This window comes from Triturus cristatus, chromosome 2_1 (genome assembly GCF_964204655.1).
Source record: "Triturus cristatus chromosome 2_1, aTriCri1.1, whole genome shotgun sequence".
Lineage (NCBI taxonomy): Eukaryota > Metazoa > Chordata > Amphibia > Caudata > Salamandridae > Triturus > Triturus cristatus.
In genome coordinates, this window is record NC_140581.1 from 23,441,448 (window position 1) to 24,018,163 (window position 576,716).

The following is a 576,716-nucleotide window of genomic DNA, read 5'->3' on the forward strand; positions in this document are numbered from 1 at the left end:
GCTTGACCCATCATAAAACCCTTTCATTCTACACAAACCTCCGGCTAATCTCTTTCACACCTGCTTGTTCCTGCTTTATGACTTGTTTCCCAAAACAGGAGATGCTCATGTTTATTGGGGGGTCTATCGATATCCAATGTGGGATCTGAACCTTACTGTGTAAATCATTGTGGGCTGGCCGAACTGGAATGTGGGATGGTCATCATGACTCTGCCTTTTCCTTTGAAATGTATACATGTAATAGCCATATCATAAAACCTAGGAATGTATGCTTGAGGCAGGAAAAACTGTATTTAAGATGAAGTCCGTTCCTATGATTTTCAGCAGTCTCCTGAGAACATACACGCTGTTGTACTTCTAGGATACCTGTAATTGGTCTGCAGCCAATAAACGAATCTTTGACTTCACCCAGAAGACTCTGTGTTTCTGTAGGTCTGGAACAGGGTGAACCCAGAAGTCATAGGGTGTGTGCCCCTGCACCGCTGGGTCTAAAATACCCAGTACTTCAGTTTGGCGCCCAACTCGGGACGATTTCAGCGGTACCAGTCCAAGTCAGAGGTTCGTGAGGAGCTTCGTGTGGAAATTCCGGAGGAAGGCCGCCACTTCATCGACCCCTGCATGTCGACGTGGTCCGAAAGTCTTTTCTGCGAGGTTCTCCGCGTCCCGACGGCTACGAAGGACTGCTGCCCTGATTAATCGACCTGTTTTGGACCCTTGACGAGTTTTGAGAGAGCGAAACAATCAAGAGAGTCTTCTGGTGACGCCATCGATCAGCAATATTCAGTTAAGTATAAGTGGAGCGTCTCCCATTTGTTTTGGTATCCTTCGGGATCGTTTGATTTGGTAATTTGGTAATTTGGAGTTTGCAAATGCCAAAGCCAGAGGATTCGTGTATTCACGAGACTATCGTAATCGATAATCCTTTGACGTTGGGATCTAGACTAGTGAGCGAAGATGCCTGGTTCTGGAATATTTGGTAGGTTATTCTGTTTGGGTTGTGGAAAGGATTTCCAGCTAGAGGAATCATGTCCGGTTCCTCCGGTTGGAACTCCAACTTATGAGCTCTATGTGAAGCATGGCGTAGGCCCCATTGCATATAACGAAGTATGGATCCACTACACTAGGAAAGACGGTGTTTTAAAATGGCCCCAAAATGGTAGTTTCGATACCAATATTTTAGATAACTTAGAAATTAAATTGTTCAAAAAGAAAGCCCGGCCGGCGATGTTTGACTCTTTCCGCTTATGGCGAAAGGAAGCCAAACAGAAAGAAATTAAGCTAGCGAAGAAGAATAAGAGAGAGAAAGGTATGACAGTAATGCAAGCAGCTGTACAATTCAAAGATAATGAGGAGGAGCAGATGAATGAGCAATTGCACAGGCAGCGTAAGTTAGGGATCGACAAATGTTACCCAGCTTTACCACACTCTAAGCAGAATGAGTTAGAAGAAAAGGAGAAAGATCCCCTGATGTCGCATTTGCTGAGTTCACCACCCCCGTATGCTCAAAATGCCACGGCACCTCCCCAGCTTGTGAATATGCCACCTCCAGTGAATATACTGCAAGCCTTGCCTCTACCGCCAGCTGCTGCGCAGCCGGCTCTTATCCATATAGCGCAGCCCTCTCAAGGGCTGCCAGTTGTGTTTCCGACTGCCCCCGCGCTTCCTGCGACTTTGCCTAATTCGGCAGCTGCCTCCCCTAACACTCTTCCTTGCACCACTCCAGTACCTGTTTCCGCATCCTCTTTTCTCCCCTCTGTTTTTCCCCCTGTTTTCGCCTCATCTTCTCCTTCAGCGCGACAGCGCTTAGCTAATGTGGTTACTACATTAATGTCGCCTCTCTTTGATTCGTCTGGTGCGACTCCTGGATTACAGCGTAAGCAATTGCGTAGTCGATTGCCCAACCCTGATGAGAAAAAAGTAATAGATAGCATGGCGCGTAGATGGATTGTTTTCCCTTCATTGTATGATGTGGAATCAGTTGTCAACGTTTTCCATCAGTGGGATGCCCCAAAACAGAGATATGTGTTTGAGAAAATGTGCGAAATTCTTTGTGAAGAATTGGAGGATAGTGGCAAAGACCCCAGCCCGCAGGAGTTGTGTAGAGTGAGGTTTGATTTTGGAACTGGTATAATTGTGGATCGCGAGGTAGATAAAGCAGTTGCGGTTGTATTGTCCTTCAGGAATGATGATTGTCAACAGTCATTGTTTGAACCTGATGTCTCTGTGGGAAAAAGGGTAAAAGCACGCCAATATCCGATGCGTGAGGTTCCCCCAGTTTGGAGACCCGCTGATGCGAATGCTAATCCACCTGTCGTAGCACATTTCCAGCGTATTTGGGTACATGTTCCATGGAAAAGATCTGAGGTGTTAGCACTCAAGCAGTCATTGCCTGATCCCCGTAAAAACCCTACTGGTTATTATAAGGAGTTGTCACAGACTGCAGAATCGTGTGTAATGAATCTGGCTGATGTAGATATGCTGTTTGGGAATGTGGTTCCACAGCCTTTGTGGGGATCCATACGTAATACGGATCATGCTGCAGAACTAGGAGACACATGGGCTAATATCATCGCTGCTGATGCTAGACAAACTGGTGGTGCGAAACCTGAGCCTTTAGTAGCTGAACGGCCTGGTAGAATCATCACGTATATGAAGACAATAATGCCCGCGATGCGCGTAAATTGGGACAAGCTATCCGCATGCAAGCAGAAGAAAGATGAGACAGTGTCAGACTTCTTCACCAGGTTTGAAGAAACGTTTGTTGACCACAGTGGGCAAGATATGAGTACTGAGGGTGGCCAACGGTTGTTTGTGGATAAATTTGTGCAGAATTTACTTCCTGACCTGTGTAAAAAGTTAAAAGATTCAGAGAGTTCTTGGGCTGTTTCATCTTCAGCACAAATACTGGCTACTGCACAGTATTATGAAAACAGAGATAAAGACGAGAAATATAGAACAGAAAAGAAAACGAAGGAACTAAAGACAAAGGTCCTTTTACAGCAGGCCTATCCGCCACGTGGAGGTCAGAATAATTATAGGCAACCCCAAGGTGTCTATCGCCAACCCCAACAATTTCAGAACAACCAGCAAATGAATGGGTATTATCAACCACGTGTCCCTGTAGGTCCCAACCAATGTTCATATTGCAAAGAGGAAGGTCATTTTAAATATAGTTGCCCTAAACTAATGCAGCGAAACGGTAATGCGTATGGCGCAAGAGGTAGGGGTGGTCAGCAAGCTCCTAGAGGCAGAGGGCGTGGAAGTGTTCCCCAGAACGCGCGTCCTCTTCCGCCCCAAAGCGCCATTAATAGCTTTGATCAGCAAGCCAATACGACTAGTAATACGGCTCAGTATTATAATAATGATTATTATGCAGAGGACGGTGATGCAGAAGGTAATGATTACTAGGACAGCCGTAGACAGAGAGAGGGAGTTGTTTCAGTGCCAGTGGATCAGAGTGGACCGTATGTTAAGGTAACTACAGCAAATGTAACGGAGCCCTTTCTGCTAGACACTGGTGCTGCAAAGAGTTCAATCATGCATTCAAAACTCCCTGGCGCACCTTTGTCTGGCGATATAAATGTTTCAGTAGGTTTTTCTGGCGCCCCGGTTAGGAACCCGATTTCTAGTCCCATGTCACTTTCTATTGGGCCTTGCGAGCTGAAAGCACCCCTGATTCTGACAACAGGTTGTGGTGAGAATTTGCTGGGATTAGATTTGTTGAAAAGATTGCATGCTACATTGTATTGTTCACCGTCAGGAGTACAACTTACATTAGGCAAGAAAGTGATTTCACCGATGTACTTGTCTAAAAATACAATGCCACCTGAATTGTCATCCCTTCCGGATGCCCTTTGGGCTACTGGTCCCAATGATATGGGCCTCTTGGAGATACCGCCATACGTAGTGACTTTAAAGGCTAATGTCAGACTGCCACGTATTCCCCAGTATAAGATCTCTAATGAAGGCCAGAAAGCATTGTTAGACATTGTCAGCGACTTGATTAATAAGGGTGTAATTGAAGAGACAAGAGGCAACGTTTGCAATAGTCCGATTTTACCTGTCTTAAAACGAACGGACCCTTCACAGCCACCTGTTTACAGATTTGTGATTGATCTTAGAGAGGTTAATAAGATTGTTGTGCCACAGTTTCCGGTTGTCCCTGATATAACTGCCTTGTTAACGATGATTCCAGCCTCTGCTGCATGGTTTTCAGTGATCGATTTAAAGAATGCTTTCTTTAGCATCCCTATTGCAGAAGAGAGCAGAGACATTTTTGGCTTTAGTCTGGGAGGCCGAAGCTTCCGGTTCAAACGCGCTCCCCAGGGCTACTGTGAAAGTCCATCCATATACAGTCAAGCTTTGAAAGCGCAGCTTGATGCACTTGTTTTACCTAGTGGCGCTATCCTGATTCAATACGTGGACGATTTGCTAATCGCTGCGGATACTGAACAGATCTGTAAAGAAGCCACATTGTCATTGTTGCGCCATTTATCTGCTTTCCATCACAAAGTGTCTCTCTCTAAGTTGTAATATTGTCGACAAGAAGTGACCTACTTAGGTCATCTCTTGTCGAAGAAGGGAAGGAAACTGACCCCAGAAAGAATTCAAGCCATTGCACAGTTGAGTGTGCCGAAAACACAGAGAGAAGTACGTGCTTTCTTGGGCATTACCTCATACTGTAGGCATTGGATCCCTAATTTTTCCTTGTTGGCAAAACCTTTGTTAGCCTTAACATGCAAAGACACACCGAATCCTATCCCATGGTCTGAAGAGTGCCAGAAAAGTTTTGTGGAATTGCGTAATGCATTATGTTCAGCTCCTGTGTTGGGTACCCCTGACTACAGTAAGCCTTTTACATTGTATGTTCACGAGAAAGATGGGTGTGCGTTGTCAGTATTAACACAGCCTTTTGGCGACAGACCGCGCCCATGCGCATATTTTTCATCAACCTTGGACCCTGTAGCGAGGGCATTGCCAAGCTGTCTGAGAGCGACGGCTGCTGCAGCTATGTCTATCCGACAATCTGCTGGTTTGGTAATGGACAACACATTGATCGTTATGGTTCCACATGCTGTAGACACATTATTGAGCAGGACCAAGACACAACACTTGACTAGTGCGCGATTATCAGGCTATGAGCTCACACTGTTAGCAAATCACATACACATAAAGAGATGCAATACGCTGAATCCAGCTACGTTATTGCCACATCCAGCAGACCTAGATGAGAGTGAGCAACATGACTGTCTGTTCAGAACAGAAGAAGAGACAAAAGGGAGAGTAGATCTAAAAGATACTCCCCTGACTGAGTGTGATGGTACTCTATGGGTGGATGGTTCGTGTTTTAAGCTCCCTAATGGTGACACGACTGCTGCATATGCTATCACGACTTTGCATACAGTTGTGGAAACTGCACGAGTGCCACATAATTCGGCCCAAGCAGCAGAATTAATCGCCCTCACAAGAGCATGCGTGTTGTCTGAAGGAATGAGAGTAAATATATACACTGATAGCCAGTATGCCTTTGGCGTGGCTCATAGTTTTGGGCGTTTGTGGAAAGAGCGTGGGTTCCTGACGTCACATGGAGCTAAAATTCAGAATGGCAAGCTGGTGAATGATCTCCTTGAGTCACTGACCCTACCGTTGCAAGTTGCGATCATGAAATGCAGTGCGCACAGGAAAATCACAGATGATGTTGGATGTGGGAATGCGTTTGCTGATGAGACCGCGAAAGAAACAGCACAGAATGTAAAGACTAGAATGTATGTTGCAGGCCCTGCAAGATGGGTTGACGATGTTGGAATGTGTGAGAACACAATAGAGAGTGTGAAGTCGCTTCAAGCTGAAGCCACAGAGAAAGAGTTAAGCAAGTGGAGAGAAAGTATGGGTAAGTTGGATGAGAATGGTTGTTGGATTGATCTGACAGAACATAAGCGATGGTTGTTACCTGACGCATATGTGCTTCCAGTGGTCACTATGGCACATGGAATGGCACACATCAGTACGAAAGGTATATGCAAGTTGTTGGCTCCAGTATGGCAAAATGCTAGGATTCCCAAGTGTGCAGAGAATGTGGTCAAGAATTGCATGGTATGCTTAAAGTACAACCCTGGTAGGGGAACCCCAACTCCAGCTGGTCACTTTGCACCCCCATCATGTCCATTCGAAGTTTTGCAGCTGGACTTTATTCACATGGAAAGATGCAATAACCTGAAATATGTACTGGTGGTTGTTTGTGCTTTCTCGAAATGGATAGAGGCTTATCCTCTGAAAGATAACACTGCCCTATCCATTGTGAAAGAATTCTTCCCTAGGTTTGGAATGCCGAGAATGGTGTGGTGTGATAATGGAAGTGAGTTCGTGGGTAAAGTGATGAAGAATGTATGTGAAGGTTTAGGCATCCAGCAAAAGTTCCACGCTGCAAATCACCCCCAATCAGCTGGATTAGTAGAACGCTACAATGGAGCCTTAAAGCTCAAGCTGGCCAAAATCCAGGCGAGCACCGGTCTTAAATGGCCTGACGCTCTGCCTTTAGCACTCCTGTCCACCAGAATGACTGTACATTCACGAGTGGGACTTAGTCCTTACGAGGTTGTTTTTGGCCGCCCGGCCAACGTATGGGGTGTACCGAGGCCTACGAAGTTTAGAGAGATTGAGCATCCAGTACTACTCGATTACCTGTATGATTTGACTGTTAAACTGCGTGTTTTGCACCAACAGGTACATGATACTCTTCCTCAAGCCTCTGAAACTCCTGGACACCCTATCAACCCTGGTACGTGGGTGCTAGTCCGAAATTTCCAGCGCAAGAGCAACGACGAGCCTCGCTGGATCGGCCCTCACCTTGTGCTTTTGTCGACAAGATCAGCGGTGCGAGTAAAAGGGAAGAAGCACTGGATCCATGGCACCCACTGCAAAGTAGTCCCCTTGCCTCTGCCATATGACCGGTGGGTCCAGGAGGGTATCGTCGACTCTGAGGCAGACACTGTACCTCGTTTTGTACCATTCAGTGATGCACGCATAAGAGACACAGTTTCAGACCAAAAGAGTGACAATATTCTGCAGGAAGCTGTGCCACCATCAAATCGACTGGACACCACTGAGCCTGAACTTTTGTTCCAAGACCAAACAGCACCTGCCCGTCTCAGTTATAATTTGAGACCAAGGCCCATGGACTAATAAAGATTTCCTTACTATTTCCTTTTTGACATTTTTAGCTCTCCCATCTGAAAGACTTTCTTGATTTTTGTTTTTCGAACCACCATCCGGGTTCAGCCGCAGGGTCGCGGTGCCAAGACTTTGGGGTACAGGCCGAAGACGTTAGGTCAACGGTTCTGGTTGGTCTAGGGCGTTTCCCTGGACTGACAGGCGTACTCCTTAGCAGAAGAAACTCATCCGCCGCGAGCGGCCCGTTTAGAGGATGGAGTTTTTTAAGATGGAGAGACCCGTTGAGGAAATGAACTTTAAAGCAAGGATGTGTAGAATTGTAAAAAGTAAATGTTTTGTGTTTTTGTGCCTTTTTACACTGTGTAGTATCATAATGTTTATTGTAGGTTTTGTGTTTTTCTCCGCTCAAAAGCCTATTGCACCCACTGTACAGCCTATACCTCTTTCTACTGCCTCCTTTCACTCTTTTCACCCTTTGCCTGAGCACGAACAGACCAGACGATCAGAGTTTGTAAATAACTCGTTTATCCAGCTCTTGCACCAGCACCAACTAGTAATGAATACGACCAATTGCTGGGTGTGTGGGTTAATGCCACACACCATTAACAAGGGTATTCCCTACCTGGTGCTGCCGTATAGTTATAATGGATCGTCATGGGCATTCCAGACCATGTTTCTCTATGCTCTAGATACGTACTCCCCTCGCCAACCGCGTTCCATCAGACCTATCACCAATAATAAGGCTTTGATGAAAGGAGTTGCCGATATGAGCAGAGATATCGATGCATACTCATCCATTCCCAAAGAAGAATTGAGACCTTATGTAGGATGGAACGCGACGGGGTATAGTATTAGTCTGGGTGAAAGACAGCGAAAAATCTCATCCCCAATCTGGGTCGTACCCCACATGGGTCGGTTCTGCTTACAGGGTAATGGTCAGAATCCTAGAGCTCAGCTGGGAAGAAGTGACTGTACTGAAACGTACACTTTCCCGTCGCAGTTTTCCCCTGCGTTTTTGGCTGCCAAGGGCACATATTTCATCTGTAATGACCGAGCATATACATGGCTGCCCCCTGATTTCTCGGGCACATGTTATATTGCGAATCTGCTACCGCCGACATTTACTGCTGCCTCTGATTATCACAAGACCAGAGTTGTGAGAGGTGTGATTAGTAAGGAGGATACTGCCGGTCAGGAAGCGGGAGACTTCTTCTTGGGTTTCCTGCCGTTTTGGGGACCTATGGTGAATAGTAGGAACCTGCGACAACTGACACGTGTGGTTGAATCCACTGTTAATGTAACGGCTGGTGCCCTTGGTAATCTGACAGCTGAGCTCCAAGCGGATCGCGTTATGACTTTACAGAACCGCATGGTTCTAGACGTTATTCTTGCAGACCGTGGTGGGGTATGTAAGGTTATTCAATCCAGTTGTTGCATTTTCATACCAGATAACGCTCCAACAGTGTATCAAGCCATCTCCAAACTCCATAAAATATCTGAATCCATACACGTGGATAAGGGAGACTGGTCACTGGTGGGATGGTTCTGGGAACTGATATCTGCCTGGGGTTGGAAAGTTCTGATGGTCATTGGAATGATCTTAGCCATTCTTTTCCTGTTCTGTCTGTGCATACAGTGTGCTCCTGCGATATGTGGCCTCTGTGCTACCTTATGTGTAAGGAAACCTGTATCGAGGGACGAGCTAAGTAATAGGATGATGCTACAGCAACATCTCCATGACTTTGCGAACACTGACCTAGACTCGGATTGAGATGAGTATAGTGATTGCCTATGTAAGGGCAAAAGGAGGGTCTGTCGTACTTTGATATTCGGGACCGCGTAGGGGACAGGGCCCTACCCCTGTCTATCTTGGTATTAGCAAACCGCAAATGGTAAATGCGGCATGTACGAGTGCTTTATATATCGTTCTAGCTATGAATGCACTGTGTACACGTTATTCTGCTTCACTACGCGGGTTCCATTTTGGAAGCGGTGGCCATCTTGTCATTGCCCTCACATAGGCTATAATGGAGCAAATACGGGCCTCACAGTACATGTGCTTTCCCGTGACTTCTTTGTGACCCGGGCAGCTGGCTCTGCTGCCCCGGGTCAAACCGGTCTCACGAGCTCCCCTTCCTCCGTCCACCTGTGATTAGCATCAGGGCTTGACCCATCATAAAACCCTTTCATTCTACACAAACCTCCGGCTAATCTCTTTCACACCTGCTTGTTCCTGCTTTATGACTTGTTTCCCAAAACAGGAGATGCTCATGTTTATTGGGGGGTCTATCGATATCCAATGTGGGATCTGAACCTTACTGTGTAAATCATTGTGGGCTGGCCGAACTGGAATGTGGGATGGTCATCATGACTCTGCCTTTTCCTTTGAAATGTATACATGTAATAGCCATATCATAAAACCTAGGAATGTATGCTTGAGGCAGGGAAAACTGTATTTAAGATGAAGTCCGTTCCTATGATTTTCAGCAGTCTCCTGAGAACATACACGCTGTTGTACTTCTAGGATACCTGTAATTGGTCTGCAGCCAATAAACGAATCTTTGACTTCACCCAGAAGACTCTGTGTTTCTGTAGGTCTGGAACAGGGTGAACCCAGAAGTCATAGGGTGTGTGCCCCTGCACCGCTGGGTCTAAAATACCCAGTACTTCAGTCCTCTCGTCCACCCTGACCCCAGAACAGCAGAGGGACTGTCGCCAGGTGTTGGGTCAGTTTGCCTCCCTGTTCTCCCTGACCCCAGGTGTCACCAATTGGTGCGTCCATGATGTGGACACTGGAGATAGTCTACCGGTGAAACAGAAGTTTTACAGAGTAGCTGACAAGGTCAGGGCCAGCATCAAGGAAGAAGTTTCAAAGATGTTGGCGTTAGGGGTAATTGAGCCCTCTAGCAGTCCCTGGGCTAGCCCAGTGGTCCTCGTTCCCAAGAAATCTGCTACACCCGGTGGCCCGACAGAACTTCGGTTTTGCGTGGACTACCGTGGGTTCAATGCGGTCACCAAGAGTGACGCGCACCCCATCCCCAGAGCTGATGAGCTCGTGGATCGGTTGGGAGCTGCCAGGTATCTCAGCACCTTTGATTTGACTTCGGGGTACTGGCAGATTGCCTTAACTGAGGGGGCTAAGGAGAGGTCGGCATTTTCAACACCAGAGGGACACTTCCAATTTCGCTTCATGCCCTTTGGATTGAAAAATGCCCCTGCCACCTTCCAGAGACTGGTCAACCGGGTACTGACCGGGCTGGAGCAATTCAGCGCTGCGTACTTGGATGACATTGCTGTGTTCAGCTCCACTTGGGAGGAACACTTGCAACACCTCTGTGAAGTGTTGAGGGCACTGCAGAAGGCAGGCCTCACTATCAAGGCCAGTAAGTGCCAGATAGGGCAGGGATCGGTGGTGTATTTGGGACACCAGGTGGGGAGCGGCCAGGTGGCGCCCCTACAGGCGAAGATTGATACCATTGTGGCTTGGGAACCCCCCAAGACGCAGACAGAGGTGAGAGCCTTTCTAGGACTCACCGGGTATTACAGACGGTTCATCAAGGGATACGGCACCATTGTTGCCCCCTTGACAGAACTAACCTCTAGAAATCAGCCCAGGAAAGTGAATTGGACCGAGGCCTGTCAAACTGCTTTCGATGCCCCGAAAACTGCAATGTGCACAGCACCGGTGCTTAAGGCGCCTGACTTTTCGAGTGAGTTCGTAGTGCAGACAGACGCTTCAGAGCAAGCCGTGGGAGCAGTACTCTCACAGATGGATGACGAGGGCGGGGACCAACCCGTAGCTTTCATTAGTAGAAGGCTACTTCCCAGGGAACAGAGGTGGAGCGCTATTGAAAGGGAAGCATTTGCTGTGGTCTGGGCCCTGAAGAAGCTGAGGCCCTACCTGTTTGGAACTCACTTCCGTGTTCAGACCGACCACAGGCCCCTCAGATGGTTAATGCAGATGAGGGGTGAGAATCCAAAACTGTTGAGGTGGTCTATCTCCCTACAGGGAATGGACTTTACGGTGGAACACCGTCCCGGAACAGAACACGCCAATGCTGATGGTCTGTCCAGGTTTTTCCGCCTTAGTGATGAGAACTCCCAAGAGGGTGGGTAGTTCTCCCCACTTTCAGCTGGAGGGGACACGTGTTAGACCTGACATCCTTGGCGTGGGTTTTTCCCCTATCTTTTGCCTCTGCTACCTGGATTTTTGATGCTATGCTGGATTTCGTTTTTGCTGGTTTAGATGCTTTGGACACTCTGCCACTGCTAATCAGTGCCAGAGTGTAAGTGCTCCCTGTGTAAAATATCATATTGATTGGATATACCTGATTGGCATATCTGTATCACCATTAAGTCCCTAGTAAAGTGCACTGTGTGTGCCAGGGCTGGTGATGACAGATGCTACTAGTGGGTCTGCAGCGCTGATTGCGCCACCCACCTGTGTAGCCCTAAATTGGTGTCTCAGGCATGCCACCGCAGGCCTGCCTGCAGTCCCCGGACTGCCATGTCCTCCTGGCCAGTGTCCACACTGACCGGGCCTAACCCTTCCCTTTTTATACACATCAGTCATCCCTATGGAAGGCCCAAGGTACCCCCCTGGGCAGGGTGCAGTGTATGTAAAAGGTAGAGCATGTACTAGTGCAGGTAACATGTTCTGGTAGTGAACAACGGCCATTTTGTGTGTTCACTGCTGCAAGGTTATCTTGCTCCATAGGCTAACATGGGGATGGCCGGTGCCAATGGCTATCGGCCTATCTTCTCATAGGAACAAGATAAGGCATGAGTATTTGATATCCCTGAGCTCAGCATTTAATAACACATCTTGTAGGAGAGGTTGTTTCTAAATCCTGAGTTGGAGGACAGTACTTTTTAGAGAGTGGCTGTTCAATTGTCTGACCCTTCTGTGTGCATGGGCGCGCTTGTGGATTGACTGTCTGGCTTGCGAGTGACAGGGGCTGGGGATCCCCCGGGAGGTTGGCTGAGTCAGCCCCCTGCTGAATGGCGACATTTGCAAGGAGAGTGGAGGGAGGAGATAGCACCTGGGAGTGAATAGGGCTGTGCCTGCCTGCCACACCGCTGGCTCCACCTCCTGCTGGGCGGCTGACGACTCTGCCCCTCACTCTGAAAAGAAAGCAGAAGCCAGGAAAACAAAGTGCTCCAGCAACACCCAGAACTGGATCAGACCGGGCTCAGGACCCACTTGCACAAAGACTTCAAAGACTTTTAGGGGTATAAGTACAAGACCCCTGACAACAGATTTTTAGATTCTACCATCAAGAGGAACCTCTGCTGAAAGACGGACCGCTGAAGAACTAAAGGAAGATTGCCGTGCTGTGTGCTCTAAGGGCTGACCTGTTCTGCTGGACGACTGAAGCTGAGGAGGAGAAGGGGTCTTGCTGTGTGCTGACCCTACCCACTTGACTAAACAAGACTTTGCTGTGTGCTGTGTCTTAAACTGAATCTCCAAGGGCCTGAGAAGAGCTGGCCTCCTGTTTCGCAACCCAGGGATAGAAAGGTTGCCAAATACTCAAGACTCTGCTGTGTCCCCCCTGCGCTGTTGTGTGCCGCAGGGACCGTGGACTGTTCTACCAAGCTTCTCAACATCTGCCTGTGAAGTGGGCTGGCTGCTCTCTATCTTGCTGGAGAGTGCCGCGCTGACCCAGGCCTGACACCGGTTGCCGCATCAAGAAGACCGACGTGCTCATCGGCACGTGCCTTGCCGCGACCCGGAGGCCTGAAGCAGATCAAGAGTCGTACTTCCCTGCTCTACGAAGCCGCGCTGTGAGTGGCTGACTCCGGTGACGTCGACATCGTCACTGGGGGCTCGTCGAGGGAGTTGTGGAAACCTTGCACCGAACAGCCCGAGGAGCGCTTTTACAACGAGTGCCGCGACACCGCCGGAGCAACGTAGCTACCTAAACAACAAGAGCCTACAAACTGATTCATTCTCAGTGAGTATCGAATCACACAAGAGACTAGAGACTATCGTCTTACGATCCCGACCGACCAAGAAAGCGAATATTGTGTAAACCTGTGATGCTTGATTTCAACTGCGGAAACTAGATAAAGAGATATTAATTTTGATACAACTCACCTGTGTGGTCTAAGTTTGTGGTGTACGGAAGGGGGATCATTGTGGTGTCTACGTGCAAATACCTTACACATTGCCTTGGGGATAAGCCTGTCTGCTCGAGCCAAGCTACCTAGAGGGTGAGCAGGGGTTATCTACCGTGTGTGTCCCTGTACCCTGACTAGAAGCAAGGGTCCCTATTTGGTCTAAGGTGTATACCTCTGCCAACTAGAGACCCCCAGATCTAACAGTTAGGCTTAACCACTGAGCAGTACAGGTTAATGTTCAGGGATACCCAGAAGGCACAGACTCAGGACTGGTCTGAATATGTTGAATGTGCCACTAAGGCTTTGGAGGGTTGGTTGCTGGGAAGTAAGGTTTCAGATTATACAGGATTGTACAATTTGATTATGAGAGAACAGATTTTAAATAACTGTGAAAACCAGCAACTGCATCAACACTTGGTTGACTCGGATCTGACCTCTCCCCAAGAATTGGGAAAGAAGGCAGACAAATGGGTCAGAACCAGGGTTAAGCACAAGAACCAGAACCAGGGCCAAGGGGGTGATCAGAAGAAAACAGACCAAAAGGGTAATGATCAGAAATCCAAAGACCAGAAGTCTTCAACAGGGCCCCAAACTAGTACTAATGAGGGTGGGTCCCAACAATCTAAAGGAAAGAAGAAAGAAGGTCCAAAGAAACCCTGGTGCAAGTCTTGCAAGAATACAACTCACTGGACTAGTGATTGTAAGAAGGGTGGAGCCCCCAACACTGTGGCCCCTAAGGCACCTGCTCCCAGTAGTACTGTTAGCAGTGTTGGTCCCCAGACAAAGGGTGTAGTGGGAATCACTATGGGAACTGAGGGAGATTCTGACCTAGACAGAACCCTTACACAGGCAGTCTTGATCTGTGATGGGGACATGGATTTGTCCCTGACTGTGAGCCCCAGTAATCTGGGCAAGTACAGACAGACTCCCTTGATCAATACAAAAGTGGCTCAAGCCTACAGGGACACTTGTGCCAGTGTCACTATGGTGACACCAGGCTTTGTGGATCCTGGACAGTACATACCAGGTGAGAATTACCTGGTGACCAATGCCAGCAATACCACTACTTCCCATAGTGTGGCTATTGTTAACTTCTCGTGGGGAGGGGTAACTGGCCTCAAAAGGGTTGTGGTTAGTGCAGACCTCCCAATAGAATGTTTGTTGGGCAATGACCTAGAGAGTTCTCTATGGTCAAAAGTGGAGTACAGGACACATGCAGAGATGTTAGGTATATCACCACATGTCCTTACTGAACCTTAGGTCTTGGATCCTGGAACAATGGACCAAGCACCTTCCAAGAAGAAGAACAGGAGGGTTAAGGCTGTGCCTTCCCCCCTGCCTCCAAGTGATGATCAGTCTTCCCAGGAAGATGATCTCGAGAACCTTGAAGGAACTGTCCCTGAAGAGCTTGGACCTGACCAGGTTGAGTTTCTGGGGACAGGGGGACCTTCTAGGGCTGACTTGGGGCAGGCTCAGTTATCCTGTCCATCTCTTGAACCCCTCAGACAGCTGGCTGCTGCTGAGGCTGCTGGGAATGCTCAAGGTACCCATAAAGTATATTGGGATGATGGGCTCCTTTATTCAGAGGCTAGAGACCCAAAACCTGGTGCAACCAGGAGGTTGGTTATACCTCTGCCAAAGTCAAAAGTCAAAAAGTTTTTATTTTTGTTACGGTACTCTTTCGAGGACCACAAAGTAAAATATACATTATACTTTCCATTTAATACATTTTCAATGAAATTTTCAAAAACTTAAAAATTCTATAACAGATGAATTCATTAGGGGGATTTTTACATAATAATAAAAAGTCTTTTGATTTAACGATCCTACAGGACCGATAGACGGGCTTAAGACATGTTGACCTTGCGTTTACAATTTCTGCATTTGGACATATAAAAAGTAAGTGTTCCAAATTCTGGTTGCCCCCTTGACAGAGGGTACAAATGGCAGAGCTATCAGGCCTCCAGGAGGAAGTAAAGGTTTGTACAGGAAGTATTCCCAGGCGCAACATCATAATTGCACGCCTTGCACCGTGTTGAAGTGAATACTCTAAATAAGGCTGGCATTGTTTGTATTCCTGGGAGGCTGCATAGATCTTATATAATGATAGTCTATTACAATGTAAATGGTCAATCTCGTAGCTCAGTTTGTTAGTGAAATTTTTTAGAAAAAGCTTGAGTTGGGCTGGTGACCATGTAGACAAAATTTCCACACTAACTTTTGCAAGCTGTAGGGCCTTTCGCATATTTGTTAAAAAGGTAATGTGGGTAGAGCTAGTCTCAAATGTCTCTATTTTTAGTAAATTTCTTAGAGTACCTTCTTTTGAGTGAAGAAGGTTATAGGCCCACCTTATAATACTAGCAGTGGCTACCACATATGCACTCGTGATGTTACATTCAAGTCTCAAAGCTTGTACCGGGGTAGGTGTAGAAATCCTCAGTAGTTTTTTCAATATTTTACCTTCTACTGAGTCCATATATGTCCATTGTTTAAAAGGAATATATTCCGAGGCGTAAGACAAAACCGGTGTGATTTTGGCTCGATAGACTTGAATTAGTGCAGAGAAATGCCTTTGTCCAGTAGCTAAGTATAAGCGGGACAAAGCCCCGGCATGTAGGTCACTTTTCCTTTTCAGGTGATTAATTTGGTTGATGTTACTCATATTTTGTGAGAAAATTCTGCCCAGATATGTATACTCCGTTACTTGTTCTAACTTCTCACCACCCAACTTCCATTCGTACCTTACCCTTTTCTTCTGGTTTGAAAAAGCAACCACTTTAGTTTTGTTTGTATTTGGGATTAAAAAATTTTTTATAGAGTACTTGAATAGAATATCTAAAAGATTTTGTAGTCCGAATGGTGTTTGATCAAACATGACTATATCGTCTGCGTACAGCAGGGAATGAATATATTCAGTGGCAATCTTAGGAGGGATGCATATCCCTTGCTGCAGTTGGGAAGGTAAGTCACTTAAATACAGTGAGAATAAAATTGGAGCCAAAAGGCACCCTTGTTTCAGGCCATTTGAAGTTCGTATTATCTTCGATAGGCCTTTGTCACTCCCCATTTGGACACGGCACCAGGTGTCACTGTGTAGGTTTACTATCAACTGCAATAGCTGCTCCGGAATGCCCATTCTTCTTAGCTTTGACCACAGGGTCGGTCTGTCCACTCGATCGAAAGCTGTCGAGTAATCAATGAACGCTGCGTAAATAGTTTGTTTTTTCCCTGTTGCGTACTTATCTAAAATAGTTTGGAAGATTGCTACATTATCAGTGACTGAGTGGTTTGAGCGAAATCCGGACTGAAACTTAGGGATTAGACCCGATGAAAAGGCCCAATTTTTCAGCCTATCCAGGATTTCTGCTGCAAAAATCTTACCGGCTGCATCCATGAGGGCAATTTGCCTATAATTTCCCGGTATGTTTCTTTTTCCTTTTTTATAAATCGGGATTATGATGCTTCCTTTCCAGGAGTTTGGCATTTGACCACTATCGAATATATAGTTAAATAGCGGCGAGAGCACCAGTCCCCACTCTTTATGTTCAGTTTGGTAGACCTTGATAGGTATCTGATCGGGGCCAGATGCACCCGTGCTCCTTGCCTTCCTGATATTCATAGAGACTGATATTGCCGATGTATTGTTGATCTTAATATCTTTAGTTTCCGCAATTTGTTCACCCGCCTTTTCATTATTAATAGACGTATTCTCTTTATATAGCTCACGGAGGTAGATATCCCAGTTTTCCTCTGAAACAGGAGTTGCCTCCAGCTTTTTTTTGGATCCCGTCATTATTGCAATCAGTGACCAATATTTGCGCTGGTTGTTTTGTTTAGCTGCTTGTTGGATTTCAGTCCAATTGAAGTCCTGTTTCAGTTTTTTCTGTTTAGTTTTTTCTCGTCGTATTTGATTCTTTAATCTATTGATTTCCTTTTTGTTTGCTGACGAGAAGTTCAGATACTGTGCACGTATCAGCTTATTGAGTTGTTTTACGACTGGTTGGTTCCAGTTTTTATTCTTATTTCTCCATTTACTTTTTACTGATCTGCTATGTTCTAACTTAGTTTGTAAAGCTTGTTTGAGATTATTCGTTAATTGTTCGAAATTCTTTATAGGGTCATCGGAATATATGTTGGTCAATATCTTGGTTTCGGAAATTAACAACCTCAGATAGTCCAGATTTTCTGTCCCCCAATAAATGCGACGCCTTGTTATGTTTACTTCTGTTTTTGTTTTAGGAAATATTGGCTGATTATAAAAAGAGGACTGTGCAATCCAATGGGTTGAAAGGTATAGAAGAGCATGATCACTTTCTCCCTTAAATATTATTGAGAGTTGAGTCATTTGTTCTTTTGCTTCAATCCCGCATATAAAGTAATCCAGGGTGGAAGGAGATCCATTTCCTTGCCGTGTGTATGCTGCTGGTATGTCACCGTTGATGTTACCGTTTAATATAGTCCCATTAATGCTGAAGAGAAAAGATAGTAGTACGCGTCCTCTCTTATCTGATTTAGATCCTTTTGGGAATTCAGGAAGTGATGTTTCCAAAGATTCCTCTTTGAAAAGACGAGCCCATTTCTTTATCTCACAGTTTGAAATTTTAGCGTTCAGATCACCCATTATAAGATATTGAGATTGAGGTTGATCTTCAATGATATGGGTGATAATCTCCATTAGGCGATCAAACAGCAAATCATTATTATTACTGGGGGGTGCGTAGATATTAAATAGTAATATTTTTTCAAGTTTGGCTGACGCTTGAGTTCTAAGGGATACTTTTAAACATTGTAGATTGTCTGAGTTTGTATCGATTATTTCCTGTGACCAAGAGTGATCTTCTTTTAATAATATTGCCAGACCACCCTTAGCATGTCCCCTTCTAGATCTTTTTGCCAATGTTTCATATACATAGTATCCTTTTTGAGTAAAGGTATTAATTAACCATGTTTCCTGGAGGGCAATGATATCCGGGGAGTTTTTGATAGCATGTTTCATTTTTAATTCATTTTTCCCTGCCAGGTTCCAGGACAATAACGTCAGACCTTTGCTAAACTTGATGTTGTTGTGGAGTCGCCGTTTTTTTGCTGTTTAAGGTTTCTGATAACCATGCCCACGATTTTATTGAGTTCTCATTGATACTTAAGCTAGAATTCCGGGACCATACTAACCTCTCACCCTGAATTACTTGTACTTTAAGAGAATCTTTCCTCATGATATTTGATGCTGGGTCTCCCCAATTAAAGCTATTGTTTTCTTTTCTTCTATTGGTTTGTCCTAATGTGCCTTTGTTTAGGTTTTTGATTCTAAGATCTTCCACCGAAATTACATCATAACCATTTTTGTGAAGAATTTCCTTCTCTCTGATTATTATTCCAGGCAAAACTGGGGAATAAAAGGATACCTGTACTAGTTTGTTATTTTCTTTTGTTGGAAAGAGTACTAGGTCAATTTCTTTACTTGTCAGAGAGTTCAGGGATGGTATTTCTTGTAAGAGATTGATTATTCTACCACGATTGAACGGCTCCTTATCTGAGGGGAATAACTCTTCGATAATTATGTGTTTAGATGGACTTACTTCCCATGATTGAGATTTATTATCATGCAGTTCTTTTATATCCGCGATATTTTGCGTTGTTGATCTATTTTCTATCGAAGGACAAAATACGTCTACATTTGGGTTTAAGGTTTTTCCTGATGGTATTTTTTGAATTTCTGGAGTTCACCAAGTTTACGGGAGTGATTTTTTGGAATTTAAGCTTATTCCCTTTTTTCCTCTGTATTCTCCTCAAGGGTTTTCTCTTCTTCTTCCCCCTTACTTTTTCCCTAGTGTTACTTTTTTCTGCATGTCCTCCTTGACTGACATCCTGTTCAGCAGTAACTCCTGATATTTCTGCTTTATTTTCCCCGATTATCTGATCACAATTATTATCGGATACTTTATTCAAAAAGATAGGGTAATGTTTAGTTTTATTTTCGGTGATGTTTTCTGATTCTTCTTTGAACAGTTTTTTGAGTGAATATGTAGAAAGAGGTTTTTCCTTATTTCTTTGTCCCTTAGTTTTGGTGTTAATTATTAGTACGTCGTTCGTTTGCGTGCTTGCTTCCTGTTGTTTTGGGGTTGCACTTCCTTTTTTGTGAAAATCATCTATTTGTTGTGATTTGACTACTCCGGGTTGTTTTGGTGAAACTTTAGTTAGATCTTTTTTCTTTTTTCCTTCGACCAGGAATTTAAGTATTCCTATTTGTACATCTAAAGTATCATCCGAGTTAGCCAAAATTTGACCAAGATGAGTTAGTACTGATTCCAAAATTTCTTGCAATGAAAAAAGTGCTTTTGACAGAGGAGAGGCTGTGTTTTCAAAATTTGGATTTATAAAATTATGGTCTGATAAGCTGGCCAGATTAGAATAAAGGTTAGGCGATTTTTCTGGTGAACTGGTTAATGGGAGTTTTTGACTTAGTGATATTTCAGATTTTTCTTCTTTGGATTTCGTGTTATGATTTACAGATGCATCGAAGAATAAGTCATTGCCCTGATTTTTTATAGGTGTTATAGATGTTATTTGGGACGTATCAGGGAGTGATTTTTGACATTCTTCCGAGAGAAAGAAATTTGCCAGATTACTTTCAGTTGTTATTTGACCTTGTTTCTGATCTGAGAGATGGAACGAATCGTGATCAACCTTATTTATTGAAGAAACCAGCTTATTTTGATCATCAGTAGAATATGGAGATAGATACTTTTTCTTAGAGAGGGTAGAAAAATATTGACTTATAGCTGGGGTACTTGATATTTGACCAGGTTTTATTGATTTGTCAACAGATTTTCTTACAGCTGCATCTGTCCCCATACGTCTCATGTAGATTGTCCGTGAGCGTAGTTTTTTTAGAGCCCTCATACTTAGAGTTGGAAATTTACCTTCTCGCTTATGGTGATGGCAGCAGGATTTGTATATTAGTGATAATTTTACCTTTAATTAGGTTGAGTACTGTCCTCGTGTACGCAACGTTAGTGGGATGGCCCGTCCCGTCCTCGGTCGTCCCCGGACGGCCACAGACGGCCCGCCCTTTGTCCGGGCTTCGTTCCGCGCTTGGTCCCGCGCGCGTCCCGCGTCGCGGGAAGCTGATCGGTATTTGTACGTCTCGTCAGTGGGCGTGTCCGTGGGCGTGTCGCCTGGGGGAAGAGGAACCAGCTGATCCCAGCTTGGGATTCTGGTCCTCGCAGTCCCCCAGGTTAGGCGCGCTGAAATTCTTCGCCCAGCCTCAACCCTTCTGACTCCAGCTGGGAGCGACAGGCAGAGCGTGCGGATTGCAGCTCACGCTCACACCAGCGAGTCAAGGGGGGGCGCGCCACGGAACAACACACAGCAACAGCGGCAGCTCAGGCACAGCAGCTCAGGGAGTAGCAGCAGATCAAAGGAATCCAAATAGCGGTGAGTGGCGTTATACCTCTGCAATTTAGGGGCTTCCTTCTTACCTTGGCCCATGATATTCCTCTAGCAGGACACTTAGGCCAGAACAAGACTTGGGACAGGCTTGTCCCTCACTTTCACTGGCCTCACATGAATGAAGATACCAAGGAGTTTTGTCGCTCCTGTGTAACCTGCCAAGCCAGTGGCAAATCAGGTGGCACAACAAAGATCCCCCTAATACCACTACCTGTGGTGGGGGTTCCCTTTGAAAGAGTGGGGATTGATATTGTGGGTCCCATGGATCCCCCCACTGCATCTGGGCACAGATTTATACTGGTGGTAGTGGATCATGCCACCAGGTATCCAGAGGCAATTCCCCTTAGGACCACAACAGCTCCTGTTGTGGCCAGGGCCTTACTGGGAGTTTTCTCCAGAGTGGGGTTTCCTAAGGAGGTAGTTTCTGACAGAGGTGCCAACTTCATGTCAGGATACTTGACAGCTATGTGGAAGGAATGTGGTGTCAACTACAAGTTCACCACTCCTTATCACCCACAATGCAATGGGCTTGTTGAGAGATTCAACAAGACCCTAAAGGGTATGATCAAAGGATTACCTGAAAAGCTCAGGCGAAGATGGGACATCCTTCTACCCTGCCTTCTGTTTGCTTACAGAGAGGTCCGACAAAAAGGAGTTGGTTACAGCCCCATTGAATTGGTATTTGGGCACCCTGTAAGAGGACCCCTATGTCTGGTGAGGGAAGGATGGGAGTTACCTCTCAAAAAGCCTAAGCAAGACATAGTGGACTATGTACTTGGTCTCCGCTCCCGGATGGCTGAGTACATGGAGAAGGCATCTAAAAACCTTGAGGCAAGCCAGGCCTTACAGAAAGCTTGGCATGACCAAAAGGCTGTCTTGGTTGAGTTTCAGCCAGGACAGAAGGTATGGGTGTTGGAGCCAGTGGCCCCAGCAGCACTCCAAGACAAATGGTCTGGACCCCATACAATCCTGGAAAAGAAGGGAGAGGTTACCTACTTGGTGGACTAGGCACTCCCAGGAGTCCCCACAAGATACTCCATGTTAACAGGTTAAAAGCATATGTTGACAGGGCAGACATGGGCTTGCTCATGGCTACAGACGAGGGACAGGAGGAAGAGAGTGACCCTCTCCCAGACCTGTTGTCTCAGAACCCTGAAGATGGTTCAGTTGAAGGAGTGACCCTTGGAGGCAACCTCACTGAGCATCAGCAAATTGAATGTAGACAAGTTCTACAATAATTTCAGCATATGTTCTCACTGATACCTAGTCAAACTGACTGGTGTACCCATGTGGTGGACACCGGTGACAGTCTTCCTGTGACGAACAAACTTTACAGGCAACCTGACCATGTCCGGGACTGTATAAAGACTGAGGTACAAAAGATGCTGGAATTGGGTGTCATTGAGCCCTCAGAGAGCCCCTGGGCTAGCCCAGTGGTTCTGGTCCCCAAACATCACACCAAAGATGGCAAGAGAGAGATGAGGTTCTGTGTGGATTACAGAGGACTCAATGCTGTCACTAGGATAGACGCACATCCTATTCCAAGGGCAGATGAGCTCATAGATAAACTGTCTTCTGCTAAGTTTTTGAGCACATTTGATTTGACAGCTGGCTATTGGCAAATCAGGTTAGCTGAGGAGTCTAAGGCCAAAACAGCCTTTTCAACCCCAGGAGGGCACTACCAATTTGTAGTGATGCCCTTTGGTCTGAAAAATGCACCTGCCACCTTCCAAAGGTTGGTGAATCAAGTCCTTACTAGGTTGGATGACTTTTGTGCAGCATATCTTGATGACATTGCTGTCTTTAGCTCCACCTGGGAGGATCACCTGATCCACCTTAAGAAGGTACTTGAGGCTCTGCAAAAGGCAGGCCTCACTATCAAGGCTACTAAGTGCCAGATAGGGCAGAGTAAGGTTGTATACTTGGGCCACCTTGTAGGTGGAGGCCAAGTTCAACCACTAGAGAGTAAGATACAATCCATCAAGGACTGGTCTCCTCCCACCACCCAGACTCAAGTCCGAGCTTTCTTGGGCTTGACTGGGTACTACAGGAAGTTTGTTAAGAACTATGGGTCCATTGTGACTCCTCTTAATGACCTGACATCCAAAAAGATGCCCAAAAAGGTTCAGTGGACAGTAAGCTGTCTAAAGGCATTTGATGACCTGAAGAAGGCCATGTGCTCTGCACCTATCCTGAAATGTCCTGACTACTCCAAAGAGTTTACTGTCCAAACAGATGCTTCTGAGTTGGGTGTGGGAGCTGTGCTGTCACAACTTAATGTAGATGGTCAAGACCAACCCATTGCTTTCATTAGCAGAAGGTTGACCCCCAGAGAGAAGAATTGGTCAGCTATTGAGACGGAGGCCTTTGCTGTGGTGTGGGCCCTGAAGAAGCTGAGGCCATACTTATTTGGCACTCACTTCAAGATTCAGACCGACCATAAGCCCCTCTTGTGGCTAAATCAGATGAAGGGTGAAAACCCCAAACTGCTTAGGTGGTCCATTTCACTACAGGGGATGGACTTTACAGTGGAGCACCGGCCAGGTACAGACCATGGGAATGCAGATGGTCTCTCCAGGTACTTCCACTTAGGGCATGAAGACACGACTGGTCAAGGCTAGCTTAATGTCCCTGCGTTTGGGGGGGGGGTTGTGTAGGAGAGTAGGGTCTGCTATCCTATGGTCACCCCAAATTTTTGCTTTTTGCTTCACTGGTTTTCGACATATTGAGGCTGTGGGCCTGCTAATCAGACCCCCAGCCTGCTGTTCTCTCTACTAAATTAAAACTATGCACTTTAGGTGCATGACCCATTGGAACTGGATTACCCTGTGAGCCCCTGTACTAGTGTACCCTAGGTACTCAGGGCATTGGTGTATCTGAGGCCTACCAGGGGCTGAAGCATGTATTGTGCCACCCCTGGCCTGGCCTAGCAATTTGACACAACTGGCTGATCACTCAGCTGGGGTAAGTTGGTGTATCCACCTCTTACTTAGGTGTAGTATACCTATACCTAACCTTAAATGGGACACATGTTAACCTATAAGTCACTCCTATGGCAGGCCTTAACAATCCTGAAGGCAGAGTGCTTGGTTCCATGTGAGATGGTGCTCTGGCATGAGCTGAGCCTGTCTGCAGTAGTCGGAACAACTTCCTTCTACCGTTTCCAGATATCGCCATACCATATACTCTTAAGTGCATTATGAACCTCGCGGTTAAATGCTATATTTGGTTTGGCTTTATCTAAACATGTCGAGTAAGGTGTCATACGAATTGGAATACTAACCCCTCGCCAATTCTGGCGACGGGATTAGCATTCCACCCTCCTAGAGGGACACGACATGTACAGAACCTGAAACCCGGGTAAAATCAGACATAGCCTCAGCTCCACAAAATGGACACTGCCACCACAGACACAAGTCTGCCCTCCTGCTTCTGGGAGTCCTTCCAGCTTGGGGGACGTGGACAAACGGTTTCCTGCCAGGGGAGGTGCGAGCACCACCCCAGACAGGATTTTGTGTATTGGTCAGGTAGGGCTTGAAAGAAACCAGACAAGCCTGAGGCTCACAAGGAGCCTCGGTGCATATGCCAGTTCAATCCGGTCCTGGGGCACACCAGCCCCAGACCTGGGGTGAGCTGGACAAAGGATTGGGGGTGTAACCACCCCCTTCCTGGTCCCACCCTTAAGGAGGGACCTAGCAGGTAGTCCGGCCCCTAGAATCCGCTTAAAGGTAGGAGCTGTGTCCAAAGACTTCAGACATCCTGGAATCAACTTACAACTAAGAAGAAGACGGGAACTTCGACGTTCTGCTGCACAGAAGACTGACGGAAATCTCCCCTATGGTCAGGGAGTGACCATCTTGCTAACGCAAGCACAACCCAGCGAATCGACGTCTGCTTTGCCGCCGCCTCCCGCCGGAGTCCGAGCTCAGAGACTGACAAGAACTGGACCTCCAGACCTCTCACTGCCCGATCCACAGTCCCTGCAAAGAAGGAACCCGTGGAGGCACCAAGACACCTGAAGACACTCGACTAGCTGCAAGCGCGACAACAGAGGCTCCCTCCGAGTTGTGCTTTGGGTCCTGAGAAGCCCAACATCCGAGCAGCATCTGCATCAAAGGTGAGCCCTCCAGCATCTCCACGATCTGCGTGGGGCCCCTCTGCACTTCGTGACTCGAGCCGCCTAACCGGTCCCTGGTTCATTAGCCAGTGGCCATCTTGGCGACCATCTTGAAAAACTACAATGCTGGTCTGGTTGCTCCAGACTGGCCCCTGCTGCCCTCCAAAGGAACAGCCCCTCTGACCTTGCTGGTCCGAGCTAAAAGCTTTCTTCACTTTCTACGACTCCTGCTTTTGCCAAGGCTTGTTTGCTTCTTCTGACTCACCGACACCGCCGACAGCGAGAGCCTGCGTGGGACAGCTCGTGAACCGACTCCTGGATGTCGTCGACCTTCAGGGATCACGTGGCTGCGGAGACAAGCTTCACCTCTCCACCTGTTTGCACCCGACATCGCCTGGTACCTACCTGGTGCCACGCCGGTCACTGGCTAGTGACTGTGAACATTGTCCCCTCTGCTTTCAGGTCTTCTACACTTCCGATCCACCCTTGGATCCACTGCATCTCTTCTGGACCGACCGCCTGCAGCATCTTTGTCGTCAGGCTCCATTGAACAGATAGATGAAACCCGACGCACTTCGAGCCCTATGCACCCGCTTCCTGTGGGTGAGGTAAAGCTGGCACTCCGGTGCACAAGTGTAGAGTAACATCTCTAATGTCTAGGTTTGAAGTCTTGAATTCGTAGTCCAACCAGAAGACCCTTCTAGCAGTAACTTATGAACAATTACGCACCCATTGAAAACCTATGGGCGCACGCGTGTAACTTTACTCCCTGCACACATGAGCTGTGGACCTCCTGGTCACTAACTGAAGTTAGCTCCTTGTAGGCCCAGCGATTCTAAAGGCCCTAGGCCATCTCCCTTTCCTGTTCGTGGTACTATTTTAGTATATGGTTTGAGCGGCCACCAGGGCCTATCCATATAAAGTGCAACTTTCGTATATTGTGATACTTTCTTGTTTAACGATTTGTGCTCCTGTGCTCATAAAGAGTCTAGGGGATACTTTGAGTAATAAATACATATATATTTTGAATATATATCTGTGTGGTGTCCTTTCATTGGTATAAAAGGGGGTTGCATATGGTGAAACAGCTTGCTTAACATGCCTAAACGAGTTTAGCCTGAAAGACTGCTTAGCCTACGCTACCACTAGGGCAGCTGGTCCGAAAAGGTTAACTTACAACCACATTTCAAATTGGAGCTCTAGAGGGAAAATGCCAAGCCGCCCTCCACTCAAAGTCTATTAACAACAATAATAGCTTGGCATCACGAGGACTCACGTATCAATTCAAGGACCCCCACTGATATTAGGAACAACTTTGTTCCAACCGCTGGCAATAAGTCCAACAAATTGGCCTGGCCCTGAACCTCTTGAATTTTAATTAAGATAATCTGCAATACAACCCTTCATAACCTCACAGAAAGTGTTTTACCACAGCTCACAAAAAAGTAATGTGACTCGTGAAAAGTAAAAGTGGAGGATGAGAAGGCACCTCACGTACGCAACACCAGGAAGGCTGCCAGCTGGTTCTCGCTGGTATGCCCATGTTTTATCATCATTGGTTGCCAACTCAAAAAGAAAGTGTCCAGTAAAGAGAGAGGTAGAAAGACAGAGAGAATTTTTGCAGGAAAACTTTGCTGTCCCCAAAACAAAGAGTGAAAATAAAAAAACAGTGAATTGCTAAGAACAAGACGTTCAGAGAAAAAGTAAAATTGAGGTGTAGACTCACTATAAGGTCAAAACTCTTTATTCACAACCAGTGAGTTCACCCAAAGTAAAAACACTATATGTCGCTAACTTTTATAAAGAAGGCCAACATGTTTCATTGCCACTAATCTTTCGGCAATTTCATCAGGGCATAGAGGTTTTTTGCACTCGTTTTAACTGGACATCCACTTTACTGTTTATAGAAGGGCATGTAAAGGCCGAGGACATTCATACCAGCCTTCACAAAGCCAATCGGAATTATATTTAATATTCCTTTTTCCGATTCTTTGAAATGCGCTGCAACTAGCGCGTGTTCCACCGTAACCTCTAACGGAGCAGTCCTTGTCTCGTCACCGCTTTACTGGACACTTTCTTTTTGAGTTGGCAACCAATGATGATAAAACGTGGGCATACCAGCGAGAAAATATTGCTGGGGAGAAAAAGGTTAACTTGGATGAAATTCGTAAAAGGGTGAATATGAGACAAGAGCAGATGAAGACTAACTTTGATAAAAAGAGTGGGTCTTATGAGGATGTTCTAGTTGGAGACTGGGTTCTTATTAAGAAACCAAAGTGTGTGAGGAAGGGTGAATCTATTTATTATGACCCAGTTCAAGTTATGAAAGTTAGTAGAGGGGCTGCGTTTATTGATGGAAAAGGCTGGTGGAATAAAAGACATTTGGTAAAGGTGTCCACACGCCAAGTTGGGATTATGCAGGACAGGCGTGGACGAGATGAGGAGGATCTTCATTGGAGTCACTGGTTGGAACCTCCTGGCAGGGTTGTTAACTACTCTCCATCGTCCGCACCCTGTGCTCCCATTACTGGTATCCAGAATCCCTCTAGGGTTTATCCGCTCTCTTCTCGAGGGCGTACAATTAGAGCACCAGCAAGATTTAATTCATTTGTTAGATACTAAAAAAAAAAAAAAAGAATGTGTATTTTCATGTTTTTCTTCTGTTCATTTTTATAAGGGGGAAGGTGATGTGGTGGTTACTTGAGCTTGCGCTCGGTACCGACATGGTGTGAAGGGTTATGCATTGTGCGGCAAGCGCGCGATGCATCATTCACATGGTGCGGTCCTCGCGCTTCCGACTGTGTTTCCTTTTGTATATGTTCGAATATGAGTTCTGTGAGACTCGAATGATACGGGTCAGTTACTGTTAGGATCTCCACTGAAAAGGGATACTCCGTGTCATGGGTGGAGTACAATAATAAACTTCTGCTCATAATTTACCTTTGTTTGTTTGGATTACTTCCCACTTCAACTACTGATAAATAAAATTAAATAAAACATAAAAAACGTTAGTATCCTATCGATATTAGAATCCATCGACATAGATATCTGCGCATGACCACCAATATGTAACAATCTGAATTGCAAGAGGGCGCTCTCATGTTTCTATCTGGCTCGTGTCTCAATCTCACAAGGAGGAAAATACTTAACGTCCTAAATTACCTGGGTATTGTTATATGTGTCTACCCCCCCGACCATACGAGGAAAGCCCCTGACTTCATATGGAAATCCATATAATTGTGTAGTACCGGGGTGAAAAATGTGACCAGAATTGCGTATGTATGCGTATATGGTTAAATACAGTAATTTTCAGAGCACTACACTATTCCGGGTAGGATGGCGTTAATATCCATACGTCACCCAGACTCATGGTATATATAAGGTGCAATGGGTATATCTATCAAGTTTATGAGGAGGGATACATGAGAAAATCTGGAAAAGTAGGATTAGAGTACACCAAGGGAAGGCTATTACTATCAAGTTTTATTGATGGACCGGCTGCAAGAGATTGGAGTCCAGGGCACCGCCTGGAAATTACTCAAATCCTTTCTATCAAATAGATTACAGACTGTCTCCCTCGGCGAATTTTCTGCTAAAACTTTTTCTTTGCCCTGTGGAGTCCCTCAGGGGTCATCTTTTTAACGTCTATGTGTCACTGTTGGCTCCCCTGATTGAATCTTTTGGTTTTAATCTGACCTCATATGCAGACGACACCCAAATTGTGGTGTCACTGCTGCCAGGAAGGCTTCAGGGAACAACGTCCCATTTCCATGATTGCATGACAGCTGTGGGTAACTGGATGGCCCAAAATTGCCTTAAACTCAACTCCAGCAAAACGGAAGTTGTATTGTTCGGTACTGACCCTAATTTTCAGGCCCCGGCATGGTGGCCGGATACATTGGGTCCTCTCCCCACCCCTATCAAGAAGGTAACAAATCTGGGAGTCTGCATAGACAACAAACTCAGTTTTAGGGATCAAGTGAATGCGGTGGTCTCATCTGCATCGTATATTCTGAGATCCTGCAAGAAAATTATGCTATTCCTGCCCAAAGATAGTCAACAACAGTTATCACTGCTTTAGCCATGTCCAGACTGGACTATTGCAAGAGCCTCTATATCAATATCCAGGAAGGGTTTATGAACAAACTTCAACTTCTGCAGAATGCAGCTGCCAGACTGCTCACCGGCATACCAAAACACGCCTCAATCTCGGCTGAGATTAGAAGGCTTCACTAGTTGCCCGTTAAAAAACGTGTTCAGTTTAAAGCTCTGTGCATGGTTCATAAAGCCCTTCAAGGAACTGGGCCCAACTACCTAAAACTGCAATTCCATTGGTATGTACCGAAAAGATCATCGCGCTCCTCAGAAGCGAAATTGGCTCACGCGGTCCATCAGGTAGCGCTGGGACACCTCGCAGTAGGTAGCCGAGATCATGTTGACTAGGTGGGCAATGCCACTGACTTTGGATGCTTGTTTGTTAAGAAAGCCAACTGGGGTGGCAGAAGTTTTGTGGTCGGTGCAGCCAAGGCATGGAATGGCCCCCGTTGCATCTTAGATGCATGACGAATCTTCCTGCCTTTAGGAAGGCCTTGAAAACCGGCTTTTGACTGGTTAATCTTTAACATTTCTCCTCCTGTGTTAGGCCTCTGTAGGACTTCATTTAGCGCCAGGACACCTCCGGGTAACAGTCGCACTCTAGAATTGTCAATAACATTAACATATGCGCAGCTCAGTTGTATGGGTGACACAGTGTTATGAGCAGTACAGTGTGATTCGCGGTGCAATATTGTGCGTAGTCCTGTGGCATGTGCAGTGTGCTTTGCTATGCGCAGCTCAGTTGGATATGTGACACAGTGTTATGAGCAGTACCGTGTTATATGCTTTGTAATATTATGCGTGGTCCTGTGGTAAGGGCAGTGTGCTGTGCTATGCGCAGCTCAGTTGTATGTGTGACACAGTGTTATGAGCAGTACCGTGTTATATGCATTGTGATATTATGCGTGGTATTGTGGTATGTGCAGTGTGCTGTGCTATGTGCAGCTCAGTTGTATGTGTGACACAGTGCTATGAGCAGTACAGTGTTATACGCGGTGCAATATTGTGCGTATTCCTGTGGCATGTGCAGAGTGCTGTGCTATGGTAGGTTATGTGCAGCACAGTGCTACACATAGTGCTGTAGTGCATGGCACAGTGTTATTCACTGTAGTATATCATGCATAACACAGTGCTATCTGTGGCCAGTGTTATACGCGGTAATGTGTTATGTGCAGTGCTGTAATATGCACAGCACAGTGTTATTTGCGGCACTGTGTGTTATGTGTCGCACAACTCACTCCTGGACCTTGGTGCTACTGCTGTCACTAGCTGCTCGTGTGGAAAGTGTCAACGTGGCTCGGATTAAGTTGCAATAAACCCCTCAGGCCTGAAATGGAACCCCCTCCTCTCCTCATCAGTCCAATCACATTCCCTTCTAAGTCTTCTGTATTGTTCATTAGTAACCCTTTTTTGAAAAATTAAGATAAACTTAAATTAGACAAACCTATCCTTAATGTTTTCTCTTGTGGGAAGTATTTACCGGTTCATGTTAGGGGAGGCTTTCCCCTTGCGCACTTTTAAATACTGGACCCCTCTTCCATGAGAGGCCTGCGGCAAAGGCGCCTAAATGCCATTTCGTGGTTGTTAGGCGCTTTATCAGTCTATGACGATGGTGGCAATGAAACTATCGCCATTTATAAACCTTTGGTGAGTTGCTATTTTTCAAGGATAATTGTCCATAGATGTCTTTTTAAAAGATCTGGGGGGATTTCCGTTCGAGGAGCAGTATGCGCCATTGAATAAAATGCATAAGACATCATTCTGCGTGTTCTGAGGTGTCCCACGTTGGAGAAGTTGTAAACATTGCTAGCTTTCTTGTAAAGCACCTTAGCAAGAACACGCCTACTTAAGAAGAATGTGGTTGAGTCTTTAAAAAAATAAGCCACAAGTGTCAAGCTCTTTTAATTTTTTCTGTTGCAATAAAAGAGGAACAGAGAGATGTTAAATTCCAGAAAAAACCATATTGGAGCGTCATATCTTGAAATAAACCTTTGAGCTGACTGGGTTATTGGAAGCATCTTTTGCTTGTAAATGCTTCACTTTTGTGAGTGGAGAGGACCCCCACCGTGTGTTGCATGTTATTGAAACCACATCTTTTCCAGTACCCCAAAACAGTCAATTTAAGAATCATATCTTCATAGGAATCGATGATCAATATGTGGATACGTACACTTTTTAACAATAACATTTATTTGCACGCTAGCGTAATGACGTGAAGGTACAGTGGAAAGAACACAGATCATTCATCCTGGACCCCTGAAATCTTAGAGTTGAACATGGCAGGACTTGAGAAGAAGAGGTGCGATGAAAGAGAAACACAAACTGAAAACCACGCAACTCACTGTTCTATCAACCGTTACTAGAGGAAGGAGTTATGATTGGAAGCGTAATCTATAAAGCCTAAATAATGTTTTGTCTACAGTGCTTCATACTCCAGGTCCGCCGTTTCCAAGCACTGTAGGTGGCAGCTGTTAGTGTGCCCTAGAGCAGGCTCTCAGTAGGAATGCCCCTAAAACCCGGGGCCAATAAGGCACAAGCTTTATGCAGATGAGTTTGTGTCACAAACACGCTACTGCTGAGAACGTTCAAAACTCTTTCAACAAAGGAAGGAATCAATCAGTTTAATATCAAAGAAGATGAAGAGAGGATTTTTTAGTTTTTGATTAGAGGTGGAAATGCATGAGGGTCCTTGACACACATCTGCGTCGACGAGCAGTCACAACCAGCACGCTTCAAAGCAGACAGACGGTCGAAAACAAGCGCCATCTTGCACTGGCCAGGCCGTGTAAAAGCCAGAGCAATATCTGGCAGCTGTGCTTGGTCTATGCGAAGCCCAGGTCCTTTCTGGAGGCAGCGGTGCAATATTGTGCATGGTCCTGCAAGGCTGCCCCGGGCCCACGAACGGGGGCTCCTAAAAGGGCGGCCCCCCCTTACTGCCACAGGATGGCACACGAGTCAGCCTCCCAGTATTGTGGGACCCATGAGGGTCCCCCATGCCCGTGTCACTTCCGGGCAGGAGGGGGCGGGGGCGAGGTACTTATACCTCTCCCGCCCACCGGTCGACCTCTTTGATGCTGCCTGACGCCGTTTCCCTCCCCACTGTTTACCCGGCGCACAGGCAGGAGGGGGGGTGTTTATCTAACTTATTATTTTGTGTTGCAGGTGGAGTTACAGGGAGATCCAGAGGCTGTGAGGTACAGAAGGGTACCCTCTGCAGGAGCAGAGTAAGGGTGCTAAAGCCAAGTATCCCCAGAGAGGTCCTCGCGTTGCCAGCAACACTCTGCCCCCTTCGCTGGGGGGCATGAGTAAGGGGGTGGACTGGTGGTCCACCGGTGGAAGGGGCTATCCCCTCCCCCAAATTTAACAAACTTCGGTTGGCTAGGGCCACGGTGTAATTTCGCTCATCAGGTGGTCAGGCGGCGAGGGGCTGCCTGCCCTGGGATCGCCCGTAAAATAACCCACCATGTTGACATATTTGTTATGCAAATAAACCTGCAGCAATTTTCTCCACTAAGAAAGTGTCTTGTCTGATTATTTCTCCAGGATATTGCTGTGGAAGGGATGGGGAGTGTCGCCGATATTGGCACCATGTGGTGTGTGCTGTGTGCTGTGGTTTTTGTCACGGGAAGCCTTGGGGGCAGAATCTCCATGGCTTCGCACTGGTGCAAAGTCTTGAAAAGTGACACAAAATTTTGGAAAGGTACTTACATTGCAGCACAAAAGGTATTTTGCTCTGGAAGGTGTCCTTTTCCTGGGGTACATAGCGGTCTGTGCACCTCAGCACCACCGTGTGTGGGGGGGGTTAAATGTGAGACAGGCTTTGTGTCAAACAACACTTCTTTGAAACAGGCTCTAGTAAGGATACATGTATTCACATCTCTAAACCATACACACATTACAAGCGTGCTGCACCCTAGAGCACATCCCCATTGAATGGCATGTTTCAGAATTAGTCGAGACATAGGACTTGGTACTGTAAGGATAGGCTCCCAGTACAAATCCTACCCTACACATCACGTGGACATCTCTGCACGCTGTGGCAAAGGTTGCACGTGGTGCAAGGCAGCCTGTTTGGAAGGATAGGTCCCAGTACAAACCCTACACTGGACATCATGTGGACACACCGCCACGATGTTCCAAAGGTTGTGCCTGGTGCAAGGCAGCATATTTAAAATTACAGGACCCAGTTCAAATCCTACTCTAGATGTCATGTGGACACCTCTGCACGCTGCGGCAAAGGATGTTGTGAAGGTTGTGCGTGGTGCGACTCAGCCTGTGTGTGTCCCAGTGCAGGAGATGAGAGCAGCAGCACCATTTTTAGCTCTGATGTTAGCCAAGATCTTTTGATTTTACTAAAACTATTCACATAATATTTTAATGATCTGGGCTATCAGCGAACCCTGTTCGTCCATCAGTCCATTATTGAGTCATTTACATTTCTCTTCTGCCCACTATACCCTACAACATTTGGCACAGTGTCAGCCCACCTAAGCCATTGGCTAGCTTCACTGTGAGTGATAGCATTTTTCCCATTCACAGACCCACATCAACACACAAATCACTTCTCTTAAGTGCCAGGGGCGTCTATTGCAATGTGGGCTTTTTGAGGCCACAAACTATTTATGTTCTTTGACATTTATTTTAGATCTATGAGGGCCTGGCAGCTTCACAAAGAATGACATTTTGCAAAACCCGTTAAAAATAAAACAAGCTTGGCAAAGCCAGAAGGATAACTGCGAGACCCCTGGGCTTTGCCAATCCTTCTTAATAAACATTGCTCTGTGCTGCTTTCTTCCCTTTGCATAAAAAGTCTACTCTTGGTGTGAAGGACCCATTATTGGATGGCTCATGTCTTCGATACATAAACTGCAGTCACACATCTTCATAACGCAGACAGGAGTCAAGGCCTCTTGATTAAACCATTCACTGGAATGACTGGCAACCAGGTGATATTCCACTCGCAGAAGTAATCACTGTTTGCATTAGTGGGAAACAGATTTCTCGAATAAACAATAGAGAAATGTAGTTCTTAACAATATCCAGTTTTTCCTTTGATCTGCCCAAACAGAAAAACCCTCCCCCAGACAACTGTAAGGAAAACCTTATGTAATATAAATTAACTCAAGAAAGACAAGCAATAGACTAGACTGAAATATCCGCCAAACAGCATGACCTGGCCCTGCTGACAATGGTTGGAGGGTCTACCTGGCCTTGATTCCTATGAAACTGCAGGTTTACCTGGCGCTGCAGTGGCTGGAATGAGTGGCGCCACACCTGCGGGCATGCGTGAGAAGGCGGCACCTAAGTGGCAATTTATCCAATCAAGTCTTGTCTGTAGGGTCGAGACAAACATCTGTTTTTGAACAGTTTCTATCTCTTTGATTGCGTCTTGATCCTTGGAGATCCCTGTTTGCAGCTTCTGGTGCTCCACCTGGAAGGTAGGATTTGAGTGGTCCATGCTGATGAGCCTTCCCAAGGCGCTCACGCGGTCCATCAGGTAGCGCTGGGACACCTCGCAGTAGGTAGCCGAGATCATGTTGACTAGGTGGGCAATGTCACTGACTTTGGATGCTTGTTTATACAACAAGTCCTTCACAGAGGCATCAGAAGGGTAGCTGGGAATGCCCTGCAAGGATGTAACCGTCTCCACCAAGTTGTGGATGGACTGGTTGAGTAGATGGACAGCAGTGGAGTTCCTCATAGAAGGCACGCGACCCATTGACCGCATGTAGACAGTGGTCAGGTTCTTTAAGGAGTGCTTTTGATACGCTGAAGACTTGTTTGAAGACTCTGCTCTCACAGTTACATTCACGGAGGTTTGGTTCAGGTCGCTTCTCATCATCTTGCTCGCCTTCCTTGAGTTCCTGTAAGCTTCCATCACTTCCTGCATAAGACGATTGGCTGATCTAAATCCTGCATCCGCAGACTGAGCCAATGATGTGCATTCTTTGGATACACCGAGCAATCTTTCTAGTTGATTTGGGAGCAGGGTCTTAGCTATCGACGGTCTCTGGAACAAAACCCACACTATGTTTACACTGGCTTTTGGTATGGTGGCCGAAAGAAGCCTGATCTGGTCCATGTTTTTGTTTGCCGTGTTGAAAGCAGACCAGGCAGCGTGGCTGACCTGCATTAAGGAAGCAGCAAAGGACTGTGGGTATTTCATGTATTTGATGCCACCTGTCGGCGGCTGCAGGTTGATCGCAAAGTCTTCTTGGGCTGATGAGAGCTTGGCCAGTTCTGCTAGGACGGCGATGGAGCGCGGGGCAGCCGTTAGGAACTCCTCTAATTTGGCGATAGGTGTCATCATCACCGCAGCATCCCCCGTCACATCCTTGGCTGTGCGGACACCTTTGACCGTCACTCTGAGATTAGCAGCTGCTGCTTTGCAATGCACTTCCTTCCTGTTTCCTAGAGAAGAGTTCAAAGAATATATATTTTAATAATATCAAAAGAGTTAGCCATTAAAAGACAATATGCTGAGGAACAACTGAAGAAGAGGTCAAAACAGTTCAAGCAATGCATAAGGTGCACAAATGGCACGAGCTGATACAAGACAGGTGGAGACGCCACCCTGGGAAATATATGACCCACCAAAGGCAGTACAGTGAGCATCTCTCTTGAGTTATACTTACTAACAGAGGTCAAAGTGACCATCAGGAGATAACAGATATATTGCTAGCCCTATGTGCCCATCACACTACCACCTTCAGCTGTTACATGGCATAGAGCCACCCTACACAGCTCCAGCCTCTCTCTACTGAAGGCTGTCATCCATGAAGCCACCTGAGTTACTACAAGGCACTTAACCACAACCTCCCTGCCCCCTAGTAGAAGTGGCCCTCCCTTCCAGACAACATAGAAAGACTCACTGCATCAGGCTATCTTGTGGCCAGTCTGTGGTTGTTAAGAGTTAACACACATAACCCTTCACTGCCTGGATGAGGATCAAGAGGATGACCAACGAAAGACAACAAAAGCAAGAAGCATTCTTCATCTGTGCTCCATACTCTAGAAAGACCCTCTTTTAACGGCCAATTGTGCACAACTCATCACTGCCTGGCTGGGGGTCAAGAGGGTGACCAAGGAAAGATCCCCAACAAGAAGCATTCTCCCTCTGTGCTCCCATGCTCTATAAAGACCCTAATCTATGGGTAAATGCGCACAGCCTGTCACTGTCTGGCTGAACACCAAGAGGGTAACCAAGGAAAGACCCAAACAAGAATAATTCCTCGTCTATGGGTCAGCACATATGACTCATCACTCCTGAGCTGGGGATCAAGAGGGTAACCACGGAAAGACCCCAACAAGAAACATTTTGCATCTGTGCTTCATGCTCTAGAAAGACCCCAGTCTAAGGGTCAATGCGCATGACTCATCACTGCCCGGCTAGGAATGAAGATGATGTCTGTTAGACCTGACTTTTTCAGCAGGTTTATCCCCAGACTTTTTGCTTTTTGGCCTCCTGTTTCTGACCTGTTTTTGTTGGTTTTATGACTCTGGGCACTTTACCACTGCTCAACAGTGCTAAAGTGCATATGCTTTCCCTGTAAATTGTTGTTATGGATTGGTGTTTCCATAATTGGCTATTTGATTCACTAGCCAGTGCCTAGTACAGTGAACCATGTGTCCCCGGGGCCTGTAATCAAATGCTGCTAGTGGGCTTGCAGGACTGATTGTGCCACCCATATACGCAGCCTGTAAATGAGACTCAGATCTGCCACTGCAGTATCTGTGGGCTGTCTAGTACTGCCACGTCGACTTGGCAAGTGTACCAACTTGCAAGACCCTACCCTTCGATTTTCTTACATGTTAGTCACCCCTAAGGTAAGCCCAAGGTACCCCTGTGGGTAGGGTGCATTGTAGGTGACATGTAGGACATGCCCTGATGTGTGTGGCATGTCCTGATAGTGAATTACTGCCAATTTAGTTTTTCACTATTGCAAGGCTACCTGGTCCCATAGGACAAAATGGGGAGTTGCTTATAACATCTTATAAACATAACTACCCCTGGGAACAAGGTAGGAAAATAAAGTTTAGAATGTCTGAACTCAGAATGTTAAAATACATCTTTTAGTGAGGGGGATTTTAACATTCTGCGTTTGAAAATATCACTTTTAGAAAGTATTTTCTTGCTTAGCCAACCAGTTTGCCTCTGCTAGGTTTGTGTATTGCATGTCTGGCTTTGGATGGCAAGGGCTGGCAAGGAGCAGTGGCTCCAGAGAGCCTGATGAGTCAGGGCTGGGATGAACAGACTTGAGCTGCATTTAGAGTAGGGGAGGAGATTTCCTTTCACCCGAATGGGCCTGGTCTGCCAAGGACAACTCTGTCTCCACCTCCTGCCGGGAAGCTGCAACAGAGAGGACAAAACTGGGTTTGACTGAGTACAGTCCATCTCTGCCAACAGAGAACAGAGAAATTTGTAGTATAAATATTGGGGCCCAGACCCCTGAATTTTAGCTAATTTCTGAGAATCAAGAGGTACCTATGCCAAGGAGAAAAGCCAGCGAAGCTGAGGAAGAATACTGCCCATGTGCTGTCTGGGGTTGGCCTGCAGTTTGCTGTTTGCTGTGTCCCCTGCTTGAAACAAGATCTCCAAGGGCTTGAAACTGAGCTTGCCTCCTGTTCTGAAGTCTCAGATACACAACAACTTCACCGCCAGCTCCCCTGAACTTCCTTGCTGGGAGTTCTGACCTGCAAAGAGGTGCCTGCTGATGTCTGGAGATGTTGTGCATAGCTTTACCTCTGAGTGTCAAATTGAGTAGCTCTCCCACAGTGATTGCCCCTTGCTCCCTTCAATGATTGCCCCTTGCTCCTGTCTCCCCCAGAGTGATTTCCCCTTGCTCCCCTCAATGATTGCCCCTTGCTCCTATCCCCCCACAGTGATTGCCTTGTGCTCCTTCGCTCACCTCAATGATTGCTCCTTGCTCCTATCTCCCCAACAGTGATTGCCCCTTGTTCCTCTCTCCCCTACAGTGACTGCACCTTGCTCCTGTCTCCCTTCAGTGACTGCACCTTGCTCCTGTCTCCCCCTCAATGATTGCCCCTTGCTCCAGTGTCCCTCACAGTTATTGCTCCTTGCTCCTGTCTCCCTCACAGATATTGCCCCTTCCTCCTGTCTCCCCTTCAGTGATTGTCCCTTGCTCCTGTCTCCCCCTCAGTGATTGCCCCTTGCGCCTGTCTCCACACAGTGATTGCCCCTTGCTCCTGTCTTCCCCTCAGTCATTACTCTTCCTCCTGTCTCCCTCACAGTTATACCCCTTGCTCCCGTCTCCCTCACAGTTATACCCCTTGCTCCTGACTCCCCACAGTGATTGTCCCTTCCTCCTATCTCCCCCACAGTGATAGCCCATTGCTCCTGCCTTCCCAGAGTGATTTCTCCTTCCTCCTGTCCCCCCACTGTGATTGCCCCGTGGACCTGTCTCCCCTCAGTGATTGCCCCTTCCTCCTGTTTCCCCACAGTGATTGCCCCTTTGCTCCGGTCTCCCTCACAGTTATACCCCTTGCTTCTGTCTCCCCCACTGTGATTGCCCCTTGCTCCTGTCTCCCTCACAGTTATTGCCACTTGCACCTGTCTCCCCCTCAATGATTGCCCCTTGCTCCTGTCTCCCCAACAGTAATTGCCCCTTGCTCCTCTCTCCCCTACAGTGACTGCACCTTGCTCCTGTCTCCCCTCCATGATTGTCCCTTGCTCCTGTCTCCCCCTCAGTGATCCCCCCTTGCTCCTCTCAACCCCTCAGTAATTGCCCCCAGTTCCTGTCTCCTCACAGGGATTGCCCCTTGCTCCTGTCTCCCCACAGTGATTGCCCCTTGCTCCCCACAATGATTGCCCCTTGCTACTGTCTCCCCACAGTGATTGCACCTTGCTCCTCTCTCCCCCTCAGTTATTGACCCAGCTCCTGTCTCCCCACAGTGATTGCCCCTTGCTCCTGTCTCCCCACAGTGATTCCCTCTTGTTCCTATCTCCCCCACAGTGATTGCCCGTTTCTCCTGTCTCCCCCTCAGTAGTTGCCACCGCTCCTGTCTCCCCTCAGTGATTGCCCCTTGCTCCTGCCTCCCACCCAGTGATTGGCCCTTGTTCCTGTCTGTTGGACAGGCCACACGAAGGGCTTGCTCCCTCCCCGCATGACAGGGCCCAAGCCCCGGCCCGCCAGGCGTGACCCACGAGAATCACCCGCACCCCGTCTCCCGACGGAACTCCTGCCCCCGGACCTCCATGTATCACGGGACCGAGCCACCACCGGCTCCCCCGGCCGGATCAAGCCGCCATCTTGGGCCCTGCGCCACGAGGCCGCGTGGCCTCCACCCGACCCTAACCCTGGGCCTGGCCGGCCCCGACATCCCGGCACCACCATCCACCCAGGAGGTGAGCGGACCACTTGGCAGGTCAATGGGAGAACGAAGCGTCAAGGGCTCTCCCCCGCCAGGTGCCGATCGCCTCCAGCTCCCCCAGGCGCTGGCTCCACCCCCTGCTGGGTGTCTGGACACCTTCATCCCGGACCCTCCGACCTCCAAGTGCGAGGGTCCGGACATCAAAGGGCGCCAGACCTATAACTAGGGCAGCTCCGGAGCAGGACGGCAGTTGTATCCTGGAGTCGAGAGACACCGAGAGAACTCAGCCTTGACGGACTACTGGCGCTGCAGTAGCCCTACCTTGCGAACTATCGTCCTGCCTGCTGGCGCTGCCGCGGCCTTCTGCAACATCCATCCTCGTCGGGACCTGCTGGCGCTGCCGCGGCCCGTTGTAACGACCATCTTCACCGGGACCTGCTGGCGCTGCCGCGGACCGTGTATCGACCATCTTCACGGGACCTGCTGGCGCTGCCGCGGACCGTGTATCGACCATCTTCACCGGGACCTGCTGGCGCTGCCGCGGCCCGTCCCAGCTAGAACACCGAGCTCGAGGATTGTGAGCTATCCACCATACCATCTCAACTACCAGACTGGTAACCAGACTGTCCCGCTACCCCCTTTTTCCCCATCTTGAGAGACTTGAATCGAGGGGACCCCTGAGTCCAGACCTCCTTGTACCATTTCATCGTACCTTAAGAAATTGCCTATAAAGAACGCTAAATCTTCTCCTTGTGTGGTGTCTCTCTGTGGGGGGGGAAGTTATTTATCTGTACGATCGCTGGAGACGGCTCTCCCCGGAGACCTCTCCCCTTGTCCTCGGCCGACCCTCCCGGTCCGTCTAACACTGTCTCCCTAGGTGATTGCCCCTTGCTTCTGTCTCCCTCTCAGTGATTGCCCATTGCTTCTGTCTATCCCTCAGTGATTGCCCCTTGCTCCTGTTTCCCCACAGTGATTGCCCCTTTCTCCTGTCTTCCCCCACTGTGATTGTCCCTTGATGCTGTCTGCCCACAGTGATTGCCCCTTGCTCCTGTCTCTCCGTCAATGATTGCCTCTTGCTCCTGTCTAACCTTAATGATTGCCTCTTGCTCCTGTATCCCTTCAGTGATTGCCCCTTTCTCCTGTCTCCCTTCAGTGACTGCACCTTGCTCCTGTCTCCCCATCAATGATTGCCCCTTGCTCCTGTCTCCCTCACAGTTATTGCACCTTGCTCCTGTCTCCCTCACAGATATTGCCCCTTACTCCTGTCTCCCTTCAGTAATTGATCCTTGCTCCTGTCTCCCCCTCAGTCACTGCCCCTTGCTCCTGACTCCCCACAGTGATTGCCCCTTCCTCCTATCTCCCCCACAGCGATTGCCCATTGCTCCTGCCTTCCCACAGTGATTGCTCCTTCCTCCTGTCCCCCCACTGTGATTGCCCCTTGGACCTGTCTCCCCTCAGTGATTGCCCCTTCCTCCTGTTTCCCCACAGTGATTGCCCCTTTGCTACTGTCTCCCTCATAGTTATACCCCTTGCTTCTGTCTCCCCCACTGTGATTGCCCCTTGATCCTGTCTCCCTCACAGTTATTGCCACTTGCTCTTTTCTCCCTTCAGTGATTGCCCCTTGATCCTGTCTCCCCCTCAATGATTGCCCCTTGCTCCTGTCTCCCCCTCAATGATTACCCCTTGCTCCTGTCTCCCCCTCGATGATTGCCCCTTGCTCCTGTCTCCCCCTCGATGATTGCCCCTTGCTCCTGTCTCTCCCTCGATGATTGACCCTTGCTCCTGTCTCACTTCAGTGATTGCCCCTTGCTCCTGTCTCCCTTCAGTGACTGCCCATTGCACCTGTCTCCCCCTCAATGTTTGCCCCTTGCTCCTGTCCCCCTCACAGGTATTGCCCCTTCCTCCTGTCTCCCTTTAGTGATTGCCCCTTGCTCCTGTCTCCCCCTTAGTGATTGCCCCTTGTGCCTGTCTCCACACAGTGATTGCCCCTTGCTCCTGTCTTCCCCTCAGTGATTGTTGTTCCTCCTGTCTCCCTCACAGTTATACCCCTTGCTCCTGACTCTGCACAGTGATTGCCCCTTCCTCCTGTCCACCCACAGTGATTGCTACTTGCTCCTGTCTACCTCACAGTTATACACCTTGCTCCTGTCTCCCCACAGTGATTGCCCCTTCCTCCTGTCCCCCCCACAGTGATTGCCCCTTGCTCCTGTCTCCCCTCACTGATTGCCACTTGCCCCTGTCTCCCCTCACTGAATGCCACTTGCTCCTGTCTCCCCTCACTGATTGCCCCTTGCTCCTGTCTCCCCTCACTGATTGCCTCTTCCTCCTGTCTTACCCTCAGTGGTTGCCCCTTTCTCCTGTCTCTCCTACAGTGGTTGCCACTTGCTCCTGTCTCCCCCACAGTGATTGGCCCTCGCTCTTGTCTCCCCCACACGATGATTGCCCCTTGTGCCTATCTCTCCGCAATGATTGCCCCTTGCTCTGTCTCCCCTACAGTGATTGCCCCTTGCTCATGTCTCCCCCACAGTGATTACCCCTTGCTCTTTCTCCCCGATAGTGATTGCCCCTTGCACCTGTCCCCCAGAGTGACTGCCTCTTGCTCCTCTCTCCCCCACAGTGACTGTCCCTTGCTCCTGTCTACCTCACAGTTATACCCTTAGCTCCTGTCTCCCCCATAGTGATTGCCCCTTGCTCCTGTCCCCCCAGAGATTCCCCATTGCTCCTGTCTTCCTTCAGTGATTGCCTCTTGCTTCTGCCTTCCTTACTGTGATTGCCCTTTCTTTGCTCCTGTCTCCCCTCGCTGATTGTCCCTTACACCTGTCTCCCCCATAGTGATTGGCCCTTGCTCCTGTCTCTCTCACAGTACTACCCCTTGCTCCTGTCAACCCATCAGTGATTGCCCTTTCCTTGCTCCTGTCTCCACCTTCCTTTGTTAAGGGGTGGGCACCAGTATCATAAGTAGGAACTGTTTGGTGGACCCTGGGATACAATGTGAGTTTTCAACCACCCCAAGAGAGCTAGAAAGAGATTTCTGGGGCCCGGGGGCAGCTTTCCTCTTCCTGACTCATGTCCTGTGGCTTAGATGAAAGTCTTCCCATAAGGGACTTCGTTGGAGCCATGTGGCGTGGATATGGCGCTTGAATCCATGCTGAGGAAATTCTTTGTCCGGGCACACACGAGCCTCCATACTTTTTCTGCACTGGGGTAGGTCTTTTCTAGACAGGAATAGTTCTCCTCTGGACTAGAGTAAATCTGTCCATCCGGGGGTTGAGGGGGAGGTAGTTATTGCCAGGAGGGGGTTAATGGTTTTCTAGATAAGGGGTAATCCTTTTCTGGACTACGGCAAATCTCTCCTTCCTGGGGGAGGGGAGGATGTGACTAAGAGAGGAGGAGCTTGTGTTGAGACGTGCCGCGTTGTGTGTCTCCAAGAGGCGAGCGCCCAAGAGCCCGGGAGCCGCAGAGTGCTGCTGAGATCTGAGAACTGAGAGCCACCCCGCCACGCCGCCATGCCACCATGCCGCGAAAAGTTCCTGGGGCCGTTGCCTTAGCCGTTGCTGGTTGACGGTCTGTGATGGTGCAGACTCCCAGCTGAGGCAGAGGTCCCTGAGGGCGGAGGACGGTGGACGGTGAGCGGACACAGCGCAGCGAGCAGCGGGCTCCTAATTGATCGCGGAGATCTTTGAGAGAGTGTATCAACTGCTATCCCTCTGCTGGGACCCTTTAACTCTTGTAGTGGCAGGAGCCATGAGCCTTTCATCAGCACAGCGTGTGTGCAAGGAAGCGGCAGGAGCCGTTTGTTTGCTTTCCCTCACAGCGTGTGGGATAACAAGCGGCAGGAGCCATATATTTATTATTTATTCACCGTGATAGCGGTGGAAAAGCGGCAGGAGATGTTTCATATCTTTCTTTTACCGCATGTGGGAGGACAAAATATTTATTTTTCATTCAACGCGGTTGTGGTGGAAAAGCGGGCTGAGACGTTTTTCACTTATTTTCTTGTACAGAGTGATACTGAGCCACAGAAAATTCACGGACCCACGGACTCACGGCACTGATAGAGACAAGGACTTTGTTGTGGGGAGTAGATTGACCAGCAGTGAAAATTAACTAAGTCAACAAAGTTAATTGACAGGCAAAACAGAAGCTGAGCGGTGAGGTAGAGGGGTGGTGACGGGCTTGGGCTTGAGCAAATACAGGACTAAGGAAGAACTGAGAAGGTCTTATGGTCCCTCCCTCCCTCCCTCCCTCCTTGCTCCCTTCTTGCTTCCATCCTGCAGTTTGGCTTAGCTTTGCCTTGCCCTGTGTTAAGCCCTCATGCTACTGAACCATTGATTCACTACCAAATCACCAAAACCATCAAAACAGTTAAAACCATTAAGATCTTGCCAAGTTTAGCTCCTGTTTGGAATCCTGTCTGTTCCCCGTTTAAGCCCCGCTTTAATCTCCCACCCCGCTACAATTTTGCAAAGATTCTGGATTTTGTCTGGATTTGCGACCGCTAAAATAAAAGCGTACTTAACGGCACTAATAAGAGATCAGCCGCACTTAATATCGGTCGAGAGTGACTCTACCCAATTAGATTTACTCGAAGCCTTCTCCCATAATATAAGTCTCCAGGCTAAATCCTGTAAATTAACACATGCTCTAGTTAAGAGGAGGTCATTTTTAAACCCATTGCTTACTATAAATAGGGAAATAAATAAATTAGTGAGGGCCCAGTACCTGAATTATTCGTTCGAGCTAAACAATTTAATAAACATTTAAAGAGGAAAAGACAGAGGATAAAACGCTCCCTAAAACAAAAAAAAGAAGATTGTGCATGGATGCAGCTAAAAGAGGCAGCCTCAAAAAATAATTCCAAAAAGTACTGGGAAATAATTGCCGATATCTGTGGCTCTAGAGTGAAATCTCTCCCTATGCCCATAAAAGAAGAGGAATGGAAACTTCACTTGTTAGAACTGTATTCTGCAAATCTTAATTCCACCAGATTAATCATGACGGCACCTGATCCGTTTAAAACCCCTGGATCCAACTATGTATATTCAGTTAATGAAGTGGCAGGAGCTATTAAAAGAATGAGATCTTCAGGAGCAATGGGCCCTGATGAAATTCCTATGACGGTAATTAAAAAGGAGCCACTTTTATAGGCCAGTTATCTAGATCCACTGATTAATCTTTGCTACTCCCAGGGAAAGATACCACCATCTTGGTCTGGAAGTATTTTAATTCCTCCGTACAAAAAGGGCCTTAGAACACACCCAGGTAATTATTGGCAAATCGCCTTATTGGATGCGACGGGGAAAATATTGGCAGGTAGTATCCTCGATCATCTTACGGAATAGGTGATGGAGAAGAAGGCCCCCCCCCATAGAACAAGCAGGTTTTAGAAAAAATCATTCCGCTCTTGATAATATCTCCATGCTGAAACTAATTGAGGAGAAATACACAATTTCTGGTAACTCAAATGTATACATGGCTTTCATAGATTTTCCAACAGCCTTCGATAAGGTAGATTGGCCACTGCTGTGGAGAAAATTGAAAAAAATGGGATTGCCCTCACCCCTGCTATCCTTAAATATGCACTACATTCGCAAACTTGGTGCCAGATACTAATGGGTGGAAATCAAGGTTTATCTGACGTAATCCCTACAGAAAATGGTTTAAAACAAGGTTGCTTGTTAGCACCTCTGCTTTTTTCTTTATATATAGCGGACTCACCCGATTGCTCTGCTCAAGAAGATGGGGATGCACCAAAGATAAGTAGCCGGCCTTTTGCAGGTCTTTAATATGCAGATAACATAGTAGTAATGGACCTAACCCCTATTGTGTTGAATAGAAAGCTGTTATCACTACAGAATTATACAGTGCGCCACTTTTTGAAAATAAATGTCTCTAAAAGTAAAATCTTGATTATGAAAAGTTACAAAAGTAGAAAATCATGTAACTTTAAGTGGCAAATTGGTCCTGAAAAGCTGTAGGTGTTAGACTCATACCTTTATTTAGGGAAACTTTTAACAGGTAGTACGAAAAACAAACCTCATATTGAACATAGCACTTGTAAAGCTACATCCCACGCTAATGGTTTACAGTGCTATGGGCAGAAGACATTTTTTACATCTACTGATGGTTTTTAAGGCAAAAATTCCTACAACCTTGCTCTATGCGATTGAATCAATACCTGTTAAGGACTGGAGGTTTTTTAGATAGGATTGAAGGTCAGCTACTTCGTAAAATATGTAATTTTTAACACGTCAGTCCCAACTACAGCAGAGGTAGTTATCGCCTGGAGGGGGATAATGCTTTTCTAGATATGGGGCAATTCTCTTCTGTACGGGGGGGAATTATTTTCTGGACAGAAGTACTCGTATTCTGGGCAGGGTTAATTCCAGCACATCTGGTAACCGAGGGGTGTATACTGTAGGGGCAAAAGTCCATGAAGGGCCAATAACGGCCCCTCACACTCTTTAAAGGTTTTGCACTATCTCCATGAGTTCCCTCTTCCGAGTGGGCACGGAACTTAAGGTGCTTCCTATTTTCACTGATATTTCATCAGCAGCGCACCTGGGTCTGCAGTCTTCGGAATTGCACACAGATTGTACCACCATTGTGGGGGTCTAGTATTCATTCATGCCGAGGTCTGGGGTGGCTGATGTTGGTCGGCAGGTGTAGGAAAGTGCCTCTTTTGTCATGGTCAGCCCCCACTTTTTGTCTCATGCATGACGTGGTTTCTAATGAAAGTGCACTGGGTCCCTGCTAAACAGGTTCTCAGTGCCAGGTCTCTTTCTTAAAACTGTACCATGATTGGTACAACTTCAACAGACCCTATAAATCTCTAATAAATCATCCACATGGTACCTACGGCATGGGTACTGATTTGGGTCCACTAGGGTTGCAGCTCGAATTGTGTCACCCTTGGGACCCTTCAACAAGGCTGCGTATCTTTGTGCAGAGAAAACTGAAGAATCGACATGGCACACATCCCTGTGTGCCATGCCCCCATACAAGGCAGGGTGCACAATCTCCCATATGTGAACATATCTGCATGAGCAAATATGACTCTACAATATCTAAGTCCATTCTGGAGTATTGTAAGTGCCCAGAAAAGCCATATAGAGTACATGGGCTGGATACCTGTCCCCAGAATATCTACAAATTCCTGATGTTCCTTCTGACTAGTTAGCCATCCTGCCACCACCAGACATGTTTCTGACCTCATGGGGTGATAATACCCTGATCTGCACCAATAACCAGCGATCACAGAGGCCAGGAACAATGCCTGCTCTGGGTGGAGGTGTTTCACACCTCCCCCAGACCTGAATGTCCTTCCAAGACGAGAAGCTTCAACAGTGATGCTGCCTTTGAAATGCAACACCCTTGTCTCCAGTTAGTGGAGGATGCCAATCCCCCTGCCCTACTCTCATTTTGGCAGGGTGACCTGTGGGAAAATGAGGTAGATCAGGAGATGTGCTCACATTCAGCCAGCACCACCCCTAAGGTGGAGCAGGCGATGTGAACACCACTTTTTCAATTCCTCTATCTTGTCTTGGAGAGAATTAGCCAACCAGGGTTAATGCTATGCCCACCTCCAAATGGAGATGGTCATAGGAGGGTCTAGTCATCCCAAAGGTAGGTAGCTTGTTGGCTACTACCTAGTACTACCTTTAAAACACCAAAATAATAGTATTTAGGTGGCATTCCTGGGCCCAAAACTCAGATCCTGACAACCTAAGAAGAAGAAGAACACTGAAGAGCCGCAAAGAGAAAGGAGAAGAGGACGTGTTACTGGCCTGGTGCCAACTCTGCCAGTTTACCTGTTGTCCCAGACTCCTGCACCAAAAGCCAACTTGTCCTGAAGCTGTACCCAGAAACCAGGGATGCGTGCCTGCCTTTGACAAAGAACCAGGAACTCTCTTAGATTGGTGGAATCAGACCCCTGCATGTCGCAGGCAAGTCCGAAACAACAACGAAAGCTCCGCGTTGGGTCCGTCGAGGTGGTGTCCCACAGCAAAGTGGCAAGAGCACTCCAAGAATGGTAACCGGCTCTCACTGACGTTTCGAGCCCTTACCTCTCGCCGAAGAATCTACAGCCAGTGAGGTTTCTTTCAATTGCATTTGCCGCAGCCAAGGTTTGTTGGTAGCCAGACTGGCCACCACCCCTTCAGTCTTCACTTCGACTAGAGGGCACTCCACACCACCTGTGACAGACGTCAGAAACAATCCCTCTCCTGTGTTTTTACATCTACTGTTCGGTGGCGTCAACTGTGTGGCAGAAACTGTCTTGGCACAACCGCTGTTCGTGGACGGTCTGACTGAGGTACATCTTGAACGCACCCTCCCCTGGAGACAGATATTTCCACGTGTCCCTACATCAAGCGTTTCTCAGATAGGTAATCGAGACCTGCCTGTTCCACTTGGATCCTGGGATCCAAAGACCCTGCTCCGAAAGAGTAGAAGCCAAATCTAACCCCAAGTGCCGTTAGCTCAAGACCGCCAAAAGCCTGTGTGCTTTTACCCCCCGACCTCAATAGTGTTTGATTGACGGTGCTACCCGTCGGCCGATTCCCCCATTGCCTGCAGTAATGAATTGTTTGACAGTGACGCAGGTTACCACCGTGTATTCTGATAGACGGTTCTGTCTGTCTCCTGATCTCTCCCATTGCCTGAAATACTAAATTACCGCTGTGTATTCTACATTGACCATCATAGTGAGTACTTGATGGTGTTTAACTATTGTCTACTGCAACTTTTTTCCACTGTATTTTCGAAATACACTTGCCTAATGGTACTGATTTTGGTGCCTTAAAATATATAGAAAGATTCTTGTTTTTCTACAAATTGGTCCCGGATTTATTCTTGAGTGTATCATTTATTGCCTCTGTTAATACAACAAATGCTTAGCACTGCTCTCTGATAAGCCTAACTGCTCACCCACACTACCAGAAATAGTGTTAGTATTGTCTAGTTTTGCCTTTATAGACCAATCCGGGAATCGCTGGACTCTCTGCGCAGTGTGCTTCATTTTAGTGCACTAGACAGAAGACGGCTTACCACAGCAGACGGGGCACCAGCCCTCATTTTTACAGGTTAGACAGTTCTGCATACCTGGCTCCTAATCTCTCCTCCTAGTGCTGTGGCTGTGTGGCATGTTATATGTGTGTTATGGGGTTAGGAGACATTGTAGAGGGTGAATAGTGTCCTATGGGAGCCCATTCCTCAGGATACTATGCCCCCCCTCAGAGCTCCAGCTTCAGAGGTTGCAGCATCACAGAGGGGCGTGGCCAGCTCCAGATTAGTTGCTCATTACAGGATAATCGAAACAATGTGCGAAACTGTTGGATTCAGAGACATTAACCTTGCTGTGAGTCGACAGACCATGAGCCATCAACCTTCTGAGGAAGAAGCAAGCGCAGGAACTACAAGTCCCCTTACAGAACTAAAGTCCAGGATGTCCAGAGTTACCTGCGCCATCTTGGGTTGGGTTCCTATGTAGACGGGACCCCTCCCCCGGGCGCTCTTCAACAGAGGTCTGCAGACAGAGCAGCACCCTACAGGAGTGTCAGACGATGGACCACACCGGGCAATACTCACCCTTGTGTCTTCTGGACACCTTTCCATCCAGGACTTTACTGGTGACATTTCTGTTCTCGAACCCTGCAGAGGACAAAAAAGGTAAAGTTACTGCGCAAGCACTCAACAGAGTTTGGTGCAAAGGGGAAAGGCACAACCTAGTGCCTGATGGCAAGTAAGAGTTAAATGCTGATTCAAGGCGCTACAGGTAAAGCGGCGCTGTGCCTGGCACCACTCTCATTACATGAACCTAGTGCACAAGACTTAAAAAGCCCAAAGCTGACAATTTGCACACTCAGAGGCATGTAAACTTTTCTTGTAACCTTACAACACTCCAGTCTGGACTACAACAATGGCCAGAGTGTAAAACAGTATTTGGATTTGCAGTAAAATGGGTTCTACTCATGAAAGCCCTGATTTAACTCTCACTTTTGGACTTCTGGTTTTGACCTCTGCTTCGGCTTAAACATCTGGTGCCATAACAGTTCCCTTTCAAAAAGTGGGGAGCCCGGATCCTGCATCACTGTGAGGAGGGGTGTCCCAGAACACTGGTCCCATCCAAGGAGCCCCCAGGCTCCCCCCCCCCACCCAATGCCTCTGTGACCAGAGGCCACTACCCTGGAAGTGCTGTCTAACATTTCCTACTGCTTTGCCTTGTCTGGGCAGATGCAGCGGACCAAAGACACAACCTCCCAGCAGGGTCAGACTGGCAATGGGGCAATCTGGATCTGTTTACTTGTCTGGTGGATGTTTTTTTTACTGCTGATTTCTCTAATATTAACACAAACAGTGCCTGCAGCAAGAACAAATGCATGCAGTCTCCCATACCTTGCAAAACATCTATACCGCGTGTCTTTAGAAGTTCAAAACTGCCCAGGTTTGCAAATGTTGGGCATTCTTTGTAACGATCAGATTTGCTAATTGTAGACTGTTAGACGGACCGGGAGGGTCGGCCGAGGACAAGGGGAGAGGTCTCCGGGGAGAGCCGTCTCCAGCGATCGTACAGATGAATAACTTCCCCCCCCACAGATATACACCACACAAGGATAAGATTTAGCGTTCTTTATAGGTGATTTCTTAAGGTACGATGAAATGGTACAAGGAGGTCTGGACTCAGGGGTCCCCTCGATTCGAGTCTCTTGGTTTGGGGAAAGGGGGGTAGCGGGACAGTCTGGTTACCAGCCTGGTAGCTGAGATGGTATGGTGGATAGCTCACAATCCTCGAGCTCGGTGTTCTAGCTTGGACGGGCCGCGGCAGCGCCAGCAGGTCCCGGTGAAGATGGTCGTTACACGGTCCGCGGCAGCGCCAGCAGGTCCCGGTGAAGATGGTCGTTACACGGTCCGCGGCAGCGCCAGCAGGTCCCGATGAAGGTGGTCGTTACAACGGTCCGCGGCAGCGCCAGCAGGTCCCGACGAGGATGGATGTTGCAGAAGGCCGCGGCAGCGCCAGCAGGCAGGACGATAGTTCACAAGGCAGGGCTACGGCAGCGCCAGTAGTCCGTCAAGGCTGAGTTCTCTCGGTGTCTCTCGACTCCAGGATACAACTGCCTTCCTGCTCTGGAGCTGCCCTAGTTATAGGTCTGGCGCCCTTTGATGTCCGGACCCTCGCACTTGGAGGTCGGGGTGTCTGGGATGAGGGAGTCCAGACACCCAGCAGGGGGTGGAGCCAGCGCCTGGGGGAGCTGGAGGGTGATCGGCACCTGGCGGGGGAGAGCCCTCGACGCTTCTTTCTCCCATTGACCTGCCAAGTGGTCTGTTCACCTCCTGGGTGGATGGTGGTGCCGGGATGTCGGGGCCGGCCAGGCCCAGGGTTAGGGTCGGGCTGAGGCCACGCGGCCTCGTGGCGCAGTGTCCAAGATGGCGGCTGATCCGGCCGGGGGAGCCGGTAGTGGTTCGGTCCCATGATACATGGATGTCCGGGGGCAGGAGTTCCGTTGGGAGACGGGGTGCGGGTTGCCCTTGGGGGTAACACCTGGGAGTCCGGGGTTTGGGCCCTGTCGTGCGGGGGGGAAGCAAGCCCTTCGTGTGGCCTGTCCAACATGCGTCCCCCCCAGCTGAAGGCGGGGAGAGTCACCCATCCTCTTGGGGACTCTCCTCGTCGAGGCGGAAAAAGCGTGACAGGCCATCTGCGTTGGCGTGGTCTTGGCCCGGTCGATGTTCCACAGTGAAGTACATTACCTGCAGGGAGATGGACCAGCGCAATAGTTTTGGGTTTTCCCCCCGCATCTGCATTAGCCACTGCAGGGGTCGATGGTCGGTTTGCACCCGGAAGTGGGTACCGAAGAGATAGGGCCGGAGCTTTTTGAGGGCCCACACTACTGTGAAGGCCTCCCTCTCGATTGTGCTCCAGCGCTGTTCTCGGGCCAGGAGGCGTCTGCTGATGAAGGCCACCGGCTGGTCAAGACCCTCGGGGTTCAGCTGGGAAAGAACCGCCCCGATGCCGTGGTCGGAGGCGTCTGTTTGTACAATGAATTCCCGACTGTAATCGGGGGCCTGGAGCACAGGGGCGGTGCACAGGGCGGCCTTCAGCTTCTCGAAGGCCGCTTGACAGTCGGGGGTCCAGTTAATCCTCTTCGGGTGGTTTTTGGACGTGAGACCCGTGAGGGGCCCCACAATGCTGCCATAGTCCCTCACGAACCGCCGGTAGTAGCCGGTGAGTCCCAAGAAGGCTCGGACCTCGGTCTGCGTGACGGGGGGTTGCCAGGACTGGATGGCAGCAATTTTGAGTTGCAGAGGGGCCACCAGACCGCTTCCCACCTGGTGTCCGAGGTAGGTCACGGACCCTTGACCAATTTGGCACTTGCCGGCCTTAATCGTGAGGCCGGCCCGCTGGAGGGCCTGCAGGACCTCTTGGAGGTGGTGGAGGTGGTTGGACCAGTGGCGGCTGTACACAGCGATATCGTCCAGGTAGGCGGCGCTGAACTCTTCGAGCCCCGCCAAGACCTGGTTCACTAGACATTGAAAAGTAGCGGGGGCATTCTTCATGCCGAAGGGCATGACCTTGAAGTGGTAGTGGCCATCGGGATAGAAAAGGCGGACCGTTCCTGGGCCCGGGGTGTGAGACCAATCTGCCAGTAGCCCGCTGTCAGGTCGAAGATGCTGAGGTAGCGGGCGGCCCCCAGGCGGTCGATCAATTCATCCGCTCGGGGGATAGGATGAGCGTCGGTCCGGGTGACAGCGTTCAAGCCCCGATAGTCGACGCAGAATCGGAGTTCAGGAGTGGTGCCGGGGGCAGCGGCTTTGGGGACCAGTACGACCGGGCTGGCCCAGGGGCTGTCCGAGCGCTCGATGACCCCGAGCGTGAGCATCTTGGATACTTCCTCTTGGATGCAGGCCCGCACCCGATCTGGCACGCGGTAGGCCCGGTGTCGGATAGGGGGACTGTCCCCGGTGTCCACGTCGTGCAAGCACCAAGGGGTGATCCCTGGGGTGAGGGAAAACAGTGTAGCAAACCGCAGCAGGAGGTCCCGGCAGCCCTGGCGTTGCTCTGGGGTGAGGGCATCGGAGAGCCGGACCCCGTCCACGGAACCGTCGTTCTCCTGGGTCTTCAGGAGATCAGGGAGGGGCTCGGAGTCTTCTTCCGCCCCACTGTCTGTAGCCATCAGGAGGCTGAGTTCCGAGCGCACAAAGTGGGGTTTGAGTCTGTTGGTGTGGAGGACCCGGAGGGGGTTCCGGGGGGACTCCATGTCGATGAGGTAGGTGACGGGGCTCTTGCGTTCGACCACCTTGAAGGGCCCCGTCCACTTATCTTGCAAGGCACATGGTTCGGTGGGGGACATCACCCACACTTGTTGACCAGGTTCGAATTCGACGGAGGAGGCATTCTGATCGTACCATTTTTTCATGTCCTCCTGACTGGCCTCGAGGTTCGCTTTTGCCATCTCCCTGAAGCGCCGGGTCTGATTGCGTAGTGCCAGGAGGTACTTGAAGACGTCTGGAGGGGTCTTTAGGGGGGCCATTTCCCAACCTTCTTTGACTAGGCTGAGGGGCCCTCGCACAGGGTGCCCGTACAGGAGTTCGAAAGGGCTAAAGCCGAGGGACTTCTGGGGAACTTCTCGATAGGCGAAGAGGAGGCACGGGAGTAGTACATCCCACTGGCGACGGAGGGGCTCTTCCAATCCCCCAATCATTCCCTTGAGTGTGCGGTTGAATCGCTCAACTAGTCCGTTCCCTTGAGGGTGATAGGGGGTCGTGAATCGGTAGGTGACCCCGCACTGTTGCCAGAGGGACTTCATATATTTCGAGATAAAGTTTGTGCCTCGGTCGCTGACGACTTCTCGGTGAAGCCCACCCGGGAGAAGATCCCCATTAGGGCCCGGCCGACCACCGGAGCTGTTACAGTTCGCAGGGGCACAGCCTCGGGGTAGCGGGTGGCGTGGTCCACCAGTACCAGGATGAACCGATGTCCTTGTGCCGTGCGGGGGTCCAGGGGCCCCACAATGTCTATTCCTACCCTCTCGAACGGGGTGGTGACCACTGGGAAGGGTTGCAGAGGGGCTTTGAGCTTACGGCCGCTCTTCCCACTGGCCTGGCACGTGGGGCAGGACCGGCAGTGGTTAAGGACGTCGTTCCGCATCTTCGGCCAGAAAAAGTGGGTCACTAGGCGACTGTAGGTTTTGTCCTGGCCCAGGTGTCCAGCCAGGGGAACATCGTGGGCCAAAGTTAGTAGGAAGTCTCTGAAACGGAGGGGCACCACCAGCACTCGACTGGCCCCTAACTCCGCGATTCTTTGTTCACTGTATAGCAGGTCGTTATCCCAATAGACCCAATGGGTTCCGGTGGAGTCCCCTGCGCTCTGGGCGCTGGCTTGCTGGCGGAGTCCCTCGAGGGAGGGGCAGGTCTTCTGCTCCTGGCGGAACTGTTCCTGGGTGGGCCCCCATTCTTGACGCCACTGAGCCAGGCCGGGAAGGTCCTGGGGCTGGGCGACCCCTTCGGGCGTTGGCTCTGGGGGGTCGGTATAGTCGTTGTCCTCTACTGGAGCGACCGGGGGAGGAGGTGCTGGCCATTCTGGTTCTTCTGGTCGGGGGACGGCACGGGCGGCCATGGACCGGGTGGTTACGCAGGCCCAGTCCGGGAGGCCCAGCATCCCCAGGTGCTCTCTTCTTTCGACGGCGGCCCACGGGGAACTCTCAAGGTCATTCCCCAGGAGGCAGTCCACGGGGGCGTCATCCCGGACCGTCACCTTCAACAGGCCGGAGACCCCTCCCCATTCGAAGGGGACGCAGGCCATCCGACACAGACTTTCGGAATTGTCGGCTGAGCGGACGGGGCAGAGAATGTTCGGCAGGATCTGCTCTGGTTTCACCAGGTGACAGTGGACGGCCGTCACACTGGCCCCTGTGTCACGTAGGGCTTCGGCCCGACGCCCATTAATGTTCACCCACTGGCCATATTTCCGGGTGTTGGCGGGTAGGGGAGCCCGCGGGACCATGTCTTTTCCCCCTAGGCACGCTAGAACCATGGCGGCCGGTTCCCACTCTTGTTGTGCCTGCTCATATTCTTCCTGTTCCTCGGAGATTTGTTCTCCCCCCAGGGCGGCGGCAGCTACCTGGCAGGGCTTTGGCGTTTGGTTCTGCGGGCAGCTCGGGTCATTGGCGTAGTGGCCGACTCGCTGGCATCGGTGACACGTGACGTTGGCTCGGAACCCCGGGCGCATCGGGGGGTTGCCCCGGCCGGCCGGGGGCGGGGTGCTGGCCGCGGGAGTGGCCGGGATGGTGTCTCTCCCTCGCCCCTGGCCTCCTCCTCCTCCTCGGGGACGGTGCTGACCTTGGTTGTTTCGGTTTTGCTCGTGTGGCCCTCTCCGGCCCACTCGGGTGCTTTCCCATCGGTCAGCTTCGGCGGCGAGTTGCCGTGGGTCAGTCAATTTACTGTCGAGGAGGTGCTGCCTGAGCTCGACGAAGCAGTTGTTAGACAGGTGCTCCCACACCATAAGATTAAAGAGTTGCTCGTAGGTCGTTACGTGGCTTCCCTTGATCCAACCCTCGAAGGCTCGGCTGAAATAGTTGACGTATTCCACCCAAGTTGTACCCGGGATCCGGGTGCAGTCTCGGAACCTCTGGCGGTACATTTCGGGTGTGAGCCCATATCGGGTGAGGAGGGCAGCCTTCATGTGGTCATAGGATGACATCTGATGATCTGGGAGCTGCAGTAGGGCATCGCGGCCTTCGTTGACGAACCTCCCCCATAGGCCGGCTCCCCAGTCACTCCGATCGATCCGGTGGGAGGTCATGGCGATCTCGTAGGCTTTGAACCACTGTTGTATGTCGTCCTCTCGGACATACTCTCGGACAACATCCTTGGGGATGTGGACTTTCTTCTCGGTTGCTCCCGAGGTGTGCGGTCGCTCAGGCACCCCCGGTTCTTTATTCTGTTTCCGAAGTTCTATTTCCGCCAGTTTGCGCTCGTGTTCGAATGTTAGTCTTTTTTCTTCGAGCTCTCTCTGCCTCTGTTTTTCTTCCCGTTCTTCTCGGAGCCGCAGATGTTCTAGATTTAGTTTTTGCTCGGCTAACTTTAGTTCACCGTCCATCTTGAGTCGTGCCATTTCCAACTCATGTAATCTGGTTTTTTTCTCTTTCTTGGATCTCTTCCTGCGAGAGGCCCGTTCCTCGCTCCTCGGGAGCTGTGGCGTTCCCCTCTGGTGCTACACCGTTTTGGTCGGGGGATCCGGCGACCCCGGTTTCCGCCCACGACTCAAGGGCGTGCTTCAAATCGTCTTTGGTACTCAGGCCGGTGGTAGCAATGCCTAGTTCCATGCAGAATTGTTTAAGTTCGCGATGGCTATACTCTTCCAATTTATCCATTTGGAATTTCTCGGTGGAACCGCTATCTTTGGTTGACATCGTGGTTTTGTCGTGGGGTGAGCTACTCTCTGTACGATTACGCGTTGATTCGGATCGCGCCGCTGGCCACCAATGTTAGACGGACCGGGAGGGTCGGCCGAGGACAAGGGGAGAGGTCTCCGGGGAGAGCCGTCTCCAGCGATCGTACAGATGAATAACTTCCCCCCCCACAGATATACACCACACAAGGATAAGATTTAGCGTTCTTTATAGGTGATTTCTTAAGGTACGATGAAATGGTACAAGGAGGTCTGGACTCAGGGGTCCCCTCGATTCGAGTCTCTTGGTTTGGGGAAAGGGGGGTAGCGGGACAGTCTGGTTACCAGCCTGGTAGCTGAGATGGTATGGTGGATAGCTCACAATCGCTCGAGCTCGGTGTTCTAGCTTGGACGGGCCGCGGCAGCGCCAGCAGGTCCCGGTGAAGATGGTCGTTACACGGTCCGCGGCAGCGCCAGCAGGTCCCGGTGAAGATGGTCGTTACACGGTCCGCGGCAGTGCCAGCAGGTCCCGATGAAGGTGGTCGTTACAACGGTCCGCGGCAGCGCCAGCAGGTCCCGACGAGGATGGATGTTGCAGAAGGCCGCGGCAGCGCCAGCAGGCAGGACGATAGTTCACAAGGCAGGGCTACGGCAGCGCCAGTAGTCCGTCAAGGCTGAGTTCTCTCGGTGTCTCTCGACTCCAGGATACAACTGCCTTCCTGCTCTGGAGCTGCCCTAGTTATAGGTCTGGCGCCCTTTGATGTCCGGACCCTCGCACTTGGAGGTCGGGGGGTCCGGGATGAGGGAGTCCAGACACCCAGCAGGGGGTGGAGCCAGCGCCTGGGGGAGCTGGAGGGTGATCGGCACCTGGCGGGGGAGAGCCCTCGACGCTTCTTTCTCCCATTGACCTGCCAAGTGGTCCGTTCACCTCCTGGGTGGATGGTGGTGCCGGGATGTCGGGGCCGGCCAGGCCCAGGGTTAGGGTCGGGCTGAGGCCACGCGGCCTCGTGGCGCAGTGTCCAAGATGGCGGCTGATCCGGCCGGGGGAGCCGGTAGTGGTTCGGTCCCATGATACATGGATGTCCGGGGGCAGGAGTTCCGTTGGGAGACGGGGTGCGGGTTGCCCTTGGGGGTAACACCTGGGAGTCCGGGGTTTGGGCCCTGTCGTGCGGGGGGGGAGCAAGCCCTTCGTGTGGCCTGTCCAACATAGACACTTTTATATTTCGTTCCCGGGCCTATTTTTTGTCCTAGTCTAACCCTTCTGCCCAGTGTGTCCAACCCTCCATGTGATCATAAGTCACTTGGTTGGGTGTAGAGGATATATAGGCGCTCATATAGTAATCACACTTCAGTCTAGTGAAATACAGTGTGGTGCATCCAAAAAGGGGAAGAGAACACCCTACTTCCCTAAAACTCAATCAAAGGATTGAACAACTTTTTGCAGCACACACGTCTTATTTACTAAGAATTACAGTTATCATACAACAAAGCAAACAATAATCAGTTGGACTCTTGTTTTTCTTCTTTTAATATCAACAGATCCTCCAATCCCTTATGCCAACGCGTTTCGCTGTGATAGGGGTAACCCTATGGCTTCCTCAGGGCTGGAAGTGATACAAAGTACGAAGTTGTAATGTCAATATTATATGCATTACAGTTATCCCATGAAGCCCAAACATTTTTCAACCAAGTGCAAAGGGTTAATCAATTCCATAAGTGTTGAGCAATATGCCACAAAAACAGAACAAATGTTAAACACCTAGATACTCAGATGTAAGCAAGTTTTCATTAAATAATATGCAAATTCCCTACACAAAATATCTCATATTCTCCAACATTAGATTATAAAAAAGTCATAAAGCATTATCCTTATTCTTCACATGATTTTTACATTCCATTGCATGCATATTAACATCAAGTTCCCTTTAATTTTTTTATATTTACCACTTTGTCGTGATGTTGTGACCAAGGGCCATATGTAGGAAGCCAAATTGTGATCGCAAATGCTGAAATTCACAATAACCCACACGCAAAATAAGGAATCGCAAAATTTGCGATTCCTTATTTTGCAAATGCATTTAAGGAATCCCAAATTGCGATTCCTTAAATGCAATGTAGGAAGCACCCAAGTTGTGCGATTTTGGCTTAAGGAATCGCAAATTACCACCAACTTCAGGTTGGTGGTAATTTGCGATTTCTTAGAAAAATTCACTTTTTTGCATTTTTCACAGGGCCATGGGGCGCACATACATGCCCTTAGCGCATGTATGTGCACACATGTTTATTTCAGGGGTGCAAAAGGGTGTCCTATTGACACCCTTGCAACCTTGAAATTGCATTCTCAATTTGCGATTCTCTAATTGAGAATTGCAAATTGAGAATGTCTTCCCATTCATTCCTATGGGCATTCTAGCCCATAGGAATGAATGGCAAGGTATTCCTTATTTGCGAATCACAATTTGCGATTCGCAAATAAGGAATATGTGGGATTCGCAAAATATTTTGCTATTCCTACCTACATTGCGTTTTGCGATTCTCTAATTGCGATTCCCTAAAAATTGCAATTTGAGAATCGCAAAACACGTTCTACCTACATATGGCCCCAAATGTGTTAACATTCTAGCTACAACCATAGTGCTCTTTTATATGTACGTAACCCATGTGATTTGAAACAGTAGTGTCTTATGACACATAAGGATTGGAGGATCTGGTGATATTGACGTGTGTGCTCCAAAAAATTGTTAATACTCCAAGTGATCATAGCTAGGCTCTTAAGAGGTCCAAGGAAAGCGGGTTAGAGGCAGAACTGTGTGAGCACCAGTAGACCTCTGTGCACCAGTAGCAACAGACGTGTGTCGTTCTTTAGAAGTACAAATCAACACCGAGGCTGCTGTGAGGGTTCTCCCATCACCGCTCCCTCTCCAGCCCCCAATGCTTACCACTGGTTGCCTTTATTGTCACGCTCATTTGCTTGATTGTTATTCGATGGCTTACCTTCCTCTTGTATTAGTCCCGCCCCTGGAGCACAGCCTCCTTACCATCCTTTTGATTGCCGGACTTGTACCCTTGTACCCTTCCACTACTCTCTTATAGGGAACTACTTCTTTTTTTATTCAACACTCTGCTGCTTCACCCCCTCAAATACGCCCTTCTATGCTGTGTTGCTCCCCACCATTCCAAGCGTATCTCTTGCGGCGCTGTATGGGCAGTCACCGCCTGCGAAAGTCAATAATAGAAGTCTATGCTTGTCCTTGGTGCTAGCTAAGAGGGCCATAGCAATGGAGTGCGCTCATCAGAGACTCCTCAACATTGCGAACGGAAGAAGGAGGTTGAAAGGTGGGCGATGGCTGAGGGATCCATTCTGTATAAGGACTAGTGTTGTGGTCATCGTAGGCGGTGTATCACTCCTCAGTGGATGGACACCATATCAGAGTTTCCTGATACGGACACTAAAACTGACTTGACATACGTCATCATTCAATATGCTCCTGAGGAGAACGCCATTGCCTAAACGCATTTTTTTCGTTGTTTGATGTTTATCATTGTCAACGCTTGTACAGTCCCATTCCGAACAAGCTATTGCCAGATAGTTTTGAAAACATCACTGTGTGCCACAACACCACCAGACTAGTGTTTGCAGCCTGTGTTAAACTTAGAGTTGAAAGTTATCATTTGTGAGAAAATGTGTTGGTGACACTAAAGCCAGGTCCATCACTCTGAATGAGGCTCCGGTGGCGCAGGACGCTCAGGCATATCTAATAGGCAGAGCAAGGCCACTCCGCGCGGCTTTCATGGCCTCATAGATGTGGAGTAAGAAAAAGCAGCGCAAGTCCTTGCATTGCCTTACTCTATGTCAAGGAGGCATTCCATGGGCGATGAGGTGGGTTTTCCCTCTCAAAACCCATGGGTGTTGGCACTGCCCCAGATGTACAACGTCACGTGAACCTGGGGCAGCGCTAACAACGTCTGCTTCTCTAGAGCAGGCGTAACGAGGAGAAATGCTTACATTTCTCCGTGATATTTCCTCCTCTCCTGTGTGCTGCGTTCTGCAGCACACTTAGAAAGAGGAAAACACCTCTTGTGATTGCTTTTCCTCAAGAAGGAGCCCCTTCCGGCACGAAAACAATCATGCCAACAGAAAAGATCCCCTTGCACTATGGTACAAGGGTGCCTGCATTGGCACTCTGCTGCAAGTTGTGCAACGACGCTGGCTGATAGGACAGAATGCACCGTATCTTGTGAATACGGTGCGTTCCTGTCCTTTCGAATTGGCGTAGGGTAGCGCAACAAAATGACTTGCGGTGCTGCTCTATGCGAATTATTTGTAAACGAGGGCCATAGTCTATAAGTTTAAAATCTGTTATCTATATATACAATGCTTCACTACATGTACTTTCTTAAATCTGCAAGACACCAATAAGGGTATTTGATAAAAAAGTGTTAGGCTCTGCGGGCGGGTGTTTTGCCAGATGAAGGGTCACAGTTAACACAAACTCAAGTTTTAAGAGGGTTAGTCACCCCCTCTGATGAATCGTTTGAGTAGGTGATGTGTAACCTACCGCCTTAGGAGGGACTTTAAACATTTCTAGTGAGATGTTGTATATATTTGTGGCGGTGTCTGACAATTACCTTATGTGTCCATTGAAGTACTTTCCCTCGTTAAGGTAAAAGCACTGACTAGTTGACATTAATTTGCTGAGTGTTTTGTGTTGCTGAGTTGTGAGTTTCTAGTCCACAGCCCTTCCCTGGACCAGCCTTGTGCTCCTCGGCCTCACTATCCTGAGAGTCATGTGATAAAAAGGGGTGCTTAGTCCCAGTTTAGGGTCAATGTTACGGAGGCCTCAGGACAGCAGTACGGAGACCCCAGTACACCAGTATTGAGGCCCCAGGACGGCAGTATCAAGACCCTAGTACACCAGTACCGAGGCCTCAGGACTACAGTACAGAAGCCCCATGGCACCAGTACGGATGCCCCAGGACTGCAGTACGGAGACCCCAGCACACCAGTACTGAGTCCCCTAGACTACAGTATGGAGGCTCCAAGAAACCAGTACTGAGGCTCCAGAACTGCAGTGCAGAGGCTCCGAGAGACCAGTACCAAGGCTCCAGGACACCAGTACTGAGGCCCCAGGACTCCAGTATGGAGGCTCCAGGACATCGGTACGGACGACCCAGGACCGCAGTACAGAAGCCCTATGGCACCAGTACTGAGGCCCCAGGAATGCAGTATGGGAAGCCCCTTGGCACCAATCAATCAATCTATTTATAAAGCACAATACTTACCCGTGAGGGTCTCAAGGCGCTGAGGGGAGGGGGAGCTGCTACTGCTCGAAGAGCCACGTCTTGAGGAGTCTTCTGAAGGCGAGCAGGTCTTGGGTCTGCCGCAGGTGGGTAGGGAGGGTGTTCCAGGTCTTGGCGGCGAGGAAGGAGAAGGCTCTGCCGCCGGAGGTAGCTCGTTGGATGCAGGGGACAGCGGCGAGGGCGAGGCTGGTGGAGCGGAGCTGGCGGGTAGGGGTGTAGAAGCTGAGTCTGTTGAGGTAGGCTGGTCCGGTGTTGTGGAGAGCTTTGTGAGCGTGGGTGAGGAGCTTGAAGGTGATCCTCTTGTCGACGGGGAGCCAGTGAAGGTCTCTCAGGTGGGGGGTGATGTGGATGCGGCGGGGGATGTTGAGGATCAGTCAGGCGGAGGCGTTTTGGATGCGTTGCAGTCGTTGCAGGTGTTTGGCCGGGATTCCTGCATAGAGTGTGTTGCCGTAGTCCAACATGCTGCTGACGAGGGCCTGGGTCACCGTTCTCCTTGTTTCGGTGGGGATCCATTTGTAGATCCTGCGGAGCATGCGGAGGGTGTTATAGCAGGAGGAGGAGACGGCGTTGACCTGTTTTGACATGGAGAGGGAGGAGTCAAGGATAAAACCTAGGTTGCGTCTGTGGTTAGTGGGTGTCGCTGCCGGTCCAAGTGTGGTCGGCCACCAGGAGTCGTCCCAGGCGGAGGGGGTGGGTCCGAGGATGAGGACCTCCGTCTTGTCTGAGTTCAGTTTTAGGCTGCTGCGCCTCATCCAATCTGCGACGGCCTTCATTCCCTCGTGGAGGTTGGTTTTGGCAGTTAGTGGGTCCTTGGTGAGGGAGAGGATGAGCTGGGTGTTGTCAGCGTAGGAGATGATGTTGAAGTCGTGTTGGCGGGCCACTTGTGCGAGGGGGGGCATGTAGATGTTGAACAGTGTCGGGCTGAGGGATGAGCCCTGGGGTACTCCGCAGATGATGTCGGTGGCTTCGGACCAGAAGGGTGGGAGGTGGACGCTCTGGGTTCTGCCGGAGAGGATGGACGTGGCCCAGTCGAGGGCCTTCTCTTGGATTACGGCTTCATGGAGGCGAGTCTTTAATGTGCGGTGGCAGACCGTATCGAAGGCGGCTGACAGGTCCGGGAGGATAAGGGCTGATGTATCGCCGTTGTCTAGTTGGCACCTGATGTCGTCTATGGCAGCGATGAGGGCTGCCTCGGTGCTGTGGTTTCGTCTGAATCCGGACTGGGATGGGTCTAAGATGTTGTTGTCCTCGAGGTGGCGGGCCAGTTGCGTGTTGACAATTTTCTCGATGACCTTCGCCAGGAAAGAGAATAGGGAGATGGGCCGGAAGTTCTTGAGATCCTTGGGGTCCGCTTTGTGTTTTTTGAGGAGGGCGCTGATGTCGGCGTGCTTCCAACTTTCCGGGAATGTGGCTGTCTCGAAGGAGATGTTGATGACCTTCCGTAGTTGGGGTGCAATGGTTGCGTCTGCTTTGTTGAATACGTGATGTGGGCAGGGGTCTGATGGTGAGCCTGAGTGGATGGAGTTCATGACCTTGCGTGTCTCGTCGTCGTTGATGTTGGTCCAGGAGGTCAGGCGGTTGGTGTGGGTGGTGTTTGCAGGGGGGGTGGGGTCTGGCGTGGTCGGGGTAGACTGGGTATTTAAGCTGTCGTGGATGTCAGCAATCTTGCGGTGGAAGAAGGTGGCCAGCGAGTCGCACAGTTCTTGTGATGGAGGGATGTCGTTGGCGTTGGAGAGTTCCTTCACGATGCTGAAGAGCTCTTTGCTGTCGTGTGCATTGTTATCTAGGCGTGTTTTGAAGGAAGATCTCTTGGCTAGTCTGATGAGGTGGTGATGTCTGCGGGTGGTGTCCTTGTGCACTGTGTGGCTGTCCGAAGTATGGTCGTGGAGCCATTTCTTCTCCAGATTTCGGCATGTACGTTTGGAGGTCTGGAGCTCTTCGGTGAACCAGGTGGCTTTCTTGCTGGTGGGGCTGTTGGAGGGTTTCTTGGGCGGGGGTGTTGGCGCAGTCGTTGATCCACTGTCTGAGGTTGCGGGCGGCAGTTTCGGGGTCGGAGAGGTCGGTGGGTGGGTTCTGGGCTAGGGTGGTCGTCAGCTGGTCTGCGGTGACTTTGTATAAGCAGCGGTGTGGAAGCTGTCGGGTGATGTGGTGCGTGGTGGGTTTCTTGAAGGTGAAGTGGATGCAGCAGTGGTCCATCCAGTGGAGTTCGGTGGTGTGGTTGAAGGCGACGTGGGTGCTCGTGGAGAAGACCAGGTCAAGCGTGTGGCCTGCGGTGTGAGTGGGTGTGGTGACAAGTTGTCTGAGGCCGAGGTTGGAGATAAGGGTGGTGGAGTTTGCGTAGTTGTTGTTCTCGAGGTGGAAGTTCTGGTCCCGAGGAGGATGTAGTCCACGGAGGCGAGTGCATGTGTGCTGGCGAGGTCAGCGATGTGGTCGCTGAACAGTGCCCAGGGACCGAGGGGTCTGTAGACGAGAGTTCCTCTGAGGGTGGTGTTGGGGTCCGTGTGGATCTGGAAGTGCACATGTTCGGCGGTGTTGAGGGTGTCGTCTGCGTGGGTGGAGACCTGGAGGGTGGATTTGTGGATGGCTATGGCGATGTCGGGTGCCGAGGAGTCTTTCCACCAGATCTCGGTCAGGAAGGTGACGTCCGGGGCGGAGGTGTCGAGCAGGTCCCAGAGCTCGACGGCGTGTTTGTGTGCGGAGCGGGTGTTGAGGAGTATGCAGCAAAGGTGGTTGGGTCCGGTCTGTGGGGTTTTGGTGGCTCTGTTGCAGGTGAAGCCGCAGGTGCGGCAGGAGAAAGGTCCGTGGGTGCGTTTCGGGGCGGCCTGGAAGCAGCGGTGATCTCGGTCGATGTTGAGTGCGTGGAGGGTGCTGGCATTGTAGCGGAGTCTGGTGTTGTGGCGTACGTGAGGTCCAGGGGTACTGGAACCGGGCGCGGTCAGTGCGCGGACGGGCACAGACGGGCTTGCCCCTGGCGCGTACGCACAGCGGCCGCCATAAGTAGGGGAGGTGGGAGGGAGGGGCAGCTGGGAGGCGGGTGGCAGACGGTGAATGGGAGCGGAGGCGGGGCCGCAGGGAACGCAGCGGCAGGAATGGTGAGGGATACAGAAGGAAAAAGGGAGCGGGCTGCAGGGGAGGCAGCGGCGGGACGACGGCGAAGAGGGAACAGAAGGCAAAATGAAAAAATAGCACAGGGACAAACAGTGGAGCAGACAAGAAACAGAGATGCAGTAAGCACAAAAATCACACTGAGCACACTAAAAGGAAAACCAGAGCAGGCCGTACCAAGGTGGCGAATGGAAGCACAGCTGTACAGAGGGCTCGAACAAGCTTCAGCGGAGGCAGTAGAGAACGGGCGCAGTCAGGTGGAGCTGCGCGGCGTGGGGAGCGACCTGCCTGCATTACGGAGGACCCATGACTCTGGTATGGAGGCCCCTGAACACCCGTACAGAGGACCCAGGACTCCAGTATGGATGCTCCAGGACATTAGTACGGAGGGCACAGGACTCCAGAATGAAAGCCACAGCCCACCAGTATGGTGTCCTCCGTATTCCAGTATTTGAACTCAGATACACTTAATGACCAGCCGCACTGGGGCACATTCTGGATTTGTGGACTATGGCTATTCCTCCTCCGAATCCGTTGGTGCGATCCCTGTGGGTGATCTTGTAGCCGTCCGGGATGGCTGTGGCGATGTCGGGTGCCGAGGAGTCGTTCCACCAGGTCTCGGTCAGGAAGACGACGTCCGGGGCGGAGGTGTCGAGCAGGTCCCAGAGATTGATGGCATGTTTGCGTGGGGAGCGGGTGTTGAGGAGTATGCAGCGAAGGTGGTTGGGTCCGGTCTTTGGGGTTTTGGTGGCTCTGTTGCAGGTGAAGCTGCAGGTTCGGCAGGAGAAAGGTCCGTGGGTGCGTTTCGGGGCAGCCTGGAAGCAGCGGTGAACTCGGTCGATGTTGAGTGCGTGGAGGGTGCTGGCATTGTAGCGGAGTCTGGTGTTGTGGCATCCACAAGGTCCAGGGGTTCTGGCGCTGGGCGCGGTGGGCGCAGCCGGGCTTGCCCCTGGCGCGTCTGCACAGCGGCCGCCATAAGTAGGGGAGGTGGGAGGGAGGGGCAGCTGGGAGGTGGGTGGCAGACGGTGAATGGGAGTGGGGGGCGGGGCGGGGCCGCAGGGAACGCAGCAGTGGGATCGGCGAGGGATACAGAAGGAAAAAGGGGGCGGGCTGCAGGGGAGGCAGCGGCGGGACGACGGCGAAGAGGGAACAGAAGGCAAAATGGAAAAATAGCACAGGGACAAACAGTGGAGCAGACAAGAAACAGAGATGCAGTAAGCACAAAAATCACACTGTGCACACTAAAAGGAAAACCAGAGCAGGCCGTACCAAGGTGGCGAACGGAGGCACAGCTGTACAGGGGGTTCAAACACGCTTCAGCGGAGGCAGTAGGGAATGGGCGCAGTCAGGTGGAGCTGCGCAGTGTGGGGAGCGACCTGCCTGCATTACGTGGGACCCATGACTCTTGTATGGAGGCCCCTGAACACCCGTAAAGAGGACCCAGGACTCCAGTATGGATGCTCCTGGACACTAGTACGGAGGGCACAGGACTCCAGAATGAAAGCCGCAGCCCACCAGTATGGTGTCCTCCGTATTCCAGTATGTGAACTCAGATACACTTAATGACAAGCCGCACTGGGGCACATTCCGTGTGTGCTGTGTTGCTTTGAGGTTCAGCCCGCTAGTGCTTGGGGGACTGGAGGCTGGTTTCCAACACCAAAGTGACTAACTGCACCTTACTCTCTCCACTTTACTCACTCCACCTTACTGCCTTCAAGGGTTCTTGTACCCTGGTGAGGAGACACTGTGCTAGTCCTCATGTGTAAAAGCCAGCTGGTTCCCAATAACTGGGGTACTCGGGTTCTTACTCTCCTCCCAAACCCCAGTGTGTGCACAGTATGCTGTCGGTGTGTGCACAACTTTTCTTTTTTGTGGTCAAGAGACATGTGCAGCGTAAATAGTGTCTCATGAGCACACATCGTCGAGGCCCCAGGACTGCAGTACGGAGAGCCCAGTACACCAGTATTGAGGCCCCGGGACTGCAGTACAGAGACCCCAGTACACCAGTATTGAGGCCCCAGGACTGCAGTACGGAGACCCCAGTACACCAGTATTGAGGCCCCAGGACCGCAGTACGGAGACCCCAGTACACCAGTATTGAGGCCCCAGGACCACAGTACGGAGACCCCAGCACACCAGTAGGGAGGCCCCAGGACTGCAGTACTGAGGCCCCAGCACTTTAGTACTGAGGCTCCAGGACACAAGTACTGAGGCCCCAGGACTGCAGTACGGAAGGCCCCTGGACACCCGTACAGAGGACTCAAGACTCCAGTATGGGGCTCCAGGACACGGGTACCGAGAACCCAGGACTCCAGTATGGAGGCTCCAGGATACTAGGACGGAGGGCACAGGACTCCAGTATGGAGGTTCCAGGACACTAGGACGGAGGGCACAGGACTCCAGTATGGAGGTTCCAGGACACCAGTACGGTGGGTACAGGACTCCAGCATGGAGGCTCCAGGACACAAGTACGGAGGGCACAGGACTCCAGTTCGAAGGCCGCTGCCCACCAGAATGGTGTCCTCCGAATTCCAGTGTGTTGACTCCGAGACACTTAATGACAAGCCGCACTGGTGCACATTCCGTGTGTGCTTTGTTGGGTTGAGGTTAAGCCTGCTGTTGCTCGGGGGCTCGTTTCCTACACCAAAGTGCCTAACTGCACCTGACTCTCTCCACTTTACTCACTCCACCTTTCTGCCTTCAAGGGTTCCTGTACCCTGGTGATCAGACAGAGTAGTAGTCTTCAAGTGTAAAAGACAACTGGTTCCCAATAACTGGGGTACTGGGGTTCTTACCCTCCCCTTGTACCCCAGTGAGTGTACAATGTGCTGTGGGTGTGTGCACAACTTGTCTTTTGTGTGGACGAGAGAAGGAAAAAGTGTCTCTTGGGGGCACATTGTCGAGGAGACTGCTCCCCACCACTCAGCATGCCGGCTTCAGTGGCAGAACAAAAGCCAATAAAGGCAGGACCATTTGCATATTTAATGCACATAACAGGGCAAAAAACTCAATGTATGGACCCGTTGGGCTCAGTGAATCCTGCTCTCAGATGGGAAACCGACAGAACAGAAGCCATCAGTCCTCTCCGACAGACGCAAGCAGAAAAACTACAAGTCCCAGTACAGAACTACAATCTCAGGTCTGCAGAGTTACATGCCGCCATCTTGGGTTGTGTTTCTGTATAGGTTGTGGCCTCTCACATGGGCGCTTTTCAGCAGAGGTTTGTGGACAGAGCAGCACCTTGGTGAGATCTGCTGTACTTACCACTGTGTCTCCACAACACTGTTCCTCCTTGGGCCTTTGTGGTCCCAGTACCGCCCCCTCTACCTGCAAAGGAGAAAAAAGCAGAGGTTATTGAAGTAGCAGTGACCTGCACTTGCTGCAAATGTTGAAGATGCAATGCAGCACAACAATGTATGTCTTGCTGTTAGTGTCTTTCACTGTCTTCCACTCCCCTGGCACTGACAGGCTGCCTAATTGTACAGAAGGAACCCCCAGCCAACTCAAGGTGTATGGCAATGAACAGACCATATAACTACAAACATGATTTAAGGAACGCAGTGTACACACAAATACATTTATTTATTTATTTATTTATTAATTTATAAAGCGCCTGGTTACACCGACGGTGTGTCCCCGCGCTGAGACACATAAGACGAGTATACTGCTGTACCTACGAGGCTGATGGCTGTTCAATCATCTATTTTTGTAAACAGTCATGTCTTCAGCTGTCTGCGGAAGACATTTTCGCTGGGTTCAGTTCTAATGGTCATCGGCAAGGTGTTCCATAGTTTAGCTGCTAGGTACCTGAAGGCGCAGGCCCCCATTCTGGTCCTAAATATTCTAGGGACAGTCAGTAGGGCCCTATCCATGGATCGTAGGCTTCGACCAGGGATATATCTGGTCAGTAGTGTTTGGAGGTATCTAGGGCTTTTGTGTGCGAGGATGCGATGACAGTAGCACATTGCCTTAAATACAACTCTTTTCTCTACTGGCAACCAGTGTAGGGTAGTCAAGGCCTTCTTTGTGTTAGTTCTCCTTGGGAGGCTGAGGACTATGCACGCAGCTGCGTTTTGAACCCTTTGTAGTTTAGTTAATCCTTTTTTGGAGGCACCCAAATATAGTACACTTCCATAGTCTAGTTGTGAGGTGATTACTGCATGAACTATGGTTCTCCTGGCTTTAGATGGTAACAAATCTATAACTTTCCTCAGGGTTTTCATGGCCCATAGCACTTTCCCGCAACCTTTCGGCTCTGACTGTCGAAAGACAGTTTGGAGTCAACCCAGATTCCAAGATGCTTTACCTCTGTTATAGGGAGGGGAACTTGGCCCAGTGTTTCTGGCCACCACGCAGATGACCATATAGTAGGTGTCTTGCCTAAAATTAACACTTCAGTCTTTTTCTCGTTTAGCTTGAGGCAGTGGCTTGTCATCCAATCTGCAACCTTCTCTAAGCATTTTGTAAAGTGGATCGCTGCCTGATCTTTGTTTTGGGATAACATTACGATTAGTTGTGTGTCGTCCGCATGAGATACGATCGATACCTCATGTTTCTCTACACAATCTGCGAGTGGTCCCACATACATATTGAAGAGGGTGGGACTCAGAATGGATCCCTGTGGGACCCCTTGGGGTAGAGGGTGGCTGTCAGATCCGTGTGATAGTTGGGCAACTGAAAGCTCCGTTCGGCTAGAAACGAAGTCAGCCATTTAAGGGCATTACTCCTGATGACACAAGCCTCTAGTCTATGAAGTAACAGTGGGTGTGAGATGGTATCAAACGCTGCGCTGAGGTCCAACAGGATCAGCGTAGCTGTCTTCCCTTCGTCACCATGTTTTCTCAAGGTCTCTGTCGCCATTAGTAGTTCTGATTCCGTGGAATGTGCCGTTCTAAAACCTGACTGAGAAGGGTGTGATAGGTCATTATTGTTGATGTGTTCCACCAACTGTTTATTAGTAATCTTTTCTGCGATCTTTGCTACAAATGGGAGTAGTGAGATAGGGCGTAGGTTATCCAGTACTGTGTAATCCAGCGTGGGTTTTTTCCTAAGTGGTTTAACGATGGCCTGCTTCCACTTCATTGGGACTGTTCCCGTCCGGAAGGAGCGGAGGATAAGTTCAGTGATGTACGGCATGATCATATCTATCCCTTCCATTACTCTCTCTGGTTGTGCCGGGTCCAGAGGGGAGCCCGATTTTATTCCTTTTGCTGTGGCTATTAGTTCCTCACTCTCCTGGATTTTGAATTCATTCAGTGTTACTCCTGCAAACTTCTCGTGGTTAACAGCGGGCAGATTACTGCCCAGCTGTGCCTCTGTTGGAAAGGACGCATATATTTTAGTTACTTTATTTGCAAAAAAGTCAGCCACTTCATTGCAGATCTCTTTAGAGGTTGTAATATCCTTCTTCTCTTCTTGGTTTATGAGGGACTTCAAAATTGTGAACATTTCTTTGTGAGAATTGTTATCTTTTTCTATTTTGTCCGTATAGAGCTCACATCTAGTTTTTTTAATCAGAGCGTGTTAGGCTTGTAGTTCTTTATGATATTCTTCTTTTGACCTATTACTATAGGTTTTCCTCCATATGCGTTCTGATTTCTTACAACTTTTTTTTGCCTTTAATAATTCATCATTGAACCATGGTGCTGTTACCTTAGCCCTCTTGGGGATTTTAGTGCTCCAAGGTGCAGCCTTATCTAGTGCATTGGAGATGCATGTCTCTATCTGGTCATTAGCTGTGTTGATATCTTTATCCAGCGTTAGCTTCTGTTCCCCAAGAGCTTGTGTAAAGGATGTAGGGTTAAAATTCTTCCACTTTCTGGTGGTGATTACCTCTTTAGGCTGTTGGACCTTCCTCCTGTGCGATGGCACTGTGAAAGGGACTAAATAGTGATCTGACCATGGGACTGGCCAAGGTACCCCTATTTCTACCTCAGCGGAGTTTGTAAAAATAGAATCTAATATGTGACCCCCTTGATGTGTTTGCGTTAAGTTTAGCGTGAGCAGATCCTTACAAATTGTACTTATTTCTTTATTATCTGTGTCATCGAAGTGTATATTTAGGTCCCCCAGTATCAGGAATTTATTATGTCTCAGGGCTGGGTGTACTATCTTATCCTCCAGACTAGTCACAAACTGCGTTATCTGGCCAGTTGGGCGATGGATAATAAATCCAGTCATGGTGTTGCCCTCTGCTATGGACAGAGTGAAGAAGAATGCCTCACAGTTATCTAGGCCTGCTTGTTTGACCTCGTATTTCATGTCTTCTTTGTAAATTGTGGCGATCCCCCCGCCTCTTTGGCCCACCCTGTCCTGTCTTGCTCGGAGATAGTCAGTCGGGATTGCATCGATTACATCTGGGGTCGAGTTCTCATTTAGCCACGTCTCAGTCAGAAATAATGCATCAATTGATTTTTCACTAAGAAGATCGCGGATCTCATGCTTATGTTTGGCCATTGACCAGCGGTTTAATAAAGCCAGCTGTATTTTAGATTCCTTAGTGGTAGGTGTCCTACCTAGGAATGTTGCTTTACAGTGTTTACATGTCGATGCCATGTTGTCGACATTGATACCATGTGTGCATACAGTGCTAGCAGACGTACGCAAACCCAGTAATTCCTCTTTGGAGTATATAATCCTTACTTCAATCCCTTTAGCGCCAGGGTTTCTAGCCCCTGGTCCCGGTTGGGCGCGGACGGGCGCAGACGGGCTTGCCTTAGGCGTGCCAGCGGCGCGCCCGCTGCGCGCGTCCGCTGCGCGGTCGCGAGCACATTGGTCTTTAGTAGGCAGTCCGGCGGACTGCCTCTGCCCGCTAGACCGGAAGTGATGTTGTACTGATACGCTCTGCGCCGCCCTCCACACAAACGGCACACAGCCGGGATGGACCAGGGCGGGCAGATTTAACGCGGTAAGCTTGTGATTGCCTACTACACCATATGTTTGTGCAAATAACGCAAGGGCTAGCACATTTTAAAACACACAGTTAAAATCAGTACAGGATTAAAAAAAATATTAAAAATCACAGATTTGAATGAAAAGTATTTGGGACATGTAGCGCACACTCAGCAATCTCATCTCAAGTGTCTTTCTATTTTCTATTTCTTTAATACAGAATAATTTAAAAACATTTTAGAACATATGTCATCAGTCTACTAATTATATACATGAAAGGATATCCCAACATAACGCACAAAAGTACATAGTGCAGTGGGCAAACATGAACATTGACAAAACAACAAGACAAAATTCATACAGTATATATCAAACAGAATTGGAAACGAGAAATATAGAGACAGGTGACTGAAGTGGCTACTTGATGGATCTTCTACCCACGTTTCGGCGTACACTACGCCTTCATCAGGAGAGCCACAGAAATTCCAGACGCTTAGTTAGAACGGCATCAGCAGAGAAGGTATCATATGAACCCAAATGAAGTAAAAGAGAGGAGAGGTCGCGGGCAAAAGGAACGGATGTCTGGGCCCAGGTGCTAGTCACTAAAGCGATGTAATCCAAAGGAAGAAATTATAACTTGTTTAACTCTGAATGATATGGCGTGAAAAAAGGTTCTTAATATATATGCAAAATTAAGGAAATGTGGCCCGAGTTTTGGAACTTGACTCCAAAGGATATCATGATAGTATATCCTGTTTATACAATAAGAAAGGAGGACAGTGATGGTCCTGACCGATAAACAAAAGCGTCATATCGACAAAAGGCAAACGTCTTCTGACTGACCGGTCCGACCTTGCACGATGCACAGCCTCACACCATGGACATGGAAGAGGGGCCACCATCTTGTGTAGAATGGTTACTGGTGACGTACCCTCAGTACTATGCGTAGACAACTGCAGAAGGTCAGATGCATAGGATATCTGCATTGAACTGCACCACACTCCACCCCATTTGCAAAGCTTCCGTTTCTGGGGCAAACCAATGCATCAACCCTTGTTTGCGCCTGTGTTCAGTGGGTGCTAGCTTATTTATGCAAAGTCTGGTTAGAACACCATCTAAAAGCCTCATGAGGCAAAGTGGTGCTGAGAGGTTATAGCTTTGTGAAACAGCACACATTTCCAAAGCAAAACACTCTGTGTGCAGGACAGTAAATCACTCCTGCTGCTTGGCACCAGCTCTGGCAAAAACTCTCAGTCCGCGTACAGTGCCTTTACGCTGGTCGAGAGCTTTCATTAGAGGTCAACAACATCACATGTGTAGCGCCTAGACTCAACAGGCCTTGAAGCCAAACAAAGATTTGTTAAACTTTCCCTTCCAAGTTATCCAAACAGATAAAATGAGACATGAAAGCATTTTACTTCAGCTCTGTAAGTTTTCAAGAAAGGCATGAAATATATATGTGTAATGACAGAAGTGATGTCCACTTAAGGAGCAGAATAAAAACTCAGTAGATATTTAGGCATTCAATCATTTTAATTAAGTACCCAATTCAGTGTTACCTATTTCATTGACTTTAGACAGTTGGAGCTAGGGTTCCTGTGGCTGCCTGCAAAGATTTCTGACAGCCAGAGCTAGGGGTCCTGGTTCACTGAAAAGATTTCTGACAGTCAGAGCTTGTATGAATGATTGAGTTAAAACTTACTCGGATCCACACTTATGCCTTTGCAGATTGCATGTAAATATTTGCAGCAGGCGCATAACCCAATGAACGGTTTTACAAAGACCGGAAAAACTGACCTGCAGCTTCCACAGGGGTCTCTACTGACAAATGGTAGAAGGTAGGAATCCTGTACATAAGAGTGTGGAACACTTCAAGGCTGTCCTCTGTCTCCATTGATAGCTAGCCTAGTAATAAGGCAGTTGCGAGTAGAAATAAGACGATATATATAAGGTTTTAACTATAGGGGTGTACAAGTGATGGGCTAGATTAAGCCCAACCCCCACCGCCCAGCAGCGTCTGCCCCCCATGAATAAAGTTCATTCTCTTGTTGGTGGGAAATCTGTGCCACTTGTGCTCCAGCTGACGAGGCAAGAGCTCTTTTGGTGAAGATGCGATGATAGCCATCAAGGTTGACCGGTCGCTGTTCTAGTTATGTTATGTTATGTTATAGGGGTATTTGTACCTCTTACGAGTGTCCCGGCGCTGACTTAATCCTATTGACAGAACAGCTGGGGCGGCTTTGGGAACTTTGCCCTCATTGAAACAACCAGGTTTTTAATTTTCTTCTAAAGCTGAGGAGAACTTGTTCCTGTCTCAATAGAGGCGGCAGATTATTCCACAGCTTAGTAGCAGTCACCTGAAACGACCGTCTGCCCAACCGAGATCGTGCAAATTTTGGCACGACTGACAGCTTCTGAGTTGAGGATTTCAGAGTTCTAACAGGGGCATATGGCTGAATTCTGCTCCTAATGTAGGGGGCTACAACATTGTGAAGGGCTTTAAAGACTAATACCAGAGCCTTAAAAATCACCCTTTTCAGCACTGGGAGCCAGTGCAGGGACATCAAAAGGGGCGTCATATGAGTTCTAAGATCAACCAGCAGGACGGCTCTGTACCACCTGCAAACGGCCTACTAAGTAGTCAGGGAGGCCGAGATGCAGAGCATTGACGTAGTCCTGCCTAGATGTTATCAAAGCTTGGACCACAGTTTTACTATGAGAAACTGAGATGAGAGGGAGAAAGTTCCTCATCATTTTCAGTAGTCCGAAACAGGTGGCGGCTACAAATTGCACTTGTGCCTTCATGGACATGTCCGCGTCCATTTTTACCCCAAGATTTTTTACGGTGGTAACTGGACAGGTGGGAGGAGACATGTCCTGAAGCCACCAATTACGCCATTCCACACCAGGACTGTGGCCAAAACAAATAATTTCAGACTTATCAGAATTACATAACAGTTGGTTTAGCCTGAACCAGTAAAACACCTTGGACAGGCAGTTGTTGATAACTCCGGAATGGAATGACTTCATTGACTCCTTCCATATTTGTATGTTTCAGGAAACTTGGAGTTTGTCCCCGCAATATAAAAATGGGTACTCTACATACTTTGTCCCAGCAGTTTCCATAGGAAAAGGCCGCCCCTCAGGTGGTCTGCTCATCTGGGTAAAGGTGAATTTGAATTGTACTATTATTACACACAAGGTCCAATCCAATGATATCTTGCATATTTCCCTGAAAAGCCCACGCGGGGGTATTGTTCATTTGTTTTGTGTTTATGCAAGAGGGGTACAGGGGGGTTCAACCTCGCAAACAATTGAGCTGTTTGATGTAAAATTGTCTGAGCTTCCACCTAGGTCCAAAATCCTGTTGGGGGGTGATTTTAACTGTACATTTGAACCCCTGGATGACGAGGATGTATTGGGTTTGAACTCAGAGGACTGGAGACAGACTATACCCCCTTTAGTACTGGCCCTTAAGAAGTGGTCTGCCATAGCTATACAGTTGAACGCACTGGCTTTGGAACATAATCTACGGGCATTAAATGGCCGGACCACTTCTGATCGTAACGGGGCAATGACCTATAATAGGATAGGCTGCCCATCACGTATCGATTACATCTTTTTAGATGTTCATTCATGGGCTAGTTTAGTAGATATGGAGGTCAGGCAGTCTTCAGATAGCGATCATAACCCATTATGTATGGGAATCAACTGGGCTAATGGGATTAGTAGGAGCGGGGGGATGGAGCTGATCACCAAGGATGTCCTCCCCTCTAATTGTAACCGGAAACTTAGATGGGACGTGGTAAAATGTGAAGAGGGGAAAATTAATAGTATTGGGGACTTAGTTAAAGCAGAAACCTCCAGCCTCGCAGCGGTGGATCTGGGAGAGGTTCACTCTCTGGGGCCCAAATTATTGGGCCAGTACCAAAATTTCACAGATAAAATAGGAAAGTATTTCCTCAAAAACACCCAAGGGAACCCCCCAGCGGATCTCAGACCCCTGAAGGCGAACGCGTGGTATACAGTGGAATGTAGGAAAAAGAGGAAAGCCATTGGTTTGGCGATAAAATTGAAGGACCCAATAGCAGTGAAACTGTCTAGAAAGGAGTACCGTAGTTCCATAGCCTCAGCCTACAAAGGGTTCTGAGAGCCGGACCAATGGGTCCTAGTCCTAGGGCTGCCTACAAAGTGTTCTGATGGTGTTGAGCTAAGGGTTCTGGGACTGTCTTTAAAGGGTTCTGACATTCGGAGCTAGGGGGTCCTAGGGCTACCAACAAAGTATTCTGACAGTGCTGATCGAGGGGTCCTGGGGCTACCTGTAAAGGATTCTGAAAGTCAGAGTTAGGAGTCCTGGGGCTGCCTACAAAGGGTTATGACAGCTGGACCTATGGGTCCTAGGGCTGCTTACAAAGTGTTCTGAGGGTGCTAAGCTAGGGGTTCTGGGGCTGTCTTTAAAAGGTTCTTACAGTCAGAGCTAGGGGATGTATGACGTTACAACGCATGCTTTTACAACGCATGCCGTTACAACGCATTTTTTACAACGCAAAATCTGTTACAACGCATGCCATTACAACGCAAGTCTTTACATCGACTTGCAGTAGATGGCGTGCTAACATTAAAAAAGGGTAATTTACTATTCTAACTCCAGTCCACGTTGCAGTAGGGAAGGTGTTTGGATAGTAAACTACACTATTTTTAATGTTAGCACGCCATCTAGTGCAAGTCGATGTAAAGACTTGCGTTGTAATGGCATGCGTTGTAACAGATTTTGCGTTGTAATAGTTTCGTTGTAATGGTAGTGCGTTGTAAAAGTTGCGTTGTAAAGGTTGTTCCCCGAGCTAGGAGTCCTGGGGCTGCCACAAAGGGTTCTAACAGTCAGAGATAGGGGTCCTGGGGCTGCTAACAACTGATTATGATAGTGCTGAGCTCAGTGTCCTGGGGCTGCCGCACAGGTTTCTGATAGAGGCTTCAGCTGAGGTCCGTCTTCAGAATGTCAGAGTATATCATCTCAAATTGGGGCACGAATCCGATGGATGGGCAGAGGCAGCGGCCTCTGGGTCTTGACTGATGCCCTTTAACCCCCACCCCTAAATGACCCTTAAAAGACTTCCCCTTATGCAGACAGTGTTATTTCTTGTACCAAAACCCAAAGGACAAGCCATATTTTGTTTAATGTGTTGGGGGATTGTTGCAATATTTCTCTGTTTTTCTAAATACTCTCTTTTGTCACAGAGCTGGGTTTATTAATTGGATTCTCTAATTAACTGATCATGGAATAAGATACCAGGGTCTTCTGTTGATAAGGAATATGCATTAATTGATGTCTTAAAACCTGCAGTTCCAATTATTAAACTGGATGCTGACTCTTCTAGCTGGAGGCAATTATATTTCTGTTCTTGAGATCACCTGAATACTCCTAGCAGTGGGGTTTTCACACATCTATATCTGCACTTAATGTTTGCCCAGTGCTTTATTTAGAAAACCTATTACAGTAACGTAATCAAATGCCTCTTTTTGTATAGTCATCCCCAAAGATTTGAACTGATTTGATGCTGCTGATTTTTTGACTCTGTGAGTGCCTTAAGGCTTTTTTACCAGACCTCAGTGCCTGTGCCCTAACCATAAGTACATACATGTGATTGGCGTATACCCAATTGGCACAAGCTAACTTTCTTGTAAGTTCATAGTATATGTTACTTAGGGTTTCCAAGGCCTAAAAGTCAGTGGGTTACCCCACGGACTGCAGCAATGGTTGTGACATTCTAGCTGTGTAAAGGTAAAACATGGCTCCTGGTCCACCACAGCAGATTGGAAGGGCAGTTTTTACAGTAATGGCAAAGCCGAGTCCTTGAGTTTTATTAGGTTTAGCTTACACTTGTGAAATCTATTGTATTAAATGTATCTTAAAAGGGACCTACATCATGCCTTCACTTCTTAATGGTCCTTGTGCATGTCACTTTACTTTTCTTTGTTTCTAGGACCCTCTTTGGTATTTTTACTAGGGTTGGTTTTCCAAATGATGTAGTATCAGACAGAGAAACAAACTTTGGGGCATATTTACAAGCCCCTATCACCAAGGAAACATCACTTTTATTGACATTCCTGTGGCTATAAACCTTTCACCTTAATTAAAAGGCGCCGTTAAGCCACATTAAGGGCCTCATGTAGGTAGCGAAATACCGGTCGGTAACGGCCGATTTTCGGTAAATATGCCGTTACCGACCGGTATTCAGACAAGTGAGATGTAGGAGTCCAAAAACCACTTTTCGGTAAATATGAGGCGGTAAATACCGATTCATATTTACCGAATTCTAAAATACCGATTCATATTTACCGAATACATAATTAACGATTCGGTAAATATGAAGTGGTAAATATGAAGTGGTAAAAATTAAAATGACATGTAGGAGCAGTCGGTAATTAAGAAATCCAGGAAAATCGGTAAATAAGAGTCGGTAATTAACACGGATTGAAAGCAGGTGGTAACCATCAACAATGCACATAAGCAATCCCAAAATGCAACAGCGTGGACAACATGGCCGCTATGTACGTCATTGCAAGGCGCCGACGTCTACAGGCAGCAGGACTGAGGGTGTGGCGACGGGAGGAACAAATCTACAGACAGCGCATCACACTATTCCAGCTGACTGATGCAGAGATACATGAGAGGTACAGGCTACACCCCGAAACCATCATGGACTTAATCAGGGACCTACACCCACTCCTGGACCAGCCAATAAGAAGGGCGCACGCCATACCCCCACATGTGCAGGTGCTCTGCAGCCTACATCTGTTGGCATCCGGCAGTTATCAGGTGGTGATAGCTGCGGTGGGTGGGGTATCCCAGAGTTGCCTGTCACGTTTCTTCAGGAAGTTCCTGGATGCCATGATGCAGAGAATGCACCACTACATAAGCTTCCCAAACACACAGGCTGCACTGCAGAAAACAAAAACAGACTTTTATCACATGGCACAGTTCCCCCATGTCATCGGCTGTATTGATGGTACACACATCCCAATCTGTCCACCAGCTGACACAGAGCACATCTACAGGAACAGGAAGTCCACCCACTCCATCAATGTGCAGGTGATCTGTGATGCAGGGAACATCATCACAGATATTGTTGCAAAGTTTCCTGGGAGCACCCACGACTCTTACATCTTCCAGAATAGTGGGATCTACACACGACTGAGTGCCGGAGAATTCGGAGAGGGATACCTGCTAGGTAAGTAACAGTGACGCCCCTTGAAACCTGCAAATCATAGTGTATAGAGGCATGTAACTGATGGTTCCCTTTTACTCATCCAGGCGACAGTGCATATGCATGCCGTTCATTCATCCTCACTCCCTACCTACACCCAGCAACCCAGAGTGAGAGACGATACAACGTGGCACACAAAACAACACGCAATGTGGTGGAGCGCACGTTTGGACTACTGAAGAGCAGGTTCCGTTGCCTGCACAAGAGCGGAGGCGCACGCCAGTACAAACCCATCACCTCCTGCAAGATTATTGCCACTTGTGCAATGCTGCACAACCTTGCCACGAAAAAAGGTACAGATGTGGAACTAACATATTTTGAGGACAACGAGGATGAGTCAGGCCAGCCAGAGGGCAGCGCAGCTAGAGTGCCAACTGCAATCGATGGGAGAGAGAGACGGGCAGAGATCACATGCAACTATTTCTGAGTAAGTGAGGGGACACAGCGAGTTGTGAGAAGTCATGACGTAGTTTTAATGTGGCACCACGCCATGAACACATGAACAGGCCAATCTGGCAATATACCATCTATACAAGGAGTATGTCCAGGGTTACGTCACCCAATGGGAAGTGGCTAAGCAGGGCGACATCAATGTTTGCGCATACGCGCTGCAGTGGTGGATTGCACGGCCTGTGCATCCTCACTAGAGCCAACCCCAAGCCGCCTGCTGCTCCTGCGTGCTTCTGGGACGGGGGGTGTGATGCTGCTGCTGGTGTCGATGCTCTCCGCAGCATCCCCTGCAGCAGTTGTCGACGCCTGACTAGTCATTAGCACCCCTAGTGCACTTGTCACCTGCACCATCCCCCGAGACAGGTCGCTGCAGCACTGTGTTAGGCCCTCCTGCATCGTCACAGAGCGCCGGCACAGTAGAGAAGTCGCAGTTGCCAGACGGTTGAGTGCCCTGCTGGTAGTGTCCCTTCTCTGGCGTTCCCGGCGCCGTGCTTCGATGTCAGCATCTAATTTGCTGCACAACTGCTGGATTGACTGGGACATGTCCCGAATGCCCGCAGCCATGCCGCTAATGTTAGTGTCCATGTTGACTAATGTTGTCTTCATCACCCGCATGTGCCTCTGGACTGACATAACTGCCTTTGATTGCAGGCGCTGTTGCTTCAACATTTGGCCCTCGAGCCCCAAGAAGACACCATGGCCGTCAGTGGGTGCTGGTGGACTCTGGACACGCGACCTGCGGCGCCCTCTTGCTCCCGTCTGTGCTGCCTGTGAGGTGTGGGGCACAGTGGCATGGCTCCCTTCCTGGGGCCCGGTGCGGTCTTCTGGGCCCATGCTGTCGTCTGACGAGGTGTCTAAGGCTCGTAGCCTGGCTGCTGGACGCCTCCTCATTCTCACACCTGCAAGCGGAGATGTGGCCGGTGATTCGAACATGAGTGGCGATGCTGGCTGTGGTTGTGGTGATGCTGGCTCTCGGTGAGGTGATGCTGGCTCTGTGTGCGGCGAGGCTGGCTGTGTTGGTGGTGCGGCTGCAAGTGGGCCTGCTCCCTGGTCTGAACTCGTGCTGGCTAGAGGTGAAATTTGTGGCCGGTGTGCCGTCTCTCCTGCAGCATGCCCTGTCCTGCATGATGTCACATCTGTGGACAGAAATACAACATTGGCTCAGTGTCCCTGAAGGGCTGCATTGCAAGCGTCACAATAAATCATTTCACATTCCAATATGTCCTCTGTCTCCTTGTGCCTCGAGTGCGTGACATGCCTTGTTGCCCTGTAACATTTACGTCATGGTTAGTGTTGCCCTGACTACATCTCCCGGAATGCATTGCCTGTCTGCACTGACACGTGTGGACTGCAGTGTGATTCTCGTTTCACAATGGGGGATGTGGGATAGGGGTAGGGGGGGCTACATTGCTGTGCTTTCGTCTTACCTTGGTGTGTTGCGGCTCTGGCAGAGCTGTCGGCGTCCCCAAGACCCACGACGCTCTCTTGCTCGATTGTGGCCGCCACCAGCTCCTCCAGTTCGGTGAGGGCAGGTGCCCTGTTGGTTCCACCTCCGGTCTGGCTGGCCTCCTTCTGGATGTCGCCCATCTTCCTCTTGGTTACAATCCTCAGGTCATACCAGCGTTTTTTGAGGACCTCAATGTCCCTGTGGGTCACTCCCACAGCATTGACCTGCGCCTGGATGGCCAGCCATATGTTGCGCTTTTCAGCCTCAGGCACTTGCAGGGATTGCCTCCCAAACAGCTTCTGGTGCTGCTTCACCACCTCCTCCACCAGCACCTGGAGTTCCTTGGGGCTGAATTTCAGCTTCCTCCTCCTTTCCCCTCCGTCTTTCTGTGTTCTCTGGCTGGACATGCTGTTCGTTTACCCACTCGCACATGCAACGGCTCCCTGCCTCTCCTCTGCACTCCAAGCCTCTCCAGGGTCGGCTAATTATGTACACCTGCCTGGGTGTGGCCACTTCGGCTAATTATGTACACCTGCCTGGGTGTCGGCACTTCCTGGTTGGGTGGGCTGTCGTTGCACAGGATTAGCTGTTTCGTCAAGTCATGTGATTTTATTTACCGAATCCGTACATACCGATTCAGTATTTTCCGATTCGGTAAATACCACCTCGGTATTTTCCGAATCGGTAAATACCACCTCGGTTTTTTCCGATTCGGTAAATACCACCTCGGTATTTTCCGATTCGGTGAATTCCGATTCGTGATTACCGAATGTTACCGAATCGGTAACTGTTACCGAATTTTTACCTACATATAACTTACCGATTCTAATTTACCGATTCGGTACGGCTCGGTATTTAAGAACCGGTAAAATTTATTTACCTACATGAGGCCCTAAGTGTCTTAATACCGACTTGTAAATACAGCTCCCTATCACGATATACTTAGCATGGAAGAGTGCTTCAATGGGTGTTGTGGTGGGCGTTCCGCCGCAACACCTATTGATTTTGTTGCTTTGATATTCCGTTTGGTCATCCTGTAAGGGGACAATTGTTTCTTGTGACGGAAGGATAGGAGAGACCTCTCAAAGAACCTAAGCAGGATATTGTCGATTTTGTCCATGGCTTTCGCTCCAGGGTGGCTGAGTACATGAAAAAAGCAAACAAAAACAAGGAGGCCAGCCAAGAGGTCCAGAAACTCTGGTATGACCAAATGGCTGCCATGGTAGAATTCTAACCAAGGCAGAAGCCTGTGGATCCTAGGGCCCTCCAGGACGAATGGCCGGGACCATACTCTATCCTTGAGAGAAAAAGGGAAGTCACATACTTGGTGAACCTTTGCACCTGCAGGAATCCCAAGAGGGTCATCCATACGAACCACCTTAGCAGGGTTAAATTGACGATGCTCATGGTCACAGATTACGATCAGGAAGCAGACAGTGAACCTCTCCCTGACCTCCTCTCAAACAACACTAAAGATGGATCAGTTGCGAGAGTAGTCGTGTCAGACACCCTGACTGCCCAAGAGCAGACTGATTGCACGAAAATCCTAAATCAGTTTGCTGAGCTCTTCTCCTTGACCCCTGGACAGACTAACTGGTGTACACACGGACACTGGTGATAGCCTACCTGTTAAAAATAAAATCTACAGGTAGTCTAATCATGTCAAGGAGAGCATAAAGGCTGAAGTAAGCAAGATCCTGGGATTGGGTGTCATTGAACCCTCAGAGAGAGCCTAGCCAGCCCACTTGTTTTAGTCCCCAAACCTCACTTCCGGGGTGGAAAGAAAGAAATGAGGTTTTCTGTGGACAACAAGGGCTTCAATGCTGTGACGAAAGCTGTTGCACATGCAATTCCTAGGGCTGATTAATTAATTGATAGGTTGGGGGCAGCCACATATCTCGGTTTTTGTATCTCACATTAGGGCACTGGCAGATAGGTCTGATCCCTGGAGCCAAAGACAAATCTGCATTCCCAAACCCAGATGGGCACTATAAGTTTACAGTGATGCTATTTAGACAAAAGGATGCCCCTACCACCTTCCAAAGGCTGGTGAACAAAGTCCTTTCCTGGCTGGAATCATGTAGTGCAGTATATCTTGATGATATTGCTGTCTTTAGCTCCACTTGGCAGGATCACCTGATCCAAGCAAGGGAGATGATGAAGACTCTGCAGAGTGCAGGCCTCACTATCAAGGCAAGCAAGTGCCAGATAGAGCAGGGCAAAGTTGTATATTTGGGCCACCTTGTAGGTGGAGGACAAGTTCAACCACTACAACCCAAGAACCAGACCATTCGGAACTGGGTAGCTCCAACCACCCAGACTTAAGTTGGGGCATTGCATGGCTTGACTGGGTACTACTAGAGGTTTAGGAAGGGATATGGGTCCATTGTTGCCCCCATCACAGAACTGAACTCTAAGAAGATGCCCAAAAAGGTGAACTGGACAGTGAGCTTTCAAAAGGCTTTATATACCCTAAAAGAAGCAATGTGCAAAGCACCCATTCTGAACACTCCAGATTATACCAAACAGCTCATAGCGCAGACAGATGCCTCTGAAAATGGGATAGGAGTGGTCCTATCCCAGACCAATGATGGTGGCCACGACCAACCTGTTGCTTTCATTAGAAGAAAGCTTCTACCCAGACAGCAGCATTCAAGAGCCACTGAAATGGAGTTCTTTGCTGTGGTTTGTTCCCTGAAAAAGCTGAGAATGTACCTGTTTGGTTCTCACTTTCATTGTCCAAACTGACCACAGATCTCTCAGATGGCTTACTCAAACGAAAGTTGAAAATCCCAAACTGCTCAGGTGGTCTACATATCTGTGGGGAAAGGACTTCACAGACCTGGAACTTGCCATGCCAATGCAGACTGCCTTCCCAGGTTCTACCACTAAGAAGAGACACTCTACGGAAAGGTTAGTCTCATCCTCTTTCATTATGGGGGGGTTCATTTAAGAAAATGCCTCTTTTGACATTAACCCCCACTTTTTGCTTGGTGCATGATGTGATTTTGAATGAAAGTGTACTGCTTCCATGCTAACCAAAATTCCAGTGTCAGGTCTCTTTCCTAAAATGGTACCACGAATGGCGCAACTTCAGCAGCCCCTGTGTGTCCCTTGTAAATAGTACCCCTGGTTCCTAAAGCATGGGAAATCCAAAGGGTCCCCTAGGGCTGCAACACAAAAAGTGTCACCCTAGGGACCCCCTCACCAAGCCCATGCAACTGCCATTCCAGGCTGCATGTCTTAGTGCAGAGAAAATGGAAGAGTCGACATGGTACACACAGCCCTGGGTGCCATGCCCACAGTCACTGCATGAGGTATAGGCAACCCACCCCTACTGCAGGCCATACAGCCCTAAGGCAGGGTGCACTATATCCCAAATCTGGACATATATGTATCAGCAAATCTGACCCTATAAAATTTCGAAGTCAATTTTGGGCCATAGAGTGTACATGGGCTGGATACTTGTTATTACGAGATTCCTATCTCCATGATGGCTTCACTGTACCCTAAGATATTTGGCACCAAACATCTTGTCTTGTCTTAATAACTTCTCACTGGTGCCAGTGTTTTATTTATTATTAAATGAACACATGGTACACCTAAGAGGGTCCAGTCAATACCTACCAAGCCCTGTTGTGGTCTCTGACTAGTCTTAAACAGCCTGCCACCACCAGTTTCTGACCTCATGGGGTGCAAGGTCGCGCTCTCAGAGTCCAGGAAAAAAGCCTGCTCTGGGCAGAGGTGCCTCACACCTCTCCCAGGCCGGATTGGCATTCCAAGGCGCTACGTTTCAATGGTGATGCTGCTTTTGAAATGCAACCCTGGCATCTTCAGTTAGTGGAGGATGCCAACCCCCTGTCCTGCTCCCCTTTTGGCAGGAGGACAGGCTGGAAAATAAGTTAGATCAGGAGGTGTGCCCACATGCAGCCAGCCCTACCCCCAAGGTAGGGCAGGCGATATGGACACCACTTTTACAATTCCGCCTTCTTGTGGAAAGACTTAGACAACCAGGGCCAGGGCTATGCCCACCTCCCAATGGTAGGGGTCATAGGAGCATGTAGTCACCCTGAAGGTAGTTAGCCATTGAAGAAAGACACCCAAGAGCCGTAAGGAGTAAGGAGAAGAGGACGTGTGACTGACCTGGCGCCAACCCTGTCGGCCTGCCTTTTGTGCCTGTCTCCTGCACCAAAAGCAGACTCTTCCTACAGCTGATCTACAGAAACCCAGTAGGCCTGCCTGCCTTCTACCAAGAACCAGGAACTCTATTGGATTGGTGGAACCAGTCCTTCTGCATGTAACAGGCCAAGTCCGAAGCAACAACCAAGTGCTCACTGCTGGGTCCATCGAGGTGGGGGCCCACAGCAAAGTGGCAGGAGCACTGCAAGAGTGGTAGCCAGCTCTCACTGATGTTCCGAGCCCCAACGTCTCTCCCAAGGACTTCCAGGCCGGAAAGGTCCCTTTCAACTGCATTTGCTGCAGCCAAGGATTGTTGGTAGCCAGCCCACAACCGACATTTGAAATGGCCCCACTCTTGTGTTTTTGCTTCTCCTGTTCGGTGGCGTCAACTCTGTGGCAGAAATGATCTTGGCTCAAACACGGTTTGTGGACAGACCGGCCTAGGCGCATCTTTGGCGCACCCACCCCGGTGATGGACATTTCCACATGTCTCTACATTCAGTGTCCCAGGGCAAGGTAATCAAGAACTGCCTGCTCCACTCGGGTCCTGGGACCCCAAAGTACCCTGCTCCGAAAGAGTACAAACCAAATCCAAACACAAGTGCTTTGGCCCCAGACCCGCCAAAGCCTTTGTGCTTTTACCCCTGACCGCAACGGTGTTGCGTCCTGCCCACACACGATTCCCTCATTGCCTGCAATACTGAATTTTTGGCGGCGATGCAGGTTACAGCCATATATTCTGAGCAGCGGTCCTGCCCGTCTCCCAATCTCTCCCATTGCCTGCTACACCAAATCACCACCGTGTATTCTACATTGACTTGCACAGTAAATATTTGACGGTATTTAAGTATTGTCTACTGCAACTGTTTTCTATGGCATTTTTGAAACGCACTTGTCTAATCGCCCTGAATGTGGAGCCTAAAAATATATATAAAGATACTTGTTATTTTTACAGATTGGTCTCGGATGTATTCTTGAGTGTGAGTTTCCTTTATTGTCTCTGTCAATACAACAAATGCTCAGCACTGCCCTCTGATAAGCCTAACTGCTCGTCCACACTACCACAAATAGAGCATTAGTTTTATCTAGTTTTGCCTCTGTAAACCAGTCTGGGTCTCACTGGACTGTGTGCGCACTGTGCTTCATTTTAGTGCACTATATAGAGAGCCAGCTTCCTACAGCAGGTGTGCACCAGCCCTCATTTGTACAGGTTAGCCAGTTCCGCATACCTGGGTCCTAATCTGTCCTCCTAGTGCTGTGGCTGTGTGGCATGTTACACGTGTGTTGAGTAGTTAGGAGACATTGTAGAGGGTGAATGGTGTCCTATGGGAGCCCATTTCCAAGGTTACAAGCCGCAACCCTCAGAGCCACAACTTCAGATGGTTCAGCATTACAAAGGGGCGTGGCCAGATCCAGATTTGTTGCACATTACAGGATAAACGAAACAATGTGCAAAACTGTTGGATGTTTCAGAGACATTAAACTTGCTGTGAGTTGACAGACCATGAGTCATGTAATGTCATGTCATGTTATTTTAACTTAATAACGTGCTGAAATCAGCCCCTAAGAGCTATCTCAGCGCGAGACAACGGGCAGAGGACAAGCTGAGGTTGACTAAAATAGGTGAGTTTTAAGTGTCTTCCTAAAAAGAAAATGGTTTTTGCAGAGACGAACCCGCATGGGCAGACTATTCCACAGATGAGGAGCAAGGAACATGAAAGATCTGTCGCCAGCCCTGGCCTTCTTAAACCTGGGGACTTTAAGCAAAGCTTTGTCACTAGATCGAAGGAGTCTCACTGGGGTGTAAGGAAGAACCTTGGCTGCTAGAAAAGAGGGCCCTTGGCCATCAAAAGTATGGTGGGGTAGGCAGCATATTTTGAAAATTATTCTTTTTTTATTTGGAAGCCAGTGTAAAGACCGCAGAAGAGGGGCTGCGGATGAACGCGGAGGGGAGTAGCAGACAAGGCATGCAGCAGTATTTTTAACCACCTGGAGTTTAGACAATATATTCTCGTTGATGGACGCCAGAAGTGAGTTGCCATAATCGAGGTGGCTAATTACCAAAGCTTGGACAAAGGTTTTAATGGAGGAGAGAGGGGGAAAACTTTTCCCAACAGGCGAAGCATGTAAAAACAAGAGGCTGTGGTAGCAACAATGTGTTCCTTCATAGCAAGGTATTGATCTATGCGGACACTAGGATTTTTTACTACCAATTTAGGTGAGGGTCTGGGGCCCAGTTCAGCTGGCCACCATCCCAGGGCCCAGACAAGTTGGGCTTGTCCGAATAGCATGATTTCAGTTGTTGTAGGATTAAGTTGCAGCCGGTTATCCAACATCCAGATGGCCATAGCCTTCATGCGGGAGGAGAACAGGGCTTTAGATTTGGACAAATTAGAGCCAAGAGAGAAAAGTAGCTGCGTATTATCAGATCCAAATCTCAAATCCAAAGCCTCTGGCTATCTTAGCAAGGGGGGCAAGTAAATATTAAAACGCGTGGGACTCAAACAAGACCCCTGAGGGACTCCATAGGTCAATGGCATCGTTCTAGACCTATAGGGGCCGAGGGTGATTGTTTGGGATCGACCTTCTGAGGCAGAAGCAAGCACAGCAACTACAAGTCCCCTTGCAGAACTAAAGTCCCAGAGGTCCAGAATTACCTGCGCCATCTTGGGTTGGGTTTCTACGTAGATGGGACCCCTCCCCAGGGCGCTCTTCAACAGAGGTCTGCAGACAGAGCAGCACCCTGCAGGAGTGTCAGACGATGGACCAAACCCGGGCAATACTCACCCTTGTGTCTTCTGGAGACCTTTCCACCCAGGACGTTACTGGAGACATTTCTGTTCTCTAATCCTGCAGAGGAGAAAAAAGGTAAAGTTACTGTTGAAGCACTCAACAGGGTTTGGTGCAAAGGGGAAAGGCACAACCTAGTGCCTGCATGCAAGTAAGAGTTAAATACTGATTCAAGGCGCTACAGGTAAAGCAGCACTATGCTTGGCGCCACTCTCATTACATGAACCTAGTGCACCAGACTTGAAAAGCCCAAAGCTGACAATTTGCACACTCAAGGCGTGTAAACTTTTCTTGTAACCTTACAACACTCCAGTCTGGACTACAACAATAGCCAGAGTGTAAAACAGTATTTGGATTTGCAGTAAAATGGGTTGTACTCGTGAAAGCCCTGATTTTACTCTCACTTTTGGACTTCTGCTCTGGTATAATCATCCGGTGCTATAACAGTTCCCTTTCAGAAATAGGGGAACCCAGCTCCTGCATCACTGTGAGGAGGGGTGTCTCAGAACACTGGCCCCATCCAGGGAGCCCCCAGGCTCCCCCCCCCCCCAATACCTCTGTGACCAGAGGCCACTACCCTGGAAGTGCTGTCTAACATTTCCTACTGCTTTCCCTTGTCTGGGCAGTTGCAGCGGACCAAAGACACAACCGCCCAGTAGGATCAGACTGGCATATGGGGCAATCTGGATCTGTTTACTTGTCTGGTGGCTGTTTTTTTACTGCTGATTTCTCTGATATTAACACAAACAGTGCCTGCAGCAAGAACAAATGCATGCAGTCTCCCATACCTTGCAAAACATCTATACCGCGTGTCTTTAGAAGTTCAACACTGGCCAGGTTTGCAAATGTTGGGCACTTTTTGTAAATATTAGATTAGCTAATTGTGGACACTTCTATATTTTGTTCCCCGGCCTATTTTCTGTCCTAGTCCAACCCTTCTGCCCAGAGTGTCCAACCCTCCAAGTGATGATGGCTAGGGGCTTACAGGGTCTAAGGAAAGCAGGTCAGAGGTAGAACTGTGTGAGCACCAGTGGACCTCGGGGCACCTGCAGCAACAGAAGTGTGTGGCTCTTTAGAAGTACAAATCCACACCGAGGCTGCTGTGAGGGTTCTGCCATCACCCCTCCCCCTTGCCCCCAATGCTTACCATTTGGTTGTGTTTATTCTCATTCTCATATGCTTGCTTCTTATACAATGGCTACCTTCCTTTTGTATAAGTCCTGCCCCTGGAGCACAGCCTTTTTACTATTCTTTTGATTGCCGGTCTTGTACCCTTCCACTACTCACTTATAGGGAACTACTTCTTTTTTTTTTCTCATTCAACACTCCATGAGAAGGCATGTGTTTTCTGGCTGTTTCAGTTGTGGGCTGCTTCACCCCCTGATATATCCCCCTTAAGGCTGTGTTGCTCCCCACCATTCCAAGCTTGTCTCTTGTGGTGCTGTATGGGCAGTCACCACCTGCGAAAGTCAATAATAGAAGTCTATTCTTGTCCTTGGTACTAGCTAAGAGGGCCATAGCAATGGAGTGCGCACCTCAGAGACTCCTCAACATTGCGAATGGAAGGAGGAGGCTGAAAGGTGGCTGATGGCAGAGGGAGCCATTCGGTATAAGGACTAGTGTTGTGGTCATCGTGGTCGGCTTATCACTCATCAGTGGATGGAAATTATATCAGAGTTTCTTGAGTAGGGCACTAAAACTGACTTGAAATACTTCATTGAACAATATGCTCCTGAAGACAATGCCATTGCCTAAAACTAGTGTTCTTTGCTGTTTTTGCTGGGCTGACATGCGCTCTATAAATCTAATTAACATAACATAACATGGTCAACGCCTGGACTGTCCCATTCCGAACAAGCTGTTGCATGATAACTGTGAAAATATCACTGTGTGCCACAACACCAGACTGGGTTGTGTTTGCAGCTTGCGTTGAACGTATAGTTGAAAGTCATAATTTGTAAGAAAATATGTTGGTGGCCCTAAAGCTAGCAACTGCCTCAATGAGGGGGTTGAGGATAGCATTGTAAGGAGTGTGGATAGAGACCCTCATTTCCTAGAGGCCTCCAGAGCGTTACTTATGAGGCTTCGCTGGTGCAGGCCTCTTAGTCGTCTTTGTGAGGCAACACAAAGCCACCCTGCATGGCTTTGCATGGCCTCATAGACAAAGGAGCGCAAGTCACTGCGTTCCGTTACTCTACATCACGGAGGCATTCCATGGGGGATGAGGTGGGGTTTCCCAGTCAACACCCATGGATTTTGACACTGCCCCAGATGTACAACATCACGTAAACCTTGGGCAGCGCCAAAACCTAATGGCTCCCCAGAGCAGGCACAATGAGCAGATATATTTACTTTTCTCCTCAATAGTTCTTTTGCATTCTGCAGCGCACATAGAACGAGGAAAACGCCTTTCGTGATTCTTTTTGTGCAGGAAGGTGCCCTTTCATGCGAATTCTTTGTAAACGAGGGCCATAGTCTATAAAAGATTACAGTCTGTTATCCATATATTCTATGTTTCACTACATGTACTTTTTTAAATCTGCAAGACACCAATAAGGGTATTTGATAAAAAGCATTAGAGCCAGCGGGCTGGTGTTTTGCCAGATGAAGAATCACAGTTAAGGCATACTCAAGTTTTAAGAGGGTTAGTCACCCCCTCCGATAAATTGTTTGAGTAGGTGATGTGTAACCTACCTCCTTAGGAGGGACTTTAAACATTTCTAGTGAGATGTTGTATATATTTGTGGCGGTGTCTGACAATTACCTTATGTGTCCATTGAAGTACTTTCCCTCGTTAAGGTAAAAGCACTGACTAGTTGACATTAATTTGCTGAGTGTTGTGTGTTGCTGAGTTGTGAGTTTCTAGTCCACAGCGCTTCCCTGGACCAGCCTTGTGCTCCTCTGCCTCACTATCCTGAATAACATGTGATAAAAAGGGGTGCTTAGTCCCAGTTTAGGGTCAATGTTACGGAGGCCTCAGGACAGCAGTACGGAGACTCCAGTAAACCAGTATTGAGGCCCCAACACGGCAGTATCGAAACCCCAGTACACCAGTACCGAGGCTCCAGGCCTGCAGTACAAAAGCCCCATGGCACCAGTATGGAGGCTCCAGGACTGCAGTACGGAGACCCCAGCACACCAGTACTGAGGCCCCTCGACTGCAGTATAGCGGCTCAGAGAGACCAGTACCGAGGCTCCAGGACACCAGTACTGAGGCCCCAGGACTGCAGTACGGAGATCCCAGTACACCAGTATGGTGTCCTCCGTATTCCAGTGTGTTGACTCCGAGACACTTAATGGCAAGCCGCACTGGTGCACATTCCGCGTGTGCTTTGTTGGGTTGAGGTTCAGCCTGCTGGTGCTTGGGGGACTGAAGGCTGGTTTCCAACACCAAAGTGCCTAACTGCACCTTACTCTCTCCACTTTACTCCCTCTACTTTACTGTTTCGAGGGTCTTTGTACCCTGGTGAGGAGATAGCGTGCTAGTCCTCATGTGTAAAAGCCAACTGGTTCCCAATAACTGGAGTACTCGGGTTCTTACCCTCCTCCCATACCCCAGTGTGTGTACAGTGTGCTGTGGGTGTGTACGCTACTTGTCTTTTGTGTGGACAAGAGACGTGTGCAGAGTAAATAGTGTCTCATGGGCACACATTGTCGAGGAGACTGTGCCCCACCACTAAGTACACCGGCTTCAGTGGCACAACAGAAGCCTCAAAAGGCAGGACCATTTACATACTTATTGCAGACAAGAGGATTATAAGCACAATGCGTGGACTTGTTGGACTCATCAGCCCTCTCCGACAGACACATGCAGGAAAACTACAAGTCCCAGTACAGAACTACAATCCCAGGTCTGCAGAGTTACATGCCGCCATCTTGGGTTGTGTTCCTGCAGAGATTGTGGCCTCTCACATGGGCGCTTTTCAGCAGAGGTTTGTGGACAGAGCAGCACCTTGGTGAGATCTGCTGTACTTACCACTGTGTCTCCACAACACTGTTCCTCCTTGGGCCTTTGTGGTCCCAGTACCGCCCCCTCTCCCTGCAAAGGAGAAAAAAGCAGAGGTTATTGAAGTAGCAGTGACCTGCACTTGCTGCAAATGTTGAAGATGCAATGTAGCACAACAATGTATGTTGGCAGAGAAGAACTGGCTCTCGGTGGCAGCGCAGCCCGCGCAGCCCAGGTTTTACTAAGATTTCACTCAAGGCAGTGCAGCATGCAAACTCCAAGGACAAACACAGTGCAGTACAATATCTACAAGATTGGCGGGCTGCTAGTGTCTTCCACTCCCCTGGCACTGACAGGCTGCCTTGCATAATGCACATCCTCACATCATGGAACATGGAAGAGGGGCCACCGACTTGTGTAGAATTTGTTCTGGTGGTCTACCCTCCGTACTATGCGTAGACAACTGCAGAAGGTCAGATGCATCGGATATCTGCATTGAACTGCACCACACTGCATCCCACTTACAATGCATTTCTGGGGCAAGCTAATGCATCACCCCTTGTTTGCGGCTGCGTTCAGTGGGTGCTAGTTTTTAAAGTAAAGTCTGATTAGAACCCCATCTTAGTTTAGAGGCTTTGCGTCAAGAACTCTGGGTGTTTGCGCTGATCCAGTCACGCAGGAAAACTACAAGTCCCAGTACAGAACTACAATCCCAGGTCTGCAGAGTTACATGCCGCCATCTTGGGTTGTGTTTCTGTATAGGTTGTGGCCTCTCACATGGGCGCTTTTCAGCAGAGGTTTGTGGACAGAGCAGCACCTTGGTGAGATCTGCTGTACTCACCGCTGTGTCGCCACAACACTGTTCCTCCTTGGGCCTTTGTGGTCCCAGTACTGCCCCCTCTCCCTGCAAAGGAGAAAAAAGCAGAGGTTATTGAAGTAGCAGTGACCTGCACTTGCTGCAAATGTTGAAGATGCAATGTAGCACAACAATGTATGTTGGCAGAGAAGAACTGGCTCACGGTGGCAGCGCAGCCCGCGCAGCCCAGGTTTTACTAAGATTTCACTCAAGGCGGACATACACAACAGCTTCGACAACCAACCAACGCACACCAAGACCGAACAACCACCCCTCACCACCACCCTCCACGCCTGGACCCCGATCAGCACCGAAGACACCATCCGCACGATGAACTCCATCCACTCCGGATCACCGACCGACCCCTGTCATCGCACCCCACCTGCGAGACATCGTCAACACATCCTTCGACACCGCCACCTTCCCTGAGAGCTGGAAGCACGCCGAACTCAGCGCCCTACTCAAGAAACCCACAGCGGACCCCACCGAACTCAAGAACTACCGCCCCATCTCGCTCCTCCCGTTTCCAGCCAAAGTCATCGAGAAGACCGTCAACAAGCAGATGGCCGCCTTCCTCGAGACGAATGGATCCCTCGACCCCTCACAGTCCGGCTTCCGAGCCAATCACAGCACCGAGACCGCCCTCATCGCCGCCACCGATGACATTCGAGCCCTGATGGACAACGGAGAAACAGCGGCCCTCATCCTCCTAGACCTCTCCGCAGCATTCGACACTGTCTGCCACCGCACCCTGGTACAGCGCCTCAGCAACGTCGGAATCCAGGACAAGGCGCTGGAATGGATCATCTCCTTCCTCGACGGAAGAACACAGAGAGTCCGTCTACCACCGTACAAGTCAGAGGCCACCGAAGTCATCTGCGGCGTCCCTCAAGGATCTTCACTGAGCCCCACCCTCTTCAACGTCTACATGAGCCCCCTCGCGGCCATCGCACGCCAACACAACCTCAACATAATCTCCTACGCCGACGACACCCAGCTGATCCTCTCCCTGACCAACGACCCCGCCGCCGCCAGAGCCAACCTGCACGTAGGGATGAAAGAGGTAGCCGAGTGGATGACGACCAGCCGCCTGAAACTGAACTCGGACAAGACGGAGGTCCTCATCCTGGGATCCTCACCCTCCGCCTGGGACGACTCCTGGTGGCCTCCCGCCCTGGGCACCGCACCCAAACCGACAGACCATGCACGCAACCTGGGCTTCATCCTGGACTCCTCCCTCTCCATGACCAGGCAAGTCAACAACGTCTCCTCGGCGTGCTTCAACATCCTACGCATGCTACGGAAGATCTTCTGGTGGATCCCCACCGAGACCAGGAAGACCGTCACCCAGGCCCTCGTCACCAGCCGACTGGACTACGGCAACGCCCTCTACGCCGGTACCACCGCCAAGCTCCAGAAGAGACTCCAGCGGATCCAGAACGCCTCAGCCAGACTCATCCTCGACATCCCACGAACCAGCCACATCTCCGGACATCTGAGAAACCTGCACTGGCTCCCCGTCAACAAAAGAATCACCTTCCGCCTCCTCACCCACGCACACAAAGCCCTACACGACCAAGGCCCGAGCTACCTCAACAGCCGAATCAACTTCTACGCTCCCAAACGCCACCTCCGATCAGCCAACCACGCCCTCGCCGCCGTCCCCCGCATCCGAAGAGCGACTACAGGAGGAAGGTCCTTCTCCTACCTGGCCGCCAAGACCTGGAACTCCCTCCCGACCGACCTGCGCCTGACCCAAGACCACCTCTCCTTCAGGAAGAAGCTGAAGACCTGGCTGTTCGAGCAGTAGCGGCACCCCCCCACCCCCAGCGTCTTGAGACCCTACGGGTATGTAGTGCACTCTATAAATGTCACTGATTGAAGGCAGTGCAGCATGCAAACTCCAAGGACAAACACAGTGCAGTACAATATCTACAAGATTGGCGGGCTGCTAGTATCTTCCACTCCCCTGGCACTGACAGGCTGCCTTGCATAATGCATATCCTCACATCATGGAACATGGAAGAGGGGCCACCGACTTGTGTAGAATTTGTTCTGGTGGTCTACCCTCCGTACTATGCGTAGACAACTGCAGAAGGTCAGATGCATCGGATATCTGCATTGAACTGCACCACACTGCATCCCACTTACAATGCATTTCTGGGGCAAGCTAATGCGTCACCCCTTGTTTGCGGCTGCGTTCAGTGGGTGCTAGTTTTTAAAGTAAAGTCTGATTAGAACCCCATCTTAGTTTAGAGGCTTTGCGTCAAGAACTCTGGGTGTTTGCGCTGATCCAGTCCCAGTAAAAGCGTCTCAAGGCAAAGTGGTACTAAGGTTATAGCTTTGTGAAAACAGCACCTTTGCAATGTAAAACCCTTTGTGTGCTGGACACTAAATCATTCCTGCTGCTTGGCACCATTTTGTGTCGCAGTAGCGCTGGCACAAAGTCTTGGTAAACCTCAGTCCACGTACAGTGCCTTTACGCTGGTCGAGAGCTTTCGTTAGAAGTGAACAGCATTACATTTGTAGCGCCTAGACTCAACTGACCTTGAAGCCAAACAAAGATTCATGAAAGTTTCACTTCACAAGTTATCCAAGAGACAAAATGAGACATTAAAGCATTTTACTTCAGCTCAGTTATTTTTTTGGCATTTTGCATTCAGTACCCAATTCAGTGTTGCCCATTTCATTGACCTTAGAAGAATGAATGATTGAGGTAAAGCTTACACAGATCCACACTTCTGCCTTTGCAGATTGCATGTAGATGTTTGCAGCAGGCGCATAACCCAATGAACTGTTTTACAAAGACTGGAAAAACTGACATGCAGCTTCCATAGGGGTGTCTGCTGACAAATGGTAGAAGGTAGGATTTCTGTACATAAGAGTGTGGAACACGTCAAGGCTGTCCTCTGTCTCCATTGATAGCTGGCTTACTAATAGGCCAGTTGCTGGTACCCATAAGTCGGTATATATAAGGATTTAACAATAGGGGTGTTACAAATGAAGGGCTTCATTTAGCCCCACCCTACCAGCCCAACAGAGTCTGGACCCCCATAAATAAAGTGCATTCTCATGTTGGTGAGAAATCTATGCCAGCTGACGAGGCAAGAGCACTTTTGGTGAAAATGCGATGACAGCCATCACGGCCGGCCTACTTGACGGGTCGCTGTTCTAGTCTATTTGTTTTACAGAAACGAACACACAAAGTGGCCAGAGCTTCATCCTGGAAAATAATTAGAAATGTTCCTTACTTGTTGGGAGTTTTCTCCCAGTAGCTAGGTGAAATGTTTGCATTTTTCCGTTTCACCAACTCTGTGCCTTGCATGGTGGCCACAAAATAGAAAAACACAACGTTGGATGGCTCTTCCTAAATATGCCAGGCCCTCCGGCACTGCTCAGCTAGGGTCCTGGGGCTGCCTGCAAACGGTTCTGACAGTCAGAGCTAGCAGTCCTGGGGCTGCCTGCAAAGGGTTCTGACAGTCAGAGTTGGGGTCTTGGGGCTGCCTCCAACAGGCTCTGACATTCATAGATAGGGTTCCTGGGGCTGCCTATCAAATGTTCTGACAGTCAGAACTAGGGCTCCTGGGGCTACCTGCAAAGGGGTCTGACACTTTCTCCTCAAGAATCGGGAAAGAAGGCAGACTACTGTGTCAAAACAAGGGTGACCACAACTGCCACTGGTGGGGTTGACCAAACGAAAGAGACCAAAAAGACACCTCCCCAAGGTAGAGATGGAAGTCAAAAAGTTAAAACTAAACGTGATTTTTCTAAAAGCCCCCACAAACCTGTGCAGGTGGGTGGGCACAGAAACTCTTCACAGCCTAAGGGTGGGTACCAAGGAAGAACCGGGACCCCAAAAATGCTTGGTGTCATGATTGTAAGGATCTTGTACACCGACCTGGAGACCCTAGCTGTGAAAACAAAAAGAATGCCTCTAGTACACCTGCAATAAATGCATTGGTTAGTCTCCAGATGGGATCACAGGTGGGCCCTGACTATGTCGAAGAGCCTGCTGAGGCAAATCTAGTCACAGAGGGTGGAGTGGCTATAGCTACCCAGGGTGTACGGCCCAGTAATCTGGAAAAATACAGCCAACAACCACATATAAATAGGGTTACAGTTGGAGCTCTGCAAGATTCTGATGCCAGTGTCACCACTGTGACTGAGCAACTGGTGTCCTCAGATTAGTGCTTGCCTGCAGAGACTTATACAGTCCTTAATGCTAACAATCAGGCTAAGGCACATCCAATGGTGTTGGTGTCCGTAGATGGGGAGGTGTTACTGGCAACAAAAGGATGGTACTTTCTTTTGCAATTACAGTAGAGTGTCTGCTTGGCAATTATTTGGAGTCCTCAGCATGGGCTGAGGTAAAACAAAAAACGCATGGAGCCATGCTGGGTTTACCTGAATGGATGGGTGTGGGAGAACTAAACCCCAGGAGCTTGGGCCTTACACATCAGAGCTCTTGGGCACAGAGGAACCCTCTAGGGAAGATCTGAGCCAGGGGCAGACAACCTGTCCCCTTCTTGAAAAAGTAAAGGCATCAAGCTGCTGATCAGGAAAAGGAAGTGTCAGTGGTTCCCACAGGACCTCTTGGGAGGAGGTACTCTATTATAGTGTGACCAGAAACCCAATATTTGGTGCCTACAGGAGAGTAATAGTGCCTACTCAGTTTAGAGAGTTTTTACTAACATTGGCCCATGACATTCTACTAGCTAGGCCTTGTGGACAGGCCAAAACCTGGAGTAGGATGATGAACCACATCTCCTGGCCAGGGATGTCCCAGAAGGTGAAGGAGCTTTGTAACCCGTGTGCCACCTGTCAAGCCAGTGGCAAGACAGGTGGCCACCTAAAGGCCCCCTTAAAGTCAATTCCGGTACCCTTTGAGAGGGTTGGGATTAACTCTGTTGGTCTCCGTAATCCTCAAACATCATTAGGAAACCGATTTATACTGGTGGTAGTGGATCGTGGCTCCAGATATCCTGAGGCAATTCCTCTGAGGACTACCAATGACCATTTGGTGACTAGGGCCCTCCTTAGTATTTTGTACCAGGGTTGGTTTTCCAAAGGAGGTAGTATCAGACAGAGGTCCAAACGTCATGTCTGCTCACTTAAAATACATGTGGAATAAGTGTGGAGAGACCTATAAGTTTACTATCCCATACCATCCGCAAACAGACAGGCTTGTTGAAAGGTTTAATAAAACCCTGAAAGGTGTAATTGGTGGACTCCCTGAAAAGCTCAGAAGGAAATGGGATGTCTTGCTATCATGCCTACTTTTTGCTTACAGAGATGTGCCACAGAATGGAGTAGGGTTTTCTCCCTTTAATCTTCTGTTTGATCCTGTAAGGGGACCATTTTATCTTGTGAAGGATGGATGGGAGAGGCCTCTAATAGAACTTAAGCAGGATATTGTGGATTATGTGATTGGCCTTTGTTACATGATGCCTGAGTACATAAAAACAAAACAAAACCTGGAGACCAGCCAAGAGCTCCAAAAGCTCTGGAATTACCAAAAAGCTGCCATGGTGGAGTTCCAGCCAGGGCAGAAGATATGGGTTTTTGGAGCCTGTGGCTCTTAGGGCTGTCCGGTACTAACGGACTGGGCCCTAACCTATCCTTAAGAGAAAAGTGAAGGTCACATACTTGGAGGGACCTTGCCACTTACAGGAACCCCATGAGGGTCATCCATGTTAACCGCCTTAAACCTTAAAATGGCAGGGCTGAACTGACCATGCTCATGGTCACAGATGCGGATCAGGAAGCAGACAGTGAACCTCTCCCTGACCTCCTTTCAAACAACCTTAAATATGGGTCAGTTGAAGGAGTGGTCTTATTAGACACTCTCACTGCCCAATAGCAGACTTATTGTAGGCAAGTCCTAAATCAGTTTGCTGAGCTCTTCTCCTTGACCACCAGACTAACTGGTGTACACATGATGTGTACACTGGTGATAGCCTACCTGTCAAAAGTAAATTCTACAGGTAGTCTGATCTGTTGAAATTTGGTGTCATTGAACCCTCAGAGAGTCCCTGGGCCATCCCAGTTGTTTTAGGCCCCAAACCTCACTCCCAGGGTGAAAAGAAAGAAATGAGGTTTTGTGTGGACTACAAGAGCCTCAATGCTGTGACAAAAGCTGATGCACATCCAATTCCTAGGGCTAATGTTAATGTTAATGTTAAGGGGGATTTATAGAGCGCGCTGTCACCATAAGTTTCCTGGCGCTGATAGACCACGGGGATGTACAGAGAGGCTAACGGGCATGTGAGAAAAGCAGAGTTTTCAGTGATTTCCTGAAAGGCAGGAGAGAGGACTCAGCCTTAAGGAGAGGAGGGAGAGAGTTCCACAGCTTGGGTGCCAAATAAGAAAAGCTGCGGCCGCCTAATCTAGAAAGTTTGAAGCGAGGGATGACTAGGAGCTGGAGATGAATGGACCTCAGAGTGCGGGAGGGGCAGTAAGGGATGACCAGAGATTTCAGGAAAGCTGGACAGAGGCCTGACCGAGCTTTAAAAGCCAGGCAATAGACCTTAAAGGCTATTCTTTCACTGATGGGCAGCCAGTGTAGTTGGAGTAACAAGGGTCTGGCTGACTGCCATCTAGGGATTCTAAAGACGAGTCTTGCAGCCTGGTTTTGGATGAGCTGGAGCCTAGATAGCAAGGATTTAGGGAGGCCGAGGTACAGGGAGTTGGAGAAGTCCAGGCGGGACATCACCAGGGCTATTATCACCTGTAGCAAGGCTTCCGGGGTCAGAAGGTAGGAAACTTTCCGTATCCGGTAGAGCTGGAACATACAGGCGGAAGTTACGGCGCTCACCTGAGCCTTGAGAGTAAGCTGAGAGTCAATAATGACTCCGAGGCTCTTTACACAGTCAGCTGGTAAAGGCGGAGGGCCGAGCTCAGAAGGCCAGAACTGAGGGCCCCAGTGGGCGGCGCTCCTCCCGGGAAGGAGGAGCTCAGTTTTACCTGGGTTGAGCTTCAGTTGGTTTTGGTTCATCCAATGCTGGATGTGTAGCATGGCCATTTGAAGATTAGTGGTGGCGTCAGGGGAGGTGAGTGGAAAAATAATTTGTAAGTCGTCCGCATAGTTGAACACAGTGACGTCCCACCTACCCAGGGAGTGAATAAGGGGTTGAAGGTACAAATTAAAGAGGAGGGGGGACAAAGAGGATCCTTGGGGGACGCCACAGAGTAGCGGGGTGCTGGAAGCTGTGAAAGGGCCCAGTTTGACAGCTTGAGATCTTCCCTCAAGGAAAGACCTAACCCAGGTCAGAGCAAGCCCATGGATTCCTGCTGACTCGACACGGTGGAGTAAGATGGCATGGTCCACCGTGTCGAATGCCGCCGACAAGTCCAATAGGACCAGGGCCTGGGAGAGACCTCTGTCGGCGTTAATTCTGAGGTTATCCATCACGGCGAGAATGACAGCCTCGGTGGAATGGGCTGGTCTAAAGCCGGCTTGATTTAATTCTAAAAAATTGGATTCCTCGATAAATTGCGAGAGGCAGGCAGTGACATGTGCTTCTAGAATTTTAGACAGGTAAGGCAGGAGGGAAATGGGCCGATAATTTGCGAGAATAGATGGATCCGCGCCAGGCTTTTTCAACAGAGGAACCAGAATAGCCTCCTTGAATGACCTGGGCACTATTCCGGAGCTGAGAGAGGCATTGAGTAGGGGAAAAACACTGTGAGGAAAAGTGAGGCAGATCTGGCGAAGCACTGAAGGAGGGCAGCAATCTTGAGGGGAGCCAGATTTCACACGTGTAGCCAGTTTTGCTAGGGATTCGGAATCAAGGGAGGGGAAACAGGTCAGGGTAGGAGCGTTAATGGAAGGGGCTACGACAGTGGTCAGGGAGGTAGAGTGGGGAATAGAATTTTTGATTGTCAAGATCTTGTCAATAAAGAAGGAGTTCAGAGCCTCGCAGGACTCAGCGGAAGGCGCCTGGTTGGGGAGTGTCCTGGCGTCTGAAGTTAACTCAGCAAGAACCTTGAATATCTCCTTGGATTTGTTAGAGGCAGTTAGTATTCTCTTGGAGACGAAGGCAGCCTTAGTAGTGATGATGGCTTTTTTATATTCCTTGCGTGCTAGCACGTATGCCTCCCTGTCGGTGCTGAGGTAATTACGCCTCCACCTACGCTCCACTTGACGTAGCTCAAGATGTTGAGTTTTCAAAGCTGAGTTGAACCATTTATGGGACTTGCTATGTCGGGAGCGAGGGAACCGAGAGGTGGGGGCGAATTGGTCGCTGGCTATCGTAAGCCAGTGAATGATATCAGCCTCCAAGGCGTTAACGCCTGAGCTATTACTAAGAGGGGGTCGGGTTTCTGCAAGAAAAGAGAGGAAAGCAGGAAGATCGAGGGCATTCCATTTCCTGGCAACCCCACCCTCCAACGGCGGGAGTCTGACCGGGCCTTGCACCGAGATAGAGGTCTCGATCAAAGAGTGATCTGACCAGATGCATGGAGAGATAATCGGGTCAGAGAGCGATACCCCCATCGACCAAATGTGATCCAAGATGTGACCCCCGATGTGAGTGGGAGTAGTGACATGCTGAGTCAGATTCAAACTGAGGAGTGCCTCAAACAGTTCGGTAGCATGAGGACCGGCATCAGCCTGATTATACCAGTAATTAAAGTCGCCGAACATGGCGATACGAGCAGAGGCAATCATCAGGGCGGCAAGCTGTTCGCTGAGGGCGGCAGAGAACAAAGGCATAGGGGTAGGAGGACGGTACAGAACAATGAGGGTCAGGGCTCCAGCCTCGGAGGCTAGGCTGATAACAAGATTCTCAACCTCTGGAAGGCAGAGCGAAGAGGAAGCAATGAATTTAAGATCTTTACATATGATTGCTGCCACACCTCCACCGCGGCGCGCTGAAGGCCGATTGGCATTCAGCATATAATAGCTAGGTGGCAGAGCAGCCAAAATATCTGGAAGGGAGAGGTCAGATAGCCAAGTCTCGGTGAGCAGCAGGACATCAGGGTTCTCGGCTGTCAGAAGAAGAAATATGTCAGAGTGATGTTGAGGGAGGGAGCGTGTATTGAGATAGAGTATACGAATCCGAGACTCAGGCTGGGTCGGGGCAGACAGAGCCTGATATATGGGTGGGGATGAAGGTGTGTCAGCCGAGATGCCAAGAGACACTAGGCGATCCCAAGCAGCAGAAGGGAGAGCACAAGGACAGTGCTGTAGTGCTCTGAGGGTAGCAGCGGAATAAGTGAGGGCAGGAACAGCGTTCCAGGGCCCTGGGCCCGGCAGGCCGCGGACGGGCGCAGACGGGCTTAACTCAGGCGAGACTCCGGCGCGCCTATGACGCGCCCGCTGCGCTCGTCCGCTGCGCTTCCGGGGAGGGATGGCCATTTTGTAGGGCTGAGGGCGGGAGGGGCCGAGCGCTAGTCCGCTCGCCTCGTCTCCGCTCCAAGCTCCTCACCCAAGATGGCGGCCAAAATCGGGTCCCAGGCGGCGCTACGATCGCCAGCCAGGGGACAGATCAGGGCGATTACAGAGATGAAGGCAAGGTAAACGCAAGCAGTGGACCTGCACAACAATAAGGGGGGTTAGCAAACAGAGTGCGATTAAAATCACGGAATATGCAGTTCAATTATAAATTTCAGCAGTTCAAAATCAAAGTATACAATTCACTTTTAGATTTAATTTAAAATATCTGCGCTAAATCACAGGGCCCAGAGGAGCCTCTGACAGCGTGAGCGTCTATCAATGGACTGCGGCGCAAGAAAGGTTTTTGTAGGGCTGAGGGCGGGAGGGGCCGAGCGCTAGTCCGCTCGCCTCGTCTCCGCTCCAAGCTCCTCACCCAAGATGGCGGCCAAAATCGGGTCCCAGGCGGCGCTACGATCGCCAGCCAGGGGACAGATCAGGGCGATTACAGAGATGAAGGCAAGGTAAACGCAAGCAGTGGACCTGCACAACAATAAGGGGGGTTAGCAAACAGAGTGCGATTAAAATCACGGAATATGCAGTTCAATTATAAATTCCAGCAGTTCAAAATCAAAGTATACAATTCACTTTTAGATTTAATTTAAAATATCTGCGCTAAATCACAGGGCCCAGAGGAGCCTCTGACAGCGTGAGCGTCTATCAATGGACTGATTAATTAATTGGCTGATTAATTAATTGACAGGTTCGGACAGCCAAATATCTCAGAACTTTAGATCTCACACCAGGGTGCTAGCAGATAGGTCTGACCCCTGGTGCCAAAGGAAAATCAGCATTCTCAACACCATATGGGCACTATTTGTTTACTGTGCTGCCCGTTGGCTAAAGAATGGCCCTGCCACCTTCCAAAGGTTGGTGAACAAAGTCCTTGCTGGTCTGGAATCCTGTAGGGCAGCACATCTTGATGATATTGCTGTCTTTAGCTCCACCTGACAGGATCATCTGATCCACTTTGGGGAGGTCATGAAGGCTTTGTAGAGTGCAGTCCTCCCTATCAATGCAAGCAAGTGCCAGATAGGGCAGGACAACGTTGTATATTTGGACCACCTTGTAGGCGGAGGCCAAGTTCAAGCCCTACAACCCAAGATCCAGACCATTCTGGGCTGGGTAGCTCCAACCACCCAGACACAAGTTAGGGCGTTGCTTGGCTTGAATGGGTTCTACAAGAGGGTTGTTAAGGAATATGGGTCCATTGTGGCCCCCCTCACTGAAGTGACATCCAAGAAGATGTCCAAAAAGGTTAAATGGACAGTGAGCTGTCAAAAGGCTTTTGACACCCTGAAAGAAGCAATGTGCTCAGCACCCATTCTGAAAGATTCAGATTATAGCAAGCAGCTCATAGTGCAGACAGATGCCCCTAAACATGGGATAGGAGTGGTCCTATATCAGACCAATGATTATGGCCATGACCAACCTGTTGCTTTTGTGAGCAGGAGGCTTCCCCGCCAGAGACCAGTGTTGGAGCGCCATTGAGAGGGAAGCCTTTGCTGGGGTTTGGTCCCTGAAGAAGCTGCGACCATACATGTTTGGTTCTCACTTCCTTGTCCAAACTGACTGCAGACCTCTCAGATGGCTTACGCAAATGAAAGGTGAAAACCCCAAAACTGTTAAGGTGGTCCATTTCTCTACAGGGAATGGACTTTACAGTGGAACACAGTCCTGGGACCGGCCATGCCAATGCAGATGGACTTTCCAGGTTCTTTCACTTAGAAGATGAAGACTCTCTAGGGAAAGGTGAGTCTCATCCTCTTTCATTTTGGGTGGTGCCTGGTGCATGATGTGATTTCGAATGAAAGTGCACTAGTTCAGTGCTTACCAGGTTCAAAGTGCCAGGTGTCTTTCGTATGACTGTACCATGACAACATCAGCAGCTCCTATAAGTCCCTAATAAATGGTACCCCTGATACCTAGGGTAAGGGAACTCAATTGGGTGTACTAGTGCTGCAGCACGAACTGTGCCACCCTAGTGACCCCACCAAGGAAATATAGCATGCTAAAATGCATGCTTTTACATCGCATTCCATAACAACGCAGTCGCTATAACGACCGCCTTGTTAGAATGCAATATCTTTACAACGCAAGTTATTAGATCGACCTGCACTAGATGGCGCTGCAACATTAGTAATAATATAATTTACTATTCCAACTCCACCCGGCGCAACAGTAGGGAAGGTGTTGGAATAGTAAATCATACTATTCCTTAGGTTGGAGCGCCATCTAGAGCAGGCGATCGAATGACTTGCGAAGTAATGGCATCGCGTTGTAACGACGCGGTCGTAGGGATGACCGCGTTGTAAAGGTTGTTTCCTGACCAAGGCCATGCAAACTGACATTGCAGCAAGGTATTTTGCTTGGGAATGGCGCCCTTTTCCTCATGCAAATAGCGGTTTGTGCAGTTCAGCCCCGCCGTGCACCAAGGGGGTTTTAAATTTGTTTAACTCAGGTAGATGAGCACAAGCATCCTTAGTGTGCATCTCAAGGCCTCATACACTAAGTTAGATAGACGGGGCTTTGCATCATACAACACTTCTTTGAAACGGGCTCTAGTAAGGATACATGTTTTCACTTCTCCAAACATTCCACACAATACATGCGTGCTGCACTCTAGAGCACATCCCCAATGTATGGCATGTTTCAAAATTTGTTGTAACATAGGACTTGGTACTGTAAGGATAGGCTACTAGTATAAATCCTACACTGTACATCATGTGGACACACCTGCACGATGTTGCACAGCTTGTGCATGGTGTGAGGCAGCCTGTTTGGAAGGATAGGTCCCAGTACAAACCCTACACTGGACATCATGTAGACACCCCTGCCCCTGATGTGGCAAAGGTTGCACGTGGTGCGAGACAGCCTGTTTGGAAGGATAGGTCCCAGTACAAACCCTACACTGGACATCATGTGGACATCTCTGCACGATGTTGTGAAGGTTGTGTGTGGTGCGAGGCAGCCTGTGTGTGTCCCAGTGCAGGAGATGAGAGCAGCAGCACCATTTTTAGCTCTGATGTTAGCCAAGATCTTTTGATTTTACTAAAACTATTCACATAATATTTTAATGATCTGGGCTATTAGCGAACCCTGTTCGTCCATCAGTCCATTATTGAGTCATTTACATTTCTCTTCTGCCCACTATACCCTACAACATTTGGCACAGTGTCATCCCACCTAAGCCATTGGCTAGCTTCACTGTGAGTGACAGCATTTTGCCCATTCACAGACCCACATCAACACACAAATCACTTCTCTTAAGTGCCAGGGGCGTCTATTGCAATGTGGGCTTTTTGAGACCATATACTAATTACGTTTTTTTACATTTATTTCAGATTGATGAGTGCCTGGCACCGTCTCCAAGAATAACGTTTTGCAAAACCAGTGAAAAATAAAACAAGTATTGGCAACGCCAGAAGGCTAGCTTTTGAGACCCCCTGGTTTTGACAATGCTTGTTAATAAATGTTGATCTGAGCTGCTTTCTCCCCTTTATACATCACAACAACTTTGGTTGCTGCACAGGTGTTGCACTAAAAAATAAAAGTTCTACTTTTGGTGTGAAGGACCCCTTATTGGGTGGCTCCTGTCTTCGATACATAAACTGCAGTCACCCATCTACATATCATAGACAGGAGTCAAGGCCTCTTCATTAAACCATTCACTGGAATGACTGGCAACCAGGTGATATTCCAGTCGAAGAAGCAATCACAGTTTGTATTAGTGATTCTCGAATAAACCAGAAATGTAGTTCTTAAAAATAACTTGTTTTTCCTGTGATCTGCTCAAACAGAAAAACCCTCACCCAGACAACTGTAAGCAAAATCATATGTAATAAAAGTAACTCAAGAAAGACAAGCAGTAGAAATATCCCCCATTCAACATGGCCTGGTCCTGCTGACAATGGTTGGAGGGTCTACCTGGCCTTGATTCCTGTGAAACTGCAGGTTTACCTGGCGCTGCAGTGGCTGGACTGAGCGGCGCCACACCTGTGGGCGTGCGTGAGAAGGCGGCACCTAAGTGGCAATTTATCCAATCAACGCTTGTGTGTATAGTCAAGACAAACATCTGTTTTTGAACAGTGACTGTATCTTTGATTGCATCTTGATCCTTGGAGATCCCTGTTTGCAGCTTCTGGTGCTCCACCTGGAAGGTAGGATTTGAGTGGTCCATGCTGATGAGCCTTCCCAAGGCGCTCACGCGGTCCATCAGGTAGCGCTGGGACACCTCGCAGTAGGTAGCCGAGATCATGTTGACTAGGTGGGCAATGTCACTGACTTTGGATGCTTGTTTATACAACAAGTCCTTCACAGAGGCATCAGAAGGGTAGCTGGGAATACCCTGCAAGGAATTAACCGTCTCCACCAAGTTGTGGATGGACTGGTTGAGAAGATGGACAGCAGTGGAGTTCCTCATAGAAGGCACGCGACCCATTGACCGCATGTAGACAGTGGTCATGTTCTTTAAGGAGTGCTTTTGATACGCTGAAGACTTGTTTGAAGACTCTGCTCTCACAGTTACATTCACGGAGGTTTGGTTCAGGTCGCTTCTCATCATCTTGCTCGCCTTCCTTGAGTTCCTGTAAGCTTCCATCACTTCCTGCATAAGACGATTGGCTGATCTGAATCCTGCATCCGCAGACTGAGCCAATGATGTGCATTCTTTGGATACACCGAGCAGTCTCTCAAGTTGACTTGGGAGCAGGGTCTTAGCTATCGACGGTCTCTGGAACAAAACCCACACTATGTTTACACTGGCTTTTGGTATGGTGGCCGAAAGAAGCCTGATCTGGTCCATGTTTTTGTTTGCCGTGTTGAAAGCAGACCAGGCAGCGTGGCTGACCTGCATTAAGGAAGCAGCAAAGGACTGTGGGTATTTCATGTATTTGAAGCCACCTGTCGGCGGCTGCAGGTTGATTGCAACGTCTTCTTGGGATGATGAGAGCTTGGCCAGTTCTGCTATGACGGCGATGGAGCGTGGGGCGGCCATTAGGAACTCCTCTAATTTAGTGATGGGTGTCATCATCACCGCGGCATCCCCCATCACATCCTTGGCTGTGCGAACACCTTTGACCATCACACTTAGGTTAGCAGCTGCTGCTTTACAATACACTTCCTTCCTGTTTCCTAGAGAAGAGTTCAAAGAATATATATTTTAATAATTAGAGTTAGCCATTAAAAGACAATATGTTGAGGAACAACTGAAGATGAGGTCAAAACAGTTCAAGCAATGCATAAGGTGCAAGAATGGCACAAGCTGATACAAGACAGGTGGAGACGCCACCCTGGGAAATATATGACCCACCAAAGGCAGTACAGTGAGCATCTCTATTGAGTTAAACTTACTAACAGAGGTCAAAATGACCATCAGGAGATAACAGATATATTGCCAGCCCTATGTGCCCTTCACACCACCACCTTCAGCTGTTACATGGCATAGAGCCTTTGGTCTAATGAAGGGAGCTGTGCACTAGCACCCACCACCCTACACAGCTCCAGCCTCTCTCTACTGGAGGCTATCATCCATGCAGCCACCTGAGTTACTACAAGGCACTTAACCACAACCTCCCTGCCCCCTAGTAGAAGTGGCCCTCCCTTCCAGACTACATAGAAAGACTCACTGCATCAGGCTATCTTGTGGCCAGTCTGTGGCTGTTAAGAGTTAACACACACAACCCTTCACTGCCTGGATGAGGATCAAGAGGATGACCAAGGAAAGATAACAAAAGCAAGAAGCATTCTTCATCTGTGTTCCATACTCTAGAAAGACCCTCCTTTAATGGCCAATTGTGCACAACTCATCACTGCCTGGCTGGGGGTCAAGAGGGTGACCAAGGAAAGATCCCCAACAAGAAGCATTCTCCCTCTGTGCTCCCATGCTCTATAAAGACCCTAATCTATGGGTAAATGCGCACAGCCTGTCACTGTCTGGCTGAACACCAAGAGGGTAACCAAGGAAAGACCCAAACAAGAATCATTCTCCATCTGTCCCCCGTGCTCTACAAAGACCTTTGTCTCTAGAAAGACCCTTGTCTATGGGTCAGCACATATGACTCATCACTCCTGAGCTGGGGATCAAGAGGGTAACCACAGAAAGACCCCAACAAGAAACATTTTCCATCTGTGCTTCATGCTATAGAAAGCCCCCAGTCTAAGGGTCAATGAGTATGACTCATCACTGCCCGGCTAGGAACAAATAGGGTGACTATTAGACCTGGCTTTTTTAGCAGGTTTATCCCCAGAGTTTTTGCTTTTTGGCTTCCTGTTTCTGACCTGTTTTTGTTGGTTTTATGACTCTGGGCACTTTAACACTGTTGAACAATGCTAAAGTGCATATGCTCTCCCTGTAAATTGTTGTTATGGATTGGTGTTTCCATAATTGGCTATTTGATTCACTAGCCAGTCCCTAGTACAGTGCACCATGTGTGCCCAGGGCCTGTAAATCAATTGCTGCTAGTGGGCTTGCTGGACTGATTGTGCCACCCACATAAGCAGCATGTAAAAGATACTCAGATCTGCCACTGCGTATCTGTGGGCAGTCTAGTACTGTCATGTCAACTTGGCAAGTGTACCCACTTGCTAGCCCCTACCCTTCCTATTCTTACATGTCAGTCACCTCTAAGGTAGGCCCAAGGTACCTCTGAGGGCAGGGTGCATTGTAGGTGAAAGGTAGGATATACCCTGATGTGTGTGGCATGCTCTAATTGTGAATTACTGCCAATTTTGTTTTTCAGTATTGCAAGGCTACCTGTTCCCATAGGACAGAATAGGAAGTTTGCTTATAACATCTTATAAACATAACTACCCCTGGGAACAAGGTAGGAAAATAAAGTTTAGAATGCCTGAACTCAGAATGTTAAAATGCATCTTTTAGTGAGGGTGATTTTTACATTCTGTGTTTGAAAATACCACTTTTAGAAAGTAGGTATTTTCTTGCTTAGCCATCCGGTGTGCCTCTGCTAGGTTTGTGTATTGCATGTCTGGCTTTGGATGGCAAGGGCTGTCAAGGAGCAGTGGCTCCAGAGAGCCTGATGAGTCAGGGCTGGGATAAATAGACCTGGGCTGCATTTAGAGTTGGGGAGGAGATTTCTTTCACCTGAATGGGCCTGGTCTGCCAAGGACAACGCTGTCCCCACCTCCTGCGGGAGGCTGCACCAGAGAGGACAGAACTGGTTTGGACTGAGCACAGGGCTTCTCTGCCACCAGAGAACAAATTAATTTGTAATATAAAGATTGGGACCCAGACCCCAGAACTTTAGCTCATTTCTGAGAATCAAGAGGTACCTTTGCCAAGGAGAAGAGCTGGTGAAGCTGAGGAGGAATACTGCCCCTGTGCTGTTTGCTGTCTGGGATTGGCCTGCAGTGGCTACTTGGTGCCAAGGAACGGAGAAAAGGACGTTGCTGTTTACTGTGTCCCCTGCTTGAAAGAAGATCTCCAAGGGCTTGAAACTGAGCTTGCCTCCTGTTCTGAAGTCTAAGAGACACAAAGACTTCACCGCTAGCTCCCCTGAACTTCCTTGTTGGGAGTTCTGACCTGCAAAGAGGTGCCTGCTGTTGTTTTGGAACTCTAGAGACTGTTTTCCACAGGGAGCTGGAAAAGTAATGCAACTTTGAGAACCAAGACACATCCGCACCTGTTTCCGAAGAAATCGTCGTTGCGTCTGCCTGCGGTTCGAAAAATTGCTGCACTCCGCATTGAGTGCACCGATCTCCGAAGTCCGGGATCATCGCACCGATATCGACGCAAGGTCTGCTATGCGGCTGCAAGAGTTCACGCATCATTCCGGATCGTCGCATCGCGGCGCCTAGTTTGTCGTATCGTTGGGGGACGCAGTAAGAAACTGACGTGTCACCTCCCCATGCAGTAAGAAACCAAAGCATCATCTACTCTCCGGTAAGGAACCAAAGCATCACCTCACCGGAGCAAGGAACTAACGCATCACGTTCCCTGAGTGCAAGGAACCAATGCAGCACATTCCCTGTGGCCTATTTTGTTTGTTTGCATCACTCATCCCAGGTACTTTGTGAGAAAAGTGTTGCTTCTGCAATTTGCTTTGAACTGAACTGTTTCTACCGCCTGAAAGTCATATTTTTATTACTGTATTGTGGATTTCTGTTGTTTTGTCTTGTTTGGTTTGGATAAAGAATTTTTCTAAACTGGTGTGGTGTCCATTTGTAGTGTTTTCACTGTATTACTGTATGTGTTCACAAATGCTTTACACAATTAGGGTGAACGGTCAGAGATAAAACCAGGTTTAGGGTAAGGATTATGGACTAGAGTTCAGATTAGGATCAATCACAAGGTGAGGTCAGAGTTACGCTAGGATTACGGGTGGGATTACGGTTTGGGTGAAAATTAGGTATGGAATTCATGGCAGGTTTCTTTCTCACATAAGTAGTAGGATCCGTGTTTAGAGAACGGATAGAGTTCATGTCCAGGTTGGGGTGAGGGTCAGGATAAGGAACAGATTTCAAGGTCGGATTCATATTGGACATTTTGAACTTTTTACTATATTGTCCTTGTGTTAGACCTGGCACCTTGGCGTGAGTTTCCCTTCCACTTTTTGATGGTGTGCCTCGACCGTTTTGCTGGTGTTGTCCGCTCAGGGCACTGCGCCACGGCTAATCCGTGCCGCAGTGCAAGTGCTCCCTAGGTAAAGTGTACCTGTAATTGATGTTCTGCCCAGCAACAGTAAAGAGCAGGGTTGGGGAATCCCCAGAGACAGGTTGGCTGCCAGGTGGTAGGTAGAGAGATTACACCTGGATGGGTGGGCGGAGTACACCTTGACTCTTGAATAGACCTATGCTCTGCCACCACAAAGCCGGCGCCACCCCCTGCGGGGCGGCTGATGTCTCTGCCCTGCTGCTGAAAGGAAAGAGCAGAGTCACCATAACAAAGTGCTCCAGAACTGGACTGAGCCAGGCCTAGGCCCCCTGGCGCTAAAGAACAAAAGAATTGGTGTATAAAAGTAGGAGCCTGGCTCCTAAGAAATCGGAATCCTGTTTACCACAAAGAACCTCTGCCCGACTAGAAGGAGAAGAAGACGCCGGAGGAGCTGGCCTGCTGCTTGCCTTGCTGAGAGAGGAGAGGAAGAGACTTACTGAAAAGACTTTGCTACTTTGTGCTTGAACATTCTCCAAGGGCTTGATCTGAGCTTGCCCCCTGAACTGAACCCCAGGAACAGTGGGTTCTCTGTGCTTCTTGCTCGTCCTCCAATTCGAGCCGTGTGTGCATCCCGCTGGAAAAGAGACTGCGCCCCTCATCGCCCCTCCTAGGGCCGTGACACCCAGAAGCTCGCCTGCCTCAATCCCGTGAGAGCCCCGCTCCGTCCCGAGCCGCTCTCTGTCCCCGGGCCAGGCCGCCTGCATCCCTGTCACCGCCTGCCATTGGAGTGCGCTGAACGCGCTATCACCCCTCCTGCCGGAAGCCGTCCGGCGATTGTGATCTACGCCGGGTCGTCCAGCTGCACTGACTGTGCCCTGTGACCCCGCTTCGCTATCCTCGGACATCTCAGGCCGCGCCGCCCCCGCTGTGGAGACCCTCCTGCACCGCCGTGCTACAGGGTCGCTGGCCGCGCCTGCCTACGTGCCCACACCTGCTGATTGAGGACCCAAGAACACTTCCCAAGCTGAGAGTCGCACCGACCTGTGCCGGCTCTCCACATCACGAAAGAAGTTCCAGCATCGGGCTCGGGGCCCGCAACGCCTTATTTCCCCGTTCGCAGGAGTCGATCTCTGTGAGTACTGGAACTACAAGTAAAGAGACTACAAAGTATCCATTTGAAACTACGAACCCAGAACATTTGCCTGCTGTATAATCTGGTGGCATAGCGAAAACGTTATTGGTCTTGTGATAAGTCTGTTGAGATATATATACCTTATTTTTACATAAAGAATCGTATTTTTATATATATCCAAGTCTGGTGTCCGTTTCTGGGGGGGATTGATGTATTTACTGTGTGTACGATTGTAAGTGCTTAACCAACAACGCCTGAGGAATCGCCTTGGCTGCTCACGCCACGCACCTAGAGGGTGAGCGAGGGTCATTCGCGAGGGGTTATCCTGCGCCCTGACGTGGAGGAGAGGGTTCCTGCTTGACACAAGGGCAACCTTGCGCCAACCAGAGATCCCCGACTCTAACACCTTGTATTTGTAATTGTTATTCGGGTAACTTTTATAGACTCCGTTGAGGGACCAGGGCCTCATTTGAGCTGCACTAGCAGCTCACATTGAAGAGTTACAGAGAAGATGAAAATGTCTCTGGCCACAGCCAGAGGTAAGCTCCTCTCATGGAAGCATGGGTCTTCTCAGCCAAATGTTTTTGTCTTGGTGCAATAAGGTGGTGGCCTGGTGGCTCTGAAGGGGTCACACAAGGCGGTGGTGAGCTTGTTTGCCTGGCCCAGGGTTTTGGAACACTTCTATGAAGTCTGTTACACTTTAACAAATGTCCAACATATGTCTAGAAACTCATATGTCTGGAGATGTTGTGCACAGCTTTACCTCTGAGTGTCAAATTGAGTAACTCCACAGTGATTGCTCCTTGCTTCTTCACTCCCCTCAATGATTGCCCCTCGCTCCTGTCTCCCCCTCAGGTATTGCCCCTCGCTCCTGTGTCCCCTACAGTGATTGCTCCTTGCTCCTGTCTCCCACTCAGTGATTGCTCTTCCTCCTGTCTCCCTCACAATTACACCCCTTGCTCCTGTGTCCCTCACAGTTATACCCCTTGCTCCTGTATCCCCACAGTGAATGCTCCTTCCTCCTGTATCCCCACAGTGATTGCCCCTTCCTCCTTTCTCCCCCACAGTGATTGCCCCTTGCTCCTGTCTCCCCTCAGTGATTGCCATTTCCTCCTGTCTACCCACAGTGATTGCCCCTTCCTCATGTCCCCTACAGTAATTGCCCCTTCCTCCTGTCTCCCCTCACTAATTGTCTCTTGCTCCTATCTCCCCTCAGTGATTGCCCTTTGTGCCTATCTCCCCATAGAGATTGCCCCTTGCTCCTGTCGCCCCACTATGATTACCCCTTGCTCCTGTCTCCCCCATAGTGATTGCCCCTTGCTCCTAGCTCCCCTCACTGATTGTCCCTTACACATGTCTCCCCCACAGTGATTTCCCCTTGCTTCTCTCTCCCCCATAGTGATTGCCGCTTGTTCCTGTCTCCCCTCAATGATTGCCCCTTGCTCCTGTCTCCCCCTCAGTGATTTTCCCTTGCTCCTCTCTCCCCCTCAGTGATTGCCCCCAGCTCCTATTTCCCCACAGTGATTGTCTCTTGCTCCTGCCTCCTCACAGTGATTTCCCCTTCCTCCTGTCTCCCCACATTGATTGCCCCTTCCTCTTGTCTCCCCCACAGTGATTGCCCCTTGCTCCTGTCTCCCCACAGTGACTGCCACTTCCTTCTGTCCCCCCACAGTGATTGCCCCTGCTCCTGTCTCCCCTCAGTGATTGCCCCTTGCTCCTGTCTCCCCTCAATGGTTGCCCCTTCCTCCTGTCTCCTCCACAGCGATTACCCCTTGCTTCTGTCTCCCCACAGTGATTGTCCCTTCCTCCTGTCCCCCCAGAGTGATTGCCCCTGCTCCAGTCCCCCCACAGTGATTGCCCCCGCTCCTGTCCCCTCACAGTGATTGCCCTGCTCCTGTCTCCCCTCAGTGATTGCCCCTTGCTCCTGTCTCCCCTCAATGGTTGCCCCGTCCTTCTGTCTCCCCCACAGCGATTACCCCTTGCTTCTGTCCCCCCACAGTGATTGCCCCTTCCTCCTGTTCCCCCACAGTGATTGCTCCAGCTCCAGTCCCCCCACAGGGATTGCCCCCACTCCTGTCTCCCCTCAGTGATTGCCCCTTGCTCCTGTTTCCCCACAGTGATTGCCTCTTGCTCCTGTCTCCCCACATTGATTGCCCCTTGCTCCTGTCTCCCTACAGTGATTGCCTCTTCCTCCTGTCTCCCCACATTGATTGCCTCTTCCTCCTGTACCCCCCACAGCGATTGCCCCTTGCGTCTGTCTCCCCACAGTGATTGCCCCTTGCTCCTGTCCCCCACAGTGATTTCCCCTTGCTCCTGTCCCTCCACAGTGATTGCCCCTTGCTCCTGTCTCCCCTCAGTGATTGCCCCTTCCTCCTGTCTCCCCCTCCGTGGTTGCCCCCGCTCCTGTCTCCCCTCAGTGATTGCCCCTTGCTCCTGCCTCCCACCCAGTAATTGCCCCTTGCTCCTGTCTCCCCTCAGTGATTGCCCCTTGCTCCTTTCTCCCCACAGTAATTACCTCTTGCTCCTGTCTTCCCCACTGTGATTGCCTCTTGCTCCTGTGTCCCTCACAGTTCTTGCCCCTTGCTCCTTTCTCCCTTCAATGATTGCCCCTTGATCTTGTATCCCCAAAGTAATTGCCCCTTGCTCCTGTCTCACCCTCAATGATTGCCCCTTGCTCCTGTCTCCCCCTCAATGATTGCCCCCTGCTCCTGTCTCCCTCACAGTTATTGCCCCTTGCTCCTGTGTCGCCCTCAATGATTGCCCCTTGCTCCTGTCTCCCTCACAGTTATTGTCCCTTGCTCCTGTCTCCCTTCAGTGATTGCCCCTTGGTCCTGTCTCCCTTCAGTGATTGCCCCTTGCTCCTGTCTCCACCTAATGATTGCCCCTTGCTCCTGTCTCCCTCACAGTTATAGGCCTGTTAGAAATGAGGGGACTCTGGTTGGCGCAGGCAAGTACCAGCGACAAGCAGGGACCCTTTACTTCTAGTCAGGGCGAAGGATGACTCCTCAGAATAACCCCTGCTCACCCTCTAGGTGCGTGGTGTGAGCAGTCAAGGCTAAACTTCAGGGCGTACACGGTTAAGCACTTGCGATTATACACACAGTAAACCCCTTGCATGCACCACAAACGGACACCAATCAGGTTGTATACAAAAATAAGGCTTTTATATAGTTTCCGCAGACTTAGTACAAGGCCCATTAACGGTGAAACTGTGGGGCGAGCTCGCGGTCGAGTTCGTAAGTACAGTACCTTGTCTCTTTTCGTGAAGGCGGGTGCGGGATTTCAGCAGCTCTTCGTCAGAAGGGCGAGGCGGCGTCTGGGGCTTCCACACTTCACGAGGGGGGTCTGGTCCTTCAGGCTCACGGCAGGAGCGGGGTGTTTACAGGTGGCAAGTGAACAAAGCAGGGCAGCCGGGCACGCAGCTAACATCCGGGCCGTCCGAGGCTTGACGATGCTCACAACGCCGATTCCGGCGGGAGGGGTGAAGGTGCGCAGCGAGCCTCCGGCGAGCGAGGTGACGGGGGCAGCCTAGCACGGTGTCGGGGGAGCGGCTCAGATCGAGCGAGGCTCTTCCCAAGGCAGGGGAGGATAAGCAGTCAGGTCACGGCTCAAGGAGGGGCTGGGGGGCACGAGAGTCACGGCTCCGGCGAGGGAAGGAACACCACAGTCCAGCGGCGGGCGAGTGAAGGTCAGGTTGAGCCCAATGGTACTGGGGCTCAGATCAGGGGGCAAGCTCGCTTCCAAGCCCTTGGAGATAGTTTTGAAAAGCACAAGTTTCTTGAAAGTAAAAATAAAGCAAAGTCTTCAGCAAAAGGCTCCTCTTCTCTCCTTTGGCAGCAAGGTCACCACTGCATAGGGACAGTCTTCCTCCTTGCAGCTTTCCTGGCGCCTCCTCCTCAGGCAGAGATTCTTCTTGGGTCAAAGCGGATCTGATTTCTTAGGAGCAGGGCTCCTACATTTATACTACATTACTTTTGTTCTCCCAGGCCAGGGGGCCCTTGTCTTTTCATTCCGGCTCTGGAGCACTTTGTTGACGCAATGCAGGCTTCTTCTTTCAGAGTGGAGGGCAGAGTGATCAGACGCTCCACAGGGGGCGGAGCCGGCATTGTGGTGGCAGAGCACAATCCTATTCAGAGTCCAGGTGTACTCCTCCCACCCATCTACCTGTCAATCTTTCTATTCACCACCAGGCTACCTAGCCGCGCCCATCTGGGTTCCCCCAGCCCTGTCACTCACGCAAGCCAGACAGCAGATACACATCACTCAGAGGCGGGCTGAAATGGTTAGGCACGCAAAGGCCAACTTTCTAAAAGTGCCATTTGCAAACGCAGAATATTAAAATAAACCTTACGAAAAGATGTACCTTATTATTCCGAGTTCAGGCATAATAAACTCGATCTTCTACCATGTTCCCTGAGTCGGTTAGGATCATAGGATGTAACAATCTTAACCGCCCATTCTGGCCTATGAGAACAGGGTAGCCTTACAATAGTGAACAACGAAAATGGCGGTAATTCACTATTAGGACATGCCACGCACATCAGGGCTGGGCCTTCCATAGGGGTGACTAACATGAAGTTAAGGTAAGGTTTAGGGACTGGCAAGTGTGTGCACTTGCCAGTCAGCATGTCAGTGCCAGACTGCACGCAGGTTCTGCAATGCCAGACCCTAGACACATTTTACCAGGCCGCTTCTGTGGGTGGCACAACCAGTGCTGCAAGCCCACCAGCGGTATTTGTATTTACACGCCCTGGCACTCCTGGTGCACTTTACTGGGGTCTGACAGTAAACCAATCATGGAATCCCAAACGACATATACATTTTACATAGGGAGCCCTTGCACTGTGGCACTGGTTGGCAGTGGCACAGTGCGCTGAGCTGCCAACACCATAAAAACACATGAGGCACAGCGACAAAAAGTGGAAGGGAGACTCACGCCAAGGTGCCAGGTCTAACACGTGTCCCCTCCAGCTGAAAAGTGGGGAGTACTACTGTCGTAAATTGGCTGCGATTAAATTAGCGTTAGCAGAATCCATCTGGTATTTAGAGGCTATCTTGTACATTCTGTAGAATCCATTTTGTATTTCTGGCAGCCATTTTGTCTTCCCTTGTGCTCTGTTTAAAGGACTGGCTATACTTAGACTCTGCTACCCTGCACATGCGCAGGAATATCTAACTGTCCATGCATCTGTTTTTAGTCTATAACTATCAGGTTGTTTCTACCAGAGTCAGCAACTGCTAGCTCCTCCTTTACTGTTGACTGTGCATTTCTGTATGACTATCTATGTATGTAACTCTTCTCGTGTATGCTTGTACCGCCCTTTTTCTGAGCCCCTGTGTGGGTATAAAAGACCCATGGTTCTTCTACTCTGTGTGCTACCTTCATTCAGCACCACAGGGTGCTGTGTGAATGTGGTTCCACTTCATGAAGGTTTATTAAACTATGTATTTTCTATTTCAGTTTCTGTGCCAACTTCTTTCTAATAGTCTGAGGACTCTGTGCAGAGAAGGGCGAACCCCTTGCACTGGTAGGCCTAGCTGAGGCCTATTTTCCACAATTGGCGGCCCAACTTGGGGCTCATCGGTGACTCGGATGCCCAAAGGATTGGTCGCGACGAAGGATTGGAATCTCGCTGTGGACGCGATCGCTGCCCAATGAGACCTGAGTCTTGGCAACCACGGCGTTTTTCCTTTCTTTCTGATCTGACCATCCAGGTGGCGCCGGTCCTCGACTGAGATCTCTTCTGTTGATTCGCCGTGCAGTGACCATTTGGTCGATTTTAGAACTTGGCAGGGTGAATCTGGACACCAAGTGATTGGTAAGTGTCCTTCTGCGGCGCTTGCTGTTGGTTTTGATGCCTGTGATTGGTAAGGTAGTTTAGTAACGCTTACTGTGGCTTTGAGTATGGTATATTTGTGTTGGCCAACTTGGTTTGTTTTGACATATGTGACTTGCAATTCACATAGGCAGGTAATGAGGAGAATTTTCTCTAACTGAATTGATTTGAACGGCACATCGTACTAAAGGTACCTTAAGTGCTACTTTGATTATAATATTGCATATTCTGCACTATTGTTGGCATGCCTGTCTCTAGCACACTTCAAAGGATGTGTTGCTTTTGGAATGGTACCTTGAGACTTGATGAAGCACAACCGACCCCCCCCCCCCCGGAGGGGACGCCTAATCGGGATATGGATATTAAGTATGATCTTTCTTCTATAATGTACAGCGCATTATGGAATAAATACACTTGCAAGGATCCTGAGCTGCGTTGGCCTATGTATGGGTCATTTGATTTTCGGAAAATTGAGTATGTGGAACAATGTATGTTTAAGCAAAAGACTAGGCAAGAGATGTTTGATTGTGTACGAATGTGGGAGAAAAAGTACATGAATGAATGAATGTGTTGCTTTCTTGGATGTACCATTTCTTTTGTATATAATTAGCCGGCTCCCCTAGAGGGGATACTTAACTAGGTTTAGGTATATAGAAGTTTTTCTTCTTTGGTGACTAGTACCCCGAGGAACTAAATATGTACATAAAAGGATCCTGGTCTGTGCACTTAGTAACATTCATAAGTAGTGAGATGCAGAGCGGTTTTCTGGTGTTCTGCCAGCCAAATCTACTGAATATGACTTGCAACTGGTATTTACAAATGGTTTGGTTTAAGTACAGTCTGTGGGCTGTCTTTTGTTTCTGTCTTAAGTGTTGATCTGTGGGTTAAATGTGTGTTTAAATGTTGTGGTGTGGTGAATTGTGTTTTGGATGTTGCTAGCACTGGAAAAAGCATGTGATTGAATGACTGTGAATATGTGAAAGAATTCTGAGAAGTGAAATTGTTAAGGAGTAAATTTAATTTGGTCTCATCACAATCAATAAGTCGCAAAAGGAAATTGAGAGGGGTGTAGCTAGAGAAAGAGCAACCCCTGTGATTTGATGACACCCGTAATGTACAAAAGTATTAATGAAGAGTAATTAGGGACCAGTTAAAAGTTTAGCTTGAGAACATTGTGGGTATTTCGAATTTTCAAATTGTCCCCATGCAGCTTTGTGTTCTTGGTGGTTCAGTGAGCCAATGTGCTGGGTCCACAGGGTTGTAGGTTCTAATTTAAGTTGATCCTGCTAATCTGAGAATTGAAAATAAACTTCTGACCCCTGAAAGGAAATTGTATATTAAAATTAATTTTTCCATAGGCCAAATTATTGCAGTTTAGATAAAATTAGGAAGGCTTTTTGTCTTTGACAGCTTCAGGGCTGTGTGAGGCAGATTTTGACCTTGCAACCTGTGAGGTGGGGGCCAGGAGCACTCGCTGCGGCCCGGTTCTGCGCTGAGGGGCTATTTTTAGCTTCTCTGATAAGACCGGGCAGCTGAGGAACGAAACTCAAGGAGCCTTCCATGGCCCTATTTTGTGCAAGACTAGTTAGACTTTCCATAGAAAACTGTTTTTATTTTTTTTTAAACTGTTGTATTAATCCTAGACAAAAAGTAAAATGATGCTCTTGCTTGAAATTTTAAGGGCTATATGCCTATATAAAAACGATTTTCCAATTGAGAATTAATTTTCTCAGTGGAAATTGTGGCGCAAAGCTAACATGGGATATTAGATAAGTAATCTTACCTTTAGAAAGTTAAAATTAAGATGACTTGTGTGTCAGAAGTGACACAGTCAGTTCAGCTGACAGCTGGTCATCATAAAGATAACCTACTGTCAGATGGGGGTGAGTAAGGCAAGAAAATCAGTTATTGATTTTAAGCCTGACAAATTAAGCCGGCCAGAATATTCGACTCTGAGCTGTAGGTTCAGTAATTGCGCATCACTGCTCATTTATATATGTTATTGTAATTTGTCTATGCTTTCTGTGCTTGGTACACTGATGGCTTGGCATATGTATTTTTATTTTATATATGTTTTGTTTTTGTCGTATTGACAATTCTATTTTAATACTAGTACAAGTTCTCCTGTGAGGTAAGGAGATGGTTGTGACGACGCCTATCTTTGCGGAGCAGTTGGCTGGTACCTGTTCAAAATTACTAAATTCCACAGACATGATATTATCATTATCATGCTGTCAAAATAGCAGACAACACGTTATCAGTGTATGTCTAATTGGTATTGGAGATGAATAAAACAAAAAAGGTTATGCAAGACTAAAATATGTAGGCAGGCAGCCATCAGTCATATGTTTCCAGATTGGATATTATGGAACCATTATAGATTTGTAGCTCCTGCAAAAAGGTGACCTGAATTTTTCTAAAATATCGCACTAGCTAAATCCTGTTCTGTTTCTTTGGAAGTGTATAAGTATGCCTTTGATCCCTTAAAGGAAATCAGGTTTCCTTTTTCATATTCTTTATATGGGGATAAAAGGCCTAAAAAAAAAAAAAGAAATTGTGTGTTTTACAATAGATTAAATTCAGATACAAAATGTCACAGCATTCATCCTTTTGTATAGGGTATTCAAAGGCATTCACATTATACAGATCGACAGAGTTGTGTTGACTTGAAAGGCGTGTGAATTCGACGCCTTTACGTGTCAAACAGCTGTCAGCAAGACTATTTCTATTTCGGACTCCGGCCACAGAGAACAGCTGAAGTCAAACACGGTGTAAACTGTGGCATTTCAGACTGCTGTTTTAAAAGTTAGAACTATAGTTTCATTATTTTTGATAAACAGAGGACAGATTGACAGTAGGGATTTCTTTTGTTAATGCCTTTTACATAAGGATAAGAGTGGTTTTTTGATGTTACATAATAAAAGTGGCGCAGACTTAAAATGATTATATTAAAAATGTTATCTAACATAGGTGCATTAAACTTACTATTCATAATGCCTGAATCATGATGCTGTGACCTCCTAGCATCCAAATTGAATTTAAGCCGTGCTATACAGCAATAGGGGGGTCAATTACATGTGAAAATGTCACTTTATCCAGGCTACAAAAACGTATTTTTATGAAGGTATACATTATACATTTCTGATGCCGCATCTCTGGGATATGTAGAGGACATTCTGGGGATGACTATTATGCAAAAACATTGTAGGATATTTATTTTTAAGTGCCCTACACATCAAAGTCAAATTGAGTGAACTTCATTATTTAAATGAGATTTCACCAGTCAGAGCACCTTTTAAACTGCCTTAAGCTCTGGTAAATGCGCATATGTAAGTATACACTTCATAGCTGACATCTATATTGCTCAAGCATTCAGCACACTGATTCTAGATATACCTATGTACAAAAACTGGTAGAAGTTATTAAGCTTACCTCTGAAATTGCTGGTAGACACACGATTAGAGTGGGTTTTGCTGTTTCGCCTTCGGTCTCTAGGGTCACTTTGACTTGGGAGCACCGCATGACAACCTTGCATACAAGATGGAACAGCTGCATAGGTTAAAGGCTGAACTCCTACATTTAGAAGCCTGGCAGGGCTCGGCTTCACATGAGCTTTGACATTTCGACATTTAAAAGACGAAATGGCAGGGGAAGAAAGAGGTTTTTGCTTACCTTTTTTTGGCAAAAGCAAGTTTTTGTGTGCACTCAATGAACATAGTATATGTGACCTCTCTTTAAAAGACAATGGCTCTGCCATATATATAGTCCAACTGCTTTTAGGGCTGAATTCAGGACGCAATGAGGTTTACTTTGAATTCATGCGGCCTCATGTTGCACTAGTACATTTGCTAAAGGGATATGTTCTTTGGCTAGCTGAAATGTGCTATTTAGCTCCTCAGAGTTTGTTTATGCCCAGTTGCTACAAATTGGGGTTGACAGTGTTGACAGAATGAAACCTGGTACAGGTTTCTTACTGTCAAAACTGGGGAGAGGAGGCTGGCTCCTCTACAAATTAAGGGTAGGCAAATGTATGTGTTCTCCCTCTTTTTCTTAATTTCTCATGAGACATTTAATTGGCTATTCAGTAATACTGTTTTAAACATTATTCGCATTAATAAAATAAATAAATATATGTTGCTATGTTACTACCCATCCTCTCTGATGGAATTATGAGAGGATGAGTAGTCTAGATTGCTGCTTCCTTATTTGATCTTTAAGGTGAACTAGCTGTGGGTAGTTTTTGTTTGAAAATTCTCAGGTGACAACACCACTATTGTTTGTTATTCTCATGCTATATACAGTTTTGCACGGGCATTGCTAGTTTTATTAGCTAGTCTGTGTAAATAAACTGACAGTCCTTACTAGAACTAATATTGCATAGTTTGGATTGTGAAATGTAGAATGCAGGGAAGAGGTCTATGTGATCCTTAGCAAACATTTTTGAGGAAAATATTGTTTTATAGGAGACTGTTAGTCACAAGATGTTCCGCTGGAGAACGTGTACCCATTATGTTGAAGTTTTTAGTTCTTTATGTAATAGGAATCCTTGTTAAATTAGCAGTGTTAGATTTTCCTGTTGCTCCTATAACATGAGAGCATGGTCCTGAGTATACAATGTAGGTGCTTTTATTAAGAGAAATCATTTTAGAAGTGTCTGCAGTCCTGTACAAATGATGCAAAGTTTATGAGTGTAACATTTCCTTTTTCTTGAGGGTCTTTAGAAATGAACACAGACTTCCTTGACTGCTTGGGATTGGGTGACGTATTACTCTTGTCAGTTCACTAAAGAGTTCCTTTTATACTTGCCAATAGGTTCAGGCTGTTGTTTTATTTACTCTCACATATATGAAAGTGGTTCCAGGGTGCCTTGTTAATATATGGGGCGTCCCTGGACTAGGAAGCATTCTGAGACTATCCTCTCTGTTGATAGATTATTTCTGTGCCTAGTCTAAAGACCTTTTGTTCTGTCCACCAATAGATATTTGCTGCTTTACAACCATTGCCAGAGGGGCGCGAACATCAGATCTAGCTTGAGGAGTCAACACCAGTCCAGCTTGAAGTCAAAGTGAAGGTAACCAGCACAGGCATTGCTGGCAACCAGGACCTCAGTGAAGGTAGAAGGCCGGAAGCATTGAGATGAGTCTACTCCTGCTACTATCTTGGGCGAAAGGCGGGGTCACAAATCAGAAAGGAGAAATCGTGGATCAAGCTTTTGATGCCCAGCCGAGAGTCACAGACCGACCAGGAAGGCGAGAAAGTTTTTGCTTGAGGTAACCCCCTTTGAAACAAGGGTTGCTTCAGAGATCCTAGCATCAGGCCTCTGAATCCTGGTCCTAAAGTGGCTGTAAAGTTTTCACCTTTGTTGGCCAAGAGATATGGCCCCAACGAAAGAACAGTGTGCCAGCAGAGCAATACAGGAGTTAGGGAAGGACTGGAGTTCAGGGTACAGGTGCTGTGTCTCTGGTGCCTGTTAGATTGAAATGAAGAAAACTGGTGCACTGCCTGAGACACTGGACAGGATCGCTGAGCGCATTTGCCCTGGTGGGTGATTGCCCTATCCTGAAAGAAGAAACTTTTCCCTTGAAACTAGGCCATGATTCCTGAGTTGCGAGTTGTGCAGCTCCACCGTGGGAACAACAAGAGCCTGCCTGTGAGGCTCAAACGGACACAGGGAGAAGACTCCCCTCTGGTTGGTTGTACAGCGGCTTTAATTTCCCAAGGACTTCTTTTTCTTTTTGTTGAAAATGTACCCCATTGATCGTCCCATTTTTGAGGAGGAGCAACCCTTTGCAGCTCTTCGTCCTAATTCTCATTGTCCTGTGTAGTCCTCCTGGTTCTCTGGATCCAGGATCATTTTTGAAATAATATGTCTGACTGCTTTAATGTTTTTATTGGGTATAATGATAGATACTCTAGCCCTCATAAAGGAAACACTGGAAAAGTCTAGCGAAAATGTTTTTGAAGTTGAAATTGATGGTAATTGAAATGCATAGGAGCCTTGAAAATGTTTTTACTGGATGGTTCTAGGATTTGCTTAGGACTAGAAAGCTAATAATTCTGTTTCTGATAATAGTAATTACTCTCTCCTGCTATCTGTATGACCCAATTCTCTGTTCCCTTTTGTATTTCTGTTTATACCTTATACATACCCGCCTAACAATATTTAGAATGAGAAATGCCCACCTAGCAATGAATTAGGATATTTATGAAAAAAAAAAAAAAAATATCATTAAAAATTAATTTGCATATTTTTCATTTTCCTACTGGATTATGGGAGATGTCTTTAGCTAACGCTAAAAGGGTCGTCTGTCGTAAATTGGCTGCAATTAAATTAGCGTTAGCAGAATCCATCTGGTATTTAGAGGCTATCTTGTACATTTTGTGGAATCCATTTTGTATTTCTGGCAGCCATTTTGTCTTCCCTTGTGCTCTGTTTAAAGGACTGGCTATACTTATACTCTGCTACCCTGCACATGCGCAGGAATATCTAACTGTCCATGCGTCTGTTTTTAGTCTATAACTATCAGGTTGTTTCTACCAGAGTCAGCAACTGCTAGCTCCTCCTTTACTGTCGACTGTGCATTTCTGTATGACCATCTATGTATGTAACTCTTCTCATGTATGCTTGTACCGCCGTTTTTCTGAGCCCCTGTGTGGGTATAAAAGACCCATGGTTCTTCTACTCTGTGTGCTACCTTCACTCAGCACCACAGGGTGCTGCGTGAATGTGGTTCCACTTCATGAAGGTTTATTAAACTATGTATTTTCTATTTCAGTTTCTGTGCCAACTTCTTTCTAATAGTCTGAGGACTCTGTGCAGAGAAGGGCGAACCCCTTGCACTGGTAGGCCTAGCTGAGGCCTATTTTCCACACTACCCTACCCCAGGGAGTTCCTCATCACTAAGGCGGAAAAATCTGGACAGACCGTCAGCATTGGCGTGATCTGTACCAGGGCGATGTTCCACCGTGAAATCCATACCCTGTAGGGAAATGGACCACCTCAACAGCTTTGGATTCTCACCCCTCATATGCATCAACCATCTGAGGGGCCTGTGGTCTGTCTGAACCCGGAAGTGAGACCCAAACAGGTAGGGTCTTAGCTTCTCCAGCGCCCAGACCACAGCAAATGCCTCAGGCTCAATAGCACTCCATCTCTGTTCCCGTGGAAATAACCTCCTGCTAAGGAAGGCTACAGGTTGATCTAGGCCCTCTTCATTAATCTGTGAAAGAACAGCCCCCACACCATGCTCTGAAGCGTCTGTCTGAACGATAAACTCTTTGGAGAAGTTGGGAGCCAAGAGCACGGGCGCCGTGCACATAGCAGCTTTCAGGGCCTCAAAAGCTTTCTGACAGGTGTCAGTCCAAATCACTTTCCTGGGCTGCTTCCTAGAAGTCAGCGCTGTCAAGGGGGCAACAATGTTGCCATACCCCTTGACAAACCTCCTGTAGTACCCGGTGAGACCTAGGAAGGCTCTCACCTCTGTCTGGGTTTTGGGCGACTCCCAATTCAGGATGGTTTCTATCTTGGGTTGAAGGGGTGCCACCTGGCCGCTCCCAACCTGGTGCCCCAAGTACACCACGGAACCCTGCCCGATCTGGCACTTACTCACCTTGATCGTGAGGCCTGCCCTCCGCAGCGCCATCAACACTTCCCAGAGGTGGCGCAGGTGTTCTTCCCAAGTGGAGCTGAACACTGCGATGTCATCCAGGTAGGCTGCACTGAACGAATCCAGTCCAGCCAACACCTGGTTGACCAACCTCTGGAAGGTGGCAGGGGCATTCTTCATCCCAAAGGGCATAACCCGGAACTGGTAGTGCCCATCTGGGGTGGAAAATGGTGACCTCTCTTTGGCCCCATCGGTCAAGGCGATCTGCCAGTACCCAGACGTTAAATCAAACTTGCTGAGGTAGTTGGCAGCCCCTAGCCGATCGATGAGCTCATCAGCTCTGGGGATGGGGTTTGCGTCAGTCCTGGTGACTGAATTGAGTCCTCTGTAGTCCACACAGAACCGGAGTTCGGGTGTGGCTCCCAGCGCTGCAGCCTTTGGGACCAAGACCACTGGGCTGGCCCAAGGACTGCTGGAGGACTCAATTACCCCGAGTGCAAACATCTTGGAGACCTCCTCCTTGATGCATGCCCTCACCCAGTCCGTCACCCTGTAGGCCTTGTGCCTCACGGGTGGACTATCCCCAGTGTCCACATCATGGACGCACCAATCAGTGACACCGGGAACCAGGGAAAACAGATGAGAAAATTGCCCCAGCAATTGGCGACAATCATTCTGTTGCTCAGGGGTCAGAGCGGAAGAGAGGATGACACCATCCACTGACCCATCTTGCTCCTGGGCTGACAGGAGGTCTGGAAGAGGCTCGGTCTCCTCTTCCATCCCAGAATCTGTTGCCAGGAGCATGCCCACTTGGGACCTCTCCAAGTGGGGCTTGAGGCGGTTGACATGAAGGACCCTTAAGGGGTTCCTTGGAGACCGCAAGTCCACCAAATAGGTCACTGGACTCTTGCGCTCCACCACCTCAAAGGGACCGGTCCACTTATCCTGGAGCACACAGGGCTCCACTGGGGCCAAGACCCATACCTTTTGTCCAGGCTGAAGCTCTACCAGAGTGGCATTCTGGTCGTACCACCGCTTCATCTCCTCCTGGCTGGCTTCCAGATTTGCCTCAGCAAGTTGCCTGAATCGCCTAGTCTGATTCCTGAAGGCCAGCATGTAACTATATACATTCTGGGGAGGTTTCCTGGGAGATTGCTCCCAGCCTTCCTTGACCAGACTTAGAGGTCCTCGCACTGGGTGGCCATACAGGAGCTCAAAGGGGATGAACCCTAGAGACTTCTGTGGCACCTCACGGTACGCATAGAGAATGCACGGTAAGAGGACATCCCACTTATGCCTCATGGGTCCTTCTAGGCCCATTATCATGCCTTTGAGGGTACAGTTGAATCTCTCAACCAGCCCGTTTCCTTGGGGGTGGTAAGGTGTGGTGAACTTGTAGGTTACACCACACTCTTGCCAAAGGGATTTCATGATTTGGACATGAAATTGGTACCCCGGTCAGACACCACCTCTAGAGGGAATCCCACTCTGGAGAAAATTCCCATCAGTGCACGTCCCACCACGGGGGCCGTCACTGTCCTCAGAGGGATGGCTTCCGGGTACCGGGTGGCATGGTCCACAAGGACCAGGATGAACCTATTGCCCATCGCTGTCCTGGGGTCCAGTGGCCCTACAATGTCAATCCCCACTCGCTGGAATGGGGTACCGACCACCGGGAATGGCTGGAGTGGAGCCTTCTGCTTCCTTCCACTCTTTCCACTTGCCTGGCAAGTCTGGCATGTCCTGCAGTGAGTGTCTGAACTCTGAACTCCTGCGCATTTGAGGCCAATAAAAGTGGGTAACAAGCCTTTCAAAGGTCTTGTCCTGCCCCAAATGCCCTGCCAATGGCACATCATGAGCCAGCCCCAGTAGGAAGGCTCTGAAGTCCTGGGGTACCACCAGCGCACGGGCTGACCCAGGCTCAGCAACCTTAGGCTCTGTATATAGGAGGTCGTTCTCCCAGTAAATGAAATGTGACCCAGACTGATCACCTGCGGCCTGGTCGGCAGCCTGCTGCCACATACCCACGAGAGAAGGGCATTCTCTTTGCGCCTTACAAAAGTCCTCCCTAGTGGGGCCTCCTTCCTGCTGCCAATGGGTCAGGTCCGGCAGGTCCCCCAGTTCAGCTATCTGTTCCCCTGTAGGCTCCAGGACATCCCCCTCAAGATCTGCTTCCTCCTGGACCGTTGGAACTTCGAGGGCCGGTTTCCCGCGCCCCCTGCTCCTTCTCTCTGAGGCCGGTTCCTGGGCCTCCCTCTCAGGCTCCAGGATCTCTTGAGTACCTCTACTTGCTGCCATGGACCGTGTGGTGACACATGCCCAACCCGGCTTACCCAACATCTCCAGCTAAGCACTCCGCTCCACCTTAGCCCAGGGTGAGCTCTCCAAGTCGTTCCCTAACAGACAGTCTACAGGCCTCACAGCTACCTGTAGACTACCAGAGACCCCCTCCCCACTCAAAGGGAACCTGAGCCACCTTGCAGTGACTCTCTGTGTTGTCAGCGGCAACAACTGGATAGAATGCTCCTGGGACAACCTGCTCTTGAGACACCAGGTGACACTTGACAGCTGTCACACTGGCTCCTGTATCTCTCAGAGCTTCCACTCTACGGCCATTTATGGTCACCCACTGCCTGTACTTCTTAGTGTTATCAGGCAGCTGGGTTTGGGGGACCACTTCACAGTCTCCTAATGAGTCAAGGGACATCTCTGTGGGACCCCACCCACCTTGGACACCCATCTCCGCCCCCAAGGCTACACTAGTCACCTGCCTGGGTGGAGCACCAGTGGGTGCTGGTTTACCATACAATGGACACTTTACATCAGAGGCAAAATGCCCCATGTTACCACACCTGTAACATTTTAGGGGCCCCTTCTGAACAGGAGGACCTGTCGTGGCCCCTGTCGGTCTCGGGGGTGGGGGAGGCTGCGAACCTTTCCCTTGGTTCCCTTGGGGATTACTTTGGGGCCTTTTTGGGAACTCCCTCTGGTTACCCCTGTCCCCCCACTCTTCTGCTGGGGACCCTGCCCACCTTTGGCGGAATCTCCCACGTGACCCTTGTGGACCCTGGTACTGACCCAGCGGTCCGCCTCCTCAGCAAGCTTCCTAGGGTTAGTCAGCCTACTATCAATCAGGTGCTGGCGTAGCTCAGGAAAACAATTACTGGACTAGTGCTCCCATGCCATTAAATCAAGAAGCCCTTGATAATCATTAACCTTGCTACCCTTTACCCAACCATCCAGTGCTCTGCCAAAAAAAGTCACATACTCCACATACGTACTATTGGGAATCTTAGTGCAACCCCTGAACCTCTGTCTATACATTTCAGGAGTTAACCCATACCTAGACATTAAAGCATCCTTCATATGGGGGTAAGAGTTATACACCTCTGAGGGCAAATCTAGCAGGGTGTCCCGCCCTTCACTCAAGAACCGTCCCCACAACCCCGCTCCCCAATCCCTCTCAGGGACCCGGTGGGAGGACATGGCTACTTCGTAGGCTTTGAACCACTGCCCTATGTCATCATTCTTAAAAAACTCCTTAACCACATCTTTAGGAATTTATACCCTTGATTCCGCCGGCACTGGCGGTGTGCTGCCACCAGAGGGATTAAGCTCCAAACCTTTCGCTTTCAGCTCCAGCTCCCTCAGCTTCATCTCATGTTCCATTTGGATTTTTATTTCTTCCATGGCTAATCTTTGTTTGTCCATATCCATCTGCCCATTAAGCTTTGCCATCTCTACTTCATGTGCCCTGGTTGCTGCCCTGTCTGCCAACTCTTCTGGCAACAGGCCTCTGGAAAACTCATGGACGCTTTCTGGTGGAACCCCTTCCACCATATTCTCTGGTGCCCTTGACTCATAGCAGGCCCTCAGCACCTTTACATGTTGGGCCTTGTTTTTCAATCCAGTTTGGGCAATTCTGAACTTGGAGCAAAAAACTCTTAAATCCTCATTTGTGTAGCTCTCAAGTGCGTCTTCTCCCCAATCTACATCGTCCATTCCAGAGACTATAGAGGCTGCCCTTCCTGCAGGGAGTGAACCAGGCATGGTTTCTCAAAAAATGGAGATTCTTGGCAAGGCAAAAAGTCAATAGTATTGTGGCTGAGTTACTGGTCTGCACTCTCTATGTGGCGATCAATGATTCACTATATGAAAACTACAAATGCAAATCCGAAAATCCTCACCGCTGCCACCAATGTTAGAAATAAGGAGACTCTGGTTGGCGCAGGCAAGTACCAGCGACAAGCAGGGACCGTTTACTTCTAGTCAGGGTGTTGGACAGGCCACATGAAGGGCTTGCTCCCTCCCCGCATGACAGGGCCCAAGCCCCGGCCCTCCAGGTGTTACCCACAGAAACAACCCGCACCCCGTCTCCAGGCGGAACTCCTGCCCCCCGACATCTCTGTATCATGGGGCCGAACCACTACCGGCTCCCTCGCCCGGACCGGCCGCCATCTTGGACACTGCACCACGAGGCCGCGTGGCCTCAGCTCGACCCTAACCCTGGGCCTGGCCAGGCCCCGACATCCCGGCACCACCATCCACCCAGGAGGTGAACGGACCACTTGGCAAGTCGATGGGAGAAAGAAGTGTCAATGGCTCTCCCCCGCCAGGTGCCGATCGCCCTCCAGCTTCCCCGGGCGCTGGCTCCACCCCCCTGCTGGGTGTCTGGACTCCCTCATCCCGGACCTCCTGACCTCCAAGTGCGAGGGTCCGGACATCAAAGGGCGCCAGACCTATAACTAGGACAGCTCCAGAGCAGGAAGGCAGTTGTATCCTGGAGTCGAGAGACACAGAGAAGAACTCATCCTTGACGGACTACCGGCGCTGCCGTAGCCCTGCCTTGTGAACTATCGTCCTGCCTGCTGGCGCTGCCGCGGCCTTCTACATCCTCCATCCTCGTCGGGACCTGCTGGCGCTGCCGCGGACCGTTGCAACTACCACCTTTGTCGGGACCTGCTGGCGCTGCTGCGGACCGTTGGAACCACCACCTTTGTCGGGACCTGCTGGCGCTGCCGCGGACCGTTGTAACAACCACCTTCATCGGGACCTGCTGGCGCTGCCGCGGACCGTGTAACGACCACCTTCACCGGGACCTGCTGGCGCTGCCGCGGCCCGTCCAACTAGAACACCGAGCTCGAGGATTGTGAGCTATCCATCATCGCATCTACCAGATTGGTAACCAGACTGTCCCGCTACCCCCTTCCCAACCAAGAGACTAGAATCGAGGGGACCCCTGAGTCCAGACCTCCTTGTACCATTCTATCGTACCTAAGAGATCGCTTATAAAGAACGTAAACCTTATCCTTGTGTGGTGTACATCTGTGGGGGGGAAGTTACTCGTCTGTACGATCGCTGGAGACGGCTCTCCCCGGAGACCTCTCCCCTTGTCCTCGGCCGACCCTCCCGGTCTGTCTAACATTGGTGGCCAGCGGCGCGATCCGAATCAACGCGTAATCGTACAGAGAGTAGCTCACCCCACGACAAAACCACAATGTCAACCAAAGAGAGCGGATCCACCGAGAAATTCCAGATGGAAAAATTGGAAGAGTACAGCCATCGTGAATTGAAATAATTCTGCATGGAACTAGGCATTGCTACCACCGGCCTGAGTACCAAAGACGATTTCAAGCACGCCATTGAGTCGTGGGCAGAAACCAGGGCCGCCAGATCCCCGGACCAAAACATTGCAGCATCAGAGAGGAACACCACGGCTCCCGAGGAGCGAGGAACGGGCCTCTCGCAGGAAGAGATCCAAGAGAGAGAAAAAACAGACTACATGAGTTAGAAATGGCACGGCTCAAAATGGACGGTGAACTAAAATTAGCCGAGCAAAAACTGAACCTAGAACATCTGCGGCTCCGAGAAGACCGGGAAGAAAAACAGAGGCAGAGAGAGCTCGAAGAAAAGAGATTAGCATACGAACACGAGCGCAAACTGGCAGAAATAGACCTACGGAAGCAGAACAAAGAACCGAAGGTGCCCGAGCGACCGCGCACCCCGGGAGCAACAGAAAAGAAAGTCCACATCCCCAAGGATGTCGTTCGAGAGTATGTCCGAGAGGACAACATACAACAGTGGTTCAAGGCCTACGAGATCGCCATGACCTCCCACCGGATCGATCGAAGTGACTGGGGAGCCGGTCTATGGGGGAGGTTCGTCAACGAAGGCCGCGATGCCCTGCTACAGCTCCCAGACCATCAGATGTCATCCTATGACCACATGAAGGCTGCCCTCCTCACCCGATATGGGCTCACACCCGAAATGTACCGCCAGAGGTTTCGAGACTGCACCCGGATCCCGGGAACAACTTGGGTGGAATATGTCAACTATTTCAGCCGCACCTTCGAGGGTTGGATCAAGGGAAGCCACGTAACGACCTACGAGCAACTTTTTAATCTCATGGTGTGGGAGCACCTCTCTAACAACTGCTTCGTCGAGCTCAGGCAGCACCTCCTCGACAGTAAATTGACTGACCCACGGCAACTCGCCGCCGAAGCTGACCGGTGGGAAAGCACCCGAGTGGGCCGGAGAGGGCCACACGAACAGAACCGGAACAACCAAGGTCAGCACCGTCCCCGAGGAGGAGGAGGAGGCCAGGGACGAGGAAGAGACACCGTCCCGGCAGCTCCCGCTGCCAGCACCCCGCCCCCGGCCAGTCGGGGCAACCCCCCGATGCGCCCGGGGTTCCGAGCCAACGACACGTGTCACCGATGCCAGCGAGTCGGCCACTACGCCAATGACCCGAACTGTCCACAGAACCAAACTCCGAGACCCCGCCAGGTAGCTGCCGCCGCCCTGGGGGGAGAACAAATCTCCGAAGAACAGGAAGAATACGAGCAGGCACAACAAGAGTGGGAACCGGCCGCCATGGTTCTAGCGTGCCTAGGGGGAAGAGACATGGTCCCGCGGGCTCCCCTACCCGCCAACACCAGAAAATATAGCCAGTGGGTGAACATTAATGGGCGCCGGGCCGAAGCACTACGTGACACGGGGGCCAGTGTGACGGCCGTCCGCTGTCACCTGGTAAAACCAGAGCAGATCCTGCCGAACATTCTCTGCCCCGTCCGTTCAGCCGACAATTCAGAGAGTCTATGTCGGATGGCCTGCGTCCCCTTCGAATGGGGAGGAGTCTCCGGCATGTTGAAGGTGACGGTCCGGGATGATGCCCCCGTGGACTGTCTCCTGGGGAATGATCTTGAGAGTTCCCCGTGGGCCGCCGTAGAAAGAAGAGAACACCTGGGGATGTTGGGCCTCCCGGACCGGGCGTGCGTAACCACCCGGTCCATGGCCGCCCGTGCCATCCCCCGACCAGAAGAACCAGAATGGCCTGCACCTCCTCCCCCGATCGCTCCGGTAGAGGACACCGACTATACCGACCCCCCAGAGCAAACCCCCGAAGGGGTCGCTCAGCCCCAGGACCTTCCCGACCTGGCTCAGTGGCGTCAAGAAGGGGGGCCCACCCAGTAACAGTTCCGTCAGGAACAGAAGACCTGTCTCTCCCTCGAGGGACTCCGCCAGCAAGCCCTCGCCCAAAGCGCAGGGGACACCACCAGAGCCCATTGGATCTATTGGGACAACGACCTATTGTACAGCGAACAGAGAATCGCGGAGTTAGGGGCCAGTCGAGTGCTGGTGGTGCCCCTCCGTTTTAGAGACTTCCTGTTAAAGTTGGCCCACGATGTCCCTCTGGCTGGACACCTGGGCCAGGACAAAACCTACAGTCGCCTGGTGACCCACTTTTTCTGGCCAAAGATGAGAAACGACGTCCTCAACCACTGCCGGTCCTGCCCCACGTGCCAGGCCAGCGGGAAGAGCGGCCGCAAACTCAAAGCACCTCTGCAACCCTTCCCAGTTGTCACCACCCCGTTCGAGAGGGTGGGAATAGACATTGTGGGGCCCCTGGACCCCCGTACAGCACAAGGACATCGGTTCATCCTGGTACTGGTGGACCACGCCACCCGCTACCCCGAGGCTGTGCCCCTGCGAACTGTAACAGCCCCGGTGGTCGGCCGGGCCTTAATGGGGATCTTCTCCCGGGTGGGCTTCCCCCGAGAAGTCGTCAGCGACAGAGGCACAAACTTTATTTCGAAGTATATGAAGTCCCTCTGGCAACAGTGCGGGGTCACCTACCGATTCACGACCCCCTATCACCCTCAAGGAAACGGACTAGTCGAGCGATTCAACCGCACGCTCAAGGGAATGATTGGGGGATTGGAAGAGCCCCTCCGTCGCCAGTGGGATGTACTACTTCCGTGCCTCCTCTTCGCCTATCGAGAAGTTCCCCAGAAGTCCCTCGGCTTTAGCCCTTTCGAACTCTTGTACGGGCACCCTGTGCGAGGGCCCCTCAGCCTAGTCAAAGAAGGTTGGGAGTTGGCCCCCCTAAAGACCCCTCCAGACGTCTTCAAGTACCTCCTGACCCTATGCAATCAGACCAGGCGATTCAGAGAAATGGCAAAAGCGAATCTTGAGGCCAGTCAGGAGGACATGAAAAAATGGTACGATCAAAATGCCTCCTCCATCGAATTCGAACCTGGCCAACAAGTGTGGGTGATGTCCCCCACCGAACCATGTGCCTTGCAGGACAAGTGGATGGGGCCCTTCAAAGTGGTCGAACGCAAGAGCCCCGTCACCTATCTCATCGATATGGAATCTCCCCGGAACCCCCTCCGGGTCCTCCACACCAACAGACTCAAACCCCACTTTGTGCGCTCGGAGCTCAGCCTCCTGATGGCTACAGACAGTGGAGCGGAAGAAGACTCCGAGCCTCTCCCTGATCTCCTGAAGACTCGGGAGAAAGATGGTTCCGTGGACGGGGTCCGGCTCTCCGATGCCCTCACCCCGGAACAGCGCCAAGGCTGCCGGGACCTCCTGCTGCAGTTTGCTACCTTGTTTTCCCTCACCCCAGGGGTCACCCCCTGGTGCTTGCACGACGTGGACACTGGGGACAGTCCCCCTATCAGACACCGGGCCTACCGCGTACCAGATCGGGTGCGGGCCTGCATCCAAGAGGAAGTATCCAAGATGCTCATGCTCGGGGTCATCGAGCCCTCGGACAGCCCCTGGGCCAGCCCGGTCGTGCTGGTCCCCAAAGCTGCTACTCCCGGCACTACTCCTGAGCTCCGATTCTGCGTCGACTATCGGGGCTTGAATGCTGTCACCAGAACCGACGCTCATCCCATCCCCCGAGCGGATGAATTGATCGACCGCATGGGGGCTGCCCGCTACCTCAGCATCTTCGACCTGACAGCGGGCTTCTGGCAGATCGGTCTCACACACCGGGCCCAAGAACGGTCCGCCTTTTCTACCCCCGATGGCCACTACCACTTCAGAGTCATGCCCTTCGGCATGAAGAATGCCCCAGCTACTTTTCAGCGACTAGTGAACCAGGTCTTGGCGGGGCTCGAGGAGTTCAGCGCCGCCTACCTGGACGATATCGCTGTGTACAGCCGCCACTGGTCCGACCACCTCCACCACCTCCGAGAGGTCCTGCAGGCCCTCCAGCGGGCCGGCCTCACAATCAAGGCCGGCAAGTGCCAAATTGGTCAGGGATCCGTGACCTACCTCGGACACCAGGTGGGAAGCGGTCTGGTGGCCCCTCTGCAACTCAAAATCGCGGCCATCCAGTCCTGGCAGCCCCCAGTCACACAGACCGAGGTCCGAGCCTTCTTGGGGCTCACCGGCTACTACCGGCGGTTCGTGAGGGACTATGGCAGCATTGTGGGGCCCCTCACGGGACTCACATCCAAAAACCACCCGAAGAAGATCAACTGGACCCCAGACTGTCAAGCGGCCTTCGAGAAGCTGAAAGCCGCCATGTGCACTGCCCCTGTGCTCCAGGCCCCCGACTACAGTCGGGAATTCATTGTGCAAACAGATGCCTCCGACCATGGCATCGGGGTGGTCCTCTCCCAGCTGAACTCCGAGGGACTTGACCAACCGGTGGCCTTCATCAGCAGACGCCTCCTGGCCCGAGAACAGCGCTGGAGCACCATCGAGAGGGAGGCCTTCGCAGTGGTGTGGGCCCTCAAAAAGCTCCGGCCCTATCTCTTCGGTACCCACTTCCGGGTGCAAACAGATCATCGACCCCTGCAGTGGCTAATGCAGATGCGGGGGGGAAAACCCCAAACTATTGCGTTGGTCCATCTCCCTGCAGGGGATGGACTTCACTGTGGAACATCGACCGGGCCAAGACCACGCCAACGCAGATGGCCTGTCACGCTTTTTCCGCCTCGACGAGGAGAGTCCCCAAGAGGATGGGTGACTCTCCCCGCCTTCAGCTGGGGGGGACGCATGTTGGACAGGCCACATGAAGGGCTTGCTCCCTCCCCGCATGACAGGGCCCAAGCCCCGGCCCTCCAGGTGTTACCCACAGAAACAACCCGCACCCCGTCTCCAGGCGGAACTCCTGCCCCCGGACATCTCTGTATCATGGGGCCGAACCACTACCGGCTCCCTCGCCCGGACCGGCCGCCATCTTGGACACTGCACCACGAGGCCGCGTGGCCTCAGCTCGACCCTAACCCTGGGCCTGGCCAGGCCCCGACATCCCGGCACCACCATCCACCCAGGAGGTGAACGGACCACTTGGCAAGTCGATGGGAGAAAGAAGTGTCAATGGCTCTCCCCCGCCAGGTGCCGATCGCCCTCCAGCTTCCCCGGGCGCTGGCTCCACCCCCCTGCTGGGTGTCTGGACTCCCTCATCCCGGACCTCCCGACCTCCAAGTGCGAGGGTCCGGACATCAAAGGGCGCCAGACCTATAACTAGGACAGCTCCAGAGCAGGAAGGCAGTTGTATCCTGGAGTCGAGAGACACCGAGAAGAACTCATCCTTGACGGACTACCGGCGCTGCCGTAGCCCTGCCTTGTGAACTATCGTCCTGCCTGCTGGCGCTGCCGCGGCCTTCTACATCCTCCATCCTCGTCGGGACCTGCTGGCGCTGCCGCGGACCGTTGCAACTACCACCTTTGTCGGGACCTGCTGGCGCTGCCGCGGACCGTTGGAACCACCACCTTTGTCGGGACCTGCTGGCGCTGCCGCGGACCGTTGTAACAACCACCTTCATCGGGACCTGCTGGCGCTGCCGCGGACCGTGTAACGACCACCTTCATCGGGACCTGCTGGCGCTGCCGCGGCCCGTCCAACTAGAACACCGAGCTCGAGGATTGTGAGCTATCCATCATCGCATCTACCAGATTGGTAACCAGACTGTCCCGCTACCCCCTTCCCAACCAAGAGACTAGAATCGAGGTGACCCCTGAGTCCAGACCTCCTTGTACCATTCTATCGTACCTAAGAGATCGCTTATAAAGAACGTAAACCTTATCCTTGTGTGGTGTACATCTGTGGGGGGGAAGTTACTCGTCTGTACGATCGCTGGAGACGGCTCTCCCCGGAGACCTCTCTCCTTGTCCTCGGCCGACCCTCCCGGTCCGTCTAACACAGGGCGAAGGATGACTCCACAGAATAACCCCGGCTCATCCTCTAGGTGCGTGGTGCGAGCAGTCAAGGCTAAACTTCAGGGCGTACACGGTTAAGCACTTGCGATTATACACACAGTAAACCCCTTGCATGCACCACAAACGGACACTATTCAGGTTGTATACAAAAATAAGGCTTTTATATAGTTTCAGCAGACTTAGTACAAGGCCCAGTAACGGTGAAACGGTGGGGCCACAATTTCTATAAATACGGAAAAGTCCTCTTTATACGGAAAGTTCTTATGCGGGCAACAAGGTGAACTGTGGGCCTCAGCGCACTTCGCGCTGAGGCGGCAACCGGGATGCACGCGGCAGACGACAGGGAAAACAGAACGTTGCGCACCCTGGATCCGATGCGAGCTCGCGTTCGAGTTCGTAAGTACAGTACCTTGTCTCTTTTCGTGAAGGCGGGTATGGGATTTCAGCGGCTCTTCGTCAGAAGGGCGAGGCGGCGTCCGGGGCTTCCACACTTCACGAGGGGGGTCTGGTCCTTCAGGCTCACGGCAAGAGCGGGGTGTTTACAGGTGGCAAGTGAACAAAGCGGGGCAGCCGGGCATGCAGTCTACGTCCGGGCGGTCCGAGGCTTGGAGATGCTCACAACGCCGATTCCGGCGGGAGGGGTGAAGGTGCGCAGCGAGCCTCCGGCGAGCGAGGTGACGGGGGCAGCCCAGCACGGCATCGGGGAGCGGCTCAGATCGAGCGAGGCTCTTCCCAAGGCAGGGGCCGCTAAGCAGTCAGGTCACGGCTCAAGGAGGGGCTGGGGGGCACGAGAGTCACGGCTCCAGCGAGGGAAGGAACACCACAGTCCAGCGGCGGGCGAGTGAAGGTCAGGTTGAGACCAATGGTCCTGGGGCTCAGTTCAGGGTGCAGGGCAGAGTGATCAGACGCTCCACAGGGGGCGGAGCCGGCATTGTGGTGGCAGAGCACAGTCCTATTCAGAGTCCAGGTGTACTCCTCCCACCCATCTACCTGTCAATCTTTCTATTCACCACCAGGCTACCTAGCCGTGCCCATCTGGGTTCCCCCAGCCCTGTCACTCACGCAAGCCAGACAGCAGATACACATCACTCAGAGGCGGGCTGAAATGGTTAGGCAAGCAAAGGCCAACTTTCTAAAAGTGGCATTTGCAAACGCTGAATATTAAAATAAACCTTACGAAAAGATGTACCTTATTATTCCGAGTTCAGGCATACTAAACTCGATCTTCTACCATGTTCCCTGGGTCGGTTAGGATCATAGGATGTAACAATCTAACTGCCCATTCTGGCCTATGAGAACAGGGTAGCCTTACAATAGTGAAAAACGAAAATGGCGGTAATTCACTATTAGGACATGCCACGCACATCAGGGCTTGTCCTACCTTATGCTTACAACGCACCGTGCCCCTGGGCCTTCCATAGGGGTGACTAACATAAAGTTAAGGGAAGGTTTAGGGACTGGCAAGTGTGTGCGCTTGCCAGTCAGCATGTCAGTACCAGACTGCATGCAGGTTCTGCAATGGCAGACCCTAGACACATTTTACCAGGCCGCTTCTGTGGGTGGCACAACCAGTGCTGCAAGCCCACCAGCGGTATTTGTATTTACACGCCCTGGCACTCCTGGTGCACTTTACTGGAGTCTGAGGTATTGGGTAAACCAAATAAGCCAATCATGGAATCCAACGGACATATACATTTTACATAGGGAGCACTTGCACTGTGGCACTGGTTGGCAGTGGCCAACACCATAAAAACACATGAGGCACAGTGACAAAAAGTGGAAGGGAGACTCACGCCAAGGTGCCAGGTCTAACAAGCCCCTTGCTCCTGTCTCCCTCACAGATATTGCCCCTTGCTTTTGTCTCCCTTCAGTGATTGCCCATTGCTCCCGTCTCCCCCTCAGTGATTGCCCCTTGTGCCTGACTCCACACAGTGATTGACCCTTCCTCTTGTCTCCCCACTGTGATTACCGCTTGCTCCTGAATCCCCCATAGTGATTGTCACTTGCTCCTTTCTCCCCACAGTGATTGCCCCTTGCTCCTGTCTCCCCTCAGTGATTGCCCCTTCCTCCTGTCCCCCCACAGTTATTGCCCCTGGCTCCTGTCTCCCCTCAGTGATTGCCCCTTCCTCCTGTCTCCCCCACAGTGATTGCCTCTTGCTCCTGTCTTCCCACAGTGATTGCCCCTTGCTTGTGTCTCCTCCACTGTGATTGCCCCTTGCTCCTGTTTCCCCACAGTGATTGCCCTTTGCTCCTGTCGACTGATCAATGATTGCCCCTTGCTTGTGTCTCCCCCCAGTGATTCCTCATTGCTCCTTTCTCCCCATAGTGATTGCCCCTTGCTCCTGTCTCCCTCACAGTTATACCCCTTGCTCCTGTGGACCCATCAGTGATTGCCTCTTGCTCTTGTCTGCCCATCTGTGATTGCCCCTTGTGCCTGTCTCCCCACAGTGAATGTCCTTTGCCCCTGTCTCCCCCACAGTGATAGCCCCTTGCTCCTGTACCCCCTATAGTGATTGACCACCCATTGTAAATGCCCATTGCTCCTGTCTCCCCACTTTGATTACCCCTTGCTCCTGTCTACCCTCACTGAGTGCCCTGTGCTCCTGTCTCCCCCATAATGATTGCCCCTTGCTCCTGTGCCCCCTCAGGGATTGCCCCTTGCTTCTCTGGACCCATCATTGATTGCCCTTTCTTTGCTCCTGTCTCCACACAGTGATTGCCCCTTGCTCCTGTCCCCCACTTTGAATACCATTGCTACTGTGTCCCCCAGAGTGACTGCCTCTTTCTCCTGTCTCCCCATAGTGACGGCCCCTTGCTCCTGTCTACCTCACAGTTATACCCCTTGCTCCTGTCTCCACACAGCGATTGCCCCTTGCTCTTGTCTGCCAGTCTGTGATTGCCCCTTGCGCCCGTCTCCTCACAGTGAGTGTCCTTTGCTCCTGTCTCCCCCACAGTGATAGCCCCTTGCTCTTGTCTCTCCCATAGTGATTGCCCTTTGCTCCTGTCTCCCCTCGCTGATTGTCCCTTACACCTGTCTCCCCCATAGTGATTGTCCCTTGCTCCTGTCTCCCTCACAGTTATACCCCTTGCTCCTGTGGACCCATCAGTGATTGTCCTTTCCTTGCTCCTGTCTCCACCTCCCTTTGTTAAGAGATGGGCACCAATATCACAAGTAGAAACTGTTTGGTGGACCCTGTGATACAATGTGAGTTTTCAACCAACCCCCAAGAGAGCTGGAAAGAGATCTCTGGGGCCGGGGGCAGCTTTCCTCTTCACTGGCTCATGTCCTGTGGCTCAGATGAAAGTCTTTCTATCAGGGACTTCGGTGGTGCCACGTGGTGTGGAGATGGCGCTTGAATCCATGTTGAGGAAATCCTTTGTCCAGGCTCACACGAGCCTCCATACTTTTTCTGCACTAGGGTAGGTCTTTCCTAGACAGGAATAGTTCTCCTCTGGACTAGGGTAAATCTCTCCTTGCTGGGGTTGAGTGGGAGGAAGCTATCGCCTGGAGGGGGATAATGCTTTTCTAGATATGGGGCAATTCTCTTCTGTACGGGGGGGAATTATTTTCTGGACAGAAGTACTCGTATTCTGGGCAGGGTTAATTCCAGCACATCTGGTAACCGAGGGGTGTATACTGTAGGGGCAAAAGTCCATGAAGGGCTAATAATGGCCTGTTGGAAGGGGCGATCCCAGGGGGGTTACAGAACACGTTCCTGACCACCCCGTGACCCACCTCTCCCAGAACCAGGCCGAGCACCGGCGGGGAGGCCCTTTCAGGAAGGGGTCTCGTACTTTAGGATCGCACGCGCTGAGCTTGCACTACTTGACAAAGGGACACCACACAGTAGGTTTCAGTAGACGGAGATCTTTATCTAAGATTCTTTGGATCTTTATGACCTGCAAGGTAGTCTTTGGTAGATACAACAAGCTTGGTAATTCCTTCACAGGGGGGTTGGGGTAGCGGGACAGTTATAGGTTCAGAGTCAATGCCGAGTATCCTTCGCACAGCTCTCAATCCTCGAGCCGGGGGACACGGTACAGTCTCGGGTCCAGCCGGACCAGTGTATTCTCGAACCGTGACCACGTCTGCAGGGCTCTGGCGGGAAGGAACTGTCGATCGGGTGATCTTCGGGGAGCCGCGATTCACTCGGCAGGCTCAGCCGGTCTTGAGTTGGTGGGAGCCGCGAGTCTCTCAGCAGGGCTCCGATGGTCTTAGGGTCTGGGGGAGCCGCAAGTCTCTCAGCAGGGCACCGGTCTTCTTAGTGTTCTCGGGAGCCGCTACGACGTCAGCAGGGCTCAGATGGTTTCCAAGGATCAGGTAGCATCCTTCTTTCCGGTTTCGTCGAGCCGCGACCAGGTCCGCAGGGCTCTCGTAGTTCCAGGTCTTCTCTACCCCAGTCCCCTCAGCACCCCCTGTTTTACGCCTTCTTCTCTTTGAAGTCCGGCGTCCTCACAGAGAGGGGTCTTGGCGTCTGGGGGCGGTGTGTTGGGATTTCCTGCCGCTCGGCTCTTTGATCCTTTCAGTTGGGCCGGGAGGGACTCCAGACACCCAGCATGCGGGGAGCCAGCTCCCTGGGGGCCCGGAGGGCGATCGAAACCCTCTATTGAGAGGAGGTCAGAGGTGTGACAGAAACTACTCCTCCCTGTCTCCCTCGGCCGGGCATGGCGCGTTTAAGTTCTAGGTTTCGCTGTGGCCCTAGGCCGGCCATCGGAACATCGGGACATGGTGGCCGGGGGTCTTCGGTGGCTACGGGGTGGGGAGGCCGGGCGGCTATGACCAGGGATCAGGGGTGGTGCATGAGTTGGGTTGGGTTGCTAATGGTCATGGAGGCCCACGCCACGAGGCCGGGCCCCACACGTGTCCCCCCCAGCTGAAAGTCTGGGAGAACTACCCATCCTCTTGGGGGTTCTCCTCGCTGAGGCGGAAGAATCGGGACAGGCCATCAGCGTTGGCGTGGTCAGTACCTGGGCGATGCTCTACGGTGAAGTCTATCCCCTGAAGGGAGATCGACCATCGCAGCAGTTTGGGGTTCTCTCCTCTCATTTGCATCAGCCACCGTAAGGGTCGATGATCTGTTTGGACTCGTAAGTGGGTTCCGAACAAGTAAGGCCGTAGTTTCTTTAGTGCCCAGACTACTGCGAAGGCCTCTCTTTCAATGGTGCTCCACCGTCGTTCCCGGGGTAGTAGCCTCTGGCTAATGAAGGCTACGGGCTGGTCTAGGCCCTTCTCGTTGAATTGTGAGCGGACGGCCCCGATGCCGTGCTCCGAAGCATCCGTCTGGACTACAAATTCCTTGGAGTAATCAGGGGCTTGGAGCACGGGGGCAGTACACATGGCGGTTTTTAGGGCGTCAAACGCCTCCTGGCTGGGGGGGTCCATTGTACTCTCTTCGGCTGTTTCTTGGAGATTAGCTCTGTGAGGGGGCCTACTATGCTGCCATAGTTTTTAATGAATCTTCGGTAGTAGCCGGTGAGGCCTAAGAAGGCCCGAACTTCTGTCTGGGTCGAAGGGGGTTCCCAGGCCAAGATGGCGTCGATCTTGGGCTGAAGGGGGGCGACCTGCCCGCTCCCGACCTGGTGTCCCAGGTAAACCACTGAACCTTGTCCAATTTGGCATTTGCTGGCTTTGACGGTTAGGCTCGCTTGGCGCAGGGCCTTTAGCACCTGTCGGAGGTGCTGGAGGTGTTCGGTCCATTGGGAGCTGAACACCGCAATGTCGTCTAGGTACGCGACGCTGAACTCTTCCAGCCCGGCCAGGACCCTGTTGACCAGCCGCTGGAAGGTGGCCGGGGCATTTTTCATTCCAAAGGGCATGACTCGGAAGCGATAGTGCCCATCTGGGTTGGAGAAGGCGGACCGCTCCTTGGCTCCCTCGGTGAGCGCAATTTGCCAGTACCCGCAGGTCAAGTCGAAGGTGCTGAGGTAGTGAGCAGCCCCAAGGCGGTCAATGAGCTCGTTGGCTCGGGGAATAGGGTGAGCGTCGGCTCGGGTGACCGCGTTGAGCCCCAGGTAGTCCACACAGAACCTTAGTTCGGGGGCGACCCCAGGGGCCGCTGCTTTCGGAACCAGTACCACGGGGCTGGCCCATGGACTGTCGGAGGGTTCGACCACCCCTAGGGCTAGCATCTTGGCTACCTCTGCCTGGATGCAGGTCCGGACCCTGTCAGGGACGCAGTAGGCTCTGTGCCGTACTGGCGGGCTGTCTCCGGTATCCACGTCGTGGACACACCAGTCGTTGACCCTGGGGGTGAGGGAGAAGAGGTCTGCAAATTGCCCCAATAGCTGGCGGCAATCGTCGTATTGTTGGGGGGTGAGGGAGGAGGAAAGTCTCACTCCTTCTATAGAGCCATCTTTTTCCTTAGTGCACAGGAGGTCCGGGAGGGGCTCGGTGTCCTCCCCGGCCCCATCGTCGGTGGCCAGGAGCAAACTCAACTCCGTCTTCACGAAGTGAGGTTTGAGGCTGTTCACGTGGAGGACCCGGAGGGGGTTCCGAGGGGACTGGACGTCAACTAAATAAGTGACTTGACTCTTCCGCTCTATGACCTTGAAGGGTCCAGTCCATTTGTCTTGGAGAGCGCAGGGTTTCACCGGGGCCATCACCCAGACCTGTTGGCCCAGCTGGAACTCGACCAGAGTGGCATTCTGGTCATACCAGCGCTTCATCTCCTCCTGGCTAGTCTCGAGATTTGCTTCGACGAGCTCTCGGAATTTCTGAGTCTGGTTGCGGAGCGCCAGGATGTATCGGAATACATCTTGGGGGGGCCATCGGGGCGGTCTCCCAGCCCTCCTTGACCAGGCTCAGGGGTCCCCGGACGGGGTGCCCGTAGAGCAATTCGAATGGGCTGAACCCCAGGGATTTTTGGGGGACTTCCCGGTAGGCGAACAGGAGGCAGGGGAGGAGGACGTCCCACCTGCGACGGAGGGGCTCCTCGAGGCCCATGATCATCCCCTTCAGGGTCCGGTTAAACCGTTCCACTAGACCATTGCCTTGGGGATGGTACGGGGTGGTGAATTTGTACGATACCCCACATTGCTGCCATAAGGACTTCATGTACTTCGAGATAAAGTTAGTGCTGCGATCACTCACGACCTCGCGAGGGAACCCCACGCGGGAGTATATCCCCATCAAGGCTCGTCCCACCACGGGGGCTGTCACGGTTCGGAGGAGGATGGCCTCGGGGTAGCGGGTGGCATGGTCCACCAGTACGAGGATGAACCGGTGGCCCTGGGCGGTCCTTGGATCTAGACGTACCACGATGTCTATCCCCACCCGCTCGAAGGGGGTACTAACGACGGGGAAGGGTTGTAGTGGCGCCTTGCGCTTTCCGCCACTTTTTCCGCTGGCCTGGCACGTGGGACATGACTTACAGTGGGCATCGACATTAGCTCGCATCTTGGGCCAATAGAAGTGGGTGACTAAGCGATGATAGGTTTTGTCTTGGCCCAAGTGTCCCTCCAGGGGCACATCGTGGGCTAGGCCCAGGAGGAAGTCTCGGAAGCGCAGGGGTATCACCAGTACCCGGGCCGATCCTAGCTCGGCAGACTTCTGCTCACTGTACAGGAGGTCGTTTTCCCAATACACCCAATGGGTTCCGGACCTGTCGCCCGCCGCCTGGGCTTCGGCCTGCTGCTGGAGTCCGATGAGGGAAGGGCAGGCGGCTTGTTCTCTGCAGAACTCCTCCCGGGAGGGGCCCCCCTCGAAGCGCCATTGCGCCAACTCGGGCAGGTCACCTAGCTCCGTCATTTGCTCGGGGTTCCGATATTATGGTCCGTTGTCGGGGACGGGTTCCCCTTCTGGGGGGAGGTCACCGGGCTCGGGTAGCCCGTCCCGTCCCTCGGGGATGGCGACTGGGTTCAGGGTTGGGGCCTCACCTCCCTCGAGGGGAGGCGATCGGGCTGACATGGAGCGCGTGGTGGCGCACACCCATTCGGGTAGGCCCATCATTCCTAGGTGGGCCCTTCGTTCCACCTGTCCCCACAGGGAGCTCTCGAGATCGTTGCCCAGGAGGCAGTCCACTGGCTGGGAGGTTCGGATGGCCACTCTCAATTTACCGGTTACTCCCCCCCATTCGAAGGGTACCAGGGCCATCCTGCAGAGGCTCTCGGAATTGTCCGAGGATATAACCGGACAGAAGACGTCGGGTAGTATCTGGTCTTCGGCGACCAGGTGGCAGTGGACCGCTGTGACACTCGCCCCGGTGTCGCGGAGGGCCTCGACTCGGTGACCGTTGACTGTCACCTGCTGTCGGTATTTCTTGGTGTTGGCGGGTAAGGGAGTTCCAGTAACCATTTCTCGGTCTCCTAGGGAGACCAGGGCCATGGCTGCAGGCTCCCACTCCTCGGTGTCCTCCATCTCCTCCCCTAGGGCCACGGTGGCCATCTGTCGGGCTGGGGGAGCGGTCGCGGCGGCCCGTTGGCACATGGGACATTGGGGGTCACTGGCGTAGTGACCAGTCTGTTGGCATCGGTAACAGGTGATCTTAACTCGGGGTCCCTGTCTCCCCGGGGGCCACGTGCTGGCTGGAGGTGGTGCTGGAAAGTGCAGGGGCTGGTTTCTGGGGGACTATGCTGGGAGCCTGCCTGGAATTCCCTCTGTCTTCCCTGGTTCCCCCCACCCCTCTGGCAGAGAGGTCCCAGACTGTGGCGGCCGTAGTCTCCGACGGGGCCCCAGGGGGCCAGGGTGTTCACCCAGGCGTCAGCTTCAACAGCCAATTTCTGAGGATCTGTGAGCTTGCTGTCGAGGAGGTGCTGGCGTAACTCTACAAAGCAATTGGCGGACAAATGTTCCCAAGCGATTAGGTCGAACAGTTCCTCAAAGGTGGAGACCTTGCTGCCCTTGATCCACCCATCCAAGGCTCTACTGTAAAAGTTTACGTACTCCACCCACGTAGTACCGGGCATCTTTTTGCAGTCTCGGAACCGTTGCCGGTACATTTCGGGGGTGAGTCCATGTCTCGCTAATAAGGCCTCTTTCATGTGGCTGTAGGAATTTAGCACGGTTGAAGGCAGGTCCAGCAGGGTGTCTCTCCCCTCACTCAGGAACCGGCCCCACAAGCCAGCCCCCCAATCCTTCTGTGGAACTCGGTGGGAGGTCATGGCGACCTCGTAGGCCTTGAACCATTGCTGGATGTCGTCGTTTTTGTAATATTCTTTCACCACATCCTTGGGGATGTGTACCTTTGGTTCCATTGGGGGAGAGGTCTCTTCATTCCCCGAGGGGCTGGATTCCTTATTCTTGGCTTTGAGTTTGATCGCTTTTAGGCTGCGCTCGTGTTCCAGTTGAAGTTTTCTTTCTTCGTGTTCTCGCTGGCGTTTCTTTTCCTCTAGTTCCCCTTGTAGGCGTAACTGTTCTACAGCTAACTTTTTTTCGGCCAATTTTAGCTCTCCCTCTATCTTAAGCTTGGCCAGTTCTAGTTTGTGGCTGCGGCCCCTTTCCCGGTCCGCTAGTTCCTCCGGGGATAGGCCCCCCTCTGGGGCGTTGCTCCTCACCGGGGTGCTTCGGAGTTCGTTCGGCAGTTCCCCCTCTCGAGCGTCTCCTTCGGTTTAGGAAGGGGAAGTTCCGGACTCTATCCAGGCTTTCAATGCTTTCTGGAAATCTTCTTTTGTGCTTAATCCGGTGTTTCTAAGGTCTTTGCAAAACTGTTTTAATTCTCGGTGCGTATACTCTTCCAACCGGTCCTCTCGGAACGTAGGGCTCGCGTTGGTTCCTGTGGTACTCATGGCGGTTCCTTCTTCCATCTTTGTTCGGTAGAGCGTCAGCCGTTTACTGTACGATCTCTAGGTGTCAGCTCGGATCCCGTCGCCTGCCACCAAATGTTGGAAGGGGCGATCCCAGGGGGGTTACGGAACACGTTCCTGACCACCCCGTGACCCACCTCTCCCAGAACCAGGCCGAGCACCGGCGGGGAGGCCCTTTCAGGAAGGGGTCTCATACTTTAGGATCGCACGCGCTGAGCTTGCACTACTTGACAAAGGGACACCACACAGTAAGTTTCAGTAGACGGAGATCTTTATCCAAGATTCTTTGGATCTTTATGATCCGCAAGGTAGTCTTTGGTCGATACAACAAGCTTGGTAATTCCTTCACAGGGGGGTTGGGGTAGCGGGACACTTCTAGGTTCAGAGTCAATGCCGAGTATTCTTCGCACAGCTCTCAATCCTCGAGCCGGGGGACACGGTACAGTCTCGGGTCCAGTCGGACCAGTGTATTCTCGAGCTGCGACCACGTCTGCAGGGCTCTGGCAGGAAGGAACTGTTGATCGGGTGATCTTCGGGAAGCCGCGATTCACTCGGCAGGCTCAGCCGGTCTTGAGTTGGTGGGAGCCGCGAGTGTCTCAGCAGGGCTCCGATGGTCTTAGGGTCTGGGGGAGCCGCGAGTCTCTCAGCAGGGCTCTGGTGTTCTTAGTGTTCTCGGCAGCTGCGACGACGTCCGCAGGGCTCAGATGGTTTCCAAGGATCAGGTAGCGTCCTTCTTTCCGGTTTCGTCGAGCCGCGACCAGGTCCGCAGGGCTCTCGTAGTTCCAGGTCTTCTCTACCCCAGTCCCCTCAGCACCCCCTGTTATACGCCTTCTTCTCTTTGAAGTCCGGCATCCTCACAGAGAGGGGTCTTGGCGTCTGGGGGCGGTGTGTTGGGATTTCCTGCCGCTCGGCTCTTTGATCCTTTCAGTTGGGCCGGGAGGGACTCCAGACACCCAGCTTGCGGGGAGCCAGCTCCCTGGGGGCCCGGAGGGCGATCGAAACCCTCTATTGAGAGGAGGTCAGAGGTGTGACAGAGACTACTCCTCCCTGTCTTGCTTGGGGGGTTCCCTCTCCCTCGGCCGGGCATGGCGCGTTTAAGGTCTAGGTTTCGCTGGGGCCCCGGGCCGGCCATCGGAACATCGGGACATGGTGGCCGGGGGTCTTCAGTGGCTATGGGGTGGGGAGGCCGGGCGGCAATAACCAGGGATCAGGGGTGGTGCATGAGTTGGGTTGGGGTGCTAATGGCCATGGAGGCCCACGCCACGAGTCCGGGCCCCACATGGCCCCTCACACTCTTTAAAGGTTTTGCACTATCTCCATGAGTTCCCTCTTCCGAGTGGGCACGGAACTTGGGGTGCTCCCTATTTTCACTGATATTTCATCAGCAGCGCACCTGGGTCTGCAGTCTTCGGAATTGCAGACAGATTGTACCACCATTGTGGGGGTCTAGTATTCATTCATGCCGAGGTCTGGGGTGGCTGATGTTGGTCTGCAGTTGTAGGAAAGTGCCTCTTTTGTCATGGTCAGACCCCACTTTTTGCCTCATGCATGATGTGGTTTTAAATGAAAGTGCATTGGGTCCCTGCTAACTAGGTTCTCAGTGCCAGGTCTCTTGCCTAAAACTGTACCATGATTGGTACAACTTCAACAGACCCTATAAATCTCTAATAAATCATCCCCATGGTACCTACGGCATGGGTACTGAATTGGGTCCACTAGGGTTGCAGCTCGAATTGTGCCACCCTTGGGACCCTTCAACAAGGACATGCTTCTGTTGCAGGCTGCGTGTCTTTGTGCAGAGAAAACTGAAGAATCGACATGGCACCCATTGCCATGCCCCCATACAAGGCAGGGTGCACTATCTCCCATGTGTGGACATATCTGCATGAGCAAATATGACTCTACAATATCTAAGCCCATTTTTGGGTATTGTAAGTGCCCAGAGAAGCCATATAGAGTACATGGGCTGGATACCTGTCATGACGAGTTTCCTAGCTTCGTGATGGCTTCACTGTACCCTAAGATGTTTAGTATCAAAAAAATCCTCACTGATGCCAGTGCTGGATTTATTAACAAATGCACACAAGGGATACCTTAGACGGTCCCCAGAATATCTACAAATCCCTGCTGTTCCTTCTGACTTCTTGGAGAGAATTAGCCAACCAGGGTCAATGCTATGCCCACCTCCCAATAGAAATGGTCATAGGAGGGTGTAGTCATACCAAAGGTAGGTAGCTTGTTGGCTACTACCTAGTACTGCGTTTAAGGCACCAAAATAATAGTATTTAGGTGGCATTCCTGGGCCAAAAACTCAGATCCTGACAACCTAAGAAGAAGAAGAACACTGAAGAGCCGCAAAGAGAAAGGAGAAGAGGACGTGTTACTGACCTGGTGCCAACTCTGCCAGTTTACCTGTTGTCCCAGACTCCTGCACCAAAAGCCAACTTGTCCTGAAGCTGTACTCCAGAAACCAGGGATGCGTGCCTGCCTTTGACAAAGAACCAAGAACTCTCTTAGATTGGTGGAATCAGACCCCTGCATGTCGCACGCAAGTCCGAAACAACAACGAGAGCTCCACGATGAGTCCGTCGAGGTGGTGACCCACAACAAAGTGGCAAGAGCACTCCAAGAATGGTAGCCGGCTCTCACCGATGTTTCGAGCCCTTACCTCTCTCCGAACAATCTCCAGCCTGTGAGGTTTCTTTCAACTGCATTTGCCGCAGGCAAGGTATGTTGGTTGCCAGACTGGCCACCACCTGTAGGAAAGTAGGATCTGCTTCTTATGATTACCCCCACTTTTTCTGCTGTAACATTGTTTTTCGACTTTAGTCTGGCTGAGGCCCTGCTATACAGGACCCCAGCCATGCTGCTTCCTCTCTAAATTGATTCCCTGTACCCTAGGTACATCACAGATTGGATTCTGAGGTTTTCTTATAAGTCTCTAGTATATGGTATACTCTGTACCCAGGGCATAGGTACCCCAGAGGCCTACCAGGGGCTGAAGCATGTATTATGCCAACCCTGAAAAGCCCTCCAAAATGACACCACAGGTCTGCTACTGCAGCCTGGGTAAGGTGGTGCATGCACCCCTTACTGAGATATAGGTTCACTATATCTCACCTATCACTGCACATAGAAATCTATCAGTCACCCCTATGGTAGGTCTTATCAGTCCTGAAGTCAGGGTGCTTGGTGTTGTGTGAGAAGGTGCCAAGGCATGAGCTGAGCACCTCTGCAGCTTTCGGAATCATTTCTTCGAGGTTGTCTGTTATGCAGCCTGACCATATACTCTTAAGTGCATTATAACCCAACGATAACTGCTAACTTTGGACTGGCTGTATGGAAACATGCCGTGTTTGGTGTCAAACACCTTGGAATCATACCCCCACACCAGTAACTGGTGTAGGAGTATGATCCCACCCTTCTAGAAGGAGAGACATGACAGCACCGGTATACCAGGTACCATCTGAAAAGAGCCCTGGCATCAAAAAATGGATGCTGCAGCCACAGACACGAGTCTGGCCTCCTGCTGCTGACCGAAACTCCGGCAGGGGAGGCCTGGACAATAGATTTCCTGTCACAGGGAGCTGTCAGCAGGCTTTAGTGTATTGGGGCTGGGTGGGTTCACTCTGAGAGAGGTTTGAAGTCCAGCACTGTGGGCACATTTGGTGTCCCTGTGCATAGTCCAGTTCAAACCGGTCACAGGGGCTACCAGCCCCTGCTCTGGCACAAAACTGGAGAAAGGAAATGGGTGTAGCCACCCCTCTTTCCAAACCCTCCCATAGGTTGGTCCCCTGAGTTAGTCCAACCCCTTCCTTGGGTATAAAGAAGGAACCCCTGACAACAGGACTTTTAGATATTCCTGGACAAAACTCTGCAACTGAATCTTGGACCTTCGACAATCTGTTCAACGCCAGATGACTGAAGAATCTCCCTTGGAGTAAAGGAGTTACTCCCTTGCTTGGCAGGCACCAAAGACGCATCTGTCCGGTCTGCATCTCTCAAGCTCTGAAGACTTTGCAACACCAGAGGTGAATTTCCAGACTTCCCAGACGCTGCACCGAGTCCTCAGCAAAGCTGAGACCTGTAGCCCTCGTGGGTACCGTGGAACCGGAACCCCTGGACACCGCGCACATTTGCAAGTGCATCAGCTTCTAGATGACTCCTGAGGCTGTGCATTGGGTTCTTTGTAGCCCAGACCCCGAGCAGAGAATCCACCGAAGATTGTTGGCCTAGTCATCCCTTCATGATCCCTGGTCCGTCGACTGGTGGGTCCATGTGAAGGTAACTTTGACTTTCTTTGGGCTTCCCTGGTTGCTCCAGACGTGCCCTCACTCCTCCTCCCTGGTGGAGTCCTCGGACCTTGCTGGTCCGCACCAAAGCATCTTTCTCCTTTCTGCGTGATTTGCTGTTGCAAAATCTTATGTCATGTCCAATCCGGGCACCGACACTGCAGCACTCGACATCCTTCATTGGACAGCTCGAATCCAGCTCCTGGTCTTCCTCAATTCCTCCTGGTCCTCGTGGCTGAAGAGTCAAGCATCACCTTTTTCACCTGAAACACCCGACATCGGTTGGCGATCGTCTATCGTGCCCCTGGTCACTGGCAAGTGACCCAGACTTTGTCCCCTCTGCTTTCAGGTTCTTCACATCTCTGATCCAGGCTTGGATCCCTTCGGACACTTCGCATCTTCCCGGCAGCAGCACTTCTTCGCCAGCTCCCATTGAAAACAACGACGCGACCCGACACCATTTGACACCTATGTACCCGGCTTCCCTGGGTGAGGTAACTCGAGTACTCCAGTGCTCCCGTGGGTGTTGATCCTAGAACTGTCTAAGTCCAAAAAGATTTGGTCCTAGTCCATCTCTAAGTGTCCTTTATCTTTAAAAATCTAACCGCGACTTTACCCATAGAAGCTAACGGGAGCTCGTGGCTGTGTTCTCACACTACACACGGCCCCCGTGGGTCCCCTGTGTCACTACCTTGGGTGGGTCCTTGGGGTCCCAGCAATTCTGCACGCTCTAGGCCTTGTGTCTAGTTAAGTTGTGGTTCTTATACCACTATTTTAGTATATGGTTTGGCTCGCCCCTAGGGCCTAACGTGTATTTCGTGCTACTTTACTGTCTATTTGAAGTGTAACTTATGTGCTTTTGCCTCTAGCCTCATAAAGAGACTAGAGGGGTGTGTTTAGTAATTAATACATATATTTTATATATATCTACCTGGTGTGGTCTCCTTTCATTTAGTGACTCAAGAGATTATAGACTGGTAAAACAAGCTGGTTTACATTCCTTCAAGACTTAGCCTGAAGGCTGCTCTCCATAGCTACCACTAGGATAGCTTTCAATAAAGGTTGTCTTTAACCTATCGTCAATAAGGGGTTGTTTGGACTGGTGCAAGGTGCCCACTAGAACTGCTGGACAGCATATACCAGGCCAACTTCTCACACCACCCCTTCAGTCTTCACCTAGACTAGAGGGCACTCCACACCACCTGTGACCAACATCGGAAACGATCCCTCTCCTGTGTATTTGGATCTACTGTTCAGTGGCGTCAACTGTGTGGCAGAAACTGTCTTGGCACAAACGCTGTTCGTGGACGGACTGACTGAGGTGCATCTTGAACGCACCCTCCCCTGGAGACAGATATTTCCACGTGTCCCTACATCAAGCGTTTCTCAGAAAGGTAATTGGGACCTGCCTGTTCCACTTGGATCCTGGGATCCAAAGACCCTGCTCCGAAAGAGTAGATGCCAAATCCAACCCAAAGTGCCGTTAGCTCAAGACTGGCAAAAGCCTGTGTGCTTTTACCCCCAACCACAATAGTGTTTGATTGACGGTGCTACCCGTCGGCAGATTCCCCCATTGCCTGCAGTAATTCATTGTTTATCGCTGACGCAGGTTATCACCGTGTATTCTGATCGACGGTCCTGTCTGTCTCCTGATCTCTCCCATTGCCTGAAATACTAAATTACCGCTGTGTATTCTACATTGACCATCACAGTGAATACTTAATGTTGTTTAACTATTGTCTACTGCAACTTTTTTCCACGGTATTTTCGAAATGCACTTGCCTAATGGTACTGATTTTGGTGCCTTAAAATATATAGAAAGGTTCTTGTTTTTCTACAAATTGGTCCCGGATTTATTCTTGAGTGTATCATTTATTGCCTCTGTTAATACAACAAATGCTTAGCACTGCTCTCTGATAAGCCTAACTGCTCACCCACACTACCAGAAATAGTGTTAGTATTATCTAGTTTTGCCTTTGTAGACCAATCCGGGAATCGCTGGACTCTCTGCGCAGTGTGCTTCATTTTAGTGCACTAGACAGAGAGACGGCTTACCACAGCAGACGGGGCACCAGCCCTCATTTTTACAGGTTAGACAGTTCTGCATACCTGGGTCCTAATCTATCCTCCTAGTGCTGTGGCTGTGTGGCATGTTACATGCGTGTTATGTGGTTAGGAGACATTGTAGAGGGTGAATAGTGTCCTATGGGAGCCCATTCCTCAGGATACTATGCCCCCCCTCAGAGCCCCAGCTTCAGAGGTTTCAGCATCACAGAGGGGCGTGGCCAGCTCCAGATTTGTTGCTCATTACAGGATAATCGAAACAATGTGAGAAACTGTTGGATTCAGAGACATTAACCTTGCTGTGAGTCGACAGACCATGAGCCACCAACCTTCTGAGGAAGAAGCAAGCGCAGGAAATACAAGTCCCCTTACAGCTCTAAAGTCCCGGATGTCCAGAGTTACCTGCGCCATCTTGGGTTGGGTTTCTACGTAGACGGGACCCCTCCTCAGGGCGCTCTTCAACAGAGGTCTGCAGACAGAGCAGCACCCGAAGGGGGCTCGGACGATGGACCACACCCGGGCAATACTCACCCTTGTGTCTTCTGGACTCCTTTCCACCCAGGACTTTACTGGTGACATTTCTGTTCTCTAATCCTGCAGAGGAGAAAAAAGGTAAAGTTACTGCTCAAGCACTCAACAGAGTTTGGTGCAAAGGGGAAATGCACAACCTAGTGCCTGATGGCAAGTAAGAGTTAAATGCTGATTCAAGGCGCTACAGGTAAAGCGGCGCTGTGCTTGGCACCACTCTCATTACATGAACCTAGTGCACCAGACTTGAAAAGCCAAAAGCTGACAATTTGCACACTCATAGGCGTGTAAACTTTTCTTGTAACCTTTCAACACTCCAGTCTGGACTACAACAATGGCCAGAGTGTAAAACAGTATTTGGATTTGCAGTAAAATGGGTTCTTACTGTGAAAGCCCTGGTTTTACTCTCACTTTTGGACTTCTGGTTTTGACCTCTGCTTCGGCTTAAATATCTGGTGCCATAACAGTTCCCTTTCAGAAAGTGGGGAGCCCGGATCCTGCATCACTGTGAGGAGGGGTGTCTCAGAACACTGGCCCCGCCCAGGGAGCCCCCAGGCTCCCCCCCCAATGCCTCTGTGACCAGAGGCCACTCCCCTGGAAGTGCATCTAACATTCCCTACTGCTTTCCCTTCTCTGGGCAGTTAAAGCGAACCAAAGACACAACCGCCCAGCAGGGTCAGACTGGCAATGGGGCAATCTGGATCTGTTTACTTGCCTGGTGGCTGTTTTTTTTACTGATGATTTCTCTGATATTAACACAAACAGCGCCAGCAGCAAGAACAAAGGAATGCAGTTTCCCACACCTTGCAAAACATCTATACTGCATGTCTTTAGAAGTTCAAAACTGGCCAGGTTTGCAAATGTTATGCACTTTTTTTAAGTATTAAATTCGCTGATTGTGGCCACTTTTATTTTTCTTTCCCGAGCCCATTTTCTGTTGCCCAGAGTGCCCAACTCTCCAAGTGATAATGGTTGTGCGCTCACAGGGTCTAAGAAAAGCGGGTTAGAGGCAGAACTGTGTGAGCACCTGTGGACCTCGGGGCACCTGCAGCAACAGAAGTGTGTGGCTTTTTAAAGTACAAATCCACACCAAACCTGCTGTGAGGGTTCTGCCATCACCGCTCCCCCCACCAGCCACCAATGCCTGCCTTTGGATGTCTTTATTGTCACTCTCATTTGCTTGATTCTTATTCGATGGCTACCTTCCTCTTGTATTAGTCCCGCCTCTGGAGCACAGCCTCCTTACCATTCTTTTGATTGCCGGACTTGTATCCTTCCACTACTCAATTATAGGAAACTACTTCTTTTTTGTATTCAACACTCCATGAGAGGGCATGTGTTTTCTGGCTTTCTCACTTGTGTGGTGCTTCACCTCCTCATATACACCCCAGATGCTTTGTTGCTCCCCATCATTCCAAGTTTGTCCCTTGCGGTGCTAATTGGGCAGTGGCCGCCTGCAAAATCAATAATAGAAGCTTATACTCGTCCTTGGTACTAGCTAAGAGGGCCGTAGCAATGGAGTGCGCACCTCAGAGGGTCCTCAACATGAGAACGGAAGAAGGAGGTTGAAAGGTGGGCGATGGCTGAGGGATCCATTCTGTATAAGGACGAGCGTTGTGGTCATCATAGGTGGCGTATCACTCCTCAGAGGATGGACACCATATCAGAGTTTCTTGATGCGGTCACTAAAACTGACTTGACATACGTCATCACTCAATATGCTCCTGAGGAGAACGCCATTGCCTAAATGTATTTCTTTCGTTGTTTAATGTTTATTATTTCCAACGCCTGGACAAGCCCATTCCGAAAAAGCTATTGCCAGATAGTTGTGAAAACATCACTGTGCCACAACACTACCAGACTGGGTAGTGTTGGAAGTGGGGGTTCTAGTCTCTCACCCCTGCCACCAAATGCGGGAGGCGGGGGTCCCTGTCCCACACCTCTGTTGCCAGATGCGAAATCCGGACCCGTCGTTTCAACATTAGGCTAAGTAAGGACACCATTTGAGATAGCCCTGCTCACCCCCTCAGTAGCTTGGCATGAGTAGCCAGGCTTATCTCCAAGGCACGAGTGTACAGTATGTGCAACCACGCTCACAGTTACCCACTGATGTCACCACAAATAGACTCCACACGAGTTTTTATAAAACAAGTATAATCTTTATGTAGGAAGATATACGATATGACCACACGATACAAAACCAACATATAAGGATGGGTAATATTCCTTCCGGTGGGTTAGTAGGTTCTAATACCAACCACTGCTTCTAACCAACAGGTAAGTTTTACTTCTAACCGTTTCCAAAAGGTTAGGCATGTCGTATTGCTAGAATCACAAACGTTGCAAAAGAAAAGAAATACTGCAATGCGTAACGATATACCCCCGTGCTTAGCACTAGAGAAACAATGCCATCCGTAGCGCCACAATCATGTACTTTGCAACAGAAGGAATAATGCAATGCGTATCACTACCAGCATGCCCTGTACCAGGAAGAAACAAAGCAATGCGCCACGCTACAATCATGTACTTGTGCAATGGAAAAACAATGCAAGGCGCCACGTAATAATCCTAGACTGTGAGATGAAGAAATAATGCAAGGCGCCACGTTACCATCACGTACTCTGCAAGGGAAAAATATTGCGGTGCGTAGCGCACCCAGTATGTAGTTCGTCAGGCACAATTAGAGTAAGGTGTCATACGACAGTTCGATAGTTTGTTAGCAACAGTAATGCAAAGTGTATTACGACAGTTTAGGTGTTCCGTTAACAGTGGCCGCCAATCCTGGATCAATGATGACAAAAAAGTACTGCTTCTCCCTCCGGCCCCTGTACTGCCCCACCTTGGGTCAGCACGGGCCTAGATCCGAGCCAAAGCACCCGGCTTGCGCAGCTGACAGAAGCGAGAGGCCGAGAGAGTGTCCCTCTGGGCCCTGACCCCACCCCAGGTGGTGATCCACGTTACCTGGGGGGGAGCAACCCCACTCTCCTCTCCTCCTTCAGCGACTTGGGCCTTGATCCAGAACTCCGTCTAATGGGCACAGCGAGCTCAGGCCCATGGCTCAGCTCCTTTGGGGATGCCGGTTCGGGCCGCAACTGCTTCACTCCGAGGGCCCGATGTCCTGGCCCTCCTTCCGGCGGTCTCAGCCAACACCGAGACTCGCCCTCAGCACTGTGGAGACCTATTTCAATTTCAGTGCACACACCACCCAGGCACTCCTCACCAGCACCTGGGGTTGCACCGCGACACGCACTCTGCGCATACGAGACTCACCTCTTCACTGGTGCACATGATGACCAGGCACTCTTCACCAACGCCTCAGATTGCACTTCGACACGCACCCTGCGCGTCCGAGCCTCACCGCTTCTCCTAGTGCACACAGTGATCAGACGCTCTTCACCAGCGCCTCGACTTGCACCACCACACACACCCTGCGTGTCTGAGTCTCACCTCTTCTTCCGGTGCACCCGATGACTAGGCGCGCCTCCCAAACGCCTCGGCTTGTACCACGACACGCACCAAGCGCGTCCGAGACACACTTCTTTTCCCGGTGCACACAACGACGAGGCGCTTCTCACCAACGCCCTGGCTTGCACCACGACACGCTCCCTGCGCATCCGAGACTCACTTCTTCTCCTGGTGCACAAAACGACCAGGCGCTCCTCACTAACGCCTCAGCTGGCACCACGACACGCACCATGCGCATCCGAGTCTCCTCTTTTCCTCCGGTGCACACAACGACCAGGCGCTCCTCACCAGCGCCTCGGCTTGCACCACGACACGCTCCCTGCGTGTCCGATTTTCACTTCCTCGCTCCTGGTGCACACAATGACCAGGCGCTCCTCACCAACTCCCTGGAAGCACCCCAACACTCTCCTTGCACGTCTGCGACACAGTTTTACTCCTGTGTGCCCACGATCACAAGGCATGACTTCTGAGGGTCCCAAGCTGCAAAAGCACACGCACACCGCGTTGCTTGGGACGTCTCCGGAAACCTTTATGTTCCTGTGTTTCCAAACAGAGAGCCAGCTCACCTCGGGCCCTTGGGGTTCAGGACACAGCCCAAAGCACAATCCTGTTCAAGAAGGGGGGGAACACCACCCACTGCAATGTCCCTTCAGTCTCTTCCTTAGTAAAAGCTACAAACTGCAGGACAGCCCCAGATCACGAAGCAAGGGTCAGTCCTATCCAGCAGTCTCTTCAGCAACTCCTTCCTTGGCAGAGGTTCTTCTTGATCACGAAAGAGGCCAAAGCCTTTGCAGACTCAACCTGTCCATTTCGCCATTCAAAACTACACCAAATGTAGGGGTTTCAGGACTCTTAGTGATACCCCTTCATATCTTTGAAGTTCTTTGTGCTCAGGGGTCCCTGACCCCTCCCTAAATCAGTTCTGGGTGTCTCCCTCCCAGTGTCACCTTTCTCCCTTTGACACTGGGGGCCTGGATTCTTAATCACTCAGCAGGAGATGGGTCAATTGGATTATAGCACCAGCCCAGGCCTTTTCACCTCCTGGGCTTCTCCTCTACCTACTCTCCAGATGCAGGGCAGCTGGTGCCATCTCAACCCCTCCCTGGGTCAAGACCTTTCCGAGCTCCTCTCACCTCCCAGATCCAGACAGTCAGTCCACATTCAGCAGAGACACACAGAAATGCTTAAACCACAAAACTCAGCCACTTTCTAAAAGAGTTCTTTATGAACACACAGTGACAAAACCACTTTCATAGAAAGATGTGTTATGACACTGTGAGTTCATACATACTAAACTTCACCTCTCCATTATAAACTTACAGGGAACTGGGCTACCAAAACACAATACCCTGCCTCCCCCATTGTATCCTATAGGCAGAATGGCCTTTCACCAGTGAAAATTGAAATGGAGTGTTTTTCACTGTCAGGACATTACAAGCACACCTCAGTAAATGTCCTGCCTTTTACCTACACTGCACCCTGCCCAGGTGTTACCTAGGACCTACCACAGGGGTGCCCCAGGACAACATGCTAACTTAGCACCCTGCGCGCAGGCCCTACACTGAAGGCCTGAGTTCCCTTCTCTGCGCGCCTCTGCATTACTAGCCCCTGAGCACACAGTGCACATCACTAAGGACTTTACTAGTAAGGCCAACATACTAATCATGGCCAACCAATTACCACTTCACTTTACATAGGGACCCTTTTACTTTGACACTGATTAGCAGTGGCAAAGTACCTAAGCATCTAAATTTGCAACTCTATGTTAGGAAAACGGTCTAAGGGGAACGCAAAAGGTTTAGGGAACTTTAGCCAAAAAGGCCAAGCCCTACAAATAGTGTTTGCGGCCACTGTAAACTTGGAGTTGAAAGTTATCATTTGTGGGAAAATGTGTTGGTGACACTAAATCCAGGTCCATCACTTTTCATGAGGCTCCGGTGGCGCAGGACGCTCAGGCATATCTAAGAGGCAGAGCAAGGCCACTCCGCGCGGCTTTCATGGCCTCATAGATGTGGAGTAAAACAAAGCAGCGCAAGTCCTTGCATTGCCTCACTGTGTGTCAAGGAGGCGTTCCATGGGCGATGAGGTGGGTTTTCCCTCTCAAAACCCATGGGTGTTGGCACTGCCCCAGATGTACAACATCGCGTGAACCTGGGGCAGCGCTAACAATGTCTGCTTCTCTAGAGCAGGCGTAACGAGGAGAAATGCTTACATTTCTCCGTGATATTTCCTCCTCCTATGTGTGCTGCATTCTGCAGCACACTTAGAAAGAGAGAAAAAAAATGGGATTGCTTTTGCTCACGAAGAAGCCCCTTCCTACACAAAAACAATCACGCCAACAGCACAGACACCCTTGCACCGTGGTGCAAGGGTGCCTGCATTGGTACTCTGCTGCAAATTGTGCAACGACGCTGGCTGATAGGACAGGAATGCACCGTATCTGGTAAATACGGTGCGTACCTGTCCTTTCAAATTGGCGTTGGGTAGCGCAGCAGAATGACTTGCGGTGCTGCCCTATGCGAATTCTTTGCAAACGAAGACCATAGTGTAAAAAAAATTAAACTCTGTTATCTATATATTCTATCCTTCACTACATACACTTTCTTAAATCTGCAAGACACCAATAAGGGTATTTGTTACAAAGCGTTAGAGCCAGCGGGCTGGTGTTTTGCCAGATGAAGAGTCAGAGTTAACACAAACTCAAGTTTTAGGAGCGTTAGTTACCCCCTCTGATGATGAATCGTTTGAGTAGGTGATGTGTAACCTACCTCCTTAGGAGGGACTTTAAACATTTCTAGTGAGATGTTGTATATATTTGTGGCGGTGTCTGACAATTACCTTATGTGTCCATTGAAGTACTTTCCCTCGTTAAGGTAAAAGCACTGACTAGTTGACATTAATTTGCTGAGTGTTGTGTGTTGCTGAGTTGTGATTTTCTAGTCCACAGCCCTTCCCTGGACCAGCCTTGTGCTCCTCTGCCTCACTATCCTGAGAGTCATGTGATGAAAAGGGGTGCTTAGTCCCAGTTTAGGGTCATCATTACGCAGGCCTCAGGACTGCAGTACGGAGACCCCAGTGCATCAGTATTGAGGCCCCAGGATGGCAGTATCGAGACCCTAGTACACCAGTACCGAGGCCTCAGGACTACAGTACAGAAGCCCCATGGCACCAGTACCGAGGCCCCAGGACTGCAGTATGAAGGCTCCAAGACATGAGTACGGAGGACCCAGGACATCCGTACAGAGGACTTAAGATTCCAGTACGGAGTGTCCTGGACACCAGTATGAATGGAACAGGACTCCAGTTCGAAGGCCGCAACCCACCAGTATGGTGTCCTCCGGATTCTAGTGTGTTGACTCCGAGACATTTAATGTCACACTGCACTGGCGCACATTCTGTGTGTGCTGTGTTGGGCTGAGGTTCAGCCTGCTGTTGCTCATGGGCTTGTTTCCTACACCGAGGTGCCTAACTGCACCTTACTCTCTCCACTTTACTCCCTCCACCTTACTGCCTTCAAGTGTTCCTGTACCCTGGTGAGGAGATAGCGTGCTAGTCCTCATGTATAGAAGCCAACTGGTTCCCAATAACTGGGGTTCTCGGGTTCTTAGCCTCCTCCAATACCTAAGTGTGTATACAGTGTGCTGTGGGAGTGTATGCTACTTGTCGTTTGTATCGACGAGAGACGTGTGCAGTGTAAATAGTGTCTAGTGGGCACATTGTTTGGGAGACTGCTCCCCACCGCTCAGCAGGCCGGCTTCATAGGCACAACAGAAGCCAATAAAGGCAGGACCATTTACATATTTAATGCACATAACAGGGCAACAAACTCAATGCATGGACCTGTTGGGCTCAGTGAATCCTGCTCTCAGATGGGAAACCGACAGAACAGAAGCCATTGGTGGGAAATCTGTGCCACTTGTGCTCCAGCTGACGAGGCAAGAGCACTTTTGGTGAAAATGCAATGATAGCCATCACGGCCGGCCTAGGTTGACCGGTCGCTTTTCTAGTCTATTTGTTTTATAGAAATGAACACCCAAAGTGGCCAGAGCTTAATTCTGGAAAACAAATTAGAAATGTTCCTTACTTGTTGGGAGTTTTCTCCCAGTAGCTAGGTGAAATGTTTGCATTTTTCCTTTTCACCACCTCTGTGCCTTGCATGGTGGCCACAAATAGGAAAAACACAACGTTGGAAGGCATAACACTGGCCCCGCCCAGGGAGCCCCCAGGCTCCCCCCCCCCATGCCTCTGTGACCCCCTGAAAGTACTTTCTAACATTCCCTACTGCTTTCCCTTGTCTGGGCAGTTGCAGCGGACCAAAGACACAACCTCCCAGCAGGGTCAGACTGGCAATGGGGCAATCTGGATCTGTTTACTTGTCTGGCGGCTGTTTTTTTTAATGCTGATTTAGGGCTTACAGGGTCTAAAGAAAGCAGGTCAGAGGCAGAAATATTAGATTTGCTAATTGTAGACATTTCTATATTTCCCGAGACCATTTTCTGTCCTAGTCCAACCCTTCTGCCCAGAGTGTCCAAAGCTCCAAGTGATGATGGCTAGGGGCTTACAGGGTCTAAGGAAAGCAGGTCAGAGGCAGAACTGTGTGAGCACCAGTGGACCTCGGGGCACCTGCAGCAACAGAAGTGTGTGGCTCTTTAGAAGTACAAATCCACATCGAGGCTGCTGTGAGGGTTCTGCCATCACCCCTCCCCCTTGCCCCCAATGCTTACCATTTGGTTGTGTTTATTCTCATTCTCATATGTTTGCTTCTTATACAATGGCTACCTTCCTTTTGTATAAGTCCCGCCCCTGGAGCACAGCCTTTTTACTATTCTTTTGATTGCCGGTCTTGTACCCTTCCACTACTCACTTATAGGGAACTACTTCTTTTTTTTTTCTCATTCAACACTCCATGAGAAGGCATGTGTTTTCTGGCTGTTTCAGTTGTGGGCTGCTTCACCCCCTGATATATCCCCCTTAAGGCTGTGTTGCTCCCCACCATTCCAAGCTTGTCTCTTGTGGTGCTGTATGGGCAGTCACCACCTGCGAAGGTCAATAATAGAAGTCTATGCTTGTCCTTGGTACTAGCTAAGATGGCCGTAGCAATGCAATGCACACCTCAGAGACTCCTCAACATTGCGAATGGAAGGAGGAGGCTGAAAGGTGGCTGATGGCAGAGGGAGCCATTCGGTATAAGGACTAGTGTTGTGATCATCTTGGTCGGCTTATCACTCATCAGTGGATGGAAATTATATCAGAGTTTCTTGAGTAGGGCACTAAAACTGACTTGAAATACTTCATTGAACAATATTCTCCTGAAGACAATGCCATTGCCTAAAACTAGTGTTTTTTGCTGTTTTTGCTGGGCAGACATGCGCTATATAAATCTAATTAACATAACATAACATGGTCAACGCCTGGACTGTCCCATTCCGAACAAGCTGTTGCATAATAACTGTGAAAATATCACTGTGTGCCACAACACCAGACTGGGTTGTGTTTGCAGCTTGCGTTGAACGTATAGTTGAAAGTCATAATTTGTAAGAAAATTTGTTGGTGGCCCTAAAGCTAGCTACTGCCTCAATGAGGGGGTTGAGGATAGCGTTCTAAGGAGTGTGGATAGAGACCCTAATTTCCTAGAGGCCTCCAGAGCGTTTCTTTTTATGAGGCTCCGCTCGTGCAGGCCTCCTAGTCGTCTCTGTGAGGCAACACAAAGCCATCCTGCATGGCTTTGCATGGCCTCATAGACAAAGGAGCGCAAGTCACTGCGTTGCCTAACTCGACATCACGGAGGCATTCCATGGGGGATGAGGTGGGGTTTCCCAGTCAACACCCATGGATTTTGACACTGCCCCAGATGTACAACATCACGTAAACCTGGGGCAGCGCCAAAACCTAATGCCTCCCCAGAGCAGGCATAATGAGCAGATATATTTACTTTTCTCCTCAATAGTTCTTTTGCATTCTGCAGCGCACATAGAACGAGGTAAACGCCTTTCGTGATTCTTTTTGTGCAGGAAGGTGCCCTTTCATGCGAATTCTTTGTAAACGAGGGCCATAGTCTATAAAAGATTACAGTCTGTTATCCATATATTCTATGCTTCGCTACATTTACTTTCTTAAATCTGCAAGACACCAATAAGGGTATTTGTTACAAAGCGTTAGAGCCAGCAGGCTGGTGTTTTGCCAGATGAAGAATCACAGTTAAGGCATACTCAAGTTTTAAGTGGGTTAGTTACCCCCTCCGATGAATCGTTTGAGTAGGTGATGTGTAACCTACCTCCTTAGGAGGGACTTTCAACATTTCTAGTGAAATGTTGTATATTTTTGTGGCGGTGTCTGACAATTACCTTATGTGTCCATTAAAGTACTTTCCCTCGTTAAGGTGAAAGCACTGACTAGTTGACATTAATTTGCTGAGTGTTGTTTTGTGTTGCTGAGTTGTGAGTTTCTAGTCCACAGCACTTCCCTGGACCAGCCTTGTGCTCCTCTGCCTCACTATCCTGAGAGTCATGTGATGAAAAGGGGTGCTTAGTCCCAGTTTAGGGTCATCGTTACGCAGGCCTCAGGACAGCAGTACGGAGACCCCAGTACACCAGTATTGAGGCCCCAACACGGCAGTATCGAGACCCCAGTACACCAGTACCGAGGCCCCAGGACGGCAGAACGGAGACCCCAGTACACCAGTATTGAGGCCCCAACACAGCAGTATCGAGACCCCAGTACACCATCACTGAGTCCCCAGGACTGCAGTACGGAGACACCAGCACACCAGTACTGAGGCCCCTCGACTGCAGTACGGAGACCCCAGCACACCAGTAAAGAGGCCCCAGGACAGCAGTACAGAATCTTCAAGAAACCAGTGCTGAGGCCCCAGGACACAAGTATGGAGGGAACAGGACTCCAGAATGAAAGCCGCAGCCCACCAGTATGGTGTCCTCCGTATTCCAGTGTGTTGACTCCGAGATACTTAATGGCAAGCCGCACTGGTGCACATTCCGTGTGTGCTTTGTTGGGTTGAGGTTCAGCCTGCTGGTGCTTGGGGGACTGAAGGCTGGTTTCCAACACCAAAGTGCCTAACTGCACCTTACTCTCTCCACTTTACTCACTCTACTTTACTGTTACGAGGGTCTTTGTACCCTGGTGAGGAGATAGCGTGCTAGTCCTCGTGTAAAAGCCAACTGGTTCCCAATAACTGGAGTACTCGGGTTCTTACCCTCCTCCCATACCCCAGTGTGTGTACAGTGTGCTGTGGGTGTGTACGCTACTTGTCTTTTGTGTGAACAAGAGACGTGTGCAGAGTAAATAGTGTCTCATGGGCACACATTGTCGAGGAGACTGTGCCCCACCACTAAGTACATCGGCTTCAGTGGCACAACAGAAGCCTCAAAAGGCAGGACCATTTACATACACACTTGTGGGACACCCCCGCGCCGCACGGCCACCAGCTGCTGCGTGTGCCCCTTGCCTGCCCTCTGCCTCGCTGCTGCCTCGTCCGCCGGCTGCCGCCGCTGCAGTTGTTGTGCCCCTGCCTTGACGTGACTCTGTGCCTGCTTGGTCTAACTCTCTTTTTTTTTCCCTTGTTTATCGTATTTTTGCCTGTTCTGTGATTATTTCTTTTCCCCGTGCTGCTTTCCGCCCCGTTTTGCCTTCTGTAACCCTCCCCGCTCCCGCCTCCCAGCTGCTCCGCCCACCCTTGTCTTGACGTGAATCTGTGCCTGCTTGGTCTAACTCTCTTTTTTTTCCCTTGTTTATCGTATTTTTGCCTGTTCTGTGGTTATTTCTTTTTCCCCGTGTTTGCCTTCCGCCCCGTTTTGCCTTCTGTAACCCTCCCCGCTCCCGCCACCGCCGCCTGTCCCCGCCCCCTTTGCCTTCTGTAACCCTCCCCGCTCCCGCCTCCCAGCTGCTCCGCCCACCCGCGCACTTGGCCTTAAATGGCGACCGTGCGACGCAGGTGAGTGTGACCCACTTGTGGGACACCCCCGCGCCGCACGGCCACCAGCTGCTGCGTGTGCCCCTTGTCTGCCCTCTGCCTCGCTGCTGCCTCGTCCGCCGGCTGCCGCCGCTGCAGTTGTTGTGCCCCTGCCTTGACGTGACTCTGTGCCTGCTTGGTCTAACTCTCTTTTTTTTTCCCTTGTTTATCGTATTTTTGCCTGTTCTGTGATTATTTCTTTTCCCCGTGCTGCTTTCCGCCCCGTTTTGCCTTCTGTAACACTCCCCGCTCCCGCCTCCCAGCTGCTCCGCCCACCCTTGTCTTGACGTGAATCTGTGCCTGCTTGGTCTAACTCTCTTTTTTTTCCCTTGTTTATCGTATTTTTGCCTGTTCTGTGGTTATTTCTTTTTCCCCGTGTTTGCCTTCCGCCCCGTTTTGCCTTCTGTAACCCTCCCCGCTCCCGCCACCGCCGCCTGTCCCCGCCCCCTTTGCCTTCTGTAACCCTCCCCGCTCCCGCCTCCCAGCTGCTCCGCCCACCCGCGCACTTGGCCTTAAATGGCGACCGTGCGAACGCGCAGCGGCCACGCGCAGCGGGTGCGCTGACTGAGCGCCGAAGGTGCGCCAAAGGTAAGCCCGTCTGCGCCCGTCCGCGACCGGATCGCGTCCAGCGCCAGGACCCCTGGCCCACGAGGACCCCGACCTACCCGCCTGACGTACCCCGCCGCCACCCTCATCGCTCTCAACACCGGCCGACTCCCAGATTGCCACCAAGCCACACCACGATGCACCCACGGACCTTTCAGCTGCCACGCCTGCAAGTTCTCCTGCACCCAGACCAGCCGCACACCAGCACCCGCCAAGTCGAACACCAGCAGCACCCACCTCAAGTGCATCCTGCTCAACACCCGCTCCGTCCACAGACACGCCATCGAACTCTGGAACCTCCTAGACGCCACAGCCCCGGACGTTGCCTTCCTCACGGAGACCTGGATGAACGCCTCTTCAGCTCCCGACATCGCCATCGCTATCCCAGAGGGCTACAAGATCGTCCGAAGGGACCGAAACGCCAACCAGATGGGAGGAGGCATCGCCATCATCCACAGAAACACCATCCGGATCACGACCAGCACCGACAACACCCTGACCAGCGCCGAACACCTGCACTTCCAGATCCACACCAACCCGAACACCACCCTCAGAGGCACCCTGATCTACCGACCCCCTGGACCACGCACGCAATTCAGCGAGGACATCGCCGACTTCGTCAGCCCGCATGCCCTCCCCTCCGCTGACTACATCCTCCTGGGAGACCTCAACTACCATCTGGAGAACAACAACGACCACAACACCAGCACCCTGCTCGACAACCTCGCCAACCTGGGACTCAAGCAACTGGTGTCCACCCCCACCCACCTCGCCGGACACACACTCGACGCCGTCTTCTCATCCAGCACAGACATCCTCTTCAGCCACGCCACAGAGCTTCAATGGACGGACCACAGCTGCGTCCACTTCACCTTCAAGAGAACGACGACCCACCAACACCAGCAACAAGCCGCCCACAGAAGCTGGAACAAGATCACAGCAGACCAGCTCGCCACCTCCCTGAGCCAGCACCCTCCTGCCAGCTCAGCGAACCCCAGCCAGGCCGCCGACAACCTCACGAAGTGGATCAGCAACTGCGCGGACGAGCTCGCCCCGCTGAGGACCCCGCCTAGCAGACCCGGCAGCAAGAAGGCCCCATGGTTCACCGACGAACTCAAGTGCTCCAAGAAGAACCTCCGAGCCCTCGAGAAAGTCTGGAAAAGGGAACCGACACCGGACAACAGGACCTCCTACAAACTTGCCACCCGGAAACACCACCAGCTGATCCGCGCCGCCAAGAAAACAGCATTCAAGGACCGGTTGGACAACAATGCACACAACAGCAAGGAACTCTTCAACATCGTGAAAGAGCTCTCCAACCCCAGCGCAGGAGACAACGACATCACCCCATCGCAAGACCTCTGCAACTCCCTCGCTTCATACTTCCACAACAAGATCACGGACATACACAGGAGCTTCAACAACCAACCAACGCACACCATGACCGACCAACCACCCCCACCCACCACCACCCTCCACGCCTGGACCCCCATCAGCACCGAAGACACCACCCGCACGATGAACTCCATCCACTCCGGATCACCGACCGACCCCTTCCCTCACCACGTCTTCAACAAGGCCGACGCTGTCATCGCACCCCACCTGCGAGACATCATCAACACATCCTTCGACACCACCATCTTCCCCGAGAGCTGGAAACACGCCGAACTCAGCGCTCTACTCAAGAAACCAACAGCGGACCCCACCGACCTCAAGAATTACCGCCCCATCTCGCTTCTCCCGTTTCCAGCCAAAGTCATCGAGAAGACAGTCAACAAGCAGATGGCCGCCTTCCTCGAGACGAACGGATCCCTCGACCCCTCACAGTCCGGCTTCCGAGCCAACCACAGCACCGAGACCGCCCTCATCGCCGCCACCGATGACATCCGAGCCCTGATGGACAATGGAGAAACAGCGGCCCTCATCCTCCTAGACCTCTCCGCGGCATTCGACACAGTCTGCCACCGCACCCTAGTACGGCGCCTCAGCAACATCGGAATCAAGGACAAGGCGCTGGAATGGATCATCTCCTTCCTCGACGGAAGAACACAGAGAGTCCGCCTACCACCGTACAAGTCAGAGGCCTCCGAAGTCATCTGCGGCGTCCCACAAGGATCATCTCTGAGCCCCACCCTCTTCAACGTCTACATGAGCCCCCTCGCGGCCATCGTACGCAAACACAACCTCAGCATAATCTCCTACGCCGACGACACCCAGCTGATCCTCTCCCTGACCAACGACCCCGCCGCCGCCAGAGCCAACCTGCACGAAGGGATGAAAGAGGTAGCCGAGTGGATGACGACCAGCCGCCTGAAACTGAACTCGGACAAGACGGAGGTTCTCATCCTGGGCTCTTCACCCTCCGCCTGGGACGACTCCTGGTGGCCTCCCGCCCTGGGCACCGCACCCAAACCGACAGACCATGCACGCAACCTGGGCTTCATCCTGGACTCCTCCCTCTCCATGACCAGGCAGGTCAACAACGTCTCCTCGGCGTGCTTCAACATCCTACGCATACTTCGGAAGATCTTCTGGTGGATCCCCACCGAGACCAGGAGGACCGTCACCCAGGCCCTCGTCACCAGCTGACTGGACTACGGTAACGCCCTCTACGCCGGTACCACCGCCAAGCTCCAGAAGAGACTCCAGCGGATCCAGAACGCCTCAGCCAGACTCATCCTCGACATCCCACGATCCAGCCACATCTCCGGACATCTGAGAGACCTTCACTGGCTCCCCGTCAACAAGAGAATCACCTTCCGCCTCCTCACCCACGCACACAAAGCCCTACACAACCAAGGCCCGAGCTACCTCAACAGCCGAGTCAACTTCTACGCTCCCACGCGCCACCTCCGATCAGCCAACCACGCCCTCGCCGCCGTCCCCCGCATCCGAAGAGCGACTACAGGAGGAAGGTCCTTCTCCTACCTGGCCGCCAAGAACTGGAACTCCCTCCCGACCGACCTGCGCCTGACCCAAGACCACCTCTCCTTCAGGAAGAAGCTGAAGACCTGGCTATTCGAGCAGTAGCGGCACCCCCAGCGCCTTGAGACCCTACGGGTATGTAGCGCGCTTTATAAGTGTCATTGATTGATTGATTGATACTTATTGCAGACAAGAGGATTATAAGCACAATGCGTGGACTTGTTGGACTCATCAGCCCTCTCCGACAGACACACGCAGGAAAACTACAAGTCCCAGTACAGAACTACAATCCCAGGTCTGCAGAGTTACATGCCGCCATCTTGGGTTGTGTTCCTGCAGAGATTGTGGCCTCTCACATGGGCGCTTTTCAGCAGAGGTTTGTGGACAGAGCAGCACCTTGGTGAGATCTGCTGTACTTACCACTGTGTCTCCACAACACTGTTCCTCCTTGGGCCTTTGTGGTCCCAGTACCGCCCCCTCTCCCTGCAAAGGAGAAAAAAGCAGATGTTATTGAAGTAGCAGTGACCTGCACTTGCTGCAAATGTTGAAGATGCAATGTAGCACAACAATGTATGTTGGCAGAGAAGAACTGGCTCACGGTGGCAGCGCAGCCCGCGCAGCCCAGGTTTTACTAAGATTTCACTCAAGGCAGTGCAGCATGCAAACTCCAAGGACAAACACAGTGCAGTACAATATCTACAAGATTGGCGGGCTGCTAGTGTCTTCCACTCCCCTGGCACTGACAGGCTGCCTTGCATAATGCACATCCTCACATCATGGAACATGGAAGAGGGGCCACCGACTTGTGTAGAATTTGTTCTGGTGGTCTACCCTCCGTACTATGCGTAGACAACTGCAGAAGGTCAGATGCATCGGATATCTGCATTGAACTGCACCACACTGCATCCCACTTACAATGCATTTCTGGGGCAAGCTAATGCATCACCCCTTGTTTGCGGCTGCGTTCAGTGGGTGCTAGTTTTTAAAGTAAAGTCTGATTAGAACCCCATCTTAGTTTAGAGGCTTTTCGTCAAGAACTCTGGGTGTTTGCGCTGATCCAGTCACGCAGGAAAACTACAAGTCCCAGTACAGAACTACAATCCCAGGTCTGCAGAGTTACATGCCGCCATCTTGGGTTGTGTTTCTGTATAGGTTGTGGCCTCTCACATGGGCGCTTTTCAGCAGAGGTTTGTGGACAGAGCAGCACCTTGGTGAGATCTGCTGTACTCACCACTGTGTCTCCACAACACTGTTCCTCCTTGGGCCTTTGTGGTCCCAGTACCGCCCCCTCTCCCTGCAAAGGAGAAAAAAGCAGATGTTATTGAAGTAGCAGTGACCTGCACTTGCTGCAAATGTTGAAGATGCAATGTAGCACAACAATGTATGTTGGCAGAGAAGGGCTAGTTCTAGGTGGCAGCGCAGCCCACGCAGCCCTGATGTACTAAGATTTCACGCAACGCAGTGCAGCATGCAAACTCCAAGGAGAAAATGCAGCACAGTACAATATCTACAAGATTGGCCTGCTGCTAGTGTCTTCCTCCATGGAACATGGGAGAGGGGCCACCGACTTGTGTAGAATTTGTACTGGTGTTATACACTCCATACTATGCGTAGACAAATGCAGAAGGTCAGATGCATCGGATATCTGCATTGAACTGCACCACACTGCACCCCACTTGCAGTGCTTCAGTTTCTATGGCAAAGCAATGCACCCCCTGCGTTCAGTGTATGCTAGTTTATTTAAAGGGTGTTTGCACTGATCCAGTCCCAGTAAAAGCCTCTTGAGGCAAAGTGGTGCTAAGAGGTTATAGCTTTGTGAAACAGCACATTTCCAATGCAAATCACTTTTTGTGCTGGACAGTAAATCACTCCTGCTACATGGCACAATTTTGCATCGCACCAGCGCTGGCACTTAGTTCTAGTAAATCTCAGTCTGCCTACAGTGCCTTTACGCTAATCGAGAGCTTTCGTTAGAAGTCAACAGCATCACATGTGTAGCGCCTAGACTCAACAGGCCTTGAAGCCAAACAAATATTCATTAAAGTTTCACTTCAGATGTTATCCAAAAGATAAAATGAGATATGAAAGCATTTTACTTCAGCTCTGTAAGTATGCACAGGAAGGCATGACATATATATGTGTGTGTAATGACAGAAGTAATGTCCACTTAAGGAGCAGAATAAAAACTCAGTTCTGTGTTTAATCATTTGGATTAAGTACCCAGTTCAGTGTTACCTATTTCATTAACCTTAGATAGTTGGAGCTAGGAGTCCTGGGGTGAATGCAAAGGGTTCTGACAGTGCTGAGCTCAAGTCACAGGGCATTTTGTCACTGTCAGAGCTAGGTGTCCTGGGGCTTTCTACAAAGGGTTCTTACAGGGATGTATGACAGAACAATGCAAGCCATTACAATCCCTGGCTTTACAATGTGGTCTTTACAATGACCCATCTTTTCCACTGCATTCCTTGACAGTGCGAGTCTTTACAACGTGAAACCACTTTGCCTTAGGGGAGAGCACTGGACTTTAGAGAGGTATAAATTACCATTCCAGCTCCAGTCATCACAACAGTAGGGAAAGCGCTGGACTTCGAAGTCCAGCGTCACTTCTCCTCTGGCAAGTAGCTCTAAAAACTTGCATCTTCAAGGAATGCAGTAGTAAAGACGGGTCATTGTACAGAGCACATTGTAAAGGTAGTGTGTGGTATAGACATCATGGAAAATTATGTTTACTCCTGCTAAGGATTCTGATAGAGCTGAGCTAGGGGTCCTGTGGCTGCCGCATGGCTCAAATGCAATCGGACCCCTAGCTCTGACAGAGCTAGGGGTCCCAGGGCTGCCTGCAAAGTGTTCTGACAGTCAGAGCTAGGGGTCCTGCGGCTGCCTGCAAAGGGCTCTGACAGTCAGAGCTAGGGGTCCTGCGGCTGCCTGCAAAGGGCTCTGACAGTCAGAGCTAGGGGTCCTGCGGCTGCCTGCAAAGGGCTCTGACAGTCAGAGCTAGGGGTCCCAGGGCTGCCTACAAAGGGTTCTGACAGTCAGAGCTAGGGGTCCTGCGGCTGCCTGCAAAGGGCTCTGACAGTCAGAGCTAGGGGTCCCAGGGCTGCCTGCAAAGGGCTCTGACAGTCAGAGCTAGAGGTCCCAGGGCTGCCTGCAAAGGGCTCTGACAGTCAGAGCTAGGGGTCCCAGGGCTGCCTGCAAAGGGCTCTGACAGTCAGAGCTAGCGGTCCCAGGGCTGCCTGGAAAGGGCTCTGACAGTCAAAGCTAGGGGTCCCAGGGCTGCCTGAAAAGGGCTCAGACAGTCAGAGCCAAGGGTACCTGAGACTGCCTACAAAGGGCTCCGACAGTCAGAGCAAGGGGTCCTGCGGATGCCTGCAAAGGGCTCTGACAGTCAGAGCCAAGGGTCCCAGGACTGCCTGAAAAGGGCTCAGACAGTCAGAGCCAAGGGTACCTGAGACTGCCTACAAAGGGCTCTGACAGTCAGAGCCAGGGGTCCCGCGGCTGCCTGCAAAGGGTTCTGGCAGTCAGAGCCAAGGGTCCTGAGGCTGCCTACAAAGGGCTCTGACAGTCAGAGCTAGGGGTACTGAGGCTGCTTTCTAAGAATTCTGAGCTGAGCTCAGTGTCCTAGGGCTTCCTACTAAGGGTTGTCACTGTCAGAGCTAGGGGTCCTTCGGCTGCCTGCAAAGGGCTCTGACAGTCAGAGCTAGGGGTCCCATGGCTGCCTACAAAGGGCTCTGACAGTCAGAGCTAGGGGTTCTGCGGCTGCCTGCAAAGGGCTCTGACAGTCAGAGCTAGGGGTCCCAGGGCTGCCTAAAAAAGGGTTCTGACAGTCAGAGCTAGGGGTCCTGCGGCTGCCTAAAAAGGGTTCTGACAGTCAGAGCTAGGGGTCCTGCAGCTGCGTGCAAAGGGCTCTGACAGTCAGAGCTAGGGGTCCTGCGGCTGCCTGCAAAGGGCTCTGACAGCTAGAGCTAGGGGTCCTTCGGCTGCCTGCAAAGGGCTCTGACAGTTAGAGCTAGGGGTCCCAGGGCTGCCTGCAAAGGGCTCTGACAGTCAGAGCTAGAGGTCCCAGGGCTGCCTGCAAAGGGCTCTGACAGTCAAAGCTAGGGGTCCCAGGGCTGCCTGAAAAGAGCTCAGACAGTCAGAACCAAGGGTACCTGAGACTGCCTACAAAGGGCTCCGACAGTCAGAGCAAGGGGTCCTGCGGATGCCTGCAAAGGGCTCTGACAGTCAGAGCCAAGGGTCCCAGGACTGCCTGAAAAGGGCTCAGACAGTCAGAGCCAAGGGTACCTGAGACTGCCTACAAAGGGCTCTGATAGTCAGAGCTAGGGGTCCCAGAGCTGCCTACAAAGGGCTCTGACAGCTAGAGCTAGGGGTCCTTCGGCTGCCTGCAAACGGCTCTGACAGTCAGAGCTAGGGGTCCCAGGGTTGCCTGCAAAGGGCTCTGACAGTTAGAGCTAGGGGTCCTGCAGCTGCGCGCAAAGGGCTCTGACAGTCAGAGCTAGGGGTCCTGCGGCTGCCTGCAAAGGGCTCTGACAGCTAGAGCTAGGGGTCCTTCGGCTGCCTACAAACGGCTCTGACTGTCAGAGCTAGGGGTCCGAGGGCTGCCTGCAAAGGGCTGTGACAGTCAGAGCCAGGGGTCCTGCGGCTGCCTGCAAAGGGGTGTGACAGTCAGAGCAAGGGGTCCTACGGCTGCCTACAAAGGGTTCTGACAGTCAGAGCTAGGGGTCCTGCGGCTGCCTGCAAAGGGCTCTGACAGTCAAAGCTAGGGGTCCTGTGGCTGCCTGCAAAGGGCTCTGACAGTCAGAGCTAGGGGTCCTGCGGCTGCCTGTAAAGGGCTCTGACAGTCAGAGCTAGGGGTCCTGCGGCTGCCTGCAAAGGGCTCTTGACAGCTAGAGCTAGGGGTCCTTCGGCTGCCTGCAAAGGGCTCTGACTGTCAGAGCTAGGGGTCCGAGGGCTGCCTGCAAAGGGCTGTGACAGTCAGAGCCAGGGGTCCGGAGGCTGCCTGCAAAGGGGTGTGACAGTCAGAGCTTGGGGTCCTACGGCTGCCTACAAAGGGTTCTGACAGTCAGAGCTAGGGGTCCTGCGGCTGCCTGCAAGGGGCTCTGACAGTCAGATCTAGGGGTCCCAGGGCTGCCTAAAAAGGGTTCTGACAGTCAGAGCTAGGGTTCCAGCGGCTGCCTGCAAAGGGCTCTGACAGTCAGAGCTAGGGGTCCCAGGGCTGCCTACAAAGGGCTCTGACAGTCAGAGCTAGGGGTCCCAGGCTTGCCTGCAAAGGGCTCTGACAGTCAGAGCCAGGGGTCCTGGGACTGCCTGCAAAGGGTTCGGGCAGTCAGAGCCAAGGGTCCTGAGACTGCCTACAAAGGGCTCTGACAGTCAGAGCTAGGGGTACTGAGGCTGCTTTCTAAGAATTCTGAGCTGAGCTAAGTGTCCTAGGGTTTCCTACTAAGGGTTGTCACTGTCAGAGCAAGGGGTCCTGCGGCTGCCTGCAAAGGGCTTTGACAGTCAGAGCTAAGGGTCCCAGGGCTGCCTACAAAGGGTTCTAGCAGTCAGAGCTAGGGGTCCAGCAGCTGCCTGCAAAGGGCTCTAACAGTCAGAGCTAGGGGTCCCAGGGCTGCCTACAAAGGGCTCTGACAGTCAGAGCTAGGGGTTCTGCGGCTGCCTGCAAAGGGCTCTGACAGTCAGAGCTAGGTGTCCCAGGGCTGCCTAAAAAGGGTTCTGACAGTCAGAGCTAGGGGTCCCAGTGCTGCCTACAAAGGGTTCTGACATTCAGAGCTAGAGGTTCTGCGGCTGCCTGCAAAGGGCTCTGACAGTCAGAGCTAGGGGTCCTGCGGCTGCCTAAAAAGGGTTCTGAAAGTCAGAGCTAGGGGTCCTGCAGCTGCGTGCAAAGGGCTCTGACAGTCAGAGCTAGGGCTCCCAGGGCTGCCTACAAAGGGTTCTCCTAATCAGAGCCAGGGGTCTTGCGGCTGCCTGCAAAGGGCTCTGACAGTCAAAGCTAGGGGTCCTGTGGCTGCCTGCAAAGGGCTCTGACAGTCAGAGCTAGGGGTCCTGCGGCTGCCTGCAAAGGGCTCTGACAGTCAGAGCTAGGGGTCCTGCGGCTGCCTGCAAAGGGCTCTGACAGCTAGAGCTAGGGGTCCTTCGGCTGCCTGCAAAGGGCTCTGACTGTCAGGGCTAGGGGTCCGAGGGCTGCCTGCAAAGGGCTGTGACAGTCAGAGTCAGGGGTCTGGAGGCTGCCTGCAAAGGGGTGTGACAGTCAGAGTTTGGGGTCCTACGGGTGCCTACAAAGAGTTCTGACAGTCAGAGCTAGGGGTCCTGCGGCTGCCTGCAAAGGGCTCTGACAGTCAGATCTAGGGGTCCCAGGGCTGCCTAAAAAGGGTTCTGACAGTCAGAGCTAGGGTTCCAGCGGCTGCCTGCAAAGGGCTCTGACAGTCAGAGCTAGGGGTCCCAGGGCTGCCTACAAAGGGCTCTGACAGTCAGAGCTAGGGGTCCCATACTTGCCTGCAAAGGGCTCTGACAGTCAGAGCCAGGGGTCCCGGGGCTGCCTGCAAAGGGTTCTGGCAGTCAGAGCCAAGGGTCCTGAGGCTGCCTACAAAGGGCTCTGACAGTCAGAGGTAGGGGTCCCAGGGCTGCCTACAAAGGGTTCTAACAGTCAGAGCTCGGGTCCAGCAGCTGCCTGTAAAGGGCTCTAACAGTCAGAGCTAGGGGTCCCAGGGCTGCCTACAAAGGGCTCTGACAGTCAGTGCTAGGGGTTCTGCGGCTGCCTGCAAAGGGCTCTGACAGTCAGAGCTAGGGGTCCCAGGGCTGCCTAAAAAGGGTTATGACAGTCAGAGCTAGGAGTCCCAGTGCTGCCTACAAAGGGTTCTGAAATTCAGAGCTAGGGGTATGCGGCTGCCTGCAAAGGGCTCTGACAGTCAGAGCTACGGGTTCTGCGGCTGCCTAAAATGGGTTCTGACAGTCAGAGCTAGGGGTCCTGCAGCTGCGTGCAAAGGGCTCTGACAGTCAGAGCTAGGGGTCCCAGGGCTGCCTACAAAGGGTTCTGCTAGTCAGAGCCAGGGGTCCTGCGGCTGCCTGCAAAGGGCTCTGACAGTCAAAGCTAGGGGTCCTGTGGCTGCCTGCAAAGAACTCTGACAGTCAGAGCTAGGGGTCCTGAGGCTGCCTGCAAAGGGCTCTGACAGTCAGAGCTAAGGGTCCTGCGGATGCCTGCAAAGGGCTCTGGCAGCTAGAGCTAGGGGTCCTTCGGCTGCCTGCAAAGGGCTCTGACTGTCAGAACTAGGGGTCCGAGGGCTGCCTGCAAAGGGCTGTGACAGTCAGAGCCGGGGTCCGGAGGCTGCCTGCAAAGGGTTCTAATTGTCAGAGCTAGGGGTCCAGCAGCTGCCTGCAAAGGGCTCTAACAGTCAGAGCTAGCGGTCCCAGGGCTGCCTACAAAGGGTTCTGGCAGTCAGAGCCAAGGGTCCTGAGGCTGCCTACAAAGGGCTCTGACAGTCAGAGCTAGGGGTCCAGCAGCTGCCTGCAAAGGGCTCTAACAGTCAGAGCTAGGGGTCCCAGGGCTGCCTACAAAGGGCTCTGACAGTCAGAGCTAAGGGTTCTGCGGCTGCCTGCAAAGGGCTCTGACAGTCAGAGCTAGGGGTCCCAGGATTGCCTAAAAAGGGTTCTGACAGTCAGAGCTAGGGGTCCCAGTGCTGCCTACAAAGGGTTCTGACATTCAGAGCTAGGGGTTCTGCGGCTGCCTGCAAAGGACTCTGACAGTCAGAGCTAGGGGTCCTGCAGCTGCCTAAAAAGGGTTCTGACAGTCAGAGCTAGGAGTCCCAGTGCTGCCTACAAAGGGTTCTGAAATTCAGAGCTAGGGGTATGCGGCTGCCTGCAAAGGGCTCTGACAGTCAGAGCTACGGGTTCTGCGGCTGCCTAAAATGGGTTCTGACAGTCAGAGCTAGGGGTCCTGCAGCTGCGTGCAAAGGGCTCTGACAGTCAGAGCTAGGGGTCCCAGGGCTGCCTATAAAGGGTTCTGCTAGTCAGAGCCAGGGGTCCTGCGGCTGCCTGCAAAGGGCTCTGACAGTCAAAGCTAGGGGTCCTGTGGCTGCCTGCAAAGAACTCTGACAGTCAGAGCTAAGGGTCCTGCGGATGCCTGCAAAGGGCTCTGGCAGCTAGAGCTAGGGGTCCTTCGGCTGCCTGCAAAGGGCTCTGACAGTCAGAGCCGGGGTCCGGAGGCTTCCTGCAAAGGGTTCTAATTGTCAGAGCTAGGGGTCCACCAGCTGCCTGCAAAGGGCTCTAACAGTCAGAGCTAGCGGTCCCAGGGCTGCCTACAAAGGGTTCTGGCAGTCAGAGCCAAGGGTCCTGAGGCTGCCTACAAAGGGCTCTGACAGTCAGAGCTAGGGGTCCAGCAGCTGCCTGCAAAGGGCTCTAACAGTCAGAGCTAGGGGTCCCAGGGCTGCCTACAAAGGGCTCTTACAGTCAGAGCTAAGGGTTCTGCGGCTGCCTGCAAAGGGCTCTGACAGTCAGAGCTAGGGTCCCAGGATTGCCTAAAAAGGGTTCTGACAGTCAGAGCTAGGGGTCCCAGTGCTGCCTACAAAGGGTTCTGACATTCAGAGCTAGGGGTTCTGCGGCTGCCTGCAAAGGACCCTGACAGTCAGAGCTAGGGGTCCTGCAGCTGCCTAAAAAGGGTTCTGACAGTCAGAGCTAGGGGTACTGAGGCTGCCTACAAAGGGTTCTGCTAGTCAGAGCTAGGGGTCCTGCAGCTGCGTACAAAGGGCTCTGACAGTCAGAGCTAGGGGTCCCAGGGCTGCCTACAAAGGGTTCTGCTAGTCAGAGCTAGGGGTCCTGCGGCTGCCTGCAAAGGGCTCTGACATTCAAAGCTAGGGGTCCTGTGGCTGCCTGCAAAGTGCTCTGACAGTCAGAGCTAGGGGTCCTGCGGCTGCCTGCAAAGGGCTCTGACAGTCAGAGCTAGGGGTCCTGCAGCTGCCTGCAAAGGGCTCTGACAGCTAGAGCTAGGGGTCCTTCGGCTGCCTGCAAAGGGCTCTGACTGTCAGAGCTAGTGGTCCAAGGGCTGCCTGCAAAGGCTGTGACAGTCAGAGCCAGGGGTCCGGAGGCTGCCTGCAAAGGGGTGTGACAGTCAGAGCTTGGGGACCTACGGCTGCCTACAAAGGGTTCTGACAGTCAGAGCTAGGGGTCCTGCGGCTGCCTGCAAAGGGCTCTGACAGTCAGATCTAGGGGTCCCAGGGCTGCCTAAAAAGGGTTCTGACAGTCAGAGCTAGGGTTCCAGCGGCTGCCTGCAAAGGGCTCTGACAGTCAGAGCTAGGGGTCCCAGGGCTGCCTACAAAGGGCTCTGACAGTCAGAGCTAGGGGTCCCAGGCTTGCCTGCAAAGGGCTCTGACAGTCAGAGCCAGGGGTCCCGGGGCTGCCTACAAAGGGCTCTGACAGTCAGAGCTAGGGGTACTGAGGCGGCTTTCTAAGAATTCTGAGCTGAGCTCAGTGTCCTAGGGCTTCCTACTAAGGGTTGTTACTGTCAGAGCTAGGGGTCCTGCGGCTGCCTGCAAAGGGCTCTAACAGTCAGAGCTAGGGGACCCAGGGCTGCCTACAAAGGGCTCTGACAGTCAGAGCTAGGGGTTCTGCGGCTGCCTGCAAAGGGCTCTGACAGTCAGAGCTAGGGGTACTGAAGCTGCTTTCTAAGAATTCTGAGCTGAGCTCAGTGTCCTAGGGCTTCCTACTAAGGGTTGTCACTGTCAGAGCTAGGGGTCCTGCGGCTGCCTACAAAGTGCTCTGACAGTCAGAGCTAGGGGTCCCAGGGCTGCCTACAAAGGGTTCTAACAGTCAGAGCTAGGGGTCCAGCAGCTGCCTGCAAAGGGCTCTAACAGTCAGAGCTAGGGGTCCCAGGGTTGCCTACAAAGGGCTCTGACAGTCAGAGCTAGGGGTTCTGCGGCTGCCTGCAAAGGGCTCTGACAGTCAGAGCTAGGGGTCCCAGTGCTGCCTACAAAGGGTTCTGACATTCAGAGCTAGGGGTTCTGCGGCTGCCTGCAAAGGGCTCTGACAGTCAGAGCTAGGGGTCCTGCAGCTGCCTAAAAAGGGTTCTGACAGTCAGAGCTAGGAGTCCCAGTGCTGCCTACAAAGGGTTCTGAAATTCAGAGCTAGGGGTATGCGGCTGCCTGCAAAGGGCTCTGACAGTCAGAGCTACGGGTTCTGCGGTGCCTAAAATGGGTTCTGACAGTCAGAGCTAGGGGTCCTGCAGCTGCGTGCAAAGGGCTCTGACAGTCAGAGCTAGGGGTCCCAGGGCTGCCTAAAAAGGGTTCTGCTAGTCAGAGCCAGGGGTCCTGCGGCTGCCTGCAAAGGGCTCTGACAGTCAAAGCTAGGGGTCCTGTGGCTGCCTGCAAAGAACTCTGACAGTCAGAGCCGGGGTCCGGAGGCTGCCTGCAAAGGGTTCTAATTGTCAGAGCTAGGGGTCCACCAGCTGCCTGCAAAGGGCTCTAACAGTTAGAGCTAGCGGTCCCAGGGCTGCCTACAAAGGGTTCTGGCAGTCAGAGCCAAGGGTCCTGAGGCTGCCTACAAAGGGCTCTGACAGTCAGAGCTAGGGGTCCAGCAGCTGCCTGCAAAGGGCTCTAACAGTCAGAGCTAGGGGTCCCAGGGCTGCCTACAAAGGGCTCTGACAGTCAGAGCTAAGGGTTCTGCGGCTGCCTGCAAAGGGCTCTGACAGTCAGAGCTAGGGTCCCAGGATTGCCTAAAAAGGGTTCTGACAGTCAGAGCTAGGGGTCCCAGTGCTGCCTACAAACGGTTCTGACATTCAGAGCTAGGGGTTCTGCGGCTGCCTGCAAAGGACTCTGACAGTCAGAGCTAGGGGTCCTGCAGCTGCCTAAAAAGGGTTCTGACAGTCAGAGCTAGGGGTACTGAGGCTGCCTACAAAGGGTTCTGCTAGTCAGAGCTAGGGGTCCTGCAGCTGCGTACAAAGGGCTCTGACAGTCAGAGCTAGGGGTCCCAGGGCTGCCTACAAAGGGTTCTGCTAGTCAGAGCTAGGGGTCCTGCGGCTGCCTGCAAAGGGCTCTGACAGTCAAAGCTAGGGGTCCTGTGGCTGCCTGCAAAGTGCTCTGACAGTCAGAGCTAGGGGTCCTGCGGCTGCCTGCAAAGGGCTCTTACAGTCAGAGCTAGGGGTCCTGCGGCTGCCTGCAAAGGGCTCTGACAGCTAGAGCTAGGGGTCCTTCGGCTGCCTGAAAAGGGCTCTGACTGTCAGAGCTAGTGGTCCAAGGGCTGCCTGCAAAGGCTGTGACAGTCAGAGCCAGGGGTCCGGAGGCTGCCTGCAAAGGGGTGTGACAGTCAGAGCTTGGGGTCCTACGGCTGCCTACAAAGGGTTCTGACAGTCAGAGCTAGGGGTCCTGCGGCTGCCTGCAAAGGGCTCTGACAGTCAGATCTAGGGGTCCCAGGGCTGCCTAAAAAGGGTTCTGACAGTCAGAGCTAGGGTTCCAGCGGCTGCCTGCAAAGGGCTCTGACAGTCAGAGCAAGGGTCCCAGGGCTGCCTACAAAGGGCTCTGACAGTCAGAGCTAGGGGTCCCAGGCTTGCCTGCAAAGGGCTCTGACAGTCAGAGCCAGGGGTCCCGGGGCTGCCTACAAAGGGCTCTGACAGTCAGAGCTAGGGGTACTGAGGCTGCTTTCTAAGAATTCTGAGCTGAGCTCAGTGTCCTAGGGCTTCCTACTAAGGGTTGTTACTGTCAGAGCTAGGGGTCCTGCGGCTGCCTGCAAAGGGCTCTAACAGTCAGAGCTAGGGGACCCAGGGCTGCCTACAAAGGGCTCTGACAGTCAGAGCTAGGGGTCCCAGGGCTGCCTAAAAAGGGTTCTGACAGTCAGAGCTAGGGGTCCCAGTGCTGCCTACAAAGGGTTCTGACATTCAGAGCTAGGGGTTCTGTGGCTGCCTGCAAAGGGCTCTGACAGTCAGATCTAGGGGTACTGAGGCTGCTTTCTAAGAATTCTGAGCTGAGCCCAGTGTCCTAGGGCTTCCTACTAAGGGTTGTCACTGTCAGAGCTAGGGGTCCTGCGGCTGCCTACAAAGGGCTCTGACAGTCAGAGCTAGGGGTCCCAGGGCTGCCTACAAAGGGTTCTAACGGTCAGAGCTAGGGGTCCAGCAGCTGCCTGCAAAGGGCTCTAACAGTCAGAGCTAGGGGTTCTGCGGCTGCCTGCAAAGGGCTCTGACAGTCAGAGCTAGGGGTCCCAGGGCTGCCCAAAAAGGGTTCTGATAGTCAGAGCTAGGGGTCCCAGTGCTGCCTACAAAGGGTTCTGACATTCAGAGCTAGGGGTTCTGCGGCTGCCTGCAAAGGGCTCTGACAGTCAGAGCTAGGGGTCCACCAGCTGCCTGCAAAGGGCTCTAACAGTCAGAGCTAGGAGTCCCAGTGCTGCCTACAAAGGGTTCTGGCAGTCAGAGCCAAGGGTCCTGAGGCTGCCTACAAAGGGCTCTGACAGTCAGAGCTAGGGGTCCAGCAGCTGCCTGCAAAGGGCTCTAACAGTCAGAGCTAGGGGTCCCAGGGCTGCCTACAAAGGGCTCTGATAGTCAGAGCTAAGGGTTCTGCGGCTGCCTGCAAAGGGCTCTGACAGTCAGAGCTAGGGTCCCAGGATTGCCTAAAAAGGGTTCTGACAGTCAGAGCTAGGGGTCCCAGTGCTGCCTACAAAGGGTTCTGACATTCAGAGCTAGGGGTTCTGCGGCTGCCTGCAAAGGACTCTGACAGTCAGAGCTAGGGGTCCTGCAGCTGCCTAAAAAGGGTTCTGACAGTCAGAGCTAGGGGTACTGAGGCTGCCTACAAAGGGTTCTGCTAGTCAGAGCTAGGGGTCCTGCAGCTGCGTACAAAGGGCTCTGACAGTCAGAGCTAGGGGTCCCAGGGCTGCCTACAAAGGGTTCTGCTAGTCAGAGCTAGGGGTCCTGCGGCTGCCTGCAAAGGGCTCTGACAGTCAAAGCTAGGGGTCCTGTGGCTGCCTGCAAAGTGCTCTGACAGTCAGAGCTAGGGGTCCTGCGGCTGCCTGCAAAGAGCTCTGACAGTCAGAGCTAGGGGTCCTGCGGCTGCCTGCAAAGGGCTCTGACAGCTAGAGCTAGGGGTCCTTCGGCTGCCTGCAAAGGGCTCTGACTGTCAGAGCTAGTGGTCCAAGGGCTGCCTGCAAAGGCTGTGACAGTCAGAGCCAGGGGTCCGGAGGCTGCCTGCAAAGGGGTGTGACAGTCAGAGCTTGGGGTCCTACGGCTGCCTACAAAGGGTTCTGACAGTCAGAACTAGGGGTCCTGCGGCTGCCTGCAAAGGGCTCTGACAGTCAGATCTAGGGGTCCCAGGGCTGCCTAAAAAGGGTTCTGACAGTCAGAGCTAGGGTTCCAGCGGCTGCCTGCAAAGGGCTCTGACAGTCAGAGCTAGGGGTCCCAGGGCTGCCTACAAAGGGCTCTGACAGTCAGAGCTAGGGGTCCCAGGCTTGCCTGCAAAGGGCTCTGACAGTCAGAGCCAGGGGTCCCGGGGCTGCCTACAAAGGGCTCTGACAGTCAGAGCTAGGGGTACTGAGGCTGCTTTCTAAGAATTCTGAGCTGAGCTCAGTGTCCTAGGGCTTCCTACTAAGGGTTGTTACTGTCAGAGCTAGGGGTCCTGCGGCTGCCTGCAAAGGGCTCTAACAGTCAGAGCTAGGGGACCCAGGGCTGCCTACAAAGGGCTCTGACAGTCAGAGCTAGGGGTCCCAGGGCTGCCAAAAAAGGGTTCTGACAGTCAGAGCTAGGGGTCCCAGTGCTGCCTACAAAGGGTTCTGAAATTCAGAGCTAGGGGTATGCGGCTGCCTGCAAAGGACTCTGACAGTCAGAGCTACGGGTTCTGCGGTGCCTAAAATGGGTTCTGACAGTCAGAGCTAGGGGTCCTGCAGCTGCGTGCAAAGGGCTCTGACAGTCAGAGCTAGGGGTCCCAGGGCTGCCTACAAAGGGTTCTGCTAGTCAGAGCCAGTGGTCCTGCGGCTGCCTGCAAAGGGCTCTGACAGTCAAAGCTAGGGGTCCTGGGGCTGCCTGCAAAGAACTCTGACAGTCAGAGCTAGGGGTCCTGAGGCTGCCTGCAAAGGGCTCTGACAGTCAGAGCTAAGGGTCCTGCGGATGCCTGCAAAGGGCTCTGGCAGCTAGAGCTAGGGGTCCTTCGGCTGCCTGCAAAGGGCTCTGACTGTCAGAACTAGGGGTCCGAGGGCTGCCTGCAAAGGGCTGTGACAGTCAGAGCCGGGGTCCGGAGGCTGCCTGCAAAGGGCTCTAACAGTCAGAGCTAGCGGTCCCAGGGCTGCCTACAAAGGGTTCTGGCAGTCAGAGCCAAGGGTCCTGAGGTTGCCTACAAAGGGCTCTGACAGTCAGAGCTAGGGGTCCAGCAGCTGCCTGCAAAGGGCTCTAACAGTCAGAGCTAGGGGTCCCAGGGCTGCCTACAAAGGGCTCTGACAGTCAGAGCTAAGGGTTCTGCGGCTGCCTGCAAAGGGCTCTGACAGTCAGAGCTAGGGGTCCCAGGATTGCCTAAAAAGGGTTCTGACAGTCAGAGCTAGGGGTCCCAGTGCTGCCTACAAAGGGTTCTGACACTCAGAGCTAGGGGTTCTGCGGCTGCCTGCAAAGGACTCTGACAGTCAGAGCTAGGGGTCCTGCAGCTGCCTAAAAAGGGTTCTGACAGTCAGAACTAGGGGTCCTGCAGCTGCGTACAAAGGGCTCTGACAGTCAGAGCTAGGGGTCCCAGGGCTGCCTACAAAGGGTTCTGCTAGTCAGAGCTAGGGGTCCTGCGGCTGCCTGCAAAGGGCTCTGACAGTCAAAGCTAGGGGTCCTGTGGCTGCCTGCAAAGTGCTCTGACAGTCAGAGCTAGCGGTCCTGCGGCTGCCTGCAAAGGGCTCTGACAGTCAGATCTAGGGGTCCTGCGGCTGCCTGCAAAGGGCTCTGACAGCTAGAGCTAGGGGTCCTTCGGCTGCCTACAAAGGGCTCTGACAGTCAGAGCTAGGGGACCCAGGGCTGCCTACAAAGGGTTCTAACAGTCAGAGCTAGGGGTCCAGCAGCTGCCTGCAAAGGGCTCTAACAGTCAGAGCTAAGGGGTCCCAGGGTTGCCTACAAAGGGCTCTGACAGTCAGAGCTAGGGGTTCTGCGGCTGCCTGCAAAGGGCTCTGACAGTCAGAGCTAGGGGTCCCAGGGCTGCCTAAAAAGGGTTCTGATAGTCAGAGCTAGGGTCCCAGTGCTGCCTACAATGGTTCTGACATTCAGAGCTAGGGGTTCTGCGGCTGCCTGCAAAGGGCTCTGACAGTCAGAGCTAGGGGTCCTGCAGCTGCCTAAAAAGGGTTCTGACAGTCAGAGCTAGGAGTCCCAGTGCTGCCTACAAAGGGTTCTGAAATTCAGAGCTAGGGGTATGCGGCTGCCTGCAAAGGGCTCTGACAGTCAGAGCTACGGGTTCTGCGGCTGCCTAAAATGGGTTCTGACAGTCAGAGCTAGGGGTCCTGCAGCTGCGTGCAAAGGGCTCTGACAGTCAGAGCTAGGGGTCCCAGGGCTGCCTACAAAGGGTTCTGCTAGTCAGAGCCAGGGGTCCTGCGGCTGCCTGCAAAGGGCTCTGACAGTCAAAGCTAGGGGTCCTGTGGCTGCCTGCAAAGAACTCTGACAGTCAGAGCTAGGGGTCCTGAGGCTTCCTGCAAAGGGCTCTGACAGTTAGAGCTAAGGGTCCTGCGGATGCCTGCAAAGGGCTCTGGCAGCTAGAGCTAGGGATCCTTCGGCTGCCTGCAAAGGGCTCTGACTGTCAGAACTATGGGTCCGAGGGCTGCCTGCAAAGGGCTGTGACAGTCAGAGCCGGGGTCCGGAGGCTGCCTGCAAAGGGTTCTAATTGTCAGAGCTAGGGGTCCAGCAGCTGCCTGCAAAGGGCTCTAACAGTCAGAGCTAGCGGTCCCAGGGCTGCCTACAAAGGGTTCTGGCAGTCAGAGCCAAGGGTCCTGAGGCTGCCTACAAAGGGCTCTGACAGTCAGAGCTAGGGGTCCAGCAGCTGCCTGCAAAGGGCTCTAACAGTCAGAGCTAGGGGTCCCAGGGCTGCCTACAAAGGGCTTTGACAGTCAGAGCTAAGGGTTCTGCGGCTGCCTGCAAAGGGATCTGACAGTCAGAGCTAGGGGTCCCAGGATTGCCTAAAAAGGGTTCTTCTGACAGTCAGAGCTAGGGGTCCCAGTGCTGCCTACAAAGGGTTCTGACATTCAGAGCTAGGGGTTCTGCGGCTGCCTGCAAAGGACTCTGACAGTCAGAGCTAGGGGTCCTGCAGCTGCCTAAAAAGGGTTCTGACAGTCAGAGCTAGGGGTACTGAGGCTGCCTAAAATGGGTTCTGACAGTCAGAGCTAGGGGTCCTGCAGCTGCGTGCAAAGGGCTCTGACAGTCAGAGCTAGGGGTCCCAGGGCTGCCTACAAAGGGTTCTGCTAGTCAGAGCCAGGGGTCCTGCGGCTGCCTGCAAAGGGCTCTGACAGTCAAAGCTAGGGGTCCTGTGGCTGCCTGCAAAGAACTCTGACAGTCAGAGCTAGGGGTCCTGAGGCTGCCTGCAAAGGGCTCTGACAGTCAGAGCTAAGGGTCCTGCGGATGCCTGCAAAGGGCTCTGGCAGCTAGAGCTAGGGGTCCTTCGGCTGCCTGCAAAGGGCTCTGACTGTCAGAACTAGGGGTCCGAGGGCTGCCTGCAAAGGGCTGTGACAGTCAGAGCCGGGGTCCGGAGGCTGCCTGCAAAGGGCTCTAACAGTCAGAGCTAGCGGTCCCAGGGCTGCCTACAAAGGGTTCTGGCAGTCAGAGCCAAGGGTCCTGAGGTTGCCTACAAAGGGCTCTGACAGTCAGAGCTAGGGGTCCAGCAGCTGCCTGCAAAGGGCTCTAACAGTCAGAGCTAGGGGTCCCAGGGCTGCCTACAAAGGGCTCTGACAGTCAGAGCTAAGGGTTCTGCGGCTGCCTGCAAACGGCTCTGACAGTCAGAGCTAGGGGTCCCAGGATTGCCTAAAAAGGGTTCTGACAGTCAGAGCTAGGGGTCCCAGTGCTGCCTACAAAGGGTTCTGACACTCAGAGCTAGGGGTTCTGCGGCTGCCTGCAAAGGACTCTGACAGTCAGAGCTAGGGGTCCTGCAGCTGCCTAAAAAGGGTTCTGACAGTCAGAGCTAGGGGTACTGAGGCTGCCTACAAAGGGTTCTGCTAGTCAGAGCTAGGGGTCCTGCAGCTGCGTACAAAGGGCTCTGACAGTCAGAGCTAGGGGTCCCAGGGCTGCCTACAAAGGGTTCTGCTAGTCAGAGCTAGGGGTCCTGCGGCTGCCTGCAAAGGGCTCTGACAGTCAAAGCTAGGGGTCCTGTGGCTGCCTGCAAAGTGCTCTGACAGTCAGAGCTAGCGGTCCTGCGGCTGCCTGCAAAGGGCTCTGACAGTCAGATCTAGGGGTCCTGCGGCTGCCTGCAAAGGGCTCTGACAGCTAGAGCTAGGGGTCCTTCGGCTGCCTACAAAGGGCTCTGACAGTCAGAGCTAGGGGTCCCAGGGCTGCCTACAAAGGGTTCTAACAGTCAGAGCTAGGGGTCCAGCAGCTGCCTGCAAAGGGCTCTAACAGTCAGAGCTAGGGGTCCCAGGGTTGCCTACAAAGGGCTCTGACAGTCAGAGCTAGGGGTTCTGCGGCTGCCTGCAAAGGGCTCTGACAGTCAGAGCTAGGGGTCCCAGGGCTGCCTAAAAAGGGTTCTGATAGTCAGAGCTAGGGGTCCCAGTGCTGCCTACAAAGGGTTCTGACATTCAGAGCTAGGGGTTCTGCGGCTGCCTGCAAAGGGCTCTGACAGTCAGAGCTAGGGGTCCTGCAGCTGCCTAAAAAGGGTTCTGACAGTCAGAGCTAGGAGTCCCAGTGCTGCCTACAAAGGGTTCTGAAATTCAGAGCTAGGGGTATGCGGCTGACTGCAAAGGGCTCTGACAGTCAGAGCTACGGGTTCTGCGGCTGCCTAAAATGGGTTCTGACAGTCAGAGCTAGGGGTCCTGCAGCTGCGTGCAAAGGGCTCTGACAGTCAGAGCTAGGGGTCCCAGGGCTGCCTACAAAGGGTTCTGCTAGTCAGAGCCAGGGGTCCTGCGGCTGCCTGCAAAGGGCTCTGACAGTCAAAGCTAGGGGTCCTGTGGCTGCCTGCAAAGAACTCTGACAGTCAGAGCTAGGGGTCCTGAGGCTTCCTGCAAAGGGCTCTGACAGTCAGAGCTAAGGGTCCTGCGGATGCCTGCAAAGGGCTCTGGCAGCTAGAGCTAGGGGTCCTTCGGCTGCCTGCAAAGGGCTCTGACTGTCAGGACTATGGGTCCGAGGGCTGCCTGCAAAGGGCTGTGACAGTCAGAGCCGGGGTCCGGAGGCTGCCTGCAAAGGGTTCTAATTGTCAGAGCTAGGGGTCCAGCAGCTGCCTGCAAAGGGCTCTAACAGTCAGAGCTAGCGGTCCCAGGGCTGCCTACAAAGGGTTCTGGCAGTCAGAGCCAAGGGTCCTGAGGCTGCCTACAAAGGGCTCTGACAGTCAGAGCTAGGGGTCCAGCAGCTGCCTGCAAAGGGCTCTAACAGTCAGAGCTAGGGGTCCCAGGGCTGCCGACAAAGGGCTTTGACAGTCAGAGCTAAGGGTTCTGCGGCTGCCTGCAAAGGGATCTGACAGTCAGAGCTAGGGGTCCCAGGATTGCCTAAAAAGGGTTCTTCTGACAGTCAGAGCTAGGGGTCCCAGTGCTGCCTACAAAGGGTTCTGACATTCAGAGCTAGGGGTTCTGCGGCTGCCTGCAAAGGACTCTGACAGTCAGAGCTAGGGGTCCTGCAGCTGCCTAAAAAGGGTTCTGACAGTCAGAGCTAGGGGTACTGAGGCTGCCTACAAAGGGTTCTGCTAGTCAGAGCTAGGGGTCCTGCAGCTGCGTACAAAGGGCTCTGACAGTCAGAGCTAGGGGTCCCAGGGCTGCCTACAAATGGTTCTGCTAGTCAGACCTAGGGGTCCTGCGGCTGCCTGCAAAGGGCTCTGACAGTCAAAGCTAGGGGTCCTGTGGCTGCCTGCAAAGTGCTCTGACAGTCAGAGCTAGGGGTCCTGCGGCTGCCTGCAACGGGCTCTGACAGTCAGAGCTAGGGGTCCTGCGGCTGCCTGCAAAGGGCTCTGACAGCTAGAGCTAGGGGTCCTTCGGCTGCCTGCAAAGGGCTCTGACTGTCAGAGCTAGTGGTCCAAGGGCTGCCTGCAAAGGCTGTGACAGTCAGAGCCAGGGGTCTGGAGGCTGCCTGCAAAGGGGTGTGGCAGTCAGAGCTTGGGGTCCTACGGCTGCCTACAAAGGGTTCTGACAGTCAGAGCTAGGGGTCCTGCGACTGCCTGCAAAGGGCTCTGACAGTCAGATCTAGGGGTCCCAGGGCTGCCTAAAAAGGGTTCTGACAATCAGAGCTAGGGTTCCAGCGGCTGCCTGCAAAGGGCTCTGACAGTCAGAGCTAGGGGTCCCAGGGCTGCCTACAAAGGGCTCTGACAGTCAGAGCTAGGGGTCCCAGGCTTGCCTGCAAAGGGCTCTGACAGTCAGAGCCAGGGGACCCGGGGCTGCCTACAAAGGGCTCTGACAGTCAGAGCTAGGGGTACTGAGGCTGCTTTCTAAGAATTCTGAGCTGAGCTCAGTGTCCTAGGGCTTCCTACTAAGGGTTGTCACTGTCAGAGCTAGGGGTCCTGCGGCTGCCTGCAAAGGGCTCTAACAGTCAGAGCTAGGGGACCCAGGGCTGCCTACAAAGGGCTCTGACAGTCAGAGCTAGGGGTCCCAGGGCTGCCTAAAAAGGGTTCTGACAGTCAGAGCTAGGGGTCCCAGTGCTGCCTACAAAGGGTTCTGACATTCAGAGCTAGGGGTTCTGCGGCTGCTTGCAAAGGGCTCTGACAGTCAGAGCTAGGGGTACTGAGGCTGCTTTCTAAGAATTCTGAGCTGAGCTCAGTGTCCTAGGGCTTCCTACTAAGGGTTGTCACTGTCAGAGCTAGGGGTCCTGCGGCTGCCTACAAAGGGCTCTGACAGTCAGAGCTAGGGGTCCCAGGGCTGCCTACAAAGGGTTCTAACAGTCAGAGCTAGGGGTCCAGCAGCTGCCTGCAAAGGGCTCTAACAGTCAGAGCTAGGGGTCCCAGGGTAGCCTACAAAGGGCTCTGACAGTCAGAGCTAGGGGTTCTGCGGCTGCCTGCAAAGGGCTCTGACAGTCAGAGCTAGGGGTCCCAGGGCTGCCTAAAAAGGGTTCTGATAGTCAGAGCTAGGGGTCCCAGTGCTGCCTACAAAGGGTTCTGACATTCAGAGCTAGGGGTTCTGCGGCTGCCTGCAAAGGGCTCTGACAGTCAGAGCTAGGGGCCCTGCGGCTGCCTAAAAAGGGTTCTGACAGTCAGAGCTAGGGGTCCTGCAGCTGCATGCAAAGGGCTCTGACAGTCAGAGCTAGGGGTCCCAGGGCTGCCTACAAAGGGTTCTGCTAGTCAGAGCTAGGGGTCCTGCGGCTGCCTGCAAAGGGCTCTGACAGTCAGAGCTAGGGGTCCTGCGGCTGCCTGCAAAGGGCTCTGACAGCTAGAGCTAGGTGTCCTTCGGCTGCCTGCAAAGGGCTCTGACAGTCAGAGCTAGGGGCCCTGCGGCTGCCTAAAAAGGGTTCTGACAGTCAGAGCTAGGGGTCCTGCAGCTGCATGCAAAGGGCTCTGACAGTCAGAGCTAGGGGTCCGAGGGCTGCCTGCAAAGGGCTGTGACAGTCAGAGCCAGGGGTCCGGAGGCTGCCTGCAAAGGGGTGTGACAGTCAGAGCTTGGGGTCCTACGGCTGCCTAAAAAGGGTTCTGACAGTCAGAGCTAGGGGTCCTGCGGCTGCCTGCAAGGGGCTCTGACAGTCAGATCTAGGGGTCCCAGGGCTGCCTAAAAAGGGTTCTGACAGTCAGAGCTAGGGTTCCAACGGCTGCCTGCAAAGGGCTCTGACAGTCAGAGCTAGGGGTCCCAGGGCTGCCTACAAAGGGCTCTAACAGTCAGAGCTAGGGGTCCCAGGCTTGCCTGCAAAGGGCTCTGACAGTCAGAGCCAGGGGTCCCGGGGCTGCCTGCAAAGGGTTTTGGCAGTCAGAGCCAAGGGTCCTGAGGCTGCCTACAAAGGGTTCTGACAGTCAGAGCTAGGGGTACTGAGGCTGCTTTCTAAGAATTCTGAGCTGAGCTCAGTGTCCTAGGGCTTCCTACTAAGGGTTGTCACTGTCAGAGCTAGGGGTCCTGCGGCTGCCTGTAAAGGGCTCTAACAGTCAGAGCTAGGGGTCCCAGGGCTGCCTTCAAAGGGCTCTGACAGTCAGAGCTAGGGGTTCTGCGGCTGCCTGCAAAGGGCTCTGACAGTCAGAGCTAGGGGTTCTGCGACTGCCTAAAAAGGGTTCTGACAGTCAGAGCTAGGGGTCCTGCAGCGGCGTGCAAAGGGCTCTGACAGTCAGAGCTAGGGGTCCCAGGGCTGCCTACAAAGGGTTCTGCTAGTCAGAGCTAGGGGTCCTGCGGCTGCCTGCAAAGGGCTCTGACAGTCAAAGCTAGGGGTCCTGTGGCTGCCTGCAAAGGGCTCTGACAGTCAGAGCTAGGGGTCCTGCGGCTGCCTGCAAAGGGCTCTGACAGTCAGAGCTAAGGGTCCTGCGGATGCCTGCAAAGGGCTCTGACAGCTAGAGCTAGGGGTCCTTCGGCTGCCTGCAAAGGGCTCTGACTGTCAGAGCTAGGGGTCCCAGGGCTGTCTACAAAGGGTTCTCCTAATCAGAGCTAGGGGTCCTGCGGCTGCCTGAAAAAGGGGTCTGACAGTCAAAGCTAGGGGTCCTGTGGCTGCCTGCAAAGGGCTCTGACAGTCAGAGCTAGGGGTCCTGCGGCTGCCTGCAAAGGGCTCTGACAGTCAGAGCTAGGGGTCGTGCGGCTGCCTGCAAAGGGCTCTGACAGCTAGAGCTAGGGGTCCTTCGGCTGCCTGCAAAGGGCTCTGACTGTCAGAGCTAGGGGTCCGAGGGCTGCCTGCAAAGGGCTGTGACAGTCAGAGCCAGGGGTCTGGAGGCTGCCTGCAAAGGGGTGTGACAGTCAGAGCTTGGGGTCCTACGGCTGCCTACAAAGAGTTCTGACAGTCCGAGCTAGGGGTCCTGCGGCTGCCTGCAAAGGGCTCTGACAGTCAGATCTAGGGGTCCCACGGCTGCCTAAAAAGGGTTCTGACAGTCAGAGCTAGGGTTCCAGCGGCTGCCTGCAAAGGGCTCTGACAGTCAGAGCTAGGGGTCCCAGGGCTGCCTACAAAGGGCTCTGACAGTCAGAGCTAGGGGTCCCATGCTTGCCTGCAAAGGGTTCTGGCAGTCAGAGCCAAGGGTCCTGAGGCTGCCTACAAAGGGCTCTGACAGTCAGAGCTAGGGGTACTGAGGCTGCTTTCTAATAATTCTGAGCTGAGCTCAGTGTCCTAGGGCTTCCTACTAAGGGTTGTCACTGTCAGAGCTAGGGGTCCTGCGGCTGCCTGCAAAGGGCTCTGACAGTCAGAGGTAGGGGTCCCAGGGCTGCCTACAAAGGGTTCTAACAGTCAGAGCTAGGGGTCCAGCAGCTGCCTGTAAAGGGCTCTAACAGTCAGAGCTAGGGGTCCAGCAGCTGCCTGTAAAGGGCTCTAACAGTCAGAGCTAGGGGTCCCAGGGCTGCCTACAAAGGGCTCTGACAGTCAGTGCTAGGGGATCTGCTGCTGCCTGCAAAGGGCTCGGACAGTCAGAGCTAGGGGTCCCAGGGCTGCCTAAAAAGGGTTATGACAGTCAGAGCTAGGAGTCCCAGTGCTGCCTACAAAGGGTTCTGAAATTCAGAGCTAGGGGTCTGCGGCTGCCTGCAAAGGGCTCTGACAGTCAGAGCTACGGGTTCTGCGGCTGCCTAAAATGGGTTCTGACAGTCAGAGCTAGGGGTCCTGCAGCTGCGCGCAAAGGGCTCTGACAGTCAGAGCTAGGGGTCCCAGGGCTGCCTACAAAGGGTTCTGCTAGTCAGAGCCAGGGGTCCTGCGGCTGCCTGCAAAGGGCTCTGACAGTCAAAGCTAGGGGTCCTGTGGCTGCCTGCAAAGGGCTCTGACAGTCAGAGCTAGGGGTCCTGAGGCTGCCTGCAAAGGGCTCTGACAGTCAGAGCTAAGGGTCCTGCGGATGCCTGCAAAGGGCTCTGGCAGCTAGAGCTAGGGGTCCTTCGGCTGCCTGCAAAGGGCTCTGACTGTCAGAACTAGGGGTCTGAGGGCTGCCTGCAAAGGGCTGTGACAGTCAGAGCCAGGGGTCCGGAGGCTGCCTGCAAAGGGTTCTAATTGTCAGAGCTAGGGGTCCAGCAGCTGCCTGCAAAGGGCTCTAACAGTCAGAGCTAGCGGTCCCAGGGCTGTCTACAAAGGGTTCTGGCAGTCAGAGCCAAGGGTCCTGAGGCTGCCTACAAAGGGTTCTGACAGTCAGAGCTAGGGGTCCAGCAGCTGCCTGCAAAGGGCTCTAACAGTCAGAGCTAGGGGTCCCAGGGCTGCCTACAAAGGGCTCTGACAGTCAGAGCTAAGGGTTCTGCGGCTGCCTGCAAAGGGCTCTGACAGTCAGAGCTAGGGGTCCCAGGATTGCCTAAAAAGGGTTGTGACAGTCAGAGCTAGGGGTCCCAGTGCTGCCTACAAAGGGTTCTGACATTCAGAGCTAGGGGTTCTGCGGCTGCCTGCAAAGGACTCTGACAGTCAGAGCTAGGGGTCCTGCAGCTGCCTAAAAATGGTTCTGACAGTCAGAGCTAGGGGTACTGAGGCTGCCTACAAAGGGTTCTGCTAGTCAGAGCTAGGGGTCCTGCAGCTGCGTGCAAAGGGCTCTGACAGTCAGAGCTAGGGGTCCCAGGGCTGCCTACAAAGGGTTCTGCTAGTCAGAGCTAGGGGTCCTGCGGCTGCCTGCAAAGGGCTCTGACAGTCAAAGCTAGGGGTCCTGTGGCTGCCTGCAAAGGGCTCTGACTGTCAGAGCTAGGGGTCCTGCGGCTGCCTGCAAAGGGCTCTGACAGTCAGATCTAGGGGTCCCAGGGCTGCCTAAAAAGGGTTCTGACAGTCAGAGCTAGGGTTCCAGCGGCTGCCTGCAAAGGGCTCTGATAGTCAGAGCTAGGGGTCACAGGGCTGCCTACAAAGGGCTCTGACAGTCAGAGCTAGGGGTCCCAGGCTTGCCTGCAAAGGGCTCTGACAGTCAGAGCAAGGGGTCCCGGGGCTGCCTACAAAGGGCTCTGACAGTCAGAGCTAGGAGTACTGAGGCTGCTTTCTAAGAATTCTGAGCTGAGCTCAGTGTCCTAGGGATTCCTACTAAGGGTTGTCACTGTCAGAGCTAGGGGTCCTGCAGCTGCCTACAAAGGGCTCTGACAGTCAGAGCTAGGGGTCCCAGGGCTGCCTACAAAGGGTTCTAACAGTCAGAGCTAGGGGTCCAGCAGCTGCCTGCAAAGGGCTCTTACAGTCAGAGCTAGGGGTCCCAGGGTTGCCTACAAAGGGCTCTGACAGTCAGAGCTAGGGGTTCTGCGGCTGCCTGCAAAGGGCTCTGACAGTCAGAGCTAGGGGTCCCAGGGCTGCCTAAAAAGGGTTCTGATAGTCAGAGCTAGGGGTCCCAGTGCTGCCTACAAAGGGTTCTGACATTCAGAGCTAGGGGTTCTGCGGCTGCCTGCAAAGGGCTCTGACAGTCAGAGCTAGGGGTCCTGCGGCTGCCTACAAAGGGTTCTGACAGTCAGAGCTAGGGGTCCTGCAGCTGCATGCAAAGGGCTCTGACAGTCAGAGCTAGGGGTCCCAGGGCTGCCTACAAAGGGTTCTGCTAGTCAGAGCTAGGGGTCCTGCGGCTGCCTGCAAAGGGCTCTGACAGTCAGAGCTAGTGGTCCAGCGGCTGCCTGCAAAGGGCTCTGACAGCTAGAGCTAGGGGTCCTTCGGCTGCCTGCAAAGGGCTCTGACTGTCAGAGCTAGGGGTCCGAGGGCTGCCTGCAAAGGGCTGTGACAGTCAGAGCCAGGGGTCCGGAGGCTGCCTGCAAAGGGGTGTGACAGTCAGAGCTTGGGGTCCTACGGCTGCCTAAAAAGGGTTCTGACAGTCAGAGCTAGGGGTCCTGCGGCTGCCTGCAAAGGGCTCTGACAGTCAGATCTAGGGGTCCCAGGGCTGCCTACAAAGGGTTCTGCTAGTCAGAGCTAGGGGTCCTGCGGCTGCCTGCAAAGGGCTCTGACAGTCAAAGCTAGGGGTCCTGTGGCTGCCTGCAAAGGGCTCTGACTGTCAGAGCTAGGGGTCCTGCGGCTGCCTGCAAAGGGCTCTGACAGTCAGAGCTAGGGGTCCTGCGGCTGCCTGCGAAGGGCTCTGACAGTCAGAGCTAGGGGTCCCAGGGCTGCCTAAAAAGGGTTCTGACAGTCAGAGCTAGGGTTCCAGCGGCTGCCGACAAAGGGCTCTGATAGTCAGAGCTAGGGGTCACAGGGCTGCCTACAAAGGGCTCTGACAGTCAGAGCTAGGGGTCCCAGGCTTGCCTGCAAAGGGCTCTGACAGTCAGAGCCAGGGGTCCCGGGGCTGCCTACAAAGGGCTCTGACAGTCAGAGCTAGGAGTACTGAGGCTGCTTTCTAAGAATTCTGAGCTGAGCTCAGTGTCCTAGGGATTCCTACTAAGGGTTGTCACTGTCAGAGCTAGGGGTCCTGCGGCTGCCTACAAAGGGCTCTGACAGTCAGAGCTAGGGGTCCCAGGGCTGCCTACAAAGGGTTCTAACAGTCAGAGCTAGGGGTCCAGCAGCTGCCTGCAAAGGGTTCTTACAGTCAGAGCTAGGGGTCCCAGGGTTGCCTACAAAGGGCTCTGACAGTCAGAGATAGGGGTTCTGCGGCTGCCTGCAAAGGGCTCTGACAGTCAGAGCTAGGGGTCCCAGGGCTGCCTAAAAAGGGTTCTGATAGTCAGAGCTAGGGGTCCCAGTGCTGCCTACAAAGGGTTCTGACATTCAGAGCTAGGGGTTCTGCGGCTGCCTGCAAAGAGCTCTGACAGTCAGAGCTAGGGGTCCTGCGGCTGCCTAAAAAGGGTTCTGACAGTCAGAGCTAGGGGTCCTGCAGCTGCATGCAAAGGGCTCTGACAGTCAGAGCTAGGGGTCCCAGGGCTGCCTACAAAGGGTTCTGCTAGTCAGAGCTAGGGGTCCTGCGGCTGCCTGCAAAGGGCTCTGACAGTCAGAGCTAGTGGTCCAGCGGCTGCCTGCAAAGGGCTCTGACAGCTAGAGCTAGGGGTCCTTCGGCTGCCTGCAAAGGGCTCTGACTGTCAGAGCTAGGGGTCCGAGGGCTGCCTGCAAAGGGCTGTGACAGTCAGAGCCAGGGGTCCGGAGGCTGCCTGCAAAGGGGTGTGACAGTCAGAGCTTGGGGTCCTACGGCTGCCTAAAAAGGGTTCTGACAGTCAGAGCTAGGGGTCCTGCGGCTGCCTGCAAAGGGCTCTGACAGTCAGATCTAGGGGTCCCAGGGCTGCCTAAAAAGGGTTCTGACAGTCAGAGCTAGGGTTCCAACGGCTGCCTGCAAAGGGCTCTGACAGTCAGAGCTAGGGGTCCCAGGGCTGCCTACAAAGGGCTCTGACAGTCAGAGCTAGGGGTCCCAGGCTTGCCTGCAAAGGGCTCTGACAGTCAGAGCCAGGGGTCCCGGGGCTGCCTGCAAAGGGTTCTGGCAGTCAGAGCCAAGGGTCCTGAGGCTGCCTACAAAGGGTTCTGACAGTCAGAGCTAGGGGTACTGAGGCTGCTTTCTAAGAATTCTGAGCTGAGCTCAGTGTCCTAGGGCTTCCTACTAAGGGTTGTCACTGTCAGAGCTAGGGGTCCTGCGGCTGCCTGCAAAGGGCTCTGACAGTCAGAGCTAGGGGTCCCAGGGCAGCCTACAAAGGGTTCTAACATCAGAGCTAGGGGTCCAGCAGCTGCCTGTAAAGGGCTCTAACAGTCAGAGCTAGGGGTCCCAGGGCTGCCTACAAAGGGCTCTGACAGTCAGAGCTAGGGGTTCTGCGGCTGCCTGCAAAGGGCTCTGACAGTCAGAGCTAGGGGTCCCAGGGCTGCGTGCAAAGGGCTCTGACAGTCAGAGCTAGGGGTCCCAGGGCTGCCTACAAAGGGTTCTGAAATTCAGAGCTAGGGGTTCTGCGGCTGCCTGCAAAGGGCTCTGACAGTCAGAGCTAGGGGTTCTGCGACTGCCTAAAAAGGGTTCTGACAGTCAGAGCTAGGGGTCCTGCAGCGGCGTGCAAAGGGCTCTGACAGTCAGAGCTAGGGGTCCCAGGGCTGCCTACAAAGGGTTCTGCTAGTCAGATCTAGGGGTCCTGCGGCTGCCTGCAAAGCGCTCTGACAGTCAAAGCTAGGGGTCCTGCGGCTGCCTGCAAAGGGCTCTGACAGTCAGAGCTAGGGGTCCTGCGGCTGCCTGCAAAGGGCTCTGACAGTCAGAGCTAAGGGTCCTGCGAATGCCTGCAAAGGGCTCTGACAGCTAGAGCTAGGGGTCCTTCGGCTGCATGCAAAGGGCTCTGACTGTCAGAGCTAGGGGTCCCAGGGCTGCCTACAAAGGGTTCTCCTAATCAGAGCTAGGGGTCCTGCGGCTGCCTGCAAAGGGCTCTGACAGTCAAAGCAAGGGGTCCTGTGGCTGCCTGTAAAGGGCTCTGACAGTCAGAGCTAGGGGTCCTGCGGCTGCCTGCAAAGGGCTCTGACAGTCAGAGCTAGGGGTCCTGCGGCTGCCTGCAAAGGGCTCTGACAGCTAGAGCTAGGGGTCCTTCGGCTGCCTGCAAAGGGCTCTGACTGTCAGAGCTAGGGGTCCGAGGGCTGCCTGCAAAGGGCTGTGACAGTCAGAGCCAGGGGTCCGGAGGCTGCCTGCAAAGGGGTGTGACAGTCAGATCTTGGGGTCCTACGGCTGCCTACAAAGAGTTCTGACAGTCAGAGCTAGGGGTCCTGCGGCTGCCTGCAAAGGGCTCTGACAGTCAGATCTAGGGGTCCCAGGGCTGCCTAAAAAGGGTTCTGACAGTCAGAGCTAGGGTTCCAGCGGCTGCCTGCAAAGGGCTCTGACAGTCAGAGCTAGGGGTCCGAGGGCTGCCTACAAAGGGCTCTGACAGTCAGAGCTAGGGGTCCCATGCTTTCCTGCAAAGGGCTCTGACAGTCAGAGCCAGGGGTCCCGGGGCTGCCTGCAAAGGGTTCTGGCAGTCAGAGCCAAGGGTCCTGAGGCTGCCTACAAAGGGCTCTGACAGTCAGAGCTAGGGGTACTGAGGCTGCTTTCTAAGAATTCTGAGCTGAGCTCAGTGTCCTAGGGCTTCCTACTAAGGGTTGTTACTGTCAGAGCTAGGGGTCCTGCGGCTGCCTGCAAAGGGCTCTGACAGTCAGAGGTAGGGGTCCCAGGGCTGCCTACAAAGGGTTCTAACAGTCAGAGCTAGGGGTCCAGCAGCTGCCTGTAAAGGGCTCTAACAGTCAGAGCTAGGGGTCCCAGGGCTGCCTACAAAGGGCTCTGACAGTCAGTGCCAGGGGTTCTGCGGCTGCCTGCAAAGGGCTCTGACAGTCAGAGCTAGGGGTCCCAGGTCTGCCTAAAAAGGGTTATGACAGTCAGAGCTAGGAGTCCCAGTGCTGCCTACAAAGGGTTCTGAAATTCAGAGCTAGGGGTCTGCGGCTGCCTGCAAAGGGCTCTGACAGTCAGAGCTAGGGGTCCCAGGGCTGCCTACAAAGGGTTCTGCTAGTCAGAGCCAGGGGTCCTGCGGCTGCCTGCAAAGGGCTCTGACAGTCAGAGCTAGGGGTCCTGAGGCTGCCTGCAAAGGGCTCTGACAGTCAGAGCTAGGGGTCCGAGGGCTGCCTGCAAAGGGCTGTGACAGTCAGAGCCAGGTGTCCGGAGGCTGCCTGCAAAGGGGTGTGACAGTCAGAGCTAGGGGTCCTACGGCTGCCTACAAAGGGTTCTGACAGTCAGAGCTAGGGGTCCTGCGGCTGCCTGCAAAGGGCTCTGACAGTCAAAGCTAGGGGTCCTGTGGCTGCCTGCAAAGGGCTCTGACAGTCAGAGCTAGGGGTCCTGCGGCTGCCTGCAAAGGGCTCTGACAGTCAGAGCTAGGGGTCCTGCGGCTGCCTGCAAAGGGCTCTTGACAGCTAGAGCTAGGTGTCCTTCGGCTGCCTGCAGAGGGCTCTGACTGTCAGAGCTAGGGGTCCGAGGGCTGCCTGCAAAGGGCTGTGACAGTCAGAGCCAGGGGTCCGGAGGCTGCCTGCAAAGGGGTGTGACAGTCAGAGCTTGGGGTCCTACGGCTGCCTACAAAGGGTTCTGACAGTCAGAGCTAGGGGTCCTGCGGCTGCCTGCAAGGGGCTCTGACAGTCAGATCTAGGGGTCCCAGGGCTGCCTAAAAAGGATTCTGACAGTCAGAGCTAGGGTTCCAGCGGCTGCCTGCAAAGGGCTCTGACAGTCAGAGCTAGGGGTTCCAGGGCTGCCTACAAAGGGCTCTGACAGTCAGAGCTAGGGGTCCCAGGCTTGCCTGCAAAGGGCTCTGACAGTCAGAGCCAGGGGTCCTGGGGCTGCCTGCAAAGGGTTCTGGCAGTCAGAGCCAAGGGTCCTGAGACTGCCTACAAAGGGCTCGGACAGTCAGAGCTAGGGGTACTGAGGCTGATTTCTAAGAATTCTGAGCTGAGCTCAGTGTCCTAGGGCTTCCTAGTAAGGGTTGTCACTGTCAGAGCTAGGGGTCCTGCGGCTGCCTGCAAAGGGCTCTGACAGTCAGAGCTAGGGGTCCAGCAGCTGCCTGCAAAGGGCTCTAACAGTCAGAGCTAGGGGACCCAGGGCTGCCTACAAAGGACTCTGACAGTCAGAGCTAGGGGTTCTGCGGCTGCCTGCAAAGGGCTCTGACAGTCAGAGCTAGGGGTCCCAGGGCTGCCTAAAAAGGGTTCTGACAGTCAGAGCAAGGGGTCCCAGTGCTGCCTACAAAGGGTTCTGACATTCAGAGCTAGGGGTTCTGCGGCTGCCTGCAAAGGGCTCTGACAGTCAGAGCTAGGGGTACTGAGGCTGCTTTCTAAGAATTCTGAGCTGAGCTCAGTGTCCTAGGGCTTCCTACTAAGGGTTGTCACTGTCAGAGCTAGGGGTCCTGTGGCTGCCTGCAAAGGGCTCTGACAGTCAGAGCTAGGGGTCCCAGGGCTGCCTACAAAGGGTTCTAACAGTCAGAGCTAGGGGTCCAGCAGCTGCCTGCAAAGGGCTCTAACAGTCAGAGCTAGGGGTCCCAGGACTGCCTACAAAGGGCTCTGACAGTCAGAGCTAGGGGTTCTGCGGCTGCCTGCAAAGGGCTCTGACAGTCAGAGCTAGGTGTCCCAGGGCTGCCTAAAAAGGGTTCTGACAGTCAGAGCTAGGGGTCCCAGTGCTGCCTACAAAGGGTTCTGACATTCAGAGCTAGGGGTTCTGCGACTGCCTGCAAAGGGCTCTGACAGTCAGAGCTAGGGGTCCTGCGGCTGCCTAAAAAGGGTTCTGACAGTCAGAGCTAGGGGTCCTGCAGCTGCGTACAAAGGGCTCTGACAGTCAGAGCTAGGGCTCCCAGGGCTGCCTACAAAGGGTTCTCCTAATCAGAGCTAGGGGTCCTGCGGCTGCCTGCAAAGGGCTCTGACAGTCAAAGCTAGGGGTCCTGTGGCTGCCTGCAAAGGGCTCTGACAGTCAGAGCTTGGGGTCCTGCGGCTGCCTGCAAAGGGCTCTGACAGTCAGAGCTAGGGGTCCTGCGGCTGCCAGCAAAGGGCTCTGACATCTAGAGCTAGGGGTCCTTCGGCTGCCTGCAAAGGGCTCTGACTGTCAGAGCTAGGGGTCCGAGGGCTGCCTGCAAAGGGCTGTGACAGTCAGAGCCAGGGGTCTGGAGGCTGCCTGCAAAGGGGTGTGACAGTCAGAGCTTGGGGTCCTACGGCTGCCTACAAAGAGTTATGACAGTCAGAGCTAGGGGTCCTGCGGCTGTCTGCAAAGGGCTCTGACAGTCAGATCTAGGGGTCCCAGGGCTGCCTAAAAAGGGTTCTGACAGTCAGAGCTAGGGTTCCAGCGGCTGCCTGCAAAGGGCTCTGACAGTCAGAGCTAGGGGTCCCAGGGCAGCCTACAAAGGGCTCTGACAGTCAGAGCTAGGGGTCCCATGCTTGCCTGCAAAGGGCTCTGACAGTCAGAGCCAGGGATCCCGGGGCTGCCTGCAAAGGGTTCTGGCAGTCAGAGCCAAGGGTCCTGAGGCTGCCTACAAAGGGCTCTGACAGTCAGAGCTAGGGGTACTGAGGCTGCTTTCTAAGAATTCTGAGCTGAGCTCAGTGTCCTAGGGCTTCCTACTAAGGGTTGTCACTGTCAGAGCTAGGGGTCCTGCGGCTGCCTGCAAAGGGCTCTGACAGTCAGAGGTAGGGGTCCCAGGGCTGCCTACATAGGGTTCTAACAGTCAGAACTAGGGGTCCAGCAGCTGCCTGTAAAGGGCTCTAACAGTCAGAGCTAGGGGTCCCAGGGCTGCCTACAAAGGGCTCTGACAGTCAGAGCTAGGGGTTCTGCGGCTGCCTGCAAAGGGCTCTGACAGTCAGAGCTAGGGGTCCCAGGGCTGCGTGCAAAGGGCTCTGACAGTCAGAGCTAGGGGTCCCAGGGCTGCCTACAAAGGGTTCTGAAATTCAGAGCTAGGGGTTCTGCGGCTGCCTGTAAAGGGCTCTGACAGTCAGAGCTACGGGTTCAGCGGCTGCCTAAAATGGGTTCTGACAGTCAGAGCTAGGGGTCCTGCAGCTGCGTGCAAAGGGCTCTGACAGTCAGAGCTAGGGGTCCCAGGGCTGCCTACAAAGGGTTCTGCTAGTCAGAGCCAGGGGTCCTGCGGCTGCCTGCAAAGGGCTCTGACTGTCAGAACTAGGGGTCCGAGGGCTGCCTGCAAAGGGCTGTGACAGTCAGAGCCAGGGGTCCGGAGGCTGCCTGCAAAGGGTTCTAATTGTCAGAGCTAGGGGTCCAGCAGCTGCCTGCAAAGGGCTCTAACAGTCAGAGCTAGCGGTCCCAGGGCTGCCTACAAAGGGTTCTGGCAGTCAGAGCCAAGGGTCCTGAGGCTGCCTACAAAGGGCTCTGACAGTCAGAGCTAGGGGTCCAGCAGCTGCCTTCAAAGGGCTCTAACAGTCAGAGCTAGGGGTCCCAGGGCTGCCTACAAAGGGCTCTGACAGTCAGAGCTAAGGGTTCTGCAGCTGCCTGCAAAGGGTTCTGACAGTCAGAGCTAGGGGTCCCAGGATTGCCTAAAAAGGGTTCTGACAGTCAGAGCTAGGGGTCCCAGTGCTGCCTACAAAGGGTTCTGACATTCAGAGCTAGGGGTTCTGCGGCTGCCTGCAAAGGACTCTGACAGTCAGAGCTAGGGGTCCTGCAGCTGCCTAAAAAGGGTTCTGACAGTCAGAGCTAGGGGTACTGAGGCTGCATACAAAGGGTTCTGCTAATCAGAGCTAGGGGTCCTGCAGCTGCGTGCAAAGGGCTCTGACAGTCAGAGCTAGGGGTCCCAGGGCTGCCTACAAAGGGTTCTGCTAGTCAGAGCTAGGGGTCCTGCGGCTGCCTGCAAAGGGCTCTGACAGTCAAAGCTAGGGGTCCTGTGGCTGCCTGCAAAGGGCTCTGACAGACAGAGCTAGGGGTCCTGCGGCTGCCTGCAAAGGGCTCTGATAGTCAGAGCTAGGGGTCCTGCGGCTGCCTGCAAATGGCTCTGACAGCTAGAGCTAGGGGTCCTTCGGCTGCCTGCAAAGGGCTCTGACTGTCAGAGCTAGTGGTCCAAGGCCTGCCTGCAAAGGCTGTGACAGTCAGAGCCAGGGTCCGGAGGCTGCCTGCAAAGGGGTGTGACAGTCAGAGCTTGGGGTCCTACGGCTGCCTACAAAGGGTTCTGACAGTCAGAGCTAGGGGTCCTGCGGCTGCCTGCAAAGGGCTCTGACAGTCAGATCTAGGGGTCCCAGGGCTGCCTAAAAAGGGTTCTGACAGTCACAGCTAGGGTTCCAGTGGCTGCCTGCAAAGGGCTCTGACAGTCAGAGCTAGGGGTCCCAGGGCTGCCTACAAAGGGCTCTGACAGTCAGAGCTAGGGGTCCCAGGCTTGCCTGCAAAGGGCTCTGACCGTCAGAGCCAGGGGTCCCGGGGCTGCCTACAAAGGGCTCTGACAGTCAGAGCTAGGGGTACTGAGGCTGCTTTCTAAGAATTCTGAGCTGAGCTCAGTGTCCTAGGGCTTCCTACTAAGGGTTGTCACTGTCAGAGCTAGGGGTCCTGCGGCTGCCTGCAAAGGGCTCTAACAGTCAGAGCTAGAGGACCCAGGGCTGCCTACAAAGGGCTCCGACAGTCAGAGCTAGGGGTCCCAGGGCTGCCTAAAAAGGGTTCTGACAGTCAGAGCTAGGGGTCCCAGTGCTGCCTACAAAGGGTTCTGACATTCAGAGCTAGGGGTTCTGCGGCTGCCTGCAAAGGGCTCTGACAGTCAGAGCTAGGGGTACTGAGGCTGCTGCAAAGGGCTCTGACTGTCAGAGCTAGGGGTCCCAGGGCTGCCTACAAAGGGTTCTCCTAATCAGAGCTAGGGGTCCTGCGGCTGCCTGCAAAGGGCTCTGACAGTCAAAGCTAGGGGTCCTGTGGCTGCCTGCAAAGGGCTCTGACAGTCAGAGCTAGGGGTCCTGCGGCTGCCTGCAAAGGGCTCTGACAGTCAGAGCTAGGGGTCCTGCGGCTGCCTGCAAAGGGCTCTGACAGCTAGAGCTAGGGGTCCTTCGGCTGCCTGCAAAGGGCTCTGGCTGTCAGAGCTAGGGGTCCGAGGGCTGCCTGCAAAGGGCTGTGACAGTCAGAGCCAGGGGTCCGGAGGCTGCCTGCAAAGGGGTGTGACAGTCAGATCTTGGGGTCCTACGGCTGCCTACAAAGAGTTCTGACAGTCAGAGCTAGGGATCCTGCGGCTGCCTGCAAAGGGCTCTGACAGTCAGATCCAGGGGTCCCAGGGCTGCCTAAAAAGGGTTCTGACAGTCAGAGCTAGGGTTCCAGCGGCTGTCTGCAAAGGGCTCTGACAGTCAGACCTAGGGGTCCCAGGGCTGCCTACAAAGGGCTCTGACAGTCAGAGCTAGGTGTCCCATGCTTTCCTGCAAAGGGCTCTGACAGTCAGAGCCAGGGGTCCCGGGGCTGCCTGCAAAGGGTTCTGGCAGTCAGAGCCAAGGGTCCTGAGGCTGCCTACAAAGGGCTCTGACAGTCAGAGCTAGGGGGACTGAGGCTGCTTTCTAAGAATTCTGAGCTGAGCTCAGTGTCCTAGGGCTTCCTACTAAGGGTTGTCACTGTCAGAGCTAGGGGTCCTGCGACTGCCTGCAAAGGGCTCTGACAGTCAGAGGTAGGGGTCCCAGGGCTGCCTACAAAGGGTTCTAACAGTCAGAGCTAGGGGTCCAGCAGCTGCCTGTAAAGGGCTCTAACAGTCAGAGCTAGGGGTCCCAGGGCTGTCTACAAAGGGCTCTGACAGTCAGTGCTAGGGGTTCTGCGGCTGCCTGCAAAGGGCTCTGACAGTCAGAGCTAGGGGTCCCAGGGCTGCCTAAAAAGGGTTATGACAGTCAGAGCTAGGAGTCCCAGTGCTGCCTACAAAGGGTTCTGAAATTCAGAGCTAGGGGTCTGCGGCTGCCTACAAAGGGCTCTGACAGTCAGAGCTAGGGGTCCCAGGCTTGCCTGCAAAGGGCTCTGACAGTCAGAGCCAGGGGTCCCGGGGCTGCCTGCAAAGGCTTCTGGCAGTCAGAGCCAAGGGTCCTGAGACTGCCTACAAAGGGCTCTGACAGTCAGAGCTAGGGGTCCTGCGGCTGCCTGCAAAGGGCTCTGACAGTCAGATCTGGGGGTCCCAGGGCTGCCTAAAAAGGGTTCTGACAGTCAGAGCTAGGGTTCCAGTGGCTGCCTGCAAAGGGCTCTGACAGTCAGAGCTAGGGGTCCCAGGGCTGCCTACAAAGGGCTCTGACAGTCAGAGCTAGGGGTCCCAGGCTTGCCTGCAAAGGGCTCTGACAGTCAGAGCCAGGGGTCCCGGGGCTGCCTACAAAGGGCTCTGACAGTCAGAGCTAGGGGTACTGAGGCTGCTTTCTAAGAAATCTGAGCTGAGCTCAGTGTCCTAGGGCTTCCTACTAAGGGTTGTCACTGTCAGAGCTAGGGGTCCTGCGGCTGCCTGCAAAGGGCTCTAACCGTCAGAGCTAGAGGACCCAGGGCTGCCTGCAAAGGGCTCCGACAGTCAGAGCTAGGGGTTCTGCGGCTGCCTGCAAAGGGCTCTGACAGTCAGAGCTAGGGGTCCCAGGGCTGCCTAAAAAGGGTTCTGACAGTCAGAGCTAGGGTCCCAGGGTTGCCTACAAAGGGCTCTGACAGTCAGAGCTAGGGGTTCTGCGGCTGCCTGCAAAGGGCTCTGACAGTCAGAGCTAGGGGTCCCAGGGCTGCCTAAAAAGGGTTCTGACAGTCAGAGCTAGGGGTCCCAGTGCTGCCTACAAAGGGTTCTGACATTCAGAGCTAGGGGTTCTGCGGCTGCCTGCAAAGGGCTCTGACAGTCAGAGCTAGGGGTCCTGCGGCTGCCTAAAAAGGGTTCTGACAGTCAGAGCTAGGGGTCCTGCAGCTGCATGCAAAGGGCTCTGACAGTCAGAGCTAGGGGTCCCAGGGCTGCCTACAAAGGGTTCTGCTAGTCAGAGCTAGGTGTCCTGCGGCTGCCTGCAAAGGGCTCTGACAGTCAAAGCTAGGGGTCCTGTGGCTGCCTGCAAAGGGCTCTGACAGTCAGAGCTAGGGGTCCTGCGGCTGCCTGCAAAGGGCTCTGACAGTCAGAGCTAAGGGTCCTGTGGATGCCTGCAAAGGGCTCTGACAGCTAGAGCTAGGGGTCCTTCGGCTGCCTGCAAAGGGCTCTGACTGTCAGAGCTAGGGGTCCCAGGGCTGCCTACAAAGGGTTCTAATTGTCAGAGCTAGGGGTCCAGCAGCTGCCTGCAAAAGGCTCTCACAGTCAGAGCTAGCGGTCCCAGGGCTGCCTACAAAGGGTTCTGGCAGTCAGAGCCAAGGATCCTGAGGCTGCCTACAAAGGGCTCTGACAGTCAGAGCTAGGGGTACTGAGGCTGCTTTCTAAGAATTCTGAGCTGAGCTCAGTGTCCTAGGGCTTCCTACTAAGGGTTGTCACTGTCAGAGCTAGGGGTCCTGCGGCTGCCTGCAAAGGGCTCTGACAGTCAGAGCTAGGGGTCCAGCAGCTGCCTGCAAAGGGCTCTAACAGTCAGAGCTAGGGGTCCCAGGGCTGCCTACAAAGGGCTCTGACAGTCAGAGCTAAGGGTTCTGCGGCTGCATGCAAAGGGCTCTGACAGTCAGAGCTAGGGGTCCCAGGGCCTGCCTTAAAAGGCTTCTGACAGTCAGAGCTAGGGGTCCCAGTGCTGCCTACAAAGGGTTCTGACATTCAAAGCTAGGGGTTCTGCGGCTGCCTGCAAAGGGCTCTGACAGTCAGAGCTAGGGGTCCTGCGGCTGCCTAAAAAGGGTTCTGACAGTCAGAGCTAGGGGTACTGAGGCTGCTTTCTAAGAATTCTGAGCTGAGCTCAGTGTCCTAGGGCTTCCTACTAAGGGTTGTCACTGTCAGATCTAGGGGTCCTGCGGCTGCCTGCAAAGGGCTCTGACAGTCAGAGCTAGGGGTCCAGCAGCTGCCTGCAAAGGGCTCTAACAGTCAGAGCTAGGGGTCCCAGGGCTGCCTACAAAGGGCTCTGACAGTCAGAGCTAAGGGTTCTGCGGCTGCATGCAAAGGGCTCTGACAATCAGAGCTAGGGGTCCCAGGGCCTGCCTTAAAAGGGTTCTGACAGTCAGAGCTAGAGGTCCCAGTGCTGCCTACAAAGGGTTCTGACATTCAAAGCTAGGGGTTCTGCGGCTGCCTGCAAAGGGCTCTGACAGTCAGAGCTAGGGGTCCTGCGGCTGCCTAAAAAGGGTTCTGACAGTCAGAGCTAGGGGTCCTGCAGCTGCGTGCAAAGGGCTCTGACAGTCAGAGCTAGGGGTCCCAGGGCTGCCTACAAAGGGTTCTGCTAGTCAGAGCTAGGGGTCCTGAGGCTGCCTGCAAAGGGCTCTGACAGTCAAAGCTAGGGGTCCTGTGGCTGCCGGAAAAGGGCTCTGACAGTCAGAGCTAGGGGTCCTGCGGCTGCCTAAAAAGGATTCTGACAGTCAGAGCTAGGGGTACTGAGGCTGCTTTCTAAGAATTCTGAGCTGAGCTCAGTGTCCTAGGGCTTCCTACTAAGGGTTGTCACTGTCAGATCTAGGGGTCCTGCGGCTGCCTGCAAAGGGCTCTGACAGTCAGAGCTAGGGGTCCAGCAGCTGCCTGCAAAGGGCTCTAACAGTCAGAGCTAGGGGTCCCAGGGCTGCCTACAAAGGGCTCTGACAGTCAGAGCTAAGGGTTCTGCGGCTGCATGCAAAGGGCTCTGACAGTCAGAGCTAGGGGTCCCAGGGCCTGCCTTAAAAGGCTTCTGACAGTCAGAGCTAGGGGTCCCAGTGCTGCCTACAAAGGGTTCTGACATTCAAAGCTAGGGGTTCTGCGGCTGCCTGCAAAGGGCTCTGACAGTCAGAGCTAGGGGTCCTGCGGCTGCCTAAAAAGGGTTCTGACAGTCAGAGCTAGGGGTACTGAGGCTGCTTTCTAAGAATTCTGAGCTGAGCTCAGTGTCCTAGGGCTTCCTACTAAGGGTTGTCACTGTCAGATCTAGGGGTCCTGCGGCTGCCTGCAAAGGGCTCTGACAGTCAGAGCTAGGGGTCCAGCAGCTGCCTGCAAAGGGCTCTAACAGTCAGAGCTAGGGGTCCCAGGGCTGCCTACAAAGGGCTCTGACAGTCAGAGCTAAGGGTTCTGCGGCTGCATGCAAAGGGCTCTGACAATCAGAGCTAGGGGTCCCAGGGCCTGCCTTAAAAGGGTTCTGACAGTCAGAGCTAGGGGTCCCAGTGCTGCCTACAAAGGGTTCTGACATTCAAAGCTAGGGGTTCTGCGGCTGCCTGCAAAGGGCTCTGACAGTCAGAGCTAGGGGTCCTGCGGCTGCCTAAAAAGGGTTCTGACAGTCAGAGCTAGGGGTCCTGCAGCTGCGTGCAAAGGGCTCTGACAGTCAGAGCTAGGGGTCCCAGGGCTGCCTACAAAGGGTTCCGCTAGTCAGAGCTAGGGGTCCTGCGGCTGCCTGCAAAGGGCTCTGACAGTCAAAGCTAGGGGTCCTGTGGCTGCCGGAAAAGGGCTCTGACAGTCAGAGCTAGGGGTCCTGCGGCTGCCTAAAAAGGATTCTGACAGTCAGAGCTAGGGGTACTGAGGCTGCTTTCTAAGAATTCTGAGCTGAGCTCAGTGTCCTAGGGCTTCCTACTAAGGGTTGTCACTGTCAGATCTAGGGGTCCTGCGGCTGCCTGCAAAGGGCTCTGACAGTCAGAGCTAGGGGTCCAGCAGCTGCCTGCAAAGGGCTCTAACAGTCAGAGCTAGGGGTCCCAGGGCTGCCTACAAAGGGCTCTGACAGTCAGAGCTAAGGGTTCTGCGGCTGCATGCAAAGGGCTCTGACAATCAGAGCTAGGGGTCCCAGGGCCTGCCTTAAAAGGGTTCTGACAGTCAGAGCTAGGGGTCCCAGTGCTGCCTACAAAGGGTTCTGACATTCAAAGCTAGGGGTTCTGCGGCTGCCTGCAAAGGGCTCTGACAGTCAGAGCTAGGGGTCCTGCGGCTGCCTAAAAAGGGTTCTGACAGTCAGAGCTAGGGGTCCTGCAGCTGCGTGCAAAGGGCTCTGACAGTCAGAGCTAGGGGTCCCAGGGCTGCCTACAAAGGGTTCTGCTAGTCAGAGCTAGGGGTCCTGCGGCTGCCTGCAAAGGGCTCTGACAGTCAAAGCTAGGGGTCCTGTGGCTGCCGGCAAAGGGCTCTGACAGTCAGAGCTAGGGGTCCTGCGGCTGCCTCCAAAGGGCTCTGACAGTCAGAGCTAGGGGTCCTGTGGCTGCCTGCAAAGAGTCTGACAGCTAGAGCTAGGGGTCCTTCGGCTGCCTGCAAAGGGCTCTGACTGTCAGAGCTAGGGGTCCGAGGGCTGCCTGCAAAGGGCTGTGACAGGCAGAGCCAGGGGTCCGGAGGCTGCCTGTAAAGGGGTGTGACAGTCAGAGCTTGGGGTCCTACGGCTGCCTACAAAGGACTCTGACAGTCAGAGCTAGGGGTCCCAATGCTGCCTACAAAGGGTTCTGACATTCAGAGCTAGGGGTTCTGCGGCTGCCTGCAAAGGGCTCTGACAGTCAAAGCTAGGGGTCCTGTGGCTGCCTGCAAAGGGCTCTGACAGTCAGAGCTAGGGGTCCTGCGGCTGCCTGCAAAGGGCTCTGAAAGTCAGAGCTAGGGGTCCTGCGGCTGCCTGCAAAGGGCTCTGACAGCTAGAGCTAGGGGTCCTTCGGCTGCCTGCAAAGGGCTCTGACTGTCAGAGCTAGGGGTCCAAGGGCTGCCTGCAAAGGGCTGTGACAGTCAGAGACAAGTGTCCGGAGGCTGCCTGCAAAGGGGTGTGACAGTCAGAGATTGGGGTCCTACGGCTGCCTAAAAAGGGTTCTGACAGTCAGAGCTAGGGGTCCTGCGGCTGCCTGCAAAGGGCTCTGACAGTCAGATCTAGGGGTCCCAGGGCTGCCTAAAAAGGGTTCTGACAGTCAGAGCTAGGGTTCCAGCGGCTGCCTGCAAAGGGCTCTGACAGTCAGAGCTAGGGGTCCCAGGGCTGCCTACAAAGGGCTCTGACAGTCAGAGCTAGGGGTCCCAGGCTTGCCTGCAAAGGGCTCTGACAGTCAGAGCCAGGGGTCCCGGGGCTGCCCGCAAAGGGTTCTGGCAGTCAGAGCCAAGGGTCCTGAGACTGCCTACAAAGGGCTCTGACAGTCAGAGCTAGGGGTACTGAGGCTGCTTTCTAAGAATTCTGAGCTGAGCTCAGTGTCCTAGGGCTTCCTACTAAGGGTTGTCACTGTCAGAGCTAGGGGTCCTGCGGCTGCCTGCAAAGGGCTCTAACAGTCAGAGCTAGAGGACCCAGGGCTGCCTACAAAGGGCTCTGACAGTCAGAGCTAGGGGTCCCTGTTAGAAATGAGGGGGCTCTGGTTGACGCAGGTGTGAACCCACAACAAGCAGGGACCCTTTACTTCTTGTCAGGGCGAAGGATGACTCCCCAGAATAACCCCTGCTCACCCTCTAGGTGCGTGGCGCAAGCAGTCTAGGCTAAGTCTCAGGCGTACACGGTTAAGCAAATGCAATTACACATACAGTAACCCCCTGCATGCACCACAAACGGACACCAATCCGGGAGTATAAAAAAATAAGCTTTTATGTAGTTTCAGCAGAGTTAAATACAAGGCCCAGTAACGTTGGACTGATGGGGCCACAATTCTTGGAAATACGGTCAAGTTCTCTTGGTTTTACGGAAGGTTCTTTAGGCGGGCACAAGGTAACTGTAGGCCTCAGCGCACTTCGTGCTGAAGCAGCGCCCGGGGAGCACACAGCAGATGACAGGGAAATAAGAACGTTGCGGACCCTGGATCCGATGCGAGCTCGCGGTCGAGTTCGTGAGTACAGTACCTTGTTTCTTGACGCAAAGGCGGGTGCGGGATTTCAGCGGCTCTTCGGCAGAAGAGCGAGGCGGCGTCCGGGGCTCCCACACTTCACGATGGGGGTCTGATCCTCAGGCTCACGACAGGAGCGGGGTGTTGCAGGTGGCGGGTGAACAAAGCGGGGCAGCCGGGCACGCCGATGCGTCCGGGCCGTCCGAGGCTTGGAGATGCTCACAAACGCCGATTCCGGCGGGAGGGTGAAGGGGCACAGCGAGCCTCCACGAGCGAGGTGACGGGGCAGCCCAGCACAGCGTAGGGGGAGCGGCTCCGATCGAGCGAGGCTCTTCCCAAGGCGGGGGCGGCTAAGCAGTCCTGGTCACGGCTCAGGGAGGGACTGGGCACGAGGGTCACAGCTCCGGCGAGGGAAAGGACACCACAGTCCAGCAGCAGGCGAGTGAAGATCAGGTAGAGCCCAATGTTCCTGGGGCTCAGTTCAGGGGGCAAGCTCAGTTCCAAGCCCTTGGAGATCGTTTTGGAAAAGCACAAGTCTTGAAGGTAAAAGTAAAGTAAAAGTATTCAGCATCAGTTTCTCTTCTCTCCTTTGGCAGCGAGGTCACCACTGCAGGCCAATCCCCCAGGATAGGGACAGTCTTCCTCCTACAGCTTTCCCGGTGCCTCCTCCTCAGGCAGAGATTCTTCTTGGTCAAAAGCGGATCTAGTTTCTTAGGAGCAGGGCTCCTCCATTTATACCACAAATCTTTTGTTCTCCCAGGCCAGGGGGGCCCTTGCCTAGTTCAGTCCGGTTTCTGAGCACTTTGTTTACGTGATGCAGGCTTCTTCTTTCAGAGTGCAGGGCAGAGTCATCAGACGCTCCACGGGGGGTGGAGCCGGCATCGAGGTAGCGGAGCACTGTCCTATCCAGAACCTAGAAGCACTCCTCCCACCCATCTACCTGTCGATCGTCCTATTCATACCAGGCTACCTAGCCCTGCCCATCTGGGTTCCCCCAGCCCTGTCACTCACACCAGCCAGACATCAGATACACAACACGCAGAGGCGGCTGAAAGGTTTAGGCAAGCAAAGGCCAACTTTCTAAAAGCGGCATTTGCAAACCCGGAATATTAAAATAAACCTTGCGAAAAGATGTACCTTATTATTCCGAGTTCAGGCATACTAAACTCGATCTCCTACCATGTTCCCTGGGTCGGTTAGGATCATAGGGTGTAATAATCCAGGCCGCCCATACTGGCCTATGAGAACAGGGTAGCCTTGCAGTAGTGAACAACAAGATGGCGGTAATTCACTACTAGGACATGCCACGCATCCAGGCTTGTCCTACCTTAGGCGTACAACGCACCCTGCCCGTGGGCCTACCAGAGGGGTGACTAACATGCAGCTAAGGGAAGGGTTTAGGGACTGGCAAGTGTGGGCACTTGCCGGTCAGCATGTCAGTACCAGACTGCACGCAGGTTCTGCGATGGCAGACCTTAGACGTATTTTACCGGCCGCTTCTGTGGGTGGCACAACCCGTGCTGCAAGCCCACCAGCGGTGTTCGTATTTACATGCCCTGGCGCCCCTGGCGCACTTTACTGGGGTCTGATAGTAAACCAAACAATCTAATCATGGACTCCAACTAACATATACAATTTACATAGGGAGCACTCGCACCGCGACACTGGTTGGCAGTGGCACAGCGCGCTGAGCGGCCAACACCATAAAAACACATGAGGCACAGCGACGAAAAGAGGAAGGGAGACTCACGCCAAGGTGCCAGGTCTAACACGTGTCCCCTCCAGCTGAAAAGTGGGGAGAACTACCCTACCCCAGGGAGTTCCTCATCACTAAGGCGGAAAAATCTGGACAGACCGTCAGCATTGGCGTGATCTGTACCAGGGCGATGTTCCACCGTGAAATCCATACCCTGTAGGGAAATGGACCACCTCAACAGCTTTGGATTCTCACCCCTCATATGCATCAACCATCTGAGGGGCCTGTGGTCCGTCTGAACCCGGAAGTGAGACCCAAACAAGTAGGGTCTTAGCTTCTTCAGCGCCCAGACCACAGCAAATGCCTCACGCTCAATAGCACTCCACCTCTGTTCCCGTGGAAGTAACCTCCTGCTAAGAAAGGCTACGGGTTGATCTAGGCCCTCCTCATTAATCTGTGAAAGAACAGCCCCCACACCATGCTCTGAAGCGTCTGTCTGAACGATAAACTCTTTGGAGAAGTTGGGAGCCAAGAGCACGGGCGCCGTGCACATAGCAGTTTTCAAGGCCTCAAAAGCTTTCTGACAGGTGTCAGTCCAGATCACTTTCCTGGGCTGCTTCTTCGAAGTCAGCGCTGTCAAGGGGGCAACCATGTTGCCATACCCCTTGACAAACCTCCTGTAGTACCCGGTGAGACCTAGGAAGGCTCTCACCTCCGTCTGGGTTTTGGGCGCCTCCCAATTCAGGATGGTTTCTATCTTGGGCTGAAGGGGTGCCACCTGGCCACTCCCAACTTGGTGCCCCAAGTACACCACGGAACCCTGCCCGATCTGGCACTTACTCGCCTTGATCGTGAGGCCTGCCTTGCGCAGCGCCATCAACACTTCCCAGAGGTGACGCAAGTGTTCCTCCCAAGTGGAGCTGAACACGGCGATGTCATCCAGGTAGGCTGCGCTGAATGAATCCAGCCCAGCCAACACCTGGTTGACCAATCTCTGGAAGGTGGCAGGGGCATTCTTCATCCCAAATGGCATAACCCGGAACTGGTAGTGCCCATCTGGGGTGGAAAATGCTGACCTCTCTTTGGCCCCCTCGGTCAAGGCGATCTGCCAATACCCAGACGTTAAATCAAACGTGCTGAGGTAGTTGGCAGCCCCTAGCCGATCGATGAGCTCATCAGCTCTGGGGATGGGGTGGGCGTCGGTCCTAGTGACCGAATTGAGTCCTCTGTAGTCCACACAGAACCGGAGTTCGGGTGTGGCTCCCGGCGCTGCAGCCTTTGGGACCAAGACCACGGGGCTGGCCCAAGGACTGCTAGAAGACTCAATTACCCCGAGTGCGAACATCTTGGAGACCTCCTCCTTGATGCATGCCCTCACCCTGTCAGTCACCCTGTAGGCCTTGTGCCGCACAGGTGGGCTATCCCCAGTGTCCACATCATGGACGCACCAATCCGTGACACCAGGGACCAGGGAAAACAGGTCAGAAAACTGTCCCAGCAACTGGCGACAATCATTCTGTTGCTCGGGGGTCAGGGTGGAAGAGAGGATGACACCATCCACTGACCCATCTTGCTCCTTGGCTGACAGGAGGTCAGGAAGAGGTTCTGTCTCCTCTTCCATTCCAGCATCTGTTGCCAAGAGCATGCCCACTTGGGACCTCTCCAAGTGGGGCTTGAGGCGGTTGACATGTAGGACCCTTAAGGGGTTCCTAGGAGACTTCAGGTCCACCACGTAGGTAACAGGACTCTTGCGCTCCACCACCTCAAAGGGACCGGTCCACTTATCCTGGAGCGCACACGGCTCCACGGGGGCCAAGACCCATACTTTCTGTCCAGGCTGAAGCTCTACCAGAGTGGCATTCTGGTCGTACCACCGCTTCATCTCCTCCTGGCTGGCTTCCAGATTTGCCTCAGCAAGTTGCCTGAATCGCCTAGTCTGATTCCTGAAGGCCAGCATGTAACTATATACATTCATGGGAGGTTTCCTGGGAGATTGCTCCCAGCCTTCTTTGACCAGACTTAGAGGTCCTCTGACTGGGTGACCATACAGAAGCTCAAAGGGACTGAACCCCAGAGACTTCTGTGGCACCTCACGGTAAGCGAAGAGAAGGCATGGTAAGAGGACGTCCCACTTACGCCTCATGGCTCCTTCTAGGCCCATTATCATGCCTTTGAGGGTTCGGTTGAATCTCTCAACCAACCCGTTTCCTTGGGGGTGGTAAGGGGTGGTGAACTTGTAGGTTACACCACACTCTTGCCAAAGAGATTTCATGTACTTGGACATGAAATTGGTACCTCGGTCAGACACCACCTCTAGAGGGAATCCCACTCGGGAGAAAATTCCCATCAGTGCACGTCCCACCACGGGGGCCGTCACTGTCCTCAGAGGAATGGCTTCCGGGTACCGGGTGGCATGGTCCACCAGGACCAGGATGAACCTATTGCCCATCGCTGTCTTGGGGTCCAGTGGCCCTACAATGTCAATCCCCACTCGCTGGAATGGGGTACCGACCACAGGGAATGGCTGGAGTGGAGCCTTCTGCTTCCTTCCACTCTTTCCACTTGCCTGGCAAGTCTGGCATGTCCTGCAGTGAGTATCGGAACTCCTGCGCATTTGAGGCCAATAAAAGTGGGTGACAAGCCTTTCAAAGGTCTTGTCCTGCCCCAAATGCCCTGCCAATGGCACATCGTGAGCCAGCCCCAGTAGGAAGGCTCTGAAGTCCTGGGGTACCACCAGCGCACGGGCTGACCCAGGCTCAGCAACCTTAGGCTCTGTATATAGGAGGTCGTTCTCCCAGTAAACGAAATGTGATCCGGACTGGTCACCTGCGGCCTGGTCTGCAGCCTGCTGCCGCATACCCACGAGAGAAGGGCACTCCTTCTGTGCCTTGCAAAAGTCCTCCCTGGTGGGACCCCCTTCCTGCTGCCAATGGGTCAGCTCCGGCAGGTCTCCCAGTTCAGCTATCTGCTCCCCTGTAGGCTCCAGGGCATCCCCCTCAAGGTCTGCTTCCTCCTGGACCGTGGGAACTTCAGGGGCCGGCTTCCCGCGCCCCTTGCTCCTTCTCTCTGAGGCCGGTTCCTGGGCCTCTTGAGTACCTCTACTGGCTGCCATGGACCGTGTGGTGACACACGCCCAATCCGGCATACCCAACATCTCCAGGTGAGCACTCCGCTCCACCTTAGCCCAAGGTGAGCTCTCCAAATCGTTCCCTAACAAACAGTCTACAGGCATGGCGGGCCTCACAGCTACCTGAAGAGTACCAGAGACCCCCCCCCACTCGAAGGGAACCTGAGCCACCTTGCAGTGTCTCTCTGTGTTGTCAGCGGCAACAACGGGATAGAATGCATTGGGGACCACCTGCTCCTGAGACACCAGGTGACACCTGACAGCTGTCACACTGGCTCCTGTGTCTCTAAGAGCTTCCACCCTATGGCCATTTATGGTCACCCACTGCCTGTACTTCTTAGTGTTCTCAGGCAGCTGGGTTGGAGGGACCACTTCACGGTCTCCTAGCGAGACCAGGGACATCTCTGCGGGACCCCACCCACCTTGGACATCCCTCTCCTCCCCCAAGGCTACACTAGTCACCTGCCGGGGTGGAGCACCAGTGGGTGCTGGTTTACCATACATCGGACACTTCACATCAGAGGCAAAATGCCCCAAATTGTTACACCTGTAACATCTTACGGGCCCCTTCTGAACAGGAGGACCTGTCGGGGCCCCGGTCGGTTTCTGGGGTGGGGGAGGCTGAGAACCCTTCCCTTGGTTCCCTTGGGGATTACTTTGGGGCCCTTTCTGGAACTGCTTCTGTTTACCCCTGTCCCCCCCACTCTTCTGCTGGGGACCCTGCCCACCCTTGGCGGAATCTCCCACGGTACCCTTGTGGACCCTGGTACTGACCCAGCGGTCCGCCTCCTCAGCAAGCTTCCTCGGGTTAGTCAGCTTGCTATCTATCAGGTGCTGGCGTAGCTCAGGAAAACAATTACTGGACAAGTGCTCCCATGCCATCAGATCAAGAAGCCCTTGATAATCATTCACCTTACTACCCTTTACCCAACCATCCAGTGCTCTGCAAAAGAAAGTCACATACTCCACATACGTACTATTGGGAATCTTAGTGCAACCCCTGAACCTCTGTCTATATAACTCAGGGGTCAACCCATACCTAGCCATCAATGCTTCCTTCATATGGGCATAAGAATTACGAACATCAACAGGTAAATCTAACAGTGTGTCCCGCCCTTCACTCAGGAACCTTCCCCACAACCCCGCTCCCCAATCTTTCTCAGGGACCCGGTGGGAAGACATGGCTACCTCGTAGGCTCTGAACCACTGCCCGATGTCGTCATTCCTGAAGAACTCCTTCACTACATCCTTGGGAATATAAACTCTTGGTTCCGCCGGTACTGGCGGTGTGCTGCCACCAGAGGGATTAAGCTCCAAACTTTTTGCTTTCAGCTCCAGCTCCCTCAGCTTCATGTCATGCTCTAATTGTAGTTTCTTTTCTTCCATGGCTAATCTTTGTTTTTCCATATCCATCTGCCCATGAAGTTTTGCCATTTCCACCTCGTGTGCCCGGGTTGCGGCCCTGTCTGCCAACTCTTCTGGCGACAGGCACCTGCCAAACTCATGGACACTTTCTGGTGGAACCACTTCCACCTGATTCTCTGGTGCCTTTGACTCATACCAGGCCCTCAGCGCCTTTACGAGTTGCTCCTTCTTTTTCAATCCAGTTTGGGCAATCCTGAACTTGGAGCAAAGACCTTTCAAGTCTTCATTGGTACGATCATGAAGTGCGCCTTCCTCCCAATCTATGTCTTCAAATCCAGAGATTACGGAAGCCGCCCTTCCGGCTGAAAGTGAACCAGGCATGGCTCTAGCAACGGAGACTCTTGGCAAAACAAAAACAAATGCTAGCCTTGTGGCTGTGTCACTGGTCTGCTCTCACTACGTGGTGATCAGTGATTCACTATACGCAAACCACAAATGCAAATCCGTAAATCCCACCGCTGCCACCAATGTTAGAAATGAGGGGGCTCTGGTTGACGCAGGTGTGAACCCACAACAAGCAGGGACCCTTTACTTCTTGTCAGGGCGAAGGATGACTCCCCAGAATAACCCCTGCTCACCCTCTAGGTGCGTGGCGCGAGCAGTCTAGGCTAAGTCTCAGGCGTACACGGTTAAGCAAATGCAATTACACATACAGTAACCCCCTGCATGCACCACAAACGGACACCAATCCGGGAGTATAAAAAAATAAGCTTTTATGTAGTTTCAGCAGAGTTAAATACAAGGCCCAGTAACGTTGGACTGATGGGGCCACAATTCTTGGAAATACGGTCAAGTTCTCTTGGTTTTACGGAAGGTTCTTTAGGCGGGCACAAGGTAACTGTAGGCCTCAGCGCACTTCGTGCTGAAGCAGCGCCCGGGGAGCACACAGCAGATGACAGGGAAATAAGAACGTTGCGGACCCTGGATCCGATGCGAGCTCGCGGTCGAGTTCGTGAGTACAGTACCTTGTTTCTTGACGCAAAGGCGGGTGCGGGATTTCAGCGGCTCTTCGGCAGAAGAGCGAGGCGGCGTCCGGGGCTCCCACACTTCACGATGGGGGTCTGATCCTCAGGCTCACGACAGGAGCGGGGTGTTGCAGGTGGCGGGTGAACAAAGCGGGGCAGCCGGGCACGCCGATGCGTCCGGGCCGTCCGAGGCTTGGAGATGCTCACAAACGCCGATTCCGGCGGGAGGGTGAAGGGGCACAGCGAGCCTCCACGAGCGAGGTGACGGGGCAGCCCAGCACAGCGTAGGGGGAGCGGCTCCGATCGAGCGAGGCTCTTCCCAAGGCGGGGGCGGCTAAGCAGTCCTGGTCACGGCTCAGGGAGGGACTGGGCACGAGGGTCACAGCTCCGGCGAGGGAAAGGACACCACAGTCCAGCAGCAGGCGAGTGAAGATCAGGTAGAGCCCAATGTTCCTGGGGCTCAGTTCAGGGGGCAAGCTCAGTTCCAAGCCCTTGGAGATCGTTTTGGAAAAGCACAAGTCTTGAAGGTAAAAGTAAAGTAAAAGTATTCAGCATCAGTTTCTCTTCTCTCCTTTGGCAGCGAGGTCACCACTGCAGGCCAATCCCCCAGGATAGGGACAGTCTTCCTCCTACAGCTTTCCCGGTGCCTCCTCCTCAGGCAGAGATTCTTCTTGGTCAAAAGCGGATCTAGTTTCTTAGGAGCAGGGCTCCTCCATTTATACCACAAATCTTTTGTTCTCCCAGGCCAGGGGGGCCCTTGCCTAGTTCAGTCCGGTTTCTGAGCACTTTGTTTACGTGATGCAGGCTTCTTCTTTCAGAGTGCAGGGCAGAGTCATCAGACGCTCCACGGGGGGTGGAGCCGGCATCGAGGTAGCGGAGCACTGTCCTATCCAGAACCTAGAAGCACTCCTCCCACCCATCTACCTGTCGATCGTCCTATTCATACCAGGCTACCTAGCCCTGCCCATCTGGGTTCCCCCAGCCCTGTCACTCACACCAGCCAGACATCAGATACACAACACGCAGAGGCGGCTGAAAGGTTTAGGCAAGCAAAGGCCAACTTTCTAAAAGCGGCATTTGCAAACCCGGAATATTAAAATAAACCTTGCGAAAAGATGTACCTTATTATTCCGAGTTCAGGCATACTAAACTCGATCTCCTACCATGTTCCCTGGGTCGGTTAGGATCATAGGGTGTAATAATCCAGGCCGCCCATACTGGCCTATGAGAACAGGGTAGCCTTGCAGTAGTGAACAACAAGATGGCGGTAATTCACTACTAGGACATGCCACGCATCCAGGCTTGTCCTACCTTAGGCGTACAACGCACCCTGCCCGTGGGCCTACCAGAGGGGTGACTAACATGCAGCTAAGGGAAGGGTTTAGGGACTGGCAAGTGTGGGCACTTGCCGGTCAGCATGTCAGTACCAGACTGCACGCAGGTTCTGCGATGGCAGACCTTAGACGTATTTTACCGGCCGCTTCTGTGGGTGGCACAACTCGTGCTGCAAGCCCACCAGCGGTGTTCGTATTTACATGCCCTGGCGCCCCTGGCGCACTTTACTGGGGTCTGATAGTAAACCAAACAATCTAATCATGGACTCCAACTAACATATACAATTTACATAGGGAGCACTCGCACCGCGACACTGGTTGGCAGTGGCACAGCGCGCTGAGCGGCCAACACCATAAAAACACATGAGGCACAGCGACGAAAAGAGGAAGGGAGACTCACGCCAAGGTGCCAGGTCTAACAGTCCCAGTGCTGCCTACAAAGGGTTCTGACATTCAGAGCTAGGGGTTCTGCGGCTGCCTGCAAAGGGCTCTGACAGTCAGAGCTAAGGGTACTGAGGCTGCTTTCTAAGAATTCTGAGCTGAGCTCAGTGTCCTAGTGCTTCCTACTAAGGGTTGTCACTGTCAGAGCTAGGGGTCCTGCGGCTGCCTACAAAGGGCTCTGACAGTCAGAGCTAGGGGTCCCAGGGCTGCCTACAAAGGGTTCTAACAGTCAGAGCTAGGGGTCCAGCAGCTGCCTGCAAAGGGCTCTAACAGTCAGAGCTAGGGGTCCCAGGGTTGCCTACAAAGGGCTCTGACAGTCAGAGCTAGGGGTTCTGCGGCTGCCTGCAAAGGGCTCTGACAGTCAGAGCTAGGGGTCCCAGGGCTGCCTAAAAAGGGTTCTGACAGTCAGAGCTAGGGGTCCCAGTGCTGCCTACAAAGGGTTCTGACATTCAGAGCTAGGGGTTCTGCGGCTGCCTGCAAAGGGCTCTGACAGTCAGAGCTAGGGGTCCTGCGGCTGCCTAAAAAGGGTTCTGACAGTCAGAGCTAGGGGTCCTGCAGCTGCATGCAAAGGGCTCTGACAGTCAGAGCTAGGGGTCCCAGGGCTGCCTACAAAGGGTTCTGACAGTCAGAGCTAGGGGTCCTGCGGCTGCCTGCAAAGGGCTCTGACAGCTAGAGCTAGGGGTCCTTCGGCTGCCTGCAAAGGGCTCTGACTGTCAGAGCTAGGGGTCCGAGGGCTGCCTGCAAAGGGCTGTGACAGTCAGAGCCAGGGGTCCGGAGGCTGCCTGCAAAGGGGTGTGACATTCAGAGCTTGGGGTCATACGGCTGCCTACAAAGGGTTCTGACAGTCAGAGCTAGGGGTCCTGCGGCTGCCTGCAAAGGGCTCTGACAGTCAGATCTAGGGGTCCCAGGGCTGCCTAAAAAGGGTTCTGACAGTCAGAGCTAGGGTTCCAACGGCTGCCTGCAAAGGGCTCTGACAGTCAGAGCTAGGGGTCCCAGGGCTGCCTACAAAGGGCTCTGACAGTCAGAGCTAGGGGTCCCAGGCTTGCCTGCAAAGGGCTCTGACAGTCAGAGCCAGGGGTCCCGGGGCTGCCTGCAAAGGGTTCTGGCAGTCAGAGCCAAGGGTCCTGAGGCTGCCTACAAAGGGTTCTGACAGTCAGAGCTAGGAGTACTGAGGCTGCTTTCTAAGAATTCTGAGCTGAGCTCAGTGTCCTAGGGCTTCCTACTAAGGGTTGTCACTGTCAGAGCTAGGGGTCCTGCGGCTGCCTGCAAAGGGCTCTGACAGTCAGAGCTAGGGGTCCCAGGGCAGCCTACAAAGGGTTCTAACAGTCAGAGCTAGGGGTCCAGCAGCTGCCTGTAAAGGGCTCTAACAGTCAGAGCTAGGGGTCCCAGGGCTGCCTACAAAGGGCTCTGACAGTCAGAGCTAGGGGTTCTGCGGCTGCCTGCAGAGGGCTCTGACAGTCAGAGCTAGGGGTCCCAGTGCTGCGTGCAAAGGGCTCTGACAGTCAGAGCTAGGGGTCCCAGGGCTGCCTACAAAGGGTTCTGAAATTCAGAGCTAGGGGTTCTGCGGCTGCCTGCAAAGGGCTCTGACAGTCAGAGCTAGGGGTTCTGCGACTGCCTAAAAAGGGTTCTGACAGTCAGAGCTAGGGGTCCTGCAGCGGCGTGCAAAGGGCTCTGACAGTCAGAGCTATGGGTCCCAGGGCTGCCAACAAAGGGTTCTGCTAGTCAGAGCTAGGTGTCCTGCGGCTGCCTGCAAAGGGCTCTGACAGTCAAAGCTAGGGGTCCTGTGGCTGCCTGCAAAGGGCTCTGACAGTCAGAGCTAGGGGTCCTGCGGCTGCCTGCAAAGGGCTCTGACAGTCAGAGCTAAGGGTCCTGTGGATGCCTGCAAAGGGATCTGACAGCTAGAGCTAGGGGTCCTTCGGCTGCCTGCAAAGGGCTCTGACTGTCAGAGCTAGGGGTCCCAGGGCTGCCTACAAAGGGTTCTAATTGTCAGAGCTAGGGGTCCAGCAGCTGCCTGCAAAGGGCTCTCACAGTCAGAGCTAGCGGTCCCAGGGCTGCCTACAAAGGGTTCTGGCAGTCAGAGCCAAGGATCCTGAAGCTGCCTACAAAGGGCTCTGACAGTCAGATCTAGGGGTACTGCGGCTGCTTTCTAAGAATTCTGAGCTGAGCTCAGTGTCCTAGGGCTTCCTACTAAGGGTTGTCACTGTCAGAGCTAGGGGTCCTGCGGCTGCCTGCAAAGGGCTCTGACAGTCAGAGCTAGGGGTCCAGCAGCTGCCTGCAAAGGGCTCTAACAGTCAGAGCTAGGGGTCCCAGGGCTGCCTACAAAGGGCTCTGACAGTCAGAGCTAAGGGTTCTGCGGCTGCATGCAAAGGGCTCTGACAGTCAGAACTAGGGGTCCCAGGGCCTGCCTTAAAAGGGTTCTGACAGTCAGAGCTAGGGGTCCCAGTGCTGCCTACAAAGGGTTCTGACATTCAAAGCTAGGGGTTCTGCGGCTGCCTGCAAAGGGCTCTGACAGTCAGAGCTAGGAGTCCTGCGGCTGCCTAAAAAGGGTTCTGACAGTCAGAGCTAGGGGTACTGAGGCTGCTTTCTAAGAATTCTGAGCTGAGCTCAGTGTCCTAGGGCTTCCTACTAAGGGTTGTCACTGTCAGAGCTAGGGGTCCTGCGGCTGCCTGCAAAGGGCTCTGACAGTCAGAGCTAGGGGTCCCAGGGCTGCCTGCAAAGGGCTCTAACAGTCAGAGCTAGGGGTCCCAGGGCGGGCTGCCTACAAAGGGCTCTGACAGTCAGAGCTAAGGGTTCTGCGGCTGCATGCAAAGGGCTCTGACAGTCAGAGCTAGGGGTCCCAGGGCCTGCCTTAAAAGGGTTCTGACAGTCAGAGCTAGGGGTCCCAGTGCTGCCTACAAAGGGTTCTGACATTCAAAGCTAGGGGTTCAGCGGCTGCCTGCAAAGGGCTCTGACAGTCAGAGCCAGGGGTCCTGCGGCTGCCTAAAAAGGGTTCTGACAGTCAGAGCTAGGGGTCCTGCAGCTGCGTGCAAAGGGCTCTGACAGTCAGAGCTAGGGGTCCCAGGGCTGCCTGCAAAGGGTTCTGCTAGTCAGAGCTAGGGGTCCTGCGGCTGCCTGCAAAGGGCTCTGACAGTCAAAGCTAGGGGTCCTGTGGCTGCCGGCAAAGGGCTCTGACAGTCAGAGCTAGGGGTCCTGCGGCTGCCTGCAAAGGGCTCTGACAGTCAGAGCTAGGGGTCCTGTGGCTGCCTGCAAAGAGTCTGACAGCTAGAGCTAGGGGTCCTTCGGCTGCCTGCAAAGGGCTCTGACTGTCAGAGCTAGGGGTCCGAGGGCTGCCTGCAAAGGGCTGTGACAGTCAGAGCCAGGGGTCCGGAGGCTGCCTGTAAAGGGGTGTGACAGTCAGAGCTTGGGGTCCTACGGCTGCCTACAAAGGACTCTGACAGTCAGAGCTAGGGGTCCCAATGCTGCCTACAAAGGGTTCTGACATTCAGAGCTAGGGGTTCTGCGGCTGCCTGCAAAGGGCTCTGACAGTCAGAGCTAGGGGTCCTGCGGCTGCCTAAAAAGGGTTCTGCCAGTCAGAGCTAGGGGTCCTGCAGCTGCGTGCAAAGGGCTCTGACAGTCAGAGCTAGGGGTCCCAGGGCTGCCTACAAAGGGTTCTGCTAGTCAGAGCTAGGGGTCCTGCGGCTGCCTGCAAAGGGCTCTGACAGTCAAAGCTAGGGGTCCTGTGGCTGCCTGCAAAGGGCTCTGACAGTCAGAGCTAGGGGTCCTGCGGCTGCCTGCAAAGGGCTCTGACAGTCAGAGCTAGGGGTCCTTCGGCTGCCTGCAAAGGGCTCTGACTGTCAGAGCTAGGGGTCCGAGGGCTGCCTGCAAAGGGCTGTGACAGTCAGTGCCAGTGGTCCGGAGGCTGCCTGCAAAGGGGTGTGACAGTCAGAGCTTGGGGTCCTACGGCTGCCTACAAAGGGTTCTGACAGTCAGAGCTAGGGGTCCTGCGGCTGCCTGCAAAGGGCTCTGACAGTCAGATCTAGGGGTCCCAGGGCTGCCTAAAAAGGGTTCTGACAGTCAGAGCTAGGGTTCCAGCGGCTGCCTGCAAAGGGCTCTGACAGTCAGAGCTAGGGGTCCCAGGGCTGCCTACAAAGGGCTCTGACAGTCAGAGCTAGGGGTCCCAGGCTTGCCTGCAAAGGGCTCTGACAGTCAGAGCCAGGGGTCCCGGGGCTGCCTGCAAAGGGTTCTGGCAGTCAGAGCTAGGGGTACTGAGGCTGCTTTCTAAGAATTCTGAGCTGAGCTCAGTGTCCTAGGGCGTCCTACTAAGGGTTGTCACTGTCAGAGCTAGGGGTCCTGCGGCTGCCTGCAAAGGGCTCTGACAGTCAGAGCTAGGGGTCCCAGGAATGCCTACAAAGGGTTCTAACAGTCAGAGCTAGGGGTCCAGCAGCTGCCGGTAAAGGGCTCTAACAGTCAGAGCTAGGGGTCCCAGGGCTGCCTACAAAGGGCTCTGACAGTCAGTGCTAGGGGTTCTGCGGCTGCCTGCAAAGGGCTCTGACAGTCAGAGCTAGGGGTCCCAGGGCTGCCTAAAAAAGGGTTATGACAGTCAGAGCTAGGGGTCCCAGTGCTGCCTACAAAGGGTTCTGAAATACAGAGCTAGGGGTTCTGCGGCTGCCTGCAAAGGGCTCTGACAGTCAGAGCTACGGGTTCTGCGGCTGCCTAAAATGGGTTCTGACAGTCAGAGCTAGGGGTCCTACAGCTGCGTGCAAAGGGCTCTGCCGTTCAGAGCTAGGGGTCCCAGGGCTGCCTACAAAGGGTTCTGCTAGTCAGAGCCAGGGGTCCTGATGCTGCCTGTTGGACAGGCCACACGAAGGGCTTGCTCCCTCCCCGCACGACAGGGCCCAAACTCCGGCCCGCCAGGCGTGACCCACGAAAAGCACCTGCACCCCGTCTCCCGACGGATCTTCTGCCCTCGGACCTCCATACATCACGGGCCCCAGCCCCACCGGCTTCCCCGGCCGGGTCAAGCCGCCATCTTGGGCCCTGCACCACGAGGCCGCGTGGCCTTCCCCCGACCCTAATCCCGGGCCTGGCCGGCCCCGACATCACGGCACCACCATCCACCCAGGAGGTGAGCGGACCACTTGGCAGGTCAATGGGAGAACGAAGCGTCAAGAGCTCTTCCCCCGCCAGGTGCCGATCGCCTCCAGCTTCCCCAGGCGCTGGCTCCACCCCCTGCTGGGTGTCTGGACACCTTCATCCCGGACCCTCCGACCTCCAAGTGCGAGGGCCCGGACATCAAAGGGCGCCTGCCCTATAACTGGGGCAGCTCCGGAGCAGGAAGGCAGTTGTATCCTGGAGTCGAGAGACACCGAGAGAACTCAGCCTTGACGGACTACTGGCGCTGCCGTAGCCCTATCTTGCGAACTATCGTCCTGCCTGCTGGCGCTGCCGCGGCCTTCTGCAACCTCCATCCTCGTCGGGACCTGCTGGCGCTGCCGCGGCCCGTTGTAACGACCATCCTCACCGGGACCTGCTGGCGCTGCCGCGGACCGTACATCGACCACCTTTCCGGGACCTGCTGGTGCTGCCGCGGACCGTGTACCGACCATCTCGACCGGGACCTGCTGGCGCTGCCGCGGCCCGTACCAGCTAAACCACCAAGCTCGAGGATTGTGAGCTAATCATCATCTCATCCGAACTACCTGACTGGTAAACAGACTGTCCCGCTACCCTTCCCTATCCTAAGAGACCTAAATCGACGGGACCCCTGAGTCCAGACCTCCTTGTACTATTTCATCGTACCTTAAGAAGTGCATATAAAGAACGCTAAATCTTATCCTTGTGTGGTATCTGTCTGTGGGGGGAAGTTACTTGTCTGTACGATCGCTGGAGACGGCTCTCCCCGGAGACCTCTCCCCCTGATCTCGGCCGACCCTCCCGGTCCGTCTAACATTGGTGGCCAGCGGCGCGATCCGAATCAACGCGTAACCGTACAGAGAGTAGCTCACCCCACGACAAAACCACGATGTCAGCCAAAGATAGCGGTTCCACTGAAAAATTCCAAATGGATAAGTTAGAAGAATACAGCCACCGCCAACTGAAACAATTCTGCATGGAACTAGGCATTGCTACCACCGGCCTGAGTACCAAAGATGATTTGAAGCGCGCCCTTGAGTCGTGGACAGAAACTGGGATCGCCGGGCCCTCCGACCAAAACAGTGTCACACCAGAGGGGAACGCCACGGCTCCCGAGGAGCGGGGAACGGGCCTCTCGCAGGAGGAGATCCAGGAAAGAGAAAGAACCAGATTACACGAGTTGGAAATGGCACGGCTCAAGATGCACGGTGAACTCAAGTTAGCCGAGCAGAAACTAAATCTAGAGCATATGCGGCTCCGAGAAGAACGAGAAGAAAAGCAGAGACAGAGAGAGCTTGAGGAAAAAAGAATAACACTCAAACACGTGCGCAAACTGGCGGAAATAGAACTTCGGAAACAGAATAAAGAACCGGGGGTGCCTGAGCGACCGCACACCCCGGGGCCAACCGAGAAAAAAGTCCACATCCCCAAGGATGTTGTTCGCGAGTATGTCCGAGAAGACGACATACAACAGTGGTTCAAAGCCTACGAGATCGCCATGACCTCTCACCGGATCGACCGGAGTGATTGGGGAGCCGGACTATGGGGGAGGTTCGTCAACGAAGGTCGCGATGCCCTGCTACAGCTCCCAGATCACCAAATGTCGTCCTACGACCACATGAAGGCTGCCCTCCTCACCCGCTACGGCCTCACACCCGAGATGTACCGCCAGAGGTTCAGAGATTGCACCCGGATCCCGGGCACAACTTGGGTGGAGTACGTCAACTATTTCAGCCGTGCCTTCGAGGGTTGGATCAAGGGGAGCCATGTCACAACCTACGAACAACTCTTTAACCTTATGGTATGGGAGCACCTGTCGAACAACTGTTTCGTCGAGCTCAGGCAGCACCTCCTCGACAGTAAGCTGACTGACCCCCGGCAGCTCGCCGCCGAAGCTGACCGATGGGAAAGCACCCGAGTGGGCCGGAGAGGGCCACACGAGCAGAACCGAAGCAACCAAGGCCAGCACCGTCCTCGGGGAGGAGGAGGAGGCCAGGGGCGAGGGAGAGACGCCTTGCCGGCAACACCCGTGGCCAGCACCCCGCCTCCGGCCGGCCGGGGCAACCCCCCGATGCGTCCTGGGTTCCGAGCCAACGTCACGTGCCACCGATGCCAGCGAGTCGGCCACTACGCCAATGACCCGAGCTGCCCGCTGAACCAAACACCCAAGCCCCGCCAGGTAGCTGCCGCCGCCCTGGGGGAAGAGCGATTATCGGAGGAACAGGAAGAGTATGAGCCGGCCCAGCAAGAGTGGGAACCGGCCGCCATGGTTCTGGCGTGCCTAGGGGGAAAAGACATGGTCCCTCGGGCTCCCCTACCCGCTAACACCAGGAAATACGGTCAGTGGGTGACCATTAATGGACATCGGGCCGAGACCTTGCGTGACACAGGCGCCAGTGTGACGGCCGTCCGCTGTCACCTGGTGAAGCCCGAGCAGATCCTGCCGAACATTCTCTGCCCCGTCCGCTCAGCCGACAATTCTGAGAGTCTGTGTCAAATGGCCTGCGTCCCATTCGAATGGGGAGGGGTCTCCGGCCTGTTGAAAGTGACGGTCCGGGACGATGCCCCCGTGGACTGCCTCCTGGGGAATGACCTCGAGAGTTCCCCGTGGGCCACCGTCGAGAGAAGAGAGCACCTGGGGATGCTGGGCCTCCCGGACTGGGCCTGCATGACCACCCGGTCCATGGCCGCCCGTGCCGTCCCCCGATCAGAAGAACCGGAATGGCCAGCACCTCCGCCCCCGGTCGCCCCAGTAGAAGACAACGACGAGGCCAGCCCCCCAGACCCAACGACCGAAGGGGACGCGCAACCCCAGGACCTTCCCGGCCTGGCTCAGTGGCGTCAAGAAGGGGGGCCCACCCAAGAACAGTTCCGCCAGGAACAAAAGACCTGCCCCTCCCTCGAGGGACTCCGCCAACAAGCCAGCGCCCAGAACGCAGGGGACTCCACCGGATCTCACTGGGTCTACTGGGATAACGACCTGCTATACAGCGAACAAAGAATCGCAGAGCTAGGGGCCGGTCGAGTGCTGGTGGTACCTCTCCGCTTCAGAGACTTCCTACTCAACCTGGCCCACGATGTCCCCCTGGCTGGACACCTGGGCCAGGACAAAACTTACAGTCGCCTAGTGACCCACTTTTTCTGGCCGAAAATGAGGAACGACGTCCTGAACCACTGCCGGTCCTGCCCCACATGCCAAGCCAGCGGGAAGAGTGGTCGGAAGCTGAAAGCCCCCCTACAACCCTTCCCTGTGGTCACCACCCCGTTCGAAAGGGTCGGGATAGACATTGTGGGGCCTCTGGACCCCCGCACGGCACAAGGACACAGGTTCATCCTGGTACTGGTGGACCATGCTACCCGCTACCCCGAGGCGGTGCCCCTACGGACCGTGACAGCTCCGGTGGTTGGCCGGGCCCTAATGGGGATCTTCTCCCGGGTGGGCTTCCCCCGAGAAGTCGTCAGCGACCGAGGCACGAACTTTATCTCTAAATACATGAAGTCCCTCTGGCAACAATGCGGGGTCACCTACAGATTCACGACCCCCTATCACCCCCAAGGGAACGGACTAGTGGAGCGTTTTAACCGCACTCTCAAGGGGATGATTGGGGGATTGGAAGAGCCCCTCCGTCGCCAGTGGGATGTACTACTCCCGTGCCTCCTCTTCGCCTACCGAGAGGTTCCCCAGAAGTCCCTCGGCTTTAGCCCTTTCGAACTCCTGTACGGGCACCCTGTGCGAGGGCCCCTCAGCCTAGTCAAGGAAGGTTGGGAGATGGCCCCCCTAAAGACCCCTCCAGACGTCTTCAAATACCTCCTGGCCCTACGCAATCAGACCCGGCGCTTCAGGGAGATGGCCAAGGCGAACCTCGAGGCCAGCCAGGAGGACATGAAGAGATGGTATGATCACAATGCCTCCTCTGTTGAGTTCGAGCCTGGTCAACAAGTGTGGGTGATGTCCCCCACCGAACCATGTGCCTTGCAAGATAAGTGGACGGGGCCCTTCAAAGTGGTTGAGCGCAAAAGCCCCGTCACCTACCTCATCGACATGGGGACCTCCCGGAACCCCCTTCGGGTCCTCCACACCAACAGACTCAAACCCCACTTTGTGCGCTCAGAACTCAGCCTCCTGATGGCTACGGACAGTGGGGCAGAGGAAGACTCCGAACCCCTCCCGGATCTCCTGAAGACTCAGGAGAATGACGGCTCCGTGGACTGGGTCCGGCTCTCTGACGCCCTCACCTCGGAGCAACGCCAGGGCTGCCGGAACCTCCTGCTGCGGTTCGCTACACTGTTCTCCCTCACCCCCGGGGTCACCCCTTGGTGTTTGCACGACGTGGACACCGGGGACAGTCCCCCTATCCGACACCGGGCCTACCGCGTACCAGATCGGGTACGGGCCTGCATACAGGAGGAAGTGGCCAAAATGCTCACGATCGGGGTCATCGAGCCCTCGGACAGTCCCTGGGCCAGCCCGGTTGTATTGGTTCCCAAAGCCGCTGCCCCCGGCACCACACCTGAACTGAGATTCTGCGTCGACTACCGGGGCTTGAACGCTGTCACCCGGACCGACGCTCATCCGATCCCCCGAGCGGACGAACTGATCGACCGGCTGGGGGCCGCCCGCTACCTCAGTATCTTCGACCTAACAGCGGGCTACTGGCAGATCGGTCTCACACCCCGGGCTCAGGAACGGTCAGCCTTCTCTACCCCCGATGGCCACTACCAATTCAAGGTCATGCCCTTCGGCATGAAGAATGCCCCCGCCACGTTTCAACGCCTTGTGAACCAGGTCTTGGCGGGGCTCGAAGAGTTCAGCGCTGCCTACCTGGACGATATCGCTGTCTACAGCCGCCACTGGTCCGACCACCTCCTCCACCTCCAAGAGGTCCTACAGGCCCTCCAGCGGGCCGGCCTCACAATTAAGGCCGGCAAATGCCAAATTGGCCAAGGGTCCGTGACCTACCTTGGGCACCAAGTGGGAAGCGGGCTGGTGGCCCCGCTGCAACTTAAGATTGCTGCCATCCAGTCCTGGCAGCCCCCCGTCACCCAGACCGAGGTCCGAGCCTTCTTGGGGCTCACCGGCTACTACCGGCGGTTCGTGAAGGACTACGGCAGCATCGTGGGGCCCCTCACGGGTCTCACGTCCAAGAACCAACCAAAGCGGATTAACTGGACCCCCGATTGTCAAGCGGCCTTCGAGAAGCTGAAGGCCGCCCTGTGCACCGCCCCTGTGCTCCAGGCCCCCGATTACAGTCGGGAATTCGTGGTACAGACAGACGCCTCCGACCACGGCATCGGGGCCGTTCTTTCTCAATTAAACCCCGAAGGTCATGACCAGCCGGTGGCCTTCATCAGTCGACGTCTCCTGGCCCGAGAACAGCGCTGGAGCACCATCGAGAGGGAGGCCTTCGCAGTGGTGTGGGCCCTCAAAAAGCTCCGGCCCTACCTCTTCGGTACCCACTTCCGGGTACAAACCGACCATCGACCCCTGCAGTGGCTGATGCAGATGCGGGGGGAGAACCCAAAACTATTGCGCTGGTCCATTTCCCTGCAGGGAATGGACTTCACCGTGGAGCACCGACCGGGCCAAGACCACGCCAACGCGGATGGCCTGTCACGCTTTTTCCGCCTCGACGAGGAGAGTCCCCAAGAAGATGGGTGACTCTCCCCGCCTTCAGCTGGGGGGGACGCATGTTGGACAGGCCACACGAAGGGCTTGCTCCCTCCCTGCACGACAGGGCCCAAGCTCCGGCCCACCAGGCGTGACCCACGAAAAGCACCTGCACCCCGTCTCCCGACGGATCTTCTGCCCTCGGACCTCCATACATCACGGGCCCCAGCCCCACCGGCTTCCCCGGCCGGGTCAAGCCGCCATCTTGGGCCCTGCACCACGAGGCCGCGTGGCCTTCCCCCGACCCTAATCCCGGGCCTGGCCGGCCCCGACATCACGGCACCACCATCCACCCAGGAGGTGAGCGGACCACTTGGCAGGTCAATGGGAGAACGAAGCGTCAAGAGCTCTTCCCCCGCCAGGTGCCGATCGCCTCCAGCTTCCCCAGGCGCTGGCTCCACCCCCTGCTGGGTGTCTGGACACCTTCATCCCGGACCCTCCGACCTCCAAGTGCGAGGGCCCGGACATCAAAGGGCGCCTGCCCTATAACTGGGGCAGCTCCGGAGCAGGAAGGCAGTTGTATCCTGGAGTCGAGAGACACCGAGAGAACTCAGCCTTGACGGACTACTGGCGCTGCCGTAGCCCTATCTTGCGAACTATCGTCCTGCCTGCTGGCGCTGCCGCGGCCTTCTGCAACCTCCATCCTCGTCGGGACCTGCTGGCGCTGCCGCGGCCCGTTGTAACGACCATCCTCACCGGGACCTGCTGGCGCTGCCGCGGACCGTACATCGACCACCTTTCCGGGACCTGCTGGCGCTGCCGCGGACCGTGTACCGACCATCTCGACCGGGACCTGCTGGCGCTGCCGCGGACCGTACCAGCTAAACCACCAAGCTCGAGGATTGTGAGCTAATCATCATCTCATCCGAACTACCTGACTGGTAAACAGACTGTCCCGCTACCCTTCCCTATCCTAAGAGACCTAAATCGAGGGGACCCCTGAGTCCAGACCTCCTTGTACTATTTCATCGTACCTTAAGAAGTGCATATAAAGAACTCTAAATCTTATCCTTGTGTGGTATCTGTCTGTGGGGGGAAGTTACTTGTCTGTACGATCGCTGGAGACGGCTCTCCCCGGAGACCTCTCCCCCTGACCTCGGCCGACCCTCCCGGTCCGTCTAACACTGCCTGTAAAGGGCTCTGACCGTCAAAGCTAGGGGTCCTGTGGCTGCCTGCAAAGGGCTCTGACAGTCAGAGCTAGGGGTCCCAGGGCTGCCTACAAAGGGTTCTGCTAGTCAGAGCTAGGGGTCCTGCGGCTGCCTGCAAAGGGCTCTGACAGTCAGAGCTAGGGGTCCTGCGGATGCCTGCAAAGGGCTCTGGCAGCTAGAGCTAGGGGTCCTTCGGCTGCCTGCAAAGGGCTCTGACTGTCAGAGCTAGGGGTCCGAGGGCTGCCTGCAAATGGCTGTGACAGTCAGAGCCAGGGGTCCGGAGGCTCCCTGCAAAGGGTTCTAATTGTCAGAGCTAGGGGTCCAGCAGCTGCCTGCAAAGGGCTCTAACAGTCAAACCTAGCGGTCCCAGGGCTGCCTACAAAGGGTTCTGGAGTCAGAGCCAAGGGTGCTGAGGCTGCCTACAAAGGGCTCTGACAGTCAGAGCTAGGGGTACTGAGGCTGCTTTCTAAGAATTCTGAGCTGAGCTCAGTGTCCTAGGGCTTCCTACTAAGGGTTGTCACTGTCAGAGCTAGGGGTCCTGCGGCTGCCTGCAAAGGGCTCTGACAGTCAGAGCTAGGGGTCCAGCAGCTGCCTGCAAAGGGCTCTAACAGTCAGAGCTAGGGGTCCGAGGGCTGCCTGCAAATGGCCCTGACAGTCAGAGCTAGGGATCCTGCGGCTGCCTGCAAAGGGCTCTGACAGTCAGAGCTAGGGGTCCTGCGGCTGCCTACAAAGGGCTCTGACAGTCAGAGCTAGGGGTTCTGAGGCTGCTTTCTAAGAATTCTGAGCTGAGCTCAGTGTCCCAGGGCAGCCTACAAAGGGTTCTAACAGTGAGAGCTAGGGGTCCAGCAGCTGCCTGTAAAGGGCTCTAACAGTCAGAGCTAGGGGTCCCAGGGCTGCCTACGAAGGGCTCTGACAGTCAGAGCTAGGGGTTCTGCGGCTGCCTGCAAAGGGCTCTGACAGTCAGAGCTAGGGGTCCCAGGGCTGCCTAAAAAGGGTTCTGACAGTCAGAGCTAGGGGTCCCAGTGCTGCCGACAAAGGGTTCTAAAATTCAGAGCTAGGGGTTCTGCGGCTGCCTGCAAAGGGCTCTGACAGTCAGAGCTACGGGTTCTGCGGCTGCCTAAATTGGGTTCTGACAGTCAGAGCTAGGGGTCCTACAGCTGCGTGCAAAGGGCTCTGACAGTCAGAGCTAGGGGTCCCAGGGCTGCCTACAAAGGATTCTGCTAGTCAGAGCCAGGGGTCCTGCTGCTGCCTGCAAAGGGCTCTGACCGTCAAAGCTAGGGGTCCTGTGGCTGCCTGCAAAGGGCTCTGACAGTCAGAGCTAGGGGTCCTGAGGCTGCCTGCAAAGGGCTCTGACAGTCAGAGCTAAGGGTCCTGCGGATGCCTGCAAAGGGCTCTGGCAGCTAGAGCTAGGGGTCCTTCGGCTGCCTGCAAAGGGCTCTGACTGTCAGAGCTAGGGGTCCGAGGGCTGCCTGCAAATGGCTGTGACAGTCAGAGCCAGGGGTCCGGAGGCTGCCTGCAAAGGGTTCTAATTGTCAGAGCTAGGGGTCCAGCAGCTGTCTGCAAAGGGCTCTAACAGTCAAAGCTAGCGGTCCCAGGGCTGCCTACAAAGGGTTCTGGGAGTCAGAGCCAAGGGTCCTGAGGCTGCCTACAAAGGGCTCTGAAAGTCAGAGCTAGGGGTACTGAGGCTGCTTTCTAAGAATTCTGAGCTGAGCTCAGTGTCCTAGGGCTTCCTACTAAGGGTTGTCACTGTCAGAGCTAGGGGTCCTGCGGCTGCCTGCAAAGGGCTCTGACAGTCAGAGCCAGGGGTCCCGGGGCTGCCTGCAAAGGGTTCTGGCAGTCAGAGCCAAGGGTCCTGAGACTGCCTACAAAGGGCTCTGACAGTCAGAGCTAGGGGTACTGAGGCTGCTTTCTAAGAATTCTGAGCTGAGCTCAGTGTCCTAGGGCTTCCTACTAAGGGTTGTCACTGTCAGGGCTAGGGTCCTGCGGCTGCCTGCAAAGGGCTCTAACAGTCAGAGCTAGGGGACCCAGGGCTGCCTATAAAGGGCTCTGACAGTCAGAGCTAGGGGTCCCAGGGCTGCCTAAAAAGGGTTCTGACAGTCAGAGCTAGGGGTCCCAGTGCTGCCTACAAAGGGTTCTGACATTCAGAGCTAGGGCTTCTGCGGCTGCCTGCAAAGGGCTCTGACAGTCAGAGCTAGGGGTACTGAGGCTGCTTTCTAAGAATTCTGAGCTGAGCTCAGTGTCCTAGGGCTTCCTACTAAGGGTTGTCTCTGTCAGAGCTAGGGGTCCTGCGGCTGCCTGCAAAGGGCTCTGACAGTCAGAGCTAGGGGTCCCAGGGCTGCCTACAAAGGGTTCTAACAGTCAGAGCTAGGGGTCCAGCAGCTGCCTGCAAAGGGCTCTAACAGTCAGAGCTAGGGGTCCCGGGGTTGCCTACAAAGGGCTCTGACAGTCAGAGCTAGGGGTTCTGCGGCTGCCTGCAAAAGGCTCTGACAGTCAGAGCTAGGGGTCCCAGGGCTGCCTAAAAAGGGTTCTGACAGTCAGAGCTAGGGGTCCCAGTGCTGCCTACAAATGGTTCTGACTTTCAGAGCTAGGGGTTCTGCGGCTGCCTACAAAGGGCTCTGAGAGTCAGAGCTAGGGGTCCTGCGGCTGCCTGAAAAGGGTTCTGACAGTCAGAGCTAGGGGTCCTGCAGCTGCGTGCAAAGGGCTCTGACAGTCAGAGCTAGGGGTCCCAGGGCTGCCTACAAAGGGTTCTGCTAGTCAGAGCTAGGGGTCCTGCGGCTGCCTACAAAGGGCTCTGACAGTCAGAGCTAGGGGTCCTGCGGCTGCCTGCAAAGGGCTCTGACAGCTAGAGCTAGGGGTCCTTCGGCAGCCTGGAAAGGGCTCTGACTGTCAGAGCTAGGGGTCCGAGGGCTGCCTGCAAAGGGCTGTGACAGTCAGAGCCAGGGACGCGGAGGCTGCCTGCGAAGGGGTGTGACAGTCAGAGCTTGGGGTCCTACGGCTGCCTACAAAGGGTTCTGACAGTCAGAGCTAGGGGTCCTGCGGCTGCCTGCAAAGGGCTCTGACAGTCAGATCTAGGGGTCCCAGGGCTGCCTAAAAAGGGTTCTGACAGTCAGAGCTAGGGTTCCAGCGGCTGCCTGCAAAGGGCTCTGACAGTCAGAGCCAGGGGTCCCGGGGCTGCCTGCAAAGGGTTCTGGCAGTCAGAGCCAAGGGTCCTGAGGCTGCCTACAAAGGGCTCTGACAGTTAGAGCTAGGGGTACTGAGGCTGCTTTCTAAGAATTCTGAGCTGAGCTCAGTGTCCCAGGGCAGCCTACAAAGGGTTCTAACAGTGAGAGCTAGGGGTCCAGCAGCTGCCTGTAAAGGGCTCTAACAGTCAGAGCTAGGGGTCCCAGGGCTGCCTACAAAGGGCTCTGACAGTCAGAGCTAGGGGTTCTGCGGCTGCCTGCAAAGGGCTCTGACAGTCAGAGCTAGGGGTCCCAGGGCTGCCTAAAAAGGGTTCTGACAGTCAGAGCTAGGGGTCCCAGTGCTGCCTACAAAGGGTTCTGAAATTCAGAGCTAGGGGTTCTGCGGCTGCCTGCAAAGTGCTCTGACAGTCAGAGCTAGGGGTTCTGCGACTGCCTAAAAAGGGTTCTGACAGTCAGAGCTAGGGGTCCTGCAGCTGCGTGCAAAGGGCTCTGACAGTCAGAGCTAGGGGTCCCAGGGCTGCCTAAAAAGGGTTCAGACAGTCAGAGCTAGGGTTCCAGCGGCTGCCTGCAAAGGGCTCTGACAGTCAGAGCTAAGGGTCCCAGGGCTGCCTGCAAAGGGCTCTGACAGTCAGAGCTAGGGGTCCTGCGGCTGCCTACAAAGGGCTCTGACAGTCAGAGCTAGGGGTCCCAGGCTTGCCTGCAATGGGCTCTGACAGTCAGAGCCAGGGGTCCCGGGGCTGCCTGCAAAGGGTTCTGGCAGTCAGAGCCAAGGGTCCTGAGACTGCCTACAAAGGGCTCTGACAGTCAGAGCTAGGGGTACTGAGGCTGCTTTCTAAGAATTCTGAGCTGAGCTCAGTGTCCTAGGGCTTCCTACTAAGGGTTGTCACTGTCAGAGCTAGGGGTCCTGCGGCTGCCTGCAAAGGGCTCTAACAGTCAGAGCTAGGGGACCCAGGGCTGCCTACAAAGGGCTCTGAAAGTCAGAGCTAGGGGTCCCAGGGCTGCCTAAAAAGGGTTCTGACAGTCAGAGCTAGGGGTCCCAGGGCTGCCTACAAAGGGTTCTGACATTCAGAGCTAGGGGTTCTGCGGCTGCCTGCAAAGGGCTCTGACAGTCAGAGCTAGGGGTACTGAGGCTGCTTTCTAAGAATTCTGAGCTGAGCTCAGTGTGCTAGGGCTTCCTACTAAGGGTTGTCAATGTCAGAGCTAGGGGTCCTGCGGCTGCCTGCAAAGGGCTCTGACAGTCAGAGCTAGGGGTCCCAGGGCTGCCTACAAAGGGTTCTAACAGTCAGAGCTAGGGGTCCAGCAGCTGCCTGGAAAGGGCTCTAACAGTCAGAGCTAGGGGTCCCAGGGTTGCCTACAAAGGGCTCTGACAGTCAGAGCTAGGGGTTCTGCGGCTGCCTGCAAAGGGCTCTGACAGTCAGAGCTAGGGGTCCCAGGGCTGCCTAAAAAGGGTTCTGACAGTCAGAGCTAGGGGTCCCAGTGCTGCCTACAAAGGGTTCTGACTTTCAGAGCTAGGGGTTCTGCGGCTGCCTACAAAGGGCTCTGACAGTCAGAGCTAGGGGTCCTGCGGCTGCCTGAAAAGGGTTCTGACAGTCAGAGCTAGGGGTCCTGCAGCTGCGTGCAAAGGGCTCTGACAGTCAGAGCTAGGGGTCCCAGGGCTGCCTACAAAGGGTTCTGCTAGTCAGAGCTAGGGGTCCTGCGGCTGCCTACAAAGGGCTCTGACAGTCAGAGCTAGGGGTCCTGCGGCTTTCTGCAAAGGGCTCTGACAGCTAGAGCTAGGGGTCCTGCGGCTGCCTGCAAAGGGCTCTGACTGTAAGAGCTAGGGGTCCGAGGGCTGCCTGCAAAGGGCTGTGACAGTCAGAGCCAGGGATCCGGAGGCTGCCTGCAAAGGGGTGTGACAGTCAGAGCTTGGGGTCCTACGGCTGCCTACAAAGGGTTCTGACAGTCAGAGCTAGGGGTCCTGCGGCTGCCGGCAAAGGGCTCTGACAGTCAGATCTAGGGGTCCCAGGGCTGCCTAAAAAGGGTTCTGACAGTCAGAGCTAGGGTTCCAGCGGCTGCCTGCAAAGTGCTCTGACAGTCAGAGCTAGGGGTCCCAGGGCTGCCTACAAAGGGCTCTGACAGTCAGAGCTAGGGGTCCCAGGCTTGCCTGCAAAGGGCTCTGACAGTCAGAGCCAGGGGTCCCGGGGCTGCCTGCAAAGGGTTCTGGCAGCAGAGCCAAGGGTCCTGAGGCTGCCTACAAAGGGCTCTGACAGTCAGAGCTAGGGGTACTGAGGCTGCTTTCTAAGAATTCTGAGCTGAGCTCAGTGTCCCAGGGCAGCCTACAAAGGGTTCTAACAGTGAGAGCTAGGGGTCCAGCAGCTGCCTGTAAAGGGCTCTAACAGTCAGAGCTAGGGGTCCCAGGGCTGCCTACAAAGGGCTCTGACAGTCAGAGCTAGGGGTTCTGCGGCTGCCTGCAAAGGGCTCTGACAGTCAGAGCTAGGGGTCCCAGGGCTGCCTAAAAAGGGTTCTGACAGTCAGAGCTAGGGGTCCCAGTGCTGCCTACAAAGGGTTCTGAAATTCAGAGCTAGGGGTTCTGCGGCTGCCTGCAAAGGGCTCTGACAGTCAGAGCTAGGGGTTCTGCGACTGCCTAAAAAGGGTTCTGACAGTCAGAGCTAGGGGTCCTGCAGCTGCGTGCAAAGGGCTCTGACAGTCAGAGCTAGGGGTCCCAGGGCTGCCTACAAAGGGTTCTGCTAGTCAGAGCTAGGGGTCCTGCGGCTGCCTGCAAAGGGCTCTGACAGTCAAAGCTAGGGGTCCTGTGGCTGCCTGCAAAGGGCTCTGACAGTCAGAGCTAGGGGTCCTGCGGCTGCCTGCAAAGGGCTCTGACAGTCAGAGCTAAGGGTCCTGCGGATGCCTGCAAAGGGCTCTGACAGCTAGAGCTAGGTTCCTTCGGCTGCCTGCAAAGGGCTCTGATTTTCAGAGCTAGGGGTCCCAGGGCTGCCTACAAAGGGTTCTAATTGTCAGAGCTAGGGGTCCAGCAGCTGCCTGCAAAGGGCTCTCACAGTCAGAGCTAGCGGTCCCAGGGCTGCCTACAAAGGGTTCTGGCAGTCAGAGCCAAGGGTCCTGAGGCTGCCTGCAAAGGGGTGTGACAGTCAGAGCTAGTGGTCCAAGGGCTGCCTGCAAAGGCTGTGACAGTCAGAGCCAGGGGTCCGGAGGCTGCCTGCAAAGGGGTGTGACAGTCAGAGCTTGGGGTCCTACGGCTGCCTACAAAGGGTTCTGACAGTCAGAGCTAGGGTTCCAGCGGCTGTCTGCAAAGGGCTCTGACAGTCAGAGCTAGGGGTCCCAGGGCTGCCTACAAAGGGCTCTGACAGTCAGAGCTAGGGGTCCCAGGCTTGCCTGCAAAGGGCTCAGACAGTCAGAGCCAGGGGTCCCGGGGCTGCCTACAAAGGGCTCTGACAGTCAGAGCTAGGGGTACTGAGGCTGCTTTCTAAGAATTCTGAGTTGAGCTCAGTGTCCTAGGGCTTTCTACTAAGGGTTGTCACTGTCAGAGCTAGGGGTCCTGCGGCTGCCTGCAAAGGGCTCTGACAGACAGAGCTAGGGGTCCAGCAGCTGCCTGCAAAGGGCTCTAACAGTCAGAGCTCGGGGTCCCAGGGCTGCCAACAGAGGGCTCTGACAGTCAGAGCTAAGGGTTCTGCGGCTGCCTGCAAAGGGCTCTGACAGTCAGAGCTAGGGGTCCCAGGGCCTGCCTTAAAAGGGTTCTGACAGTCAGAGCTAGGGGTCCCAGTGCTGCCTACAAAGGGTTCTGACATTCAAAGCTAGGGGTTCTGCAGCTGCCTGCAAAGGGCTCTGACAGTCAGAGCTAGGGGTCCTATGGCTGCCTAAAAAGGGTTCTGACAGTCAGAGCTAGGGGTCCTGCAGCTGCGTGCAAAGGGCTCTGACAGTCAGAGCTAGGGGTCCCAGGGCTGCCTACAAAGGGTTCTGCTAGTCAGAGCTAGGGGTACTGCGGCTGCCTGCAAAGGGCTCTGACAGTCAAAGCTAGGGGTCCTGTGGCTGACGGCAAAGGGCTCTGACAGTCAGAGCTAGGGGTCCTGTGGCTGCCTGCAAAGGGCTCTGACAGTCAGAGCTAGGGGTCCTGCGGCTGCCTGCAAAGGGGTCTGACAGCTAGAGCTAGGGGTCCTTCGGCTGCCTGCAAAGGGCTCTGACTGTCAGAGCTAGGGGTCCGAGCGCTGCCTGCAAAGGGCTGTGACAGTCAGAGCCAGGGGTCCGGAGGCTGCCTGTAAAGGGGTGTGACAGTCAGAGCTTGGGGTCCTACGGCTGCCTACAAAGGGTTCTGACAGTCAGAGCTAGGGGTCCTGCGGCTGCCTGCAAAGGGCTCTGACAGTCAGATCTAGGGGTCCCAGGGCTGCCTAAAAAGGGTTCTGACAGTCAGAGCTAGGGTTCCAGCGGCTGCCAGCAAAGGGCTCTGACAGTCATAGCTAGGGGTCCCAGGGCTGCCTACAAAGGGCTCTGACAGTCAGAGCTAGGGGTCCCAGGCTTGCCTGCAAAGGGCTCTGACAGTCAGAGCCAGGGGTCCCGGGGCTGCCTGCAAAGGGTTCTGGCAGTCAGAGCCAAGGGTCCTGAGGCTGCCTACAAAGGGCTCTGACAGTCAGAGCTAGGGGTACTGAGGCGGCTTTCTAAGAATTCTGAGCTGAGCTCAGTGTCCCAGGGCAGCCTACAAAGGGTTCTAACAGTGAGAGCTAGGGGTCCAGCAGCTGCCTCTAAAGGGCTCTAACAGTCAGAGCTAGGGGTCCCAGGGCTGCCTACAAAGGGCTCTGACAGTCAGAGCTAGGGGTTCTGCGGCTGCCTGCAAAGGGCTCTGACAGTCAGAGCTAGGGGTCCCAGGGCTGCCTAAAAAGGGTTCTGACAGTCAGAGCTAGGGGTCCCAGTGCTGCCTACAAAGGGTTCTGAAATTCAGAGCTAGGGGTTCTGCGGCTGCCTGCAAAGGGCTCTGACAGTCAGAGCTAGGGGTTCTGCGACTGCCTAAAAAGGGTTCTGACAGTCAGAGCTAGGGGTCCTGCAGCTGCGTGCAAAGGGCTCTGACAGTCAGAGCTAGGGGTCCCAGGGCTGCCTAAAAAGGGTTCAGACAGTCAGAGCTAGGGTTCCAGCGGCTGCCTGCAAAGGGCTCTGACAGACAGAGCTAGGGGTCCAGCAGCTGCCTGCAAAGGGCTCTAACAGTCAGAGCTAGGGGTCCCAGGGCTGCCTACAGAGGGCTCTGACAGTCAGAGCTAAGGGTTCTGCGGCTGCCTGCAAAGGGCTCTGACAGTCAGAGCTAGGGGTCCCAGGGCTGCCTACAAAGGGTTCTAACAGTCAGAGCTAGGGGTCCAGCAGCTGCCTGCAAATGGCTCTAACAGTCAGAGCTAGGGGTCCCAGGGCTGCCTACAAAGGGCTCTGACAGTCAGAGCTAGGGGTTCTGTGGCTGCCTGCAAAGGGCTCTGACAGTCAGAGCTAGGGGTCCCAGGGCTGCCTAAAAAGGGTTTTGACAGTCAGAGCTAGGGGTCCCAGTGCTGCCTACAAAGGGTTCTGAAATTCAGAGCTAGGTGTTCTGCGGCTGCCTGCAAAGGGCTCTGATAGTCAGAGCTAGGGGTCCTGCGGCTGCCTAAAAAGGGTTCTGACAGTCAGAGCTAGGGGTCCTGCAGCTGCGTGCACAGGGCTCTGACAGTCAGAGCTAGGTGTCCCAGGGCTGCCTACAAAGGGTTCTGCTAGTCAGAGCTAGGGGTCCTGCGGCTGCCTGCAAAGGGCTCTGACAGTCAGAGCTAGGGGTCCTGCGGCTGCCTGCAAAGGGCTCTGACAGCTAGAGCTAGGGGTTCTTTGGCTGCCTGCAAAGGGCTCTGACTGTCAGAGCTAGGGGTCCCAGGGCTGCCTACAAAGGGTTCTGACAATCAGAGCTAGGGGTCCCAGTGCTGCCCACAAAGGGTTCTGACATTCAGAGCTAGGGGTTCTGCTGCTGCCTGCAAAGGGCTCTGACAGTCAGAGCTAGGGGTCCTGCGGCTGCCTAAAAAGGGTTCTGACAGTCAGAGCTAGGGGTCCTGCAGCTGCGTGCAAAGGGCTCTGACAGTCAGAGCTAGGGGTCCCAGGGCTGCCTACAAATGGTTCTGCTAGTCAGAGCTAGGGGTCCTGCGGCTGCCTGCAAAGGGCTCTGACAGTCAAAGCTAGGGGTCCTGTGGCTGCCTGCAAAGGGCTCTGACAGTCAGAGCTAGGGGTCCTGTGGCTGCCTGCAAAGGGCTCTGACAGTCAGAGCTAGGGGTCCTGCGGCTGCCTGCAAAGGGGTCTGACAGTCAGACCTAGGGGTCCTTCGGCTGCCTGCAAAGGGCTCTGACTGTCAGAACTAGGGGTCCGAGGGCTGCCTGCAAAGGGCTCTGACAGTCAGAGCCAGGGGTCCTGGGGCTGCCTGCAAAGGGTTCTGACAGTCAGAGCCAAGGGTCCTGAGGCTGCCTACAAAGGGCTCTGACAGTCAGAGCTAGGGGTCCTGCGGCTGCCTACAAAGGGCTCTGACAGTCAGAGCTAGGGGTCCCAGGGCTGCCTACAAAGGGTTCTGACAGTCAGAGCTAGGGGTCCTGCGGCTGCCTGCAAAGGGTTCTGACAGTCAGAGCTAGGGGTCCCAGTGCTGCCTACAAAGGGTTCTGACATTCAGAGCTAGGGGTCCCAGGGCTTCCTGCAAAGGGCTCTCACAGTCAGATCTAGGGGTCCCAGGGCTGCCTACAAAGGGTTCTGACAGTCAGAGCTAGGGGTCCTGCGGCTGCCTACAAAGGGTTCTGACAGTCAGAGCTAAGGGTCCCAGGGCTGCCTGCAAAGGGTTCTGACAGTCAGAGCTAGGGGTCCTGCGGCTGCCTGCAAAGGGCTCTGACAGAGCTAGGGGTCCCAGGCCTGCCTGCAAAGGGTTCTGACAGTCAGTGCCAGGGGTCGCCGGGCTGCCTGCAAAGGGCTCTGACAGTCAGAGCTAGGGGTCCGAGGGCTGCCTACAAAGGGCTCTGACAGTCAGAACTAGTTGTCTCAGGGCTGCCTACAAAGGGCTCTGACAGTCAGAACTAGGGGTACTGAGGCTGCTTTCTAAGAATTCTGAGCTGAGCTCAGTGTCCTAGGGCTTCCTACTAAGGGTTGTCACTGTCAGAGCTAGAGGTCCTGGGGCTTTCTAGAAAGTGTTCTGACAGTGCTGAGCTTGGGTTCCAGGGCTGCCTATAAAGTTTTCCAACAGTCAGAGCTAGGGGTCCTGGAGCTACCTGCAAAGGGACCTGACACTTTCTTCTCAAGAATTGGAGAAGAACACAGACCACTGGATCAAAACAAGGGTAACCAAAGCTGCCACTAGTGGGGATGACCAAAAGAAGGAGGCCAAAAAGACCCCCTCACCCAAAGAAAGGTAGAGACCAAAAAGATAAAAATAAAAAAAATGAGTCTTCTAAAAGCCACATATAATAAGGGTTAGAGTTGAAGCTCTGCGAGATACTGATGCCAGTGTCGCCATGGTGACTGAGCAACTGGTGCCCTCAGATTAGTGCTTGCCTGGAGAGACTTATACAGTCCTTAATGCTGACAATCAGGCTATGGCACATCCAGTGGTGGTGTCCGTAGATCTGGAGGAGGTTCTGGCTACACACTGGTGGTGGTTTCTTCTGCAGTTCAATTAGAGTGTCTGCTTGGCAATTATTTGGAGTCCACAGCATGGGCTGATGTAGAAAGGAAACCCTTGCAGCCAAGCTGTGTATACCTGAATGAGTGTGTGCAAAAACAAGAGCACAGTGTAGAACTCACGGTGAAAAGGAAGTGTTGGACCCTGAGATTATGGACCAACCTCCTAAAAGAAAGGGCAAGAAGTCTGGGAAACCAACTTCTAAACAGATGCCTGGTCAAGTCCCCTCTCCTCAGGGAGAAGACTTGTCAGTCCAGAGGGAAGCAAGCCCCAAGAGCTTGGGCCTTACACTGCAGCTCTTTGGCCCAGTGGGACACTCTAGGGAAGATCTGTGCCAGGGACGGAGAACATGTCCCACTTTTGAAAGTCTCAGGCAGAAAGCTGATGTTCAAGAAAAGGGAAGTTTCAGTGATTCCCTCAGGACCTATTGGGAGGATGGACTCCTTTATACTCAGACCAAAGACCCCAAACATGGTGCCACCAGGAGAGTAGTAGTCAGTGGCGGCTGGTGACATTTGAAAGTGGTATGGCATGAAAGTTTGGAATGACTTTTATGTTGTGAGCAATATGGGCAAGCTTAATGGACAAATGGGGGTCCAGGCTGAAACCTCCTCCCAAGAAACAAATGGAAAAAAGAACTGCACATCTTCAACCACCTCTCTTTCCTCTTCACTCTTCCCCGAATGCACTTCCTTGCATCTCCCTCACTTTACCACCTCCAAACATACACTGTACTCACTCACAATTAAGTAATTTATTTACTTTTGCTTTTGCCCTGTAAATATTTTGCCATCTGTGCACCCTTTACACACTTGTTCACAAAATTGTAATTGCAACTGGAATACATGACCATTGTTCTGCGTGCTCTGCAGAGAGTTCGACCCACTGACAGGCACTTTGCTTTAGTTTAAGGATCAGAGCTCTCAATCAAAGCCTCTCATAACCCCCTGCACAGCTCAAAGTATGCACGGAAAGAAAATATAGAAAGAAACAGAGCATGGTTAAATAGCTAACTCTTGAGGAAGGTAAGATTAAGTAAGACTTGGAATAAGAGAGGTACTACAACGCTGACGTGCATTCCCTTAACGTTCTTAACACTCTGTTCATAAATCAATCTGTGTTTAGGGCATTAATGTTATTAAGGACATGACGATAGGGCTAGTTTTAAATGTCTACTGTAAGCACATATCTCTCACTCTGTGCTTGACTCAGATATTTGGATCAACTTCACATGGGAACAAGAACCCTGGCCTGCTTGTCTTTTGGATCCACTTTGCAGGGAAATAAATGCAGGAGCTCCACTTCTAATGGAGCCAGTGACGTGCTGACAGGGCCTGGGGTGTCACAGTGGGGGAGGTTAGGGTGCTGAGGGGTCCCAGAACAACATACATAACAGACGATTACCATTCTAACACTTTCCATTCCTGAGGACGAGGCACCAAAACACATGTGCATGCATCAACTCCTACGTGTGACGAATGGGAAAGGGTGAGATCTATGCCTGTGAAGGACGGATAGCTGCTATGAAGCAAAGACCGAGACTCCAGCACCCTAAACCATGCGGCTGACAGCGTCACTGCCCTGTAGCGGATATTGCCAAAAAGCTACAATAACACTGTTTCATTATGAAGGGCTTTAGAACAGTAAACCCTGCGTCGTGTGTCACAATTCAAAAAGTTTCATTACAGCCTGACTTCTGTCTCCTGCTTTAGAGCGAGGTGGGGCAGGCAGCCTGGGACAGACTGCCCAGACTTAAATACATTGATTTGTTTAGCGATACGATTGTATCTCTAAATAAATTCATCTATCTACTATTTTTACAGGAAAGTGAAGCAAATAATTTCAGGATCACAGTCCTAGAGCCGTAATGGAGAATCCGCCCCTGGTAGTCGTGCCTCCATAGTTTAGAGAGTTTCTCCTAACATTGGCCCATGACATTATCCTAGCTGGGCCTCTTGGCCAGACCAAAACTTGGAGTAGATTGATGAACCACTTCTACTGGCCAGGGATGTCCCAGAAGGTGAAGGAGTTTTTTGACTCCTGTGCCTCCTGTCAAGCCAGTGGCAAAGCAGGTGGCCCCCTAAAGGCCCACTTAATGCCACTTCCACTCGTTAGGGTACCCTTTAAGAGAGTTAGGATGGACTTTGTTGGTCAGAAGTACAAACTTCATGTCTGCATACTTAAAACACATATGGACTGAGTGTAGAATAACCTTTACGTTCACAACCCCATATCACCTGCAGACATATTGGCTTGTTGAAAGGTTTAGTAAGACCCTGAAAGTTATGATTGGTGAACTCCCTGAAAAGCTCAGAAGGAGATGGAATGTCTTGCCACCATGCCTAGATTTTGCTTACAGATAGGTGCCACAGAAGGGAGTAAGGTTGCCTCCACTGAACTTCTGTTTGGTCATACTGTAAGTGGACCATTATGTGTTGTGAAGGAAGGATGGGAGAGACCTCTCAAAGAACCTAAGCAGGATATTGTGGATTATGTGCATGGCTTTCGTTCCAGGATGGCTGAGTACATGAAAAAATCAAACAAAAACCTGGAGGCCAGCCAAGAGCTCTAGAAGCTCTGGTATGACCAAAAGGCTGCCACGGTGGAGTTCCAACCAGGGCAGAAGGTATGGGTTTTGGAGCCTGTGTCTCAAAGGGCACTTCAGGACAAATAGACTAGATCCTACCCTATCCTTGAGACAAAATGGGAGGACACATACTTGCTGGACCTTTGCACATGTAGGAACCCCAAGAGGGTCATCCTTGTGAACGACCTTAAACCCTGTAATAATAGGGCTGAACTGACCATGCTCATGATCACAGATGAGGATCAGGAAGCAGAGCATGAACCTCTCCCTGACCTCCTCTCAAACAATCCTAAAGATGCGTCAGTTGAAGGGGTGGTCTTATTAGACTCTCTCTCACTGACCATTAGCAGACTGATTGTAGGTAAATTCTAAATTGGTTTGCTGAGCTCTTCTCCTTGACCTCTGGTCAGACTAGCTGATTCACACACAATGTGGACACTGGTGACAGCCTACCTGTCAAAAATAAAAACCTCCAGGCAGAATGATCATGTCAAGGAGGCTACAAAGGCTAAAGTGAGCAAGATGCTGGAATTCGGTGTCATTGAACCCTCGGGGAGTCCCCAAGTCAGCCCAGTTTTTTTTAGTACCCAAACCTCACTCCCAGGCTGGATAAGAAAGAGATGAGGTTTTGTGTGGATTACAAGGACCTCAATGCTGTGACAAAAGCTGATGCACATCCATTTACTAGGGCTGATTAATTAATTGACATGTCGGGCACCAAATATCTAAGTACTTGTGATCTCACATCAGGACACTGTCAGATAGGTCTGACCCATGGAGCCAAAGAAAAATCAGCTTTCTCAACCCCAGATGGGCACTATCAGTTTACTGTGATACCCTACGGCCTAAATGATGCCCCTGCCACCTTCCAAAGGCTGGTGAACAAAGTCCTTTCTGGGCTGGAATCATGTAGTGCAGGATATCCTGAGGTCCGTCTGGCAGGAGCATCTGACCACCTTGGGGAGGTCCTGAAGGCTCTGCAGAGTTCAGGCCTCATTATCAAGGCAGGCAAGTGCCAGGCACAGCAGGGCACAGTTGTATATTTGGGCCACTTTGTAAGTGGAGGCCATATTCAAGCCCCACAACCCAAGATCCAGATAATTCTGGGCTGGGTAGCTTCAACCACCCAGACTCAAGTCAGGCAATTGCTTGGCTTGACTGGGTAATACAGGAAGTTTGTAAAGGGAAATGGGTCCATTGAGCCCCCTCACAAAATTGACCTCCAGGAAGACGCCCAAAAAGGTTACCTGAACAGTGAGCTGTTAACATGCTTTTGACACCCTGAAAGACACAATGAGCTCAGCACCCACTCTGAAAGCTCCACATTATGCCAAGCAGTTCATGGTGCAGACAGAGGGCTCTGAGCTAGGGATAGGAGCGGTCCTATCCCAGACCAATGATGGTGGCCATGGTCAACCTGTTGCTTTCATTAGAAGGAGCCTTCTCCCCAGAAGCCTTTGCTGTGGTTTGGTCCCTGAAGAAGCTGAGACCATACCTGTTTGGTTCTCAGTTTCTTGTCCAAAATGACCACAGACCTCTCGGATGGATTACTCAAATGAAAGGTGAAAACCCCAAAACTGTTAAGGTGGTCCATATCTCTACAGGGAATGGACTTTACTGTGGAACACAGACCTGGGACCGGCCATGCCAAAGCAGATGGCCTTTCCAGGTTCTTCCACTTAGAAGATGATGACTCCCTAGGGAAAGGTTAGTTTCATCCTTTTCCCTTTGGGGGGGTTAGGTCATGAAGGAAAGTGCCTCTTTTGACATGGTTTGCCCCAAGTTTTTGCCTGGCACATGATGTCATTCTGAATGAAACTGCACTGGTTCCCTGCTAACCAGGTTCCCAGTGCCAGTTCTCTTTCCTAAAACTGTACCACCATTGGTACAACTTCAGTAGCCCTTATATGTCCCTAGTAAATGGTACTCCTGGTACCCAGGGCATGGGAACTCAAGTGGATACACTAGGGCTGCAACACAAATTGTGCCACCCTAGGGACCCCTTACCAAGGCCATGGAAACTGCTATTGCAGGCTGCAAGTCTTAGTGCAGAGCAAACTGAAGACTCGACCTTGCACACAGCCCTGAGTGCCATACCCAAAGACACTGCATGAGGTATAGGTAAGTCCCCCCTACTGTAGGCCTTACAGCCCTAAGGCAGGGTGCACTATATCCCAAGTGTGACATATTTGCATGAACAGATATGACTCTAGAATATTTAAAACACACAAGATGATGGACGGAATGTTGCACATTGGCAAAACATTCACCCCCAGTCACAGATCTGGGTTTAATCCATCGTTATTTTGCTCACCACGCCACCCCAGTTCAGACATGGCCGTATGCAAATTAGTCTTGACCCTGTGCCTCATGGGAACAATCCAGCCCGAACTGCCAAGCCATGCCTTCCCTGGACCGGAATCAAACATCCTAGGACCGGTTTCGGTGTTTCACCCCTCTTCAGCCAGGATAGCTCAATTTTTCGGTATTATAAGTACCCAGGAAAGCCATAGAGACTACATGGGCTGGATATGAGTAAATACGAGTTTCGTAGCTCCATTATGGCTTCACTGTACCCTAAGATGTTTGGTATCAAACATCTTGTCTTAATAAATCATCACTGGTACCAGTGTTGGATTTATCAATAAATGAACCCAGGGCACACCTTAGTGGGTCCTCTAAAAAAACTACAAAGCTGTAGTGTGGTGTCTGACTAGTCTTACCCAGCCTGCCACCACCAGACATGTTTCTGACCTCATAGAGTGTCAAACAGCGCTCTCAATGGCCAGGAACAATGCCTGCTCCGGGCTGAGGTGCTTCACACCTCCCCCAGGCCAGAATGGCCTCCACAGCCAGAAATCTTCAAAGAAGGCCTGCCTTTGACAAAGAACCAGGAACTCCCTTGGATTAGTGGAACCAGTCCCTCTGCACGTCAAAGGCCAAGTCCAAAGAAACAACTGAGTGCTCACTGCTGGGTCCGTCGAGGTGGAGGCTCACAGAAAAGTGGCAAGATCACTGCAAGAGTGGTAGCCAGATCTCACAGAAGTTCCAAGCCCCTACCTCCCTCCCAAGGATCTCCAGCCTGCGAGGTCCCTTTCAATTGCATTTGCCGCAGCCAAGGTTTGCTGGTAGTCAGCCAGGACCCTTCAGTCTTCTCTTCGACAAGAGGGCACTCCACAGCATCCATGACTGATGTTGAAAACGACCCTGCTCCAGTGTTTTTGCATCTCCTGTTTGGTGGCTTCAACTGTGTGGCAGCAACTGTCTTGGAACGCTCGCCGTTAGTGGGCAAACTGACCGAGGTTCGTCTTTGGCACACCTGCCCCCGGTGACAGACATTTCCACATGTCCCTACATCTGGCCTCTCTGAGCAAGGTAATCGAGAACTGCTTGTTCCACTCGGGTCCTGGGATCTTAAAAACCCCTGCTCCGAAAGAGTAGAAACCAAATCCAACCGCAAGTGCCATTGCCTCAAAACTGGGAAAAGCCTGTGTGCATTTACCCCCAACTGCAACGGTGTTTGATTGACGGTCTTGCCTGCACCCGCATACCACATTGCCTGAAATACTGAATTGTTTGATGGTGACGCAGGTTAACGCCGTGTATGCTGATCGACGGTCCTGTCCGTCTCCTGATCTCTCCCATTGCCTGCAATACCAAATTATCGCTGTGTTTTCTACATTGACTATCACGGTGAAAACTTAAAGATGTTTAGGTATTGTCTACTACAACTGTTTTCTACGGCATTTTTTTAACGTATTTGTCTAATGGTACTGATTGTGGGGCCAGATGCATCAAGCATTTTTTTCCTTCGCAAATGGCCGATTCGGCAAACTCTATTTTGCGATTCGGTAACCTGTTACCGAAACGCAAAATGGGTTTGTGATTCGCTATTAGGAAGGGGCGTGTTTAGGGCGTCCCTTCCTAATGCCGAATCGCATCTGTATGCATGAATGTTTTGCGACAGAAATATGGTTGCAAAACATTCGCATTTTACCATCTTAGAAAAAGAAAGGAAAAGTTTTAATTTTCTCTTTTGTAAAACATCCTTTAAGGAAAACGGGCTGCTTTACAACAAAAAAAGATTGGTTTATTTAAAAGCAATCACAGACATGGTGGTCTGCTGTCCCCAGCAGGCCACCATCCCCATGATTTTTGCAATTCCTAAGGGGTCGCAAATTGCAACCTACCTCATAAATATTCTTGAGTTAGGTCATTTGCGATCCCCAAGGAAGAGTGTTAAACACACTTTCATGCATTCCATTTTGAGATTTTCTAATTGCCCATCACATGGATTCACAATTAGAAAATCGCAAAATGGTTAGTTGATACATCTGGCCCTTGGTGCCTAAAAATATATATAAAGATACTTGTTATTTTTACAAACTGGTTTCGCATGTATTCTTGAGTGTGTATCTCATGTATTGCCTCTGTCAATACAAAAAAATGCTCAGCACTGCCCTCTGATAAGCCTAACTGCTCGTCCACACTACCACAAAGAGAGCATTAGTTTTATCTACTTTTGCCTCTGTATACCAACCTGGGTCTCCCCGGACTCTCTGCGCAGTGTGCTTCATTTTAGTGCACTATATAGAGAGACAGCTTCCTACAGCAGGTGTGCACCAGCCCTCATTTGTACAGGTTAGCCTGTTCCGCATATCTTGGTCCTAATCTGTCCTCCTAGTGCTGTGGCTGTGTGGCATATTACACGTGTGTTGAGTGGTTAGGAGACATTGTAGAGGGCAAATGGTACCCACTCCTCAGGATCCTACGTCCCACCCCTCAGAGCCCCAGCTTCAGAGGTTTCAGCATCACAGAGGGGCGTGGCCAGCTCCAGATTTGTTGCTCATTACAGGATAATCGAAACATGTGCGAAACTGTTGGATTCAGAGACATTAACGTTGCTGTGAGTCGACAGACCATGAGCCATCAACCTTCTGAAGATGAAGCAAGCACAGGAACTACAAGTCCCCTTACAGCGCTAAAGTCCCGGATGTCCAGAGTTACCTGCGCCATCTTGGGTTGGGTTTCTACATAGACGGGACCCCTCCCCCGGGCGCTCTTCAACAGAGGTCTGCAGACTGAGCAGCACCCTGCAGGAGTGTCAGACGATGGACCACACCCGGGCAATACTCACCCTTGTGTCTTCTGGACTCCTTTCCACCCAGGACTTTACTGGTGAAATTTCTGTTCTCTAATCCTGCAGAGGAGAAAAAAGGTAAAGTTACTGCTCAAGCACTCAACAGAGTTGGTGCAAAGGGGAAAGGCACAACCTAGTGCCTGATGGCAAGTAAGAGTTACATTCTGATTCAAGGCGCTACAGGTGTAGCTGCGATGTGCTTGGCACCACTTTTGTTACATGAACCTAGTGCACCAGACTTGAAAAGCCCAAAGCTGACAATTTGAACATAGGCGTGTAAGCTTTTCTCGAAACCTTACAACACTCAATCAATCACTCAATCAATATATATTCTTAATTTGATTTTAAAAATAAAATCATAATAGACAAATCAATTTAAAAGAGAGCACAAAAATCAACATCAGCATAATATGAATGGTTTAAAACCCCAGAAAGACAACGTAAAAGGAAAAACCCTCTGTAGGTGTATTCAAAAACGATCAATTCAATAGTGCAGGTCTAACTTGGGTAAAATTCATGGGATTTAAAAGCGGGCGTATAAACTTAAATCGCGGGTGATAAACTTTCGCACAAATCATGACATAACCCCGTATTCCACTGCCATGACTGTCTGTTGGAATGCACTTGGCCTGGAAGATTTCCAGAACAGGTTTTATGCAGATGTGCTCAAGCAGATGAGAAAAATCACCTATGCTAAGCATAGCTCTATGAAAAGCCATCACATATGAGTTATAAGTGAATGCCAGTTAAGACCAGAATCTAACTGAACCCCTAAATATCGAAGCTCATCCACCAGGCGGATGTGGGGTCCGTCTACTATAAATGTCATAGTTTATTTTGGGCGGGCCAAACTTCATCACATGAGATTACGGAGCATTAGTGGATGGATTTAGGCCCAGATTTCTGCACTGGAGTGAATGTTTGACATTGTGCAGCATTCTGTCCATCAATGGATCTTTTCGCATTTGTCACCCCGAGTGCGCTGGGTTGCCCAGAAGTGGGTCATGTGCCCTCTATGCCACTGGATTCAAGCTAGCCTGTCTGAGGAGGGGTGAAACCCCGAAACCGGTCCTAGGATGCTTTTTTCCAGTCCAGGGAGGATCTGGCTTGGCAGTTCGGGCTGGACTGTTCCTAAGAGAAGCAGGTTCAAGACTGATTTGAACATGGCTGGGTCTGGACTGGAATGGTATGGCATGGGAAGCAAAAAAAAAGATGGGCCTTACAACACTCAAATTTAGAGTACAAAAATGGCCAGAGTGTAAAACAGTATTTGAATTTGCAGCAAATGAGTTTCTACTACTGAAAGCGCTGGTTTTGCTTTCACTTTTGGACTTCTGGATTTGACTTCTGCTTTGGTATAATCATCCAGTGCCATAACAGTTCCCCTTTCAGAAAGTGGGGAGCCTGGCTGCTGCATCACTGTGAGGAGGGGTGTCCAAGAACACTGGCCACGCCTAGGGAGCCCACAGGCTCCCCCATATTTCTGTGATCAGTGTCCCCTCCCCTGTAAGTGCTGCCTTACATTCCCTACTACTTTCCTTGTCTGGGCAGTTACAGCGAACCAAAGACACAACCTCCCAGCAGGGTCAAACTGGCCTATGGGGCAATCTGGATCTGTTTACTTGTCTGGTGGCTGATTTTTAAATGCTGATTTCTCTGATATTAACACAAACAGTGCCTGCAGCAAGAACAAAGGAATGCAGTCTCCCACACCTTGCAAAACATCTATACCGCGTGTCTTTAGAAGTTCAAAGCTGCCCAGGTATGCAAATATTATGCACTTTTTGTAAATATTAAATTCGCTGATTGTGGCCACTTTTATTTTTCGTTCCCGAGCCCATTTTCTGTTGCCCAGAGTGTCCAACTCTCCAAGTGATCATGGTTAGGCGGTTACAGGGTCTAAGGAAAGCAGGTCAGAGGCAGAACTGTGTGAGCACCTGTGGACCTCGGGCACCTGCAGCAACAGAAGTGTGTGGCTCTTTAGAAGTGCAAATCCACACCGAGGCTGCTGTGAGGGTTCTCCCATCAACCCTCCCTCCACCCCCAGTACTTACCATTGGTTGTCTTTATTGTCACTCTCATTTGCTTGCTTCTTATTTGATGGCTACCTTCCTTTTGTATTAGTCCCACCCCTGGAGCACAGCCTCCTTACCATCCATTTTATTGCCTCACTTGCATCCTTCTACTACTTACTTATAGCCTATAGGTTACTACTTATTTTTTTCCATTCAACACTCCATGAGAGGGCATGTGTTTTCTGGCTCTCTCACTTGTGTGCTGCTTCACCCCCTCAAATACGCCCCCTTTGCTGTGTTGCTCCCCACCATTCCAAGCTTGTCTCTTGCGGTGCTGTATGGGCAGTCGCCACCTGCAAAAGTCAATAATAGAAGTCTATGCTTGTCCTTGGTGCTAGCTAAGAGGGCCATAGCAATGGAGTGCGCACCTCAGAGGGTCCTCAACATTGCGAACGAAAGGAGGTTGAAAGGTGGACGATAGCTGAGGGACTCATTCTGTATAAGGACTAGTGTTGTGGTCCTCATAGGCGACCTATCACTCCTCAGTGGATGGACATCATATCAGAGGTTCTTGATGCGGACACTAAAACTGACTTGAAATACGTCATCACTCAATATGCTCCTGAGAAGAACACCATTGCGTAAACCTAGTGTTTTTGTTCTTTGATGTTTATTGTTGTCAACGCCTGGACTGTCCCATTCCTAACAAGCTGTTGCCAGATAGTTGTGAAAACATCACTGTGCCACAGCAACACCAGACTGGGTAGTGTTTGCAGCTTGTGTTAAACTTATAGTTGAAAGTTATCATTTGTAAGAAAATGTGTTGGTGGCACTAAAGCCGGCTACCGCCTCAATGAGGAGGTCTTGGATAGAGCTCTAAAGAGGGAACATAGAGGCCCTCATTTACAAGAGGCACACGCCTCTGGAGCATCACTTTTTATGAGGCTCCGGTGGCATAGGCCACACAGTCGCATCTATGAGATGGCGTAAAGCCACTCTGCGTAGTTGTGCCTGGTCTCATAGAGATGGAGTTCAACAAAGCAGTCGCTGCATTGCCTTACTCAGTGTCAAGGAGGTGGTCCATTGAGGTGGGTTTTCGCACTCAGCCCCGATGGATTTTGACGCTGCCCCAGATTTACAACACCACGTAAACCTGAGGTAGCGCCTAAATCCAACGCCTCACCAGAGCACGTGTCACAAGAAGAATGTTTACATTTCTCCGTGATATTTCCTCTTTCTATGTGTGCTGCATTCTGCAGCACACATAGATCGAGGAAAACGCCTCTTTTAATTGTTTTTTGCTCACAAAGGAGACCCTTCCGGCACGAAAACAATCATGCCAACAGCAAAGACCCCCTTGCACTATGGTACAAGGGTGCCTGCATTGGCGCTCCGCTGCAAATTGTGCAACGACGCTGGCTGATAGGACAGAATGCACCGTATCTTGTGAATACGGTGCGTTCCTGTCCTTTCGAATTGGCGTTGGGCAGTGCAGCAAAATGACTTGCAGTGCTGCCCTTTGCGAATTCTTTGTAAAGAGGTTCATACTCTATAAACGTTTAAAATCTGTTATCTATATATACAATGCTTCACTACATATACTTTCTTAGATCTGAAAGACACCAATGAGGGTATTTCATAAAAAGTGTAAGGCCCAGCGGCTGGGGTTTTGCCATATGAAGAGTCACAGTTAAGGGGGCGTGGCTAGGTGCTCGCGGAGAATGGCCGCGTCTTGGTGAGGTGCACCGACGGGAAGTTTCGTCGCTTCACTGCTGATACCCGCGAACCAAGACGCGGATAAGAAGTCGGAAGATGCCCGGAATATTTAGAGACCCTCGGCGCCTCTTCATTCATCGGAATAACTTCGCCTTTCAACAAGTGAGTTCTCTCGGCGGCGACGCATTCTCGCGGCCGCCATCTTAGGGCTTGCATCAATGGTGGCATTACTCGGAAGCACGAAGGTGCTGACCTCGGAATACCTGATGTCTTCTTGATTAATTTTCAACGTTGCTTGCCTGTACGTGTTCCACTGCGCATTTCCAGGAATTTCTCTACTACTTTCTAAAGGCAGAGGAGAGTTTAATGTTTAGGCACTTCTTTTTTTTACCTGACTAGAGGAAAATCCTGTCGCCCATTTTGCGCATACCTTCCCTGCTTTGAGACACACTTTATTGTTTCTTGTCACTCATATGGATTGCTGGTGTTTTTATTTCTATATTTTTTATGACTCTTGTGTATATTTCCAGCATACATAGAATGGTTCTAACAAAAAGTGACTCAATATTTCTCGATTTGCTCCAAACATGGCCATAATTGTGACATCATCTACCTGGCATAAGGTTCAATTAGTGCTCAGAAGTTGACTTTTTACGCTATTCCTGGATATTTTGTATAAATATTACATGGTTCTCTCCTTCTGACTGCGCATTACTTCAAGCCACAAATACGGTGCCTTTTTTATGTTTTACTGAAAGGTGTGTTGCTGGCTCCATGGGCAGAACGAAAGGAGCTCTAACTTCAAAGCCGCAGCCGAAAGATATTTTTGTTAAAAACTCAAATATGTTCACTGCTTACTCTAAATTGGAGGACTCTTTATTGGCCATGCCACTTTCCTCAGTAGCAGATGTGGATTCCTCATTGGTGCCCTCTGGGAAGTCTGTCACTAAACGCCTCAAGCACAACTCTCCTTCTCCTCCAAAATCAGTGTCACCAGTATCCATGGAGATGTTGTTGGATGAAATAAGGGCCCTTAGGCCATTTATGGAGGAGACTAATTCTAAATTACAAACCCTAACAGACAATTGGTCTCAACTTGATACAAGAGTCACTACAATTGAACAAAGTGTGTCTTCATTTAGGGATACTAATGCAAACGTATCACAACTTCAATCCCAAGTTTCGACGCTCCAAATGCAGATTGAGGAGCTTGAAAATCACAGTAGGAGGAATAACCTGCGAATTCACGGTCTGGTCGAGGGAATTGAGGGGTCGGATCCCTTCACCTTCTTTAAATCATTTCTTCCCAAAATTTGCACTTAGCAGAAAGTACAGTGCTCAACATACAAAGAGCACACAGATTAGGTTGTCCTTCTTCTAGCACTTCGCCCTCACAAAGACCAAGAGGAGTCATCATATACTTTCCGGGATACACAGATTTGTTAATGGTGTTATTTGCGGTCAAAGCATCTCAGCGGATTACTTGGTCTGGTTCAACTTTATTCTCTGCGCAAGACTATGCTAAAGCCACTGCCAACAGACGTAAAGCTTTCCCCAATTTGTGACCAGCTCTTCGCTCAATGGGTGCTCGCTATGGTCTTTTTCATCCTTGTTTATTCAAGGTTACATACAATAACAGGACAACTACGTATGAAGATCCGGTCAGGGTACAAAGTTTCATTAATTCATGTAATCCTAATGCAAAGGACGTTTTACAATCTTCTGCTTCAAGCAATACTTGACTCTACAGCTGCATTGTTATTACTTAACATATAATTCTTCATGGATGGGTCTCTTGTTCATAAGGATCCTCATCCAAATTGACTAAACTTTGTCAATGTTTCACTTTTAATTTCAATTTTGTTACCTTGTTGGTCCGTTACGTTTTTGTCCTCTTCCGTACTTATGGACGCCCTTCGTTACCTTGGAATACTTATGATTCCTTACCCATTCTGTTCAACCAGTTTGATGGTATCTATACTGTTCTGCCTTTGTTTTTTATTGTACCTAATTACTAATTTTTCCCTGGATACTTCATAAATATATTGTTCTTTGCTTTCCGCAGCTATCCTTATTTTTTGGCGTGGTGTCTCTCTACCCCACTTGGTCCTCCTTGGATGGTCCGTCTGCTCCATGTGGTTCCACCCACCCTCACTTTCCTGTTCCATTTTTGTAGGTATGTTCTGTTTATTTTCTTTTGTTCTGTTTTTGGTCTCACATTTCTTTTTCTTCTCTTCTCATGGTGTCTTTAATACTTCTATCTTTTTTTCATTTCTAAATTGTTTTCTTTCGCATAGTATATTCAAATATTTCTCTTCTGTATTTCTTTCGCTATATATACTTCTTATTTTTCTCTCATGGCTTTGTTTCACCAGAGCTTTATTTCTGGATTCAACCTAATATTACTCTTTCTCCTTTCTAGCAATGGATTATTCTGTATAAGTACTTTTCTCTTCTCGTTTCTAACAGTCTTTTTTTATTATACTATACTATATTGGACAGTCAATATATCTTGTCATTTATGCCTTTCTTTAAATTCACATGCCATTGAAATTAATCTCATGGAATGTTAGGGGATTAAATTCTCCTATAAAGAGACAAGGGGTTTTAACTCATTTGGCAAGGCTGGATACAGACATAGCCTTCTTGCAAGAGACACATCTTACGGAAATTGAATCGATGAAATTGAAAAGAGGTTGGGTAGGGGAAGTGTATTTCTCAAAGGGTGATGGTAAGCAAAATGGAGTAGCGATCTTATGTTGTAAATCACTTCCAATTACATATATTTCACAAGAATCAGATTCGGAGGGTAGATGGCTAAATGTTAAAGTATCAAGAAGGGGTGTTCCAGTTTCTTTCCTCAATGTCTATGCCCCTACTGGAGGTGATGCCTCATTCTGGCCTACACTGGCTAAGCATCTTCCTAATTGCATGGAAGATAATTTCACATTAGCTGGAGATTGCAATCAGGTGTTTGATCCCTTCATTGATCAGAATTCTAGAGTGCCTTTCGGTCCTAACAAACCACATAAATCTTTTATACATACTGTCACTCAATACAAACTTCTAGATGCATAGCGTTTATGCAACCCGACAACTAACGGTTTTACATTTTTCTCCCCTGCACATCAAACTCAATCCAGAATTGATTATGTATTTGTATCTCATAATATTTTGCAATCCCTTACACATGCTGATATTGGACCTATTCTATTATCAGACCACGCACCGGTTTTGATTGGATTTGATTTATTACCCAAAATGAATGCCCCAAGAAGATGGCATTTTAATAACACATTTCTTCTAGACCCAGAATTTAATGCCTCTTTTATCTCTTTCTTTAATGAATACTTTGAGATAAACCAAACAGATTTCTTACCATTCTCGATGATTTGGGTTGCTTTTAAAGCTGCAGCACGAGATTTCATTATTAATTTTGTTGCAAAAAAAGTAATTTTGCATGCAAAAAAACTAAAGATCTCCTCCAAGTCATTAAGAAACTGGAACACTCCTATTATGTCTCTAATTCGAAAGAATGTTTAACGGCTCTCATAAATGCTAAATTGTCATTTAATAAGTCAACAGAAGACGCATCACTTTATTTGTTAAATTTAAGCGCAAAGTCTTAGGGTGGTAAAAACAAGGCAGGTAAAATACTAGCAAATTATTTAAAAATTAAGCACAACAAATCAAATATTGAATCGATCTACGAAGAACACAATGTCTTAAAACTTAAGGATGCTGAAATTTTGAATAAATTCTCCCTTTTTTACAAATCCCTATATGCATCGGAAACCCATCCTACTGATCACACTTTATCACAGTTTTTTTCAAGCATTCAAAAATCCCAACAGGACCAGCAGGATCTTTCCCCCCTAGAAAATAAATCTCAATCAACAAGAGCTTTTTAAAGCTCTTTATGCCTTGAAAAAAGACAAAGCACTCGGTCCTGACGGACTCACTGTTGAATTTTATCTCTACTTTTCTACTCTTTTAATACCTAAATTGCACTCTTTGATACATTTTTTTTATTCTTCAAAAAACTCATCTGGTTCCTTTTTAGAAGCACACATTTGTCTCATCCCTAAGGAGGGTAAAGACTCCAAATATTATAAAAATTATAGGCCTATCTCCCTGGTCAATATTGACTATAAAACTTTTGCCAAAACCCTAGCTATATGCTTAAATTCGTACTTACTGAAATTATTAGGAAAAGAACAATCCGGCTTTGTTAAGGGGAGGGTTATGACAGATAACACAAGGTTATTCGTTAATGTCTTAACCAAATCCACTCACTTAAATTACCCTTTAGCAGCAATTGTGTTGGATGCCGAAAAGCCTTTTGATAGAGTTGAATGGAAGTACTTATTTTATACCCTCAAATGGTTTGGTTTTGGTCCCAATTTTTAAAATCTAATTTCTCTCTTCTATTCCAATCCTCGAGCCGCTGTATGTGCCAACGGGATGATTTCTTCATTTTTTAAGTTAGGTAGAGGGGTACGTCAGGGATGTCCCCTTTCCCCATTTTTATTTAATTTGGCCTTGGAACCATTTTTAAATAAAATACGTCAGAATCCAAATATACATGGATTTCAAACGTCAAATGCACATATAAAACTAGCGGCCTACGCTGATGACATTTTACTTTTCTTATCACAACCAAATGATTCAGTTCCAACTTTTTTAACAGCAGTTAAATCTTATTCTCTCATTTATGTATACAAATTAAACAAAGACAAATGTGAAATTCTACCCCTGACGAAATACACTTTTAGTGCTGACTTCATTACCTCTAAATTCTCTTGGAGCCCAAATCATATTAAATATTGAGGTTTACATTTTACACCTTCAATTTCAACTACGGTACTTTTACGTATGAATAAATGTATCCAAAAACTTTCTGATCTCACCTCTAAACTGCATCCTCTTTATTTATCCTGGTGGGGCCACTTAGATACCAGAAAAATGATGTTGACACCCATAGTTTTATATTCTATTTCTAACATACCGTTTTCAATGCCCGCCAAATTATTTAAGAAAATTAATTCTATACTTTTGTCTTTTTTATGGAACAATAAGAAACCTCGAATGTCCTTATTAAAATTAACAAGACCCAAAGCAGAAGTGGGTGTAAATTTTCCGGATTTCCGAACTTACCAGAAAGCTTTCCTTTTACGCCAAGCATCTCTTTGGTTGCTTGATTCTACGGATGATTGTCCTCTTTGGACTACATTAGAAGGTTGTTTTTTTATCTCCCTTCTCATTCCAAGAGTACCTTTCCTTCTCACCTAAGCCACAATCCGTTTCCACTCCAATAATAAAGCAAACTTCCAAACTTCTCAATTTGCCCCCCACTCACATTTACACCACCGCAGATTCTTTCCTTGACTCAACAATTTGGCACAATAAACACTTGACGATCCGAAATAAACCCATTTATTGGAAATCTTGGAGAAATAAAGGTTTAGTATCGATTCATCAATTATTTTTAGATTCAAACTTTTTTTCTTTTGAAACTCTCAGCCAAACATTTATCTTACCAGCTTCTTTTAAGCATAAATACAACTTGTTAAAAATAGCTGTGTTGAATACATATAATCAACTCCGAGAATCACAGGACACCTCCATCATCCCACAGTCCTCTCCAAATCTTCACACACTATCAAAAACTACACCTAGAGCCTCTACTCTTTATAATCTTTTACAGAATACCTACCCAGTCAGACAAAGGACTAAAATAGAAGAAGCATGGGAGTGTGACCTGGATACCTGCTGGCAACTATCACTCTGGAAGGGCATATGGACTAAGATCGTAAATCTACTAGGGCTGCAAATACTACGCAAACCCTATTTTTTTGTTTACAGCAGACTCCTAATCACACCGGCTACCTTGAATAAAAGATTCCCCACCACATCAGACTCATGCTGGACTTGCTCATCACCCATGGCTGACTTATTCCACATGCTTTTTTCAAGCGCACACGTACACACTTTTTGGAAGCAAGTATGGATTCAAATCAACTTAATTTTTAACACTAAATTTGCTTTCTCTTTTTCTCACATTTTTCTAGGCCGTCTCTCCCCTATTTCGGATAATCTCCGACTCAAGGTTAAAATGATTGATTTATTACTAGCAGATGCCTTTCAGCAAATAACAATTATTGGAAAGATTTCACAAAAAAATCTTATAAAGCCTGGTGGTACACAGTTTGTCATAATCATAGATTGGATACTGCATTTGTTTATACCATTAATTTGTCGACGAAACGCCTGGATTTATGGTCACCTGTTACAACGTTTATTGATGTTTGTGCAAATATTTATTCTATGTTAAAACCCTCTCAGCAGGAAGTTCTTAAACCACCTTGATCCCCTTAACGATTCCATTAATTTCTTCTTAGCTCCCAATGGTATTTATGTTCACATATCCTTAATTCTGTTGTTTAAAGTCCAATATCTGCATTTTATATATAAATGCAATGACTGTATTAATTCATATTTCAGACTGTATGTTAAACTCAGACACCTTACTTTCTTTCAATAACATTTATTTTTGAACTTAAAAGAGTCACAGTTAAGGCAAAAACAAGTTTTAAGAGGGTTAGTACCCCTCTGATGAATCGTTTGAGTAGGTGATGTGTAACCTACCTCCTTAGGAGGGACTTTAAACATTTCTAGTGGGATGTTGTATATATTTGTGGCGGTGTCTGACAATTACCTTATGTGTCCATTGAAGTACTTTCCCTCGTTAAGGTGAAAGCACTGACTAGTTGACATTAATTTGCTGAGTGTTGTTTTGTGTTGCTGAGTTGTGAGTTTCTAGTCCACAGCCCTTCCCTGGACCAGCCTTGTGCTCCTCTGCCTCACTATCCTGAGAGTCATGTGATGAAAAGGGGTGCTTAGTCCCAGTTTAGGGTCATCGTTACGCCGGCTTCAGGACAGCAGTACGGAGACCCCAGTACACCAGTATTGAGGCCCCAACACGGCAGTATCGAGACCCCAGTACACCAGTACCGAGGCCCCAGGACGGCAGAACGGAGACCCCAGTACACCAGTATTGAGGCCCCAACACGGCAGTATCGAGACCCCAGTACACCATCACTGAGTCCCCAGGACTGCAGTACGGAGACACCAGCACACCAGTACTGAGGCCCCTCGACTGCAGTACGGAGACCCCAGCACACCAGTAAAGAGGCCCCAGGACAGCAGTACAGAATCTTCAAGAAACCAGTGCTGAGGCCCCAGGACACAAGTATGGAGGGAACAGGACTCCAGAATGAAAGCCGCTGCCCACCAGTATGGTGTCCTCCGTATTCCAGTGTGTTGACTCCGAGATACTTAATGGCAAGCCGCACTGGTGCACATTCCGTGTGTGCTTTGTTGGGTTGAGGTTCAGCCTGCTGGTGCTTGGGGGACTGAAGGCTGGTTTCCAACACCAAAGTGCCTAACTGCACCTTACTCTCTCCACTTTACTCACTCTACTGTTTCGAGTGTCTTTGTATCCTGGTGAGGAGACAGGGTGCTAGTCCTCATGTGTAAAAGCCAACTGGTTCCCAATAACTGGAGTACTCAGGTTCTTACCCTCCTCCCATACCCCAGTGTGTGTACAGTGTGCTGTGGGTGTGTACGCTACTTGTCTTTTGTGTGAACAAGAGACGTGTGCAGAGTAAATAGTGTCTCATGGGCACACATTGTCGAGGAGACTGCGCCCCACCACTAAGTACACCGGCTTCAGTGGCACAACAGATGCCTCAAAAGGCAGGACCATTTACATACTTATTGCAGACAAGAGGATTAAAATCACAACGCGTGGAAGTGTTGGACTCATCAGCCCTCTTCGACAGACACACGCAAGAAAACTACAAGTCCCAGTACAGAACTACAATCCCAGGTCTGCAGAGTTACATGCCACCATCTTGGGTTGTGTTTCTGTATAGGTTGTGGCCTCTCACATGGGCGCTTTTCAGCAGAGGTTTGTGGACAGAGCAGCACCTTGGTGAGATCTGCTGTACTCACCACTGTGTCTCCACAACACTGTTCCTCCTTGGGCCTTTGTGGTCCCAGTACCGCCCCCTCTCCCTGCAAAGGAGAAAAAATCAAAGGTTATTGAAGTACCAGTGACCTGCACTTGCTGCAAATGTTGAAGATGCAATGCAGCACAACAATGTATGTTGGCAGAGAAGGACTGGCTCTAGATGGCAGCGCAGCCCGCGCAGCTCTGATTTACTAAGATTTCACGCAACGCAGCGCAGCATGCAAACTCCAAGGACAAGCACAGTGCAGTACAATATCTACAAGATTTGCGGGCTGCTAGTGTCTTCCACTCCCCTGGCACTGACAGGCTGCCTTGCATAATGCACATCCTCACACCATGGACATGGAAGAGGGGCCACAATCTTGTGTAGAATGGTTACTGGTGACGTACCCTCAGTACTATGCGTAGACAACTGCAGAAGGTCAGATGCATCGGATATCTGCACTGAACTGCACCACACTGCACCCCACTTGCAATGCATTTCTGGGGCAAACTAATGCATCACCCCTTGTTTGCCGCTGCATTCAGTGTGTGCTCGTTTTTTAAAGCAAATTCTGATTAGAACCCCATCTTAGTTTAGAGGCTTTGCGTCAAGAACTCTGGTTGTTTGCGCTGATCCAGTCCCAGGAAAAGCGTCTCAAGGCAAAGTGGTACTAAGAGCGTATAGCTTTGTGAAACCAGCACCTTTGCACTGTAAAACCCTTTGTGTGCTGGACAGTAAATCACTCCTGCTGCTTGGCACCATTTTGTGTCGCAGTAGCGCTGGCACAAAGTCTTGGTAAACCTCAGTCCACGTACAGTGCCTTTACGCTGGTCGAGAGCTTTCGTTAGAAGTGAACAGCATTACATGTGTAGCGCCTAGACTCAACTGACCTTGAAGCCAAACAAAGATTCATGAAAGTTTCACTTCACAAGTTATCCAAGAGACAAAATGAGACATTAAAGCATTTTACTTCAGCTCAGTTATTTTTTTGGCATTTTGCATTCAGTACCCAATTTAGTGTTGCCCATTTCATTGACCTTAGAAGAATGAATGATTGAGTTAAAATTTACACAGATCCACACTTCTGCCTTTGCAGATTGCATGTAGATGTTTGCAGCAGGCGCATAACCCAATGAACTGTTTTACAAAGACTGGAAAAAATGACCTGCAGCTTCCACAGGGGTCTCTGCTGACAAATGGTAGAAGGAAGGATTTCTGTACATAAGAGTGTGGAACACGTCAAGGCTGTCCTCTGTCTCCATTGATAGCTGGCTTACTAATAGGGCAGTTGCTGGTACCCATAAGTCGGTATATATAAGGATTTAACAATAGGGGTGTTACAAATTAAGGGCTTCATTTAGCCCCAGCCCACCGGCCCAACAGAGTCTGGACCCCCATAAATAAAGTGCATTCTCATGTTGGTGAGAAATCTATGCCAGCTGACGAGGCAAGAGCACTTTTGGTGAAAATGCAATGATAGCCATCACGGCCGGCCTAGGTTGACCGGTCGCTCTTCTAGTCTACTTGTTTTACAGAAACGAACACCCAAAGTGGCCAGAGCTTCATCCTGGAAAATAATTAGAAATGTTCCTTACTTGTTGGGAGTTTTCTCCCAGTAGCTAGGTGAAATTTTAGCATTTTCTCTCTTCACCACTTCTGTGCCTTGTATGGTGGCCCCAAATCGAAAAACACGACGTTGGAAGGCTCTTCCTAAATAAGCCAGGCCCTCCGGCACTGCTCAGCTAGGGTCCTGGGGCTGCCTGCAAAGGGTTCTGACAGTCAGAGCTAGCAGTCCTGGGGCTGCCTGCAAAGGGTTCCGACAGTCAGAGCTTGGGGTCTTGGGGCTGCCTGCAACAGGCTCTGACATTCATAGGTAGGGGTCCTGGGGCTGCCTATCAAGTGTTCTGACAGTCAGAGCTTGGGGTCTTGGGGCTGCCTGCAAAGAGGTCTGACACTTTCTCCTCAAGAATTGGGGAAGAAGGCAGACCACTGTGTCAAAACAAGGGTAACCACAACTGCCACTGGTGGAGTTGACCAAACGAAAGAGACCAAAAAGACACCTCCCCAAGGTAGAGATGGAGGTCAAAAAGTTAAAACTAAACGAGAGTCATCTAAAGGCCCCCACAAACCTGCGCAGGTGGGTGGGCACAGAAACTCTTCACAGGCTAAGGGTGGGAACCAAGGAAGAACTGGGATCCCAAAAAGGCTTGGTGTCATGATTGTAAGGCTCTTGTACACCGACCTGGAGACCCTCACAGTAAAAACAAAAAGAATGCCTCTTGTACACCTGCAGTAAATGCATTGGTGAGTCTCCAGATGGGATCACAGGAGGGCCCTAGACATGTCAGGGAAACTGCTGAGGCAACTCTAGTCCCAGAGGGTGGAGTGAATATAGCTACCCTGGCTGCTTGGCCTAGTATCCAACATAGGGATTCTACCATGTATTATGTGAATATACATGCACCCATGTGTGTGCTGCTATTTTTATTTTTAATTGAAGTGTTTAGTCATACGTGAAAAATGGTGCAAAAGGATCAGAGCTCCTCTCAACTTGTGGGAAGGGCAATGTTTCAAAAAATTGTAAAATACCCCTCACACACTGAAACCTGATTCAGTGTCATGCTTCATCATTGGGGTCTTCCCGCCCCTCTACGGGACGGGGCGTGCTATGACTTACGTAGACGCAGGAGCACTTAATTCAGTGATTGGTGAGTATGTGTAGTGCGTGGGATCGTGAAAAGAAAAAGGGAGATGGTTAAAAATTCTCTAGCTAGTGGAACGAAAATACTTTATTGTCTTCCCTGGCTGAGAATAGTAAAAATGGGGAGGTGCAGATGGTGTACTATAATGAGTCACCTCCTACAAGGTCGACATGTTGAAATTTTAAAGATTCCTGCTGGTAAATGGACCCAAACAGGGTTCATTTTGATCCACTTCCTGTTGGAACGATTAACACTGAATCGGTTGAAAAAGCAAGCATATATCGGTTTGTTTTGAGGCTTATTTTGGAGGAGTTTCAAAAGGCAGCCAAATGGAGGTCGAATTCAAAGGAATTATTAAACAAAAAATAAAAACAAATTGTTGCACTAGAGATGCACGGATGGAGTCATCACAGATGTGCATTCATGTATGTGGGTTTTTTGAAATAACACGGGGGGCCTAATTGATGAAAAATGGAAAACCTAAGGAAAAAAAAGTGTAAATAATAAATCCCAGCAGTAGAACGCTAGAGGCTGGAAAAATATTAACTGGAACATTTTTCTGTCAGAAGATAAGGATTGAAAAGCAAAAACCATGTATATTTAAAAATATATATATATAATTTCTTTATTCGGCTTTGCACATTGGAAAACCATAAAAGCAACAATTAATAGTACATTTTCACACATAAAAATCAACTTATAAAAATAGAGTTTTAAAACACACAATAATTAATATTCTAAAATCATAGAATCAAATTATTTCATTCTAGAATCAATGTAGTTTTTACAAATTTTTCCTGTGCTTCATAATTAATTTAAAAAAATTAAGAACATGATAGCAAACCGATTCAGTTTCCAACAGTTGAAGGCGTAACATTGCAGGGCGACATTGTCTGAGACCCCAACGCCTTAATAGTGGTAGTAGCCATATTTTCCGGTGTGGATGATGGAATTTACAAAACAATATTGTGTGTAAATTGGACTGTATTGATTCCTCATCACAAGGACAAACAGTGAGACTTAAGTCCCACCTATTTCTCTCGGGAAATGCTACTAATCTGTAAAAGAAATCTAATCTGAATCTTGTCAGTAGCATTCTATCATATGTACTGATTTGAAGTGTTAGATAAGGGTGAATGGAGGAGGTGGTCTGGATACTGTTAGCATGGAGGACCGAGGATTTTGTTGAATCAGAGATCAGCCTCAAGGACTCTAGATGACTCAGAGCCATTAGTTTCAACTCTCTCTTTGGTAGATCAATAATATCTTCAGGTTCAAGATAGTATTTCTCCATACCAAGATCTTTAAAAAAGTTTCTAACATACCGGAGCCAGGTTATCTTTTTTGTTTGATCAAAAGCCATTAAATCCGCCACGATTGCCTGTGTCAACGCATTCTTGTCAGAGATCCAAATGCGGCGCCAAAGCAATAGTAGTTGGATCATTATTAGGTCCTTTAAATACGGAATTCCCAGTTCCAAGTGAGATGCGTAAATTGATGTATGTCTTGGTGTTGCTAGAAGGAATCTGAGGAAAGTATTTTCTGCCACCTGAAGGGCGCTAACGTCTACATGTCCCCAGACACCTGCCCCATATAGCGCTATAGCCTGACACTTTGCGGTATAAATTTTTAAAAGCTCCGTCGGTGCCCTCCTCCCCAGTCTCTGAGAGAAGCCCATCAGGGCCACTTTGGCTCTTTTAAAAAGATGACACCTAGCTTCTACAGCTGGCCGCCAATTTAGCCTTTCGTCAATCATGATACCCAAATACGGGTACTAGGCAGTTACCTCCAGTTTTTGGTTTTTAAGATAAATATCCTTTACTCGTTTTTTCCCACTGCCTGCTACCATAACAAACGTTTTTTTTACGTTCACGAGTAGGTCCAGACCACCCATAAAATCCACGTACTTGTTCAGGGAGGTCTGTAATTCGCGTGGGGTACGCGCCAAAATGACCGCGTCATCTGCATAAAGCAGAGCGGGAATCAGGCGCTGTTTTATCCGTGGGAGATCCAAGCCCCCCCTCAACATCGCTTCTTCCAGACCATTAGTGTACAAAGAGAAAAGAAAGGGGGCCAGGACACACCCTTGCCTGACTCCGCGCTCCACTCCAAAAGACGCTGTCAGCTCCCCCTTCACGCCATAGCGCACCCTCGCCGAGGCTTTGGAATAAAGCTCTCTTAGAAAGTCTAAGAGGGGGGGGCTCCACGCCCATTTGTCTCAAGACCATCCAGAGTTTAGCATGTGACACGCAGTCAAAGGCAGCGGACAGGTCTACATACACCATGTAGACCGTGTCCTTCTTTGCTTGGATATATTTACCCATTATTAAACTAAGATTAAGGGCCTGCTCCACTGTTCCAAAACCCTCCCGAAAACCAAATTGGAGATCAGAAATAATGCCTCCCTTTTCAGCCCACTGCCGTAGTCGCTCTAGCACAACCCTGCCAACGACTTTGCCCAGAGAATCCAGTAATGAGATAGGTCGATAGCATTTGGGGTCTTGACGGTCCCCCTTTTTAAAAATTGGGACCATAATAGACTTGGTCCAGGATTTTATCAGACCCACTTTTGCGGCTGCGGTACACACTCTGGTAAGAATGGGGGCCCAGAGATCCTGATTAAATTTAAAAAGATCCACTGGGACCCCATCAGGGCCTGGGGCTTTACCGTTTTTACTTAGTTCCAGTGCCACTAGTACCTCAGAAATGTCAAAATACAATGATATTGGATATTCAACTGTTGGATAAATGATATCTGTTCCAACTGGATTTGCTGTGTTTTTAAAAATTTTGGCAAAATGGGAAACCCACATGTCTTCCTCTATGGCCACTTCTATCTTAGGACTGTTATTGTCTAATAGATAGGGGGATTTAACTGTTCGCCAGAAGGCCTCACTGTTTTTAGAGACAGCACTAGTGTGCAGATCATCCCATAATTTCTGTTTTAATTCTTGTATTCTTTTTTTGCGTGCCTGTCCGTATTGCTGTCTAAGGAGATGAATCTGTTCCGAATCTCTATTTGGTTTTTTTAGGGCCACCTTTAATTTAGTTAGGGCCACTGTACAGCTATGATTGAACCACCCTCTGGTAGTCGAATTCGAATTCGGTAATTTTACTGCTAGAAGTCCCTTAATTTTCACTAATATTTGTGAGAAGTTTTTTAGGACTTCTTCATCCGTTACTGATAGGTCCAGGCATTTAGTTATGTTTAAGTATGCCTCCTTTACCAATTTGTCAGTAATTACAACAGGATTGATCTTCTCCCACTTTAAGGTATATCCATTTTGCTTACCTAGCTCCAGTTTATTCTGGGCAAGAGTTTTAGATATGACGGCTGTTAGGGGTTGAGAGTTAATTAAATGAAGATCCATCCTCAAGGCAGAGTGATTGCTTAATGTGTTAGTCAGGACCTCAAAGGAGCTGGCTCTGCACAACAATCCAGGCGACAAAAGGATAAAGTCGACTGTAGTTTTGCAACCCCTTCCCACATAGGTTGGTTGCAAAAATTGTGAGCCTCCACTTGGCTCATTTGCTATTGAAAGTCCAGAACGGATAGTACATTATTCATAGCAATCCCAACCTTATTGTGGGCGAAATGCATGAGGGGAGCATCATATTCGTCGACTATCCCACAGCAATTTTTTCCATTTTGTGGGCATGGATGCAGATTAAAATCTCCTCCCCATAGAAGATGAACCACCCCTTTTCTTGCCTTAGTTTGAAGACGATGGATTAATTTCGCCTGAATGTCAAGGAGAAGAGTCAAAAATTGATCTTCCTCTAGGTTATTGTAGAGATTAAGCACAAGGATAGACTCTTTCTTTTTAAAAGAGAGAGAAAGTAATTGAAAATTCGAATCATAATCAACCATAGAAGCTTTTAGATGGTTCAAGGTATTTGCAATATACATAGTCAGCCCTCCCTTGGGTCTACCTACACCACTGCCCAGAGCTGGGACGAAATAAGTTTTATAACCCAAAAGGTGGAGCTCCGTGGTAGACCACGTCTCCTGTAAACAGATGATATTACCCTGCTCCAAGAAGTTCGAAGCAGTCCCGTCCTCGATTTTGGGGCGAAGGCCCGCAACATTCCAGGAAAGGATAGATAAGGGCTGTAGTTCTGTATTAATCGCCAGAGATTCGTCGCCCGCAGCAGTGAGTTTTACTTTGGACGCTAAATGGGGTGGCTTAGGGTTAATAGGTTCGGTCGCCGTTGATGGTCAATCGACCATTTCAAGGCCGCTAAACCTGTTCATCGTCGGGATAGTGAACCAAGGATCCCTACGAGGCAGCTCTCTATAGGCCCTCCTCTGTATGTTCTGACCCCATTCATCCCAACCTCCTCCCTGATGACATGTCCCCACTGTATACCAAGAACTGTCATGGTCGTGGTGACGAGGGCCCACTATTTGTCTTAGGTTGCCATTTTCACTATAACCAGAAGCTACTACCTCCCAGGGGGCTATAATAGTTATTCAAAGGATTATTACGATGTTAAGAAGGATAAAAAAAGGAGAGTCGCTTGGTGCCTATACCTCCTTTTAGGCTCGAGTGCTCCCAAGAGCAGATATGATCTACCACTCAAGGGTCATCCAATGTAATCACAATGCAGTCTCCTGATATTCATTTTCTGCCATTTCCTACCCAGGGGATCCTACGTGCCATCAAGATCTTACATGACCGAGTTGGTGGAATAGGACGATTAATGTTTAGCCAGTGTCGTACTTTATTTATCAAAGACCACGTGGGTTCTGTGTTATGTTCCACCAGCTCGGGCACGCCTGTCATTACAACTACAAAAGGGCATGCTTCCGGTGGCATATCAACAGTAAGTCTAGCTTCAGGAGGTCCCCCGGGGCCCCCCCCCGTTGGATACTGGGGCCGGAGTTTTTAGAACAGGTGTTTTTGAAGCCCGAGTTTTGGGCACAGATTTTTTAGGTTCCAGGGTTGTGGGCACCGGTGTTGTTTCTAACGGAGGATTACCCTGGGATAAGGTTAAGGCAACGCTAGTGGAAGATTTTGCTGCCCTGTTGGTATTTAATATTTCACAGGGTATTGATTTAGGTGTTACATCTATTTAAAAATAGAGTGTGTGTACACTCAGGTTTAAAGAATTATAGTTTCTCTAAATATGAAAGAAATAGGAAGAAACCCAGTTTCCAAGGGCATAAACCTCCTATTTGTTCAGTATTAGTTATGGGGGTGATTGTAGTACTGTATACTCCTTATGAGTCTGGCAACTTTTTGGTTGATCGTTAGTTGCCAGGGGATTCATGTGTTAGATTGTGTATACATCAGAGCTGGTTCCAAGGAATTTCATCGTTCAGGCCTTTCTCATGAATCCTCAAACGGAACACCCACCGTTGTTCTTTTTCGAACAAATACCTTTCGTTCTGGATTTGTTTGATTACTGTCCACGAGAGATCTTCCCACTTATGGCCTTTTTCCAAAAAATGGGCTGCCATTTTGGTGGTACTCTTTTTGCATTTAATGTTACTTTTGTGTTCCCCTATCCTTACCTTGACGGGGCGTGTGGTCAATTGTACGTATTCCAAAAGACACAGGCGCGTAATCAGATAAACCACATTTTTTGAATTGCATGTTGTGAATCTTCTTTGGTCCCATTTGGTTCCATCTTGGAACAAGATTTCTTTGCTTTTCTTAGTTAGTTTGCACACATTGCACATTCCACAGGGATGATGCCCAGAGATTGGGGGCATTAAAGTGGTTTGCATTGTCTGTTCTTCACTTCTTTCTTTTGGTCTGATGTGTACCACCAAATCACGGATACTCTTACCTCTTCTATGAGAGAAGATAGGTTTTGGTAGATTGATGCTTTCACTGTTGAGGATTCACCAGTGTTTGTTTACTATTTTTGATACCATTGGAGTTTGTGTTGAAAGTTGTTATACATACTGGGCGGTTCTCTTCCTCCTTATGGATTTTGGGTTCCAAAAGGCTGTCTCTGCAATTGTTGCGTGCCCTTTTCCATGCATTGTCAATCACCTTTTTAGGATATTGGCATTTTTCCAGTTTCTTTTTCAGATCGTATGATTGTTTTTTTAAATCTTCGATTTCCATGCAGTTGCTTCGTAGGCGTAGGAATTGCCCATAAGGGAGGTTGTCGCGGAGATGTCGAGGGTGGAATGTATTTTACAATAGTAGGCAGTTTTGGGAGGTTTCTTTGAAATGAGTAGTAGTTGTTAGTTTTCCCTCTTTTGCATATATGTTTAGATCAAGGAAGACAAGTTTTTAATTTGAGATAGTGCTTGTGAATCTCAAAAATTGGTCTTGGCAGTTCAACCATGTTAGGAAACGTCTGGCGGTGGTTTCATCTCCTTCCCAGATGATCAATATGTCATCTATATATCATTTCCATATATGTATATGGTTACGAAATGGATTGTTGGGATTGAGGATCTTCTGTTTTTCAAGTTGATGCACATAGAGACCAGCTATGCTAGGAGCAAAGGTGCTCCCCATGCTGGTCCCGTGTTTTTGCAAATAGAGAGTGTTTCGGTATTCAAAGAAATGTTCTTTGAGTGCTAATTGGCAGCACTCCATAATCATGTTTCTCGGTGTCTGGTAGTCCCAATCATTTCGAACAGGACATCTTCTATGATGTTGAGGGTCTTGTTGTGGGGAAGGCTCGTATATAAGCTCTCCACATCACAACTTATCAATAATTCTCTTTCTGGGTCAAATGTTTGCCCTGCTAACAATTGCAGGACGTCTTTGGTGTCTTTCAGGTACGTGGAAGTTTGTTGTACAAGTGGTCTTAAGAAAGCGTCTGCAAATTTAGAGACTGGTTCCAAAATGGATCCAATTCCAGACACTATTGGACGTCCCGGTGGGGAGACCAGATTTTTGTGGATTTTTGGTATAGTGTACAGGTAAGGTGTTCTTGGCGAAGTCGTGGTTAGAAAATCCCCTTCCTTTTTAGATATCCACCCATGTGATTGTGCCTCTTCCACCAAACTTGCTATTTTCACTCGTATTTGCTCCGTGGGGTCCTGGTTGAGGACCTCGTAGTTCCTTTCATCGTGAAGGAGGCGTCGGCACTCTTGGTCATACTTCTCGGCTGATTGTATTACAATCGCCCCTCCTTTATCGGCTGGTTTTATTTCCAATTCCGGTTTGTTTGCTAGTTCTCTGATTGCCTCATTTTCCTCTCTGGTGATATTGTGAAAGACCCTGCTAGTTGCTGGATCTATTTCTTCCAGATCTTTCATGACAGCTTTTTCGAAGGCGATCATTTCTACTGGTAGATTGGCTTTGGGTGGACTGAAAGTAGATTTTGGTCTCAAACCAGTGCCTCCATCCTGCTGGTCATTTTGTTTGTCTTTGAAAAAGATTTGTAACTTAAGTCTCCTCATGAATTCTTTCATCTCTTTGCATCCTTTTTCTAGGACTCTGATCTGTGCCGGTGTTATAATGTGGTTTGTAAGGTTGACTACCAGATTCATTTCTTGCTGGTTGAGGCCCCTGTCATGCTCCTTGTTGCCATCCGGATTTGTTCTTCATTTTGTGGAGCCCAGTGAACATTGTTCCCTCTCCGGTTCCTCCCTCTGTTTCTCCCTTGGTGTAGCCCTAAAAAATGGGGCTGTTCATAAAAGCCACAAGAAGGTACTTCCTTTGGTGATCGCGCTTCTTCCAGCATGTAAGTAGGACAATGGCATGTCCCTAAAAAAGCCAAAGAGACCACGCTTGTTTGTTTAAAAACCACCTTTGCGTTAAAACCTTGTTTTTCCTCCTGTTCTTTTAAAATACCCACAGTGTCTATTTGAAGGCGCCCTACGCCGCTCATGTGAGCTCATGGAGCGATAACGATTAAATTCTAAAGTATGTATTATTATGGCACGTCCTTTTGAGAGCATGAATACCATTTTTTTTAAAAAAGACACATCATGAGATCACAGTTTAAAAGGACAAGTGCACAGAGTTTTGCCAAACATCTCCCATTTTTTCCAAGGCTCGTCATGGGAGTATGAATGCGAGTGCTCGTTTGCTGTGAACATTAATCTGTAACCTTGTGAGGCACAATAGAAGTGTACAAATACTTTCTTTATGTATGAACGTATTGTAACATAAGATGTATCTTGCTAGGAGATACATATGTATGATAGAATGTTGAATAAATGTGATACTGGGCACTAGAAATCACAAGGAGTGTTATTTCAGATGATTTAAGAGTAGAGGATATTTACCAAATGGTACCATTACCTACAACAGAGTTGCACAAGAGAAATATATCACAAAAAAGCTTAAAACTTTCCACGTGATGGTGATGTGATTAGATAAAAATAAATGATGAAAGCCATGATTTATCCAAAATATTTTCTTTTCAGGTTCTTAAGATATACAAGTGGTATATTTTTCTACTCCCATAACAGGGAACAAAGGACATTGTTTGTGACTATCAGACATATGTACATTTATTCTATCACCCATTGAGGTGTAACAGGGATCGTTTTTTTGGTCCTGAGGAAGAAAGCCAAGGGGATGGCTTCTGAAACATGTCGACCTTGTAGGAGGTGACTCATTATAGTACACCATCTACACCTCCCCACTTTTACTATTCTCAGCCAGGGAAGACAATAAAGTATTTTCGTTCCACTAGCCAGAGAATTTTTAACCATCTCACTTTTTCTTTTCACGATCCCACACACTAAACATACTCACCAATCACTGAATTAAGTGCTCCTGCGTCTACGTAAGTCGTAGCACGCCCCATCCCGTAGAGGGGTGAGAAGACCCCAATGATGAAGCGTGACACTGAATCAGGTTTCAGTGTGTGAGGGGTATTTTACAATTTTTTAAAACATTGCCCTTCACACAAATTGAGAGAAGGAGCTCTGATCCTTTTGCACCATTTTTCACGTATGACTAAACACTTCAAATAAAAATAAAAATAGCAGCACACACATGGGTGCATGTATATTCACATAATACATGGTAGAATCCCTATGTTGGATAACAGTATCAAGAGGAGGACGATTCTACCTTTTTCCTCTTCACTCCCTCCTTTGATTTTTTGATTATGCTTGGCCTAGTAATCTGAAAAATACAGACAAGAGCCACATATAAATTAGGTTAGAGTTGAATCTGTGAGACACTGGCGCCAGTGTCACCAAGGTGACTAGGCAACTGGTGTCCCTTGATTCGTTCTTGCCTGCAGAGACTTATACAGTCCTCACTGCTGACAATCAGGCACATTGGTGTTGGTGTCCTTGGATGGGGCATGGTTTCTGGCCACACACGGGTGGTGGTTTCTTCTGCAATTCCTGTAGAGTGTCTGCTTGCCAATTATTTTGAGTCCTCAGCATGGGCTGAGGTTGAAAGAAAATCCCATGCAGCCATGCTGGGTATACCTGAATGGATGGGCGCGGGGACACACTGGCTGAGTGTAACCAGGCGCTTGACATAACGTAAACACAAGAGCTCAGTGCAGAACCCAGGGTGAAAAAGATGTGTTGGAGCCTGAGAATATGGACCAACCTTCCAGGAGAAAGGGCAAGAAGTCTGGGAAATGAACCTCTAAATAGATGCCAGATCAAATCCCCTCTCCTCAAGGAGAAGGCTTGTCAGCCCCAGAGAGAACTAAACCCCAGGAGCTTGGGCCTTACACATCAGAGCTCTTGGGCACAGGGGGACCCTCTAGAGAATATCTGTGCCAGGGGAAGAGAACCCGACCCATTCTTGAAAGTAAAGGCATCAAGCTGCTGCTCAGGAAAAGGAAGTGTCAGTGGTTCCCACAGGACCTATTGGCAGGACGGACTCCATTATACTGAGACCAGATACTCCAAACCTGGTGCCAACAGGAGAGTAATAGTGCCTCCGCAGGTTAAAGAGTTTAATTGGCCCATGACATTCTCCTAGTTTGGCCTCTTGAACAGACTAAAACTTGGAGTAGGTTGTTGAACCACTTCTACTGGCCAGGGCTATCCCAGAAGGTGAAGGAGCTTTGTAACTCCTGTGCTACCTGTCAAGCCAATGACAAAACAGTTGGCCACCTAAAGGTCACACTTAATGCCACTTCCAGTGGCTTGGGTACCTTTGAGAGGGTTGGGATTGACTTTGTTGGTCCCCTTGACCCACAGGCAGCATCAGAAAAACAATTTATACTGGTGGTAGTGGATCATGCCGCCAGGTATCCTGAGGCCATTCCCCTGAGGACCAGCAATTCCTGTGCAGTGATTAGAGCCCTCCTTGGTGTTTTTCCTAAAGGTTGGTTTTCCAAAGGAGATAATATCTGACAGAGATACAAACTTCATGTCTGCATACTTAATACATATGTAGACTGAGTGTGGAGTGACCTATAAGTTCACTTCCCCATATCATCCACAGGCAAATAGGCTTGTTGAAAGCTTTAACAAGACCCTGAAAGTTGTGATTGGTAGACTCCCTGCAAAGCTCAGAGTAACATGGGATGTCTTGATACTATGCCTGTTTTTTTATACAGAGAGGTGCTACGGAAGGGGGTAGGGGTTTCCCCCATTAAACTTCTGTTTAGTTATCCTGTAAGGGGACCATTTTATCTTGTGAAGGAAGGATGGACGAGACCTCTCAAAGAACCTAAGCAGGATATTGTGGATTATGTGCTTGGCCTTCGGTCCAGGATGGCTGAACACATAAAAAAACCTGGAGGCCAGCTAACGGGCCTAAAAGCTATGGTATGAACAAAAGTCTGGCATGATGGAGTTCCAACCCGGGCAGAAGGCATGGGTTTTGGAGCATGTGGCTCCTAGGGCCCTCCAGGACAAATTGACTCGGCCCTACAATATCCTTGAGAGAAAAGGGGAGGTCACATACTTGGAGGGACCATTGCACTTGCAGGAACCCCATGAGGGTCATCCATGTGTACCGCCTTCAATCCTATAATGGCAGGAATGAACTGACCATGCTCATGGTCACAGATGAGGATCAGGAAACAGAGCATGAACCTCTCCCTGACCTCCACTCAATCAATCCTAAAGATGGGTCAGTTGCAGGAGTGGTCTTATCAGACACTCTCACTCGCCCAACAGCAGAATAATCACAGACAATTCCTAAATCAGTTTGCTGAGCTCTTCTCCTTGACCCCCGGCCAGACTAACTGGTATACAAAAAACATCATTAAGTCTACTCCTTTTGTCTCTTTTGATTATTTTTAGAGACTTGGAACCCCCCTCACTCACCTACATAGTAGGTGACATGCTTCATCATTGGGTTCCCAAGCTGGTAGCCGAATGCCCTTAGGGTGTGCTGTGACACCTGATTACAGTGGAGCTGGTTGTTTTTTTTCTTCTGCCCATTATAATCTACAGCATTTGGCAACTTGTCAGCCCACCTAAGCCATTGGCTTGCTTCACTGTGAGTGACAACATTTTGCCCATTCACAGAACCACATCAACACACAAATCACTTCCTTTAAGTGCCAGGGGCGTCTGTTGCAATGTGGGCTTTTTGAGACCATATGCTATTTATGTTTTTTGACATTTATTCTAGGTTGATGAGGGCTCGGCAGCTTCTCAAAGAATAGCGTTTTGGAAAAACCTTGAAAAAACAAAACAAGCATTGGAAAAACCAAAAAGCAGGCTGCCAAAGCCAAACCTATTGGCTTTGCAAATGCTTGTTAATAAATGTTGCTCTGCACTGCTTCCTCCCCTTTGCACAGCAAAACAACTTTGGTTGCTGCGCAGTGTTACACTAAAAAATAAAAGATCTACTCTTGGTGTGAAGGACCCCTTATTGGGTGGCTCCTGTCTTCGATACATAAGCCGCAGTCACCCATCTACATATCACAGACAGGAGTCAAGGCCTCTTTATTAAACCATTCACTGGAATGACTGGCAACCAGGTGATATTCTCCTTGCAGAAGTAATTACAGTTTGTATTAGTGGGAAACACAAATTTCTCGAATAAACAAAAGAGAAATGTAGTTCTTAAAAATATCTTGTTTTTCCTGTGATCTGCTAAAACAGAAAAACCCTCACCCAGACAACTGTAAGCAAAACCATATGTAATAAAAGTAACTCAAGAAAGACGAGCAATAGACTAGACTGAAATACCCCCCATACAGCATGACCTGGTCCTGCTGACAATGGTTGGAGGGTCTACCTGGCCTTAATTCCCATAAAACTGCAGGTTTACCTGGCGCTGCAGTGGCTGGAATGAGTGGCGCCATACCTGCGGGTGAGCGTGAGAAGGCGGCACCTAAGTGGCAATTTATCCAATCAAGTCTTGTCTGTAGGGTCGAGACAAACATCTGTTTTTGAACAGTTACTGTCTCTTTGATTGCGTCTTGATCCTTGGAGATCCCTGTTTGCAGCTTCTGGTGCTCCACCTGGAAGGTAGGATTTGAGTGGTCCATGCTGATGAGCCTTCCCAAGGCGCTCACGCGGTCCATCAGGTAGCGCTGGGACACCTCGCAGTAGGTAGCCGTGATCACGTTGACTAGGTGGGCAATGTCACTGACTTTGGATGCTTGTTTATACAACAAGTCCTTCACAGAGGCATCAGAAGGGTAGCTGGGAATGCCCTGCAAGGATTTAACCGTCTCCACCAAGTTGTGGATGGACTGGTTGAGAAGATGGACAGCAGTGGAGTTCCTCATAGAAGGCTCGCGACCCATTGACTGCATGTAGACAGTGGTCAGGTTCTTTAAGGAGTGCTTTTGATACGCTGAAGACTTGTTTGAAGTCTCCGTTCTTACAGTTACATTCATCGAGGTTTGGTTCAGGTCGCTTCTCATCATCTTGCTCGCCTTTCTTGAGTTCCTGTAAGCTTCCATCACTTCCTGCATAAGACGATTGGCTGATCTAAATCCTGCTCCCGCAGACTGAGCCAATGATGTGCATTCTTTGGATACACCGAGCAGTCTCTCAAGTTGACTTGGGAGCAGGGTGTTAATTAGCGAAGGTCTCTGGAACAAAACCCACACTATGTTTACACTGGCTTTTGGTATGGAGGCCGAAAGAAGCCTGATCTGGTCCATGTTTTTGTTTGCCGTGTTGAAAGCAGACCAGGCAGTGTGGCTGACCTGCATTAAGGAAGCAGCAAAGGACTGTGGGTATTTCATGTATTTGAAGCCACCTGTCGGCGGCTGCAGGGTGATCGCAAAGTCTTCTTGGGCTGATGAGAGCTTGGCCAGTTCTGCTAGGACGGCGATGGAACGCGGGGCAGCCGTTAGGAACTCCTCTAATTTGGCGATAGGTGTCATCATCACCGCAGCATCCCCCGTCACATCCTTGGCTGTGCGGACACCTTTGACCGTCACACTGAGATTAGCAGCTGCTGCTTTGCAATGCACTTCCTTCCTGTTTCCTAGAGAAGCGTTCAAAGAATATATATTTTAATAATATCAAAAGAGTTAGTCATTAAAAGACAATATGCTGAGGAACAACTGAAGAAGAGATCAAAACAGTTCAAGCAATGTACAAGGTGCATGCATGGCACGAGCTGATACAAGACGAGTGGAGACGCCACCCTGGGAAATTTGTGACCCACTAAAGTCAGTACTGTGAGCATCTCTCTTGAATTATACTTACTAACCAACAGATATATCACCAGCCCTACGCGCCCTTCACACCATCACCTTCAGCCATTACATGGCATAGAGCCTTTGGTCTACTGTAGTAGTACCCACCACCCTACAAGGCTCCAGCCTCACTCTACTGAAGGCTGTCATCCATTAAGCCACCTGAGTTACCACAAGGCACTTAAACACAACTCCCCCCCCCCTTGTAGAGGAAGTGGCCATCCCTTCCAGACTGCATAGAAAGACTCACTGCATAAGGCTATCTTGCAGCCAGTCTGTGGTTGTTATGAGTTAACACACACAACCCTTCACTGCCTGGATGAGGATCAAGACAGTGACCAAGGAAATACCCCAACAAAAAGCATTCTTTATCTTTGCTCCAAACTCTAGAAAGATCCTTCTTTAAGGGCCAATGTGCACAACTTATCAATCCCCGGCTGGGGATCAAAAAGGGTGACCAAGGAAAGACCCCTACAAGAAGCAGTCTCCATCTGTGCTCCCAGGCTCTTGAAACACCCTCGACTATGGTTCAATGAGCACAGTCTGTCACTGCCAGACTAAGGCTCAAGAGGGTGACCAAGGACAGACCCCAACAAGAAGCATTCTCCATCTTTGCCCCTTGAAGGAAGTAGCCCTTAGGGGCCACCCGGGTTACTTACAACCACCTGCTATGCCTTCCCAAGAATTAAGAGTTCGTCAGACAGTAGAGAATACAGACAAGCTTTAATAAGAATACTCTGCCAAGAACAAACAACCTGCCCTCCCTGGTCGGACCCCGGCAGCAGGCCGAAGCCCAAGCCGCGGGCGACCAATCGGGAACCCACTTATTATATTGGGAGAATGACCTCCTGTACAGAGAACAGTGGTCTGCCGAGCTAGGGTCAGCCCGGGTGCTGGTGGTACCCCTACGCTTTCGAGACTTCCTCCTGGGCTTGGCCCATGATGTACCCCTGGCCGGCCACTTGGGCCAGGACAAGACCTACCACCACCTAGTAACGCACTTTTATTGGCCAAAAATGCGAGCCCACGTAGAGGCCCACTGCAAGTCCTGCCCCACGTGCCAGGCCAGTGGTAAAAGTGGAGGGAAGCGCAAGGCTCCCCTCCAACCATTCCCAGTCGTCAGTACTCCCTTCGAGCGGGTCGGAATTGACATCGTGGGGCCCCTGGATCCCAAGACCGCCCAGGGTCACCACTTTATCCTCGTCCTAGTGGACCATGCCACACGATACCCGGAGGCCATCCCCCTCCGCACCGTCACGGCCCCCGCGGTGGGCCGGGCATTAATGGGGATCTTCTCCCGGGTAGGGTTCCCCCGAGAGGTCGTGAGCGACCGAGGCACCAATTTTATCTCAAAATATATGAGATCCCTGTGGCAACAATGTGGAGTATCTTAGAAATTCACTACCCCTTACCATCCCCAAGGCAATGGCCTAGTGGAACGGTTTAACTGGACTCTGAAGGGGATGATCATGGGTCTCGAGGAGCCCCTGCGGCGTAAGTGGGACGTCCTTCTCCCCGCCTCCTGTTCGCCTACAGGGAAGTCCCCCAGAAGTCCTTGGGGTTCAGCCCGTTTGAATTACTGTATGGGCACCCAGTCAGAGGTCCCCTGAGCCTGGTCAAAGAGGGATGGGAGACGGCACCCCGGGACCCACCGCAGGATGTGTTCCGGTACCTGTTGACTCTCCGGAACCAGACTCGGAAATTCCGAGAGCTCGCCGAGGCCAACCACGAGGCGAGCCAGGAAGAAATGAAGCGCTGGTACGACCAGAACGCCACTCTGGTCGAGTTTCAGCCCGGCCAGCAGGTCTGGGTGATGGCCCCAGTGAAGCCGTGCGCCCTCCAAGACAAATGGACCGGGCCCTTCAAAGTGGTAGAACGAAAAAGTCAGGTTACATACGTGGTGGACTTCCAGTCCCCTCGGAACCCCCTTCGGGTCCTCCACGTGAACCGCCTCAAGCCTCACTTCGTGCAGACGGAGTTGAGCTTGCTCCTGGCCACAGATGACGGGGCAGAAGAGGAAACGGAGCCTCTCCCTGACCTCCTGCGGGCCAAAGAAAAGGACGGCTCCATGAAGGGGGTGATCCTCTCCCCCTCCCTCAAACCCCAACAACACGAGGACTGCCGCCGGCTCTTGGGGCAGTTGTCCGACCTGTTCTCCCTCATCCCCAAGGTCACCGACTGGTGCGTCCACGACGTGGACACCGGAGACAGCCCACCGGTACGGCACCGAGCCTACCGCGTCCCCGACCGAGTCCGGGCCTGCATCCAGGCGGAGGTCTCGAAGATGTTATCTCTAGGGGTGATCGAGCCCACAGACAGTCCTTGGGCCAGCCCGGTGGTACTAGTCCTGAAAGCAGCTGCCCCTGGTGTTGCCCCCGAACTACGGTTCTGCATGGACTACCGGGGGCTCAATGCGGTCACCCGAGCCGACGCTCACCCTATCCCCCGCGCAGATGAGCTCATGGACCGCCTTGGGTCTGCTCATTTTCTCAGCACCTTCGATTTGACCTGCGGATACTGGCAAATTGCGCTCACAGAAGGAGCCAAGGAGCGGTCCGCCTTCTCCACCCCGGATGGGCATTATCGCTTCAGAGTGATGCCCTTCGGGATGAAAAATGCCCCGGCCACCTTTCAGAGACTGGTGAATAGAGTCCTGGCCGGGCTGGAAGAGTTCAGCGCCGCCTATCTGGACGATATTGCGGTATTCAGTTCCGAATGGGGTGAGCACCTCCGGAGGGTCTTGAGGGCCCTGCGCCAAGCCGGCCTCACAGTGAAAGCCAGCAAATGCCAGATTGGGCAAGGATCGGTGGTCTACCTGGGGCACCAGGTCGGCAGCGGGCAGGTCGCCCCCCTCCAACCTAAGATTGACGCCATCCTGGCCTGGTAACCACCAACCACCCAAACCGAAGTCCGCTCATTTCTGGGCCTCACTGGTTACTACCGGAGGTTCATCCCAGGTTACGGCAGCCTCGTAGGACCCCTCATGGAGCTCACGTCCAAAAGACAACCTAAAAAGGTGCAGTGGACCCCTGCCTGCCAGGAGGCGTTCGACGTCCTGAAACTTGCCATGTGTACAGCCCCTGTGCTCCAAGCCCCCGATTACTCCAAAGAGTTTGTGGTGCAAACGGATGCTTCCAAGCATGGCATTGGAGCCGTCCTATCCCAGCTCAATGAGAAGGGCCTGGATCAGCCCGTGGCCTTCATTAGCCGAAGGTTACTGCCCCGGGAGCAACGATGGAGCACCATTGAACACGAGGCGTTCGCCGTAGTCTGGGCTCTAAAGAAACTGCGACCCTACCTCTTCGGAACCCACTTCCGAGTCCAGACGGATCATCGACCTTTACGGTGGCTCATGCAGATGAGGGGAGGTCAATCTCCCTTCAGGGGATGGACTTCACAGTAGAGCATCGCCCTGGCACCGACCACGCCAACGCTGACGGCCTCTCCAGATTCTTCCGCCTCAGCGAAGAGAACCCCCAAGAGGATGGGTAGTTTTCTTCAGCCTTCAGCTGGGGGGGACGCGTGTTGGAACCGGCCTCGTGGCGTGGCCCATCCAGACCCGTAGCGACACCAGACTGACCTCCACACCCCACACGACCCTGATTAACGCAGCCTACCCGACCCACGTCCTTCCCTCCATCTTCCCGACACCGGGCACCCTTCCCCCTCCATCGGCCTCGCGGCCTCCAGTGACCAGGCCCCGCACCCCAGATGGCCACCCTCGACCCAAGCGCAACCCAGGCCTAGTCGCGCCATGCCGGCTGGGGGGAGAGAGAGCTCCTGGTGAGCAGGAGAGGGAGGAGTAGTTTCACTCACACCTGGCCTCCTCTCAAGAGATAGTTTTGATCACCCGTCCGGCCACCCTGAGGGCTGGCTCCACGCCTGCTGCGTGTCTGGGATCCCTCCCGACCCCGCCTTAAAAGGATCAAAGGGCCGCATGGCAGGAACCCCCAACAAACGACCCCCAGGCGCTAAGACCCCTGCCCGTGAGGACTCCGGACATCAAAGAGGAGTCGACCTATAACAAGGGATGCTCTGGGACCCTCGGCAGTTGAATACTGGAACGAAACGAGCCCTGCTGACGTGGTCGCGGCTGAAAGAACATCCTCCCAAGGTCCGACGGACCTCCTGGAACCTCGGTGAGCCCTGCAGACAGCGTCGCGGCTCCACCCGGCAGAGACGGACTTCTGCCTAAAACATTCGAGCCCTGCTGACGTGGTCGCGGCTCCCCCTGCATCCTTGAGAACTCTGAGCCCTGCTGACCGACTCGTGGCTCCTTGAAGATTGTCCGGCCTCCACCACCCTCATCCGAGCCCTGCGGACTTGGTCGCCACTCAAGAGACATTCGGGTCTGGCTGGACCCCAAAGATCGTATCGTATCCCCCGGCTCGAGGATTGAGAGCTGTGCGCCGGATACGCACCCGCATTGACCCAGATCCTAAGACTGTCCCGCTACCCCTACCCCAACCTAGACTTTGTGAGCCCTTGCTCTACTTGTACAGACGCCTCTGCGGATCATAAAGGTCCTGATATTTCTAGATAAAGAATACGTACTTCAGAACCTACGGTGTGGTGTCTCTGTGTTGCATGGTGCTAAATCAGCGTATACGATCTTAGGTACGGGACCCAGCCCTGAAGGGGTCTCCTGCCAGTGCTCGGCTACCTCTGCCGGGAAAGGTGGGTCGCAGGGTGGTCAGGTATATATTCTGTCCTTCCCTGAGGCTGGCCCTTCTAACACCACTTGCTCCTGTCTTCCCACAGTGATTGCCCCTTGCTCCTGTCTCCCCCCAGTGATTGCCCCTTGCTCCTGTCTACACACAGTGATTGCCCCTTGATCCTGTCTGCCCACCTGTTATTGCCCCTTGCTCCAGTCTCCCTGCATTGATTGCCCCTTCCACTTGTCGCCGCCATAGCGATTGCCCCTTCCTTGCTTCTTTCTGCCCATCACTGACTTTTCCTTGCTCCTCTCTCCCCCACAGTGATTGCCCTATGCTCCTACCTCGCCCAAAGTGATTGCCACTTGTTCCTGTTTCCCGCTGTGATTGCCCCTTGTTAACCTCTCCCTGCAGTGATTGCCCCTTGCTCCTGTCTGCCCCCACAGTGATTGCCGCTTGCTCCTGCTTCCTTCACTCACAGTGATTGCCCCTTGCACTTGTCTCCCTCAAAGTGATTGCCCCTTGCTCCTGTCTCCCCCACAGTGATTGCCCCTTGCTCGTGTCTCCCTCACAGTGATTGCCCCTTGCTACAGTCTCCCCCACAGTGATGGCCTCTTGCTCCTGTCTGCCCATCACTGATTTCCCCTTGCTCCTTTCTCCCCCACAGTGATTGCCCCATGCAGCTACCTCCCCTAAAGTGATTGCCCATTATTCCTGTCTCCCCCTCAGCAATTGCCCCTTACTCCCGTCTCCCCAACTGTGATTGCCCTTTGCTCCAGTGTCCCCTCAGTGATCGCCCCTTCCTTCTGTCTCCACCACATTGATTGCCCCTTGCTCCTGTCTCCCTGCAATGATTGCCCCTTACACATGTCTCAAGCACCGTGATTGCCCCATGTTACTCTCTGCCCTTCAGGGATTGCCGCTTGCTCCTGTCTCCCCCACATTGATTGCCCCTTGCTCCTGTCATCCCTCTCTGATTGCCACTTGCTACTGTCTCCCCCACAGTGATGGCCCCTTGCTCCTGTCTGCCCATCACTGATTTCCCCTTGCTCCTCTCCCTCCCACAGTGATTGCCCCATGCTCCTGCCTCCCCTAAAGTGATTGCCCCTTATTCCTGTCTCCCCTCAGTGATTGTCCCTTGTTCCTCTCTGCCCTTCAGTGATTTCCCCTTGCTCCTGTCTCCCCCGCAGTGATTGCCATTGCTCCTGTCACCCCATACTGATTGCCCCTTGCTCCTGTCTCCCCTACAGTGATTGCTGCTTGCTCCTGCTTCCTTCACTCACAGTGATTGCCCCTTGCTTCTGTATCCCCCGCAGTGATGGTCACTTGCTCCTGTCAGTCCATCACTGATTTCCCCTTGCTCCTCTCTCCCCCCAGTGATTGCCCCATGCTCCTACCTCCCCACAGTGATTACCCCTTGCTCCTGTCCCCACACAGTAATTGCCCCATGCTCCTGTCTCCCTTGCAGTGATTGTTCCTTTCTCATGTCTTCCCAACAGTGATTGCCCCTTGTTCCTCTCTGCCCTTCAGTGATTGCCCCTGGCTCCTGTCTACCCATCAGTGATTCCCCCTTGCTCCTGTCCCCCCACAGATATTGCCCATTGTTCCTGTCTCCCCCGCTGTGATTGTCCCTTTCTTCTGTCTTCCCCACAGTGATTGCCCCTTGTTCCTCTCTGCCCTTCAGTGATTTCCCCTTGCTCCTGTCTACCCCACAGTGATTGTCATTGCTCCTGTCACCCCACACTGATTGCCCCTTGCTCCTGTCTCCCCCACAATGATTCCCGGTTGCTCCTGCTGCCTTCACTCACAGTGATTGCCGCTTGTTCCTGCCTCCCTCACTCACAGTGATTGCCCCTTGCTCTTGTCTTCCTTACAGTGATTGCCCCTTGCTCTTGTCTCCATCACAGTGATTGCCCCTTGCTTCTTTCTCCCTCGCAGTAATGGCCCCTTGCTCCTGTCAGCCCATCACTGATTTCCCCTTGCTCCTCTCTCCCCCAAAGTGATTGCCCCATGCTCCTACCTCCCCTTAAGTGATTTCCCCTTGTTCCTGTCTCCCCACAGTGATTGACCCTTACACTTGTCTCCCCCATAGTGATGCCCCTTTCTCTTGTCTCCCTCACAGTGATTGTCCCTTGCTGCTGTCTCTCCAGAGTGATTGCCCCTTGCTCCTGTCTGCCAATGAGTGATTGTCCCTTGCTCCTGTCAACCCATCAGTGATTGCCCCTTTCTCCTGTCTCCCCTGCAGTGATTGCCACTTGCTCCTGTCTCCCCCACAGTGATTACCCCTTGCTCCTGTCCCCCACAGTTATTGCCCCTTGCTCCTGTCTCCCCCACAGTGATTGTCCCTTTCTTCTGTCTTCCCCACAGTGATTGCCCCTTGTTCCTCTCGGCCTTTCAGTGATTTCCGCTTGCTCCTGTCACCCCCCCCCAGTGATAGCCCATTGCTCCTGTCTCCCACAGTGATTGCCCTTGCTCCTGTCTTCCCACCTGTTATTGCCCCTTGCTCCAGTCTCCCTGCTTTGATTACTCCTTACACTTGTCACCACCATAGGGATTGCCCCTCCCTTGCTCCTGTCTGCCCATCACTGAATTTCCCTTGCTCCCCTCTCCCCCACAGTGATTGCCCTATGCTCCTACCTCTCCCAAAGTCATTGCCCCTTGTTCTTGTGTTCCGCAGTGATTGCCCCTTGTTCCAGTCTCCCCCACTGTTATTGTCCCATGGTCCTACCTACCCCAATGTGATTGCTGTTGTTCCTGTCTCCCCTCAGTGATTACCCCTTGTTCCTGTCTCCCTGCAGTGATTGCCCCTTGCTCCTGTCTCCCCGACAGTGATTGCCGCTTGTTCCTGCCTCCCTCACTCACAGTGATTGCCCCTTGCTCTTGTCTTCCTTACAGTGATTGCCCCTTGCTCCTGTCTGCCCATTACTGATTTCCCCTTGTTCCTCTCCCCCCCACAGTGATTGCCCCATGCTCCTACCTCTCCTAAAGTGGTTGCCCCTTATTCCTGTCTCCCCTCAGTGATTGCCCCTTACACTTGTCTCCCCCATAGTGATGCCCCTTGCTACTGTCTCCCCAGAGTGATTGCCCCTTGCTCATTTGCTCCTGTCTGCGTTACAGTGATTGCCTCTTGCTCCTGTCTACCCATCAGTGATTGCCCCTTGCTCCTGTCTCCCCCACAGTAATTGCCCCTTGCTCCTGTCTCCCCTCACTGATTGCCACTTGCTCCTGTCTCCCAACACTGATTTCCCCTTCCTCCTGTCTACCCACAGTGATTGCCCCTTGCTCTTCCCTACCCATCTGTGATTGCCCATTGCTCCCGTCTCCCCACAGTGATTACCCCTTGCTCCTGTCCCCCACACAGTTATTGCCCCTTGCTCCTGTCTCCCTTGCAGTGATTGTCCCTTTCTCATGTCTTCCCCACAGTGATTGCCCCTTGTTCCTCTCTGCCCTTCAGTGATTGCACCTTGCTCCTATCTCCCCCACAATAATTGCCCCTGTTAGAAGGGCCAGCCTCAGGGAAGGACAGATTATGTTCCTGACCACCCTGCGACCCACTTTTCCCGGGAGAGGTAGCCGAGCACTGGCAGGAGACCCCCTCAGGGTCGGGTCCCGTACCTAAGATCGTACACGCTCATTTAACACCATGCAACACAGAGACACCACACCGTAAATTCTGAAGTACGTATTCTTTATCTAGAAATATCAGGACCTTTATGATCCGCAGAGGCGTCTGTACAAGTAGAGCAAGGGCTCACAAAGTCTCGGTTGGGGTAGGGGTAGCGGGACAGTCTTAGGATCTGGGTCGATGCAGGTGCGTATCCGGCGCACGGCTATCAATCCTCGAGCCGGGGATACGATACGATCTTTGGGGTCCAGCCGGACCAGAAGGTCTCTTGAGTGCGACCAAGTCTGCAGGGCTTGAGTTCTCAAGGTTGCAAGGGGAGCCGCGACCACGTCAGCAGGGCTCAGATGTTTTTAGGCAGAAGTCCGTCTCTGCCAGGTGGAGCCGCGACGCTGTCTGCAGGGCTCACAGAGGTTCCAAGAGTTCCGTCGTACCTTGGGAGGATGTTCTTTCAGCCGCGACCACGTCAGAAGGGATCTTTTCGTTCCAGGATTCAACTGCCGAGAGTCCCAGAGCGCCCCTTGTTATAGGTCGACTCCTCTTTGATGTCCGGAGTCCTCACGGGCAGGGGTCTTAGCGCCTGGGGGTCGTTTGTTGGGGGTTCCGGCCTTTCAAGGTGGGGTCGGGAGGGATCCCAGACACGCATCAGGCGTGGAGCCAGCCCTCAGGGTGGCCGGAGGGGCAATCGAAACTATCTCTTGAGAGGAAGCCAGTTGTGAGTGAAACTACTCCTCCCTCTTCTGCTCACCAGGAGCTCTCTCTCCCCCCCAGCCGGCATGGCGCGACTAGGCCTGGGTTGCGCTTGGGCCGAGGGCGGCCATCTGGGGTGCGGGGTCTGGTCACTGGAGGCCGCGGGGCCGATGGAGGGGGGAGGGTGCCCGGTATCGGAAAGATGGAGGGAAGGACGTGGGTAGCCCCGGGTTCTGTGGGGGACCAGGTGTGGACTAGGTCGGGTAGGCTGCATTAATACGGGCCCTGTGGGGTGTAGAGGTCAGTCTGGTGTCGCTACGGGTCTAGAGGGGCCACGCCACGAGGCCGGGTCCAACATGCGTCCCCCCCCAGCTGAAGGCTGAAGAGAACTACCCATCCTCTTGGGGGTTCTCTTCGCTGAGGCGGAAGAATCTGGAGAGGCCGTCAGTGTTGGCGTGGTCGGTGCCAGGGCGATGCTCTACTGTGAAGTCCATCCCCTGAAGGGAGATTGACCATCGTAGCAGTTTGGGGTTTTCTCCCCTCATCTGCATGAGCCACCGTAAAGGTCGATGATCTGTCTGGACTCGGAAGTGGGTTCCGAAGAGGTAGGGTCGCAGCTTCGTTAGAGCCCAGACTACGGCGAACGCCTCGCGTTCAATGGTGCTCCATCGTTGCTCTCGGGGCAGTAACCTTCGGCTAATGAATGCCACGGGCTGATCCAGGCCCTTCGCATTGAGCTGGGATAGAACGGCTCCAATGCCATGCTCTGAAGCATCCGTTTGCACCACAAACTCCTTGGAGTAATCGGGGGCTTGGAGCACAGGGGCTGTGCACATGGCGAGTTTCAGTGCGTCGAACGCCTCCTGGCAGGCAGGGGTCCACTGCACCTTATTAGGTTGTCTTTTGGACGTGAGCTCCGTGAGGGGTCCTACGAGGCTGCCGTAACCTTGGATGAACCTCCAGTAGTAACCAGTGAGGCCCAGAAAGGCGCGGACTTCGGTTTGGGTGGTTGGTGGTTCCCAGGCCAGGATGGCGTCAATCTTAGGTTGGAGGGGGGCGACCTGCCCGCTGCTGACCTGGTGCCCCAGGTAGACCACCGATCCTTGCCCAATCTGGCATTTGCTGGCTTTCACTGTGAGGCCGGCTTGGCGCAGGGCCCTCAAGACCCTCCGGAGGTGCCGGAGGTGCTCACCCCATTCGGAACTGAATACCGCAATATCGTCCAGATAGGCGGCACTGAACTCTTCCAGCCCGCCCAGGTGTGAGACCGGCCTCACGGCGTATGCCCTCCCGATCATTCAGCCAACCTGCAACCACCCCCAAGACACGGCATCTCCGACTCTGGCCGCCCCAGCCACACAGACCCAAGGGCCGGCCAGAGCCCCGACAGACTCGACACCCTATCACGCATGTCCGACCGAGGGAGCGGGAACCCCCGAGCCAGACCCAGAGGCGCCAGCCCAGTCACACCTCGGGTCGCCTTCCCCCGGGAGGACTCGATCGGCCACCAGGCCCCTGGGGAGCAGGCGCCTCGCCTGCCGAGCGTCTGGGGTCCCTCCCAGACCCACCTGAAAAAGACCAAAGAAACGAGCGGCAGGAAATCCCGCCGAACCCCCGCAGTCTCCCTGGCCCCTCTCTGCGATGACTCCGGACTTCAAAGGGCAGGGGGAGTATAATAAGGGGTGCCGGAGGAATGAATGGCAGAGAAGACCTGGAACCATCGAAGCCTGCTGACGCTGTCGCGGCTCCCGAACACCGAACCACCTGGGCCTGCTGAGTGACTCGCGGCCCCCAGCCAACCATCTGAGCCCTGCTGACGAGGTCGCGGCTCCCGAACTCTGAACCACCTGGGCCTGCTGAGTGACTCGCGGCCCCCAGCCATTGAACCATCTGAGCCCTGCTGATAAGATCGCGGCTTCCGAACTCCGACTACCTGTGCCTGCTGAGTGACTCGCGGCTCTCCCCTCGAGGACAAATTGGCAAGAGATCGCCCAGAGAAACAACACCCTCCAGCTCGAGGATTGTGAGCTATCCGCAGGGTACTCCGCAGAGACACTACCACCAAAGACTGTCCCGCTACCCCATTCCCCTACCACCGATTTGTAGACTCTTGTGCCGCTGATGTACCCCTTACGCTTTGGATCATAAAGATCCCTTGAAACCTTCGATAAAAGAACCTATCGTCCTACAAGGAATACGTGTGGTGTCACTCTGTTCGTAGTGTAAGCTCAGGGTGTGCGCGCCTGGTTCGGCCTACTTGGGAGAGGTGGGTCAAAGGGGTGGGCAAGACGTGCATTGAACCCCCCTCCGGCGAACGCCTTTCCAACATTTGGTGGCAGACGACGGGATCCGAGCCGACACCAGAAGAGAGCGTGCAGTGAACGACGGACGCACTACCAAACAGAGATGGAAGGAGAAACCTCCCTGGGTGCCGCAGGTACCGAAATGAGCTTGACGTTCCGAAAGGATCAATTGGACTATTATACGCATAGAGAATTAAAACAATTTTGCAAAGACCTTGGAATCGCTACCACCGGATTAAGCACAAAGGAAGACTTCCAAAAAGCATTGAAGACCTGGGTCGAGACGGGGGCGCCCCCGGCCCAAACGGAAGGAGACTCCGCCCATGAACCACAAAGCATCCCGGTGAGAAACAGCGGTCCAGAGGGGAACCTGTCCCCCGAGGAACTAGCAGACCGAGAGAGAGGCCGCAACCACAAACTTGAACTGGCCAAGCTGAAAATCGAGGGGGAACTAAAACTGGCCGAGAAAAAGCTAGCCGTCGAGCAGTTACGGCTACAAGGGGAACTCGAGGAAAAGAGACGCCAAAGAGAGCACGACGAAAAGAAACTCCAGCTGGAACATGAACGCAGCCTGAAAGAGATCGAGTTGAGGGCTAAAAGCGAAGAGTCACGACCTTCCGGGAATCTACCATCCGCTTCCACCGTGGAAGCCAAAGTCCACATCCCCAAGGATGTAGTAAAGGAGTATTACAAAAACGACGATATCCAGCAGTGGTTTAAGGCCTACGAAGTCGCCATGACCTCTCACCGTGTCCCGCAGAAGGATTGGGGGGCTGGCCTATGGGGCCGGTTCTTAAGCGAAGGAAGAGATACCCTGCTGGATCTGCCCTCCACGGTCATGAACTCCTACAGCCACATGAAAGAAGCCCTCGTGGGCCGGTATGGACTCACTCCCGAGATGTACCGGCAACGGTTCCGAGATTGCAAAAAGATACCGGGCACCACAAGGGTGGAATACGTGAACTTTTACAGCCGGGCCTTGGACGGGTGGATCAAGGGCAGCAAGGTCTCCACCTTCGAAGAGCTGTTTGATCTGATCGCCTGGGAACATTTAGCGGCCAATTGCTTTGTAGAACTGCGCCAACATCTCCTGGACAGTAAACTCACCGACCCTCAGAAGCTGGCCGCCGAGGCTGACCGTTGGGTGAACACCCGGGCCACCCGAGGCCCCGTGGGAGACTACGGTCGCCACAGTCAAGGACCCCCCCGCCAGAGGGGCGGAGGAAACCACGGCCGACCGAGAGACTTCCCAGGGGGGCCCCCGCACTGCCCTCCCAGCAGCCCACCAGCGGCAGGTCCAGCTCCGCCCCCAGCCAGCACCGGAGCCCCGGGGCGGCTAGGGCCACGAACCAGGATCACCTGCTTCCGCTGCCAACAGCCCGGACACTACGCCAATGACCCCCAGTGTCCCCAGTATCAACGAACCGCAACGACCAACCCCCCGGCCCGGCAGATGGCCTCCGTGGCCCTAGGGGAAGAGATCGAGGACTCCGAAGAGTGGGAACCAGCTGCCATGGCCCTGGTCTCCCTTGGTGATCGAGAGATGGTCCCCGGGACACCCTTGCCCGCCAACACGAAGAAGTACCGACAGCAGGTGACCATCAACGGCCACCGAGTCGAGGGCCTCCGCGATACCGGGGCAAGTGTCACCGCGGTTCACCGCAACCTAATCTCGGAAGACCAAATCCTACCCGATGCCCTCTGTCCGGTCATATCCTCCGACAATTCCGAGAGCCTCTGCCAGATGGCTCTGGTGCCCTTCGAGTGGGGAGGAGTCTCCGGAGTATTGAAGGTAGCCGTCCGAACGTCACAGCCCGTAGACTGCCTCCTGGGCAACGACCTTGAGAGTTCCCCGTGGGGGCAAGTGGAACGAAGAGCCCATCTCGAGATGATGGGCCTACCCGAATGGGTCTGCGCCACCACGCGCTCCATGACCGCGCGATTGCCCCTCTCCGAGGGCGGTGAGGCCCTCCCACCGAACACTGACCCCGAGAACCGGGGCACCCTGCCAGAAACGGACAACCCTCCTTCGGAAGGAGAAGAAGACACTAACCCGGGAGAAGGGCCGGAACCTTCCGCCCCTGAGGCGCTGACGGAGCTCGGAGAACTGCCCGAGATGGCCCAGTGGCGCTGTGAGGGAGGTCCCTCCCGTGAAGAGTTCTGCCAGGAACAGGCCACCTGCCCTTCCCTCGTGGGACCCCGACAACAAGCAGAAGCACAGACCGCCGGTGACTGGACCGGAACCCACTGGGTCTATTGGGACAATGGCCTCCTATACAGTGAACAAAAGTCAGCCGAGCTAGGCGCAGCCCGAGTACTGGTAGTACCCCTGCGCTTCCGAAGCCTCCTCCTGGGCCTGGCCCACGATGTACCCTTGGCAGGACACTTAGGCCAAGACAAGACATATCAGCGATTAGTTACCCACTTCTATTGGCCCAAGATGCGAGCAAATGTAGAAGCCCACTGTAAATCCTGCCTCACGTGCCAGGGCAGTGGGAAAAGTGGCGGAAAGCGCAAGGCTCCATTACAACCCTTTCCCGTTGTGAGTACCCCGTTTGAGCGGGTCGGCATCGACATCGTGGGACCCTTGGATCCGAAGACCGCCCAGGGCCACAGATTCATCCTCGTCCTGGTGGACCATGCCACCCGCTACCCCGAGGCCATTCCCCTCCGCACTGTGACGGCTCCCGTGGTGGGCCGGGCTCTCATGGGATCTTCTCCCGTGTCGGATTCCCTCGCGAGGTTGTGAGTGATCGCGGCACTAACTTCATATCCCGCTACATGAAGTCCCTGTGGCAGCAGTGCGGAGTAACATATAAGTTCACGACCCCCTACCACCCCCAGGGCAACGGCCTGGTGGAACGCTTCAACCGAACCCTGAAGGGGATGATCCTGGGCCTCGAGGAGCCCCTACGCCGAAGATGGGACGTCCTCCTCCCTTGCCTCCTGTTCGCGTACCGGGAAGTTCCCCAAAAGTCCCTGGGGTTCAGCCCATTCGAACTACTATACGGACACCCCGTCCGGGGGCCCCTGAGCCTGGTCAAGGAGGGCTGGGAGACAAGCCCCTGGGGGACCCCTCCTGATGTGTTCCGCTACATCCTGGCGCTCCGCAACCAGACCCGGAAGTTCCTTGAACTGGCGGAAGCTAACCTCGAGGCCAGCCAAGAAGAAATGAAGCGCTGGTATGACCAGAACGCAACTCTGGTCGAGTTCCAGCCGGGCCAGCAGGTTTGGGTCATGGCCCCGGTGAAACCCTGCGCCCTACAGGACAAATGGACTGGCCCCTTCAAGGTGATCGAGCGAAAGAGTCAGGTCACGTACCTGATCGATGTACAGTCCCCACGGAACCCCCTCCGGGTTCTCCACGTGAACCGTCTCAAGCCCCACTTTGTGAGAACGGAGTTGAGTTTGCTACTGGCCACCGATGATGGGGCGGAAGAAGACACGGAACCCCTGCCCGACCCCCTGTGCGCTAAAGAACTGGATGGTTCCGTGGAGGGAGTGAAACTGTCGACCACCCTCACTCCCCAACAGTCCGACGACTGTCGCCAGCTGCTCAGACAATTCGCAGACCTCTTCTCCCTCATCCCAAGAGTCACCGACTGGTGTGTCCACGATGTGGACACCGGCGACAGCCCACCTGTGAGACACCGAGCCTACCGGGTGCCTGACCGGGTCCGCACCTGCATCAAGACCGAAGTACAGAAGATGTTAACCCTTGGAGTGATCGAACCCTCCGATAGCCCCTGGGCCAGCCCGGTAGTCCTGGTCCCGAAAGCGGCCGCCCCTGGGGTCGCCCCCGAACTAAGATTCTGTGTGGACTACCGGGGGCTCAATGCGGTCACCCGAGCGGACGCTCATCCTATCCCCCGCGCCGATGAGCTCATCGACCGCCTTGGGGCCGCTCGTTTCCTCAGCACCTTCGACCTGACCTGCGGTTACTGGCAGATTGCGCTCACGGAGGGAGCAAAAGAACGCTCCGCCTTCTCCACACCCGATGGACACTACCGCTTCAGGGTCATGCCGTTCGGAATGAAAAATGCCCCGGCCACTTTCCAGCGGTTGGTAAACAAGGTCCTGGCCGGGCTCGAGGAGTTCAGCGCAGCGTACCTTGACGACATAGCCGTATTCAGCTCTCAATGGCACGAGCATCTCCAGCACCTCCGGCAAGTACTGCTGGCCCTGCGCCAAGCCGGCCTAACAGTGAAGGCCAGCAAATGCCAGCTCGGGCAAGGCTCCGTGGTCTACCTGGGGCATCAGGTGGGCAGCGGGCAGGTCACCCCCCTCCAACCAAAGATCGACGCCATCAAGTCCTGGGAGCCCCCCACCACTCAGACGGAAGTCCGGGCCTTCCTGGGCCTCACAGGATACTACCGGAGGTTCATTAAAAACTATGGTAGCCTCGCAGGGCCTCTCACGGAGTTGACCTCCAAAAAACTCCCGAAGAAGGTGCAGTGGACCCCCCCGTGCCAACAGGCGTTCGACGCCTTGAAAACCGCCATGTGCACCGCACCAGTACTCAAGGCCCCCGACTACTCCCAAGAGTTTGTGGTCCAGACCGACGCATCTGAACACGGCATCGGAGCCGTCCTCTCGCAGTTCAACGACAAAGGCATAGATAAGCCCATAGCCTTCATCAGCCGAAGGCTGCTGCCTCGCGAACAGCGTTGGAGTACCATAGAACGAGAGACCTTCGCCGTAGTCTGGGCCCTCAAGAAACTACGGCACTACTTGTTCGGAACCCACTTCCGAGTGCAGACGGACCACCGGCCCTTGCGGTGGCTGATGCAGATGAGGGGAGAGAACCCCAAGCTATTACGATGGTCCATCTCCCTCCAAGGGATGAACTTCACTGTCGAGCATCGCCCCGGAACGGATCATGCCAACGCCGACGGCCTGTCCCGGTTCTTCCGCTTCGGCGAGGAGAACCCCCCAGTGGATGGGTAGTTCTCCACGCCTTTCAGCTGGGGGGGACCCGTGTGAGACCGGCCTCACGGCGTATGCCCTCCCGATCATTCAGCCAACCTGCAACCACCCCCAAGACACGGCATCTCCGACTCCGGCCGCCCCAGCCACACAGACCCAAGGGCCGGCCAGAGCCCCCGACAGACTCGACACCCTATCACGCATGTCCGACCGAGGGAGCGGGAACCCCCGAGCCAGACCCAGAGGCGCCAGCCCAGTCACACCTCGGGTCGCCTTCCCCCGGGAGGACTCGATCGGCCACCAGGCCCCTGGGGAGCAGGCGCCTCGCCTGCCGAGCGTCTGGGGTCCCTCCCAGACCCACCTGAAAAAGACCAAAGAAACGAGCGGCAGGAAATCCCGCCGAACCCCCGCAGTCTCCCTGGCCCCTCTCTGCGAAGACTCCGGACTTCAAAGGGCAGGGGGAGTATAATAAGGGGTGCCGGAGGAATGAATGGCAGAGAAGACCTGGAACCATCGAAGCCTGCTGACGCTGTCGCGGCTCCCGAACACCGAACCACCTGGGCCTGCTGAGTGACTCGCGGCCCCCAGCCATTGAACCATCTGAGCCCTGCTGATAAGATCGCGGCTTCCGAACTCCGACTACCTGTGCCTGCTGAGTGACTCGCGGCTCTCCCCTCGAGGACAAATTGGCAAGAGATCGCCCAGAGAAACAACACCCTCCAGCTCGAGGATTGTGAGCTATCCGCAGGGTACTCCGCAGAGACACTACCACCAAAGACTGTCCCGCTACCCCCATTCCCCTACCACCGATTTGTAGACTCTTGTGCCGCTGATGTACCCCTTACGCTTTGGATCATAAAGATCCCTTGAAACCTTCGATAAAAGAACCTATCGTCCTACAAGGAATACGTGTGGTGTCACTCTGTTCGTAGTGTAAGCTCAGGGTGTGCGCGCCTGGTTCGGCCTACTTGGGAGAGGTGGGTCAAAGGGGTGGGCAAGACGTGCATCGAACCCCCCTCCGGCGAACGCCTTTCCAACACCAGGACTCTATTCACCAGTCTCTGAAAGGTGGCCGGGGCATTTTTCATCCCGAAAGGCATCTCTGAAGCGATAGTGCCCATCCGGGGTGGAGAAGGCGGACCGCTCCTTGGCTCCTTCTGTGAGCGCAATTTGCCAGTATCCGCAGGTCAAATCGAAGGTGCTGAGAAAATGAGCAGACCCAAGGTGGTCAATGAGCTCATCTGCGCGGGGGATAGGGTGAGCGTCGGCTCGGGTGACCGCATTGAGCCCCCAGTAGTCCACGCAGAACCGTAGTTCGGGGCCACACCAGGGGCAGCTGCTTTCGGGCCTAGTACCACCGGGCTGGCCCATGGACGGTCTGTGGGCTCGATCACCCCTAGAGATAACATCTTCGAGACCTCCGCCTGAACGCAGGCCCGGACTCGGTCGGGGACGCGGTAGGCTCGGTGCCGTACCGGTGGGCTGTCTCCGGTGTCCACGTCGTGGACGCACCAGTCGGTGACCTTGGGGACGAGGGAGAACAGGTCGGAGAACTGCCCCAAGAGCTGGCGGCAGTCCTCGTGTTGTTGGGGTGTGAGGGAGGGGGAGAGGATCACCCCCTCCAGGGAGCCATCCTTTTCTTTGGCCCGCAGGAGGTCAGGGAGAGGCTCCGTTCCCTCTTCTGCCCCGTCGTCTGTGGCCAGGAGTAAGCTCAACTCCGTCCGCACAAAGTGAGGCTTGAGGCGGTTCACGTGGAGGACCCGAAGGGGGTTCCGAGGGGACTGGACGTCCACCACGTATGTAACCTGACTTTTTCGTTCCACCACTTTGAAGGGCCCTGTCCATTTGTCTTGGAGGGCGCACGGCTTTACTGGGGCCATCACCCAGACCTGCTGGCCAGGCTGGAACTCGACCAGAGTGGCATTCTGGTCGTACCAGTGCTTCATTTCTTCCTGGCTCGCCTCGAGGTTGGCCTCGGCCAGCTCTCGGAACTTCCGAGTCTGGTTCCTGAGAGTCAACAGGTACCGGAACACGTCCTGCGGGGGGTTCCGGGGTGCCGTCTCCCATCCCTCTTTGACCAGGCTCAGGGGACCTCTGACTGGGTGCCCATACAGTAATTCAAACGGGCTGAACCCCAAGGACTTCTGGGGGACTTCCCTGTAGGCGAACAGGAGGCAGGGGAGAAGGACGTCCCACTTACGCCGCAGGGGCTCCTCGAGACCCATGATCATTCCCTTCAGAGTCCTGTTAAACCGTTCCACTAGGCCATTGCCTTGGGGATGGTAAGGGGTAGTGAATTTATAAGATACTCCACATTGTTGCCACAGGGATCTCACATATTTTGAGATAAAATTGGTACCTCGGTCGCTCATGACCTCTCGGGGGAACCCTACCCGGGAGAAGATCCCCATTAATGCCCGGCCCACCACGGGGGCCGTGACGGTGCGGAGGGGGATGGCCTCCGGGTATCGTGTGGCATGGTCCACTAGGACGAGGATAAAGTGGTGATCCTGGGCGGTCTTGGGATCCAGGGGCCCCACGATGTTAATTCCGACCCGCTCGAAGGGAGTACTGACGACTGGGAAGGGATGGAGGGGAGCCTTGCGCTTCCCTCCACTTCTACCACTGGCCTGGCACGTGGGGCAGGACTTGCAGTGGGCCTCTACTTGGGCTCGCATTTTTGGCCAATAAAAGTGCGTTACTAGGCGGTGGTAGGTCTTGTCTTGGCCCAAGTGGCCGGCCAGGGGTACATCATGGGCCAAGCCCAGGAGGAAGTCTCGAAAGCGTAGGGGTACCACCAGCACCCGGCTGACCCTAGCTCGGCAGACCGCTGTTCGCTGTACAGGAGGTCATTCTCCCAATATAATAAGTGAGTTCCCGATTGGTCGCCCGCGGCTTGTGCTTCGGCCTGCTGCCGGGGTCCGACCAGGGAAGGACAGGTCGCTTGTTCTTGGCAGAACTCCTCCCGGGAGGGGCCCCCTTCCTGACGCCACTGGGCCAACTCGGGCAGATCACCTAACTCCGTGATCTGCGTGGGGTCGGGATGGATGGGCCCGTCATCAGCGAGGGGCTCTCCTCCTGGGGATAGGTCGTGAGGTTCAACGGGGTCGGCTCCGGTTGTGTCAACGGAGGTGGTGCTGGGGGCTTCGTCCTCGACTCCCCCGCGGGGGGGTAGTCGGGCCACCATGGATCGGGTGGTTGTGCACACCCATTCTGGTAGACCCATCATCCCGAGGTGGGTCTTGCGCTCGACCTGTCTCCAGGGGGAACTTTCCAGGTCGTTTCCCAGGAGGCAGTCTACAGGTTGTGCGGTTCGGACAGCCACCCGCAATATTCTGGTTACTCCCCCCCATTCGAATGGTACCAAGGCCACCTTACACAAACTCTCAGTGTTGTCCGAAGCTATCACAGGGCAAAAGACATTTGGGATGATCTGGTCCGCCTGGACTAAGTGGCTGAGGACACCAGTGATGCTCGCCCCGGTGTCACGAAGGGTGTCCACCGGGTTTCCGTTAACCGTTACGAGCTGGCGGTACTTCTTGGTGTTTGCGGGTAGGGGTGCTCCGGGAATCATATCTCGATCTCCTAGAGAGACTAGGGCCATGGCTGCAGGTTCCCATCCCTCGGGGTCCTCACACTCCTCCCCTAGGGTTACGGTGGCCATGTGTCGGGCTGAGGTAGCTGTCGTGGGGGGTTTCTGGGCCATGGGGCACTGAGGGTCGCTGGCGTAATGCCGTAGCCGTTGACAGTGGAAACATGTGATATTCACCCGGGGTCCTTGTCTCCCTGGTGGGCCGGTACTGCCTGGCGGAGGAGCGGGGAACCCCGGGGGAGGGTTTCTCGGGGGGCTACGCGGGGGCCCGGAGGGGAACTCCCTCTGTTTCCCTTGATCCCCCCCCCCCTCTCTGATGGGGAGGTCCTTGATGGCTGCAGGGGTAGTCTCCTACGGGGATCCGGGGGACCCGGGTGTTAACCCAGTGTTAGACCCGGCCTTGTGGCATGGCCATCCCTGTCCCCGCACCACATATCCTGACCCATGCACCTCATGCAGCCCCCGAGCACACGGCCTAGCCGATCCTTCCCACCAGAACACACACACACCCGACCCGGACTTCCCCGTCCGTGGCCTTCCTCCTTTCGGCCACACCGGGCCCGGGTGCCCACTTCATGCACCAAAATGGCTGCCCGGCCCCAGAGCGACCGTGGCCTAGAGGCGCCACTCCGGCTGGAGGACATCGCGCTCCAATTGGGGTGAGAGAGGGAGGAGCAGTTTCCATCGCACCTCTGAGCTCCCCTGGGAAGGTGGGTTTCGATCGGCCCTCCGGCCTCCCCGAGGGCTGGCTCCACGCCTACTGAGTGTCTGGGACTCCTCCCAACCCGGCCCTGAAAGGATCAAAAGACAATGGCAGGAAACCCCGACAAGCGACCCCCAGGTGACAAGACCCCTGCCTGCACAGACTCCGGACATCAAAGAGGGGTCGACCTACAGCTCCTTGTGTGTGTATTCTCCTAACCGCTGTACACAAAACGTAGCACTCGCGTCGGTTTCAGTGGTGCTCATGGTGGTTTCTTCTGCCGTCTTTGTTCGGTAGTGCGTCAGCCGTTCACTGTACGATCTCTAGATTGTGGGCTCGGATCCCGTCGCTTGCCACCAATGTTAGAAGGGCCAGCCTCAGGGAAGGACAGATTATGTTCCTGACCACCCTGCGACCCACTTTTCCCGGGAGAGGTAGCCAAGCACTGGCAGGAGACCCCCTCAGGGTCGGGTCCCGTACCTAAGATCGTACACGCTGATTTAGCACCATGCAACACAGAGACACCACACCGTAAATTCTGAAGTACGTATTCTTTATCTAGAAATATCAGGACCTTTATTATCCGCAGAGGCATCTGTACAAGTAGAGCAAGGGCTCACAAAGTCTCGGTTGGGGTAGGGGTAGCGGGACAGTCTTAGGATCTGGGTCGATGCAGGTGCGTATCCGGCACACGGCTCTCAATCCTCGAGCCGGAGGATACAATATGATGTTTGGGGTCCAGCCGGACCAGAAGGTCTCTTGAGTGCGACCAAGTCTGCAGGGCTCGAGTTCTCAAGGTTGCAAGGGGAGCCGCGACCACGTCAGCAGGGCTCAGATGTTTTTAGGCAGAAGTCCGTCTCTGCCAGGTGGAGCCGCGACGCTGTCTGCAGGGCTCACCGAGGTTCCAAGAGTTCCGTCGGACCTTGGGAGGATGTTCTTTCAGCCACAACCACGTCAGCAGGGCTCTTTTCGTTCCAGGATTCAACTGCCGAGAGTCCCAGAGCGCCCCTTGTTATAGGTTGACTCCTCTTTGATGTCCGGAGTCCTCCCGGGCAGGGGTCTTAGCGCCTGTGGGTCGTTTGTTGGGGGTTCCGGCCACGTGGCCCTTTGATCCTTTCAAGGCGGGGTCGGGAGGGATCCCAGACACGCAGCAGGCGTGGAGCCAGCCCCCAGGGTGGCCGGAGGGGCGATCGAAACTATCTCTTGAGAGGAGGCCAGGTGTGAGTGAAACTACTCCTCCCTCTTCTGCTCACCAGGAGCTCTCTCTCCCCCCCAGCCGGCATGGCGCAACTAGGCCTGGGTTGGGCTTGGGCCGAGGACGGCCATCTGGGGTGCGGGGTCTGGTCACTGGAGGCCGCGAGGCTTATGGAGGGGAGAGGGTGCCCGGTGTCGGAAAGATGGAGGGAAGGACGTGGGTAGCCCCGGGTTCTGTGGGGGACCAGGTGTGGACTGGGTCGGGTAGGCTGCATTAATCCGGGCCGTATAGGGTGTAGAGGTCAGTCTGGTGTCGCTACGGGTCTGGAGGGGCCACGCCACGAGGCCGGGTCCAACAGCCCCTTGCTCCTGTCACCCCTTGCTGATTGCCATTTGCTCCTGTCTCACCACAGTGATTGCCCCTTGCTCCTGTCTCCCCCCAGTGATTCCCTATTGCTCCTGTCTTCCCACAGTGATTGCCCCTTGCTCCTGTCTGCTCACCTGTAATTGACCTCTTGCTCCTGTCTCCCCCAAAAGGATTGTCCCTTGCTGCTGTCTCCCCTACAGTGATTATCCCTTGCTCTTGTCTCCCCCTCAGCAATTGCCCCTTACTCCTGTCTCCCCAAGTGCCCTTTGCTCCAGTCTCCCCTCAGTGATCGCCCCTTCCTTCTGTCTCCACCACATTGATTGCCCCTTGCTCCTGTCTCCCTGCAATAATTGCCCCATACACTTGTCTCCCCCACCGTGTTTGCCCCATGTTAGTCTCTGCCCTTCAGTGATTGCCGCTTGCTCCTGTCTCCCCCACAGTGATTGTCCCTTGCTCCTGTCATCCCTCACTGATTGCCACTTGCTACTGTCTCCCCACAGTGATGGCCCCTTGCTCCTGTCTGCCCATCACTGATTTCCCCTTGACCCTCTCCCTCCCACAGTGATTGCCCCATGCTCCTACCTCCCCTAAAGTGATTGCCCCTTATTCCTGTCTCCCCTCAGTGATTGCCCCTTGCTCATGTCTCCCCCGCAGTGATTGCCATTGCTCCTGTCACCCCACACTGATTGCCCCTTGCTCCTGTCTCCCCTACAGTGATTGCCGCTTGCTCCTGCTTCCTTCACTCACAGTGATTGCCCCTTGCTTCTGTCTCCCCCGCAGTGATGGTCACTTGCTCCCGTCAGCCCATCACTGATTTCCCCTTGCTCCTCTCTCCCCCACAGTGATTGCCCCATGCTCCTACCTCCCCTAAAGTGATTGCCCCTTGTTCCTGTCTCCTCACAGTGATTGACCCTTACACTTGTCTCCCCCATAGTGATGCCCCTTTCTCTTGTCTCCCTCACAGTGATTGCCCCTTGCTGCTGTCTCCACAGAGTGATTGCCCCTTGCTCCTGTCTGCCCATCAGTGATTGCCCCTTTCTCCTGTCTGCCCATCAGTGATTGCCACTTGCTCCTGTCTCCCCACAGTGATTGCCCCTTGCTCTCATCTCTCCACAGTGATTGCCCCTTGCTCCTCCCTGCCCATCCGTGATTGCACCTTGCTCCTGTCTCCCCCACAGTCATTACCCCTTGCTCCTGTCTCCCTTGCAGTGATTGTCCCTTTCTCATGTCTTCCCCACAGTGATTGCCCTTTGTTCCTCTCTGCCCTTCAGTGATTGCCCCTTGCTCCTATCTCCCCCACAGTGATTACCCCTTGCTCCTGTCCCCCCACAGTTATTGCCCCTTGCTCCTGTCTCCCTTGCAGTGATTGTCCCTTTCTCTTGTCTTGCCCACAGTGATTGCCCCTTGTTCCTCTCTGCCCTTCAGTGATTGCCCCTTGCTCCTGTCTCCCCCACAGTGATTGCCCCTTGCTCCTGTCACCCCTCGCTGATTGCCATTTGCTCATGTCTCCCCACAGTGATTACCCCTTGCTCTTGTCTCCCCCAAAGTGATTGTCCCTTGCTCCTGTCTCCTTACAGTGATTGCCCATGCTCCTGTCTCCCCCTCAGTAATTGCCCCTTGCTCCTGTCTCCCCAACTGTGATTGCCCTTAGCTCCAGTCTCCCCTCAGTGATCGTCCCTTCCTTCTGTCTCCACCACATTGATTGCCCCTTGCTCCTGTCTCCCTGCAATGATTTCCCCTTACACTTGTCTCCCCCACCGTGATCGCTGCTTGTTACTCTCTGCCCTGCAGTGATTGCCGCTTGCTCCTGTCTCCCCCACAGTGATTGCCCATTGCTCCTGTCATCCCTCACTGATTGCCACTTGCTATTGTCTCCCCCACAGTGATGGCCCCTTGCTCCTGTCTGCCCATCACTGATTTCCCCTTGCTCCTCTCCCACCCCACAGTGATTGCCCCATGCTCTAACCTCCCCTAAAGTGATTGCCCCTTATTCCAGTCTCTCCTCAGTGAGAGCCCCTTACACTTGTCTCCCCCATAGTGATGCCTGTTGGACCCGGCCTCGTGGCGTGGTCCCTAACCCCCTGGATTGTGCCCGTTCCCCGCCCCGGCCGTCACGGGCCACCCGTCTGAACTGCACCAAGGCCCTTCACCCAGAGCTGCACGTGGTCGCATACTCCTCGTGGCTCCGCCATCTTGTTGGCATCCACGTCACACCGTGCACCCCCGCTCAACCCGGCCTCGACCCCAGCGAAGCCCCGACATCGAGGCACCACGAACTAGCCAGGGGGTGCCGCAGGAACCATTCATCGCCCCCGGCGGAGGACAGTATCGATGGGACCCCCAACTGTCCTCCCCTCTCGAGGTGTGATCGCCCTGCAACTCCCATGGGCCTGGCGCCTCTCCTGCTGGGCGTCTGGCCGCCTCCACCCGGCCACTCCGCCCCCTCGGGCGCATAGGTCCGGACATCAAAGGGCTCCAGACCTATATCTGGGGCGACCCCACCACAGCTCGGCAGTTGTATCCCGGAGTCGAGAGCCCTGCTGATTGAATCGCGGCTGACCCTACGGAGAAGAACTCTTGTCGGAACCATCACGAGCCCTGCGGACTGCGTCGCGGCTCCTTCTTGTGAACCCTTTCTGAACCACCTGGAACACCGGAGCCCTGCTGACGCTGTCGCGGCCCAACCTCGCTGAAACCTCCCTCGGAGCCCTGCTGACGACGTCGCGGCTCGAGCTGAGCAGAAACCATCTTGAGAGCCCTGCTGATTGAATCGCGGCTCTCCACGAACTATACGCCAGAGCCCTGCTGACGCCGTCGCGGCTCGACCCATCCGAGATCCGGAGGTCCTCCAGCTTGAGGATAAGAACTGGGCCCCAGGTACCCTCGTACCGCATTCCTGCCAAAGACTGTCCCGCTACCCCGACCCTTCCAAAGAGACACTGAGACTTTTGGTGGATCCCTCGATCCCTTCGTGTAAATATTGACCTCGTAACCTTTTTATTGCTGATAAAGAATTGCTTGTCACAAGACAACCTCCTTGAGTCCTGTGTGGTGGTGTTACTGTGCTAGTACGTGATAGGAGAAGGATCTCTCAGGAGACTTCTCGGCAGCGCTCGGCTACTTCGTGCAGTGTGAGGGCCCCCCCTTGGTGGTCGCACCGACTCCTCGGGGTCCGCCTTCCAACATTTGGTGGCCAGCGACGGGATCCGAGCCGAACGCAGTACGTACCAGCCAGTACCCACTAGCTACCCATCCAAACGAACAGCATCATGAGCAGCCAGGAAAACAACGCGACAATGGAGTTCCAGCCCGAACGGCTGGAAGAATATACGCACAAAGAATTAAAACAGTTCTGCAAAGACAAAGGCATTGCAACCACCAGCCTAGGTACCAAAGAGGAGATGCAGAAAGCTCTGAGGGCGTGGTTGGAGGCCGGGGCAGGCCCCTCCCAGGAAGAAGGGCCCTTGCCCCTGACTGAGACCACAGCAACCGCACGGACTCCGGCAACCGGAGGAAGAAAGAGCCTAGAAACCGGCCTCTCCGAAGAAGAAATACGAGAGCGGGAAAAGGTCCGGAGCCACGAGCTAGAGCTCGCCCGACTGCGGCTGGACGGCGAACTCCAGCTGGCAGAAAAGAAACTGGCCCTAGAGCAGCTGCGCCTTCAAGAAGAGATAGAGGAGAAGAGACGACACCGGGAGTTGGAGGAAAAGAAACTAACACTTGAGCACGAGCGCAGTCTCAAGGAGCTCAAGATCAAGGCCAAGAACGGAGGGACCGACACCCCCCAGTACTAGAGACACTCTACCGCCTTCCGAGGCCAAGGTACATATCCCGAAAGAGGTCGTCAAGGAGTATTACAAGAATGACGACATCCAACAATGGTTCAAGGCCTACGAGGTGGCCATGGCCTCTCATCGGGTGCCCCGAAAAGACTGGGGCGCGGGCCTGTGGGGGCGGTTCCTGAGTGAGGGGCGGGACACGCTGCTCCAGCTACCGGAGGAGGTGATGACCTCCTACGATCACATGAAGGAGGCCCTGCTCACCCGCTACGGGCTAACCGCGGAAATGTACCGCCAGCGGTTCAGAGACTGCAAGAAAATCCCGGGTACCACATGGGTGGAATATGTGGACTTTTTCAGTCGGGCCCTAGAAGGGTGGATCAAAGGGAGCAAAGTAACCACCTACGGGCAGCTGGTCGACCTCATCGTGTGGGAACACCTTTCCAACAATTGCTTCGTGGAACTGAGACAGCACCTCCTCGACAGCAAAATGACCGACCCGCGAAAACTTGCCGTCGAGGCCGATCGATGGGTCAACTCCCGGGTCCCCCGGAACTCAATGGGGGAGTACCAGAGGAACCCCAACGGACCCCCCCGCCAGCGCGGTGGGGGGGGAGGACCGAACAGGAACCGAGACCCTCCTGCCGGGGCCCCCAGGAGCCCCCCTCGAGGGCCACCGCAGCCACATCTCTCCCCGAGCCTAGCCCGAAGGGTGGGCCCGGCCCGACCCGGACCACGGCCACCAGTGACCTGCTACGGCTGCCAACAAACCGGACACTTTATACAAAAATTGCCGGGTTGGATGGGTATGAAGGAAATGGCGCTCAAGCGTGTGCACTAAGGGTATCACTTTTCGATAGTAAGTTTAGGTGCTGCCAGGTCAGGGATACCAACCCAAAGGATCCCTGCGATAAAGTGGGAGAACCCACTTAAGGAAATAGAAAACAAAGTCCTGCGCACACAATCAGGGTAACGCTATTGTAAGCATATAAAGCGAACTGAACAATATTCAGAGACTCAGGTTTCTTGAAAGGAAAACATCAACAACAATGGCATTTTTCAGAGTGATGTTCTTTATATATAACAAAGTCTGACCAATACATGGTATAAGAACATTCAGCCGACACGTGTTTCGTCACACTGTGTGTAGCTATGACTCTTCAGGGCTGAGAAGGACAAGGAAATAAAGAAAAATTCTTTAGAAGAAAATCATACATGATTTGGCAAAAAAGAAGAAATAAAACACATGGGTTCACATGGCCGAGTACTTGACCCGTACAAGTTAATCACTTGATCCGACACAAAACGATAAAGAGCAATGTGACTATATGGTACTAAAGGAGAAACACCCTAAGTGTTGGGGTGGAAGTGACTGTCCAGTCAAAGAGGAAAATCATTGGCCATGCGAAGTGCTCGTGGATGAGGATAATAACATAAGGTGTTGAGAAGATTGAAAATGTGAGGAATGAAAAAGTCAAAAATCGCATCGCTGGGTAAACGTGAGTGAAAGCCTTAAAAATATTAAGGTGGGACCCCAAACTATGGGCCCAATATTATTTTAACTGGAAAGCGAAAAGGACCAGGAAAATAAGGTGGGGAGACAGAAAAGGAGTGAGCAGTAACAATCGTGAAGTAAAAAAAAAAAAAACCTCAAATTTGGAAGAGAAACATTCGATATTTAAGAAAAGATGCATTTGTAAAACTGTAAGTATTTGGTTATAGAGCGATTGAACTTTTGACACTGACATAATTCAAGATCACGTGGTATAGACATTATCCGTGAGAATGCTAATGCGTAGCAATGTACATAGTTAAAACAAACTGTAACATGCCTGCCTTGATGCGGCGAGAAGTAGTAAGTGCTGGGTTCGATTTTACGAGAAAAAGAACAAGAATTTACGACATTAGAAATGATTGTAACAATGCTTGTAGATAAACAAACTCCTACAATTATGGAAAACAGAGGTACAAGGAGTCAGCCCCAAGGGGCAAAATAGAGAATCAAGAAACCAGTGTTGTAGAGAAAGAGCAACGTAAGGAAGATTAAGCTCGCACGTATTGTGACAGAGATCGCATGGGGGTAGAAAGAACACAAAAACAATCCCGTACCTGTATTAATGTACGAGAACGTTGTTATAGATGATATTGTGCTATAAAAATAAACCGTATCCGGAGTGATCAGGAGAGCGGCGAGATATTTCGAACAGCTAGGGAAATCAGCTGGGCGCTCTAGGGTAAAAAAGGCAGAGTGAGCCTGTGTGTCGGTATAGGAACAGTTAGTGAAACTGGCGGGAAAAACACTCTTACCAAAATCTATTGCGGATCACGGGTGGTGGATCCTCCGGTACGGGTGAAAGCTCTGGAGTAGGGAAAGGGGCAGAGTGAGCCGAGCGTACTGAGCAAAAAACCACAATAATGGTTGGTGCTGGTGGAGTCTTACCCGATGTCTGAGTGAATCGCGGATAACGAGTTCCCGGTTTCCAAGATGTTGGAACCCCGAGGTCTAAGCACCGGAAGTTTAAGTAGGTCCGGTGCCTCTGGGGGAAAAAAACAACTAGAACGCGCGATGCATGCAGCTGAAATAGTGAGAAGGAAGTGAGGGAGAGGTAGTGTCGCGTCGTCATGGTGACGCGTGTTGGAAGCGGCACACCGACGGATGTGAGGGCCATGCACGTAGACAGGAAAGATTATAAGAGGCAGTGTCAAAGAATTCAAGATAAACAGTATGTGAAACATGACAGAATTGATGAGCTAACTTGCTGAATATACAGTATACATGTAAAGGGCAACATTTAAATTTATGTTTCTGGTGTTGTAGGATGAGAAGAGGGCATAGGGTAGAAAGTCAAACAATCTGAGAATTATATGTCACACAAACTTAATCAGATATGAGTAATCAATGAAAGGGATAGGGATCCCTGCTAAAGAGAGAAAAAGTAAGACCAAAACATATAATGCATTGATAGGAAATGAGTACATGGATAGTCAGTGCTATCTATACAAAAGAAAATCGCATTAATGCACATGGAGAAACCTCAATGAAAATTTTACAAGAAAACAGTTTAGGTTCCTAGAAAGTACTGTAGTTCGTGGTCGATATTGAGACCGTGTTTCACCGACTGAAGACGCATGATCCATGTCGCCTCCTGTCGTCTCAGTCTTAGCTCACGGTTGCCACCTCGGGCATTCTTCCTTGTGATGTCTATACCGAAAAATGAAAGTTTTTTCCGTGCGCTCTGTGTCTTGCACGATGCTATGTGTGACGCCATCGGGTATTTGGCATCCACGTTATGCATGGCACGTACATGTTCACTGATGCGCTCTTTTAATGGTCTGATCGTGCTTCCCACGTATTGGAGATTGCACGTACATTGTAGGATGTAGACTACAAAAGAGGAATTGCAGTTGATGTTACAGGATATTTTGTATTTTCTGCCATTCCAGCTACTGAATTCCTTGGTGCCGTTCGCGGCCCATTTACAATTGCCACAGCAGCCACACTTGAAAAAACCAATGGTGTGGGGTTTAAGCCACATGGTAGCTGCCGGTGTGGAGTGAGGAATCGTTGGACAAAGTCTGCTTTTAAGCGTTCTTCCTCTTCTGAATGTGATTTGTGGGTGATTACTGATGTTCTCTTTGATGCTTGGGTCAGCTAGTAGTACACCCCAATGTTTGTTGAAACTTTTGCGGATGGTGGTACTGATAGCATTATATTCCGTGATCAGTCTTACGGGTTGTTTATCGGTGGAACCACCGGTTTTTATTTGTAGAGTTTTGTTTCTAGTGATGTTTTGGATTCGGGTGGCTGCTTTATTGAGGGTCTGTGGTTTGTAACCTCGTTTCTCAAGTCTGTTCTTCATGTCATTTAAGCAGTTTGAGAATTCTGTGTCTTCACTACAATTCCTCCTGGCCCTGGTGAATTCCCCAAAAGGGATCGTCTCTATTTGGTGGATGGGATGAGCACTGTTAGCATGCAGAATGGCGTTGCATGAGGTCTGTTTGCGATATAATTTACTTTGTAGGGAATCATTTTTGACATAAAGTTCCACATCCAAAAAGGAGATATTAGTCTTGCTTGATTCACATGTAAATTTCATGTCCATGTGGTTTGAGTTGAGATAATCACAAAATAGATTGAGGTTATCCTGCGTGCCTGACCAGAGCAGAAGACAATCGTCGATGTATCTGCCCCAGTATATGATGTAGTCAGTCCATTGGGCTGCTTTCTTGCCCCACACCCATTCTGTTTCCAGGGCACCCATATACAGGTTGGCAAAGGATGGTGAGAATTTGGAACCCATTGCCACGCCCTTGATTTGTCGGTACCAATTTTGTTCATACATGAAGACATTATTATGAAGTATGATTTCCATCATGTTGGTAATCATGTTGGTGTGTTGCCACAGGGAGGCTGATCTATGGTGAAGAGATTTAGACACCACCTCGAGTCCCAGATCAGGTTTGATGGATGTATAAAGGGAGACGACGTCGAGAGTAGCTATAATCATGTTCGGTTGCCATTGTATGTCATTCAGGATCCCTAGTATGTGCTTAGTATCTTGTATATAAGAAGGCAAGTTTCTGACCACTGGGCTGAGGAACAAGTCCACATACTGGGAAAGTCTTTCAGTTGGTCCTCCTATGCCAGAGATTATCGGACGGCCAGGAGGAAAAGGGGCCTGCTTGTGTACCTTGGGAAGTGTATATAGTACAGGATATGTAGGTTTGCTGGTAGTCATGTAGCATGTCTCGGCCTCATCAATCAGTCCCATCTCCTGCCAACTACGGAGTTTGCTGTTTATGAGGCTAGTCAGAGGGCCAATCGGGTTGTTGTCGAGTAATTCATAACAAGTGTTGTCCTGTAATTGGCTCATGATCTCGTTGTGGTAGTCCTCGCGGTTCATCACAATGACGTTCCCTCCTTTGTCGGCTTCCCTGATGATAATGTTCGGCTCCGCGGACAAATTCTTGAGGGCTATTTTTTCGCCCTTGGTAAGATTTTCTTTGGTGTTATGGTTGCTCCTTCGTAAGTTATTTTCATATTTTTCAAGATCTTCCAGTACTAAGTTATGAAATGTGTCAATGTTATTCCCTCCAGACAGAGTAGGCGTCCATCTTGATTTGTTCTTAAGGCCACTAGGGATGGTGCCAAATGGGTCGATGTCGAGGTCTTGTAATAAGAGTTCCAGGCTTGGAGGTGGATCATCTAATTCAGAGATGGACAGGAGTAGGTGAGTGTCGTAGACCTCTTTGATGGTTTGAGGGTTGAGAGGGCCGGTATTGCGAGTAGGTTCAGTATGGTATGTGGGCATAGTTTGAAAATGTTTTTTGAGTTTGAGTCCTCTGATGAATTTAAACAAATCTACTTTGGTTCTGCACACGTCCCCTACTTCGTACGGATTGAAGCTGAGGCCTTTGCTGAGTAGAGAGATCATATTGTTGTTGAGAGGAAAAGAGGAAAGGTTGACTACTTGTATTGCAGAGCTGTCGGTCACTGTTTTTCGTTGCCCGATCTCAGTTTTTTCTTGTATTGTTCGGTTTCCTCCCCTTTTCCCCCTGTGGGTTTTTTGTCCCCTGTGCCCTGTCTCTGTTGTGTTCTCGTCTCGCGTCTGATGGCTTGTACCTCGCGTAAAAAACTGGAACTAGTTGTCTGTGGATTGGCTGGATCTGTGTTTTCCGGATCACTTTCACTGGTGGCCTCAGTGTTGAGGGATGAAGTGCTCGAGGAGGTTGGAGATTTGTGGATATTTGTGGTTCTTGGTGCATTAGGGACTACACGGTCGTATTTGCGAGCAAAGGTGAATACCCGTCCCTCTTTGTAGTCAGCCTCATCTCTTTTTAGTTGTCTGGTTTTTCTTTCTTTTATGTCATTTTGATGTTTGGTCAATACTTCTTTCAGAATTGCATAGTTTTTTTCGGTTGCGTCTTTCAAGTTAAGTTCCGCAATTTCTTTTTCCAGATTTGTGATTTCTAGTTGTAGTTTATTCACTTTGCGCTCTGCATTTTCTATTAAGATGTGAATGAGTGTTTTAGAGTTATTTGTTAAAGATTCTTCCCATTTGCCCAACAAGTCATCATCCAGGTCATCAAAAGTAGGGAATATTTGTGAGCGTAATCCTCTTGGTACTCTGTTTAATCTCAGGTAATGTTTCAGTGTGGCGCTGTCCCACCATCTAGAATTTTCTGTCTTTTTTAGCTTTTCCAATTTGATGAATTTTTCTTTAAGTCCTTCTTTACGTTGTGGATCACTATTATTAGCTGTACCGGTCAGTGGTGTACCTTTTTCTAAATTTTCAAAGAGATCTGCTGCCACCTTGTCTCTATCCATAACAAGGGAGATGGGCACGGTGCTTGGAATATAGAAAAATATGAGTGAGGAGATTGGTGCTATGCGGCTGCCCTTCCTTATTTTGTCCAGAAAAATATACAAAAATTGCCGGGTTGGATGGGTATGAAGGAAATGGCGCTCAAGCGTGTGCACTAAGGGTATCACTTTTCGATAGTAAGTTTAGGTGCTGCCAGGTCAGGGATACCAACCCAAAGGATCCCTGCGATAAAGTGGGAGAACCCACTTAAGGAAATAGAAAACAAAGTCCTGCGCACACAATCAGGGTAACGCTATTGTAAGCATATAAAGCGAACTGAACAATATTCAGAGACTCAGGTTTCTTGAAAGGAAAACATCAACAACAATGGCATTTTTCAGAGTGATGTTCTTTATATATAACAAAGTCTGACCAATACATGGTATAAGAACATTCAGCCGACACGTGTTTCGTCACACTGTGTGTAGCTATGACTCTTCAGGGCTGAGAAGGACAAGGAAATAAAGAAAAATTCTTTAGAAGAAAATCATACATGATTTGGCAAAAAAGAAGAAATAAAACACATGGGTTCACATGGCCGAGTACTTGACCCGTACAAGTTAATCACTTGATCCGACACAAAACGATAAAGAGCAATGTGACTATATGGTACTAAAGGAGAAACACCCTAAGTGTTGGGGTGGAAGTGACTGTCCAGTCAAAGAGGAAAATCATTGGCCATGCGAAGTGCTCGTGGATGAGGATAATAACATAAGGTGTTGAGAAGATTGAAAATGTGAGGAATGAAAAAGTCAAAAATCGCATCGCTGGGTAAACGTGAGTGAAAGCCTTAAAAATATTAAGGTGGGACCCCAAACTATGGGCCCAATATTATTTTAACTGGAAAGCGAAAAGGACCAGGAAAATAAGGTGGGGAGACAGAAAAGGAGTGAGCAGTAACAATCGTGAAGTAAAAAAAATCCGTCGGTGTGCCGCTTCCAACACGCGTCACCATGACGACGCGACACTACCTCTCCCTCACTTCCTTCTCACTATTTCAGCTGCTGCAAGCGACGGGTCAAGTACTCGGCCATGTGAACCCATGTGTTTTATTTCTTCTTTTTTGCCAAATCATGTATGATTTTCTTCTAAAGAATTTTTCTTTATTTCCTTGTCCTTCTCAGCCCTGAAGAGTCATAGCTACACACAGTGTGACGAAACACGTGTCGGCTGAATGTTCTTATACCATGTATTGGTCAGACTTTGTTATATATAAAGAACATCACTCTGAAAAATGCCATTGTTGTTGATGTTTTCCTTTCAAGAAACCTGAGTCTCTGAATATTGTTCAGTTCGCTTTATATGCTTACAATAGCGTTACCCTGATTGTGTGCGCAGGACTTTGTTTTCTAAACCGGACACTTTGCCAGCGATCCGGCCTGCCCTCTGAACCGAAGAAACGGGGCCGGCGGGCCCCCGCCCCGGCAGCTGACAGCCGCCGCCTTGGGGGGAGGAGAAGAGGAAGAGGAGGCCCTCGACCGAGAGAACACTGAGTGGGAGCCGGCAGCCATGTCCCTGGTCTGCCTGGGTAGCCGAGAGATGGTACCCTGCACCCCCATCCCAACCAACACCCAGAAGTACCGGCAGCAGGTCACGGTCAATGGACAACGGGCCGAAGCCCTTCGTGACACAGGCACCAGTATCACCGCTGTCCGCTGCCACCTGGTGACCCCTGAACAGATTCTACCGAATGTGCTGTGCCCCGTACGGACGGCCGACAACAGTGAAAACCTATGCCAGATGGCCCTGGTCCCCTTCGAGTGGGGAGGGGTGACGGGCCTGCTGAAGGTGACAGTGCGCGACGACGCCCCGGTCGACTGCCTCCTGGGGAACGACTTGGAAAGTTCCCCCTGGGCTCAAGTAGAGCGACGAGAGCACCTCCGAATGTTGGGACTGGCTGATTGGGCCTGCGCCATCACCCGGTCCATGACCGCCCAGGCCCCCCGCTCATCCTCGACCTCCGGGACCGCCCAGCCCGAGGGGCTCACACCCCCTCCCACCAGCAGCGAGGAGGAGGCGGATACCGACCCTGGACCCAGCGAATCCTCCCCCGAAGAGATGGCTTCTCCGAGCGCCCTCCCAGAGCTGACACAATGGCGACACGAAGGGGGCCCCACCCGAGAGCAGTTCCAGCAAGAACAACAGTCCTGTCCCTCTCTCGAAGGGGTCCGACAACAGGCAACCGCGCAAGCCAACGGTGACCAGACCGGCACCCACTGGATCTACTGGACCGAGGGCCTGTTGTACAGTGAACAGAAAGTAGCAGAACTCGGGGCCAGCCACGTGTTGGTGGTCCCCCTCCGCTTCCGGGAGTTCCTTCTCAACCTGGCCCATGATGTGCCCCTCGCCGGACACTTGGGGCAAGACAAAACGTACAGTCGTCTGGTGACCCACTTCTACTGGCCCCGGATGCGGAGAGATGTGGACAACCACTGCCGGTCCTGCCAGACCTGCCAAGCCAGCGGAAAGACGGGGGGTCGGGTCAAGGCCCCCCTCCAGCCCTTTCCAGCCGTCAGCACCCCGTTCGAACGGGTCGGAATCGATATTGTGGGACCCCTGGACCCCCAAACCGCCCTGGGCCACCGCTTCATCCTGGTCCTCGTGGACCACGCCACCAGGTACCCGGAGGCGGTCCCGCTAAGAACTATAACGGCCCCTGTGGTAGGCCGGGCCTTGATGGGGATCTTTTCCCGAGTGGGATTCCCCAGCGAAGTGGTGAGCGACCGCGGCACGAACTTTATCTCCAGGTACATGCGGTCTCTGTGGCAACAGTGCTGGGTCACATACAAGTTCACGACCCCCTATCACCCTCAGGGGAACGGACTGGTTGAGCGGTTCAACCGAACATTAAAAGGGATGATCCAGGGCCTGGAAGAACCCCTCAGGCGGAAATGGGATGTCCTGCTGCCCTGCCTCCTGTTTGCCTATCGGGAGGTCCCGCAGAAGTCCCTGGGGTTCAGCCCGTTTGAACTATTGTATGGACACCCGGTCCGCGGACCGCTCAGCCTGGTCAAGGAGGGCTGGGAGATGAAGCTCCGAGGAGCCCCTCCTGACGTCTACCGATACCTCCTGACCCTCCGAAACCAGACCCGCAGGTTCCGAGCCATGGCCGAAGCCAACCTCGAGGCCAGCCAGGAGGACATGAAGCGGTGGTACGATCGCAACACCTCTACTATAGAATTCGAGCCAGGTCAGAAAGTATGGGTCATGGCCCCGGTCGAACCCGGCGCCCTCCAGGACAAGTGGACCGGGCCCTTCAAGGTGGTGGAGAAGAAAAGTCCCGTCACCTACCTGGTCGATCTGGAGTCCCCCCGGAACCCCCTCCGGGTCCTACATGCTAACAGGCTAAAACCCCACTTCGCCCGGACCGAACTGAGCCTGCTGCTGGCGACTGACGAAGGGGGCGAGGACGACTCCGAGCCCTTGCCCGACCTCTTGCAATCCGACATTCACGATGGATCGATCGAAGGGGTCCAACTCGCCTCGTCCCTGACCCCGGAACAGCGCAACGACTGCCAGCAATTACTGCGGGACTACGCAGCCCTCTTCTCTCTCACCCCGGGGGTGACCCACTGGTGCGTCCACGACGTCGACACCGGGGAGAGCCCCCCCATACGACACAGAGCCTACCGGGTGCCTGACCGAGTGCGGGCCTGCATCCAGGCCGAAGTAGCGAAGATGCTGGCCCTGGGGGTCATCGAGCCTTCCGACAGCCCGTGGGCCAGCCCTGTCGTCCTGGTGCCCAAGGCCGCAGCTCCCGGTCACCCCCCGGAGTTGCGATTCTGCGTGGACTACCGAGCCCTGAATGCAGTAACCAAGACAGACGCACACCCGATACCCCGGGCCGACGAACTCATCGACCGCCTAGGGGCCGCTCGCTACTTGAGCACGCTGGACCTCACCGCCGGGTACTGGCAAATCCAGCTCACCCCCGGCGCCCAAGAAAGATCCGCCTTTTCGACCCCGGATGGGCATTACCACTTTCGGGTGATGCCCTTCGGAATGAAGAACGCCCCGGCCACCTTCCAAAGACTGGTGAACAAGGTTTTGGCCGGGCTTGAGGCCTTCAGCGCGGCCTACTTAGATGACATTGCCGTGTACAGCAACCACTGGGCCGAGCACCTCCTCCACCTGAAGGCCGTCCTGGCCGCCCTCCAGCGGGCCGGACTCACGATCAAGGCCAGCAAATGTCAAATCGGCCACGGATCCGTGACCTACCTGGGCCATCAAGTGGGGAGCGGGCAGGTGGCCCCCCTCCAAGCGAAGATAGATGCCATCCAGACCTGGGAACCCCCCACTACCCAGACCGCTGTCCGGGCCTTCCTGGGCCTCACCGGATACTACCGGCGGTTTATCCGGGACTATGGGAGCATTGTTGGCCCCCTCACAGAGTTAACGTCCAAAAAGCAGCCCAAGAAGGTACACTGGACACCCCGCTGCCAAACAGCCTTCGACACCCTAAAGACAGCCATGTGTACTGCTCCGGTGCTGCAGGCCCCGGACTACCAGAAGGAGTTCGTGGTACAGACGGACGCCTCCGAGTATGGGATCGGGGCCGTCCTATCCCAAGCCGACGAAAAGGGGCTCGACCGACCAGTGGCCTTCATCAGCCGACGACTACTGCCCCGAGAGCAACGCTGGAGCACTATTGAGCGTGAGGCCTTCGCTGTGGTGTGGGCCCTCAAGAAGCTCCGGCCCTACCTCTTTGGCACCCACTTCCGGGTCCAGACCGACCACCGGCCCCTGCAATGGTTAATGCAAATGCGGGGCGAGAACCCCAAGCTGCTGTGGTGGTCCATCTCGCTACAAGGGATGGACTTTGACGTCGAACACCGGCCCGGCAATGACCACGCCAACGCCGACGGCCTGTCCCGCTTCTTCCGCCTTGACGAGGAGAATCCCCAAGGAGATGGGTGACTCTCCATGCCTTCGGCTGGGGGGGACGCCTGTTGGACCCGGCCTCGTGGCGTGGTCCCTAACCCCCTGGATTGTGCCCGTTCCCCGCCCCGGCCGTCACGGGCCACCCGTCTGAACTGCACCAAGGCCCTTCACCCAGAGCTGCACGTGGTCGCATACTCCTCGTGGCTCCGCCATCTTGTTGGCATCCACGTCACACCGTGCACCCCCGCTCAACCCGGCCTCGACCCCAGCGAAGCCCCGACATCGAGGCACCACGAACTAGCCAGGGGGTGCCGCAGGAACCATTCATCGCCCCCGGCGGAGGACAGTATCGATGGGACCCCCAACTGTCCTCCCCTCTCGAGGTGTGATCGCCCTGCAACTCCCATGGGCCTGGCGCCTCTCCTGCTGGGCGTCTGGCCGCCTCCACCCGGCCACTCCGCCCCCTCGGGCGCATAGGTCCGGACATCAAAGGGCTCCAGACCTATATCTGGGGCGACCCCACCACAGCTCGGCAGTTGTATCCCGGAGTCGAGAGCCCTGCTGATTGAATCGCGGCTGACCCTACGGAGAAGAACTCTTGTCGGAACCATCACGAGCCCTGCGGACTGCGTCGCGGCTCCTTCTTGTGAACCCTTTCTGAACCACCTGGAACACCGGAGCCCTGCTGACGCTGTCGCGGCCCAACCTCGCTGAAACCTCCCTCGGAGCCCTGCTGACGACGTCGCGGCTCGAGCTGAGCAGAAACCATCTTGAGAGCCCTGCTGATTGAATCGCGGCTCTCCACGAACTATACGCCAGAGCCCTGCTGACGCCGTCGCGGCTCGACCTATCCGAGATCCGGAGGTCCTCCAGCTTGAGGATAAGAACTGGGCCCCAGGTACCCTCGTACCGCATTCCTGCCAAAGACTGTCCCGCTACCCCGACCCTTCCAAAGAGACACTGAGACTTTTGGTGGATCCCTCGATCCCTTCGTGTAAATATTGACCTCGTAACCTTTTTATTGCTGATAAAGAATTGCTTGTCACAAGACAACCTCCTTGAGTCCTGTGTGGTGGTGTTACTGTGCTAGTACGTGATAGGAGAAGGATCTCTCAGGAGACTTCTCGGCAGCGCTCGGCTACTTCGTGCAGTGTGAGGGCCCCCCCTTGGTGGTCGCACCGACTCCTCGGGGTCCGCCTTCCAACAATGCCCCTTTCTCTTGTCTCCCTCACAGTGATTGCCCCTTGCTCCTGTCTCCCCAGAGTGATTGCCCCTTGCTCCTGTGTGCCCAACAGTGATTGTCCCTTGCTCCTGTCTACCCATCAGTGATTGCCCCTTGCTCCTGTCTCCCCCACAGTGATTGCCCTTTGCTCCTGTCTCCCCTCACTGTTTGCCACTTGCTCCTGTCTCCTAACAGTGATTGCCCCTTCCTCCTGTCTCCCCACAGTGATTGCCTCTTGCTCCTCCCTGCCCATCCGTGATTGCACCTTGCTCCTGTCTTCCCCACAGTGATTACCCCTTGCTCCTGTCCCCCCACCGTTATTGCCCCTTGCTCCTGTCTTCCCCACAGTGATTGCCCCTTGTTCCTCTCTGCCTTTCAGTGATTGTTCCTTGCTCCTGTCACCCCTCGCTGATTGCCATTTTCTCCTGTCTGCCCACCTGTGATTGCCCTCTTGCTCCTGTCTCCCCCAAAGTGATTGTCCCTTGCTCCTGTCTCCCCCACAGTGAATACCCCTTGCTCCTGTCTCCCCCAAAATCATTGCCCCTTGCTCCTGCCTCCCCCTCAGTGATTGCCTCTTGCTCCTGTCTCCCCCACAGTGACTGCCCCTCGCTCCTTTCTCCCTCACAGTGATTGTTAGAAATGAGGGGACTCTGGTTGGCGCAGGCAAGTACCAGCGACAAGCAGGGACCCTTTACTTCTAGTCAGGGCGAAGGATGACTCCTTAGAATAACCCCTGCTCACCCTCTAGGTGCGTGGCAGAGCAGTCAATGCTAAACTTCAGGGCGTACACGGTTAAGCACTTGCAATTATACACACAGTAAATTCCTTGCATGCACCACAAACGGACACCAATCAGGTTGTATACAAAAATAAGGCTTTTATATATTTTCAGCAGATTTAGTACAAGACCCAGTAACGGTGAAACGGTGGGGCCACGATCTCTATGAATACGGAAAGTTCTCTTTATACGGAAAGTTCTTATGTGGGCAACAAGGGGAACTGTGGGCCTCAGCGCACTTCGTACTGAGGCGGCAACCGGGAGGCACGCGTCAGACGGCAGGGAAAACAGAACGTTGCGGACCCTGGATCCGATGCGAGCCCGCGGTCGAGTTCGTAAGTACGGTACCTTTGTTTCTTTTCGTGAAGGCGGGTGCGGGACACTCAGCGGCCCTTTCAGAACGGCGAGGCGGCGTCCGGGGCTTCCACGCTTCTCGAGGGGGGTCTGGTCCTTCAGGTTCACAGCTAGAGCGGGGTGTTACAGGTCGGCAAGTGAGCAAAGCGGGGCAGCCGGGCACGCTTTCTACGTCCGGGCCGTCCGAGGCTTGAAGATGCTCACAACGCCGATTCCGGCGGGAGGGGTGAAGGTGCGCAGCAGGCCTCCGGCGAGCGAGGTGACGGGGGCAGCCCAGCACGGCGTAGGGAGAGTGGCTCAGATCGAGTGAGGCTCTTCCCTAGGCAGGGGCAGCTAAGCAGTCCGATAACGGCTCAAGGAGGGGCTGGGGGGCACGAGAGTCACGGCTCCGGCGAGGGAAGGAACACCACAGTCCAGCGGTGGGCGAGTGAAGGTCAGGTTGAGCCCAATGGTCCTGGGGCTCAGTTCAGGGGGCAAGCTCGCTTCCAAGCCCTTGGAGATTGTTTCGAAAAGCACAAGTTTCTTGAAAATAAAAATAAAGCAAAACATCTAGCAAAAGGTTCCTCTTCTCTCCTTTGGCAGCAAGGTCACCACTGCAGGCCAGTCCCCCAGGATAGGGACAGTCTTCCTCCTACAGCTTTCCTGGTGCCTCCTCCTCAGGCAGAGATTCTTCTTGGTTCAAAGTGTATCTGATTTCTTAGGAGCAGGGCTCCTACATTTATACTACATTTCTTTTGTTCTTCCAGGCCAGGGGGGCCCTTGCCTAGTTCAGTCCAGTTCTGGAGCACTTTGTTGATGCGATGCAGGCTGTTTCTTTCAGGGTGCAGGGCAGAGTCATCAGACGCTCCACAGAGGCCGGAGCCAGCATTGTGGTGGCAGAGCACAGCCCTATTCAGAGTCCAGGTGTACTCCTCCCACCCATCTATCTGTCAATCTTCCTATTCACCACCAGGCTACCTAGCCCTGCCCATCTGGGTTTCCCCAGCCCTGTCACTCACACAAGCCAGACAGCAGATACACATCATAGCAGAGGCGGGCTGAAATGGTTAGGCAAGCAAATGCCAACTTTCCAAAAGTGGCATTTGCAAACGCAGAATATTAAAATAAACCTTACGAAAAGATGTACCTTATTATTCTGAGTTCAGGCATACTAAACTCAATTTTCTACCATGTTCCCTGGGTCTGTTAGGATCATAGGATGTAACAATCTTAACAGCCCATTCTGGCCTATGAGAACAGGGTAGCTTTACAATAGTGAAAAACGAAAATGGCTGTAATTCACTATTAGGACATGCCACACACATCAGGGCTTGTCCTACCTTATGCTACAATGCACCCTGCCCTTGGGCCTACCATAGGGGTGACTAACATGAAGTTTAGGGAAGGTTTAGGGACTAGCAAGTGGGTACACTTGCCCAGTCAGCATGACAGTACCAGACTGCACGCAGGTTCTGCAATGCCAGACCTAGACATATTTTACCAGGACGCGTCTGTGGGTGGCACAACCAGTGCTGCAAGCCCACAAGCGGTATTTGTATTTACACGCCCTGGCACTCTTGGTGCACTTTACTGGGGTCTGACAGCAAACCAAATAAGCCAATCATGCAATCCAACCAACATATACATTTTACATAGGGAGAGCATATGCACTTTAGCACAGAACAGCAGTGGTAAAGTGCCCAGAGTCATAAAACAGCCAACAACAGGTCAGAAAAAATGCAGGAGGAAGGCAAAAAGTTTAGGGATCACCCTGCAAAAAGAGCCAAGTCCAACAGTGATTATCCCTCGCTGTTATCTCCTCACAGAGATTGCCCATTGCTGCTGTCTCCCTACAGTGATTTACCCTTACACTTGTCTCCCCCATAGTGATTGCCCCATGCTACTGTCTCTGCCATAGCGATTGCCCCTTGCTCCTGTCGCCCTACAGTGATTTCCCATGCTCCTGTCTCTCCCAGATTTATTGCCCCTTGCTCCTGTCTCCCTACAGTGATTGCCCATGCTCCTGTCTCCCCCTCAGTGATTGCCCCTTGCTCCTGTCTCCCCAACTGTGATTGCCCTTTGCTCCTGTCTACCCTCAGTGATTGCCCCTTACTTCTGTCTCCACCACAGTGATTGCCCCTTGCTACTGTCTCCCCCACAGTGATGGCCCCTTGCTCCTGCCTGCCCATTACTGATTTCCCCTTATTCCTCTCCCCCCACAGTGATTGCCCCTTGCTCCTGCCTGACCATTACTGATTTCCCCTTGTTCCTCTCCCCTCCCCACAGTGATTGCCCCATGCTCCTACCTCCCCTAAAGTGGTTGCCCCTTATTCCTGTCTCCCCAACTGTGATTGCCCTTTGCTCCTGTCTCCCCTCAGTGATTGCCCCTTACTTCTGTCTCCACCACAGTGATTGCCCCTTGCTACTGTCTCCCCCACAGTGATGGTCCCTTGCTCCTGCCTGCCCATTACCGATTTCCCCTTGTTCCTCTCCCCCCACAGTGATTGCCCCTTGCTCCTGCCTGACCATTACTGATTTCCCCTTGTTCCTCTCCCCTCCCCACAGTGATTGCCCCATGCTCCTACCTCCCCTAAAGTGGTTGCCCCTTATTCCTGTCTCCCCTCAGTGATTGCCCCTTATACTTGTCTCCCCCATAGTGATGCCCCTTTCTCTTGTCTCCCTCACAGTGTTTGCCCCTTGCTCCTGTCTCCCTAGAGTGATTGCCCCTTGCTCCTGTCTGCCTTATAGTGATTCCCCCTTACTCCTGTCTACCCATCAGTGATTGTCCCTAGCTCCTGTCTCCCCCACAGTAATTGCCCCTTGTTCCTGTCTCCCCTCACTGATTGCCACTTGTTCCTGTCTCCCCTCACTAATTGCCCCTTGTTCCTGTCTCCCCTCACTGATTGCCACTTGCTCCTGTCTCCCAACACTGATTTCCCCTTCCTCCTGTCTCCCCACAGTTATTGCCCCTTGCTCTTCCCTACCCATCTGTGATTGCCCATTGCTCCTGTCAGTCAGTGATAACTTAATTTCGGTCATAAGACCATAAAAGTACACAAAAGTACATCATCAATTACAATAAGACAATAAATAAGCATAAAGGAGTAAAAAGATTAAAAAAGAATTAAACTACAAGTTATCAGTGAAAGAGAAATAGACAAAGATTAGTTTAAAAAAGTTTGTCTCCTATGCCACATACTGTGTAGATAACGAGATACTGCGAAGACAATAGGGGGATGGGTATCATAAATTAGAGACCTACAAGCCTGCATAAGATAACGAAATAACAAGTTCCTGCAGATGGGAATCAACCAATTGCTCCTGTCTCCCCACAGTGATTACCCCTTGCTCCTGACCCCCACACAGTTATTGCCCCTTGCTCCTGTCTCCCTTGCAGTGATTGTCCCTTTCTCATGTCTTCCCCACAGTGATTGCCCCTTGTTCATCTCTGCCCTTCAGTGACTGCCCCTTGCTCCTTTCTCCTCCCCAGTGATTTCCCCTTGCTCCTGTCACCCCTCGCTGATTGCTATTTGCCCCTGTCTCTCCACAGTGATTGCCCCTTGCTCCTGTCTCCCCCCAGTGATTCCCTATTGCTCCTGTCTTCCAACAGTGATTGCCCCTTGCTCATGTCTGCTCACCTGTGATTGCCCTCTTGCTCCTGTCTCCCCCAAAATGATTGTCCCTTGCTGCTGTATCCCCTACAGTTATTACCCCTTGTGCTTGTCTCCCCCAAAGTGATTGTCCCTTGCTGCTGTCTCCCTACAGTGATTGCCCGTGATCCTGTCTACCCCTCAGCAATTGCCCCTTACTCCTGTCTCCCCAAATGTGATTGCCCTTTGCTCCAGTCTCCCCTCAGTGATCGCCCCTTACTTCTGTCTCCACCACATTGATTGCCCCTTGCTCCTGTCTCTCTGCAAGGATTGCCCCTTACACTTGTCTCCCCCACCGTGATTGCACCATGTTACTCTCTGCCCTTCAGTGATTGCCGCTTGCTCCTGTCTCCCCCACAGTGATTGCCCCTTGCTCCTGTCATCCCTCACTGATTGCCCCTTGCTCCTGTCTCCCCCGCAGTGATTGCCACTTGCTCCTGTCTCCCCCACAGTGATTACCCCTGGCTCCTGTCCCCCACAGTTATTGCCCATTGCTCCTGTCTCCCACAGTGATTGCCCCTTGCTCCTGTGTTCCCACAGCGATTGTCCCTTGCTCCTGTCTGCCCACCTGTTATTGCCCCTTGCTCCAGTCTCCCTGCTTTGATTGCTCCTTACACTTGTCGCCGCCATAGGGATTGCCCCTCCCTTGCTCCTGTCTGCCCATCACTGACTTTCCCTTGCTCCTCTCTCCCCCACAGTGATTGCCCTATGCTCCTACCTCTCCCAAAGCGATTGCCCCTTGTTCCTGTGTCCCGCAGTGATTGCCCCTTGCTCCAGTCTCCCCCACTGTTATTGTCCCATGGTCCTACCTACCCCAATGTGATGGCCCTTGTTCCTGTCTCCCCTCAGTGAGTACCCCTTGTTCCTGTCTCCCCGCAGTGATTGCCCCTTGCTCCTGTCTCCCCCACAGTGATTGCCGCTTGTTCCTGCTTCCCTCACTCACAGTGATTGCCCCTTGCTCTTGTCTTCCTCACAGTGATTGCCCCTTGCTCCTGTCTACCCATCAGTGATTGCCCCTTGCTCCTGTCTCCCCCACAGTGATTGCCCCTTGCTCCTGTCTCCTCTCACTGATTGCCACTTGCTCCTGTCTCCCAACACTGATTTCCCCTTCCTCCCGTCTGCCCACAGTGATTGCCCCTTGCTCTTCCCTACCCATCTGTGATTGCCCATTGCTCCTGTCACCCCACAGTGATTACCCTTGCTCCTGTCCCCCACACAGTTATTGCCCCTTGCTTCTGTCTCCCTTGCAGTGATTGTCCCTTTCTCATGTCTTCCCCACAGTAATTGCCCCTTGTTCCTCTCTGCCCTTCAGTGATTGCCCCTTGCTCCTGTCTCACCCCCAGTGATTGCCCCTTGCTCCTGTCACCCCTCGCTGATTGCCATTTGCTCCTATCTCTCCACAGTGATTGCCCCTTGCTCCTGTCTCCCCCCAGTGATTCCCTATTGCTCCTGTCTTCGCACAGTGATTGCCCCTTGCTCCTGTCTGCTCACCTGTGATTGCCCTCTTGCTCCTGTCTCCCCCAAAATGATTGTCCCTTGCTGCTGTCTCCCCTACAATGATTACCCCTTGTTCTTGTCTCCCCCAAAGTGATTGTCCCTTGCTCCTGTCTCCCTACAGTGATTGCCCGTGATCCTGTCTACCCCTCAGCAATTGCCCCTTACTCCTGTCTCCCCAACTGTGATTGCCCTTTGCTCCAGTCTCCCCTCAGTGATCGCCCCTTCCTTCTGTCTCCACCACATTGATTGCCCCTTGCTCCTGTCTCCCTGCAATGATTGCCCGTTACACTTGTCTCCCCCACCGTGATTGCCCCATGTTACTCTCTGCCCTTCAGTGATTGCCGCTTGCTCCTGTCTCCCCCACAGTGATTGCCCCTTGCTACTGTCTCCCCCAAAGTGATGGCCCCTTGCTCCTGTCTGCCCATCATTCCCCTTGCTCCTCTCCCTCCCGCAGTGAATGCCCCATGCTCCTACCTCCCCTAAAGTGATTGCCCCTTATTGCTGTCTCCCCTCAGTGATTGCCCCTTACACTTGTCTCTCCATAGTGATGTCCCTTTCTCTTGTCTCCCTAACAGTGATTGCCCTTTGCTCCTGTCTCTCGAGAGTGATTGCCCCTTGCTCCTGTCTGCCCAACAGTGATTGCCCCTTGCTCCTGTCTACCCATCAGCGATTGCCCCATGCTCCTGTCTCCCCCACAGTGATTGCACTTTGCTGCTGTCTCCCCTCACTATTTGCCACTGTTAGAAGGCGTTCACCGGGGAGGCTGCGGAATGCGTTCCTGACCACCCGGGGACCCACCTCTCCCAGAGTTAGGCCGAGCAAGAGCGGGGAGGCCCTTCCTGGAAGGGTCTCGTACCTAGGATCGCACACGCTGCGCTTCCACTCTTCTGATAGAGGGACACCACATAGTAGTTCTTCGTAAGACCATATACTTTATCGTTAGTTGTAAGGGATCTTTATGATCCGGAAGGCAGGTGTTGGACCCGGCCTCGTGGCGTGGGCCCGAACCCTCCTACCCGACCCGACGGGGGCAGCCCCCACCCTTCGGGGTCCCTCCGGATTGTACTTTGCTACCCGCGCCAGCCTACGCGACACAGCTCGCCCTGGCCTCAGCCCCAGCGAAGCCCCGACATCGAGGCACCAAGATCCGGCCAGGGGGCACCAAGTGGCCATTCCACCGATCCCGGAGGAGGGGAGTTTCGATGGGACCCCCAACCGTCCCTCAACGCCTGGTTTCGATCGCCCTCCGGCCCTCCTGGGCGCTGGCGCCTCTCCCGCTGGGTGTCTGGCCTCTCCCATCCCGGCCCCTCCGCCCCCAGGCGCAAGGGTCCGGACATCAAAGGGTTCCAGACCTATATCTGGGGCAGCCTCAAGCCAGGACAGCAGTTGTATTCTGGAGTCAAGAGCCCTGCTGATCGGATCGCGGCTGACCCTACGGAGAGAGACTCATTACTTGGAACCTGGAACTCTGAGCCCTGCTGACTGCGTCGCGGCTCCCTCCCTTTGGCTGAGAAGAAGACCCTCACGGAACATCGGAGCCCTGCTGACCTCGTCGCGGCTCGACATCGCAGAAGTATACCATCAAAGCCCTGCTGACCTTGTCGCGGCTCGACCTCATCGCAGCAATCCCCCGAGCCCTGCGGACGACGTCCCGGCTCCCGGAACCCCCCCTGCTCGAGGATTGAGAGCTCGGCGCAGGGTGTTCCCGTACCAGGCTAAGACTGAGACTGTCCCGCTACCCCATCCCAACAAGACTTTGAGACTCTTTTGGATCCCTCGATCCACCTGTAAATATTGCCACAGACATCTGCCTTGATTACCGATAAAAACGTATAAGAATCGATACCCTGGCTGTGTCCCTTTGTGGTGGCGGGGTTGCTTGGCTGATACGATCATAGGAGAAGGACCTCGCCCAGGCGGCTTCTCAGCGGCGCTCGGCTACTCGCCTACGGAACGGTGATCCTCGGGGTGGTCAGTCCGATACCATCGGGCTCCCGGAGGGCGCCCTTCTAACATTGGTGGCCAGCGGTGCGATCCGAGCCCGACGCAGATCGTACAGCGAGTAACTCACCCACTACCTACCTAGACACAGGGTAACCATGAACGACCAACAGACCACCCCAACCGCGGAGTTCCGACAAGAACGGTTGGAGGAATATACACATAAGGAACTAAAACAGTTTTGTAAAGACAAAGGCATCGCGACCACCGGATTAAACACAAAAGAGGACCTGCAAAAAGCCCTAAAAACCTGGGTAGAGTCCGAAGCGGCCTCCCCCCAAACCGAAGAAAACCCGGTGCCAACCGTACACCGGCAACCAACCGCAGCCCCGGCAGAGGGGAGAACAACCAGCACAGAGACCGGCCTCTCCCCGGAGGAGATACGAGAACGGGAGAGGGCCAGAACCCACAAGTTAGAGCTCGCCCGGCTCCGCCTGGACGGCGAACTCCTACTAGCCGAAAATAAATTGGCCCTAGAGCAACTGCGGCTGCAAGAAGAAATAGAGGAGAAAAAGCGGCACCGAGAACTGGAAGAGAGGAGGCTAACCCTCGAGCATGAGCGGGGACTTAAAGAACTGGAAATTAAGTCCAGAAATGGAGAGACCGGCACCCCCGGAAGCCGAGACACCCCCCCGCCGGTCGAGGCGAAAGTACATATCCCCAAGGATGTCGTCAAAGAGTACTACAAGAACGACGACATCCAACAATGGTTTAAGGCCTACGAGGTAGCCATGACCGCCCATCGAGTGCCCCGGAAGGATTGGGGTGCCGGCCTATGGGGACGGTTCCTCAGCGAAGGCAGAGACACCCTGCTACAGCTCCCTGACGCAGTGATGACCTCCTATGATCATATGAAGGAGGCCCTGCTCACCCGCTATGGGCTCACCCCAGAGATGTACCGCCAACCCTTCCGGGACTGCAAGAAGCTCCCCAATACCACCTGGGTGGAATACGTAGACTTTTTTAGCAGAGCCCTGGAAGGTTGGATCAAGGGCAGCAAGGTCACCTCCTACGAACAACTGTTTGATCTCATTGTATGGGAGCACCTCTCCAACAACTGCTTCATCGAGCTGAGACAACACCTCCTCGACAGCAAGCAAGGAACTCGATGGGGGAGTACCAACTGAACCCCACGGGGCCCCCCCGCCAGCGGGGTGGAGGAGGAGGATCGAACAGGAACAGAGACTTTCCAGCGGGGCCACCCCGGAGTCCTCCCCGGGGACCGCCCTCGAACCGCACGTCCCCGTCCCTCGCCCGAAGAGGGGCCCCTCCAGCCCGACCAGGGCCTCGACCTACGGTAACGTGCTACAACTGCCAACAACCAGGGCACTATGCCAGTGACCCTACCTGCCCCGTGAACCGACGAGCGGGGACCACCGGGCCACCCCCCCGCCAGTTGGCGGCTGCTGCCCTGGGGGAAGGGGGAGAAGAGGAAGAGAACTACGATGCCGGGCCAACCGAGTGGGAACCCGCCGCCATGACATTAGTCTGCCTGGGCAGCCGGGAAATGGTACCCCGGGCTCCCATCCCGAGCAACACCCAGAAGTACCAACAGTGGGTCACCATTAATGGACGCCGGGCCGAAGCCCTCCGAGACACCGGAGCCAGCGTGACAGCCGTCCGCTGCCACTTGGTGACCCCCGAACAGATCTTGCCTAATGTACTGCGCCCCGTCCGGTCGGCAGACAACACTGAGAGCTTGTGCCAGATGGCCCAGATCCCCTTCGAGTGGGGGGGAGTGGCGGGCATGCTGAAGGTCACCGTTCGCGACGACGCCCCCGTGGACTGCCTCCTCGGGAACGACCTGGAAAGTTCCCCCTGGGCCCACGTCGAGCGCCGAGAGCATCTGGGGATGCTGGGACTGCCCGAATGGGTCTGCGCAACCACCCGGTCCACGACCGCCCGGGCCATCCAACCGAGCGTCGACGCTCCCCCCGAAGAGCCGGAGGGGCCTGAACCACCACCTGCCTCCGTCGAAGAAGAAGCCGACACCGAGGCCGGGCCGCCCAAACTCGCCCCGGACGAGGTCGCCGCGCTCGGCGACGTCCCCGAACTCGCCCAATGGCGCCAAGAAGGTGGCCCCACAAGAGAACAGTTCCGCCAAGAACAAAAGACCTGCCCCTCCCTCGAAGGGACCCGCCAGCAAGCAGCCGCCCAGGCCGCCGGAGACCAGACGGGGACCCACTGGGTCTATTGGGACAATGACCTCCTCTACAGCGAGCAGAAGACCGCAGAATTGGGGGCCAGCCACGTGCTGGTGGTCCCCCTCAGATTCCGGGACTTCCTCCTCAATCTGGCGCATGATGTGCCCCTCGCCGGGCACCTGGGGCAGGACAAAACATACAGCTGCCTGGTGACCCACTTCTACTGGCCCCGAATGCGGAGGGACGTGGACAATCATTGCCGGACCTGCCCGACCTGCCAAGCCAGCGGGAAGAGCGGGGGAAGGGTCAAAGCCCCTCTCCAGCCCTTTCCAATAGTCAACACCCCGTTCGAGCGAGTGGGGATCGACATCGTGGGGCCCCTGGACCCCCGAACCTCCCAGGGGCATCGCTTCATCCTCGTCCTGGTCGACCATGCCACCCGATACCCCGAGGCCAACCCTCTCCGAACAGTGACGGCCCCCATGGTGGGCCGGGCCTTGATGGGAATCTTCTCCCGAGTAGGTTTCCCCCGGGAGGTTGTGAGCGACCGAGGCACCAACTTTATCTCGAAGTATATGCGGTCCCTGTGGCAACAGTGCGGGGTCACCTACAAATTCACCACCCCGTACCACCCCCAGGGGAACGGTCTAGTCGAACGATTTAACCGGACATTGAAAGGGATGATCAAAGGCCTGGAGGAGCCCCTGAGACGCAAGTGGGACGTCCTGCTGCCCTGCCTCCTGTTTGCCTATCGGGAGGTCCCGGAAAAGTCTCTGGGGTTCAGCCCCTCCGAACTCTTGTACGGACACCCTGTCCGAGGCCCTCTCAGCCTGGTCAAGGAAGGCTGGGAGACCACCATCCAAGACGCTCCCCCCGACGTCTACCGGTACCTCCTGACCCTGCGAAACCAAACACGGAAATTCAGGGAACTGGCCGAAGCCAACCTCGAGGCCAGCCAGGAGGAGATGAAATGCTGGTATGACCAGAACGCCTCCTCCATCGAGTTCGAGCCAGGCCAGCAAGTCTGGGTCATGTCGCCCGTCGACCCCTGTGCCCTCCAAGACAAGTGGACCGGGCCCTTCAAGGTGGTCGAGAAGAAGAGCCCTTTCACCTACCTGGTCGACCTGGAATCCCCCAGGAACCCTCTCCGGGTCCTCCACGCCAACAGGCTCAAACCCCACTTTGCCCGAACCAAACTTAGTCTGTTGATGGCTACGGACGACTCCGAATCCCTACCCGACCTCCTGAAAACCTCCGAAAAGGACGGCTCCGTGGAAGGAGTCATCCTCTCCGCCACCCTGACTCCCGATCAGCGCCGAGATTGTCAAGGACTGCTGCATCGCTTCGCTGCTCTCTTCTCCCTCACCCCCGGAGTCACCCGATGGTGCGTCCACGACGTCGACACCGGGGGCAGCCCCCCTGTGCGACACCGAGCCTACCGGGTCCCCGAGCGAGTGCGGGCCTGCATCCACGCCGAGGTCACCAAGATGTTGGCCCTGGGGGTCATCGAACCCTCCGACAGCCCCTGGGCCAGCCCTGTGGTCCTGGTGCTGAAAGCTGCCGCCCCCGGCACCACCCCGGAGCTCCGGTTTTGTGTGGACTATCGGGGATTGAATGCCGTCACCAAAACCGATGCCCATCCCATTCCTCGGGCAGATGAACTGATCGACCGCCTAGGAGCAGCCCGCTACCTTAGCACCTTCGACCTCACCGCCGGATACTGGCAGATCGGGCTCACCCCCGGCGCCCAAGAGCGTTCCGCTTTCTCCACCCCCGATGGCCATTACCACTTCTGCGTGATGCCCTTCGGCATGAAAAATGCCCCGGCGACCTTCCAAAGGCTGGTAAATAAGGTACTGGCCGGCCTAGAAGCGTTCAGCGCCGCCTACCTGGACGATATTGCGGTGTTCAGCAGCCACTGGGCCGAGCACCTGAGGCACCTCGGGGAGGTCCTGACCGCCCTCCAAAGGGCCGGACTTACCGTAAAAGCCAGCAAGTGTCAGATAGGCCAAGGATCAGTAACATATCTGGGACATCAAGTGGGGAGCGGCCATGTGGCTCCCCTCCAGCCAAAGATCGACGCCATCGTGGCCTGGGAGCCCCCAACCACCCAAACAGCTGTGAGGGCCTTCCTGGGACTCACAGGCTATTACCGGCGGTTCATTCAGAACTATGGAAGCATTGTGGGCCCCCTCACGGAGCTCACATCCAAGAAGCAGCCCAAGAAGGTGCACTGGACGCCCCGCTGTCAGGCGGCCTTCGAGACCCTCAAGACAGCGATGTGTACCGCTCCCGTGCTACAGGCCCCCGACTACAGCAAGGAGTTTGTGGTGCAGACGGATGACTCGGAGTATGGAATCGGGGCCGTCTTGTCCCAAGTGAACTCTGAGGGGGTTGACCAGCCGGTGGCCTTCATCAGCCGACGCCTGCTGCCCAGGGAGCAGAGATGGAGCACCATCGAACGGGAGGCCTTCGCCGTGGTGTGGGCCCTCAAGAAGCTCCGGCCCTACCTCTTTGGCACCCACTTTCGGGTCCAAACCGACCACCGACCCCTGCGGTGCTTGATGCAGATGAGAGGCGAGAACCCGAAGGTTTTGCGATGGTCTATCTCTCTGCAGGGGATGGACTTCACTGTAGATCATCGGCCCGGCAACGACCATGCCAACGCCGACGGCCTGTCCCGCTTCTTCCGCCTCGGCAAGGAGAACCCCCACGACGATGGGTGACTCTCCCTGCCTTCAGCTGGGGGGGACGCCTGTTGGACCCGGCCTCGTGGCGTGGGCCCAAACCCTCCTACCCCCACCCTTCGGGGTCCCTCCGGATTATACTTTGCTACCCGTGCCAGCCTACGCGACACGGCTCGCCCCGGCCTCAGCCCCAGCGAAGCCCCGACATCGAGGCACCAAGATCCGGCCAGGGGGCACCAAGTGGCCACTCCACCGATCCCGGAGGAGGGGAGTTTCGATGGGACCCCCAACCGTCCCTCAACGCCTGGTTTCGATCGCCCTCCGGCCCTCCTGGGCGCTGGCGCCTCTCCCGCTGGGTGTCTGGCCTCTCCCATTCCGGCCCCTCCGCCCCCAGGCGCAAGGGTCCGGACATCAAAGGGTTCCAGACCTATATCTGGGGCAGCCTCAAGCCAGGACAGCAGTTGTATCCTGGAGTCAAGAGCCCTGCTGATCGGATCGCGGCTGACCCTACGGAGAGAGACTCATTACTTGGAACGTGGAACTCTGAGTGTTGGACAGGCCACACAACGGGCTTGCTCCCTCCCCGCATGACAGGGCCCAAGCCCCGGCCCGCCAAGCGTGACCCACAAGAATCACCCGCACCCCGTCTCCCGACGGAACTCCTGCCCCCGGACCTCCATGCATCACGGGACCGAGCCACCACCGGCTCCCCTGGCCGGATCAAGCCGCCATCTTGGGCCCTGCGCCACGAGGCCGCGTGGCCTCGACCCGACCCTAACCCTGGGCCTGGCCGGCCCCGACATCCCGGCACCACCATCCACCCAGGAGGTGAGCGGACCACTTGGCAGGTCAATGGGAGAACGAAGCGTCAAGGGCTCTCCCCCGCCAGGTGCCGATCGCCTCCAGCTCCCCCAGGCACTGGCTCCACCCCCTGCTGGGTGTCTGGACACCTTCATCCCGGACCCTCCGACCTCCAAGTGCGAGGGTCCGGACATCAAAGAGCGCCAGACCTATAACTAGGGCAGCTCCAGAGCAGGACGGCAGTTGTATCCTGGAGTCGAGAGACACCGAGAAGAACTCATCCTTGACGGACTACTGGCGCTGCCGTAGCCCTGCCTTGTGAACTATCGTCCTGCCTGCTGGCGCTGCCGCGGCCTTCTGCAACCTCCATCCTCGCTGGGACCTGCTGGCGCTGCTGCGGCCCATTGGAACTACCATCTTCGCTGGGACCTGCTGGCGCTGCCGCGGCCCATTGGACTTACCATCTTCGCTGGGACCTGCTGGCGCTGCCGCGGCCCGTTGGAACTACCATCTTTGCTGGGACCTGCTGGCGCTGCCGCGGCCCGTTGGAACTACCACCTTCCCCGGGACCTGCTGGCACTGCCGCGGCCCGTCCAAGCCCGAACACCGAGCTCGAGGATTGTGAGCTACCCATCATCGCATCTACCAGATTGGTAACCAGACTGTCCCGCTACCCTTCTCCCCAAGCTAAGAGACTATAAACGAGGGGACCCCCGAGTCCAGACCTCCTTGTACCATTCCATCGTACCTCAAGAAATCGCTTATAAAGAAGTTAAATCTTATCCTTGTGTGGTGTACCTCTGTGGGGGGGAAGTTACTTGTCTGTACGATCGCTGGAGACGGCTCTCCCCGGAGACCTCTCCCCTTGTCCTCGGCCGACCCTCCCGGTCCGTCTAACATTGGTGGCCAGCGGCGCGATCCGAATCAACGCGTAATCGTACAGAGAGTAGCTCACCCCACGACAAACCACGATGTCAACCCAAGAGAGCGGTTCCACCGAGAAATTCCAGATGGATAAATTAGAAGAGTATAGCCATCGTGAACTTAAACAATTCTGCATGGAACTAGGCATTGCTACCACCGGCCTGAGTACCAAAGACGATTTGAAACACGCCCTTGAGTCGTGGGCGGGAACCGGGGCCGCCGGATCCCCCGACCGAAACGGTGTAGCACTAGAGGGGAACGCCACAGCTCCCGAGGAGCGAGGAACGGGCCTCTCGCAGGAAGAGATCCAAGAAAGAGAAAGAACCAGATTACATGAGTTGGAAATGGCGCGACTCAAGATGGACGGTGAACTAAAATTAGCCGAGCAGAAACTAAATCTAGAACATCTACGGCTCCGAGAAGAACGAGAAGAAAAACAGAGACAGAGAGAGCTCGAGGAAAAAAGAATAACACTCGAACACGAGCGCAAACTGGCGGAAATAGAACTTCGGAAACAGAATAAAGAACCGGGGGTGCCTGAGCGACCGCACACCCCGGGAGCAACCGAGAAAAAAGTCCACATCCCCAAGGATGTTGTCCGAGAGTATGTCCGAGAGGACGACATACAACAGTGGTTCAAAGCCTACGAGATCGCCATGACCTCCCACCGGATCGACCGGAGTGATTGGGGAGCCGGACTATGGGGGAGGTTCGTCAACGAAGGCCGCGATGCCCTATTGCAGCTCCCAGATCACCAGATGTCGTCCTACGACCACATGAAGGCTGCCCTCCTCACCCGCTACGGCCTCACACCCGAGATGTACCGCCAGAGGTTCAGAGACTGCACCCGGATCCCGGGTACAACTTGGGTGGAGTACGTCAACTATTTCAGCCGAGCCTTCGAGGGTTGGATCAAGGGGAGCCATGTAACGACCTACGAGCAACTCTTTAACCTTATGGTCTGGGAGCACCTGTCGAACAACTGTTTCGTCGAGCTCAGGCAGCACCTCCTCGACAGTAAATTGACTGACCCCCGGCAACTCGCCGCCGAAGCTGACCGATGGGAAAGCACCCGAGTGGGCCGGAGAGGACCACACGAGCAAAACCGAAACAACCAAGGCCAGCACCGTCCCCGGGGAGGAGGAGGAGGCCAGGGGCGAGGGAGAGACACCATCCCGGCAACACCCGTGGCCAGCACCCCACCCCCGGCCGGCCGGGGCAACCCCCCGATGCGCCCGGGGTTCCGAGCCAACGTCACGTGCCACCGATGCCAGCGAGTCGGCCACTACGCCAATGACCCGAGCTGCCCGCAGAACCAAACACCAAGGCCCCGCCAGGTGGCTGCCGCCGCCCTGGGGGAAGAACGACTATCAAAGGAACAGGAAGAATATGAGCCGGCCCAGCAAGAGTGGGAACCGGCCGCCATGGTTCTAGCGTGCCTAGGGGGAGAGGACATGGTCCCGCGGGCTCCCCTACCCGCCAACACCCGGAAATACAGCCAGTGGGTGACCATTAATGGGCGTCGGGCCGAGGCCCTGCGTGACACAGGCGCCAGTGTGACGGCCGTCCGCTGTCACCTGGTGAAGCCCGAGCAGATCCTGCCGAACATTCTCTGCCCCGTCCGCTCAGCCGACAATTCCGAAAGTCTGTGTCAAATGGCCTGCGTCCCCTTCGAATGGGGAGGGGTCTCCGGCCTGTTGAAAGTGACGGTCCGGGATGATGCCCCCGTGGACTGCCTTCTGGGGAATGACCTTGAGAGTTCCCCGTGGGCCACCGTCGAAAGAAGAGAACACCTGGGGATGCTGGGCCTCCCGGACTGGGCCTGCGTAACCACCCGGTCCATGGCCGCCCGTGCCGTCCCCCGATCAGAAGAACCCGAATGGCCAGCACCTCCGCCCCCGGTCGCCCCCGTAGAGGACAACGACGAGGTCAACCCCCCAGAACCAACGGCCGAAGGGGTCGCGCAACCCCAGGACCTCCCCGGCCTGGCTCAGTGGCGTCAAGAAGGGGGGCCCATCCAAGAACAGTTCCGCCAGGAGCAAAAGACCTGCCCCTCCCTCGAGGGACTCCGCCAGCAAGCCAGCGCCCAGAGCGCGGGGGACTCCACCGGAACTCATTGGGTCTATTGGGATAACGACCTGCTATACAGCGAACAAAGAATCGCGGAGCTAGGGGCCAGTCGAGTGCTGGTGGTACCTCTCCGCTTCAGAGACTTCCTACTAACTCTGGCCCACGATGTCCCCCTAGCTGGACACCTAGGCCAGGACAAAACCTACAGTCGCCTAGTGACTCACTTTTTCTGGCCAAAGATGCGGAACGACGTCCTTAACCACTGCCGGTCCTGCCCCACGTGCCAGGCCAGTGGGAAGAGCGGCCGTAAGCTGAAAGCCCCTCTGCAACCCTTCCCAGTGGTCACCACCCCGTTCGAGAGGGTAGGAATAGACATTGTGGGGCCCCTGGACCCCCGCACGGCACAAGGACATAGGTTCATCCTGGTACTGGTGGACCACGCCACCCGCTACCCCGAGGCGGTGCCCCTACGAACTGTAACAGCTCCGGTGGTTGGCCGGGCCCTAATGGGGATCTTCTCCCGGGTGGGCTTCCCCCGAGAAGTCGTCAGCGACCGAGGCACGAACTTTATCTCAAAATATATGAAGTCCCTCTGGCAACAGTGCGGGGTCACCTACCGATTCACGACCCCCTATCACCCCCAGGGGAACGGACTAGTGGAGCGATTCAACCGCACCCTCAAGGGGATGATTGGGGGATTGGAAGAGCCCCTCCGTCGCCAGTGGGATGTACTACTCCCGTGCCTCCTCTTCGCCTATCGAGAAGTTCCCCAGAAGTCCCTCGGCTTTAGCCCTTTCGAACTCCTGTACGGGCACCCTGTGCGAGGGCCCCTCAGCCTAGTCAAAGAAGGTTGGGAGATGGCCCCCCTAAAGACCCCTCCAGACGTCTTCAAGTACCTCCTGGCCCTACGCAATCAGACCCGGCGCTTCAGGGAGATGGCCAAGGCGAACCTTGAGGCCAGTCAGGAGGACATGAAAAAATGGTACGATCACAATGCCTCCTCCGTCGAGTTCGAACCTGGTCAACAAGTTTGGGTGATGTCCCCCACCGAACCATGTGCCTTGCAAGATAAGTGGACGGGGCCCTTCAAAGTGGTCGAGCGCAAAAGCCCCGTCACTTACCTCATCGACATGGAGACCCCCCGGAACCCCCTTCGGGTCCTCCACACCAACCGACTCAAACCACACTTTGTGCGCTCAGAACTCAGCCTCCTGATGGCTACGGACAGTGGGGCGGAGGAGGACTCCGAACCCCTCCCGGATCTCCTGCAGACTCAGGAGAGCGACGGTTCCGTGGACGGGGTCCGGCTCTTTGATGCCCTCACCCCAGAGCAACGCCAGGGCTGCCGGGACCTCCTGCTGCGGTTCGCTCCCCTGTTCTCCCTCACCCCCAGGATCACCCCTTGGTGCTTGCACGACGTGGATACCGGGGACAGTCCCCCTATCCGACACCGGGTTACCGCGTGCCAGATCGGGTACGGGCCTGCATCCAAGAGGAAGTGGCCAAAATGCTCACGATCGGGGTCATCGAGCCCTCGGACAGTCCCTGGGCCAGCCTGGTTGTACTGGTCCCCAAAGCCGCTGCCCCCGGTGCCACACCTGAACTAAGATTCTGCGTCGACTACCGGGGCTTGAACACTGTCACCCGGACCGACGCTCATCCTATCCCCCGAGCGGATGAATTGATCGACCGGCTGGGGGCCGCCCGCTACCTCAGCATCTTCGACCTAACAGCGGGCTACTGGCAGATCGGTCTCACACCCCGGGATCAGGAACGGTCCGCCTTCTCGACCCCCGATGGCCACTACCACTTCAAGGTCATGCCCTTCGGCATGAAGAATGCCCCCGCTACTTTTCAACGTCTAGTGAACCAGGTCTTGGCGGGGCTCGAAGAGTTCAGCGCCGCCTACCTGGACGATATCGCTGTGTACAGCCGCCACTGGTCCGACCACCTCCTCCACCTCCAAGAGGTCCTGCAGGCCCTCCAGCGGGCCGGCCTCACGATTAAGGCCGGCAAATGCCAAATTGGTCAAGGGTCCGTGACCTACCTCGGGCACCAGGTGGGAAGCGGGCTGGTGGCCCCGCTGCAACTTAAAATTGCTGCCATCCAGTCCTGGCAGCCCCCGTCACCCAGACCGAGGTCCGAGCCTTCTTGGGGCTCACCGGCTACTACCGGCGGTTCGTAAGGGACTACGGCAGCATTGTGGGGCCCCTCACGGGTCTCACGTCCAAAAACCAGCCGAAGCGGATTAACTGGACCCCCGACTGTCAAGCGGCCTTCGAAAAGCTGAAGGCCGCCCTGTGCACCGCCCCTGTGCTCCAGGCCCCCGATTACAGTCGGGAATTCATTGTACAGACAGACGCCTCCGATCACGGCATCGGAGCGGTTCTTTCCCAACTGAACCCTGAGGGTCATGACCAGCCGGTGGCCTTCATCAGCAGACGTCTCCTGGCCCGAGAACAGCGCTGGAGCACAATCGAGAGGGAGGCCTTCGCAGTGGTGTGGGCCCTCAAAAAGCTCCGGCCCTATCTCTTCGGTACCCACTTCCGGGTACAAACCGACCATCGACCCCTGCAGTGGCTGATGCAGATGCGGGGGGAGAACCCAAAACTATTGCGCTGGTCCATCTCCCTGCAGGGGATGGACTTCACCGTGGAACATCGACCGGGCCAAGACCACGCCAACGCAGATGGCCTGTCACGCTTTTTCCGCCTCGACGAGGAGAGTCCCCAGGAAGATGGGTGACTCTCCCCGCCTTCAGCTGGGGGGGACGCATGTTGGACAGGCCACACAACGGGCTTGCTCCCTCCCCGCATGACAGGGCCCAAGCCCCGGCCCGCCAAGCGTGACCCACAAGAATCACCAGCACCCCGTCTCCCGACGGAACTCCTGCCCCCTGACCTCCATGCATCACGGGACCGAGCCACCACCGGCTCCCCCGGCCGGATCAAGCCGCCATCTTGGGCCCTGCGCCACGAGGCCGCGTGGCCTCGACCCGACCCTAACCCTGGGCCTGGCCGGCCCCGACATCCCGGCACCACCATCCACCCAGGAGGTGAGCGGACCACTTGGCAGGTCAATGGGAGAACGAAGCGTCAAGGGCTCTCCCCCGCCAGGTGCCGATCGCCTCCAGCTCCCCCAGGCACTGGCTCCACCCCCTGCTGGGTGTCTGGACACCTTCATCCCGGACCCTCCGACCTCCAAGTGCGAGGGTCCGGACATCAAAGAGCGCCAAACCTATAACTAGGGCAGCTCCAGAGCAGGACGGCAGTTGTATCCTGGAGTCGAGAGACACCGAGAAGAACTCATCCTTGACGGACTACTGGCGCTGCCGTAGCCCTGCCTTGTGAACTATCGTCCTGCCTGCTGGCGCTGCCGCGACCTTCTGCAACCTCCATCCTCGCTGGGACCTGCTGGCGCTGCCGCGGCCCATTGGAACTACCATCTTCGCTGGGACCTGCTGGCGCTGCCGCGGCCCATTGGACTTACCATCTTCGCTGGGACCTGCTGGCGCTGCCGCGGCCCGTTGGAACTACCATCTTTGCTGGGACCTGCTGGCGCTGCCGCGGCCCGTTGGAACTACCACCTTCCCCGGGACCTGCTGGCACTGCCGCGGCCCGTCCAAGCCCGAACACCGAGCTCGAGGATTGTGAGCTACCCATCATCGCATCTACCAGATTGGTAACCAGACTGTCCCGCTACCCTTCTCCCCAAGCTAAGAGACTATAAACGAGGGGACCCCCGAGTCCAGACCTCCTTGTACCATTCCATCGTACCTCAAGAAATCGCTTATAAAGAAGTTAAATCTTATCCTTGTGTGGTGTACCTCTGTGGGGGGGAAGTTACTTGTCTGTACGATCGCTGGAGACGGCTCTCCCCGGAGACCTCTCCCCTTGTCCTCGGCCGACCCTCCCGGTCCGTCTAACACTGAGCCCTGCTGACTGCGTCGCGGCTCCCTCCCTTTGGCTGAGAAGAAGACCCTCACGGAACATCGGAGCCCTGCTGACCTCGTCGCGGCTCGACATCGCAGAAGTAAACCATCAAAGCCCTGCTGACCACGTCGCGGCTCGACCTCATCGCAGCAATCTCCCGAGCCCTGCGGACGACGTCCCGGCTCCCGGAACCCCCCCGGCTCGAGGATTGAGAGCTCGGCACAGGGTGTTCCCGTACCAGGCTAAGACTGAGACTGTCCCGCTACCCCATCCCAACAAGACTTTGAGACTCTTTTGGATCCCTCGATCCACCTGTAAATATTGCCACAGACATCTGCCTTGATTACCGATAAAAACGTATAAGAATCGATACCCTGGCTGTGTCCCTTTGTGGTGGGGGGGTTGCTTGGCTGATACGATCATAGGAGAAGGACCTCGCCCAGGAGGCTTCTCAGCGGCGCTCGGCTACTCGCCTACGGAACGGTGATCCTCGGGGTGGTCAGTCCGATACCATCGGGCTCCCGGAGGGCGCCCTTCTAACAGCAGGTATAGAATTAGTGCCACAAGCGGCGGCGATCTCGTGATGGGGGTGTGGGGGTAGCGGGACAGTCTTTGAATCAGTGTCTCTGCGGAGTATCCTGCGCACAGCTCTCAATCCTCGAGCTGAGGGGATGTTGCTTCTCTCGGCAATCTCTGCTGATTCTCTTGGAGGAGGGTGCCACGAGTCACTCAGCAGGCACAGGTGGTTCGTAGTTCGGGGAGCCGCAACAGCGTCAGCAGGGCTCAGATGGTTCAGAGGTCGGGGAGCCGCAACAGCGTCAGCAGGGCTCAGATGGTTCAGAGTTCGGGGAGCCGCGACAGCGTCAGCAGGGCTCAGATGGTTCAGAGTTCGGGGAGCCGCGACAGCGTCAGCAGGGCTCAGATGGTTCAGAGTTCGGGGAGCCGCGACAGCGTCAGCAGGGCTCGGATGGTTCAGAGTTCGGGGAGCCGCGACAGCGTCAGCAGGGCTCAGATGGTTCAGAGTTCGGGGAGCGTTCTTCGGTTTGGGGAGCGATCGAGCCGCGACGAGGTCAGCAGGCTCTCGTCAGTCCAGGTCTTCTCTGCCTCCCGTCCCTTCCGCACCCCTTGTTGTACTTCCCCTCCTCTTTGAAGTCCGGAGTCCTCGCCGAGAGGGGTCTTGGTGCCTGGGGGCGGTGTGTCGGGGCTTCCTGTCGCTCGGCCCTTTTGATCTGTTCAGGTGGGTCCGGGAGGGACTCCAGACACCCAGCAGGCGAGGCGGCCGCTCACCGGGGGCCTGGTGGCCGATCGAAACCGTCCTTGGGGAAGAGACCAGAGGTGTGACAGGGTCTGGCTTGGGGGGTTCCTCTCTCCCTCGGCCGGGCATGCGTGTTGGGGTCGGGCCGGCCACCGGGATGTTGGGCCGGGGTGGCCGGAAGTCTGTGACATCGTGGATCGGTGCGGTTGCAGGGTGGCTTGCTGGTCGGGAGGGCCCACGCCACGAGGCCGGTCTCACACGTGCCCCCCCCAGCTGAAAGGCGGGGAGAACTACCCATCTACTTGGGGGTTCTCCTCGCTGAAGCGGAAGAATCGGGACAGGCCATCCGCGTTGGCGTGGTCCGTCCCGGGGCGATGCTCCACAGTGAAATCCATCCCCTGGAGGGAGATTGACCAGCGTAGCAGCTTGGGGTTTTCTCCTCGCATCTGCATCAACCACCGCAAGGGTCGGTGATCTGTTTGAACTCGGAAGTGTGTTCCAAACAGGTAGGGCCGTAGCTTTTTGAGGGCCCAGACTACTGCGAAGGTCTCCCTTTCAATGGTGCTCCACCGCAGTTCTCGGGGCAGCAACCTTCGGCTGATGAAGGCTATGGGCTGATCTACGCCTTTGTTGTTGAACTGTGAAAGGACTGCCCCAATGCTGTGTTCCGAGGCGTCCGTCTGGACCACAAACTCCTGGGCGTAGTCGGGGGCTTTAAGTACCGGAGCAGTACATATAGCGGCTTTCAAGGCGTCAAACGCTTTCTGGCATGGGGGAGTCCATTGTACTTTCTTGGGGTGTTTCTTGGAGGTTAGCTCTGTGAGGGGGCCTGCGATGCTGCCATAGTTCTTAATAAACCTCCGGTAGTAACCGGTGAGGCCCAGGAAGGCCCGGACTTCCGTTTGGGTCGTTGGGGGTTCTCAGGACAAGATGGCGTCGATCTTTGGCTGGAGGGGGGCGACCTGCTCGCTTCCCACCTGGTGCCCCAGATAGATTACGGAGCCTTATCCAATTTGACATTTGCTGGCTTTGATGGTGAGGCCGGCCTGGCGCAGAGCAAGCAGGACTTGTCGGAGGTGCTGGAGGTGCTCGGTCCATTGAGAGCTGAATACCGCTATATCGTCGAGGTACGCTGCGCTGAACCCCTCTAGTCCGGACAGGACCCTGTTCACCAGCCGCTGGAAGGTGGCCGGGGCATTCTTCATTCCAAACGGCATCACCCTAAAGCGGTAGTGCCCATCCGGGGTGGAGAAGGCAGAGCGCTCCTTGGCTCCCTCGGTGAGGGCAATCTGCCAGTATCCGCAGGTTAGGTCGAAGGTGCTGAGGTAGCGAGCGGCCCCGAGGCGGTCGATGAGCTCGTCGGCGCGGGGGATAGGGTGAGCGTCCGCTCGGGTGACCGCATTGAATCCTCGGTAGTCCACACAAAACCTCAGCTCGGGGGCGACACCAGGGGCAGCCGCTTTCGGGACCAGGACAACCGGGCTGGCCCAGGGGCTGTCGGAGGGTTCAATCACCCCGAGGGCCAACATCTTCGCTACCTCGGTCTGTATGCAGGTTCGGACCCGATCAGGGACCCGGTAGGCCCGGTGTCTCACTGGCGGGCTGTCGCCGGTGTTCACGTCGTGGACACACCAGTCGGTGACCCCAGGGGTTAGGGAGAAGAGGTCCGTGAACTGCCTTAGTAGCTGGCGGCAGTCGTCGGCCTGTTGGACTGTGAGGGAGGTTGACAGTCTCACCCCCTCCACGGAACCATCGGTCTCTTTAGCCCACAGGGGGTCTGGAAGGGGCTCGGTGTCTTCTTCAGCCCCATCGTCGGTGGCCAGGAGTAAACTCAACTCGGTCCTCACAAAGTGGGGTTTGAGGCGGTTCACGTGGAGGACCCGGAGGGGGTTCCGCGGGGACTGGCTCTTCCGCTCGACCACCTTGAAGGGACCAGTCCATTTGTCTTGGAGGGCGCAGGGCTTCACCGGGGCCATGACCCAGACTTGTTGGCCCGGCTGAAACTCGACCAGCGTGGCATTCTGGTCATACCAGCGCTTCATCTCTTCCTGGCTAGCCTCGAGGTTCGCCTCTGCGAGTTCTCTGAATTTCCGGGTCTGGTTGCGGAGCGCCAAGATGTGTCGGAACACATCCGGAGGGGTCCCCCGGGGAGTTGTTTCCCAACCCTTCTTGACCAGGCTCAGGGGTCCCCGGACGGGGTGTCCGTATAGTAGTTCGAACGGGCTGAACCCCAGAGATTTTTGTGGAACCTCTCGGTAGGCGAACAGGAGGCAAGGGAGGAGGACGTCCCATCTCCGGCGTAGGGGTTCTTCGAGGCCCATGATCATTCCTTTCAGTGTCCTGTTAAATTGCTCGACTAGGCCAATCCCTTGGGGTTGGTATGGGGTGGTGAATTTGTACGATACTCCGCACTGCTGCCATAGGGACTTCATGTATTTGGAGATAAAGTTCGTGCCCCGATCACTCACGACCTCGCGAGGGAACCCCACGCGGGAGAAGATCCCCATCAAGGCCCGGCCTACCACGGGGGCCGTCACGGTGCAGAGGGGAATGGCTTCGGGGTAGCGGGTGGCCCGGTCCACCAGGACGAGGATGAACCGGTGCCCCTGGGCGGTCTTGGGGTCCAGCGGTCCCACGATGTCGATTCCCACCCGCTCAAAAGGGGTACTGACGACGGGGAAGGGTTGTAGCGGAGCCTTGCGCTTCCCCCCACTCTTTCCGCTGGCCTGGCATGTGAGGCAGGACTTGCAGTGGGCCTCCACATTTGCTCGCATCTTGGGCCAATAGAAGTGGGTGACGAGTCGCTGGTAGGTCTTATCTTGGCCTAAGTGTCCGGCCTGTGGTACATCATGGGCCAGGCCCAGGAGGAGATTTCGGAAGCGCAGGGGTACCACCAGTACTCGGGCCGATCCCAACTCGGCCGACTTCTGTTCGCTGTACAGGAGGCCGTTTTCCTAGTATACCCAGTGGGTTCCGGTCCGGTCGCCTGCTGCTTGGGCCTCGGCCTGCTGTCGGGGTCCAATGAGAGAAGGGCAGGTGGATTATTCTTGGCAGAATTCTTCTCGGGAGGGACCTCCCTCGCAGTGCCACTGGGCCATCTCTGGCAGGTCCCCGAGCTCGGTCAGGGGTTCGGGATCTGGAGGCACCGACCCATCGTCGGGAATGGTCGCTTCTTCCGGAAGGGGGTCGTCGGGCTCGGCCAGTGCGTCCCGGACCTCGGGGACGGTGAGTGTGTTCAGCGGAATGACCTCACCTCCCTCGGAGGAAGGCAATCTGAGAGTCAAAGAGCGCGTGGTGGCGCATACCCATTCGGGTAGGCCCATCATCTCTAGATGGGCTCTTCGTTCCACTTGCCCCCACGGGGAATTCTCCAGGTCGTTGCCCAGGAGGCAGTCTACGAGCTGGGAGGTTCGGACTGCCACCCTCAACTGGCCGGTGACTCCCCCTCATTCGAAGGGGACCAGGGCAATCCGGCATAGGCTCTCGGAATTGTCTGACGATATGACTGGACAAAAGGCGTCGGGCAGGATCTGGTCTTCGGAGACCAGGTGACAGTGGACCGCTGTGACACTCGCCCCGGTGTCCCGGAGGCCCTCGACGCGGTGACCGTTGACCGTCACCTGCTGTCGGTACTTCTTCGTGTTGGCGGGCAGGGACGTTCCGGGGACCATCTCTCGGTCCCCTAGGGAGACCAAGGCCATGGCGGCTGGTTCCCATTCTTCGGAGTCTTCCATCTCTTCCCCTAGGGCTACGGAGGCCATTTGTTGAGGGATGTATGTCATTACAACGCACACTTTTACAACGCATGCACTTACAACGCATTTTTTACAACGCAACATCCACTACAACGCATTCCATTGCATAGCATGACACTACAACGCATTTTTAAAAACTACCTTTACAACGCATTCCATTACATCGCATACTACCTTTACAACGCATACCATTACAACGCATAATATTAAATTGCATTTAAGGTAAGTATTGGATAGTATAGGGGTAAAAATTACTATTCTAACTCCAGGGGGTGCAACAGTAGGGTAAGTGTTGGATTGCGTTGTAATGGTATGCGTTGTAAAGGTAGTATGCGATGTAATGGAATGCGTTGTAAAGGTAGTTTTTAAACATGCGTTGTAGTGTCATGCGATGTAATGGAATGCGTTGTAAAAATTTTGTTGTAAGTGTAGTGCGTTGTAATAGTTGCGTTGTAAAGGTTGTTCACCTTTGTCGAGCCGGCGGGGTTGTCGTGGCGGGTCGTTGGTACATGGGACATTGAGGGTCACTGGCATAGTGTCCGGTCTGTTGGCAGCGAAAACAGGTGATCCTCACTCGGGGCCCCGACCTCCCCGGTGGCCCGGTGCTGGCCGGAGGTGGGGCTGGAAAGGGCGGAGGTTGTCCTCTGGGGGGACTGTGCTGGGATCCCCCGGGAGTTCTCTTGGTCGGCCTTGATTCCCTCCGCCCCCTGGCGGGGGGGTCCCTGACTGTGGCGACCGTAGTCTCCCACGGGACCCCGTGAGGCCCGGGTGTTCACCCATCAGTCAGCCTCGACGGCCAGTTTTCGAGGGTCTGTGAGTTTGCTGTCCAGGAGGTGCTGGCGTAACTCCACAAAGCAATTGGCGGACAAGTGTTCCCATGCGATTAGGTCGAACAGCTCCTCAAAGGTGGAGACCTTGCTGCCCTTGATCCACCCGTCCAAGGCCCGGCTGTAAAAGTTCACGTACTCCACTCATGTGGTACCTGGTATCTTCTTGCAGTCTCTAAATCGTTGCCGGTACATTTCGGGGGTGAGCCCATATCTGGCTACTAGGGCTTCCTTCATGTGACTGTAGGAGTTCAGCACCGAGGAGGGTAGATCTAGTAGGGTATCTCTCCCCTCGCTCAGGAACCGGCCCCACAACCCAGCCCCCCAGTCTTTCTGCCGGACCCGGTGGGAGGTCATGGCGACTTCGTAGGCCTTGAACCATTGCTGGATGTCGTTGTTCTTATAGTATTCTTTCACCACATCCTTGGGGATGTGGACCTTGGGTTCCACGACGGAGGAGAGGGGTTGAGTTCCCGAGGGTCTGGCCTCCTCACTTTTAGCCTTGAGCTCGATATCTTTCAGGCTGCGTTCGTGTTCTAGTTGGAGTTTTCTTTCTTCGTGCTCTCTCTGTCATTTCTTTTCCTCGAGTTCTCCTTGTAGGCGTAATTGTTCTACCGCCAGTTTCTTTTCGGCCAGTTTTAGCTCTCCCTCGATTTTTAGTTTTGCTAGCTCTAGTTCGTGGTTGCGGCCCCTTTCTCGGTCCGCTAGCTCTTCTGGGGAGAGGCCCCCCTCGGGGGCGCCGTTCCTCCCCGGGGTGCTTCGTGGTTCGTTTGGCGGCTCTCCTTCTGTTTGTGCCCGGGGAGCTCCTGCCTCGACCCAGGTCTTTAATGCTCCCTGGAAGTTCTCTTTCGTGCTTAATCCGGTGGTAGCGATTCCAAGGTCTTTGCAAAATTGTTTCAGTTCTCGGTGCGTATAAGATTCCAACTGGTCCTCTCGGAATGTCGTGCTTGTGTTGGTACCTGCGGCACCTAGGGAGGTTTCTCCTTCCATTTCTTCTTGGTAGTGCGTCAGCCGTTTACTGCACGATCTCTAGGTGTTGGCTCGGATCCCGTCGTCTGCCACCAAATGTTAGAAGGCGTTCACCGGGGAGGCTGCGGAATGCGTTCCTGACCTCCCGGGGACCCACCTCTCCCAGAGTTAGGCCGAGCAAGAGCGGGGAGGCCCTTCCTGGAAGGGTCTCGTACCTAGGATCGCACACGCTGCGCTTACACTCTTCTGATAGAGGGACACCACACAGTAGTTCTTCGTAAGACCATATACTTTATCGTTAGTTGTAAGGGATCTTTATGATCCGGAAGGCAGGTATAGAATTAGTGCCACAAGCGGCGGCGATCTCGTGATGGGGGTGTGGGGGTAGCGGGACAGTCTTTGAATCAGTGTCTCTGCGGAGTATCCTGCGCACAGCTCTCAATCCTCGAGCTGAGGGGATGTTGCTTCTCTCGGCAATCTCTGCCGATTCTCTTGGAGGAGGGTGCCGCGAGTCACTCAGCAGGCACAGGTGGTTCGTAGTTCGGGGAGCCGCGACAGCGTCAGCAGGGCTCAGATGGTTCAGAGGTCGGGGAGCAGCGACAGCTTCAGCAGGGCTCAGATGGTTCAGAGTTCGGGGAGCCGCGACAGCGTCAGCAGGGCTCAGATGGTTCAGAGTTCGGGGAGCCGCGACAGCGTCAGCAGGGCTCAGATGGTTCAGAGTTCGGGGAGCCGCGACAGCGTCAGCAGGGCTCGGATGGTTCAGAGTCCGGGGAGCCGCGACAGCGTCAGCAGGGCTCAGATGGTTCAGAGTTCGGGGAGCGTTCTTCGGTTCGGGGAGCGATCGAGCCGCGACCAGGTCAGCAGGCTCTCGTCAGTCCAGGTCTTCTCTGCCTCCCGTCCCTTCCGCACCCCTTGTTATACTTCCCCTCTTCTTTGAAGTCCGGAGTCCTCGCCGAGAGGGGTCTTGGTGCCTGGGGGCGGTGTGTCGGGGCTTCCTGTCGCTCGGCCCTTTTGATCTGTTCAGGTGGGTCCGGGCGCGACTCCAGACACCCAGCAGGCGAGGCGGCCGCTCACCGGGGGCCTGGTGGCCGATCGAAACCGTCCTTGGGGAAGAGACCAGAGGTGTGACAGGGTCGGCGCCTCTCGGTCTGGCTTGGGGGGTTCCTCTCTCCCTCGGCCGGGCATGCGTGTTGGGGTCGGGCCGGCCACCGGGATGTTGGGCCGGGGTGGCCGGAAGTCTGTGACATCGTGGATCGGTGCGGTTGCAGGGTGGCTTGCTGGTCGGGAGGGCCCACGCCACGAGGCCGGTCTCACAGCCACTTGCTTCTGTATCCCAACAGTTATTGCCCCTTCCTCCTGTCTCCCACAGTGATTGCCCCTTGCTCCTCCCTGCCCATCCGTGATTGCACCTTGCTCCTGTCTCCCCCACAGTGATTACCCCTTGCTCCTGTCCCCCCAGAGTTATTGCCCCTTGCTCCTGTCTCCCTTGCAGTGATTGTCCCTTTCTCATGTCTTCCCCACAGTGATTGCCCCTTGTTCCTCTCTGTCCTTCAGTGATTGCCCCTTGCTCCTATCTCCCCCACAGTGATTATCCCTTGTTCCTGTCCCCCCACAGTTATTGCCCCTTGCTCCTGTCTCCCTTGCAGTCATTTTCCCTTTCTCTTGTCTTGCCCACAGTGATTGCCCCTTGTTCCTCTCTGCCCTTCAGTGATTGCCCCTTGCTCCTGTCTCCCCCACAGTGATTGCCCCTTGCTCCTGTCACCCCTCGCTGATTGTCATTTGCTCATGTCTCCCCACAGTGGTTGCCCCTTGCTCCTGTCTCCCCCAGTGATTCCCTATCGCTCCTGTCTTCCCACAGTGATTGCCCCTTGCTCCTGTCACTCCTCGCTGATTGCCATTTGCTCATGTCTCCCCACAGTGATTGCCCCTTGCTCTTGTCTCCCCCAAAGTGATTGTCGCTTGCTTCTGTCTCCCTACAGTGATTGCCCATGCTCCTGTCTCCCCCTCAGTAATTGCCCCTTGCTCCTGTCTCCCCAACTGTGATTGCCCTTAGCTCCTGTCATCCCTCACTGATTGCCACTTGCTACTGTATCCCCCACAGTGATGGCCCCTTGCTCCTGTCTGCCCATCACTGATTTTGCCTTGCTCCTCTCCCACCCACAGTGATTGCCCCATGCTCTAACCTCCCCTAAAGTGATTGCCCCTTATGCCAGTCTCCCCTCAGTGAGTACCCCTTACACTTGTCTCCCCCATAGTGATGCCCCTTTCTCTGGTCTCCCTCACAGTTATTGCCCCTTGCTCCTGTCTCCCCAGAGTGATTGCCCCTTGCTCCTGTCTGCCCATCAGTGATTGCCCCTTGCTCCTGTCTCCCCCACAGTGATTGCCCTTTGCTCCTGTCTCCCCTCACTGTTTGCCACTTGCTCCTGTCTCCCAACAGTGATTGCCCCTTCCTCCTGTCTCCCCCATAGTGATGCCCCTTTCTCTGGTCTCCCTCACAGTTATTGCCCCTTGCTCCTGTCTCCCCCACAGTGATTACCCCTTGCTCATGTCCCCCCACAGTGATTGCCCCTTGTTCCTCTCTGCCTTTCAGTGATTGTTCCTTGCTCCTGTCTCCCCCACAGTGATTGCCCCTTGCTCCTGTCACCCCTCACTGATTGCCATTTGCTCCTGTCTGCCCACCTGTGATTGCCCTCTTGCTCCTGTCTTCCCAAAGTGATTGTCCCTTGCTCCTGTCTCCCCCACAGTGATTAGCCCTTGCTCCTGTCTCCCCCAAAATCATTGCCCCTTGCTCCTGTCTCCCCCACAGTGACTGCCCCTCGCTCCTTTCTCCCTCACAGTGATTATCCCTCGCCTTTGTGAACTACCCCAGCCAATTGCTGCTCCCAGCAACTGGCCCCCACCGGTTCTGACCCCCACTTGGGCATGAGAATCAGCCGGAAAACCTGTTAGGAGAGGTGTGCCCACCTTTGCCAACCCCACACCTCAGGTGGGGGAGGTGAGGTGAAGTACAACTCTCAGTCCTCACCATCTTGCAGATGAGGGGACCCAGCCAACCAGAGCGAGGTTTATGCCCCCTTCCCACCGGAGAGTGATATAATAGGGGGCGTACTCACCCCAAGGAAGGGACCCATTGGTCCCGACATGTACCTACCTGTAAATGCCCCTAAATTTAGTATTTAGGGGCAACCCTGAACCTTGCCCACTCAGATCAGAGCTGGAAAGAAGAAGCAAAAAGAAAAAGAACCAAACAGCTGTGCATAGAGAAGAAGAGGAGGACACCAACTGACTTGGCCTCAGCCCTACCAGCCTGTTCCGACCTCAGACTCCTCCAACAGAACCTCAGTGTGTCCTGCAGCCAACAGTCCTCGAAAACTCAGAGAACCTGCACTGACTTCGCAACCAAACAGATTCTGTCTCCCTTGAGCTCTGGACTTGCTCAAAACCAACGGACTCTGACTCTGGCCGATTCTGTGAGTCTCAATCACTCCGCTCCCGGCCCCAAGCAACCTCTATAAGCTTCTAAACCAAACCTGCAGCCAACAACTAGAAGGTCCACTCAACCGCGACCGAAGGCGACACCCTGACCAACTTTGTAACCGAAGCGGTCCAGAAAGATCACCCGCGACCTCCTGACCGACTCCATCTCCGAACACTTGCGGTCACAAGACGATGACTCCCAAAGACCCCATTTGCCGCGTCAGCCGCTGATTGACTCAGAGGGATTCTCATCAGAATCTGAAGCCCCAGCCAAGACCACATCCTACACCCAGCCACCTGGGTGCCGCTGGTGGTGTAGTTCTTGTGTTGGTCATTCGGCCTTACCGTACTGACCTCGACCCCAGGGAATTTTTGTTTCCCCAGCCTGGTGGCCTGCGTTCCCCAGCCCATGACCATGCTTAGCCCATTGGCTAATGTGTGGTCCCTGCACTCTGCACCAGGCCGCCTAGGTGCCGCTGGCGGTGCAATTCAAGTGCCCATCCGACCGAACCCTACCCACGGACTCTTAAACTCAGTTCTGTTTTCCCAGAACTAAATGTGGCTCCTGAGTAATACTGTAAACATGTACTGAGTTTGCAAAATGCATTGTCTCCTTTTCTTTCCCTCAGGAAATGCATCAGCCTAGCATTTAGAGATACCTGGCTATATAAGAAAAGTAATTGAAAGTAATTCTGACTGTCTGCGAATACAAAGTAATTATACTATAACTATTTCACTGCATTCAAACTGTATTTAAAATGCATATGCTTGCAAAGTATTTTTATACTTACCTGTACCAGGCCTGGCTTAGTTCAACAAAATAAATATAACTAAATAATATTTTTATACAAACAAATTGGTCTGAGTTGAGTCTTTGAGTGTATGACATTATTTCTTGCCTGAGTATGTACATTAAACTCTTAGCACTACCCTCTGATAAAGCCTTACTGCTTGCCCACACTACCACAAATAGAGAATAAGGTATTATCTACTTTTACCAGTAGCGGCCGGCATTGCTCGCGGGTGGGGGTACAGGTGCGAGGAGTCGTGGGGTGAGGGATTTGCGGGGGTGTCATGGGGGTAGGGGATCTAGGAGAAATTTAAAAAATCATTACATTAAACTTCCCTTCCTTTCCACCGGGTCCCGCATCTTCTCAGCTCCTGCTCCTGCTCTCTTGCCAGGAACAGGAAGCAGTGGGGAGATGCTCCTCCATCTTAGTGGAGGAGTCGCCCTTGACTTTTACCTCCGCCTGCCTTTGGGAATCCACTGGACTCTGTGCCCACTCTACCTTACTTTGATATAGTAAATACAAAGCCAGCTTCCTACACTGGATACTTGTCATTACAAGTTGTCTAACTCCATGATGGTATCAAACATCTTGTCTTAATAAATCCTCACTGATGCCAGTGTTAAATTTAATAATAAATGCACACAAGGGGTACCATAGAGGGTCCACTGAGAACCAAGCCCTGGTGTGGCCTTTGACTAGTTAGCCAGCCTACAACCACCAGGCATGTTTCTGACCTCATCAGGATCTGAGCCAGTGCTCTCATAGGCCAGGAACAGTGCCTGCTCTGGGCAGATTCTTAACATCTTCCCCAGGCTCGAATGACCTTCCAAGGCAGGAAGCTTCAAAGGCTGCCTTTGAAATGCTACCCAGCATTTCCAATTTGTGGAGGATGCCAGTCCCCATGCCATTCTCCCATTTTGGTGGGAGGACAGGTGGGAAAATTAGTTAGATCAGGAGATGTGCCCACATTCAGCCAGCACTGCCCCTAAGGTTGGGCAGGCAATGTGGACACCACTTTTCCAATTTCTCCATCTTGTCTTGGAGAGAATTGGCCACCCAGGATCAGGGCTATGTCCACCTCCTTACGGAAGTGGTCATGGGAAGGTGTAATCATCCTAAAGGTAGGTAGCCCAGTGGTACTCCCTTTAACGCCCCTATATTTAGTACTTAGGTGGGATCCCTGGGCCCAAACCTCAGATTCTGATGACCTAAGAAGAAGAAGAACAGCCGCAAGGAGAAGAGGATGTGTGACTGACCTGGCACCAACTCTGTTGGCCAGCCTGTTGACTGGACTCTTGCACCAAAAGCTGACTCATCCTGCAGCTGTACTCCAGAAACCCAGTAGGCCTGCCTGCCTTGGAAAAAGAACCAGGAACTCCCTTGGATTCGAGGAACCAGTCCCTCTGCACGTCGCCGGTCAACTCCGAAGCAAAAACCAAGTGCTCACTGCTGGGTCCATCGAGTTGGTGACCCATAGTGAAGTGGCAAGAGCACTCCAAGAGTGGTAGGCAGATTTCACTGATGTTCGAAGACCCTACCTCTCTCCAAAAGACCTCCAGCCAGTGATGTTCCTTTTAAGTGCATTTTACACAGCCAAGGTTTGTTGGTAGCCAGCCCTGACCCCTTCATTCTTCTCTTCGACCATAGGGGACTTTACACCACCCGCATCTGATGTCAGAAACAACCCTGCTCCTGTGTTTTTGCATGTTTGGTGGCGTCGACTGTAAGGCAGAAATTGTCTTGGCACAACTGCTGTTAATGGACAATCCGACCGAGGCACATCTTGGGCACCCCCCTCCACCCCCCAGCAATGGACATTTCCACAATTCTCTACATCCAGCATCCCTGTGCAGGGTAATCAAGAACTGCCTGTTCCACTCGGGTCCTGGGACCCCGAAGACCCCTGCTCAGAAAGAGTAGAAACCAAATCCAACCCCAAGTGCCGTTGGCTCAAGACTGGCAAAAGCCTGTGTGCTTTTACCCCCGACTGCGACGGTGTTTGATTGATGGTGCTGCGAGTCAGCCGATTCCCCATTGCCTGCAATACTAAATGAATGCCATGTATTCTACATTGACTATCACAGTAAATACTTGATGGTGTTTAAGTATTGTCTACAGCAACTGTTTTCTACGACATTTTCAAAACGCACTTGCCTAATCGTACTGATTGTGGTGCCTAAAAATATATATAAAGATACCTGTTATTAGGATTTGCGTGCACAGTGCTTGTGCTGTGCTTGTGAAATCTTTTGTATTTAATATATCTTTAAAGGGGGCTCTTATCAGTTCCCATCGGTGAATTGCTGTGTTCATTCGGTTTGCGTGGAACTGTTGTTATGTTGTTAGATTCCCCTGGCTGCACGCATTTACGATTAATCTACTAAAGCTGTTCACACTGCTTAAGCCCCATACATTGTCAAGATCTCTTCCCATGGAAAAGGCAGAAAGCTTCTAACAGTATGCTGGAATGCTTGCTTTTTATTACTTAGTTGTGTAAAGTAGATGCTTAAGCCTTAGAACTTTTGTGACATTTCCAATATATGCCTCGGTACCTTTCTTTGCACTTTGTAGGCATTATAGGATAGATTTCTTCAACGTAATCTTTTTGACCATCATAATCAAATTTTAAATGTTGTAATGAACAATGCACATTAAAAATAAAGTTAATATACTAGAGCTATGCTATAATGTATCACTAAACAGGCAGCCACAAGTGCAGTTACCTTGCAGACAACTGAGTCATGATTTGAATGGTGCACCAGGTGCATTAGCACCGGGCACAAAAGTTGTCACAACTCCTCTAAACATGTTATATTGCTATATTTGACTACTAACCAGAGAGTCACAATTGCAATTACCTTGTAGTTAAAAGGCGTGAGAAGGTGGCCTGAGATATGCTGTCCACTAGTTCTAGTGGGCACCTTGTATCAGTCCAAACAACCCCTTATGGTGATAGGTCAAAGACAACCTTTATTGAAAGCTATCCTAGTGGTAGCTATGGAGAGCAGCCTTCAGGCTAAGTCTTGTAGGAATGTAAAGCAGCTTGTTTTACCAGTCTATAATCTCTTGAATGATCAAATGAAAGGACAACCACACCAGGTATATATTCAAAATATATGTATTTAAGATAAAACACACCCCTCTAGTCTCTTTATGAGACTGGAACTCGAAGTTCTTAGTTTACAAGATAGCAATCATCAGTAATAGCACAAATACACGTTTGGGCCCTAGGGGCGTACCAAACCATATACCAAAAAAGTGGTATAAGAACCACGACTGGAATAGACACTAGGCCTGTAGCCTGTAGAATCACTGGAACCCCAAGGAACCACCGAGGTAGTGACACGGGGACTGTATGCAGTGAGTAAACACAACCGCGGGTTCCCGTTATCTTCTATGAGCAATGTCGTGGTTGGAAATGTTAAGATTAGGGACACTTCTAATCGAGTCAGGACCAACCCCTTTTGGACTTAAGACGTTCTAGGGCTAGCACCCACGGGAGCACCGGAGTACTCGAGTTACCTCACCCAGGGAAGCCGGGTGCATAGGTGTCTTTTGGTGTTGGTCGCGTCATCGATTTCAATGGGAGCCTGCAAAGAACTGCTGCTGCCGTGAAGAGGAGAAGTGTCCGAAGAGATCCAAGCCTAGATCTAGGATGGAAGGAACCTGGAAGCTGAGGGGACAGAGTCTGGGTCACTTGCCAGTGACCGAGGGAAGGATGCACCAATGCCCACAGATGTCGGGTGCTTCAGGTGAGTTGATGGGTGTCTTGACTCTTCAGCCAGGAGGCGTCGACGAAGTCCACAAGCCGGATTCGAGCTGTGCCACAAAGTCTGTCGAGTGGTGCGGAATCAGCGACCAGAATGGACCCAACAAGCCTTGGCAACGGCAAGTCACTGCAATTAAAGAAAGGACTGCGGTGCAGACCAGCAAGGTCTGAGGGACTCACCCAGCAAGGGTAAGTCTGGGCACATCTGGAGCAAACAGAAAAGCCCAAGCAGAAAAGGAGTTGCCTTCGTTGGGACCTGCTAGCCAACGGGATAGTGATCGCGAAGGAGCCTCTAGTGGTTGCACTGAAACTGGCCCACGGGTCACTCGTGGAGTGGAGGCCAACAATCTTCGGTGCAGGAGGTGCTCAAGGCTGGGGCTACTCGAAGTCCAAAGCACAACTTCGAAGAGGACCAGGAAGATAGTGTTACTGCAAAAGTTCACGGTGTCCATGGGTCACAGTTCCACATCACCCACAATAGCCACGGGCCTCAGCTTTGCTGTGGACTCAGGGTAGCCTCGGAGAAGTCTGGAAATCCACCTCTGATGATGCAAAGACTTCGGCGTTCGGCAGGAGCTTCAGCGATGCAGACCGGTCAGTTGCTTCTTTGGTGCCTGCCAAGCAGGGGAGATACTCCTTGACCCCAAGGGAGATTTCTTCAGTCTTCTAGTCAGGATAGAAAGTCGAAGGTCCAGGATATGTGTTGCAGAGTTTCGTCCAGGGTAATCTAAAGTCCTAGGGACTGAATTCCTATACTTATAGTAAGTTTATGGGATGGATTAACTCTAAGGCCCCACCTATGGGTGGGCTTGGAAAGAGGGGTGGTAACACCCATTTTCTTTGTCCAGTTTCGTGCCAGAGCAAGGGCAGGTAGCCCCTGCAACTGGTTTGAACTGGACTATGCACAGGGACACCAAGTGTGCCCCCAGTGCAGGACTTCAAAGCACCAGAGAGTGCTCCCGCGCAACCCCAATACACATCTGCCTGTCTGGGTAGGTGGTTACACCTCCCTTCGACAGGAAACCTATTGTCAAGGCCATCCCTGCCAGAGTTTCGGTCAGCAGCAGGAGGCCAGACCCGTGTCTGTGGCAGAGGCATCCATTTTGTGATGCCAGGGCTCAGGAAAGTCCTACCGGGTTTAGCCAGTGTTAACATGTCTCACCCTCTAGAAGGGTGTAATGCTACCCCCGATGCCAGAATGGCAGGGGGGGGTAGTATTCCAAAGCATTTGTCACCAAACACGACAGGTTTTGATGCAGCCATTCCAAAGTTAGCATTTACCGCGAGGTTATAATGCATTTAAGAGTATATGGTATGGCTGTATCACAGAACAGCTATAAGGAAGTATTTCTGAAAGCTGCAGAGGGGCTCAGCTCATGCTTGGGCACCCTCTCACACAAAACCAAGCACTCTGCCTTCAGGATTGTCAAGGCCTGCCATAGGAGTGGCTTATAGGTTTATATGTGTCTGTATAATGTAGTGATATAGGTAGCCTATACCACAGTAAGGGGTGCAAGCACACCCTTACCCAGGCTGCACTAGCAGACCTGTGGTGCCATTTTGGAGTGCATCCCAGGGGTGGCATAATACATGCTGCAGCCCCAGGTAGGTCTCTGAGGTACCTATGCCCTAGGTACATAGTATACCATATACCAGGGGCTTATAAGGCATTCCAGACTCCAATTAGATATGTACCTAATGTACATGGAAACCATTTTAGAGAGGAAGCAGCTAGGCTGGGGTCCTGATTAGCAGGGCCACAGCCAGACTAAGATCGAAAAACAGTGAAACACCAGTAAAAAGTGGGGGTACCCATGTGAAGCAGATCCTACTCTCCTACAAAAGGGACTTGATTTGAATGGTGCAGCAGGTGCAGTGGCACTTGGGCCAAAAGCTCTAGTCACCCCCCTAAACCATGAGTATTGCTAACATTTTAAACTAAACAGGCAGTCACAAGTGCAGTTACCGTGAAGGCACTAGGGTGGTGATTTCAATGGTGCAGCAGCTGCGGTGACGCTAGGACCAAAAGCTCTAGGCACCCACTAAACACCTACAATTGCTATATTTCACTGCAGAACAGGCAGCAACAATTGCAGTTACCTTGCAGACAACAGGGTCATTATTTGAATGGTGCACCAGGTGCATTAGCACCGGGCCCAAAAGTTATCAGAACTCCTCTAAACAACTAATATTGCAATATTTTACTCCTATGCAGGCAGTCACAATTGCAATTACCTTTCAAATAAAAGGGACTTGATATAAATGGTGCAGCAGGTGCAGTGGCACCGGGGCCAAAAGTTGTCATAACTCCACTAAGCACCAAATATTACTATATTTTACTACTAAACGGGCAGTCATAAGTGCAGCTATCTTTCAGGCAACAGGGCCATTATTTGCATGGTTCAGCAGGTGCAGTGGCACCGGGCCCAATCATTGTAAGAACTTCTCTAAATACCTAATATTGCTATATTTTACAACTAAACAGGCTGTCACAAGTGCAGTTATCTAGCAAGCACTAGGGTCGTGATTTACACAGTGCAGCAGGTGCAGTGGCACAGGGAACAAAAGCTCCAGGCACCCCACTAAACACCTAATATTGCTATATTGTATTTCAAATTAGGCAGTCACAGCGCAGTTACCTTGCAGACAAAAGGGTCATGAGTTGAATGGTGCAGCAGGTGAAGTGGCACCAGCCCCAAAAGATGTCAGAACTCCTCTAAACACCTAATACTGCTATATTTTACTACTCAATAGGCTGACACAGTTGCAGTTATCTTGCAGTTGAAAGGGGCTTGATTTAAATGGTACAGCAGGTGCAGTGGCACAGGGGCCAAAAGCTTTAGGGACCCCACTAAAAGCAGAATATTGCAAAATGTCACGAGTGCATTTCTCTAGGAGGCACATGGGCCATGGTTTCAATGGCCCTGCAGATGCAGTGGCGCTGGGGCCAAAGGTTGCCAGACCTCCACTAACTCCCAAAATATTGCTGTATTTATCTACTTAATAGGCAGTCACAAGTGCAGTTACCTTACAGGCACTAGGGCATGATTTCAATGGTGCGGCAGGTTTTGCTACTATTTACCCGCACACTACCACTAGTAAACAGCACAATAGATTGCCTTTTTGTACATTAACACTTTAACCCCTTGTGTGCCCATGACGAGCTGGACTCGTCATGGGCCGCGGTTGCGCTGTGCCCATGACGAGTCCAGCTCGTCATGAACCCCGCCCGCTAATGTAACGGCCGGCACAGGGCGGGGAAAGGGCGTGGCACACAAGGGGTTAACAGACTTTCTGTAACTTATATTATACAACTACTCAGCAAGCTATAACTTACAACAAAAACTGCTTATTATTAATCACATAGGTAAGACCTACTGCATTTGCTAAAGCTTGTTTTTACAAATTGGTCTCGGATGTATTCATGAGTGTGTATCTCATTTATTGCCTCTGTCAATACAACAAATGCTTAGCACTGCCCTCTGATAAGCCTAACTGCTCGCCCACACTACCACAAAGAGAGCGTTAGTATTGTCCACTTTTGTCTCTGTAAACCAACCTGGGTCTCCCCGGACTCTCTGCACAGAGTACTTCATTTTAGCGCACTATATAGAGAGCCAGCTTCCTACAGCAGGTGTGCACCAGCTATCATATGTACAGCTAAGTATACGTGGGTGCTAATCTCTGCTCATAGTACTGTGGCTGTGTAGCATGTTACACGTGTGTTGAGTGGTTAGGAGACATTGTAGAGGGTGAATGGTGTCCTATGGGAGCCCATTTTCAAGGATACCAGCCCCACCATTCATAGCCACAACTTCAGATGTTTCAGCAATACAAAGGGGCGTGGCCAGGTCCAGATTTGTTGCTCATTACAGGATAATCGAAACAATGTGCGAAACTGTTGGATTCAGAGACATTAACCTTGCTGTGAGTCAACAGACCATGAGCCATCAACCTTCTGAGGCAGAAGCAAGCGCAGGAACTACAAGTCCCCTTGCAGAACTAAAGTCCCAGATGTCCAGAGTTACCTGCGCCATCTTGGGTTGGGTTTCTACATAGACGGGACCCCTCCCCCGGGCGCTCTTCAACAGAGGTCTGCAGACTGAGCAGCACCCTGCAGGAGTGTCAGACGATGGACCACACCCGGGCAATACTCACCCTTGTGTCTTCTGGACTCCTTTCCACCCAGGACTTTACTGGTGACATTTCGGTTCTCTAATCCTGCAGAGGAGAAAAAAGGTAAAGTTACTGCTGAAGCACTCAACAGAGTTTGGTGCAAAGGGGAAAGGCAAAACCTAGTGCCTTCATGCAAGTAAGAGTTAAATACTGATTCAAGGCGCTACAGGTAAAGCGGCGCTGTACTTGGCGCCACTCTCATTACATGAACCTATTGCACCAGACTTAAAAAGCCGAAAGAAGACAATTTGCACACTCATAAGCGTGTAAACGTTTCTCGTAATTTTACAACACTCCATTCTAGACTATAACAATTGCCAGAGTGTAAAACAGTATTTGGATTTGCAGTAAAATGGGTTCTTCCTGTGAAAGCCCTGGTTTTGCTTTCACTTTTGGACTTCTGGTTTTGACTTCTGCTTTTGCATAATCTTCCGGTGCCATAACAGTTCCCTTTCTGAAAGTGGGGATCCCGGCTGCTGCATCACTGCAACACGCCCCGTTCAGGGAGCCCCCAGGCTCCCCCATATCTCTGTGACCAGAGGCCACTACCCTGGAAGTGCTGTCTGGGCAGTTGCCGCGACCATGGTCACAACTGCTCAGCAGGGTCAAACTGGCCTATGGGGCAATCTGGATCTGTTTACTTGCCTGGTGGCTGATTTTTAAATGCTGATTTCTCTGATATTAACACAAACAGCGCCTACAGCAAGAACAAATGCATGCAGTCTCCCATACCTTGCAAAACATCTATACCGCATGTCTTTAGAAGTTCAAAACTTCCCAGCTTTGCAAATGTTATACACTTTTTGTAAATATTAGATTTGCTAATTGTAGACATTTCTATATTTCGTTCCCGAGACCATTTTCTGTCCTAGTCCAACCCTTCTGCCCAGAGTGTCCAACCCTCCAAGTGATCATGGATAGGCTCATACAGGGTCTAAGGAAAGCGGGTCAGAGGCAGAACTGTGTGAGCACCTGTGGACCTCGGTGCACCAGAAGCAACAGAAGTGTGTGGCTCTTTAGAAGTACAAATCCACTCCAAGGCTGCTGTGAGGGTTCTGACATCACCCCTCCCCCTTGCCCCCAATGCTTACCATTGGTTGTCTTTCTTTTCACCCTCATGTGCTTGATTCTTATTCGATGGCTACCTTCCTCTTGTATTAGTCCCGCCCCTGGAGCACAGCCTCCTTACCACCCATTCGATTGCCTGACTTGTACCCTTCCACTACTCAGATATAGGGAACTACTTCTTTGTTTTATTGAACACTCCATGAGAGGGCATGTGCTTTCTGGCTCTCTCACTTGTGTGCTGCTTCACCCCCTCAAATACGCCCCCCTATGCTGTGTTGCTCCCCACCATTCTAGCTTGTCTCCTGCAGCGCTGTATGGGCAGTCACCGCCTGCGAAAGTCAATAATAGAAGTCTATGCTTGTCCGTGGTGCTAGCTAAGAGGGCCATAGCAATGGAGTGCGCACCTCAGAGGGTCCTCAACATTGCGAACGAAAGGAGGTTGAAAGGGGGTGATGACAGAGGGATTCATTCTGTCTAAGGACGAGTGTTGTCGTCATCGTAGTTGCCGTATCACTCATCAGTGGATGGACACCATATCAGAGTTTCTTGATGTGGACTCTAAAACTGACTTGAAATACTTAATCGGACAATATGCTCCTGAAGAGAACGCCATTGCGAAAACCTACTGTTTCTGTTGTTTGATGTTAATCATTGTCAACGCCTGGACAGTCCCATTCCAAACAAGCTGTTGCCAGATAGTTGTGAAAACATCACTGTGCCACAACACTACCAGACTGGGTAGTGTTTGCAGCTTGTGTTAAACTTATAGTTGAAAGTTATCAGATAATGTGTTGGCGACACTAAAGCTAGCTACCGCCTATATGAGGAGTCGTGACTAGCGCTCTAAGGAGTGAACATAGAGGCCCTCATTTACAAGAGGCATCACTTTTTATGTGGCTCAGGACTCTGTGTAGCTTTGCATGGCCTGCTAGATATGGAGTAAAACAACGCAGCACACGTCTCTGTGTTGCCTTACTCTACGTCAAGGGGGCGTTCCATTGAGGTGGGTTTTCGCACTCAGCACCCAAGGATTTTAACCCTGCCCCAGATTTACAATATCACGTAAACTTAGGGCAGCGCAGAAACGTACGGCTTCCCCGAGCAGACTAAACAAGGACAAAATGTTTACATTTCTCCTCGATATTTCCTCTTTCTATGTGTGCTGCAGAATGGGGGAAACGCCTCTTGGGATTTGTTTTGCACATAAAGGTGCCCCTTCCTGCACATAAACAGTTCTGCCTGCAACGGAGACACCCTTGCACCATGGTGCAAGATTGCCTGCATGGGCCAGCCTGCAAAGAGCTCTGACAGAACTAGGGGTCCTGGGGTGGCCTGCAAAGGGTTGTGACAGTCAGAGCTAGGGGTCCTAAGGTCCACCCATATTAGAGGGAATTTTTATATGGCAAGGTGATTGAGTCTATAAGTAGTGACTGAATAATAAGGGCATGTTTGTTTTTCTGTGTGTATGCATCTTGATAGGAGAGCACAAGCGGTTTGAACGAAAACAAATTCTCTCCTGTTAACCGGACCCCATTAGGTGTTGGAGCTACCGTAATAGACAGGGTCTGAAACCAGGCCTAGCTCCTGGTCTACCAGTTCCGCAAAGCATCATGGGTGCTTAGTGATTTTTGGTGCTATTTTTACTTAACAATTTTGAACTTCATACCTCCAGTTCTCTTATAGGATTTTTGTTGTTTTGGTGTCATTTTGCTTAATAACTTTTTCTCTCTTTTTCTAATTGGGTTTAGGATTTTTATTGTTCAGTCTTCATTCCAACCGAATCAATTGAAAGAACAGACCTGAAACAAAGATTTTTAAAAGCACAAGGAGACCCGGGCCTGGAACACGTGCTTGTGATGACAGGGAGTCACTAGTAACCTTGTAGTGCATTCGCCCTGGCACCCTGGCACATCTCTTGGCCTATATATAGGTCAGCCTCCAACAGGAATATACATACCCTCTGTTCCCCTTACCCTCAGTCATCACCCCTACTCCCCACAGAGCACGCGCATCACCATCACTTACCGCAGGACTCCTCCAGGAAAGAGCAGATGATGAGGACAGACAGGAAGAGAGTTCGTGGAGACATGATGCAGCTCTCAGCTTCCTGTGGGTAGAGTGGAAATCATTAATGTCAAGAGCTACCCTGCAGGGCTGCATCATACCGGAGTGCCCTCATGCCCTCTCCCTTAACCTGCATCAGTGCTTAAGTTCAGCCGGTGGTTTCTGGTGCTTGGCACCAGCACTTAATTATCAGCAACGGCGCGTATGATGTCTGCCACATTGTGGCGATGTCTGTCTTATTTAGAATTTTAGCAGACGACTGGGGAGAATCCCGTAGGACCGTAGAGACTTTCACTCATCCCAACAGGACCCAGAAGAAGTGACATGAGATATATGCCTTGAGAAAGGCCTTAGTGGGGTAGCCAGATTAGCGAAACATGTGTCGGCCGGTCATTCTCGATACTTTTTGATCTTGTGCTTCCGTAATCAATTTAATGAGGAATTATGAACACATTGTCGTTGCAATTTGAAAAATGTATTCTAGAAACTGTTGTATAAACTGCAGGAGCTGTCCTCTCTCTGACAATCGGTCTCCATGTTGGTGAATTTTGGGGTGTAGCCTCCGGATAGGCTTGCCTGCATTACTACAAAGGGTCTTGTCTAGCTGCACACCCTACCTCTCTATTAACTAATCTTATGAAGTGTTGACTTCGGTGGGCATTGCTGGGGCCCCATCGAGGCTCTGTGGACGTGTCAGACTTCCTCCAGTGCACACGAATGAACCAGCTGAGGTTGGCGCATGGGCAGTGTGAGGCGTTCCCCTCATCTGCAACCTTGACCTCTTGGAGTTGAGCTCACTTATTCCAGGAGTGGAAAGGGTATGCTGTTTAGGGGCCTGATTCTGAAAATAGCTTTTATTCGGTGGCGGCTGCCTCCAATCTAAAGTGAAGGTGCAGGGAGCGGGTTGGAGAATAGTAATGCGTTTTAAAACAAGACTTACCTGCTGCTGATTCTGCCGGCCACCTCGGCGATCCTCCCGGCAGGTAACGGGGCCACAGCACAGGTCCCCACCCAATCCCGACACTGCTCTCTTGCTATACGTAGCATGAGAAAAGTGCCTGGATTGGCCTGAGCAGGATGGTCTGAAGCTCGCTCAGGCACAGGGACAGGGCGCCTGAGACAGCCGGCCAAACTGACATGCGCACGTATAAGTGCCCACCACTGCTCCTCCCTGCCATGGCCTGGCGCCGCCCCGCCCGCCCAAGACTTCATGGCTCAGGCTGCTCAGGCAGTGATAGATAAAATGATCATTGTATCGTTTTGTTGTCATTTTATGTTTCATCTGCTGGCTGTGGTCTCCTCCTCAGAGCCGGAGTGGGAGCCTGAGGCAGAAGGGTAAATGTTTAGAGGGATTGTTTGGAGACTCTCTGTCCCTGAAGGAGAGACGTCTGATGCGCCTCGCAGGTTTGCGGAGGCCTCCTCTGCCCTCCCAGCTCAGAGTCCTACACAGCACGCTTTAGTGATGTCTGCATAGCTGCCAGGTGCCCAGGTCCATGTCTGATCTGCTGGTCCAGTTCAGGGGGTTTTCGGTGAAGTGTGGGACTTTTATCCCTGTTTTCTAATGCAATAAACAAGGCTACAAGTCCCAGAATTCACATAAAGACCCAGACTGGAGCAGCAGATCACGCAGGGACCTGGACACTTTGCAGGGGTGTATATGTGTGCCAGTGTGCACCAAGATGCACCACCAGCTACATACTACCGCTCTACACGTGAAAAATACCTCCCTCTGGGGTATTGGTATTTACGCAAAAACAACAGTTGATGGACAGAATGCAGAACACTGTCATACATTCACCCCAGTACAGAGATCAGGGCCTAAATCCATCGTTTTTTTGCTCACCATGCCATTCCAGTTTCAACCCAGCCATATGCAAACCAGTCTTGACCCTGTGCCTCATGGGAACAGTCCAGCCCGAACTGTCAAGCCAGGTCCCCCCTGGACTGGAAACAAGCATCCTAGGACCGGTTTCGGGGTTTCACCCCTCTTCAGCCAGGATAGCTTGATTCCAGTGGCAGTTCGGTCCGGACTGTTCCCATGGGGCACAGGGTCAAGACTGATTTGAAAACATATGGCTGGGTCCAAACTGGGGTGGCGTAGTGGGCAAAAGAACAATGGATTTAACCCAGATCTTTTGACTGGGGGAGAATGTCTGCATTGTCAGCATTCCGTCCGTCATTTGTTTGCTGTCAGTAGTATTGGTAGTTACCACATGTGTGAATATGTCCCCTATTCACACTAACTTGTAATGAGGGCCTTGGTGCTCAGATCACACACGGCCAGGTTATTTGGCCTCGAGGCCACCATGTTCTCTATATGACGTTGTCCCTTGTTTGCCACAATGTGAGGCATCCAGAGCCGCAGGTGAGCACATTGCACCGAACCGTGCGAGGGTTCATCTGTGCTGAATTTTGAGTTCATCCTCTTTTCAAGATGAAAGTTGGCTGAGTTGACAGTAATGAGTCCCTGAGCTGCCAATGTCCCTGGTTAATGAGGCACCATAACACACTCTTTAGGGGGCCCCCAACACGAGTGGCCTTTGAATGCCCTGGGGCTGGGAGCAGCAGTAACCCCCCCCCGCCCCCCTCCCCCCCATGGCTTGAGCAGATCTGCGGAAATTCCATGAATCTCCTCCTGTCTCCTGGAGACTCCGCCTGCTGCACACGGTTGAGATCGACGCGTTAAATTATTGAAGGCAACAGGACCGGACTAGGAACCGAAAGTAGCCCGGGCAATTTTCTCGGACCAGCCCCTGGGGAAGCACTTCCTGGCCCCGACAGGCTGGAAACGCTTGTTTGCTGCTTTTGTTACTAGGGGCCACTACTGCAGAACTGCTGCAAAACCGGCCCACATTGGCCAAACCGGCCCCCACCCTTCCATCCTCCCGGGGACACACCTGATGCCCGCTTCAGCCAGTCCGGCCCTGGAAGGCAATGAGGAATAACCTGGGGGACCAGAGCTGGAATGACTGATCTCTCCTCGGGGTCCGAGGTGGAACGGGTCGGATTTCCCCACCCGTAGAGTTGCTGGTATTCCCGGGATCGGTAGCCCTGGGGCGGGTCCTTTCGTAATGAGAGCCCGGGCTCAAATGCTGCCCTTGCTTCGGATTGTGCTGACAACTGAGATGCGTAACATGTCCCACTTCCAACACACCCCAAGGTGGCGTCAATCAGACTCAGAGCTGTCCTGTCCTTTAATGCGGACAGTAACACGGCAAGCCTGTCGGCAGGGCAGAAACGCTCCAGTGGCTGTCTGGCCATTACCTCAAACTGGCTACTGTAAAGGCTCTAGGTTCAGGCCCTCATGGCCTCTTTGCTGCAGGCGCTCACATTCCCTCTATCAGCCCAGCTAAGAGTCTTGCTGCCCAGTCAACGGCTCTCTGCACGGAGCTGGGACGTTCCTCCAGGCCCCTGTGTCTCACATCCAAGGATAGATGCGCCTCTGTGACGTCAGCAAGAGCCTCACCTCACCCTGCCTTCCAGGGCAAATGAAGAGTTAGATATTAGGGTGCAGGGCGTGCGCAAGACATGAAATGGGGGACAATCCTGCCAGTCTAGATACACCCTCTCGGAGGTGTTCCTGAGGTTTGAGGTGTCCGGAGCCCCCAAAATGTAGCCACCCCCCCCAGGGGAGGAACGGTACTGCGCCTCGTACCTCAGGCTTTCCTACCTGTATCTTTGAAAGGGGGAGGTGTGGGAGGAGGAAGGGGTGTGCCCAACGTGGTGCAAGAGCAATGCAAACCTTAAGATAGATCTATGAAGTCACGCACCCTCACTTTGCGTGGCTCTGGGTGGCAACAAAAATATGGAGCAACACAGAGCAGTGCAAAAGAGAGGCGTAATGTGGAGACATATCTTTATTTCTCCTCATTGGTTCCTCTCTCTAAGAGGGCGGCATTCTGCAGCACACATTGAAAGAGAAAAAGACTCTCAGAACTGTTCATGTGCAGGAACGTGACCCTTCCTGCACAAAAACAGTCCTACTAACAACGCAGGCACCCTTGCACCTTGGTGCGAGGGTGTGTGCATTGGTGTTAGGCAGCCAAAAGGGCGTCAGCGTAGGGGAAAGGCAGAAATGTGCCTTATTGTCCTAAATACAGTGCATTCCTGCCCTCTACCTGTCACTGCTGCGTGGTGGGACTTCCCCATAAATAGCCCCCCCCAATAGTTAGTGAGACTACTCCAAATCGGAATTAAGTGGCTACTTTTAGACCCCGCCTGTTTCATATGGTGATACTAGCTAACAGGATTTTAAGTGGGCCGGGTCTCACCGGGTCTCAGCACCGGCGGTGTTTTTTAAGGGGGTCTCGAAACGGGTCTCTATCGGGCTCTGTTTTGTGCCCTGGCACAGGCGGTCCATTTTTTTTCCCGGACTGCAGTGACAGCAGGCACATGGGTGTGCGCGTGCTCACACTGCTCACTTCTCACGAGTGGAGAAGTTACCCCATTACGTCATGTCAGGTGAACATTGTAAGGGAAGGGAAATCCTTTAAAGAGAGTCATTTTCTCTCTGGATTTCCCTTCTCTTGTTGAATCTCAGGAGCAGCAACATTGCCGTGGTGTCACCAGGGCTTTAAGTGGAAGTGTTTTTTCAATATTATATACGAGCCATAGTTGCTGCTCATTTATATTATGCAACTAGCAACCATTGACAAAGCCAATAGTCCTGACTTCTAGGCATGATGTGACTTGTTGTATCATATATCTGGACTCAATGACAGGAACAGCAAAATACAAGTCGGGTGGCACACTCTGCTATAAACAGATTTCTAGTTTACATGTTTTTAAGCCACACCCTTAATTACATTGACCACGCGCCTTTGAGAGACCCCCCAGTTTTGTCATCCCACTTAAAGCCCTGCTAGCCCAGTTTATTATGTCAATGACCTCTGATTACCTCTGCCACCCCGCGCCACCACCATGGCGATGAGGCTCCGGGCCGGCACTGTCCCTTGGCATTGCTCCACCTACGGGAGAGACATCCACGGCGGAAGTAGTGACCACACCGCTGTGTCCTGTGCCACTCATCGCACTCACACAGTTTATGCAGCTGCTTGTCCCACACCCCTGTCCTGGCAGACAGAGGTGCCAACTTACTGGCTAGCTACAAGACTGCCAACATCAATCCCCCTTCACTCTCCTCTCCTAAAATTTCTACTCAATTCACTATTCAGACCATCTCTTGAGTCAGAACTAACCAGCCTTCTTTCTCTTCCTTGACACCCTCATACAAGAATCTGATCCCTATCCCCCTTAACAGCCCAAACACTCACATCACCAAAACAGTCGCATCAGAGCTACATGTAGCAAGAGGCAGCACAAGTGGATTACGAAGAAGTAACGGAATGAACTTAACATTCTAGAGCCTGCTGGTGACTCCATGAAGCGTATTGACTGAACGCTTAAGGTACAGATACAATTGATCTGACCTCTCAAAATTTAGAGTGGTGAGTACACCATTCTGTGTAGAAGGAAGCAGTTTCCACACACACAATCCGGTCCTGACGAAAGCCCCAAGATTGCACAGAGGGCTGAAACATGTTGACCAACCAGAAGTGCGTACGATAAGTTACTCATTCTAAACGCACGACCCTACTTTTTAACTTCCCAATCACTGCCTCCTAATAAATTATTGAGGTTAGAAGTGACTTAGGGATTTTATCATTCTATTTCTCTCACTTTATCACGAGCACACATTCACTCTTATCTCTGACCACTACTGTCAGTACCAAAAAGGTCTTCCTCCAGGTGGAGGTCAGCATTTTACAAATAAAATGACCCTATGATGATGCTGAAACCGTACACTAATGGCGGAAAATGAAAATATACCGCCCTCGACCTGTGTAGATGTATGAGGGTCTTTTTATGACGGAAACAACCGACAAGACCTTGGTAACACAGGACAAGTGGTCCTTTCTTACTTGATTCATAACTAACGTTTGGAAGCCGGATGGACCTCAGCTTCTTTTTCCCTCTATTTGATTACTATAGATAAATGCATACACATAAGGGTATTAGCAAGGGAATAACATTGTTTTATTCATTTCCATGTATTAATTACGTTTTGTGTTTCTTTACCTTAAGTTGACTATTTCGGCCTGCTAAAAGATGGCCGCCAACCGAATCCACACTAAAGTACATGACTTCATGCGATTGACAGCAGAGGAGGGCGTCTGCACTGACTACGTAGCAACCTCTCCTTGAACCCCTGTACCAGGTCCATGAAGACTACTCTGGGCGAGAAGCCAATGTCCCTGAACACGGATGAAAATGTTGCGAAGTGGGAACCAAAAGCCACCTTTCCACAATAGACTGATACAATCAATCAATCAAAGTATGCTTTATTCGAAGGATATTCATAAAAGCAAAGTGCAACTACAATAACAATTCATTAAATACATTAAAAATACTATTAAATACAATACATTCCGATACTACATACTTTGACAAAATCTAGTTAAATTACACCGTGAGGGAGACATTAATTCATTTGGCGGGGGTACTATTCAAATCACATACGGGTTGACATGTCTGGATCCCTGGATTGGACATTCCGTGATAATAACAGTGGATGCTTACTATTAAAACAAAGGTATTTAAATAATTAAAAGTTTTTAAAACAGAGTACATACAATAAAATCCTAAAAGTTAGCAGGGGGGAGAATAGTAAAAAAACTAGCAATCTCCCCCATTCAAGAGAATAGTCAATTGACTAGCAGTCTCATTCTAATCATCCACGCCCATCCTATATACTTTGCAGTGGCAATTAAAATCCAAGACAATGTACTAGTGCATATAATGCGTAGGGCAACAGTCCCTCTAGTGGTTCCTAAATTTTTACACATGGGAGTAAGCCATTTTCGCCGTGGAGCAGCATAGATTTCACAAGAAAACAAGAAATGACCAATAGTTTCATTTTTTGTGCCACAGGCAGGACAAATTGCACTGTTTCCCGCTTCCCATTTTGCTGTTAATGATCTAAGTGGGAGTGCTCCAGCTCTTAGTTGGAATAGAAGCTTCCTATCTCTTGTCTTGGTTATGATATCCCAGTAAGGCTCAAGATGGGGGTACATCTTGGCCTCTAGGAACTCTCTAGTCATGTTACCAACACTTGAGCTACACCAATTCCGCTGGGCAACCTTCTCCCAATAAATAATCTTAATCATACTTTTAGAAGGGAAGGTTGCTCCTGCAGGATCTTCCCAAAGTGTACTCAGACCAAGCTCGAACAAAGATGCCCTAAGCGCTTTCAGCCAGCCTATTTTATGGTGAAGGTCTGTTCTTATAATGTCTAAAAAAACCCCTGCGTAGTGGGTAAGCGCAGGCGTGGTCCATAGCCTGCGCCAGTATAATATTGGGCGGAGCCGTGCCATGTCTACAATGGCTCTTCTGCCCAAGTCGTACATAAGGGGCAGCAACGGGGTGCTTTTGGGAACGCCTGTAATGGCCCTAAAAAATGTATTTTCTGCAAGTTGAAGTGCCGGCATTTTTTCGAACCCCCACAACTCAGCACCATAAAGTACAGAACCCAGAGCTTTAGCTTCATAAACCTGTAAAACAGGTTTCATAGGTTTGGTGAATGACTTTCTGTGTTCTGAGCTGATTGTACCTGCCAATTGCCTATGTTTAATTGTTGCAATTTCAATATGGTGCCGCCAAGCCTGTGCATTGGATATATGCATTCCCAAATAAGTAAAATTGTTGACCACCTCCAATGGACGACTATTTAAGGTAATTTTTGTCTTACAACTGCGATGGGGTTTAAAAGTCATCAGCTTCGTTTTTGTAATGTTTACTTCGAGGCCATACTCTTTACAAAATTGGTCAAAAATTGACAAAGCACACTGCAATCCACTTGGCGTTTTTGCTAGGATGAGTGTGTCATCCGCGAACATTAAAATAGGAATTTTGACGCCATCTAAAACAGGAGCATCCACTTGAACGGAAGTCATACGTGCTACAACATCATTGATATAAAGTGTGAAGAGGACTGGGGCCATCGAACATCCCTGTCTAACGCCCCTCTCTACAGGAAAATCTGAAGTAACTGAGCCTAAGCCACCCCACTGTATTCTTGCATAATTCGATTCGTGGAGTCTCATTATCATAGATAACAAATCGTTTGGGACGCCCTGCTTCTGTAAAACCGACCATAGCTTTAGTCGAGGGACTAGATCAAAAGCGGCCCTTAGATCGACAAAGGCCGCATACAAGCTTCCTTTGCCGAGCACCACCGTCCTCCATTGAATCAAGGTGAAACGAAAGACCTGATCCACCGTACTTGTAGAACGTCGAATAGACTGATACATTCCTGACCTGGGAACGATTTTCCCATACGCCTAGTTTAATACATCATCCGTATGAGAACTATTAAATTGTTGCTTAAAATCTTGGGACGGGGCTGAATTCAGCCAATGAAAAGCCTAGAAAATATGAAATGTTTCTATTATATGTAAATTTTAGTATAAATATTAGTAGTCCAGAGAGGAAAATTAGGTTACCACCCAACGATCTTGAGACGCACCCTGATCGATGCTATCCACGACGCTGACAGCAGAGGACGGGACGCTAGACTCTTTGATGATTTTCTGAGGACCCGATTCTGAGTTAGAGAACGACAATTAGCCAGAATAGGTAATTATGACACAAGATACTATTGCATTTGTTAGGATTTTAACCTGCAATTTAATTAGATAAAGAAAATTATTGTTTGAAGAACTGTGTCGGGTGGTTACTTCTTGAAAATGTTTATTTTATTAGTATAAGAATTAAAGTGTTTGTCATCAAATCTCTAGTTCAACTAAATGATCCTATTGACCTCCGGATGGAGGAATTGTTAGGGTAAATTAAATAGATGTGGTTTCCTCCATCAAAAGGAAATAGAGCTGTAGTTCGGAAGATAAGTTGAAGATCTCTCCTCTGTAGGCACGGATAGATTGATGAGAATGAATGTTGGTGTTATGGGCCCCACCAGCGTGTAATGTGTGTGTGTACGTGTGACTGTGAAATCATTCCGTCCGTGGAAGGAAAAGGAGATTTTGTGTTCTGAACTGCACCAGTAGCGCTCGTGGCCTCCTCCACGCTGGATCTCACCTCACGGGGAGGTATGTAGTAAAACACCTGTCCGTATGTAGTGGAGCGTGCACACGTCACAGGCACCCAGGGGCCAGGCTCGGCCGAGGGGATAAATAAATGGTAGTGGGGCCGCTTATGGCCCTTTCCACACTGGATCTCAGCTGCGAGCACTGACCCTACATCAGGGAGGTGTGTAGTGAAACACCTAGTGGTACGTAGTTGGGCTTCACACGTCACATGCACCTGGGGCCCGATTCACAGAACTAACTTGAGACAAAATCCTAAACTTACTACCATTTGGTATTCACAGAAGGCACTTACTCATTTCGGTATTCACAGAAGTTAGGAGTCCTAACTTTACTACTCCTAAACTGAGAAAAATCCTAACTTTAAGACTTTCGGTATTCACAGAAGGCATTTAGGAGTCCTAAAGTTAGAAGTCCTAACTTCTGTGAATACCGAAATGAGTAAGTGCCTTCTGTGAATACCAAAGTGAGTAAGTGCCTTCTGTGAATACCAAAATGGTAGTAAGTTTAGGATTTTGTCTTTAGTTAGTTCTGTGAATCGAGCCCCTGGAGGCCAGACACGGCCCAACGTGTAAATGAACACAGGTGGTACCACCCCACAACCAGGTGTCAGGGTCCTGTGTGCTCCTGTGTACCCCACACCGCCTGCCTGCTGCACTGCGCCCAAACCGTTAGTGGTATCAGAGATGCGAGTAGGAGTCACAATGATGATTTTGTTGTAAATAATTAGAATTGAAAATGTCTCAATTATGAAACGATGAGACAGTGAATTTCACAGTGCTGAGGTCTGTGTAAGGGGTACTGGTCTCTGCGGTGTGTCACTCATTGGTCTCCACTTCACAGCACTTTCCTCTCTTTCTGTTAGACACTTACGGCCTTTTTCTTCCCACATTTTCCTGTAATCTCTGATCTGCATTTCACACACCTCAGACTTTCCTCTTCACCGCCCTCTTTTCACTCCATCCTGCATGTTCTTCCTTGTATCTCCTTCACTTCACCATCCCCCGACCACACAATCCACCCCCTCACCTGTGAGGCGGGCACTTTCAATTATTGTCATCCTGTAAACATTTGAAGAGCTGTGTGCCTCAGCTCGGTGAGCTGTAAAGAGGCCAAGGATTGGATGAGCACGTATTGTGCGCACTTTAATGGCCCTCTCACAAACACTGTAGAACCCGCAGTGCCTTTAGCCTTCGCCGCAGCGCTCTCAATGGCGCTGTGTTGCATCCACCAAGGGCCTGAACTCAGACACCCGGGTGCACAGCTCAGAGCACGTACTATACAAGAGAAGTACGCTGCATGAGGAAAAAACTACAGAGAAGGCAAATACTCTTGGGAAAGTAAATGAAGTTAAACGTGTGAAATGTAACCAGGGATTACCTCACTGGCGTGCCTTACGTTAAGGTTTGCAGAGTCATTGTTCAGAAGCCCATCACTGTTTTTGCCGGTCACATTCGGGAATATATCAGGACATATTCAGCAGCGCCTGCGCGTTGTCTGCCTTCCATTCAAAGCAGCAACCTGCAGGCATTAACATTAGCTAGGCCCAAAACAAAAGCCTGGCTTAAAAAGCCATCAGCCCTCCTTTTCTTCACGAATCATCTTGGCTGAGAGCCATCTGGAGCCTAAGACATGAAGCAATGAAATGGAAGGACACAGAGGCGCTCAGGTACTCGCAGGTACTCAAGACAGACTGCAGGGGGCGGGCTTTCGACTCTGTTCAATCCCTGATGTAAGAGATGCGCTTGCACTGCAAGAAGGCAAGATGTATCTGTTCGCACGAGGCAGGACACAAATATTCATTAAAATGGCATCTACTATTCGTTTTGTTTCATTTTTTAACAGCGCTTCTCATCCCAGTCTAGGGAGCCAGAGCGCTTTACATCACACACAGAGGCACAATAAATCAGACAAGCGCGAAAATCAACGTATATAAAATGTTACCGAAGACAATGACTTGAAGGCAGGATATAAGGCGCGCAGTAAAGTCACGATATGAAGAGTTACACAGTGATCGTGGTTGTTTGTACTGTCAAGGCTTGTTTACTTCCCACAGGAAGCTTTCTTTGCAATCTTAGAATAACACCAGATGAGAAGAAACTGGATCTAAACCCATGACCTGCAGTTTGCACACAGCTCCTTGATTCCGGTAAATATATCGCTGCGCTATATCAGAAGGATTTAAACAAACGAATGAACTGGAAGTAACAAAACTCTCTCAGTGTGAGAAGCAGAACCCACTGAATGATCAAAATAAAATGCCAATCTGTGATCTGCACCTTATAGAATGTGCTTCGCAGCAGGCGCATTAACACTCGGTGCTATGATGAGTGAAAACTGTGAGTGAGTGGACAAAGCACAGAACTCTCCCAGACCTGTGCTAACCACTACAGTTATCTCACCGCTATCAGAATCCCCTCACAATCCCACCCGGACCGACCGCCGCAGCAGGTGTCTGGACCCTGTGAGGTATTCAAAAGGCAGCCACTTTCTGACCACGTAAGTGATCTAGAACACAGCTGGTGTCACTTACGTCCTTGTTGCCAATTTCTTTGCAGCAGATTTTCTTTTGAATTAAAACTGTAAATCGACAGACTCTGCATTTCAACGGCCGCCCTCGTGACTCCGCCCCTTTCCTCTGCACACCTTGACCCCCTAGGCATGGGTCCTGGAGTACATTTGTCCCAGTTTCAGCCCCCCCCCCCCAGGCCCCCCTCCGTGACACCCATGTCCGTGAGTATGCCACTTGTAACCCCCTGATGTAGTCCCCCCCTCCCCCCCCCCAAGGAGTGCCACCCCGGGAGGGCAGAACTAACACCCCTTGCCCAAGGGTCCCAGCGGCGTGGGCAGCGCTCACCTTCTAACCGAGGCCCGCTTCCGGGTGCCTGTGATGCCACCAGCTCTCTCAGGGCAGGTGCCAGTCTGTCAGTGATGCCGGGGGCGGGGGCGAACTCTGCAGATATAGCGTCCCCTATGCAAATAACAAGGAAGCACAGAACACATCACTCACCGCGGGCAGGTGAGTGATGACGTCAGGCAGGAAGGACACATCTGCAGGTGACTGCCCCCATGCACTGGGCACCTTACCACGCGCTACCAGCAGGGGTCCCACTGAAGGTACAGCGAGCAGTGATGAGAGAAGGTGAGGGCATCTGGCCATGTGTGATCCTGCGCAAGTCTGGGTCCTTGGATTCAATAAATACTCTTGGAAATCTTCCGGCCCTGCATTTATTGCCCGATTTCAAAATCTTGAAACACAGATCATTTCGTGAAAAATATATATTACCCCACAGAAATCATCGCACAGGAATCCGAAATACCACCCTGCCTTCACCCCCTTCACTGCGAAGGCCCCTGGTATCTTATCCCGAAGGTTAGTGAGTCTATCACTCAATGAGAGTATTAGAGTATAATCCTGTACAGAGGAGGGGCGGAGCCTATCATCGTGTGAGTATCAGAGTAAGGGTCAATGAAAGCGCGAGTATCAAAGCAAAGACAGATCATAGTGTGAGTATCAAAGCAAAGACAGATCATAGTGTGAGTATCAAAGTAAGGACTGATCATAGTGTGAGTATCAAAGCAAAGACAGATCATAGTGTGAGTATCAAAGTAAGGGCCAATGAAAGCGTGAGTATCAGAGTAAGGGCCGATCATAGTATGAGTATCAAAGTAAGGACTGATCATAGTGTGAGTATCAAAGTAAGGACTGATCAACGTGTGAGTATCAGAGTAAGGGCCAATGAAAGCGTGAGTATCAGAGTAAGGGCCGATCATAGTGTGAGTATCAGAACAAGGGCCGATCATAGTGTGAGTATCAGAACAAGGGCCGATCATAGTGTGAGTATCAGAGTAAGGGCCGATCATAGTATGAGTATCAAAGTAAGGACTGATCATAGTGTGAGTATCAAAGTAAGGACTGATCATAGTGTGAGTATCAAAGTAAGGGCCAATGAAAGTATGAGTATCAGAGTAAGGGCCGATCATAGTATGAGTATCAAAGTAAGGACTGATCATCGTGTGAGCATCAGAGTAAGGGCCAATGAAAGCGTGAGTATCAGAGTAAGGGCCGATCATAGTGTGAGTATCAGAACAAGGGCCGATCATAGTGTGAGTATCAGAGTAAGGGCCGATCATAGTATGAGTATCAAAGTAAGGACTGATCATAGTGTGAGTATCAAAGTAAGGACTGATCATAGTGTGAGTATCAAAGTAAGGGCCAATGAAAGTATGAGTATCAGAGTAAGGGCCGATCATAGTATGAGTATCAAAGTAAGGACTGATCATAGTGTGAGTATCAAAGTAAGGGCCAATGAAAGCGTGAGTATCAGAGTAAGGGCCGATCATAGTGTGAGTATCAAAGTAAGGGCCAATGAAAGCGTGAGTATCAGAGTAAGGGCCGATCATAGTGTGAGTATCAGAGTAAGGGCCAATGAAAGCGTGAGTATCAGAGTAAGGGCCGATCATAGTGTGAGTATCAAAGTAAGGGCCAATGAAAGCGTGAGTATCAGAGTAAGGGCCGATCATAGTGTGAGTATCAAAGTAAGGGCCAATGAAAGCGTGAGTATCAGAGTAAGGGCCGATCATAGTGTGAGTATCAAAGTAAGGGCCAATGAAAGCGTGAGTATCAGAGTAAGGGCCGATCATAGTATGAGTATCAAAGTAAGGACTGATCATAGTGTGAGTATCAAAGTAAGGACTGATCAACGTGTGAGTATCAGAGTAAGGGCCAATGAAAGCGTGAGTATCAGAGTAAGGGCCGATCATAGTGTGAGTATCAGAACAAGGGCCGATCATAGTGTGAGTATCAGAACAAGGGCCGATCATAGTGTGAGTATCAGAGTAAGGGCCGATCATAGTATGAGTATCAAAGTAAGGACTGATCATAGTGTGAGTATCAAAGTAAGGACTGATCATAGTGTGAGTATCAAAGTAAGGGCCAATGAAAGTATGAGTATCAGAGTAAGGGCCGATCATAGTATGAGTATCAAAGTAAGGACTGATCATCGTGTGAGCATCAGAGTAAGGGCCAATGAAAGCGTGAGTATCAGAGTAAGGGCCGATCATAGTGTGAGTATCAGAACAAGGGCCGATCATAGTGTGAGTATCAGAGTAAGGGCCGATCATAGTATGAGTATCAAAGTAAGGACTGATCATAGTGTGAGTATCAAAGTAAGGACTGATCATAGTGTGAGTATCAAAGTAAGGGCCAATGAAAGTATGAGTATCAGAGTAAGGGCCGATCATAGTATGAGTATCAAAGTAAGGACTGATCATAGTGTGAGTATCAAAGTAAGGGCCAATGAAAGCGTGAGTATCAGAGTAAGGGCCGATCATAGTGTGAGTATCAAAGTAAGGGCCAATGAAAGCGTGAGTATCAGAGTAAGGGCCGATCATAGTGTGAGTATCAGAGTAAGGGCCAATGAAAGTGTGAGTATCAAAGTAAAGACCGATCATAGTGTGAGTATCAGAGTAAGGGCCGATCATAGTGTGAGTATCAGAGTAAGGGCCGATCATAGTATGAGTATCAAAGTAAGGACTGATCATAGTGTGAGTATCAAAGTAAGGGCCAATGAAAGCGTGAGTATCAGAGTAAGGGCCGATCATAGTATGAGTATCAAAGTAAGGACTGATCATAGTGTGAGTATCAAAGTAAGGGCCAATGAAAGCGTGAGTATCAGAGTAAGGGCCGATCATAGTGTGAGTATCAGAGTAAGGGCCAATGAAAGTGTGAGAATCAGAGTAAGGGCCAATCATAGTGTGAGTATCAGAGTAAGGGTCAATGAAAGCGCGAGTATCAAAGCAAAGACCGATCAAAGTGCGAGTATCAGAGTAAGGGCCGATGAAAGCGCGAGTATCAAAGCAAAGACCAATCAAAGTGCGAGTATCAAAGTAAGGGCCAATGAAAGCTTGAGTATCAGAGTAAGGGCCGATCATAATGTGAGTATCAAAGTAAGGACTGATCATCGTGTGAGTATCAGAGTAAGGGCCAATGAAAGCGTGAGTATCAGAGTAAGGGCCGATCATAGTGTGAGTATCAGAGTAAGGGCCGATCATAGTGTGAGTATCAGAGTAAGGGCCAATGAAAGTGTGAGAATCAGAGTAAGGGCCGATCATAGTGTGAGTATCAAAGTAAGGACAGATCATAGTGTGAGAATCAGAGTAAGGGCCGATCATAGTGTGAGTATCAGAGTAAGGGCCAATGAAAGTGTGAGTATCAAAGTAAAGACCGATCATAGTGTGAGTATCAGAGTAAGGGCCGATCATAGTGTGAGTATCAAAGTAAGTGCCGATCATAGTATGAGTATCAAAGTAAGGACTGATCATAGTGTGAGTATCAGAGTAAGGGCCAATGAAAGCGTGAGTATCAGAGTAAGGTCCGATCATAGTGTGAGTATCAGAGTAAGGGCCAATCCTAGTGTGAGTATCAAAGTAAGGACTGATCATAGTGTGAGTATCAGAGTAAGGGCCAATGAAAGCGTGAGTATCAGAGTAAGGTCCGATCATAGTGTGAGTATCAGAGTAAGGGCCGATCATAGTGTGATTATCAGAGTAAGGGCCAATCATAATATGAGTATCAAAGTAAGGACTGATCATAATGTGAGTATCAGAGAAAGGGCCGATAATAGTGTGAGTATCAGAGTAAGGGTCGATCATAGTGTGAGTATCAAAGTAAGGGTCAATGAAAGCGCGAGTATCAAAGCAAAGACCGATCAAAGTGCGAGTATCAGAGTAAGGGCCGATGAAAGCGCGAGTATCAAAGCAAAGACCAATCAAAGTGCGAGTATCAAAGTAAGGGCCAATGAAAGCTTGAGTATCAGAGTAAGGGCCGATCATAATGTGAGTATCAAAGTAAGGACTGATCATCGTGTGAGCATCAGAGTAAGGGCCAATGAAAGCGTGAGTATCAGAGTAAGGGCCGATCATAGTGTGAGTATCAGAGTAAGGGCCGATCATTGTGTGAGTATCAGAGTAAGGGCCAATGAAAGTGTGAGAATCAGAGTAAGGGCCGATCATAGTGTGAGTATCAAAGTAAGGACTGATCATAGTGTGAGAATCAGAGTAAGGGCCGATCATAGTGTGAGTATCAGAGTAAGGGCCAATGAAAGTGTGAGTATCAAAGTAAAGACCGATCATAGTGTGAGTATCAGAGTAAGGGCCGATCATAGTGTGAGTATCAGAGTAAGGGCCGATCATAGTATGAGTATCAAAGTAAGGACTGATCATAGTGTGAGTATCAAAGTAAGGGCCAATGAAAGCGTGAGTATCAGAGTAAGGGCCGATCATAGTATGAGTATCAAAGTAAGGACTGATCATAGTGTGAGTATCAAAGTAAGGGCCAATGAAAGCGTGAGTATCAGAGTAAGGGCCGATCATAGTGTGAGTATCAGAGTAAGGGCCAATGAAAGTGTGAGAATCAGAGTAAGGGCCAATCATAGTGTGAGTATCAGAGTAAGGGTCAATGAAAGCGCGAGTATCAAAGCAAAGACCGATCAAAGTGCGAGTATCAGAGTAAGGGCCGATGAAAGCGCGAGTATCAAAGCAAAGACCAATCAAAGTGCGAGTATCAAAGTAAGGGCCAATGAAAGCTTGAGTATCAGAGTAAGGGCTGATCATAATGTGAGTATCAAAGTAAGGACTGATCATCGTGTGAGTATCAGAGTAAGGGCCAATGAAAGCGTGAGTATCAGAGTAAGGGCCGATCATAGTGTGAGTATCAGAGTAAGGGCCGATCATAGTGTGAGTATCAGAGTAAGGGCCAATGAAAGTGTGATAATCAGAGTAAGGGCCGATCATAGTGTGAGTATCAAAGTAAGGACTGATCATAGTGTGAGAATCAGAGTAAGGGCCGATCATAGTGTGAGTATCAGAGTAAGGGCCAATGAAAGTGTGAGTATCAAAGTAAAGACCGATCATAGTGTGAGTATCAGAGTAAGGGCCGATCATAGTGTGAGTATCAAAGTAAGTGCCGATCATAGTATGAGTATCAAAGTAAGGACTGATCATAGTGTGAGTATCAGAGTAAGGGCCAATGAAAGCGTGAGTATCAGAGTAAGGTCCGATCATAGTGTGAGTATCAGAGTAAGGGCCGATCCTAGTGTGAGTATCAAAGTAAGGACTGATCATAGTGTGAGTATCAGAGTAAGGGCCAATGAAAGCGTGAGTATCAGAGTAAGGTCCGATCATAGTGTGAGTATCAGAGTAAGGGCCGATCATAGTGTGATTATCAGAGTAAGGGCCAATCATAATATGAGTATCAAAGTAAGGACTGATCATAATGTGAGTATCAGAGAAAGGGCCGATAATAGTGTGAGTATCAGAGTAAGGGTCGATCATAGTGTGAGTATCAAAGTAAGGGCCAATGAAAGCGTGAGTATCAGAGTAAGGGCCGAACATAGTGGGAGTATCAGAGTAAGGGCCAATGAAAGTGAGAGCATCAGAGTAAGGGCCACTCATAGTGTGAGTATCAAAGTAAGGACTGATCATAGTGTGAGTATTAGAGTAAGGGCCAATGAAAGTGTGAGTATCAGAGTAAGGGCCGATAATAGTGTTAGTATCAAAGTAAGGACTGATCGTAGTGTGAGTATGAGAGTAAGGGCCGATCATAGTGTGAGTATCAGAGCAAGGTCCAATCATAGTGTGAGTATCAAAGTAAGGACTGATCATAGTGTGATTATCAGAGTAAGGGCCAATCATAGTATGAGTATCAAAGTAAGGACTGATCATAGTGTGAGTATCAAAGTAAGGGCCAATGAAAGCGTGAGTATCAGAGTAAGGGCCGATCATAGTGTGAGTATCAGAGTAAGGGCCAATGAAAGTGTGAGAATCAGAGTAAGGGCCAATCATAGTGTGAGTATCAGAGTAAGGGTCAATGAAAGCGCGAGTATCAAAGCAAAGACCGATCAAAGTGCGAGTATCAGAGTAAGGGCCGATGAAAGCGCGAGTATCAAAGCAAAGACCAATCAAAGTGCGAGTATCAAAGTAAGGGCCAATGAAAGCTTGAGTATCAGAGTAAGGGCCGATCATAATGTGAGTATCAAAGTAAGGACTGATCATCGTGTGAGTATCAGAGTAAGGGCCAATGAAAGCGTGAGTATCAGAGTAAGGGCCGATCATAGTGTGAGTATCAGAGTAAGGGCCGATCATAGTGTGAGTATCAGAGTAAGGGCCAATGAAAGTGTGAGAATCAGAGTAAGGGCCGATCATAGTGTGAGTATCAAAGTAAGGACAGATCATAGTGTGAGAATCAGAGTAAGGGCCGATCATAGTGTGAGTATCAGAGTAAGGGCCAATGAAAGTGTGAGTATCAAAGTAAAGACCGATCATAGTGTGAGTATCAGAGTAAGGGCCGATCATAGTGTGAGTATCAAAGTAAGTGCCGATCATAGTATGAGTATCAAAGTAAGGACTGATCATAGTGTGAGTATCAGAGTAAGGGCCAATGAAAGCGTGAGTATCAGAGTAAGGTCCGATCATAGTGTGAGTATCAGAGTAAGGGCCGATCCTAGTGTGAGTATCAAAGTAAGGACTGATCATAGTGTGAGTATCAGAGTAAGGGCCAATGAAAGCGTGAGTATCAGAGTAAGGTCCGATCATAGTGTGAGTATCAGAGTAAGGGCCGATCATAGTGTGATTATCAGAGTAAGGGCCAATCATAATATGAGTATCAAAGTAAGGACTGATCATAATGTGAGTATCAGAGAAAGGGCCGATAATAGTGTGAGTATCAGAGTAAGGGTCGATCATAGTGTGAGTATCAAAGTAAGGGTCAATGAAAGCGCGAGTATCAAAGCAAAGACCGATCAAAGTGCGAGTATCAGAGTAAGGGCCGATGAAAGCGCGAGTATCAAAGCAAAGACCAATCAAAGTGCGAGTATCAAAGTAAGGGCCAATGAAAGCTTGAGTATCAGAGTAAGGGCCGATCATAATGTGAGTATCAAAGTAAGGACTGATCATCGTGTGAGCATCAGAGTAAGGGCCAATGAAAGCGTGAGTATCAGAGTAAGGGCCGATCATAGTGTGAGTATCAGAGTAAGGGCCGATCATTGTGTGAGTATCAGAGTAAGGGCCAATGAAAGTGTGAGAATCAGCGTAAGGGCCGATCATAGTGTGAGTATCAAAGTAAGGACTGATCATAGTGTGAGAATCAGAGTAAGGGCCGATCATAGTGTGAGTATCAGAGTAAGGGCCAATGAAAGTGTGAGTATCAAAGTAAAGACCGATCATAGTGTGAGTATCAGAGTAAGGGCCGATCATAGTGTGAGTATCAGAGTAAGGGCCGATCATAGTATGAGTATCAAAGTAAGGACTGATCATAGTGTGAGTATCAAAGTAAGGGCCAATGAAAGCGTGAGTATCAGAGTAAGGGCCGATCATAGTATGAGTATCAAAGTAAGGACTGATCATAGTGTGAGTATCAAAGTAAGGGCCAATGAAAGCGTGAGTATCAGAGTAAGGGCCGATCATAGTGTGAGTATCAGAGTAAGGGCCAATGAAAGTGTGAGAATCAGAGTAAGGGCCAATCATAGTGTGAGTATCAGAGTAAGGGTCAATGAAAGCGCGAGTATCAAAGCAAAGACCGATCAAAGTGCGAGTATCAGAGTAAGGGCCGATGAAAGCGCGAGTATCAAAGCAAAGACCAATCAAAGTGCGAGTATCAAAGTAAGGGCCAATGAAAGCTTGAGTATCAGAGTAAGGGCTGATCATAATGTGAGTATCAAAGTAAGGACTGATCATCGTGTGAGTATCAGAGTAAGGGCCAATGAAAGCGTGAGTATCAGAGTAAGGGCCGATCATAGTGTGAGTATCAGAGTAAGGGCCGATCATAGTGTGAGTATCAGAGTAAGGGCCAATGAAAGTGTGATAATCAGAGTAAGGGCCGATCATAGTGTGAGTATCAAAGTAAGGACTGATCATAGTGTGAGAATCAGAGTAAGGGCCGATCATAGTGTGAGTATCAGAGTAAGGGCCAATGAAAGTGTGAGTATCAAAGTAAAGACCGATCATAGTGTGAGTATCAGAGTAAGGGCCGATCATAGTGTGAGTATCAAAGTAAGTGCCGATCATAGTATGAGTATCAAAGTAAGGACTGATCATAGTGTGAGTATCAGAGTAAGGGCCAATGAAAGCGTGAGTATCAGAGTAAGGTCCGATCATAGTGTGAGTATCAGAGTAAGGGCCGATCCTAGTGTGAGTATCAAAGTAAGGACTGATCATAGTGTGAGTATCAGAGTAAGGGCCAATGAAAGCGTGAGTATCAGAGTAAGGTCCGATCATAGTGTGAGTATCAGAGTAAGGGCCGATCATAGTGTGATTATCAGAGTAAGGGCCAATCATAATATGAGTATCAAAGTAAGGACTGATCATAATGTGAGTATCAGAGAAAGGGCCGATAATAGTGTGAGTATCAGAGTAAGGGTCGATCATAGTGTGAGTATCAAAGTAAGGGCCAATGAAAGCGTGAGTATCAGAGTAAGGGCCGAACATAGTGGGAGTATCAGAGTAAGGGCCAATGAAAGTGAGAGCATCAGAGTAAGGGCCACTCATAGTGTGAGTATCAAAGTAAGGACTGATCATAGTGTGAGTATTAGAGTAAGGGCCAATGAAAGTGTGAGTATCAGAGTAAGGGCCGATAATAGTGTTAGTATCAAAGTAAGGACTGATCGTAGTGTGAGTATGAGAGTAAGGGCCGATCATAGTGTGAGTATCAGAGCAAGGTCCAATCATAGTGTGAGTATCAAAGTAAGGACTGATCATAGTGTGATTATCAGAGTAAGGGCCAATCATAGTGTGAGTATCAGAGTAAGGGCCGATCATGGTGTGAGTCTCAAAGTAAGGACAGATCATAGTGTGACTATCAGAGTAAGGGCTGATCATAGTGTGAGTATCAAAGTAAGGACTGATCATAGTGTGAGTATCAGAGTAAGTGCCGATCATAGTGTGAGCATCAAAGTAAGGACCGATCATAGTGTGAGTATCAGAGTAAGGGCCGTTCATAGTGTGCGTATCAGTGTAAGGGCCGATCGTAGTGTGAGTATCACAGTAAGGACCGGCCTTAGTGTTAGTATCAGAGTAAGGGCCGATCATATTGTGAGTATCAGAGTAAGGGCTGATCATAGTGTTAGTATCAGAGTAAGGGCCCATCGAAGTGTGAGTATCAGAGTAAGGGCCGATCATAGTGTGATTATCAGAGTAAGGGCCGATCATAGTGTGAGTATCAGAGTAAGGGCCGATCATAGTGTATCAGAGTAAGGACCGATCATAGTGTGAGTCTCAAAGTAAGTACGGATCATAGTGTGAGTATCAGAGTAAGGGCCGATCATAGTGTGAGTATCAAAGTAAGGACTGATCATAGTGTGAGTATCAGAGTAAGGGTCGCTCATAGTGTGAGTATCAGAGTAAGGGCCGCTCATAGTGTGAGTATCAGAGTAGGGGCTGATCATAGTGTGAGTATCAGTGTAAGGGCCGGCCATAGTGTTAGTATCAGAGTAAGGGCCGATCATAGTGTGAGTATCAGAGTAAATGCCGATCATAGTGCAAGTATCAGAGTAAGGGCCGATCATAGTGTGAGTATCAGAGTAAGGGCCGATCATAGTGCGAGTCTCAAAGTAAGGACTGGTCATAGTGTGAGTATCAGAGTAAGGGCCGATCATAGTGTGAGTTTCATAGTAAGGACCGATCATAGTGTGATTATCAGAGTAAGGGGCGATTATCGTGTGAGTATCAAAGTAAGGACTGATCATAGTGTGCGTATCAGAGTAAAGGCCAATCATAGTGTGAGTATCAGAGTAAAGGCCAATCATAGTATGAGTATCAGAGTAAGGGCCGATCATAGTGTGAGTATCAGAGTAAGGGCGATCATAGTGTGAGTATCAGGGTTCTATGAGAAGATGAGCCCATCAGAGGAGGAACCTATCACACAATGTGAGTATCATAGTATGAACTGAACCTATCATAGTATGAGTATCAGAGTAAGGGCCTATCAGAGGATGAGCCTATCACTGAATGAGAGTAGCAGAGTATAATCCTGTCACATTACGTGAGCAGCAGTGTATGGGCCTATCAGATGATGAACCTATCAGAGTACAAGCACATCACAGTATGTGAGTATCATAGTGTAGGAACCTGGGGTCACCAGGCCCTATGGGCGGTAACGTGGCACGAGCCGGTCGGGCAACCAGAGGGCTATGTGTTAAGCAACCATACACCACACACTCCTCATGGACTAGGGACACACACAATAAGTGACGCCACACCGTTTAACTTATGCAAATACTTCAAGTTTATCCAAGTATAGCTGGTCAGTTGCAGTTCAGGAAATACCAAGGCGATACATGCATCATAATACCATCCATCAGTAAATACGGCAATCTTGGCGATATTTATGCAGTGCCTAACCTCATTCAGACACCCACGGCAGTTGGCTAAGTGCGGGTGATTATAGCGCTGTGCGCGCTAAGCGAGGCCTTTCCCTGAACAGGCCGTCTAACACAGCACGATACTCGTAATGGGTGACATCGGGTACATTAACATGGAGCCTGTAGAACTGAACGCTCCTCGTAATCGATGGCCCCTAATCCTGTGAAGCAAAGCATATAAAACCAAGCGCTACGCGCAATCATTTACCTGTGAATACATTTGAGCAGGGCATATAACCCAACGCGCTATTCTTAATCAGTTGCTTGTCACTACTTCTGAGCAGAGCATATATCACCATGCGCCGCTCGGAACCCTGGGCATGTAAATACTTTCGAGCCGGGCATAGGACACCACGCGCTACTCGCGATCATTAGCATATAAATACTTTCGAGCAGAGCATATAACATAACACGCTACTCGTGATCTTCGGCATGTAAATACTTTCGAGCAGAGCATATAACATAACACGCTACTCGTGATCATCGGCATGTAAATACTTTCGAGCAGAGCATATAACATAACACGCTACTCGTGATCATCGGCATGTGAATACTTTCGAGCAGAGCATATAACATAACCCGCTACTCGTGATCATCGGCATGTAAATACTTTCGAGCAGAGCATATAACATAACACGCTACTCGCAGTCCCGGTCTCTCCGGCTGGGGAAGCGGAGTCGGTGGTGTGAAGCGCCACACGAGGGTAATGTCAGTCCGTACTTGGGACGGCTTCCAGCGGGGAGGGTTACCGGACTTGAGGAGCGGGTCCTTGTGCTCCGGTGCAGTTCACAGAGCACCGCGCTCAGTATCGTGGAAGGGGGGCACGGACAGGATCCCTCGGCGGGGTCTCTCCGTCGCGCAGGCAGGGGAGGGGACTCCCACGGAGGGGACAACCCGGGCCAAGTGCGGTGTGGTTCCCAGACCAGCAGGGGGCGCACCAGGGGGAATCTCGGCCTCCGGGCTTACCTCCGTCTCGGCGTCAGCAGGCGTCCGTCCTCACGACGATGGGGGAACTCGGCCCCAACCTTGCGCACCTCCTCACACGGCTGCGACGGCAGCGACGGGGCCCCGGGCTTCTCCTGGGCCTCGCGACACAGCAGGGCACTTCTCCAGGGCCTCGCGACACAGTAGGGCACTTCTCCAGGCCTCCAGGCCACGGCGGTGAGTGCGCTGGCTTCGTCGTCGCAGGGGGGGGGCTCAAGTTAAGGATGGGGATATGGTGCTCAGCGGAGCACGCTGCCGGGGGTCCCAGACCAGGGCAGGGAGCGCGGGAGTCACAGCGCTAGTACCTGGTCGATCCCCGGTGGCTTGGCAATCGGCTTAGCATTTAGTTTGATGGGTCAGCTTGGACACGCAGTCTCAGCTCTGGCATTCAAGGCTTACAGCTCGCTCTTGTCATGCAGTCTCAGTTCTTACAGTTAGGTTTCAGTTCTCAGTGGACAGATGAAGTCTTGTGGCGCAGTTGTATCTGGCGCCCTTAAGGGGTTCTGTTACGGGGGTAGGAATGGAGAGGGCGACTAGATCCTTCCTAGTCAGGCTAGCAGAGAGTCTCTGGGTCCTCCTACTACTGGGCAAGATCAGTGGGATTCACAGGGCACCTCACTCACTTAAGAGGCAGTACCTAAATCCTGTCACTCTCAGAGGCATAAGTCCCTGGCTAGGCCCTACCGCCTACACTCCTGGTGGATTCTTCCAGCTCTGCTTCACCCCAATGGCCAACTCACCACAAAAGCTTCCCTCCCACTCTTAAGTAGCCCTAGGTCAGGTGACCTCTAGCAAGGCGGCAAAAGTAAAACCCGACCTCCCTTCTAGAAGGTTCCAGCATCTTCCAGGAGCTTCCCCACTCTACCTATGGGACAAAAAGGCGGGCTGGTGTCGCAACATTGTTGTGGGTCCCAGCCAGCTCCTGGCAGCTAGGGTGCTACTATGAAAAACGACCACCCTGCAGTAGCAGGGGTCGGTGGCAGCCATCTTGGGGGAAGGGAGCACCTGCACCTTAACACTGATTGGCAATGAAAAGGCGCCCGGAGACCTAGTCCAACATAAAAATGAGGGTGGAAAAAATGAGGCACGATACAAAAATAGAAGGGGAGACCACCCTAGGGCTGACAGGTCCAACATGCGTCCCCCCCAGCCGAAAGAGGGGAGAGCTACCCAACCTCTAGGGAGTTCTCTTCACTAAGGCGGAAAAACCTGGAGAGACCGTCAGCATTGGCGTGGTCAACTCCGGGCCGATGTTCCACCCGAAAGTCCATCCCCTGTAGGGAAATGGACCACCTCAACAACTTGGGGTTTTCGCCTCTCATCTGCATGAGCCAGCGAAGGGGGCGGTGGTCGGTCTGGATAAGGAAGTGAGTGCCAAAGAGGTATGGCCTCAACTTCTTCAGAGCCCATACCACCGCGAAGGCTTCTCTCTCAATGGTGCTCCATCGCCGTTCCCGAGGGAGGAGTCTTCGAGATGTGAAGGCCACAGGTTGGTCCTGGCCCTCGGTGTTGAGTTGCGAGAGCACCGCACCTATGCCGTGCTCTGAGGCGTCGGTCTGTACAATAAATTCCTTGCTGAAATCGGGTGTTGCTAGTACTGGAGCTGTACACATCGCATTTTTCAGCGTATCAAAGGCTTCTTGGCATGCAGCTGTCCATATGACCTTGCGAGGTTGTTTCTTTGAGGTCAACTCCGTCAAGGGGGTCACGATGGTACCATATCCCTTGACGAACCGGCGGTAATACCCAGTGAGGCCGAGGAAAGCTCGGACCTCTGTTTGTGTCTTGGGGGGCTCCCAAGCCAAGATGGTTTCAATTTTGGCCTGGAGGGGTTGCACCTTACCTCCGCCCACCAGGTGTCCCAGGTACACGACAGATCCCTGTCCAATCTGGCACTTGCTGGCTTTAATGGTTAAGCCAGCGCGTTGCAGCGCCTGCAATACCTCCTGGAGGTGTTGCAGATGGTCCTCCCAGCTGCTACTGAAGACAGCTATGTCATCCAAGTAGGCTGCTGAGAAGGACTCCAGGCCAGATAGTACCTGATTCACTAACCGCTGGAATGTGGCTGGGGCATTTTTGAGCCCAAAGGGCATCACTCGAAATTGGTAGCGGCCCTCTGGGGTGGAGAACGCTGTCTTCTCCCGTGCTCCGTCGGCCATGGCAATCTGCCAATATCCGGACGTCAGGTCAATGGTGCTGAGGTACCGGGCTGCTCCCAGCCGGTCCACCAGCTCATCTGCACGCGGGATGGGGTGAGCATCTGTCTTCGTGACAGAGTTCAACCCCCGGTAGTCCACACAGAACCGAAGTTCTGGCGTCGTACCCGGTGGGGCCGCTTTCGGCACCAACACCACTGGACTAGCCCACGGGCTGCTGGAAGGTTCTATCACCCCCAGCTCCAGCATCTTTGCCACCTCACACTGGATGCTATCCTTCACTCGGTCAGAGAGCCGGTAAGACTTGTTCTTCACCGGGGGGCTGTCCCCTGTGTCCACATCATGGGTACACCAATGAGTGATTCCAGGCGTGAGTGAGAACAACGAGGCGAACTGTCCCAGGACATGGCGACAGTCCCTCTGCTGCTCTGGGGTCAAGGATGGGGAGAGGACTACACCTTCCACCGAACCATCCTTCTCTTGTACCGCAAGAAGGTCAGGAAGAGCTTCACTCTCTTCCTCTTCGCTCCCATCCGTCACCATAAGGAGAGCAAGCTCCGATCGCTCATGGTGCGGCTTCAGGCGGTTGACGTGGAGCACCCTGAGGGGCTGACGGGGGGTTTTTACATCCACAACGTATGTGGTCTGGCCTCGCCTCTCCACAATGTCAAACGGGCCAGTCCACCGGTCCTGGAGGGCACAAAGCTCCCCAGGTTCCATAACCCACACCTTCTGTCCAACGTCTAACTTGACCGTCCGAGTGTTGCGGTCATACCACTCCTTCATCACGGTCTGGCTAGCCTCCAGGTTCTCTGTGGCTGCCTTCCACAGCTTGGCCATCTGGCTGCGGAACGCCAGCATGTAGCTGACAATGTCACGGGGAAGCTTCTGTGAAGTCTTCTCCCACCCCTCTTTCACTAAACTGAGGGGACCCATAACGGGATGGCCATAGAGCAATTCAAACGGGCTGAACCCGACTCCCTTCTGCGGTACCTCCCGATAGGAGAATAACAAGCAGGGGAGGAGGACGTCCCACTTACGCCTCAAGCCTTCTGGAAGGCTTCGGATCATCCCCTTCAATGTCTTATTGAAGCGCTCTACAAGTCCGTTAGTTTGGGGGTGGTAAGGAGTGGAGAACCGGTAGGTCACTCCACACTCCTTCCACATGGCCTGCATGTAGGCCGAAATGAAATTTGTGCCCCTGTCCGACACCCCGACCTTCGGGAATCCCACTCGGGTAAAAATTCCCAACAGTGCCCGCGCCACCACCGGTGCAGTGATGGTCCTCAGAGGAATAGCCTCTGGGTACCTTGTGGCGTGGTCCACCAAAACCAAGATGAACCGGTGTCCCGCTGCGGTCGGAGGGTCCAATGGCCCAACAATATCGATACCGACCCTCTCAAAAGGGGTCCCGACCACGGGGAGCGGTTCCAACGGGACCTTCAACTTTGTCCCAGTCTTGCCACTAGCCTGACAAGACTTGCAGGTCTTGCAAAAGGTGTCTGAGGCGATCCTCATCCTGGGCCAATAAAAATGGGGGACTAACCGTGCAAAGGTTTTGTCCTGGCCCAGGTGTCCAGCTAAGGGTATCTCGTGCGCTAACTCCAGCAGGAAGGCCCGGTAACATTGGGGGACCACTATGGCCCTCGAAGATCCATGTACCGGCACCCTGGGCTCACTGTATAGGAGACCATCCTCCCAATACACATGATAACCTCCCAGTTCCTGACTGGCCACTTGAGCTTCGGCCTGCCACCGCATACCCTCAAGAGTGGGGCACGTCCTTTGTGCTTGACAAAATTCCTCCCGGGTAGGCCCTCCTTCCACTTGCCAGTCAGCAAGGGTCGGTAAGTCCTCCACAGGAACGACATCTACCTCCGCGGACTCCGGGGGCACCTCTGCGGCCTCCCCAACCGACTCACGGGGCATGTCTTCCACCACCTTCTTCTTTCCACGTTTGGCTGTGGGTTGGGCCCTAATTCCCGGCTCCAACCCCGGGTGAGTTCCATGCCGGGCAGCCATGGACCGCGTGCTCACGCAAGTCCACCCTGGTAATCCCAGCATCTCAGTGTGAGCGTGAAACTCGACGTCCTTCCATTTGGTGTGCTCCAGGTCGTTCCCTAGCAAACACCCCACAGGCAAGGCAGGGCTCACAGCAACTCGCAGTAGGCCTTTGACTCCTCCCCACTCGAATGGAACACGAGCCACTGGATAGTGACTCAAACTGCCGTCAGCCAATACGGCCGGATGGAACTCCTCGGGGACTACTTGGTCTAGGGACACCAGCCGCCGCACGACAGTGGTCATGCTGGCCCCTGTGTCCCTCAGAGCTTCCACCTCCTCCCCATTAATTCTCACCCTCTGCTGATATTTAGCAGTGTTCGGGGGCAGGGACACTACGGGGACCACTTCTCTATCCCCAAGTGAAACCAGCGTCAGGCCTGTCCACTCCCCTTCCCTATCTAAGGGCAGCTCCACCCCAAGCGCTATACTACTCACCCCGGGACTTTTCCCGCCCAATGGGGCTGGGGGTCGCTTGCGACACTTGGGATCTCCTCTGTAGTGTCCAATCTCCCCACACTCGTAGCACCGCACAATCCTTGGCTGCTGACTCCTGTCAGGGTAAGTGGGTCTTGTGGAATTGGACGGGGGTGGGGTTCCTACTCCCTTCCCAAACTTATTTTGGGGACCTTTCGAGAACTCCACCTTTTTATCTCCCCCCTCTTTCTTCTGGGGGAAACCCTGTCCGCCTTTCGAGCCATCTCCCACGGGGCCCTTGTGAGACACCCGGGTGCTCACCCAAATATCTGCCTCCTCCGCAAGCTCTCGAGGATCCTTCAGCTTGCAGTCCACCAGATGTTGGCGCAGCTCCGGAAAGCTCTTATCCAAGAGGTGCTCCCTTAGAAAAAGATCGTACAACCCTTGGTAGTCCTGCACCTCGCTGCCACGCACCCAACCATCTAGTGCCTTCCTTGCGTAATCAAAAAAATCTACCCATGTCTGAGTGGACAGCTTATGGCTGCCACGAAACTTCTGCCTATACTTCTCGGGGTTAAGGCCAAACTTCTTTAACAAGGCCTCTTTCATGGGGGCGTACTTAACCTGATCCGCCTTGGCCAAATATAACAGGGTGTCCCTAACAGTGGGAGGTATATACCGGTAGAGACCACCTCCCCAGTTACTCTCGGGTACCCCATGGGCCGTTAAGGCTACCTCGTATGCCTCCAACCACTTCATGATGTCATCCCCTAATGTATAATTGGCTATGACTTCTTTGGGTAGATAGAATTTTGGTTCTTGAGGTTCCCTGGGTATGCTGCCACCATTGTCTTTGTTAGACGTGTTCAATTGGAGGGCGCGTAGCTCCAGCTCCTTTAACTGAAGCTCGTGCGCCAGCTTCTTCTCCTCCATTGCCCATTTCTTATTCTCTCTTTCCTGTTCCAGTTTGGCCAGCTCCCATTTTAACTGCCTCTCCTCCCTCCTGTCCTCATACTCCTTTGGAGACGCGCTCCTACTAGACCCTGTCCTACTACTGGCCCCAGAACGTCTCCCTGGGGCACATTTTCAGACATATCCACGTTCAAGAGGTCAACCACCTCCTGGGCGCTCTCCTCTTGAGGTGCATCTGGCGCCTCCTGCCCCTCATCCCCTCTCCCTTCTGGGTGGGCTTCTACCCATGCCCTAATGGCGGTGCGGAGTTCCGGTCCTTTGGCCTTCCGCATCCCAGGCACCCCCATCCCCTGCCCGAACTCCCTTAGTTGCTTCACAGTGTACCCCTCGAGGTCAGCTAACCGGAATTCCATTCTAGCAGGTGGGGACCTAGACACTAAGGAGAAAAATTCCTAGGGTATAGGCAACAGTTAACGGCTCACCAGGCTTCTTGCACTCTCAACCTGGACAGTGGAACTAACAATGCAGCAATCAATGTTTTTAGAGCTTTGGAACACAATAGGCGTTTAATTGTGGCGCCCTTCGCTTCACGGAAGGGTGCTGTATGGTCACAGGTCCCAAGGATCCCACCGCTGGCCAACAATGTAGGAACCTGGGGTCACCAGGCCCTATGGGCGGTAACGTGGCGCGAGCCAGTCGGGCAACCAGAGGGCTATGTGTTAAGCAACCATACACCACACACTCCTCATGGACTAGGGACACACACAATAAGTGACGCCACACCGTTTAACTTATGCAAATACTTCAAGTTTATCCAAGTATAGCTGGTCAGTTGCAGTTCAGGAAGTAACAAGGCAATACATGCATCATAATACCATCCATCAGTAAATACGGCAATCTTGGCGATATTTATGCAGTGCCTAACCTCATTCAGATACCCACGGCAGTTGGCTAAGTGCGGGTGATTATAGCGCTGTGCGCGCGAAGCGAGGCCTTTCCCTGAACAGGCCGTCTAACACAGCATGATACTCGTAATGGGTGACATCGGGTACATTAACATGGAGCCTGTAGAACTGAACGCTCCTCGTAATCGATGGCCCCTAATCCTGTGAAGCAAAGCATATAAAACCAAGCGCTACGCGCAATCATTTACCTGTGAATACATTTGAGCAGGGCATATAACCCAACGCGCTATTCTTAATCAGTTGCCTGTCACTACTTCTGAGCAGAGCATATATCACCATGCGCCGCTCGGAACCCTGGGCATGTAAATACTTTCGAGCCGGGCATAGGACACCACGCGCTACTCGCGATCATTAGCATATAAATACTTTCGAGCAGAGCATATAACATAACACGCTACTCGTGATCTTCGGCATGTAAATACTTTCGAGCAGAGCATATAACATAACACGCTACTCGTGATCATCGGCATGTAAATACTTTCGAGCAGAGCATATAACATAACACGCTACTCGTGATCATCGGCATGTGAATACTTTCGAGCAGAGCATATAACATAACCCGCTACTCGTGATCATCGGCATGTAAATACTTTCGAGCAGAGCATATAACATAACACGCTACTCGCAGTCCCGGTCTCTCCGGCTGGGGAAGCGGAGTCGGTGGTGTGAAGCGCCACACGAGGGTAATGTCAGTCCGTACTTGGGACGGCTTCCAGCGGGGAGGGTTACCGGACTTGAGGAGCGGGTCCTTATGCTCCGGTGCAGTTCACAGAGCACCGCGCTCAGTATCGTGGAAGGGGGGCACGGACAGGATCCCTCGGCGGGGTCTCTCCGTCGCGCAGGCAGGGGAGGGGACTCCCACGGAGGGGACAACCCGGGCCAAGTGCGGTGTGGTTCCCAGACCAGCAGGGGGCGCACCAGGGGGAATCTCGGCCTCAGGGCTTACCTCCGTCTCGGCGTCAGCAGGCGTCCGTCCTCACGACGATGGGGGAACTCGGCCCCGACCATGCGCACCTCCTCACACGGCTGCGACGGCAGCGACGGGGCCCCGGGCTTCTCCTGGGCCTCGCGACACAGCAGGGCACTTCTTCAGGGCCTCGCGACACAGTAGGGCACTTCTCCAGGCCTCCAGGCCGCGGCGGTGAGTGCGCTGGCTTCGTCGTCGCAGGGGGGGGGCTCAAGTTAAGGATGGGGATATGGTGCTCAGCGGAGCACGCTGCCGGGGGTCCCAGACCAGGGCAGGGAGCGCGGGAGTCACAGCGCTAGTACCTGGTCGATCCCCGGTGGCTTGGCAATCGGCTTAGCATTTAGTTTGATGGGTCAGCTTGGACACGCAGTCTCAGCTCTTGCATTCAAGGCTTACAGCTCGCTCTTGTCATGCAGTCTCAGTTCTTACAGTTAGGTTTCAGTTCTCAGTGGACAGATGAAGTCTTGTGGCGCAGTTGTATCTGGCGCCCTTAAGGGGTTCTGTTACAGGGGGTAGGAATGGAGAGGGCGACTAGATCCTTCCTAGTCAGGCTGGCAGAGAGTCTCTGGGTCCTCCTACTACTGGGCAAGATCAGTGGGATTCACAGGGCACCTCACTCACTTAAGAGGCAGTACCTAAATCCTGTCACTCTCAGAGGCATAAGTCCCTGGCTAGGCCCTACCGCCTACACTCCTGGTGGATTCTTCCAGCTCTGCTTCACCCCAATGGCCAACTCACCACAAAAGCTTCCCTCCCACTCAAATCAAATCAAATCAAATCAAAAATCACTTTATTCGGTTTTGCGAAGAAGACCATAAAAGTTCATAGAAATACATTTCATACATTAGTTCAATTTAAAAAGACTGTTAAAAAATCATGAGTTTAAAATGCATTTTGTAAAATCATTAAAAGAAGAGGTTAGACTCTTACTACCAACCCTTGTAGTCTCTTCATACATTTGATTTTCAGAGATTAGACCTATGGCGTATGCAAAATTTCAAAAAACGTACAGTTGCTTTTGCTATCAATTCATTTTCCAGATATTGTAACGCCAGGTAGGCTGGGCGACATTGGCGTAGACCCCAATATTTAAATATGGGCAATAGCCATTGTCTGCGGGGTGCCTCAAAAAATGTACAAAATAAGACTGTATGTATTGTCGACTGCTTTGATTGGGAGTCACAAGGGCACAATGACATTTTTGATGACCAATCATTTTGTGTGGGAAAGCAGACCATTAAGTGGAACATGTTGAACCTGAAGCGTGTCAGAAGTAGTTTTTCAAATTGGGTCATGTTATACAGCAAATAAGGTTCAATGGATGATACTGTTTGGACTAATAGACTTTGTTGTACAGAGGATTTATGGATTTCTTTTAGCAGACGTGTTTGGTGCAGGTGTGATAGACATGCTTTCCTCAGATCTTTTTTGGAAATACTGTATAAAGATGATGGATCTGTAAAATAATGACTGTGTCCCATATCTGTAAGAAAGGCTTTTACATAGGCTGTCCATTTCATCCGCCCGTAGTGCTCCAGCGTCTGAATGTCTTGAATGATGAGTCTGGTTAAATTGCATTGTTCAGTGACCCAAATTCTTCTCCAGAGCATTATAGGTTGTGTTCTTATAATGTCCTCTAGGTGGTCTATGCCCAGCTCTTCGTGACAGGCGTATGTTGAAGAATTTTTCGGCAGCCCCAATAAGAATCTTAAAAAGGCATTTTCTATTTTTTGTAATTCAGTCACGTTTGCGTAGCCCCATATCCCTGCCCCATAGATAGCAGTACTGACACATTTTGCCTTGTAGATTTTTAAGGTTTCTAGAGGTGGCTTGTGGCCCAGTTTTTGGACAAATGTTCTCAAGGCCGCTGTTGTTTTTAGAAATGATAGTTTTCTCGCCGAAATTGCCGCTTTCCACTTAAATTTATCGTCAATGACAATTCCCAGGTATTGGTAAGTGGGTGTTCTTTCCAGGGCTTCCCCTTTCACAAATAGTCTTTTAGGTTTCATGTTTTTCCTCCCCGCATGCATAGTAAAAGTTTTTTTAACATTTAAAAACAAGTTCAAACTTAACATGAATTCACAGTATCTATCCAATTCTCGCTGCAGTTCCACAGATGTTCTCGCTAAAATGACCGCGTCGTCGGCATATAGCAACGCGGGTATATGCCGACGACCGACCGATGGGAGGTCTCTACTTCCCTCAAGCAGTGCTGTCTCAAGGCCATTTGTGTAGAGGGTGAATAGAAAGGGGGCCAGTACGCATCCCTGTCTGACCCCCTTTTCTACCCAAAAGCTATCTGACAATTGACCCTTTGTCCCGAGTCGCACTCTGCCTGTTGTTCCAGTGTAGAGTTCTCGTAGGAAATCTACAATAGGGGGATCTACTCCCATATTCAACAGGATCGTCCACAGCCTTGAATGTATAACACAATCAAAGGCTGCGGATAGGTCCACATACACCATGTGAAAGGCACTCCCCTTGGCCTCTAAGTATTTTCCTGCCAATAGGGTCAAGTTTAGTGCTTGATCCACAGTGCCTAGGCCTTCGCGGAAACCATATTGTATGTCTGATATGACATTGTTAGTGACTGCCCACTCCTGGAGTCTCTCGAGAATTATCCGACCAGCGACCTTCCCGAGAGAGTCCAGGAGGGAGATAGGCCTATAACAAGTTGGTGAGTTTCGGTCTCCCTTTTTAAAGATCGGGACGAGTACAGAGGTCTTCCATGATTTAATCAGGCCTTCTTCTAGGGAAGCGTTTAAGACATTTGTCAGGAGCGGGGACCAGAGTTCTTCCTCGTATTTATAAATGTCAACGGGAACCCCGTCGGGCCCCGGGGCTTTGCCTAATTTAGTGGATCTTAATGCTTTCTGTACCTCGTCATGCGTAAACTGCAGGTTTAGCGGATAGATAACTTGCTTCAGCAAGTCCGTTGTTTCCATATTATCTGATGGACTTAAACCAAAAACATTTGAGTAATGTTTTACCCATTCAGTGTTGGAGATCGCGACGTCAATAGAGGGTATATCCTCCTTCCCTGTGAGGTATGGTGACCTTACTATTTTCCAGAACTCAACACTATCTTTGAGTTCTGTACTTTTTTTTAGACACTCCCAGAGGTCAGTTTTTATCTCATGTTTTCTGTTTTTAATTGCTAAGGCATAGTCTCTCCTTAGAGCGGTAATTTTCACCCTGTCTCTATACTTACTGGCCAATGCTTTTTTTAGTTTTACGTGTGCTTTCGTACAAGCTGAATTGAACCAGCCTTTCTTATCACGGTTAATCTGTTTGCAGGATCTAGTTAAAGCCTTTTTTATCTTATCTGTGATAATATTGAAGCTAGCTATTATCTTGGAGCTTTCTGCCTCATGGTCTAGACAAAGTGATATCTCACTTTTACATGCTGTAACAATTGTTGAAATGGTCGCTTTTTTATCAACATTTCCCCATTTTAGGGTGTAGCCATTAAGAGACCCCATCTCTAAGTTTTGTTGATGCAGTAGAGAAAAAGTATCAAAGTCTTTTTGTTTTCTTTGTTCTCTTAGGCTGATTACAATCGGAAAGTGGTCACTTAAAGGATTTTTGGTTACTTCGAATAATTCTATAATTGGACCTTTATGTGCTGAGATCATAACGTAGTCTATCAGACTCGTCAGTCCCCTGCCATTAAAGGTTGGGGAAAAAGGTACTTGAGGAGTTTTTAGTTCGTTTGCAAAACCCAGTTCTAGTTCAGTTACAGCCTCATTCATTTTTTCACCTTCATGTGAATGAGTAAAGTGAGTGATCATATTTCCATCATCTTCTACTATCCCGCATTTATCAGTATTATTGTTGTCACATAGATGGATGTTAAAGTCTCCGCCCCATAGTATGGTGCATGTTTTATTAATAAATTTCTCTTTTAGGTTTTGTAGAGTACCAGAGATTTCTTGAAGAAGGTTAATTAAGTCGTCTAGTTTTTTGTTATTGTAAAAGTTTACAATAATGTATACTGTCTGTTTAGTTGTCTTCAAAATTACTATTTGGTAATTCTCATGTAGTTTAACTGGAACTATCTCTTCATGTTGTAGGGTGTTGGCTATATAGATAATTAGACCGCCACTGTTTCTTCCAGAAGAAGATTTTTTTGCTGAAGAAAGGAAAGTCTTGTATCCCATTATATGCAGTGGGTCGATAGCCCAAGTTTCCTGAAGACAGATAATACTGCTCGCAGTTACTTGGTTTAAAAAGTTAGGATTTGTTACTTTAGCCAGCAAGCCTGCTATATTCCAGAAAGTTAAAATTATTAAGGAAGTGCTTTTGTTATTGCAGTTTGAAATTTTCTTGATTAATGAGTTTCCATGATGTTGGTGGCTAATTTTTGATTGAGCTAAGTTAATTTCGTCATTAGGTCCTATTTGATTTTGAGTATTTAAGGTATTCTCTGGTATTATGTTCTGCATGTCTAATCCATAGGTATTAGGGGGGCTATCTGACGTCTGGCCTACTGGGTTTAATGTATGGTTCACTGAGTCTACAGGGTAGATATTTTCTTGTCAATCGTTAAAGTCAAGAGTAGAGAGTGCAGCAAACCTGTTTTGAGTTGGAATACTATAAAGGTTACCAGGTGCTGCGGCAACATGTTGCCAACGAGGGTCCCTGTATTCTTTGTTTGGCATTGTAGACAAGTAAGGGTGAGATGTGAAATGAGGATGAACCTGTGGATGATGTCTATGCATGTGAATGTTTGGATATGTAAATTTGGGATACTGCTGTAAAAAGGGGGAGTTGTTTGCAAATATTGAATGATGATCGAAGAAAGGTGTGACTAGGTTAGATTCTGTTGTTGGTACATCAGTGATCAGATGCCTATAGAAGTACCCCAGTGGGAGTAGGGTAGTATTAAATTCCCATACGGAAGGTGGAGGGGCTCTGGCCAGAGTTTTCTCGGCCCACTGTGGATTCTTGAAACTAATAGATACACAATCACCTTCAAATTTCTTTTTTAAAGGACCTATCCATCCTACTCTCTGTACGTTGTTTATTTCTGCTGTGCATTCTATCGGATAGTTACAGTTTGCTATCAACCAATGCAGGATCTTGTTTTTCAAGGATGAGTGAGTTTCCTCTTGATCGTTCCTAAGCCTAGGCACATTCACTAAAATCAATACATAAGCACCACATTCGGGAGGAAGATTGATTCTTGAAGGGATCTGCCTTGAATTATATGGTGGATCGTGTGTTAACCGGGGTTTTTGAGAGTTTGTGGTAGTGAATGTTGAATAATTTTGACTCTTTTTTTGTTCTTGAGATGATGTGGTCGTCTTTCCTGGAGTAGTGTTTACCGCCTGAGTACTAGTGGTTGTGCTTGAAGTTGGGCCACTTCCTGTGGTAGAGTTGTTTGTAGGCTTATTTTTGCTCACTGGAATGGATAAGTTTGGTTGCGGTTTTATTGTACTAGTTACAGTCGATGTAATTTTTTCTGTCTGTTTTGTAGTGGTAGTTTTACCGGTGTTTGGTTTTCCTGCTGTATTAGTAGGTACAATGTCTCTAATGAGAGTCTTTTTATTAACAGCGATGAGTTCCTCAAGTTTCTTTTCAATTCTAGTCAGTCTAGATTCGATGGGTGAGATGTAGATTGCCAGGAGATTGCCGACGCTTTCTATCAGTTGATCATCTTTTATTAGCTTTACTGATGCGTCAAGGTTATTTACATACTCCTGGACCTTTTCCTGCATGGCTTCAGTTGAAGGGCCAGGTTGTTTAAATGTTCCGTTGGCTATGGGATACTTGATTGTGGTTTTTCTAGATTGAACTTTGGATTTTTTGCGTAATTTACCCACGGAAGGGATGCTTATTGTTGGTTGTTGAGTCTGTTTACGAATGGCGCCCTCTTCGGTGGGTCTTATTAGTATGGGACTATTTGGTTCTATGTTTTCCGGAGTAAGGTTTATGTTTAGATCTGGTGTCTTTTCGAGATCATTGCTCGTGTCAGAGTCGCACTCTATCAGTGGGTCTGTGGCCGATAAATTAATTTCATTAGGAATGGTGTGAATATCAGGCCGTGTTTCTTGCGGGCAGCCTAGTTGTTGTTCATGTTGTTTGACAGGAGTTTTTGCCAACAAAATGTCGCCAAGGGAGGAACGTTTAGTTGTTAATAGTTCATATGAGGCCCTACGCTTGGCAGCTTCTAAGTCTTGTGAGACTCTTCTTTCAAGGAGAGAGATGCTTAAATCGATCGCGTCATGGGTTCTCGTGATAAAGTTGTCAATGGGGCCGATGATGGATGTACTGTTTGCAGCAGCAGTTTTGCTTCTACTTCCCCTGGTAGACATTGCGATATAATTGTGGGCCGGGTGTGATGGCAAGCAGTGATAGGTGAAACCAGAGATCTCTCAATCAATCTGATGCAGGGGAACTCAATATCATGCAAGCAGTTTTGGTTTAATATACTAAGGAGCGAGGGAGGAATTTTAGACACGTGTAGGTAATAATAGAAAAATACCTGGAATGACGTAGGGCACAGATGATGATAGAGGGGTGTACCCAACCCAACCTCCTCGACCTCAGAGGGCCTCAGAGGGCCCGCCCTTTGCCCGGGCTTCGCCCGGCGTCCCGCGAGACGGGGATGATGGTTAATTTATGCGCCTCCTGGCGCCGAAATATCGCGGTATGTACCGCTAGGCCTGCTGGGTGTTGTGGTCCTGTGCCTGCACCACGCCCACACTCCGCTCGTCAGCCGGACTCCCGAGATGGCAGAAGGGGTCCCACGGCGAGAGGCGGGAGGCGGGAGGCGGGCGGGCGGGCAGGGTCTTGAAGAGTGTCCCAAGCGGTGTCCCAGGGCAGAAGACAGGCAGCGCCTGTCCAACAGTGAAGGATTCAGGTATTTTTTTAACAAATGAGTCACAATGCAAATCCGTGTTTGTCCGTATGGGCAATCTTCCCTTGCCAGAGCAGACAACCGAGGCTACCACTAGTTCTTCAGTATAGCCGAACTTTTCTGCTATTTAGCTATTAAGCAACTAAAGCGAGCAGGGAGCCTCCAATCAAAGAAACCTCGGCATGAATGTTTTCCCAGAGGGTCCTGATCTCCTCCCCAGGCAGCAGAATATTACACGCTAATGAATTACGGAGTTCTCACCGCAATTCCCTCTTAACGAGTTCCGCAGAGCATCCACCAGGGCATCCACCGGCTTAACGCTGAAACAGAGTTTTCCACTGTGTTTGTCCAAGCGGGCTCCGAGTCGGGTAGAACGCCCTGGCCGCCGAAAATCAACACAGGTGTGCCCGGAGAGCGGGAGCTCCTCCTCCCGGATACTCAGTGGCAATTCCCTCCCACTCTTAAGTAGCCCTAGGTCAGGTGACCTCTAGCAAGGCGGCAAAAGTAAAACCCCACCTCCCTTCTAGAAGGTTCCAGCATCTTCCAGGAGCTTCCCCACTCTACCTATGGGACAAAAAGGCGGGCTGGTGTCGCAACATTGTTGTGGGTCCCAGCCAGCTCCTGGTAGCTAGAGTGCTACTATGAAAAACGACCACCCTGCAGTAGCAGGGGTCGGTGGCAGCCATCTTGGGAGAAGGGAGCACCTGCACCTTAACACTGATTGGCAATGAAAAGGCGCCCGGAGACCTAGTCCAACATAAAAATGAGGGTGGAAAAAATGAGGCACGATACAAAAATAGAAGGGGAGACCACCCTAGGGCTGACAGGTCCAACACATAGCATGAGCTGAGCCTATCATAGTGTGAGTATCAGAGTAAGAGCCTATCAGAGGATGAGCCTATCACTGAATGAGAGTATCAGAGTATAATCCTGTCACATTATGTGAGTAGCAAAGTATGAACTGAACCTATCATAGTGTGAGTATCAGAGTAAGGGCCTATCAGAGGATGAGCCTATCACTGAATGAGAGTATCAGAGTATAATCCTGTCACATTACGTGAGTAGCAGAGTATGGGCCTATCGGATGATGAACCTATTGTTGGAAGGCGGACCTCGGGGGGGGGGGTCGGAGAGACCACCCAGGGGGGCCCCCACACTGTACGAAGTAGCCGAGCGCTGCTGAGAAGCCTCCTAGGAGAGGTCCTTCTCCTATACCGTACTAGCACAGTAACACCACCACACAGGACTCGAGGATGTTTATCAAGACGAGCAATTCTTTATCAGCATTTAGGACGTTACGGTTATCGATATATACAAGGGGGGATCGAGGGATCCGCAAGAGTCTCAAAGTCTTTGGTAGGGACGGGGTAGCGGGACAGTCTTTAGTAGCAGCTGGGTACGAGGGTACCTTAGGCCCAGTTCTTGATCCTCAAGCTGGAGGGACTCCGGGTCTCGGAGTGGTCGAGCCGCGACGGCGTCAGCAGGGCTCTAGCGATCAGTTCGTGGAGCTTGAGCCGCGACTAGGTCAGCAGGGCTCTTAAGATGTTTCAGTTCAGCTCGAGCCGCGACGATGTCAGCAGGGCTCCGGGGGAGGTTTCAGCGAGGTTGGGCCGCGACAGCTTCAGCAGGGCCCCGATGTTCCGTGAGGTTCCTTGTCTCAATAAGGTGGAGCCGCGACGCAGTCAGCAGGGCTCGTGGTATAGTGTCAAGCAAGAGTTCTTCTCCGTAGGGTCAGCCGCGATTCCATCAGCAGGCCTCTTGACTCCGGATACAACTGCTGTCCATTGCGGGGTTGCCCCAGATATAGGTCTGGAGCCCTTTGATGTCCGGACCCTTGCGCCTGGGGGGGCGGAGAGGCCGGGCTGGGAGAGGCCAGACGCCCAGCGGGAGAGGCGCCAGGCCCGGGGAGGCCGGAGGACGATTGCACCTCGGTGTTGAGGGACGGTGGGGGTCCCATCGAAACTCTCCTCCTCTGGGAGTGGTGAAGTGGCCATGCGGTGCCCCCTGGCCAGATCTTGGCGCCTCGATGTCGGGGCTTCGCTGGGGCCGAGGCCGGAGGGAGCCGGGCTGCGTGGGCTGGTGCGTGGAGCAAGCATGGGGGGGACCCCGAAGGGATGAGGGGTCCCTGTGCGGCCTGGAAAAGGGGGCCGCTGAGGCGGGTGTAGGAAAACGGGTACAATCCAAGGGGGACCTCGAAGGGAGGAGGGGTCCCTGGCGGCCTGAAATGGCGGCCCGTGTAGGCCGGTGCGGGGGGACGAGCACAATCCAAGAGGGTTAAGACCACGCCACGAGGCCGGGTCCAACAGCCGTCCCCCCCAGCCGAAGGCAGGGAGAGCCACCCATTTCCTTGGGGGTTTTCCTCGTCGAGGCGGAAGAAGCAGGACAGGCCGTCGGCGTTGGCGTGGTCATTGCCGGGCCGGTGTTCAACAGAGAAGTCCATCCCTTGCAGCGAGATGGACCATCGCAGCAGCTTGGGGTTCTCGCCCCTCATTTGCATTAACCACCGCAAGGGCCGGTGGTCGGTCTGGACCCGGAAGTGGGTGCCGAAGAGATAGGGCCGGAGCTTTTTGAGGGCCCACACTACAGCGAAGGCCTCCCGCTCGATGGTGCTCCACCGCTGCTCCCGGGGCAGCAGCCGTCGGCTGATGAAGGCCACGGGTCTGTCGAGTCCCTCCGAATCTACCTGGGACAGGACGGCCCCAATTCCATATTCGGAGGCGTCCGTCTGCACCACGAACTCCTTGCTGTAGTCAGGGGCCTGTAGCACGGGGGCAGTGCACATCGCCGTTTTGAGAGTCTCGAAGGCCGTCTGGCAGTGGGGGGTCCAGTGTACCTTCTTGGGCTGCTTTTTTGACGTGAGCTCTGTGAGGGGGCCGACAATGCTCCCATAGTCTCTGATGAATCGCCGGTAGTACCCGGTGAGGCCCAGGAAGGCCCGGACAGCTGTCTGGGTGGTGGGGGTTCCCACGCCTGGATGGCAGCAACTTTCGGTTGGAGGGGAGCCACCTGACCGCTCCCTACTTGATGGCCCAGATAGGTCACCGATCCTTGGCCTATCTGGCATTTGCTGGCCTTGATCGTGAGCCCGGCCCCTTGGAGGGCGACCAGGACTGCTTTGAGGTGCCCCAGGTGCTCAGCCCAGTGGCTGCTGTATACGGCAATGCCATCCAAATAAGCCGCGCTGAAGGCCTCTAGCCCGGCCAGGACCGGGTTCACTAGTCTCTGGAAGGTGGCCGGGGCGTTCTTCATGCCGAAGGGCATCACCCGAAAGTGGTAGTGCCCATCAGGGGTGGAGAAAGCGGATCTCTCTTGGGCACCGGGGGTGAGCTGGATCTGCCAGTACCCGGCGGTGAGGTCAAAAGTGCTCAGGTAGCGGGCTGCCCCTAAGTGGTCGATGAGCTTGTCGGCCCGGGGAAGAGGATGGGCATCGGTCTTGGTAACAGCGTTCAGGGCCCGGTAGTCCACACAAAATCGTAGCTCCGGGGGGGTGCCTGGTGCGGCGGCCCTTGGCACCAGGACGACGGGACTGGCCCACGGGCTGTCAGAGGGCTCGATGACCCCGAAGGCCAGCATCTTCGCCACCTCAGCCTGGATGCAGGCCCGCACCCGGTCGGGTACTCTGTAGGCTCTGTGTCGCACGGGGGGACTGTTCCCAGTGTCGACGTCGTGGACACACCATGGAGTCACCCCCGGAGTGAGGGAGAAGAGGGCCGCAAAGGGCCGCAACAGTTGCTGACAGTCGTGGTGCTGTTCCGGGGTCAGGGAGGAGGCGAGTTGGATGCCTTCGATGGTCCCGTCGTGGTCGCTGGTTTGGCAGGTCTGGCAGGACCGGCAGTGGTTGTCCACGTCCTTCCGCATCCGGGGCCAGTAGAAGGGGGTCACCAGGCGGCTGTAGGTTTTGTCCTGGCCCAGGTGCCCGGCGAGGGGCACATCATGTGCCAGGTTAAGGGGGAACTCCCCGAATCGAAGGGGGACCACCAGCACTCGACTGGCCCCCAGTTCTGCAATCTTCTGCTCGCTGTACAGTAGTCCTTCGGCCCAATAGACCCAGTGGGTTCCGGTCTGGTCACCGTTGGCCTGCGAGGCCGCTTGCCGCCGGACTCCTTCAAGGGAGGGGCAGGTCTTCTGTTCCCGCCAGAACTGTTCTCTGGTGGGGCCCCGTCGTGGCGGCATTGGGCAAGCTCCGGGAGGGTGCCGAGAGAGGCGATCTCATCGGGGGGGGGGGGGGCGCCGTGGATCTGGCATCGGTGTCCGCTTCTTCCTCGCTGGAGGTAGGTGGTGGCACGGGCCCCTTGGGCTCGACAGTGTCGGCGGCCATGGACGAACGGGGGGCCTGGGCGGCCATGGACCGGGTGGTGGCGCAGGCCCATTTGGGCAGTACTAGCATTTGGAGATGCTCTCGCCGCTCCACTTGAGCCCAGGGGGAACTCTCGAGGTCGTTCCCCAGGAGGCAGTCCACCGGAGCGTCGTCGCGGACAGTCACCTTCAGCATGCCCGTCACCCCTCCCCATTCAAAGGGAATCTGGGCCATCTGGCACATGCTCTCGCTGTTGTCGGCCGTCCGGACGGGACATAGCACATTCGGCAGGATCTGTTCGGGGGCCACCAGGTGGCAGCAGACAGCGGTGACACTGGCTCCGGTGTCACGGAGGGCTTCGGCCCGTCGTCCATTGATAGTGACCCACTGTTGGTACTTCTGGGTGTTGCTCGGGATGGGTGTTCGGGGCACCATTTCTCGGCTGCCCAGGCAGACCAGGGACATGGCCGCCGGCTCCCACTCAGTGGACCCCCCGTCGAGGGGTTCTTCCTCTTCCTCCCCTTCTCCCAGGGCGGCAGCCGCTAGTTGTCGGGGCGGGGGCCCGCTGGTCCCACTTCGTCGGTTCATGGGGCAGGCAGGGTCGCTGGCATAGTGTCCTGTTTGTTGGCAGCCGTAGCAGGTTATCGTGGGCCGGGGTCCGGTTTTGGCTGGCGTCGTCCCTCTTCGGGCTAGGTTCGGGGAGGTGTGTTGCTGAGGCGGCCCCCGAGGCGGACTCCGGGGCGGCCCGGCTGGGATGTCCCAATTCCTGTTCGACCCTCCTTCCCCGCCGCGCTGGCGGGGGGGTCCGGTGGGGTTTCGCTGGTACTCCCCCATCGAGCTCCGGGGGACTCGGGTGTTCACCCATCGATCGGCTTTGGCGGCGAGCTTCCGCGGCTCGGTCAGCTTGCTGTCGAGGAGGTGTTGTCTTAGCTCCACGAAGCAGTTGTTGGAGAGGTGTTCCCAAATAATGAGGTCGACCAGCTGCCCGTAGGTGGTGACCTTGCTCCCCTTGATCCAACCTTCTAGGGCCCTGCTGAAAAAGTCAACATACTCTACCCACGTGGTACCGGGGATTTTCTTGCAGTCTCTGAAACGCTGGCGGTACATTTCCGCGGTTAGTCCATAGCGGGTGAGCAGGGCCTCCTTCATATGGTCGTACGAGGTCATCACCTCTTCCGGGAGCTGGAGTAGGGTGTCTCGGCCCTCGCTAAGGAACCGACCCCATAGGCCGGCACCCCAATCCTTCCGGGGTACCCGATGGGAGGTCATGGCCACCTCGTACGCCTTAAACCACTGCTGGATGTCGTCGTTTTTATAGTACTCCTTGACGACATCTTTGAGAATATGGACCTTGGCTTCGGTGGGCGGCAGAGCGTCTCTATTGCTGGGGGTGCCGGTCTCCCCCTTCTGGGCCTTGAGCTCGAGTTCTTTGAGGCCCCGCTCGTGTTCGAGGGTCAGCCTTTTTTCCTCCAGCTCTCGATGCCGCTTCTTCTCCTCTATCTCCTCTTGTAGCCGTAGCTGTTCCATGGCCAATTTCTTTTCGGCCAGCAGGAGTTCGCCGTCCAGCCGAAGTCGTGCGAGCTCTAGCTCATGGGTCCGGACCTTCTCCCGCTCTCGTATTTCTTCCGCGGAGAGGCCGGTTTCCAGGCTGTCCCTCCCTCCGTTCGCTGGGGTCGGTGCTAGTGGCGTGGCTGCATTCAGGGGCCGGGGACCTTCACTCTGGGAGGGACCCGCCTCGGACTCTATCCAGGTTCTCAGGGCTTTCTGCATCTCTTCCTTGGTACCTAGGCCGGTGGTCGCAATGCCCTTGTCCTTGCAGAACTGTTTTAACTCTTTGTGCGTGTACTCTTCCAATCGTTCTGGTTGGAACTCCATGGTCGCGGTGGTTTCCTGGTTGCTCATGGTCTCTGTTCGTCTGGATGGATAGCGAGTGGGTTACTTGCTTGTACGATCTGCGTTCGGCTCGGATCCCGTCGCTGGCCACCAAATGTTGGAAGGCGGACCTCGGGGGGGGGTCGGAGAGACCACCCAGGGGGGCCCCCACACTGTACGAAGTAGCCGAGCGCTGCTGAGAAGCCTCCTAGGAGAGGTCCTTCTCCTATACCGTACTAGCACAGTAACACCACCACACAGGACTCGAGGATGTTTATCAAGACGAGCAATTCTTTATCAGCATTTAGGACGTTACGATTATCGATATATACAAGGGGGGATCGAGGGATCCGCAAGAGTCTCAAAGTCTTTGGTAGGGACGGGGTAGCGGGACAGTCTTTAGTAGCAGCTGGGTACGAGGGTACCTTAGGCCCAGTTCTTGATCCTCAAGCTGGAGGGACTCCGGGTCTCGGAGTGGTCGAGCCGCGATGGCGTCAGCAGGGCTCTAGCGATCAGTTCGTGGAGCTTGAGCCGCGACTAGGTCAGCAGGGCTCTTAAGATGTTTCAGTTCAGCTCGAGCCGCGACGATGTCAGCAGGGCTCCGGGGGAGGTTTCAGCGAGGTTGGGCCGCGACAGCTTCAGCAGGGCCCCGATGTTCCGTGAGGTTCCTTGTCTCAATAAGGTGGAGCCGCGACGCAGTCAGCAGGGCTCGTGGTATAGTGTCAAGCAAGAGTTCTTCTCCGTAGGGTCAGCCGCGATTCCATCAGCAGGGCTCTTGACTCCGGGATACAACTGCTGTCCATTGCGGGGTTGCCCCAGATATAGGTCTGGAGCCCTTTGATGTCCGGACCCTTGCACCTGGGGGGGCAGAGAGGCCGGGCTGGGAGAGGCCAGACACCCAGCAGGAGAGGCGCCAGGCCCGGGGAGGCCGGAGGACGATCGCACCTCGGTGTTGAGGGACGGTGGGGGTCCCATCGAAACTCTCCTCCTCCGGGAGTGGTGAAGTGGCCATGCGGTGCCCCCTGGCCAGATCTTGGCGCCTCGATGTCGGGGCTTCGCTGGGGCCGAGGCCGGAGGGAGCCGGGCTGCGTGGGCTGGTGCGTGGAGCAGGTATGGGGGGGACCCCGAAGGGATGAGGGGTCCCTGTGCGGCCTGGAAAAGGGGGCTGCTGAGGCGGGTGTAGGAAAAAGGGTACAATCCAAGGGGGACCTCGAAGGGAGGAGGGGTCCCTGGCGGCCTGAAATGGCGGCCCGTGTAGGCCGGTGCGGGGGACGAGCACAATCCAAGAGGGTTAAGACCACGCCACGAGGCCGGGTCCAACACCTATCAGAGTACAAGCCCAACACAGTATGTGAGTATCATAGCATGAGCTGAGCCTAACAGTGTGAGTATCAGCATAAGAGCATACAAGAGGATGAGCCTATCAGAGTATTGGAGTACCCGAGGATGAGCCTATAAGAGTATAGGTATTAGTGGATGAGCCTGGAGGAGCCTATTAGAGTATGAGTACTAGAGGATGAGCCTATCAAAGTAGGAATATCAGAGAATGAGCCTATCAGAGGATGAGTATCAGAGGATGAGCCTATCAAAGTATGAGTATCAGAGGATGAGCCTATCAGAGCATGAGTATCAGTGGATGAGCCTATCAGAGTAGGAGTACTAGAGGATGAGCCTATCAGAGTATAGGTATCAGAGGATGAGCCTATCATAGTATGAGTATCAGAGGATGAGCCTATCAGAGCATGAGTATCAGTGGATGAGCCTATCAGAGTAGGAGTACTAGAGGATGAGCCTATCAGAGTATGAGTATCAGTGGATGAGCCTATCAGAGTAGGAGTACTAGAGGATGAGCCTATCAGAGTATGCGTACTAGGGAAGGAACCTACCAGAGTATGCATACTAGAGGATGAGCCTATCAGAGTATACGTACCAGAGAATGAGCCTGGAGGAGCCTATCAGAGCATGGGCTTATCAGAGAACGAGCTTTTGAGTATGAGTTCTAGAGAATGAGCCTGGAGGATACTATCAGAATAAGAGTATCAGAAGAGGAACCTATCAGAGGATGAGTATAAGAGCATGGGCCTGTCAGAGGATGAGTATAAGAGCATGAGCCTGTCAGAGGATGAGTATCAGAGTATGGGCCTGTCAGAGGATGAGTATCAGAGCATGGGCCTGTCAGAGGATGAGTATCAGAGTATGGGCCTGTCAGAGGATGAGTATCAGAGTATGGGTCTGTCAGAGGATGAGTATCAGAGCATGGGCCTGTCAGAGGATGAGTATCAGAGTACGGGCCTGTCAGATGATGAGTATCAGAGAATGGGCCGGTCAGAGGATGAGTATCAGAGCATGGGCCTGTCAGAGGATAAGTATCAGAGTATGGGCCTGTCAGAGGATGAGTATCAGAGAATGGGCCTGTCAGAGGATGAGTATCAGAGCATGGGCCTGTCAGAGGATGAGTATCAGAGTATGGGCCTATCAAGTATGACCCTGTGTGTCCATCTTCCAGCACACTTGGCTGGAGTACATGTTCTGTTATTGCTCACACCTTTAGGGCCCTACTACAGTGGTAAATCATTGAGTCTGCCTTCAGCGTGCCTCTATCACAAGCAATATATGTTTCAGAACCACTGTGACGAGGACTTACAAACACTCAGAAAATCATTGTCGATGGACTCAATCCTCCATTCTGTTTCTAATACCATTGTTAGTTCTTCCTGACATGGAATCGAAATGTATTTATGTGTGAATGTATATTTGTAGATATGTATGAAGGTATGCTGGGCCCAGGCCCAGGGCGCCAGTTTTGTGAATGGGCGTATGGAGCTGCATACAGGTTATGCCAACAGCAGCTCCCTTCTCATCTTGCTGTCACCTTCTCTTTGTCCCTGCCTGTTCATTTCTGCAGGGCGGGAGATGTTTTACACCCCTTTAGCCCCCTTCCTTTCCCTCCCTTAACCCTCTGACCCCTGTTGGCACACATCAGCAAAACCATCATCTGCCCGAGGCAGCTCAGCTGTCAGTGAGTGAAGTGCGTTGGGGGAGGTCCCGGGATGTTTGTGTCCAGGGTCCAGCCCCCGCTCATCCAGGGACTGACCAGTGTGCACAAAGGGACCCCCTGCTGCCTCCTTTGATTCACTACCATCAGCCAGGGCACCAAATGTCTCTCCACCCAGGCCCAGGGAGCTATCTTAGCAAATGCCAGCTCTGAATGTATGCATGGAATGGATTGATGTATGAATGAATGTATCTGTATGTACATATTGCTCACCTAGAGCCTTACACTGTAGAAGACGAGGAACTACAAGAGGATGAAGACAACCAGATTCTAGCAGTAGGGGCGCTTCTTTCGTTGGCGGCGTGTGACAAGAACACACATCAGTGGCGGCCGCCACACATGGAAGGTTAGGGGGGAAATTTAGGTTATAAATAAAAATAAAAACTTACCTGTCGCTGCCCGACACTGACGGCGGCCTCAGTGCTTCACTGCTAGCAGTCACTGGGAAAGCCCAGGCTCCCCACCCAATCCAGACGCTGCTCCCGTGCTATGGGAGCAGCACCAGGATTGGTCTAAGTGGCCTGGTATGCCGCTCAGACACCGCTCAGAGCCTGCGGCTTTTCTCTAACCTGGCTGTGCAGCACAGCTGAGCTGGGTTGGAGAAATAGTAGTGTGCATGTCAGTTTTGCTGGTCTAAGATGGACGGCCAAACTGATATGCGCACTTCTAAGCACCACCACTACTCCCTGTCATGGTGCATCCCCCGCACGCACACACATCTCAGCCAGAGCCAGTCACAGAAAAGTAAAATTATATTATTGTTTAACATAATTTTATTTTTCTCTGACTGACTCTGAGCAATGGGGCTATGCTCCTCCACTGTTATGGAGGAACCACCCCTGACACACATACATGTTCCCTGAAGAGCAGGATCTTCAGCTTCTATCTAAATTGGGGGTGATGCAGGTGTGCGGGGGTGTTTGTTACATTTGTTTTGGAAAGAGTTCCCATACCTTTGTGGACAGCAGGAGAAAGCATGTTATCCGCTCTTTTATTCCTTTATTGTCCTTGTCTGGTCCTGTATGTATATATTTATGTATGTTTATATGCATGCACGCTTGCTTGTATGAATGTATGTATGTATGCATGCATGTATACAAGTATATATGCATGTATGTATGTATGTGTGCATGTATGTTTGTACGTATGCATGCATGTATGTACATATGCATGTCTGAATGTATGCATGCATGTATGTATTTATTCATGCATGTATGTAAGCATGTATGTATGTATGAATGCATGTATGGATGGATGTATCCATTCATGTATGTATGGACATATATATGCATGTATGTATGCATGCATGTATGTAGGCATGTGTGAGAAGGTGGCATCATATGTGCTGTCCACTATTTCTAGTGAGCACCTTGTATCAGTCCAAACAACCCCTTATGGTGATAGGTTAAAGACAACCTTTATTGAAAGCTATCCTAGTGGTTGCTATGGAGAGCAGCCTTCAGGCTAAGTCTTGAAGGAATGTAAAGCAGCTTGTTTTACCAGTCTATAATCTCTTGAATGATCAAATGAAAGGACAACCACACCAGGTATATATTTAAAATATATGTATTTAAGATAAAACACACCCCTCTAGTCTCTTTATGAGACTGGAGTTCGAAGTACTTAATTTACAAGTTAGCAATCAGTAGTAATAGCACAAATACACGTTTGGGCCCTAGGGGCGTACCAAACCATATACCATTAAAGTGGTATAAGAACCACAACTGAACTAGACACAAGGCCTAGAGCCTGTAGAATCGCTGGGACTCCAAGGAACCACCCAAGGTAGTGACACAGGGGACCCACGGGGACTGTGTGCAGTGTGTAAACACAACTGCGGGTTCCCGTTAGCTTCTATGGGCAATGTCGCGGTTGGAAATTTTAAGATCAGGGACACTTAGAATCGAGTTAGGACCAAACCCTTTTGGACTTAAGAAGTTCTAGGGCTAGCACCCACGGGAGCACCAGAGTACTTGTGTTACCTCACCCAGGGAAGCCGGGTGCATAGGTGTCTTTTGGTGTCGGGTCGCGTCGTCGATTACAATGGAAGCTGGTGAAGAACTTCTGCTGCCGTGAAGAGGAGAAGTGTCCGCAGGGATCCAAGCCTGGATCTAGAATGAAAGGAACTTGAAGCAGAGGGGACAGACTCTGGGTCACTTGCCAGTGACCGAGGGCAGGATGGACCAATACCCACAGATGTCGGGTGCTTCAGGTGAGTTGACGGGTGTTTTGACTCTTCAGCCACAAGGTCCAGGAGGCGCCGTCGAAGTCCACGAGCTGGATTCGAGCTATCCCATAAAGTCTGTCGAGTGCTGCAGTGTCGGCGACCAGAATGGACCCAACAAGCCTTGGCAACGGCAAATCTTGTGGAAAGAGAAGAAGGACGACGGTGCAGACCAGCAAGGCCTGAGGGACTCACCCAGCGAGGGTAAGTCAGGGCACGTCTGGAGCAACCAGGGAAGCCCCAGCAGAAGAGGAGTTGCCTTCGTGAGGACCCTCTAGCCAATGGGCTAGCGATCACGAAGGAGCCTCGAGCGGTCGCACTGGAACCCAGCCCACGGGTCACTCGTGGAGTGGAGGCCAGAGATCTTCAGTGCAGTCAATGCTCGAGGATGGGGCTACTCGGAGCCCAAAGCAGAACTTCAAGGATAAACAGGAAGTTGATGTACCAGCAATAGTACGCGGTGCCCAGGGGTCAAGGTTCCTCGTCACCCACGATAGCCATGGGCCTCAGATTTGCTGTGGACTCAGGGTAGCCTCGGGGAAGTCAGGAAATCCACCTCTGGTGATGCAGAGACTTTGGTGTCCAGCGGGAGCCTCGGAATTGCAGACCGGACAGTTGCTTCTATGGTGCCTGCCAAGCAGGGGAGTCACTCCTTGACCCCAAGGGAGATTTCTTCAGTCTTCTAGTCAGGATAGAACGTCGAAGGTCCAGGATATATATTGCAGAGTTTCATCCAGGGTAATCTAAAGTCGCAAGGACTGGGTTCCCATACTTATACTAAGTTTGGGGGTTGGACATACTCTAGGGACCCACCTAATGGAGGGGTTGGAAAGAGGGGTGGTTACACCCATTTCCTTTGTCCAATTTTGTGCCAGAGCAGGGGCAGGTAGCCCCTGCAACCGGTTTGAACTGGACTATGCACAGGGACACCAAGTGTGCCCCCTGTGCAGGACTTCAAAGCACCAGAGAGTGCTCCCGCCCAGCCCCAAGACACATCTGCCTGTCTGGGTAGGTGGTTACACCTCCCTGGGACAGGAAACCTATTGTCCATGCCTCCCCTGCCGGAGTTTCGGTAAGCAGCAGGAGGCCAGACCCGTGTCTGTGGCAGAGGCATCCATTTTGTGATGCCAGGGCTCTAGAAAGTCCTACCGGGTTAGACCAGTGTGAACATGTCTCTCCCTCTAGAAGTGTGGAATGCTACCCCCGCCGCCAGAACTGGCAGGGGGGGGGGGGTAGTATTCCAAAGCGTTTGACACCAAACACGACATGTTTCCGTGCAGCCATCCCAAAGTTAGCATTTACCGCGAGGTTATAATGCACTTAAGAGTATATGGTCAGGCTGCACCACAAACAGCATCAGAGGAGGTACTCCGAGCGCTGCAGAGGTGCTCTGCTCATGCAGGGGCACCCTCTCACATAAAAACCAAGCACTCTGCCTTCAGGATTGTTAAGGTCTGCCATAGGAGTGACTTATAGGTTTTATATGTGTGTGCAATGGTAGTGAGATAGGTAGCCTATACCACTGTAAGGGGTGCATGCACACCCTTACCCAGGCTGCAGTAGCAGAACTGTGGTGCCATTTTGGAGTGCTTCCCAGGGGTGGCATAATACATGCTTCAGCCCCTGGTAGGCCTCTGAGGTACCTATGCCCTAGGTACATAGTATACCATATACTAGGGGCTTATAAGGCACTCCAGAATCCAATTAGATATGTATCTAATGTACATGGAAACCATTTTAGAGAGGAAGCAGCTAGGCTGTGGTCCTGATTAGCAGGGCCACAGCCAGACTAAGGTCGAACAACACTATAACACCAGCAAAAAGTGGGGGTACCCATGTGAAGCAGATCCTACTCTCCTACACCCACAATGAATGCTCCGCCCAGGGTCACGTTGCTTCTAATGATGGAATAACCAGTATGTTTTGCTATCGCTCCGCTCCGCCTGCTTAAATTTGTGGTTTTCTGTACTCATGGAAAGCCAGACTGCGGGCAAGTAGTCCAGCGTGGGTCCAAGAGGGCCAGATTAAGGTCAGATACTCAACATAAGCACACATTAGTTCCTTGTGGATTAATTGTAGATAAATGTGCATGCCCTGGTACTTCTCAGGGTTGGGAGTTGGGAGCTCACACTGTGAGCATGGTGAGGCAAGTGAATTTTGACCTGTCTGACCCTCCTGTTCCTGGGAATTGTCAATCCTGGAGGGAGCAGAGGTGAAAATGTGGCTTCCTGGCTGGATTCTGATATTTGAAAGTGTGCCCCCACGCCCCGCCTCAAGCAAAGCGATTCCTATGAACTAGAACTGCAAAGGAGCACTGCAACCCATGGTCCACTCAGACTGCTGTGGTGGGCTCACAGATTAGGGTGCATCCAGCCTTTGTGTGTCCCAAGCTGCTGAGAGCTCTTAGAGAGACTCTGTCACTCTTACCAGCCCTTGCCACACTCCGAAGTCTCCCCTCTCCCTCCCGGTCACACTCCCAGTTCCTGCCACCCCCCCCCCCCCCCATTGCTATCACACATCTCTGAAACTCTTCCAGTCCATGTTAATTAGAAGCTCCCATCACCCTCACTGCCTCTAATCTAGAGCACTTGACACCCAGTTCCTGCCATAATACCAGTCCCTGTCACACTTCTGATCAGTGTCACACTCCAGGGGGCATATGTACAAGAAAGTAGCAGAGCATGGGTGTTAGACTTGACTTTTTCAGAGGGCTTACCCCCAGACTTTTTGCCTCCTGCTTTTGACCCTGTTTTTGTTGGTTTTAGGACTCTGGGCAACTTACCACTGCTATTCAGTGCTAAAGTGCATATCTCCATGTAAATTGTGTTAATGGATTGGTGTTTCCATAATTGGCTTATATGATTTACTAGTAAGTCCCTAGTAAAGTGCACTGTGTATGCCCAGGGCCTGTAAATCAAATGTTGCAAGTGGGCCTGGAGCACTGATTGTGCCACCCACACAGGCAGCCTTTCAAATGTGTCGCAGACCTGCCAAGGCAGTGTTTACGTGCAGTTTTTACTGCCATGTCAACCTGGCAAGTGCACCCACTTTCCCTTTTCTTACATGTATGGCACCCCTCAGGTAGGCTCAAGATACCCCCATGGGCAGGGTGCAGTGTATGTGAACGGTAGGACATGTACTGGTGTGTTTTATATGTCCTGAAAGAGAAAGACTGTTTATTTCGTTTTTCATTATTGCAAGGCTGTCTGCCCCATAGGCTGACTTGGGAGTTCCTTTGTAACATCTAACAAGCACAACTTTCCATTGGGACAAGATGAAGAAATGGAGCTTAGGTTTCCTGAACTCAGGATTTAAAAATACATCTTGAAGTAAAAATGATTTTAATATTGTGTGTGTGAAAATACCACATTTAGAAAGTGGGTATTTTCTTGTCTAGTCATCTATGTGCCCATGCCTCATGTTTATTCACTGTCTAGGTTTTAGACTGACAGGGGCTGGTTTGTGTGTTCACACTAGACACACACCAGGGGGGTGTTGAGGGGTGTCCTGTCTTTCCTGGGTGACTCTTACCCAGGCGGAATAGACCTGGCTGCATTTAGAGTAGTGGGAGGAGTGGTTGCTTACAACTAAATGGACTGTGTCTGTCTTCCACAATGCTTTTTCACCCCCTGGAGTGAGCCTGGCCTGAGCCAGGTAGAACTGGATTATGTATGCCAGTGGAAATTTGTTTGTGTCAATTGGAAATATTGGGGCCCTGAGCCCAGAACTTTAGATTACTGCTGGAATAAGGAACCTGCCAGGAAGAAGAGCTGAAAGAGATGTGAGGAGAGGCTGCCACTTTGCTGTGTGCTTTGCTGTCTTGGCCTGCAGTTGCTGCTTCTGTCTTGAACAGGGAAAGGACTGGACTGTTCTTTCTGTATTCTAAGTATCTCCAAGGGCTTGATATAGAGCTTGCCTCCTGTTGGAAGTCTAAGGGAAATCAAAGACTTCAACTTCTTCTGGGTACCGGACTCTGGAACTGGATGTTTCAGCTGACACAGAGGAAAAGGTAGCAGGACCATGTCAACAACGCCCCTGCCAGCCCCCTGGACTGAAGGCTCCGCAGAGGGCACCTCCACACTTCGCTCGCACTGCAACACTGGTCTCACCGCCTGTGCTGTCCGCCACCTCCACTGAGCCACTGCTTGCACCGTGACCTGTGGGCACCGCATTCCGCACCGCCTCACTTCACACTGCCACCCTGGTATCCCCGATGATGCTGCAACGCCGTCAACGATGCCGCTGCCTGCACCGTGACCTGCGGACACCACTTGAGGAGAACATGGAGCACCATCCCATTTTACAATGCAGCGCTGGTCTCACCGCCGCCACCACTCCAAGTTGACCACAACATCGCTGCCTACACCGTAGTTTGTGGGCTCCGTTCGTAAGTTACATGACACACCGCCCTGTTCCTCACCACAGCCTTGGCCCACCGATGCCAGCGCCAGCGACTCCAATTTGTCAACTGACCCTGCTGCCTGCACTGTGATCTGTGGGCCCCGCACACAGCATTGCCCCATCTGACACTGCAACCTTGGGTCTAGTGACAACGGCACTTCAGCAACGCCACCGCCGCTACTTGCACCGTGACCTCTCAGCAGCACAACGAGCACCGTCCCACTTCGGAGTCAGTAACTCAACAATGGTTTATGAGCTACCGACCTCCACTGGTGCAGGTCAGAAAATCATCAATGATGTGCAACCAGCACTGTCATAGGCAGGGCCAGTAACTCATGAATGGTTTGCAGCCAGCACTGGCTCAGGTTGGGGTCAGGAACTCATCAATGGTTTGCAACCAGCATTCACAAAGGTTGGGGTCGGTAACTCATCAAAGGTTTGCAACCAGCGCAGCTGCCGGTCGGGGCCGGTAACTCATTAATGGTTTACAACCAGCACTGCCGCAGGTCGGGGTCAGTAACTCATCGATGGTTTGCAACCAGTACTGCTGCAGGTCGGGGTCAGTAACTTTGAGAAAGTGCCCTCTTTCTGCATGGTTGCCTCCACTTTGACTGAGGGTGCCCTAGACTCCTGCCAATCAGGTACCCAGGAACTATGTTCTTTTCCTAAAACTGCATTGGAGACCAAACCCAATGGGCACTCTCTGGCCACAGGTCAGTCCCTGGTAAATGGTAACACAGGTACCCAGGGCACTGTGACCAGGGAAGGCCTCTAAAGGCTGCAGCACGTATTGTGCCAGCCTTAGAGGTCCTGTACCTTTACACTCACACACTGCCTTTGCAGGCTGCGTGTCTAGGTGCAGAACAAAGTGAAGAGTCAACATGGTATACATCCCTGTGTGCCATGCCTACAAGCCACTGCCCTGGCATAGATCAGTCACCCCTCTAGCTGGGTGCACTATACCAGTGGTGAGGGTACAGGAGCATGAGCCCTGTACCCCTACAGTGTCTAAGTCCATTCTTAGACATTGTAAGTGCAGTACTGCCATTAAGAGTATGTGGTGCTGGGAGTTTGTCATTACAAACTCCACAGTACCATAATGGCTACACTGAAAACTGAGAAGTTTGGTATCAAACTCCTCAGCACATTAAACCCACACTGATGCCAGTGTGGGATTTAATGAAAAATGCACAAGGAGGGCATCTCAGAGATGCCCCCTGAAAAACGAACTACCACTAGTGTCCAGGCTAACTGGCTGCTTTCAGCTGCCAGCACCAGACATGTTCTGTACCCCTGGGTCAAGAGCCTGCTGCTCTTGGGGGCCTGAAACAATGAACACTGTGGAACGAGGTGCCAAGCCTCCTCCCCCAGGATGGGCAAGGTCCACGGAGGGGATGCTTCAAAGGCTTGCCACATTTGTGAGCTTCCCCAGGCCTTTTGTTGCCTTCAGAAACTGGTCTCCACCGGTTCTGACTCCCACTTTGGGTGGGAGAACCGGCGGGTAAACCAAGTGAGGAAGGGAGGTGTGCCCACCTCTGCCAAATCCAACCCTCAGGTGGAGGAGGAGAAGAGAAGTACAACTCTCAGTCCCCGCCATCTTGCAGATGGGGGGACCCAGCCAATAAGGTTGAGTCACATGCCTCCCTTACACTGGAGAGGGTCGCATAATAGGGGGTGTACCTACCCCAGGGAAGAGACCCATTGGTCCCAACCTTTTTATCTACCTGTAACACCCCTAAATCTAGTATTTAGGGGAACCCCTGAACCTTGCTTCCTCAGACAAGAAACTACAAAAAGAAAAGAAGAAGAAGGACCAAACAGCCAAGCCGAAGCTAAGAAGAGGAGGACGCCCACTGACTTGGCCCCAGCCACACCAGCCTGTCCCCACCTCGAACATGCAGAAGTGAAACTGCAGTGTGTCCTGCAGCCAGCAGGCTCAAGAACCCCGAGGACCTGCCCTGCCTTCAAAAGAAAATACTCGGTCTCTCGTGAACACCGGATTTGTTCACCAACAGACTCCAGCTCTGGCAAGATCCGCAAGTCTGCCCCACTCTGCACCCGACGCCCACGGCCGGAGTTCAAGTGGCCCAACACCACGAGGAGGTCGCCCCAGAGATCCTGACCCAAGATCCGGTGATCCCTGACCTGCCTCAAGCTTCCAGCCGACGCCTGTAGCCTCAAACCCGAAGGTCCCCCCAACCGCGAACAGGAGCTGGCAAGAAGATCCGACCCTAGAAGGCACCCCTACACCCGACTCCCCATGGCCTTTGGTGGCCAAACCAACAGTACCTAACCAACCCCTAGCATCCCAACTTACCTCTCCAAGTGGTGGCTGCACCCAGAAGACCTTTGTCCCCGAGCCTGCAGAGTGTTTACAAATCGTAGATTACACATTGAAAGCTACAGGGCGCCCAATGCCTAAACAGCACTCTGTGCCCGGCCGCCCCAGTGCCGCTGAGGGTGCACATTTTGTGCTGTCTTGAATCCCCATTTGCCCTGAGCTTAAGTCCAGGAGTTTTGCTCCCAGAACCTTGTGGCCTGCTCATCAGCAGCCACCAACCGGAGGCCCCCTACCCCCTATTGGATAACATTGGGCCTCAGCACTCTGCACCCGGCCGCCCTAGTGCCGCTGAGCATGTAACAAGAGTGAATCCTTGACCCTGGGGGACCCTTGAGTCTACCCCCAGAATACCAACTCCCACAACCGAATACTTACCTTTGAACCGATAACCCTATTTTTCTCCATTGGATAACATTGACCTTTTTTCTGTGAAAAGTTTCTAAGTGTGGCGTTGGAAAATCTATATAAACTTTAAAACTGAAACTGAATAACAAAAACGCTTTTACTTACCTGTTTACAGGAAATGTCCCAGTGCAGTATCCAGGTATATTGCACTGTGTAAGAAAAGTAATCTGTAAAGTAATCTACATGACATTCTACTAAAAAGCCAATACAAAGTATATGTACAATCTTTCAAAGCATTGTATTACTAGTAGTTCTACTGTATTCAAATCAAAAGTATATATACAACTGCAATACAAACTGTTGACAAACTGTATTATTACTGCAAAGTACTTATCATTGACCTGTGCCAGGCTAGGTTGGTTCTAGGAAAAAAAATAACTAAAAGGGAGAGGAGTTGGCCTAACGCCTAGGGCGGTCGACCTCGAATCTGGGGAACTGGGTTTGAATCTCGCCAATGAGGCGGAACATCCTGTGATTCTGGGCAAATCACTTAATCTCCCCGTGCCTAACAACAATGAATGTGTCCACATGTAAAGCAGTGGTGCTATTAAAGCGCTTTGATACCGGATCCCTTCAGGTCAAGTTCGCGCTTTATAAAACTCCGGAAAAAAAGAATATTTTTATACAAAACCGATTGGTCTGAAGCTCAGTCTTTGAGTGTGTGAATTAATTTGCTGACTGAGTGTGTACAACAAATGCTTAACCCTGTCCTCTGATACTGCCTTACTGCTCAACCACACTACCACAAATAGAGAGTGAGGTGCTATCTGCTTTTACTCCTTCCTACCATTTGTTGTTCCATTGGACTCTGTGCACACTAGACCTCACTTTGGTATAGTATATACAGAGCCTTCCTACATTAACTCATCGATGCTCTGCAACAAGCACTGATGCCTGTCGGGGTCGGTAACTTATAAATGGTTTGCAACCAGCACTGCCGCCGGTCGAGGTCGGTAACTCATCAATGGTTTGCAACCAGCATTGCCGCCAGATGGGGTCGGTAACTCATCAATGGTTTGCAACCAGCATTGCCGCCAGATGGGGTCGGTAACTCATCAATGGTTTGCAACCAGGACTGCCGCCCATCAGGGTCGGTAACTCATCAATGGTTTGCAACCAGCATTGCCGCCGGTCGGGGTCGGTAACTCATCAATGGTTTGCAACCAGGACTGCCGCCCGTCAGGGTCGGTAACTCATCAATGGTTTGCAACCAGCATTGCCGCCGGTCGGGGTCGGTAACTCATCAATGGTTTGCAACCAGGACTGCTGCCCGTCGAGGTCGGTAACTCATCAATGGTTTGCAACCAGCATTGCCGCCAGTCGGGGTCGGTAGCTCATCAATGGTTTACAACCAGGACTGCCACCCGTCAGGGCCGGTAACTCATCAATGGTTTGCAACCAGCATTGCCGCCAGATGGGGTCGGTAACTCATCGATGATTTACAATCAGGACTGCCGTCCGTCAGGGTCGGTAACTCATAAATAGTTTGCAAGCAGCATTGCCGCCGGTCGGGGTCGGTAACTCATCAATGGTTTGCAACCAGGACTGCGTCCGTCAGGGTTGGTAACTCATCAATGGTTTGCAACCAGCATTGCCGCCGGTCAGGGTTGGTAACTCCTCAATGGTTTGCAACCAGCATTGCCGCCGGTCGGGTCGGTAACTCATTGATGGTTTACAACCAGGACTGCCGCCCATGGGGGTCAGTAACTCATCAATGGTTTGCAACCAGCATTGCCGCCGTTCGGGGTCGGTAACTCATCAATGGTTTGCAACCTAGGACTGCCCCCGTCAGGGTCGGTAACTCATCAATGGTTTGCAACCAGCATTGCCGCCGGTCGGGGTCGGTAACCTATTAATGGTTTGCAACCAGCATTGCAGCCGGTCGGGGTCGGTAACTCATCGATGGTTTACAACCAGGACTGCCGCCCGTTGGGGTCGGTAACTCATCAATGGTTTGCAACCAGCATTGCCACCGGTCGGGGTCGGTAACTCATCAATGGTTTGCAACCAGGACTGCCCCCGTCAGGGTCGGTAACTCATCAATGGTTTGCAACCAGCATTGCCGCCGGTCGGGGTCGGTAACCTATTAATGGTTTGCAACCAGCATTGCAGCCGGTCGGGGTCGGTAACTCATCGATGGTTTGCAACCAGGACTGCCGCCCGTTGGGGTCGGTAACTCATCAATGGTTTGCAACCAGCATTGCCGCCGGTCAGGGTCGGTAACTCATCAATGGTTTACAACTAGGACTGCCGCCCGTCGGTAACTCATCAATGGTTTGCAACCACAAATGCAGTGACCGACCATTCACACATTGCATGCTGAATCACAACGAAGAAGGGGACCCCCTTTCACACAACCTCCTAATTGCAATTCACAAGAAGTCACAAAAAGTACTTAGTTACACCCCTCTGAGGCGGAAGCCGGAGGTTAGAGCGTTGAACAGTTTTAAATTGTATGTTTGCTGTGTGCGCTTGTACCCTGTTCTTTTAAATTTCGTTCTTGCCACTCACCCTGCTTTGCTGCTACGCCCGCTCCTCGCGCTGACGGTCTCAGGCTGACGCGCTGGAGGCAGGGCTTGCCGCTGCTGGGCTCGAGTGTCTGTACGCACCTGTGCTGGGATTGCCCCGGCCAGTTTAGCTATTTACGCGTGTACTCTCCCCCCGCTCGCATCAGATTCTTAGTTACACCCCTCTGAGGTGGAAGCCGGAGGTTAGAGCGTTGAACAGTTTTAAATTGTATGTTTGCTGCGTGCGCTTGTACCCTGTGCTTTTAAATTTCGTTCTTGCCACTCACCCTGCTTTGCTGCTACGCCCGCTCCTCGCGCTGACGGTCTCAGGCTGACGCGCTGGAGGCAGGGCTTGCCGCTGCTGGGCTCGAGTGTCTGTACGCACCTGTGCTGGGATTAGCCCCTCCCTCCTCTACCCCTACATAATGCAGACTCTGTCCCGTTCGCGTAGCGGACGGGCGCAGCGGGCGCGCCGAAGGTGCGCCAAAGGCAAGCCCGTCTGCGCCCGTCCGCGCCCTGAGGCGCCCGGTGACCCATAACTCTGCCCATTTGGGTTCCATTACTGATCATTTAGTATCTTATTCCTCTGAGGAGCTCCATAGCTTTAATATTACCTCCCCTTCATGTACTTTTTTGGACTGCTCTCTCCCGGCGCCTTTGAGATGCTTGCACTGTAACCTCGTCCTCTTTGGCCATACCTTGCCTCCAATACCATCTATTCCCCCCTACAAGTTCTGGAGCATTAATTGCAGATCCTTGCCCAAGCACAGTGAACATATTTTTGATTTTCTGTCCTCCACCCAGCCAGATGCCTTGTTCCTGACGGAAACCTGGCTTCAGGCGACCTCCGGTCCCGACATTGCATGTGCCCTGCCACCCGGTTACGTAATTGTCAGGCAAGACAGAGCTACCGGTAAAGGTGGGGGTATTGCGATCATTTTTAAAGACACTTATTTCGGCTCTCTGGACGCTGTTCCTTTGTCCTACTGTGAAGCTGCACTCTTCAAGCTAGTTGTTTCTCCCCGATTAACTTTATCAGGTTTACTTATTTACCGTCCCCCCGATAAACCCACACAGTGGCTAACCTCATTCGCAGATCACATCGCCCCCTTTGCCATGAAGGCAGCTAATTTCACAATCTTAGGAGACCTAAACCTCCACCTAGAGGACCCACTGAATCGACTGAGCGGCTCTTTTCTATCCGATTGTGAAGCTATCAACTTAACACTCCTTAATAAAGGTCCCACTCATCAGGCTGGTCACCTACTTGACCCTGTCCTTTCTAATATCCCGTTTGACTGTACCTACCCTGCCCTTCCCCTTGACTGGTCCGACCATTTTGCCATCCATTTTACTCTACCCGCTGATTATAATAGGTGCCTGCCTCTTACCGAAATGAGAAACCATTTCAGAGCCTGGTCTAGACTTGACATCGCGGCCTTCAACGCCTCTTTGACGGCCAGTTGCCCTGATATCAATCTCGGGTGCATTGCTCTGGCTCAGGAAGTCTTGCATTGGCTTACATCCAATGCAGATCATCACCTCCCACCTCGTCTCAGGCCACCCACCTCTCATCTTGTTCCCGCTCCGTGGTTCACCGATGCCTTGAAACTCACAAAATCCAAATGTAAACATCTAGAGAGGCTATGGCGGAAATCATATGCACCAAATGACAAATTAATCTATCGTGCTGCACTCAGGCAATACCATCAAGCCTGCCGAAAAGCAAAAGCACTGTTTGTCTCACAGTCGATTGCAAAGGCCATAAATCGACCAAAAGCTCTCTTCGCCATGGTCAAGAAATTGGCTGGCTCTAACACTGTCCCCACGTCACCCGCGCTAGGGGAAACGGAATGCAATGAAATTGCCGACTTCTTTTTATCCAAAGTCGAAGCCATCTACAATACATTGTCTCTTGCTTCCCCTGCACCTTTTTCCAACCCCTCCATCCGGGCTCTATCGATTCCACCAGCCCAGGACACACTTATTTCCAAATGGCCTCTGTTAGACCCCAACTCATTGTCCGTTTGTCTCGCCAAGGTCAATTCAGGCTCTCCCTTGGACCCCATTCCGTTGAGCATCCTTCGTCAACTCTCTCCTGATGCTCTTCTAATTATTCAAGAGCTTCTCAATTCTTCCCTGCGGGAATCCATTGTCCCTGACGAATGGAAAAGGGCTCTGGTGGTGCCACTTTTGAAGAAACCCGGTGCTGATCCTGAAACGCTTGCCAACTTCCGGCCCATTTCCCTATTGCCCATGTTTTCAAAGATCCTGGAGCGACATATCAATCTGCACCTCACCTCTCACGTGGAGTCCACTGGGTTTCTACATCCTTCCCAGTCAGGCTTCCGCGCCCAGTTCTCCACTGAAACCACTCTGTTGGGGGTTACTGAGAACCTTTGTATGCATCTCGATCTCAGCCAGACCACGGCGCTTATTCTTCTAGATTTAAGCACCGCTTTCGATACGGTCTCACACACCATCCTTCTGAGAGTACTGAAATCTGCAGGGGTGTCTGGCCCTGCCCTTGATTGGCTGGCCTCGTTTTTAGACCATCGCACCTTCCAGGTTGTCTCGTCTGGTTCCTCTTCCTCGGTTCGTTCATCGGCGCATTGGGTTCCGCAGGGGTCCTCACTTAGCCCTCTGCTTTTCAACATTTACGTGAAGCCCCTCGCCTCGATTGTCGAAGACTCTGGTCTTTCCTTGTACTCATACGCCGATGACACCCAGATTATCTTCTCTCTTTCTTCTGTTACTGCTAATTCTCCTTCCGCTCTTAAACTTGGACTTGGGCGAGTTGCAGAGTGGATGCAGATGAATCTCCTGAAACTGAACGGAGACAAAACGGAGGTGCTCATTTTGGGTAAGCAAAAGCACCTCTGGGGCCCTTCACATTGGCCGGCTGAAATGGGCCCTCTGCCTGTTCCAGCGACTCAGGCCCGCAATCTCGGTTTCATTATGGATGATTCACTCTCCATGCGTCATCAGGTGGTGAAGGTAGCGGCCACTTGCTTCTCTATCCTAGGATGGCTGCGTAAAATCTTATGGATGCTCCCAACAGGATCCAGACGCCAGGTGGTCCAGGCCTTAGTCACCTCTCGCCTGGACTATGGCAATGTACTTTACCTTGGCATCACCCAGGAGCTCCAGCGAAAACTTCAGCTGGTACAGAACTCCGCGGCTCGCCTCCTCTGCAAGGTCCCGTGGAAATCTTCAATTTCCCCTTTTCTCAGTGACCTCCACTGGCTCCGCATTACAAACCGGATTAAATTTAAAGCCCTCTGCTTTCTGCACAAAATCAAGCAAGGGCGCGCCCCTGGCTAACTTATGGCCCTGGTCCAACCTTATTCCCCTCCACGCACCCTCAGATCGTCTTCACAGGGCAATTTTGTGATTCCCCGTTTCAAACTGTCAAGAATGAGTGGTTGTTCCTTTTCTTGCATTATGGAACTCTCTCCCGACCACACTGAAACTGGAACCGTCTTTCATGAAATTCCGCAAAGACCTGAAAACCTGGCTTTTCTCCGCACAACATCTCTGATGGGTATTTCTTGAATCTATTGGCGCCGGGAGACCCCTTGCGGGTAGCTGTGCGCCTTACAAATTCATTACAAATACAAAATACAAAATAAGTCACGCAGAGTAACATTTCAGAGAACACCATTGCGCTCAGGAAGCCCATGATTGTGTGAACCACAGGCGCTGCATCCACAAAATAGGTTTGTACATCAGGCCCTAGTAGGGCCTAGTGTATAAACTACAACGGTGCGCGTACTTTTATGTATGATGTATGCAGTAGCATGCATGTGTGTCATGATGTGACTTCGCAAAATACCTTGGAGAATCTCTAAGGGTTTTGTGACTCTTTTCGAATTGCAAACAGGAGTCACAAAGGAGGGTATTCATTGTTTGTGACTTTACTTGCAGTTGCAAACCATTGAAAAGTAACCGACTGTCATTGGGGTTGTAACCCATGTGTGTATGGGAGGCTGTCCACATGAAAGCCTTGTTGGGTGTCCATGGGGGGACCAATGCCTGCTCCCCACAGTTTCTTCCCGAACAGGATTTAATTTTATAGTTTTTTAAAAGTAGCATGTGTCACTTTAGTGAACAAAGGATGCTTGAACAATATGTTTCTTTGTTTAGGAAGCAAATGCAGGGATGGGAGCTCGCTCTTCCTCCCATTGAGGGCAAAGATCATACAATGTGACCTGCAGGATTCACATTCATTAAGAAGGTCGTTTTGCTACTCCCTGTGAAAGGAACATTTCCAATGTGACCTATTGGGACATAGGTAACATCTCCACCTACATGGACTTGTGAAACTGTTTCTAATGCTTCTCTGGTTTTGCACCTGGCCGTCGTTGCTGTCATGCTTATAGCATGTATTATAACATCAAGAAAATGTGGGCCATTAAAAAAAACATCTCAACTTACATCTGTGTGCACAAACTAGTCAGTGGTTGATTTGCATAAATCCGGTTTACAAAGGTGGATAAGACATCCGCCGAACGAGAATAGTTTCACCTAACCACTGGTGACACAAATGTTTTCAGAATTCAGGTGCATGCCCATGAGCAGCACATAGAGGGAAAGGCTGCCACGCATCTTATTTACATGCATGACTGACACACCTAGTGTTCCAAGGGGGCATGTCTTTGGACTGAACATAGTGCATGCTGCTGGTCTGAACTTCACATGCTACATACCGTAGGTTTATGAAAACTGTGGATTGCAGCTTTGTTCTACTTTGCACCTCTTGACTGCTCTCCTTCTCTGTCCCTCTTGATTTCTTCCATCTCTATACCCTGCTTTGTGTCCCCCTTCCTACGCTCTGATCCTCTTTTCTCCCTTCTGCCTCCTTCTGTTCTCTCCTTCGTAGGTCTCTCTCCCCTTCTCTGCTCCTCTTGTTTTTCTTCCATCTCTATACTCTACTTGTTGTCCTCTCTCCAGCTCTATGACCCTCTTGTATCACTTCTATCACTGTCTCCTTCTGTTTCTCTCCTTCTAGGCCTCACTCTCTTTCTCTGCTCCTCTTGTTTTTCTTCCATATCCATACTCTGCATGGTGTCCTCCTTCCTACTCTCTGACCCTCTTTTCTCTCTTCTGTTGCTCTCATCTTCTGTTTCTCTCCTTCACAGGTCCCTCTCCCCTTTTCTGTTCATCTTGCTTTATTTCAATCTCTATATCCTGCCTGGTGTCCTCCTTCCTACTCGCTGACCCTCTTGTCGCGCTTCTGTTGATGTGCTCGTTTGCTTCTCTAATTCCCATATCTCTGTTCTTTCAGCATATTTTCTTCTCTCCTTCAGCCACCTGTATCCCACTTCTTGCTTTGCCTACTTCTTCTCTCATTTCGTTGCCCCCTCTTTTCCCTTGGTGTCTACCATTCTCTGCTTGTTTCCCCTATCTTATTTTCTACTCCTCTCTGCTGCTCTTTCCTGTTTCTTATCTCTGCCCCTTTTTGCCTTCTTTATGTCATGGGTGTTGTCTACTGTTGCCTCTTTACTACCTTCCATTGTTGTTTCTTCACCTCCTTCTGAAGCTCTTTTACTCCCCTTCATACTGCCCTCTCACCCATCTATCTCTTGCTGCTCTTCTATTTGCCCCCTCTCTGTTCCTTCTATTGTTTCTCCTACCTCTTTGTCTTTTCTTTTTCTCCCTTATCTTCCTCTTGATGCCTCTTATTCGCTTCTCCTCTTGTTTTCCCTCCTCCACTTTCACTCCACCTGTTTCCCATTACTCTGTCACTGCCCCCTTGTTTTCACTTCTACCCTCTTGCTCTCTCCTGCTCCACTTTTCTCTTACCCCCCTTTGATTTGTTTTTGCAGTTTCTCTTTTCAGCCATTCTTGTTTTTCCTCCACCATGTGTGAACCTCTTCTCTCTACTACCCTCTTTAATCTCTTCTTGTCTCTCCTCTCTCTGCCCTCCTCCCTTCTTTTTACCCTATTGTGTTCCCTTCCTCTTTCATCCTCTTTCCTCCTGGATCTCCTGCTTCCCTCCTCTCCTGTAGTCTTGGGTCTCTCCTTTCTAGCCGTCCAGTTTCTTGTGCTCTTTCTCTTCACCCATCCTGTTGTCTCTTCTCTTTGTCCTCTCTCTTCTCCTTACTTGAGAAGGATCCTCTCTGTGTTTCTTCATCGCTCTGTCTCTTTGCCCCTCTGTTACTCTTTGTCCTGTCTCTTCTCCTCACTTGAGAAGGATCCTCTCTGTGTTTGTTCATCGCTCTGTATATCTGTCCCTCTGTTACTCTTTGTTGCTCTCTTCTCCTCACTTGGGACTTTTCCTCTCTATGTTTCTTCATCACTCTATCTCCCTTGTCTCCCTGCCCCTCTATTACCCTTTATTCTCTCTCTTCTCCTCATTTGAGAAGGTTCTTCTTAATGTTTCTTCATCGCTCTGTCTCCCCTGTCTCCCTGCGCCTCTGTTATTCTTTGTCCTCTCTCTTCTCCTCTTGAGAAGGGTCCTCTCTGGGTTTCTTCGTCACTCTATCTCCCTGCCCCTCTATTAAACTTTGTCAACTCTCTTCTCCTCACTTGAGAAGGCTCCTCTCGATATTTCTTTATCACTCTGTCTCCCTGCCCCTCTATTACTCTTTGTCCACTCTCTTCTCACTTAAGAAAAATCCTCTCTGTGTTTCTTCATCACTCTGTCTCCCTTGTCTCCCTGCCCTTCTGTTACTTCTTGTCCTCTCTGTAGGAGAGTAGGACCTGCTTCACATGTTTACCCCCAAGTTTTGCTGGTGTTTCACTGTTTTTCGACTTTAGTCTGGCTGGGACCCTGCTATTCAGGGCCCCGGCCTAGCTGCTTCCTCTCTAAATTGATTGCATGTACTTTAGGTACACCACAGATCCGGAGGTACCCTTGTGAGTCCCTAGTGTATGTTATACTATGTACCCTGGGCATAGGTACTCCAGAGGCCTACCAGGGGCTGAAGCATGTATTATGCCACCCCTGGAAAGCCATGCAAAATGGCACCACAGGTCTGCTACTGCAGCCTGGGTAGGGTGGTGCATGCACCCCTTACTGAGGTATAGGTTCACTATACCTCACCTATCACTGCACATAGTAACCTATCAGTCACCCCTATGGCAGGCCTTATCAATCCTGAAGGCAGGGTGCTTGGTTATATGTGAGAGGGTGCCCAGGCATGAGCTGAGCCCCTCTGCAGCCTTCGGAATCTCTTCTCCGGGGGTGTCAGTGGTGCAGCCTGACCATATACTCTTAAGTGTATTATATCTTAAACGATTAATGCTAACTTTGGACTGGCTGCACGGAAACATGTTGTGTTTGGTGTCAAACACCTTGGAATCATACCCCCACATCAGTTCTTGATGTGAGTTCTTGATGTGAGGATATGATCCCACCCTTCTAGACAGAGAGACATGGCAGTACTGGTACACCCGGTAGAAATCTAATAGAGCCCTGGCATCACAAAATGAATGCTGCAGCCACAGACACGGGTCTGGCCTCCTGCTGCTGACTGAAACTCCGGCAGGGGAGGCCTGGACAATAGGTTTCCTGTCACAGGGGGGTACAACCACCTCCCATACAGGCTTATGTGCATTGGGGCTGGGTGGGAGCACTCTCTGAGTGCTTTGAAGTCCTGCACTGGGGGCCCATTTGGTGTCCCTGTGCATAGTCCAGCTCAAACTGGTTCAGGGGCTTCCGAAACAAGACAAAGGAAATGGGTGTAGCCACCCCTCTTTCCAAACCCTCCCATAGGTGGGTCCCTAGATCTAGACCAACCCCTTCCTTAGGTATAAGTAAGAAACCTCTGTAACCAGAACTTTAGATATCCCTGGACGAAACTCTGAAGCTGAATCCTGGAACTTCGACGCTCTAATAAAGACTAGAGGACAGAAGAAATCTCCCTTGGGGTCAAGGAGTGACTCCTCTGCTTGGCAGGCACCAACGAAGCATTATGCTGGTCTGTATCTCCAAAGCTCCTGCCGGACTCCGAAGTATTTGCAGCCCAGGAAGAGGATTTCCAGACATCATAGAGGCCGACTCCAGTCCCCAGCAAAGCTGAGACTCCAAGCCCTCGTGAGTAGCGTGGAACCGGAACTCCTGGTCACCGTGCACTTTTGCAAGTGCATTAACTTCTCAACATCTCTTGAAGTCGTGCTTGGGGTTACTTGTAGCCCCCACCTCGAGCAGAAGATCCACCAAAGATTGTTGGCCTAGTCACCCCGAGTGACCCGTGGGCCGCCATTTGTGATTCCCTCTCGAGGTCCCTTCATGATCCCAGGTCCGTCGACTGGTGGATCCCTGAGGGGGTATCTTTGAATTTCCTTGGACTTCCCTGGTTGCTCCAGATGTGCCCTGACTCCCTACCAAGTGGTGAGTCCCCCAGACCTTGCTGGTCTGCACCGAAGCATCTTTATCCTTTCTTCTTGGGTTGTTGCTGCCAAGGCTTGTTGTGTCCAATCCGGGCATCGATGCTGCAGCACTCGACATCCTTTGTGGGACAGCTCGAATCCAACTCCTGGTTGTCCCCGACGCCTCCTGATCCTTGTGGCTGAAGAGTCAAGCTTCACCTCCTTCACCTGAAATCACCCGACATCGGTGGGCATCTGTCTATCGCCTTCCTGGTCACTGGCTAGTGACCCAGACTCTGTCTCCTCTGCTTTCAGGTTCTTCTCGACTTCCATCCAGGCTTGGATCTCTTCGGACACTTCGCATCTTCCCGGCAGCAGCACTTCTTTGCCAGCTCCCATTGAAATCGACGACGCGACCCGACACCATTTCACACCTATGCACCCGGCTTCCCTGGGTGAGGTAACATGAGTACTCTGGTGCTCCCATGGGTGTTGGCCCTAGAACTTCCTAAGTCCCAAAGGGTTTGGTCCTGACTCAATTCTAAGTGTCCCTAATCTTTAAAAATCTAATCGCGACTTTCCTCATAGAAGCGAACGGGAGCTCGCGGCTGTGTTGTCACACTGCACACGGCCCTCGTGGGTCCCCTGTGTCACTACCTTGGCTGGTTACTTGTAGCGATTCTACAGGCTCTAGGCCTGGTGTCTAGTTAAGTCGTGGGTCTTATACCACTATTTTAGTATATGGTTTGGCTCGACCCTAGGGCCTGGCGTGTATTTGTGCTATTTTACTGTCCTATTTGAAGTGTAACTTATGTGTTTTGACCTCTAGCCTCATAAAGAGACTAGGAGGGTGTGTTTAGTAATACATACATATATTTTATATATATACCTGATGTGGTTATCTTTCATTTAGGCACTCAAGAGATTATAGACTGGTAAAACAAGCTGCTTTACATTCCTTCAAGACTTAGCCTGAAGGCTGCTCTCCATAGCTACCACTAGGATAGATTTCAATAAAGGTTGTCTTTAACCTATGACCAATAAGGGGTTGTTTGAACTGGTACAGGGTGCCCACTATAACTAGTGGACAGCATATAACAGGCCAACTTCTCACACTCTCTCTTCTCCTCACTCGATAAAATTCCTCTCTATGTTTCTTCATCACTCTCTCTCACTACCCCTCTGTTACTCTTTGTCCATTCTCTTCTCATCACTTGAGAAGGCTCCTCTCTGTGTTTCTTCTTCACTCTGTCTCCCTTGTCTTCCTCACCCTCTGTTGCCTTTTGTCCTCTCTCTTCTCCTCACTCAAGAAGGTTCCTCTCTATGTTTCTTAATGGCTCTGTCTCCCCTGTCTCCCTACCCCTCCATTACCTTTTGTCCACTCTCTCTCTTCTCCGCACTAGAGAAGGCTCCTCTCTATTTTTCTTCATCATTCTGTCTCCCTGTCTCCCTGCCCAGCTATTACTCTTTGTCCACTCTCTTCTGCTAACTTGAGAAGGTTCCTCTCTATTTTTCTTCATCGCTCTGTCTCACCTGTCTCCCTGACCATCTGTTGCCCTTTCTCCTCTCTCTTCTCCTCACTCGAGAAGGTTCCTCTCTATGTTTCTTCATCGCTCTGTCTCCCCTGTCTCCCTGCCCCTCTATTACCCTTTGTCCACTCTCTTCTCCTCATTGAGAAGGCTCCTCTCTATGTTTCTTCATCACTCTGTCTCCCTTGTCTCCATGCCCCTTTATTAGTCTTTGTTCTCTCTCTTCTTCTCACTTGAGAAGGTTCCCTCTGTATTTCCCTATTGCTCTGTCTCCCCTGTCTCCCTGACCCTTTGTTACTCTTTGTCCACTCTCTTCTCCTCACTTGAGAAGGCTCTTCTCTGTGTTTCTTCCTCACTCTGTCTCCCTGGTCTCCCTGCCTCTCTGTTACTCGTTGTCCACTCTGTTCTCCTCACTTGAGAAGGCTCCTCTTTTGGTTCTTTATCACTCTGTCTCCCTTGTCTCTCTGCCCCTCTATTGCTCTTTGTCCATTCTCTTCTCCTCACTTGAGAAGGCTCCTCTCTGTGTTTCTTCATTGCTCTGTCTCTTTTGTCTTCCTACCCCTCTGTAACTCTTTGTCCTCTCTATTATCCTCACTTGAGAAGGATCCTCTTTGTGTTTCTTCATCGCTCTGTCTCCTTGCCCCTTTGTTACTCTTTGTCCTCTCCTCCTCACTTGAGAGAGATCCTCTTTGTGTTTCTACATCACTCTGTCTCTTTGCCCCTCTGTTAGTCTTTGTCCTCTCTCTTCTCCTCACTTGAGAAGGATCCTCTCTGTGATTTTTCATCGTTCTGTCTTTCTGTCCCTCTGTTACTCTTTGTTGCTCTCTTCTCCTCACTTGAAAAGGCTCCTCTCGATGTTTCTTCATTACTCTATCTCCCTGCCCCCCTCTTCTACTCCTTGTCCACTCGGTTCTCCTCATTTGAGAAGGCTCCTCTCTGTCTTTCTTCATTGGTCTGTCTCGCTTGTCTCCCTCCCCTCTGTTACTCTTTGTCCACTCTCTTCATTTGTATTGAGAAGGTTCTTCTCTGTGTGTCTTCATCACTTTTTCTCCACTGTCTCCCTGCCCCTTTTGTTGCCCTTTGTCCACTCTCTTCTCCTCACTTTAGAAGGCTCCTCTCGATGTTTCTTCATTGCTCTGTCTCCTCTGTCTCTCTGCTCCTCTATTACTCTTTGTCCACTCTCTTCTCCTCACTTGAGAAGGATCCTCTCTGTGTTTCTTCATTGCTCTGTCTCCCCTGTCTCTCTGCTCCTCTATTACTCTTTGTCCACTCTCTTCTCCTCACTTGAAAAGGCTCCTCTCTATGTTTCTTCATTGCTCTGTCTCCGTTGTCTCTCTGCCCCTCTGTTACTCTTTGTCCACTCTCTTCTCCTAACTTAGGAAGGTTCATTTCTATGTTTTCTCATCGCTCTGTCTCCCTTGTCTCACTGCCCCTCTGTTACTCTTTGACCACTCTCTTCTCCTCACTGGAGAAGGCTCCTCTCTGTGTTTCTTCATTACTCTATCTCCCTGCCCCCCTCTTTTACTCGTTGTCCGCTCCCTGCTCCTCACTTGAGAAGGCTCCTCTCTATGTTTATTCATTGCTCTGTCTCCTTTGTCTCCCTACCCCTCTGTTACTCTTTGTCCTCTCTCTTCTCCTCACTTGAGAAGGATCCTCTTTGTGTTTCTTCATCGCTCTGTCTCCTTGCCCCTTTGTTACTCTTTGTCCTCGCCTCCTCACTTGAGAGGGATCCTCTTTGTGTTTCTTCATCACTCTGTCTCTTTGCCCGTCTGTTAGTCTTTGTCCTCTCTCTTCTCCTCACTTGAGAAGGATCCTCTCTGTGATTTTTCATCGTTCTGTCTTTCTGTCCCTCTGTTAATCTTTGTTGCTCTCTTCTCCTCACTTGAAAAGGCTCCTCTCTATGTTTCTTCATTCCTCTGTCTCTGTTGTCTTTCTGCCCCTCTCTTACTCTTTGTCTTCTCTCTTCTCCTCACTTGAGAAGGATCCTCTCTGTATTTCTTCATCGCTCTGTCTCCTTTGTCTCCCTACCCCTCTGTTACTCTTTGTCCTCTCTCTTCTCCTCACTTGAGAAGGATCCTCTCTGGGTTTCTTCATCGCTCTGTCTCCTTTGTCTCCCTACCCGTCTGTTACTCTTTGTCCATTCTCTTCTCCTCACTTGAGAAGGCTCCTCTCGATGTTTCTTCATTGCTCTGTCTCCCTGCCCCTCTGTTACTCTTTGTCCATTCTCTTCTCGTCACTTGAGAAGGCTCCTCTCTGTGTTTTGTCTTCACTCTGTCTCCCTTGTCTTCCTTTCCCTCTGTTGCCCTTTGTCCTCTCTCTTCTCCTCACTCAAGAAGGTTCCTCTCTATGTTTCTTAATGGCTCTGTCTCCCCTGTCTCCCTGCCCCTCTATTACCTTTTGTCCACTCTCTTCTCCGCACTAGAGAAGGCTCCTCTCTATTTTTCTTCATCATTCTGTCTCCCCTGTCTCCCTGGCTCCCTGCCCAGCTATTACTCTTTGTCCACTCTCTTCTGCTAACTTGAGAAGGTTCCTCTCTATTTTTCTTCATCGCTCTGTCTCACCTGTCTCCCAGACCCTCTGTTGCCCTTTCTCCTCTCTCTTCTCCTCACGCGAGAATGTTCCTCTCGATGTTTCTTCATTGCTCTGTCTCCCCTGTCTCTCTGCTCCTCTATTACTCTTTGTCCACTCTTTTCTCCTCACTTAAAAAGGCTCCTCTCTATGTTTCTTCATTGCTCTGTCTCCGTTGTCTCTCTGCCCCTCTGTTACTCTTTGTCCACTCTCTTCTCCTCACTTAGGAAGGTTAATTTCTGTGTTTTCTCATCGCTCTGTCTCCCTTGTCTCACTGCCCCTCTCTTACTCTTTGTCCACTCTCTTCTCCTCACTGGAGAAGGCTCCTCTCTGTGTTTCTTCATTGCTCTGTCTCTTTGCCCCTCTGTTACTCTTTGTCCTCTCTCTTCTCCTCACTTGAGAAGGATCCTCTCTGTGATTTTTCATCGTTCTGTCTTTCTGTCCCTCTGTTACTCTTTGTTGCTCTCTTCTCCTCACTTGAGAAGGATCCTCTCTATGTTTCTTCATTGCTCTGTCTCCGTTGTCTCTCTGCCCCTCTGTTACTCTTTGTCCTCTCTCTTCTTCTCACTTAAGAAGGATCCTCTCTGTGTTTCCTCATCGCTCTGTCTCCTTTGTCTCCCTACCCCTCTGTTACTCTTTGTCCTCTCTCTTCTCCTCACATGAGAAGGATCCTCTCTGTGTTTCTTCATCGCTCTGTCTCCTTTGTCTCCCTACCCATCTGTTACTCTTTGTCCACTCTCTTCCCCTCACTTGAGAAGGATCCTCTCTGTGTTTCTTCATCGCTCTGTCTCCCTTGTCTCACTGCCCCTCTGTTACTCTTTGTCCACTCTCTTCTCCTCACTTGAGAAGGCTCCTCTCTGTGTTTCTTCATTACTCTATCTCCCTGCCCCCCTCTTTTACTCGTTGTCCACTCCCTTCTCCTCACTTGAGAAGGATCCTCTTCATGTTTCTTCATCGCGCTGTCTCTTTGCCCCTCTGTTAGTCTTTGTCCTGTCTCTTCTCCTCACTCGAGAAGGATCCTCTTTGTGTTTCTTCATCGCGCTGTCTCTTTGCCCCTCTGTTAGTCTTTGTCCTGTCTCTTCTCCTCACTCGAGAAGGATCCTCTTTGTGTTTCTTAATGGCTCTGTCTCCCCTGTCTCCCTGCCCCTCTATTACCTTTTGTCCACTCTCTTCTCCGCACTAGAGAAGGCTCCTCTCTATTTTTCTTCATCATTCTGTCTCCCCTGTCTCCCTGGCTCCCTGCCCAGCTATTACTCTTTGTCCACTCTCTTCTGCTAACTTGAGAAGGTTCCTCTCTATTTTTCTTCATCGCTCTGTCTCACCTGTCTCCCAGACCCTCTGTTGCCCTTTCTCCTCTCTCTTCTCCTCACGCGAGAATGTTCCTCTCGATGTTTCTTCATTGCTCTGTCTCTTTGCCCCTCTGTTAGTCTTTGTCCTGTCTCTTCTCCTCACTCGAGAAGGATCCTCTTTGTGTTTCTTAATGGCTCTGTCTCCCCTGTCTCCCTGCCCCTCTATTACCTTTTGTCCACTCTCTTCCCCTCACTTGAGAAGGATCCTCTCTGTGTTTCTTCATCGCTCTGTCTCCCTTGTCTCACTGCCCCTCTGTTACTCTTTGTCCACTCTCTTCTCCTCACTTGAGAAGGCTCCTCTCTGTATTTCTTCATTACTCTATCTCCCTGCCCCCCTCTTTTGCTCGTTGTCCACTCCCTTCTCCTCACTTGAGAAGGATCCTCTTTATGTTTCTTCATCGTGCTGTCTCTTTGCCCCTCTGTTAGTCTTTGTCCTGTCTCTTCTCCTCACTCGAGAAGGATCCTCTTTGTGTTTCTTCATCGCTCTGTCTCTTTGCCCCTCTGTTACTCTTTGTCCTCTCTCTTCTCCTCACTTGAGAAGGATCCTCTTTGTGTTTCTTCATCACTCTATCTCTTTGCCCCTCTGTTACTCTTTGTCCTCTCTCTTCTCCTCACTTGAGAAGGATCCTCTCTGTGTTTCCTCATCGCTCTGTCTCCTTTGTCTCCCTACCCCTCTGTTACTCTTTGTCCTCTCTCTTCTCCTCACTTGAGAAGGATCCTCTCTGTGTTTCTTCATCGCTCTGTCTCCTTTGTCTCCCTACCCATCTGTTACTCTTTGTCCACTCTCTTCCCCTCACTTGAGAAGGATCCTCCCTGTGTTTCTTCATCGCTCTGTCTCCCTTGTCTCACTGCCCCTCTGTTACTCTTTGTCCACTCTCTTCTCCTCACTTGAGAAGGCTCCTCTCTGTGTTTCTTCATTACTCTATCTCCCTGCCCCCCTCTTTTACTCGTTGTCCACTCCCTTCTCCTCACTTGAGAAGGATCCTCTTCATGTTTCTTCATCGCGCTGTCTCTTTGCCCCTCTGTTAGTCTTTGTCCTGTCTCTTCTCCTCACTCGAGAAGGATCCTCTTTGTGTTTCTTCATCGCGCTGTCTCTTTGCCCCTCTGTTAGTCTTTGTCCTGTCTCTTCTCCTCACTCGAGAAGGATCCTCTTTGTGTTTCTTAATGGCTCTGTCTCCCCTGTCTCCCTGCCCCTCTATTACCTTTTGTCCACTCTCTTCTCCGCACTAGAGAAGGCTCCTCTCTATTTTTCTTCATCATTCTGTCTCCCCTGTCTCCCTGTCTCCCTGCCCAGCTATTACTCTTTGTCCACTCTCTTCTGCTAACTTGAGAAGGTTCCTCTCTATTTTTCTTCATCGCTCTGTCTCACCTGTCTCCCAGACCCTCTGTTGCCCTTTCTCCTCTCTCTTCTCCTCACGCGAGAATGTTCCTCTCGATGTTTCTTCATTGCTCTGTCTCCCCTGTCTCTCTGCTCCTCTATTACTCTTTGCCCACTCTTTTCTCCTCACTTAAAAAGGCTCCTCTCTATGTTTCTTCATTGCTCTGTCTCCGTTGTCTCTCTGCCCCTCTGTTACTCTTTGTCCACTCTCTTCTCCTCACTTAGGAAGGTTAATTTCTGTGTTTTCTCATCGCTCTGTCTCCCTTGTCTCACTGCCCCTCTGTTACTCTTTGTCCTCTCTCTTCTCCTCACATGAGAAGGATCCTCTCTGTGTTTCTTCATCGCTCTGTCTCCTTTGTCTCCCTACCCATCTGTTACTCTTTGTCCACTCTCTTCCCCTCACTTGAGAAGGATCCTCTCTGTGTTTCTTCATCGCTCTGTCTCCCTTGTCTCACTGCCCCTCTGTCACTCTTTGACCACTCTCTTCTCCTCACTTGAGAAGGCTCCTCTCTGTGTTTCTTCATTACTCTATCTCCCTGCCCCCCTCTTTTGCTTGTTGTCCACTCCCTTCTCCTCACTTGAGAAGGATCCTCTTTATGTTTCTTCATCGTGCTGTCTCTTTGCCCCTCTGTTAGTCTTTGTCCTGTCTCTTCTCCTCACTCGAGAAGGATCCTCTTTGTGTTTCTTCATCGCTCTGTCTCTGTGCCCCTCTGTTACTCTTTGTCCTCTCTCTTCTCCTCACTTGAGAAGGATCCTCTTTGTGTTTCTTCATCACTCTATCTCTTTGCCCCTCTGTTACTCTTTGTCCTCTCTCTTCTCCTCACTTGAGAAGGATCCTCTCTGTGTTTCCTCATCGCTCTGTCTCCCTTGTCTCACTGCCCCTCTGTTACTCTTTGTCCACTCTCTTCTCCTCACTGGAGAAGGCTCCTCTCTGTGTTTCTTCATTGCTCTGTCGCTTTGCCCCTCTGTTACTCTTTGTCCTCTCTCTTCTCCTCACTTGAGAAGGGTCCTCTCTGTGATTTTTCATCGTTCTGTCTTTCTGTCCCTTTGTTACTCTTTGTTGCACTCTTCTCCTCACTTGAGAAGGACCCTCTCTATGTTTCTTCATTGCTCTGTCTCCGTTGTCTCTCTGCCCCTCTGTTACTCTTTGTCCTCTCTCTTCTTCTCACTTAAGAAGGATCCTCTCTGTGTTTCCTCATCACTCTGTCTCCTTTGTCTCCCTACCCCTCTGTTACTCTTTGTCCTCTCTCTTCTCCTCACATGAGAAGGATCCTCTCTGTGTTTCTTCATCGCTCTGTCTCCTTTGTCTCCCTACCCATCTGTTACTCTTTGTCCACTCTCTTCCCCTCACTTGAGAAGGATCCTCTCTGTGTTTCTTCATCGCTCTGTCTCCCTTGTCTCACTGCCCCTCTGTTACTCTTTGTCCACTCTCTTCTCCTCACTTGAGAAGGCTCCTCTCTGTGTTTCTTCATTACTCTATCTCCCTGCCCCCCTCTTTTACTTGTTGTCCACTCCCTTCTCCTCACTTGAGAAGGATCCTCTTTATGTTTCTTCATCGTGCTGTCTCTTTGCCCCTCTGTTAGTCTTTGTCCTGTCTCTTCTCCTCACTCGAGAAGGATCCTCTTTGTGTTTCTTCATCGCTCTGTCTCTTTGCCCCTCTGTTACTCTTTGTCCTCTCTCTTCTCCTCACTTGAGAAGGATCCTCTCTGTGGTTCCTCATCGCTCTGTCTCCTTTGTCTCCCTACCCCTCTGTTACTCTTTGTCCTCTCTCTTCTCCTCACTTGAGAAGGATCCTCTCTGTGTTTCTTCATCGCTCTGTCTCCTTTGTCTCCCTACCCATCTGTTACTCTTTGTCCACTCTCTTCCCCTCACTTGAGAAGGATCCTCCCTGTGTTTCTTCATCGCTCTGTCTCCCTTGTCTCACTGCCCCTCTGTTACTCTTTGTCCACTCTCTTCTCCTCACTTGAGAAGGCTCCTCTCTGTGTTTCTTCATTACTCTATCTCCCTGCCCCCCTCTTTTACTCGTTGTCCACTCCCTTCTCCTCACTTGAGAAGGATCCTCTTTATGTTTCTTCATCGCGCTGTCTCTTTGCCCCTCTGTTAGTCTTTGTCCTGTCTCTTCTCACTCGAGAAAGATCCTCTTTGTGTTTCTTCATCGCTCTGTCTCTTTGCCCCTCTGTTACTCTTTGTCCTCTCTCTTCTCCTCACTTGAGAAGGATCCTCTTTGTGTTTCTTCATCACTCTATCTCTTTGCCCCTCTGTTACTCTTTGTCCACTTTCTTCTCCTCACTTGAGAAGGATCCTCTCTGTGTTTCTTCATTGCTCTGTCTCCTTTGTCTCCCTACCCCTCTGTTACTCTTTGTCCTCTCACTTCTCCTCACTTGAGAAGGATGCTCTGTGTTTCTTCATCGCTCTGTCTCCTTTGTCTACCTACCCTTCTGTTACTCTTTGTCCTCTCTCTTCTCCTCAGTTGAGAAGTATCCTCTTTGTGTTTCTTCATCACTCTGTCTCTTTGCCCCTCTGTTACTCTTTGTCCTGTCCTCCTCACTTGAGAGGGATCCTCTTTGTGTGTCTTTATTGCTTTGTCTTTCTGTCCCTCTGTTACTCTTTATTTCTCTCTTCTCCTCATTTACGACGGTTCTTCTCAATGTTTCTTCATCGCTCCATCACTTCGGGAATCTGACATAACATGCATATACATGTGTCCTGGACCATGACCTAGGGAATCTGACATAAAATCCATGTACATGTGCCCAGGACCATCACCTCAGGGTTCTGGCATAATGTACATGTATCCAGGCCCATCACCTTGGGGATCTGACATAACATGCATGTATGTGTGCCGAGGTCCATCACCTTGGGGATCTGACTTAATATGCTTGCCTCGGGACCAGCACCTCAAGGATCTGACATAACATGCATGTACGTTTAACAGGATCATCAGCTCGGGGATCTGACATAATATGCATGTACGTGCCCAGGACCATCACCTCTGGGATCTGACATAGCATGCATGTACATGTGCCGTGAGACCATCACCTCAAGGATCTGACATAACATGCATGTACATGTGCCGCAGGACCATCAGCTCAGGGATCTGACATAACATGCATGTACATGTGCCAAGGACCATCACCTTAGGGATCTGACATAACATGCATGTACGTGTGCCCAGGACCATCACCTCTGGGATATGACTTAGCATGCATGTACATGTGCCGTGGGACCATCACCTCAAGAATCTGACATAACATGAATGTATATTTGCCGCAGGACCATCAGCTCAAGGATCTGACATAACATGCATGTACATGTGCCCAGGACCATCAGCTCAGAGATGTGACATAACATGCATGTACATGTGCCAAGGACCATCACCTCAGGGATTTGAAATAACATACATGTACATGTGCTGCCGGACCATCACCTTTGGGATCTGACATAACATGCATGTAAATGTGCCCCTGGACCATCACCTTGAGGATCTGACATAACATATATGTAAATGTGGTGGGGGACCATCAATCAATCAATCATTCAATCAATCAATCAGGTTGGTGAAACACACTACTCACCCGTGGGGGTCTCAAGGCACTGATGTGGGGGTGTGAGCAGCTTTATTTGGGTCATTCGAAGATCCAGGTCTTGAGGTTGTTTCTGAACTGGGGCAGTGTCGTGTTTCGTCGGAGGTTAAGGGGGAGTTTGTTCCAGGTCTTGGCTGCAAGGTAAGAGAAGGATCTACTCCCTGCTCTGGTTCTGTACAACCGAGGGATGGTGGCTAGGGCAAGGTCAGCTGAGCGGAGGTTTCTTTTAGGGGCGTGGAAGAAGATTCGTTTGTTGAGGTATTGGGGTCCTGTGTTTTGGAGGGCTTTGAAGGCGTGTGTAAGCAGTTTGAAGGTTATTCGTCTTTCGACGGGGAGCCAGTGGAGGTCAAGCAGGTGTTGGGTGATGTGGTCATGTCATGGGATGTCGAGGATAAGTCTGACGGTGGCGTTCTGGACGGTCTGGAGCTTGCAAAGCAGTTATTTATTGATTTTGGGGAAGAGAGCGTTTCTGAAGTCCAGTCTGCTGGTGATGAGTGCATGGGTTACGGTTTTCCAAGAGTCGGGGGGGATCCACTTGAAAGTCTTGCAAAGTATGTGGAGGGTGTAGAGGAATGTGGAGGATACGCGTTGATCTGACGATTCATGGTGAATGAAGAGTCAAGTATGATGCCGAGGTTGCGGAGGTGGCCTGTTGGGGTGGGTGGGTTTCCGAAGGCGGGGGGCCACCAGGTGTTGTCCCATGTGGAAGGGGTGGAGCTGAGGATGAGGACTTCTGTTTTCTCCAAGTTGAGCTTCAGGCAGCTGTTGCTCATCCAGGTTGTGACAGCTTTCATCCCCTCTGGAAAATTTCATCTGGTGATTTCGGGTTCCTTGGTGAGGGAGAGGATGAGCTGGGTGTTATCAGCGTAGGAGACGATATTCACCCCGTGGTTTCTGACGATGGTTGCGAGGGGGGTCATGTAGACGTTGAAGAGTGTGGGCCTGAGGGAGGATCCTTAGGGCACTCCGCATCTGACCTCTAGTTCTGAGAGGAATGGCGGGAGTCTTATTCTCTGTGTTCTGCCTGAGGGAAAAGATCATATCCAGTTTAAGGCGTTCCTCGGATGCCGGCGTCATGGAGCCCGGTGGCTAGTGTGCCGTGGAGAACTGTGTTGAAAGCCGCTGATAGGTCCATGAGGATGAGGGCTGCCATGTGGCCCTGGTTGAGGAGGACACCAATGTCATCTGTGTTATGCTATGTTATATAATCTTATAGCGCGCACAGCTACTCCGAAGCGTGTCCCGGCGCGAGCCAGAGGAGGAGAAGCGTGGTGAGTTTATGCAAACAGATGAGTCTTCAGGTTTTTCTTGAAAAGGCGGAAGTCTTGAGTTCTACGGAAAGCGAAAGGAAGTGAGTTCTAGGCAGAGGCAGCTCCAACAGTAAGGGAACAACCCCCCACTCTTGATAGCCGAAAACGAGGTGTATGGGCCAAGAGCTGAGAGGAAGACCGGAGATGCCTGGTGGGGGTATAAAACAAGAAGCGCTTCCATAGATAAGGGGGACCACAGGCATGAAGAGCCGGGAAGGTCAGGGCTTTAAACTTCACTCGCTGGGCCACCGGGAGCCAGTGGAGTGAGGGAGTGAGCACAAATGCTGTCTAATGCTGGTTATCATAGGATTATTAGAAACAAGCCGTGCAGCAGCATTCTGGACATACTGTTGTTTGTTGAGTAGGTAACTTGGATGACCAACATACAAGGCGTTTGCAGAATCAAGGCTTGGTTCACCGTTTCCTTGGCAGCACTGGGAAGTAGTGGGAAGAATTTCCTCAGGGTTTTTAGTATTCCAAAGCAGTTCCCCACTAATGTCCTTATCTGGGTGGAGAAGGAAAGGTTCTCCTCAAACCAGACTCCAAGGTTTTTAGTGGGGAGCCCTGTCGAGGCTGGCGACAGAGAATCAGCTGGCCATAAGGATTCCCTGAACTGGGGGGGGAAGTCCCATAGAGAAGGATTTGTGACTTGTCCTCGTTGCAGATGAGTTGAGCTGAGGACAGCCATTAAAAAACAGCGGATAAACATTTTCTGGCTTGAGATGGAGAGCACTCTGATTTACCCCAGGTAAACAAGAGCTGGGTATCATCGGCATTTGCTATAATTTTGGCTCCTAAACCTTCAGACAAATAAATCAGGAGGGTGACGTGAAGATTAAAAAGAAGGGGACTCAGGGAGGACCCCTGAGGCAACCCTGTAGACACCTCCTGATGAGCCGAGGAGAATAGGGGAAGCCACACCTGTTGAGTACGCCCTTATAAAGAGGATTTGAGCCAGCTCAGGGCAGCACCAGCAATCCCCATCTCTGCCAGGCGGGTAAGCAGCAAAGAGTGGGGGACCGTATCAAATGCTGCCGAGAGGTCCAGCATAATAAGAGCAGCCCTACCCCCCGAATCCAGGCACTCCGGAATAGCCTCCGAGACTTCCACCAAGGCCGACTCTGTACTATAGGAGGCTCTGAAACCGGATTGAGCTGGGTGAAGAAGACCTGCACCTTCGACATAGTCGGTAAGCTGCTTATTGACCACCTTTTCACATGCTTTGGCCATAGCAGGGAGAAGGGAAATGGGGCGGTAAGTGACTGAAATCAGTGGACCCAACAATGTTTCTTTTAGGGGCGGCAACATTTTTGCCTGTTTCTAAGCAGTAGAAACATAGGCCTCCTGAAGAGACAGAATAATCAATCTGTTAACTTCAGGGTTTACAGTCTCAGCGACCGAGGCCAAAAGTCTAGCAGCACAGGGATCAGTTGGGGAGCCTGATTTTAAGGCCTTAAGAACTCTCAATGACTCCGGAAGATCGATAGGAGAAAAAGCCATCAAGGAGGGTGATACAATAGGTAACTCCTCCTGAGGCAAGGGCCTGATCAATGCATAATTGCCTAGTGTAAAGGACACCTGGATAGACCGAATTTTATCAACAAAAAAATTTGACAAATCCTCACACCAAACATTGGAAGAGTGAATAGGAATGGATTCTGCACGAGGGGCCATAAACTCCGAACAATCGAGAACATTTCTTTAGCATTATTTCTAGCGAAATGAATCCGATCCGCAAAGTAAAGGCTCTTGGCCTGGGATATAGAGGAGTAATACAACTTCTGTGCTAACCTGAGGTTCCTCTTTGGCAGGGGGCAGTAGTCCAGAACCACCGGCGTTCCAGTTTTTTGCAGAGTTGTTTCTGCATCTTAAGCTCCTGCGTGAACCACGGCTTCAAAGGGGTATCCCTAAAAAGTTTAGGAAGGGATGTAGAGCAAAGACGGCCAACAGACCTCTTAATCCAGCTGGAGAAGCTGCCCAGCTCATTTTCCAACACATCAAAGGGGGGTGGTCTAGACTCAGCTAGAAAGTGACTAAAAGACACTGGGTCAATTTTGACAAAGGCCGGGCTATGAGTAACATGGCTTGGGGGAATGTAACCGACCAGGATCCAGGAAAAATAGGATAGAAGGTGGTCAGCACCGGAAGAGGGCCGTCTACCTTAATGGTAAAATTGGAGCAAATAGGGTCCAGGATATGGCCACCTGAATGCGTCCGGCCTGGACCCATTGAGTAAGCTGGCCCATGCTAAGGCAGTCCATAAATTCCCTAGTTTACCCACCTTCATTATTATCCAAATGGATATTGAGGTCACACAGGAAAAGATACTGTGTGTACCGTACAGATCGGGGAATAATAAAATCCACTAGATTTCTGTGGCGGTGATGAGTGCGGTCTCGGTGCTGTGGTTGCTGCAGAATCTGGACTGAGAGGTGTCTAGGAAGCTGTTGGTTTCTATGAAGTGTGCTAGCTGGGTGTTGACACCTTTTCAATGACTGTGGTGGCAAAAGGGAGCAGTTAGATGGGCCTGAAGTTCTTGAGATCCGTTGGGTCTGTGGAGAGCTTCTTTGGGAGGGGGTTGACTTTGACATGTTTCCAGTCATCGGAGAATGTGGCAGTCTCAAGGGAGCATTTGATAGTTTGGCATAGCTCTGGTGCAATTGCAGTGAAAGATGTGCATCGGGCAGGGGTCAGAAGGAGCTCCGGAGTGGATGCTCTTCATTGTCTTCAAGGTGTCTTCTGTGGTGAGAGGGGTCCAGGTGAGAAGGGTCTGTTGGATGGCATCGTTGGGGGTGGGAGTTGAGGCTGTGCCGTGGTCTTGGTCATCGTCACCTCAGGGATCTGACATAACATGCATGTACATGTGCCCATCAGCAAAATAATTATGTTACATTTGCTTTTTAACCAGGGACCCTCTCGATAGTCATTATTGCCTGGGCCATTGAATTTCACGACTGCATGCTTCCTCTAAAAGTCATTGATGCCTGAGGCCTCTGCAGCGCATTACTGCCTGTGGCCACACATGTCCATTATTGGCTGGAGCAGTGGCAGCTCATTACTGCCTGCGGCCACGGCAGCTCATTACTACCTGGAACCACAGCAGCTCCGTGCTGTCTGGGGCTGCGGCAGCTGATTATTACCTGGGGTCGCTGCAGCTCATTCCTGCCTGGGGCTGCCGATGCTCATTACTGGCTGGGGCTGTGGATGCTCATTTCTCCCTCGGGCGGCTGCAGCTCATTACTACCTGGGTCCATGGCAACTTCTTACTACCTGGATTAACATCAAGAGGCACATGCTATCTGTGTCAAACAAATTCAGTGCAGTGTACAATTTAAAAAACGGAGAGGACTTCTTTTCTTGACTTGTGGGTTTATTTCTTGATACTCATGGCCTTTTCTTGTGTGACCTCCTTGAACTTTAGAAGTGTTTTCACCCAGAGTGAAAACCCTCAAGAAATAAACTGAATGTGATTGTTACATGAGTGTCCAATCCTATCAAACACCCATCCGAACAATTCTTATTACTACCTGGGTCCACATCAGTTCATTAATGCCTGGGGCCACACATGCTCATCACTGCCTGGGGCCACACAAGCTCATTACTGCCTGAGGCCGCACATGCTCATTACTTCCTGGGGCCACACAAGCTCATTACTGCCTGGGGCCGCACATGCTCATTACTGCCTGGGGCCACACAAGCTCATTACTGCCTGGGACCACACAAGATCATTGCTGCCTGGGGCCGCACATGCTCATTACTGCCTCGGGCGCACATGCTTATTATTGCCTGGGGTCGCACTTGCACATTACTGCCTGGGGCCGCACACGCTCTTACTGCCTGTGGCCGAACATACTCATTATTGCCTGGGGCCGCACATGTTTATTACTGCCTGAGGCTGTGGATGTTCATTACTGCCTGGGCCGCACATACTCATTACTGCCTGGGGCCGCACAGGCTCATTACTGCCTGAGGCTGTGGATGTTCATAACTGCCTGGGGTCGCACATACTCTTCACTGCCTGGGGTCGCACATGCTCAGTACTGCCTGGGGCTGCCCATGCTCATTACTGCTGGGGGTCGCTCATGCGCATCACTCCCTGGGGCCGCACATACTCATTACTGTGTGGGGCAGCACATGTTTATTACTGCCTGGGGGTGCACATGCTCATTACTACCTGAGGCCGCACATGTGCATTACTGCCTGGGGCCGCACATGCTCATTACTGCCAACGGCCACACATGCTCATCACTGCCTGGGACCGCACATACTCATTCCTGCCTGGGGGGGCATATACTCATTACTGCCTGGGGCCGCACATGCTCATAACTACCTGAGGCCGCACATGCTCATTACTACCTGAGGCTGCACATACTCATTACTGCCTGTGGCCGCCCATGCTCATTACTGCCTGGGGCCGCGCATGCTCATTACTGCCTGAGGCTGTGGATGTTCATTAATGCCTGGGGACACACATACTCATTACTGCCTGGGGTCGCACATACTCTTCACTGCCTGGAGCCGCACATACTCATTACTGCCTGGGGCCGCACATGCTCAATACTGCCTGGGGCTGCACATACTCATTACTGCCTAGGGCCGCACATCCTCATTTCTGCCTGGGGCCGCTCATGCGCATCACTACCTGGGGCGGCACATGCTCATTACTGCCTCGGCAGCACATGCTCATTACTGCCTGGGGGCACACATGCTCATTAAGACCTGAGGCCTCACATGCACATTACTGCCTGGGGCCGCACATGCTAATTACTGCCTGAGACCGCACATACTCATTACTGCCTGGGGGGCGGCATATACTCATTACTGCCTGGGGCCGCACATGCTCATTACTACCTGAGGCTGCACATGCTCATTACTGCCTGAGGCCGCACATGCTCATTACTGTCTGGGGCTGCACATGCTCATCACTGCCTTGGACCGCACATACTCATTACTGCCTGGGGGGGCATACACTCATTACTGCCTGGGGCCGCACATGCTCATTACTGCCTGAGGCCGCACATGCTCATTACTACCTGAGGCTGCACATGCTCATTACTGCCTGAGGCCGCACATGCTCATTACTGTCTGGGGCTGCACATGCTCATCACTGCCTCGGACCGCACATACTCATTACTGCCTGGGGGGGCATACACTCATTACTGCCTGGGGCCACGGATGCTCATTACTGCCTGGGGCCGCACATGCTCATTACTGCCTGGGGCCGCACATGCTTATTACTGCCTGGGGGGGCATACACTCATTACTGCCTGGGGCCACGGATGCTCATTACTGCCCGGGGCCGCACATGCTCATTACTGCCTGGGGCCGCACATGCTTATTACTGCCTGGTTCGAGGGGTGATCATTAATCTCCTGGGGCAAACAAGTGTGTGTTATTGTATGATCTATGTCCACATGTGTCTGGTCAATGAATATTGGTGCAGTCTTCATATAACATCAAGCACATTGTTTTTGGCAATGTTGATTATTATTATTTTAGTGTTTTTAAATGACTTCTTGCAAGCCTAGAGTGGCCTTTGGGTGCTTAGGGGTACAGGCAGTGTACATATAAAATGGAGTCGCAAGTTACAATATAGTATATGCAAGAACCAGTCAACACGCCGGCAGGGAATAAGGGTAACACAAGATACCTGGGGAACCCAAAATGTCCCCAACATGATAACAAATCCTTGAAGAACATGAGTCCTGGATGAGGGAGGTGAAGCCGGCCTCAGGCCTGGCCCAGCTCCAGACTTCACGCCTTCAAAGAGATGGAGAATGTTTATGACACATTTAACCTCTGGGGGCGCTCTTGAAACGGTTTCTGCTTTGGGAACTGTGTCTGTTTGGTAAACACGAATTTGCATAAATAGTGAAACAAAATATTTTCATGAACAAGGAGATATTGTTCTTTACATCCTGCTTGATCCTCATTTAAATAAGTCAGGTGTTTGATTCCCAGTGCAGACAGTTATTCACCAAGTCCATGAATTAGGAATATTAGCAGTGTTTGGGCAGAGGTTGCATCTCTTCATTCCTGAGTATTGCGCTCATCAGCTGGAAGGTGAGTAGGTAGCATTGTAAATTACCTGGCATTGATGAGCTGTGCGTACTGCAGTGTCAGGAACATTTGATACGTTTTTTTCAAAACATAGCGGCAAATTCATTTTACACTTAGCGCAGCGCAGCGCTGCGTGACAGGAAGTGAGCAGGACAGCGCCATATCTACAAAGAAAACGGTGAGGGGCTCTCTTCCAGAGCACTTGCACACTTACTGGCTGCCTAGTGCCACGCGGGCACCATTGAACCAGAGGGAACATGTGTGTGCAAGACGCTAGCATAGGTTTTTAACTCAATAGGTGTCCTTCTGATTCAAAATAAAGTACTTAGACTCACATTGAAACTTTTCCCACTTTTTATGTGTGCTGTACAACGCAGCACACAGTCTGAAAAATAGAGAACTTTTCTGCTGCTTTACCCCGGCTTCAAGGAGGTGTTTTTTCCCCAAACCCATCATGTGTATCACAGTTACTAGCCATGGCTTTGCGTCAAGCACAATGGGAGGCTGCATGTGAATGCCCAGGTACCACCCAAGGGAAACCTCTTGATGGAAAATAATGCCAAACAGCGCAGAGAGCTAGCTTTCATTACTTTAAGGTAATTTCACTGGAAAATAAATAACAAATGAACACTCTCTGCCAATAGGCATCACTTTTCGTGGCAGACAGTGTACCAGTAGGCAATGTTGGTAAGGTTGGTCCCTTGTTTGTTGAACCCTCCATGAATGAGCGGTGCTCTGTGGTGTGAGGGCGCAGCGTGCATGCATTCATCACCAAGAGGGACGACTGTCCACTTGTTCACAAGAGCCTGGCAGTGGTGGAAGAATTATCATGGAGCAAGCATTGTTCCTGTTCTCTGCAGTTGAGCGAGTGACCTGTTAGCCTCATCTCTCTAATTTTCTGATAAATCTCTTGCAGCCATGTGTGTTGATACTTGCGGTGTGCCTGGATAGCCCATGTATGTAGCTGAGGTCTGTGGCACCATGTGCCTAGAATGTGTACACTATGGTGCTCAGATATGAATTTACCCTAAATAAATGAAAAGATAGGTGTTTATCAAAGCAGGAACAAGTTGGTTTAATTTAACGCTGCAGCCAGGAGAGCCTGGACAGAGTGCACCTGGTCAAAGTACCTCAAACGTTTGGCCACTGTTATATACAGTTATATACAATAAAGCAATTTTTACATTCCCAAAAAGAATCTCAGTTGTACATCAACAAGCGCAGGCATCTAATAAGGACACAGATGGCTCTCAGGGAGAGCTAGTGTGGGCCAGTGTGTATGTGTCCAGCCGTCCGTCATGAGGAACGCCTGGTCACTATGGGCCTCATGTAGGTAAATAAATTTTACCGGTTCTTAAATACTGAGCCGTACCGAATCGGTAAATTAGAACCGGTAAGTTATATGTAGGTAAAAATTCGGTAACAGTTACCGATTCGGTAACATTCGGTAAATACGAATCGGAATTCACCGATTCGGTAAATACCGAGGTGATAATTACCGATTCGGAAAATACCGAGGTGGTATCTACCGAATCCGAAAATACCGAGGTGGTATCTACCGAATCGGAAAATACCGAATCGGTATGTACGGATTCGGTAAATAACATCACATGACTTGACGAAACAGCTAATCCTGTGCAACGACAGCCCACCCAACCAGGAACTGCCCACACCCAGGCAGGTGTACACAATTAGCCGAAGTGGCCACACCCAGGCAGGTGTACATAATTAGCCGACCCTGGAGAGGCTTGGAGTGCAGAGGAGAGGCAGGGAGCAGTTGCATGTGCGAGCGGGAAACGAACAGCATGTCCAGCCAGAGAACACAGAAAGACGGAGGGGAAAGGAGGAGGAAGCTCAAATTCAGCCCCAAGGAACTCCAGGTGCTGGTGGAGGAGGTGGTGAAGCAGCACCAGAAGCTGTTTGGGAGGCAATCCCTGCAAGTGCCTGAGGCCGAAAAGCGCAACATATGGCTGGCCATCCAGGCGCAGGTCAATGCTGTGGGAGTGACCCACAGGGACATTGAGGTCCTCAAAAAGCGCTGGTATGACCTGAGGATTGTGACCAAGAGGAAGATGGGCGACATCCAGAAGGAGGCCAGCCAGACCGGAGGTGGAACCAACAGGGCACCTGCCCTCACCGAACTGGAGGAGCTGGTGGCGGCCACAATCGAGCAAGAGAGCGTCGTGGGTCTTGGGGACGCCGACAGCTCTGCCAGAGCCGCAACACACCAAGGTAAGACGAAAGCACAGCAATGTAGCCTCCCCTACCCCTATCCCACATTCCCCATTGTGAAACGAGAATCACACTGCAGTCCACACGTGTCAGTGCAGACAGGCAATGCATTCCGGGAGATGTAGTCAGGGCAACACTAACCATGACGTAAATGTCACAGGGCAACAAGGCATGTCACGCACTCGAGGCACAAGGAGACAGAGGACAGATTGGAATGTGAAATGATTTATTGTGACGCTTGCAATGCAGCCCTTCGGGGACACTGAGCCAATGTTGTTTTTCTGTCCACAGATGTGACATCATGCAGTACAGGGCATGCTGCAGGGGAGACGGCACACCGGCCACAAAAATCACCTCTAGCCAGCACGAGTTCAGACCAGGGAGCAGGCCCACTTGCAGCCGCACCACCAACACAGCCAGCCTCGCCGCACACAGAGCCAGCATCACCTCACCGAGAGCCAGCATCACCACAACCACAGCCAGCATCGCCACTCATGTTCGAATCACCGGCCACATCTCCGCTTGCAGGTGTGAGAATGAGGAGGCGTCCAGCAGCCAGGCTACGAGCCTTCGACACCTCGTCAGACGACAGCATGGGCCCAGAAGACCGCACCGGGCCCCAGGAAGGGAGCCATCCCACTGTGCCCCACACCTCACAGGCAGCACAGACGGGAGCAAGAGGGCGCCGCAGGTCGCGTGTCCAGAGTCCACCAGCACCCACTGACGGCCATGGTGTCTTCTTGGGGCTCGAGGGCCAAATGTTGAAGCAACAGCGCCTGCAATCAAAGGCAGTTATGTCAGTCCAGAGGCACATGCGGGTGATGAAGACAAGCTTAGTCAACATGGACACAAACATTGGCGGCATGGCTGCGGGCATTCGGGACATGTCCCAGTCAATCCAGCAGTTGTGCAGCAAATTAGATGCTGACATCGAAGCACGGCGCCGGGAACGCCAGAGAAGGGACACTACCAGCAGGGCACTCAACCGTCTGGCAACTGCGACTTCCCTACTTTGCCGGCGCTCTGTGACGATGCAGGAGGGCCTAACACAGTGCTGCAGCGACCTGTCTCGGGGGATGGTGCAGGTGACAAGTGCACTAGGGGTGCTATTGACTAGTCAGGCGTCGACAACTGCTGCAGGGGATGCTGCGGAGAGCATCGACACCAGCAGCAGCATCACACCCCCCGTCCCCGAAGCACGCAGGAGCAGCAGGCGGCTTGGGGTTGGCTCTAGTGAGGATGCACAGGCCGTGCAATCCACCACTGCAGCGCGTATGCGCAAACATTGATGTGGCCCTGCTTAGCCACTTCCCATTGGGTGACGTAACCCTGGACATACTCCTTGTATAGATGGTATATTGCCAGATTGGCCTGTTCATGTGTTCATGGCGTGGTGCCACATTAAACTACGTCATGACTTCTCACAACTCGCTGTGTCCCCTCACTTACTCAGAAATAGTTGCATGTGATCTCTGCCCGTCTCTCTCTCCCATCGATTGCAGTTGGCACTCTAGCTGCGCTGCCCTCTGGCTGGCCTGACTCATCCTCGTTGTCCTCAAAATATGTTAGTTCCACATCTGTACCTTTTTTCGTGGCAAGGTTGTGCAGCATTGCACAAGTGGCAATAATCTTGCAGCAGGTGATGGGTTTGTACTGGCGTGCGCCTCCGCTCTTGTGGAGGCAGCGGAACCTGCTCTTCAGTAGTCCAAACGTGCGCTCCACCACATTGCGTGTTGTTTTGTGGGCCACGTTGTATCGTCTCTCACTCTGGGTTGCTGGGTGTAGGTAGGGAGTGAGGATGAATGAACGGCATGCATATGCACTGTCGCCTGGATGAGTAAAAGGGAACCATCAGTTACATGCCTCTATACACTCTGATTTGCAGGTTTCAAGGGGCGTCACTGTTACTTACCCAGCAGGTATCCCTCTCCGAATTCTCCGGCACTCAGTCGTGTGTAGATCCCACTATTCTGGAAGATGTAAGAGTTGTGGGTGCTCCCAGGAAACTTTGCAACAATATCTGTGATGATGTTCCCTGCATCACAGGTCACCTGCACATTGATGGAGTGGGTGGACTTCCTGTTCCTGTAGATGTGCTCTGTATCAGCTGGTGGACAGATTGGGATGTGTGTACCATCAATACAGCCGATGACATGGGGGAACTGTGCCATGTGATAAAAGTCTGTTTTTGTTTTCTGCAGTGCAGCCTGTGTGTTTGGGAAGCTTATGTAGTGGTGCATTCTCTGCATCATGGCATCCAGGAACTTCCTGAAGAAACGGGACAGGCAACTCTGGGATACACCACCCACCGCAGCTATCACCACCTGATAACTGCCGGATGCCAGTAGATGTAGGCTGCAGAGCACCTGCACATGTGGTGGTATGGCGTGCGCCCTTCTTGTTGGCTGGTCCAGGAGTGGGTGCAGGTCCCTTATCAGGTCCATGATGGTTTCGGGGTGTAGCCTGTACCTCTCATGTATCTCTGCATCAGTCAGCTGGAATAGTGTGATGCGCTGTCTGTAGATTTGTTCCTCCCGTCGCCACACCCTCAGTCCTGCTGCCTGTAGACGTAGGCGCCTTGCAATGACGTACATGGCGGCCATGTTGTCCACGCTGTTGCATTTTGGGATTGCTTATGTGCATTGTTGATGGTTACCACCTGCTTTCAATCCGTGTTAATTACCGACTCTTATTTACCGATTTTCCTGGATTTCTTAATTACCGACTGCTCCTACATGTCATTTTACATTTTTACCACTTCATATTTACCACTTCATATTTACCGATTCGTTAATTATGTATTCGGTAAATATGAATCGGTATTTTAGAATTCGGTAACTATGAATCGGTATTTACCGCCTCATATTTACCGAAAAGTGGTTTTTGGACTCCTACATCTCACTTGTCTGGATACCGGTCGGTAACGGCATATTTACCGAAAATCGGCCGTTACCGACCGGTATTTCGCTACCTACATGAGGCCCTAAGTGTGGTGTGCATGTCGTGTCCTGATTTGTTGAGTATTTGTATCTACATGTGGTATCTAGCTTTGTGGCATTTTTGGGGAACACAAGCCTTTGGTGAAACAGGTTTCATTGGGGTCAATTTCCTCTGATCTGTTTATGGTGCAACTATGTATCTGTGGGATCGAACAGGGTTTTCACTGAGTGTGTGTTTGTCTTTGGGTTAAGAGAGAGCCCACCTGTGACCTGGTATTCGATAGGCGTGGGTGTGGGTCATAGGACTTGTCCAACCACGTATCTCTGACTCTGGGTTGAAGGGAGCGCACCTTGGGTATATCCAACAGCAATGATGTGAGTTCATTGGACCTCCTGAAATAATATGGCAGTCACTGGTATCATTTTTTATCAACATCCTTAACGCTGTGCATATAGTTGTCATAGCGTGTATTCACATTGTTCTTACTGGTATTGACACGGTTAAGTTTGCCTAAGTCATAATGTACATAAACATTGTTTTTACTAGCAACCGTGTAGTCATTGGTGCATGAATCATGACACACATTGATATCATCATTGCCAGTGTCGGTGCTACTGTGTCATGACATACATTGATATCATCATTGCCAGTGTCGGTGCTGCTGTGTCATGACATACATTGATATCATCATTGCCAGTGTCGGTGCTGCTGTGTCATGACACACATTGATATCATCATTGCCAGTGCTGGTGCTGCTGTGTCATGACATACATTGATATCATCATTGCCAGTGTCGGTGCTGCTGTGTCATGACACACATTGATATCATCATTGCCAGTGCTGGTGCTGCTGTGTCATGACATACATTGATATCATCATTGCCAGTGCTGGTGCTGCTGTGTCATGACATACATTGATATCATCATTGCCAGTGTCGGTGCTGCTGTGTCATGACATACATTGATATCATCATTGCCAGTGCTGGTGCTGCTGTGTCATGACATACATTGATATCATCATTGCCAGTGTTGGTGCTGCTGTGTCATGACATACATTGATATCATCATTGCCAGTGTCGGTGCTGCTGTGTCATGACACACATTGATATCATCATTGCCAGTGCTGGTGCTGCTGTGTCATGACATACATTGATATCATCATTGCCAGTGTCGGTGCTGCTGTGTCATGACACACATTGATATCATCATTGCCAGTGCTGGTGCTGCTGTGTCATGACATACATTGATATCATCATTGCCAGTGCTGGTGCTGCTGTGTCATGACATACATTGATATCATCATTGCCAGTGTCGGTGCTGCTGTGTCATGACATACATTGATATCATCATTGCCAGTGCTGGTGCTGCTGTGTCATGACATACATTGGCTTTGCATTGACGGGCACTGGCATGGTCATGCCGGCACAGGTTATGGCACACATTGATGCTGCATTTATTAGCATTGCCGTTGTTGGGTCTGCACACATCACTGTAGTAATTGACATCATATTTACCCATTCCAACGTCTACACGCATGGTATTATCCGTGGAATTCATCTTGGATTGCCACTCAGAGCATGTTGTAGACGCAGGGGCGTAGCTACCATTGGTGAAGCAGGTGCAGTGAAATTGGAGCCCAGAGCTCTGATGGGTCCATTGAGCCCGGATAATTGCCGTATTTTCCACCGCACCAGATGTCAAAGGGGCCATTTTCCATGCTTGCACCAGGGACGATACCATGCTTGCTACACTTCTGTGTACAAGATGGACGGCAGATGTACCTGTCAAACTAGAGGTGTGTATTGCTAGCATTCTTAAGGTTTTTGTGTAGCAGCAGACTGATGTGTGAGAGGATGGAGACATGGCTCCCTCTCGATGTGCAGCAGTGCCCCTTTCCGCTGTTCTGCCCCTTTCCTTTTGGAAATACTCCTGTTAGAGTAGATGGAGGCTGTGTGGAGTCTGGAGACAACGGTCTCCACTGCACTGCCAATTAGGGGCTTATTTACAAAAGGCAAGGCCTGCCCTGCCGGAGCATCCCTTTTTTTTAAGCTGCTGTGGCGCAGGCCTCTCAATCATATCTATGAGGCAATGCAAACCACCCTGCCTGGCTTTACATGGCCACCTAAATATGGAGTAAGGCAAGGCAGCGCAAATGGCTATAACACCTTACTCTGCGTCCTGGATGCATTCCATGGACGTTGCGGTGGGTCTTCCTTCGCAACACCCATGGATTTTGACGTGGCGCCATTTCTGCAAAATAACGTAAATCTGGGGCTGCGTCAAAGCCTTACGCCTCCTCACAGCAGACGCAACAAGGAGAAATAGTTTCATTTCTCCTAGTTTTTTCCTCTTTCCATTTGTGCTGCATTCTCCAGAACGCATCCATGGATTGTTTTGCGCAGGAAGTTGTCCCTTCCTACAAAAAAACAATTCTGCCAACAGCGTAGACACCCTTGCACCTGCATTGGCACTAGGCACCAGATTGCACACTGGCGCTGGTTGAAAGGACAGGAATTTACTGTATCTCATAAATATGGTGCATTCCTGTTCTTTCAAATTAACGTAGGGCAACGCAGCAAAAAGACTTGCGGTGCTGCCCTATGCCAATGTTTTGTAAATGTGTCCCTGAGCCTTTTCAGAGGACCTTTCCCTTTTATTCCCAAGAGGTGCTACTCCTCAAAGGCTGCTGGATGTCTGATGTGCAGGCTCCACTCCTCTTTGTCCTTGTGTTGTGATTTTGTCTCAGTGGAGACTCTATTCTCACTTTCTGCTCCTGCCATCACTCGAAGACAAAGAGTGTGTCTCCTCTGGAGCGAGAGGCAGAGACAAAGAGAAGTAAGAGCATGTGTAGCCTACACAAAGTGTCTCTGAAAAAGGAGTGTAATGGAAGGACTAAAACTACTAATCAGGGGTCCTCAACTTTTCACTAACCATTGTAGACGACACTCCGCAGGGTGCTCAGAAGATATGCTGAGATCCAGGGCTGATCTCCTTGTCAGCCAGCTTCCCATAGGTGAGGTGATATCACCTGAAAGAGTCTACAACAATGTGCTGGAGGAACGCTGTGACTCTTCATGTCACATCCTGCGCCATGACTGGTCCTCAACATCCCCAGCCACATCCTCATCACAGAACACCTTCAAGAACTCCACTGGCTCCCAGTCAACAAAAGAATCACCTTCAAGCTCCTCAAACATGCCTACACAGCCCTTTACAATGCAGAACCAACATATCTGAACCATTGCCTCCCATTCCACGTACCCACCAGACACCTCCGCTCCGCCCAACTGGCCCTGGCCACCATCCCACGGATCCACAAGACTAGAACTGGAGAAAGATCCTTCTCCTACATCATCACCAAGACCTGGAACACCCTGCCCATCCACCTCAGACAAGCCCAGTTGCTGAACTAATTCAAGAAGGATCTCAATACCTGGCCCTTCGAGTGCCCAGAGCAGCCCGAACCCTCAGTGCCTTGAGACCCTCATGGGTGAGTAGACACGCTATACAAACCCCTGATTGATTGATTGAACCTGCGATTACAACTATGCCTGTGTCTGTGAACCTGACATTCGGTGTGGAGCACCCTAGAAAGGGCAACCATATCCCACAGTCCCACAGAGGATTAAACACCCACGCACCCACTGTTTTTGAGAGTTATAGGAGTCTGGATACAACACCATGCAGTAGGTTTTCTTTCATTAAAGTAAGCACAACATTATTGCAGAGCACTGGAGGAGTTGTACACTTCTGCACTTTGCTGTGGTTCCACCATCAGGGGGTGCTGCGCTGGGGCAATAGTGGAGACTTTCTTCAATGTATTTCTTCTGCTTCCATGTATAAGGCAGGGCTTTCTTCAGCAGTTGACTCAAAGCTTCAGTATGGGAGAAGAAAACCTGCAAGAACCTCAATGAACAGCCAAGGAGCAAACTCAAACCACCTCAGATGGTCTGTCCAACAGAAGCAGCCAAGACATCATCGGCTAAAAAGCAAAATGGACCTACAAATAAAAGCAGGAGTCCAGCATTCTTGCTCTTTGCATCAAAGATGACAATCCCTCCACAGAACATGGTTGTACTGTCACCCCTGTGACCAAGAAATTAATTAAAGACCCCACATTGTCAATGAGCCCCTCATCGTCCCCAGAAAACTAACCTCTTGCCTTCTCGAGCGATCATTCCTGTTGGTCTTCCAACAAAGTACACCTTTTGATAAGGACCTTTAAGAGGATAGGAGACAAAGAAGGCAACACCCCAGTAGAGACCTCATTATTTTCAGAAGCAGCTGCTAGAGAAGGAACACTGGATAAACAGGAAGGGAAAGTCCTTCCCCAGAGCTGGAGTGCCCCGCCAGGAAGTTAACCATGGAGGCCCCGCCAGGAAGTTAACCACGCGCCCCACCTTGGAGTGATGCATGGAAACGTGCCCATGTGACCGGCTCATCTGAAGATATGAGGAAGCTGAGGAGTGACGTTCTATACTAACACACATTTCCATGAGTAGGCACAGGAGGTATTTATGGAAATATCTCAGCATAAACTTTCCTTAAGTCCTCTCAGGCTCTGCGCTCCACCGACTTCATCTTGTGAGCTTCGGGTCTTCAAGGAGGTTGCGACTCACACTCCTGAGGCCTCTGGGGCACACTTGCTACTGATATTCATGGGGAGAGCCAGAGCTCAGTTGTAAATAATTATGCAGAGCAAAGAATAAACAAAGCAATTCTGGACCAATCATCGATGCAGGGCCTGTTTTCCTGCTGGATGCAAGTGCAAAATCCTCCAATTTATGGATGAAAAGCTACAGCGCAGTTTTACTAAGATCACAAGATCTCTTTTGAGATTTACACATCCACAAAGCCACACAAATCCCAACTTATGCGGCTTTGAAACACCAAGTAACACAATGCAGCACACAGCGCCGCCTTGCGCTACCTTGTTTCAGGTAGACCTGTACATGGGTGGTGCCTGGGCGTTCCCGTGCATCTGCCCATGTATTTTGACGCAAACCCATATGTCACGGAGTAGAGGGTCCCCTCCTGTGCGCCAGCCCTCGTGACCTGGACAATGACCCTTTACCTCCTCGTGCTCTGCCCCCTCTTCTTTTACAGCCGTTTCATTCATACACAGCTTTCTCCATATATAACGAGGACAGCAAAGGACCCTTAAAGGAAGAGGTGTCCCGGGAACCCAGCCCTACCCCCAAGGGTTATGTACTCAAAGCTCTCCAATCATGGTCGCGCACTGCTCAGCTGACGACGACATCAAAACCTCTCCACGACTGGGGGGCGCGAGGAAGCTCGAGAGGACGCAGAGTCTACTGTCGACCGAGACGCGCAGCCCTGGAGGACACTACAGCTCGGACGAAGAGGATATCTGTAGAAGAAGGGATATTAGGATTTGAAAGCCCGAAACAGCTCCCGAGCAGACGACTACATATCCTGGAGCTGCCGAAAGAGGTGATAAGACCCCGCAGAAGCCAGCCATGTTCCAGGAGGAGTGTGGCTCTCACAGGTACCGGAGCGTTTGAGGGGATTAAGCGGGAGGCGGCCATCAAACGCCACTCTTAAAATATACTGGGACAGGTCATCCCAACTATAGATTCCCGATCACTGGTGACGGTTGTTTCTTTAAGGTGAAACCCTCCCAACACTTCCCTCCTGTGATTTTTGCTTCATACACCAAAAACAGGCCACTGACTCCGGTCTTCCTGTTTCTGTGTTTTATATCTGAGGCCCCACCTGAGCTGCAGTCCAAGGAGAGACCACTCGATGTCGGTCCACGGACGGGAGATATTCTGTTGACTATCCTTTGATACGGATTCATTAAAGAAAAAGGGTGCAATAAATATTAAAACGAACAATTAGTTTGAGGGACCTCCTTATTTACGATCCAATTCCCTACACCATATTTACAAAGACTGGTAAACATGGGTTTGCACCAAAATGGCGCCCCTACCTGATGCTGGCGTATCATGGAGAAATGTCTTTATTTCTCTTTCTTATATCCTCTTTACATCTATTCTGCACTCTGCAGCACACATGCAAAGTGGAAATGAACTCAAATGCTACTTATTGTGCAGTAAGGTTCCCCTTCCTGTATGGAAACTGTCCTGACCACAATGCAGGCACCCTTGCGACATGGCATAAAGGTGCCTGCACAGTGCTAGGCAGCCTGGTGTTTTTAAACCATAGTCAAAGACTGGGAGCCATATTTATGAAAAAGTTATGCGGCGCTGTGCAGCAAGTCACCTTGCAGTGCTGCGCTGCACCACAGGGGAAGGGCCTGAATGTGCCGTCTTTAAAAGAATGGAATGCATTCCTGACCTTTTCCCTGTGCAGGAGTCATTGTGGCTGCCTAGCGGTAACGCAGGCACCCTTGCACCAGGGTACAACAGTGCCTGCGTTCCAAACAGGATTGTTTTTGGGCAGGCAAGGGCACCTTCCGGCACAAAAACAATCTTGTAAGTCAAATTCCTCTTTCTTCGTGTGCTGCAGAATGCAGCACACATAGAAAGGGGAATTAATGAGGAGAAATAAAGATATTTCTCCTTGTTACACCTTCCCTGGGAAGGCGTAGATTTTACTGCATTCCCAGGTTTACACGTTCTTGTAAATCTGGGAATGCATCACAATTCATGGGAATTGTGTGGGAACACCCACCGCAGAGCCCATGGAATGAGTAATGAAGTCACTCAGATTTATGAAGTCATGCAAAGCCACTTTGTCTGGCTCTGTCGCAGAGGTTTGCATCGCACATGTACCACGTTGCATGGTGCAAACAAGGTGCAAGCCTCTCGTAAAGATGCCCCTGAATGTCTTCTCATTCTGAAAGTCTAGCTATGGGTGGTGCAGCATTCTTCACATTTTCATCATTCAAGTTGCAGATAAGAGGTTTGTAGCCAGTCTGGAGAGTAAACCTTCTACCCCAAGCATAACAACGACATTTCTCCATGGCCCAAAAATAAGCAGAAAGTTCTGTCAAAACTCAATGCAAAAGAAATAGTGTCCTCCTCAGTATGAGTTTTTTGTGTCAGAACTAGCCCTGATCTATAGTTGCCAGTGTCTATCAATCAATCAATCAGGGGTTTATATAGCGCGCTACTCACCCGTGAGGGTCTCAAGGCGATTAGAGGGGGGAGGCGGCTCCGGATCAGTCGAAGAGCCAGGTCTTGAGGTCCCTCCTGAAGGTGTTCAGGGTCGGGGAGCGTCTGATGTTCACCGGGAGCTCGTTCCAGGTCCTTGCTGCGATGTAGGAGAAGGCTCTACCTCCGGTTTTGTTTCTGCGGATGCTGGGGACTTCTGCTAGGACAAGGTCGGCGGAGCGCAGGTTGCTCTTGGATGCATGGAAGGAGACTCTCTCGTTGAGGTATTTGGGTCCGATGTTGTTGAGGGCTTTGTAGGCGTGAGTGAGGAGTTGGAAAGTGACTCTCTTTTCGATGGGGAGTCTACTGTAATTGTGCAAGGAATGTTGGAATCACAAGCCTTAAGAGCCTTAGCACCAGTCACTTCCCTCTTTACTCGGTCAGAAGTAGTCTGCACAGCCACAAGTGCGCCCGCACTAGGATAGATCGCTGTTCAGCCCTCTCTCTTTCATGCAACGTAGTAACTTCTGTTGCTGTGCTGCCTCGTGTGAAATGTTAGTAAATGAGCCCCTACACGTCGAGTAGAATCTGCTGCTACAGACATCTTCATGGATCTCTACTTATGGAGGAGGGAATTCAACTCATGGCGTCTCCTCCTCCTTTAGCAATTCCTCCACCAGAGAGCAGGCTTTACATGGCACCATCTCTAAAGCAGGGGCTACAGGGGTCACTTAGAGCCTGGCGGAGTGGGGCAACCTCCTCAAACTGGTACTTCACCCGCCAACTATTACTTTCCTGCCTCATTTGGAGGTGGGGACCGCACAGTTTCAACAGGAGGTGCCTTGGATTTCTCTGCCAGCAGAAACCCAAGGTCTTGACCCTTTCTAGAGTGTGGCAACCATCACTAGATGTCAATACACTTTTGTTTTTTCAAAATACAGCTTTGTCTTTGGGAATTTGATTTTTTTTAATTAAAAAAGGTTTTCAGAGGGAACCAAAGCCAAGTTGACGCTCTCAACAAACCCTTGTGCCTTTAGAGCATCTGCTGAGTCAGTGGTTGCTCAAGAGGTGTGAGGTCCACCAGGGAGTGGAGCCCACGGCCACCGCCCGGCGAGAAATGACTTCAATCTTTGTTAGTCCAGTTTGTCTGACGTGCTGTAAATGCACAGTTGGGCAGAACCCCTTTTTCTTTTCTGAACACTTAAGACAAATAAAGGACACGGACCATGAGGCAAGAGGGTTGGGGAGAAGGGTACTGGAATACTGTGGTCAGAATATAGTCCAACGAAAATATAATTTTTTTAGATGGAAAAGTCCTCTGCATGGTAATGGACGGGTAAACAGCCATCACAATGAAACCGTCACCCCGCATGCAATTACAACGCGGTTGTTACAATGACCGCATTGTAACAAGGCATACCATTACCCTGCAAATCGAAACAACGACTTGCGGAGGGGTGAGAAGGTGTTGGATTTAAAATCCAACACCTTCCTTACTGTCCACACAGACAGAGTTGGAAGAGTAAATTATACTATTCCAACATCCAGTGCCCCCTCCCCAAGTCATTGTTCTGACTTGTGGTGTAATGGTATGCCTTGTTACAATGCGGTCGTTGTAAACACATTTCTCGATAAGCTTCGCCAGGGTGGGAATATTGGAAATTGGATGGAAATTGTTTAAAACTGCACAGTCTGCCATTGTTTCTTTTAGGATGGGGGCTACCTGTCCAACTTGGAGGAGAGAGGCGTTTACCATCTTAGTCCATAGAGGGAGGATAGACAGTTCGATCTCCTTAAAGATAGATGGCGGTAGAGGGTCGATGAAGTGGTTCGATGGCTTCAGCAGTGTGAGCAAGTAGTGGATGTCACTTTCCTTGAGAGGGGTGAATGTGTGCCAAGAGGCATTGTTTTGGGGGAGATCTCAGGGTGATTGATTAGGATGGCGGATTGTAATGGAAGCTTAGAGGAGGGGGAGTGAGATGGTAACAACTCCCTCATAGTCTGTCGCTTTTGCTCAATAATGACCGTTTTTCAATGAAGAATGAGGTGAATGCTTTGCAATTTGGAGGCTTTTTGGAGCCGTTACCAAGGTGGGGTTGGTTGATAAGAATCCCTTTTAAAAATTGTATGGGGGGGGGTAGTTTGAAAAATAGATATTAAAAAAATTATGGCAAAATGGCCGGAACAGATTAAGGGCAGTATTTCTTTCATTTTGATGTGTTGATTGTGGGGAAAAATGCCATCTACCTTGTGACCCGCGAGAGGGGGGGCTTTTGTGGTAGCTGCGAGAGACCCAGGGCACTTTATGGGTTCTCTGACCACCAAAGTGCCCTTATCGGCTGGTAACTCAAGATAGATACTGAAATCACACACACATCCTTTGTCTCTTAAGGCAGAGAGTGTCTGTACCTAGTTCAAACCAGTTCTGGGTGCATTCTGCAAGTGAACAACTTCTTCCTTTGACAGTGTGGCCCAGGGTCATCAGACGCACCACAGGAGGTGGAGCCAGCATTGTGTGGAAGGCAGGCACAGCCCTATTCAGACCCAGGTGCTGACTCCTCCCACCACTCTACATGCAGATAGGTCTATTCAGCCCTGTACTGACTCACCCTGTCTCCTAGAATCCCCCCAGCCCCTGTCACTCACAAAACCAGACACACAATACACAAGCTAGCAGAGGCAGGCTGGATGGTTAGGTAAGAAAATACCTACTTTCTAAAAGTGGTATTTTAAAACACAGAATGTTAAAACCAACTTCACTCAAAGATGTCTTTTATCGTTCTGAGTTCAGGCACACTAAACTCGAATTCTACCATGTTCCCTGAGTCAGTTAGGATTTTAAGGTGTTATAATGAAAGTGCCCATTCTGGCCTATGGGGACTGGTAACCTTGCAATAGTGAAAAACGGAAATGGCTGTAATTCACTGTCAGGACATGCCACACACATCAGGGCATGTCCTACCTTTTACATACAATGCACCCTGCCCTTGGGCCTCCTTAGGGGTGGCTAACATGTAGAAAAGGGAAGGTTCAGGGACTGGCAAGTGGGTGCACTTGCCAAGTCAACATGGCAGTACCAGACTGCACACAGGCTCTGCAATGGCAGGCCTGAGACACAGTTTACAAGCTGCTCCGGTGGGTGGCACAATCAGTGCTGCAAGCCCACCAGCAGCATTTGATTCACAGGCCCTGGGCACAGGCAGTGCACTGTACTAGGGTCTGACAGGTAAAGCAAATAAGCCAATAATGGAGTCACTAATCCATTCATCAATTTACAATACGGAGAGCATATGGAACCAAGGAAGCTGAGGAGTCCCGTAAACAAAGTGCTCCAGGACTGCACAGAACTGGTTTGGACTAGGTAAAGACAATCTCTGCCTTCAGAGACAAAGGATTTTGGTGTATAAAAGGGGGAACCCAGACCCCAGAACTTTAGATCACTTCTGGGAATCAAGACGAACCTTTGCTGAGGAGAAGAACCAGGAAGCTGAAGGAGGGAACTACCCCTGTGCTGTGTGTTTGGGGGTTGGCCTGCAGTGGTTGCATCATTGCCAAAGAAAGGAGAAGAAGACTAAGTGTGCTTTTCATCAACTTGAAGAAGAATCTCCAAGGGCTTGAACATTGAGCTTGCCTCCTGCCTGAAGTCTCAGGGATACAAGACTTCACCAATCAGCTCCCCCCTGAATTCCCTTGCTGGGAATTGAAGTGCCTGCTGTTGAGCTGGGCCTTCTGAGAGACTGCGTGTCGCTGGGAGCTGGATGCGCGACTCAACGAGGAGAAGCGTGCCACTGCCGCAGAGGTCACCGTTGCATCACCAGAGAAGCGTTTCGCAGGGCCTGTCGCAGCTCAGAAGATCATCGAGTCGCCGCACGGCTGTCGGGCGTGCACGCATCGCATCAACGTTGTCGCATCGTAACCAAGACACCATTTTGTCGCATCGCACCGGAGAGCAGTAAAAAACTGAGGCATCACCTCCCCACACAGTAAGGAAGCTGTGTGGTGTCCATCTGTAGTGTTGTCACTGTATTACTGTATGTGTTCACAAATGCTTTACACACTGCCTCTGAGAAAAGCCTTACTGCTCGTGCCAAGCTACCAAGGAGGTAAGCAGGGGTTATTTTAGGAGTGTAGCCCCTTACCTTGACAAGACACAAGGTTCCCTATTTGATCAAAGGTACCTACCTCTGCCAACTAGAGACCCCTAAATCTAACAGCAACGTTTTTCTCGTGCCGATGGGGAGCTATTTGAAGATTCTTCGGAGCATGCGGAGAGTGTGGAAGCAGGTGGAGGAGACTGCGTTGATCTGTTGTTTCATAGTGAGTTTACAAGCAACCACTGACCAGCTTCAACCTATTTGGACCAGGTCAGTTGGCAGCAACTTGAGTCCTATGGTACAGTGAGCATGAGACCCATGTCTGGGCATACTCAGTGCAACCTTTACAGTGTTAGTGTAGCACTGAAGAAAACAAAAAAGTGATGGTTAGATTGCTCGAAATACGCACAGCCGCTGGTAATGACTCTAGGCGGCAATCCAATCCATTGCATATTTTGGCACCATCCCACCTCAGACAGGAATCAGTCATATGTAAATCAACCTGAGCGATGTTCCAAGAGGAACAGTTCAGCCTGACCTGCCAGGCCAGGTCACCTGTGAACGGGAAGACAAGCAAACCCTAGATCAGTTTCGGCATATTTGGGCCTCGTCAGTTGGGTGCCGCTTGAGTCCAGTGAAATCATTTGGAATGGTCAGTCCCGGCAGAGGGAGATTTCTGTTCAGCGCGTTCACATTGTCTTCTGTTGACTTCTAGAAAGAGGGGTGGCCAGTTGTATATTGTTCCCAATCCAAGATGGGTGATTGTTCTTATTAGTTGTTCAGAGTTTTCCAGACACAATGATGGCCACTCTTGGTCTACCACTTCCCATTATATTGTATTTATGGAGCCATTACTGTAGTTAATGGTGTCACAAAGCATTCAAAGTTCATTTTTTTATTGCCGGCGGGTATTTTTTGGGGGCTTCAGATTCTCCTGAAAGGTTCTGGCACCACACCTCCAAGCGCCTGGAAAGGTTTCTGGTTCCTTGCATTACCCCCAGTATCCGTCTTCAGCTCCAATCAAGAACGCAGTATCGCTGAGGAGGTTTTTGTGGCTTGTGGCTTTTACCTCCATTTGGGGCCAATTCTAGAACCAACTAGTCACCTTTCATAATCAATCAATCAGTCAATCAAGTGGATGTATATAGCGCAGCTAATCACCTGAGAGGGTCTTCAAGCTAGCAAAGAGAACAAAGGAGCAAATACTTCATCCAGCCCTTGGCAGAAACACATCAGTGTCAAGGCACTCGAGGCCCAGTCAACGATCAGGCTGATCACACTTAGTACATCCAGATGCATAGTACACCCAGATACAAAGTACATTCAGATGCTTAGTACATCCAGACATACAGTACATCCAGATGCATAATACATGCAGATATACAGTACATCCAGGTGCATAATACATCCAGACATTCCGTACATCCAGGTGCATAATACATGCAGATATACAGTACATCCAGATGCATAATACATGCAAATATACAGTACATCCAGATGTATAGCACATTCACATGCATAGTACCGTTGGATGCTTAGTACATCCAGACGCTTAGTACATTCAGATACATAGTACATTCCAATGCATAGTACATCCAGATGTTTGATACATCCAAATGCTAAGTACATCCAGATGCTTAGTACATTCAGATGCTTAGTACATTCAGATGCATAGTACATCCAGATATAAAGCACATCCAGATGCATAGTACATTTGGATGCTCAGTACATCCAAACGCTTAGTACATTCAGATGCATAGTACATTTTGATGCATAGTACATCCAGATGCGCAGTACATCCAGATGCGCAGTACATCCAGATGCTTAGTACATTCAGATGCATAGTACATCCAGATAAACAACACATCCAGATGCTTAGTACAGCCTGAAACACAGTACATGCATATGCATAGTACATTCAGAAGCTTAGTACACCCAGGCGCATAGTACATCCAGATGCATAGTACATCAAGATATATAGTACATCCAAATGCATAGTACACACAGATGCATAGCACATCCAGATGCATATACATCTAGATGCTTAGTACATCCAGATGCATAGTACATGCAGATGCATAGTATATCCAGATGCATAGTCCATCCAGATGCATAGTACACCTAGATGCTTAGTACATCCAGATGCATAGTACATCAAGATATTCAATACATCCAGATGCATAGCACATCCAGATGCATATACATCCAGATGCCTAGTACATCCAGATGCTTAGTACATCCAGATGCACAGTACATTCAGATGCTTAGCAGATCCAAATGCTTAGTAAATTCAGATATACAGCACATTCGCATGCAAGGTACATTCAGATGCTTAGCACAAGACAGTCTCAGATACTGGAGCCAATATCGCATTTCCAGTGTGGCCCCTGGAGCACGCAAGTTCATGATGGCAGCTGCTCAGGGCTTTAAGTGAAATGAAAAAACCTAGGGGGTCTCTCAATGGGGCGTGGCCGATGTAATTAAGAGCGTGGCTTAAATATAAGCAGGCTAAGAATCTGTGCTTAGCATAGTGTGCCACCCGGCTGCTATTTTGCTGCTTCTGTCATTGGATACAGATATATAATACTGATGCAACAAGTAACATAACACCTATAACAAGCCAGGGCTATTGGCTTTGTAAATGGTTGTTGTTTGTATAAGATAAATCCGCAACAATATAGCTTTGTTGGATAGAAAATTGAAAATACTTCAGTTCTGAAATGATGAGACTGTGAAAGTACTATAGCAAGTCTCTTTGAAGTTACATCAAAGGCAGTGATGGGCTGCACTGCTGTAGAGATAAGATTTTTTTTCTTCACCCTGAGGGAAAAAATGGAGAGCCCGATAGAGACCCGGTTCGGCACCTGCTTTATAGAACTGCCCGGGGCTGAGCACCCGCAGGACCCGGCCCACTTAAAGCCCTGCAGCTGCTCCTCCAGCCGTCAGTTCCTAAAGTGCTGCATCCAGGCGGGCCCCAAAGAGATAAGGCGTGGCAGGTCTTGGAAGCCACAGTCAGAGGCACGCAACTGGTTATCGTTCTCTCAGCCGGGAGTACTTCTCCAACGCCAGCCTAGTTTCCATGCTGACAAGCTGGTGGCCGCATCTTGGACACCGCGTGGATCACATATGCCCATTCCTGGTGTTAAGCGGTGCCAACGGGGCTTAGGGTGCGCTCTATGGTCCATCCTGGGGTCAGGCCATCAGTGCCTCGCTTCTTAAGCACTTTGTTAGGAGGCCTGTTACTGGCACCTCAGTCTGGGACACGTCAGCCAGACGCCATACTTTTCCTGCTGCCCCCTATTCAGTGTTTTCATAACGGTCTACATCAAAGGACTTCAAACTTTTTGATACCGAGACCCCCTTGTGAAAAGAATTTAGGCGTATGGACCCACTCCTGACAAAAACTTTCTAGAACCCGGTACTCCTCAACATCGACAACCAGAAACATACCCAATTCCCAGAGCAAATCATTTTTACTGTGGTGAAATAATATTAAACAGTGTTTAGCCAACCAAAGGTCAGTGAGCATGGGGGGACGGTCAGAGGTGTAGCTAAAAACAAAGGGCCTCATTTATGAGGAATTAGCGTAGGGCAGCTTCGCAAGTCTTCTTGTGGTGCCGCCCTAAACCAATGTGAAAGGGCAGGAGTGCAGCGTATATATGAAATATGGTGCTTTCCTGTCCTTTCCCCATGTGTTGGCGCGAAAATTGCTGCCTACCGCCAACGTTGGCACAATTGTTTTTGTGCAGGAAGGGGTACCTTCCTGAAAAAAATAATCCCAAGAGGTGTTTTCCTCTTTCAATGGGACCTGCATAATGCAGCACACATGAAAAGAGGAAAAAACAAGGAGAAATTAAAACATTCTCCTTTTTACGCCTCTGCTGGGAGGCGTACGTTTTTGCCGCTGCCCCAGGTTTACACAGTTTTGTAAATATGGGGCAGCACAAAGTCCATGGGTGTAGCGTGGGAACCCCCACGCAACGCCCATGGAATGCCTCCTTGACGCAGAGTGAGACAATGCCATGACTTGCGTTGCTTTGTCTTACTCCATATCTATGACGCCGCGCGAAGCCACGCCGGGTGACTTTCCTCCGCCTCATATGTATGGTTGAGACACTTGCGCCACCGGAGCGTCAAAATGTGATGCTCTGGTGGCGCAAGCCTCTCATAAATAAGTTCCAAAATGTTCTGTATGTTTTTTAGATCATTCACCATCAAGTACCTACATTGTGACGAAGTGATGCACCGAACGGTAGAGAGAACTGTATCCACGGGAGCAGCGCTATCCCATCAGAGAGCACGAGTGTCTTGCGATTAAGTGATTCACTTCCGCAGTGACAGCGGAATTTGTACCTTAGCACCCAAAGGTTAAATAACTCCTAAAAATGTGTTAAATAAGCTTCTAATATAGTTTATCTTAAGGTGTGCTCCTTACCTCCATTTCCTTGCGATTAAGTGGGCCATAGACAAACTCCGGTACTACCTTGAGGGATCTCACTTCCTCTTGTACACTGATCACGTCCCACTGCTATGGATGAACCGGAACAAAGGACCCACAGATCTTGCGATGGTTTCTGTCCTTGCAACCCTTTTCCTTTGAGGTCAGACATCTAAAGGGCGCTGACAATGGGAACGCGGACTTTCTCTCCCACATTCTCCTGTTCCCCGATCGGCAAAAGTCTGGGGTAAAGGTGTGTGACGAAGCGATGCACCGAACAGTAGAGAATGAGGACCTTACGCCAGAACACTTTCCCCCTTATTTTTCTCCATGTCCTCGCCTTTATTCACAGACACCCCCTGTGGAACAAGAACTGGGCTACCTCTTTGAGAGCCTCAAACTGTAGGAACAGCCGTCCGATCACGTGACAGTATCATGTGATCCTCTCGTCATGAAAGAGGAAGACGCTTATCCACTGGCGGCACGCATCGAGAGCTCCGACGCCGGAAGAAGGAGACCCAGCGGGAAGAGAAGCCGTGCGGACATTCTTCGTAGCGACTGTTACCCAAGACGTGGTGGGAGCTCGAGCCAAGGATGAAGACATACCAGACCCAGAAGGACGACCCGGTGCCAAGAGGGAACCAAAGAGGGAGCCGGACCCTACCCGGCATCACGCAGACCCCAGCCACGTTTCTGGAGGGACTTGGCTTTACAAGGTACGGAGCCGCCTGGGGACCCTGTGGGGAAAAGTGGTTGGAGTCTCTAAGGAGACGCTGGGTGTGGAAATCGGAGGGCGGTGATAAGCACGGAGCCTGTTTAGGTGTAAATGCGCGTAACGGCTGTCACGTAGGGTAGACACCGAGAGCACTGGTGCTGGCACTGGGTGATACCTCCCCTCACTCCCTCCCCCTGTTCAAACCAAAGACACCAAATTATGTCCTGCCATTCCTTTTTCTGTTTGCTTTTCTTTTGGATTGGTTCCCTGACAAACCGGCGTACCCGGAAGACGGAAGGAACACCCAGCAAGCCATTCTCTGGAGCAAGAGAAAGGACATAACAGCTCCCTTGAACCAGCCACAAAGGACAGTGGTGTGTGTGACAGTGTCCTTGGCGCTAAGCCTCACATGTACTAGAGTTAATAAAAGCACTAAAGAGAAATCAAATGGAAGTCCCTGCTTACTTCTCCACCATGGCACATGTGGTGTCAGAAGTGGGATTTCCTCTATAGACTGTAGGTATGGAGAACCTCATACAGCCCTTGACCTGACCTTGACCTTGACCTGTTCTCAGGCCAGGTCCGCTCCCCCACCGCGCCAGCGTTCCCTGCTGGTGCTCTGCCTGCTGCCCTCGCCGCTGCTGCTGTTGGAAGTTCGAGGCCCTCCTCCACCCGCAGGGTCCCGCCTGCACCTCATCCCTGGTGGCCCAGGGCGGTAAGTATCAAGTCTGACCTCTTCCTCTGTCCGTCTTTCTCTCTCCCGATTTCCCTCCTCCTGCTTGTCTGCTGCCCTTAATTGTATTCTGCCTTTAGCCTCTTCTCGTTTTATTTCTCATAAGCCTTTCTGCCTTTAGCCTGCCTGGTTTTCCTCTTAATTGTATTCTGCCTTTAGCCTCTGCTCGTTTTATTTTTCATAAGCCTTTCTGCCTTTAGCCTGCCTGTTTTTCCTCTCACTCTCTGTTGTTCAGTGCTGTTGGTTTTTTCAGTGCCCTTCTCCCCCCGCCCGCCCCCGCTCTCCTTTCCCGCCGCTGCCTTCCCTGCGGCCCCTCCCCCATCCTCTCCCATTCGCCACCCGCCTGCCAGCTGCTGCTCCTCCCTCCCTCCACCCTTCTTAATGCAGGCCGCTGCGCGGCCGCGCCGCTGGCGCGCCAGAGGCAAGCCCGTCTGCGCCCGTCCGTGCCTGGACCGCGCCCAACACCAGGACCCCTAGCCCCCGACGATGCCAGCCCACACGACGGACTTACGATGCCGCCACCCTCAACGCACTCAAACCCGGCCGGAACCCCGCCTGCTACCGAGCCACCCCGAAACGCACCCATGGACCCTTCACCTGCCAAGCCTGCAATTTCACCTGCCTCCGGACCTGCACCGCACCTGAAAGGCCAGGCACCAGCAACAACCACCTCAAGTGCATCCTGCTCAACACCCGCTCCATCCACAGACACGCCGTCGAACTCTGGAACCTGCTCGACACTACATCACCAGACGTCGCCTTCCTCACGGAAACCTGAATGAACGCCTCCTCAGCCCCCGACATTGCCATAGCCATCCCGGACGGATACAAGATCACCCGGAGGGATTGCGTCAACCAGACCGGAGGAGGCATCGCCATCGTCCACAGGAACACCATCCGCATCACAACCAATTCCGACGACACCCTCACCGCCGCCGAGCACCTTCACTTTCAGATACACACCGACCCCAAGACCACCCTCAGAGGCAATCTCATCTACAGACCCCCGGGACCACGCACACAATTCAGCGAAGCCATTGTAGACTTCATCAGCCCGCACGCCCTCACCTCCTCTGACTACATCCTCCTAGGGGACCTCAACTTCCACTTGGAAAACAACAATGACAGCAACACCACCACCCTGCTGGACAACCTCGCCAACCTCGGACCCAAGCAACTGGTGAACACCCCCACCCACTATGCCGGCCACACACTTGACCCCGTCTTCTCCTCCAGCAAGCACATCTCCTTCAGCCACTCCACCGGACTTCATTGGACTGATCACAGCTGCGTCCACTTCAACTTCAGGAGAACCACGACCCACCACCACCCGCAACAGGTTCCCCACAGGAGCTGGAACAAGATCACCGCCGACCAGCTCACCACCTCCCTCAGCCAGAACCCTCCCGCCAGCGCAACGGACCCCAACGAAGCAGCCCGCAACTTCACACAGTGGCTCACCAACTGCGCTGATGACCTCGCACCTCTGTGGTTCCCTCTACGCGGGAACCAAACTACAGAAAAGACTCCAGCGCATACAGAACGCCTCCGCACGACTCGTCCTGGACATCCCCCGCCACAACCACATCTCCGCCCACCTGAGAGACCTGCACTGGCTCCCGTCAGCAAGAGGATCACGTTCAGACTCCTCACCCACGCACACAAGGCTCTCCATGACCTGGGCCCCAAGTACCTCAACAACCGCCTCACTTTCTACACGCCCACCCGCCAGCTGCGATCGACCAGCCTCGCCCTCGCCACCGTACCAAGCATTCGCAGAGCCACCACCGGAGGAAGATCCTTCTCCTACCTAGCGGCCAAGACATGGAACTCCCTCCTCATCCACCTACGGCTGACCCAGGACCATCTCTCCTTCAGGAAGCAACTCAAGACCTGGCTTTTCGAGCAGTAACGGACCCCTCCCCCCCAGCGCCTTGAGACCCTAGCGGGTGAGTAGCGCGCTATATAAATTGTTTGATTGATTGATACAGCAGCTAATACGTGGCCAGGAGAAGCTAGAATGGGCCGTAGAAAAGCAGATGTCCTCAGCCCAAGCCGACAGGGACATGTTTAAGGACACAATGTGTAATCGGGTGGAACGCCTAGAGAAAGTCACCGACGACAGGCTGCATTTGGCTGCCCAACTCCAAGCATGGCCAGGGACAGGTCCAAATGTGTCCTTATAGAAACACCTTCCATGGGAAGATCCTGGCGCGTTTCTTTTGAACTTTCAGAGGGCTGCCAGGGCCTCAGGATGGCCAGAGGCCAAATGGCCTTTCTTCTTGACTCCCCTCCTCACAGGAGAAGCACAAGCTGCCTATCAGGTAGCCAATGCAAATGGCAACACCCCCTACACCGACATAAGAGAAATCATCCTCGACCACCTCGGTATGGATTCAGAGGCCGATAGGGTACGGTTCAGGAGGGAGAGAGAGACCTCCGCGGATAATCCAAAGACTAAAAACTTCAAACTAAAAGCCGTTGCGGACAAGTGGCTGAAGCCTCAAACGAATACCAAAGAGGAGATTATGTCTTTGATTTATTTGGAGCAGTTCATTGAGGTATTACCCTTTCCCATGCAGAGTTGGTTAAAGCAACAGACGCACCTGACAGTGGAGCGAGCAGTAGAAGTGGCCACCTCCATCTACCGGGCCCAGCCACGTTCTCTGTGATGGGATTCAGACACACCAACACGTCCGTCCAGTCTCCCTAATAAGACAGACAAAAAGGCAGCAAAACCCTTGCCTGACCCAGTTTCAATGTAAGTGTACACGTACAAGTTACTGCTGTATGAGCCTTGTCGGACTCTGGCTGTCACCAGTCGGTGGTTCTACAGTCACTCATTAATACCTGTATTTCCCCTACAGGGGAAACGGTGCCTATCAGGTGTGTGCACGGAGATATCCGCGTCTATCCCTTAATGCAACTCCCCATTACTTTACCAAATGTGCTACAAGCCAAGCTCGGTGTACTGTCCTCCCTCTCTGAGCAGATAATTATTGGACAGGACAACCCATCATTCCTTGCTTTGCTAAGAGATAAAATACAAACTCAACACTCCCAAGACCCTATACGCCAGACCTTCCTCACTCAAGCTCCTTGGCTCTCTGACCGTAGTTTCAGATATAGCCAGACCCATGACCCGACACTAGCTGCCACCTGGGACTATGCTAAACAGACCACCCTTTCACCAAACCTTACGTATCCCTGTTTCCGTATCTCAAATGAGCTGCTATACAGAATAGGGAACCAGGGAGACTCCCTTCAATTAGTAGTACCACAATCCTTCAGGGAACAGGTTCTGGCTTTCGCCCACTTTCACTTATTGGCGGGACATAGGGGTGCACAAAAATCAACACAGATACTGTTATGACACTTCTGGTGGCCAGGGATTTTTTCTCATGTCACCAGATTCTGTCAGGAGTGTGAGGTGTGCCAGAACAAAAATCCCTACAAACCCCCTCCTGTTCCCCTACAGCCACTTCCGATTCTCGGAAAGCCATTTGAGAGAATAGGCATGGACCTTATTGGCCCCTTGCCTCGAACCAAAAGGGCAATTTATACGCCTTAGTAATTGTTGATTATGCCACCCGGTATCCTGAGGCTTTTTCCATACGCGCTCCCACCACTGTGAATATTAGCGATAAGCTAATGGAACTATTCTCCCGGGTTGGTTTTCCCCGTGAAATCCTCACGGACCAAGGAACCCCTTTTGTTTCCAAACTAATGGCACAAATCTGTAAATCCCTTGACATCTCCCATATAAAAACATCTGTGTACCATCCACAAACCGATGGTTTGTGCGAGAGGTACAATGCCACCCTTAAGCTCACATTACAAAAACTGTTGACTGTCGAAGGCAAGGAATAGGACATGCTTCTCCCTCTGGCCCTTTATGTCATCCGGAGCCAGACTCAAGCCAGTCTGGGGTGTTCTCCTTTCAAACTCTTGCATGGTAGAGGACCCCGTAGCCTCCTAGAGATGACTAAGGGAGTATGGGAACAGGAAGAACAAGAGGAAACCAAGACGTTTCTTGACTACTCCCAGTCCTTACGTATCCGTCTCCACAAGTTCGCTGACACTAATCTACAACAAGCCCAAGTCAAACAACAAACCTTCTATGACAGAGGAAAAAAATGGAGACATCTTAAAGTAGGGGACTGGGTCTTAGTCCTCATGCCTTCCAGCCATTCCAAAGCGAGGTCAGAATGGCAAGGACCGTATGAAGTCACAGACAAAATTGGTTTAACCTCCTACCGAATACAGGTCACTCCCAAAAGGACACAGTGCTGGAGCAGGATTTTCTGACGAAAATCTATTGGGTTTTTAAGCTCTGGTTTGTCTATTTGTCATAATTAAAATTATTAATTATTAATCACTAATTATTTGTTTTGTGTAAATGTTTTAAACTTACCAACATGTACTAATGAGAAGAAAACCGACACGTGGGAATGCTTTCGTTTGCTTTTGATAATGTGCATGTTTTATTAAATAAATGTTGCTGAGTGCTGTTTATTTTAAAGCGCAAAACGCTTTCGAATTAATGCTTTCCTATGTTGCAAAAGCTAGATAATTACATACACATAAGGGTATTAGTGGGGTTAACACTGTTTAATCACTATGCTGTGGTAACGTTGTTTTTGTCTCTTTTAATTAAGATGGTACATTTTGGCCCGGTGGTAAAATGGCCGCCGTTTAAAGCCTGTACTCGAGTGAGAGATTTATGATGAGAAGGCCTTGCTGAACATGGTCGAAGTCATCTGACCACAGTCTTCGCTTGGTTAAAATTTTCCGTGAGGACAGTAGCAGTGCTGGGCATGTCTCCAAGAAACATCCGAATAGCCGAATAGCCTTGGAGGACAAAGGAGCCATAATGAATGAACTGAATGAACTCTGAAGTTATCGTGTTAGTTCCGAGGAAATGTGGATGTTGAAAGTTACTTTTTAATTTTTGGTTCCTGTTCTGTCTTTTTATTTTTGTGATTTTTCCTGAGCGGAGATTTTCCAAATGTAGCGATGCTACATCCTTTCCTGCTCGCTTTGCTCAGCGGTTCAGCGGACGTGTAGAACATTTATGTTGCTTTCTTTTGTTTAACACATTATAAATATTGTTAGCCTAGAGAGGGTTTAAGGCCACTTCTTCCCAAACCTGCGTTGGTGAGGATCTACGCTGTGAGGACGGCGACTCGGGAGACTTTATCGAGAGACTTGTCCTGATGACCCATTCTGACATTTAGCTAGAATAGGTAATTATGAGAATAATGATTTACTCTGATTGATTTCCTTTGACTAATTTTAGATAAAGTACCATAATTTTAAATATGGTGTTGGTGATTATTTCTTGTCAATTATTGAGTATTTTATTTTGATTATTGTTGTATAGATTGTTTAGATTATGACTAGGGCTCCCGGTTTTATGGTATTTATTTTTTTGCCATTTCCGTCTGTATTTATCCATATTTATTTTTGGGGCATTTTTTCTGTATTTATCCACATTTATTTTTGCCACAAGCAAAAGACGACGCTACAGCTAGTATTTTTCCACATTTATTTAAATTGACAAATTTATTCGTTTTCTAAAACAATATAGTCTATATTGTACTAGAAAACAAATAAAAAATTTAGGACAAAAAAATGATAGATCTTGAATGGCTAATTAGTGGGCTGTGCTGCTTTGTCGTTCTCGCTCTCCTTCCTGCTTGACTATGTATCCCTTACTCCTAAAGGCGACGCAACAGCTCTAAAAGATTGTGCTTCAAATCAGATGGAGTTTCTTGCTGTGCGAGATAAGAAAGCTGACAAGCCGCACCCGAGTACTTCACAGGTCTTTAAAAAGACCATTCACATGTTAACGAGGCTTTGTTGTTTATTTCACCCCTTTTTACCAGACTGCGGGCAGTGTCTACCCCCTGTGAGAGTTGCCTTTTACACGGGACACGGGTGGGAGCTACATGCCCATAATAAGTAGCATGCTACACGACCACAGAAAGGGTATGACGAGCTAAATAAATGCAAGTGCAATATAATAAAACATAGTATTAACTTTAAAGTCAAAATTGCAACAGTTTGAGCTGCTATCACCATATTTTTAGGCGTTAATGTGAATAACTTTGTAGCTACGAATGAAGAAAAGCAAGCACGCTCATGGAACCCCTACAATTCTAGAGATGTGTTTTGCACCAGTCGCACTGATGATAATTACCGAGAGCGAGCGCAAAATCACGAACAAGTTAAAATAATGTGAACGTTAGAATGGGCTGCAGCCTATTTGAAGGCCATTTCTAATACTCTACGGTGTTATCAGCACCAGTTAAATGTAATTTCCGTTTAAAATCAAAACTTGAAAGAGAAAATACTACAGGGCAACAATATCCATGCGTAACATTAAATAGGAGTTTACACGATTTGTTATACAAATAATGGCGCCTTGAACTTTTGAGGAGCGAAATCCACAAACAATTGCTTTCTCTAGAGGAAGAAACGCTACAAACACATACAATCTCCAGAATTTTATGAAACGAACTGTCGATTTCCTGGATCTATAAGTGCACTATCACCTTGTCGTCTTTAAAGAAATCTCTTCAAAAAGTACGAGGCACAATGGCTGACTGACCTTCATGTTTGTGCAGTCAGTTGCTGACTTTTGTGCATACATCAGAGGCATGCTCGTTGTTTGGTGGATGGCATTCGAAGTGCCCCGTCGGTCAGAGGCGCAACTAGAGCCAAATTTCGGGGGGGGGCGGGGGGGAGGGGGGCTGAGCAAACATTTCGGGGGGGGGGGGGCTGAACTTTAAGCTGAACTTTAAGCAATAGGCAGAGTGGAGCTGCAGTGGCTCTTAGAAGGGGTGAAACACCAGCGAGGCCTCATTAACATGCAAATGGTCTTTTAAAGACCTGTGAAGTGCTCCGGTGCGGCTGCTTTTTTGCCCGGGAAGATGTCTCATCCCGGGCTGCCACACACGACGGGGGGGGAGGGGGGCTGAAGCCCTTTGAGTCCAATTGGTGTTGCGCGCCTGCCGTCGGTAGCAAAATACCCAAATTGCCAAATTTGCTAGTATTTTGCCGTTTATAAATATAAATACAGACAAAGGAAATATAGATTTCCGTCTGTATTTATATGTATAAATCCGTAAAAACGGAAAACCGGGAGCCCTAATTATGACTCAAGACAGTTACAATAACTAGGTCTTATCGACCTCAGTGTAGATGTGGGGTGTTTAGGAGTTTTCTTTCCACAGGTTCAGTGATGGTAGAGTATTTGAGCGTATGTTAGTGAAATGGGCCCTAATGTATGATGAGTGTATGTGCGTGTAACTGTGAAATTATTCTATCCGTGGAAGTAGGGAGTTTTTGTACACCCTAATCTGCAACAATTTCCTGGTAGCAGAGTGAGGATGGTTATTGATGATTGTCTTGATCTGATTAGATTGCTTGTACATTAGCTTATTGATTATTGATTATTGATTGATGTTGGTATATGTACTAATACTATATGTTGGAGTCGTCATGTTGAGTTATATGTAGTGCTTCTGGAACTTGGGAGCTAGTAGCAGTTCCATAGTAGGGCAGAGGGAAGTATATGCTGCTCTCGGGAAAGACGGGATTGTAGGAAAAACGTGTGACAATTGAAGTTGCGCGTCACATTGTCTGGGTTCGGAATCAGTGACATTGTCGTATGTTACTATTAGAAATATTTCTGGTATAAAAGGAGTGCGTATGGTAGTGAAGGTTATCTGTGAAACTCTGGTCTTAAGTCCCAGGGATCCGTAAGGTTCACCGTTAAAGCTTATCGCGGGAGAAGTAATAGGTATTCTCTGAGCTTGTTTGAGAAACTGGGCAGAGGTAAGCTGCTTGGTTAACGTGTGATATAATTCTGTAGTGGGACAGATTGTTTGCTGTTCTCGGGAAAAGCAGGATTCTGTGTGTATGTACTATATTTTCTTGTATGAATGTGCGTGAATGCTCATATATTTAGTTGATTGTAAGACTCTTTGGACAAGTCCTAGAGGAAACAGTTAATGAATGTATGTTAGAAGGGCAGAGTAGAGGGATGTGCTACTGTGTCAACGGGATTCTTATGAAATAGATTTTCTTTACTATTCTTTGGTTAGCGAAGCAGACAATGGAGATGTTTATATGTTGTAACTAATATATTTTGTAGAAATTTGACACAAAGTCTACTGAAAATTTTATAAAGGAGGGGTAGACGAGTGACAAGAGACAGGAGACAAAAGCGACTGCAGCAACTGCTGACGTCAAACAGACCGCGCTCTGATTGGATATTGGATCAGAATAGTGTTCGCGCTGGGATTGGTGCGTTGGTGTGAGCCGCGCAAGGATTGGAAGAGCTATTCTAGTGACGTAGATGCTCCAGGATTGGTGCGTTAGTGTGAGTCGCGCTGTTATTGGTTGAAAAATCATATTGTGCAGTTGTAATACGGAAGGGATTAGAGAAATTTGGTAAAAGCTAAAATGTATTACCAAGAAGAGAAAAAGAAAAAATCTTTGTTCAGAAAGATTAAAAATTGGTTCGACAAGGATAAAGATGTTAAAATGAGAGAGGGTGAATTGTTACCTCCAGCGAAAACACCTGCATCCTTCATGGCTGCGAGATATGGGTATCATACCTGTATATGGTTGGAGAATTGGGTTAGGTATACCAAGGAAGATGGTGTTCTAGCATTTCCAGAACATGGTTCATTTAATCTGGCCGTGTTGAAAAATTTACGGGAAAAGATGTTATGTCTTGACCCAAGACCAAGGCCGACACAGTTTGAGGCTTTAGTGGAATGGGAAGAGGAAGTGCATGAGCGAGAAAAGCAGAGGTCTGGAGGACAGTATAGGTACATGTTTGGGAGGAGACATGATCGTGAAACTCATCATGATCGTATGAAAAGATGGCGAGATGCTAGTATGTCAGAGGGATTATATCCTATGAGAACAGTTGAAGAGGGAACAGAAAGGGTTCCTGAGGCAGAAGTGAGAAGATATGGAGTTAATGAATATGAGGATGAGGTCTTGAATGACATGATTTACAAAAGACCACCTCCATATAGACCAGAACCAGATGAGAGTACACCAGTTGTTTCTCCGATAAGAGATACAGTGCGTATCATTGAGACAGAAAATGTGACACCTGAACTAAGAAGTGGTAATCCTTTCAGGGAGAGAGAGAATCGATGTGGTGACGAGAATACAAGAGAATTAGCCAGGACTACAACAGAGCTGACTGAAAAGATTAGAGAGCTAACAAGGAATCTGGAAGCTGTTACGGTACCTGTAACCATAGGTCCGGTTATGCCTGTGTTTGACAAGCAGAGGATAGGTGAAAATGGTTTGGTGATTCCATATGTTGGGAATAAGATAACAAATTTAGCTGGTCCCTCAGGAGATTAAGGAAGAAGGACAGAAAGTAGTGATCTGAGGCAATCCAGACATGACACATGTAGTGAAGGATTAGAGGTACAGTCAAACTCAAGACTGGATGCTAGTGAAGCTAGTTGTTCAGGGATGCCGATTTTAGAACCGCAGAAGAGAGTGGTTCCAGTGAGAAAAACTACTGAAATAACAGCTGAGGATTTGAATGATTGGATGAAAGTTCTTCAAAAGAGGGATAAAGATTCACAAGCAATTGATGTGGCTAGGTTACGTGTAGAATTAGAAGAGCTTGTTGCAGGTACAGTTCCTACAGAAATTCTTAAAAATCATTATGATGGTGAATTGTTGTTTATGTGTAAAAATATCACCTGGAGAGCGAGAAATACTCATGACAGGTTAAGAGCAATAGCGAATGAACAGGGAGTTGACATTGATAAGGTGAAAGCTCTGCAAAAGTCTTACAGGATGGATTTCACAGACAAAGATATTGAAAATTTGAATGGTACTGGTAGAACAGGACAGATTAAAGAGATGATCGCTTTATTGCGAAAATGGGGAGATGTTGAGAAGTGGAAGGATAGGTGGTACAAGAAGAGAGAAGAATCAGTGGACAGGACTTATTCAGCATTTCCTGTGAGAGAAAAGGAGAAACCAGTGGATAATTATCCTATGGGAGAAATACCTGGAGGAGGATATGTACATGTTCCATGGACCAGACAGGATATTTTATCATTTACGAATGATTTCCCTCGATTGAGAGAAAAGCCCGTCGAGTGGTATAGGCAGGTAGACAGGTTTGTGAAATTGTCAAAAGTGCTGTGGGTTGACCTGAATAGTCTGTTTGATATAATTGTTCCAGCAGACTTGTGGACTGAGTGTAAAATAGTTGTGAGTTGGCCTACTGAGGAATATCCAAGAGATCAGAGAACAGGAGCACCAGATCCAGAGGTAATGAGAAAGTATGATCAGGTGATGGTATACCTGAAAAGTAAAGTACCTGCAAAAGAGACAGACTGGGTTAAAATAGATCGAACACAACAGGAAGCAAAAGAATCAGTTCATGCTTTTTACGAGAGGCTGATACTGGCATTTAAACAATTCAGTGGAGATGAACACCTGGGTGACAAGGATTTGAGTCATTTTGTATACAGATTTGTATATGGCCTGAGACCTGAGATTAGTGAGAGAATTCGTGAACACACAGTGGATTGGCAGAGTAAGAAAATAGATGAGATTCTGAGACATGCAAAATACTTCAGTGATGAAATTGAAGCAAAACAGAGAAAGCTGAAAGAGAAAGCAATGTGGGCACAAGTGAAAGTTGCGGAAAGACAGGAAGCACAGTTAGTGGAACAGGCGAATAATGCAGGAAATAATGCAGATAATAGACCTAGATATGCAGGGAAAGGAAAGGGGAATCTTGAGGAAGCAAAGAAGAAGTTCCCATGTCACAACTGTGGCCAACTGGGACATTGGAGATCTGAGTGTACCAATCCACCATTAGTGAATAATGAGGGAAAATCCTTAAATCAACAGGTGCAGAACGAAGGGAATAATCAACAGCAGCAACAACAGAAAGTTGTGAGACAGCAGAGTCAAGAGCCAAAACCGCCCTTGCCGCAGAATAGAGGATCACAAAAGTATAATCCGGATTCGGGATTCTACAATGATGAGCAGGTAAACAAACCAAGGCGTTCTAACCAGGTACAACAGTACTTGTTAAAGAATGAAGGGAGTGAGTCTGAAGGTGATTATTGACGGTGCCGAAGGGAGGAAGAAGAGTGCATACTTGGTGCAACTCTAGAAATAGACCAGGCAGGACCATTTGTGGATGGGAAAATAAATGAAGAAAGTGTTACTTTTTTAGTAGACACAGGTGCGACAAGATCAACTGTCAGGTCAACAGATATTAGAAATCTTCCTCTCTTGGATGAAGCAATCCAAGTAGTTGGTGTAGCAAATACACAAATCAAGACACGTCTTACTGAACCAGTAAGAGTACAAATAGGGAAATTTTCAGACATGCACAGATTTATTGTCTGTGACACTAGTCCAGTGAACTTGTTAGGTAGGGATCTACTTTGTAAGATGAATTGTACAATTTTTTGTACACCGGATGGAATAGCTTTTGAAACACCAGATGAGGATGTTTTGTACCGAATGACTCTAGAAAACAGAGAGAGTGAGTTAATTGGTGCATATGCTGTGTTTGATCCGGAGGATTTGCCTCGAGAGCTGAGAGACACAGTGAAAAGGACAGTTTGGGATTTTACTGGAGAAGATGTGGGATTGATGAGTAATGTAGATCCTGTGAAAATTTCAGTGAAAGAGGGAATTACTTATCCTAACATTCCTCAGTACAAAATGACACCAGAAATAATTGAGGGAATAACTCCTATAATTGAGAAAATGATTCAGCAGGGAGTTCTGAGAGAACTACTGAGTAGTCTGTGTAATTCACCGATAATGGGGCTAAAGAAACCTAATGGGAAGTTCAGGATTGTACAAGATTTGAGAAAAGTTAATCAAATTGTGGTGGCATGTTGTCCTATTGTGCCAAATCCATCAGTGATTTTGTATCAGATTCCACATGATGCTGAGTGGTATACAGTGATTGATTTGTGTCATGCTTTCTTTTCAATTCCATTGCATCATGACAGCCAGCCGATTTTTGCATTTAGGTTTGGCCAGCGTATTTTAGCATGGTGTCGTATCCCACAGGGGTATACAGAAAGTCCTTCGATTTTCAATCAGTTATTGAAAATGTCATTGGAGAGCTTGATTATGCCCGAAAATTCAGTACTAGTGCAGTATATTGATGACCTACTTGTGGCACCAAAGACACGTGAAGCTTGTGAAATAGATACTATAGCTTTACTGAATCATCTGGCAGATGGAGGGTTAAAAGTATCTCCAGCCAAATTGCAATTCTGTAAGAAAGAGGTGCATTATCTTGGACACAATATTGAAAAAGGTCTGAGAAAAGTGACTGATGACAGGATCAAAATCATCAGGGGAATGAAGGCCCCGAAGACCCAGAGGGAAGTGAGAATGTTCCTGGGTATGGTGGGTTATTGTCGTCAGTGGATAATTAATTTTTCGCTGATAGCAAAGCCACTGATTAAGCTGACAAAAAGTGAGATGACCGACCCATTGGAACTAGATGGAGAACAAATGGCAGCATTTGAAGAGCTGAAAAGCAGAATGTGTGAAGCCCCTGCTTTGGGTATGCCAGACTATGAAAAGGAGTTTGAATTGTACTGCAGTGAGAGAAATGGATGTGCACTTTCAGTGTTAATCCAGAAACATGGATTACTGAGGAGGCCTATTGCGTACTTCTCATCGACACTTGACCCTGTAGCTGTAGGTTTACCAGGTTGTTTGAAATCTGTGGCTGCAACATGCAGAAGCCTGGAACAGAGTAAGGGAATCATAATGGGATATCCTGTAAGGGTATTTGTACCTCATAATGTGGCAATTCTTTTGACAAGAAGCAGAACTCAATACATGTCACATAGTCGGCTGACTAAATATGAGAAAGTCATTCTGGGAGCATCAAATGTGACTTTGGAGAGATGTGTGAATGTGAATCCAGCGACATTGTTGCCGGATATTGAAAATGTGGGTGTGAAAACAGAAGATGATCACAATTGTTTGGATGTGCTTGATTAGTGTACAAAACCGAGACCAGACATAAGGGATCTTCCCTTGCATGAGAGTGATCATGTGTTGTTTGTGGATGGATCATGCCTGAGGAATGATGAGGGTGTGCTATGTGCAGCATATGCAGTGTGTAAGGTTTCAGAGGTTATGGAAGCGTCACCATTGAAAGGAGTGAAATCCGCACAAGTTGCAGAATTGGTGGCATTGACAAAAGCTTGTGAAATTGGGAAAGATTTGAGAACAACTGTGATGACTGATAGTCAGTATGGATTTGGAGTTGTGCATGACTTTGGCCAGCTTTGGCTGCAAAGAGGTTTCTTGACGTCGAGTGGGACTCCAATAAAGAATGCTGAAGTGATTGGAAAATTACTTGAGGCGATACAGCTGCCTAAAGAATTAGCAGTTGTGAAATGTGCTGCTCATGGACAAGGAGATGATTTTGTGACAGTTGGAAACAGATACGCAAATGACATTGCTCAATATTGCGCTAAGAATAATCAGTCAATTAATCTGGAACGAGAAGGTGAAATGTCTTTTTGTTCTGTGATGTTTACTAATGTCCTAGAAACGTGGGATGAAGTGAAACAGTTGCAGGATGAGGCAGAGGAGGAAGAAAAGAAAGACTGGATCAAGGCAGGTTGTGCCCCAAGAGAGACAGACCATGTTTGGGTCTATAGAGATGGTAGACCAGTCATGCCGAACTCCATGCTGTCTGCAATGGCAAGGATGTATCATGGACAGGGACATTTGGGAAGGGATGCGATGATCAGGTCTTTTAAACAAACCTGGTACAATGCAAAGTTTAGGAAAATTGCAGAAAGCATCTGTCAAAGGTGTTTGATTTGTCAACAATTTAACACTGGGAAAAAGACAGTGGTGAGTCTGGGAACAATAGGCAGAGAAGGAGGTCCTTTTACAAGAATGCAGATTGATTTCATTGAAATGCCCCAAGTGAACAGACTGAGGTATGTTCTAGTAGTAGTCTGTTTGTTTTCAAGATGGGTTGAGGCCTATCCGACTAGGAGAAATGATGGAGTAACAGTGGCAAAGTTACTGTTAAGAGAGTTGATTCCTAGGTATGGGTTTCCAGTGACGATTGAGTCTGATAGAGGTGGACACTTCTATAATGAACTTATGAGTTTGATTTGTGAAGCATTAAGCATACAGCAGAAGCTACATTGTGCATACAGACCAGAGGCTTCTGGTGTTGTTGAGCAGATAAACGGCACAATCAAGAACAGGATTGGTAAGATGTGTTTAGCCACTGGTATGAAATGGCCCGATGTCTTGCCTCTAGTGCTGATGACTATTAGATCTACTCCAGATAGAACTACTGGTTTAAGTCCGCACGAAATCATAATGGGACGTGCAATGCGACATGCATATGTACCTGTCAATAAGTTGATGACAATAACTGATGACATGATTTTGGATTACTGTAAAGGCCTGGCTGACGCAGTTCATTCTGTGTTTCACCAGATTGGAGAAGAAGCTACCACACTTGAGAAGAAGCAAGCTCATGATCTGAGTCCAGGGGACTGGGTGAGGATTAAAGTACACAGAAGAAGAAATTGCTTGGTTCCAAGGTGGGGAAGACCAAGACAAGTTATTTTAACTACGACAACTGCAGTGAAGTGTGCTGGTGTGAAAAACTGGGTACATGCGAGTCATACTCTGAGAGTTCCAAACCCAAAAGATGGGACTGGTAGAGAGTATTTTGAAGAATCAGATTCCAGTGATGATGAAGACCCAGAACAAGTGAGAAAAAATCAAAGTTCAGGAAAAGAAGCAGAAAAAACTTCAAGAGAACCATTGAGAGTCTCAGAAGAGAGATCAGATTCTGTAAGAGAGCCTGAAGTTCCAAAAAGCACTGGAGGAAAAAGAAGAGAAAAGAGCAATTCCACAGAGACTACTCCTGAATCAGAAGAGGAGGAGATTGAAGAACCACTTGAGATTATACCTGAAGAAGTAGGGTCAGAAGAAGATAGTGAGGGACAGATTGCGGAAGACCCCCGAGGAGGTGTAGGGAACATTCTTGACAAGCTAGGTGAAGGGACAAGTAGACAGCAAGAAGATTGCGTGTCGGAGACCCGAGGAGGGACAGAAGTAGGGAAGTCTCAAACAGTGGTGAAAAAGACTGTGGAGCGAAAGAAAACTGCTAATGAACAAGAGGCATTTGAAACAGAATCGGATGAAAGTGAGAATGGAAAATCAGAAGGTCGAGTTCTGAGAAAGAGAACTTGGATTGGAGAAAGAAATAATACGGAAACGAGACCGAAAAAGGTTGTAAGAGGAGATTTTTGGCCTAACAACAGAGTAAAGAGGCTGAGATACAGACTGATAAGAGCAAATACATCGAAAGCTGAACAAGTGAATGAAGTGTCGAGTCAAAACGAAGTAAAAAGGAAGGAGCAAAAGGAGTCAAGAGAACCTGAGGAGATAAAGAGAATTAGAAAACCCAACCAAAAGTACAGATCACCGGAATGGTCTTATGTGGCACTGTCTGAAGGAGGAGAAGAAGAAACAGTGAATCGAGACAATCCGGAGGGGATCTTGAGAAAAGTGGTTGAGGAAAAGGAAAATTCTGTTGGAATCTTAAAAGTTATCCTGACTGACATTGGAGAAGAGTCGGATGCACAGGATGTTGTTGATGATCTGATACAATTTGATGTTGCTGAAGAAGAAAGAGTGAAAAGTGATGAATATCCAAATTGAGTGAACTGAAGAAATCACTTGGAGAAAAGTGAAAAGGAGAAAGTCTGAAATTCAGCTGTCTGAAGTAATCCAAAGTTCAAGAAATTTCAGTAGTGGAGTAGTAGAGGCTAAGTCAAAAGACAAGGTCAAAGTAGTAAAATGGCTAACATAGAGAATAACCAAAGTAGATGTGCCTTCTTAAGAAGATGGTGTAGAATGTGCTGCTGCTGTACTGGATTATTAATGCTACTATGGGGTGTTTTAGCTTTATTAGTTACATTTAGAGTTACAATAGGTACATTTGAGATGCATACAGAGAATGTGACAAATGCAGAGAAGAGTTCGCAAAAAGTAGTTCCAACTAGAATTAGTAATACTTACATACATAAAGATAGGTCAATTAATGATTTTTCTAGTAATGTTTTTTCAAAGTTGTTATATGAATATGTGAAAACAATGGAAGTTAGGGATTGTTACGTTTGTATGCAATTACCTGCATCCGTTTCAGAGGGTGTTACTTATCACCATTTGCCAGCTACGTATGGAATTTCTTGTAGTGTATTAAGTAGTGTTTTTTATTTGCTAGGGAAAATAGATTATGAGATGTCTAACAAAGATAATATTTTTGGGCAATTGCCAATGAACAAAGAGCTGAATCCAGCTAAAGAAGCTAACATTTTTGGTGAGATTTTTATTGAGAAAGAAGAATTAACATTAGATTACATTTTTAAGACTAATTTAACTTGCAGTTTGAAAGAAGAGGAGAAAGCTTTTCTAAACATGGTGGAGGAAAGGAGATTGAGCATGCATGAAAAGGCAGGGAAATATAAAGTGAGTGAGACAATTTGGGACATTGAGATGGGAAAAGAATTGAGAAATGGGGCTAGTCCAACTTTAGCTCTAGATGCACCACAAAAGGGTAAGCTGTGCATTACAAGAAAGAAATCCCAATATGATACATATTTTGTTGGGACTAGTGAATGTCATGATACATACTTCATTGCAACAGGATGGGGTTTCAGAGGTGGAGAAGATACAATTTTTCCAGGAGTGTATTATGTTTGTGGGAACAAGGCTTATTACAAGTTGCCTGACCATTGGTAGGGCACGTGTTATTTGGGCCTGGTTTTTCCAAAAATCTTTCATATAGATAGAATAGAAGATGTAGAACATATTAATTTACTAATGCGCTTCAAGAGAGAAACTTGGTCTGAAATAGTGGGTGACATTTTTGGAGCTTTAATTCCAGCAGTGGTAATTTCTTTGAATGCTTATGGGATTCGGAAACTGTCAACAGTGGTGGATCGCTTATCGACAAATACCGCTGGAGGGTTTCTTTTGGTGAATACGGAACTAATTGCCGTACGTGCCATGTCTGTGCAAAATAGACTTGCTCTTGATATTCTATTAGCTAAGGAGGGTGGAGTTTGTGGAATGCTGAAAGTTCAACATTGTTGCACTTACATTCCAGACGAAAGCAAAGACCTGAAGGTCTATATCAAAAATATTACTGATTTGCATGAAGAATTAGTACCACTTGAAGCTGAAAGTATTTGGACTAAAATAGCTAATAAAATAGTTGCTGTTAAGAGTTTTATTGCAAAAATAGGTAGTACTATTATAGGTAAGATATTGTTTCCTTTAACTTGTATAATTGTTGCTCTATTGATACTAAGATTGGTGTGTTTGTGTTGTAAAAACAGGGGAGGGAAAAATAAATTAATTAAAAGAAACAATGAAAAGAGAAATAAAAGGTTGAAAAGAGAACCACAATAAATAGAATTAGAAGAATTGAGGGAGAGTGTCTATTTAGAAACAAAGAGGGATGATGAAAGAGTGTCTGGTGTGTAGTGTTGTGTAAGGAGAAAAAGACATTTCCAATTTCTCCTAAAATGGGACTAAATTTCACTGAATTTTTTTTTTTGGGTTGTTTATTTGGTGATAATATCACCAAAGGGGGGATTGCTGGAGCAGGGTTTTCTGACGAAAATCTATTGGGTTTTTAAGCTCTGGTTTGTCTATTTGTCATAATTAAAATTATTAATTATTAATCACTAATTATTTGTTTTGTATAAATGTTTTAAACTTACCAACATGTACTAATGAGAAGAAAACCGACACGTGGGAATGCTTTCGTTTGCTTTTGATAATGTGCATGTTTTATTAAATAAATGTTGCTGAGTGCTGTTTATTTTAAAGCGCAAAACGCTTTCGAATTAATGCTTTCCTATGTTGCAAAAGCTAGATAATTACATACACATAAGGGTATTAGTGGGGTTAACACTGTTTAATCACTATGCTGTGGTAACGTTGTTTTTGTCTCTTTTAATTAAGATGGTACATTTTGGCCCGGTGGTAAAATGGCCGCCGTTTAAAGCCTGTACTCGAGTGAGAGATTTATGATGAGAAGGCCTTGCTGAACATGGTCGAAGTCATCTGACCACAGTCTTCGCTTGGTTAAAATTTTCCGTGAGGACAGTAGCAGTGCTGGGCATGTCTCCAAGAAACATCCGAATAGCCGAATAGCCTTGGAGGACAAAGGAGCCATAATGAATGAACTGAATGAACTCTGAAGTTACTTTTTAATTTTTGGTTCCTGTTCTGTCTTTTTATTTTTGTGATTTTTCCTGAGCGGAGATTTTCCAAACGTAGCGATGCTACATCCTTTCCTGCTCGCTTTGCTCAGCGGTTCAGCGGACGTGTAGAACATTTATGTTGCTTTCTTTTGTTTAACACATTATAAATATTGTTAGCCTAGAGAGGGAGGCCACTTCTTCCCAAACCTGCGTTGGTGAGGATCTACGCTGTGAGGACGGCGACTCGGGAGACTTTATCGAGAGACTTGTCCTGATGACCCATTCTGACATTTAGCTAGAATAGGTAATTATGAGAATAATGATTTACTCTGATTGATTTCCTTTGACTAATTTTAGATAAAGTACCATAATTTTAAATATGGTGTTGGTGATTATTTCTTGTCAATTATTGAGTATTTTATTTTGATTATTGTTGTATAGATTGTTTAGATTATGACTCAAGACAGTTACAATAACTAGGTCTTATCGACCTCAGTGTAGATGTGGGGTGTTTAGGAGTTTTCTTTCCACAGGTTCAGTGATGGTAGAGTATTTGAGCGTATGTTAGTGAAATGGGCCCTAATGTATGATGAGTGTATGTGCGTGTAACTGTGAAATTATTCTATCCGTGGAAGTAGGGAGTTTTTGTACACCCTAATCTGCAACAACAGCTCTACCACATAAACCTGCTTAAAAAGTGTCTAGGACCACTCCCCAAGGACCTCCACACCGCTGTCCCTGTCCTGAACCCCTCCTCTACTCTAAACCTACTGGTGGTCAACCCCGAGCTTACCTCAGAACAAAATGAATCCCTACAACACACCCTACTCCCCTTTTCTCCTTTATTCTCTGATCTCCCAGGAAGAACCACCCTAGCAGAACACACCATTCCCACTCAGCCAGGTGTAGTAGTGAAGCAAAAACCATATTATATACCTGCTCTCCACAGAGAAGCCATAAAACAAGAGGCAGAGAGCATGCTTAATCTAGGGGTCATAAAACCGTCCCAAAGCGAGTGGTCTTCGCCGATCGTTCTCGTCCCAAAACCGGATAGGTCTGTTCGGTTCTGCATTGAGTTCAGGGCCGTCAATGCCATATCAAAGTATGACTCTTATACCCTCCCTCGTGTGGACGAGCTTATTGAACAACTGGGTGATGCCCAATATATCACAACCCTCGATCTCACAAAGGGATATTGGCAGGTGCCCTTAAGACCACAGGACCAATAAAAGACCGCCTTTTCAACCCCCACGGGCTTGTACGAATTCACAGTCCTGGCCTTTGGTCTACACGGAGCACCTGCCACATTCCAAAGGGTTATGAATAGGGTACTATCGAGTCATCAGGCATATTCGTCTGCATATCTCGACGATATTGTCATATATAGCTCCACATGGGAGCTACATCTACACCACTGTCGTCAGGTCCTTCATGCCCTTCAAACAGCAGGCCTACACATAAAAGCAAAGAAATCAAGGATAGGTTTCCAGAAGGTAAAATACCTGGGATATCTCCTTGGAAATGGACACATAGAACCACAACAAGAGAAGATAAAGGCAATTGTACACACGGCTTTCCCAAGCACAAAAAAAGAAGTCAGGGCTCTCCTAGGCCTTCTTGGTTATTATCGGGGGTTTATTCCTCAGTACTCCGAAGTAGCCTCTCCCCTCACCGACCTGTTAAAGAAAGAGACTAAGACCAGAGACTTACTCCATCCCCCACCCGAGGCACTAGTAGCCTTCCGAAACATGAAAGCAGCCATCACGGTAACTCCTATATTGCAGTCTCCTGACTTCACCAGACCCTTTTTGCTCCAGAAGGATGCTTCTGAAAAGGGTTTGTGGGCCGTTTGTCTAAAACATCAGAAGAGGGCATAGAACACCCTGTTTTATTCACCAGTCGCAAACTGTATCCACGGGAGCAGCGCTATCCCATCATAGAGAAGGAGCGTCTTGCGATTAAGTGGGCCATAGACAAACTCCGGTACTACCTTGAGGGATCTCACTTCCTCTTGTACACCGATCACATCCCACTGCTATGGATGAGCCAGAACAAAGGAAACAACCCGCGGATCTTGCGATGGTTTCTGTCCTTGCAACCCTTTTACTTTGAGGTCAGACATTGCAAGGGCACTGACAATGAGAACGCAGACTTTCTCTCCTGCATTTCCCTGTTCCCCGATCGGGAACAGTCTGGGGTAAGGGTGAGTGACGAAGGGATGCACGGAACAGTAGAGACTGAGGACCTTACGCCAGAACACTTTCCCACTTATCTTTCTCTGTGTCCTCTCCTTTATTCACAGACACCCCATGTGGAACAAGAACTGGGCTATCCCTTTAAGAGCCTCTCTCTATGGGGACTGCCATCCCATCACGTGACGGTATCATGTGATCCGCTTGTCATGAAAGAGGAAGATGCAATCCATTGGCGGTGCACATAGAGAGCTCCGACGCCGGAAGAAGGAGACCAAGTGGGAAGAGAAGCCGTGCGGACATTCTTCGTAGCGCCTGGGACCCAAGACGCGGTGGGAGCTCGAGCGAAGAAGGAAGACGTACCGGACCCAGAAGGACGACCCATTGCCAAGAGGGAACCAAAGAGGGAGCCGGACCTTGCCCAGCATCACGCAGATGCCAGCCACGTTCCCGGAGGGACGTGGCTTTACAAGGTACAGTGCCACCTGGGGACCCTGTGGGGAAAAGGGGTTGGAGTCTCTAAGGAGACGCTGGGTGTGGAAAGCAGAGGGCGGTGATAAGTACGGAGCCTGGTTAGCTGTAAATGCGCATAACGGCTGTCTCGTAGCATAGACACCGAGAGCACTCGTGCTGGCACTGGATGATACATCCCCACACTCCCTTCCCCTGTTCAAACCAAAGACACCAAATTATGTCCTGACATTCCTTTTTTTGTTTGCTTTTCTTTTGGATTGGTTCCCTGACAAACCGGCGTACCCGGACGGGCCCGGAAGACAGAAGGAACACCCAGCAAGCCATTCTCTGGAACAAGAGAAAGGATATAACGGCTACGTTGAACCAGCCACAGAGGACAGTGGTGACAGTGTCCTCGGCTCTAAGCCCCACATGAACTAGAGTTAATAAAAGCACTATAGAGAAATCAAACGCGAGTCCCTGCTTAGTTCTCCATCGTGCCACATACATATAAAATAATGGGCAGTGTAAAAGAAAAATAAATATAAAAAGTTGGTACTCAGTGGTAAATGCACTGTAGTACGTTATGAAACCTCTATTAATTCATGCACTGCGAAGGTCTGTGTGGAACCAGAGAGGCACAAAATTCAATCTTGGTAGGCACAGTGGAGAATAGTGACTTGTGTATTGATAGTGCTATGAGGTCACAGCCTGTGACAGAAGGCACTGTGACTATGTAAGTCATTATTTTATACTTGCATTGCATTACACACAGTATACAATAGACTAGTACAAAATGTGTAACTAGCTTTATGATAAAATAGTGCTTCCAAAATGTAGATTTTAGTAATACCAGAGCGCATGGAATGCAATTTCTTTTTACATAACTGTCCCTTCAACACCTCCTTAGGGGTACTAAGGGCTGTGTAAATACAGTTAGGATTAAAAGCAAGCACTTCACAGCCCCGTTGATAACTCTCTGCACTACCACTCAAAAAAACAAATCTTCGTCATGACAAAGGTTGGCGTGATTCGCAGGGTCCCGAGCGCCCTTTGCACTTGCGGATTAACTAATAGGGCACATTTGCATTTCTTTCAGGAGACCAGGCACAGGAGACTCAGATGAAGCATTTTAATGAACAAAATTAGCCATCCCAGGAGAGCTGTCATTTTCCAAAACAAAAACAAACATTCTGGAATTCAGGCATAAGTAAGGCTGGGGAATGCGCGATCCCCTTCCCAGGGCTCCACAGCCCCCCGGGGGCTTGCGCCCCCCAGAGAGAAGACCTCTGGTCTACATAAACCATCTGACCACCAACATTTACCAGTGGCTAGCAAGGCGAGATTCTGCAGGGCCAGGTACCCAATGTTTCCAGGTACCTTTGAGGTTCTCCACCCTGGAGAAGAGGCCATTGTCCTGTTTGAATTCATGTCGAAACCTGTACTTGGTCAGCATCTTCTAATGGCAGAGGACGGCCACTGCGCGACACCGGTAGCCATCACAGCAAGGAAGGTGGTATAAAAACACGTCAATGAAGTAACCAAAACGAGCAGAACGCATCAACTCCCGCGGACCCATCCACCCCACACTCCACAGGCAAGTCCAGTGCCATCACCGTCCTTCTTAGTGGAAAATAAAGAAGACCCGAAACCACATCAACAACACGAAGCCTGCTCCTTCTCTTATGTCCACCCCTTCTCACAGAATCCCACAATAGACATCCTTTAAAGCTCTGTCTCCCACAGATCTCATCAACACACTCAACTACCTCAAAGCACTTCTTATGAAGTCCATGTCTTAGCTTCAACCTTCATCAAAGCTCCCTCCAGGGAAGCCCTCTCACCACTACTCAGCACTGAAATACCTCCCTCACTCAAGGCATCCTTTCAGAAGCTCTTAAGACAGGCCAGAATCTTCTACTGATAAAGAAATCTAGGTTAGGTCCTCGTGACATTGCTAACTACTCCCACCTTTCATCAAAAATACCACTGAAAAGCAGCCTTTGCACAACTTCAAGATGACATCAGTGCTAACCATCTCCTGCATGGCTATTAACCAACCATCTTCACACCAAAGGAAGATATTAGCGAAAAGAAACGGGCAGCCTGGTACCAGCTCTCTGTTCTAAAGAAAGTGAAACCGTTTCTTCCAGAGAGTGACTTCAGAACTGCTGTTCAAGCCCTCGTACTCCTGCTGCTGGATGGTGGAAGCACCCGGCTCCATGGCCTCCCACACTACACACTGGCACCTCTTAAGGGCATCCTATACACTGCAGCATATCACATGCAGGACCAGGTGAAACGTCCTGATGGGACTCCATCGACTCCCCCTGCCAGCTCGTGCCATCTTTAAAACCGGCTGCATCATTTACAGACCTATCACAACTAAGACTCCGCTTATCTTGCGGACAAGTTCAGCATCTCTGGTGGCTCTTGACAAACCTGCAGCAAGAACACCATCAAACTGGAGCTAAGAAGTGTGAAAAAGAAAAAAATAAGGCGGCAGGCCTTTTCTGTCTATGCACCCAGGATCTGGGACAACCTTCCTGTATCCGTGAGGTCTGCCTAACGCAGCTCCTGTTTAGGAAAGAGTTGACGGCACACCTCCTTGAAGAATAGACATCACCATGCAGAGACAATACATGAACCAGCTGCCTCGCATATCACTCGTTGACAGTATGCTGACCTATGACCTTGTACAGTGTTCTGCTACCTTTTTGGCTAGGTGCACACTATACAAATACCACACACATACATCCATGACTCCACCTGCATAGCTCTGCATGCACCAGGTGAAGTCATCTACCTTGATGGAGAATTTACCACCCTTTATGGTACCACCCAAGACGATGCTGACCTACAATTGCATTTTGTGCAAGACCCGGTCATTAATGTTTTTTAACTTAAGTTGCATTTTTACTGCTTTTTTAGTTCATTGGTTATTACTGATGCAACATTTTTCTGCACCTTACATCTGATCCAAATGCCTTCCTTTTCCCCCTTCTGCTTGTACTGTTTTTTTTCTTTGGCTTACCTAATACATTTTGGCTTTTTAAGTCTGCTACAGACAGCATTAACTGTCTATTGAGCAGACATATTGTTCCTAACACATATGGAGTGGACTTTGGGTCAGCCCCTTGGCCATGATTGGATGGCTTTGTTCTCTATCTCAATTGTCTTCTCTTGATTTGATGTCTTTCCTCCCTGTTCATGTGTTTTCTCACCCAGGAGTTTCTCTCACATCAGTTGACACGGGTCCTTTCATTGCTGAAGCTGCTTGCATTAAGGGAAATTGCTTTGTCTGTGTCTTTCAACACTCCATGGAAATAGATGTTTTCTTGCTTCTACAGCTAAGAGCTGTTTCTGTTTCTCTTCCCTGCCTCCTTCACTCTCCACTCTCCGCCTTGCTTGCCCCTGTCCCCAGCTCGTCCTTTGCTTCATCTTCCCTTTCACACTCAATTTTAAAAAATGGGTGCCATATTTATTAAAATGCAATGCAGCTTAGCAAGCCCCATTGGTGCGCTGCATTGCGTTACAGGGAAAGGGCTGAAGTGCGCCCTATTTACCACAATACAGCGCATTGCTGCCTTTCCCAGCACTGGCGCACAATGTGCCGCCTAGCGGCAACGCGGGCCATCTTCCACTATGGTGCAAGGGTGCCTGCATTGTTATCTGGATCGAGTGTGTGCAGGAAGGGGCACTTTCCTACACAAAAACAATCCCCCGAGTCCTTTTACTCTTTCTATCAATCAATCAATCAACATTTGTAAAGTGCAGCAAATCACCCTTGAGGGTCTTGAGGCGCTGGAGATGGTGGCTGCTGCCTGGTGGTTTTCATTCCAACATCCAAGTCTTGAAGTCGTTCCTGAATTGCTGGGGCGAAGGGGTGGGCCTCAGGTGCAGGGGACGGTTGTTCTATGTGAGCGGCAGAATGCAGCACACACGGGGCCTCATCGGCGAGAAACTCATGCCGTGCCGCAAGCCAGTTAGCTGTGCTGCGTCATTTTTAAAGCACAGAGATGTGTCGTATTAACAAAAATACAATGCATCCCTGTGCTTTCCCCTGCGCTGGCGCACAATTGGCTGCCATGCCCCAGCGCAGGCACCCATGCGTCATTCGGCAAGGGGGCCTGCGCTGCGGGGATGATTGTGTTTGAGCAGGAAGGGACACCATCCTGCACAAGAGCAATAATTCATGGCATTATCCTCTTTCTATGCATGCTGGAGAGTGCCGCATGCAGAGAAAGTGGAGAAAACAAGGAGAAATTAAAGTATTTCTCCTCTTTGCACCGTTCCTACGGCTCCCGAGGGCAGCCATAGGATTCTGACGCATTCCCAGTCTTACAAAATGTTGTAAATCTAGGAATCCGTCATGTTCCATGGATGCTGCATGGGAACCCCCGCAGCAACACCCATGGATCGCCGCTTCTAAGCAGAGTGATGCATGAAAGGGGCCATGTTTACAAGGCTATGAAGAGCCACGCAGGGTGACTTTATGTGGCCTTGTAAATATGGAGCCCCACACTGTGCCTCCGCTGCGTCAACACAAGTGACGCACCGGCGGCGCAAGGGGCTTATAAACAAGCTCCATCGATAGGAACGGACAAGGAGAACTATGGATATTTCCCCTTCTAAAGCCTCTCATGGGGATACGTAGCTTTTTGGCGCATTCCCAGGTGCACCAGTAATGGTAAATGTGGCAACGCGGCAAAATCCCTGGGTTTTGCATGGGAACACCGACAACGCACCCATGGAACGCCTCCCTGCAACAGAGTAACAGAGCGATTTGCGCTACGTTGCGTTATTCTGGATTCATTAAGCCACTCGGCGCCATGCAGCGGGCCTTGCGTGGCTTGATAAATCGCTTCTTTGGGGTTGCGTCGCTTTTGTACCACGTTGCATGGCGCAAACGTACTGCAACCCTTGATACTTATGGCCCAGGAAATATAGTGTTGTGGCAAAGTAAGTATTGACACCCGCACTTTAAGCATGGCAGCCAGTCTCTATGGGGGAGTCCTATCCTTCCGCTGCTCACTTGATGGACTTTCTTATCTTCAACACTCCATCAGTGCTCAGAGATCTTTGCTTTTAACCCCCATTTTTCTAGCTTCTCCCTCACAGCGCAACCTTCACCCCCTCCCGCCCCGTCCCGCTTGGCCAAGCCAAGACCAGTTAGCTTTGCCAATGCTTACTGTACATCTACTCTGCACCAAAGATAGTAGAGTGCAAAAGTGCCTTAAAAAGAGCTCTAACCTTTCCTCGAAGATGCAGGGTCGTCCAAACAGGGCAGTTCCTTTCTCGTGCAGAGTTTGCATAGAAGCTCCCTGTTATGCACACTCCCTGGGTTTGCATAAGACAAACCGAGCTGTCAGCCCCGAGAGGGCTGCGCAGGGATTTGGGTAAAAAGCAGGAAGGAGGCGCAAGGATTCTCGAAGGCGGAAAGAGTTCTCCAAAGAGGAAGCAAACAGCTGTTCATGAAAGGAACCCTGCGCGGCCCGTGTGGAGGGTGAGAAGGCCGAATCTGAGCCTGGACGGCCCCGGCAGGGTCCGAATCTGAGCCTGGACGGCCCCGACAGGGTCCGAATCTGAGCCTGGACGGCGCCAGCAGGGTCCCCTCCTGAGCCTGGACGGCCCCAGCAGGGTCCCCTCCTGAGCCTGGACGGCCCCGGCAGGGTTCGAATCTGAGCCTGGACGGCCCCGGCAGGGTCCGAATCTGAGCCTGGACGGCCCCGGCAGGGTCCGAATCTGAGCCCGGAGCTGCGCCTGCAGAGATGCGCTGTATTTACATATTTCATGGGATTCCATGTTTTAAACAGGATCCGTGATCAAAAAGGCGACATATGGTCAGGGTTGGACTGGGATTAAAAATCGTCGGGCCCAAAGTTGCAGATTGCCTTTCCGCAGATCACGGCTTCGGCGAAATGTAATAAAAGAGGGGGAAGGGGCGAGAAAAAAATACACGGATTCGATGACACTGGTGAAACACACCTGAAAACAATTGAGGCCGCGCACTATGTATACATTAATGGCCGGCCCAGCGAGAGAAAGGGAGCGACACCTCTGCCCGTTGACAACAAAGAAGGCAATGAATGCCCATTTGCCCCCGGAGAGGCCACTCCGGCACCCACTGGGCCGCTGGCGGCTTCAAACAACGCAGAACCCCCCCCTCAGGCTGCTCGAAAAAGCAGCCCCCAGCTGGTATTTGGATACCAGCCCCATGGGCGCTGCCTGAGTGCCCGCGTTACCAATCCAACGCTGCATATGGCTACACTACGGCCCGACGGATAGTCCCTAGCTGTGAGAAGGTGGCCTGATATATGCTGTCCACTAGTTCTTGTGGCACCTTGTATCAGTCCAAACAACCCCTTATGGTGATAGGTTAAAGACAACCTTTTTTGAAAGCTATCCTAGTGGTAGCTTTGGAGAGCAGCCTTCAGGCTAAGTCTTGAAGGAATGTAAAGCAGCTTGTTTTACCAGTCTATAATCTCTTGAATGATCAACTGAAAGGACAACCACACCAAGTATATATTTAAAATATATGTATTTAAGATACAACACACCCCTCTAGTCTCTTTATGAGACTGGAGTTCAAAGTACTTAATTTACAAGTTAGCAATCAACAGTAATAGCACAAATACACGTTTGGGCCCTAGGGGCATACTAAACCATATACCAAAAAAGTGGTATAAGTACCACGACTGAACTAGACACAAGGCCTAGAGCCTGTAGAATCGCTGGGACCCCAAGGAACCACCCAAGGTAGTGACACAGGGGACCCACGGGGACTGTGTGCAGTGTGTAAACACAACCACGGGTTCCAGTTAGCTTCTATGGGCAATGTCGCGGTTGGAAATTTAGAGATTAGGGACACTTCTAATCGAGTCAGGACCAAACCCTTTTGGACTTAAGGAGTTCTAGGACTAGCACCCATGGGAGCACCGGAGTACTCAAGTTACCTCACCCAGGGAAGCCGGGTGCATAGGTGTCTTTTGGTGTCGGGTCGCGTCGTCAATTACAATGGAAGCTGGCGAAGAGCTGCTGCTGCCGTGAAGAGGAGAAGTGTCTGAAGAGATCCAAGCCTGGATCTAGGATGGAAGGAACCTGAAAGCAGAGGAAATAGAGTCTGGGTCACTTGCCAGTGACCGAGGGCAGGATGGACCAATGCCCACAGATGTCGGGTGCTTCAGGTGAGTTGACGGGTGTCTTGACTCTTCAGACACGAGTTCAAGAAAGCGTTGATGAAGTCCACGAGCCGGATTCCAGCTGTCCCTCAAAGTCTGTCGAGTGCTGCGGTGTCGGTGACCAAATTGGACCCAACAAGCCTTGGCAACGGCAAGTCTCGTGGAAAGAGAAGAAGGACGTCGGTGCAGACCAGCAAGGTCTGAGGGACTCACCCAGCAAGGGTAAGTCAGGGCTTGTCGGGAGCAACCAGAGAAGCCCAATCAGAAGAGGAGTTGGTTTTGTGGGGACCCACTAGCCAACAGGCTAGCGATCGCGAAGGAGCCTCAAGCGGTCGCACTTGAAACTGGCCCACGGGTCACTCGTGGAGTGGAGGCCAGCAATCTTCAGTGCAGGAGGTGCTCAAGGCTAGGGCTACTGGGAGCCCAAAGCACAACTTCGAGGAAATCCCAGAAGATAGTGTTGCTGCAAAAGTTCACGGTGTCCAGGTGTAGGAGAGTAGGGTCTGCTATCCTATGGTCACCCCAAATTTTTGCTTTTTGCTTCACTGGTTTTTGACATATTGAGGCTGTGGGCCTGCTAATCAGACCCCCAGCCTGCTGTTCTCTCTACTAAATTGACACTATGCACTATAGGTGCATAACCAATTGGAATTGGATCACCCTGTGAGCCCGTGTACCAGTGTACACTAGGTACCCAGGGCATTGGTGTATCTAAGGCCTACCAGGGGCTGAAGCATGTATTATGCCACCCCTGGCCTGGCCTAGCAATTTGACACAACTGGCTGATCACTCAGCTGGGGTAAGTTGGTGTAACTACCTCTTACTTAGGTGTAGTATACCTATACCTAACCTTAAATGGGACACATGTTAACCTATAAGTCACTCCTATGGCAGGCGTTAACAATCCTGAAGGCAGAGTGCTTGGTTCCATGTGAGATGGTGCTCTGGCATGAGCTGAGCCTGTCTGCAGTGGTCGGAACAACTTCCTTCTACCGTTTTCAGATATCGTCATATCATATACTCTTAAGTGCATTATGAACCTCGCGGTTAAATGCTATCTTTGGTTTGGCTTTATCAAAACATGTCGAGTAAGGTGTCATACGAATTGGAATACTAACCCCTCGCCAATTCTGGCGACGGGGTTAGCATTACACCCTTCTAGAGGGACACGACATGTACAGTACCTGAAACCCGGGTAAAATCAGACATAGCCCCAGCTCCACAAAATGGATGCTGCCACCACAGACACAAGTCTGCCCTCCTGCTGCTGGGAGTCCTTCCAGCTTGGGAGATGTGGACAAAGGGTTTCCTGCCAGGGGAGGTGCGTGCACCACCCCAGACAGGATTTTGTGTATTGGTCAGATAGGGCTTGAATGGAATCAGACATGCCTGAGGCTCACAAGGAGCCTCGGTGCATATGCCAGTTCAAACCGGTCCTGGGGCACACCAGCCCCGGACCTGGGGCGAGCTGGACAAAGGATTGAGGGGGGAACCACCCCCCTTCCTGGTCCCACCCTTAGGGAGGGACCTAGCAGGTAGTCCGGCCCCTAGAATCCGCTTAAAGGTAGGAGCTGTGTCCTAAGACTTCAGACATCCTGGAATCAACTTACTACAAAGAAGAAGACGGGAACTTCGACGCTCTGCTGCACAGAGGACAGAAGGAAATCTCCCCTATGGTCAGGGAGTGACCATCTTGCTAACGCAAGCACCAACCAGCTACTCGACGTCTGCTTTGCCGCCGCCTCCTGCCGGAGCCCGAGCCCAGAGCCCGACAAGACCTGGACCTCCAGACCTCTCACCGCCCGATCCACAGTCCCTGAAAAGAAGGAACCCGTGGAGGCACCGAGACACGTGGAGCCAGCCATCTTGAAAGACCCACGACAAGCTGCAAGCGCAACAACAGAGGCTCCCTCCAAGTTGTGCTTTGGGTCCTGAGAAGCCCAACATCCGAGCAGCATCTGCACCAAAGGTGAGCCCTCCAGCATCTCCACGATCTGCGTGGGGCCCCTCTGCATTTTTGCATCTCGACGCGCCTGCCCGGTCCCTGGCCCGTTGGCTAGTGGCCATTTTGGCGACGAACTTTGAAAACTACGATGCTGGTCTGGTTGCTCCAGACTGGCCCCTGCTGCCCTCCACAGGAGCAGCCCCTCTGACCTTGCTGGTCAGAGCAATCAGCTTTCTTCACTTTCCACGACTCCTGCCTTTGCCAAGACTTGTTTGCTTCCTTCGAGTCGCCGACACCGCCGACAGCGAGAGCCTGCGTGGGACAGCTCGTGAACCGACTCCTGGACGTCGTCGACCTTCAGGGACCACGTGGCTGCGGAGACAAGCTACACCTCCTCACCTGTTTGCACCAGACATCGCCTGGTACCTACCTGGTGCCACGCCGGTCACTGGCTAGTGACTGTGAACACTGTCCCCTCTGCTTTCAGGTCTTCTACAACTCCGATCCACTCTTGGATACACCGCATCTCTTCTGGACCGGTCGCCTGCAGCATCTTTATCATCAGGCTCCATTGAACAGATAGACGAAACCCGACGCACTTCGAGACCTATGCACCCGCTTGCTGTGGGTGAGGTAAAGCTGGCACTCTGGTGCCCAAGTGTAGAGAAACATCTCTAGTGTCTGTGTTTTAAGTCTTAAGTTGGTAGTCCATCCAGAAGACCCTTCTAGCAGTAACTTTTGAACTTTTACGCACCCATTGAAAACCTAAGGGAGCCCGCGTGTAACTTTCCTCACTGCACACGCGACCCGTGGACCTCCTGCTCACTAACTGAAGTTAGCTCCTTGTAGGCCCAGCGATTCTAGAGGCCCTAGGCCTTTTCCCTTTCCTAGTCGTGGTACTTATACCACTATGTTAGTATATGGTTTGATCGGCCACCAGGGCCTATCCATATAAAGTGCAACTTCTGTATATTGTAATACTTTCTTGTTTAACGATTTGTGCTCCTGTGCTCATAAAGAGTCTAGGGGATACTTTGAGTAATAACTACATATATATTTTGAATATATATCTGTGTGGTGTCCTTTCATTGGTATAAAGGGGGGTTACTTATGGTAAAACAGCTTGCTTAACACGCTTTAACGAGTTTAGCCTCAAAGACTGCTTAGCCTACGCTACCACTAGGGCAGCTAGTCTGAAAAGGTTGACTTACAACCACACCATAAGGGTTGCTTGGCATGGTACAAGGTGGTCACTTTAACTAGTGAACATCATATACCAGGCCAACTTCTCACACCAGGGGTCACGGTTCCACATCACCCACGATAGCCATGGGCCTCAGCTTTGCTGTGGACTCAGGGTAGCCTCGGGGAAGTCTGGAAAACCACCTCTGGTGATGCAAAGACTTCGGCATCCGGCGGGTGCTTCAGCGATGCAGACCGGTCAGTTGCTTCTTTGGTGCCTGCCAAGCAGGGGAGTCACTCCTTGACCCCAAGGGAGATTTCTCCCATCTTCTAGTCAAAATAGAAAGGTGAAGGTCCAGGATATATGTTGCAGAGTTTCGTCCAGGGTAATCTAAAGTCTCAAGGACTGGGTTCCCATACTTATACTAAGTTTGGGGGTTGGACATACTCTAGGGACCCACCTATAGGAGGGTTTGGAAAGAGGGGTGGTTACATTTTCTTTGTCCAGTTTCATGCCCAAGCAGGAGCAGGTAGCCCCTGCAACCGGTTTGAACTGGACTATGCACAGGGACACCAAGTGTGCCCCCAGTGCAGGGCTGCAAAGCACCAGAGAGTGCTCCCGCCCAGCCCCAATACACATCAGCCTGTCTGGGGAGGTGGTCACACCTCCCTTCGACAGGAAACCTATTGTCCAGGCCTCCCCTGCCAGAGTTTCAGTCAGCAGCAGGACGCCTGACCAGTGTCTGTGGCAGAGGCATCCATTTTGTGATGCCAGGGCTGTAGAAAGTCCTACCGGGTTAGACCAGTGTGAACATGTCTCTCCCGCTAGAAGGGTGGAATGCTACCCCCGCCACCAGAACTGGCGGGGGGTAGTATTCCAAAGCATTTGACACCAAACACAACATGTTTCCGTGCAACCAATCCCAAAGTTAGCATTTACCGCGAGGTTATAATGCACATAAGAGTATATGGTCAGGCTGCACCACAAACAGCATCAGAGGAGGTACTCCGAATGCTGCAGAGGGGCTCTGCTAATGCAGGGACACCCTCTCACATCAAAACCAAGCACTCTGCCTTCAGGATGTTTAAGGCCTGCCATCGGAGTGACTTATATGTTTTATTTGTGTGTGCAATGGTAGTGATATAGGTAGCCTATACCACTGTAAGGGGCGCAAGCACACCCTTCCCCAGGCTGCAGTAGAAGACCTGTGGTGCCATTTTGGAGTGCTTCCCAGGGGTGGCATAATACATGCTTCAGCCCCTGGTAGGCCTCTGAGGTACCTATGCCCTAGGTACATAGTATACCATATCCTAGGGGCTTATAAGGCGCTCTAGAATCCAATTAGATATGTACCTAATGTACATGGAATCCATTTTAGAGAGGAAGCAGCTAGGCTGTGGTCCTGATTAGCAGGGCCACAGGCAGACTAAGGTCGAAAAACAGTGAAACACCAGCAAAAAGTGGGGGTACCCATGTGAAGCAGATCCTACTCTCTTACAATGGGTTGTCCTGTCCAATTATTAACTGCTCAGGGAGGGAGGACAGTACACCAAGCTTGGCTTGTACACATGCCCATTTGGTAAAGTAATGGGGAGTTGCACTAAGGGATAGACGCGGATATCTCCGTGCACACACCTGATAGGCACCGTTTCCCCTGTAGGGGAAATACAGGTATTAATGAGTGACTGTAGAACCACCGACTGGTGACAGCCAGAGTCCGACAAGGCTCATACAGCAGTAACTTGTACGTGTACACTTACATTGAAACTGGGTCAGGCAAGGGTTTTGCTGCCTTTTTGTCTGTCTTATTAGGGAGACTGGACGGACGTGTTGGTGTGTCTGAATCCCATCACAGAGAACGTGGCTGGGCCCGGTAGATGGAGGTGGCCACTTCTACTGCTCGCTCCACTGTCAGGTGCGTCTGTTGCTTTAACCAACTCTGCATGGGAAAGGGTAATACCTCAATGAACTGCTCCAAATAAATCAAAGACATAATCTCCTCTTTGGTATTCGTTTGAGGCTTCAGCCACTTGTCCGCAGCGGCTTTTAGTTTGAAGTTTTTAGTCTTTGGATTATCCGCGGAGGTCTCTCTCTCCCTCCTGAACCGTACCCTATCGGCCTCTGAATCCATACCGAGGTGGTCGAGGATGATTTCTCTTATGTCGGTGTAGGGGGTGTTGCCATTTGCATTGGCTACCTGATAGGCAGCTTGTGCTTCTCCTGTGAGGAGGGGAGTCAAGAAGAAAGGCCATTTGGCCTCTGGCCATCCTGAGGCCCTGGCAGCCCTCTCAAAGTTCAAAAGAAACGCGCCAGGATCTTCCCATGGAAGGTGTTTCTATAAGGACACATTTGGACCTGTCCCTGGCCATGCTTGGAGTTGGGCAGCCAAATGCAGCCTGTCGTCGGTGACTTTCTCCAGGCGTTCCACCCGATTACACATTGTGTCCTTAAACATGTCCCTGTCGGCTTGGGCTGAGGACATCTGCTATTCTACGGCCCATTCTAGCTTCTCCTGGCCACGTATTAGCTGCTGTATCAATCAATCAAACAATTTATATAGCGCGCTACTCACCCGCTAGGGTCTCAAGGCGCTGGGGGGGAGGGGTCCGTTACTGCTCGAAAAGCCAGGTCTTGAGTTGCTTCCTGAAGGAGAGATGGTCCTGGGTCAGCCGTAGGTGGATGAGGAGGGAGTTCCATGTCTTGGCCGCTAGGCACGTTTCCCCTGTAGGGGAAATGAAGAGGTTAATGAGTGATTGTAGAACCACCGACTGGTGACAGCCAGAGTCCCACAAGGCTCATACAGCAGTACCTTGTAGAAACTGGGTCCCATGGTATACCATACACTAGGGGCTTATAAGGCACTCCAGAATCCAATTAGATATGTACCTAATGTACATGCAAACCATTTTAGAGAGGAAGAAGCTAGGCTGTAGTCCTGATTAGCAGGGCCACAGCCAGACTAAGGTCAAAAAACAGTGAAACACCAGCAAAAAGTGGGGGTACCCATGTGAAGCAGATCCTACTCTCCTACACAACCCCCCCTAAATGCAGGGACATTAAACTAACCTTGACCAGTTGAGTCTTCATGTTCTAAGTGGAAATACCTAGAGAGTACATCTGCATTGGCATGGTTACTCTCAGGTCTATGTTCCACTGTAAAGTCCATCCCCTGTAGGGAAATGGACCACATAAGCAGTTTGGGGTTTTCACCCTTCATTTGTTTTAGCCATAAGAGGGGCTTATGGTCTGTCTGAACAAGGAAGTGAGTACCAAACAAGTATGGCCTCAACTTCTTCAGAGCCCAAACCACAGCAAAGGCCTCCCTCTCAATGGCTGACCAACATTTCTCTCTAGGGGTCAGCCTTCTGCTTATGAAAGCTACTGGCTGATCCTGACCTTCATCATTCAATTGTGACAGTACAGCCCCTACCCCCAATTCAGATGCATCTGTTTGGACAATGAACTTCTTGGAGTAGTCAGGACTCTGCAGAATGGGAGCAGTGCACATGGCCTGCTTCAGGTCTTCAAATGCCGTTTGACAGCTAGCTGTCCACTGAACCTTTTTGGGCATCTTTTTAGACGTTAAGTCATTCAGGGGTGTCACTATTGATCCATACCCCATGACAAATCTCCTATAGTACCCAGTCAGGCCTAAAAAGGCTCTCACCTGAGTCTGGGTTGTTGGAGCAATCCATTCCATTATGGTTTGGATTTTGGTCAGTAATGGTTGAACCTGACCTCCACCTACAAGGTGGCCCAGGTACACAACCTGACTCTGCCCTATCTGGCACTTAGTAGCCTTGACAGTTAGGCCTGCTTTTTGCAGGGCCTCCAAAAAGCAGGAGCTAAAGACGGCAATATCATCTAGATATGCTGCACTAAAGTCTTCCAGGTCTGTAAGGACTTGATTCACCAACCTTTGGAAAGTGGCAGGTGCATTCTTCAAACCAAAAGGCATTACCAGGGGTAGAAAATGCTGGCTTTGGCTTTGCATCATCAGCTAATCTGATCTGCCAGTAGCCAGCTGTCAGGTCAAATGTGCTTAGAAACTTTCTGAGGCCAAAGTATCTATTAGCTCATCTGCCCTGGGGATGGGATGGGCATCAGCCCTAGTGACTGCATTGAGACCCCTGTAATCTACACAAAACCTCATCTCTCTTTTCCCATCACTGGTGTGAGGTTTAGGTACCAGGACTACTGGACTAGCCCAAGGGCTAACTGAGGGTTCAATCACACCCAAATCCAACATCTTTTGGACTTCTGTCCTTATACAGTCCATGACATGGTCAGGTTGCCTGTAGATCTTATTCTTCACAGGTAGACTGTCCCCAGTGTCCACTTCATGAGTGCACCAGGTGGTCTGAATTGGAGTCAGAGAAAACATATGTCTAAACTGGCTGAGAAGGTTTCTGCAGTCTGTTTGTTGCTGGGCAGTGAGGCTGCCTGCCAAGGCTACACCATCAACTGACCCATCATCAGGGTTCTGAGAAAGCAGGTCAGGGAGTGGGTCACTCTCTTCCTTCTGTCCTTCATCAGTAGCCATGAGCAAGCCCATGTCTGCCCTGTCAACATATGGTTTTAGTCTGTTAACATGAAGTACCCTGTGGGAACTCCTAGGGGTTCCAAGGTCTACCAAGTAGGTAACCTCCCCTTTTTGTTCAACAGCGGTATGGGGGCCACTGCATTTGTCCTGGAGGGCTGCTGGGGCCACAGGCTCCAATACCCACACTTTATGTCCTGGCTGGTAAACAGTCAGTACAGCCTTTTGGTCATGCCAGGCTTTTTGCAGTTCCTGGCTAGCCTCAAGGTTTTTGTTTGCCTTTTTCATGTACTCAGCCATTCTGGAGCAATGACCAAGAACATAGTCCATTATGTCTTGCTTTGGGGGCTTGAGAGGTAACTCCCATCCTTCCTTCCCAAACACAATGGAGCCCTGACAGGGTGACCAAACAAAAGTTCAAATGGGCTGTAACCAACCCTCTTTTGAGGCACCTCTCTGTATGCAAATAAAAGGCAGGGCAAGAGTAGGTCCCATTTTCGCCTAAGCTTCTCTGGGAGTCCTTCAATCATGCCCATTAAGGTTTTGTTGAATCTCTCAACTAAACCATTGCATTGTGGGTGATAGGGTGTGGTGAACTTGTAGTTCACTCCACACTCCTTCCACATAGCAGTCAAGTAACTAGACATGAAGTTTGCATCCCTGTCAGATACTACCTCCTTAGGAAAGCCTACTCTTGAGAACACACTCAAGAGAGCTCTTGCCACCACAGGTGCTGTAGTGGTCCTTAGGGGAATCGCCTCTGGGTACCTGGTTGCATGATCCACCAACACCAGTATAAACCTGTGCCTAGATGCTGTTTGGGGATCCATGGGACCAACAATGTCAATCCCTACCCTTTCAAAGGGCACCCCCACCACAGGTGGTGGTATCTAAGCCTGGACAAAGCACTACGCCACGCTTGCGTAGTTTGCGCTACTTCGCACTATGCGAATTGCACGTAGCACAGTGCAAACACGCGTAGCGTAGCGTAGTGCAGAGGTCAATTTTTGCATCCTCGCGGTCCTCAACGTCAAGTTGGCGACCGCGAGCAAGCAAAATGACATCCCGGCGAGACTTTTTCCTCGTTCGCGATCAGCAACATCAAGTTGCCGATCGCGAGCGTGGAAAATAAACCTCCCGGCGAGATTCTCAACGCAGGGAGGTCAGGTTTCTCATTGAGAAACTACCAGTCCGCATTGAGAAAGCTGCAGCTCGAGTAAAAATCTACTCGAGTGGCAGAAAACTACAGCTCGCACTGTGCAAGATGCCGTTTTCAATGACTGCACAGTGCCAGATGCTTGTCCGCACTGTGCAATCATTGAAAACGGCATCTTGCACAGTGCGAAAAGGGTACTACGCAGTTCGCAAAGTGCTACGCGTAGCTCACGTAGTGCGAAGTGCACTCTGCGTAGCTACGTATAGCGCTACTTCACGAACTACGCCCAGGGTTAGTGGTATCAGTGGGGCCTTTGTAGTGCCACCTGCTTTGCCACTGGCTTGGCAGGTTACACAGGAGCGACAAAACTCCTTTGTGTCTTCAGACATGTGGGGCCAGTGAAAGTGAGGGACAATTCTGTCCCAAGTCCTGTTCTGGCCTAGGTGTCCTGCTAGGGGAATATCATGGGCTAGTGTCAATAGGAAGCCCCTAAACTTCAGAGGTATAACCAACCTCCTGGATGCACCAGGCTTGGGGTCTCTACTCTCTGAGTATAGGAGTCCATCATCCCAATAAACTTTATGGGTGCCACTAGCATTCCCAGCAGCCTCATCAGCAGCTTGCTTTCTGAGGGGTTCAAGAGAGGGGCAGGTTTTCTGCTCCTGGCTCAGATCAGACCTGGAAGGGCGCCCTGTCCCCAAGAACTCAACCTGGTCAGGTTCAAGCTCCTCTGGGACGGTTCCTTCTTCAGGCTCAAGATCATCTCCCTGAGGAGACTGATCAGCATTCTGAGTCAGGTGGGAAGGCTCTGCCTTACTGCCTTAACCCTACTGCTCCTCATCTTGTGAGGCACCTGGTCCATTATTCCAGAATTCAAGGCCTGTCCAGCTTTAGACATTTTGGCCTGTGACCTAGTCACAGCACAGACATGAGCAGGGATCCCTAACATTTCTGCATGTGTCCCGAGCTCCACTTCAGCCCAAGCTGAAGTCTCTAGATCATTGCCAAGCAAGCACTGTACTGGTAGGTCTGCACTTACCACAACCTTCTTAAGGCCAGTTACCCCTCCCCAGGAGAAGTTAACAACTGCCAGAGAATGGTCTGTTCTGACATTGCTAGCATTGGTCACTTGGTACATTTCACCAAGTATAATCTGCCCAGGATCCACAATATCTTTTGTCACCATTGTGACTCTTGCTCCTGTGTCCCTGAATGCCCAAGCTTCTACTCCATTTATCATAGGCTGTTGTCTGTATTTGCCCAGATTGAAGGGACTCACACAGGGGGACATATCCATGCCTCCATCACAGACAAGCACAGCCTGAGTTGAAACTCTGACTATGCCGGAGTCCATCTTAGAACCCAGGGTCAACCCTACTACACCCTTATTCTGAACATTGCCACCACCTATTGTAGCTGTACTAGGGGGAACAGTTGCCTTAGGGGCAATGGTGGCTGGAATAGATTCTTTGGCCTTGGTGCAGTCACTAGTCCAATGAGTTTTCTGTTTACAGATTTTGCACCAAGGTTTCTTTTGGCCTTTTCCCTTACTTGACTGTGACTCCCCATTAGAAGAAGATTTCTGGGGCCCTTGAGAAGACTTCTGGTCTTTACCCTTGTCCCCACCTTAGTCAGAGTTCTTAGAATCCTGCTTCTTTGGGTCACCACCTTGGTTCTGTACCTTCTGCCTCACCCTGGTTCTGACCCTTTTGTCTGCCTTTTTTCCCAATTCATGGGGAGAGGTCAGATCAGAGTCTACCAGGTACTGGTGCAACAGCTGATTTTGACAGTTATTAAGAATCTGCTCCCTCTTGATCAGATTGTACAATCCTATGAAGTTACACACTTTACTGCCCAATAACCAACCTTCCAGAGCCTTAGCAGCACAGTCAACAAAGTCAACCCAGTCTTGATTTTGTGCTTTTTGGGTGTCTCTGAACTCTAACCTGTATTGTTCAGTGGTTAGGCCAAACCCATCTATCAGTGCACTTTTCAAGACCTGGTAATCATCAGCATCCTCTTCTCTTACAGTGGGGAGCTTATATCTACCTTTGTCTGCAAAGGAGAGCCTTAAGATTGCTGCCCACTGACCTTGAGGGACCTGCTGTACTTTACAGGCCCTCTCCAAGGCAGTTATCCATTTGTGGATGTCATCCCCACTCTGGTAGGGAAGGACAATCTTACTTAGGTTTCTATGGTCATAAGACCTCTCCCTATCTCTAGGGAAATTGCTGCCACCAAGGGACTCTAGTTCCTCCTTACTAGCTCTGTAGAGCTCTAGGGCTTCCCTATCTAAGGCCATCTGCTGCTTTCTGAGGTTGAACTTGTCTTGCTCATACTTCAGCAGTCTCTCTCTCCTCACCTGTGAGGTTTCCCTTCCCCTGTGAGAAGAGACAGAGGTCCCTATAGAGGAGTTAGACTGGACATATCCCCTTGACAGAGATCTATCCCTTCTAGCCCAACTTTCAACTCTACCTGGAGGAATAAAGGAAGGAGCATTGTTGTCATCCTCCTCATCCTCATCCAGGAGAGCTGTGTTCACCAGGTTCTGATCATTGTCATCAGTCTGGTCAGCATTAGAGGTAGGGTCAGGGGAATTGTTCCCCTAGGCCCACCCTCACCTGCTGCCCCACCCACACTGCCTACCCCATCAGAACCACTAGGTCCTGGAAGATCATCCAGCTTAAGTATTTTTATGAGCTGCTGGGTGGTTGGGCTTTTGCCTATCTTCCGCTTCCTAATGGAACATAAAGCCCTAAGCTGTGCAAAGGAGAGATCCTCATATCTATAGGAGAGGAGCTCACTGGCTCCTGGCAGGGACCCACTGGTTCTTGGCTGGTTAGACATTACTAATGTGGTGTGGTGTATTGCACTACCTACACTAGTGTAGCCTACTAAACTGTCTTGAGTTGTAGAAAGGGTTTGTTATCCCTTACCACACAACTCTAAGTTCAGTAGAACTTACTGTAGCTACACTTGATATTATATGTACCTCAGGTACCTTTAGTGGTTTTCAGTTGATCAATTCAATTGAGATTATCTGGTAAAACAATAGCAAGCTGGAATCCCACACACTGCACACCAATGTGAGAAGGTGGCCTGATATATGCTGTCCACTAGTTCTAGTGGGCACCTTGTATCAGTCCAAACAACCCCTTATGGTGAATTGGTTAAAGACAACCTTTATTGAAAGCTATCCTAGTGGTAGCTATGGAGAGCAGCCTTCAGGCTAAGTCTTGAAGGAATGTAAAGCAGCTTGTTTTACCAGTATATAATCTCTTGAATGATCAAATGAAAGGACAACCACACCAGGTATATATTCAAAATATATGTATTTAGGATAAAACACACCCCTCTATTCTCTTTATGAGACTGGAGATCGAAGTACTTAATTTACAAGTTAGCAATCAACAGTAATAGCACACATACACGTTTGGGCCCTAGGGGCGTACCAAACCATATACCAAAAAAGTGGTATAAGAACCACGACTGAACAAGACACATGGCCTAGAGCCTGTAGAATTGCTGGGACTCAAAGGAACCACCCAAGGTAGTGACACAGGGGACCCACGGGGACTGTGTGCAGTGTGTAAACACAACCGCGGGTTCCCGTTAGCTTCTATGGGCAATGTCGCGGTTGGAAATTTAAAGATTACGAACACTTAGAATCGAGTCAGGACCAAACCCTTTTGGACTTAATAAGTTCTAAGGCTAGCACCCACGGGAGCACCAGAGTAGTCGAGTTACCTCACCCAGGGAAGCCGGGTGCATAGGTTTCTTTTGGTGTCGGGTTGCGTCGTCGATTACAATGGAAGCTGACGAAGAACTTCTGCTGCCGTGAAGAAGAGAAGTGTCTGAAGAGATCCAAGCCTGGATCTAGGGTGGAAGGAACCTGAAAGCAGAGGGGACAGAGTCTAGGTCACTTGCCAGTGACCTAGGGCAGGATGGACCAATGCCCACAGATGTTGGGTGCTTCAGGTGAGTTGACGGGTGTCTTGACTCTTCAGCCACGAGGTCCAGGAGGCGTCGATGAAGTCCACGAGCCTGATTAGAGCTATCCCACGAAGTCTGTTGAGTGCTGCGGTGTCGGCGACCAGATTGGACCCAACAACTCTTGGCAACGGCAAGTCTCATGGAAAGAGAAGAAGGACGTCGGTGCAGACCAGCAAGGTCTGAGGGACTCACCCAGCAAGTACCTGCGACTGGCAAGGGCGCAAAACGTAGTGAGGCGACATCAACATTGCCTATGAAAAAATGTTTTGGGCCCTTGCCTGTCACAGGTATTTGGGCCTCCAACACAAGTGAAGCACCATTTTTACCGGGCAACCTGGGGGAACGCTGGGTGGTGGGAAATTTGTGTGAGCCCGGTGATGCCACAACTTTCCCACACAAAAATGTGTGAAAGAAGTGATTTTTTCAGCTAAAACTGAGGTTTGCAGGGGATTCTGGGTAAGGAAACGTTGGGGGATCCATGCAAGCCATACCTCTCTGGAAGCCACCGGGTGTCTAGTTTTCAGAAATGTGTGAGTTTGGTAGGTTTCCCTACGTGCCGGCAGAGCTAGGGTTCACAAACTACAGCTAGGCACTTTGCCAAAAAAGGGTAATTTTTCACTGCGAAATTGATGTGTGACCATGTTACATTTTGCGCCGTTTCCTGTCACGGGAACTAGGCCGACCCACACAAGTGAGGTACCATTTTTCTCGTAAGACTTTGGGGAACGCGGGGTGGGTAGAAATTTGTGGATCCACGCAGATTCCAGAACTTTCCACCACAGAAATGTGGGCAAAATGTGTTTTTTTGGACAATATTTTAGGTTTGCAAAGGATTCGGGGTAACAGAACTTGGTGGGAGGCAGTCAATTCACCCGATCCTGGATTCCCCAGGGTGTCTAGTTTTCAAAAATGTATAGGTTTGGTAGGTTTCCCTAGGTGCCGGCAGAGCTACGGTTCACAAACTACAGCTAGGCACTTTGCCAAAAAAGGGTAATTTTTCACTGCGAAATTGAGGTGTGACCACGTTGTGTTTGGCACCGTTTCCTACCGCGGGCACTAGGCCAAACCACACAAGTGAGGTACCATTTTTCTCATAAGACTTTGGGGAATGCGGGGTGGGTGGAAAGTTGTGGATCCACGCAGATTCCAGAACTTTCCATCAAAGAAATGTGGGGAAAATGTGTTTTGTTGCCATTTTTTTAGGTTTGCAAGGGCTTCTGGGTAACAGACCCTGGTGGGAGGCAGTCAAGTCTCCCTATCCTGGATTTCCCTGGGTGTCTAGGTTTCAAAAATGTATAGGTTTGCTAGGTTTCCCTAGGTGCCCGCAGAGCTAAGGTTAAAAAACTACAGCTAGGCACTTTGCCAAAAAAGGGTCATGTTTCCCTGCGAAATTGAGGTGTGACAACGTTGCGTTTTGCACCGTTTCCTGTTGCGGGTACTAGGCTGACCCACACAAGTGAGGTACCATTTTTCTCGGAAGACTTTGAGGAACGCGGGGTGGGTGGAAATTTGTGGATCCATGCAGATTCCAGAACTTTCCACCACAGAAATGTGGGGAAAATGTGTTTTTTTAAACAATTTTTTAGGTTTGCAAGGGATTCTGGCTAACAGACCCTGGTGGGAGGCAGTCAAGTCACCACATCCTGGATTCCCCTGGGTGTCTAGTTTTCAAAAATGTATAGGTTTGGTAGGTTTCCCTAGGTGCCGGCAGAGCTAGGGTTCAAAAACTACAGCTAGTCACTTTGCCAAAAAAGGGTAAATTTTCAATGCGAAATTGAGGTGTGACCACGTTGCGTTTGGCACCGTTTACTGCCACAGGCACTAGGCCGAACCACACAAGTGAGGTACCATTTTTCTCATAAGACTTTGGGGAATGCGGGGTGGGTGGAAAGTTGTGGATCCACGCAGATTCCAGAACTTTCCATCACAGAAATGTGGGGAAAATGTGTTTTGTTGCCATTTTTTTAGGTCTGCAAGGGATTCAGGGTAACAGAACCTGGTGGGAGGCAGTCAAGTCACCCCGATCCTGGATTCCCCTGGGTGTCTAGTTTTAAAAAATGTATAGGTTTGGTAGGTTTCCCTAGGTGCCCGCAGAGCTAGGGTTCAGAAACTACAGCTAGGCACTTTGCCAAAAAAGGGTCATTTTTCACTGCAAAATTGAGGTGTGAGCACGTTGCGTTTTGCGCCGTTTCCTGTTGCGGGCACTAGGCCGACCCACACAAGTGAGGTACCATTTTTCTCATAAGACTTTGGGGAACGCGGGGTGGGTGGAAAATTGTGGATCCACGCAGATTCCAGAACTTTCCATCACACAAATGTGGGGAAAATGTGTTTTTTTTTACAATGTTTTAGGTTTGCAAGGGATTCTGGGTAACAGACCCTGGTGGGAGGCAGTCAAGTCTCCCTATCCTGGATTTCCCTGGGTGTATAGTTTTCAAAAATGTATAGATTTGCTAGCTTTCCCTAGGTGCCCGCAGAGCTAAGGTTAAAAAACTACTGCTAGGCACTTTGCCAAAAAAGGGTCATGTTTCCCTGCGAAATTGAGGTGTGACAACGTTGCGTTTTGCACCGTTTCCTGTTGCAGGTACTAGGCTGACCCACACAAGTGAGGTACCATTTTTCTCGGAAGACTTTGAGGAACGCGGGGTGGGTGGAAAATTGTGGATCAATGCAGATTCCAGAACTTTCCACCACAGAAATGTGGGGAAAATGTGTTTTTTTAAACAATGTTTTAGGTTTGCAAGGGATTCTGTGTAACAGAACCTGGTGGGAGGCAGTCAAGTCACCACATCCTGGATTCCCCTGGGTGTCTAGTTTTCAAAAATGTATAGGTTTGGTAGGTTTCCCTAGGTGCCGGCAGAGCTAGGGTTCAAAAACTACAGCTAGACACTTCGCAAAAAAAGGGTACATTTTCATTGTGAAAATGTGGTGCGTTCACATTGGGTTTTGAGCCATTTCCTGTCATGAGCACTATGCCTACCCACACAAGTGAGGTACCATTTTTATCAGGAGACTTAGGGTAATTCAGATTTGTAAAGCAACTGTTATTACCTATTGATTTTTGATGCATTTCTGCCTTCCAAATGAAAGACATTGTGTGAAAAAGAAGTCATTTTGAAAAATGACCGATAATTCTCATGCTAGTATGAGTATTCCCAATTTCGAAAATGTGCAAATATATACTGTTTCTAAACTCTATAATTTGTTCCTATTTCAGAAATACATAGGTGTCTTTCATACCGATTTTTCCATGTATACATTTTCCCACAATAATTTCTATATACCCGGAACATAATAAAAAACCATTGCAAATTGCTGCTCAGTTTTTTACTCTGGGTTCGTCAGGTTCTTGGTGAACCTACAAGTCCTATATATACCCACAACCCGGAAGGTCCAGCGGATGTAATGGTATATTGCTTTTAAAGAGCTGTCATAATTAGAAGTTACAGGTGAAAACGTTGACACAAAGGCTGTTTTTTCAACAAATGTTCAATTTTTCCTATATTTAACTGTTAGTTTCTATAACGAAACCTTGATGGATCTACACAAGTGACCCCTTGCTGAATTCAGAATTGTATCTAATTTTCTAAAATGTATAGCTTTCCAGGATCCATTATTGCTTTCACACCCATTTCTACCATGAACTGGAAGGTGGTTGAAAGCACAAAAAAAAGCAAAAATAGGCTATGTCCCAGAAAAATGCCAAAACTGTGTAAAAAATGTTGGTTGTCTGACAAAAGTCTGTCATTCCCTAAAAGCTGGGAAAATGGTGATTTCAGCCCCACAAACCCTTTTTTGATACCATGTGCAGAGAAAAACCCAGACACTTTCATTTGCAGCCCGTTTTTCCAATTTTTACCAAAATGTTGCTGTATTTTGTCTAAAATCCCCTTGATGTTGGAAGAAAAGGACGCAAATTTGGCGTGGATACCGTATGTGGTCAAAAAGTTACAGGGGCCTAAGCGCACACTACCCCAAATAGCCCAAAAAAGGCTTAGCACGGGGGGGGGGGGGGAGGCCTAGCAGCGAAGGGGTTAAGAGCAGCACATGCTGTGCTCCCTATACATTAAGTTGTTAAAGCTTCATGGCTTTCAGTAGTTACCTCGGCCCAAAATTCGAAATTGATTGCCTTTACCATAACTTGCAGTATATCTGCTCAAATGGGAGTCACTGTTGTCATGGGAGAGACAAATGCTAATTCAGTTGCAAAACATTGTGTTCTGTTAGCCTATACATTCAATGGGATTTTCACAGGTGAATCTGAAAAGGGCACTGTTTATCTAATGCTAATGGAAATGATTTACACTCATAAAGAATTAATAGAGGCTCAAGAAATTGTTTCAGTAGCAGAACAAGAGGGTTGTATAAGAACAGATTTTGAGAAAAATTACATCTGCATAGTAACAAATGAGTTATTGCAAAAACTGATGCCCAGGTATAGATTGCCAGTTTCTCTGAAATCAGATCATAATGAGGTCTCAAAGATGATGAGTGCAGAACAACAGATTGGACAAAGATTGGATTGTAGCCATCTGCCTGAAGTTTCAAGCATAATAAAGCAACACAAATGCAGCACAGAGTTACACTTTGCAAAAGACTGTGTTTCAGCATCACTGAAGTGGCTTGAATATGTACAGGCAAATGCACTTGGGAAAAACACAGATGAAAAGACGAGCCATTGCTGTGAAGGTCTGGCTGACGTGGAGCGTGCAGTTTCTCACCAGATTGCAGCGGCTACACAAGATCTGCACAATGGATGGTGCCAAAACTTTGATCTGAGAGATGCTGTGAATTGGAAAGGCCTGTTCCAAAGGATCAAGGAAAAGACTGTTGGGAAATGTGGTGGCCCTCCAAATTGGGTGCATGCCTCTCACACACGTATGGTCCTGTGTCCCCCAGATAAAACAGCTCCTCTTCAAGAAAAGATGCCTGCAGTGGTCAAACGCCCACAGAAGAGGGTCAGTCAAGCTGTAAGGGAACACACAGAGCATGAAGCAGCACTAGAGAAAACTGAGGTGGCACTGGAAAAGCAAAAAGTGGAAACTGACTCAGATGAAAGTGGTGTCAAAATGGTGAAAGAGTCCGATGTAGCCTCTGAAGAAGAAATTAGTGCTGTGGGCCTACGAGTGGAGGTAGAAAAAAGCTGGCTGAAAGGGTATCCAAAACATCAACGGTGGTCCCTTGTGAGAAAGTGGCTCTGTATACACTGTTCCCAAATAGGTACAGTGTGTACAGAGTCCACAGTCCCCAGAGGTTTGGCAGAGGCTAAAGTTAGATATAACCTTACTCTCTAAAGTGGTAGCTTGGTCGAGCAGTAAGGCAGTATCAGAGGACAGTGTAAAGCATTTGTTGTACAGACTCAGTCAGCAAATGGTCTCACACACTCAATAACTGAACTCTAGGCCAATGGTTTATATAAAAAATATATGCTTGTTTTATTTTAGAACCAGCAATAGGTATTAAAATATACTTTCTCAGAATGAGATGCTTTAGTTAAATACTTTTGCAATATGCAATTGACTTTTGTAGCTAGTAGTTACAGGTTGTTGCAATAGGCAACACAATTTCAAACACAATAGTACATTGAGCTCAATGGAAGTTTTAAGTTATTTACAATAGATTACTTTCAGGATTACTTTTCTAACTCCAGGACTGGATCCTAGATTCATTCCTGGGACAGTTCTTGGAAACAAGTGAGTAAAGCCGACTTAGTTACTGTTGTGATTTTTAGGCAATATTTTGCTATTTTAAAAGTTGACACTTAGAAGAAATGTCATAGAAAAACAGTCAATGATTCCCTACGGAAGAAAATTCAAGTAACAGGAATGGTATGTTCTCATTACTTTTGTAATCCAGTACTGGGCTCCTAGGCTCAGTACTGGGACCTCAATCTAAAACAAGTAAGCAATTACGTTTTCAGATTTGGTACGATTTTTAAAGAATATTTGTAGTTTGCAAAAATCAACAGAAGAAATTTCACAGAAAAACAGCCAATGATTTCCTATGGAAGAAAATTGGGTTAATGGTAAGTACGGTTGTGAGTACTTGTCAGGGGCAGTGCTGGGCACCAAGATCCAGCACTGGGATCTCTCCTAATAGCAGGTGAGTATTTCCGTTTTCGTTACTCGGTTGATTTTAGGTGAATATTTTATGTTTTAGAAACTCCACACTTAGAAGAAATTTCAGAAGAAACCAGTCAATGTTACCCTATGGAAGAAAATTGGGTTATCAGCATTTGGGTAAGTACTCGACTGGCAGAGTTAACGTTCTGGGCACAGACTCTGGTCTCCCAGGGTCAGGTTGGTACAGTTGTTACACCCTCAGCGGCACAGGGGCAGCCGGGTGCAGAGAGAGTTAGGCCCAATGTTATCCTATGAGAGGCAGGGGGGCCTTGGTTGGTGGCTGCTGACTAGCAGGCCACGCGTCTGTGGGAGCTGAACTCCTGGTCACTTGCTCAGGGCAAATGAGGAAGTAGATAGGAGTAGAGGTTACACTGCCAGGGCCACTCGGGCGGCTTGGTGCAGGGTGCTTTTGAGCCTTCGGGAGCTCAATGGATTTCAATGGGAAAGCTCCTGGATGAACAAAGGCTGCAAGCTCAGGGAGGAAGATTCTTCAGGTGCCACCACCACTTCGAGAGGTAAGTTTTGTAGTTGGAGGATAGGTAGGTACCCAGGAGTTGGGCACAGGGGGTCGCAGGGTGCTGGGTGCAGGGGTGCCTTATGGTGTCAGGAAATCTTACCCTCTGTTGATCGCGGTTTGGTGGGTACCTGGTTCTGAGGCTGCAGGCGTCGTCAGGAGCGTCAAGGTGAGTGCTTGGGTGCCGGATTCGGGGTCACAGTCGCCGGGCGGACGTCCTCGGGGTCTTTGTCCACTCCGGCACAGGCCAGGCTTGGCAGGTGCATAGTGTGCAGGGTTCGTGGATCCGGGCTGATGCCAGGAGTTAGAAGCTGGTTTTGAGCAGAGCCACTGCTCATGGGAGTCCCAGGTGCTCAGAGTCAAAAGGTAGCCAGGTCCTCCTGGGTTTGTGAGGTTGCTGGGATGTAGCAGGAGCAGGTTCAAGGGTCGACAGGCCGGTAGGGCTGGGGCCAAAGCAGTTGGTGTCTTCCTCTTCTTAGCAGCTGCACGGCAGGTCTTCTTTCTTCTTGCTCTTGTTTGTTTTTCGGAATCTGGAATCTAAGGAAGGAAGGTACAGGGTGCCCCTAAATACTAGATTTAGGGGCGTTAAAGGTAGGTAAAGGGCAGGGACCAATGGGTCGCTGCCCTGGGGTGGGTACACCCCCTATCCTGCCACTCTCCTGTGGGAGGGGGGCAGTAGCCTAGTCCTGATTGGGCAGGGCCTCCCATCTTCAAGATGGCGAGAGCCCGGAGATGTGCTTCACCTCGCCTCCCCCACCTGAGGGGTGGGGTTGGCAGGCTGGCACATCCCCTGTCCTTATTTGGGGCTTCCGGAGAGTCTTCTCGCCAGAGTGGGGGTTAGAACCAGTGGGGGCCAGTTTTCTGGGTACAGCAAGTGGCCTGGGGAAGCTCACAGAGGTGGCATGCCTTTGAAGCTTCCCCCTGTCCATCCTGGGGGTGGAGACCTAGCACCTCGCCCAGGATGTGCATTGTTGCAGGCCCAGGAGAGCAGGGGCTCTCCTACCCAGGGGTCCAGCAACATGTCTGCTGTGTGGCAGCCTAGGCAGCCTCCCAGACCAGACGTGGATTGTAGGTTAGGTTTCAGGGGGCATCTCTAAGATGCCCTCTGTGGTGCTTTGTACATTAAATCCCACACTGGCATCAGTGCAGGTTTAATGTGCTGAGAAGTTTGATACCAAACTTCTCAGTCTTCAGTGTTGCCATTATGGTGCTGCGGAGTTTGTGTTTGACGAGCTCTCAGCACCATGTACTCTTAAATGGCAGCACTGCACTTACAGTGCCCAGGAAGGGACCTGGGTACTGTAGGGGCACAGGGCTCATTCTCCTGTGCCCACACCACTGGCATAGGGCACCCAGCTAGAGGGGTGGCTGATGTATGCCAGGGCAGTGTAGGTGGTAGGCATGGCAAGCAGGGATGTGTGCCATGTCGACTGTTTTGTCTTGTACCCAGACACTCAGCCTGCAAGGGCAGTGTGTGTGTGTGTGTTAGGGTACAGGGCCTCTAAGGGTGGCACAATGAGTGCTGCAGCCCTTAGAGGCCTTCCCTGGTCACAAGGCCCTGGGTACCTAGGGTACCATTTACCAGGGGCTGACATGTGGCCAGGGTTTGCCAATTTGGGTTTGAGGTTTTTAGGGAAGGAACAAAGGCCCTGGGCACCTGATTGGCAGGAGTCCAGGGCACACTCAGTCAAAGTACATTCAGCAATTCAGCTAAAAGTGGGGGCATACCATGCAAAAAAGATGGCACTTTCTCACATCCCTTGAAAAATCATTTGCACCCATAAGTGAAACATCTGAATCTGATCAAATTGAAAATAAAAGTGAAAGGCTTGGATTGGAAAAGTGCAAAGATCTGATGGTGCTCTGTCGGAGTTTCTCAGCACCTGATTGGTCAAATTGCATGGAAAAAGTACAGAATGCCACATTGAATGAACTGTGTAATGCAAGGCTTGAACTATATGAGCCACCCTGATGGCAAGCTGATAACAAAGAGCCAAGAAATGCTGAAACAATAACTGAGAACTGACAAGAGCTGAAGAGAAAATAATCTTTGAATGATGAAAGAAAAAGAAGAAAAGAAAATAGAAAAGAGAACTGTTCTGTTGAATTTTCCTTTTATTGTGTTAATTACTTATTTTAGAGAAGACTAACAGTTCCAAGAAGCTACTTACAGAACTCTGCACTAAACACTTGAGCTTGGCTATTTATATGATCTGATTACAGACAGAACTTGTGCTGCCTTAGAAATAGAGGTACAACTGTTATATGCTCAGCTTTTGCAATAAAAATGTCACCTGTGAAATTAAATAAGTGTGATAAAGAAAAAGTCAATGGAGGTATCATGATTTGACTTTATCAAAGGGAGGATTGATGTAGCTCAGATTTCATCTGGAGTCAGGCATTGCTTTATTTTTGTGTTTCAGACAGACTGCATTTTAAAATGGCACTTTTGGTGCATGCAAAGTGAAAGACATGAAATGAGGCCAGGTCAAAATGCGTTCAGTCTGAAATGCTTTCATTTAGAACCATGCTCAGTTAATTAATCCAGGGTGGTAAAAAATGTGTTTAGTTTAGATTTAACCTCACCATAGAATGTACATTTAATTTAAGATATGTTTTTGGTTTTTTTTACTTTCAAAGTAGCACATAACTGTGCTGAATTAACATGTGTTTTTGCAATATAGAAAAACTCACGATTTCAGTTTCCTTTAGAAGGCTCACTGTGGCCTCTTTAGCTTTGAAGATAAGAACGGAATGTGTGTTCTATCCTCCCAGCTCCTTGTAGTCTACACCCTCTGTTCCCAGTCTCAAGAGACCTTGGCTTTGTTGCATATTTAGACAATGCATATTCAGTTCATAACACATCTTTCTTATAATATTAATTAATCAACCATGCACCAACACTACACGTGGGACAAACACAATTTGCATGAAAAGCTATCTAAAACATTAGAGCATGTTGCTATGAGCATGCATTAACTATTTGCGCTTTGAAAATTTGAACTGGTGCATGTTTATGTTATGTTGTACATTGCACATTTTGCATGTTGTGCACAAATAATAGAACAGCTGCTTTAAATTAATAGCTTTCGCTAGGTAATAATTAATACAGGGTATTAGAATGGTGGGAGGTGAAAATAATTGGTTTTACTTCATAAATTAATATTCTTTTGTGTTTGTTTTGCTTTAGTAAACATTTTGGGCCCACAATAAAATGGCTGCCTGGGAATCCAGCATGGCTGAGAATTGTTAGCAGTGCGCTGAATGAGAGACACATGCGCAGAAGATTGTGCCAGCTGCATGAACTGCCAAGTGCCTCAAGTGAAGACACATAGGTCAAGGCCACAATGATCTGCACACTCTTGTCACCGTGCCAATGTACCAGTGTTTGTGGGAGAGTGTCATCCCTGCGTGCGATCTGAAAGCGAGATGGAGATGGACTGATACATTTTTGTCGCTTAGATGTTCCAATATTGTATAATTATTGATGGTGATACATATGACTGTATTAAGCCTTAACGCTTCCTTTGTTAAAACCGTTATGGGTTGGATTTGCAATGAGAGCAGGATGGTGAAACCCCCATGTCTCCTGTGCTAACCAATCACAGTGCAAGTTTCTACTGAAACTGCAACATTATTAGTGTAGTCAGCCAAGAATTAGGGTATAAATAATAGCCCCTTAGGGGCGTGTCAGGGGCAGATCTGAACAGACATCATTTGGGTTAGGTACGTAAACATAGCGGGTGCAGCCTGGGAGGAGAGTGCGCCTGAGGAGACACAGAGAGAGAAGGGAGGCTCTGCTCATTATTTTTGGCAAAAGACCAGGCAAGTTCTGCGAAGCCATAGAGAGAAGGAGGGGCAGCATCTGTGGGCCATGCTCCTCACACAGAGAGACAGATGAGCAGACCAGCGCAGAGAGAGCAGCTGATAGAACAGGTTTAGATTTAGATGCTAAAACTTTAAATTTCATGCTTTTACTAACTGGCTTTGAACGATTGATTAGTTATATGTATGTATTTCTCTTTATGGGAGTTCTGATTGACATAGAATGAGGGGTTTCCCTTTCTTTATGGAGTGCTTTGTATGCACTATATATAATATGTTCTGTATTAATTCTATTTTTCAATTCTGTAACCTCAATAAAGAATCAGAGAAATGTAACCTTTATCTAGAAAATAAAACCATTTAAAACTATTCACAACTCTCATTATTGTCTTAAATATTAAAGTCTCCTGAAGGTGATAAACGATGGCCAAGGTCCACCACCTTTAAAGCTGTAAACTAGAGGTAAATGATGTTTTGCATTGAGAAATTACCGTGGAATTACCGCTGGATCAGTGGCAGAGAGAATACCGTTTTGTACACTCATGTTTGAATGTTGACCAGAATTGCTGCGTTGTTTCCATGGTGAACAACACTTCCGTATGCAATGGTTGGAAGCAAATTTGCTTTTATGACTGCCAATAATGGGGTAAACAGAGGGCCTTTTAAAGTTGTTGATAAGCTACAAAATGCAAATATTAGAACATTGCCCTTTTCTTGTATGGCCTCGTTCTGCATTGAAAATGAGAACCTTCGATCCAGATATATCCCGTGATATTTGTAGCTGTTCACTACTTCTAACCTTGCGTTGTTGATTGTGAACGTTGTTTGGTTATATAAACTATGAGTTAAGATCATGACCTTTGTTTTTGTTGTGTTTATTTCCATCAAGTTTGTTTTAGCGAAGTCAGCTAACTTGTGAATTGCTCATTGCAAGCCAATGCGGGTGTGGCTTAGGAGGACGACGTCGTCGTCCACGTAGGACAGGTGTGTTAGTGGCAGTGTGCCCAGGCGTGGTGGGTGCGAATGAACCCCGTCTAGCCTTGGTGTTAAGTCGGCCATAAATAGGTTGAACAAGTGTGGGGCCAGGACACAGCCTTGCTTCAAACCCTCCTTGGTGTAGATCTTCCTGGTAAGCCTCTGGCCATCGGCGATTTTGACCTGCATCCAGGTGTCAGTATAGAGATTCATAATTGGTTTCAGGATTGAATCTGGTAAACCCTGCTGCTTCAATTTGCCCCACAACGTGCGTCTACTGACATGGTCAAACACCACCTTAAAATCCACAAAGCGTAGATGACGTTTTTGTCGCTGTCGTAGGCTTTTATCAGCAATTAGCCCTAATGCTAGTTCATTTATGATTGTACCAGTACCCCGTCAAAAGCCTGACTGGTTGAGGGGGATTTTTTTTTGTTTGCGTCGGATCAACTTGTCAGGTCTGCTAAGATCAAGGATGCGTAGTATTTGGCCTCAACGTCTATTAACGCGATCAGACGGTAATTAGCGGGGTCTGTACAATCTCCTCCTTCATATATTGGATTGATTATTGCACCTCTCCAACTCTCCGGGCTGCGACTAGAAGTGCCTATCAGTTTGAACAGACTATACATCTTACTTGCCCAGTAGTTGGGGTCTTGTTTGTAAATTGCTTGGAGTACTCCGTTCGGACCCGGAGCCCCATCAAGCCTGCTTTTTGCTATTACTTGTGAAATTTCTACTACAGAATAGTGAGGATGTGGCTGTAGTGTGTCCTCATTCTGCTATATGCCATTTCCTGTTGTTTTGGTAATTATGGGGAAATTGTCCTTCCTAATGCTGGTTTCAGTGGAGTTTATCCCTCCCTAGTTTGTTACTGAAAATGTGGTGATTAGGTGTTGTACCCAAGCAGGCTCTGTGACACAAGTCGCGTTTATGACTTTCGAAGTGCTGGTCAAGGAATTCACTTGGTCCCAGAAAGCTCTGGCGTTTGATTTCTTTGCGTTGTATAGTAACTTAGTCCGAAAGTTATTATGTTGTGTTTTTTTGTCGTCCCAAATTTGTTTTTTGTATTTTTTTTAATTGACGTACTTGCTCCCATGTTGTTGAGGATGGGCTTTGTTGATGTGCCGTCCTAAGTGCGCTTCTCAGTTGTTTCCTTAAAGTTCGGGCAGTTTTACTAAGGTGACTGTTGTGATTTGTCCTCTTTTTACTTGGCTGTTTTGTAGATGCCCCTCATTGTGATAGACTTGCAAGGAAAGTAGTCTATGTTTCAATCGTCAAGTTTTTTTTTGTGACTCAAGGGTCGCCATTAGATCTTTTTCCTTGAAGCTATGTGCGGTAATGTGTTGTTTGTCCATCGCAGTCGTTTCAGATTTATTGTCGATGCTGGGGCTTCTGTGTGTCTTCGAAATGTCGTTTTTAGTTCAATGTGCTGACCCGAGCCATCACTCTCGGTGGAGCATTTGATCAGGAAGCTTTCTATTTTCCCTAAGAGCGGGAGAGTTACTATAGTATAATCGGGATAAGATTGTGTTTGTACTGCCCAGTTTGCGTTTGCCACAGTGATATTATCTTCTTCTTGAGTATACAGTAGATTTGAGTTGAAGTCACCCGTTAGAATTATTTCCCAGGTTGGTTGTTCAAACCGGAATTCTGCAATAGTGGCGATAAGTTTTTTAAATAGGTCTTTTTTTATCTTTTCTTTCAGGTGTGCGTAGATGTTGATAAGAATGATGGTGCTTACCCCTGGGTGTGAGCCCAGCTCCATTTTTATTATTTGCATAGCGGATGTTGTTGTTAACAGCCGGACTGAAGACATGTTTAGTGCTGTTGAAATATAGACGGCTAAGCCGCCTTTGGGTCTTCCGTATTGCCGCGTTCGTATTGCGTTCACATGGTGGAGGATCCTACTTGGAACCTTTACTGGGTCTGTCAGCCATGTTTCTTGGAGGGCAATGATTTTGTAACTATCCCAATTCTCAGGAGGCCCTTTTTCCTGCAGGCGTCTCTTTGCTCCTGGTATGTTCCAGGACAACATTATCAGTGGTTTCCTGTTGAAGAGACCCACCCCGTGATATTGTCTTATTCTGTTTTTTCTTTTTTTTTTATTGTCCCATTTATTCCTAAAAGAATCTGGTGCTTGCTTAGAGTTATCCTTTTCAGAATTACTCTTAACCTACGGTTTCCCAGGGCTGGCTCCCAAAGTATCCCTACCTAGCGTAGTCTAGATGTCTTCGATAATTTTAGGCAATTCCTGCTCCTGCTGTGCTGGAGTGAACCCCCTCAGGCATTGGTGTATTGCCAATGCTGCTGCTTCCCCCTTTATGTTAACTTAACATGATGGTTGATTCCGTGGCAAAATTGCCCATCAGTTTCAGTCACAAGTCCAGGGCAGGTCCTGCCCCATACTCATTCTGTACTTGTTTCAGTAGGTCAGGTAAGGCTGCTATTGAAGGGGTATTATGAGTTCTGGTGTGAACATGCAGCAAAGACTGCCAAGACCCAAAGTGGCACAATCTTCCACCTTTGCTGGCCATCCCCTTCGGCAAGCATATTTTTAATATTGTGTGTTTATCCTGCGTTCCCGTGTGGGGAAAACCCACTTCAAGCTGGCCTGTTTCTGTGCTATCCTGAATGGAATTTGCTCCTGACTGGTGGGAACCTTTCCCATAACAGCATTCAGCGTTGGAGGGTTGATGCCCGTAGCAGCCAGTAGTGGTTTTGCAGCCTGGGCTGTCCGTGCATTATTAACCGTCAGTGTTTGCATTACATATTGCGTTAGATTTCTGTAAAGTTTTACTAAATCTTTGTATAGTGTTGTTTTTTTGTGCTGCATCTCAATCATCAAGATTGGTATGTGGTGTATAAGCAGCTAGGACCTTCACTGTAGGTGTGAAACAACTTTGTGCGAGCATCTACAGGCAGGAATGTAACCAAGAGTAGAATACCTCTGTTCTGAACGCTTCGTGTGCCTCAACCACGAACGTATCATCACCACCCGTTGCTGGGAGGCTGTATCGTAGTGACTTCATAGTAAATGCATGTCTGCAATTTTCTGTAATATTTAGTCTAACTGCTTGTTCTTCAATGTCTTCACTTTGTTCAGTCATTGTTAAAAAGAAAAGGAGTTAAATAAATGAATTTATGGCGATTGGGTTTACACAATTTGGGAACATTTTATCCTACTATCTTGAATAACCTACGGCCAATACATAGGGTATACCTACTCAGCTAAGGTCGATTATCCATTCCCACCACAGAGGTCTCCAGTTTAGAGGTGAGTAGGGGTCTCAGAGAAGCACAGCTGAGCTACTCAGATAGACTCATTAAAATAAGAACCCAACCAACGCTGGTGGCGCCATATTGTGTAGTTCCCACTAATGGATAGGACCTGCACGTTTGTTAGACAATATAAACTTTGGGTGAGGTGCTTAGACTGATTCTGGGCCAATCCAACCACACTACCTGGCAGGAGAGAATGTAGGACCCCGTCTTGGTCACGAACTGGACACCCCTCACAAGATGTCAGACCGCTGCGTAGTGAAGTCTCAGCATGCAGGGAACCCTCAGTGTTAGCAGAAGTGCCTCCTCTACTAATCTATTGGAATGCTCTTGATAATAGAAAGCAGCCTTGCGATGTGCGTATAGATTAGGGGTGTCATGGATATGTAGATAGCCCTGTCGCCCAGTGGATGAAGATAGAACGACATTTTTACATAGTATGTAGAAGGTCCTTTTACATGATGTTCCACACATTGTGATAATGTTGTGTAAAGCTACATGTGTAAACAAAGTAGTTTCAGAGAAACTAATCCAACATTGTCGTGCACACAAATATGTGCAAAAGGTCATGGCAGAAATGCTATTGTGAAAAATAGGACAATGTAAGGAATGAGCTGCTTTGCTACATGGGCCTAGCCCCGGCACATAACACAACAATATGACTCGTCCCTGTGCTTTCCCCTGCACTGGCGCATAATTGTCTGCCATGCGCCAACGCTGGCTCCACGCTCCAAATGTTTTATGTAAATATGCCTCAGAATGATAAGAAGAATAAGTGCGAGTCTGCTGGAGGAGCTGAAGATTTAATCCGATTTTAGCCACAGTATATAACCGCGTCTCACGCCGATTATTATTTGCATGACAGAGCCTGTGGAGCCAATATAAGCCTTACCCAGGGTCTGCTTCAAACTAATTTGAAGTTTGGTACCCGCCTTCCAGAGTCTAGTCCACACTATGGAGAAGCATTCAAGCAGAGCCAGTAGGGTGGTCCCTGCTATGTCGGGAGGCAGGGGGCCGGGTGGCTGGATCACAGGCAGAGCCATACGTACCCTGCGCTTCAGCCACTTGGAGCCGCCAGGACAATTACTGCATGTGGAGATACAATGGGGCATATTTACAAGGGCACTGCACCCCCGAAATGTTACTTTTTTCAACATTCTGGTGCCGCAGCACCCTGCAATATATTTACAAAGCGGTTTTAAGCCACTTTGCATGGCATAACGCTGCTTTGTAAAATATCGTCTTTTTTCAAGCATGTCTGTATGTGAAAGCGGCGTGCAATGGGCATCTTTTGAAATACGAGACATTTCTCGAGCCAGGTTCATTCCCCTTGTAGCGTCACCATCATCCCCGCTCCAAAGGAAGGTGGAGCTTGCTGCCATAAATGGGTGACGCTCGTGCGTAAGGCCAGTTGGGCGTACAACGAGAGTAGCCGCTGAAGCACATTCCTGGCTCCTGTCTTCATTGTACCCCTAGGCCGCCCTTATCACACAAATACCCCCACTCGTAAGGTCCCATGTCATCGTGGCCCTCACGCCACAACAACTGGTGACTAGGGTGGGCGTGCCCCGCTATCGGACCGAGTGGCGGCCGCGAGGACCTTCACCTGCCCTGCGACGCTAGTGCCACGGTGCGCTGCAGCCCCGGAGTGCGGTGACCAGTGAAGCGCATCAACGTGGTTCCAGCTGAGGCAGTGGTGTGACGCTTCCAGCGCCCGGACTGCTGACGTCCAGGGAGGTGAGCAGCTGCAGTCCTGATGCCTGCGGACACCGTCAAAGCACACTGCCGCGTGTGGGCCGCTCCGACACAGAGCCGCTGCGGCCCGCACCCCTGCACCCGCGCGTGCTCCTCCTGAGCAGCTGCGCAGCCACGTGCTCGGCGCCCTCACGGCTGAATCCGGCGGTCTCCCCCGGCGCATCTCATCATGGCACGCTGGCAGCTGCGAAGGTGGAAGGAAGGAGATGGTCAAGGCACACTGTGAAGGCCAGCAACCAGTACCTGCAGCAGGTAAAGACTTGATGCCAGCAGAGTCTCCAAAAGCTGAGTGAAATATACAGTGAGCCCAGTGGGGACAGCCGAGGGGAGCATACAGGAAGAGCAGGGTGCAGCGCTGTGAGGCGCATACTGGAAGAGCAGAGTGCTCTCAACGGTTATTTTGAGTCGATGACCAATCAGGACTATGAACAGTTCATATTCCGGCAAGCGCGCCAACTCCCTGAAGAATCCCTCGACACCTTCCACGCCCACCTCAAGAACTTGGCGTCCACGTGCAGTTTCCGCGATGAAACAGAAGAGATCAGGGGGGCAGATTATTCAAGGCTGCGCGTCTGCCAAGCTCCGCGAAAGGATTCTGGAGGAGTCTGGAAAGCCACTAACGGACATACTAACATTGGGGCACACCAAGGAATTATTATCCAAGGCCCGGGCGGCTCACATGAAAGCGGCTCTCCAATCCCCAGTCAAGACGGAACCGGTAAAAGTCATGATGGCCAAGCCCGCGAACCGATGGAATAAAAAAGACGCGGGAACTGCGTTCACGAGGCAGACGAAAACCTGCGGGTACTGCAGAGGACCACCTCACAAAGGAGCGGACTGTCCAGCCAAGGGGAAAAGATGCTCCGGATGTGGGCGATTCAACCATTTCGAAAAGGTCTGTAGGTCGAAGAGATATCGGAAACCTTGACAAGTGGTGAATATGGTCCCAGAGGAACAAAAGGAAACTAGCGACATGGATGATGACGATGAGGAGGAACGCGTGGTACACAAAGTACATATGATTGGAACGCCCACCCGGAAGGCACGGCGGCTGCCCCAATGCAACATCCAGGTGGGTCCCCAGGATGTCCTAGCCGTGGTAGACACAGGCGCCACCATCAACATCATGGCCTCTGCCTTGTGCGAGACCCTGAAGCCGGCACCGCCGCTAAGCCCCACGGCCATCACCGTGTTTGCATATGGCCAAGACACACCCCTGAAGATGCGAGGTAGATTCAAGACTGTGAAATCCCATGGCACCCATTCTATCACTACCAATGTGTACGTCACGGAGGATGGACAGGGCATGCTACTAGGCTGCCGTGCTGCAGAGGACTTGGGAGTCATGACATTTGCGTTTGGAGTGCACCAGGAATCGGTCCAGCATATCTTGAAGGAATTTGCAAATATATTCGAGGGGATCAGGAAGTGTAAAGGCAAAGAAATGCATCTCCACATTGACCCCACGGTACAACCTGTAGCCTTGCGCCACCGGCGGATAGCGTTCCACTTACGTCCTCTAGTGGAGGAAGAACTAAAGAAGCTAGAAACAGCCGGCATTATTGAAAAGGTGACGGGACCCACCCCGTGGGTTTCCCCAATCGTTGTCACCAGAAAGGCCAAGCAACCAGGTGCAGTTAGAATCTGTGTGGACATGAGGCTACCGAATGCTGCCATCAAGAAGGAACGTCACATCACCCCGAAAATAGATGACCTAATCAGGGAAATGGCAGGAGCCTGTTGGTTCTCAAAGTTGGACCTGAGAACTGGGTACCATCAATTGATACTGGATAACGCTTCCCACAACATAACCACATTCTCAACTCATGTGGGCCTCCGGAGGTACACCCGCCTGAGCTTCGGTGTATCGAGTGCGGCTGAAGTCTCCCAAAATGTAATACATGAATTGATTATGGATATACCAGGAGTCATCAATGTCAGCGATGACATTATGGTACACGCCAAGACTATCCCGGAACATCATTCACGACTAACTCAGGTGCTTCGCCGAATACAAGACGCTGGACTCACCCTCCACCAGGAGAAGTGCAAATTTCTAAAGAACAAGCTACAGTTCTTCGGATACACCTTCTCTGCTGAAGGAGTGAATCCCGACCCTGAAAAGGTTTGTGACATTAAGGACGCTGCTGCCCCCACCAATGTCATCGAGGTCCGCAGTTTCCTTGGAATGGTGAACCATTGCGGGCGTTTCATTTGTGACCTCACAATGCTCACTCAGCCGCTCAGGGAGCTCACGAAGGACTCAACGCCATGGTAGTGGGACAAAGAGCAAGCCAAGGCCTTCAGGGACATCAAGGAGGCGCTTTCAGAGGCGACCACACTAGCGTTCTTCGATCCCCAAAAAATGACACAGATTGCCGTTGATGCCGGTCCAACTGGGCTCGGGCCGTGCTACTACAACGACGAAGCCTGGAAGAAGATTGGGCTCCAGTAGCGTTTGACAGCCGGTCCCTCACGGACACGGAGAAGAGGTACTCCCAAATAGAGAAGTAGGCATTGCAATACACTGGGGGTGCCGAAACTTTCATCTATATGTGTACGGCAAGCCGTTCGTGGTGGCGACTGACCACAAACCTCTGGTGGCTCTCTTCTCTGGGACATCCACCAAACCGCCGCCCCGGAATGAGAAATGGATGTTGCAACTGCAAAATTACAACTGTCGGGTGGAGTATCAACCAGAGTACAGGAATCCGGCGGACTATCTCTCGCGGCACCCGAAAACCGCTACGGAGCAGGAGTAAGAAGATGCCGTCGACACCAAGGAATATGTGAGGTGCATCACAGCCCGGTCGTGCCCACTACCCCTCTCCATGGATGACGTCCGAAGATAAGGATGACTGCCTACAACGGGCCAAAGTGTCTTTGAACCATGAACACTGGCACAGAGCCAAAGAGGAGTGGAAAATCCTGACCGTAGAGGCCCAACGTATAATGGACAGTTTATACCATGTCCGGGATGAGCTCACAGAGGACACATCAGGATGCCGACTGAGGGGACACCGACTGTTCATCCCGACAGCCCTCACTGCCAGGGTTGTTTAGCTAGCTCACATCGGGCACCAGGGGATGGTCAAGAGCAAGTCGCGGCTCCGGACCAAGGTCTGGTTTCCCCTCATGGACGAGCTGGTAGAGGCCACGGTTCGCTCCGGCCTGTCATGCCAAGCAACTGGAGACGATCCTCGGCCAGCGCCCATAATTACAGACCTGAGACCTCGCTCGCCGTGGTCATGTGTCAGCCTAGACTTTGGCAGCCTGCCCGATGACCGACACCTGTTTGTAGCTATCGACGACCACTCCAAGTACACTGAGATCGAAATTATAACCTCAGTCAGTGCTGCTGAAGTGATTCCGAAACTTGAAAAAATCATGGCGACGCATGGCCTCATTCAGGAGTTGAGAACGGACAATGGACCCCCTTTTCAAGGGCAGGAACTGGCAACCTACCTTGCTGCACTGAGTATCCGACATCGGAGGATTACCCCAAGATGGCCCCAGTCTAATGGGGAAGCAGAAAGGTTCATGCAGACTTTGAACAAAGTGATACCCATTGCCCATGACAAGGGTCAGTCCATAGAACTCGCCATCTTCACGTTTTTGCGGAGTTATCATCAAACACCACACACCACCACCGGAGTGGCTCCGGCGCATTTGCTCATGGGAAGAGTAGTCACTGACTCAATACCACATCACCCCCAATGGCGCCCTGAGGGGCCTGACAACGATCGAGTGGATGCCCGACGTCTACGGGCTCATGCTCAAATCAGTCAAAGGTGGTGTGCGCAACCTGGGCAGCTTGTGAAAGGGGACTTGGTGCTACTAAAGAACCGGGTGACCAGCGGTAAATTCCGGTTGCCCTAAGAAAATAATCCATGGACTGTTACAGACGTGAAAGGTCGTGAGGACGAGAGACAGTGACCAGAAATGTGTTATTTCTCAAAATGTATCAGCTGGTGTCATCGCCACCAGAGACGGCCCCGGTGGATCGTGACCTTAGTGCCGTGGCACCTGCAGAGGCGAGTAGGGACATGAGGACTGAAACATCACAAGCTGGGATTCTGGGTGGAGTCCCTGGCAGTGTCCTGACTCCGGATGATGGGCCAGTGGATGAGATCTCTGGAGAAGAGCCCGGCGGCCCTGGGAGTGATCAAAGTCCCGTGCAGGATGGTGTGGTGGTAAGAGAGTCCCTGGGGCGTGGCAGAGCCCAGTACCGCCTGTGAGAAAATCCTGAGCCCAATCGTCATTTGAGAGACTATTTCACGTAAGACTGTTCTCAATTACATGTTTGAAATGTTATTCAGAGTGAGCTAGTAAGTATTATCACTGCCAATAATGTTTTGGTACTGAGGTGCGAGCCAGTGTTTGGTTTCATGTTTGTTGGGGAGGAATGTTGTGTTGTGCCTGTGACGCAACAGGCACGCCACGTAGGGTCATGTGACCCAGCTGTAATAAATGGGTGACGCTCGTGCGTAAGGCCAGTTGGGCGTAAGATGAGAGTAGCCTCTGAAGCACATTCCTGGCTCCTGTCTTCATTGGACCCCTAGGCCGACCTTATCACCCAAATACCCCCCCCCCCGTCATGTGTGTCAGCCTGGCTGGGACACTTCCCGGGCACACACACAGCAGCACGAGTACTTCACAGTCCAGATCATTTGCTTGCTAACGAGGCTTTGTTGTGTTTTGACCCCTTCTTGGAGCTCCTGCAGCTCCACTCTGCATATTGCTGAAAGAATGACCCCCCCCCCAGGAATTTTTAGTAGCCCACCTGAAATGTAGCTCTAGTTGCGCCTCTGTATCAAGTGTGTAAATGTAAAATCGTATTAATATATATTTTGAAAATAAAATATAAACAGAACGGGTCTGATTTATGGCTTTAAAAATGTAAGGAATTGTCGGGCATATCATCAAGCCGCGGAGATAAAATTATCGCCACTTTAGCGTACGTTTTCGGACGGAAAGCGGCGATAATTTTATCGCCTAATCAGCAAGGTCACGCTATCGCGTGAATCCTTGCATTATCGCCCTTTCCCCCAACGCCCATCTTTGCATCTCTAATGAGATGCAAAGTGGGCGTTCCTGCCCTGACATAACTGGAGAAATGTCGCTAAGCGACATTTCTCCAATTATCAATGGGCACGCTAACTTGCAGAGCGACAAGCAAAGTAGCGATAACCTCTGTTATCGCTACTTTCCATACGCCTGCTTCAAGACTGACTTAGCCATGATATCCTATGTAAGGTGGATATCATGGCTAAGTATGCCTTGCCCTATCAGCAAGCTTTCGCCAAAACTTGTGCGATTATCACAGTATTTCCATCGATAATCGCACAATTGGCAGCTTGCACTCTGAATTTTATCGCTTTGGAGATAAGCATTGCTGATAGCACGCTATCTCCGCAATAAAATTCAGAGTTGGTCGGCGATAAATATTCTCGCGCTAAGAGCGCTGAGCGATAATTATCGCATGGCCTTGATGATATGCCCCGTCCTTGTTTCAAATCTTTTGGAGAAGCTGTTGTGTTTCACCGTGAGAGTTATTTCCCTGGTTTGCTCCTCCTCATTCCATTTTCAGGGGCCCTCAACGTCCTCACATCATCTCCCAGGCTGTTTCCTACTGGAGCCTCCTCCCAACGAGGGTGGTGTGGTATTACGGCTTCCACTTTCTTTTCAAACCATAGGATGCTCAGAACCAGTCCAGTGGTGGGGTGAAGTGTGAGTCAGTGGTCTTTCAGAATCATGACGACAGTGGTCTCCATGTTATGCTGTCCCTCCTCAGTGTCATTGAGTTCACTCCTCACATGGTGTAAGGACTGTAATGCGTATCGGGCCTCAATTATGTCGTGGGCCAGGTTGGAAAGTATGTTGTCCATTTCCCAGAGGGGGTGGCAGGAATGGCAGACTGGAGACAGTCATCAGTCCCTGTTGCCTCCAAAATTTCAGCTTGGGAGACTGAGCGGGGCCTTGAGTGCTCCACAATCAGTTTCACACACTCCGCTGCATCCACAGCTTCCCGAGTTTCTTGAGGAGTTACAGGCCGGGCATGTCGTGACCAGTAGTCCGTAGGATTAGGGGACCCTGGTTTTTACTCAACTGAGAGGCTGTCCTCCTGCAAATAGAGGATCAATTTATCAACTCTTGGAGGAGGCTGGGTCGCCGACCCCTTGAACAGTGGAATGAGTGGCTTGTGGTCAGTGTAAGACCACTGACTAATTGTCAGTGAAATTGCTCTCCCTCCCTCGCACCTCCACCATTAAGTGAGACCTTCCTCCGAGCCCCTGCACTCTCGAGTGTTGGTGTTCGAGGCCCTCCTCCACCCACAGGTTTCACCTGCACCTCATCCGTAGTGGTCCTCCTTCTGGGTCTTTCCTCCATTTTCTGTTGTTTTCCCCTCATTTCAAGCTCCCCCCTTTGCTCTCCTTCTGTGTCTTTCCTCCATTTTTCACTCGTAATGGCGGCTACTGCGCGGTGGCGCAGCGGCGGCACCACCGTCGGGCCAAAGGCAAGCCCGTCTGCGCCTGTCCCCGATCTGACTGCGACCAGCACCAGGAACCCTGGATCTCTGCACCGCCAATGCTATGACCCAGTGGCACTCCACGCTCTCAACCCAGGCCGCAACAACAACTGCAAGCTAGCATCACCAGCCGACACCCACGGACCCTTTAGCTGTCACCGCTGCCAGCACACCTGCAGCACCGCCAAGACCCCGGACCAAGCGCAACCCACCCGCAAGAACACAACCAAACCGAAGACCCTGCAATGCATCCTCCTCAACGTCCGATCCCTCCACAAACACGCCACACAAATCTGGGACCTCATCGACAGCACCACCCCGGACGTAGTATTCTTTACTGAAACCTGGACCAACACCACCTCGGGACTGGTCATCGCCATTCCCCAAGGATACAAGATCTCCAGGAAGGACCGCCCCACCCGCCCTGGAGGACGAATCGCCATCGTCCTCAAATCCACCCTCCGCCTGAGCACACTTCCGACGAGCCCACAGACCTGATGGAACACCTTCACTTCAAGATACTGGCCAGCCCTACCTCCACCCTCCGAGGAACCCTCATCTACCAACCCCCTGGACACCGCTGACTTTTCCCCAACTCCATCACGGACATCATCTCCACGCATGCCATCGTATCCACCAACTACACCCTACTGGGAGACCTCAACTTCCACCTCGACAACCAACTGGACCCCAGCACCACATCTCTCCTGGACAACCTCCACAACATTGGACTCCGCCAGATCATGACTGAACCCACGCACTCAGCAGGACACACCCTCAACCCCCTCTTCACAACAGGAAACTCCATCACCTTCAGCCACACCACCGAACTCCCATGGACTGACTATCGATGCATCCACTTCACCTTCAGAACACCCACCATCCACAGACACCAGCACCTGCTCCCACGAAGAAACTGGACCAGAATCACCGACGACCAGCTAACCTCATCACTCAGCAACTCCACCCCAACCATCACAGAAAACGACGACCCCAACACCGCAGCCCGAACCCTGCACAGATGGATCTCCAACAGCGCCAACACCATAGCCCCCTCAAGAAAAACAACAACACCCACGCCAAGAAAGCTAGATGGTTCATCACCGAACTTCGAGAGTCCAGACGCACTTGCCGCCGCCTCAAAAAGGCCTGGAGGAACACCAAATCCACAGAAGCCCACAACAACTTCAGAGCCACCACCAATGCCCACCACCAACTTATCAGAAAAATGAGGAAAAAAGCGATTGAAGACAGAATCTCCACTCATGCACACAACAGCAAAGAACTCTTCAAAATCATCAAGGAGTTTGCCCAACCCACCAGCGAGTCCACAAACATCCCTCCCTCACAAGACCTCTGCGACAAATTCAGCACCTTTTTCCACCACAAAATCAAGAGCATGACAACTTCGACGAAGACAACCAACACACTGAACCCTCACCAACCACCCCCGACACCCTGAAGCCAGCGATCGACAACTGGACATCCCTCACCACCGAAGACACACTGAAGACGATGAAGTCAATCCACTCCGGGTTCCCCCACGGACCCCTGCCCCCACCAAATTTTCAACAGAGCCACCGACACCATCGCACCCATGCCCTGCCACACCATCAACCGCTCCCTGGCAACCGCCTCGTTTCCTGACAACTCGAAACACGCGGAGATCAAACCCCTTCTGAACAAACCCTTGGCGGACCCCACCGACCTCAAAAACTACAGACCCATCTCCCTGCTCCCGTTCCCAGCGAAAGTCATCGAGAAAGCCATAAACAGCCAACTCGCTGCATTCATCGAAGAGCACAACATCCTTGACTCCTCACAATCCGGCTTCAGAAATAACCACAGTACGGAAACCGCCCTCCTCACCGCAACAGAAGACATCCGTACCCTACTGGACAAAGGAGAAACAGCAGCCCTCATCCTCCTCAACCTCTCAGCGGCATTCAACACAGTCTCTCACCGCACCCTAATATGCAGACTCCACGACGCAGGGATCCAAGACAAGGCCCTCGACTGGAACCGCTCCTTCCTCTCCGTCAGAACGCAGCGGATCAGACTCCCCCCTTTTCTCTCGGATCCTACACCTACCATCTGCGCAATCCCCCAGGGGTCCTCCCTCAGCCCTACGCTCTTCAATGTCTACATGGCTCCGCTCGCCCCCATCGTCAGAACCTACGGACTCAACATTGTGTCATACGCAGACGACACCCAACTCATCCTCTCCCTATCCAACGAACCCAACACAGCCAGAAACAACTTTCGAGAAAGCATGGAAGCCGTCGCCAAATGGATGAAAAACAGCTGCCTACAACTAAACACCAACAAAACGGAAGTACTCATCATGGGCCCAAACCCCGATGCCTGGATTTACACCTGGTGGCCACCCGCCCTCGGAAGCCCACCCACCCCCTTAGACCACCCACGCAACTTGGGAATCATCCTGGACTCAGAACTCAAAACTGACCTCCAGATCAACTCCGTCTCATCCTCCTGCTTCCACACCTTCCGCCTCCAAATGGATCCCCCTTGAACACAGAAAGACCGTCACTCTGGTCACCAGCAGGCTCGACTACGGCAACGCACTCTATGCCGGAATAAACAAAAACCTCACCTGCAAGCTACAGAACATCCAAAACGCCGCTGCAAGACTGGTCCTCAACCTGCCAAAACACTGCCACATCTCCCAGCACCTGCGCACACTCCACTGGCTTCCCATCGAAGCTAGAGTCACCTTCAAGATGCTCACCCATGCTCACAAGGCCCTCCACGACACCGGACCAGCATACCTGAATAGACATCTCAAATTTCATGCACCCCAAAAGACTCCTACGCCGTGGTCCCCCGCACCAGAAAGATCAGATCGGGAGGCCGCTTCTTCTCATTCCGCGCGGCCAGAGCCTGGAACGACCTTCCGCTCCACCTCAGACAGACAACATCGCTCCCCATCTTCGCAAGAAACCTCAAAACCTGGTTCATCAACAGACCCCCTCCTCGATGGACTGGAACCTGCGACCCTCCCCACCCCCCAGCGCCTTGAGATCCTTACGGGTGTCCATACAGGTAGATATGGAAGTGACAGCATCCCCCTATATGTGAATACTTCTGTTTAAATGGGGTTGACACCCTGCTGGCATAGGATAAAGGTGCCCATTTGCCACACTGTTGTTATTGGGACAGAACAGCTCCGAGGCCAGTGGGACTGTGTAGTGCTAGAGGCACTCTTGTTGTCTGACACCCTGTGATGACCTTTGACTACCATTATTTTAATTGACTTTGGTGTGTTATTTTACCCTAGCCTGAATGTACAATTTCCTGCATATGCCTTGTTTCTCTTAAAGATTTCTTTCTTGTAATCTTGCAGTCTTTCAATGGGAGCTGTCACAGAGTAGGACAACTTTACGTGTGGGATATGCATTTGAAAGCATGAGAGGGAGCGAGAGGTGTGGAATGTACTTTTTGGTCCCGAAGTGTGGTATTGTGAGCGGTGATGCACAGGTGTTCTCGGTGTTGTACATTGAGAGATAAAGTATGTGATGCTATAGGACATTGAGAGATGAAGAATGTGAATCTATAAGTAGATGTGCACAATTGTGCATTGTGTTGTACATTGATGAGAATTATGAAGTTCTTACTATTGGCTTTGACATGGCCTCATGTCATCCTGAATTCTGACTCTGCCTTGCTGCAGCTTTTTCTGCGTGCACAGCAGTGCTTGCAAGTTGTTTGGGTTATTCACGTTCAAGGTCTTTTTGTTTTTATGAGAGATTGTTCAATGTACTTTCGTGAGCTTCATCAAGATAAAGGTTGGAACAAGCGAGGGAACGTGGGATCTCCTTCCTGCCATGGAATGTTGCCTGGAAGCTGGCCAGTTTCAGGAGGGTTCCTGGCGTGGAGGGAAAACTTTTGAACCTTCTAGTGTGTGTTTTGAGATTATAAAGCTGAGGGTTGTTGACTTAGAAACCGGGAGTTTGGAATCTGAACTGGGGCGGACGTGTCTACTTCAGGGCTTGGAACCCTGGTTGATGCTGAGGCTCTAAACCCAGGCTGTTTAATTCCCCCAGGCAGGAGTGGACTAAGTTGCAGTGTTTGCACCAGGTGAAGTATTGAGTTTTTACAGAGCAAAATGGCCGACGAGAGAGGAGCTCACTAGGAGAGCTCCTCTAGCTTGGGGATCACTTTTGCTTATTTTTAGCCTATTATCCCTGCCTATAGCTCCATCTGACGCCCCACCGACTCTAAGGAAACAGGATATCTGCAAGAGAAACAGGAACATTTGCGTAACTCACCATTTGTGCACTACGGGACATCTGCAGAGTCTGAGATCGGAGTGTGTCCCCGTCTGACTCGGCGACAGAGTATCGATGCCCAGAGACAACGCCACCATTGCTATCGTGGTCGTTCCCCACCTGGGTACTTTGCGAGGCACTGATCGTGAATGGTGAGCCTCACGGGGCTGCAGGCTCCTCCAACGTGCGGATCTCATCGTGGACGTGGAAGGTCGGGATCACTCATGCATCCCTGCCGCCTCCTTCCATGAATCGATGGCGCTTCCATGACGCCCCCCACACCAATGCCTGGGGAGAGCAATAAACGTATCTAGCACTGCAGCGGCAACAGAGCAGTGTACACCGGGAGAGCTTGGCGCAGAGCACAGAGCCGCTCGCGATCTCCTGGCTCGGGAGCTGAGCGTGGCAGAGGTTCGGCCCATAAATAGTTTGATGGTGCTTCTGTGACGCCCCCCCCACACCGATGCCTGGGGAACAAAATAAACGGATCCAGCACTGCAGCGGCAACGGAGCAGTGATCATCGGGAGTGCTTGGCGCAGAGCACAGAGCCGCTCGCTGTCTACCGGCTCGGTGGCGGAGGCTTGGGAAGCCTCCCAGCAGGGGGAGAGGAGCACAACAGGGGGGAGATTTCCTCTCAGAGTCTCCAGTACCCACGAAAGCAGCAGCAACTCTAAGGTACCAGTGCCTAGCGACCCCCACCCTTACCTCCCCCTCCCTCGTATTCCCTCAGCACTAGACGCACAAGCTATAAACTGATCTCCTCTAGAGTACGGAGGAAGGCATGCAAGCTCTGTCAGGAGGTCCTTAATCAATAGACTCCCCCTGATCACGTTACAACTTTAGAGCTTTGCAAGCATTGTTTGAGCTCTGCCGATACTTCACAGATCGGCCCCCCACCTAAGCCCATATTTTTCTGAGTAATTGGAAACCTGTATTCCCACATGCAGATCCACCTCTATTTTGATGATCCCAGAATTCCTGGAGAGGGGATGAACTCAGATGCCTCCACTGTTCACACACAAAATGGCCACAATAGGTTAACAAAGAAAAAGGACTACTTCCCTGCTGGCCTTTAACTGACATAGACAGAGGACCTCGATGCCAGCACTGCTCTAGTCAGCAAACCGAGCATCCATCTTGGACTGTCTTCATTCTTAACCCTGTCTCTCTTGCCCCCTAATTGAGCACCACTTTGCAGCTCTTCCCCGATGGCCTTTAACTGAAATATACAGAGGACTTCCTTCCCAGCACTGTTCTAGTCAGACAACCGAGCATCCATCCTGGACTGTCTTCATTCATAACCTGTCTCTCTTTCCCCCAAACTGAGTAGCACTTCTCAAAAATAGCTTTCCATCTGTTTACCCTCCGTGAATCAAATTTTACCCACATTATGGAGCGCACCGACAACTTCACTTTCTCCATCACTTACCCCCAAGCCTCTCAAAAAAAGCAGCTAAAAACTTCAAACATAACTTATTAAAATCTCATCCCGAAACCCCAATCTCTGACCCATACTCTCTATGAACAATGGGCTCATCAAGAACGACATCATCTTCTTTACTAAAAGAAGAGCTCAATGGAGAAAAGCCTTTCTCGCTCTCTTTAAGGTCTTCTTAATGAAAAATACAGCTCACGGATTTACACTATCTATCCTTCCCTCCATTTTCTTCAATGCTGCAGCCACCGTTAACATCTTTCATAATGGAATCATCCTCATATAATCTTCCGACCGCAACCTCAATATGATAGATCTCATATTTCCTCTTATCAAGGAGTCTCGCTAACTCAACCCCCCTCTCCATCCAACTCTTCCGAAATTGTCAACTCTCATCATGATCCAGCTATAACTCTGGATTCCATGCTGTCCCCTTCTGCTCCGACACAAACTCTAGTCCTCAAGGACTCTCCACCTAAGAACTCATCCCACCTTATATCCGCCTCTCTCCTTAACCCTACCAATACACTATCTCTCCCTCCTCCCCCTTCACCAGCTCCCCCACCCTCCCCCCTCACCTTCACTCCCAGCACCCCCCTGCAATCCGTCTGCCCCACCTATGCTCCCTCTAAACCTGGCTTAGCCGTCTCTCAGTCCTATCACCCTTCACCTACGCCCCCACCCTTGCCCCCCACCATTACTCCCAGCACCGACCTTCAGACCCTCAGCCCCACCTTCACCCCCACAGATCGTGGCATTGCCCTCTCTCTGCCCCCCCACCCCACCCGTCCTCCCCCACCCTCCCCCTCACCATTTCTCACAGCACCTCCCTTCAGCCCATCAACCCCACCTTTACACCCACTGATCCCAACTTTGCCGTCTCTCTGCCCCCACCCCAGCCCGTCAACCCCCCTTCTCCCCCCCAAAAGACACCAATGATGCCTCTTCGCCACCTATTCCCTCAGCCCATTTCTCCAGTAAGGGCTCTATCACACCTGACCCCAGATTTGACCAGATATTAGCAACCCTTCAGCAAGTCAAATCCGACATCCGAACCCTACACGATCTGATCTTGCAACAACCCAAGTTCACACGCAGCAATCAGGAATACAGCTCTTTCCCTCGCTCCATAAACTCTAGTCACCCCCAACATCTATCTGCAAGCCCCCAGGCTCAGGGGTTCCCACGTTGGAGGACAGTGCCGCACCCTAATGCCTTATCCCGCCCCAGCAGGATGATGAACCCTCTTTCTACTATAGAAGAAGGGGCTCTCCTTTGCTCATACGAGCTTCCGCCACCGCCACTGATCACCGGGCTCCCAGTTATCTTACCTACAGAATCCCAAATTCAATCTATCCATATCAACACTCACAGAGCCACCAGACATAACTCCAGAGGCATAGTTGAAAATAACCTCACTACAATTCCCCTCACAATCGAACACAACATAGTACCCAACAGGACGCGGCTAAATTGTATTCTCCTAAACTGCAGATCTGCAGCCACACATGCAGCGGAGATAGCTGACCTACTACTCTCTAACGAACCTGACATTCTGATCCTGACGGAAACTTGGTTAAATGATACATCTACACCCATCATGGACATCTTGCTACCGCCCAACTATGACATCACCAGACTCGACAGAACGGACAGGCCAGGAGGTGGGATAGCCTGCATACATCAGAGCAGCCTAACAGTGTCCAACTCCAATGCCCCTGCTTTTTCTTCCTGTGAATACCTCTGCATAAACATCGCCAGAAATAACAATCAATTCTGCTCCTTTCACACCTTCTACCACCCTCCCGGAGATAACCTCACATTCATAGAACAATTCATGGATATCCTTGTGTCAAATTACAGCCATCAAAAAAGGCAAATTTTCCTGGGGGACTTCAACCTCCAATGGGATGACCTGAATGACCCTGGGGTAAACAGCCTCAAAGCCTTCCTCGCCGACCTTAATCTCATCCAAATATGTAACAGCCCTACACACGACAAAGGTGCAATTCTCGACCTAGTAATCTCAAATGTGGACTCCACACACCTCAACTCGATCCTCCCATGCGACTGGTCTGACCATCACATTATCTCTTTCCAAGTCTTGGAAGAGGTCAAACGTCTCCCAACACAACCCCTGAGAACTAAGATCTGGAAGAGAAACCTGCAAAACGTTGGCTCTATCCCTTTAACATCTACTAACTCAAATCCTCTATATCCCCCGGATGACCTAAACGATTTCCAGGGGCTGACCAATCACTTCTTTCACTCCATGAACAACCTTCTTGATAACATAGCACCGCTTCAACTGAAAAGAGCTTCCACAAAAAACTCAAAACCTTGGTACGATAGGAGGTTAAATGAAGACAGACGCTCTCTCATTTTAATTGAACGGTGTTGGAGAGCGAGCTGCACCCTCAGCTGACCACCTCAAGCTCCTAAGACGCTCCAGAAATTCCTATTTTAAGAAAATCAGGAAATCTAAAACCGACTTCTTCAGGACTCAACTAGATCAAGCCAAGAACCGCCCCAAAAAGCTCTTCGATCTTATCAATACCCAAACCAAGAACATACCCAGTCTCCCGAACGCCATCCCTTTTACTCTACCCACCTGTGAAGAATTTGCCTCCTTCTTCGCTTCTAAAACAGAATCCATAAAATTAGATCTACTCAAGGACCTATTATCCATATTTGACTTGGACAAGAACTCATCTTTGCCACTGGCTGGTGCACAAACTAACATCCTCCCAAAATTCAACCTCAAAAACAACGCCTCTTGGTCCCTCTTCCACACTTACAGTGAAAACGCCATATTAAAGGTGCTAACCTCTCTGAAACCCTCCAATCATTTCACAGACCCGCTCCCGGCTAATTATTTAAAAGACTTCATTCCCCTTGTACTACCTCTCTGGACCAAGATCATAAATACGTCCCTCCTTGAAGGACTCATTCCAGACAGCCTGAAAACAGGTCATGTATCGCCTATCCTAAAGAAAACAACAGCTGACCCCTCGGACCCTAATAACTATTGTCCGATTTCTAACATACCTATGCTAGCCAAACTCCTGGAAAAATGTGTTAACTTGCAGCTTAACAGGCACATTGATCAATACAACCTGCTTAACCAATTTCAATCAGGCTTCTGTGCAGGTCACAGTACCGAATCAGCCATGACACATATAATTGACGACGCTCTAAAAATCCTGGACCAAAACGAGGCCTGCTTACTCATCCTTCTCGACCTTTCGTCAATATTTGACACCGTCAAACACGACAACATGCTTGAACTCCTTAAACACAGAATGGGTTTGTCTGGTACTGTATTTAACTGGTTCGCTTCTTTCCTTCATAACTGATCCCAAAGATTTAAGGTCAACCAATCGCTGTCCAACCCCATGCCAGCCACTTTAGGAGTTCCACAAGGCTCCTCCCTCTCACCGACCCTCTTCAACCTATTTATGGAACCCCTTAACGATCTTCTCAGCCTCGCCAAGATTCACTTCCATATGTATGCAGACGACACTCAAATCTACATCAAGATCCACTCACTTGATGACATCAAATCTCTCAACTCCACCCTTCTAAAAACCCAAACATGGCTGGCCGAAAACCATTTGAAACTAAATGCCCTAAAAACGGAATTCCTCTTAATCGCTCCCCCTAACAAAACTCCCACTATCCTGGACTGCCTGAAGCACTTAACAGCTCTCAAAGGACAACCTCTCATCGTTGACTCAGCGAAATCACTAGGGATAACGCTGGACAGCAACTTAGAAGATGCAGAAGCATATCAGCGCCTCCACAAAAGGAGCCAACTTCCACCTGAAGACCCTGCGAAAACTGAAACCCTTTCTGCCAGCCGTCGATTTCAAACAAGCAGTGCAAGCCCTGGTTATACCTAGAGTGGAATACGGGGCGGTAACCTTATGCGGCCTCCCAAGGTCATCGACAGCCCCGCTAAGAGCCGCTATCAACTCAGCTGCGAGACTCATCACGGGTTCAAAGAGAAACTCTCACATATCCCCCAACCTGAGAGCCCTCAACTGGCTACCATTTGAAGCTAGAATTCATCTTAAAATCACTTGTATGATGCACAAAGCCCTACACCACAATTCCCCGCTCTACCTAGCTCAGAAACTGGAGCTCTCTGGGGGCAGCAGAGCCTCCAGGAGTGCCAAGACACTTGTTCTAAAACCACAACGATTTGTCAAGAAACACACATATATCCGTTCATTCTCTGGTATGACTCCTAGGATCTGGAACGCTTTGCCCACTGAAACAAGAACGAACCCGTCATCGGCCTACTTCAGGAAAGAAGTGAAAGCGATCCTCATGGCCAAATTCACGTGAACTCTGGCCTATTGCTAGCCTTACTGTACATTATAACTATCTATGTCTTTGTGCTCAATAGCTGTCATTTTTGTCTTGTATATGCTATTCATAGCTGTTCACCAATATCTTTGTTTGCTACACCTTGCTTTCTCCATTTGACTGTAAAGCGCTCTGATACCCGCAAGGGTCTTGTTCGCGCTATATAAAACCCTAAAAAAATAAATAAAAAGACTAGTGCCATTGTGATGCGTGGTTCCAGTGGCTGTGGTCATTTGAAGTGTTGAGTTTTGGTTATTGCCATTGTGTTGTTTGGCCAGTGCCTCTGATCATTTGAGGTGTTTTCTTTGTGATGTGTGAGTGAGTTGAGGTGCCCATCCAAAGTAATCATTTGATGTATATATATCTTTCTGATCTCTTGCAGGGTGTCCAGTATATTTGCTTGAGTCTGATCTCATATTATTTGCTGCTTGTTAATTCACCAGTATTATTCATGCATTATTGCTTGCATATAAACATATAAATATATATCTCTATGTGTATTTGAATGTTCTGCATTTGGCATCTGGGAAAGCCTTTCTGTTAGAGAGCATTGTGTAAAATAAAACCCCAAGCCTTATTCTAAAAAGAGAGAGTACTGGCATTTTGTAAAATAAAACCCTTTTCTAAAGGTGTTGTTTGTATTGTGTTATGTCTCCTGCTTCGCCGAGTGTTGAGCTGAATTATCAGAGAGGCGAAAGCAAGACAGACTGCGTCCACGGAAAGTTCAGAATCTTTAGCCGGGTCAAAATATGCTAGTGTAGTGTCCTCAGATAGCGCCTGTTTTGAAGCCATGAACGTCTGTTCCTGCTCCGCAACCCACTGCCAAGAGGCTGAGGCTTTAGTGAGTTCCCTAAGCGTTCAGTGAGCTGTGACAGATGCGTATGAAGTGACCACAGTAGGTCACCATCTCTGGAGCATTTTGGACTCCTGTGACTGTGTAGGGGCAGATGCTGCTTGAATGTCCTGGACGTTGGCCAGATCCTGTGTGACTCCATTCGCTGAGAAGAGATAGCCAACAAAAAACACATGTCTTCTTTAAGGAGCTCACATTTCTCAATGTGTAGAGGGAGCCTGCTTTCTTGAAGACACTTGAACACTGCCCTGAGCTGGTGGAGATGCTCTTGCACAGTGAGGGCAAACCTGAATGTCGTCACTGACAATGAACACCCTTTGGAGTCTGGCGAGCACTCCCCGGGTAATGTCCTTCCAGAGCGGGAAGCTTCAAAGGTGTTGCCGCCTTTGACATTCAGCCCAGGCTTCCCCGATAGTAGGGAATGCCAACCCCCCTGTCCTGCTCCACATTTGTGGGAGGACAGGTGGGAAAATGAGTTAGATGAGGAGGAAGGGCCACACCACCGATAGGGCGGGGCAGGTGATGTGAGCCCCTCTCCTGAAAATCCACCATCTTGGGATGGTGGAGAAACAACCTATCAGGGCTAGGGTAGTGCCCTGTCCCACAGCAATTGGTCACTTAGAGGGTATACGTAGGTAGTCCATTGGCTACCACCTGTCTCCTGCTGTAACACCCACAAATTCAGTATTTAGGTGACATCCCTAGACCTGGAACCTAGATTCAATCGTGGTTTGCAGTGTCATCCTGAACATGTGAAGACTTCAAGAACCCAGGAGCTCCTTCAGCCTTCGCAAACTCACCAAGAATCTTCCTTGGAGTGAAGGTATCACTTCCCTGCACACCACAGGCACCGGTCCCGCCGAGTCCAGTTTGTCGACGTGCTGCTCCCCAACGACTTAAATGCAGCACCAGCACCAGAAGTAATACACCAGATCAGGAGGGTCAGATCTGTTTCGACACCATGTTTGGAGAACCCAAGACCTACCGGAGCCCCACCGTACCAATACCTGGGGTACTGGACCACCAACAGCCGACAGTGAGATGAAGAGTCCGTGCCGGACTCCAACGATACCAGAAGCGAGCATACATTGAGACCCACGTCCTGAGGGGCCCAGCTGTCCTGAAATCGCTTCTCCAAGTTGCCTGCTCCAGACTTTTCGATGGCTAGCTGACCTATTAACCCTGCTCCGAGATCTACTGTGCCCGGCAATGACGAACCAGCTGTGCTCTCATGGCCCTGCGACCGCTGCATCCTTCTCCCTCCAGTGGATCCCACCGGACTTACCTCTGAGTCTCCCTATGCAGTGTCTTTCCAGGTGGCCCCCTCAGTGGTAGCGCACCAGCTACTAACACCCTGAGCGCGCAGCTCCCGGCCGAGTCTGGGACGCTCCCAATCTTTTGTTGCTGGAACTTTGGACCTGGCCCTACCATCAACCTGACATGAGAGGGTGAACCTTGAGAGCGTTGCATGATTTATAAACACATGTTCTGCTTTCCCCCATTGACTTCAATGGCACATAATAGTGCACAAAACTGATATATTTCCCTAACTCTTAAAAAGCGTAACTCCTAAAGTACTGACTGTAGATCAAACTTCTTTGTCTAAAAAAATATATAGAATCTATATTATTTTTGTAAATTGGCCTCAGATTTATTCTTGGGGGTGTGTCTCATTTATCGCCTCTGTGAGTACAACAGATGCTTAGCACTCCATCTGATAAGCCTACCTGCTCGCCCGCGCTACCACAAAGAGAGCGTCTGTATGATCTACTTTAACCTCTACATACAAGTAAGGGATCCAGTGGCTCTCTGCACGGCGTCCTTCGTTTTAGTGCACTATGTAGAGAGCCAGCCTCCTTCATCGCCAATGTGTGAGGGTAAACGAGGGGGGCGGTGGTGGGGAGCGAGCCCTTCTGTTGCAGAATGTTGTGTCGGACACGGGGGGCCCAGGAAGGCCCACACGCACACTGCTAGGCCCCGTGGAACCGCCAGGACGACCACTGCACGCGCAGAGTCAGGCTGGGTGCGGTACTGCCGGTACGCAGCCCCACCCCGTGGCATACACTATTAATGCTGCTGTAATGGTGTACAGATATAGTTAGTCCTTCTTTTAGTCTCCGTTATCTTATTGCAATGCATGTCATGGGCGTCTTGTCTTTCAACCTGGCGGCCCGTGGTTGTTCGCCCGCTCTGTGGCTTCCACACGTTTTATCCTCATCACTGGTGCTCATGTGAGACACCCGTACGACACTTACAGCATTACAGCCCTCGACATCCCAGCTGCACACAGAGCAAACATGTGATTCCGAGCCACTCCCCAAGAGCTGGTCTTACACCAACCCCAACCCATCCAACACAGGCATCACGAGTGACGTGACGCCTGCTAATGAAATGGGCCGGGTGCACGCGCCCTAGACCAGTTATCTACCCATATACCAGTGTCTGTGTTGTCTTTATTTCAGCATGTGCTCCTAGGACCGAGGAACTCTACAGGACGCACATCTGCCCCCTGCCGGCAGCCCCTGCGCCCTTCACTGTTTGGGTGAGTTCAAGCCGCGCCAGCTGGCCCCATGCCGGACCTTGATGTTCAGCTGACTGGACACCCAGAGATGATGAGGAAGGGCGGGTGCCAGTGTGTGCTGCTTGTTTGGACTCCTACCCATAGGCCAGAGGCGCAACTAGAGGCAAATTTCGGGGGGGCGGGGGTCTAAGAAAAAATTTCGGGGGGGGGGGGTGCTGAATCTTTAAGCAATCGGCGGTGTGGAGAAGATTTCGATTGGGGGGGGGGCTAAATCTTTAAGCAAGAGGCAGAGTGGAGCTGATTTCGGGGGGGGGGGGGGCTGAAACTTTAAGCAATAGGCAGAGTGGAGCTGCAGGGGCTCTTAGAAGGGGCGACACAACAGCGAGGCCTCATTAACATGCAAAGGGTCTTTTAAAGACCTGTGAAGTGCCCGGGTGCGGCTGTGTGTGCGCCGGGAAGCGGTCTCATCCCGGACTGCCACACACGACGGTGGGGGGGGGGGGTGGGGGGGTGGGGGGGGGGGTGGGGGGGGGGGGGCTGAAGCCCTTCGAGTCCAATGGGTGCTGCGCGCCTGCCATAGGCCCATGGTGACTTCAGCCCCTGCGACGGAGGCCTCAAGTCTGACAAGTCCAAGTGCGCCTAACTCAGCCGGAGCTGCTTTTCACATTTCTATTCTGGGAAACTCATGAGTAAAAATCCAAGAAAGCCAAGAAAGATCTCGACCTGATGGCTGTTCCCGCATTTCGGTTTGGACCTGGGAAACGCGAGAGCGCTGCAGCTGGAGGTTGGCGCTATCAGTGACGCACCAGGAGGTAGCGATGAGAGTTGGACCTGCCCTGGCCAGGGAGCTCCCGATGTCCTGCAGTCGGTTCTCTTACCTCCGATGCCTGGGTGAGGCCGCGGATGAGGGCCGGCTCGGTCTCTGCACACAGAAGGGCGGTGACGAGGATCCATCTTGTACACTTAAGAGGTGAGGGGGTGAACAAGCCCTCCCTGTCTGCATGGTGCCCACAGCCACCCTCTCTTCTCCAGCACCAGCCTCGTGCCCTGGCGCAGCTGTCAGGCTGGCTCCAAACTCGGAACCCACTGTGCTGCAGGGCTTTGCGATGCTGCCTCAGGCCAGGGTTCAGGCCTCAGGAGACAGGGCTCAGGAGACAGGGCTCAGGATTCAGGCCTCAGGAGACAGGGCTCAGGAGACAGGGCTCAGGATTCAGGCCTCAGGATTCAGGCCTCAGGAGACAGGGCTCAGGATTCAGGCCTCAGGAGACAGGGCTCAGGATTCAGGCCTCAGGAGACAGGGCTCAGGATTCAGGCCTCAGGAGACAGGGCTCAGGATTCAGGCCTCAGGAGACAGGGCTCAGGAGACAGGACTCAGGATTCAGGCCTCAGGAGACAGGGCTCAGGAGACAGGCCTCAGGAGACAGGCCTCAGGAGACAGGGCTCAGGAGACAGGGCTCAGGATTCAGGCCTCAGGATTCAGGCCTCAGGAGACAGGGCTCAGGATTCAGGCCTCAGGAGACAGGGCTCAGGATTCAGGCCTCAGGAGACAGGCCTCAGGAGACAGGGCTCAGGATTCAGGCCTCAGGAGACAGGGCTCAGGAGACAGGGCTCAGGAGACAGGGCTCAGGGTTCAGGCCTCAGGAGACAGGGCTCAGGATTCAGGCCTCAGGAGACAGGGCTCAGGAGACAGGGCTCAGGAGACAGGGCTCAGGATTCAGGCCTCAGGATTCAGGCCTCAGGAGACAGGGCTCAGGATTCAGGCCTCAGGAGACAGGGCTCAGGATTCAGGCCTCAGGAGACAGGGCTCAGGATTCAGGCCTCAGGAGACAGGGCTCAGGATTCAGGCCTCAGGAGACAGGGCTCAGGATTCAGGCCCCAGGAGACAGGGCTCAGGATTCAGGCCTCAGGAGACAGGGCTCAGGAGACAGGGCTCAGGAGACAGGCCTCAGGAGACAGGCCTCAGGATTCAGGGCTCAGGAGACAGGGCTCAGGAGACAGGGCTCAGGATTCAGGCCTCAGGAGACAGGGCTCAGGATTCAGGCCTCAGGAGACAGGGCTCAGGATTCAGGCCTCAGGAGACAGGGCTCAGGATTCAGGCCTCAGGAGACAGGGCTCAGGATTCAGGCCTCGGGAGACAGGGCTCAGGAGACAGGACTCAGGATTCAGGCCTCAGGAGACAGGGCTCAGGAGACAGGCCTCAGGAGACAGGCCTCAGGAGACAGGGCTCAGGAGACAGGGCTCAGGAGACAGGGCTCAGGATTCAGGCCTCAGGATTCAGGCCTCAGGAGACAGGGCTCAGGATTCAGGCCTCAGGAGACAGGGCTCAGGATTCAGGCCTCAGGAGACAGGGCTCAGGATTCAGCCCTCAGGAGACAGGGCTCAGGATTCAGGCCTCAAGAGACAGGGCTCAGGATTCAGGCCTCAGGAGACAGGGCTCAGGAGACAGGGCTCAGGAGACAGGGCTCAGGAGACAGGGCTCAGGATTCAGGCCTCAGGATTCAGGCCTCAGGAGACAGGGCTCAGGAGACAGGGCTCAGGATTCAGGCCTCAGGAGACAGGGCTCTTTCTTGCGCTGTGAATACCTAGAGGTGAAGGTGTATACAAGGCACAGGGACTTCCCGTGTACTTGAAGTGACTGCAGTTACTCTAAGAGATCTTATGTTGAACTGGAGCCCCCCCAGGAGCCCTCTCCTTGGAATCGCTCTGTACATGCCCCCCAGGCCTGTAGCATGTGAATGAATTACGCCACACACGGAGCTCGGTATTACACGTCTTTATTTCTCAGAGTGTACCCGGTAACTGAAACGTACTGCATCATGAATTCTATTACCAACACCCGATCACTTACATCACTAGATCACGGAGTCCATTAGGGACCATAGGGGTCCTATGCTCTATAGCACATAAGAGACATCTCCCCCTTTCTTACATAAAAAATACAAACAAAATATATGTAAATCATAGTTCCTCAAAGAGTCATTGAGGCACTCAAACCACTCTTGAGATCTCATGATGTGAGCCTGAGAAGACACAGGAGAATCAACCGCCGCAGGCGCCGGTGAGCTAGCCACCGAGGCCGTCCTTGGGCTCTCCTGGCCCTCTGGCGACAGAGTCTCACTCCTGATGTCTGGAAACGGCAGACTCCGAGACTGGTGCTTGAAATGGGAGGAATCCCTTGTAAAGGCCTTTCCAGGATGGTGAGCAGCCACTATGTGTCTCTTACTAGTTACAACTTGCGCTGCGTCCGAATTGAATTGCTTTTTCAACTCTGCTTGACAAGGACACGATCCCCATTCTGAAATGTAATGTCCGGAGCACATCAAGGCTCGTCTGCATAAGTCTTCACTCCGGACTTGAAAGATGAATCAACGAGTGGACCTTTCTCAGCATCGATTGTTCTTTCAGGGGTCCACTGGAGCAGCTCGGTGCACATGGCTCTACCGACCATCAGGGTGGCCGGGCTTTCACCAGTTGTAGAATGGGGGGTTCGATCTGTAGGCGCGAAGAGTGGAATGATGAACTGACTTGAGCTCAAGTCCCTCTAGCGCAGGGTGCTGAACAGCCTTCTTAAGAGTGCTCATAAAATGTTCAACAGCGCCCTTAGCCTGAGGCCACAGAGGTGGCCTGTCCTGATGCTTCATATTCAAATGAGTAAGAACGTTTTTAAATTCCTAACCATTGATTGGTGGGCCATTGTCAGATTTGAGAATGGATGGAACACCCCAGGTGGCATATAGGCCTTCTAGTCTTTTAAATACTCGAGTACTCATCCATAATTACCATGAGGTAATGGCCATTTTCAAGGGGTCCAAAGAAGTCAACTGCAATTGTCTCCCAGATGTGTTTTGGAAGATCAGACATGTTCAAGGGATGCTGTTTTGTTTTGGGAGATAACCTGTTACATAAATGACAAGCCTGGAGCTCTCTCAACTCGGTCATCAAGATGAGGGAACTAAACATGGTCCCGGAGGGCTCGCTCTGACGTGACAATTCTGTGATGTTCCTCATGCGCCACTTCAATGACTCGCACTCGTAGACTTTCAGTAATGACAGTTCTTGACTCTCGCAAGATAATCCCTTCTTGTATAAGCGACAGGTCATCGCGCACATGTGATATTCAGTGTTGTCATCAAGAAGTTGAGCATGTGTTCGCCAGGGTTGATGCATAATAATGTCTCCTAGTGTTCCTATCTGCATTGGTGGCAGCACGTATTTGCTCCACAGACACAGCTGCAGGAGCGCTGGGTCTCGCAGTGAAGTTAATATAGGCCTTGCGTGCTTTAAAGGGTACCCTGGCACTGGATGGCACACTTGAAAACTAGTCAGCAGGGTTTTGATCTTTTCCCTGCCAATGCACAATAGTGTAGTCATACTGTTACAGTCAAAGCCCTCACCTCTCAATGCAATGAGCCATTTTGGCCTTTAGACTGCCAAAAATTGTGGTCAGTAACAAGTGTAAAATGTTTCCCAGACACAAACACATGAAAGTATTTGCCAGCCCACACAACAGCTACGCTTTCTTTCTCAGGTTGCAAAAAGCTCGTTCAGTTTGTGACAAACTTCTGGTAGAATAAGCTTTAGTACGCCTTTGTGTACTTACATGTCCACTATGTTGGGCTAGAATCATGCCCAAACCCACTGTGTTGGCATCCACAACAATCTCTGCATGCAATTTCAGATCAAAGTAAGCCATTTCATTAGCATTTTCCATTGCATCCTTAATCGTCTTTAAACTTTGGTCACACTCCCATGACCACTGAAATGAAACATTCCGTTTAGTTAACTCTCTCGATGAGGCACTCACAGTGGCAAAGTCACAGATGTACCTGGATCAGTATCTGGCCAAACCAAGAAAAGAACAGAGCATGGTTGCATCTTGCGGAGGGGAGGTAGATGGCAAAGCCTGAACCTTGGCTGGATCTTGAGTCATTCCCTTGTCCAAGAAAATGTGCCCAAAGAATTGTATTTTGTTTTGTGAAATTCACACTTTTCAGCATTTAATGTAGGACATGCATCATCAAGTAGTTGTGTAAGGGCTCTATCATGTTCCTTTTGTGTGGCCCCAAATACTAGTATATCATCGCTGTAATTGAAAGCATGCGTGACACGCTGTATAATGCAACGAACGACATCTTGGAAACGTTAGGCAGCTGAAGACACTCTGAAACTCATTCTTTAGCATCTGAACAAACAAACATAAGTTAAAAAGGTAGTAATGTACCAGCATTGTTCTTCCAATTCGAGCTGATGATATACTTTGTTCAGAGCAAGGCGCAAAAAGACTGGCATCATTAACTGGATAATCATATTGGCAATGTGCGGAGCTGGTTGTTGTTCTCTTTTGATAGCCTTATTTGCTTGAAGCATGTCAACACACATTCGTACAGACCATCCACTATCCTATTTTGGTACCACCACTATCGGCGACACGCATGGAGTTGGACCAGTAGAGAGCTCAATGATATCATGTTTTAGCAAAGTCTCAATTTCTTTTTCAACAGCCTCTTGTAGATAAAATGCAATTTGACCATGTTTATGACCAACAGGACAAATGTCCTCATTACTGTGAAGCTGCACTTTCATTGTCTTAGGTTTTCCTAATCCATGAAACAAGGCTGGAATCTGACTCACTACGTCATGCTGAGCATTGATATTGTAATTCACAGAAGTTAGTCCCATGTCAGCAGCAGTGCTGAAGCTGAGCAAACATGCACTAGACGAAGTGCCCTTAAGGACATGGATTGGGGCTTGTACCTTCGTTCTTTTGTGTTTCATGGCTTCCATGAATTAACCTTGACCTTGTAATGGTGTTGAGGCTGCCCACATGTATACCTTGGTTTTGGATGGGGTGAGACAGGTACTGGAGACAGTTCATGGTACTTTTCCGCTAGCATGATATTTATTGACAGACCTTTCTTGATTTCACTTTTTGATCCTTAATCAACTTGTGTTCTTCCTTGCAACTAGCCAAACCCACATGTGCACATCTTTCAGTGTCCAGCATCGACATCGCACAGCTATCTTCTTTACTGTTGCTCGGCAGTGACAAAGAAGAACCTCTTGATGAAGACTTAGATGAAAATCGGCCTCTTTCAGTTTCTACTTGCCTCAACTGATGTTGATGTTTACTTCAGTGGGCATGCCTGGAATGTTTCTAGAACTTTCTAGCAGTCAGTCATTTTGTCTTCACGACGTGACGCACAGGCATCCATTTTGTCTTCAAGAAGTGACACACCCACTTTTTTTCTTGCTTTGCAAAGTGTAACAAAATGGTTCTCTTTCCCGCAGCCTGTACATATCTGTCGAACGGTGCGACATTTATCTTCATGTGGAAAGGAAAATCCACATGGATAACACAGCTTCTTTTTCTTTGGAGTCATCACTTTGCAGCCATCTACCTTGTGTTTTTTCTTGCTTTTCTGTCCTTCATGTCAGCAGCCTGTTTGTCAGCACGTTCTTCAGCTCTGGTCGCCATGATCACGTGCTCAAGACTGACCATTTCTATCATCATTCTGCACCTGAAGGAATTGGACAGGTAACCATCCAAGACTCTAAGAGGAATGGCTTCTTTGTCATCGTGTTCATAAAATTTACAGTGCTTGACGAGCATTTCAAGTCTTTCAACAAATTCATCCATCGCTTCACCATCTCTCTGTCGCTCATGACTGAATATGTGCCCTTCATAGTCAACGTTTGCCATTGGATTGAACTTGATGTTCCATGCCACCATGACATCCTGGTAAGATGTGGTATCCACCTGTGGTGTCATCTTTATCGCTTCTTTTTCTCCTTCTCCTGCTATGTTCTTAAGATATTTGATGATCTTTTTGTCATCGGTTATTTCTAACACATCAATGAAATCAAAGGTTTTGATATAAGCAGTCCATCGGGGGCCAAGCCACTGCTTTTTGGCAGTATTAAATGAAGGCAGCGATTTAAAGAAAATGGCTGCATAATATTTTGGGCTGTTTTCTGCAGCTGCTGCTGTTAGGATTATATGCTGTTAAGGCTGCACCTGACCTTCAGCATCTTCTGGCCGGGTGTCACTACTGCAAGCATCAGCCCACTGACTAGAGCTCAGACCGCCATGCCCAACGGTAGGTGGTGAGGCACCATCTTCTTCTTTGGCGGTGAGCAGCGGTTTTGTCTCTTGCTCTTCACCATTTTCAACCTTCTACATTGTACCGCATTTTCTCTGGTTTTAGCATTCCTTTGCATTTATCTGACTACCCTCACAGCGTTCACTGGCACCTGGCTGTCGCTGCTTGTTGCACTTTCTGTACCTGGTGGTAGTTGCCTTTAGCGATGCTGTACTGTATGAATGACGGCTGTGTTAAGTTGCAGCGTTGCACTTCTCATCTCTGTCATATTAGCAATTTTCTGACTGACGATAAATGAAACCTTCACTTTCTTCAAAAGTCTCATACTGGCTGAAGTTGTGCTTTGACTCCACATAAGCTAACCGCCAATCCTTCACTTCGACTGAGGCACGCTTGCGATGCACGAGCAGTTTGTTGGGCCTCTGCAAACTTTCTGGGAGAGCACTCTTGACTTTTTTGGGTTGCGCGGTTTACATATCCCCTATATCATAGCTGGTTGTAGCATCTTCCTCAGCCCGGTAGTATGTAAATGAATTACACCACACACAGAGCTCGGCATTACATGTCTTTATTTCTCAGAGTATAACCGGTAGCTTAAACATACTGTGTCATGAATTCAATTAGCTACACCCAATCACTTACGTCACTAGACCACAGAGTCCATTAGGGACCATAGGAGTCCTGCACTATACAGTACACAAGACACTATTCTCGCTCACTCTTCCAGTACCGTGGCTTCCAAAATCAGGTTGGAATGTCCCTGGCTGAGCCCACGCCCCTCCCACAACCATCCAGGAACACATGAAAGTGGCTTAAAAACAGTGGGCTATACAAAAAACACAGAGGAAAGTAAAAAAAACAAAAAAAGGATTTTCATTTGAAGGGTTGGCGGGTAAACAAAAATACATGCAGGCTGGGCCCTCTGAGCCCCTCCTCGGTTGGTACCCATTGGACATGTGCAACATAAAAGGAATACACTATTTAGGGTAGCATTCAACGGGTTCTCTGTAGAACAACACTCAGTTAATATACCAAATCCTTGCTAGAGGTGGGTGAGCCAACCAATTAACAGGGGGAGCCGAGCCTGGGCTAAGCCAAGGGTCTGGTTCAGATCTTAGAGCCCGTGCACCAGCCGAGCCCTGAAAATATGAATATATTAAAGCGTCTTCAAAGTTGAAAAAAACCATTTCTTTAACATGTGGGAGCTTTGACATTAATAGGGCATATTATAGCACTGCACTGAGAAGTACTTATTAAAGTGATAGTTGTGTACAACTGGTCATCTGAACTCACATAGTCGAAAGTGCTTTCATTAAAAAAGTGTATTAGTGAATGTTAGAAATGGGGGTCTCTAGTTGGCTATGGTTTGCACCTTTGTCCTTGCTGCTATTTAGGGTAAGAGAGTTATGCCCTTAGACAACCTCTGCTCACCCCCTTGGTAGCTTAGCATGAGCAGACAAGCTTATTTGAGAGGCAGTGTGTAAAGCATTTGTGAACACATACAGTAATACAGTAAAACAACTATAAACAGACACTACACCAGTTTAGAAAAATAAGTAATCTTTATCTAAGCCAAAAAAGACCAAAACGACAAAAATCCAACATACAATAATCAAAATTTGACTTTTAGAAGGTAAAAACAGATCTGTCCATAGCAATCTATAGATGCAACACTTTCAACACAAAGTACCTTGGATGCATCAAAATCATAAGCAAAACAGCTGCAGGGAAGGTGATACGTTGGTTCCTTACACACAGGGACAGTGATGCTTTGGTTCCTTGCTCTGGGGGAGGTGATGCGTTGGTTCCTTATTGCAACGCAGGGGTGGTAATGCGTCGGTTGCTTACTGAAGAGGAGGTGTTGAGTTGGTTTCATACAGTGCGGGGAGGTGATGCGTGGGTTTCTTAGTGCGGTCCTGCGTTGTTGACTTGGCGCCCCGGTGCGATGCGTGGGTATTCGGGAAGGCTTCGGCTCTCAATGCAGCAATGGCGCTGCATCGATCTCTTCCGCCGAGGCCCCATGATGTGTTGGTTCCTGCAGCCGCACAGCAGGGACTGCGTCGGAGTGGTGATCTTGGACTTCAGAGAGTGGTGCACGAGACTCTGCATCGGTTTCTTCAGTGGCATGGTGGCGATGCGTGGAAATTCTTCCCACTCGGCAGTGATGCGTTGGAAACAGGTGCAAGTTTTCTTAGCTACCAGCAGCAGGAGCAACCTCCAGGGGCCCAAAACTAAAATAGGCACCTCCTGGCAGGTCAGAACTCCAAGCAATGGAGTTCAGGGGAGGTGGTGGTGAAGTCTTTGTGTATCTGAGACTTCAGAACAGGAGGCAAGCTCTACTTCAAGCTCTGGAGATCTTCTTCAAGCAGGATACATACACAGTTCCTCTCCTTGGCAGAAAAAGCCACTGCAGGCCAACCCCAGACAGCACACAGCAAAGGGGCAGTGCTTCTCCTTCAGCTCTCCCAGCTCTTCTTGGCAGAGGTTCCTTGAGTCCAGAAGTCATTTAAAGTTCTGGGGTCTGGGCCCCAATATTTATACTACAGTTCTCTTTGTTCTCTTGTGGCAGAAACGCTCTGTGCTCAGTCAAAACCAGTCTGTCCTCTCCCGTCCATCTTCCTGGAAGGAGGTGGAGACAGCATTGTGTAAGGCAGACCAGGCCTATTCAGGTGAAAGGAAATCTCCTCCCTATACTCTAAATGCACTGTACTAAGGACTTAGTTGGAAACACCAATCCATATGCACAATTTACACAGGGAGCACTTGCACTTTGTCACAGATAAGCAGTAGCAAAGTGCCCAAAGCATCTAACCCAGCAAAAACAATATCCAGCACACAGCAAAAATACAGGAGGCAGAGGAATAAAGACAGGGGAAAACCACGCCACGGATGCCAGTTTTAACAGTGAAATAAAATATTTGCCTAAGATCACACAATTTAGCAAGGAAGCCATGATTTATCCATGTTTTTCTGTTTTTTCAGACAGTAAATCAAAATCAAATCAAATCAGGTGTTTGTTAAGCGCGAGGGTCTCAAGGCGCTGAGGGGTGTGGGGGGGGAGGTTCGCAGGTTCCAGTCCATCAAGGAGGGAGTCTGTCGAAGAGCCAGGTTTTGAGGTTTCTTGCGAAGATGACTAGCGATTTAATCTGTCTGAGGTGGAGCGGAAGGTCATTCCAAGCTCTGGCCGCGGGGAAGGTGAAGGAGCGGCCTCCCGATCTGGTCTTTCTGGTGCGGGGGACCACAGCGTAGGAGAGCTGGGCAGATCGTAGGGTTCTTTGGGGTGCGTGGAATTTGAGTCAGCTATTCAGGTCTGCTGGTCCGGTGTCGTGGAGGGCCTTGTGAGCCTGGATTAGCATCTTGAAGGTGACTCTAGCTTCGATGGGGAGCCAGTGGAGTGTGCGCAGGTGCTGGGAGATGTGGCCGTATCTGGGCAGGTTGAGGTTGGGTATCTGTTGGTATTTTGTTTACCTCAGTGCATTTTTCAGCAGTTTTTAAAATACAAACTCAACCCAAGAAGACATTACACAAGACCACATGCATGGCTTATAGGCAATTGAGAGAGCCGACGTTGAAAATTGAACCTGATTCCAGAGCTCCTCAGTCTGCAGTTCTTCCTGTTTTGCCACATGCTGTCTAGAGATAGCATGGAATAACAAGATACATGAAAGTTTGACCTACTATGGGCCTGAGGTTCCAACAGGATCTCGAGCTGAGCCAGAGTCAGGCTTGAGCTTTCAGTGGCTCACCCACCTCTAACCCTTGGCACGTTTCACAAGTGTAACTCTTCATGTAACACCCACACATCCCGTATGTGCAATCAAGACCTCCAGTTATGGGACACTGCTTGCACTATGCCAGTAGGCCAATCTGGGTCACACTCTAAAACTAGCTGGAACCAGACTACAGCTACTCCAGATTCCCTGCGTGGCTGTGGTTGACACTGTTTGACACAGTGGTCGAGGCCGTGGTTGACACTGTATGCAGGCTGGTCTTTCAGTGGACATCCGTCCAGTATGCATGAGTTCTGATGGCTCATGTTACACAAACATGGAGCACACCCCTGGTGGACTTGCTTATCGATAGGGAAACCAATGCATACTTCATGCCTTGAGAGGATGTTTGTCACAACAGCCTGTCATTGCCATAGGTTGCCCCAGTTACTCTTATCAGATGTGCAGGAAGCTCGGTACTTGTTGCAGTACCCCTCCCCCCACACCTTTTGCCTAGTATTTGATGCACCTTTGACAGAAGTGTACCGGGTACCTGCTAACCAGCTCCCTAGTACCAGTGTCCTTTCCACCAAACCGTGCAATTGCTCCACAATTGGCACAACTTCAAACTCCCTGTAAGTCCCTAGTAAATGGTACCCCTGGTACATAGGGCACTGGTACCGAAGAAGGTCCACTAGGGCTGCAGCACGACTTGTACTACCCTAGAGACCCCTCACCAAGACCATGAAAACTGCCATTGCAAGTTGCGTGTCTTGAAGCAGACAAAAACGCAGTCAACATGGCTCACACTTCCTGGGTGCCTTGCCTACATACACTGCGTGCGATACAGGTAAGTCATCCCTACTGCAGGCCTTACAGCACTAAGGCGGGTGCACTATATCCCATGTGTGTTTATATCTGCCTGAGCTGATATGACCCTGCAATATCTAAGTCCATTCTTAGGTATTGTAAGTGAATGGGGAAGCCAAAAAGGGTGCATGGGATGGACACTCGTCATTACGAGTTCCCCATCTTCATGATGGCTTCACTGTACCCCCAAATTGTTTGGTACCAAACATCTCGTCTTAATAAACCTGCAGTGTCAGATTTATTTATAAATGCATGCAGAGGGCACCTTAGAGATCTACTGCCTACTAGTGTGGTTACTGACTGGTCTCAGCCAGCCTGCCATCACTAGACATGTTTCTGGCCTCGCAGGGTGAGAAACTTCGCTCTCAGAGGCCGGGAACAATACGTGCTCTGAGTGAAGGCGTTCACACCTGCTCCAGCAGGAATTGTCTTCCAGGGCGGGAAGCTTCAAAGGCCACGCTGCCTTTGAAATGCGAAAAGACCTCTCCAGTTAGAGGATGATGCCAATGCCCCTGTCCTACCCAACTTTAGGCAGGAGGACAGGCGGGAAAATTAGTAAGATTAGGTGTGTCTACATTCATCCATCATCTCTTTGTGTTTGCTTTGTTCGACCTAAGTTGGCAGGGTATGCCCAGACGTGGGTCCCTTGCTCACTTTGCCACTGGATTCAAACTAGCCTGGCTGATGAGGGCTGTTAGCCCGAAACCGGTCCCAGGATGCTTGTTTCCGGTCCAGGGAAGACATGGCTTGGCAGTTCGGGCTGGACTGTTCCCATGAGGCACAGGGTCAAGACTGATTTGCATATAGCTGTGTCTGAACTGGGGTGGCAAAATGAGCTAAAGAATGATGATGGATTCAACCCAGATCTGTGACTGCGGGTGAGTGTCTGAAAGGTTTCTGCGCTCCGTCCATCATCTCTTTGTGTTTGCTTACATTCAGCCTGCACCACCCCTAAGGTGGAGCAGGTGATGTGGACCCCACTTTTCAGCTTCCTCCATCTTGTGTTGGATAAAATTAGCCTATCATGGTCAGGGCTATGCCCGCTTCCCACAGGAAGTGGTCACCTAGAGGGTATAGACACCCTAAAGGTAGGTAACCCATTGGCTACTACCCATCACTCCCTTTAATGTCCCTAAATTGGGTATTTAGGTGGCACCCCTCGACACAGAACTAGAGATTCGACAGAGCTAAAGATGAAGAGGACACAGAAGAGCTGCTGAACCCGAGTACTAAGTGCCTGCTGTGGACTTTTTGGTGTAAAATCTTGCCTGCCACTTCAACACTCGACAATCAAGGTGAACAGTTTCATCCTACTGCTGTGTGGCCTCTAAGAACCCCAGACCTCGAGCCCTTTGCAAATCGCCCAAGACCTCCCTTGGAGTAGAGGAACTCCTTTCCTGCAGCCTGCAGGCACAGCATACGTCCGGTACTCCGACTTGCAGCTCCCTGGCTCCACCAGTGCAGCAACTGGCCAGGCAGAGGTGCTCATGATGGAAGGTCACATATGTTTTCCCACCGAGCTTGGAGACATTAGGACCCACCGGAGCCATGGAGCACCAACCCCCGGGGTACTGGACGCCCTGCAACCAACACCGGCAACAAAGCAAACAAGCATTTGCAATGCAATAGGTCTCGCATTTGTAAAGTTTAAAGTTGTTGGTATTGTAAATGGCAAAGTTTTTTGCATGGTCTGGTCTGTTGTGCACCCTCAGACCCCATGAAAAGCCCCCTTCCCAACCCCAGAGCATGGTCTAGTCTGTTGTGCACCCTCAGACCCCATGAAAAGCCCCTTCCCCCACCCCAGAGCATGGTCTGGTCTGTTGTGCACCCTCAGACCCCATGAAAAGCCCCCTCCCCAACCCGAGAGCATGGTCGTGTCTGTTGCGCACTCTCAGACCCCATGAATAGCCCCTTCCCCCACCCGAGAGCATGGTCTGGTCTGTTGTGCACCCTCAGACCCCATGTGAAGCCCCTTCCCCCACCCCAGAGCATGGTCTGGTCTGTTGTGCACCCTCAGACCCCATGAAAAGCCCCCTCCCCAACCCGAGAGCATGGTCTGGTCTGTTGTGCACTCTCAGACACCATGAATAGCCCCTTCCCCCACCCGAGAGCATGGTCTGGTCTGTTGTGCACCCTCAGACCCCATGAAAAGCCCCCTCCCCAACCCGAGAGCATGGTCGTGTCTGTTGCGCACTCTCAGACCCCATGAATAGCCCCTTCCCCCACCCGAGAGCATGGTCTGGTCTGTTGTGCACCCTCAGACCCCATGTGAAGCCCCTTCCCCCACCCCAGAGCATGGTCTGGTCTGTTGTGCACCCTCAGACCCCATGAAAAGCCCCCTCCCCAACCCGAGAGCATGGTCTGGTCTGTTGTGCACTCTCAGACACCATGAATAGCCCCTTCCCCCACCCGAGAGCATGGTCTGGTCTGTTGTGCACCCTCAGACCCCATGTGAAGCCCCTTCCCCCACCCGAGAGCATGGTCTGGTCTGTTGTGCATTCTCAGACCCTATGAAAAGCCTCCTCCCCCACCCGAGAGCATGGTCTGGTCTGTTGTGCACTCTCAGACCCCATGACAAGCCCCTCCCCCACCCGAGAGCATGGTCTGGTCTGTTGTGCACCCTCAGACCCCATGTGAAGCCCCTTCCCCCACCGGAGACCATGGTCTGGTCTGTTGTGCACCCTCAGACCCCATGAAAAGCCTCCTCCCCCACCCGAGAGCATGGTCTGGTCTGTTGTGCACCCTCAGACCCCATGTGAAGCTCCCGCCCCCCACCTGAGAGCATGGTCTGGTCTGCTGTGCACTCTCAAACCCCATGAAAAGCCCCTTCCCCCACCCGAGAGCATGGTCTGGTCTGTTGTGCACTCTCAGACCCCATGAAAAGCCCCTTCCCCCACCCGAGAGCATGGTCTGGTCTGTTGTGCACCCTCAGACCCCATGTGAAGCTCCCGCCCCCCACCTGAGAGCATGACGTGGTCTCTTGTACACCCTCTGCTCCATGTTAAGCCCCCTCACCCATCTGAGAGAAATATATCGTGGATATTAATAACGTTAACACCAACGGGGTCTCTTGACGCTGAATAACAGATGTGTATTGCTAAAAAGCTAATAAAAGCGCCACTGGTGAGAGGCCTCTAGCGCCTACGCCTCCGGATTCAAAGCTCCTTGTGGTGCAGAATTAACAAGCATTGGCATAGCCAATAGGTCTCACCTTTGGGACCTTATAAGTGTTTAGCCATGCAACAGTTGCATAACTAAATACTTATAAGGTCCCAAAAGCGAGACCTATTGGCTATGCCAAGCGGCCGTGGGGCCGCGAAAGTGAAAGTAATCGCGGTAAAAGCGGCGCGCGCGCCCGCATACATGCACTGTAGCTCTAGGCTGCCTGGGAGCACTTTTTGGAGCCTTCTCAATAAGTCTCGCCAGACCAGCGCATGCCACAATGGAACAGTAAATAAAGAATGAGCAGTTCCTGGGGGTGCTATCTAGGACAGGGGAAAGGGGGGGAAGGGGAAGCACAGGTGTTTCTTCGTAATGCCCTCACACACCCCAAGGGATGTCATGCTTCATCATATGGGCATTTGCCCCTCGTCTGGCCGGCGCTGCAATGCCTGACGGGCTCCCGAAACCGGGGCTCTTTGTCGGGGATCTTTTGAAGAAGCCGTATGGGTGCGTGTGGGTGTGAGGGCGAGTAGGTGCACGAGGGGTGAAGTGGATAAAAAAGGTTATCGAGCAATCCTGCCAATTACAATTTTAATTCATGAGGTAGCTCCAACCTTGTTAAAATTGTGAAAGAAGCCCTGTGTAGGAAATAATGTTCCCTAAGGGCTAAACTTAGGTGAGTGTGGTCAACATGTTTCGTGCCCCATCTGCCCCAGAAGGGGTCAATGGCACTTCGTCAGGACCGATAGATTGAGATGAGAGTGCACTGCCGTATCGCAGAGGTTTGCTGATACCGGCAGAAGGAGGCAAGTGAAGAATAGGTACGTTGGGTGTACCAAAACCTGTGGGAGAAAGGACAAAAATAAAGAGAGGGGGGGGGGGGGGGGGAATTAAATAAGACCAGCAGTTAGACCTGCCAACACACACTAGGTGTACAGGTACTGAGGTGCAGAACACGTTGTGAACTACAAGTGGCTAAAAGGCTCCAACCTGACTATGAAGTGATGGTAGACTGGGTCAATGAGTCGTGAGGGAACCAGTGTTTGATAATCCTCAATTGTCGAACGGAATTAAATAACACATATATATATAAAGAAAGGCGAGTGACCAGTGTGGTGTGCGATCTTAAGTGGTTCAAGGGGAGGGAGAGCTAGACTAGTTAAAGCGTAAACCAGTCACGAGCGTCTAAACAAGCCAATACATTTAGCACTTGACCACAACAATAGACCGAGATTTCGCCGGATAATGAGATAAAAACAGTGAAATAAACTCGTTGTTAAAGGCAAGGACCGAACTGATTAACAAAAAACATGCATGGTGTGAAAACTGCTATTAAAAACGGTGAAAGGCATCGGTTGGAAACTCACCCCCAATGGCCTAATTCGGGCTGACGGGGAAGTACAGAGCACTACAGTTGCTCCGGAGTCTGAGGGCAAGGTAAACAAAGGAAAACAATTCCTGTTACAGCAATGTAATTGAAAGCGGTGTACAGGGCAGGCTTACCGTATTTGTAGAAAGGACCATTAGTAGTACTCACGGTGGTAGACTAGCAACTTCGCCGGTGTCCTACCCTCGCTCTGGGCCCCGTGAGGAAACGCTAGCGTGGGCATGCTTAAGTAGCGTTTTCTGGTGACCGTACTTGAACGTGGCGGCCATCTTGGGATGGGCTTGCAAGGCGAAATCAACAGGGATCAGTTACCGGAAGTGTTCTCCGCAATTGTATCGCGGTGGCCATATTGGAGTGTGACAGATACGGAGTGTAACCTGTCAAGTCTCGTGTTGACCCTTAATCCTACACCTGTTAGTGTGTCAATCATACCCAGATTTTGTTACGATGTGGTGCGTCATGTGGTTAGCGGGGAAGTTAAATGACATCAAGTGCTCGTGGGGTGTGGATCGCCTGGAGGGTCCACCTCGGGGTATGTGTTAGCAGCTAAAAACAACCATCATGGGCATGTTATTCTGGTGAATGCAGCTAAAAGGTATAGTGTTAAAACCAGCGGGTGTCATTAAATGATAAGAGATGACATGTGGCCAGTGTAACCCTGAAATCTCTAATTATTATTTAGTTCTGCCCAGGGTATATCATCATTCAAACCCCTGAGATGAGAGCCCAACTTAAAAACCCAGCGTTGTTCTTTCCTAAACAGGGCTTCTTTCGTGATGTTTGGGAATGCCCCTAGAATAGTCCAATTTAGATCATTGGGCGTGTGGTTGTTTTCTGCAAAATGTGAACACATTTTGGTGTTGGTCTTTTTGCAACGTACGTTGCTTCTGTGTTCTGTTAGTCTAGTTTTGACTTGACGGGTGGTCATCCCAATGTATTGTAGGAGACAAGGACATGTGATCAGATAGATGCAATTACGGGTGTTACAATTGGTATGTCTTTTCTGGGTCCAACTCCAGGTGTTAGTCAGTTGAACCGTTTTGGAGGCTCGGGTTAGAGGACAAACCACACATTGGCCGCACGGGTAATGACCACAGACCGGAGGTAGGTTCCATAAGGTGGTTGGAACTGCAGGGTTTGTCTTTTTTGGTCTGGTGTTAATAAGGAGATCCTTAAGGTTTGATGTACGTTTAAAGGCAAATCTCGGTTTTGGAATGTTCAATTCACCTGAGTCTAGGATACGCCAATGTTTATTAATGACCCTTTTTAGCATGTTGGATTCAGTAGTAAAAGTAGTGACACACGTTATCAGATCTGATTCAGATTTTGTTTTTGACTCCAAAAGGGTCGCTCTGTGAGTGTTGCGTGCTCGTTTCTGTGCATTGTCAATGATGCGGGTGGGGTATTGTCTCTGAGCTAGGCTCATACTGAGTTCAGAAGCCTGTCTCTTATAGTTTTCCATTTGGCTACAGTTCCTGCGGATGCGCAGGAACTGCCCGTACGGAAGGTTGTCCTTTAGTGCTTTTGGGTGGAAACTATTGTATAGTAAGGGGCAGTGGCTGTCGGTGGGTTTTTTGTATGTGATTGTTTCCAGGTGGCCCATCTGGTTGATAATGGTTAGGTCAAGGAACGGAAGTTCCTGAGTGGAACAGTTTGCTGTGAATTTTAAAAAAGGGTTGAGATCGTTGATCCATGTCATGAAATTAGGGATGTCTTCCATGTGGCCCTTCCAAAAGATTAAAATATCATCGATGTAACGCTTCCATTGGAGAACGTTACTCGAAAAAGGGTTGGTGTCCGTGAGCACATACCTTGCCTCAAAGTCTGACATGTAGAGGCATGCCAGACTTGGGGCAAAGGTACTGCCCATCGAAGTTCCTTGGGTTTGATGGAACATAAGTTCCTCAAATTGAAAAAAGTTTTCGGTGAGAGCGATACTTGCACATTCCATGACGAAACTCACGGGGGTAGGTGAGTCCCAGGTCGTATTAAGCAAGATCGTCTCAACCACCTCAAGAGTGTTGAGTTGAGGGATGTTGGTGTAGAGGGCCTCAACGTCCAGCGTAAGAAGTACATCTGGATGTGGGCCCTCCAAGTTGGTATGTTCAATCAATTTGTGGACATCTCTGGTGTCTTGTAAGAATGTGGGGGTGGTGCGCACTAATGGTCGTAAGAAGTGATCGCAAAATTTAGAAAGTGGTTCCAACAGGGACCCTATGCCAGACACAATTGGTCTTCCAGGGGGAGGAGATACCCCTTTGTGGATTTTTGGCAGTGTATAGAAATAGGGTATTTTTGGATTGGTGTTCACTAAAAATTCGGCTTCATTTTTAGAGATCCATCCTTGGTTCTTTGCCGCTGTAACCATGGAGTTAATTTTGGTAGACAGACGGGGCGTGGGGTCAGTAATGAGTGGTGTGTAGTAATTGGTGTTTTGTAATTGGCGTAGACATTCCATTCGGTAGTCTGTACTAGCCATGATCACTATTGCACCACCTTTGTCAGCTTCCTTGATTGTTATGGCAGCGTCGTTGGCTAGTGTTTTTATAGCCAGGGCCTCCTCATTGGTCATATTGACAAAATTCGAAGTGTGGCGATTGTTGGAAATTTCTTTTAGTACTGCTTTCTCAAAAGTGAGAATTTCTGATGGGACCATGTTGGTAGTAGGAGTGAAAGTAGATGGTTTACGTAGACCAGTATCCGAAGATTGTGAAATCGGTTGTTCACTGAAGTAGGCCTTGAGGCGGATTTTTCTGAAAAGGTTATGGATTTCCAAGTTGGTGCGGAAGGCATCTACCTTAGGTGTAGGTACAAATCCTAGGCCTCTTTTTAGGACTTTTGTTTCGGTGTTGGTAAGAGGACGGTCCGATAGGTTGACAATTAGTTTCTCTTCTCCTGATGGCTCCGTAATTCCATGTGTGGTGGTGGTTGCGGCGCCTGATCCTGCCATTGTACTTGTTTTTGTTGATTCTGAGCGCCTCTTCTTCTTCTGCCTCGCCCCTTGCCCCAGCCTCTGCCTAAAAAAGGTTGTGGCTGGAAGGGTGGGAAGAGAGGTGGTGGTCCTTGTGGATATTGCCACATGGGTGGTCCTTGGAATGGGTAAGGGCCTTGAAAGGAGGGTGGCCCTTGGAAAGGTCCTTGGTATGGCGAGTTTCCATACCCATACATGGTGTTAGTGGGTCTGCGGGACTGCTGGTTGTGGTAATAGGATCCTTGCGACTCGATACTAGAGTTGCTGCTAGAGGAATTTGTGCGTCGGCGAGGATTGGTGCTGTCGTCGGATAGGTAGTCATCTCCAGAGGGTACAAAATCATCTTTAAGGTAGGGGTACACCTTTTCCTTGCTGAACCGTGTAATGTCCTTCTGGAGCTTAGTTACTTTTTGTTGCATCAAGTAATCCTTGTTGTCATTGATTTCTTTTGTTATTTCTGCCAATTTGGCCTTGAAAGCGGTAATGGTTATGTTGGCCTTCATAGTACCGTCTGCTATGGTTATCTTTTGGATAAGCTCGTCCGCTAACCTTTTAGCGGTTTTTATAATAAGTACCAGAAGATCCCTGGTGCATTTCCATGACACCTGGGACCATTCCACCTTAAAGAGCTTGTCCTCTAGGAAAATCCTTGGGGTATTGGTGACGATCAAACCATTCGGTGCTATATTCGCACGCAGGTATTCCGTCATGATGGCACCGTGCATGATAATTTTCATGAGTTGCCTTTTCATGTTCAGGATAGTAGTCCAGTCTCCAGCTGAGTTGCTGGTTGATGCCCCTCCATCTGGATCTAGTATGGAGGGTCCACTCAGGATTTCTGAGACGTAAGCCTCGTCAAAGGATAGGCCTTGGATGTTGTCCATGGCAGGTATGAGGCGACTAGCAATAGCTAGTAAGAGGAACGAAAGTCCCACGGCTGAACCGCCGCGCGTTTACTAGTGATCAAAAGGAGGGACGTGGAGCCAAGTTTTTTCGAGGTCCTGCTCAGTAGGCCCCAATGGAACAGTAAATAAAGAATGAGCAGTTCCTGGGGGTGCTATCTAGGACAGGGGAAAGGGGGGGAAGGGGAAGCACAGGTGTTTCTTCGTAATGCCCTCACACACCCCAAGGGATGTCATGCTTCATCATATGGGCATTTGCCCCTCGTCTGGCCGGCGCTGCAATGCCTGACGGGCTCCCGAAACCGGGGCTCTTTATCGGGGATCTTTTGAAGAAGCCGTATGGGTGCGTGTGGGTGTGAGGGCGAGTAGGTGCACGAGGGGTGAAGTGGATAAAAAAGGTTATTGAGCAATCCTGCCAATTACAATTTTAATTCATGAGGTAGCTCCAACCTTGTTAAAATTGTGAAAGAAGCCCTGTGTAGGAAATAATGTTCCCTAAGGGCTAAACTTAAGTGAGTGTGGTCAACATGTTTCGTGCCCCATCTGCCCCAGAAGGGGTCAATGGCACTTCGTCAGGACCGATAGATTGAGATGAGAGTGCACCGCCGTATCGCAGAGGTTTGCTGATACCGGCAGAAGGAGGCAAGTGAAGAATAGGTACGTTGGGTGTACCAAAACCTGTGGGAGAAAGGACAAAAATAAATAGCAGTTTTCACACCATGCATGTTTTTTGTTAATCAGTTCGGTCCTTGCCTTTAACCCCTTCCATGCGGGGCGGATTCCCCCGCTGTGCTGAGCGCTGCTTGCGCGGGCGTGGTCATGACGGAACGGTTCCGTCATGAGCACAGCTCAACCGACGCTCATGACGGAACCGTTCCGTCATGAGCGCCGAAGGGGTTAACAACGAGTTTATTTCACTGTTTTTATCTCATTATCCGGCGAAATCTCGGTCTATTGTTGTGGTCAAGTGCTAAATGTATTGGCTTGTTTAGACGCTCGTGACTGGTTTACGCTTTAACTAGTCTAGCTCTCCCTCCCCTTGAACCACTTAAGATCGCACACCACACTGGTCACTCGCCTTTCTTTATATATATATGTGTTATTTAATTCCGTTCGACAATTGAGGATTATCAAACACTGGTTCCCTCACGACTCATTGACCCAGTCTACCATCACTTCATAGTCAGGTTGGAGCCTTTTAGCCACTTGTAGTTCACAACGTGTTCTGCACCTCAGTACCTGTACACCTAGTGTGTGTTGGCAGGTCTAACTGCTGGTCTTATTTAATTTCCCCCACCCCCCTCTCTTTATTTTTGTCCTTTCTCCCACAGGTTTTGGTACACCCAACGTACCTATTCTTCACTTGCCTCCTTCTGCCGGTATCAGCAAACCTCTGCGATACGGCGGTGCACTCTCATCTCAATCTATCGGTCCTGACGAAGTGCCATTGACCCCTTCTGGGGCAGATGGGGCACGAAACATGTTGACCACTGTTGGACCCGGCCCTTCTGGCAGGTTCACCCCCGAGATTTTTCGCTTTTTATTGATGACTTGGTTTGGTGATTTTTGGGTTTCTGCGCACTTTACCGCTGTTTCCAGGGTAAAGTGCGTGCGCGTTGTGAGGTTGGCCTGCCCTCCCATAGGAATGCATGGGGGAATGTATGTGTCCTGGTAGTTCCTGATGCGTGGGGTGTGCAGGCCCGTGTTTGGTATGTGCGGACTCGTGTGAGTGAATGCTGCGCGATGATGTGTGCGGCGTGCATGTACCTGGTGTGGAAGTGCCACTTCTAGAAGTGGGCACTTCAGTGTGCAGTCTGGAATGTGTGGCTTGTCTGGCGATTGGCTGGTGAGGTCATGTGACGGACTAGGGAATTCCCCAGAGTCAGGAGGAGTCACCCAGTGGTGAATGGGGAGTTAGCATGTAGATGGCTGGGGAGGAGTGTACCTGGGTCCTGAATAGGACAGGGCTCCCCCACACAATGCTGGTGCCGGCCCCTGTGGTGCGTCTAATGACCCTAGCCCTGCCAGTGAATAGGGAGAGGGGCTGAGCAAAACAAAGTGCTCAGGAACCAGATGTAACTGGTTCGCCCCTTCCCTGCACCTTAGACAAAGACTTGTATAGTATAAAAAGGGGCTGTGTCCCCTTACATTTGGTGTTCTCTTACAGGATCATCTGAGGGGGGGGCCTGCTGCTGCTGGGCGCCAGGAGAGACCGCCACTGGGGACTGCCTCCCTGCTGGAGGACCCTGTGTGCTGGCTCTGGGCCCAGCCTTTGCCCCCTGTTCTTTGAGGACTCTTTGCTGGACCTTTCTGGTGATCCATAGCGCCTGGGAGCGCTTCCTGAACTTTGTAAGCGCTGTGCGCGCTGTTGCCTGGACCTGCTATCTTTCTAGCGCTGGGAGCGCTGTGCGTGACGTTATAGCGCTGTGTGCGCTTTGATCCTGCTAGCGGGTGCCCACCCCGCTGATTTTCGTGCCTCTGGCCGTGAGGACGACCGCGGGTGCCTACCCCGCCTTGTATGATCGTTGGCGGGTGCCCACCCCGCTTATTGCCGATTTAGAGTTGCGGGAGCCTACCCCGGCGAAACAGGAAGTCAGGCGTCCCCTGGGGGGCGTGTCGCGGGACGGAAGTCTCGTCCTACAACCAGGAAGCGGACGGGAGCCTACCCCGTGCCCCTGGGATCCTGACCGCGAGGGAGGAGAGAAGCGTACGGGAGCGGAGGGGGGCGCGAGGCACATTGTCGGTGCCTGCCCCCTCCACGCAGAGAAGCAGCCCCGGAGTCCGCCGGGACCAAGAGAAGCCTTGGAGTCCTTCACGCCCCCCCCCCCCCGAGAACGGAGAGAGGGAAGACGACGCGGGAGTCCCCGAGCAGCCCGGTGAGTGTTTAGAAGGGCTGGGGGACTCCGCGCATGTGCTGGGGGTGCGGGGGCAGTGATCGAGCCCCGAGAGGCTCCAAAGGTTGCCACAAGCAGTGTGTCGAGCCCCGTGAGGCTCCAGAAGGGGCATAAGTAGCGAGAGCGCGAGGCGCTCCAACGTGAACACAGCTGGGTGTTCAGAGCGCTCAGAGCGCTCCAACGTGGGGATTGTGTTTTTCTCGAGCCCAGTGAGGCTCCGACGTTGTGCAGAGCCACGAGGGCTCTAGGGGGCATTTCTTAGTGAGTAGAGCGGCCCCGGAAGGCAGCGGGCCGCTCCTACGTGTCCCAGGGCACCTTGGTGGTGTCCATGCTCAGTTTCCCAGCTGCCCAGCACTTAGTGGGCAGCTGCAACGTTTAGGTTGGGAAGAATTACTTTTTAGCTTGCGCAGCTGGCGCAGCTTGACCGAAGACAGAGTGTCCTAGCTTGGACAAGGCCAGTTGGCCTAGGGACTGCCACAGGTGGTGGCTCATGCGAGTTTTCACGCTAATGTTCCTACCTACACCTCTGAATGTATTTTTGATGCATCATGTGTTTCCTTTTATGACACCGCTGAATGTAGTTTCTGCATCATGTGTTTTCTTTCAGAGCACCGCTGAATGTCTCTTGCATCATGTGTTCACCATGTTCTGCACCTCTGAATGTTTTATGCATCATGTGTAATATGTGTTTTCCCATACAGGTATTGTGATACCTAGGTGGTAGTGTTCCCCTGGTACCGGTGGTACTAGGGAGGTTCTGAGTCCCTGCGTGATAGTCTCCTAAAGTGGTTAGGGTTGCGTAGGTGGTACTGTCTTGTTACCAGTAAGTACTGGTTGTGTGCTATCTGAATATTATTTTTTGTGCTACAGTGATTTTATATTTGGTGCTAAGTGCTGAATATCAAAAAGTGCTAATTCTTGACAGTGGTCCATGTGGCCCTGTCCCCGGTGTATATATAATCCCTTGTAAATTCTGCCCGTGCCTGTTGGCACATTGTAAAGTGTGTGTTCTTATCTAATGTGTTGTGTATAATACAAAGGTTATTTTTATAGAATACCTTGTGTGGAGTTTCCTTTGTGGTGGGCCTTGGGTGTTGTTGCTGGGTGCGCGCGCAAACGCTTTACACATTGCCTCAGAGATAAGCCTGACTGCTCGTGCCAAGCTACCAAGGGGGTGAGCAGGGGTTATCTTTGGCGTGTAACTTCCTTGCCCTGACTAGAGTGGTGGTTTCTGCCTGGCTTTGGCGCAAGCCTTAGCCAACCCGAAACCGCCAGGTCTAACAACCACACTCACTTAAGTTTAGCCCTTAGGGAACATTATTTCCTACACAGGGCTTCTTTCACAATTTTAACAAGGTTGGAGCTACCTCATGAATTAAAATTGTAATTGGCAGGATTGCTCAATAACCTTTTTTATCCACTTCACCCCTCGTGCACCTACTCGCCCTCACACCCACACGCACCCATACGGCTTCTTCAAAAGATCCCCGACAAAGAGCCCCGGTTTCGGGAGCCCGTCAGGCATTGCAGCGCCGGCCAGACGAGGGGCAAATGCCCATATGATGAAGCATGATATCCCTTGGGGTGTGTGAGGGCATTACGAAGAAACACCTGTGCTTCCCCTTCCCCCCCTTTCCCCTGTCCTAGATAGCACCCCCAGGAACTGCTCATTCTTTATTTACTAAGTGATAGTGAGGCAGGGAGCAGGAGACTGGGGAGTACAGGGATTAGAGAGTGCTAGAGGAAAGAGAGAGGGTAGACAGCAAGAGACAGGGTAGAGAGCGAAAGATAGGGCTAGATAGTATGGGACAGCGGGTAGGCTGCAAAAGCCACTAGGATGGGGAGCAATAAAGAGGTAGAGGGTGAGAGAGGGGGTGTAAGGAGCAAGGTACACAGGGGTAGCAAGAAGCAAAGTATGGGTAAGAGACGAAGGGGTAGAGAGTAAGAGATAGAGGGAGGGATGAGAACGGTCAAGCCCAAGTCATATCTGTGATTTATGGGAGACTCGTGGCCCCTCGTCATATCCTGCAAAGGGGGCATCAGTTTGCCTTATGCCAATGGCCTCTAGTGAACTATAATACAGTTCATGGTTCCCTCCATCTGAGGGGTGCCTGGGTTCCATTCCTCTGTGTGCCGCTTCACATTTCAACCATTAAAGAAATCGATTTTCTTTTGGTATTTTTTTCACAAGTGCCAACGTTTCTTGGACGTTGAAACAGCGTTGGTGCTGCCTACAAATGTCCTACTTGAACCTATATTAAAAAATAAATTTAAAAAGCTACTTTCAGGACAAATTGTGGGCGTTCGGGCACAAGGTCCCGGCACTGTCTTGGTGCGCTGAAATAAATACCATTCCTTACAAGCTTCCCCTTGGGCACAGAGAGGGTGTTTGTGGCCACCAGCTTTCCATGCGCAGTGTAAAGGCCGCAGTTTGACTGGGTCACGGTGATGTCACACGTCACTTATAATAACTAATCACAAGTGAGCAGATGCGACACTTTCTTACAAGAAGTGTTTTCTGGCTTCCGGGTGTGTCTGTCTGTCAGATCCCGCCCACTTCGACCTCTGATTTTACTATACATTTATAGCGTCTTTCTTCTCGGCGCTGTGCTGTTGTCAATAGTTGCTATGAGTTGGCTTGCTACTGTGTCTCTGCGAGTTATAAATTGTAACACATTGGTGTCTACATGCACCGCTGCCAGGAGGGTCCGGCCAAGACAGGCCGGACCCTCCTTCAAGAGATGCTTTCTGGCCGGACTTGATTTCCCGAGACCCGCTGTGGAGGCAGAGCGAGGCGTTTATTCTGCGACGCGCTGACAGTAAGGCTGATGTGTACCGCACATCAGGCGCGCAACACCCACTGGACTCGAAGGGCTTCAGCCCCCCCCCCCCCCCCCCCCCCGTCGTGTGTGGCAGTCCGGGATGAGACCGCTTCCCGGCGCGCACACAGCCGCACCCGAGCACTTCACAGGTCTTTAAAAGGCCATTTGCATGTTAATGAGGCCTCGCTGTTTCACCCCTTGTAAGAGCCCCTGCAGCTCCACTCTGCCTATTGCTTAAAGTTCAGCCCCTCACGAAATTTTTTCTTAGCCCCCCCCCCCCGAAATTTGGCTCTAGTTGCGCCTCTGCCGTACATGGCCCCTCCCTCAGCTGCACATACCGTACATGACCCTCCCTCAGCTGCACATACCGTACATGGCCCCTCCCTCAGCTGCACATACCGTACATGGCCCCTCAGCTGCACAGATTAATATAAACGTCCCCTGCGCTGAGATTTGACGATGGCTTTACACACGGAGCGCAGTTTATTCTAGGCGCTGTTGAGAATGTCCCGCCGTCTTCACGTCCCGGTTTTCCATCTCTCTGGCTTGGATGTGATGCAGGTTGAAAGAAAAACACAATTTAGCTTTTTAATGATATTTTCAGTGCTCTGAGCGTGGGTAATAACCTCGCTCTATAGCTAAGCAAAGTAGATAGTGCCAATATCGGCAACCGTTATCATATCATACATCAGTACATAATCATAATAAAACACACGACACTGAATGTAAGTGGAGAAATATTGCTGCAGGTTTATTAGCATAATAAATATGCAAACACGGTGGGTTATCTTACGGGCGATCCCAGGGCAGGCCAGCCCCATGGCGCCTGCCCGTCTGATAAGCCTAGGGTCACCATGGCAGCGCCAATTGGTGACCACCAAATGTTGGGAGGGTCCACCCCTCCCATCCGTGAACCTCCAGTCCACATGCTTCACCACGCCCCCCCGTGATGGGTGGGCGGAGCATACATGGCAGCCCCCGGTTGCTCAGACCCACAACCGCCTGTCGGTAGCGGGGCGCCGTAGGTCTTCCAGTGGACACGCTAAAAGATCCCTGGGTATCCTGGCTTAGCACCACACGGTGCTGCTGCATGCTATACCCCTTGGTATGTGCAGACCCTGGATCGCCCTGTAACTCCTCCTGCAACACAAAAGTGAAAGTTGTTAGAAAAACCTTCCCCCCCCTTCTTGTCCCTCCTGATGCCGGGTAAGCGGATGGGCGGGTAAGGCAAAACGAGCGGACAAGAGGGCGAGGAGGGGGCGGGGACCGAATATGTACCCCCCTCAAGGCTCCTCCCCGCCGGAAGCAGCTACCTGCTTGGGGTCTCCCTAGGTAAGCCCAGGGACAAGACCTCCCACCCCTGTGCCTTCCTGTGGCACTAAGGCGGCCGCCCTCAAGGGGGCGGGCCGCTGCGCAACCCCCCCCCCGGGCAGCCTTACATAGTGCCAATATCGGCAACCGTTATCATATCATACATCAGTACATAATCATAATAAAACACACGACACTGAATGTAAGTGGAGAAATATTGCTGCAGGTTTATTAGCATAATAAATATGCAAACACGGTGGGTTATCTTACGGGCGATCCCAGGGCAGGCCAGCCCCATGGCGCCTGCCCGTCTGATAAGCCTAGGGTCACCATGGCAGCGCCAATTGGTGACCACCAAATGTTGGGAGGGTCCACCCCTCCCATCCGTGAACCTCCAGTCCACATGCTTCACCACGCCCCCCCGTGATGGGTGGGCGGAGCATACATGGCAGCCCCCGGTTGCTCAGACCCACAACCGCCTGTCGGTAGCGGGGCGCCGTAGGTCTTCCAGTGGACACGCTAAAAGATCCCTGGGTATCCTGGCTTAGCACCACACGGTGCTGCTGCATGCTATACCCCTTGGTATGTGCAGACCCTGGATCGCCCTGTAACTCCTCCACAGCCTTGGGAGTGGCCCCCGTCACTACCAGGGCCCCCCACCAAGGTAGACCTATTTCCTTACAACCTGCTGCAGCCAAAGCTTCCCCTAGGTCCAGTAGGAAAAGAACCGTGCCTAAACCAGGGAGGTGCGCCCCATCTCCCTCCCGGCACCCTGTGGACTTGGCGTGTGTAAGACCATGCCTGATGAAGCCCAAAACCTCTTTGCTCTGCGCAACTGCGCATGGCTCCAGGTGGACCTATTTACCTACAGCAACTGATACCGGGCTTCTCCCAGGTCCAGCCAAGACAATCTACGCCCAGCTGGACCGGCGGGCGGCCTGCCCCACAGGACAGGTGCCCTCATCCTTTCTAACTCCCCCGTGGATTTTGACTGAAATGACCGTAAACCTAAAACTAGGCGTTGGTCCAATGTAGCCTTTGAATGGTTGAAGAACAATCCCCTTGACAAGACACTCGTGCCTGGCAGTGCCAATGCGGGAGGGGTAAGAGTTGACAAGCCCGCCTTACCTCCTCCTTCACTCAGTTGGAGTATGTCCATCGCATTCCAAGAGTCACCACCAAATGAGAAGCCTTGCCCTCCCAAACTTTTGCTGGTATACCAGGGAGAGACAGGGCTGAGTGACCACAGAGGAGGACCAACGTGTAAAATTCTTCACTATCTTGGATACTGGGTACGCCAATTGTTCTCCTGCTAATTGGTAGCCCAAAAGCGTTACCCTGGGGTTTCCCTCAATCATGTGGACATATCGCCCCCGAGGAAGGCCACTTCCACAACCTGCATAGCTGCCAGCCCGTGCTGGAGGGCAGGATACGTTACCCGGTACCGATACTCGCGTCCATGGTACCTGTTTCGTCGAACTCAAGGACGGGCTACTAAGTGAGCAACCAGGCTCCGCCCACTCCTGCCTGGCAGAGCCCTTGCGGGAGGAGGTAAGGGTTGACAGGCCTACCTTCCTTCCTCTTTCACTCCGTTGGAGTACGCCCCTCGTATTCCATCAGTCACCACCCAAAGTGAAGCCTTGCCCTCCCAAAATTCTGCTATTATACCAGGGAGAGACAGGACAGGGTGACCACAGAGGAGAACCACGTGTAAAATGCTTCTCTATTTGAATACTGGGAAAGCCAAATTGTTCTCCTGCAGATTGTAGCCCAAAGTGTTACCCCGGTGCTTCCCTTAATCATATGGACCATGGCCCTGTTGGAAGGCCACCTGCATAGCTGCCAGCCAGTGCTGGAGGGGGGGGGGAGAAGTTACCCGGTACTGATGCTCGCATCAAGGTACCTGTTTCGTCTAACTCAAGGGCGTGCTACTAAGTGAGCAACCAGGCTCCGCCCTAGAACCCCGAGGCCAAACCCAAGCCCCTCCAAGTTCTGCTGCCTCACCTGCCTGTTAACACGAATCCCAGGGCAGACCACCGGCCTATAATCCATGCTTGGCCATGCCGGGCTAAAATACCTCTGACCGCCTGACAACAAGCTAACCACCAGCAATGAGTTCTGAATGTTTCTGACGCTGCCAAGAAACATGCCATAAAAGTAACAATTCAACCTTCTATGAAACAAACGTGCCCTTGTGGCGATCCGAGTAGTGCTCCCGCCAAGCCGGCAGCCCTACTCAGGCAACCCGCACCCTCTTGGCACTGACACACCCCCGCCCCAGCTGCCCTCGAGTGCCTGGTCGTGTGTAGCCACAACCTAGGTTTCATCACTGCGTCATACCGGGGTATGATGACCCATCTAACTCGACTGCTGAGAGCCTATTGCACCATCGCAAGTATGCCTTTGCCTGCTCAGAGTCTGGCTGAAAAGTTGGAAGGCATTGACCCCCCAGCCCAGGGTGAAGATGTCAGCATTACAGTACCTGGTGCTATAGACGGTCCCTGACCCTGACGGGACAGAAAGCAAATCCCTTGCTCCTGTTGAGCACTTGCTCACCATGGTTTAATACCTTCCTGCTGCTAATCATTCCTAGCTGAATGTTGACAAATCCATGTTCTGAAATGGCACTACTTCGCAGCCTGCACCATTCTGCCAGTGCCGAAAAGACCTTTGGCATGCTGCCTGGCCTCATCAATCTTGCCCTGTTCTAGCGGCGCCCGCTGCAGCCGTGGAGCAAACAACTCGCCGGTACCCCCAAACTGGCCCTGATGCGAGACAAACCGGGCCAAGGCACAACAGTGGGTGTAATAACTAATAGCAGGTCTAACAGCGTCGACCCAGATATCCCACGCGATGGTAGCTCTCCTCCGTCACTTGACCCGACCCCACCTAGAAGAACAAACACAGCGAGAGGAAGCAGCCTGTGACCTGCCCCAAAATCACCAGCCTGCAACAAACCGACACAATGAAAAGACAAGCGCCTAACGCTCTACACCGCGGATGACCCAGGAAATAACCCATCGATTAACAATCGAATAAATAACAACGGACATCCTTTCAGCATCTGAAGGCCTAGCCCTACAGAAGTAACCTGGGAGCCCAACGCCAGGCATCAGGACAGGCCTCGGCACCAGCTGGGCTGCCCCCCCACACCAGTAAACAGCCAATTCTTTGGAAAGGCACCAACAGCGCGAGCTACAAGTGTTGGATAAGAATTAAAAACTGGTCTGCAGGGCTCCCCAACTGGCTCAGGTTTCCGAAGTAGGGAGACGCGGTACGTCCTGCAGGCCACTTGAGCATTTAATTTACAGGTCCTCGGTACAAATAGCACCATATAATCAGTACATAATAGTAAATTAAGTGTGCGAGATAGGTGTTTGGAATTCACCAGGTTTAAGTGGGAGAGCACAAGCCTTATACTAAGGTAGCAGGAGTTGACGTGAACAGAGCCCAGTGGCCGACTGGAACAGGTTCTGTCACAGAGGCAAACATTTAAAGGATGCCAAAATACCCATACACATGTCCAACATTACAAATGTCGCTGTGCTAAGATGCAGCATCCTGATAAAGAAAAGGGGCACTGCCTTCCAATGTCACAGGGTATGAAGCCATGGATATTAGAGGTAATCCAAAGTCAATCATTAAGGGGAGACTAGGCAGGAAGGCAGGGAAATGCAGTTCAACGAATCCTGCGATACGAATAGGAGTATGAACAAGACAGGTATTTTAATGATGGGATAAATCACCTCATAGAGTGACCATTCCAATCAATGCTATATGCAGTGTGCAATACACACGATAGTCTGACCACCAGCACAGTATTTTAGAATAGAGAAACTGTGGACTTAATCAGTTCCATCAATATGGAGAGTGGTTAGGGCATAATAGTTGACGTATAATTCCCAAGAGCATCTGGCCATCCTCCACCTGCAAATAGAAGAGGCTGTGATCAAGCTCGCCAAGAGGTCAGATGATTCACTACAGGGCCCAAAAGAGACAGTACTAGGCCATGTTTAGTAATTCATTGAGTGCAACTGTAAGCTCTCCTTGCAGCTATTGCTGCATATAAACAAGTTCCTCCCCTCCTTCTTTCTCCCTCTCCCAGTAGTAAGGATTTTGTGGAAGTTTGTACAAGGTTCCCTCTCCAAATATGCCGGGACTCCCAGGGATCTGAACATTGAGCTATTTAAACAAATGCCTTCCACTACAAAGCCCCTGCATATAGCTGCAGGTCACCGTTTGTGCTGAGTTGCTACTCCTTCAGCCCATAATTAGTGCGGTGGAGCCCCTATGTTTCATTAAGCCATATACCATCTTTCACACAGCAAGGCAGAGATAACATGCCCCTACCTTTCTTGCCAAAGTTATTTCTAATTTGTGCCAATCAGATTATCTTGTTCCCTAAAAGCCCTTTCCCTATATTTCCTTGCCAGATGAAAATCATTTCACACCCCTTCAGCAGGGCCATAATAGTTCATTCCTCACGGCGAAGGTCAGACCAGCAGGTCTTACAGTCATTTGTGACTTACAGTGGCGCGGCAACCCCTAATTTACAACCATTTACACCTGTGCCCCTCCTCCCAGTAGCACAGCACAAGTGGGGGATCTGTCCCGGCCCACGTCGCCGAGATGCCGTCCCCACTGACCACCGCGCCATGGCCCGGAGGATGGGGCCCAGTTCCTGCGCACCGCACAGCCAAAAACAGGACTCGAACCGGTAGCTCAAGGGCCACTCGTCATAATTATACCCTTATGAGCACATAGGGGAAGGAGTAGAGAACGCAGCACTTTATTTAAAAGTATGTAAACACTGTCGAACGAAGTGGCCCTAGGTACTTCATAAACAAGAAACAACCGGCAAAGGCCCGGCACACCGCGCCATCCCCAAATGTGGCAGCAGGTGCCCAGCCGGCCCCCCCAAACATGACGAGCGCGCAGAGCTGGTGAGGTCCCCCATGGAGCACCCACCCGCGGCATTCTACTGCAATCAAGATATGACGGCCTCTAAATAGGATTCGGCCTATGGATGAGACACTCGAAATAAAGAACTACGGCTATTCACCAACCCATTGGCGCATTGAGAATACACACGCAGCCTCCCAATACCCGCGGGTCCCCCAATTGGGGCCCCTGCTGTGTCCCCAACACCGACCGCGCCGCTATGCCCCTGGCGAGCGGCTGCATTTCAAAATAGTGTCGCGTGCGGGGGGGGGGGGAAACCCCCAGCGCCTCCGGGTCGCGTGCAGCTTGGTGACCACACCCTGTAACTCCGGCATCCAAGCCTCACTAGTTAAGGGAAACCCCTTCCACCTAGGAAACCGGCGTGCCACAACAGGGCCGAGCCCACATGCTGCTCTAATGACAAGAGGCCGAGACCAGAGCGGCAGCCCGGCACCACCCCACCGGCGGACGAGGCAGGTCCGCTGCCCCTACTGGCCAGAACGGCGGTCCGCCCCAGGCCCTTGGGGAGGGATGCCATTAAACTAAGGAGGGCACGAGGCCCTCGGGGAAACACCTGAGAATTGAGCGGCCAAACGACATCCTACCGTGCCAAACCGGGCTAATCCCACAGCCACCTCACCCACAAGGCGGTCCCAAACTCACACCCAAGGCTGTATAGGCTGTTTTGCTATATGCGGCCGCCGGGATTGCTACCCTGCTGCTGAGGGCAATGGCAAGCCCAACCCAAGACAGAAGACCATCACGTACACGGCAGCCACCCCCGACGACTACGGACCTACTCCGCTCTCGTTCTCCGGTTTTTTTTTTTTTTTTTTTTTTTTTTAATTCTTTTGTTTAACTGAGCCGAAAACATGACGTCGGCGTGCCAAATACCAAATGGGAGCCGCTCTCCCCGGCACACACCCCTTCTGATCCCGTCTCACCACAACAATCCTAAACTTGCTCCGAGCCAGTCCCCCAGGCACACCCCCTGCCCCTTCCAAGGCGCGAGAACCCCAAATCCGCCCCAACACTCCTGCCACAACCAACACCGGTTAACCCGACCGCACCATGCCCGCAAACCCATGGGACCCATCGCCCCCGACGTGGGCACGACAGTCCTCGCCGCCAGACCCTGGGCCCCCAATGCGTGAGGCAGGGGCCCGACTCACCGCAATACAGAAGAGGCCGGCCATCGACCACGAGACAGGCCAGCAACCTGCACGGCGCCGACGCATGACCACACAAGGCGAGACAGAGAAGTAGTGGCCATAATTTAATAAGCATCTTTGAAAATTAAATTGTATTGCCAGAAACACAGGATGTGGCCTTGTTTACATCCGACGCACTCTGTAATCTACTTGACACGTTCTTTGCAGCAGGCATATTAACCCTCTGCACAGGCTTCATACATTTTGTAATGAGAGAGACCTGCTGATATTACGAGTACTATAATAAGGAAATCAGGTTAAAGTTTCATCTAAGCACTTTTGACTTTTATGTCTTGCAAGACCAAGGTACACAGCTTGTCTGGTAAAACGGAGGAAGTAAAGAGAGTAAACTAGTGACAAAGGGTGATATCTGGGATTAAAAGGAACCGGCTTGAATGGTGGGCCGGCAGCACCTGACCCTACGTGCCTCCTACACACATCACGGGCTCAGCCAAACCCCCAGAAAGATTAGTGTTTGGCTGACAGACTTTCGACATCCAAGGGGCCCTCAGATGCCCATTGTGAAAGGCCCTTAGAAGTGGGTTCATTAGGCGCTGCTCGGGCGTTGGGGGCACAGGGCAGCCCCGGGAAGGGAGCTGCGTGGGACGCGACCCCGAGGCCCCTCCTCCCCAATGCACAACGACCCGCAGGTAGGCTGCTAGGTGAAATGAAGGGGAAGCCCTGGTGGTTTGGGGGTGTGTGGGTGGGGGGTAAGGAGGGGCAGATAAAGTGTTATGGCCGGGGGAACAGAGCAAGGTCTTTCCACCACCCTGTTCTGGATAGCCAGATCTCTCTTTTTCTTACGTAGTCTGGGCTTTGCTCGCACATTCCCGAATAGTTTTGCAAGAGAGCGACTAAAAAGGACGGCGATGAATTACTGCCCTAAAACCAATGACTATAGAAAGCCCTGTCTGTTAGAATCCATCCCTTCTCCTGTGAGATATTTGCCCTCTGACCTCCGGTGTCACTAATTTGCAGCCTCCACTGAAGGCCGATCCTTACCGTGCCCGGCCTCATCTATATTCAAAGACTTGTCGCGTCCACCTAACGCTAAGAAGCTAATCAGGTGCAATTTTCTCTCCCCCTTCGCGCGGAGATGGATTCGCGGATGCAATCAAGCCCCTTTCACGCGCCAGCCGAAGAGGAAGAAAGAAACGGGGAGAGAAGGGCCCAATCCAATCAGGGCCAGGAGGACCCGTGGACATTTCTAATTTACTTTCATCTCGTGGACGCGACGCCATGAAAAGCGACGGTGATGAGAGGTCCGCGCGGCCATCTCAAGATGGCACCTCGGCCAGGCGGCGCGCGCCACTTTCTGACATTGCCAGCCCGCGACGAACCAAAGGGGATGGGAGGACAGGAAGTAACCGGCCAGAGGCCTAAGATAGAAAGGGCACCATGCCCACCTCCCGAAACAGGCCCGATGCTGATCGCACGATGGGGCAAACCACCAACAACGTAGTAACGCCCCCAAACCGTGTGCGACCGGGTCAACTCTCCGCCACGCAGTTCCCCTGCTGCCCCCATAACGCAGAACACAACCAGCCCTCCGCGCACGGCCCTCCCCCCCGCCCGTGGTACACCGACCACAGGGCCCCGTTTCCTGGAACTGCCCAGGGACAGGGCCGGGGCGAGAGGAAGGTAGCCGGCAGGACTCACCCGGAGATGAAGAAGGGGGGAGCACGACTACGCGGATCCGCGACGACCGACTTCCAAGGCAAAACGAGCGGACAAGAGGGCGAGGAGGGGGCGGGGACCGAATATGTACCCCCCTCAAGGCTCCTCCCCGCCGGAAGCAGCTACCTGCTTGGGGTCTCCCTAGGTAAGCCCAGGGACAAGACCTCCCACCCCTGTGCCTTCCTGTGGCACTAAGGCGGCCGCCCTCAAGGGGGCGGGCCGCTGCGCAACCCCCCCCCCGGGCAGCCTTACAGAGCACAGACTGTCAATCTGCGTGACCGATTCTGGTCGAAAGAAGGGGGGGGGGGCGATGGTGGAGGGTGGGGACGAGGCGACTGCTAAATGAACGTAAAACATACCTTGCAGTGCGCCTACACACTAGGCAAACGATGCAAAGGCTTCTGTTTTCAAGGGGGGCCGGGGGGGGGGGGGTTTCACTTGCTCTGTACATGCTGCTAAACCTTCATCTGAAATGATAAAGCGCCCAATGGTTCAGACAAGACGCCCCCGCCTTGAAATCTGTTTCCAATTTGAGGGATT

General features: G+C 51.2%; 1 protein-coding gene across 7 annotated transcripts; it reads right to left on the reverse strand.

Moving 5' to 3' along the window:
- Positions 1-30,840: 30,840 nt before the first annotated feature.
- On the reverse strand, positions 30,841-368,609 carry LOC146863633 (uncharacterized). Of its 7 annotated transcripts, none has more exons than XM_085627697.1 (15): positions 368,485-368,608; positions 356,488-356,569; positions 353,377-353,439; positions 273,909-275,045; positions 259,038-259,100; positions 247,288-247,350; positions 167,988-168,050; positions 152,609-152,671; positions 105,291-106,463; positions 91,883-91,945; positions 91,072-91,134; positions 87,093-87,155; positions 67,338-67,400; positions 48,872-48,934; positions 30,841-35,362 (listed from the first exon to the last, which is right to left on the reverse strand). In XM_085627697.1, exons 2-15 carry the CDS (start codon positions 356,549-356,551, stop codon positions 34,170-34,172), a joined length of 4,197 nt encoding a protein of 1,398 aa, XP_085483823.1. In that variant the 5' UTR covers positions 356,552-356,569; positions 368,485-368,608; the 3' UTR covers positions 30,841-34,169. The 7 variants fall into 7 exon arrangements, with proteins under 7 accessions (XP_085483823.1, XP_085483825.1, XP_085483830.1 ...); XM_085627699.1 differs by lacking the exon at positions 167,988-168,050 and adding an exon at positions 168,799-168,861; XM_085627704.1 differs by lacking the exon at positions 273,909-275,045 and having other exon boundaries at positions 368,485-368,609.
- Between the last annotated feature and the right edge of the window lie 208,107 nt (positions 368,610-576,716).

What these genes read in the sequence shown, in the direction of transcription:
- LOC146863633 (XM_085627697.1), bottom strand. Translation starts at nt 356,551, where the DNA reads ATGTCTCCACGAACTCTCTTCCTGTCTGTCCTCATCATCTGCTCTTTC. An exon ending in AGTGTTGTGGCGACACAGCG is followed by an intron (nt 91,135 to 91,882) that starts GTGAGTACAGCA and finishes TCTCCTTTGCAG; the next exon opens with GGAGAGGGGGCGGTACTGGG. An exon ending in GGTGTCCAGAAGACACAAGG is followed by an intron (nt 35,363 to 48,871) that starts GTGAGTATTGCC and finishes ACTCTTCTCTAG; the next exon opens with GAAACAGGAAGGAAGTGCAT.